The sequence below is a fragment of the Notamacropus eugenii genome, chromosome 4 (assembly GCF_028372415.1).
Source record: "Notamacropus eugenii isolate mMacEug1 chromosome 4, mMacEug1.pri_v2, whole genome shotgun sequence".
Lineage (NCBI taxonomy): Eukaryota > Metazoa > Chordata > Mammalia > Diprotodontia > Macropodidae > Notamacropus > Notamacropus eugenii.
The window spans coordinates 46,345,605-46,922,320 of NC_092875.1; the positions used below are offsets into that span (position 1 = coordinate 46,345,605).

General features: G+C 40.0%; 1 protein-coding gene across 4 annotated transcripts; it reads left to right on the forward strand.

Annotated features, from left to right (window-relative positions):
* Nucleotides 1-503: 503 nt before the first annotated feature.
* ADGRD1 (adhesion G protein-coupled receptor D1) lies at nucleotides 504-471,025 on the forward strand. Of its 4 annotated transcripts, none has more exons than XM_072600751.1 (26): nucleotides 504-1,181; nucleotides 1,322-1,358; nucleotides 18,680-18,763; nucleotides 21,266-21,361; nucleotides 24,068-24,181; nucleotides 34,552-34,731; nucleotides 39,262-39,516; nucleotides 43,622-43,674; nucleotides 44,113-44,268; nucleotides 52,367-52,426; nucleotides 57,260-57,377; nucleotides 59,196-59,306; nucleotides 61,585-61,660; nucleotides 76,102-76,243; nucleotides 263,676-263,749; nucleotides 272,439-272,562; nucleotides 328,330-328,433; nucleotides 334,736-334,847; nucleotides 354,137-354,290; nucleotides 378,470-378,536; nucleotides 405,903-405,969; nucleotides 431,203-431,294; nucleotides 458,939-459,065; nucleotides 463,222-463,263; nucleotides 468,248-468,340; nucleotides 470,628-471,025. In XM_072600751.1, exons 1-26 carry the CDS (start codon nucleotides 1,098-1,100, stop codon nucleotides 470,721-470,723), a joined length of 2,718 nt encoding a protein of 905 aa, XP_072456852.1. In that variant the 5' UTR covers nucleotides 504-1,097; the 3' UTR covers nucleotides 470,724-471,025. The 4 variants fall into 4 exon arrangements, with proteins under 4 accessions (XP_072456852.1, XP_072456854.1, XP_072456851.1 ...); XM_072600750.1 differs by having other exon boundaries at nucleotides 954-1,196; XM_072600753.1 differs by lacking the exon at nucleotides 21,266-21,361.
* The last annotated feature ends 105,691 nt before the right edge of the window (nucleotides 471,026-576,716 follow it).

Genomic DNA, 576,716 nt, shown 5'->3' on the forward strand with positions numbered 1-576,716 from the left:
CTAGGTCTTCCCATAAATAGCATCCAGGATACTTGACACTTTCCTAGGTGCTTTGAATTGCGAGACATAAGAGCTAATAGATTTGGAAAGAAAGCTCAGAGATAGCGTTCCTTGAGTTGGCAAAGGGTTAACTAATCACAACGCAGCCAACACTTTGGTCAGTGAAGGATGCATGGGTTTGGTCTTTCCCCCCCTGAGTATCACCTTCTTTCTTTCTTCAGCCAAACAAAACTTTCAGTTAAATAGATTTTCTTGTTTGCTTTAAGTTGAAATATTTATTAATATTTATGCTGGCTTGAGTGAGCTAGCTGTGGGGTAGTGTACCTCCTCCCTTCTCCCCCTCCAATATTGTGCTCTCTGGTCTGCTTTCTGAACCCAAGAGACTTTAAATATTTCCAATTGTTCTTAACAGACTGGTGTTAGGACCCAGCGAGGAGACAGCAGCAACAAGTTATAAATAGAGAAACAGAATGGGACAAAGTTTGAGGAGAGAACATGACATCACTCAGACTTTCTCTCCACCCAACGAGATCTGGGATGGAGGTGCAAACATGAGCCTCACAGGGAAGGATTTAGCAAATCATTTCAGTTCTACTCTGGAGAAAGCCAGAGCAACTCTGTGAAAAAAATTTCTTTTAAGGGGTTTCTCCCCCCTCATTCCCTCCTTTTTAAAGAATAACTCAGAACCACAGCTGGATAGACAGGGTGCTCCCGTACACTCCAGAGGAGACAAGAAAACACATGGTGAATGAGAGACCTCTCCTTGGCACCGAGCACAGGAAGATTTTTGGGATTGTTTCTGGGGAACTGTGCATTTTGGAATTGGATTGATTCTTGCCACATTCCTCAGCTGCTCTAGTCATGGTAAAGCATTTATCGATTCCTGAAAGTTGTTGAATTTTGAAAACACCCATCCATGCCTCTGGACAGCCGACGGGGAACGGGAGAACTTCCGAAATGCATTTTCTGAACCTCTGTGAAGATGCCCTTTTCACAAAGAAGTGAGAATTAACATTTCAAAACCAAACAAATAAACTTGGATTTCTGTAACCCACCTCCCCGGGATCTGGCTTGACTCATTTTTTTTTTTATTTCGAATGTTTGGCAAGACCACCATGAGGAAGCTGTTGTCTGTCTTCTGTTGGTGTTCGTGGATGCTTTTTTGGTTTTTGGAAGAGCAGGTAATTTCCAAAAGGGTAAGAGCTCGGAGGGTGGGGTGGAGCTTCCCCAGAATTTTATCAAGACTTCTCTATTATCTTTTGCCCTCTGTCTTACTATCCAACGACATCTTTTTTTTTTTTTCATTTGTGTACGTGTGCAGGTATCTGGAAATTATCCTCCAGCACAGGGGCATCCAGGTGAGAGACAATCTTTATGGCTCAACCCTCCAAACTTCTGCTGAAGCAGAATGATCCCTGAAAACCCCAGAAATCCACGGCTGTTAATGCCGAGATGGACTGGGGAATGTTGGGACCACCAGCCTTCCCTCATCGCCTTTCTCTGGTGTCCTGCTGCTTCGTGTCTGAGTCTGCTTCTAACTCCTCTGTTTTGGGCTTTGCTCCTCACTTCAGATCCGGGGACTGAGGGGCTTGCTTTGTCCACAGAACTTTCTCCTGGGTCCTGTCCTATGAAATCTTGCGACTGAGGGTCAGTTGCCTTAGCATGTTTTCCTTTGCTGAATGTCCCTCCGCAGTTTTCCATGTACTGTTTTTTAAGCTCATTTGTGCGTGTATGTATGTGTGTGTGTGTGTGTAAATCAGACTCCATGCACATACACATTCATGACGTAAATCTTGAGCTTCATGGTGATTTCAATAACGCTTTGAACAGTTCAAATCTGACCGGTCTTCCTGGGCTTTTTGTTTAAACTTCCCATGTGCTGGTGTCCAAAGGTGAGTTATAGTAATCGAGAAACTGAAAGTTTTGTGTGGACTACACATTTCTGGCTCAGCCGTAGTCCACAATTTCTCTTCGATGGATTGGTTTATTTTAATTAAGGGAACATGGAACAGGTCTTGCTATTGTCGGCAGAGGAGAATGACAGTGTCCCACCAAGAAGAAAAGATAACCCTAGAATCTCAAGGCAAAGAATGCAGGTTCAAATTCCGCTTCACTGTTTGATTCCCCTGTACGACCTCAGCTGAGTAACTTCCCTCTCTCTGGTCTTGTTTCTTCATTTATAAAAGGAAGTGGTTTGATTTAGAAGAACTGTTTGGTCCGTTTCATCCCTGAATCCATGATTGAGGCAATTTAGGGAGTTTACAAAGACCTGAATTCAAATGAAGCATCAGTTACTAGCTGAATAACCTTGAGCAAGCCACTTAACCCTTGTTTGCCTTAGTTTCCTCAACTTAAAAAAAAGGGGGGGGGTAATAACAATGACACCTACATCACAGGGTTGTCATGAGGGACAGTGAGATAATATTTATAAAGCATTTAGCACAGGGCCTGACACATAGTAAATGCTATATAAATGCTAGTTATTATTATAAGAATATAAAATAAGACAGTGGATAGAGCACTGGCTGGAGTCAGGAAGACTCCAATCCAGCCTCAGACACTTACTAGATGTGTGACTCTGGACAAGACACTTAACCTTGTTTGCCTCAGTTTCCTTATTTGTAAAATGAGCTGGAGAAGAAAATGGCAAACCACTCCAGTATCTTTGTTAAAAAAACCCCAAATGGGGCACAAAGCATGAGGCACAACTGAAAAAATGTGATTACATTAACATAATATATTATTATATCATATGATATATTAATTTATGTTATATCATACATATTATATATTTATATATTATATATCATTATATATTTCATACTATATTATATTATATCATATTACCATGGTATGTTTTCACATAAGTTTACTGTGGACTGATGGGAGCCTATATAGGTGAGTGTGACAACTATTTTGGGGTATTGGAAAGAAGGCTTGTTTGGAAGACGATGATGTGGTTTCAAATCCCATCTCTTCTATTTGTTAGCCATGTGACCATGTGCACTACTCACTTATCTTGGCAAAGTGAGGGGAGTTGGATAACACAGTCACCCCTTGATCCTGTGACCTCTCTGTATCTGATAGAGGAGGTATGGCAGAGAAGATAGCTAGCCTTGGAGTCGGGAAGGCTGGGATTCAAGTGCAGACTGACCCAGACTGGTTGTATGACTCTAGACAAGTCATTTAACCTATCAGTCCCCCCTATGCAACTGTATAAGACCATAAGTTGTAGAGAGACCTTACTCAATGCGAACTCCTCCCCACAGCAAAGAAATCACAGATTCATCTCTGTCTCATGACCTTGCTGAGTCTCAGTTTTTAATATATATAGGTGTGTGTGTATATTTCTATCTATATATGGAATATATATTTGTATGTGTGTATATCTATCTACCTATTTATCTATCTAATCCATCCATCCATCAATCCATCCATCTATCAATCCATCTATCTGTCTGTCTATGTATGTATGTATGTATGTATGTATGTATGTGTGTGTGTGTGTCAATCTATGTATCTATCTGATGAGGATGGCACATGGTTACTATGCAGCTTCCATAATATAATGTGTTTAAAGTGCTATATCCAGATGTGCCTATGGCCAAGTTACTTAGCTTTATTGAGCCTCAATGTCTTCCCCTATAAAAGGAGATGGTTGGACTATGTTGCTTTAGCATGTAGGGGACAATGATCCCATGTCTTCATGCATGTGGTCCTGATGTTAAGGAGAGCTGTCTGTCTCCACCTTCAACCTGTCTTCTGAAGGAACAAGATTTTAATGACCAACCCAAAGATATGAGCTCCTTCTTTCTTCCCTTGCTCCCTTTTTCAAAATTTTCTCTCAGAGTTCACAATCCTGAGAGATTCCCCCCAGTGTGTAGTGTAGTGTTTGGCACATAGTAGGCATTTAAAAAATTCTTGTCTACTGATTGAATGATTGCTTTGGGGACAACTCCTCAGGGTGTCATGGACACAGTTGTTAGCTACTGAGTCTGAATCTGTGAATTTTAAACACAGTTCTGGCATACTGTGTGAGGAGGTAGCTTCTGCTGCCTTGATTCACTTCTCTTGACAACAGAAGCAGAGAAACTCTTCTAATTCCTTAGATCACATTTCTTTTATTTTTTTCAAGTGCTTCTTAGATTCACAAGGGGCTTTGTTGAATGGGTCCAAAGTTCAGAGGATACTGACAGGCACCCTTCTTGATCAGATAGAAACAACAGCTCTCAGCACTCAATTAGCAAGACTGATGAGTTGGTACTAGGAAGTTGACAAGTAGGGCATCTTCCCTCCAGTAGCCTTGTCCCTCTGTCCAGCCATATGCTCTTCGCCAGGGGTGGCCTCCTTAGCCATGGTCTTGGTGTCTGGAGAAGGGAGTGGGCGGTCTTTGTTCTCCCTCTCTCCACCCCACATAGCCTTATATCCTGAGGTTTGAGGTCTTTCCCCTCCCAAGTGATTTTGTTTTAAAAAGTTGATTTTAAAGTGCCTTCCTTGTTACTTTCCTGAAAGGCACAATTTGTGGTAATTGCCCTGGGTGCTAGAATTACTAGTTATGGTTTGACTTAGATCCTTTCTTCTTTCCCAAGAAGGTATGGCATTAACTTCCTTATGTTCTCTCTCTCTCTGTCTCCGTCTCTGTCTCTCTCTCTCTCATACATCAATGCATTTTAAACAAAATATTGCCTTCATCTCTCAGTACCCTTTACCCCAATAAATCCCTAGCTATTAGTAAATGAACCAATGGATTGGGATCTGGCAACATAGTCAGAAATTTACTAGCTATGAGGTCCTGGGAAAGTCATTTCAATTCTCTAGTCCTTAGTTTCTTCATCTGTACAATGAAAGGGGCTACACCTATTGACCTCTAGGGTCCCTTCTAGGATCCTGTGACTTCTCTATTTTTTTCCTAGTTTTCCTCAAAGTCACCTCCTACATGAAGCCTTCCCTGATTTTTCTAGTTGCCAATCTTCTCCCCTTCATTGCCTTATCCTTGTTCCAAATGCATTTTGTGTATGTATATTTTGTTTATTCTTCTATGTGTGTGTTATCTCTGTGAGGGTAGGGATTTCTTCACACCTGCCATTATGTTCCAAGAGTAGTGGCTGCTACCTCCTTGGTGCTTAATGATTGATTATCTCACCTCTTAGAATGTATTATTCTTGAGGATAGGGACTGTTTTATTTTTGTCTTTATACTGTCTCCCCCCCTCCCCCAGGACAGTGTAGCACATAGTAGGTGCTTTATAATTGCTTGATGATTGGTTGAGAAGAAAGATACATATTTTATCATTTGCATTTTGGAACCAACATAGGCTATTTCATTGATCTGTATTCAGAGGGTTTTTAGTTCTATTTTTCTTAGAACTGTTGTGATCATAGTACATATCCTGTTTTTTTGGTGTGTATCAGGTCAAATGAGTGCTTCTCTTGAATGCTTCAAGTTTGTTTTTTCTCATGGCATAATACTATTCTATGCTCTCCATAGACATGGGCAGCTAGGTGGCAGAGTGGATTGCACACTGGGGCTGGAATCAGAAAGACTAGTCTTTCTGAGTTCAAATCCAACTTCAGATATTAAACTAGGTGTGTGACCCTGGGCAAGTCACTTCATCCTGTTTGCCTCAGTCTCCTTATTTGTAAAATGAGCTGGAGAAGGATAGTGCAAACCATTCCAGTATCTCTGCCAAGAAACCCCAAATGGAGTTACAGAGTTGGACAAAATTGCAAAACAACTGACAACAAATTCATAGACCATAATTTGTTCAACCATTCTGCAATCAATGGTGCTCACTTTGTTTCCAGATTTTGACCACTGCAAAAAAAAAAAAAATGCTGCTATAAGTATTTTGGTATAAATGGAGCCTTCCCACTGCCTTTGATCTTTGGAGGGTGAAGTTCTTGTGGTGTGATTGCTGAGTCAAAGGTTAGCCACTTTTATGTTGGGTTAAAATGTTCTTCATATTAGATTGAGCCCTAGGAGTTTATTGAATAGGGGAATGACATGGACAGATCTGTGTGTTAGGAAAATTTGAATTGGAATGGAGAGAGACTTGAGGTAGGCAGTCCCACCAGCAATGATTATTGCAATAAGATGAAAAGGGCCTGCACTAGAATGGTAGCAGTGCCAGAGGAGAGAAGGGGGTGTATTTGAGAGATGTCACAACAGATTGGTCATGTGGAATGAGTGACAGTTAGGACTCAAAGATGAAAATGAAGTTGTTAGCTTGCATGACTTGGAGAATGATGGTGCCTTTGACAGTAATAGGCAGGCTGAAAGTGGGGAAAGATGAGTTTTGTGTTGGACATATTGAGTTTGAGATGTTCAAAAGGACTTGCCCCTCAGGAGAGAGATTAGAGCTGGATATATAGCAATAAAAGTACATCAATGATCAATAAGCATTTATTAAGTACCTACTATGTGCCAGGGTCTAGGCACTATGCTAGGCTTTGGTAGAACAAAGTACAAATACAAAGATGAAATAATGCTTGTTTGCAGTGGGTTTATATTTTAAGCATATCTAAAAAGTACCTTAAAATGTATATGTGCAAACAAATAAAAGTGTATATAAATCAGGGCACCTAGGTCATGCGGTGGATAGAGTAACCAGCCCTGGAGTCCAAATTTGGTCTCAGACACTTACTAGTTATGGCAAGTCACTTAACTCCTATTGCTTCCCCCCTCTCCCCCACCAAGTGTATATAAATCCCAAAGTAGTTAAATTTGAATGAGTTAGAGAGGGAGGATACTAGCAGTTGGGGGAGAAGGAAGAAGGACTTTGCCCAGAAAATGGCACCAGAGCTGCCTCTTCAAAGAAGCTGTGAGATAAAGGGAGTCATCTACATGGAGAGGATCATTGAATCCTTGGGAGCTGGTAAGGTCACCAAGGGAGTGAGTGTTGAGGAAGAGAAGAAGGTCCAGGGACTAGACAGTGGACAACATCCAGGGTTACTGGGTGTGACTTGGAGGATGATCCTCCAAGGAGACTGAGAAGGAGCAATCAGACGGGTAGGAGGAGAACCAGGAGAGAACACTATTTAAAGTCAGCCTATTTATTTACCTTCTCTTGGTTGCTTGCCAGACTGGGAGGTTACTAAGGTAGTCTCTGAACTTTTGCCAGTCAGAGGAGAAATAAACTATCTCTAATTCTGTAATCACTGAGGAAACACACACACACACACACAATGGGAAAAGGCAATAAATTATGTACTAGTAGGAGAACTTATGTTACTGGGGCCTGCTTTCCAGGTCTAGGTGTGTCAACCCTGTAGCTGTGCTCCTTAGCACATCATTATGGTTAACATTTCATTTCTTACTTAATTTCCAGATTCTCCTTTGATTTCTTTTATCATCCCCTCCCCCTCCCTTCATTCCCTTCGCTGGCTTTTTTCCACATTTCTGTATGTACCTTATATTCTTCTTTCACTGGCATTAGTTCAAAGCTCTAGGGGATGATCGATGATAGGGTGTGGCACTGGGAAGGGTGCCCTCCCTGGTACCATGTGCCTAGAACTCTCTGACATTTCTCACAGCATGATAGGTCTGCTGGGCCTTTCTTGGCTTTGCTTCAGGTATTCAAAGCACGATCCCCAATGAAAGTGCTGAGGGAGAGGACAAACATAGGATACCACTTCTCATGTGAATCTACCACATTTCCTTATACATCTTACAAACCTACAAAGGGAGGCTTTCTTCGTAATAAATGGAGGCAGTTCTTGCCAGTTGGATTCTCATCTAGGGATCCCTGCACAGTTCTAAAATGTGTTTATGAGCTGTAGGTCTGAAGGTACAACCTGAAGTTTGTTCCATTGGGGCATAATAGAAATCAACAGGAAAAAAAATGGAATGTAACTATCTCTTTGCCATTTGGTATCTTGGTGAGGTAGGGGATAATAGTAACAACAGAAGCTACCATTCTTATAGCCTTTAAGGTGTACAAATGATTGCATTTGATCCTCACAAAAACTCTGAGAAAGAAGGGGCATTTTACCTCCCACCTTTTACAGATGGGGAAACCAAGGCTCACATAGCTAGTAAGTGTCTGAGGCAAGATTCATACACAAGGTTTCCTACCTCCAAGTCCAGAAGTCTATTAATTATGTCTCGGGGGCCATCCCTAGTCATCTTGACCTATGTCTTGCTAGTGGACTCTAATGAGGAGACTGATGACTGACTCTTAAATCCAATTCACTTGCACATCAAGACATCCCCTTCAAGAATGAAGGACAAACAGCATGATGCCTCACTGCCTCTAACAGTTGATATTTATAGGATATTTTTTGTGGACAAGTAAGAGTCCATTTCCCGCAAGCCTGTGGAGTAGATAGTGCAAGGATTAACTCCATATTTCAGAGATGTGGTAACTGAGGTTCTAAGAAGTTCATGACTTATCTAAGGTCATATAGAAAATAAGTGGCAAAGCCAAGACTCGAACTCAAGTTCTTCTGAATGCAGCGCTCAAGACTCCAACACCTACTCTAATTTTCCATATGTGAATGAGAACTTTATAAAGAGTTTGGTGGACTTGGGAAAACACAAAAAAATGAAAAAGGCAGGGATATCGTCATACTCTAATGTTTGTACTTTCCTTAGCTACCACAATTCTCATACAAAGGGCATTAAATAAGTGCTCATTGAAAGAATGAGTAATACAAGTAACATTCTTGGATCACAAGAACCTCCCTTTAGCAAAGGAAGCCTACTGCAGTAGAGTGGTCTCTACTAGGTGGCCACCATAGGCACAGAGCCCTGGCCCTGGAGTCAGGAAGACCTAAGTTCAAATCCAGCCTCAGATACTTCCTAGCTCTGTGACCCTAGGGTAAATGACTTAACCTCTGCTTGCCTCAGTTTCTCATCTATTAAATGGGGATGATAATAACAATCATCTCCCAGGGTTGTTGTGAGGACCAAGCAGGATTACAAATGTAAAGGACTTAGCACAGTACAGGGCATATAGTAAGCACTATAAAAATGTTAGTTACTATTACAGTTATTATAGTTAATTTTACCCTGATTGCTTAAGTTTAAATTTGGGGTTTAAACAGTCTGCCCACTAGTCAAGATTCCACTGTGCCAGGATATTGGTTTCTTAATGACTTTCCAGAAAAGCAGAGAATGTTCTACATGGAATGAGGGTTATTTGAATTCCTCAGAATTAGGGTTAGAAATGGAATTAGACCTAATTAAATATAATCTTAATCAACAGATACAGAGTATGATTTCATGATAGTGGCAACCAAAATGATTGAGGGCCTCCAGTTAATGTCAAATGTGTATGGGCTAAAGAAAATAAGAATGTTTTATCTGGAGAAGAGAAGGTTTAGGGTGGACATAGTAATTGTCTTTGGGTTCTTCTGTGGAAGAAGGATTAGATTTGTCCTCTTTAGCCTTAGGGTCAGTAACAATATAGGGGAAGCTAAGATTTAAATGCAAGTTGTCTGACTCCAAATCCAAAGCTTTTCTCCATTATACTCTTTTCTGGAAACTGTTAGTGAGTACAAAAGATGAACTCTAGGAATCTGCAGAACCTTTCTTCCTTCATCCTTGTCTGCTACAATGCCAAGCAAAAATGATTTGTCTGGAGTATGCGCCCAGTAAATAAATGTTTGTAGTTTTGATTTCAGGTTTAGACGACTGATGTCTTGCTTATGTTTTGAGATGGCAAATACTATTGTGACTGTATCTGTGCAGTGCTGAGGAAAGTCAGTCAGTCTGTCAGTCATAATATGCTTATTATATATCTGCTGTATGCCAGGCACTGTGCTGAGTGCTAGGGATAAAAAGAAAGGAGAAAAGCTGGACCTGGCCCCTAAGGTTCTCACATTCTAATGAAGGAGACAGTGTGCAAATCTCTGTCTCTGTTTCTGTCTCTGTCTGTGTCTTCTTTCTACCTATCAATATTATATACTATATCTATTTATATTTTTATACTATACCTATTTATCTATCCATCAACCCATCTCTCTACCTCTCTCTGTCTCTTTCTCTCTCTGTCTCTTTCTCTCTGTCTCTGTCTATCCTTTCATCCCATCAATACTATATACTAAGTCTTCTATGATATATACTATATCTGTCTATATTTTATACTATACCTATTTATCCATCTGTCTCTCTCCTATACTATATACTATATCTATCCATCTCTCCTCTCTATCAATACTATATCTTCTTTACTATATACTATATCTGTCTATATTTTATACTATATCTATTTATCCATCTATCTTTCCTCTATTAATACTATATATCTCTCTATATCATATACTATATCCATCTCTCCTCTCTACCTATCAATACTATATCTTCTATACTATATCTATCTGTATTATATGTTGTAACTATTCATCTATCCATCTGTCTTTCTTTTTCTGTCTATCTGTCTCTATCTATTCCAGACATATACCATGTAAATGGAAGGTGATCTCAGAGAGTAGTCACTGGAGGGTAGGGTGGTGGGATTGGATTAAGAGACATTGGGGAAGGCTTCCTACTGAAAGTGGGATTTCTTCTTAGTCTTGAAGGAAGCCAGAGAAAACAGGAGCCAGAGGTGAGGTAGGGAAAGCATGCCAGGCTGGGGAGATAGCCAGTGCAAATGTATAGAGGTAGGATGTAGAGTGTTGCATATACGGAGCAGGAAACAGGTTGGTGTAGCTCGATTGTACAGTGTGGGGCCCAGGAATAAAGAGGAAGGAGATTGGAAAGTTAGGATGAGATCCAGCAGTGGAGAGCTTTAAAAACAAAACAGGATTTTATATTTGACCCTGGAGATAACAGAGCTGGCATTGTGGTAACGATCCAGCTAAAATGATCAATCTGGGCAATTCTAGTGCCCAAGTAGATATTTTTATCCTGAATTATTTAGTCTGCTCGTCGACATTGGCATGGCTAACCAGATTATTGTCAGATCCTCATTTCCCTAGAAGGAAGGAAATGAGCATTTATTAAGTGTTGACTACGTACCAGGCACTGTACTCAGTGCTTTATAAATATTATTTCACGATCCTTGCAACAACTTTGGGAAGTAGGTACTTTTATTGTCTCCATTTTACAGTTGAGGAAACGGAGGCAGACAGAGGTTAAGTGATTTGCCCAGGGTCACACAGATAGTGACTGAGAAGGGATTTGAACTCAGGTCTCCATGACTCCAGGCCCAATGCTCCATCCTAGCTACTTCTAGCCAACTTTCCCAGAGATGTTTGGAAGCTAAAATTGCCTTATGGGATATTAATGGGATAAGATCACTGACTCAGGAAGACCTGAGTTTAAATTCCAATTCTGATGCTTACCTCCTGACTCACCTTAAGCAAGTCACTTAACTTTCCTGAACCTCACTTTTCTCATCTGTAAATAAGGGAGTTTGGAGTAGATTTCCTTGGAAATTCCTTCCAGCTCCTTTGAAGAGATCTTCTTGCTAACTAAGGTTATAAAGAATTATAAAAGCAGCCTTAAAATGGCTATTAGACATTGCAAATTGTGTGGTATGGTGGGGAAAAATATCGTTGGTTTTGGAACTGGAGGACCAGAGTTCAAATTCTGACCCCTCACCCCTAGCTGTGCAACATCTACTATTTGACAAGCTTAGCTAAGGATTCAAAGACCTAAAATGAAACAGATTTGCCCTCAAAGAACTTACACTCTCTTGTGAGGCATAACATCTAGAAATACGTAGACAAATATAGGATAAAGCATTTGTTAGCTAATGGACTTCATGATTTGGTGGGGAGGCTGAGATGACTCGTTAAGCTTGAATCACAGGAGATATTGACTAAGTCATCACAGATCACATTTTTCTAGTTCATAAACATGTCCTTTTGCAGATAACTTTTTTTATGAAGTGGAAAAAACAAACGTGAAAAACCAAACCCTTTTTTCCCTGGATAATCATTGGCTGGCCTGGTTATGGAATTAACAGCTAACTTCCATCCAATTCTGAGAGGACAGGGACTCCAACTCCCACTGAATGTAGTTCCAGGTCATATGGTAAAGATGGCAAAAACTCAGTACTGCATCTTCCTTATCCCTTGGCAGAAGTTTGCTAGGAATGGCTGAGTCCCATTGCCCGCAGTGGGTCTCAGTTTCCTCATCTGTAAAATGAAGCAAGGGGAATGAGAATAAGCATTTGTCAAGACCTACTATTTTCCAGGCACTGTTCTAAGAGATTTACAGATATAATGTCATTTCATCCTCACAACAACCTTAGTAGAAAGGTGCTGTTATTATCCCCATTTTACAGTTGAGGAAATTGAGGCAGATAACAGTTATGACAAAGTCATGTATCTAGGGGTTGGACCACTCACAGGATCTTAGCTTTTTCTGTCCTGGACCCCTTTGGCAATCTGAATGTTTTAAAACACACAAAATAAGATTCATAGGATTACAAAGGAAGCCAATTAGACTTGAATATAGTCTATCTCTCTCTCCCTCTCTCTCTCTTCCTCCCTCCCCTTCTGTTTGTCTTTTTGTCTGACTCTGTCTCTCCATGGATCGCAATTAACTTAACAGCCCTTGGTTGTGGATCTCCAATTTCCCTTATAGATCTGAATCCCTGGGATCCCTTAGAAGAGGAAGGTATCATCTATGCCATAGGCAACAAAAATCTGATTTTTATGATCTAAAGGTTCCATATTGGCTCTTTCCCCACAGACTTGACATGATTTAGCTGTCTCCTGAAGCTTCTTAGAGGGCCTTGAGCACTCTGATGCTCATTTGATCAAACTTTCAGTGATTAGACAGGAAAACTTAGTTTCTTAAAGCTGAGTCTAAAATTAGTTTTTGTTTGTCCATAGACCAAGCTTTGGGGTTCCTTTCTCAATGTGTACTAGTAGTTTGGGTACCCAGATGGTGACTGGGCTACCTCTTTTCAAGATTGTAGGGGTAACCTTGAGGAGTTAGGTTCCCTCCCCACCACACCAAAACTTATGAGCCCCCACTGGTGTTCTTTCTGCATTGATTATTAGCTGATTTTACTTAACCATCCAGGAACCTATATTTAGAGGGGAGGATAAAATTTAGGCTATGTAAAAGCAAAAATTTATCAACCAAAATTTATTTGAAAGTTAAAAAAAAAGAAAACCTATGGGACATAACCAAGGATGGACTTAGAAAATGAACTGCTTGTAAAATTATGCTTAATATCCAATGTGATAAATGTGTTTTCATAATGAAGATTTAAAGAATATATGTCAAGGTTTTGTAAATTCAGTATCAAATCATATAAAAATTCAGCAAAAGGAGGATTTATTGAATATTTAAAAATTTTTAAACATGTTGAACAAAAGGAAACAAGTGTTTACTAAGGCGTTTCATTAAGAACATTTGATCCAACCACCCTTCCAAACCTGGGGTACATTCTTCTACAAGCATATACAGAGTCTAGAGGAAAGTGGGCTTAGTTTAGGAAGATTATGTAGCAAGGGAATTAACCTATAGCTCCTGGAAGTCCTTTTGTTGGAAACCCTTTTCTTCCCTTTGTGGATCCATCAGGAAGTTTTCCATAAACCCTGGGTGACCCAGCTGCTTGAGATTCCCAAAGTTGCAGTTTATCCTTAGCTTTTAATTCAGACGCTGCCCCCTGCCACTGCTGTTCTGGGGACAAAGTTAGGAAACCTGGGAGAAATCCCAAATCTTCCAACCTTTAGAAGTTCACAAGGTCGTCCTCTGGTCAATGGGGGAGGACATAAGAGCTCTTCTTCTCTGCCCTTCTACCCTAAGTGACTCCCTCTCAGAGGTTTGGTTGGATGGCAAACCCTCAAATGCTTGGGTTCTGAACTGGCTTGCTATTTTATATAAAGACTCATTGGATGTAGATGCATCTCTTAAATCAATTCCAATATACTTCCTGTATAGCTCATTTAATTTCATCCAATGACTTTCACGTCTTCTAAATTGATTGAAGATTATTCACACTTCCTTTAATGCCTTTAATTGATTACTTGGTTCAATAAAGATATTCTCACCTGATTCAGATATCAGGGTTAGAATATTTTGTAAGTTTTAAGTGGGACAGGAGTGATTTATTTATGAATTCAATCAGCCCCCTACCCTTAGGTGACTACACCCACAAAGAAAGGCAATTATTTTAATGACAACCACTTTTCCTTTCTGGAAGGGTTGGAACAGGATGGCCACTGAGCTCTTTCCTAGTATCTCATTTTAATAGTATAGTATAATAGCATTTATTAGAAATAATAATAGCTCACATTTATTCAACAATGTTTGAAAAATGTACATCCATTATCTCATGTGAAGCTTGTAACAATTTTGTGACATAAATGTGATTATTATCCCTATTTTACAGATGAAGAAACTGAACCTCAGATAGATTAAATAACTTTTCCAGGACGGCACAGCCACTGAAGTGCCCTTACCTCCAAGGCCAGCCCTCTCTCTGTTCACTCTAACTCTATGCATTCTTGTTCAGACTGCATAGTCTGAGTGATTCTGCATTGTTGCAAGAGTGATGCACCAGGGCACATATATGTCTACTTTTATCAAAATGGAAAATGCTGCCATCCTTTCAGAAAAGTAGAACCTTAAAAAAACCCGAATTCATCAGATAATTGTCCCTGTAGCCATCTGGGGCATATAGGAGTATGTATATACATTTATTTAGGTGAAGAAAGAGGGTCAATTCTTTTAATAGACTCCATGGGACCTCTCTGTAGGGACTGGTTTATGTTGAATGCAGACAGATTGCCTTCTGCAGCTGGGAGAACTTTGAATGCCCATGTTTTTTCACCCTCAGGAGACCTTTTGTTATATGTCTGTTTGCTTACTCTTTCCCAGCATATGTGGATCAACCCCACCATTTCTCAGATCAGTCAATCAAAAACCATTAATTAAATGCTTGCTATGTGCCTAGCACTGTGTTAGAAAGAAAGGCAAAAACAATTCCTACCCTCAAAGACACTTACATTCTAAAGGTGGAGACAACATGTAAATAATAAGGTATATACAAGACAGATAGGCAGCTAGATGACACAGTGGATAGATTGCCAGGCCTGGAGTTAGGAAGACTCATCTTCATGAGTTCAAATCTGGCCTTATATACTTACTAGCTGTGTGACTCTGGGTAAGTCGCTTCACCCTGTTTGCCTCAGTTTCCTCATCTGTAAAATGAGCTTGAGAAGGAAATGGCAAACCACTCCAGTGTCTTTGCTAAGAAAACCCCAAAAGGGATCACAAAGAGTTGGACATGGCTGAAAAACCACTAAACAGCAATAATTAGAAGCAGCAGAGATGCAAAGTAATCTCCAAGATGAAGGTACTATTAGCTGAGGAGACTGGGAAAGACCCGCTATAGAAGGTGGAATTGGAGCAAGAGAGACAAAGAAGCAGGGGTGAGGGGGCAAGCATTCCATAGGCATGGGGGGACAACTTCCCCTAGACCAATTAGGCATGTATGGCAGAAATCTGATGTGTATATTTTGCCTTCACTCATACAGTCATATTTTGGAAAAAGTAGAACAAATCAGAACCCTTAGCTCCTAACCCCAGACAACCTGTGGCTGCTCCACAATTTACTGTTTTTGTCCTTTTTTCATCTTCTGGTCGACATCTACCAATGTTGGGTAACTGGGAGTCAGGTTGTCACCAGAAAGAATGACCGCTCTGACATTTGGCTTTTGCTAGCTTCTCCACCTGGAACTCTGAGTGACCCTGCTGCAACTGGGAAAGATGTGTAGGGAAATCAGCTTGCCTTTATTCTCTGAAGAGATGATTTGATGAAAGAGAAGGCTCTGAAGGCAGAGCATCTGTTCAATGTAGAACTCATATTGTTTTTTCAGATGTTTCTTTCAGGATGAAATTTAGAGAAGTGGAAAAAGAGTATACATATATATATATATTTTTTTCTACTCAGAATGAATGCTATCTTAGTAAGGGATTGCAAGGAAGTCAGTGTGGCATGGTGGGCTCAGGGAGGAATTCAGAATCAGGAAGAGCTGGTCCTATTTCTGACACATACTAACTATATGACCAAGGGAAAGTCACTTAACCTCTTAAGAGCAAGGAGAACTTTGAAATTTTAAGTTACAGATGAGCAGTTGATCTGTGTCAGCAGAGGGAGATTCCATTACAGGAATTCCCTCCATTACTCCAATGGATCTCTGGTTTCTTTCCTTGTGAATATTCCTTCTGACAATACAGTTTGTAGTAATTCTTGCCTGCCAATCCTGTGTGACTATTGTTCATGTCCTCCCATAAATTTACTGTCACCCAGTATACTAGGAGGTCTTGCTTGGTTATGAGTAAAGTACTTGGACTGTCCACCTCTTATCTCTCATCTTTGATACTTGTCCAGTTCATTTTTTCCCCCTCCTAGATGGACATTTGTTTGATTATTTTCTTCTTTATTTTATATTTAAAAATAAACTTAATATATTATATTTTATTATATATTATATATAAATGAATATATTTATTTAATTTATATTATTATACCACTTCTCCTGGGCATTTTCTTACTTGTGAAATGCTGCTTCCTCTTTATGCCCACCATGCACCTGTCCATTGCCCCCAGGGTGATTCACAGCTTTGATTCTTTGGGCACCATAGCATCTCATGACTTATAGTCCTATAAAAGTACTATAAGAACATTGGCATTAAAAAGATGGACCTTTGTTTCAAGGAGAAGCTTGGGGTCATGGAAAGAATTTTGTAATTTCTCTAAGGCAATCTAGCTTACACCAGTGAAATCAAGAGTCTGGACTGAAAAATTAAAAAAACTCAAAAATATGTTAGTAGAAGCAATGGTATAGCTGTAGATCACTTTTTTTGTTTGCTTTACATGTCAATGTCTCTGTAGAACATTTTAGGGGTAGGAATAATTGTATCCGTAGGTCACCAAATACATCGTTGTACTATTTTTTTAAGAGGTTGGCCTTAATGTTAACCTTTGCTATAACCAGCTCACCTTGTAGGGCTATGTGTTCAACTTGCACTGAGGCTATGTCTATACATCAGACAATGGCAAGACACATGACTCAGTTATCTGAATTGACTGCAAATGTTTGACATCATAAACTCATGGACACAGAGCTAGAAGGGACTTTAGAAGCTACTGAGTTTGACCTACTCATTTTCCAGATAAGAAAACTAAGGCTGAGGGAGAAGTCATCTGACTCAAATCACGAGGCTAGTAAGTAGCAGAGGAAGAATTTGAATTCAGGTCTTCCTGACTCCAAGCCCAGCACTCTATCCCTTACCTTGAGGTAGGCACACTCTACCAGATCTATTCTTCTGTCATCGGAATACAACTATGAATTATGTTGGGGCATCTGGGGCTTTGTCCCACCCAAGGTGCTTAATTCCGAGGGTACTGACTCCACTTAGAGTCTTTCAGCAGCATGGAACAACAGAGCTTAGAACCTGGATGACAATGGTGGTAATAGCAGCCAATATTTACGCAATGCTGGAAGGTTTACATAATGCTTTTCATATATTATCTCGTTTGATTCTCCCAAGTCCCAGCCAAAATCCCACCTTCCACAAGAAGCTGTTCTTGATCCCTCCTTAATACTAATACCTTCCCTCCGTTGATTATGTCCAATTTATCCTGTATATAACTTGTTTGTATAACTTGTAGGCTCCCCAATTATATTGTAAGCTCCTCAAGGGCAGAGATTGCCTTTTGCCTTTTTTTCGTACCCTTGGTATCACTTAATAAATGTTTATTAACTGACTGAGGAAAAAATGACACACTGACATGGAATGCCTCCTTTGCCCTGTCCTGCTTCTCCAATTTGCGTTTCAAGCTAGTTTGTCTAACAGGGTCTGTTGTATTTCCCCAGGCACAAAATTCCTAGCTTTATCTCTGTTTGGCTAAGTATAACAACAGAGACATTGTCTACATTTATTCTAACCTTTGAACTTTTGATTAGCAAAAAAACTTATCTATCTTCTGTCTTTATCAGAATTAAAGAATCTTTGAATTGGCATGGGAGGCAACAGTGGATAGGGAGTATGGTTCAGGTGCCTCCTCAGATACTATCTGTGATCCTGAGCAAGCCATTTAATCTTTCTCACCCTTAGTTTCCTCATCTAAAAATAGGAGGAAGTTAGACCTGATCAATCAATCAATATTTATTAAGTACCTACTAGGTGCCAGGAGCTGTGCTAAGCACTGGGGATACAAAAAGAGGCACAAGATAATCCCTGCCCTCAAGGAGCTTACAACCTAATGGGAAAAAACACATGCTAATAAATACAAAGTAAACCTTTAAAGTCCCTTCCAATTTTATGATCTTAGGACCCTATGGCCACAGTGGTCACATGTACCTGTAGAAAGGACATGCATAATGTACCTTACAAGTGACCATATAGAACTTGTTCTACATATATGTATATATATTGAATATAGGTATGTATTTCTATACATATATGTAGATATATGTCTGTGTGTGTTTCCTCCCCACCCAAAGTTTGTTTGAAGACCTTCAGTGAGTTGGGACCTACCATCTCCAAAGGCATCCCAATCTACTTTGAGACAGCTCTAATTGTTAGCCTTTTTTTCCTAATGTGCAGCCTAAACTTGGCTCTCTGCCACTTCCCCACCATGACTGCTAGTTTTGCGCTCTGGGGCCACGCAGAAGAAAGCTCATCCTTCTTCCGTGTGATAGCTCTTCAAGTACGTCAAGACAGCTCTCCTAATGGTCTGTGTTTGTTTATTTTTCTTTGTAAGGGTTCGAGGTGTTAGCATCCGCTTCTCATTACTGGCCACTGGACACCGTGGATGGAATTCATGAACTTCAGGATACAACAGGAGGTAGACCCAGGGGATCACAGGGAAGCCTAGGCAATGGGCATGAACCTAAGAATGTGTCACTGTCACTAAGTTGAAAGGGAATAGGACAAACAAAAGTGAATGGTATTTGCTTTGAAGCCACGGTTGTAGGAATGGATTTGCCAACAAATATTTTGGCATCCCGCCTCTTCTCCACTCTTCCCCCCTCCCTCCATAATTTTGCATTTCAGAGACATTTTAATAGCATTTTCAGACATTTTATGACCCAACGACTAAGAGTTTCAAGTACTTCAGAATCTCATTAAAATCTTTCTTTGCCTACAGCTGCAAAAAAAAAAAAAAAAAAAAAAAAGCCATCCAAGATTTCACATTGATGTCTCCATTGAAAAGCCTTGTCTTACATTTCCTTATTTAGGCAGAAATATCTTATTGTAGGTGTCTGCCCAAATGGAGACTAAACAACTCCATTGCCAAAGCATTGGACACATTATTAAGTTCATTGATGTCTCAAATAACCCTCCACAAGTCCTTTCTCAGGTGTTCTTTGTCACCCGGGGAAGCCATTTCCCCATCAACCAATTCCCTTCTCCAGTCCCGAAATAAAAGATTCCTATCCTTTTCCCCTCCCCCACACCCTACATCCCTCCCAAGGTATAAAGTATCCTTTATTTAGATGTTGTAAAATAAAAAAAGGATTAAAATTTAATTTAAAATATTAAAAATTCACTCTCACTCTGTTTCAAAAAGCTCAACATTACCCTGAATTTTTCTCCTCTTTTATAGGATCATTTTGAATGGAAAGCATTTTTTTGAGGTACTATTCTTTTTTGGAATAAAATTCATTGACAATTTCCTCATAAATGCATTAAACATTTGGACTACTGTGTAAACCTAGGGTTGCATTGTATTTCTGCCTTGACTTTCTGACAGACTTGATCTATTTCTAGTGAAATAGATTTTTTTCCTGTTTTTTTTCTTTTTCTTGTTGGAGTTGGAGGCACAATATTGCTGAATCCTGGGTTTTCTACGCTAGTGAACTTCCATTTTCTCCAGGTGTGTTGTTCCATTCAAAATCATCCTTTCCAGTATAGCTGGCATTAAAAAAATCTCCTCCCTAGAATCTATAGAGGAGGGGGTGAAGCTAAGTTAAATTCAAGGGGCCCTATTAATCTTAATGTTAGTAGCTGGAAGAGGGACTTAAGTGGAGAATATGGCAGAATGAACTATAATGGTCACTTCACCATGACGGTTTTCTTCTCCACGTTGCCTACTTAGAAGGCAGTAATGAAGGTCCTGCTTGAAAAACCATCAAGTGACTGCATGTCTTTGGCCGTGGCATTTCTCCAAAATATTTTGTAGAAATAAAAAAGGTCTCCTTGGACTCTGTGGTATGTGGCCAGCTCAGGTCACAGTAAATGATTCCCCATTTTACATTCTATTTTTCTTTAAATGGTCTCATTAAGGAACCCAGAGGGAAAATGTCATGCAAAATTGAAAGATATTATTGAAATAATCCTTTATCCATCACACAGTAGCAAAAGATATTTCAAACACATATCTAAATACTCTTGGGTATATGGTTTCCTCCCCATCCCACCCTTCATTAATTCAATCCACAAAGTTTGATTTTTTTCTTAAGTCCTAAATGTACCTTTATAACATGGCTTATCACATAGATACTGGCTAAATTACGTCCTCTCTGTCCAAACGTATCAATTATACAGTAACGCTTACTCTAACATAATTGATCCATAATGTTGGTGTCAAGACTGTTACGCCTAGTTATAAACAGTTTTTCTGTATTTATTTATGTATTTTTTTGCAGGGAGTAGTGGGAAGCCTAATTTTTCAAACAGTCATACTTCCATAATCCTGTTGTGTTAGAATACTTTAATTTGCTCTCAAGTCCTTGAAGCAGAGAAGTCCTAATCCATCACTGTATTTTGCTGTAGGGAAGATGTCAGTTGGCTAAAAACCATGCTGTAAGCATGCAGAAAGCTCTGTTTTTTGTTGTGGCTCAAGTCTCTTGTTTTGTCCATTTGTCATAATATCATGTGAATGTTTTCATCCCATATTTCTGTTCCATAAGTCATCATAACATCATGATTACCTAATTCTTTTTTTTTAAGCCATTGTGTTGCTGAATTTAGTTTCATACCTCTCAACTATTTAATCTTAGGGGAGTTAGTGCCAACAAATTGGATCTCCTTTCTCATAACACCAGCTATTATTGACAAATCCAGGAACAACGATAGCCTGACTTGGGAAATAGATTTGCCATGGTGTTATTGAGGATGATTACTGATAATGTTATTTATCCATTTTCCTGAAGAATAAATAAAAGGGGGGATGGAAGTAGTGGTAGGGATGGGGGAATTTGGGAAGAAAATGGCCCCTGTTTTTTCAAGGAAAATGACTACTCCCCAATGTGTTTGTTCCTTGCTATGTTGAGAGATATGGTTGATTCTGTTTGATTCTGTGTTTGACTCATGTGTTCTGCCTTTTTTTTGTTGTCTCACCCAGCATTAAGAAACCACAACTTCACTGTGCTTACCTCCCATAATTCTACCTTTGTATATACCAATGACTCTGCCTACTCTAACTTCTCTGCAACCGTAGGTGAGGACTTAAATATTTTTGTGCTGCATTTGTCAAGCTCGGACCTGCTATTTACTTGAAGACCAATCTGATTTCTGATTTGATTTCAGTTGCCCCCTTCTAGAATGTCAGGGAAGTAAATGTCCCAAAGAATAGTAAAAACTTACAAGGAGTACTACAGAAAGTAAGAATGAGGAATTGCAAATTAGGGTCAAAATTATTTGAACTATATTGGTGGTTAAAACATAGAGATTCTTACCCTTTTTGGGTCATGGACCCCTTTGGCAGTCTGGTGACACCTATGGGCCCCTTATTAGAAGCATGTTTCTAAATAATTGAAGGAAATGATACATTTCAGTTTCAGGTCAGTGAAAATAAAGATGCAATTTCTCCATCCTCCCACCTAAGTCTGTAGATCCCTTTACATCTCAGACACAGACCCTTAGGGAATCTGTGAACCATAGGCTAAGAAGCCCTGCTGTAGCACATCAAGGTGGATGTAAATTATCTTTTGTTAAGTCAACAAGCATTTATTAAGCATCTACTGTGTTCCAGACACTGTGCTAAGCAAAAAGAAAAAAAGGCAAAAGCAGTCCTTGCCCTCAGTTAGCTGACAGTCGAGCAGGGGAACTCAACATGTAAGAAGTTATGAAGAAACATGATATCCAGAGGGCAAAGTGGAGAATTACTGGAGATCAGAAAAGGCTTCTTATAAAATGTGGGATTGTAGCTGAGACCTGAATGAAGCCAGAGAAGCCAGGGGGTGAAGGTGAGGAGGGAGAGGGCTCCAGACCTGGGGGAAGTCAGAGAAAATGCCCAGAGCAATTGTGCGGTGGCATACATCAAGGAGGCCTTAGTCACTGGATAGTGAGGAGTATAGGAAGTGTAGGAAGCCTGGCATGTTGAGGGGGCCAGGGCAGGTTATGAAGGCTGTAAAAGCCAAACAGAGGATTTTACATTTGATCCTGGAGGTGATAATAGACACCTGTTGACTTGACTTTGGAGTTATGGTGCCTACAGAGGGTCTCAAGATTCCTGCAGAGTGGCTTGTTTTCAGATGAAAGGAATACAAAACCAAACCAAAAACCAGATACAAAATCAGTCCTTTTGTAAAATGAATGTGCCCAAGTCCTTGCCATTATCTATCTATCTATCTATCTATGTATATATATATTTGGGGGCTAAAAATTGTGCCTTTTATTTCACTGGAAAACTCTATTGTGATAGACCCTGTAAGTCTATTACATGTAGTGAAGACTAAATGAAATGTCAGTAAAATGCCTTTTGTAGCTCAAAGCATTACATTAATGTCAGGGGTTGTTAGTATTTTTATTATCACCATCACTATTATCAACAGCAGCAGTAACAAAAATAATAAAGGAAACCAAAAGGAAAACCAAAAAGGAAAATTTTCTAAATTTGACCTCACTTCTGGACCTGGAATTCTGTTGAAATTCTCAGAAGTAGGTCTTTGAAACATTTTCTTCCTGGATGCCAGTAACATTAATGAATATTAAAAAAGTCCCTTCCCTCAAGGAGCCCTCTTAAACTAGTTCATGAAATAATCTAGAGGCAATGCTGTACTTGGAGTCAGAAACATCTGGCTCCAAATCCTGCCTCAGCTACTTACTGGTTATGTGACTCTCTATATGGCTTGGCTTCTTCATCTTTAAAATGAGGGGATCGGATTCAAAGGACTTCTAAGGTCCCATCTAGCTCCAATCTATGATCCTATGATCTCAATGCATTTTGGAATTGTTGGGTTGTCAACATGGCCTAGATTGACTAGGAAAATGACTTGCTAGGTGTCTATAGATTCTCTACCTTTCCCCCTCCCCTCAGAAAAAAAAATCCTCCCTTGAAAAAATAAATTAAATGGCATATGTGTGCTAATTACTGAGCAGATGCTTTTAGAGTCATTCATCATCCTGCTTCTGTTGGCTGGAGAAAACTGGTGAGTTGAATCAGGTGAGGATGATGATGATGATGATGATGATGATGATGATGATGATGATGATGAGGGAAGCTTAGAGAGGCCACCATATGGGATAATCAAGTGATAGCCATGGGTCCCTCAAGGTCAATGGATATGTAGTTGAGTAGCTCATATGGTACAGATGTGTTGACAATTAGGAAACTATAAACTTTGAATGACACTAAATATTTATAGTCTTCTATCTCCTCCATAAATCATTTATACCAGGCCCCCATTGTCAGTTATATTAATATGGGCTATGGAAATCAAATTGAATTACATTGGCTATATAAGGACAAAAGGAAGTATGAAACAGGAAGATGAAACTGTTTAGATTGATGATTGGCTGGCTTATTGAGTCATGGATTACTTAAGTCCTTGAGTGGATTTTATTTTTAACAAAATATTCTTTCAAAATTTGGGAATTGGGGTCACAAATTAGAGCCCAGAAGGAGATGGAGTTTAGGATTAGTAATTTTAAATTCTAGTTTGAACCTAAATATTACCCTTGTAAAATTAAGTAAAGTGTGGAGGTGAGAAAAGGAAGGCCCTAAAGTAATTTCTCTGGCAATAAAGCATTGATAAGGCTCAGGTCAGTGGCTTAGATCTCTTTTGGGAGCTCAGGCAATAGCCACTAGCTGGAAATATTATCAAAAACACTTTAATTACTTACATACCTGACTCATGTCCTCAGAAAGTTTTGCCTCACAGGATGATTAAAGGATGATTTTGTCATTTTTTTCCTTGCCTAGACATTGTAGAAGGGAAAGTCAGTAAAGGCATTTACCTCCGAGAGAAGAGAGGAGGGACGTTACTGTATTACAAAGCCTCTTGCATTAGTAACCCAACCCAATGTGATCCTGAAGGTAAGTGATGGGATCCATTCTTATGTTTTGAAAGCAGGACCTCTTAGGTCCCCTCTAACTCTAACTTTTATTCATTATATGCACCTTTATTGAGCAGGCATTATGTTGATATTGGAGATCTAAAGACCAACATGAAACAAAAGTCTTAGTCAAGTAGCTTACCTTCTACTGGCAATTTGAATTTTAGAAAGAAATGCTATTTTTTTTTTTTCAGCACAAGGTAGTCATTTCTATCTTACCTTTGAAGACCAAGGAAAAGTAATTGACAAGTTCTTGAAATTTACTTGAACTAGTGGGTAGGGGCTGGTGGAGGGGAGGAACTCTTCACGCACACACAAATCAACACAAAATGCAAGGTAATACTGGCATTTAAAGAGGGCTTTAAAGTTTGCAAGGTAGTTTACCTCTGTTAACTCATTTGATCCTCCTAATAAGCCTGGGAAGTAGGTGCTGTTATTATCCCCATTTTACAGAAGAGGAAACTAAGACCAAGAGAGGTTAAACCATTCCCCAGGGTCACATAGCTAGCAAACAGCTGAGCCAGAATTTGAACTCAGATTTTCCTGACTCTGAGTCCAGTACTTTAGTACTGAGATGGGGAAGTAAATAACTGGGGGTGGGGAGGGGAACAGAAAAGACTTTTGTAAGAAATGGCATGTGAGCTGATCCTCAAAGCGAGTCAGAGACAATGGTCAGAGACAAAGGAAGAAGGAGAATATTCCGTTCATGGGGTGTACAAAGTTCTGGAGATGGGATGTGAATGTCACGAATAGGAAACAGCAAATAGTGCAGGTTGCACGTAGAGTGAATGATTAGGAGTAATGATTTTGCTTTGGAGTTTGAATTGGCCATAGGCCATCTAGTTAGAAATATCTACTAGCCAGTTAGTGATTTGGGACTGGATCTCAGTAGAAAGACTGGAGCTGGTCACATAGTTCTAGGAGTCACCTGCAGAGAGATGACATTTGAGCCTGTTGGAGCTGATGCTGAGTTAGAGGACTTATACAGTGAAGAGGGCCTGGGACCAACACTGAGAGACACCCACAGTTAACAGGACAAGGAAGTCTGAGAGGGCAGCAGCCAGTGAGGTAGGAGGAGATCCAAAGGAAAGCAATAGTATGAAAATCCAGGGAAGACTGAGTAAGGATCCAGAAGAAGAGGGGAGGGGAAGTGGTCAGCAATGTCACATTTTGTAGGGCATTCAATAAGGATAAAGACTAAGAAAAAGTCATTGGACCTAGGAACAAGCATAGATGGCTTTTTCTAGGCATTTGATTACGAAAGGCAGGAAATATATAAGATGATAGCTTAAAGGTATGGAAGAGTTAAGTGAAAGATTTTTAAGGATAGGAAAGACAACCTGGGTGCATATGTGTGTGTGTGTGTGTGTGTGTATGTATATACATATGTATGTATGTATATGTATATGTGTATATATATATATATATATATATATATATATATATGCATATATATGTGTGTGTGTGTTTTAAAGCAGCAAAGAAAGAACCAGGAAATAGGGAGAGAATAAAGCTGTGTTTGTGTGTGTGTGTGTGTGTGTGTGTGTATGTGTGTGTGTGTATGAGAGAGAGAGAGACAGACAGACAGATGGAGACAGAAAGAGACAGAGGATCAAGGTCACAAATAGAGAGGTTGGCACTGGAGAAAAGGGCTACTTTATCAGAGACTAAAGCAAAGAAGGAAAGAATGCAAAATGATGTAAATGGATTTTTGAGGTTAGATGATCATAAATTTAGACCTGAAATGTCTAAATTAGAGGTCAAGTAGATAGGGTAGAATAGTGGAGAGAGAGGGAGCTCTTGTTACTCTTGCCCTATGTAACTTGGAGCTGATTCATTTTTCCAGAGCAGATCCTCTTCCTGGATTCTGTTGAGCTTAGGACAGAGCAAAGCTAGGTTGCATCTTCTCACATCTCCAATCCATGGTGGACATAGATGGCTCATTAGTATAGCTAGGATTAAAAACAAGGCAAAAAGCGTTAGCCCATGGATAATCCACAAAGTGAATAATTGAGAAATACTCCTTTTCTTCAGAAAAGAAATCAGGCTTCTGGTACTTAGATTCTAGGAATAGGGGAGGGCATGGCACGCCAAATTGAAAACCCAGTGGAGAATTGTTCTTCCACCTTTGAGCCAAGCTCCCTCCTTCCGTCTATTTAGTTTTGGCTTGAAATAACTTCCTATATCTAGGAAAAAGGATTTTAAAGAAAGTCTTCTACGAAGGTTCCAAAGGTTTTTTTGGTGATCACATGGTTTTATCCAAAAAACATGGTGGTGAGTTAATTGTAAATGATTCAGAGAGACATATGGATTACATTTCAATCAAAATAAACGAAAGCTTTCTAATTCCACGGGAAAGTACTTGAGAAAACATATTTTGGGCTCTGATGAAACCAAAAAGCTTTGGAAAACTGTTTTGAGGGCCCAAAAACATGGCCAGGTTTACACTTGCCTGATTCAAGCTGTTCTTGAGTTTAAAAAACATTATAAACAGGTCTTGCTTGCCCGTGTCTCTAAATTAAAAACAAATCAGAGGTCAAAGGATGACTACATCACAGATTTGGAGAAGGAAGGCAATTTAGGGGTCATCTAGATGGGGACCTTCATGTACAGATGAAGATACTAAGGCCAAAAAGGTCATAGTATCATACGAGTATAGATCTTGGGCTGGAAGGGACCCAAGAGATCATCTAGTCCTCAATACTTCTCTTTACAGAGGAGGAAATTGAGACCCCCAAAATTAAGAAATCTGCCCATTGTCACGTATTTAATGATTTTTCAGAGCTGAGAATTCAGAAAGCATGGATTGGGGGACATAGGTATCAATGCTGTGTAGTCTTAAAGAGTCAGAGTAATGTTTTCTGTACTTCTAATTTAGGGAGGTCAGAGAGGTCTCTGAAACTGGAGCTTTTATCAAATGAATGAATCCTTTTCGGGCAAGGAGAGAGCCTACTGTAGCCAGTGTTCCTAGAGGAACATGGAAGATTATGGGTCATGCGATCATAATCACATGTCAGAGCTAGAAGGCACCTCATTTGGCCATCTAGTCTAACCTGCGCTGTTGTTGTTTGGTTGTTTCAACTGAGTCTGACTCTTTGTGACCCCATTTGGGATTTTCTTGGCCAAGATACTGGAGTGGTTTGCTATATCCTTCTCCAAGGCCAATAGGGTGAAGTGACTTGCCTAGGGCCACACAGCTAGTAAGTGTCGGAGGCTGGATTTGAACTCAGATCTTCCTTATTCAAGACCTATCCACTGCACCACCTAGGGCAGCTAGGTGGTACAGTAGATATAGCACCAGTGCAGGAGTCAGGAGGACCTGAGTTCAAATCTCACCTCACACACTTGATACTCACTAGCTGTGTGACTTTGGGCAAGTCACTTAACCCCAATTGCCTCATCCTGGGTCATCACCAGTCATCCTGATGAATATCTGGTCACTGGATTTAGATGGCTCTGGAGGAGAAGTGAGGCTGGTGACCTGCACAGCCCTCCCTCACTCAAAACAAAGTCAAGTGCAAGTCATGTCATCATTTCTCTGATGGCATGGTCTTCTTTGACAATGAAGGAAGAACACAGTGCACCACGTAGCTGTCTTAGTCTAGCAAGAATTCCCTCTAATGCAATGACCAATAATGATATACAAGTGCTTAAGGATCATCCAAGTAAAGTACTTTTGTATACAGTCTTTCACTGAGTTTTTACATTTTATCTTAATGAGATAAGTGTGACAGTTTTTGTCTTCACTTCTACAGATGAAGAAATTGGGACTGAGAAGGGTTGAGAGACTTGTGCAAGAAAGCAGTAGGACGTTGACTTCCCCGGTCTTGGGCACTTTGCCTATTTTTCTATAACTCAAGTTTACCTTCATTTTCTTGGCTGCCATATCACACTGGTGACCTATATTGAGCTTGTAGTCCCTTGGAAGTTCAAATCAAGAGAAAATGAAAATATTACATTTCTACTTATAGCTACAAACACCTTTATTATCAAACGGTTGGCACCAATAACAAGGTCCAAGCTTGGTTACCTTGAGTTTTTTACCCTGTGATAGAGAATAACGCATGCTTAGGACAGTCTCAGAGAAAGAGAACAGAAGAAAAGGTGAAATCTCTAAACAATTTAGAGGCAATGTTATATAATAGAAAGACTTAAAATCATAGGCTTATGAGCTAGAAGCAACATTTGAGATGAACCATGAGGATGTTCGAGTGTCCTTGACCTGAGCCTCATGACTGCAGGATGTCCTAATAAATGCCATTTATCACCTACCTTTCCACTCTGGGGGCAGCCTCTCTCTAGTCTAATCCTTACATTTTACAGGTGAGGAAACTGAGGTCTGGATAAACCCATTTGCTCTGGATGATTCCTTTATATACATACTCCCACTCTAGGCAATACCTGTCTAAAGATAGAAGTTACAAAAAGTTCCCTTACCTATGTTGGTGGAGGGAACTTCATACATCAATGAAAATCATAGGTCCAGTCTGTATCCCTTTCTCAGTGAATGTTTCCAATTCATTAGACTGTGAACTCCTTGAGGATAGCAATTATTTTTGCTTTTTCTTTTTGTGCACAGTACATAGCACAATATGTGGCACATAGTCCTTAATACATGCTTGTTAATTGTCCGATGAAGCATGTTGCCCAAGGTCACTAAGTCAGTAAGTAGTACAACCTTCTTGAGAGTGTAGGACTTCTGACCCTAAGTCAAGCATATGACTCTGCATGACCTGGTACACAAGTCAGGGCTGCTTTGTATTTGATTTTTGCTACTTAGCTGGAAGCATGCCCAGTGTTAAAGAAATAACCCCACCATGAGCTCAGACCCTTAAGGATTGCTGTGCCCTCCCCACCCATTTTAATAGACTAACTTTGCATAAGATTGGGGTATTGGAGTGGTTTAGGGTGAGGGAAACCATTCTTTAATTAGTCTCTGGAGTTCAAATCTTCTCTCACATAAGAATCATGAGTTTTATTCCTTGTTTATGCAAAGTGAAAGCTGTAAGGGAAAATATCCTCTAGAAAACATCTCTCTCCTAGAAGCTAGAACTCACAGTCTCTGTGACAGAAACACTATGTACATCTGAAAGAGAATTTAGGGTTGTGAATGAACCATTCTCTCATTATTCCATCTCAACCCACCAAATCCCAGGTGTCCACTTTTGCTTCAAGGACAGGGAATTATCTTTGGAATGGGAAGACTTTTTTCGTTTCTTTTATTGTAATTGTCCTTTACTCTTCTTAATTCCTCAAAGTTTTGCTTCACTGAAAGTTCAAACATTTTCCCCTTGAGTGTTTCTAGCTTTCATCTTGAAATCCCAGTGAAATCCAATCTGTATATCCCTGGTTGATTTACACTCAAGTCATCAAAATGGTATTGTGTAAGGCAGAGTATCTGCAAAAGTGGATGGAAGAATCAGATTACTGTAACTGGAGAATATTTAACAAAATAAGTAGAAATACAATAGAACATAGTTAATGTCAGTATGTGGTTTTCTAAGTCTATATGTGGTAAGCAGGGATCCTGATGTATGGTTAAATGGCCTCCGTTTCTATTTGAGTTTGACATCACTAGCACAGGCATATTAGAAACTCAAGGAGATCATTTTGATCCTTTTTAAAGGTTTTTTAAAAACATAGATAAAAGTGGGCTTTCAAACAGAATGTCCACCTAGCTTTAGAGTTCAACTTCAAAGTTGATCTTGGTCCATCCACTTTTTCTAATTTCAAGTCTCTCCTGGAGAGATCTGTACTTACACTTAGGTGTAAATTGGATACTCCTGGGTAAAATGTAATTCAGTTAGCTTTTGAGGTGATGGAGCAGATTCCACCTGTCTTTTATGTCTACATTTGACTTCCTTCTGATTGACCATAAATTACATTATTTGAACCTCCCCTGTCAATCATGATGCAGCCCTGATTGGTGGACATTTTCATGAGGAGGTGGGCTAAGAGTTCTTAGCTCCTCTCTCTTACTCTATTGTTGGGGGTGGGCAGCAAGGACATCCTTTGGGAAGGGTATTAGCTCCAAGTGGTTTCTATTTATGGAGCCAGAAGAGGAAGTGGCCCCACCCAACCTAGTTAGGGAGCAGATGCCTTTGAGGGGGGGCTAGGAGTTATTACCTTCAGAAAAACCTACCTGACCTTCAGAGGTTGCAGTCTGAGGAAATGGATGGATTCACATAACAATAATACACTCCAACATTAATTTTCCTCAGGTCCCTTTCAATCCTAAATATGATAGCCTTTGAACCAATCAGAAATTGAAGAAATTGAAGTCTGTTAACTTAGTCTTCAAGAAACAAAAGCAAATTTTACAACATGATGGGGCATCAGAGGAGGACCAAATTGGAGATAGTTCAACCAGGTACTTCCTTTTCAGAGAAGGAAATGTATAGGTGGACTCTCTGCTTTCTGGCCTACATATTTTCTCCTGAACTTTTTTCTTTGATGGAGACATTTGTTGAATCAGATTCTCCCGTTTGTATAGAGAAGGGTGCTAATGTCAATTATAGAAAATATGGGACTTTTTCTGCCCTCCCATCTTCCATTCTAATATCTATTTCCTTTCCCCATTTGCTGGATGACTATACTCCTAACAGCTAGCTACCTCAACTGGAAAGGACCCAACAAAGTGATTTTCATTATAGTGTTAGTTGATAAAATCCTAAGGTTACTTATATTACTCCTTTTAAGGATATTTGCATTTTAATAGTAGACTTTTGAAAGTTGAAAAAGCTTTTGGACTTAACTATATGTATGATGCAGTTGAATTATTGCTGGAATATGAGTGCAGTTCAATTCTGTAATCCATACACAAGCCAGCTATATGACCTTGTGCAAGAATCATTATTCTCCCCACCTGATTCCTGCCCTGTTTCCTTATTTTAAGAAAAGGAAGCTGGACTAGATTATGCCATATTTTATCCCTCTATCTAGTTGTCCTCAGACCTTGCTTCTTCACCCTGGCCATTTACCATTCTACCTCCTTCCTTGGTCCATTGCTCTATTCATTATATTGCAGTTCCTATAGGCAGGAAGGAAGTCTAGGACAAATCAAATAGTCCCTATTTATCTTTGTTTTTTTGGTAGGAAGTATCTGGGAGGAAAGGAAAGAACTCTGTTTCTTCCCAGCTTTAGAGATTTCCAGTCAGTCACTTCATAAGCATTTATCAAACACCTATCATGTGCCAGACATGAAGGCTACAAAACCACAAAATGAAACAATCTCTACCCTCAAGGAGCTTCTATTCTTTCTAAGAGTAATGGGCTGATTTCCTCCAACTTACAGTATTAGCTGGAGACATAGCTCATAGTTTGGAGTTGGAAAGAATCTCAGAGGTCATCTATAGTCCAACTTGTCCATGTCACAGAGAAGAAGAATGAGGTTGTCCAAGGATATGCAAGCAGAGCTGGCATTTGAATCTGGTTCCTTTGACTCCAGGTTCAGATTGCTTCCCACCATGTTGGTATCAGAACTAAAGTTTTTTTAAGCATAAGACTTTTCCGGCAAGGACCTTCCCACTCTTCCAGAACCTCTATATTCTTTGTTTTTTCCTGGGGAAGACATTGGCACCCTGGCCTACTATAACCTTTCTGCAGAGGGAGGATATTATTTTGATTCCCTCAAATAGAATTTTTATATGCTACTGAAGCCCTTTGGAAAAACTGACTTCTTTGACTCCTATTGGGACTTACTTTATTTTCTTTTTTTAATAGAAAAATTATACCACGAGTTCTACTTACTCTACTTTTCAATGCATAGTTCCAGAGAATGGTGAGACAGGCATGGCCCCAACAGACTATGATGATGAATGAGTTGGAGGCAGTTGACTGTCTCTTCCTGGTCTTACTGTCTCTGGAGGTCTAGTCTATGCTCATCACTGTTCTTTCTTTTATTAGAGTGTTTTCTAGAGTTGACCAAGTATTAATTTTGAACTAGGCTGGTAGTGAGGGATGGTTCCAAGAACAAATGCCTTTGTTTCCCTGTTATAACTTAAGGAAACTAATTGACCAACTAAGTGGGCTATCTTTTTATACAAAAAAAAATAGGATTGAGAGACATTTTGACAATCTGGGGGTAGGTCTGGAGGAAGACTGTGAAGATGATGAAGGAAATAGAGTCTGGATCATATTTGGACAATTATAATAAAAATAACAACACTACATACTAGCATTTATAGAATGCCCACTATATGTCAGACACTGTGCTAAACACTTTACAAATATCATACTTTGATCCATTCTTTCATGATTCCCATTTTACAGTTGAGAGAACTGAGTCAGACAGAAGTGAAGTGACTTATCTAAAGTCATACAGCTAGTAAGGATCTGAGGATGGATCTCTTCTGACTCCAGGCCTAGCACTTTTTGCACTGCTCCATCTAGTTTGTCCATAGCTCTTTCAAAGTCTGCAAAGCATTTGATATGTACAAGAGAGGACTTGGTAGTGGTGATGATGGTGGGGGGATATGACAGAAGTGTGCAAGTATTTGAAAGAATGCCATGCAGAAGAAGCTTTGATGGAGATGGCTGAGAGAACTGAGGCTAGGTTCAGAATTAAGCCCCAAAGAATTTAGCTGAGACCATGGTGAGGAATGAGGTTGGGGGTGTATCTCCCAATAGGCTTCTACTGTGTTGTGTGTACTACTTTTACTTTGAAAAATGTTTGGTTCTTGGAATGGACACTTCTTAGGAACCCACAGCAGAACCAAAAATAATGAACTGATCCTATTATCCTGTGATTCTTCTATTATCTATGGAATATTTCTCAATGTTTCTGGGCCTCAGTTTCCTCATTTGTAAAATGCAGGGGTTTGATTAGAAGGTCTCTGAGGTCCCTTCTAACTCTAGATGTTGCAGAGAGGCTTTTTAGGCTTAATTTACTTTAGGTTTAGTGAAGGAAAACAAATCCTTACAATTAAGGCTGTCCTAAAGGGGAAACCATCTGTTTTGAAGTAGTAAGTTTCTCCCACTAGAGGTCTTCAAGGATAGACTGGATGATCCATTGGAATGGTGGTTGTGGAGGGGATATGTGCCTATGAAGAGTTTGGGCTAAATGTGGTCTGAAGTATCCTCTAGTATGAGAGTTCTACAATTTTGGGTAGAAATGAGGTCGGGAAGATCTCCTTCACCTCTCTAGCAAGTAAGGAAAGGAAAAGCAGATTTTGTTCCCTGAAAATCTCAGCAGCTAGGGACTTTCCCCACTCATTCATGTTCAGTTTAATCCAATCTAATTCAATAAACATTTATTAAATGTTTACTACATTTAAGGCTCTGGGGATACAAGACAAACTTGAAACAATGCCTGCCTGCAAGGATCTTATATTCTCTTGTATGTAGAAGGGATATTATATAGTAGAAGGGATACTACATAGATAAATAAAGACACATTGAAGGTGAGATTACCCAGGACTAGGGGACCTGGCAGACTTCTAAAGTCATAAATAAGGTGATGCCTAAGCTAAGATCTGAAGGAAGAGAAGTTTTCTGAAAGGCACAGATACAGCAGGAGTGCCTTCAAGACATGGCCTTCAAGTGCTTCAAGACACAGCTGAGTCTGATTCAGCCAACGTAAGAATTTGTAAAGGAAGGTAGTGGGTCATGTCTGGAAAGGTAGGCTGGAGCAAAGTTACAGAGGGTGTCAAATGCTAGGGTAAATAGTTTCTATTGCCCCATGAGCAATGGGGAGCTTTAGAAGGTTAGGCCCTGTTGGCTTATAGATCAAGAGTTGGAAGGCCATTTGGTTCATCTACCTAATTTTACAGAGAAGGACACAGACTGGGAAAGGGGAATAAAATTGTCCAAGGTCATAGACAGTATGAGGTGAAATTTTAACCAAGAACTGCAAAGCTCAGAGCCAATGAATTTGTTTCCATTGGTAGTAAGGATAGAAAGCTGTGCCTGGAGTCAAGAAGACCTGAGTTGAAATCAGCCTTGGACATGTATTATCTGGGTGAGCTTGAGCAAATCACTTAACCTCTGTCTGCTTCAGTTTCCTCAGCTGTAAAATGGGGATCATAATAGCACCTTCCTTCCAGGGTGGTTGTGAGGATCAAATGAGATGATAATTGTAAAGTGCTAAGCACAGTGCTTGTCACATAGTAGGCATTATATAAATATATATTCCCTTTCTTTTCCCCATTACATACAGAAAGAATTGGATCTGTGCTTTAAGAACGCCAGTTTGGCAGTTCTGTGGAGGATTTGTTAGAAAGGGGAGAGACTGGAGTCAAGAAGACCAATTAGGAGTCCATTCGGATGAAAAATAAAATATGTGTTGTGTCTGGATATTGGCACTTTCTATGTCTCCTTGATAACTGAATCTCTTGCCTTCCACTTTCTTAGGAGTCACGTTTTCATTTTTCTGGAAGATCCAGGGAGAGCAGTCCAGGACAGCCCTTCCAGCCTATGGAGGGCAGGTTATTTCCAGTGGATTCAAGGTCTGCTCCAGTGAAGGAAAAGGCTCTGTGGAATTTTACACCCATGAGAACTCCATGAAGTGGGAGGCCAGCTTCAGCCCACCAGGTAAATTTTAGAGCTTTCTCTATTGTCTTCTACTTGGGGACTCTGAAGGGGCAAATAGCTGCTTGATGGGGTCCAAAGTATTCAATGATAAAGAACAGACTTTGCCATAATCAGATAATAACCCTTAGCCACAAGCTTGTTTGGTTTGGTAGACGCTTATTGCTTTTTAAGGTGTCATTAGGAAAGGTTATAAAACTCACCATTTAAACATGCATTCCCCCTTTGCCATAGATCATGTGTGGTTTTCAATATGATTCTACAAGATTTATTAAATATCTGTTATGTACTGGAAACTGAGGTCTAGCTAAGTGAAATGTTCCACCCAAGGTTGCTTAACTAGTAAAAAGCATAGCTAGGATTTGAATCCAGGTCTTTTGATCTGAAATCTAGAGCTCTTTCCACAATTCCATGCTAAGATGATTGTGGGTCACCTTAGAACTGAGAAACCTTTTGCAAAGGAGAAATTTTGAAGGGATGAAACAATTTCCACCCCCAAGAAACTTATATTCTATTTGGAGGTGGGGGAGGATGCAGCTTGTATACCAGTAAGCAAATGAAAAATATATAACAAGAAAATATAAAGTAATTGGGAGAACACTAATGACTGGGGAGGGAGGGAATCAGGAAAAATTGTGTATGGTGTTGGAATGAGCTAAGCTTTGATGGGAGTTAGAACTTTTAAAAAGAGGAGGCAATGTGGCATTGAGATTAGAGTCAAGGACCTGAGTTCAAGACCTAATGTTGCCAATTATGAACTGTGTGACCTTGGTCAATGTACTTAACCTCTCAGGGTCTCAGTTCCCTCATTTGTAAAATTGATGGGGGTTGTATTAGATGACTTCTCAAGTCCCTTCCAGTTTTAAATCCATGATTTTAGGAGGTGAGGAACTTGAGCATTCCTGGAATGGGAAACAAGCTATGTAAAGGCAGGGAGATGGAAGGTGATAACTTACATCCATGGAACAACAAATAGGCTTGTTTGGATGGAATACTGAGTATGTGAGTGTGAGTAATAAGAAATGAATCAAGAAAGATAAGTTGGAGTCATGTTGTGTTGTGTTTTATTCTAAAGACCATAGGGAGCCATTGAAGCTTTTTAGGTAAAGGAACTACATAGTTATTCATAATTTTATCATAATTTTGAAGATGGTCATTGATTTTCTATCATTTATCCCATATGATTCACTCACTCAAAACAACAAAAGCCAAATCAATCCTCTTTTCTGTCTTTGGCTGGTTCTGTTGCTCCAGTTTTTGTAGGTTGATGTCATTAGGGGCGAGTCATTTGGCCACAACTCTGTGGACAATTAAATGTTTACCATTCCAGTGGCTTTCCCTGTCTTTGTGTTTTCTTTCTGGAATAGCCTGTGGAGCTGTGCCATGGGAGTCACATGCAATTCCAGGCTACAAGAAGTAGTGGTATTGGGGGTAGAGGCAGAATTAGGGCATGGGTAGGAAACATTTTGCTGTTCCCCCGGCCAGTGGAGCAATGGAACCAAGAAGGCTCCATGAGGAGATGACACCTGAGCTAAACCTTGGAAAAAGACAAGGATTCTTAGAGGAGGGAGTACATTTCAAGCATTTGCTTATAAACTAGGTCGAGCTGTGATGCCATAGTCCCAGTGGCTCAATGATTCAGTCTCTTGGATAAATTCAAGAAAACAGAATCTTAAGCTGGAAGAGACCACTTTGGTCAGAGATATGGTGGTAGCTCATAACTGGGAGGGCTTCTTCCTTTCTGGAAGACTGGCTATGCCCTAAGGGTCTACAGTAGCTTTTGCCCTATTTCAAGAGATTTATTTTTTTAATTTATGTGATGAGCAGTGAGTCTGGTGGGTAATATATTCAGGACATACAGTTACTGCCAAACCCATAAGATGTGTGGAGAGTAGGGAGTGGAGACCAACCTTCCATAACTCCTCATTGTCTGGGTTTCTCTACAGCCTGGAGAATGTGAGTTGGGGTCAGACAGATTTAAGAATTTAAAACAAATTATCATTTATTTATAACATTCTTTTTTTTTTAAATTTGAGTTTCAAACTCTCTACTTCTCTCCAACCCCTCTCACTCACTGAGAAGGCAATCATTATGATATCAATTTATACGTGTGAAATCATGCAAAAATAACATTTTCATATTAGGAGATTTAAGATTTAAAATAAGTGTTGCTGACCCATCTGTTCTTAGGACAGGACAGCCAGAGGTTTGTCAGAGTGCTAGGCGAAGAGGACTGTTTGATAGTGCTTAAACTCTTCTAGCTGTATAGAAACAATGGAGCCTAGCATCTAGCTGGCAAGAATAATGAATGAAAATAGGAAGTTACCAGATGGCATCGTGTGGGGAGTACACTTTCTCATCTTTCTTCCCCTCAAAGTGATCCACCCTCCCCTCAGCTGCCATACCCCATCCCCAGCCCCAAGTTTCCTCCCTGTATCAGCAGACCCTCACCTATGGGAAGATGGCATTCTATCTCCCCACCTATCAGTTGAATTTGTCTTGAAAAGTTGCTTGGAGGGAATTTGTAGCATTGCTCTTCTCTCTCCTGACCCCTTACCATTTTTAAAAGCTTGTCCCAGGCGCTAAAAATACAAATTACAGCCCTAATGCAGTTATAAACCATGGTGATGAAAAGCTTCATTTAAAAAAAAAAAGAAATCTGACAGAAATTATGAAAACACTTCTCCCCCTACAGATACTTTTAAAACAACTCATTTATTCCAACTCCATTTGTATATATAGCTATGAAAGCCAAGATTCCGTTAAGATATGAACTTACATTTGGTTGTGTTGATTGGCGTTTACTTGTTAAACTCAGCTTATTTTCCAGCATGGGGGCATATGAGGGATGGAGAAAGCATGTACCTGGTGGTATAAACTCTTGTTTGTACTCCAAGTATGTTATTATTCCCACCTCCAAATGAGGGGGCAATTACACCTTGGACCTACTTAAGAGTCAAACGTTCTTCAGAGGCTTGAAAATGACTAGAACATTGCATAATACTTAGCCAGAACACCTGATGTAATTGCTTTGCAATTTGAAATTATTGGCAGGATGACAGATGGTGGTTTGTTGTTCCAGAGCCATTGTGTTCTCCCTAGCAGTGAGGCCATTATGATATCCTCACATCATTGTTTGGCAAATGTGTGGAGGTCCTACTTGGGGAAGTGGCCCCAGAAATCCAAGGCTCATGCTTGTTATTGGTGAGCTCAGTCTTCCCAAGAGAGGAGAGAGTCTACAAATGTTTATTGGGAATGGTGCGGAGTAAAGGGTAGAGATTGGTCTTGCGTAATTCTCTATTGGCATGACAAGCTGTTTATAGGCTTCCATTGCCTGGATAGTGTGAGTTGGGGGGTACAACTTGTACTCCTGGCACTCAGCACAGTGTCTTGAATACAGTAAGCACAAAATTACATGCTTTTTATTCCAAATTTAAGAGGCAGACCTTCTAGGAATAAGGAGATAATCTCACTATACTCTCCTGGGCAGACTACATCTAGGACATTACTTTCATTTGTAGGCACTACTTAAAAAAGTCATTAATTAGCCAGAGGACAGCCAAGATGGTAAAAGGCCTAGATTGTGTGGCATATAATTGAAAGTACTGAGAGTATTAAGAGAAGAGAAGGGGTAGGTAAGTGGTGGGTTGGAGTGGCATGATACATGTTTTCAAGTATTTGAAGTAGAAGAAATATCAGATTAGTTCTGTTTGGCCTCAGAGGGCAGAAGTTACAAAGAGGGAAACTGAGGCTTGAGGTCAGGAAAATCTTCCTAATAATGTGTCCCAAAGTGAAATGGACTGCTTCAGGAGGTATTGAGTTCCCCATCATTGGAGGTCTACAAGCAGGGGTGCTCTTTCACCTGGTATGTTATAATGGACATAGTATGGTTTGAGCTGGATGATCACTTAGGTTTCTTCCAGCTCTGGCAGTCTGTGATATTTTTTTTTTGACCTGTGCTCAGTAGCAAAGGAGAAAATCATGGCACCACCAGAGATAATTATCAAAACTATTTTAAGTTAGTTGAAATTTACTTGATTTAGAAATAGATATAGGCATTAAAGTTATTCCCAGAAAACAGGTCTGACTGGAGAAAAGGAGACGTAGAGGGGATATCCAGTTATATTTGAGTATTTGAAGGGTTGCCATGTGGAAGACAGAGTTCATTTAATGCAGAAATCAGTGGGCATCTAGAAAATAGGAGAAATTTTCTCTGTAAGGTCCTGTCTAAGAATTGAAGCCAAAGTCTCCCTGGGAAATTAGATGAATCCTGTTCTGAGTAACTGATGACCTACTCTGCTTAACTTCAGAGAACAAAATTGGGGGTCCTTGATGTCAGGTGCCGATGCAGATTTTGATACCATGAAAGAACAGCCTTCCTAAGACTGTCCAAAACGGGCTGCTATAGGAGGAAGTGAGCTCCTTTCTGCTAGGGGTCTTCAGGCAACATCTGGATGGCCCCACCCATCAAACATGTGGTGGAGGGGGGGATTCTGATTCTGTGATTCTATAATCACTTTTGCTTTTCTCTAGGTCCCTATTGGACTCATGTCCTATTCACATGGAAATCCAAGGAGGGCTTGAAAGTCTATGTCAACGGGACCCTGAATACCACAGACCCAAGTGGGAAAGTATCTCATACCTATGGGGAATCCAATGTCAACCTGGTGATGGGCTCTGACAGAGACCAGCCAAAAAGTTATGAGAATGGTGCTTTCGATGAGTTCATTATCTGGGAGAGAGCCCTGACACCCAGTGAAATCAGGATGTATTTTACAGCTGCCATAGGTCAGTGAGAGTGTAAGCCATTTTGGGGGCTACTTTTTAAAGCAGTAGTTTCTAAAAGAACCACCTCTAATACTCTTCCCTTAAAAAATAGCCACCATCACCACTACCATCACCACTTCAACAAAAAAACTAAAAACAAGGGCTTCCTCCTCCTATATTGACCTGATTCAATGCTGTAGGAGTTAAAATGTACTCTAATAAATGTAGCCCTTTCCTAGAACATCTGTTCCCTAAGATAAAGAGGTTAACAATTTGCTTGAACTGCAATATAATTTATGTTTCCATGCAGATGATCAGAACTTCTAGCCCACTACTCCAGCTGATGGATTAGATGGTTTTTTGGTTTCTGGGAGGCAGTGTGTTGTAGCAGAAAGAATGCTGGCAATTCCATTTCTGTTTCTTATGCCTGTGTAACTGTGACTCATTTTCCTGGGCCTCAGTTTCCTCATCTGTAAAATCAAGGGGTTAGATTAGATGAGTTCTTAGTTCCTTCCAGTTATAAATCTATGGTCCTAATTTGATTGGATGAAATAATATCACAGTCCTGGCCTTATAGGATCATAGACTTGGCGGAAGAAGAGATTTTAGGACATCTGTTCCAACTCCCACATTTTACAGATGAGAAAACAGGTCCAGGAAGTTTAACTGACTTGCCCAAAGTCACTCATTCAAGTGGGATTCAAATCTGCATTCAATACCTTGAAATCCATGACTCTTTCCATCATGCTAAACTAGCTCTTATGAATTGTAGCATGGGTAGCTAAGAGGTGCAGTGGATAGAGAGCTGGGCCTGGAGTCAGAAAGACTCATCTTCATGAGTTCAAATCTGGTCTCAGACACTTACTAACTGTGACCCTGAGCATGTCACTTAACCCAGTTTGCCTCAGTTTCCTCATCTGTAAAATTAATCAGAGAAAGAAATGGCAAACCACTCCAGGATTGTTGTCAAGAAAACTCTAAGTGGGGTCATAGAGAGTCAGAAAAAACTGAAATAACAATGGGGAGGATGGAGAGGTTTACTTAGTGCCTACTATATTTAAGACCCTTTTCAAAGTGCTGAGAAAAGCACTTCATAGATATTTGTTCATTGACTTACTGACATAAATTAATCAACAAGAATTTATTAAGCACCTACTATTTGCTAGGCCAGGAGTAGGGAATCTTTGACCTCCAGGCCACATGTGGCCCTTTAGGTCCTCAAGTATGGCCCTTTGATTGAATCTAAACTTCACAGAATAAATTCCCTTAATAAAAGGATTTGTTCTGTCAAACTTGGACCCAGTCAAAAGGCAGCACCTGCAGACCTAGCAGGCCAAATGTGGCCTGGAGGCTGAAGGTTCCCTACCCCTGTGCTAGGCACTGTCTTGAGTGCAGTGCTGGGGAATAGAAAGACAAAGATGAAATAGTCCCTCCCCTCTTTTAGGGGAGACAGCATGTACAGGCCTAAGTATACAAAGAATAAATCTGAGGTAGTTGGGGCAGGAGGACACCAACAGTTGTGGGAAAAAGTCTCCATGTAGAAGGTGATGCTTGAGCTGAGTCTTAAGGGAAAGAAAAGATTCTGAGATGTGGAGATGAGGATGGACTGAAAAGTCATCTAGTTGAGTGACTGAAATAATAAATTAGAAGATGAGAGACTTGTGTTCTTAATCCCAGATCTGCCCCTTGTTTATTTTACCACACTAAACTGCTCACTTATTTCCTTTTTGTCCCATAAAATTATGAATTGGAAAGATACGTGAAAGGTAATCTAGTCCAATTCTGTTATTTTATAGGGGAAGAAATGGACATTTAGAGAGAGGAAGTGATTTATTTGAGGTCAAAAATTATGTGTCAGAATCAGGATTCCAACCCAGGTGATGAGCTCATAAGAATTAAAAGGGAGAAAGAACCTTAGAGGTCATCCCTAGTCCATCTCCCTCCTTTTACAGAGAAGGAAACTGAGGCACAGAGAGGTTAAGAGTCATGCAGGAAGTAAATTTGAACCATGTTCTCCAACTTCAAATCCAAGTCTTCTTACCATTGAAATACCCCTGCCTTTGCCCACTGAGTCCTGGGCCTTGTCCCCTAGTGAGGACAGGTCTGAGGAGGTAAGATATAGGAAGAAAAATCCATAGTGGGGGATTGCCTGGGATTCAGCAAATATCATCTTGAGATTAAGCTATCTGTCTCTTATGTTTTCACGCTGAAAAGCCTCCAATAAATTATGCTCTCTTAATATTTTCAATGCTTTAGTTACATTGGAAAAATTTGCTTTTGTATCTGGTTGTTGTAGAGACCATAACAAACCCTTCTTTCTACAACATCACCAGACCCAGGGCTATCATAAATCAATCCCTTTGGTTCAGAGTAATGTTGCAAGAACGCTGTGTAACGCACGGCAAGTACTTGCTCTCCATGCCCTTTTTCTGGGCTCTACCACTTTGTTCTGGAGGAGTTCTGTCTCCTGGGAGGACAGTTGGTATCTTAACCTTTGGGGGAGTGTGTGAAACATGGCCTGCCCCTAGGGAAGAGGGGGCTCCATTCACTCCTTCATCCCCTCCAGGATGTGGATGCTTGCTCTGTTAGCTAGCAGATCAGGCTGGGGTGGAGGTCGGCACATTCTTTCAGGATGTATTCAGGGCATCATGGGACCATGGGCTGTAGGAGCTAGCAAGGTGTAATGTCATTACCCGGACTTTCCCTGGGTCAACAAATGTTCCTCCTTTCCCTCCCGAGCATCCTCTGGGGCTTAAGCTGATGAGAAGTGGAATCTGCTGCTTGGCTTGTGGGTTGGATGGAGAATGAGAAATTTTTTCTGGAGAGAGGCAGGCACACCTAAATCATAAATGAAATAGACACAACCTTGCGTCTTCATCTTCTCAGTTAATTGGATGGTTTGGAAGATGACCTGGACAGGAGAGAATCCAAAGATTGCTAAAGATATGGAGGACTTCAGTAAGCAGAGACCATTAGGAGCAGCTAGGTGGTACAGTGGATAGAGCACACTGGTCCTCTAATCAGGAGGACATGAGTTCATATCCAACCTCAGATACTTACCAGTTGTGTGACCCTGGGCAAGTCATTTAACCCCAATTGCCTCCCCCCAAAAAATAAAAAAAAAAAAACAAATCATGGAATATATATCTAGAATTGGAAGTACATTTGGAAGTCATCTGGTTTAATATCCTGATTTTACAAGGAAGAAACTGAGACCCATAGAAGTTGGGGCCCCAACATCTCGTAGGTACTAAGTGACAGAGTGGAGATCGGATCCTAAGTCCTCTGACTCCAAATTCAGAGCTCTTTTGACTGCACCACAATTTTTGTCAAGTCACTGGACCTCCAGGCAGGAGGATGCCTCATCCATTCTAGGTCCTTGACAGTTTTTAGCAACAGATTCTGAGAAAGATGAGTCGGCCAGCTTCTTTTCCTAATTCCTTCTTGCTGTGATCTGAGCTCATTTTCTTTGATTCTTTCCTTCTGGGACAGGGAGAACAGCTGGCGACTGTCCTTTTCATATTAAACCTTGATGCATTTGAGTGGTACCCAATAAATATATGTCAAATGACTGATTTATTCATATATTATGCAAAATAATTAACACTAAACAATATAATTCACCTATCTGATATAATTTGTGTCTTGGGGGAAACTAAGAAAATTCCATCAATAAAAATGTTTTATTAGCCTTATATCTTCCCAGGAAGTCTCTTACTCTGGGAATGCATATTAGAGACAAATATGAGTACCGAGAGGGTCTTCAGATCTACTCCAACTCCAACCAACTTTAAGTTTTATAAAGCTCTTTACAAATATTATCTCTTTTTTTATTGCTACAACAACCCTGGGAAATAGTGGCTATTATTATCCTTGACATATATGAAGAAGCTGAAGCAGATAGAAGTTAAGTGACTCACCTGGAATCATCCAGGTAGTAAGTGTCTGAGGCTGGGTTTGAACTCAGGGATTTCAGAGCTCTTTCTACAGTATCATGCTTGGTTGCTTTTAGGTGACCTTAGAAACTTTTGGTAAAGGAAAAAAACTTCTTTTAGGAGAAAAAAATGAACAAAAGAGGACTATCCCATTTCTTTCCATTTAATGAAAAATTATTTTTTTCCCCCAGGAAAGCAAGTATTTCTTTCTACCACACCTCCTACCGCTGCAACCAACATGAAGGTAAGAGAATGTCTGGAGGGTTTCTCAGAGCATTTCATTTTCATTCTGACTCCTGTAACTTCTTGCTAAAAAAAAAAAAAAAATCTCTTGCTGAGGCTGCTTCTCAAGATACTTGAAAGTTCTAATGGACTTTATAAGCTACTGACCTGTGTTCTGCTCTTGGTGGGTGAAGGGAGGGATGAGGAGAAAAGAGTCTTCAAGTTCCTTTGATCTAGGACTGGTGGGGAAGGTCGAGGGGGTGAGGGTGGGGAAGGGCAGGAGGCTCTTCATTTTTTCAGCTGCTTCTGCATGCAGATACATGGTGGTGTAGGGGACAAACTCACCCCTGGTTTTTTATGGGTCGAGTCCCAAAACTGATTGAGTCCAATTTTCATAGAAGGCTATGGATAGAATTTTTCAAGGGAAGGACTCATAATATTTTGTCTTGCTTTTTTCTAGGTCTCCACTGATGTTTATTGTCCCATTATAACCAACCTGAATGAGCAAAGAACCAATTCTGAACATGAAGGGACCATGCTGAGCTACCTTCAGAACATGTCAGTCAGTTTACCCAATGAGTCTCTGTCGAAGGATACTGCCTTCAATTTCACTGAGGTAAAGTCTCTCTCATGTGAACCCACCATGTTGAAACTCACTATCTTTGGAAATAAATTATGTGTGGCCTTGGGATTTTTGCAGTTGTAGGAGATGTGTGCACTTTGTAGTTAGAGCACGCTATAACCCCAGCAGAGTGGGCTTTGTACTAAATAGGGTTCTAAATCTCCACCCACATCCCTGTTCTGGTCCTTTGGATTTCTGTTTGACCCCAGAGGGTAGAGCTAGGACCAAGATGGTTGGTACTTGAGAAGAAGCAGAGTTAGGCTTGATGTCACTTAATCTCTGTTTTCTCTTCTGTAAACAAAACAAAGCAAAACTTTATAACAATTAGAGTGGAGTCCGTTGTTGTAGGATATAGTCCCTCCTTGGAGGTCCTCCAGCAAGAAGCTGGTTGACCACTCCCTTCTTAGGAATGTTGCAAACATGAAAATTCTTATTTAGGCAAAGTTTTCTCAAACTGGGTCCTGAGGCTCCCTGTGATTCTGAGAGTCTCATTTGGTTGTTGAGTTCTTGGAACTGGGTTCTTGGAAGCTACACCAGCAGAAAATGAGCTAATAAAATAGAAAGGCTTTGAACTTGGGTCTACATGAACTGATCACGTCTACTGTGTGAAAATTAGCCTGGATCAGACTTAGGTAGTCAGATGGTCCAATAGATAAGAAAGAGTGTTGGATTTGAAGTCAGGGAGAACTGAGTTTGGCACCACTGGTCTAGAGGAAGAGGAAGGGTTTTGGCCACAGAAACTCATAAGGGTCATCTCCTAAACCCTATGGGGTCTTTGACCTGCCTTGGTGGAGTGAATAGCCATATTAAAGAAATTATTGATCTTTGAAGTAGAAGGAGATTTTAAATGTCACCTAAATCCCATTTGAATGCCTGTATTTAGTATATTCTCACTTTTCTCCATTTCAGAAGCTGGGAAAAATTATAAAATTTAAAAAGAAGATTCAGTTGAGAAACCAAGGGCTCCTAATTAATGCTCTTTAAAAGCCTCAGAACCTAGATCAGGCCCCTATCACTCCTTGATTCCATTCAACTGGGCTACCTTGATTACCCTGTCAGCTTCTTGCTCAGATACATACATACATACATACATACATACATACATACATATATATATATATATATATATATATATATATATATATATACTTGAATTATTGAATATGGGTGTATGTGTACAATTACTATCTTCTTTGAATCACCTACATTTCCCAATACATCCAAAAGACGCCAATTTTTTTTAAAAGATAAGAACAATTCTCCGTTAATCCAAACTAACCTAGTCATCAAAAAAAGTCTGATATTATATACAGTGTTCCACACCCACATCCATACCCCACTTCTGAAAAGAAGGAGTAGGGAGAAGTCTTTCTTATCTCTTCTTTGAGGCCAAACTTCTGCATGCAATTATTAAGTGCCTGCTATATGCCAAACACTCTGTAGGTGCTCAGGATACAAAGACAGTAATGAAACAACACTTAACTGGTGATGAGTTCATTTTCTACTGGACAGATAACACATGTACCCAAACATTGATGAGAGTGAGCATCATCTTTGTCATAACTAACATTTATTTAGCCCTTCTTATGTGCCAGGCTCTTTATGAATATTATCTCATTTGAACTTCACTACAACCCTGGGAAGCAGGTGCTCTTATCATTCCCATTTTACAGATGAGGAAACTTTGGCAAACAAAGTTTAAGTGACTTACCCAAGGTCATAGAGGTAGAAAGTATCAGAGGGCAGATTTGAACTTAGGTCTTCTTGATCTTAAGCCCGACACTCTATGCACTGGGCCACCTTGCTGCCTTTGAATTAGAAAGATATTTCAAGGAGAAAGCACTAACAACATAGGGAAAGACCTCATCTAGGAAGTAGCCTAGTTTGAAACTGACTAAAGTACTCTCAAAAACAGTTCTGGGAGTGGGAACAGACTTTGCTGCTTACTTGATGGTAAAAGAGGTATTTCTCCTACTGTCCATAGCACATGAACATGTTAGCATGATTAAGAGGCATTTTGGTATAGTAGATAGAGCTGGTCTTGTAGTCAGAAAGGCCTGGATTCAAGTCCTGCCTTTGACATAAACTCACTGTAAAATTCTGGGCCATCTCAAGGTGTGCCAGGATAACTCTCTTAAGAGTACAAGTTACAGAATAGTCACCCATCTACATTTAGAGAAGGAATTTCCTCAGGAGGAATTGGCTTCACTGATGAAATCCTAGGTCTGGATTTCCCTCTCCCCTTCCTCCCTGTATCATTCTCCCCACCACCCCCAACCGAGGTGAAACAGTTCATAGAACATTGAGTTTGGAGTCAGGGAGACCTGAGTTCAAAACCAGCCTCATATATTTTCTGTGTGATCCTGGGCAAGTCACTTAATCCCTGTCTGCCTCACATTCAACAACTATTAAAGATTGGAGATCATAGTAGCACCAACTTCCTAGGGTTGTGGTGAGAGAATGAAATGAGGTAACATTTGTAAAGCACTTAGCACGGTGCTTGGCACATAGTAGGCACTTAAGAAATGCTTGTTTTCTTCCTTCCTTCTTCCACTCCACCCAACAATGTGTCAAGACTAATAATGTGAATAATACTTCAAAAATGGAGAGGGAGAAGAACAGCTAATTTTCTCCATCCCCAGGTGCCCCGTGCTTGGGAGATTTGTACATTAAACACTCATAGTACATACCAAGTTCTTTTGATAGCAATCCTTCCCAGAAGTCTGCTTTGGCTTTGTAGCTTTACTTTTTCAAAATTCTGTCTTTATCGAGCCTTAATTATTCACCAATTAAATGAGGATGCCCGGGGAATGGGCAAAAATGGAGTATTCACACTGGGAGCTTGGCAAATAAATAATACTATGGAAAGAGCAGTTTCTCTGGTGTTAGGGGACCTGAGTTCAAATCCCAGCTCTGTCACTTATTTCCCCTGTGACTCTGGGCAATCAGTCAATGTATAAACATTAAATAAATAACTGCTATAAGTTGGGATACAAAGGCAAAATGAAATAGATACTCAAGATGCATGTATTCTTTTGAAGTCACTAGCTCTCTGGGTTTCAGTTTCCCTACCCACAAAATGAGGGGTTTGGACTAGAGTAATTAATTAGTGAACATTTATGAAACACCTTCTGACTACTGAAGTTTACATTCTAAGACAGTATGACAATAAGTAGTCATGTTGAAGATACTTAGTAGATGGAAGGTAACCTTTTTTTGGGGTGGGAGAAGACTCTCCCTCCTTTCCAATTTTAAATCTATGATCCTAACACCTGGAAATATTTAGAGGACTCTGGAATCAGAGGTATAAAACTTTCCTTATGTTGTATGTAGGAGAGGGAGTGAAGGGTTAAGAATATTAGGACCCATGGGAGGAACATTGGAAAAGATATTGTTTTTAAAGGTGTTTTCTTTGTTACCTGAATCAGTGACATCTACTCCTTCTTAACCCCTAACCATTAGAAGATCCAAAAACTTTGAAATACTCTCACTCTGTGTTTGCTACTGGGGAAACCAAGTCTGATGGCTGTTGAGCTCTCCATCAAAGGGAGCTATGTTGGGAAGATTCATTACCAAGGCAGCCTCCACTGGGAGGAATGCAGCAGAGATTTCTGAAGTCTGCTTTGGGGAAGAACACAGAGATCTTTATGCTACTTCTCAGACCCATATCCATGTATTTCCATGCACCATTTGCACATCAATACAGCAGGCTGGTTTGGCTTTAGAAGGGCTCATTACAGGGCAAGTCTCCTGTTTAAAGCTATACATGTTTTTTTTATTTTAGAAGGTTGGTAGGGAGAGATTCCTTTATGGGCTAGAGCTTCATTACTTGCCTTTGAATGAATGAAAAGATATTTATTGAGCCCTTTCTGTAAGTCAAATGATAAGAGATACAGAGACAAAAGCAAAGACAGTCCTTGTTCTCAAGGAGCTTATAGTCTAATGGGGGAAAACATATAGAGGAGTTAACCAAGAAATGTTTTTTGTTGTTGTTGTTAGAAACCTAGCTTTCCTGATTCCAATTTCTATGATAGCAGACTAGGGGCACTCTGAAGCTAATAAATTCAGGGAACCCTGTGTGAACTCACAAGGCTGGGGTCCATAATCTTGTTTGGTCACTGGATTTCAACCTAATTGTTTTCCTTTGTCATCCTTTGCATTGTATGCATTTAAAACCTTGATTTCAAGAAGGAGTTCATAGGCTTGGTTTAATCAGACTGTCAAAGGGTCCTATAATGCAAAACCAGCTAAGAATTTCTGTCTCACAGTAAGGGTTAGAAGTTCTTTAGATGGGGTCACTGACATAGCCTTTCCAGAAACAATGGTGGTCTTAATTTAATTATTATATGAGGTGTGGCTGAGAGTGAGGAGTGGGGAGAAGTACCTAGCCAAGAAAGGAGAATGGTTAGGGTAGAACATGGTTGAAAATCTGGGACTGGCTAGATATAGACAGTGTCATTCTACGTAATGGATATGGATATAGATGTAGATATGACTTTATATATAGGTATAGATTATAGCTAATTGTAGCACAGTCCCAGAATCTGAACTGAAGGTAGAAAGGGTTCCATTAAAAAAACAAAAACAAAAATGGTATTTCCAGTACCAAGGACAGTTCTTAGTTCACAGTAGGTGCTTAATTTATGCCTATTGAATTCTTTCCATGCAGAATTCTCAGACTTAGTGGGGATTAAAAAGCCTTATGCAGTGTAATTGCTTAATAAATATTTGCTGATTGGCTGATGCTGCTTTATTCCCTTATGTATCTTCCAAGAAGCAGCCCAGGTAGGTAGTTAACAGATTTCCTGAGAAGCATCACAAAAAAATCATTCCAGCCAGGTTATGATTCTGGGAAGAACCAGGTACAACAATGACAGAAAAACACTGAGTGTTAATGGGGAAAAACAACATTCCTTTCTCCCCACAACTCCCAAACAGTGCCTGTTGTGTTATTTATTTATTGCTAATGAGAAGAATCTGTCTCACACCTAATACTGTAGCAGTAGCAGCTCTATATTTAATTGCTGCAAATTAAAACCATCAATTTCATAAGCTGTGCATAATAGGAATATTCGGCTGGGATGTCACTACTCTTGCCAATACACTGTTGGGGATAAAATGGGGAAAATGTTTTTAAAAAGAACAAAGAAAACAAGAAACAAATGGCAGTGACTCAAACAGCCTACCTGTTGAGTACAGAGCCAGCGATCCTCACCTATACCCTGATTCTGCCCAAGCAGAACTCTGCCAGGTTTAGGAATTTCTAAGGCTGCTCCCTCCTCACCTACTTGCTTTAGATTTTATTAGAGTTGAAAACAACCTTGGAGATTATATAGTCAAAACTTGTTTTGTAGACCTAAAGATAATCCCAGAGAAGGCAAGGGAAAGGTGCAAAAGACATGGGGCTGGAACCCAGTTGCCCTGACCCTCAGTCTGGTGTGGTTTCCATTACATCAGAGTGGATAACTCCCTCAGGTTGATTCCCTGAAACCAATGCAGAGGCAAGCACCTTCCATCCCTTCTCCCTCTTTGTATCTCACTCCAAACTGCCAAGCAGTTCAGTGTGTTTCAAATCACACCCCCTTCACTCATTCCATGCTTATCCCAATCCTATTCAATGTAATTCAATCGAACCCAACCCAACCCAATCCAACTCAACCCAACCCAATCCAATTCAGTTGAATTGAATTCAGTAGGGTTGATTAAATTTTTACTTTGTGCCAGGCATTGTGTTAGGCACTGGAGACAGAAAGACCAATATAAAATTGATTGCTACTCTCTATAGAGGGGGTTATAGTCTACTGGGAAGGGAGTGAGGACAACATGTACACACAAAATCTTTTATTTCTTTATTTTATAGAGAAATATATATATATTTATATATTTTATGTCTATGTATATATGTATAACATAAATATATATAAAATATGCATATTTTATATATGTATGTGTATATATTTATGTATATATGTATGTGCATATATACACATACATGTATATGTATGTATATAGATACATGTATACATATGTACACACATATATATATATTTATACAATTTTGACCGAAAAATGGAATATTAACAATTGAGGGGAAGGGGTCAGGGAAGGCTTCAAGTACTGGGTGACATGAGCTGAACCTTGAAAAGAACTAGGGATTTTTAGAGTCATAGGTGAAGAGGAAGAGCATTCTAGACTTGGGAGTGAAGGAAAGGGAGATAGCCTGTTCAAAGCTATGTGGGAAAGAGATGGACTGAGGCATCCAAGGCACAGTAACTGGGTCCATTGGGTTGGAAATGAAAGAATGAGAAAGGAAGCAATGTGAGAATGAGGAGTGTAGGAAAAGGAGCTGGAGGCAGATCACGAAGGACTTTAAAATACAAACTGAAAAGTTTTATTTTGTCCCAGAGAACCATAGAAAATTCATAAGCAGAGTAAAGTTATATGGTCGGATTTGTCACATGGTCAGCAGAGAAACTGTCTCTTGGCCGGCTTTGGGGGTGATTTCCTCTTTAAAGAGAGATTTGGGGATACTTTCAACTCTGGGAATGAGAATCCCTTATAATTTGAAAGCAAATTTTCATATAAAGTGCTTCAGAAACCTTAAAGTTAAATATATAAGTAACCTAGTGGTTTTTTCAGTGAACCTTTACAACATAGATACCTCTACTTGACCTGACATTAAATTGTCCAGAATTGCTTAAGTACTGAAATGTTAGAATCTTAGAGCAGAAAGAATTCTGAAAGTTCAATCTGGTCCAACCCAGAGCTGCTAAGAAGTTCCCTTTATAATATCCCTGACATGTGGTCTTCTAGCCTTTGCTTACTTGGAAAGTGATGGGGAACTTAAAGAGGAGGCTATTTCATACATCTAGTGTTTAGGAGATTTTTCCCTTTTATTTAGCTGAATTCTGCCTCTGGGGCACTTTTCCCTCCTAACTCCTGGTTATATTCTCTTGGGACAGGCCAAACATGGCTAATTCCACTTCCAAGCCACAGTCCTTCCAAGGCTGTCTGGCAGCAATCACCCCTCTTTTTCCTCAGACATTAATTTCCTGGAGAGTATGTAGAGAAAGGCAAATCAGTATAGTAAAGAGCCTTGAGTCTGAGGATTGGTTGAAAGAAATGGGCATGTTTAGTTTGGAAAAGAAGATTCAGGGGCATCATGACAACTGTCTTCAAGCATTTGAAGGATTGTCCTTTACAAGAAGGGTTAGCTTTGGTCTGTCTGACTCCACAGGACAGAAACAGCAGTAATGGGTAGAAGTTACAAGGAAGGCAGTTTAGGTTCAGTGTCAGGGAAAATTTCCTAAGGGAAACAGGTGTCCAAAACTGCAATGATTTGCCTTGAGGAATGCTAGGTTGCTTTTCCTCAACAGTCTTCAAACAGAGGCTGGATGACCCCTGTCTCTCCCACATACCTTTGAACAGGTACACCTTCATGTATGAGTTGGACTAGATGGATTATGAATCTCCTGCCAGTCCTAAAGTTTTTGTGATTCTATGGCTAAATGTCTCAGGTCTTTCAAATGATCTTCATAGGGCATCAGTTCAGAGCCTTTAGCATCTCACTCACCCTCCTCCAAATACACCCCAACTGACACATTTTTGAAAAAAAATGTATCTAATCCCATGTGCTTTTACATCATCTTATACAACCTGCCCCTGATCTCTCTTTCAAGCCTCATTGGACATTCTTCTCCCTCTCACACTTTGTGATCCAGCCAAACTGGCCTCCTTCTGTTCATGCCAGTCTGGAAGGCACCCACTCCCTCTTCCCCACTTCCTCATAGATATGCTCCTGTACCGTCTTCTTCATAAAGCTTTTCCTCATCTCCCCAGGTCCTCCTTCCAACATATGATGTTTTAACTACATATCTATTTGTATTTATAACTATAGTTATGCCTTATTCATTTTATTTGTACTTGGCTCCACCAGTAGACTAAAATCTTGCAAGGAAGGATCGTTTCATTCTTAGTATATGCCCAGTGCTTGGCATGTAGTAGACACAGTATTAAATACTTGCTGATTGATGAATTGATATTACCTAATATTATCTACATAGAGTCTAAAGAATTATTTTTTCCTCCTTAGACCTTCTTAGAAACCGTGGGAGAGATGCTTCAATTCCCAAGTTGGACAGACACAAACGAGGTAAGATTAAAAGTCACCTTGGTCTCCAAAACTTGTCTTGGCTTCCATTTATCTGCCTGGACATGTCACACACAGATCTACCATATTTGAAAAAAAAGTGATTTTCTCTTCCAGGGCCTTATGACCAGGGAAGCAACTCAGTTCACTTGGACTGAACAGACTCAGAATAGGTTAAAAACTCTTGCTCTAGATTAGAATATCATCTTCATGAGTTAGTGAATTTTCCTCTTCTCTCTTCCCCTCTCCACCTTTCCTCTCTCCTCCCTCCCCTCCCATCTTCTCTCTCCTCCCCTCCCTTCCCCTCCTCCTGCCCTTCCTCCTCTCCCTCTGCTTCTGCCTCCCCTCTCCTTCCCTCTCTGCCCTCTCCTCCTTTTCTTGCCCTCCTCTCTTCTCTTTTTAGCAGATTTGGATTTGCATTGGCATAGGGAATTAATTCCCAGTGAGGAAACTCCCTCTGCTAATGTAGGTTGGCACATGTTCTGCAGATTATAGTTATAGGCAATCAGAGAATTGCCTAAAACTATGAAAGAAGCAGCTAACCCAGAGTCACACAAACCTTAAGAATCAGAGATGGGCCTTGAACCCAGGGATCTGAGCCTGACTGTCTCTAATTAGGCCATGCCACTTCTGAGCAAATGTTAGGTCAGGAAAAAATAATTTGCCTGAGGGCCAAGCCAAGATGAATCCTGGGTCATAGATCTAGGCTGATGATAATACAAAGGGTCCATCACTGGAAACCCACTCAAATACTGGCTTTGGAAGGACCTAAACTGGGGCTCCTACAGGGCACCATAGTACACAGAGCACCAGACCTGGAATCAGGAAGACCCATGTTCCAGAGTTCAAATCCAGCCTCAGACACTCACACGTTGTGTGACCCTGGGCATGCCACTTAATCCTGTTTGCCTCAGTTTCTTCATCTGTAAAATGAGCTGGAGGATGAACCGCTTCAAAGCACTCCAATTTCTTTGGCTAGAAAAGGCCAAAATGGGGTCACAGAGAGTCAGCTGTGACTCAAATGACTGAACAGCTGCAGCAACCAGAAGGACCTACTAGAGTTGGGTGACTTATGGCATAATATTGGAGAACCTAGGGTTGCCTCCACATCTCCATGAGATGTCAATAGAGGGCTCGATTACATTGTTGATTTCATCATTGTGAGTGATTTCCTGTGTGGCAATTCCTTCCACCACCAGCAGATCACCAACATTTTTGTAATTTATGGTTTTAAAGCAGGGCTTCTTAACCTGGGGTCTGTGACCCCTTTTAAAAAAAAATTTTGAAGTTGTTTTTCAGTCTAATTGGTTTTCTTCAGAAGGGGTTCCATAGGCTTCATTGGATTGCCAAAGGAGGCCCCGAAAGGTGAAGAGTCCCTGGACTGGAATGTTACTTGAGACACTTGCTATGGTCATACAGCTAGCAGGTGTCAGTGGCAAGATTTGAACCTGGGTCATCTGGCTCTGAGGCCAGCCCTCTGTCAGCAGTGACACTGCTTTACCTCTGATGATTACCATGTAAACACATGGGTTTGTAGCCCAGCAAAGATCAAAGGCAATCTGGAATGAAGCCGGTAACTCATAGTTTGCTTTGTAGTTTCTTGTCTTTTGTACAGAAAATGAATTAATTTTTGATTTTTTTGAAAACAGAAGCATAAAACATGCATTGTGGTTTATATTGGCAAGGAGAAATCAGGGGACAGATGGTGTGCCATTGAGGGAGCACGTCTTGTGTAAATTAGGGAAACCAGATTAGACAAGGGTGGAAAAGACATTTCTTGTTTGGAACCCAGGCAAATGGAATTCACGAAAGACTAGCCCCAGTATTGGGAGCATGGGAGAGTGAATGTCTCCCGGTTTCCTTCCACATGGGAGAGACATTTAAAGGCCTGCCAAAAAGAGGACTTGAAAAGTAGTGTTTTATATATAATGTTAAATGAACTTATCACAAATGCTCTGCTGCAGAATATAAATAATCATGAAATGTCCTGGCTCAGATGTTCCTTTCTGCTACTCTGTATGCATTGAACAGAATGGATGAATCAGTCATCACCTTACAGGAATGCATGCCAGACATTGCACCATTATATGCTGAGCCTATTGGAAATCAGGCAATGGGCCTGGAAGAAGGTTTCTAAAATTGAGCTCTCTTTTCTATTTCCAGCTTGTTAGAGTGTCATGGGAAATCGAATTGTGGGAAACTCTAGAAGAGTTTGGCCGCCAGTAGATGCTAGAGTTCTAATTGAGGCAGGAGGAGGAAGATTGGTATTAGATGCAAAGGCAGAGCTAGGGTGGGGCAATGGGACATTGTCCTCAAGGCATTAACTTTAGAGAATGTGAATTATAACAGTTATAATAACTGATCCCACACATTGTTCAACTGAATTTGTCTGTATTATTTCTTATATTATTGTCACATCATGAATGATAATGTTGATTTGAGGATACTTTCATGCTACTTCTCCAGGGTCTGCTGCTATCCTGGATGCCAAAATCACTTCTTTTAGTAGGCATTTTATGAATGCTTATTGATTGATTGATTGTATCACCATCAGTGTGGGCATTGTTTAACCAACAGTGGATCTGAAGTAAAGATTCTTGGGTTCATATACTGACCTTGCTGCCTACTCTCTGGGTGACTGTGTTTGTCTTTCTAGAACACCAGTGCAGGAGTTAGGAGGACCTGAGTTCAAATCTCACCTCAGACACTTGACACTCACTAGCTGTGTGACCTTGGGCAAGTCACTTAACCTCAATTGCCTCTTCCTGGTTCATCCAGTCATCCTGATGATTATCTGGTCACTGGATTCAGATGTCTCTGGAGGAGAAGTGGGACTGGTGACCTGCACAGCCTTCTCTCACTCAAAGCAAAGTCAAGTGCAAGTCATGTCACTATTTCTCTGATGGCATGGTCTTCTTTGGCAATGAAGGACAAATACAGCCACCCTCCCCCCACACCTTCCTCCCCCACCTCAGTCTTTTCCTCTGTAAAATGAAGTAGATGGATAGAGAAATAAATGGAAAGAGCACTGGGTTTGGAGGCAGAGAACATGAGTTCAACTCCTAACCCTATTCCTTAATACCTATGTGACTTTGGACGCCCCTCAAGACAGTTTTCTTATCTTAATCTTTTATCTTTCTCTGTTTCTCAGGGAACATGGAGCGTGGTTAATAAATGAATTCTTATTGATTGATGACTTACTATAAAGTGGAGGGCTTGCTCTGGAGGACCTCAGAGGTCCCTTTTAGCGCTAAACTAGTGTTTCCCTGACCTGCTGCCCAGGATACCTCTGAGATCTTCTAGTTCGAAGTTTATAATTCCATGAAATGCCACTTAGAAGCTCTTGTTCTTTTGGGTAGAAGGTCAGTCTGAGAGAAGAGACAGATTTTCTGTATTGTTTTTTTTTCTTTCTGTTTGACAATTAACAAAGGGGTGCTTTCTCACAGGTTTATGAGGGACCTCCAATATGAAGTCACTGTCGTGGGAAGAGACATAGTTCAATCTAGCAGAATGATAAGGGTTTGAAGCTAATACAGGCTTCTTCAAGGAGGAAATACCACAATGTGGTCAGTGAAAACATCACCAGATCTGGGATGAGAGGTTCTATATTCTAAGCCCAGTTCTGTCACTTGCTAGTTGCATAACCATGGACTAGTAATTCGATCTCTCTTGTGCCTCAGTTTCTCCATTTCAGACACTAAAGCTGTGTGACTCTGAGAAAGTCAATTACGCTCTTTGTTTCTCAGTTTATCTATCTGTAAAATGAGAGGACTGGACTGGATGTTACCCTTAGGATTCTTTCTGGGTCTAAATTTGTGACCCTATGAGCTTTAAATTGAAGGAACTGGAATTAGTGATCTCCAAAGTCCTCTCTGGCCCTAAAGTTCTGTTGGAAATTTAAAAAGCCATAAGAGAAATGTGTGTATGTAGGTATGTGCCTTCTTTTTTCTTTTAAAATAAGCTTGGATCTTAAAGCTTATGCTGAAATTTAGAATATCAACAAGGCTGGTATTCTAGGAGTATCAGCAAGGAATATCAACAAGGTTGTATTCCCAGCAATTCATTATATAAATGAAAATGGCTTCTTTTCCTACCTGGTTGGCCTCTTTACAACAATGAAGAAAACAAGCTTCCTTAGGGCAGGGACTGAGTTTTTAATTAATTTGTTTATTTAGCTTTTAATTTCCACCATCTAGACTAGTTTATAGCCCATAATGAGTCCTTAAGAAATGTTTATTGAACAGTAAAGTCACATTTATACAGTTCTGTATAGGTATTCATGGGCAGATAGATGGTGCAGGAGGATAGAGCCCTGGACTTGGAATCAGGAGGACTAATCTTCCTGAGTTCAAATCAGATCTCAGATGCTTAGTAGCTGTGTGACCCTGGGCAAGTCATTTCATCTGGTTTGCCTCAGTTTCCTCATCTGCAAAATGAGCTGGAGAAGGAAATGGCAAATGATCCCAGTAGCTTTACCAAGAAAACACCAAACTGAGATTATGGAGGATCAGACTCGACTGAATCAATTCACTAACAAGAGATATGCCTATCTCTTAGGACCAAGAGGTTGGTTTTACAGATGAAGGAAATGAAGCTCTAAAAGGTTAACCAATTTGCCCATGATCACATGGCGCAATCTTCCAAGGCAAGATTGGAACTCAGCTTTCCTGAGTGAAGACCAGCATGTTTTCCATTCCTCCTCTTATGCAGAACCCAAGCTGATCTCAGTGGAATGTTTCCTACAATTAAGTCCACCTTCTCCTCAGCATAATGTTTTTCTATCTGATTTTTAAAAGGCACTGTTGTTCATCAATCTCCCGTTTTCTTTTTCCTCAGAGACCTTCTAATGGGGTAGGGTTGATTGACACTGTGGACAAAGTTCTGTGGCACATAGCTTACAATCTGCAAACTTACAAAATGGCTGTTACCATCCAGGGCTCATCTTCAGTAGCAGGTAAAGGGGATCTGACATCAGCATTTACTGTTTGTTATAAGGCCTAGAAGGGGGAGGGATGGAAGTCTGGAGGAGAGTAAAGATGGATGCCAGACCCAGCATCACTCCTCTCGATCAATAAGCATTTGTTAAGACATAAAATCACAGACTGTCCCACCTGGAAATGAACTCAGAAGCTATCTAGTCTTCCACTCAAACAATCAATAAACATTTATTAAGTACCTACTATGTTCCAGGTAAGGAACTAAAGAAGAGGCAAATACAGCCCCTGGCTTTATAGAACTTCCATTCTAGTCAGGGTCAGGAGGGAAATATAACATATACAAATTGTCGTTTGTTTATTTTTCAGTTGTGTCCAATTCTTCATGACCCCATTTTGAGGTTTTCTTGGCAAAAAATGTTGGAATGTTTTACCATTCCTCTCTCCAGCTCATTTTACAACTAAAGAACCTGAGGCAAATGGGGTTAAAAGACTTGCCCAGGACCATGTAGCTCTAGTTAAGTGCCTGAGGCCAGATTTGAAGTTGGTAAGATGAGTCTTTCTGACTCCAGGTCCAACACTCTATCCATTGTACCACCTAGTTGCTATGCCCTCTCTACTCACGTTGATCTTACCCCTTGGACACCTTGGCCAACAGAAGTTGCAACTAAAACCTTTGTAGCCTGGTGGTCTATGTTTGAACAAAGGACCACTCCAAATTTAGCTAAGGTGATCCTTGGATGACAGTCTATTTCTGAGTTCAAGTCTTTTCAGCTTCAATAGCATCTATTAGATCCGGATAATATCACCAGCTCGTTCAGCCCTTAGAGAACTGAGAGTTACCTGTATACCACAATGGAGCACAATTAAGTGCCTACAGGAGGCTTTCTGAAGCTATCTTGTTGTGTATGAAATGATGCTCTGTGGAAACACTGCTAGAAACAGGACAGATGTATTCAAGTCAGTGGTGCATGAACAGGCCCATGTCAGCATTTTCCTGTAGCCCTGGAAGCTGAAATCACTTAATTGAAGCCACATTCTCCATTCAGAGCAAGAGAATAAAAGCGGCCGTGCCTAGAGATGGATAAAGGAATTGAGAATAGAGAGTCGAGAACAAGATTTCATAGAATCAGCTGGAACTGTTCAATGGCAATCTCTTTTTCTAAAGTCATAGACCAATAAAACGAGATACACTATTGCCTTTCTATTTTAAAGATCTATATCTCCCTAGATAGGGACATTCTGTCTCAGGCCCCTCTTCTTATGACTAGGGATAACTGGTACAACCTAAGGTTAATTGTTCTGTGACTCAGTTTCAGTAGCTGTCTGTCTCTCAACATTTTTATATTAATGCAATTATCTATGTGGCTGATGAGCAAATGATGCCCCCCACCCCAATCCCCTTGTCTCTTATTCTGGTCTCCCTTGAAACCCAGAAAGGAGCAGATACCATGATTCTTCTTCAAGCTGCCTGTGGGATGGCGCCAATTATCCTCTGCAGCATCCCAAATGGGCCATTTTGAACTTTACAATGACTCCTAAGAGCAAAGGCTGTTGTGATAACTTTGGGGTTTCTGTGACACCTCAGTTAGTCTTCTGTAGGCACACTAAGTGACCTGCTTCAGAATATCTCGCCTATATGTTTTTTCTTTAAAGGAGTCATCTTCCAAAGGTAATTGTCCTCTCCAGGGAGATCATTCTATTTCCTCACAAAACAGCTGGGGTTTTACAATCGAGATTTACAGTAGCTGTTGAGAGAGCAAACTCCACTTTATGGGTGAATCAGGCAGTAAAGGTTATTGATTTTTATCTTTTTCTTGGCTGGTTTGTACTTGCAGAGTATTCGTTGGCCAAAGTGCCCCCAGAGACGATGACTTCTCATCACTATCGCTTTCCCACCCAGGGACAGAGCTACATTGAAATTCCTCGGGAGGCCTTCCATAGCAAAAGTAAGTCATGACTGCATGAGGAAGGTCATGGCTGGGCAGACTCAATGACTCTCTCCCTCTCTACTGAAAGGGAAGAGGCTACTCATTGTCAAATTTGCCTGGGCCTCTAGGGAAACTTCTTCCAAGATCTGAGAGAAATTCTGTGAATGATCAAAATGCTAATGACGTTATTTTTTCTAATGCCAACTGGGGTCCTTGGAATGACACATATTTTATCATGGAAAAGGTATGAGGAATCAGAAAACCTGCATTACAATTAACAGTAAATAATTGTGTGACCTTGATCAAGCCACTTAATTTCTTTGTCTCACGTTTCTTCTCAGTAAGGAGGTGAAAAATAATCCTGCCCCTGTCTGCTTTATGAGGGAGAATTGCCTTATGGAGTATAGTAGAAAGCCTGCTGCTTTGTCAGTCTGAGGCCATTGCTTTGAATCCAGGCTTTGTCAGTTACAACCCATGGGACTTTGGATAAGTCACTTCTGTCTCTTAGTTGCCTGTCTTCCTTATTATCATCGCCTTGATGAGAAAAGTGAGACTCAGACAAGTGATAGCACCTGCTAGTATATGTCAAAGGCAGAATCTGAAACCAGGTGTTCCTGATTCCAGCTCAAGCATTTTGTCTTATTATATAGGATCCCAAGAGTAGGGAATGGACTGGGACTTCAGTGGTATATCACTTCATGTTCCAATTCATATTGATAGCTTCTCTGACACTTACAAGAGAATTATCTAAAGCAATGAGAAGTTACATGGTACAAGTATGTGTCTGAGGTGGAATTTGAGCCCAAATCTTCTTGGCTTTGAGGTTCTCTATCTGATTTAGATCTGGGAAGGTTCTTTGAGGTCATGTAGTCCAACCCTTTCATTTAACAGATGACAAAAAAGCCCAAACTGAAACTCAGAAAGACAAGTTATGCCAGGTTCCATACTTAGCAATTATCAGAGGCTATACTGAACTACCTGATTTCAAGCTACCATTCTTCCTATGGCCATCATTCTCCAAGGTCTGAAAGGCTTTCTGCAGATTACGTGGGATATTAAAAGCATCTTTACAGAGATCCAGTCAATGGGATGAAGCTAAAAAGAGAAAGCATGAATTAATATCTCTGCAACTTAGCTCAATGCATATTCAGACAGACAGACAGACAGACAGACAGAGAGCCACCGCTATTTTCCAAGCTTACAGCCTCCATAAAGAAGGCTTATGGCATCATGGCCCCATAGTGATCAGGGTGTTTCCCCACCATGTGCCACCTACCTGATTTATTCTGCTGGCTGAACTCCCCCAAACCAGGAGGAGGTTCAAGCCTGTGACTGCCACGTGCGCTCTGAAAGGGAAATAATTGAGATCATATGGAAAGGGGTTTTGGGAAATGCCAAAAATAGCTTGTGAAAGATTCCTTTTTCCTCTCTTTCGTCCTCGTGCCTCACTTGACTTTCTGTTTGGTATGGAGTTCTTAGATGGGTATCCACATGGAGAATGAACTTATGATAACATGAAGGACCTGGCTTGCTTCCCAAAACTTTACCATGAGGCCCAGGTCAAAGTGAAGAAAAAATGCCCAGGGCCAGCTGAGGGCTTGTCCCTCTGAGTGACCTGTTCTAAACCTTCAGCAGGATATTATTTCACTTTTCAAAGGGTGACTTTAGGAAGAGTCGGAATCTAGTAGAAGCCATAAAGGTTATTTGCATGCTGGATGCTACTTGTAAAACTTGCATCTGTCTCTTTGCTCACAAGGTTTGAAGAACTATAAATACTCCATATGTAGACAACAAGTAAACAACAAATTAAAACTCACACAGACAGAAATGTAGGTGCGTACATTCTCTCACGCACACGCACACGTACTCTTTGTAGAGGGGGGAGCTTTTAAAAGTCAGCTAAAGATTGCAAGGGCAACTAACCTCAGATCCTTACTAGCTGTGGGTCCCTGGGCAAGTCAGAATCAATCTTCTGGTGTGTCCTGCTTGATCCCATAGCCAACACACTCTCCTGGGCACGCCAGTGTAACAGGGCCATGACTAATTCCATCACTGAGTTCTAAGCAAGTTCTGAGTCCTCCATCGATGGCAGCCTTAATTCACTGCCCATCTCAGGCTTTCCTAGGGTCTCTGCTCTTCCTTCATGCATCTTCACATGAACTCAGCCTTCACAAGGATGATGTACAAAGGGCCCTGATACTTAATTAGCGATTCTGGGACCACTTCAGTACATGACATGCTGTCTGCCCATTTGTTCCCTTAAAGGTTAACTCTGGGTCATTTTGTTCTTTCTCAGCTTGGACCACCATCGTTGGCCTCCTCTACCACACAATGCACCGTTGTTTCAACAACATCCAGCCTGCTGACACAAAGTAAGTCTTCCAGGAATGTATTTCTGTGGCCTGAGGGGGAAGGGTGATCAGGGTACAGGCAGCATGTACATACTTCTTGTGGATAATTTGGGCTCCCAAAGTCTTTACTGTTCCTCACTGTTAGTGACAGGGAGATGATTAAAAGGAGCAGGTAAGTATCTTAGTGCTTTAAAAAGAAAAGAAAAGAGACAAACTGTAGTTCTCTGAGGATTGCGCAAGGCCTTATGTGTAAATCATTACATTTTGCCTTTGAGCCAGACTGAATAATTTATTATTGTCTGTCGGAGGCAATGGAATTAGGACCCTTTCTGACAGCCATAAAGTAATAATAGGATAACCACAAGCCTCTAATCCGTCATCTTGTTCTTTATGAAAGTATCCTTGTCTTCAGCCTCTCCAGCAAGAACTGCTGTGAGAATTTCCTGGTGTGAGTGGGGAGATCCAGGGCAGGGGAAGGCTTGCCTGCTGATTTAAAGGCACCAAGACACTGATTTAGGTCTCCTGGCTTTGCAAGCTGGCTATCTAGAACTATTTGTGCACAAGCTTTAAAACACCTGAAGAAGAAGGATACATGCTACCTTGAGATCTAGATGCCACCCTATCAGGGACTAATTTTTAGCAACTGTTGATTTCACTACTGGAAGCCCAGAGTCATCACTTTCTCAGGTGATACTGGTCTTAAGGCATCCATGATTTTGAGTGGCCTTGATTTAATCGCCAGTGGACACCAGCAACAATGAGGCTTCCTTGATGAAAAATGTTGTTTCTTTTTTGTCATTGGATACCCACTGCCTAGCATAGTGTCTGGTACATAGTAGGTGATCAATAAATGTTTGCTCACTGGTTAAGTGGAGGATGCTCCATTCAAAGTATACGGCAGTGTGACCATATCATTGGGGACATTCCCTTGAATTACTTGTCTTACAGAATTTATCCATTGCCTCCCCATCTTGGACAGCTCTTGTCTATGTCCACCTATAAATTCTCCAATCAATATACTATGGCTTCTTTGCTTTCTCTGGTCATTGTGAGGATATCAACAATGTGCTGTTAAATGTTTAACAATTAACTCCGAAAAAAAGTACACTAGATATGCTTTTAATTTAACCTACATTATTAATGTTTTCTCCATCACTTTCTTACATTTAGATAATTAGAAAACAGTAAATCGTGCTCCGATTTGAGATATTTGCCAGTTTCTAAGGTGCAAATGCTCACACTAAAAATTGAAACATCAGTTCTAACTAACTGGTTAGAAATGACTCTGGAATCTCCTTAATATTAGGAGAACATATGGGTTGTCTTTGCTATCTCTATTTGACCAGTACATCATGCTGATATTTTTGTGGGGGGAGTCCAAACATGTTATTTCTCAAGTGTGAAGATCTCTTGTTGTCAGAAACTCTTTCCACTACTTCATACCACTGCTCATCTATCACTTGGTAGGTAGAAGTTAATCTAGAGCTGTACAGGACCTTAGGTAAGTCCTAGGGAGTGTTCTGAGGCATTTAGAGGTCATGAGCTTGTCCAAGGACATAGAATTAGCCAGAGGCAGGATTTGAATCCAGTTCCTCTTGGTTCCAAGCTCAGGGCTTTATCCACTACACTATGCTATCTCTTGGCAACAATAAGACACAAATATGACTGTAAATCTGGAAGTAGCCTTTTTGGACAGCAGCTTAATTGATCTTATTTTTCCCTCAAGCCAAGCCTGGCTCAATACTAAGGCATACATGTTCCATTTTAGCATCTGGGAGAGGGAGAAGGACGAGGAACATTTGAATACCTACTTAGCTCGTTCTTCAAGGGCATAAGAGGGAGAGTTCAGGAATCAAGATAGATGACTTGTCCAAACAGATGACTGCCCAAAGGTCTGAGAAAAGCTTCTCTGAACAAAAACAAAATGTAAAAATTGCATTCAGCTCTGATTTTGTCTTAGAAGAACTCATAGACTACATTTCTTATTAGTCATATTAATATTACTGCTAATATTGTTAACAATATTAATACTAAAAATTAATAAGTTCCATTTCCAGAGTGTTTTAAGATTTGCAAAGTTCTTTCTATATAATAACCCCATAAGGAATGTAAGATAAATGCAATTCTCTTCATGTTACAGAGGAAGGAAATGAGGCTATGAGAACTGGAGTGACTTGCCTACTAGTCAGTCAGTAAACATTCACTGAGTACCTACTATGTGCCAGGCACTGTGCTAAGTCCTGGGGATACAAAGAAAAGTAAAAAAATAGTCCATGCTCTCAAGGAACTCATAATTGAATAGGGAGACAACATGTAAACAACTGTACAAAACGAGATACAAAGCACCTGAATCAGAGTTCAAATTTAGGTCTCCTGACTCCCAGTTCAGAACTCTAGCCACTGTATAACACTGCCCCTCTAGTTGTGAGTCATATGAGACAGCATAGAGTGGGGCAAAGCTGGGAGTTAGGAAAATCTAGGTTTGAATTCTTCTCAGTCACTTAGCCACTCCAAGACTCAGTTTCTTCTCTGTAAAATGGGAATTCTAGGAGCATCTACCTCCTAAGGGTATTGTGAGGCTTAAATGAGATAACGTATGTAAAGTATGATAGATATGTCAGTTGCTATTATATTATTATCATATATTAAGATCACTAGGACAATATAGTCATACATGACACCACAGTGTGCAAGAATTTATGAGAAACTAACTTCTATGGGGTAGAATAGTCAGAACTGATGCTATTTCTAGTCTGGCAATAAAACCCCAAATGTATTCTTTGCAGGAAATGTGAAAGATTATAGGCCAGATTATCTGTTTTGACTCCGGAGACCACACCTGGGTTTAAACAAATAATTCACTATGCTCATAGAAAAGTGTAATTCTTGTTTGAGTCTTTTTTAAGTGTTGTCAGATGTTTTCCTTCATCAGAGCAAGGAAGAGTCCAAGTGGCTTAAGTCATCTGAAACATTCATGGGCTCTGAGAACATCAAAGATGGAAAGGACCATCAAATCCTGTCCCATCCCTGACCCAATCTGACCCTGGAGAAAGGAAGGGATTTCTCGATGTCTTTTTTCCTCTGTACCTTATGGAATGATAGATCTAGAGATACATAGAACATAGACCAGTATATCAAAAGAGAATATCATTAAACTCTGGATTGCCTCTGTTCATTGCAAAATTCAGGACCAACTATTTGAAGCATAGCTGGGAAATATTCAAAAACTATTCCCCTTTTCCTTCCATTTTGTGAGTTTTATCTTTAAAATGTCCTTGCACCTTATAGTTACAAACACTTAGAAGAGTGCAGGAATATTCAGAACCTTCTAGGCCTTTTTTCTGTGTCTCTCTTTCCAACTTTTTGACATGCCTGTTTTATATTTGAGACCATCAGAGAGTTCTTTGTGCAACCACATTAAAAAAATGATGCCTCCTCATTTTTTCCTCATTCCTAGTGTCACAGAGCTGAAAAGACTTTGAGAAAGCATGTAGTCCAAGGTCTATCATCATATAGCTGAGAAACCAGAGTCCATGGGAACTTAGGTAATTTGCCCAACATTGCATAGTGATTCAACATGAAAGGCAGAACTAGGACCAAAATGCCCTGAATTCTTGGCCGTTACTCTTTTCATCAAACCACATTATGAATTCTAACACATGATGGATGACCTCTAAAAAATTTTTTTTATAAACACAATACCCAAAGTAAATACTACTGAATAATCAAGAAAATATGGCAAGAGATGGTTCTCCTTCACTAGAGGTCTTCAAACAAAGATTAAGTGGACGTGGCAGTTGGGATTAATACTGAGGTGAGGCTGGATAATCTCAGGGGTGCCTTTCAGCTCTGAGATCCCATGATTCTGGGATGATGACCTCTGAGGACTGTATTTGCAATGAGTTCTTAGCCATCTTTGCAAATAATGGAAAATAGAATCAAAAGAAACCAAACAATGGCTAATGTAAAGGACATTTACCAACTACTTGACTTTAAGAAAGCAAGATGACCTTTTCTACAGCAAATTGAAAATTAAGTTTTGATTAAGCTAATATTATTTCACATTCCCCAAACATATACCAATCAGCTGTTTTGGAAGCTAGAGCCAGAACCATCAAAAATACCACCACTGAATATTTGTTAGGCACACATCATGTGCCAGCCCTGTGCTGGGATGTAAATACAGATATGACATTGTCCCTGCCTTCCAAGAGCTTATTCTTTAGAAAATGGAGGCAGTAACATGAACTTGAATGGCTATGTCCAAAACAGAATGTAACTTTGTCGGGGGAAGGCACTAGCAAGAAGGGGAAACCAGAAAAGTCTCCATGCATAAGCTGACACTCAAACAGAGACAGAGGTAGAGGTGAGGAGGGAGGGCATTCTCAGCATGGGGCTGCCAGTGCAAATACATGGAGATGGGAGATGAAGTGTTGTGCATGATGAGTGTCAAAAAGCTCACTTGGATAAACTGGCTGAGGAATGTCCAGAGGAAAGCTATCTGTAATAAGGTTGGAAAATTAGAATAGGGCCAGATTGGGAAGAGGCTTAAAAGTGGCAAATGGAGGAGTTTATAATATATTTGATCCTGGAGGTAGTCAGAGATTAGTGGAGTTTATTAAAAGGGGTGAGGAGTTTGACATGTTTTAGGAAAATCTCTTTGGTGACTGTGTGCAGGATAGATTGGAGGGGGGAGATATGAGTCAGGGAGACTAGTTAGGAGGCTATTACAGTAATCCAGGCAAGAAGGGATGGATGAGTGTCTGATGAAGGTGGTGGCTGTGTGAGTGGAGAGAAGGGGACATATGGAAAGGTGTTGTGAAGACAGAAATGGCAAGATCTGGCAACTGATTGGGTATATGGAGTGTGAATGGGTATGCCAGGATGACTTTGAACCTGGGTAATTGGTGGCAGAAGGGAAGCATTCTATTCTGTATTTCCTGTGGGTGCTCTGCCATGGGAACCAGTCATTTTGCAAAGAGGAGAATTTCAGCTTATCATATGGGAAAAAATAAAGCAAACACAAAAAATGCCCCAGAAAACTTCTCACCAATTAGAGCTGTCCCAAAGAGGACTGCTGTCCCTTTCAGGAGGTATACTGGGCTCATTCTCACTATGGATCTTCAGAGGGACCCATCTATCAGACATTTAACAAGTCTCAACTTTGTTAAGAGTCCTGTACTAGACTTGGGGGAGATACAGAGTGTAGATAAGATATAGTGTCTCCTTTCAGGGACCTTCCGGGTGTGTGTGTGTGTGTGTGTGTGTGTGTGTGTGTGTGTGTGTGTGTGTGTGTGTGTGTGTGTGTGTGTGTGTGTGTAGGGGAAAGGTGATAAGAAACATAAACAGGTCCCTGTAATGAACAGGTGGCCCCTCCTCCCCAGGCCTTCCTTAATTTCCTCATTGTTAATACTGTCTCCTTCTTGGAATAATTTTGTCTTACTCTGAATATACAGGATTTGTTTATCTGAGTACCTGCCGAATTCTTTCAGTAAGTATATAAGTTTCTTGAGGACATTTTTGTCCTAGTGCCTAGTACAGAGCCTTGCGTAAAGCAAACACTTCATAAATGTCCGTTGAATTGAATTGAATGAAACTGCATAGTAATTACATTTGGAAACTGCCAATTAAAGTGCTGTGGGAGGTCTGAGGAAAGGGCACTGCACATCTGGGGGAAATCACAGAAGGCTTCATGGAGGAGATTGCCTTTGAGTTGGGAATGAGGTAAGGGGATTCTATGCTAAAGTAGGCTTAGAATTAATGGCCTCTATGGTCACTGCCAACTGTAATCACAAAGGGGCAATATTTTAGTATCTTTTATTCCTGAACACACTTTCTGGGGTCCTAGTGGTATAGTTGGTTCCTAGCATTACAGATATTAAGCTTCTGAGGGGGTCCTCAAAGGCCATCTCAGCCCAATTCTTTCATTTTATAGATAAGGAAACTGAGGCCAGGGAGATGTTAGGTGACTTGCCCTAGGTCACACAGGCAGTAAGCATCAGAGGAAGGATATGAACCAAGGTCTTTGAGTCCACAGCCATGATGATTTCTACTATCCCACATTATCTCCCCTTTGTAGAAGGGTCTTTGCAGAAGGATTCTTTAACATGAATTTTTAACTCAGAATCTCAGTGTTCCCATAGTTGACTCTATGGTCAGCCCCTCCTCTCCTGGCATTCTTATTCTAATTATTCACCTGTTATAGAATAATCCCAGTTTGCCAGGTGGGTCACTGAGATGACTGCTCTTCTATGCAATGGGAAGGGTAGAATTCTATCACATTTGGCTTCCCTTCAGCTTCCTTACCTGCGTGCACATTTTAATTGTTGCGTTAGATTTTTGGAAGCTCTTTGAGGAGATTCTTTCTGATGTTATCCCCTTCTTGGGCTAAGGTCTCTTTGGGCAGTCATAACTAGGGTGGGGTGACTTTGCCAGTCCTTCTCCCAGGTGAGCTCCTCCACTCCCCAGCCTCTCTGTCTTACCATGCTCTAGCATGTAAGTCTGGTGGGAAGGGGCTGGCTTTTGTCTTTGGATCCTCAGTACTTATCCCATTATCTGGTATATAGAAGGTACTTAATAAATACTAGTTGACTACTTGACATAGAAATCTTTTATTAGATGCTTGATTTACTGACTGAATACAAAAACGACCAATGATGTGCCTGAGACTGGTTATTTTTTCCAGTTGATTGGTCAGAAGCTGGTACCTCTCTGTATCTCAGAGCCTGTCACAAAGTGGCACAAAATAGGTGCTTAATAAATGCTAGGGCAGTCAGGTGGTGCATTGGATAGAGTGCTGAACCTGGAGTCAGGAAGGCTCTTTCTCATGAGTTCAAATCCAGCCTCAGACATTTGCTAGTTGTGCGACCCCAGGTAAGTCACTTAACCCTGTTTGCCTCAGTTTCCTCATCTGTTATCTCTGCCAAGAAAGCCCTAAATGGGGTCACCGAGAGTCAGATGTGACTGACAATTGAACTGCATCAACAACAAATGCTAATTGAATGACTGTAATCTTATGATCTGGAAATTCCTCATTGCACTTCATTTTTAAAAAGTTGCTATCTTTTATTTTTACATCACCTTCACTTCTGATTATATGTGTTCTCCTCCCCCTACCCAGAGAGTCATACAAAGTATGACCTGAATTTCATTCAAGAAATGAAAGAGGAAAAAAAGGCAATTCCACAAAACTAATCAGTGCATCAGCTAAATCTGAAAGTACAGGCAGTGACCGTACACCCAAAATCCTCCACCTCTGCTGGGGAGGGAGTAGTTATCTCTTCTCTCTGGGACTTCTTGCACTTTAGAAGATAATTAGCCAAGCCAGCTTGGATCACAGTGGTGATGGTAGGGTCCTCAGGGTCCCCAGCCTCCCTTATGCTTCCTTTATCCCTCTTCCCCCAAACCCCAATTGTTATCCCTTCTCCAGACTTCTAGGCCCTTCCAAGGTGCTCAGTACTCACTTGTCAGATCAAAATCATTGTCAGATCAGATCAAAATCATTCTCACCAAAGGATGTGTCTGATTCATTCTCACTATCTTAGACATGACTGAAAGTATCAGAGTATCAGTTCTCTTAGGGAAAACTGAATAATAACAACTACTCTTCATATTCTCTTGAAAGTATGTGGAAGACTAACGTCTTCTTCCTCCATGTATATGTATATATATGCAGGCTTGCATATACATATGTTTGTACTAAAATTCAGATAGGCGAACTTGTTTGGAAGGTGGCCTCAAGCACAAGAGTACCTGGAATGAGGAAGATCTGAGTTCAAATCTGACCTCAGACACTTACTAGCAGTGTGACCCTGGGCAAGTCACTTAACTTCTATTCACCTCAGTTTCCTCATCTGTAAAATGGGCATAGTAATAGTACCCACGTCTCATGTAGTTGCAATATAGCATTTGTAAAGTGCTTAGTACAGTGCCTGGCAAACATAGGGACTATACATTGTTGTTGTTTAGTTGTTTCCATTGTATTCTTTGTGATCTTGTTGTGATGTGGAGGTAACCTTAGGTTACCAAGCTCTAGTAGGTTCCTCCCAGGTTGTTGTTTAGTCATTTCAGTTGTGTCTGACTCTTTGTGACCCCTTCTGGGGTTTTCTTGGCAAAGAAACTGGAGTGGTTTGCCATTTCCTTCTCCAGCTCATTCTACAGATGAGGAAACTGAGGTAAACAGGGTCAAAAGACTTGCCCAGAGTCACATAGCTAATAAGTGTCTGAGGCCAGATTTGAACTCATGATGATGAGTCTTCCTGAGTCCAGGTCTGGTGCTCTATCCGCTATGGTACCATATGATAATTATTGCTACCTATGTGTGCTAGCTATAATAATCATTATTATTTGATCTTTACAACAGTCCTTGAGATAGGAGCAAGAGGTATGATTGTCCACCTTTTACAGATAACAACAATAACGACAACTTATACTTTCAGGTTTACAAAGTGCTTTATGTAAGTTATCTCATTAGATCCTTATGACAACCCTATGAAGTAGGTGCTATTATTATCCTCATTTTACAGATGAGAAAACAAGGTTGGGACAGACTACACTAACCTGGTGGAGATCCTCATCCCCTCCCTCTTGAACTATTGCAGGAGGCTATTGGATAGTCTCTTTACCTGAAGACTTTGCCTCTCCTCACTCCAATCCATCCAACATTCAGTCGTCAAGTTGATCTTCCTTAATTTCAGATCTGACCGTGTCAACTCCCCATTCAATAAATTCTGTTGCCTCCAAGATCAAATAGAAATTCATCTGGCTTTCAAAGTTCTTTGTGACATGTCCCCACCTTTCCAGGCTTCTCATACCTTATTCTCCTCCATGTACTTTGCTATCCGGTGACCTTGCCATTCTTGGAATATGACCATCCATCTCTTGGCTATAAGTTTTTGTCATTGGCTGTCTCCAGGATGAAGAGGCATCATGGCTTCCCTGACTTCCTCCGAGTCTCAGCTGAAGCCCTACCATTGGCAAGGAGTCTTTCTCAGTCCTCCTTACTCTTTGTGCCTTCTTTCTGAGATGAACCCAATTTTATCTTGTATGGACCTTGCTCATGGCTGTTTGCATTACACTGTGAATTCCTTGAGAACAGGCACTCCCCCTTCTCTTCATCTCCCTTTATTTCTTCGTGTTATCAGCACAATGCCTGGCATGTAGTTGTTGCTGTTTGTCCTTGGTTCTCAAAGAGGACCATGACATCAGGGAGGTGATGCCATGACATACCAGTGACTTGGATTTAAGTGAGGCAGGGCTGTGCCAAATCATCAGCCTCACTTTCTCCTCCAGAGTCATCTGGGTCCAGTGACCAGATACATATCAGGACAACTAGAGATGACCTAGGATGTAATGGGAGACCTTGGTCTTTTAAAGTTAAGGTCTTTAGCAGGTTTCAGTTTGACTGAGGCAGCACCCATTCAATGATTAAGGCTAGGTAAAAAAATGAGTCAAAGAATGACCTAGTCCAGAAAAATCTAGTCCAGAAAATCAGGACCAGAAAATCTTTAATCTAGTCCAGAAAAGAAATTAAACTGGGAGGGGAAGATCCTCAGGATTTCTAGTAGGTGCTTAATAAATGCTGAGAGGTTGTTATTTACTCAGGATCACATCACTAGTGAACCTCATGTATTGCTGTTGATCCTTCATTCTCAAAGAGAACCAAGTGAACTTCAGGAGTAGAATTCAAACCCATGCCTTACTAATCCCTTACTCAGCACTATATTCTGAAAACTTCTTTGAACAACCCTATGCCAAAGAAATGAAATCTCAACTGTGGGATTTCAGGCAGCAGAGAGAGGTTGAAGAAAAGGCATTTGGGGTGGGAAGCAGAAAAAGCTTTCCCAGAACACTTTGGTAGGTGGTCCCTAGCTCTTGTGGGAATCAATCAATAAACAGGCATTTATTAACTGCCTGCTCTGTGACAGGCACTATGCCAGGAGAGGAGAGATTTATAATAGGGAAGGTATGGCCAGCAAAGTTTGTTCTGAAGACTCAGTTTGTCCTCAAAATAAAAAGACTCCAAAGGAGTAATTTGAAAATGGCTTGTCTATTAAAAAATGCAATTCACCTGGTTTGAGAAAACAGGTCTATTTCATGTCATATGTCATCTAATTCTAATTTCACTGAGCTGTAAAAACATGTTTTAGAGCTCTGGGCCCATAAAACAGTCAGTAAGCTGATTTCTGTGTCATTCCCTTTAATAACTCCAGTGGCCCCAAGGAACTGAAGACTGAATCATAGAACCTTAGAATTGCAGGAGACTCCAGAGGCCTCCAAGTCCTACTGAGGCTTGGACAAATCCTGTTTCTATGACATCCTCTGACAAGTGATCATACAGCCTTGCTTGAATACTCCCACTGAGAGAGTATTTGAATACTCTCAAATACCCTCCCACTTGAGGGTATTTGACCTTAGAGAAGAGAAATTCTACCTCTGCTATCTGCTTCTTGTGTGAGCTTATACAAACTATTTGGCATTTTTGAGTCCTGATTTCCTCAGGTGTGAATGGTTAAAGATTGGTCTGTTCATCCCAACTCTTAAGTTTGTAGATTTAGAGCTGAAGGGAGTTTAGAAGCCACCTTGTCTAACTGCCTTCATTTTGAAATCAAGGAAACTGAGGCTCAGCTATACCAAAGGCACTTGCCTAAGCTTACATGGGTGGCTACAATTCCTCTTTTCCAGGCTAAACCCCCACCATTTTTTTCAATACTAATTATAAAAATGACAGAACATCACAGTGAGAAGGAATTCTGAGGTCCTCTGGTCCAATACACACTTAACTGAGAATTCCTTGGATGATGTTGGAAGCTGATATTTTTGTCCAGAGATCAGAGGTCCAAAGTTAGTTTCTCATGGCATTAGTCAAAGACTAAGATAGGTTTTCTTTCTCAGTGGCTAGAGAGCTGGCTTTAAAATTCAAGAACTACCTCTGATACATGCTGACCATGTCACTTAAACATCTCAGTGCCCAGGTAGGTTTTAAGACTATACATTTTAGAGAAAGGGCCAACCTGCATTAGTAGAGAGCATTTCCTCCCCTGGGAGTTCCCTATACCAATGAAATCACCAGCCCATTCCCTATCTTCACCCTCTTCTGCTCATTGTTTTTATAGATTCTTATTGTTTTATTCATTCCTCTAAAAAATCTTAGCCTTCAGAAAGGCCTTAGTAGTCCTGCACTAGAGTGTGGCTCATCTGGGACGAAGCGGCCCTCAATTGTCCTTCAGTCCTGTGGGGCTCTAACACTGTTCCACATAATGGTTGTCTAAAGACCCGCAGCACTCCCCTCGAAGCCCTGTGCACTTGGCGATGTTTCATCAAAGGCGTCTTCCCAGCACAATAAATGATGAGAAGGTGTTTTTCCTTTATGGAGTTTTTTATTGAGAATATTTCATATTTACAACTCTGGGGTAACTGGCATACTTCTCAAACCTGTTCCTTCTTAAGAAAAGAAACAGAAGTGACTGTTTTATATGAAGGATGGGGAGGACGAGTGTAGGACACACATATGTCATGGGCTGGGTTCCAGGACTATATTAAGTGAAATGTGTGCATGTATCCATATGTTGGGCAAGCCCATTTGGGGAATAAAATAGGATACTCACAGTCCCTAGGGGCTAGAAACATCGCAATACTAGTAGGAGCAGCATAAGCAGTTAGAGGTGGCAGTGGATAAAGTGCCAGGTTTGGAGTCAGGAAGACATGAATTCAAATGTGGCCCCAGCTGTGTGACGGCAAGTCACTTCACCCTGTTTGCCTCAGTTTCCTCTTATGTAAAATGAGCTGGAGAAGGAAATGGCAAACCATTCCAGGATCTTTGCCAAGAAAACCCTAAATAGGGTCATGAAGAGTTGAACATGGCTGAAAAAATGGCTGAACAAAAGAGGGTGTGAATGGGAGGAGGAGAAGGGAATGAAAGGGAACAAACACTGATAAAATATGTCCTATTTGCCGGCTACTGTGCTAAGCACTTCACAGTGTGCAATCAACCCAGAAAAAATACATTGAACCTGGTCAATAAAGGTCTGAATGATGAAATGCAGGCAATGCCTAGATGAGGGAGATAGAGTTATAGCATTTTCTAGGAAGGAGATACAGGAACAAGGGTCACTGAGTGGACTCTTTCACTCAGGACCTCAGATTGCCAATGAGGAGGAAGGAGTCATAATCTTGGTCCTACATTATCAATTTATTAATGAGAAAACTGAGTGCCCAGAGGGGTTATAAGCAGTCTACTCAAAGTCACACGGATAGAAATGGAAGAGATGAGATTTGATCTTGGTCTAAATCTAGTATGCTTCCTATGGTTCAATGCTGCCTGGAAACACAGAACACCATGTTAATTAAACAAGGGGGAAATGGGAAAATGGAAGCTGATACCCCACAGGATGAGTGATTCAATACTCCTTGGGTCAGCAGGGATTGAATACCTGTGAAGCAGAGGACATGGGAAAATCCTGGTAATGATTTACTAACACCTGCTGCGATATACTTACCCAAGACTCCTCAAGCTAGGGAGAATTTGAAGCTGTACGTAGGGCGATGATACAGCTGGAGTCTGGAAGGAAGCTGGAGGAACCACAGGTAGCAACAAAGGCAGCCAGGTGGCAGGTACAGTGGATAGAACATGGGACTTGGGATGAGGAACACCTGAGTTCAAATGCTACTGGGTAATCCTGGGCAAATCATCTCATCTCTCTGTGTCTCAATTTTCTCAACTGTAAAGTGGAGATAATGATAGAAACGACCTTCCAGGGCTGTTGTGGGGATCAAATGAGATAGTAATTGGAAAGTGCTTAGCACAACATTTGGCATATGGCAAGTGCTATATAAATGCTAGCTATTATTATAATAATATTATATATATTTATATATTATATAAAGCACTTATTATTATAATAAGTGCTTCACAAATGTTAAATTGAAGTAGAGATAAGCATTTATTAAGCTCCTAGTATGGTGGTGTAGTGGATAGAGTGCTAGGCTTAGAGTCAGGTAGACTCATCTTCATGAGTTCAAATCTGGCCTCAGACACTTATTAGGTGTGTGACCCTGGGGAAATCACTTCACCCTGCTTGCCTCAGTTTCCTCATCTGTAAAATGAGCTGGAGAAGGAAATGACAAGCTACTCCACTATCTTTGCCAAAAAACCCCCAAATGGGGTCAACAAGAGTTGTACCCTACTGAAATGACTGAACCAATAAACAAAAAACACCTACTATGTCCTAGGCACTGTATGATCTCATTTGATCTTTACACAACCCAGGGGAGGAGGGTGCTAAGCGCCCGAGAAGTAGGTTTGATTGAATTCAGGTCTTCCTGTCTCCAGGTTCAGGATTCTATCCACTGAACCATCTATGTTATTCAGTTGAGGGCATGGGTACTTGACTATGTTCAGGTACAGGGAGTTAATGGAGTTAATCCATCAATACAATTTCTCCTCTCCTCAGTAGAGTCGGGATTAATGTTGAACAAACTTAGTTTCTATTAGGTTAGTGGCTTCATTCAAATTAATTCAACTAAATAAACATTTGTTCTATAAGAAAGATAAAATACAACCCCTATAGAATGTAAGGTTATTGAGGGTAGGGGCTTTTTCACTTTCATATTCCCAATGCCCAATCCAGCACATAGTAGATATTTGATAAGCACTGGATTGATTGATTCAATCAATTGACAGGTATTAATTAAGTTTGTTTTTGTTGTTGTTTAGTCATTTTCCAGTTGTGTCTGACTTTTCATGACCCCGTTTGGGGTTTTCTTGGCACAGATAGCTTGCCATTTTCTTCTTGAGCTCATTTCACAGATGAGGAAATGGAAGCAGAGTTAAGTGACTTGTCCACAGTCATGCAGCCAGATTTGAACTCAGAAAGAAGAGTCTTCCTGACTCTTGGCCCAGTGCTCTGTGCATTATAGCACTACCTAGCTGCCCATTTATTAAGTACCTATCATTTATGAGAGACCCTGGAGTTACAAAGACAAAAAGAAGGAAAGAGAGAGAAAGAAAGAGTTTCTGATCTCAGTAAGTTTGCATTCTATCAGATTGATTATCAGGAACCTATTAGTTTCAGCTACTATACTAGAGAGGTACTAAGAATACAGAAAAATTCCTTCCTTCTTTCATTCCATATTCATTTAGGAATTTAAGTCTTTGGTGGAGATGCATTCTGTTTGAAAATTGCAAAGTCAGTGTAAAAAACATAAAGTCATTCCTATGATCTTAGATCTAAAGCTGCAAGAGACTAAAGGGACCATTTAGTTTAACCTTTTTATTATATAATTGAGAACACTGAAGTTCACAGAGAGGAAGGAGTTTGCATAAGCTTAGCTGATGCTCCCTAGATGCAGTTGAAATCTAACGTGAATATTCAAAGTGACTTTCAGCTACCTGCTTCTTCTTCCACTTCTTCCCTTTGTCTAATTTGTAATAATTTTTCCATTTGTTTTCATTTACTTCCAAGGATTACTGAGGCAGCCAACTACAAAAAGCACTTGATACTAGCTACCAGTTACCTTATTTCTCTGAAGGTGGAACCACCACCAGTGCTGTCCCAGAACTTGTCAGGATCACCTCTGATCACTATCCGGCTCACACACACCCTGGTGAGTTTTATGACAATATTCACTGTGTTGTCATCCTTTGGTTTGTTTTGAGAACTGGTTTGTTTGTTCACTTTTTTTTTTTTTGCAATACCCAAGGTATTAATACCCTTTGGTAGTTTTTGTTTTTACAATGCCTGCTATGTGGTCGTACCTCGGTTGGTTTGTTTGTTTTTTGGTAATTCCCAAAGTATTAATACTGTTTGGCTGGTTTTTTATAAAGTCCACCATGTTGTCACCCTGAGGTTTGTTTTGAGGATAGGTTTGTTTTTACAATTCCCAAAGTATTAAACACCTTTTTTTCAATGCCTGCCATGCTGTCACCCTTTAGTTTGGTTTATTTTTGTAATTCCCAAAGTATTAATAATGTCTGGTTGGTTTTTTACAATGTCTACCATGTTGTTAACCTGTGGTTTGTTTTGAGGATAGATTTGTTTTTGCATTTCCCAAAGTATTAATACCCTTTGGTTGACTTTTTAAAATAATGCCTGCCATATTGGTTTGTTTTGTTTTCGTAATTCCCAAAATATTAATACTATTTAGTTGTTCATTTTTTACAATGTCCACCATGTTGTCATCCTGTGGTTTATTTTGAGGACTGGTTTGGTTTTGCAATTCCTAAAGTATTAATACCCTTCAGTTTGGTTTTGCAATGCCTACAGTATTAACATCCTTTGATTTATTCTTGGAATGTCCATTATGTTGTCATTGTGTGATTTGTCTTGGGGATACCCACCATATTATTATTCTTTAGTTTCTTTTTTGGGATGCCTGAAGTATTAATACCTTTAAGTTTGTTTTTGTGATGCTTGGTCTTTGCCTTGTTTTTATGATGTCCATGGTATCGATATATTGGTTTGTTTTGGGGATGCCCATCATGTTACTAAACATTGTTTTTATAACTCATAAAATGTTAACACCTTTTAGTCTATTTTGGCAATATCCACCCTGTTGTGCTCCTTTGGCTGATTTTTTTTGTGATGCCCTACATGTTACTACTATTTTTGCTGTTTTTGCCATGCCTGAAATATTAGTATCCTTTGACATATTTTTGGGACTCCCACCATGTTATTATGAGTTGGTTTGTTTTTGCAGTACCTGAAAATAGTACCTTTTCATTTGTTTTTTCATTGTCTCCCATGTTGTTACTCTAGTTTGTTCTTGTTCTTGCATTTTGTAATATCACAGTTCTCTGTGGGAATATGAGGAGAGTATCTAGGATGATATTGGGGCTGGTGAAAATAAGCATCATCTTGTTATCAACAGTTCCATCTGAATGGCCTTATCTTTACCCTTGAGTAAAGTGCTACTCAGTTTGTAGTTGTGTGTGTTTTGTCCTTTGTTTTCAAAGAGGACCATGCCATCAGAGAAATGATGACGTGACTTGCACTTGACTTTGAGTGAGCGAGGGCTGTGCAGGTTACCAGCCTCACTTCTCCTCCAGAGTCATCAGGATCTAGTGACCAGATATTCATTAGGATGACTGGAGATGGCCCAGGATGAAAAGGGAGACCTTGGCCTCTTTGGCCTTGGGTCTATTCAGGTACTCACTTAGGGTGAGGTAAGGCCCATAGAGTGAATAGGCCTGTTTAAGAAGTAGTCAGGGAGTACCCCTTTAATGAACAAAAGAAAAATAACTAAATCAAGCTTGAAGGGAAGGAAAACAGTTACAATTGATAATCACTCTTTAGCCAAGAGGGTCTAGGAAAAAGTCTGATGAAGATGACCTCCTTTGCTTGAGGCTTCAAACAAAGTTTGGATGACCCTTTCGAAGCAATGTTGCAGAGAGTATTCCTGTTCACATATAGGCTGGACTATATAACTTCTAAAGTCTCTTCCAGCTCAGATTTTTGTGATTTTATGACTCTACAACTTGAACAAAAAAAGATTTGTTCCTTCTGAACAACGCATCTTCATACGTAATCAAATTCTCCCATTCTGTGAAATCTCAGTGATCCCTTTTTGTAGGTCTAATTTATCTCTTCACTTTAGGATCTCTAGTTCTTCCTCTTGTCTCATCCAAAGATAGCCATTGGTCTGGTCACAGAGTTTCACTAGTAGGCAGAAAAACCTTTGAGAAAAGATTGAGGTTGCCTAACATGATCATGCTGCTTCTGTAAATGTTACTTGAAGTGATCATGAATGGACCTTTGGGGAAATAACATTGTTTGATTCTTAATTATCTTGTCTTACTGCCCCTGGCAAGGTAAAGCAATTTGTTTTGGCTGGAAAGAACAGAAATGAACAGCTAGAATTATCCACTTCTGTGTTTAACAACGTTTTGAGTGATAAACAATTTGCTACAGTGGTATGGAAGCATTCTGGTTTGCTCATGACCTCTCAGTGAGTCAGGAAGACCATGGTATTGCTTGTGTAGGTATATAGAGAACCAATCGTTTTAAAAATATATTTTATTGATATATCTAGTCTTTACTTCTACCTTTCTATTCTTTTCTTTATTCATCCCTCTCAGAGAGACATCCCTTAAAATAAAGAATTTTTAAAGGGAAAAAATTAAGCAAAACCAAATAATACATTGAAAAAAAATCTGATATTCTCTGAAATAATCCACATCTGTAGATCTTCCCCCTCCCCATATCTGCATAGGAGAAAGGGGAGATGTAATTTCCTATTTCTTCTTTGGGACTAAGCTTGTTCCTTATAATTTTGCAACATTAATTTCCATTAGGTTTGTGACTATTGTTATTAATATTTCATTAAAAATTAGTGTTTCTTACTACCTTAGTTAGTAATGTCATAGAATGTGTGTGTGCATGCATGTATTTGTATTAGATCAAAAATATACGTCAGTATGACTGAGCCTGGCACAGAGTACATGCTGAATAAATGCTTATTTTTTGATAGATGATTGCTTAAATGTTTTATTTAACAAAAACCCCCAACAAGTTTTATTGATGTTATTTGTTTTTACATTACAATTACTTCTAGACAATCTCTCCCACCCCTGCCCAATGCTTGAAACACTCCCTTTTAACAAAAGAATCATAGAATTTGGCAGTGTGTTAGCAGAGTGGACAGAGTTATGACTTTGGGGTCAAGAATACCTGAGTTTGAATTCTGTCTCAGACTCTTATTAACTGTGTGATTCTGGGTAAGTCACTTAGCTTCTATTCTCCTTTGTTTCCTCATCTGTAAAATGGGGACCCTCATAAAACCCAGGATTGTTGAGAAGATCAAATGAGATCATATGTATATGGTGCTTTGAAAACTCTAAAACGTTATATAAAAAGTGATAGCTATTATTACTTTATTTGGCATCTAATTCAAGTTTCTCACCAAAAAAGAATGACAAATATGCTACACTTAGAGATGAATAGTTAAACAAAACCCAATACAACAAACGTGTGGCATTGTTGGCAATACTCTGCTCCATGGGGCTCCAACTCTGCTTAAGGAGGGCTCCATGTGTCATTATGTGCGCTCTTATTCCAAAACTGGCCGTGTTGGTTACTCAGAGTTCAGTATCCTTAACATTCTTTTTGCTCTTGATTAGAGAGAGACACATGGTATATTGTTTTCTCTGCTTCTCCCTATTTCTCTCAGTGTCTGTTCATAAAAACCTTCCCATGTTTCTCTGAATTCCTTATATTCATCCTTTCTAAATGCATCATTATATATCTCATTCCATTTATATGTCGCAGTCTATTCAGTCATTCCCCAATTGAGGGGCAGTCACTTAGTTTTACGAATATTTTATGTGTTAATAATTGAGATTGTAATCTCCTTGTGGGTTGGGACTATCTTTTGTTTCTTTCTTATCCCCATTGCTTGATAGAGTGCCTGGCACATAGTTGGTGCTTAATGTTTATTGATTTATTAATGAAATATATTTATAGTAAGCCCTATGCCTTTTAAAAAAAAACACCTTATTTTTGTTTACACTTTTTCTTTTTACATCACATTCATTTTTGAACATGTCCTTTCCCTTCTGCCTACACAGTGAACCATGCTGTTAAATAAAACTGAAAAAGAGAGAACTATACAACTTCACAAAATCCACCAACTCAGCAGTCATATTTATCAGTATAGGCAATATTCCATATCCATAGTCTTCTATCTCTTAAGAGAAAGGAAATACTTGTATTTTCTCACCTTTTCTCTGGGACATTATAATTATGCAGCCCTACCCTGGAGTTTTAGTGAAAGCATAAGGTTTTGTCAGAGGATATGGGTTCAAATCCCAATCGGCCACTTGCTTTCTGGGAGGCCTTTGGGTAAGTCACCTCTCTGGGCCTCATGTTTCTTTCTCTGTAACACAGAGTTACACCAGCTGATCTCCAAGGTCCCTTTTAGCTCCAAATCTATAATTCAGCATATGAGAAAGAAATAGGAAGAAGCCCAACTATTCTTGATAATTTTGAAAGGATAGAAAACAAGTGAGGAAAGTGTAAAAGGTAAAACTCAATTGTTACAGCTTCTTCATGGGGATGCTATTTGGATGCAGAGCCTCTGAACTGAAGGAATCTTCTTGCTTGAAAGAGAGATGTTAGAATTTGACATTTCTGACAATTAACAGAATAAGAATTTAGATTAAGGTAGGAATGGGTTTGTATCTCCAGCACATAGTAGGTGATTTATATTTTAAAAAATAATTGATATAAAATGATTAGTTTATAATGTTCGATTGCATTGAGCTGTTCAGCCTCCAGCAGCATGAAATCCCTTGAAATGTCAGAATTGCTTAGAGAGAAGTAAGAATGCCTTCTTTGAGGCAGAGGGCTGTCCTTGGAAAAGTTTGTCAGAGCACAGAGTTGGACATTTTTAGTGGCTCTTAAGGAAATTCTAGAACAGGATTCTAACATTGCAAGCCTATAATCTAGAATATATAAAAGGAGGGAGGGGCTCTTTTTAAAGGCAGTGGAAACCTTCCCCTGGGGATTTTGAGGTTGAACATAGCCTCGGCAAAAGAAGAAAAAAGCTGCCTGCCCTAGCCTATGATGAGGGAAACCTATTTCCCAGAGTTTCCCAGCCTCAGCTTTGATCACTTGGATGGGAAGGGAGAGCAAATGCCTGATGGAAAGATGGAACACAAAGCAGGACCTAGAAAGCCAGTCAGCTTACTGGGAATCTACCACAAAGAAGAATGGGAAAGCAGGGGAGAGTGCACACAATTCACAGAAACCTGCTGACATCAAGTGTATTGTCTGGGGGTGGGAGAGCTTGGAAGCCCCAGAGAGATGAGTTAACACAAGCTAAAAATGACCACCATATGGAGTTTCAGGCAGAGCAAAGACAGCTCTGCTTTTGGCTAACACAAAGGCGTTGGCGATGGTTTGAGTATTTCAGAAATGTGAAATGTGAAATCAGTCTGATTTCCCATTACTTCCCTCCCACTCTCCCAATTCTAGCCAAATTGGCCTGCTTGAGGTACAGGACATTCAATCTCCCACCTCTGTAACTTTTGCATGCGTCCCCCATTCCTGGAATGTCCTTCTTCTTCATTCCTACCTTCTGATACCTCTTGAAGTCTTGGATCACTTCACTAAATTCTACAGGATTCACTCAGTAGTTAAGTATTCTACCAGCTACAGCAAAAATACTTTGAGCATAATTTCACACTGTTTTTGCCTACCTATGCCTTTACTGAACCCCCTTGGTAGAATCTGAACTTTTTGAGAATCAATCGATCTAGGATGCCCAGTCCATCCACCAGTAGTTACTAAGCCCTGACCTTTGAGAGGCGCTTTGCTAGGGCTGGGGCTGTGTTGTATTTGTGTTTGGATCTGTGTTGCTGATTCCTATCATAGTATCTTATATATAGATGCTTAAGAGACATGCTTGTTGAAATTTAATGGAACAGACTTGAATACAAGCAAGAGGAATCATGTTGTGTGAGTCAGTCAACTAACACACATTTATTAAATGCCTACTAAGCACCAAGTACTGGGCTAAGTGCTGGGTTTACAAAAAAAAGGCAAAGTCTTTGCTCTCAGGAACTCACAGTCTAACGAGGGGGAACAAAATGCAAACAATTACATATGGGGCTTTGAGTCACAAGATATATATGGGATAAATTGGAAATAATTAATAGAGGAATGGTAACAGCATTAAGGAGAGGTTTCTTGTAAAAGGTGGGATTTTGGATGGGACTTAAAAGAAACCAGAGAAGGCAGGGGAGGGAGATGAGGAGGGGGAGCATTCCAGCATGGAGGATGGCCAGTGGCCATGCATGAATTTAGCAGATGGAGGGTCTTGATTGAGGAACCACAAAGAGGGAAGTGTGAGGCTTGGTTGAAGAAACCTAGGTGGTAATCCTAGGTCAGAGAAGATTCAAGGAAGGGAAATCATCTTTGTTTTCAAATATTTTAAGGGCCATTATAGAGAAGAAGGATTAGATTTGTTCCACATAGAACTAGGAGAAACAGGGAGAATTTTTAGACAGATTTTTGACTCATGTCAGGAAAAACTTTCTAACAATTTTTGTCATTGTTCAGTCATGTCTACTCTTTGTGATCCTACTTGAGGTTTTCTTAGCAAAGAGAATAGAGTGGATTGCCATTTCCTTCTCCAACTCATTTTACAGATGAAAAAACTGAGGCATAGTTACATGACTTGCCCAGCTAGTAAGTATTTGATACCGCATTTGAACTCAGATCTTTCTGACTCTAGGTTCAGTACTCTATCTGCTGTACCACCTAGCTGTCCCAACACTAGAGCTATCCAAAAGTGGAATGAGCTGCCTCAAGGGGATAATGGCCTCCCACTTGTTAGAGATTGTCAAGCCAAGGCTAGAACAACCACATACCAAGGATATAGGAGAGGGGATTCATGCTCAGGTATGATTCATAATAGATGGCCCCAGAGATGCCCTCTAACTTTGAAAGGCTATGGTTCTATGAATGGGGTGGGGGGGCAGATAGCATGTAGACAAGTCTTACCCATGATAATCTGACCTATGATATCAGAAAGCAACACATTGGTTAAGAGTGAATGTGACTTTTTTGAAGGTGGTATGGTGGAAAGAGCAGCAAGGACATTTGTTAAGTGAACCTCAGTTTAGTTTTGTGCAAGATAAGGGGATGGGACCAGCTGGTCTCCAAGGTCATATGCAGTTCTAGGTCTGCGATTCCGTAATTTTCAGGAAGGCCTCAAGATTCTCATGAATTTGGCCGAATGTTTGTTCTGTCTGATAGAGACACAAGCATTTGGCAAGCAGAGCTGTGAGAATGTTCAGCCCAGGCCCTCATCACATGATGCTGCCTTTACTAAGCACATCTGCTAAGGAGGGATAGAAGAGAACCCCATCAATCACAGCAGATGTCAGGAGGAATGTGGAGGAACTGTAACTGTAGATTGCGCAAAAAAGAGGAGAGGGTTCATTCTTCTAGGGAGCAGAGTCTTAGGGTTAAGGAAGGAAACTTCATTGAGCTAGCATCATCTCAAGGAGAGCATCTGAAGATGAAGTGCCTGATGGGTCCTGTGGAGGGATGGATGTCTTATAAATCAGCTTCTATGGATAACAGGCATCATTTTAGAAAGATAGACCAAACTTCCTAGGTGGAAAAGTCATTTCTAGTCATTTACTTTAATGATTTCACAAATACAGTCACATCACTATTGCCATCGCCATAGACTGGTGGCTTCTCTTCTATTTGATTGGTCTGCAAAGTTGAGGTGGCAGCCCCTTGGGGGGCCATGGCATAATCCCAAGTAGTCTGAGCTTGACTCCAAAGGGGATCCCATAGTTGCTCAATGATTGAGCTAGGATTTGAACCTCTTCTTTTCATGACCCACTTCTGCTTCCCAAGAGAAAGTGGCAGACACCTGAGGAAGGTTAGTCCATGGAGAAGTTGCAAAATACATGGAGTGTATCTTTGGCATCTTCTTCCATGCTGGCCCCTCAATCTGGCATTCCACTTAAACCTTTTCTATGACCAGAAGTCACTCTGTCTGAGTCCTTCAATGCTCTTCCCCCAGGCAAAGCATTAGAAGGAATACAGTCCCGTGGGAAGATTGTAGAGTAAGGGAGAAAGTGTTGGCTCTAGTTCCAGAGACCTGGGGCTCACACGTCTGCCATTTATACCTGAGTCTTTTGCAGAATCTTTTTTGGGGAGGTAATTGAAGTTAAGTGACTTACCTAGGGTCACACAGCTAGTAAGTGTCTGAGGCTGGATTTAAACTCTGGTAATTATGATTCCAGGGTCAGTGCTCTATTTACTGCACCACCTAGATGCCCCAAAACACTTTGTTCTAAGGCAATTATGAAAAAAATGAGCAGGTTTGGTTTGATGGCCCACCAAGTTCTTTTGATTTCCAATTCAACATGTGTCATGGAAGCAATGTAGTTCTTTGGAAAGATCATTGACTCTGGTAGCCAAGCATTTGGGTTAAGATGTCATGTCTGAGCTGGCTACCTATATCTGAGCTCTTGGTATAATCCCTTAGCTTCTTTGGGCACAGATTCCTTATATTTAAAATGAATCCTTGGCCCAGATGACCTCCAAGGTCCCTTCCTCTGCTGTAGTTATGACTATAATCTAGAGGGCCCATTGTGTGCTGGAGATGCAGAAAATAAAAAGAAGTAATCCTTACCCTCTGAAAGCTTATATTCTACCGATTCTCTAAATTTACATTCCTCTGCTAAAACTTATGCAATTAACTTGTTAATGACTGATAAAAAAATAGTACACAAAAGACCAGACAATATTTAATTTAGTCTTGGGAACTCTGGCTTTTAGCTAAAGGAACAAATCTGTAATGGTGGGAATTTCCAGGGCTGTGATAGGCTAATTGTGGGATAAGTTTTCTTTTTTTCCCTCCCCAGGGTATCTTGGGATATCTGAAAACCCCTATATACTTAACTTACTTAGAGCCTTGGCCCTATTTCTGAAATGTGGTGAAGATTACTTATGGACTCCACCCTGTGCGGCATTTCAGGAATTGTGTGTATCAAAGCACCTTCCAAAAGGGATACCTTCACAATGAACCCTGGGAGAAAATGATTTCCATTCTCACCTAATTCCTTATCTTTCCTTCTGACTCATCATTTTTATAAGATCATAGATTTAGAACTAGAATGGATCCTATTGAGTACAACCCCCCTTTTACAGATGAGGAAACTGAGGCAGAATGACTTTCCTATGGTTACACAACTACTAAATATCTAATACAAGATTTCAACTCAGGTCTTTCTGACTTCAATTCTAGTGTGCTATGAATTTCAGCTTCTTTTTATATTTTTCTATATACTAACTGCCCAGAGACTTTAGACTATTAAAAACAGAAACCTCTTACATATTATCATTTTGGAAACTAATCTAGGTCAGTTACTTGAAAAAAAAAGACAAAGCCAACACCAGCAAAGAATGAGATCAGTCCAACTGCATTCATGGGTTTGCCTTTTGGCTTTGAACTAAAATTCCTTATTACAGATTCAATGTGATTTAGTGGGTGGGACAGGAGGAGGGTAGGGAAGGGGAGGGGGAGCTGCTGGACAGATTATGAGTTTATTTTGGGTGGAGCCCGGCCTTGAAGATCTCTATGTGCAGAATTCCTCAGAACAGTCCAAACGGAGTATTAAGATTCTATATGTCAGCAATTAAGCAAACATTTGACAAATATGACAGTGAGACAAATGAGACAGTGCCTGTCTCATACAGAGGACTCTGTTGGGGGTTGAAGGAGGCATGGAGTTGAGATAAGACACAGTTCCTGCTTTTATGGAGTTCACAGTCCAACAAAGACTAAAGCATAAACATGTAGGACTTTAAAAGATAGTATTACGTAAAAGAGAGATAGTGTACTATAGTGAATAGTGAGCAGCTAGGTGATGCAGTAGATAGAGCTTTGGAATTGGGAAGACTCATCTTCATGAGTTCAAATCTGACCTCAGACACTTACTAGCTGTGGGACCCTGGGTAAGTCACTGTTTGCCTCAGTTTCCTCAGCTGTAAAATGATCTGGAGAAGGAAATGGCAAACCACTCCACTGCCTTTGCCAAGAAAACCCCAAATGGGGTCATAAAGAGTCAGACACAACTGAAAAATGATTTGAGTGGAGAGTCAGGAAGCCCTGGGTTCAAGTCCTATACTGTATTCAGCACTCTTCACACATGGTAGGCCCTTAATAAATGTTTATTGATTATTCTCATTAGGCTTTGTCTAAGGTATTTTGTTCAGTTCTGAACAACATACTTTAAGAAGAGCATGAGTAGGCTGGACAATGTCCAGAGGAGAACACCCAAGATTGTGGAAGTCTTTGAATTTATAACATGTAGGAATCAATGGAAAGAGCTAAAAAAGTTTAGGCTGGAGAAAACTTTGGGGAAACAGGATAGTTGTCTTTAAATATCATAAGGCTGTTGTATTCTGCTTGGCCCCAGAGGACCAAACAAGGAGGAATGGGTGGAACTTACAGAGAGATCAATCAGTCAACATCTTGATGATCTTTCTGACAATGGGAACTGTTTGGAAGTAGAATGCTTTGCTTTGAAAGGTGGTGGGTACTCCCTCCTTGGAGGTCTTCAAGCAGGATCTGGGTGGCCATTTGCTGAGCATGTTAAAGGAAGGATTCCTTCATATATGGTTTGAGGTGTCAGCAAACTCATATTCTTTGACATATTAGCTGTATGACCATGGGCAAGTCTCTTGATCTTCCAGGGTCTCAGATTCAAAGTTACAGAGTTTTTGCCCTGCATTAGGGAAGGATGTTTTCATGAAGGAAGTTCCTTGAACAGTTCTGAAGCTCTCTTTTCTCTCCCCACAGCCTATAGTAATAGGATTAGAAAGGTCCAAGCAAAGTGCTACTCAAGGTCTTATGGAGAACTATGACTGACAAGGATTATTTGGGGAGGCTTCATCGGGAAGGGAGCACTTGAAATGTATTTTAAAGATAGGTCACAACTTAACAGATCCAAAAAGAAGAATGAAGACATCACAGGTGTTGGGAACAGTGTAATCAAAGGCAAAGAGGTGGAAGATGGCCAAATATGATCGAGGGATGACTTTGACTGGAATATTGAGGAAAGTAATATGGACTGAGTCTGGAAAGAAGATGGTGTTCTGTGATTTGCTTAAAGTCACAGAAGACAGAGACAGAGCTAGAGCTAGAATCCAGGTCCCTTCTGCCCCGACACTAGTATTTTCTCATGACACCATGTTCCCTCAGTCCCAGTTCTCTTCTTGTTTCAGAATAGCTGGGGTAAGGTGAAGTAGGGCCACACTAGAAAAGTTCAGAAATGACCCGGTGCTGAAGAGTATGTTTCCAATAAGGAAAGTTCAACAAACCCTAGTATAAAATGGAGCCAGGGTCAGATCCAGAAATACTAACTTTATAGAAAACAGATCTGGAACTATCCATGAATTCATATGCTCAGAGCACTGTGGCTTGAGCGTAATTCTTATGTGCCAGTATTACCTCCACCCATTTGTGACTCTTTTCATCTTTTTAAGTTGTACTGGCAGTAAGACATTGATAACTTAGCTCTAAAATATTCAATGGCTACCCATTTATTCCTGAAAAAAAGGTAACTATTCTATGGCTGAAAAGAAGGGGAAAGTGGGAAATATTTGTAGCTTGTTAGGAAGAAGAAGAAGAAGCAGCAGAAGAACATGAAGAAGATGAAAATGAAGAAGGTGATGAAGAAGAAGATGATGATGAAGAAGAAGAAGAAGAAGGTGAAGGAGAAGAAGAAGGAGGAGGAGAAGGAAGAGGAGGAGGAGAATAAAGTGATCAAGTGCTAGACTATGAAAGAGTCTTTGAAATAGTGAGCCCCCAAAGGTTATTGAGTAAAAGAATGGTAAAATCAGGTCTCTGAAGGAGGAAAATTATTTTAGCAGTGGTATGAAGGATGGACTGAGGCAGGGTGAGAGCTCTTCAGAAGTGGAGTGCATTGCTTGGGGAGACAGTGGGTTCCTTCTCACTGGAGGTCTTCAAGCAAAGACCAGATGACCATTTGTCCAATAGGTAGGATGAGATGACTGCTGAGGTCCCTGCAAGCTCTGAGAGTCGGGGATTATGGGGAGGCTACTCTGCTTGATCAGTCAGGTTACGAGAGCCTGGCCCAGGGTGCTGGGAAAAGAGAATGGATATGATTCAAACATCTCACTTCATATTTTTTTAAACTCTGGGATCCAAAAAATAACAGAACCAGATGTGAAAGCTTACCCTTTGCTTAACCCCGTTCACACATATTCCAAAAAATACTGACTCTGCTGTCAGAGGGCATGGGTTCAAATCCCACTTTAGCTCCTTATTAAATGTGTGACTAAGAGGCAGCTGGTGGAGCAAGAGAGAGAGCACTGGGCTTGAAGTCAGAAAGTCCTGAGTTCAAATCTGGCCTCAGATACTTAATAGTTGTGTGACCCAGGACAAATCACTCACCCCTGTTTGCCCTAGTTTCCTCATCTGTAAAATGGGGATAATAATAGCTCCTCCTTCTTGGGGTTTTTGTGAGGCTTAAATGAGATCCTATTTGTAAAATAACTTAGCACAATGTCTGGAACATAGTAGGTACTATATAAATGTTCCCTTCCCTTTCGCTGTTAGATAAATCACTTAAGTTCCTTGGTCTCAATTTCCTCATCTGCAAAATTCGGGGAGAGTAGTGGTTGGATGCAATGACCAGCATCATTTCCAAACCCTTCCCCTTACAGAAAGGTGAAGGACAGAGACATTTTTGGTGTACACAGTGCAGAAATTTGTCTTGCTTCACTATGAATATGTGTCATAAGTGCTTTTTTCCCTTTTTTAAAAGGAAGGAGTTAGGAGGGAGAAAAAACAGGTTTTTGTTAATTAAAAAATAAAATATTAAAAACTTAAAAAAAGGAACAAAATTTAGAGGGTTGGGGTAGATACTCTCCAAGATCATTTCTAGTCAGTTCTAGTTCCATGACCTTGGATTCCTAAAAAAATTCCTTCCTTCCTCAGAGATTGTCAAATCCTAACCTTCAATTAAAAAGGAGGCTAAAGGGAAAGAAATAAACATTTATTAAGCACCTACTATGTGCCAGGCACTGTGTTAAGGCTTTACAAATATTTGATCCTCATGACAACCCAGGGTTATTATTTATGGTCCTTCAGTCATGTCTAACTCTTTGTGACCCCATTTTACAGTTGAGGAAACTGAGGCAAAAAGGGTTAATGATTTAACCAATGGTCATACAATTAGTAAATGTCTGAGACTGGATTTGAACTCAGGTCTTTCTAGGCCCAGTACTCTATCCACAGTGTCACTTAGTTGTCCATTACAACCCTGGGAGGTAGGTGCTATTATTTTAACTCCATTTTATAGCTAAGGAAACTGAGGCAGACAGAAGTCAAGTGACTTACTCATGGTCACATAGCTAATAAGTGTCTGATATGGAATCTGAACTCAGGTGTTCTTGACTCCAGGCCAAGAGCTCTAGCTGCCTCCAGTTTGGGAGAATAGATTTAGATGGTGTGAAGGAGAAGGAAGATGAGATGGAAAGATAGGATACTGTGATTAGACAAAAGCTGGATAACTGATGCAGAATACATACCCAGAATGATAAGAGATAAGACCATAATGAAAAGTAAAACGAAGGGATAGACTAAATTATATCTAAGGTTTCTCTGAGCTCTAAGCCCTCGGTCAAGTACTTAATTCTTTCATGGGATGGTAGGCATCTCAAAGTTTCTTCCTGGACCTAGGGATTTCTCAGCCTTCATCCTCTTCTTACTCCTTAAAGGAAGATCTCCTGGCCATCTTCATGTGTCTCTCAGTCTCTGAGGATACTGTTTTAGAGTCTTAATTGAATCCAGAAATGAGAACCTATGATTAAACAATTAAACCCAACCTGTTACTGCGCATGCTTTCTTTATAGCAGGGAGATTCCTCCCCTTGGTAGCTCCAGGGGACAAATCTGCTCATCACCTCAAAATGAATCTGAGGAAAGGAAGAGGTCAGGAAACTCCAGTAGTGTTTTATTGGAACTTTATTTTATTGTTGAATTTCAATTTTATTTTCTTCAGGTGATTCATTCTGGAAAGACTGGGGGTGGGGAGTGTACTGGGAAAGTCCTTTGTAATCTCAGAATATTTTCCCTTGCATTGTTTCATGTCAACCTTGAGTAGTAGACAGGTCAGAAATTACTGTCCCCTTCTTGGAGGTCAATTAGTCTGTCAACAAGAATTTACTAAGTGCTTACTATGTGCCAGATACTGTAGTAAGCTCTGAAGGAGGAAACTGAGGACCAGATAATTTATGTGATTTCTTCAAATTCACAGAGATAATAAAATGACTGACTTCTTCCAATTGCACACACTCTCTGTCTTCAGTTAGTCAATCAAACCAATATTTATTAGTGCCTGCTACATGCCAGGCACTGTGCTGAGAGTCCTGAGGATACAACAGATAGTAAAAACAAAAGACCCTGCCCTCAAGGAATGTCCATTCTAATGGGATAGACAACTTGCAAAAAACATACCATTAAAATGTGTGGTCCTAAAAGGCAGAGGTTATTTTTACTGTCTTTGTCGGTAGCTAGATGGTGCAGTGGATAGAACCTGGAGTCAAGAAGACTCATCTTCCTGAGTTCAAATCTGGCCTCAGGCACTTAATGGCAGTGTGACCTTGGGCAAGTCACTTAACTCTATTTGCCTCAGTTTCCTCATCTAGAAAATGAGCTGCATAAGGAAATGGCCAACTATTCTAGTATCATTGCCAAGAAAACCCCAAATGGGAGTCACAAAAAACTCAGACACAACTGAAAATAAAAAGCAATACAGACACCCCAAACTTAGTACAAAACTCAGTACATAGGAAATACTTCACAAATGCTTGTTGAATGACTGATAGATTCCCAAGTCCAGCATTCCTCTAAATCCTACACCATCATTCTGCAATATACTTTCTAGCTGACTTTTCTGAAAATTCATATATCCTCCTGGAGGGTAAAGCACATCAGTCATTTTCACACTCCACTTCCTCAGAATTTTAAAATAATTTTCTCTAATAAAATGTTTCCAAGTGGTAAAGGAATGCCCAAGGGCTGCTCCTTCCCCCCTTCACCTCTGTTTTCTTCTTATTCTGTATTACGAGGCAGCAGAAGATCCCCATCCCCACAAAAGAAGTAAAATCCAACCCAGCACCTCCTTCCAGCTGCACCAGTGTCTAAGAGGAGCCAGTCTGCAAAGTCTCTTTGCTGCGATGATCTGATGATGCACAGAGGCAGCTTTCTTGGCTGACAACCAAGGCCCAGCATCCCCATATTACTTCTGATCCCCAGGTCAATAGACTGAGACAGTCTTTTGATGGTACAGAATATGTCACATTTCAAGGGCATTTAGTTTCAAGCAGTTTCCTGTATATCTGTCTCTGGTTGCAATTGAAATCCCATCCTATAATTGTACTCAAACATGAAAAATAGTTCCTAATTTAGGAAATTATTCTGTCCCTTCTTCTTCCAGGTCATTTCCTGACCATGAGCTAATGGATATTCCCCAGAACAAAAGGGGAAAGTTCAATTTGAAGTTTAGAGGTAGGAGGGAATAATTTTAAAAATTCCCCAGAATTTATTCTGTCAATAAGGATAATCAAATTGGATGGACACAAAGAAAATTAGTATAGCCCTGATGAAATTCTCTGGAATGCTTTACTCCCCTTCTTCTCTCCACAAAGTACAGTTATCCCTTCCACATCATCACTTTCCCCATTGTGGTTTTGATGTATCTCTGGTCGGCATTAGAAATTAAATGGGAATTTTGGGGAAGTTTTGTGGAAGCTGTGTAATGCCCATGACCAAATACTTAACCCAAATTTTACAATAAGATACTGTAAACACACCCTAAAAGAAAAAGATTCAGACTTCTTCTCTGGTATGAAAAAAGAAGAGCCAAATTTTTTTACATAGATTTTCCAGATGGAGGAGCACCATCCCCCCCCCAAACCCTTGTGATGTGGAAGGGCTTCCTTCTCTGAAAGTAAAAAAGAAATGGAGAATTGTAGTAGTTGCTTTCAGTTAAAATAGCTTCCTTGTTTTTTGTCTTAAAATCCAATTCATGCGTAAGTTAAGACATCACCCTAATGATAACATTGGTCCTCTTTGAAAGATGGACGGACAACTATACATACATATATATATATATATTCATGCACACATACACATAATAAATATGGATTTTAGTGATGCTTTCTGTTCACAGTGATTTTCACTAATACTAACTCCATTGCATTAGTTGAACCCTTCTTTATAATAAAAAAAAAAACAAAATCAATTGACACACATGATCATTTTTGGCAATGTATGTAGCCTTCTGCCTCATAGTTCCCCACCTTTCTACTGAGAGGATGGAAGTATGTTTCTTCTTTTCTTTAGGACCAAGATTGATCATTCCAAGTATGTCCCACCTAGTTTCCACTTAGCGTTCTTTTCATTTACATTTTTGTAGCCACAAAATTCTCCTAATGCTATAACGACAATGGCAATATGGATGTGTTTGTGGGAATGGAGAAATTTATAATGGTAATTCAGGACCAGGTTCTTGTCACCAGAAATTCAGAAGGGTTCTCTTTAAGGAGTCCAGACTTTCGTTCAAAGCAAATTGTACAAGAAAATGTCAGAAATGGTATAACACTTCACCGCAGGCTATAAAATTTTAGCACCTACCGAATACCTATCAAGGTATGACCTGGTGACTAGAATTATACATCAGAAACTCACTATGTTTTATGAACTGGCAGATGACAAATCCCCGAACTACAAGTACAGGTCTCATAGCATCCTGGAGAACTCAACCATCAAATTGTGCTGGAATCGAGCCCATTATCACTGGGCAAACTGTTCCCTACTAGAGTCCAGACATAACATTGTCCAATTAAAAACTTAACAAGAACACTTTTAATAGATATTGGCTTACTCAATAATTTTAATCTGCAAATCACATGGAACAAAAATATGGAGACCTAGCAGAGGAGCTCTGAATGCTGTGGGAATAGAAGGAAGTAATACCTATCACCCCAGCATCTGTGCTCCTGGAGCTGTTCAGAGGATGCTGCCAGTGAGCCTCCAGAGAAGGAGCTTAAGTCCCTACAACTACAAAATCCTCTTATTCACCTGCATAATAAAGGAGAAGGAAACAAGTATTTATTAAATACCTAGGTGCTGTGCTAAGCACTTTACAAATGTAATCTCGTTTGTCCCTTACAACAATCCTGGGATATAAGTGCTATTTATTATTCATATTTTACAGTTGAAGAAACAGACAGACAGAAGTTAAGTGACTTGCCCAGGGTCACACAGCTAGGAAGTGTCTAAGGACTGATCTGAGCTTTTCCAGGCTCAGTGCTCTAGTCTACTGCATCTCTTAGCTGCCCTACAATAGAAAGGCAGCTAGATGCTACAGTGGATAGAATGTCAGGCCTAAACTCAGGAATATCTAAGTTCAAATCCAGCTTCTCAGACTTACTAGCTGTGTGACCCTGGGTAAGTCACTTCACCCTGTTTGCCTCAGTTTCTTCATCTGTAGAAAGAGGTAGATAAAGAAATGGCAAATCGCTCTAGTATCTTTGCCTAGAAAAGCCCAAATGGGGTCAGACATGACTGGAAAATGACTGAACAATAAGAAAGCATTTATATAATAATTATGAATATTAACTCACTTTATTCCCAGAACAGAGGTAGATGCCACTATGATCTTGATCTCTCAGTTTACAGTTGAGGAAACTGAGATAAACAGAGGTTAAGTGAATTACCCAGAGTCACACAGATAGGGGCTGAATTGTACTCAGATCTTCTTGCCTTTAGGGCCATCACTCAAACCATCATCTCTCAATAATCCAAAGAACGTTAGTTGCCTCTTAATAGGTCATAGAATATTAAGCAGAGAAGAATAATATTCCAGGTTGTGCAATAGTACACAGTATATTTAATATAAGAGAGTATATAGCCATAGAGTAACTTGTCCCAGGGTCATTTCTATCTAACCTGCATCAGAAAAGATGAAGAGATATTTTGTTTTTGATGGGGAGGCAACTGGGGTTAAGTGACTCGCCCAGGGTCATACTGGTAGTAAATATTTGAAGTAAAATTTGAACTCAGGTCTTCCTACCTCCAGGACTTGCTTGAGACCAGATTTGAATTTAGGTCTTCCTGCCTCTAAGATCAGTGTTCTGTCCATTGCACCACCTAGTTGCCACCCTCCCCCCTTTTTTTGTGGAAGCAAAATTTTTTTTTAAAAGGTACCACTAACAAGCATCCTAAAGAAGTTTTCTGTAAGTTACAGGTGAACTTTCATCCTCCGAACTTTCATTCTTGAGATGAAGTAACATCTTTGGATATCATTATTTTCATGTTGAAAAACTGTTTGAAAAGTGAAAAGGATCACTGCTATTATTAGTCAGATCTCAGGAATCAGGCGTTTGGAAGGCTCACTCAGAGCACAGAAGGTTCTATTTTTTTTAAATCGCTGACAGAGGAGCTGACCATTTGGCAGCAGGGCCACGTGGGTGGCTCTGAGAGGTACACTCTCAGTTGTCAGATATATATTGTGTTGGAGTGATTCAATTAGAGTGGAGACTCACCATCTGGTGATGAAGGCAGCCCAGAATGTGGGGAACTGACAGATTCATGAGTTGGGTGGGATCTCATCTCTTTCTGTCATTGCTGCTTGTATCTTTCCCCCACAAAATTGTCTTGCATATATATTAATATATGTATGTATATACACACTCATACATGCACACATGCATATATGATATACACATATATGTGTATATACTTGTATGTAGGCATGTATGTGTGTGTTTACATATACATATATATGAACGTGGGTATGTATGTAAGATGGTCCCAGATGTTGAAGAAAGTTTCAAGTTGAGACAACAACTAGGAAAAGATAATGAAAAAGAAAATCAGTGACTGATTAGAAGGAGCATTTATGAGATAGTTTCTATGTGCCAGGCATTGTACTAGGTATTGGGCATACAAGTACAATGAGATATCCTCTGACCTCAAGAAGTTTCATTGTATTAGAGGATTACAACCTACTCATGAATAGGGACAGTGGACAGAGTGCTGGGTCTGAAGTCAGAAAGACCTAAATTCAAATCTGTCATCAGCAGTTTGTTAGCTGTGTGACCCTGGGCAATTCATTTAACTTGTATTTGCCCTAGTTTCCTAAAATGGAGATAATAGCAACTATCTCCGAGGGTTGATATGAAGATCAAATGAGGTGATATTTGTAAAGCTCTTCTCATAGTTCCTCGTATATAGTAGGTGCTGTATAAATGTTAGCTGTTATTATTATTGTTAAGTAAATTTAGGATATATATAAAGTGATGGGAAGGGACAAAGGATGAAAAAATCCATCACTTACAAGGTATCAAGAACAAGGTTAAGTTCTGAGGATACAAGCACAAAAGACAGCTCTTGTCCTCCATGTGCCCATGATGATGAGGCAAACAACATGAACACATGTGGCCAAGGAGGGCTACTTTGGTTTGAAAGTTACAGGTGTGGTGAGTGGGGCCCTAGGGACCAGACTGACCCATCTTCACCAGTCATTGAAATCTGACTGATTCTCCCTTCATAACATTTCTGCCATCTATTCCTGTCTCTCTACTGACATCACCATCACCCAGGTTCAGACTCTTATTACTTCTCCCTCGAATGATTGCAATAATTTCCCAATAGGTCTACCTCGCTTCCCATCTCTCCTCCCTCTCCAATTCTTCCTCCACAAAGCTGTCAAAATAATCTTCCTAAAGCACCAGTCTGATCATGCCACCTAGCTCATCCATGCCTTCCTATTCCTTCTCTGATAAAATTCCATTTGTTCAGCGTGGACTTTAATGTCTTTCATGGTCTGGTTTTAATTTACTTTTCCCAGATATTCCACTTTATTCCCTTTCATGTGTCAGATAAACTCACCTATATGACTGTTCCCCAAGCTCAATATTCTACCTTCAGCATCCATACATTGAACAGGCTGGGCCATATGCCCAGAATGCCTTCCTTTTTCTGAACACAGACTCTTGATTTTCCTTTTACATCTTGGATGAGGTGTCCCTTCCTGCTAGAACTCCCCCTGGTTGCTCCCTATTGTTAGTGCCTTCTCCTGTCTCAAATCCTCTCCTCTGCAGCGTCTTCTCTTCCCCTCACAAAAGACTGTATATTCCTTGAAGTCAATAGCTTTTTGTATCTCCTGTGTCTGGTCATGGTAATTAACAAATACACCTTGAATTGAATTGAATTATTATAAGTAGATAGTACTGAGTGAGGTTCATTCATTCCTCACTCAAACTATTAAGCATCAATTATGTACTTGGGACTGTGAAGAGTTTAAAGAAGATGGCATAATCTCTGCCCTTGAGGAACTTAGTCTAGCTAGAATGTAAACTCTTTGAAAGCAGGAACTGAGATGAATTTGGGGTTGATTAGTGGTGGAATTAATGTAATACTATTAGAATATTCATTCTTTTATTTGTACCTTTAGTGCCTCACACTTTTCATGATGCCCAATAAATATTGATTAATTGATAGTGGGATGGATTGCAATGATAAAGAACCAATACCACAGAATATGAAAGGCATCAGAAAAGGGCATAAACAAAATTCTGTAGGACTCCAGAAGAGGACCAGGACTTTTGGTTAGGGCCGTGGGGACTTGGGTGGAGAAACCATGGAAAGCTTCCTGTACAAGGTAGTTTTTGGACTGGTCCTTGAAGGATGGATAGATTATGGGCAGGAGGAGGTGGAGAGGGAGTGGAAGAAAGAATATTCAAGTTGTAGAGGGATAAACAAGAAGAAAGGTATAGAGGCAAGAAGACATAGATAGGATATATTTGAGGAATAGTGAATAATTCACTGTGGTTGGCTGAGAAATTACATTAAGGCCAGACAAAAGAAGCATCAGATATGCTTAGCTAGGATTTTTTCTTTTTTTGACTGGTTTGAGGTTTGCTCCTTAGGGGATTTGCCCTTTTCCATCCCTAAATAATTATGTTTTGCTCACTAAACAGAGAACACTTCATGTTCCATGACTATCTCCAGGATATTTCCCAGTATGACTTCCCAAGAAATCCCAGAAAGTGTTCCTTCTGACTGGGCTTCCTGAAAAATGGAAGAGACTCATAGCTTCTTTTCTTTGGTATTTTTCCAAGATGGCCCCTAAACTCAAGCTTGAAAAGCTCACGGGCCAGGCCCAAAGCTGTGTGCCCACATGGAGTGTGTAGCTTGTTGCCAACTGGAACACAGAGGGCTGTGCTTTATTGGGCACCATACCGTGTCCTGTTGGCTGAGCAGGAAAGAAAAAAATGGTGTTATCTGCAAATTGGAGGCCATAGGAAATGTATCTGAGTCTGGCTTGGATCTGGGAACAGGCAGCTAACACCAGAAGTTGGCCCCTGGACAATAAAATGATCATTGAATGAAGTCAGTCAAATCAAGAGAGAAATTTCTAGATGAATGATAATAACTAATGCTTACACAGTGTTTTATATACGTTAGCTTATTCTATCTTCACAACAACATTGTGAAATAGGTGCTATTATTATCCCAATTTTACAGGTGATGAGACTGAGGCTGAGAGAGGTAAAATGATTTATATAGCCAGACCCTGGGTCAATATTCAAACCCAGGTCTCTTCAGTGATGCGCTGGAGCCAAGCTGTACAGACTGACAAGTGCCAGTTGTAAAATTTTCCATGTGGATATTTACACCTTGGAAATGAGCAAATGCTGTAAATATGGGCTTAATGTGTTGCTTTGTTGACTGTCTTAATTTAAGGAAGTAATTGAGAAAATGTTAATGATGTAAAGGATACTTAAAAGTGTATCAGGCATACTCTTTTTGGGGGGGACATGGGGGAGATCTGGATGTTAAACACTTACCAGCACACTCCTGTCTGTGTCTTCTTGATGCCAACACCATTCCCTTATCCACCGATTATCTTCTTCTAAGCAAATTACATTTGTAGGGTAATCAATTTAGAGCTATAAGAGATATTAGAATCCATTCAATCCTGCATTGAACCAATAAGGAAACTGATGCCCAGAGAGTTTAAATGGCTCATACAACATGGTTAATAGGTGAGAAAAATGAGATTTGAATCCACTCCTCACTGGATGGGACATAAGTGCCTTCATTGTTAGTACTAGCAATGCTGTTTTTCAGTGTAGGGTTCCGAACCAAGGTCTTCCTGACCCCAAGCCCAGTGCCTTATTTACTACACTGAGCTGATACTCACAGTCAGGTCTTTCTTGAGTGCCCATGCTCCATGCTAGGCATAGGGGGAAGGGATTGTACAAAATGTCACACTCTTTGATACTTTGATACTTGCAGAGATCATGGTCTAGTGGAAGTGTTCTGGACCTGCAGTCAAGAGATACTTGGGTTTAGATTCCTCCTCTACCACTTACTAGCTGCATCACTAGGGGAAAGTTGTTTAACCCCTCTGAGGCTCCGTTTCTTTAATTGTAATATGGGGATAATTGCTGTCTCACAGGGTTATTGTAAGGATCAAAAGACATTCCATGCAGTGCTTGGGAGATCTTAAAGTGCTCTTCCTGGTCATCATTTCCAAGCCACAACTCTTGAGCTTCAGGCATCATCTTCATATCACCTTCTGCTCATCCCTCATCACTCTTTTCCCCAACAATGGAACTATCCTTATATCTGATAGGTGAGCTTTTGTCTTATCTTGTCTGGATAGATAAATAACTCCATTGATAGAAAGCTATAGAAATGGATAGATAGAAAGATAGAAATAAATGGATAGATGGAAATATGGAGATGAATGGATAGATAGAAATATGGAGAAATGGAGGGATAGAAAGATACAGATAAAGGTTAGATAGATGAAAAGATAGAAATAAATGGATAGATGGAAAGATAGAGATGAATGAATAGATAGAAAGCCAGAGAAATGTATGGATAGATGGAAAGAGAGATAAATAGATAGATGAAAAGGTAGAGATAAATATATATAGCTAGAAAGAGAGATAAATGGATAAATAGAAAGCTGGAGAAATAGATGAATAGAAATATAGAGACATGTTGACAGATAAGTAGACAGATGATAGACATATAAGTTAGATATATAGAGACAGACAGATTGAACATTTATTAAGAACTTACTATGTGATAAGCACTGGGGAGGTATTTTTCAAACAAATAAGGCAAGACGGATCCTTTCTTCAATGCGCTTACATTCGAATGGAGAAGACACATAATAGGGAGCTAGAAAGTCAAGGGAGGGGGGATGGGCCTTCTTGGCCACCATTTCTGATGGCATGCCCTATTCCTCCCTTGGCATTCTATTTCTCCTTTTATGTATCTTCTCCATTAGAATGTAAGCCCCTTAAGGAGATGGACTGTCTTGCTTGTTTGAAAGTGTATCCCCCAGTGCTTAGCACAGTGCCTGGCACTTAATAAATGGTTTAGCTATCATCTATCTATCTATGTATTTATCTATGTATCTATCATCTATCCATCTATTTATCTGTCTATCCATCTATCCATCCATCCATCTATCCATCCATCTATCTATCTATCTATCTATCTATCTATCTATCTATCTATCTATCTATCTATCTGTCTATCTGTCTGTCTCTCTGTCTCTCTGTCTCTCTGTCTATCTATCATCTATCTGTTAAATTTTCAGTCTTTCCATCGAGTATCTTTCTCCTCTTTTCCTCCCTCCTGCTCTTTCTGTCTCTTCCCTTCCCTTCCCTTCTCTTCTCTCTTTCTGTCTCCACCTCTTTCTCTATACTATTGCCATTTTCCACTCCCTGCCATAGATCCCAATCTCTAGATGCTTTTTTCAGCATGTGCTACTTTTGACTATACTTTTAAAGTAATTCTTCACAGAAGACTCATTCAATAAATAAGGGGTATTTTCTTGGATCTTTTAAAAGAAAAATCAACATATTCTAGAAAGACAATAACAGATATGAAAGAAAAAAAAAAAGCCTGGAAGAGAAGCACAGACTCCGGGAAGGTAGAAATCAGTGTGGGGTGGTGAGGTTTGACAGAGAAAATGGGATGTGAATTAGGCCTTGAACAATAGGTAAATGGGTGGTCGTTTTTCTTTTTTTCCTGTGTGTGTGTGTGTGTGTGTGTGTGTGTGTGTGTTGTGTGTGTGTTTATTTGTTTGTTTCCCTTGCATAGAAGCTGGGAGGGAGGAATGGGCATGATTTGTGGAGGGGGAAATGGAAAGCATTTGAGATTTGGAGCTCGCGGACCTGGGGTCAAATCCTGATTCTTCCACTTACTATTCCTGTAGTTTTGGGCAAGTTACTTAAACCTTCTGGGCCTCAGTTTCCTCCTCTGCAAAATGAGGAAGCTGGACTGGATGACTTCTAGGTTTCTATAGTTTTCATTTAAACCTGTGATTCTGTGGAATTGGCTTGAGTGAAAGAGGGGAGTGTTAATGAGTAGAGAGAGATACATGCCACATGCCACAAATGCTTAAAATTCATAGATAATCTCAGAACCTTCTTTCATACTCTCCCATTCACATGCTCCTATGTCACACACTCCTCAAATGTTTTGTAGGACCATTAGCCAAGTTCTGAACAAACCCAGGTTGGGATATGGGCTTCATGGAATGTGGGGAAATGCTTACTGACAATGAGAGTATACACACACGTATACACATATAAATGGATGTGCACACACACACACACACACACACATATATATGCACATGTAGAGGTATACATGTATATACACATATGTAAGTATGTGTGTATTCAGCCTGGCCTCACTTTCTTCCTCCCCATAGTAGGTCATCATTGGAACTGGATTAATGGCCCATTTGGAGAAGCTGGGAACCAGTAGTTCAAGCTGATTTGAAGGAGCAGGGGAAGGTCAATGGTCAGCTTTAGCAATGTGAACCTAGGTAGGTTCAAGGCTGTAAGCTCCGTTCAGAAAGGAAGGGAAAGGTAAAAAGTGAGAAATATGTAACAAGAAGATCTGTCCAGCATGTCTGTCCTAGGAGGGGAGTGCACAGAGGTCACTATGACAAGCTCTCAGCTAGGATCCAGGCATCCAAGGAAGTCATTCTGGGAAGTCTGGCAAAGGGCATCAGAGTCCAGCCATGGGAAAGGAGGGGGGAGGCATTCAGGAACCCAATGACTGAGAAAACAATTAAGCAACAAGCATTTATTAAGCACCTACTATTTACTATGCCAGATTTTTGAGGTAGCTAGGTGGTTCGGTGGATAGAACAGTAGACCTGGAGTCAAGATAACATGAGTTCAAATCCAGCCTCAGACACTTACTAGCTGTGTGACCCTGGTCGAGTCACTTAACCCTATTTGCTTTAATCCACTGGAGAATGAAATGGCAAACCACTCCAGTATCTCTTTGACAAAAGAACTCCATGGATAATGTTGGTGTGCTATGGTCCATGGGGACATAGAGTCAGATACTGATGAACAATGACACTATTTGCCAGGTATTGAGTTAGATACTGGTGATACGCAATGACATAGTTCCTGCCCTGAGGAGTGTGTAGTCTATCTGGGAGAGCTAAGAAGTACACATGCACACACATGTATACATATATATGCGCAAACATACATGTGTATAATGTACATATATGCACAAACATGCACACATATACATAAACATATATACACACATGCATCTCTATTTATATACATATATATGGGCAACTAGGTGACATAGTAGATAGAATGCCAGTCCTGGAGTTAAGAGGATCTGAGTTCAAATTTGGCCTTAGACACTTACTAGCTGTGTGACCCTGTTTGCTTCAGTTTCCTTATCTGTAAAATGAGCTGGAGGAGAAAATGACAAAACACTTCAGTATCTCTGCCAAGAAAATCCCAAATGGGATCATGGAGAGTTAGACATGAACAACAATGAATGTGTGTATGGTGTATGTGTGTGTATGTGTGCATGTGTGTGTGTGTGTGCATGTGTGTGTGTATGTGTAAAGGGGAATTTGAGCCAGCAGGGTTAATAGGAAAGACTTTGTGTAGAAAGCTTAAACTAATCCTGGAATGAAGGTAGGGAGTCTCATAGGTAAAGAGGAAGGATATTTCAGGCTTTGGGGACAGCAGGAAAGGCAGAGAAAGAGGAAATGGAGGGCGGATATGAGTAACATTAAGAAAGCTATTTTGGCCTCACCATAGGGTGTGAGGAGAAGAGTAATGTTTAATAAGTTTGGAAGTGTAGATTAAAGCCAGATTGTAAAGGGCTTTAAATGCCAAACAGAGGGATTTCTGTATGATCCTAGAGACAAGAGGGAGCCCCTGGAATTAATTGAATAGGGATTGAAATGGTCAGATCAGTGCTATCAGAAAATCACTTTGATTATTCAATAGATAAAAGGTCGAAGGATGTGAACAGGCAGTTTTAAAAGGAAATTCAAGTTAATAGCAATGATAAGAAAAAATGCTACAAATCACTAGTAGTTTTTATTTGGTATTTATTAACTTCAGAATGAAAAAAATACTTTGGTGGCTATGCGGAAGATAGATTGGAGTGGGAGAGAAACATAAAGTGGAGATAACAAGAGACTATTGCAACAGTTCAGGTAATAGTTCACTGAGTGGTGGCTGTATGAAATGGAGAGTAGAAGAGAAATGTGAGAAAAGAGAAGGTAGAAAAGACAAGATTCAGAAACTGACTGGAAAGTGGAGTTTGTGAGAGGGAGGAGTTGAGGACACAGGCTGAAAGCCAGGGTCACTGGGAAGATTCTACAATACATCATTAAAGAGATAGTTAATGAAAATGTAGAAAAGGAAGCAATGATTACTAAAAGCCCACATGGCTTTGATAAGAGCAAGTGAGACCAGACTAACCTTATTTCCTTTTGTAAAAGGATTATTTAGCTAGTGTAATGGGGTGATGTTGTAGGTAAAGTTCGCCCTGATTTTAGCAAAGCATTTGTAGGGGCAGCTAAGTGGCATAGTGGATAGAGCAATAGGGCTCAGGAAGACCTGAGTTCAAATGGAGTCTCAGATACTTACTTGTTGATTGACCCTGGGTAAGTCACTTAACCTTGTTTGCCTCAGTTTCTTCATCTGTAAAATGAGTTGAAGAAGAAAATGGCAAACCACTCTGGTATCTCTGCCAAGAAAACCCCAAATGGGGTCATGAAAAGTGGAAGAGGACTGAAACAATTTAACGACAATATTGTACCATAGGGTTGAAGGAACTCAGGATGTTGAGCTTAGAGAAGATTCACAAGGCACAATAGCTCGTCTTTAAGTGTTTAATGGATTATTATATGAAAACAAGAATAAATTTGTTCCCTTTGGTCCCAGAGGGCAGAATTAGGAGCCTTGGGTGGGAGTTTTAATGAGACTAATTTAAGTTTGAGGTCAAGAAAAAACTCCCTCCTCCTCTTCCTCATCAACAACAGCAATGACATCATCATCATCATCATCACCACCACCATCATCATCGTCATTGTCATCATCATTAACAGTAGTAGCAGCAGTGCAAACATCCCAAAGTGGGATGAATTCATCACTTTTCAAGAAGAGGCTGGCTCACCATTTGTGGAGTGTGCTGTGGGGGAGATGTCTTGTCAGGCAGGTATGGGTTGGGTTGGACAGCTACCCAGATTCCTTCTAAAACCAAATTCTATGATTCAGGGATTCCTTATTGACTCTAGAATAAAATACCAACTCCTCAGTTTTGCATTTAAAACCCTTCAAAATCTGGCTATCGTCCAACTTTCCACACTGATTTCACATTATTTGCCTTCATTAGGTTTTATGTTCTACCCAAGTTAGTCTATTGACACAATATTCATCTTGGGTCTTGAACCTTTGCAGAGTCTATGGCAGGGCATCGGCCATGAGTCTGCTCACTCCAATCTATAGCACCCCTCTTCTCCTTCAAAGTTCATTTCTATACCCAGCTGTGTTAGTGCCATCTCCCTCCTGAAATTACTTTCTACATATTGTACATTTACTTCTCTGTGACCTTTCCTCTCTCTCCCTGCCCCGTCTCTCAAGAAAAATGTAAACTCCTTGAAGGCAGGGTCTTTTTTGCATTTTTTGCTATTTCCTATGTTTTTGCACCTTTTATCAGTAGATGTGTGATATATATTTATGGTACATGCTGTTTCACCAGCATTTAATAATGATGATAATAAGCTATTATATTTTGCCTTTTTATGATTTATTATATATTTGTTACTTTAGCTACTATTTTTTTGTATTTACATAGCTCCTACTATATGCCCCTGTTATATTCCAGGCACTATGTTAAGCACTTTACAAATATTATCTCATTTGATCCTCACAACAACTCTGGGAGGAAGGTGTTATTTTTGTCCTAATTTTACAGTTGAGGAAACTGAGGCAGACAGAGGTTAAGTGACTTGCCCAGGATCATGCAGCTAGTAAGTGTCTGAGTCTGAATTTGAACTCAGGTCTTCCTCAATCCAGGCCCAGAGCCCTATGCATTGCTCCACTTAGATGCTACTTCTTACTCAGAAAGATCTGTCATTTTGCCACTGTCAGTTTCTTCCTCCATAACATAGATTTTGACTCCTTTATATCTTTGTAGACAGATCTATTAATTTCCATTAATTGTCTGCCTTTCAAAGAGCCTCCCCAAACTTAACTAGGCTGACCTTTCATAAAAAGGATGCAAGATATAGCGGTGGGGCAGGGAAGCACATATTTCTGACATCAGAAGACACAGATTCAAATCCTGTTTAGTACCTATATGACCTTGGGTAAGCCTCTGCTCCTCAGTTTCCTCATCTGTAAAATGAGACATCTGGACTAATTGTTTGTGGTCCTTAAGTCCCTTCTCTTCTCTGGGACATAGTATCCTCATGTGTAGAGTAAGGTGGTTGGAATGAATGACCTCAGAGTCCCTTCTATCTCCAAATCACCAATTCTGTGAAGCTTTTCTGGCTTGAAAGGACTTAGAACTTTTGTGTCATGAGTCTCACCTTAGAAAATTCAGGATAACTTCAACATCAACACGTGGTCTTATGGGCAGGTATTAGTGGAGAAAGAACTGGTAACCGCTGGTAACTCAGACTCTTTCTTCTGTGCACTGAACCTCTCACTGGGAGAATAGTCTGAATTATTTGAATAATTATGAGGGCAGAGGTTCCAAAAAATAGAGATAAGAAAGAACAGCCTCATAGAGAGTTCTAGTCCAATAGGGAGAGAAGCCTGAAGTGTGATTATGGATAAAATTATTCAGATGCCTCCTCTGAGTTGCGTGAGCTGATGTTCTCTATTGGAATTTAAGACACTTTCCCCAGGAAAAGACTGAGTACCTAGTAGGACTCTCCATTCATCACTACCTCTGCTCTTCACTGAAGGAAGGACAAATAGTACTTACTAGTGGTGCTTGAAACAAGTGGATCTTAACTTACCAACGGAAGCTCACAAACAGATGAAATTATACATCAATATTTCTTAAAAATGAACCCCACTTTGAAAGTATAGCTCTGGACAATAGTATGAGAATATCTGGGTTAGAGCAAGGGTGAGGAGAGTCTGAAAACTACTGGAATGGAAAGTCAACTCCTTTCCAAGTCAAGGAGCATCTATTAAGTGATAATTGTGTGTTGGACGCTGTGCTAAGTGTTGAGATTCAAATATGAGTCAAAAGACAGTCCCTGCCCTTAGGAGCTAACAGGGGAAGACACCATTCATGTTGGATCTCGTGAGGATCCTGTGTTCTTAGCAGTGTTCAAGAGTTCCATCCATGCTTCTCCTTCACATGGAGATTCATACAATAGGCAAGGAGGGAGGAATGTCGAGACCAGAGAAATGAAGCTCCCATTGACTAAAGTATCTTCTACTTCTTACTGGAACTGAATTTATAGGTCTCCTGGCTCAGGGTTATTGATAGAGGTTCCGGGGAAGACTTTATATTTTGCCTTTTGGGATATTATTGGAAGTGTGCCAGTTTGGGGGTGTGGGCAGGGAAAAAAGACAGGGCGGATAAAATGTAGGTCCTATTTTAAGAGATGGTTATAGTAGCTATTAAAAAAAAAATCCTTGAACCAGAAACAGAGCTTTGAGGAGAGGCCGCCTTGTTATTGTTCCAGAAGATGGTAATTAAAGCTTGACTGAGCCAAGGTCCTCTAGGGTTTTTGGGGTTTTTCTTCTGAAAGTTGCTTTCACATTTCTGAGGGAATTTTTGGAAATGTGGGCTTTAGTGAGCTGCAGTGATTTTGTTTGATGGGAATGGGTTGTATGGGGAGGCATACTCTCCTGGACTGGGTGTGGCTCTGGATGAGTCCAGTATAAATCCAGAAAGGAAGGAGATTCTGCCTTTTGCCAATAAGAATTGGTCTCCTTGACTTCAATCTTTTCTCTTTTCCCACATCTCCTTCCACCTTCCTTACTCCATATCAATCAATCAATCAATCAATCAATATTTATTAAGTGCATCCTATATGCTAGATAGTATGCTAAGCACTGGGTACATAAAAACAGGCAAAAGATAGTCCTTGCCCTCAAGGCCCTCACATTCTAATACTGAAGACAATATGAAGCAAATATATACAAAGTGAACTATATAGAGGATAAATAGAAAATAATTGAAAGAGAAAAGACATCTGTTGTTCATACAGCTGACACATTAATATGTCTTGAACACGTGTCAGACCATGTCACTGTCTTGTTCTAGGAACATCAGTGGCTCCCTCTTGCCCTTGGATCAAATACAAATGGTTTTATTTGGCTTTTAAAATTCTTCAAAATTTGGCTCCAATCTGTTTTTCTAGAGGTTCTTAACTTGAGGCCTGTGAATTAAAAAATAAGATGAACGTTTTTCAATATGATTTTCTTCCTCTGTAATCCTTTTTTTAAAAAAATGTATTTAAAAACATTCTTCTCAGAAGGAACTGATAGACTTCACCATACTCACAAAGGGTGAAGAATCTCTGGACCAAATGGATTTCATATCGCTCCACTTGTTCAGTCTCCATCCTAGGCAAGGCATACACCCTATTCCCTATTGGTGATGTTCTATTTGTTTCTCCTGTTCTTTTGTACAAATTGTACCCCTGTCCCTCATTCCTGGAATGCCTTCTCTTCTCACTTTTCCCCAAACCCCAAATGAAGAATTGGACCCATTCAAAAATGACTAAACATATGTTTTGTATTTACTTAACTCTGAACATGTTGCATTCATTGCTTCCTGCCCTCCACACCCCAGGAGAAAGAATCCTTGAGGGCATGGATTATTTTGTCTCAAGTCTCTAGCACAAAGCCATGCACACAGCAGGTGTTTAATGAGTGCCTATTGAAATGGATTAGAATGCAAAGTGAAGTGGTTTTAGCCACCCTGATTTGCTTCCAGGACTGTTCGTCCTGGATTTCCTAAGGGGTGGAAGGAGCCATCCTCCAAATGCAATCTGTTTTATGAATGACTTCTAGGTGCAGTGTGGTAGACCAGGGGCTTTCCAGATTTGAACTATGACTATACAATTTAAACTAAGGGAAAAAGGGAGCAGAAACCCTGGGGACATTTCTGTGATGCTACATCATGGACTATATAAATCTAGTATGTAAATGCCCTTGTAAAGAAGTGAGCTCTCTGTCTCTGGAAATATTCAAACAAAGCAGGGTGATAACCTGCAGGGATATAGTAGAAGGGAAGGCTGTATCATACAAGAAGTTTGGCTGTAGGTTGATGACCTGTTGTGAATTTTCTAGCTCTAGCATTCTACAATTTGAAGTCAAAATCAGGACCCCATTTGGGGTTTTCTTGACAAAGATACTAGAGTGGTTTGCCATTTCCTTCTCCAGCTCATTTTACAGATGAAGAAACTGAGGCAAACAGGGTGAAGTGACTTGCCTAGGGTCACCCAGCTAATAAACATCCAAGGCTGGATTTGAACTCATGTCCTCTCATTCCAGGGTCAAGCTCTATCCACAGTGCCACTCAGTGAGGTACCAAGAACACTGCATTTGAAATCAGGGCACCCTAGTTTGAATCTCAGCTCTGCCACTGGGAAAGGGTGCATAAGTCACTTCACACCTCTGGGACTCAATTGTTCAGTTTATTCAGTGATATCATAGCATAAATTGTTCTTCTGGTTCTGCTTACCTCATTCTGTATCAGTTCATACAAGTCTTCCTAGGCTTTTCTGAAACCCTCCCTTTCATTATCGCTTATGGCATAATAGTATTCCATTGCTTGGCCGTTGGAGGAGCTATGGAATTAGTTCAGTCATTATGGAAAGCAATTTGGAACTATGCCCAGAAAGTTACTCATCTGTCCATAACCTTTGACCTCAATGAATTTGGGAAATGCTCTCTCTAATTGATTTGTCTCCTTCTGGTATGCAAAACTCCTCTTTCTTTTGGGCTTACTCCCCCTTTCTTAATCCCAAATTGCACACTTACAGCTTTGGAAACAAATCATAGTTAATGGACAGACACTGTAATATCAATTCCAAATAGATTAGCAGTATAAGTAAGAATTTAAACCAACAGGTTTGTATATCTAAGTCATGATGGTGACATCTGGGGATGGTTGTGGGTGATTGAATCTCATTTTCTCCCACACCCCATCCCCTTTCTCTGGTCAGAAGAGAAGTGGGAAGTGAAGTGGTTAGATCAGGGTTGGGGAACCTGCTGCCTCAAGGCCACATGTGGCTCTCTAGGCCCTCAAGTGAAGCCCTTTGTTTGGATTCAGACAAACGGTAGCACTTGAGAACCAAGAGGGCCACACATGGCCTTGAGGTGGCAGGTTCCCCACCTCTGGGTTAGATGGATAAAGGGGAGATGACTTTTCCCTGGGCAGTGATCCAGGAAAGGAAGAGGAAGAGGAAGCCAGGTGCTGTGACTTGGATTCTGGATGTCTCCCCATCTTTGGTCTACTGGCTCCTGGTGAGCTCTCCGCTCTGATCTACTCTGACTGGCTCACTTGATTGTGTCTCTGGCCGCCTTCTTGTAAGATCTGCAGTACTCTGTCTGAGGTCTAGGCTCTGCATGCCTTCATTTCCTGTCACAAGGACAATGTCTGGGCTCCCTTACCCTAAACTCCTTGATCCCTGCTGTCTTGGTGGGAGAAGCATGAGGGTCCAGAGTGGCTCCAAGTCCCCCCTGCTCCTTAGTCTCTTTATGTGGTTTTTCTAAATTTTGGCCCTGTGGTTTCTTTTGTGACCTATAAGGTCCAAAAAGCCCCAGGTCCTTGGAGAATTCTGGTTAAGCCCGTGTCCTAACATTCTCACTCCACAAATTTCCTTGGCGACATCTTTGGGGGATGTGTTTTACGCATACACACACACACACACACACACACTTGCATGTGTCCACATGGTATGTACAAACACACACAATCACATATGTATACAAACACATGCATGTATATGCACACATTTTATACACACATGATGTTAGGTCTTTTTGGCCTAACTCTTAATCGCAATATGACAATTATAGGTTTGGAAACAAATTATAATTAATGGACATATACTTTAATATTAATTCCAAATAAATTCTATATGTATATGTATTAATATATTGTACACATGTACACACACGCATGTATACACATGCACACATAGTGCGCAGAAACTATCCATATATACATACATGTGATACACATGCATGTGTGTACAATCTATATGCACATGTAGGCAACACATGTACACACTATGTGTATTATCTAGAATACATATATACACATGTATTTATATAAATATGTCTACTGTTGTTGCTCAGTTGTGTCTGACTCTTCTTGACTCTGTGGATCATAGCATGCTGATATGCTCCATAGGATCTTCTTTGCAAAGATATTGGAGTGGTTTGCCATTTTCTTCTCTAGTAGGTTAAGGCAGACGGAGGTTAAGTGTCTAAGGCCAGATTTGAACTTAGGTCTTCCTGGTTCCAGGCCCAGTGCTTTATCCACTAAGCCCATCTAGATGACATGAAAATATATATGTGTGCATATTTATATACAGAATAGGTACATAATGGAAACAAGGTAATTTGGAAGAAAGGTCATAGTGGTGGAGAGAATCAGAAAAGGATTTGGGTAGATGGCCCTTGAGTGGAACCTTGAAGAAAGCAAGGGAATCTAAGGGACAATGATGATGATGGGAAGGAGACACATTCTAGGGTTAGGGAAGAAGCAGTACAAAGTTACGTAGATGGAAAGTGGTAGTGTCCATGAAGAATATTGATGAGGTCGGTTTGGCCCATAGGGTGCATGAAGGGGAAAAAGGTGCCATGAAGTCTTATCAAGTGCTGGCCTGGGTGGCCTGTTCATTCAGTTTCTGAAGGAAAGTCAACAGGGAAATTGTTAACAGGAATGGCCATTTACTGAATGAATTCTTCCTTCTCCCAGAAGTATTAGATTAATGTGTTGGATTAGTTGAGCTTGGGCAGCCTGGGATGTTGGTGTAGAAAGCATGACTTTGGAAGTTAAGAGGAACCTGAACTTTAACACTTAGCATGTTATCTTGAGTGAGAGGCTTCATGTCTCCCAGCTTCGATTTTTGCATCTGTAAAATGAGAAGACTAGGGCATCTGCTATGTATCTTTTAGGGCTGTTGTAAGAAAAACTCTTCATAAACCTTAAAGCTTCATAAAAATGGATATTATTGCTTATAGCAATAGTATAGCGATGGATACCATGTGATTTTTCAGACCACCCATTTGAAATAGTGTTCCTTCCTCTGGGTTCTCAAGCTAATAATCTGCTTGCTCCAGAGCATCCAGCTAGTTACCATGTGGCTGGGACTTTTTCATCAATATGAATTGGCTTCCGGTGTGTCTAGATTATTGATTATGGCATCAGAGCTATATGTAGGATGGGGAGATCAGAGCATCTGATGTCTAGAGGTGCACTTCTGTGTCAGCCTGCTTTCTGTCTTGAAATCCTCTGCTGACTACACTGTATTGTATCACCCCAGAAGAATTCGATCCTCTTTTTAGGGGCCTGTCATCCCCCTCCACCATCTCCTTTTAGTACCCTTACTCACCTCATTCTGGATACAGGGGGAGGGAGAGGAGTAATCAGCCATACTATAGAGACCTAAGCCATACTTTCAGAGGAAAGGGATATTCTCTCTCCTTATACAATTGTACCTAACATCATAAGACATTTTTCTTCCGCTTCACTGTTCCAAGTGCATTTCCCCTGGAGCACCAGAATTCCAGCTGCAGATTTAAGGTTTACAAAGTGTTTTCTTCATGACTCTGTGAGGTAGATAATGCAAGAGTTATCATCCTTACATTAAAGATGGCAACAGGGCCAATTATGTGCTAGGCACTATTTTAACAAATATTTGATCCTTATAACAACCTTGTGAGGTAGGTACTATTATTATCCCCATCTTACAGTTGAGGAAACTGAGGCAGACAGAGATTAAGTGATTTGCCCAGGATTGCACAGGTAATAAGTGTCTTGAGTCCAGATTTGAACTTGGATCTTACTGACTCCAGTCTACTGAAGCATTTGGTCACCTCAATCACACAGCTTGCCCATGATCACAGAACTAGTAAATACTGGAAATATTGGAAGTTGGACTGGAGCTCAGGTCTCTGGAGTTTGAGTTACAGCTGTCTCTCCTCTTCTGTAGCAGAACTACTCATGATTATGCCAGGACTGATTAAAAACCAACCCCTGATCCTTTCTTAGTCTGTGCTCCCCTCAAGAACTTGGGGACTTTGTCATTTTTTTTGTTTTATGATTCTTGAAATTATAGTGTTTGGAGCCAGACCGAGGAGAGCTAGAAACAAGTGGGTTGAGTTCTTGTTAGAGGCGCTGACTCTTCTGGTGGGGGCCCTGGCCCCAGGCTCCTGGCATGGCTATTTCTTATGTGTTTGAAGGAATTTTTTTTTTTTTAAATTTCGAAGCCTGACTTTTCTCCACCATCATTTTTCGGTACACCAGCCAGTCAAAACACACCCACTCTGTCTGCAAACTGACATGCACCCAAGCCTGCCTCTCCACAGTGCTTTCTGAATGCTGTTTTTCCCCTGCCCAGCAAGCTTTCATCACCTGACAATCCCCCTTGCTGTGTCAAAACAATGATGATGGATTCCATCGCCTTTGACAGAGCAGCCGCTGACTGCCTTAAGGGCCAAGCTTTCTGGGTGAAGTCAGAGTTTCCTTCCTAGCCAATCAGAAACCCCAGTGTCCTACCTGTTGGCTACAGCTTTTGGCTACTGTAAGGTAACATCTGTCAGAAAGGAGAAAAGAGCTCTTGGGTCAGGCTGATAAAGCAGAAGGTAGAATGGCTAGCTCTCCAGAGCTTCAGACATCAATATGAGGATACCACTATGGAGGGACTCAGTGACCCTGAGGCACTGGCTAAGTGTTGGAACATTGATATCTTGAAGGAAGGAGGCTGTGTGGTGTTACATAAAGACAGCTGGGCTCAGCGTCAGGAGGCTCTGGGCTCCAAGAGAGGAAGGATGTTATAGTGAATAGGGCACTGGACAGGGAGTCAAGAAGACCTGAGTTCAAATCCAACTTCAGTCACTTCATGGTTTTATGATTCTGGACAAGTCATGTGATATCTTTGTGCCTCACTTCCTTCATATGTGTAATGGGGGGCTTCCTTACAGAGTTCCTCATGGCTCTTAAGTTGATCAAATCCTGGTTATGATGGTTGTGACTTTGGGGAAGTTCAACCTAAGCCTCAGTTGCGTCATCCATAAAGTGAGAGCATTGTGTTAGATGGCATCTTATGTCCTTTAATAGGGATACAACTTCCTGGAGCCTACTTCCCCATCAGCAAAATAATAATAATGAATATTAATAATGTAGATAATAATAGCTGCTGCTTGGGTCTCCTTGAGGATAAGGGCTGTTTTACTTTTTTTTGGCTTTGTATCCCTAGGACTTAGCATAAGGCCTGGAAGATTTATCGTTCAGTCATATCCCACTCTTTGTAACCCTGTTTGAGGTTTTCTTGGCAAAGGTATTGGAGTGGTGTGCCATTTCCTTCTCCAGCTCATTTTATAGATGAGGAAACTGAGGCAAACAGGGTGAAGTAACTTGCTCAGGGTCAAAAAGCTAGTGAGTTTCTGAAACCAGACTTGAACTCAGGAAGATGTACTATGATGCTCTCCAGCTGCCCCTATGGGCAGATAGGAGGTGCTTAATAAATGCTTGTTGATTGATTTGTAACCTCAACACATTTTTTTCATGTTAGGGGGTGACATCAGCCTGAGTAACTCATGATAAGAAAACTTTGTTGACTGATATTGATCAGGAATTAGATTATGGTAATGTTAATTTGTGGTTTCTAAGTCAATATGCAGCCTGAAGGAGTCCATTTGAGTTTCCCACTACTGGAGGAAGCCAGTATGACTTGCTTATAGTAACTGCTGCTTAAGAACCATGTGTTAAAGTTAAAGTGGAAAAAAAAATTACCCCAAAAGAATTCCCAGACTGGGAACTGCTTGTGGATTTAGAGGCTAGCACAGGCTGACCATTTTCTAGATCCAAGAAAAGTATTGAAATCTGTTTATTGTCACAGCCTGATTTGGAGTCCAGTCATATTCTCCTCAAGTCTGCTAAGACTAGATGGTCTCTGTGGCCCTTTCCTGCTGTAGAAAAGCTATGCAGTGTTAGCTAAATCATAGGGAGGCATTTACATCGATTTCTAAAACCACCTAATCTTTTTCTCATGGAGTCTACTCTCATGCTCTAAGGAAAAAGGAGGATGAATTATGAGGGTGATTAAGGTGACCCTTTAATCTCAGTGCCTCTGCGGTATCTAGGAGGAAGTTTTCCAAGTCCATATCCATAGAGCTCACATTGCAACGGGAATGAGGCATGGTTCCGAGTATTGGCCTCCATGCTTTGGGATTTGTTTCATGGGCTTCCCAAGATGTCAGCTGAAGGGATACAACAAATAGATTTTCTTCTGCTCACAGTGGGGCTATGGTTGGGAATGATGATTAATGTGGAGCTAATTTAAGTATGTAGCCATGTCAGGGCTGCCAAGCCAGAGCATAGATCTCAAGGAATAATAATAGCCTACATCCACATCTGAGCAGCAGGATGACTTTTCCTCATGGGATCTTTCGCAATCATGACTTGGCTAAAATATAATTGAGAGTGTAACTCCTGTAGTGTGTCACAATTAAGCCGAATGGGGAAAAATGGGATGGTAATTTAGCATCAAATGTAAAGTTCACCACTTTGTTAAACAAAACAGAGCCTTGCTATAAACAGAGATAATCCCATTGTGTACGAGTGGGAAATGAGCATACTTTCAGATGGTTGTCCTGCTCTGGGGTAACCTTAAGCTGTTAGCAACTATACACAGAATGAGCAGCCCATCTTAACAATGGAATGGTCCTGCGGCATTGTTAATGCCGCTAATAGATACATCCCACGAATAATCGTTCATAAACTCCCATTCTCAAAACAGACGAGCCATACAATGACAAAGGAAATATTGATTTTCATTAAATGCTTTTCGACTTGTAACAGAAAAGTAGAGGATTTGAGCATCATTCATAACAGAACAGCATTGAGGGATTGAAGAAGCTATGGAAACGACAGATGCTGGGTGGCTCCAAAGGTTGGCTCTTAGCCACCATCTTTTCTGAGGCTATCAATTTAGTGAGGCTGCAATTTTTCCTAAAGATTAAACATGGGACACAATAATTTGACCTTGCAAATAGGCATAAGTTATATCAGTCCATCAGGTTTCACTTAGAATGGCAAAGAGGAAGATGTTTAATTTGAATTTGATTCCATTTCTAGGATCATAGGTGTATTGATTGATCAGTCAATCAATCAACAAGTATTTATTAAGTTCCACTCTATGCCAGGCACAGTGCTGAGGGCTGGGGCTATAAGCACAAGGAATAATCCAGTCCCTACTGGCAGTGACTCTACATTCTAATGGAGGAGACAAATTTGCAAAGCATATGTGTATGTCTGCATACACATGTCTGTGTATGTATACATTATTTTATAGATAAGGAAACAGCTAAGGCTTAAAGATGGTAAAATACCTTGTCCAGGTAAGATATTTAATTGTTGTATATCAAGAATTGGTATTTGAACCTAATTCTGTGAGCTCCTTAGGAGCAGGAGATGCTTTTTTGTCTTTCTGGTGCAGAGTAGGCATTTATTAAATGCTAATTAACTGACTGACTCTAGGTTAAGGGTGGGGAACCCATGGCCTCAAGGCCACATGTGATCCTCTAGATCCTCAAGTGTGGTGCTTTGACTGAACCCAAACTTCACAGAACAAATACCCTTAATAAAAGAATTTGTTCTGTCAAACTTGGACTTGCTGCACTTGAGGACCTAGGGGATCACATGTGACTTTGAGGCAATGCTCTACCCACTAAGTTATAACAGTTTCTTGTCTAATTTAATTAAATCTAATTCAACTCAACAAATATTTACTAAATATCTACTATAATCAACAGTTGTTTTAGGTACATTCTTCTGCTTGGGGATAGAATTCAGCACCAAAGAAACTAAATATAAAATATATATCCAATAATACAAAGCAAAGGCTTTTCAAGACTGAGAAAATGGAGTGACTTGGAATGGGGTGGAGGGATTGGGAAAAGCTTCATTAGGAGGAGGTACTTGAGTTGTTCTTTGAAGGAAGCAAGGGAGTCTACTAGGAAGATGCAAAGAGGTGAGAATGTTAAAGCTGGAGGGACCTTGAGGAGTTAATAGGTCAATCCTCCTCATTTTGAGGAAACTGAGATCCAGAGAGGGGAAGGGAATAGCGTGAAGTTACAAGCACTAAGTGGAAGAGCTGGGTTTACTTACTGGTAATCCAACCTGCATTTCCCTCTACTATCCTCCCCGTTGGTTCTCAGTACTCTATCTCTCAACTCCACTTCCCAAACTTTCTGAGAGTTGAAAGGTATTCTGAAGTGAGCATTGGACTCCACAGCTCCCCTCAAATTACTGCAGTGCCCTATGCTACCTGGCATGATTTTCCCTAGGAGTTTTGCAGCTGGTCTTTTCACGTCTTTTTCTGGATTGTTCTATCAACACACATTCCTGAGACAACAAATAACCTGGAGATATCTCCCTGGTGCACAAAATGCACTTGTGCTCTGTTGTCTATAAGAATGTGATTTGGGGCATTTTCCTTTGAAATGGCATTTAAAAAAAACTTTAAGATAAGGTAAATGAGCGTCAGGGAGAGTCATCAATAGAGTCCATTGTCTTCCTGTTTCATACAAGTTTCCCATCAACTGAGCCGTTCTTTAGGCAGCTGTGGCTCATTGCAGTTAAAATTAATAGTCTGCAGGTGTTTCTCCTCCAGTTCTTGTATTTCCTCTAAGTTTTATTCTTGCAGATGCTGTTATAAACTCATAAGAACATTGCTACCCGAGGAGACCAGCCTGCTCAAAGTTTTGTTGTGTACTGGTTTGGGTTTTTTGTTCTTTTAGGATAATTGTTGGGACTGGAAGCTCAATTCCGTGTGGACAGTCTCGGGCAGGTAAAAGTGGGACTTCTAAATCTTAGAGTCTTACGAGGCCCTCCATGAACAGCGGGGGTTCGAGAAGGTCAGACCGAGCTAGCTCGTCTAGCTCGGGTATTTCTGCCTCTCCCCCGGAGATACCTGATGGGTGGAGTCTCCCTGCCCTCGAGGTCGTCCCGGATTGGAGCACACCTAGTTACCTAACAGCATGGTATTGAGATGCAAACTGTGTGGCTGAAGATTAAGTAGGATTGAGGAAGCCAGAAAGCTCTTAGCACGTGTGGAGCCAAAGAGAAAAGTAGGGCTCCGCTTCTTTTCTTTCCTCTCTCCCCTCCCCCTCTCTCCCCCGCTTGTACTTCTACTTCCATTCCCTTAAGCTTAGCCTTCTTAGGAAATCTCCCCCTCTTCGTCCTAAGAAAGAAGAGCCCCTGCACTTGTAACCGAAACCCTGTAATAAAGCTCAACCCCTGTTTGACTCTGGAACGTCCTTTCTCTCATACGTGCATCCGGCGTGGCCAGCCGAAGACCTCGGGAGGTGAGGTAAGAAAGACTCGGGTAGCCCAATACAGGCCTCTAGGCTTGGCAGTTGTCGCCCCAACAGGGATTGGGAGCGTAGATAATCCTGGGTGCTTTTGGGGTACACCCGGAAGGGGCTGTGAAAGAAGCGAGTCCCGAATCCTAGATTCGGAAGGAGAGAAAGGGGAGAGAAGCTTCCCAAACCCCTGGGAAAAGGGCAGGGATGAGGAATCAATTGCCAGTAATAAAGCCAGAGGAACAGGAGGTCTGGGCTGAGAAACTTCACAGGGAAGGCAGGGAGGCGGGGGTCACAATAGAGTTAAACGACCTCCGAGAATTTTGTAAGGAAGGGCCGGAGAGGCCAGGGCGGGATTGGAATAAGAGTGGAAGCGGAGAGAGGGGAGGGGAGGACCTTGGCGAGCAGAACCCTGGCGAGCAGAAAGTTAAGGAATGTAGAGAAAAAATAGGTTCGGAGCTCCATCTAGCGGATGGAAAAGGCGAGGCAGGGGAGAATACGCCGTGCCTTCCCTCCGCGCCTCCTTATAACCTGCTCCATTGGTCAGACAGTTCAGGGCCACAGTCCAGTTTGGAAAAAGGAATAAGAAAGGCTATAGAGAATGGAGAAGATGTAGGGACATTTCCTGTGTTAGAAATAGCGGACCCCAGTGTCCCCGGTGGGGTTCGGAGGAGCCACATACCCATAGAGTGGAAGAGAGTGGCGACTCTTAAAGAGGCTTGTACCAAGCATGGCCCTAATTCACCCTTTGTTATAGCCATGCTTGAAACTCTCAGCGGTCAGTTCATTCTGACTCCTAATGACTGGAAGAGCTTAGCCAGAGCCTGCCTTACCCCTGGGCAGAAAGAAATAAGTACAGGGAGGGGCCAGGATCAGCTTCCCATAGCTATTGCCCTTCCCTTAAGGCACTGGAAGCTCAAAGAAAGCCAGAGACCAGTGTGGGGAATAGGAGGGTGCCAAAATACCTTAGAGACAATGCACCCAGTAAAGTGGGAGGCAGAGGATCGCCAAAGGACCGTATGGCCATTGGTGATTCCAGGACTTAGTTTTAACATCTGGGGCAGGGACATTATGAGCCGCCTCGGGATGAAGCTATCAAATTTTTAGTAAGGGCCATTGCAGTTGTACTGGAGTCCCCACCCTTGAATTGGAAGTCAGACACCCCGATTTGGGTGGAGCAATGGTCTCTGACTCCAGAAAAACTCCAGGCACTACAACTATTGGTTAAGGAGCAATTAGCACCCTGGAATGCTCCTGTGTTTGTTATAAAGAAAAAATCTGGGAAAGTCAGGTTCCTTACAGATGTTAATGAAGCATTTGTAAGCACCTGGCAGCAGCTATACCTAAGTAAAGAGCCACTATGCATTCTTATCATCTTTACCTTAAAGGCGATCCTCGCTAAACAAAGAAGGGGAAAAGGTCGCCTAATACAATCAGAGCTAAGATCAAGAGGCCTAATACAATCAGAGCTTGATACAGCTGTCTCAAAAAACTCACATAATACTCCAGCTATGAGACATTTTAAGATACTAATAGGGGGTCCAGGGTATGTTTGTGTCTCCACAGGAAAAGGTGATGCGTGGATTCCCATTAGAAGGATCCGTAGGTGGGAACCGAGGTCGGAGACGACGGAGACGCAGGAGGTGGAGACCCCGGAGAGCCCAGAGACCCCGGAGAAGGATCATACACCACCTGAGCCTGCTGCTGACAGCTTTAACCTTGCTGCCCAGAGAGGAAGCAGCCCTCATCACAACCGCAGACACTGCTGCTGACAGCTTCCCATCTAGGCATCCTTTTTTCGCCAGCTGAATGAGGACTTTGATATCACAAACCCAGGACACTTGGGTGGGGAGGAGGTGACCAATTTTCCACCTGTATAGATCCATTTGCAAGATTAAGGGAGTGGTGGTGTAAGGCGCCTACACCACCTGCTTCTCTTAAAATATGCTTTGGGATTTTAGTTGATTGCACTTCCCCAGTTGTAACTCAGCCATTTAGTTTCATCTTTGTTTTATTTGATGCCTCCCTTTGTCAGTTGTGCTAGCTGCAGATTTCTGTGTGAATGAAGTCTTATTGTAAGGTACTCATATGCTAAAGGCCTTCCTAATCCACTCAGCCTCCAGCCACTGTTTGCTCTAGAGCCAGGTGCGCTCCGCGCATAACAAAGAAGGGGATATGTTGGGACTGGAAGCTCAATTCCGTGTGGACAGTCTCGGGCAGGTAAAAGTGGGACTTCTAAATCTTAGAGTCTTACGAGGCCCTCCATGAACAGCGGGGGTTCGAGAAGGTCAGACCGAGCTAGCTCGTCTAGCTCGGGTATTTCTGCCTCTCCCCCGGAGATACCTGATGGGTGGAGTCTCCCTGCCCTCGAGGTCGTCCCGGATTGGAGCACACCTAGTTACCTAACAGCATGGCATTGAGATGCAAACTGTGTGGCTGAAGATTAAGTAGGATTGAGGAAGCCAGAAAGCTCTTAGCACGTGTGGAGCCAAAGAGAAAAAAAGAAGACCCCCTGCACTTGTAACCGAAACCCTGTAATAAAGCTCAACCCCTGTTTGACTCTGGAACGTCCTTTCTCTCATACGTGCATCCGGCGTGGCCAGCCGAAGACCTGGACAGGTAAGAAAGACTCGGGTAGCCCAATACAGGCCTCTAGGCTTGGCAGATAATAACTTGAAGGGGCATCTGAAGTCATTTCTGCTCCCCCACCTCATTTTACAGATGAGGAAACTGAGGCCCAAAGAAGTGAAAAGACTTGCTCAAGGTCACCCAGGTAGTTGGCTAGAGGCAGAATTTGGATGCTAAGCCAGTGCCATTTGCATTATCATCACCATAACCATCATCATCGTCATCACCAAAGATCATGAAAGAAAAAAAAAACCCAGACATAAGAAAGACAGCAAGGAGCCCAGGCACAAATACCCAATCAAATCAACCTGTATTAGTTGCCCTGGGGGTTGAGGTCATCATGATGCAGTGGGGAAAGCCCAACTCTTCTTGGTAGTCTTGTAGTTACGTGACACTACCTGGAGGATCAAAGGAGAGAAGATGCTAGAATATGTCTCTCCTTTTAATGGATGCTTTGCTCCCCAGCACTGTCATAGGGCAGTGAAGGACCAATGGACCCAAGTGAAGGTTTTCTGTATCATAACAAAGTGATTTCTCCTTTCATTTTAAGGCCACAATATGGTCAGAAATAGCCAGATTGTTCATCATCTTCTGCACCCCCAAATGTTACATGACCATATCTGTGGAGTCCCCAGGAATTTCTAGGAGATTTCTGGGGCAATCTCCTTAAAATTACTCTTGTTAGTTCAACTTTTGCTCCATGTAAATAATATTTACGCTCAGTTTGGCAGGAGTTTCGAGAGTCAGGTAGACAGTGAATAAACTATTTAATAAGCACTACTATGTACCAGGTGTTGTGCCTGGAGATACAAGTAAGGACAAAAGACAATCCCTGCTCTCAAGGAACTCATAGTCCAATGGGGATACCATGTACAAACGGCTATGTATTAATATGCTATGTCCATGATAAATTGGAGATAAAAATAAAGGGAAGACAGGAGAATTTATGGGAATCAAGAATGACTTGCTGTGGTGACTTTTTGAGTTCTAGAGGTCCAGATATTCGGGTTTAAATGAGTAGAGGGCACTGGTAGCTGGGGAGGGGAGGGGGGAATTTCTTCATTGGAAAAGATGACCCCTAACAAGGGGATGATTGAGTATGGTTTAGACCAGGGGTGGAGAATCTGCAGCCTTGAGTTCCTTGAGGCCACAGGTTCTCCATCCCTGATTTAGACAGCACGGAAACAAAGTGAAATGTGGCCATTTTCTTTGGATCCACAAACTGTCCTAATTTTAAGTATCAGTTTCCTAAGAGATTATAACAATAGTTTTAAGCTATTTAAACTCTTAAGCCCTATTTTAAGTCAAAAAAAACAAACAAAAAAGAAAGGTTTCCTGTACAAGGTAAAATTTTAGCTGGAACCTGAAGAAAGTCAGGGCAACCAACAGGTGGAGGTGAGGAGGGAGGAAATTACAGGCATGAGGGACAGACAGGGAGAATACATTTTTCATAGGTATCATCTGGGGGTAAATACTGCACATCTTATTATCCTTTTTATAGATGAAGAGACAGAAAATCAGAGGAATATAATTTCTTTCTGGAGGTCCACAGCTAATCAGTTGGAGGGCCACAGCCCATAGTTAGTAATCAATGTTCAGCAGAGATTCAAACTCGGGACCTCTGACTCCAAATCTAGGGCTCCGTCTAGTGTGCCACACACTCTCTCATTCATAGGAGCATTAAAGATGACTAAAATTTCATATTGTGGTGTGTTATGTGTCCTCTGGAATTCATCCATCTATTTAGGATAAAGAGTTTGAAGGAAACAGGGCTATTTTTGAGTTTCCGATGGCTATTTCTGCTTTCTTTAAAGGGGAAAGGGGGAGAGCAACCCAAGATAATGCAGTAGCCACTCAACAATGCTTTTTAGTGCTTCTGTTCTGTTTTTTGAAACTTCGTGGGATACTTGGCCCACTTCTGACAGGTGTTATTTATGCTTTTCTCTCTTCAGAGACACATAAAATGGCTGTTCTCTGCCATGGATTGGGCTGGGAACATGAGCAATGACTGGGCACTGTAGCCAGGAAACTTTTTAGTTCTTGAGGCAAATGTCATGCCATCAGCCTAGACTGGATAAATGGACATGAGGGGTCAAAGAGGAGAAAGAGGCATGCTTGTATAGGCTGAGAAGTATGCTGGAGTGTTTGCCTTGATTCCAGGCAGCTTTTAGCTTCTCTCCCCTCCAATCCATCCTTCACTCTGCTGCCAGAGAAATCTCCTCTATGCCTGGGGCTCATAGAATTCAAGAACTGGAAGGGACAACAGAGGGTCAACAAGTCCAATCCCTGCCTAAAGCACAAATCCTGTCTACAATATGTCTGATAAATGATCATTCTGCCTTCTCTGGAAGAGCTCTAGGGATAGATGGAGAAGGAAAAACAACATTTATAAAGCACTTCCCATATGCCAGGTATTTTGCCAAGCCCTGGGGATGCACATGTCCTTGTCCTCAGGGAGATTATATTCTAAGGGGCAAGACAATGCATAAAAGGGAGTTGGAAGAGGAGAGAGAAAGGCAAGGGAGGCGAAGCTGCTAGAGAGGAGATTGACAAGTCTACTACAAGTGAAGCTGGAAGCCTGATCAACATGGTGAAGTGGTCCAGTGATAAGCTGAAGAGCTTCCAGAGAAGGGAAATGAGGGTGATGAAGGGTAGCTAGGTGGTATGGTATATAGAGTTCTGGGCTTAAAGTATGTAGGATTCATATACTGCTTCAGACACTAGCTTTGTGGTACTGGCCAAATCACCTCAGTTCTCTAAGCCTCAGTTTCCCCAGTTGTAAAAGGAGAAGGTTGGACTCAATAGTGTCTACTTTCCCTTTCAGCCCTAAGTTGGTGATATTATGAACCTTGAATTCTTACCCTACAAGGACTGGTTGAAAGAATTGGACATTTTTATTCTGAAGCAGAGGGGATGAAGGGAGGACATGAGAGTTGTCCTCAAGTATTTGAAGATTGAATAGACTGGTTTTGTTTGGCCCAAAAGGGAAGAATCAATAACCACGGGAGGAATTTATAAAGGGGCTAGTTTAGACTTGATATCAGGAAAAGCTTCTTAACAAGGAGGGCTATTAGAAAGTGGAATAGGCTTCTTGGAGAGGCAGTGGGCTGCCTCTTCTTGGAGGTCTTTGAGGACTGGACAGACCATTTGGTGAATATGTTATAGTAAGGGTTTATTCCTTAGAGGACAGCCTGGTGGCACCATAGTGCTTAGAGTACAGGGCCTGGAGTCAGGAAGACTCATCTTTCTGAGTTCAAATCCAACCTCAGACATTTACTAGCTGTGTGACCCTGGGTAAGTCACTTAACTCTATTTGTCTCAGTTTCTTCATCTGTAAAATTAACCAGAGAAGGAAGTGGCAAACTACTCCAGTATCTTTGCCAAGAAAATATCAAATCTGGCCTCAGATACTTACTAAACTGTGTGACCCTGGGCAAGTCATTTAACTCTGCCTCAGTTTCCTAATTTGTAAAATGAAGGAAATGGTAAACCATTCCAGTATCTCTGCCAAGAAAACCCCAGAGGGGTCACAAGGTGTCTAATATGATTGAAAAACATCTAAACCACAGCAGTAGGGATTCTTTTGGTATATGGATTGCACTAAATGGTCACTAAAATTCTTTCTAACTCTTAGATTCTATGATGCCAAGGTCACTGCTTTTCCCACAGATCCATGCTGACTCTTTATGAAATCTCTGCATTTAGTGGAAGTTCCTAGTATATGGCCCCTGATGGGAATATCCTGTGATCACATTCTAGAGCATTTGTTTGGTTTGGGTCTTCCATCATCCCTGCCTATGGAGCTGTTTCGATTGGCTACGTGTGTCTCCTGGAATGATGATGTCTTAGTCATAACTGGTGGGCATTTAGAGGCAGGCAATGGCTGGGGAAACACATAGCATCAAGATGGAGCTGTCTAGAGAATGGTTAATGGATAAGGTTATAAATATATTAGTTCCTGGACTATGGCTAAAGCCTTGCGGGAATGAGCATGATTCCCCCCCTCCCCATGTACCCACACCCACCGCTGGCTGCTTCTGCATAGTTGATACCATAAATGCTGGGTCAAAGAGAAGAGCAATGTCTTGAACCCTGGAGACTATTCATAAACAATTACTGAACTGATTCGGAGCATCTGGAGTGTGAGGAAACCTTTGACCAACGTACTGGTGCATATCTTGGTGCTCTTTCTGTCTCAAGGAGACTCATAGAATCTCAGAATTGGAAGGCTTCTCATAGACCATCTGGTTTCGTTCATACCTGGGCCAGAATCCCCTATACAATATTCCTGAGAAATGATTTCTGGACCTCTCTCAACCTTAGTTTCCTCATCTATAAAATCCGTAAAATAACAGCACTTGTCAGGATCAAGTGGGTTAATATTTGTAAAATGCTGACACAGTGCCTGGCATGTAGTAGACACTATACAAATGCTAGTTCTTCTTAATTATAATGAAGATTTTGGAGAGGCAGCCTAATTTATTCTTTCAAGTTTTCCATCCTTTTAAGGAAGTTCCCCTCACTCCTAAATAATCCTCCTCTACCCCTGGAATGATCTTCCAATTTTGTGGGAAAGGTTTCCAAGGTTGATTTGCGGAGTTATAGAGGAGATTATTGCATGGGGAGGGTGGTTGAATGAGATCAGAGGCTTCCTGAATCAGATTAAACTATGATTAAAATGTAATTTATTCAAGAGGGCAGCTAGGTGGCACAGTGGATAGAGTGCCAGGTCAGGAAGACCTGAGTTCAAATGTGACCTCAGACACTTACTAGATGTGGGACCCTGGGCAAGTCACTTCACTCTATTTGCCTCAGTTTCCTCATCTGTAAAATGAGCTGGAAAAGGAAATGGCAAACTACTCTAGTATCTTTCCCAAAAAAACCCTAGATGGTATCATGAAGAGTCAGAGAGGACTGAAAAATGACTGACCAACATTCATTTAAAATGTAATTATAATTAAAATGTTAATTACAAAATAAATAAAAATACAACCCGCAGCCCACAGGGATCCTTTTTAGTTCAGTGCCCCCCGTTTCTATTTTAGTTGGACACCATTGGATTAAATGACTTTTAAGGTCTCTTTCAGCTCTGAGATTTTATAATGCCATGTTAATCCTTTTCCCTCCAGAAAAGTATATAATGCCCAAGAGTGATTTATCTTTGATGCTGGTCCTTCTTCACCCACAGTAAAGAGCCCCAAACTTAGGTTTTTGATAGGATTAGCTTTCAATTAAATTCAATTGAACAAATATTAATAATCCACCTACTATGTGCCAGACTTCGTGTCTAGTGCTAGGGATACAAACACAAAAATGAAAACAATCCTTGCTCCCAAGAAGAATCCATTCTACTGGGGTGATGAAATTTACATACAGGTAATTAGATACAGGAATAGAAAATAATTTAAAGGGGAAGGGGGCTTTAACAACTGGACAGTGGGTGCTGCGAAAAGTCTGGTGTATGGGCTTGCACCTGAGATGTATTTTTAAAGGAACTATGTGAGGAGATAATATGGATTCCAGATATCAGGTGTAATCTGTGCAAAGACATGGTGGTAGTAGATGAAATGTGTGTAGGGAACAGCTAGGAGATCAGTTTGACTGGAATGAGGAATACATGAAAGCCAGTAATGGGAAATTAGATTAGATAGGTAAGTATGGAAGGTTTTATATGTCAGGATGAGAATTTTAAATTTTATCATAGATAGGGACCCATTGAAGAATTCTGAGTAGAACAATGACATGGTCAGGTTTGTATTTTAGGAATATTGACTTGGTAAATGAGTGAAGGATAGATTGGAGAAAGGAGGGGCTGGAAACAGAGACCAATTAGGAGGCGATTACAAAAGTCTGGGAGAGAGGTGGTGAGTCCTTGATGTTGGAGAGGAGCTGTAAGACTGGAGAACAAGGGTCATTACTGAGAGAGAATCAGAGGGAGAGGGGGAAAGAGAGAGGGAAAGAGGACAAGGGAAAGGAGAGAGAAATAAATGTTATGGAGGGAGAATAAACAATTTTTGGCAATTAATTTCATATGGAGAATGAGGGAGAGGGAAGAATTAACAATGACCTCAAGGTTGTGAAATTGGGTGACTGGTAGAAAAGTTATATGTTCAGTAGTTATGGGAACGTTTTCAAGAGGGATTGTTTTTTTATTTGGGGGTGGGGGATATTGGTTACAGCTAAGTCCAATTTAGTTCAAATAATGAATCCCATGGAGTTGTAAGCATTCCAATTTGCATTCTCTGAAGTTATAATTATGTAAAATATGGTAATTGGTTCCAGCCCAAAGGAAATTTATAGTGAGAATTCAAAAAATTAGACCACTTCAGGGGATTCGTTATTCTCACTAATTTGGATATCTAGTTTTGGTCATGTTGATTTTAAGGTGCCTAGAGGTTATTGAGGAAGAAAGCCCACAGGGCATCATTGGGAAAAGGATGTTAGAAGTCAGAGGGCATGGATTTGGATCACACCTCTCTCTGTCTTAGAGAAAGCCCTTTCAGAAGAATGGCAGGGGTGGAGGCCAGAATGCAAGAAAAACAAGATCCCTTAGCAGATAACTGAGCTACCCTAAATAATGACTCACTGTTTATTTGTAATTCTTGTTCCAAAGCCTGCTAATTATCAGACTCTCTTTGTATTGGTGGAGATGGATGCCCTGTCCTTCACAAAGGGCTATGGAGTGGATTCAAGAGCTCGAGCTTTCACTTGTCCCCATAGAGTCCACTTTGGGGACTCATCAAACTTTGAGAGTTCTTGACTCTTCAAGAATTGAGTAGCCTTGGACATTTGATTTCTAGCTTTGAGAGAGAAAAGATGGAAGAGGTCAAGCCCACTTAAGGTTGCCAAAGGAAAAGACTCTGGGACTATGTGAGTGAAACAGGTGGTCTCTATTATGTCCCTGTCCCAGTTTGCTACTCAAGGTACTTCTGAGAGCTTTCCCTTGGATGAGATATAGGACATCCCTATTGGCTGAGCTGAGTTATCTCACTCCCAATGGGAGAGCTCCTTCAGTCTGTATTGTCTGGTATATATTCTCCTATGTAAACCTTCTCTGATTTCTGTTTTGTTACAGATTTGGATAAAGGGTTTCTTTGATATTCTTTATGGGGAACTGGCATTTGGTGAGAAGGGAGTCAAATCTTAGACATAGAGGGATCCCCCTTCCTCCTAGAAATGACAAAGCAATAAACCCAATCAAAATCTCTAATCGAACAATATTCTTAAATATTGGAGCAGGTAGATATATTTCCCACTCAGTAGTACCCGCTGTCACTGAGGAAAGGAGAATGACCTCTGGCCCCAACCCTGTTTCCCCTTCTGGTATGAATGAAAGTCTCCCTTGGAGAAAGGTGGAGGGAGTAGAGGCTAGAGATGTCTTCCTTCAAGCCTCACTAGGAAAGTGTCCTCACCGCATGTGCGGCCCATTGTCCTCTTGCTTAAATGTATTTTTCCTGAGGACCTTGGGAATATCCTAAGTCTCTCTGTCTGTCTCTCCTCTCTGTGTCTCTCTGTCTCTGTCTTTCTCCCTCTCATTTACTATTTATATAATTCCCCTACTCTCCCTACTGTAAACTTGAAAGTTGAGGCTGTTTTAGACCTGCCTCTGCCCCAAGCTCATTCTGCCCCATGGGGGATTTGGGAGGGGGCAGAGGGAAGAAGCAGTGAGGAATGGGAGAAAGGGTGATTCAATGGAAGCAGTGCTCACTCTGAAGTTAGAGAATATGGGTTCAAATCCTGCTTCTGATGCTTCCTACCTGTGTGACCTTGGGGGCTGTGGGCCAGGATGGTGGTGTAGCTGGAGAGCTGTTAGTTACTCTCCCACACTCCCACAATATCAGTCAGGACTGGTGCATGCAACAAAGCTGTGGTGAGGACTGTGGGCAGTCAGAATTAACTTTGCCCCTAAGGATCGGGGACCTAGCTCTGGACCCTTTGGGCAAAAGGAGGATGATAGGCATTTTAAGGACTTTGGTAAGGAGCTCCTGAGACTTCAAAGAACCACCTCACTGATAGCTTTTTAACCTTCTTATTTGAGTTTTTATTTTTTTATTAAAAAAAATTTTCAGGACTGCTTAAAACCACCTTGAAAACTGCTTTTATCTGAGGTTTTTGGGAATATGATTTTAGTAAAAGGATTATTTATTTGAACGCTTAGGCTCTGAGTGATCCATTGCACCAATATTTAATAGCAATCTGGTCAATGGCAAATCATTTAACCTCAGTTAAATGGGCCTCAGTGTCCTCCTCAGTAAATTGAAGGGGTTGGCTACATGGTCGAAGAGGTTCTATCCAATTTTAAGTCTATGTTCCTAAGCATGGGTCCTCAGCTATCCCTCTGTATAACAAGAGGCTTGAACAAGACCACTTTTTACATGGAATTATGGGTTTAAAGCTGGAAGGTCCCATTAAGGTCATCGCATCAACTCTTCCATTTTACGTATGAAGAAACTGAGGACCAGACAGGGGTATTCATCAATTACCCAAGGTAAACAGCTAAGTATTGTCTAAATTATCTTTTACTCTTGGAATTATGTGGATTTATGATTCTATGACTTTGTCTTGTTCATTTTTTTATGTACTTTTGGGCCTGGTATCCAATAGTCTAATCAAACAACTAACCAACAAGGATTTATTAAACACCTGTTACTTGCTATTTGTGTGACCTTGGGCAAGTCACTCAACTCCAGGCTCTAGTTTTTTGTTATTGTTCAGTCATCTCAGTTGTATCTGACTCTTCATGACCCCATTTGGATTTTTTTTTTGGCAAAGATACTGGAGTGATTTGCCATTTACTGCCCCAGCTCATTTTACAGATGAGGAAACTGAGGGAAACAGGGTGAAATGACTTATGCAGGATCACACAGCTAATAAATATCTGAGGCTGGATTTGAACTCAGGAAGATGAGTCTTCCTGACTTTAGGCTCAGCTCTTTATCTACTGTGCCATTCAGCTGCCCAGACCTCAGTTTATTCACCTGTGAAAAGAGGAGGCTGATCTTTGTGTCCTCTTCTGGGGTCTGTGACCCTTATATATACCAGGCATTATTCTAGGGCTCTGAGATATAGACAAAAATGAAATATCCTTGTTCTCAAGAAGCTTACATTTGGTAGGGGGAAACAGCACCTCATATTTGCATCCTTATACGTATACATACATATATACACAATATTTATATATTTGATAGAAGGCAACTTGAGGAGGGTGTTTGTAAAAAGGGGAGGATAAGGAAAAGCCTCACACAGGAAGCAGCCCTTGAGATAAACTTTGAACAAATGTAGGGATTCCAAGCGGCGGAGGTTAAGGAGGACATGCCAGACACAGAGGACAGTCAGTACTATTAATTGCATTGAAAGACTACAAAACTCTGGGGAAATGCTCAGATCCATGTGAATACTGGTGTGTAAGTAAGAGGGGAGGCCACCTAAAGTCAGGATGCTGGGTAAGATCTTCTCTATTAAACTAACTGGCTCTGCCAGGGCTTGACATTCTTTTTAATGAATTTGTCTAGTGCCTTGTCAAAGGAGCTTACAAAACAGCATGCTGGACTGACCACTCAATACAACCACTTCCAGAAGCAACAGGCTATTCCAAATCCTTTGTCAGAATTGTGTAAGCATCAAGGAGAGCTTTGTTGTCAACTTTCACCAGCTCTATGAAAATGAAAGGCAGGAGTGTGGCGTGACTGAATCTTCCCTGATAAGAAAAAAGAGCCCCTTGGAAAATTAGGGAAGGCTGTTCAACAATCCAATGCAAGGTGACAGGTGTTTACTTCTGACCTGCTATGTGAAAGCCCCGTCACCCCTCTCTGGGTGGGAAACAAAGATGTTATTTAATAATAACTGACGTTGGCATAGCACTTTCATCACTGGGGGAGCTAGGTGCTCAGTGGATAGAGTGCTTAGCCTTGAATGAAGAAGACTCTGGATGAGTCACTTAACCTTTTCTGCCTCAGTTTCTTCTTCTATAAAATGAACTGCAAAAGGACGTGGAAAACCACTCCAGTATCTTTTGCCAAGAAAACCCTAGATGGGGTCACAAAAAGTCAGACACGCTTAAAATGGCTGAACAACCACAGTTTCATCTTTGGGAAAAAACTTTGGGAAGAAAAAACTGCAGGTTATCATGATTATTTTTACAGGTGAGAAAACCTTAGAAAAGGGAAACAGCTTTTGTTGAGTTCAACCACTAGGAGAGTCTGAGGTGGGATTCCAACCCAGGTTTTCCTGACTCCAAAATTATTTAGCACTGGAGTTGCCTTTCAGGACAGTGAACCTTACAGTGTAATCGGGGGTAGGATACATTCAGTTCAAGGCAGAATAGGGAGCCCTGGGTTTTTAAGGATAATGATAATAATCATGGCATCTAACATTTATATAGTGCCTGCTACTTGCCAGGCAATGTGCCTCTATCTCATTTGATCCTCACAACAAATTTGGGAGGTATGTACTGTTAATTATCCCCATTTTACACATGAGGAAACTGAGACAAATAGGTGCAAGTGACTTGCCCACTACTACACAGCTAGTAAGCTTCTGAGGCTAGATTTGAACTCGGGTCTTCCTGACTTCAGACCCAGAGCTCTATCCACTGCAGCATCATCAGGAGACTCCTGTTCCAGTACCTACTTTGAATTTGTACTAACTGTGATTGTGAGTAAATGACCCAATGTCCTAGAGTCTTATTTCCCTGATTTGTAAAAAATGATGCTAATAATACCTATAGTACCTGCCTTGGAGGTTGTTGTGAAGAAAGGAGCTTAGAAAACTGAAAGCAACATGTAAATGTGAACAATTGCTATTACAAGGGACTCCAAGATTTCTGACAGAGGATAGATGATTTCTGGTTGGAGGGGGTAGGGAGGGGTCAGGGAAGACTTCCTGGAGGAGGCATCATTTCCCCTGATCTTTGAAGGAGAAAGGACATTCCAGGCAGCGAAGAGCCAGGTTGGAAAAAAGGCACAGAAGTAGAGAATTTAGGGAATAGTTTTTAATCCTATTCTAGGTAATACAGTCTTGATATAGATCAGAGATTCCCAGACTTATTTGGCCTACCTCCCCCTTTTAAAAAAATTATTCAGTGTCTCCCAAATCTACTTTCTTTACCCCTTTCATGGTTTTTTGACATTTGCATCATTTAAAAAATATAAATTTTTAAAAAAATGACATCTTAAATTTAATAATTTTTTGCAAATTTGTGGGTTTTTCCTGCATTGAAATTTTGATGATGCAATATAGTGTCATGTAACCGTATAGTATTGTATTGTGAGCAAGTCATTACATGCACATACTCCTGCTGATACATACTGGATGTCCCCACAATTTGTGACACGCTCACCTGCCAACACTTGCTTGTTAAGACCTATTGGCAGACTAGACCGCTGATCTGTTATAACTTGCACTTTGTGTGTTTATTTGTAAAATAGTGTAATCACTAGGACTTTAAATCTTACACAACAGATGAAACATGTATGAGTGGTCTTTCAAAATTCTCTTCTCTTCTTCCCTTATGCTTCCACTGCCTATTTTTATTCAATGACCCCAATAGCACCTGTGGCTACCACAGCCTGCCCCGATCATTCCAGCTCCCCCCAGTGGGTGGTATTGCCCACTTTGGGAACCTACAGAGTAAACTATCTTGGGGAAGATTTGGTCAGTAATAAAAGCTTTTTGAATTTACCTTTTCAGAGAGAATTGCATGTGATGGGATTTTTTGTCTCTTAACTAGTGGGAAAGTTTTGACATGGATAGGGTAATACGGACAGTCCAACACTTCTCACAAAAGAAAGTTATTTTCCAGAAGAAGATTTGTTGATCTTCTCTTTCCTGATAGAAGGAGAAGCTTCCAAGGCAACACCAACTTCAGAAGTTTATCCAGACAAACATATAACTAGAGAAAATGGGCCCTGGCAGTATCTTTGAGATATTGAATCAAGAGCCCAGTCTTTCCACAAATGACTTGATTCGCTTTTATCCAAAAGTGAAGCCAAGCCAAAGAGACTTCAGGGTGGAATATTTCTTTATTTGAAGCATCTGCCTTGGAATCTGTTCACTTCTGCATCATGGATATAACTGGAAGGGACCTCAGAAGCCGTCTACCATTCAATACCATCAACCATTGCTTAATTTTTTAGATAAGGAAACTGAGGAGACTGAGTGATTTGACCAAGATTGCACAAGTTAAGATCATAGATTTAGAGCTGGAAGAGATCTCAGAAGTCATTTACTCTAACCTTACTTTGCCAGTAAGGAAACTGACTCTAATGAAGTTATGTGACTTTCCCAAGGCCATATAAAGTAGGATCATAGGTTAGAGCTAGAAAAGACTCCAGAGACTGTTTAATTCAACTTTACTGTTTCACTGAGAAAAGTGAAGCCCATAGGGGAGAAATGATTAGTCCACGGCCATACTAAATGCTGTAAGAACATAGCAACATTCACTTAGAGATGAAATGAACTTCAGATGTCATGCAATCCAAACTTCTCACTTTACAGACATAGTCCTGAGGTATCTGGATTTGAAGTGACATAATCTGATTCTGCCCCTTCTGTTTTTTTAAACACCATTATCTTTTTCCAATGGCTTTCCCTCTGCCTATCTGATATATAAATACAGTCAATCAAAACAAATTAACACATTGGCCATGCATGAAATCATATGTCTATTTTCCAAAAGGTGGGAGGCATGTTTTCCTATCAAGTTCTCAGAAGTTACAGCTGGTAACTGAATTTATCAGAATAAGGAAATCTTTGGATGGCATTTTCCTTCACATTATTGTGGTCATCCTATATTGGGGTCATCATGGGCAGCTGGGTGGCTCAGTGGATAGAATGTCAGCTGTGAAGTCAAGAAGGTACGTTTTCCTAAGTTCAGAATAATTGATAATGATGATCATGATAATAATGCCTCAGATAATTATTCGATATTCAGATAATTACTGTGTGACCCTGGGCAAATCATTTAATCCTGCTTGTGTCAGTTTCTTCATTTTTAAAATGAGCTGGAGAAGGAAATGGCAAACCAATCCAGCATCTTTGCCAAGAAAACCCCAAAATAGGGTCACAAAGTCAGATACTATTAAACAACAACAACGTGTAAGTTTAACATAGATTTTCCTCCCTTGGGTCAAAAAGCACATGCATTAACCGGACTGAGCTGTGTTCATGTGGGCTCTTTTTGTTCAGACCCTTCTTATATCACAAACCATTATCAGAGAGGCTGAAACATAGCAAGAATCACATAATTTCCGTTCAAATATAACATGGCTGCCAGCTGGGCATAACATGGTTAGCTGAGGATGCAGCTGTCAGAGCTGCCTTATAAGCTGGCTTTTAAGAGAGGTTCCATTATAGGGAACATGTTGGCATTTTCTCTTATGGACAGCAGTACTGTGTGTCGTGCCGGGGAAAATACTCTGGCTGCACAAACCCTGAAAACATAGAACTGTTTCTCATCCTGGGCAGCTTTATTGCTGGCAGCAATTCATGGAAGACCAAAGCTATAGCCATGAGGGGCTGTCATTTTTGCCTACTGTGACTTCTTAAAGGCACCAGCTCTCCTGAAAGGGACAAGAATTATGAACTGTAACAACCCTTCCCATAATCAACTTTTCTTTGTTGTGCTTATGCTCAGGAGTTCAGAACCAAGGGAATTTCTGTTATTCCTTTCTCTTGGAGAGGAGGAGTAAATCCCATAAAACATTTGTAGCTATTGGTTGGTCCCATTGACTCAAAAGCTTTGAAGTAAACATTTCTCCTCCTTGCAACTGGGATTACCGACAGATTTCTTCTTTTTTGATCAATTATAGGTCTGAGAGACAATGTCCAAGAATCGGTAGTATGCTGGACTTGAGTCAGGAAGACTAGATATTCAAATCCTACTGTAGACTCTTATTAGATCGTTGACTAACTGACCCTTGGCTGGTCATTTGGTTTCCTTATTTGTAAAGTAGGGATAATGATAAACCTGGTAGGAAGGCTAGTTTGGTGGGAATCAAAAAATTTACAAGAGAGATACTGTATTGTCTATATATATAGACAATACAGTATATATATAATGTGTATATATGTGTCTATATAGATGTATATATAGTAAATATATATGTATGTATATGTGTACATACACATATTTATCTATTATATACTTATAATATATAATTATACATTTTGATCCAATGACTTTCACATGCCTTCTCAAGTATCTATCTAGCTCGCTCTATCTATCTATCTATCTATCTATCTATCTATCTATCTATCTATCTATCTATCTATCTATCTATCTATCTGTCTGTCTGTCTGTCTGTCTGTCTGTCTGTCTGTCTGTCTGTCTGTCTATCTATCTATCTATCTATCTATCTATCTATCTATCTATCTATCTATCTATCATAAGACTTAAATACTATGTGGGAGTCATTGGATCATAAATCTGAAGCTCAAAAGGACTTTAAATGTCATTGAGTCAAATTCCCCTTGTTTTGTAGGTGAGAAAACAGACCAAAAGAGCAAAAGTTACTTGTTCAAGGTCAAACAGCTAGTAATTCTGTGTTGAGGTGACTCCATGACCAGTACCCTATCCATTGGGCCACCTGGGTAAAGGGCTTTAAACGCCAAATAAGAGTTTGTATTTGATCCTGGAAGTAATAGAGAGCCACCATTATAGTTGAGTGATGATAACTTTTTAAAGTCTCTTCCAGCTGGGACATTTGATGGGCCTGTATTCTGTTTCTGTTTGAAATTAGGTCTACCTGGGGGATTTTGTGGGCTGGGACCTAACTTTGCACTTTCTGTGAAATTTGGTGCTTGACATGTGTAGGGGAGATCTTTTGGCTGAAGGAATGTTGCCAGTACCCCTCCAAACATACTCTATAAGTTCACCTTTGAACCCTTGACAACTCAAAACCATGTTTTGAGGCTGGAGATGTGAGGTGCTTGGGTCAGGTATACTTTTGGACAAAATGTCTGACACTCTCCATAGGTGACTCGGTGACTCAGCAGGACTTCCTTGAGGCTGAGAGTGTGGAGGGAGGGCACTTGTCTTTGTCTTTGAAGAGTTGTTATGTCTGCGTTGATCTCTAGCAGAAGGGAGGGCAATGCAATACGCCCTCCATATTTGAGATGGAAGTTGGATTATGCTGACTTTGAAGTGATGTTTATTGGCTTGCAGGCTACATCAGAAACCAACCTCTCTGAATTCCGGTTTCCTCATCTATCTAAAGATGAGTTACTGTGAAAATCAAGGGAGATCATGTATGAACAATGCTTTGAAAACCTCAAGTACTATAGAAATATGAGTTCTTATAATGATTCTTTATCCTCCTCCTCCTGAACCAGTCTACTGGGTTAGGTTGGACTTGCTTCTGTTTTGAGTTTGGAGTCAAAGGACCTGAGTTCAGGTTCTCATGCTTCTACTTACTATGTATGTGACCTTAGGCAGGTCTGCTATCAGTTTCTTCATCTGTAAAATAAAAAGTGTAACATAGTAGAATTAGCCCTGGTTTTATTGTCGAAGGTCTTATGTTCAAATCTCACCTCTGACACTACCTGTATGATTTTGGGTAAATCAGTTTACTTCCATGGGCCTCAGTTTCCTCATCTGTAAAATGAGGGGGATGGACCAAATGACTTCTGTGCTCCATTGTAGGTCTAAAATTATGAAACTACAACAAATCACCCCTTAATTTTAATTATTTATTCATCTTGAAAATGTTTTATTAGTTCCTTTTTTACAGGTATCACTTCAAAAGAATCTTGTAGAGCCTTTTCTTGAAACAAAAAAGTACAGTTTAATAAAATAAACTAACACATTGGCCTTGTCAGATAATGTATACCTTATTCTATACTCAGAGTCCACCACCTCCCTACCAGAAGAGGGAGGAGGCGTGTTTTACCTCTAAATTTCACAGTAGCTCCCCCCTATTTCACAATGGTGAAAATAAGTTATCATGGCCATGACTGAATCATCTGAGATCTGGTTTCAGGTCTAGGCTAAGATACTGACCCACATGCCCCTTAAGGTCTCTGAGCCTCAGTTTCCATATTGTAGCAAAGGAACAATCATATTTGCATTAATTGACCTGTGAGGCTATTAGCAAACAGTTATTAAATTGTTGTTGAGTTGTTTCAGTTATGCCTGACTCTTCATGACCCCATTTGGAGTTTTCTTATTAAAGGCACTGGAGTGGTTTGCCATTTCCTTCTTCAACTCATTTTATAGATGGGGAAACTGAGGCAAAGAGAGTTAAATGACTTTCCCAGGATCACACAGTTAGTAGGTGTCTGAGGCCAGATTTGAACTCAGGAAAATGAGTCTGCCTGACTCCAGGCTTGGTGATCTATCCACTGTGCCATCTAGGTGCCCTTTTCATTAAATTCTTACTATGCTCCAAGCCCTGGGATAAGCAACAATACAAAGAAGGGCAAAAACACCCCCTGCCTGCAAGGAGCTTATATTCCCATGGGGGAGACAACATGCAAAGAACTTCAGAGCAGGTGGCAACAGTCTAGGGTGTGTGAAGTGTTGAACCTGGAATCAGGAAGACCTGGGTTCAAATCCTTCCTTGACACTTGGCAGTTATGTGACCACTGGCAGGTTGCTTAACCTATCTAAGCCTCAGTTTCTCCCTCTATAAAATAAGATGGAAAACTCAAGTGACCTCTAAGGTCCCTTCAAGCTTCTTCTGATCTATGCTCCTACGACACACCCGACTAAACAGATTTAAGAACAAAGGGTGTCTCCCTTCTTCCCTAAATCTAGGAAGACTGGAGTCAGACAGATGCCTGTAAAAATGCTCAGTCATACTTCTAAATACTGTTTAGCCACATTCTAGCTAGAAGTGCTTTTCTTTGACACAGGAAAACAGCAGCTGGACTCAGATACTCCTAGGAATGGGGGGAGGGTTGTATAGCCATAAGAGCATTTTTTCCTTGTGGACTTTGGATGGTACCATGATGACCAGCTTTGAAATCCCAGATTTCCCTCCAGCTCTGTTTTCAAGGGCCATTCCTTTTTGTGGCTGCTTGGAACTGACCCTGTGTGGAAGATGTCCCAGGGTGACCTGCAGACACTTTAGGAGTAACTTCAGGTCAAGGCATATCCTTATTGGAGACTAGAGGGAAAATAAACATTTTCTGGTGAGGTAGAAATATCACTACTTTTGGAGTCAGGCTCAACTAATCAATCAACCGATCAAGTACCATTTATTATATCCCAGGCACTGTACTCAACATTGGGAATGCCAACAGGAAAAAAATAGTTCCTGTCCTCAAGAAGCTTATAGTTTACTAGAACAAGCAGATGTAGTAAACAATAGCAAGTGTCTACTAAGAACCTACCAGGCTTTGTGCTAAGGGATAGGGTTACAAAAAAAAAAAAAGAAAAAAAAAAGCTGTCTCAGTTCTCAAATTGCTTATTGGAATCAGAGGATTCAAATACGAGGGTGAAATAGTTCTTCCTTTAAAGTGCTTATAATTTAGCCAAGTCTTATTTTATGTGGTTGTTTAAGGAATCAAAAGATTGTATGTGAAGACCTTTGTGAACTTCCAGTTATACAGGCTGTCTCCCACCTCTGTGAGAGCTAGACCATGAGCTTCCTTTCCCCTTACCTCTGCGTTAAACCTTAGTTATCTTTTCTAACTCAGCTTAGGGGCTATGTTTCCTATGACACATTCCCTAAACTACAGTCAGCCTTCCTAGGATTCTAGATTCATCTTTGTGGCTAATTTGTTGTGCCAAGTATTCATGGTTGAACCTTTGATCTCTTTGTGCTTGAGGGACAGTGGACATCTAGTTTCTGTTGGAATCCCTCAAATCAAGACGAAATCACCACCTTCTAAATACCCCTTTTTCACTTTTGGATACCTCTAATGATCAGGAAGTTTTGTCTTATTGAAGGTATAAGTGTTGACTATTTAGGTTATATGTACATCCATATGAATTGTTGAAATTGTGGATTATGGGAAGGTATGAATAGATAACTCTGAAATCTTGCAATGACATCTCAAAAGTAGACTTTAATTCTTGCCTAGAGGAGGACAGGAGATTAGGACCATGCAACTGTAAACACTTCTTTCCTCAGAGAGAGGGTACAAGACTACAATTAGATTTCCCTTGTCTACTAAATATTGTTAGTCCAGGGGGAAATTACTTATATATTCCATCTACTTCACTTATGATTATCACTTAAAAGTAAAGAAGATCCCCAAGGTTTATCTGAGGACTTTGACTCCCATCTCACTAAATGTTAGTTACAGAAAAGCCTATCACAAATAGTGAAATGGCAAATAAACCCAGCTATTCAAGCAGATCGTAAACAGGTATCAGAGAAATTATACTATTTAGAATATACCTTTATTTTTCTGGCCTTCAATTTTTCATCTGAAAAATTTAGAGACTATATCAGTTATCTCCAAAGTGTGTGCCAGAATCTGATTCCAAGGGGTGTGTGATCAACTAGTCAGAGCATGGGAAGATGGGACACAATCCATCCTCCATCCAAGAGCCAGTCATGAGATTTCCTTCTAACATGACTACACCAGATAGGTGGTATAGTGGATAAAGCATTGAACTCAAAGTCAGAACAAACCAAACTTAGGCACTTACTAGCAGTGTGACTCTGGGCAAATCAGTTTGTCTTTGCCTTAGTCTTATCATTTGTAAAATGGGAGTAATATCACCCAGGTTTGTTGTGAAGATCAAGAGATAGCATTTGCAAGCTACTTTGTAAAGCTTAAAATGTTACGCAGATGCTTGCTACTGTTAATGTTATCCCTACGTTAATGCTCTAATATTTTTCCACCTGCATCCTCCCTCTGTTATGCCAGCTCTTAAGCTTCCTCCCTTCTATATCTACAATCTAGCCCTCTGAGTAATTATACCTAAGCATTACCTGGGCACCAATGGACACCAAATATCACTGTGAAAATTCCCCCTTACCACCATACTTATCCTCTGCTGCCCAGATTATGTCATGACTGTATCAGGTACCCCTCAGAGAGCTGGCTATAACTCTGGGTGGTGACTGATAAGAACCTCTCCTCCTCTTTCTCTTTTTCATGTTGAGTGGTACAGAGTAAGTTGCACTGAATGAACAGATGGGAATGGTTTGCAACATGCATTGCAAAATTGCAAAATACTTTATTCCCCAACTCTCCCTGATTCTGAATTTCCCTATTATCATCAAGGACACCAGCATCCTTCAAAACCTTAATGTCATTTTGACTCTTCTTTCTAACTCACCAATGTCCAACGAATTGCCAAATCTCATCACTTTTACCCCCACAGCGTCTCATTTGCACCATCTTCTTTCTACTTACATAGCCACTGCTCTATTTCAACCCTTAGCACCTCTTACCTAGATTATTACAATAGCCTCCTAAGTGATCTCCCTGCCTTAAGTCCCTTCCAACTGCAAACTATCCTCCACAGAGCTGACAAAATGATTTTTTGAAAGTGAAGATCTATTGGATTGCATCACCCCCTCACTCAATAAATTCCAGTAGCTCCCAATTATCTATGAGATCAGGTATTATTTCTTTTAAAACATCTATTTTTGTTTACATTTTGGAATTTTATTTACAATTTACAGTTTACAAAATTAACAATTTATAATTGTTAGTATAGTGGCACATATATATGATTTATAAATAGTAAATATATTACATATTGGAGGGTTCATGCCCCAAAATGTTTTACTGAAAAAGATGCATGACAAAAATTTTGGAGACTACCAGGTTAGATGACCCCTAAAGTCCCTCCCTTTCAACTATAAATCTAGGATCATAAGAATACATTTTTTAAGATGAAAGTTTTATTGATGTCTTTTGTTTTTATATCACTGTCGTTTCCAGCTTTCTCCCTTGAATCTATCTTAACAAACTTTCTCTTGCAGCAAAAAACAATTGATCAGAATCATTTGACTACATATTCAGCCTTACACAGCCATACTCTTCCCCTTCTTCAATGAAAGAAGAAAGGATCATTTCTCCTTCTCTGGGGTCAGTGTCAGTCATTACAATTACTCAGGGTCTAACTTTTTTTTCAAGTTGAATCATTTCTTTTTATTTCTTTTTTTATGTTTTTCTTGGAGAGGGGAAGGCAGGACAGTTGGGGTTAAGTGACTTGTCTGAGGTCACACAGCTAGTAAGTGTCAAGTATCTGAGGCTGGATTTGAACTCAGGTCCTCCTGACTCCAGGGTTGGTGTTCTATTCACTGTGCTACTTAGCTGTTCCCTAACATTGTTTTATTGTCCCATCTGTGTACATTATTGAAGTCATACTCTAATGCCTGGGGTTCTTTTAATGAATCTGCTCAGTGCCAGGACCAAGAAATTCACAAAACAATTTCAAAAGTATAGGGGCCATTTTGAGCTTTGTCAGAAAGGTGGAAACATGTATTTTGCTTGCCTGGTTCTGTTTACTGTACTCTGGATTAGTTCACACAAGTCTTCTCATGTTTCTTTGAATTCTGTATATTAAATTATTTCTTGTAATGCAGTAATATTCTATGATAATCGTTACCAGTTTGTTCAGCTGTTTCCTACCCATTGCAGCAAACATAGTGTGGCAGATTACTGGGCTTGGAATCAGGAAGACTTGAGTTTGAATTCCACCTTACACACTTTATAGATATGTGACCCTGACCAGATGACTTCAATTCTCACAGCCTCAATTTCCTCATCTGTAAAATGGAGAGAATAATGACATCTATCTCATTAGGCTGTTGTCAGGATCAAATGAGGTTATATATGTAAAGAGCTATTTAAATATTAGCTCATTTTGGGTATCCACTTGATTTCTATTTTGGTGTATATGGGACCTTTCTTTTTGTCATTGGTCTCCTTGACCAATGCTCCAGCAGCAGCAGTCAAAGTGATCCTTTGACCTTGGATCAGGAGCTAGACAATTTAGTGACTTTTCTCATATATGAATGAATAGATTTTGCTGAAATGAATTTAGATAGTGTTTTCAGGTTTATTTGTTACGTTATCAACAGTGTTGTTGGGGCAGGTGCCATTATTGTAATTCCTTAAATCTGACAGATGAGGAAACTGATGGGAAATATGAAATGATTTATCTAGGGTCACAAGTAGCTAGTGTCTGAGGTAGGATTCCAACTTAGGTCTTCCTGACTCCAGGCTTCGTATTCTATCTACTATGTTGTTGCTGTTTTAGTCTATTAGTCACTTTTGACTCTTCATGACCCTATTGGGGTTTTCTTGGCAAAGATGCTGGAGTGGTTTACCATTTCTTTCCCCAGCTTATTTTACAGATGAGGAAACTGAGGCAAACAGGGTGAAGTGACTTGCCTAAGATTATACAGCTAATAAGTGACTGAGGTCAGATTTGAACTCAGGTCCTCCTGATTGTGCCACCTAGCTGCCCTACTATGAATCTGCTATGCCACCAGATAGGAAAGAAGGATTTTAGAATCGGGAGTCAGAGGACTTGAGTTCAAGTTCCAGGTATGCAGCATACTACATGGATAACCAAATCACATAAATTCTCTCTGCCTCCACTATCTCATCTGTAAAAATGAAGACATAACACTAGATGGTTTTTGAAGTCTCTTGCAATTCTACTGTAGATTGCTCATCCTAAGGAAGAAAGCTTGGAAGCTCCCAATGTTTTTCATTCTGGGCTCCACTACCCTTTAGTAGTGATTGGGTGAGGGGAGGAGAGGTTTGTAGTGACAGTGAGTCAGGCCCTGGAAGAAGAAGAAGCTAGGTCACCTCGGGTCCCTCCACTTGGGAGAGCAGACACACTGTCTCGGTGATAAGCCTGATCGCTGGAGAGGATGGAGATTTATCTCTCCTGCTGCCTGTTCCAGCACTGCCTGCAACTGATAAAACATAAACTGGCTGTCTCCAAAATGGGATGAGAACGAGACCTTTACAAGAAACTTGGAGGAGAAGAATGCTGAAGTGAAGGCAGGAATGAGCAGTTGATAAGCTTGGTGTCGCCCTCTGACTTGCCCATGATTCACACTTCGCAGGATAAGAATACTTTTATATTTATTCAAATTTATAGAGAGACAAGAGAGGGGTTGCTATTGAAATGCTAGGTGGAGTAAAGAACAGGCAGGGTTTCTAGTCCTAAAAGGAGATGAAAATCTGTGGTTGAAATGACTTGTAATGAAGTAATGAAGAAATCTGTGCGATTGAATCATTTTTTGATTAGTGACCAAGTTCAACAACATTCACAAAGCATTTATCAAGAGTCTGCTTTGTCCCAGTCACCGTGCTAGGCATTGGGAATACAAAGATAGAAATAAAACAAGCTCTACCTTCAAGGATCTTACATTCTATGGGATCTACACTGAGATGTCCTGATTTTAACAATGCACTCTGATGGAACACCTAGCATGTGCAAGGCACTGTGTTGAGGTCTGGGAAAGAAAGGAAGGGAGGAAAGAAGGATGAAAAAAGGAAGGAAGGAAGGAAAGAGAAAAGGAAGAAGGAAAGAGAAAGAAATGAAAAAAGATAAAGGAAAGAAGGAAGAGAAGAAGGAAAAAGGAAAGGAAGAAAGGACAGAAGGAAAAGAAAGGAAGGGAGGAAAGAAGAAAAGGAAGGAAAGAAAAGGGAAAAATGCATAAGAAAAAAGGAAGGAAAAAGGAAAGGAAATATGGAAGAAAAATTAAAAAGGGAAGAAAAAGAAAGGAAAGAAAAGAAGAGAAAGATCAGTCTGTGACTTTAAGATTATAAGTCTACATATAAACAGATGAATAAATGTAAGATAATGTGAGGCAGAAAAGAACAGTAACAAAGAAAGGTTTCAGGATGTGTTTCCTCCAGGAGTGGGGCACACCTGAGCAGAGCCTTGAAGGAAGTTCAGGATTCTAATAAGAGAGGGTGAAGAGGGAGAACATTCCAGGGCATCCAGGACAGCCTGTGCAGAGGCGTAAAAGCAGGAGATGAAATGTCAAAATATGGTGCCAACCACTCCTCCCACCCCAAGAGTGGCACTCAGCCCTTTTCTGGAGAGTCCCAAACAGCTCTTTGCAATTAAATGGAAGCTAGGCAGAATCCATCAGAGCATGAGAAATATGGCTGTATTCAGGGAGCCAGAGCCCAGAGTACAAGCCATCATCCCTGACCTTTATCAGAATCAACAGGCAAGTTCTCACCAAGAAACAAATACCTTTGTCTCCCTTCCTCCTTTCTCTGTCTGAATACCACCAAATGCGATATTGTTGTCTGTATGTGCCGGTCATATAGAAAGAGCTTAATCATTGCTTATTGTTACATTCAAGATGTCTTATTTTGGTCATTCAGTTGCAGGATTGAATTGAAAGCTGTTGAAGTGGGAAAGTAAGAGGAGAATTAGCAGCCAGAGACAGTGGAATGAGCTTGTGATTTGATGTTAGGGGATTTGAGTTCAAATCCCAACTTTTCCACTTGCATTCTATGTGACCTTGGGCACGTCACTTAAACTCAACAGGCCCTAGTTTCTTCATCTGTAAAATGAGGGGATTGGATATTTTTTTTATTGAGGCTCCGAGATGGAATGTAACTTGCCTATGGTCACATAGCTAATAAAGATCAGAAATAGGTCTGGAACCCAGGTCTTTCTGAAGTCAAATTCAGCAGCCTGTTCACTTTACCACTTAAGCTCTAAGACAGGAGGGTATATGAGGAGAGGGTGTGTTTGTCCTCCAAGGCCCTCTAGCTACTGGCACACACCTACTTCAGAATGCCAATAAAACCAGGAGCTGCACAAGCAACATCTTCCAGAAAGAGAAATTGTATTCAGTATTTCTCCTTTCCTTTCCAGGGTTGGTGTGAAGAAATCACCGTATAAAACCTTTGATTGGATTTGACTATTTTTTAAACTGATCTATGACTTTTCATGTCTGGGTTCCTAGTAGGAAATGCTCTCTGTCAGTGCCACTATTCAGCAACTTCCTTTTTTTTTCTTTTTGAGGCAATGGGGTTAAGTGACTTGTTAAGTGACAGGGTCACGTAACTAATAAGTGAGGCTGGATTGAAACTCAGATCCTTCTGCTTTCAGGGTTGGTGCTCTAATCAGAGGTGGGGAACCTGCAGCCTCAAGGCCGTATGTAGCCCTCTAGGTCCTCAAGTGCATTCCTTTGACTGAATCCAAACTTCACAGAACAAATCCCCTTAATAAAAGAATTTGTTCTGTAAAATTTGGACTCAGTTAAAAGGCCGCACCCAAGGACCTAGACGACCACATGTGGTCTTGAGGCCACAGGTTCCCCACCCCAGCATCCATTACACCACCCTCTCCCATTCATCAACTTTTAAAGAGATACCTGGCACACTGAAAAGTTGAGAGTCTTGCCCAGTCATCTATGTCACAGGTAGGACCTAACAACTTGCCTGTGACTTAGAGGGTCAGAGAGATGCCTAGGGTATTGAGAGGTTGAGTAAACTCACTTTGGTCACACAGCTAATATGGGTCTGGGGCAGGAATGAATCCAGGTCTTCTTGATTCCCAGGCTAGCTTCTATCCCCTACTCTGCTGCCTATCATGTAAAGCTTAATGGGACTTTCTTATTTCTTCTTATATTCTTATTTCCAGGCTTGAGGGCAAGGGGAGGGGATGGGGACACAAAGAGGAAACAGTTTGTTCTCATTGAACTTTGGTGGATTTCTTGTCCTTGAATCTCCCCTGCAGGGACTGGGGGACTGGATAACTCTCCTTTGCATGCCAGATTTGTTGTGCTGGGCCTGAAAAAACCCAAAATAAAAAAACAAAAAAACTCCCAACAACACCGTAAATAAATCTTTTTCTCAGTAGAGGTTTGAACTAGGGACAACATAGACCATCTGGCCTGGGGTGGTGGTTGGTTTTGCATTTATGACAGGGGAACAGCCATGATTAGCTGGGGCTTCCTTGCTATGTGGGTTTCTCTCTAAAATCAGGGTTGTTCTGAGTTCAGACCAAACCCAAGAAAGGGAATGCTTTGGCCCGGAGAACAGCATTCATCTGAGATCAAGGATCCCTCATTAGTACAAGCTTTTCTGTGCTTCGGTGCTGTGATTCTGTGTTCTGTGACTTTCTTCTCTGTCTCTGGTCTCTGCTTGGCCCCCGGGCTGCTGTAGCTGAATTTTCCCTGCTCTTCCACGGGGCTAGGAGGGACCATTGCTATTTGTGATTGGTAATGGTCACCGAGGGATGTTTTGTCTGTTGCACATGTGCAGCCGGTGAAGAGAAATGCAGGCCTCTTTGTGAGGTTATTATATAAAAGGCTACTCTATTTGTAACCACAACACCAGCTGGGTCAAGAATCCAGAGGCCTATGGCCAACAGGAACTATATTTCAACGATTCATCCTCATGGCTATACACCTTCCTTTTTGGACTCTAGGCTTGATGAGCCTTAGGACCCAAGATTTTTTGCAAAGATGCTTAATGAGTAACATGTGTCTCTGGATAGAGGCATCCCATTCTGGGATTTCATTCAATCAGCTCCACTTTCCTCCGTCAGAAGGTGCAGTCTCAGGTCTCCATTCTCGTACTTAATCCAGATGATTTCTGGCTTTTTGTTAGTTTGTCAAGCTCCGCAGGGGAAGATCGGTGCATTAAAAATCATTTGCTGTGGCAGACTCTGCCTAGGTTGGGTTACACAGTATGTTTACCAGTGATATCTGCAGTATTATTTTTAAATAGTCCATGAGGACTGCTGCAAGAAGAGGAAATTAGAGAGTGGAAAAAAGGAGGGGGAGCAGGGATGTTGTGTTGAGAAAGGAAGCAGAGAAGGAAGGGAAGCTATAGAGAGGGAGAAATGGGGAGTTGGGAGAGAGAGAAAGAGAGAGAGAGACAGACAGACAGAGACAGAGAGAGGAGGGGGAGAGAGAGAGAGGGAGGGAGGGAGAGAGAGAGAGAGAGAGAGAGAGAGAGAGAGAGAGAGAGAGAGAGAGAGAGAGAGAGAGAGAGAGAGAGAGAGAGAGAGATGGGATCCAGGCAGAGAACAGGGAGTAGGGAAACCAGAATGGCATTTATAGCTTGAGAAAAGGATCATGTAAATATCACACCAGAATAATATACAATCAAATGACAAAACTAGTTGGAGGGAAAAAAAAGGATACCCCACCATGCAGTGGGTATAAATATGGAAAGCTGTCCTGGCAACATGAACATGCGTTTCCTAGCCTTGGATGGAGAGAGCCATAGAAATGACAAGTGTTCCCTATTCGATGCCCTCTGCATTCTGTCAACTGGAAGTCAGCCTGACATTAGTCTCCTGGGTGGGGGGGCATTCTGCAGACCTCAAAGACAGGATGCCTTGCAGAGGAGGTGGGGCCACTGTGGAGGGGAATGCCAGGAGACTCACTTATATAAAAAACACTAATTGAATTCTCTGATGCCCAGAGATTGTTTAGGCACAGGAAAAAATGGGAAAAGGAAACAGGAGGCAGAATCAAAATTAATGGTGATGATAATGACAACGATGACTCACATCTGCATTATGTCTTTTGGGTCTTAAAACAAGCCTTTTTGATAGGTGACAATGGGGAATGGAAGATGGAGGGATTGATATCCCATCCCTTAAAAGCTAACTGTGTGACTTTGAACAAATTATTTCATGTCTCTTGACCTTACCTCCTTCCATGAAACATTGGCCCAGGGCCAGGAAGCTATTTATTCAAATTCACACAACTATTTATCAGTACAACTAAGACTTGGACCCAGGTCTAAATCATGAAGAGACTCACAGATGCCATAGTGGCCCCTTGATTATGCAGATGAAGAAAATGAGGTCCCAAGAACCTAGGTGACTTCTCCAAGGTCACTCAGGCAGTACAATTTAAGGATCAGACTTAAATCGAGATGTCCCAAGTCCTTGAACACTAGCAAGTACTCTTTATATCACACCTTGCCCTATGCATGAAGTGTTTTCTTTCCTTACTACTATAAGGTAACTTGGAATCTCCAATTCTAGTCAAGGCTTAGTTCTTTCCTATTTCCCCCACTTGTCAGTGCTTTCCATACCCCCAAACTGCTCTGTGTATGTATATGTATACATATATATGTGTGTGTGTATAAATATATATATTTGTATATTCACTTGCACATATACATAGATATAGATATATGTACACACACACACACATATATACATATATATATATGATATTTCTCATTCTGTGTATGTATTATTTTTCTCTTTCAGAATGTAGGATCTTTGAGGACAGGGACTGTTTTCAGTTTTATCTCTCTCTCCCCAGAGCCTAAGATAGTGCCTAGTACACAGTAAAAGCTTAATAAATCTTTTGAATGGAATACAATGACCCCAGTCGGAAATACTAATGAAGGGGAGGTGGGCTGGGAGAGGAATAATTAAGATGTAGACTGCTTGAAAATCCATGAAAGCAGAGTCCTGTCAGGGGGACGTGAAAGGCAGTGACAGCTAGCAAGAGGCAGGAATGAAATCACCACGACTGGATAATCATGTTTTTAAGGGTAGATTAAACAGACCCCAAACTCACAAGACAGCAGCCCACATAATTGCTTTCCAGAATGAAGTCTTATTGTGTAAGGAAAATAAATGCAACTGTTGATTTTATTCCAAGTTATCAGCAGTCTCCACCTATAGAGTAGAAGTGACCTCTACAAGAAGAGCATGGGGAGTTGTTTACCCATATTTAAAAAATGTTTTCTTGATGCCTTATTATATATAAAACCATCAATTCCTAATCTCTCTCCTCCTCTTTTCTCCCTCTTCTCCTCTCTTCTACTTCCCTTTCCCTTCTCCTCTCTTACATTCCCCTCTCTTCTCCTCTCACCTCTCCTTCTCTCTTGTCCTTTCCTCTCCCCTCTTCTCCCACCCCTCTTTTATGCTCTCCCCTCCTCTCCTCTCCTTCCCTCTCCTCCCCTCCCCTTTCCTTCCCTCCCCTCCTCTCCTTTCTTTTCCCCTCTCTTCTTCTCTCATCTTCTCCACTCCCTCTCCTCTCTCCTCTCATTTCCTCTCCTCCCCTCTTCTTTTCTTCCTCTCCTCTCTTCTACTCATAAACAAATCTATCTATCTATTCATCTATCATATACCTAACTGTCCACTGGGACAAAATTCACAGTTAAGCAGAATTAGTTAACAAAGTGAATCAACAATATATACAATTTTCTGCCCTGACAATCCTTTATCTCTTCACCAAAGGGAGGGAAGTACAGGTATATTTCATCTTTCATTGTATAGGACCAGCACTGGTCCTTAGGATTGATGAACATTCAATTGCCCTTTAGAGAGCTTCTCATTTCCATTGTTATCATTGTGAATATCCTCCTGGTTCTGCTTTCTTCAACTTGCATCAGCTTACACAAACTGGAATACAAGGAGGCCAGGTGACATGGTGGAAAAAACTCTGGTTTTGGAGTTTGAGGGCCTGGGTTCAAATCGTGCTTTTTCTGTGACTTTTGGCAAGTCACTTTATCTCAGTTTCCACAAATACAAAAGGGGGAACAGTTGACTCAGTTGCCTCTATACTCTTCCAGCTCTAGGTCTATGATCCTATAAGCCTTCCCCTGATCCTCTAAATCTCTCATATTGTCTCTTATGATGCAATGATTATCATGACCTTCATAGTTCTGTCATTATCCTCACTTTGTTTCTAGTTTTTTTTCCTATCACAGAGTGCTTCTCTGAATATTTTGGTATATAAGGGACCTTTCTTTCTGTCTGTGGATATATGCTTTCATTTCTTGAGAAAAAAGGAATAGTTATCAACTCCATTCAATATAGAGAATATTTTTTTCTACACAGATGTGTTGGGTGCTTGAAAGGAATATTTATAGGTTCTTGATGGAAACAAGTTAAGACTTGAGTATGAATGGTTAATACCACTGGAAAGAAACAGAAACAGAATGACACAGATCCCAGTAATTGGCAAGAGGGTCCCCAAACTGCTAAAAAGCTCCTGCCAAGTCTGACTGAAGGGCATGATGATACAAGGATATATTGAGCATCCAAAAGAAAAATGAGGCAGTGAAAAGTCTAGGGAAGTGATGGTGCTATTGTCACATCCAACCACAAGTTAAGGGTTATATTTATTTTGGGGAGCCATATTTTAGTGAAGAACATTAATAAGCTGGAGAATGTCCAGAGGACAGCGACCAGAATGGTCAGGGATCTTGTATTCATGCCATGTGTATATGAATTAAAAGAACTGGTGGTGTTTAGGGACCGCAGTTTAGGTTGGAGAATGGAAGACAGGAAGTCATGATCATTGTCAGTTAAGAGAGAAATTAGATTGTTTTTTGTTTAGCCCAAGGAGATACAACAAGGAGAAATGGGTGGAAGTTATAGAGGCAACTTTTGGCTTGAGGCAGGGAAAAACTTCTTAACAGTGGGAGCTGTTACCAATACGAATGGGCTGCCTCTGAAGTCAGGGGGTTCCTTTTCACTCAAGGTCTTCAAACAGAGAGGACAGATGACCAGAGGATTCTTCACTTGGATTTGATGGCCTTTTTGTACACTGAGAGGCTGTGAATTAACATTTAATGTGAATGATGGAAGAGGTTTGAAAGCTACTCAGCATCCTAGGCAAGCCAAGGGCAGGAGACAGCTAATAAGAATCTAGTATGCCTTAAGAATTGTCAGTTATTTCCTGGATAGCTCCTTGGGTTTGTGGGCAGAGGGAGAGGCAGACTGACGTCTTCTACAGGATCCATGGAGGAACAAATTACTTTGAGCTTAGTTTTATGGGAGATGTTTCTGTTCTATTTCACCAGTACATGTCCCTCTGGTTGCTTTACTTCATAAGCAATTATTCCTTTATTGAGAAAAGATGACATGGCTCTACTGGTGTAATCCAGGTAGACCGTCTCCCAGCATCGAATAACCCTTTTGGCTTTGTGGGTTAGTCTGTTGTCTTTGCCATATATCTGGGTCGGATTTCCAGTGTGTTTTGGCAAAGAACAATATTGGGCAATATGACCTGAGACAGTGGTTTCCAATTTTGTTGAATATGTGCTTCATATCTAAAAAAGTCATGGTATCTTGCATGAAGTCCTTCTACTATTAGTGACTGGTGGTTTAGAAAGATATCAGAGTGACATGATGTATAAGGGAGTTGACTTTGGAGTTCAAGGCCAAGCTCTGACACATATTAGCTTGTGTAACCATGGGAAACCTTGAATTAACCTTAGAATATTCTCAAAGCCTCCATATTGAGAGATAACATAATATAGGGTACAGGAGCTGGATTTGGAGCCACATCACATAGATTCGAATCTTAGCACTACCATTTATTTATTACCTGTTTTGTAATATTGACAAGCAAGTCAACTGACCTCTCTGGGCCTTTGTTCTTTCATCTATAAAATGAAAGTGTTGGGCTAGATGGTCATTATGTTCCTTCTCAATGCTAGAATTATGAAGTTGTAGATGAATTACTGAACTACATAATTTCCCATTGGGAATTCCATATATCAATGAAATCATTGGTCCAGAATTTTTTTAAAAAAAATCACATACAAATAATGTAAATAATGAAATATTTAATAGTGTATCTAATATTTAATATATTAAGATAATGGAATAATATAATGAAAATGATTTGTAGATATACGTGTATATGTATTATTTCTTCATCCTACAAAAGGTATGCTTGTTTATTTAACACAACAAAATATGAGGCACATATTGTTGAAATCAAATAGAAATTAATATAATAGCACTTGGTATGCATGTGGATGTCTGGACTCCTTAAAATAAATCCATCACCCTGTCCTGCCTATGCACATAAGAAATAAACTGAGAAGATTAATTCATGTCAATAAGGTAATGTAGTTAATTACCAAAATATTCCCCATACCCTCTGATTGAGAGTCTGTCTCCTTGACCAGGTTTGGGTTGCCCTACATGGATTTTGACATTCTGTGTCTCTCAGATGGCCAGTGAGATAAGGTTTAGATTTTCATGGAAAGCTCTGACATTATGAAAACTTACTTAAGAACCAAGCCAGGCTTCCAGACTTCCTCTCCTTTAATCCATTCTCTTAACAGCTATCAAAATAATATTTCTTAAGAGCAAGTCTGAATATGTCACTTCCCTGCTCAAGTGACTTCAATGGCTCCAAGTTGTCCTTAAAAGGAAAACAAACTTCCCAGTTTGGCATTTAAAGTTCATTACAATTTGATTTTAGCCCACCTTTCTAGACTTCCTGTATATTATTCCTTTTTATATACTCTATTATATACTACCATCACTGTATATTATTACTTTTTGCACACTCTGTATTTCAGCTAAACTAGCCTCTTGGATGTTCCCTAAATCATTATGTCTGTTATATTGTTAAACCTCTCTTCTAACCCTCTCCTTCCCTCCCCCACCCAACAGAGCCCCACAAGCTGAGAACTGAGAGTCTCTGAGAATAGGGACTGTTTTCTATTGTCTTTGTATCTCAAGCATCTAACACAGTGCCTTGAAAATAGCAGTGCATAATTGCTTGTTGGATTGGATTTAATATTATGTCCAGAATTATTGCTACTTCTCCAAGTCAAGTTCACTAGTTATCTCATTTCCCACAGATGCTAATCCAAACCTGTCATGCCTAACTGCAGAGCCATTTACATCCCCTTCCTTTCTGCCACCCAATTTCTCCTTCTGTTGACATTGTTTCTTTGAGCTGAAAGCACTTGGAACTTTCTATAGAAGATAAATGCTGATATTTTTGGCACAGGAACTTTTTTCCCCAGAGGCCCAAGGAAGAGCAAGCTGAAGGCTGAGTATCACATAATGAAGAAAAAAGGACACATTTGTTTTAGTGCAGTGAGTGTCAGTCTCCCTCTTTCCCTTTTCTCCCTGTTTTTTCTTTCTACTCCTTAACTTTTTTTCCCCTGGTTTTCATTTCACTGCCCCATTTTTTCCTCTCCTATTAGTAACAAGGGAAGGGTTTAACTTCCCATTCAACACAGTATACCATTACTTTATTGATGTTCTGAGTTGATATCCCTAGTATCGATCTATATTTAAAGAACTCCATTGAATTCTTGGTTCTGGGGATTTATGGTCATGAATTTCTCATCTTTTGCTAATGCAGAGGGATAAGGTTGAACTAGAATCTCTTAGCTTCCATTACTGACTCCATTAGATAACATTTGGAAGTCTTTGCTTGAAAGTGCCCATGAGTCTAAATGCGCTCTGTCCCTCTATTTCCTGAAAACCTCTGAACCCCAAGAACAAGAGATTCCCTGTTTTCACTCTGAAGGTGTAATCTTTGTTACACAATAAGGGATGGACATAAGGGTGGGATTAGAGCTTAGAGGAAAACGGAAATGGCTTCTTGTAGCCTCCTTGGAAATGAGATAACTATTGGCTATTGAGTTTGAATTTGACAAGAGGAAATAATTTGAACATAATATTAAAGGAAGAGAAAGCCATGAAGTAGCAGATAGAGAACGGAACTTGGAGACAGGGAGACCTGGGTGTGTGACCCTGGGGGAATGAATCATTTATCCTTTCAATGTTCAAGCAACATTCCTAAATAGCGGAGAGGGTGCCAATCTGCATTAGTAGAGGGAATTTTCTTATTTGGGAGTCCTTGATATCAGTAAAATTACAGCTCCAGTCCTAGTACCTTATCAATAATGGGATTGGTAGTGAACATGTAGACAAACAGGCTAAATTAGCTTTAAAATAGCTACTGTAAACTTAGGGCACATTAAGAAAAGTACAGTGTGGAACAAAAATCAATCTCTCATTATTTGTTATTTTCATCATCAATTAATTAATTTGTTCATTCACTCATCCACTCATTTATTTGTTTGCTTACTTAAGCATTTATTTATTTGTTCATGCATGCATTCATTTACTCCATTCATTCATCCATTTTTTATTTATCCACTCATTCACCCACCCACCCATCCATCATCTATCTATCTATCTATCTATCTATCTATCTATCTATCTATCTATCATCTATCTATCTGTCTGTCTACCTGTTGGTTAATTCACTCATTTATTCATTCACTTCTCTATTTGGTCATCCATTTATTCATGCATGCTTTCAGTCTTTTTATCTATTTATAGCCTACTATATTTTAGGCACAGAGACAGTTTTGGAACTATTTGCTTGCATAATCAAGACTTGTGATTTCATGCACAATATTATTTTTTCCATCTTTGCATATGGAAATGGCTACCCATGTTGTTTACTTGTCAAGATCAGAATAATAAAAGGATTTGCATTTTTACAAATGTGTAGTATCCAGGGTGATGGGATCCCATGGTACTCTGCATTGGTCAGAACACACCTAGAATGTTGTGTGCAGTTCTGTGCGGGGCATTTAGGAAGGACATTAATAAGCCTGGGTATGTCCAGTGGATGGTAAAGGGCATCGAAGTCATAGTATATGAGCTTTGGATGAAGGTACTGTGAAGTTACAATAGGATAGAGAAGACATGGATGGAGACAAGACTGTTGCTTTCAACTATAGAAAGCATTTGACTTTGAGTGGGCATCGATTGTGTATGTAAAGAGGATATTGTTATCCTTTTACAATTCAGTTTCTCAGGATCCATGGCCATGGGAATATCTAGTTTCCAGGTGTTAGATAATTCCCAGAATAGCTCCAAGGATTCTAGATAGTAATTCTAATAACTACAATGACACACAGTCCTACTAAAGCTGTGCTGTGAGATATGGGAGTAACATAATTGATATTTACCATGTTTGTGCAGAATGATAATATTGCTAATGTTAACCTGTGAGCTTAATGTTGGCAAGGTGCCTTCTTTGTTTGTTGCCCTACAAAGCAGGTGGGCATTGGTCAATGAGTGGGGGAAAACCAGGGGGAACCCATAGGGGAATCTGTGTGTGCCTCAACTGACCCCCATTGAGGCTTGAGGGGACTTAGGGGAGTGTGCCTGTCTCAGTTGACCCCATTGAGATGTAGGGGTAGTTGCCCTCCCTTCTTGCCCACCCCTGAGAGAGGGATGACTAGGGAATGCTGTAAGAGATGATTCTTCCAGCAACCATTTGAGAAGATTAGACTAAAATAAAGCTGGTCATTAACCCCTCCGAAGCTGTCTGCCTGTTTGATCAGATCAAGAGTGAACCTGTTAGAAGCTGGAGACTGAAACCTTCAGTGCCTCCTGTGTGTTATCTGTGAAACAGATTGTAACACATGATGTATAAGGAACTCTGAAGAACAAAAATGAATGACAGAAAGAGATGACAGGCTAGTCCCATGGCTATACTGGGTGGTAGTGGATGGATGATTTGAGTTCTTTACTGGTATCCTTACATTACTGGGAGAGAGAAAGACCCTGAGTATTTTGTGTAGACCACATGTAGCAAACTTTGGAGAATACATAGATTCAGGTTGCACAGGATATAGAGGCATGAATGTATATGATTTATATAACTGGATAGAATTCAGGAAAGGATAAGATCATAGCCCTATTCGAGTAACTGTTGAATATAATGGATATATAGGAGATTTTAGTCAGGGACAGGTTGAGCAAAATGCCCATTGAGATGCATTCCTATGCTAAGTTTTTGTGATCTAATCACTGACTCATGAGTTTCCCTGGAGACTCCAAGAAAGCCCAGAATAGTGTAAATAGATAATGGAATATACCCCAAACAAGTCAGATCAACAAGGATTTATTAAGCACCTACCATGCGGAGAGGTGAAAATGGATGGTCAAATGAATGAGTCTAAGCTGATGGATAGTGACTCTTTGGAGTGACTATGTGTGGTGTTCAAGCTAGGTAGGAAGGGGGTGGATGCCAGAAAAGAGGCCAAAAAACTGGAAGAATTGAGAGCAGTGGAGGGACATGAGGTCATGATGAGGACAGAGAGTAGTTTGAGTAGGTGTAAGGCTGTGGGAGAGGTGGAAGGACAGGAGGTTGTGGTCAGACGAGTTCATTTCAGAGGTCAGGACCTTGGGGGTGGTGTAGATCCGGGTGATGGTGAAGTCTAAGGTGTGACCAGTCCAGTGGACAGCTGAGGAGTCCTTACTCATGAATAACATCAAACAACTTCTCATCTCTCTGATATTTGCTGCCCTGGGGGATAATTTTTCAGGGGATTCTTTTTTCCATGCTCAACTGTGAATATTCACTGTTCCTGTTAAAGATTCAGTTCCCACTGAAACTAATATGCCACCAGCAAATAGGTTATGAGAACTGGAAACCAAAGCTTAATTTGAATACTTCAAATAAAAGAGACCAAAGCTCTGAGAAATGTTTTCATAAACATTCCTCCACCCACATGCTTTGTAAAGTCTCAAAGTGCCTCCTTTTGCATTTCTGCAAATTGTGATTTTTATTAAAAAACCTTCCCATTCTCTCACCATGCTGTTATTAGTCTTTTAGAATTGGGTTAACTCCAGTGATTATATGTTTTTTATTTTTTTTCTTTCCTATTTTTTGGATAACTAACTTCTTTTCAGTTCAGTGCTTCAAAGAAAGTGCTGACACATTTTCTTAGAGGTACAAAGCCACCTGTCAGAAGGGTCTAGATCAGCATCCTCATACCTGTTTCACATTAGCACAAGGTCACGGATGTAACAAATAGTTTCTTCTTTGGCCCTCCATTTTGTTATCATTTTCAAAAGTATAGAATGCTTCTGAAAAGGATATGGGAAATGACCCTACAGTCTGAAGATCCTTAGCTCAATGACTACCTCCCTTCTTGCTTTCAAACAACACAATTCTCAGAGAACATGTATTAATGGAAGATGCTGGAAGTTTGGTTTGCTCCTCCCCTGTATCAGCATAAGCTGACCATTATTATTAGTACCTTTTCTTCTGATGGGGGAGCGCTTTATCATTAATTCTAATATTGTGATTTCTTCCCAAGCTTCCCAATATTTCTACTTCATAAATAAATCCTTTCTTTTGTAAGAACCAGGTCCATGAAATCAGTTCTCTTTGTCACTTGCTTTACATTCTGAAGAATGAAATGCTCATTGGCAAGACAAGAATTAATTAGCTCCTTTGATTTTGTAGAGGTTTAGTGTTCTAGTAGGTATTTGAATAATTGAATCTCCCTCTCTCCCATCACTGCTATAATCCTGGTTTGTGATCATCTATATCCTTCTTCTGTCTAGATGGTTTGTAGGAAATGTCAATTTATTGCAATAATTTATAGTAAACTGACAGTGACTGTTAATTGACTATAATAACAATATCAATTTACTGCAATAAAGCATATTTCTTTATTTCCACCTCCATTGATCCTCATGCAATTTTTAAAGTCACTTTCTCTTTCTAACTCATACAGTCCTCCTAAATGCATGGTTTCTTATACCATAAGGTTGCTTCCCATTATGTTTTGTCTACCCTTCCAAGACAATGAGTTAGGTCAACAAGCATTTATTGAAAGGCTACAATGGGGTAAGGTACTTGCTAAGTGTTGGTGAAACAACGAAAAGCAAATAAGCTCATAATCTAATGAAGGAGATAACATGTAAATAGCTATATAAATATATATATATGTAATATGAATATGCATGTTATATATATGAATATACAAAGTACATTCAGGTTAATTTGGAAGTAATAATCTCAGAGAGAAGGCACTAGCACTTAAGAGGATCAGGAAAGATTTCTTGCAGAAGGTGGGATTTTAGCTGAGGCTTGAGGCAAGCCAGGTCCTTCCAGCAGCCTTCTATGATACTAGGAGGGGAGGAGAAGGGAAAAAAACATCATGTATTAAGTGTCAGGACTACTATGCGCTAAGTACTTTATAAATATTATCTCACTGTATATTCGATGGGAACTAGAGCAGGACTGTGGTAGGTCTATGTAGCAGATCTTTATGATTAGTTGGGGCTCTTTCATCTCTTCTTTAATCATATGAGTGGGCAGCTGGCCTTCCCATCTGCGTGCAAGGCTTGCCTGGAAGGGAGTGATCCTTTAAGAATGAATCTATTGTTCTTGGAAAGTTTGGTTAACCTTGGCTGGGGAATGTAGACTAGAAGATAAGGATTAATTCACAGGTTTCCCGAGTGACTCTGTAAATAGCTATTCCTGAAGGAATTTGGAGATATTCTGGAGCATTCAACTTCAGAGATGGGGCTGGAGACATGAGCGAGAAGAATGCTAGCAGATGCATGTATCTATCTGGGCACAACATTATATCTATCTGGGTACATGTCTTATCCCTTCTGCTTTACTGTAGGCATTTGGTTTCCAAAGGGCATTCTGATATTGTGGTCTTTACAACCCCACTAAGGCTCACAGAGATAGGAGTAATTATCCCTATTTTATAGATGAAGTGTTGTTAATAGGAGGAAGTGCATCCTGGATTTGGGGTCTTGAGACCTGAACTCAAGTCCTGATTCTCTGTGTGACCTCAGGAAAGCTACTAGATCTGTCTGGTCCTCAGTTTTCTCATCTGTAAAATGAGAGGATTGCACTAGCTCAAGAGTTTTAATGTGGGGTCTGTGCATAGATTCCAGATCAATCAATCAACAAGTTTTATTTGATGCCAGACCCAGTCTTAGGTTCTGGGGATACACATGCAAAAATGAGTAGCCTCTGTCCTTAAGAACCTTGCATTCTATTTGTGGGATACAGCATCTGTAGGAGTTGTGAGTGACCAGGGAAGGGAGATTCTTGGCTAAGTAGGCCAAGGCTCTCCCCTTGTCTTCTACCTCAGTCCATGCCTCCATCTCATTCCACAAACTTAACAAAACTGCAGCACTGACATCTGCAATTCTCTCTGTTCCTGAAGCAATGGAAGAAAATTCTACAATGTATGAAAACAGGGTGTGTGCCAAGTAACACCTCACCATAAAGAAATCAGGAGGTTAGTTTGTATTCTACAGAAATAGCCTAATCTTTGCAAATCTCTGGAGGGATACAGAAAGAACTCTAATAACACATTTTTCTCTTGGTCTGATGACTTTCATGTGTGTAGGTACAGAGATATATAGATATGAGGAAAATAGATTGAGGATCACTTAATGATGATTGAGTAGAGAATGATTACACTCTTGTCCCCACAAAGATGAAGCAGTCATCCATAGATGGGGTGTTTGCAGTTTTCAAATCCAGTTGGACATAGATAAGTCATAAGTTTTTGGTAGAGATAATACAGACATTCTTTGTGTTAAAAAATGGATGACATCTACTTTTAACTATCTGGACTTCATCACAATGCTCCCACCTTAGCCTTTTTTAGCTGTTTTATAGATGGTATCTTCCATCATTAGAATAAAAACCTTTTGAACATATGGATTTTTTTTGGCTTCTATTTGTATCTCCAGAACTTAGCAGTTGCCTAGAACTCACAAATATTTAATAAATATCTGTTGACTTGATTTGTTGACATGTGAGAGGAGTAGTATGGTGTGGTGGATAAAGAGAGGGTTTTGAAGTCAAGAGGACCAAGGTTCAAGTCTTACTCCTGACACATTCTAGTGTTAGGATACAACTTTCACTTAGGTGTTTTACGCAACTCAAAATAGAAGGCATGATTGCATTGGTGGTCTGCCTGGTTAGAGCAAGTTTCCACATTGGAAGTTCTCTCCCAGTAATGAAATTACAGTTCTGGACTCCCTTCCTCAATCCTTCCAGAAAAGGATATGAACACTTGTTAGAGATATTGGAGAGATAATTGTTCAGCTACAGGTTGGACTAAATGGTCTCTGAGGAGTTCTTTTGGCTTTGTATTTTGTGACACCATGATGCTTCCTACCTGTGTGACCTTGAACAAGTCAGTTAACATCCATGGGCCTCAGTTTCCTCACCTACAAGGATGGAGTTGGACCAGATGGCCTCTGAGATTCCTTCCATTTCTGGATTTCTATGTAATATCTTGAGGGATCGCTCATATGAGGAGATACTATAATGCCTATAGTTTACATTCGAGATCCCAAAGGCACACTGATGATATCTAATGACACCATGAGATAGGAATAGATCTCCCTTTTCCAAAGATTGAAAGAAAAGGGGCTTATAGCTTTAGTCCCTGGGCACCATTATGAGTTCATTCATTGATGTTTTAGGAAGTGAATTAAAAGATTTATAAAATGCTTTTTCAGAATCATATGGACCCAGAGTTGGAAGGGACTTTGGAAGCCTTTCCTCCTTGAATCAATCCTTGAATATAAATACATATGAAATATGAATATATACTTGAATATGAATACTAAATAGTATTAATTACTATACCTAAGTAGGGGGTCATCCCACCTTCTTTGAGGATCACCCACCACCCAGGACAGCCCATGCCACTTCTGGAAAACTCTGACTATTAGAAAGACTTTGCTGACCTCAAGCCTATATTTACCCCTTTTCAGCTTTAACTTTTTGCTCTTGTTTCTGTCCTTTAGGGCCAAGTAGAAAAAGCCTATGCCTTCTTTTACATGATAAATCTTTAAATCCTTGAAGACAGTTATCCTATATCTTCTCAAGTCTTCTTGCAAGTTAGGTTGCAGTGGTTAGAGCTCTGTGCCTGGAGTCAGGAATATCTGAGTTCAAATCCAGCCTCAGACATCTACTAGATGTGTGATCCTGGGTAATCACTTAACTTTTCTTTGCTTCAGTTCCATCATCTGTAAAATGGGTATAATAACAGCGCCTATTTCTTAGGGTTGTTGTGTGGATCAAATGAGATATTTGTAAAACTCTTACTTAGCACAGTGGCTGGAATATAGTATAAGTGCTAGCTATTATTAAGTTGTAAAGAGGCAGATTTAGGCTTGATATCAGGAAATGACAACAACAACAACAACAAACCAATAAAAAACTTCCTAACAACTAGAATCATCTAACAGGGCAATAGGCTGCCTTGGGAGGTGGCAGATTCCTCTGACCTGGAAGTCTTCAAGCTGACATTGGGTGACCTCTTGTCAGCAAAGTTGTCAAAGGGATTTTGGGTCAGGTATAGGTTGGACTAGCTGCCTCAGAAAGTCCTTTCCAATTTTGCGATTTTGTGACACCCTTTATCTGTCACTTCTAGTGTTATAAATTGTCATCTTCCTTGTTATAATATGGTTTTTTTGGATTCTGAATTTCAGGCAGAACTGTAGGTCATGGTCCTATGATCTTGTGTCATTTATTACATGTTTCTGACACAAATAATCTTTATTAAATGTTATATGTCAGGGATTTACATCCCTTGAAAAATCAATTTCTTAAAATATGCCAAGCAAACCAAGAAGGTGTCTTTAAGCCATGTTGCATTAAATCAATTGAACTCTCTTATTTTATTTAAAAAGGATCAATAAAAATAACGGAGAAGTTATTGAGCAGAGTTTTCCAGGTGGCATCTCTCTCAACTCCCTTGGATGGTTTAAAAAAATGGCTGCTCAGATAAATCTTGATTGGAATCATGCATAGAGTGAGCAGGAGAATTTTTATCTTTTGATCAGTGCATTTTCAACTTCCTTTCTAGCAAAATCGATCAATGACCATTTATCAAATGCCTCCCCTGTACAGCGTGACTCCTTTTTTGGTGGGGAAAAGGGTGAGGAAGTTATGTGCCTAGAGGTGGGGGAATGAGGCAGAACTGGAACCTTTCAAAGAGACATCCTCTGTCTCTTTGTGACTCATTCTTCCCCACTCCCCATGGATAGGCTCTGGTCTTACACTGGGCCCACAGAAGCAGAGGGTGTAGTGGAGAAACAATGGTGGATCTGGAATCAGAAACTGTCAAGTGTCAGTCAATATATATTTATTAAGCACCTACTATGTTCTAGGTGCAAATCACTAGGAATACAAAGAAAGGCAAATGCATTTCCTATCTTGAGGAGCTCAGTCTAATGGGGAGACCATGTACAAGCAACTAGGTACAAACAAGAGCTATCTATCTATCTATCTATCCATCTATCCATTTATCCATTTATTTATCCATTTGCATGCATCGACACACATCTACAACATCTGTACACATACATATATGTAGATGAGTACATATATATATTTATGTGTATATGTATGATTATATATATCTGATTAAATTGGATGTTATCTCAGAAATCTTAGAGGGAAGACAGTAGCTTTGAGAGGGATTGAAAAAGGCTTCTTGTAGAAGGTGGTATTTTAGATTATACAAAGGGAAGCCAGGGAACCCTTGATTGAGGTAGATACAAAAAGTATATTTGAATTCCTAAGCTGTCATTTTCTGTATGACTTTGGGTAAGTCACCAGCCTCTTTAGGGCTGTTTCCTCATCTGAAAATTGAGAGGGGCTTGAACTAGATGACTTCTAATGTCACTTTCAACTCCAAATCTGTGATCCAGAGAAGCCAAGAGGAAATTCAGAAGAATCTATGAATGTGCCCTTCCTTTCTCTCTGGCTCACAATATTTCTGTGCTAGTCATAAATACTGGTGTTCATGATTCAATCCCTCAAAGAAGCAGCACTGTCCTCAGGATCATTTCAGCCTGTCCATCTTTACTTTTCAAATCTCTGTCTTTCTTTGGTTGTTTCCAAGAATATGAGATTTTCTCAGTGGGCATATCTTCCATTGACATAGATTCCCTTCTCTTGGCTCTTTAGTAAGAAGTCTCCCTGATTTTTTCTGGATGGTCCTGCATTTTTTTTTGCACAGGCAAAACAAAATAAAGAGTTGCTTAATTACCTGGTTAACTTGGAGTTAGTAAAAACATTTCTTGAATGCTTGCTCTGTGCAAGGCACTGTCCTAGAATCAGAGGATACAAAGGAAGGTAAAATAATCTCTGTGATTACAGAGCTTACATTTTAATGGGAATTTGCCTAAATGATCTGATTAGTTAATTTCAAATGATCAAATGATCACTTTTGTGTTTTTCACCTTTTCCTCACATCTCACAGGAAGAAAGGAAGCAGGGAAAAAAGAATGTTGGCTTTCAAGTTAGAGGCTCTGGGTTCAAATCCCACTTTTGAAGTTTATTTCCCATATAATCTTGGTCAATTCACTTAATCTCCATGGGTCTCACTTTCCTCATCAGTAATAAGGGGAATTTGGACCATGTGGCCTCTGAGGTCCTTTCTGTATATCTAGAGCTATTAGGTATGGGTATGTCCATATATAAAATAAATTCAATATAATGATAGGTGATTGAGGGAGAGGTAACAATTAGGGAGGATGGTGGTGGAGGGGGGAAGGAATAAGCATTTATTAAACACATCCTACATGTGAAGTCCTGCGCTGTCTTTTATAAATCATATGGTGTCATTTGATCAGAATCAGGAAAGAATTCATGTAGCAGATGACACTTCAGTTGAGTTTTGAAGAAAAATGGAGAGTCTAAGAGACAGAGGGGAGGAGGGTATGTATTCCAGGCTTGGGGAAAGAGCTTGTGCAAACATGGTGGAGATGGGCCAACAATAGGAGTTGCTTCTGTTTATTGGTGGAGGTCAATGCATGGGGTGCTGTTGTGTTTGGGTCCTTCTTTAAACAGACTTCCAGAGTCCACAGACATGCTCACCACCTGACCAGTCATGAAAACAAAATCTTGCCTGTCTCTAAGGAGGAGGATTGGCCTTTCTGAAGAAAAAGCCTAAGTGGGTTCAGGTACAAATGTCAGTGAAAATGCTTAGTGTTGAGGACCAGAGGGGCCTTGACCTTGAACTTAGCAGATCGTGGACTCTCAGAATGGGAAGGGTTAAAATCTAGAGATTTTCTAGGCCAATACCTACTTGGCAAATAATGCCCAAACACAGTTCAGGTCTTAGAGAAGAAAGAAAAGCCCATAGTCTCCAAAACCCAGGACCATTCTCAAAGCAAGGCTTGTACAGGTAAGTGTTTGGTGGGTAGGTTAGGGAACGAGTTAATATCAGAAGAGGGCCAAGTAGTTTGGATATAAAAAAGGACTCTATAAGATTTAGCCTGCAGAGAAACAATATTTATGATCATACTGCATATCTGTTTCCAACATTCTTCCATAATCAGTTCCTCTCTGGACTTTACTCCTTTAACAAAGAGGTAAAATGAAAGATATCTAGATAGATTTCTAGGCACAAAAAAACTTGCTTTGTGCCAAGCACTGTGCTAAGTGTGGGAGATACAAGCAGAAGGAAGCAAGATAGTTCCGACCTTCGGGAAGTTGACATTCTGGTTAGAGCTCTAATTTCTGCAGCAATGTAAGATTTGCAAGGCCCTTTCCTAAGTACAACCCTGGGAATTATGGAGTGCTAGCATTATTATCTCCATTTTACAGATGAGGAGTAGGGAGAATTGAGTTAGAATCACAGGATCACATATTTAGAATTGGAAGGAACTTTTGAAGCCTTAGGGTCCATCCCTTTATTTCATAAATGAGAAGACAGAGGCCCAGAGAGGTTAAAGCACTACTCAAGATCATAGAGCTATGTCTAAATCAGGATTCAAGGCCAGGTCTTCCAGAATGCAAATATAGTTGTTCATTTGCTACAGTGACTCCTAAGAGGAAAACCTACATGATGGGTGACCCTGGGCAAATAATTTGACCTCTCTGGGTCTCTGCTTTCTATACATTTAAGAAATTTTATAGCAGTTTGTCTGTAAAAAAAAAAAAAAAAAGATTTGGGAATTTTAGTGGACTGAAAGTTAATGAATAAATAGAGTAATGAGAAAGCCTTAAGAGCTAGTGCAATATTGAGAGGGAGTCAAGGACTAGGGAGGTGATGGTTCCATGGTACTCAGACTTTTTGAGTCCTTCTGGAGTATTGTGTTTAGTTTTGGGCACTGAACTTTAGAATATTGATAAACTAGAGTATCCAGTGGATGGTATCCAGGGTGATGAAAAACATTAAGTTTATGTTATATGATGATCAGCTGAAAGAACTAAGGGTACTTAACCTGGAAAGAGAAGTCTTAGGAGGAAATATGGTCTCTGTTTTCAAGCTTTTCAAGTTTTAAAGGCCCGTCACGTAGAAAAAAGATTAGACTTAAGCTTGATTTTTAAGAAGGAAAAACTATAAATACTCATTGGAAGTTGATGAAAGGTAGATTTAGGTTAAATGTAAGCATATTATTAGAAATAATTATGTATTTTAAGCCTATTAGTAATATGATGGCACCTGAAGTTCATGTGGTTCTTTCCTCGACAACTTTAGGGAATTTATTTTAGATAAAAAAAGGACCATCACAATTGCTCTAAGCCCCCATTAGCAAAATTCCTAACATTTGGCCTGTGGTTTGGTTCTTTACCTTTTGGAGGGTTGTTATTTAGTCCTTTTCAGTTGTGTCCAACTCTTTGAGACCCCATTTGGGGTTTCTTGGCAGAGACACTGGAGTGGTTTGCTATTTTCTTCTCCATCTCATTTTACAGATGAGGAAACTAAGGCAAACAGGGTGGAGTGAATTGTGCAGGGTCAACCAGCTAGTGAATGTCTGAGGTCAGATTTAAACTCAGAAAGATGTCTTCTTGACTCCAGGCCCAGCACTCTAACCACTGTGCCATCTACATGAACATGTATCTCTAACCTCTTCCACTTTGTGGCAAAAATTCAGGTAAAAATTTCTCAGAAACATTTAAGTAATGAAGCAGCATTGAATGAAGCATATTATAAAGTTTGAGGATAGATAAGCAGGGTAGGGGAAGCTGGGCAAAAAGCACACATTTTTCTTAGAACTTCCCCTAGTCCTTGAGTAGGTGGGTATAAATGGTGGGATCAGCCTAGTCTTCTCTGAAGTGCTTGTAAGTCAATGGCTTTCTTTGATATCAATCTTTTCTGCCACAGTTCCAACTTTCTCTTTTTCTTTTTTAAAAATGATTTATTTATTTTTTAATTTATAGAATGAAACAAGTATTTCCAGAACATAGTATAAGAAAAAAGTGTTGCCTCTGAGCTACTGGTTCTTGCCACCTCTGTTCAGTATGACCCTACTTCTTTCTCTCTCAAGAACTTTGGAAATGATTGTCTGACATGGGAGACACTGACACAGGACTACCCAGCATGGCATGTCCACATCAAAGAAGGTGCTGTGCTCTATGAGCAAGGCAGAATTGAGACAGCACAAAGAAAATGCAGCATGTGCAAATTTAGAGTAGCCACCCAAATGTTCATGTGGACTCATTGTGCCCAGTCTATGGTAGAGCAGTCCATGCTCATATTGGTCTGATCAGCCACAGCTGAACACACTGAAATTTGACTTTCTGAGATAGTTTCAAGTTTCTCAGGGTATGACTGAACCTCTCACAAAATGGCTTTGTTTGAATCAAGGAGGTGTATAGGTCCTGTTCATACCCCTCCTGATTTATATAATTAAGGAGTGTTCTTACCTAACAAAAGTGATTATTATTAAATGAGTGGGATGACTTGAGAAGTTCTATATGTACCAAAGTAAATATTAGGAAAAAAATTAGAACAATCCAAAGTGATTGCCTCAAGAGGTAATTCACTCACCCTCACTGGAGATCATTAAAAAAACAAACTTGGATGGTCTCTTGTCTGCTGTGTTGTTCAGGAGACCCATGACCTAGATGGTCTGTCAAATCCCTTTCAATTCTGAGATTCTCTCATGACATGACCAATGTTTTCTATGGTCTATGATTCTTATCACATTCCTGCATGAGAAAAATGCTTTATCATTAGGAGCCTATCCAACAGTCTCCAGTCAAAGCCAACAGTTCTTACATACTTGTCACCAAGGAACCAGTGAAGAGATAGGATTGTGTAATCCTCTTCCTTATAGAGAGGCAGGTTGTGTTTTCAAGAAGGGCTCCAGAGAGAACAAGGCAGCCTGTCAGGGTTTAGAGAATGAACAAAAAAAAAGCGAGGGGAGAGAAGAAGCAGCAGAGAGAATGAGACGGTTTCTCGAATAAAGATGAATAGGATCTAAGAAACTATTCAATGTATCTGTGGGAAATGTAACCCATTCATTTTGCCACCTTCCACTTAGAAAAGTCATCTCTCTGCCTGGGATGGATGCATTTACAAGGTCTGTGGTCATGAAGTATCACACTCCTAGAGTCCATGCACTTGATAAATGAACCCATAGGGCCACACACTCAATACTGATAGATGATACTTTATCTGCATTAAGTAGGCAGTGTCTTTCCTGATTCTCTTGGTTTTCTGCCATTAACAAAACTTCTGAAGCTTCTGGGAAGGGTTGGGGAATCCTACTGAGAAAGGCTAGCTGAAGGGGCTCCAAGAAGGTCCCCCTCTCCTACTGAGGGTCTATGGATTCCATTGATGGTCTGTGTAGTTCAGACTTATCAATTCAAAATAAAAAAAAAAAACAACAAAACACCTCTACACTTATTCTGCCATTTTATCTCAATGGAGCATATGAAGAAGCATCAATTTCAGACCAACCAAATCAAATTAAATTAACCCTTGTTTAGAAGCAGTTTTACCTAGTATAGAGTTACCCTTGGACCCAGGTTCAAGTTGTGATACTTTTAGCTATTGTCTGCGTGGCCCTGGACAGACAGTGTACCAGGCAACTCTCAAGGACTCTAGGTTACTGAGAAGGTGTTAAATTGAAATGGGAGAGAATATTTTCTTACCTGGGAGTTCTCCATTGTGATGAATGAAAAACCCTGAGAGACAGAGTTTCTGGGTGATGAATAATTAATTTATTAATTAGACTAACTGGCAATCAATAAATTTATGATCAGTGGTTTCTCTTGGTAACAAAAGATCCCCAGTGGAAACCCTGAGTACCTTAGATACCTTTCTGAAAGGAAATGTCCCAACAAGTGAAAATCAGCCCAGATTGGTAGAAATTTAATGAGGAGGTGGGCTGGAAGTCTTTAGCTCCTCCTGCTGAGAATCTGGCTTGATCATGAAACACAACTGCCTCCTGCAGTCTGGACAGGGGAATCCCATCCCTATCTAGACTTCTATCTATGGCTGGTTTTCTCCTTCATGAGCTGAATCACCAAAAACTCTAGTGGAGGGGTACAAGGACAGGGACTCCATTCCCCAGGGTAAGCCCTCACTCAGACTGGATTCTGTATACAATCTAAACAGAAATTAGGTCTCCTAGTTGGGTAGAGTCCAGCCCAAAATTGACAAGCATGTTGCTTGAGGGCTAGGAGTAATCTCATCCATTAGTCATGTCTTCCAGAGACTGACTTTATTTTATTTTAAGATTATTCAATTTACTGTTTATTTTTAACCTTTTATATAGTGTTTTATTTTTTCCAATTACATAGAAAGACAATTTTTAACATTAGCTTTTTAAAATAAAAATTTGAGTTCCACGTTTTCTTCCTCACTCTTTTCTCTCCATCCTCCTTAAGATGGTAAGCAATTCTATATAGGTTAAATTATGTGCAATCATATAAAACACATTTCCATATTAGTCATGTTGTATAAGAAGAAACAGAAGAAAAACACTCCAAAAAATGAGAGAAATGAAAATAGTCTGCTTCGATCCACATTCAGACTCCATGGTTCTCTCTCTCGATGTGGATGGCATTTTCCATCATAAGTCTTTTGGAATTGTCTTAGATCACGGTATTACTGAAAAGAGCTAAGTCAATCGAAGTTGATCATCTCACAATGTTGCTGTTAACTGTGTTCAGTGTTCAGAGACTGACTTTAATTAGAGCTTGGCCTTAATGAGGAAATAGAAAGAGCTAAGCCTGGATCCCAATTTAATAGTTAGTTCTTAATATAAAAGCATAATAATTTTTCTCACCATACCAATGAAATAATAAGGAAAGGAATTCCTTAATCCAGGTCCCTTTCCCCATCATTAAGCTATACAATGGAAAAAAAAAAACAACACTGGATTTAGAATCAGAGGACCTGTGTTTAAATCCTGGCAAGTCACTTGTTCTCTCATGACAAAGTTGGGGAAGGGGACCTCCAGAGTCTCTTACAGCTCTAAATATATGACCCTATTAGTCCAAGCCCTTGCTATACATAATGCCCTGTATTAAGTGTTGGGGTTACAAATATAAAAAACCTTTAATATTTCCTGCTTATTGATACTTTGCAAAACCTTAAAAGTTCTTTTAAATTCATTAAAATGCATTAAGCACCTGCTATGTGCCAAGCACTGTGCTTAGGTTCACATGTAAATGTAAAACTGATAGAGACAGTATGGAGTAATAGATAGAGCCCTGGCTTTGGAGTCAGGGAGACCTAGGATGAAGTCCTGCCCCAGATATTTATTAGTTAGGGGCAAATCACTTTATGCTTTGTACCTTGATTTTCTCCTTTGTAACATGGAGATAAGAATGTTTTTTTTCTTAAGTTCAGAATAAAATTAATTAAAAAAAATAATGGCATTGAGGTCATGGGGAGATAATATGTATAAAGCAGTTCGTAAACTTTAAGACAAGTTAGACACACTGACTACTCTTAGCATTTCCTCATTCAAAGGGGAATAGGAGGAAATAGAAGGAAAGACAGACCTTTGGACCCGTTTAAAGCTATTTACACGGCATTTATTATTGCCAGCTGTAAGATTTGCAAAGGGCTTTGCTTAAGGAATCTCATCTGATTCTCACAATAAGCTTGTGAGGTAGGTACTACCTTTAAATGCCGTTTTACAGATAAGAAAATTGAGACTGAAAGTAGCCAAGTCAATTAATCATTCAGTCACATGAATGTAAGGGTCTGAGGCAGGTATCAAACTCCTGTCTCCAAGTTCAGAGTGATATCTGTATCAGTCAGTCAGTGGTTGGTCAGTATGTATTTAGTAAGTACCTCTTATGTGCCAGGTGCTATATGAAGTGCTAGGGACACAAGAAAGAGGCAGGGATAGGTTCCTGCCTTTAAAGAGCTTCCAACACACAAGCCATAGACAGGATGAATGGGAAGTAAATAAAAGAGGGAAGGCACTAGAATTAGGAGGGGTTGAGGAAGGCTTCCTGGAGAGGGTAGGATTTTATTTGGGACTTAAAGGAAGTCAGTAGATGGATATGAGGAGGAAGAGCATTCCAGGCATGGGGGATGGCCAGAGAAAATGCATTTAATAAATGCTTGTCAACTTGACTTGACTTGCTGTTTGTATTCCCAGTCCTTAGTCCAGTGCCTGGAACCTCTAAGTATTTAATAAATGCTTGTCAATTAGATTTGACTTGGTGGAGATGGGATACAAAACCAAGTCCCCTGTCTTCACAACTTGCTTACTTTATTCTGTGATATTGTCTCCCTGGAGGACATAAGCCAGTAAATGCAAAGTATATTCTGAATAATGCAAAGTGGTAAAGGGGGATGGGGCACGAGACCCAGAGTCAGAAAATTCTGAGTTCAAATCCTTCCTCGGACATTTTTGGGGTTGTGTGATCCTGGGCAAGTCACTTAGTGTCAGTTTTCTGATCTATAAAATAAGAGACTTAGATTAGACAACTTCTAAGTTCCTTTCCAGTTTGAAATTTATGACTTTTTGTTGCAATGGATGAGCATATTTATAGGTGAACATGTTAACAACAGAGAAATCTGGGAAAGTCTCATGTAGGAGGTGTGGTGTTATGTTGTTAAGTTGTTTTTCAGTCATGTGTGACTCTTCATGACCCTATTTGGGTTTTCTTGGAAAAGATACTGGTGTGGTGTGCCATTAACTTCTCCAACTCATTTTACAAGATGAGGAAACTGAAGCAAATGGGGTTAAGTGACTCGCCCATGGTCACACAGCTAGCAAGTATCGGAGGCTAGATTTGAACTTGTGACTCCAGGCCCAACACTCTATCCACTATACCACCTAGCTGTCCCCTATGTAGGAGGTAAATCCTGAATAGTCTAAATATATTCCACTTAAGGCTTCAGAGTCTTCAGAATTACCGTTATGACCTCATTGTGGTTTGGTTGTTACTCCACCTAACACACAGACATAGACACACACAGACACAAAGACACACAGGCACACAGACACTGGCTCAGCAGCCAGAATAACTCCTCCCAACCTTGCAAAATTTGATAAATTTGACAGTGGTGCTGAGCCCAAAGCCATCCACCTCCTCTCATGCCTTCATGCTGAGCTCCGCCATTTTGAGAGTAGTAGGAGGCAGCTGTGTCTCCAAGTCATGGCAGATTTATTTACTGTGTGTTCAGTCTGTAATCGCTTTGTAACATCCCCCCTTTGTCATAGTGACAGTCCTCAGGAGAGCTTCATTTCCTCCTACTCTTCCATCCTGAAGGGTGGTATTGATCTTATCAGTAGTAACACAGGATGGGGGGAGTGGGGAAGCAGGAGATGTCGAGCCACCATCCCAGCCAGCAAATCACTCCTCTGAGACGAGAGAATTAAGGTTTGGCCTTGATATTGAAGGATCAAGTGGGTCAATGGTTTGGCATGTGTATTCTCACAGTTAGGAGGGTAGTTTTATGTCTCCTCCTTCTGAAACAACGGGCTGCCTCCCAACAGGGGGAGGCAGAGTCATGTCTGCTGTTAGGAAGCTTCCAGAGCACAGATGGCCTAATGGGAATCCACACCCAGCATTTCTAATTGGGGTCATCTGTGAGTCAGAGATGGAGAGCTGGAACAGACCTTGGAGGCCTTCTGGTCAAACCCCTTCATTTTACACAAAAGGAAACTGAGACCTAGAGAGGGGAAATGAGTTACCTATATCACAGAGCTATCTGAGGTGGGATTTGAGCCTTTGTCCTCTTGATTCCAGTGCCCTATCCACTTCCCTATACTATGCTGCTTTTCTACAGATTGTCTAGTGGTTCAATGGTGGCCCTTCTGCTAGGAGGGATTGTCCAGATATAACCTGTTTACCACTGCTAAGTCTTAAGAGAAGTTTTTGAGGCTTGAATGACTTATCCATGTCAACCTCTCCATTTGCCAGTGACTTTTCCCAAGATCTATTCTCTCACACACTCTGGACTTTATGAAGGCTAGCAGGGTTGAAGTCCTCCGTATTGTGGACTCTAGGAAAGCAGAGATCTTCTATTATGCTTCTTATCTGGTGAAAGCATTTCATAGAAATCCAAGTCAATTAACCCTTTTTCACCCTCAGTTTCCTTATCTGTAAAATGGAGATAAAAACAGCACCTACCTCTTAGGATTGTTGTGAGGATCAAATGAGAAAATGTGTGTAAAGTGCTTTGTAATCCTTAAGGTTATTGTATGTCTATATCTATCTATTTATCTATACATATATATGTGTATCTATGCTACCTATCATCATCCTCATCATCCTTATCATCACTGTTACTCAAAAACTTGAAATGGATACAGATCCATCCTGGAATGATCTGTGTCATGACTTCCCTTAGGTACAATATGAATTTGATGGGGCCCTTCCTTGCTTTCTGTTGACATCTCAAGGATACCATTGGAGTGTGCCATCATGTGGGTGCCTTCAGCAGACTGGGAGCTGCTAGAGCTTGGAGACTATGTTTTTGCCTTTCTTTGTATCTCCAACGTTTAACACAGTTCTGGCCCAGAATAAACACTTAATAAATGTTGGTTGACTGACTAATAAAAATATTTATAATATTTATATGACTTTAAGGTTCGAAAGCAATCAGGAATTATCTCATTTGGTTCTCATCATCCTGTGGGGCAGGCACTATTATTATCCCCATTTTACAGATAAGAAAACTGAGTTGGAGAGAGGTAAAATGACTTGTTCAGGATCATAGAGCAAGTGAGTATCTGAGGGAGGATTTGAACCTAGGACTTTTTGGCTCCCAGTGCAGTATCCATGCCACACATGGGCACATTTAATACATAAATTAATTACATGTATGTCTGACCTAACATGTGTAATTGATACAGTACTGGAAGACCTGGGTTCCTATTCTGTCTCTGACATTAGTTTGTATGAACAGACAAGTCTCTTCTCTGATTCTGAGACAACTGTCTAAGAACTCTCTGTAAGGTGCAGACAGATTGTGATTTGTTTTGATGGCGGGTGTGGTGGTGGTGATGGGGTGTGGTTCTCATATGGAAGCAATCCTAGGTCCTCAAAGAACAAATGTAGACGTTCATATATTTAGAATGCACCTCAGCTGTGAACCTTTAGCCTGGGGCTTTGCACAGCTGGAGAACAGGAGTGGAGATGAGCTATTTGACAGGAGCAAGTAACTTACAACCTAATAGAAAATAATGGAAACAGAAAAGTTGCAGGATTACAGACTTACTTTTCCCGTTCCTGTTTCTGCACATGAATTCTTTGCCTACTATGCTGCCTACACTAGGAAGGGAAGGTCAGATGCTTGGGTTCATGTCAGTGAAAACTAAGGCTCCCTATGGCCAGTGATACTTCCTGGATTTGAGGTGGGTGACTGTTCACAGTCCCTACCTATAAAATTTCTGCTTTTGGGGAGTTTTTTTGGGTGGGGGGAGGAAAAGGAATGCATGAAATTAAAATTCTTGGAGCCTTGAAGGATTTCTTACGCATAGTAGCTGCACTTCACCATAGGCGTTATATAATAGGTGATAGGGAAATTCAACCTGTGACTCACATTAGAACATACTTCATAAACTCCTCAAGGGAGGAGGGATTTGTTTTTCAGGTATGGGTTGGACAAGATGATTTTGGGCTCTCTTCTGATCTGGAGATTCTATATGTCCAGTAATTTTTCACTCATGTCCAACTCTTTGTGACCCCCATTAGGGACTTTCTTGGCAAAAACACTGAAGAGAATTGCCATTTCCTTCTCCAGCTCATTTTACAGATGAGGAAACTGAAACAAACAGGGTTAGGTGACTTGGCCAGGGTCACACAGCTAGTGAGTATTCGAGGTCAGATTAGAATTTAGGAAGATGAATCTTTCTGACTCCAGGCAGGGTACTCTACTCATTGAGTCACCTTGCTACCCTTGGAAATTCTAGGATTTTCTAAGTTTGTGGAATACTGACTTTCCACTTACTAACTGAGAGACCAATGGGCAACCTCTCAGAACCTTGGGTAAACTTCTCTTATCTGCTAATTTTTATAATATGGTTTGTGATCTTTAATATTCTATCAACAAAATAAAGAATCCTTGACTCATTGGGTATAGGTCATAGTTGAGAGGGCCCTGATTCAAAACCTCTCATCTTCAGATGAGAACATCTAGAGAGGAGAAGTCACTTGACCAAGGTCAAGATAGTAACTACCACAATCAAGATTCCAACCCTGGTTCTCCAATGTTAGACTCATTATTCTTTCCAGTCTTCAACCTAGCCATGCTACCATTTTTTCTGAGGCTTGCTTGAAAGGACTGGAGCTGTATAGCTTGTAGAAGAACTTTAGTGATTTCCATTACTGCTTTCTTCAAGTATATGAAGGATTGCCATGTCCCAGAGAAATTCAGTTTATTCCATTTGGTCCCAGAGGGCAGAAATAATGCCAATCATTAGAAGTTTCAGAGAGGCATATTTAGGCTTGGTGCCAGGGACAACTTTCTAACAATTAGAGCTGGACACAAGTAAAAATTTTCAAGGCAGAGTTATGTGACTACTTTCTGGGTATGTTGCAAAGTGTATGATTGGTGAAATGGGGTTGGGCTAGATAGCCTATGAGGTCCCTTCCAGTTCTGGAAATACTGAACAGAGACTTGCTACCTTCCTCAACTTTCCTATGCCATTGATTTTTTTCTTAAAAAGTGGACTGATGAATGTATGAGAATTCTGCAACCACTTTGAGAAGAAATTCATGTTAGCATGCTTATTGTGGGACAGAAGGAAAAAAATGAGTGAAGAGGAGGCTAAAAAGTTGAGAAAAAAGAAACAAGACAAAGAAAGGAAGAAGAGGAGAAAGAGGAGGAAGAAAGAGGATGACAATATTATTGAATGGAGTCAGAGAACCTAACTTTAAACCCTATTTCTGTGCTTACTAACCTGCATGATCTTGGGCAAATAATTTAAATTTCTCAGGTTTCAGTTTCCTCCTTAGTAAAATTAGGAGGTTATGCCATATGGCTTCTGAGGTCCCTTATAACTCTAGAACTATACCGTAGGGAGATACCTTACTTAGAGACATCTAATCCAAGCCTCTCTCTTTAAACAAGAGGACATAAACAGACATATAGAAGTGATTTGATTAGAGGAAGAAATAGACCCAGGAGGTAAGGAGACTTTCCCAAAGATATACAAATAGTAGGTAGAAAGGGCAAGATTTGAATTCAGGTCTTCTCAATTCAAGTTCCAGTTTACCATACTGCCTCCCCCACTGATATTCAAGAGCCTGGTATCGTCTCTATACCCAATTCTCAGCTACTTACTTTTAGCCATAACTAGTCCTGATCACTGGAGGACTGATGTATGGAAGGTCCTTTAAAAAGTTATTTTCAAGGATTTGAACCTACAATGCCAGGAATAATGGAAATGCATGGCAGAAGGAGGTGGCATGAAATTGGCATTCTTGGCCTGAGTGCACAGTGCGGAGGGTTGTGTTTGGCTTCTGTCCCAGCCGGTCCAGAGATGACATGCAGGTCAGTAATTTATCCCAGGATGATAGTATGTTGCAGTGCCAGTAACTTTTTATAGAACCCATAAGGCTTCTCCATACTCTGGGAAAGCATTCCTTGACTGTGGTCTGGATGGTGATCATTTTCAGATGTGAGTATGGCCTTCCTATAGATTATGTGGCAAAATGTATATTAAAAGGACCAGAATTCTTGGGCACCAAGTCAAAATGGGTAGGGCTGGGGAAAATATGACCCAGTTGTCCTTTCCCCCTGGCACCTCCGAGCGTGTATATCCCCTTACTCTTCTCAGATTGTCCTGATTTTGAGAAATAGAGATGAACCTGTCAGTGGAACTTCCCCTTTTCTTTTACCTTATCTCAAACAACATTAGTGGGATGCAATGAACTGAAAAGGAACTGGGTGGTGCTGCTGGTTCTGTCTTTTCAAAAAAGCAGTAGCATTTGGGGGTGAGGTTAAGAAAAAACCTCATGTGGAATGGGCTCTTGAGTTGAGCTTCAGAGATTAGGGTTCAGGATTTGAACATAAGGCGTATTGACTCTGAGTTCAGCACAGTCCCTTCCTTCTGATTTTTTCTTTGAACTTGTTCTCTTCTGGTGAAGTATCAGCGCAGTAATGCTCCATCTGTAAAGTGTTTGAGAAAATCCCATGAATACATGATGATGATTTAGACCATTTGGGTATGAATCTGGGGATGAAAACATTCTCTGGTTTCAATCTCATCTGTGACATCCCCTTTCTTGTCTTTTGTAACCCATTTTCACAAACTTTAACATTTGGGCAAGAAGGAAGAATAATGTCACCCCCAATTCCTCTGTCGCTTGATTGACATTGATTTGATATTAGAGGTGAATGTCAAATCTGTTCATTGTAGGAGAGAATGCAGACTCAGAGAGATGTTTGAAGGAGATGACAATTTCCCAAGGCTGACCTGTGTTTTCCCTGTCTGTATGACCAGGGTTTGTGGAATAAATTTTTGACACCATCATAATTGTGTTATAATCTACATTCAGCTTTGGTAATAAGCAAACAGCGTTGTCTTAGGAAAAGGGCAACGTCAAAAGTGGAACAATATTTTCTTGTAAAATTTATAAAGCTTTGGTTCCTGTGAAACCCCAAGGAACAGTATAAATGTTCCCCTTTCTTTGAATAACAGACAACAGAGGCAGTTTTTTTCATACTTATTCAACTTTGATGTAAACCAGAATGTCTATGTGGTTTTTAGTTTCAAAATGGCAAACTTCCAGTTTGGCTCCTCTGTTTAAACAAATCAAGAAAACTTTATAACAGAGGATGATTTTCTGGATGATAAAAATCTGAGTGACAGCCCTGGTCATCATCTTCCTCCCTTAAGTTATTTTAAGGAGGCTCAGTAAATAGGTGGGTCGTTTATGGTGAGAGCTCACATAATTTCACTCTTTGTGGATTTAGGAACTCCATAAGATCATAGAATTTCAGAGTTGGAGGTGATCTCAAAGCCCATCTCATTCAACTCATAATGAACAAAGAATAAATTCCCAGCACAGTGTATTTGACAAGTGGTCATCTACCATTTGTTTGAAGGTCTCTAGAAAGGGGCACCCAAAAGATCCTATTCTTTTTTGGGACAAGTCTAGTTTTCTCTTTTCTTTTCCTTTTTTCTAAAGATGCTTGGAAATTCATTCATCATGGTAGAGGAAAAATGGTAGTGAATATTTTTTTTTACATATGCAATCATGTTGAAACATTTCCATATCGGTCATCTTGTACAAGAAGACTTGAAGAAAAGAAAATAAAGATGGAAAGAAAGAAAGGAGGAAAGGAAGGAAGAAAGAAAGACAGAGAGAAATAGTGTGCTTCAGTCTGTATTCAGACATCAGTTCTTTGGAGGTGGATAGCATGTGAGTCTTTTGGAGTTGACTTAGACCATAATATTGCTGAGAATAGCTAAGTCATTCACAGTTCTTCATCATACAATATTGCTGTTACTCTAAGGATTTCTCTCCTGGTTCTGCTCACTTCACTTTGTGTCAGTAAGTCTTTCCAGGTTTTTCTGAAAACCTTTTACTTGTTATTTCTTATAGTATCCCAGTACCTTCATATGCCACAACTTGTTCAACCATTCCCTAATTGATGGGCATCCTCTCAATTCCCAATTTTTTTGCCACCCTAAAAAGAGCTGCTATAAATATTTTTTTTGTAGAAATATGTTCCCCCTTCCCCTTTTAATCTCTTAGGGATACAGATCTAGTAGTGGTATTGCTGGATCAAAGGGTGTGTACAGTTTTACAGCCCTTTGAACATAGTTCATAGGGCATAGTGTCAACTCTGGTTTTCAGGGAATTTTTCCTTACGTCAAGACTAAATCTTCTTCTCTGCTCTCTGGAACCAAGCAAAGCCCTCTTCTACATGAAGGTCTTATAAGTATTTAAATGTAACTGCTATCACATCCTCATTTTCTCTGTCACTCCTCCCCCCATGCATCACCCCTGCTGTGTTTTTGGCTTCATGTTAAACACTCCCAGTTCCTTCAAGCCAAGCTTATCTACCCTAGACTCAATATCATTCATTAGCCTGGTTACCCTCCACTGACCATGCTCTAGCTTATCTATGACCTTCCTAAAAGTTGTGCCCAGAACTGAACCCAATACTCTAGATGCCTTCAAGGGCCAAACTCTTATTCCTTCAAAAATGTTTTAAAATGAAAAACCAATAACAGGATCTGGGAGAAAATGTATAATTTGGATCCCTGTGCTTGGCAGAACTACTGGGAACAATGAGGATTGAAGGTTGCGTGTGTTTTTCAGCTACAGTCACCGTCTTGGTTGTTTGACCTGTTACTTTTTAATACAAGGGAGAGTTCAATGCCTGTCTCTCTCTCTATCTCTCTGCTGTCTGTCTGTTTGTCTCTTTCTCTCTGTCTCTGTCTCTATCTGTGCATGTGTTATTTCCAGAAATGGCTATAAAGCATCAATAAAACTTATTTTTTAAACTTCCATTCTCTCTCCTCCCTTTTAAAAAATATGTGCATTGATGGTCTGCCTTCTTCCTGCTATAAGAAGCCACTTTAACATTTTAATTACAAAGGTGTGGTCTTAATTTTCTCAGATTACCCAGGGAAACTCTATACATAGTAATCTCCCCTAAATTACACTTTTTTAATAGTCCAGGAAAGAGGAAGGTGAGGGAGAGAAGGCTTTCTTTAAATAGCAGCAGAAGGTTGACTGCTGCCTGTGTAATAGATTTGAAAGCTCTCTTCATGATTAGTGAGCTTAGGCTTGGGTCTCCCTGGGCCCATGAAAACCATTTCCCCTCTAAAACAACAATGAGGCCTCCTTTGTCACCCCTGATGGTGGTTAGTCTGGCTTTTGATTTATGGGGGTGATGAATAGCTCTTAAGGGATAGACAGTGAACATGGGAGCCTATCTTGGACTAGCTTCCATGTGACATCAGACTCAGTCAAGAATAATCTTTTCTGCTAATTGTTCAAGCAAATAAGGTGCTTTTCAGCTCTGACTGGTGCCTCTTGGCATTTCACCATTGGAAAGAGTAAACTACATGCAATGGAAATTTCAAGCTTCATAAATTGGATCCAATTTCATTTTCTTTATCTTGTTGGTTCCTGAATTTTCCTTCAACTTATCCAAACTCAATCCAATCTGATCCAATGCCTCCTAATACAATGGATATAATCAATGCTATTGACCGAATCAGTGTAATGCAATCCAATGGAATCAACACAATCATTTTGACAAATGCAACACAATGTGGGAAATGAAATCAGTGCGATGCAACACTACCCAATGTGGTGAAATCAATGCAAACAAATGTAATGCGATTGAAGTGATTGATGCAGTCACCCGTCATTAATGCATTCCCATGCATGAATGAAATGAAATGGGCCCACCAATTGCCCACCAATGAAATGGGCAATGTAATGTAAAATCCAATCCAATCCAACAAATATTTATGAAATATAACTATTGCTAGACAATAGGGATATGACACCAAAATTTGCCTTTGCCCTTGCCTTCAAGGTACTTCCATTCTACTCATCCTCTGCCACTATCTGGCTAGCTCTTTATTTATGGCATCTATGGCAGGCTAGCTCTTTATTTATGGCATCTTCAGAGCCATGGTTGTCTTGTCTTGAAGGCAGAGTCATAGCCGCTGTATTGTGGTAACCTAAGAATTTAAGGACACCCCCTGTTCTTCTGTGCCTTCTAATGATATGGCCAAGAGCCTGACAGCTGTGTTCTGTAACTGTCAAAAGCTGTTGAGATGCCTTACTTTATTTTTCTGCAGAATTATAATCTGCTGGTTTTTTCTTTTTTTGCTGTGGTTAAAGGGGCCTTGGTGAGATATTACTGTCTTTCTCCTCCTCTTCTGCTGGTTACTGTTCTTGTCTGGTCCCTTTTTAACACCAGGCTGCTCTAAAGGTATGAGGAGCCTGTTGGGACAAAGGATGGCAGAGATTAGTCCAATAAAGGTGCCATTATATCATTTTTCCTGTGCTATCTGTTTGTAGCAGAGCAGAGCACAGTCTGCTCTGTGCATTATAGAGTCTGTTCCCAAGGCACCTCCGTGGTTTGTTTATAACAGAGCACATCTGTGGAACTCTACCGGCCCCTGGATAGCATGACTTCACCAGGCCCAGTGGAACCAGGCCAAATGGCCTCTTTCATTTGGTGGAAAGCCTCTTCTCTTTCCATTTACTTCCTTCAGATCTCCCAAGTAGTACACGATAATGTCCTGGTCCTTCAAACTGTCATAGTTAACATTCTTTTTTTGGCATTTAATTTGACTGAAATCAGCACCTGCCTCTGAGATGAGAGGACTGAGGAACCAAAGGCAGTGACTGACAGTAATTAATTTAATTTAATTTAACAAGCTTGAATCATAGAATTGAAGCTGAAAGGACCATTTTATCCAATCTCTTCATTTTACATATGGAGAAACTGAGGCCCAGAGAAACCAAAAATGAGTTGCTCAAGATTATATATAAATGACAAAGTCAGAATTTGAACATAGGTAACTCACTTCACGCCTTAGGGCTCCAACCAAACCAGCAGCTAGATGACTCAATGGATATGGCCCTGGACCTGCAGTTGGGGAGACCTGAGTTCAAATCCAGTATCAGACACTTACTAGCTGTGTGACTCTGGGCAAGTCACCTTACCTATGTTCATCTATTTCCTCATCTGTAAAACAGGGATCATAATAGCACTTATATCCCAGAGTTATCGTGAGGATAAAATGAAATAATATCTGTAAACCATTTAGCATAGTGCCTGAAACATAGTAAGCGCTATATAAATAATAGCTAATTATAATATTGTTATTATTAGCATTATTGGGCAGCTATGTGCATGGTGCATAGAGTGCTGGGCCTGGAGTCAGAAAGACTCATCTTCCTGAGTTCAAATCTGGCTTCAGACACTTAGTGACTGTGATTCTGGGCAAGTTACTTACCCCCATTTGCCTTAGTTTCCTCATTTGTAAAATGAGCTGGAGAAGGAAATGGCAAACCACTCCAGTATCTCTGCCAAGAAGATCCAAAATGGGGTCACAAAGAGTGGGACACGACTGAAATGACTCAACAATAGCAACAATTTCTTTTTATTATTATTGTTATAATTCTGTAGAGCTATTTTCTATATACACTGGTAGAGGAGTTTCCTCCACTGAAGTCCTCTATGGAATTGAAATCATAGATAAGGTCAGAAATAAAGAAAAAAGTATGCCCTTTGAGGTAGGCACTCTTAGTGTCTCTTTTTCAGGTGAGGAAATTGAGACCTAGAGGGGTGAAATAATTCATATAAGGTCACGTAGATAAGGTAAGGTTGGAGGCCAGGTCTTCCTGACTCCAAATCTAACTCTATCTATTCAACCAGACTGTCTCTCAATATCTATTGAGTAACTTTTCATAGGCACTGATGAAATATATACGCAAATAAGTGAATACAGTATATATATATACATATATGTATATATATACATATATATATATATATATCTATAGCAATTCTGTGGGAAGAAAAAACACCAAGAACTTGTAGGGGAGGGGAAGGGGGATTAAGAAAGATCTCATGTAAGAAGTAGCACTGGAGACTTATCCTCTAAGAGGCAGAGGTGAGAAGGATAGTCCAGCGGAGGGGCACTGTGTCAAGGTGGCAGATAGACTGTTGTTCAGTTGTTAACAGTTGTATCCAACTCTTCGTGACCCCCATTTGGGGTTTTCATGGAAGAGATATTGCAGTGTTTTGTCATTTTCTTCTCCAGATCATTTTACAGATGAGGAAACTTAGGCAAATGGGGTTAAGTGACTTACTCAGGGTCACACAGTTAGTATATGTCTGAGATCAGATTTGAACTCAGGAAGATGAGTCTTTCTCATCTGTACACCCTGGCTCCACCTAGCTGATCCTATGCTATAGCATAGTCTATAGAGTATCAATTATTCTGTGGACATCTGTGACTCATGATCTAGGAAAACACTTTTCTTCTGTCCTTTATTATTTTATTTTGTATTTCTCATGTCCAAAAATCAGCCCCCCTTCCTCCCCCAGTTTGGGGGTGTGAAAAGCTTTAGATCATTACAAACGCTAAATGTTTCTTTCTTGGAAACCTTTCTTCAGGCACCTTGATTATGTTGCATTGCTTTTCCAAATCAGGGCCATAGCACATCATCAGCTGTGAACATTTCTATAACAAAACAGAGGGTAGTTTGTCAGAATCCGAAGTCTGGGAATCGTGGGTGGTTGTGCTTCTCTCAGACACACTTGAATACGTTAACATTTTAGGAGCTATTATTTGGATACAACTGTGGTTTGGAACAAGGTAGAGAACAACCTTTTGCTTAACTTTTGACTCTCCCTATGATTGTTAAGGAAAGCTGGAAAATATTACAGCTGGGGTACCAGAGGGTTGGTATATAGAGTCCCCTTGCCAGGACCCCCCATTCATTCAGTGGGGTGTTTCTTCTTGGCCAAAACCATTCCTCCTTTCTGCAGAGCTGCAAGGACCTCTTCTGGTTTCCAAAGATGATCTCCCTCCAGAGACAGCTGGAAGTTGATGTGTCTCTACTATCCTCAAAAGAATGAAGGGATGATCTCAGACCAAGTTTGTGTGCATTAAATATAAGGAAGTCATAAGATCACAGATTTGGAGTGGGGAGGTATATGTCATTTACTCTAACCTCCTCATTTAATAGGGCTTAGTCTTGGACTTGGAGTCTTGCACTTGAGTTCAAATTCTGTCTCAGACACTAGCTATCTGATCTTGTGTAATACCCTTACCAGGGCAGTTAGATGGTACTGTGGATAAAGTGCCAGGTCTGCAATCAGAAAGACTCCTCTTCCTGAGTTCAAATCCAGTTTCAGATACTTACTAGCTGGGTGACCCTGGGCAAGTTGCTTAACCCTGTTTCCCTTAGTTTCCTCATCCGTAAAATGAGCTGAAAAAGGAAAAAGGAAATGGCAAACCACTCCAGTTTCTTTGCCAAGAAAACCCCAAATGTGGTCATGAAGAGTCAGACAGGACTGAGACTACTGAACAACAACAAAAGATATTTAATCTTTGTCAGTCTCAGTTTCCTCACCTGTAAGATGAAGATAAGAGCACTTTCCTCCCAGGGTTGTAATGAGGTTCAAATGAGACAATGTATGTAAGACATAGTGCGATCCTTAATGTGTCATGTAAATGCTATTATAGATATTGCTACAACTACTACCATTATTATCCAACAAAAGGAGATTGAAGTCCAAAGAGATTGTCAAAACACATATTTAGGAAGGAACAGAGCTAAAATTTGAATCCAAGTCTTCTGACTACGACTCTTTTCTATTGCATCATAACTCTAGACATCAACCATTCACATGGACTCCCAGATTTGCTACAGTCTTTTCTACCTATAGTTACCCGGGCCAAGCTTAGGGGTCTTAGTGTATTGGAAGCTCAAGACTTGTCAACCACATATGAAAGCTAGTGACATCTTAGGCTATTTGGATAAAGGCATAGTTTCCAGATGTTGGGAGGTAAAAGTCCTTATGTACTCTGAGTGCTCAGATCAGAATCGGAATATTGTGTTTGGTTCTGGATGTCACATTACCAGAGTGGGGAAGCACTTCCAATTCATGTATCCATTGATGTAACTGGCAATTCTTAGGCTAGTAGAGAGACAAATCTTCAGCACTCTCTTAAAGCATCTAAAGGGTTGTCACATGGAAGATGGATCAGACTTCCTTGTCCTAAGGGGCATATGGATGAAAGTTTCAGAGGGACAGATTTGGGTTTAACATAAGGGGCAAAAAACCAAAACTTCCCTAAATGGAATGAGCTGCTTTAGGAAATATTAGAGAGAGAGAGAGAGAGAGAGAGAGAGAGAGAGAGAGAGAGAGAGAGAGAGAGAGAGAGAGAGAGAGAGGGGGAGGGAGCTGAGTGTTAAATTTTCATGTGAGCTTTTCCACCTTGAAAATTAGAAAATAGTACATTCAGGGCTTGATTTTATTATTTTGTTGATTGTCTAGACTTTAGAAAATTTTGGAAAAATGTTAATAATGGAGATTAAATTTAAAAGCATGTCATGGGTACATCCTCCTTCCCCCAGCTGGTTGTTAAACATTTACCAGCACACCCATGTGTGAGTCCCATGTCAGTGTTGGTGGAGAGGAGGGTAGATTGGGTGGAGGGATTATGGCTGGTTTTGTGGAGAATCAGCTCTTGAAATTAAACTCTTCTCCTTGTTCTGGGATGCAGGACACGAGTGACCCATTGGGTATGATTGTTTTCCCAGCAGCTGCCTTTCCAGACTTGAGTACAAAGTAGAAGAAAGAACTAATTGTTTGGATAAAATAAATTACCTTTTTTTTAACCTTGCATCTTCTGGCTTCTTGCTTCATCCTTCTTCATACTTGGGACTTCTGATAACTAGTATTTTCTAACCTGGGAAAATAAGATTTTTTCTTACAAAAGCAAGTTCTTAATTTTTGGAGACTATTGCTCTTCCAATCCTCCCACAAGGTGGATAATTTGAGAGGAGTGGTGTGACGACTTCTTTTCCTCTCTCACTTCATAATGATAATAATCACATAACTACATAAGGTTTGACAGTTTCCAAATAATTTCCGAGGCATCATTTCATCAGATCCCCTAAGTGGTCCTATAAGGTAAGCAGGGAAATGGTGACTAACCCCCATTTTACAGATAGGCCAACTGAGACTCAAAGGGTAGGAAGTGATTTTCCCAGGGTCCTGCAGCACAAGAGTCTTAGAGTCACAGAACCTGAGAGTTAGAAGGGACCTTAGTGACCATCTAGTCCAATTGCTTTGGTGGAGTTTCCATATGGGGAGGTTTCTACATTAAAATAAATCATATATCTGTCCCCAGTATACAGTGGAGGTGAGGGTTCCCTTAGAGTCACACATTTACTACTGATTATGGCCTTGAGCATCTGGGTGAAAAGAGAAACCTTTAGCCTTCTTGTTATTTTATCTTCATGATACCCAACATCTGGATATTGGGAAAACATCTGGTTGCTGAGCAACATCTAAATGCCATCTCTAAGGGGAGCAGAAGGGTTTTATTGATGGATGATTCAGGCTCTTAGCTTAGAGCTGCTAATGTTCTCAATTCACGAATTAACGTGACAGTTTGGGGTTGGGGGGAAGGAAGATTTGTTCCCTTTTATTATAGTTAGATGCTATTGGGTCCACCAAAAACTGGATTAAAGACCTCTGAGACTTTCAGAACATTGTACCACATTGGAGGTACCTCCTCTCACCCTTAATGCCCCCAGAAAAAAACCCATCCTAGATTCAAAATACTTTGTGGGTTGACATCTGCCCAAAAGCCAGAGTTTATGAACTTCTACCAAGGTATTCACTTTTATGGTGAGCCAGTGGGTGCAACTTGTTCAAAGGAAAGGAATTTAATAAAATAGGTCGGTTAGGAAAATAGCATTAGAACATTGTCTCCACATACACACATAGTGAACCTGGGGCACACTTCTCCACAAATCCACAGATTATCAGAGGGTCAAGTAGACATACCTGGGAAATGTCAGTGGAGAGGCACATATTTAAATTGCAGTATTTGGGATCCCTCGAATATTAGACTTTTGTCTGGTTGGGATCTTGGGGCATCCCATGGTTGTGTTAGTGATCAGACATATTTAAATTGCAGTATTTGGGATCCCTTGAATATGAGACTTTTGTCTGGTTGGGATCTTGGGGCATCCCATGGTTGTGTTAGTGATCAGACCAATAATTATTTTGTTCCTTCATTATTTTGATGGACTCTGGATACCTTCTTCCATTTTCCATAGGGAAATATTTATGTCACATGAGATTTCAATTCTAATCTGAGAGGACAGTTGCCTGAGTTATCAGAGGAGTCCAATATGCGACCACACCCATGAGGGTCAATACTCCCAAGTTTGTCCTAAAATGTCACTGGGAAATATTTAACAAAATAAATAAAAATGCAGCAAAGGATAGATAACATTTAAAAACTAAGTTAATATGCACCCATAGATTAGTGGCCTCTGTTTTCCTTTGATCATGACATCCGTGATCTGGATAATCAATCAATCTTTATTAAGAATGTGCTAGGAACATACAAAGAGGCAAAAGGCAGTTCCTGCCCTCAAGGAGGTTACAGTTATAATTTCACAGGGTAGGGACATATCCTGTAATTTCCCTGATACAGGAAATTACCACAAAAAGAAGCATCTTCTGTCAATATAGTTCTGTACCTTCCTTTAGAATTGATAGTAATTAAAGAGTTACCCAGAACACTGAGAGGTTAAGTGATTTGTCCTAGGTCGCCCAGTGATTGTGTGTCAAGGACAGGACTTGAAACCAGGCCTTCTTGGTCCCAAAGCCAGTTATCTATCCATAATAGTCCATTGCCTCTCCAGTGGTGGTCATGAGAATTTCAAAATGGAATCTAGTCAGGGAATCAGAATAACTCATTAACAAGAGTATTCCTTACAACAATCCTGTGGGGTAGAAAGTGAGGGCACTAGGATCAGTGTTTTATAGATAAGGAAACTGATCTTCTAATGGCATCATTATAGCTCATATCTATATTATGTTTTAAGGTTTATAAAACGTTTTCCAGATCCTGTCTCATTTGATCTAATCATTAGCCCCATGGGGGAAATGCTATTATTATACAGATTTTATAGATGAAGACACTGAGGGTCTGAGAAGTCAAATTTAAGTGACTTGCCCAAAATCACATGACTGGCATGTGTCAGAGACAGATTTCTAACTTGGGTCTCTTGTCTGCAAGACTAGTGTCTTAGTCATGACACCCTGATGCCTCTTGATACTCCTAAATGTGTTTGTTTGGCTATGAAACCTTGGATACCCCCTGTTTCTGAAGGATTACAATTGAGGGTCAAACAAAGAGACCTTTGCCCATGGTGGACAGGGCTTCACTGGGACAGAATTGAAACAAGGAATGAAAAGGAGGTGTCTTCAGAGGGATGAATATATGACTAGGGAACAGATAATAACAACTGCAACTTACAAACTGGCCATGTATTGAAGTTACAGGGCAATTGATGAATGACCATAGGAATCTTTGCAGATTCCCTGTGGGCAGCTTACATAATAGAATGTGAATAAGTCATATAAGATAGTCAGACATGAATGGGCCATGTTCAACATCCACGTGGAAGAATTCATGATCCCACTGGAGGTGAAGAGTACTTTTAAGTGGACCTCTCTATTCACCAGGACTTACCAGGACTTGCTCTCATTACAGTGACTGATGACATCCAGAGAGTTGACATCAGGGTACTGCAAGATGCTGGAGTGCTTTCAGAATCGTTAATGGATGATTCAGTTATTTGGATAAAATATTTGATTAACAAGAGTACTCCTTTCCTTGTCCTTCAAAATCATCCTGGATTACCTGGACATTCACTGTGTTACTTCCCTCACGTATTTGGTGAAAATGACATGACTCAAAGACATTTTTTTTCAGATCCCAATGAGAAGAATCCAGGTTTCTGTCCTAGTTACTTGCCTTGATTAGATTTGACAAATTGGAGTGGTTAAGGAATGAAAAGGATGCAGTTAGTTAATCAGCTTCAGGATTCAAAATGACATTTATTATAGTGGGAGAAATTCAAGGAAAAGCTTTTATTTGTGTTCCAATGGCTGAAGAAAAGTAGAGTTTGAGGGAAAGCCAAGGGAAGACCTGAGGAAGCATCTCCTTCATTCAGTAATCCAATGGTTCTTTACATAGGAGCTGCACTTTTAAAAAATCATAACTAGTTTCAATTCAAATTAAATAAGCATTTATTAAGCAACTCCAATGTGCTAGGCACAGTGCTAAGTTCTATTTTAATATAATTAGTTTCCTTTGTAATGTTATGTATTTTATGAACTTAAAAATGTGATTCTGAGGAGGGGATCATAGGCTTCACCACGTTGATTGCCACAGGGATCCATGACCCATGAAAGGTTAAGAACGTTTGTAATAGAGTAATTAACATCAATCAATCAACCATCGAGCATTTATTAAGTGCCTACTGTCTTCTAGTTACTGGTGACAGCAGCAATATTTGAAGAATGCTGGCTCTGAAATGTGAGGTTGTGGGTTTGGTGCCTCCTATCAGTATAGTCTTAGGCATATCACTTAATTCCTCTGGACTTCAGTTTTTTTTCATCTGTAAAATGAGGGATTGGTCTAAGTGGAAACTGGGAATCCCTTCAAACTCTTGAGCTATGGTGTACTGATTTAGATTGTGGTGTTACAATTTTTTTGCCTCTTTTTGCACCCCTAGCACTTAGCACAATGCCTGGTCCATGGTAGGTGCTTAATAAATGTTGATTGATTGATTGATAGTCCTTGCCCGCAAGGACTTCTCATTCTACTAACAGCATATAACTTGAAAGGCAACATAAAATAGAAAAAAATCTAAAAAACTCAATGTAGACCTTGGATAGTAATGTGTATCCATAGGGATTTGTTGAATCCAGAGATCAAGAGGGTCCTCAGAACTCACTCATCCAACCTACACAGTTAGTAAATCCCTCCACAGCATCTCTGACAAGTGGCCGTCCAATCTTTCTTTGATTGAAGCCCTACAGGGAAGGGGAAAACTCTCTAGTGAAGAGGATCCCAGTTTGTACCAGATAACTACAAGTTGATGCAGTGGAAAAAAGTAAGGAGGAATAATAAGCATTTATTAAGCACCTACTATATGCCAGGCACTATGCTGAGAGCTTTGCAAGCATTCTCTCATTTGATTCTCACAACATCTCTGCAAGGTAGGTGTTGCTATTACCTTCATTTTACAGATGGAGGCAGAGAAAAAAGTGACATCTCAGCTCACAGATATAGCAAGTTTATGAAGGGTATCATTTGGAAAAGGGATTAATCTTGTTTTGCAGGGCTTTGGAGAGCAGAGTCAGGAGAATGAGTAAAAGCTAAAAAGAACTAGACTTTGGCAAAGTGAAAGGGGTGGAGCTTAACAATTAGAGCTGTCCCAAAGTGGAGTGGGTTACCTCACAAAGTAATGGAGTTTCTGATCACTGTAGGAAAGCCTGGATGCCTATTTGTTAAAGGGTTCCAGTTCAGATGCAACTTGAACTTGGTGACCTCTGTGGTTCCATCCAACCCTCAAATTCTGGGATTCTGGGAAAGCACAATGGTCTCTCAGCAAACACTTCCTACCCACATCAGCAAGGATGCCTTTTCAGAAAAAGAAAAAATTAACCCAGTTTTGTCCTATACTTCAGTTGTTTTTTTTTCGTACTGGACCATAAAACTGTGTCCCACAGTCTGCATCCACTGGAGACCCAATTACCATCATGACCTGCAGCACTGAAGAGTTGTTGTTAAGTTGTTTAGTGTTTTTTCAATTATTTCTGATTCTTTGTGACCCCATTTGGGATTTTCTTAGCAAAGATACTGGGAGTGATTTCCCATTTCCTTCTCCAGCTCATTTTATAGATGAGGAAACTGAGGCAAACAGGGTGAAGTGACTTGCCCAGGGTCACTCAGGTACTAAGTGTCTTAAACTATTATACAAAAGTTAGCCATAACCAGAATGGGGTTTGCAGTTGACCTAGGAGAAATCAAATTAGGATGTCTGAAGAGAAACATTTCCTAACGCAGTTGTTTTGTGGGCAGGAAGAATTAGGGTCACCCAGAAAGTCACTCACAAAGAGACCAACAGGATAGGAATGGACAGTGACATAAGTGAGAGTTTTTAATGTACTATGACAAGCAGATCAGGGGCAGCAAGGCAGAGGGCAAGGATAGGGAAGGAAGGAGAGGTTCCCTCATGGAGTGGAAAGGAAACCACGATTCTATATTATTCTAGCCCAGACCACATGTGTAAGGCTTGTGTTTAAAAGAAATATATAAAAGCACAAAGCTTCAGTATCTTTGTAGGAGTCACTGGAGGTTAACAATTTAAAAAAACAAACAAAACTGTTGTGATGGGAGGTCTGGGGAGACTGAGCTGTTTAGGGATGATCAAAAAGACACCTCAGTGGATGTCTTGGCAAAGTCACAGCTCAGTGTGAGGCAAGGCTGTGTTGAGAGCTGACAAATACTTGAAATTTGAAACACCGGGGAGGGTGTGTAATTGCCAAGCTAGGGAAGAGGGATGCGTGTTATTATTTGGAGAAATGGAATGAAATGAAGAGACAATTTTATGGAAGCAAAATAGGTGGCACGGGGAGTTATGGAAGTTTTATCATTTAGTACAATACATCTATTGCTAAAAATGATACAGCACACTTGTTGCTATAAAAAACACTGCAAAACAGGATAGGAGCAGCTAAGTGGCTCCATAGTGGATAGAGCACTAGACTTGGAATCAGGAAGACTCATCTTTATGAGTTCAAATCCTGCCTCAGATGCTTAATAGCTATATGACCCTGGCAAGTCTCTTAACCCTGTTTGACTCAATTTCCTCATCTGTAAAATGAGCTGGAGAAGAAAATGGCAAACCACTCCAGGATCTTTGCCGAGAAAACCCCAAATGAGGTCACAGAGAGTCAGACGTAACTGAATTGACTTAATAACAATAACACAAACAGAATAAGGAACTAAGTAGAGTAACCTGACTGGTGAAGGTACTTGAGTTCTTACCATCTGAGCATTGTTAAAGAAACTGGAGAAGAAAGAGAATTTGGGAGATGGGAGCAGTGTAACTACCCTCAAGTATATGAAGATGTGGAATATAACTATGATGACTCTAAATATCTCCCTGATTTCTTTTGTAAGCCAAACCTTCCTTGGTCTGGGCTGCTCTGTTCTTACCACACTGTTACCTGCCCTCATCCAGAATCCCCTATACCTGACTGGACACCTCCATGTCTATACACAGACCCCAGAATCACTCTGCCTGTGATATCAGAGATGAATAAACCATCATGTACACCTGATGCTTCCCTAGAAGATAGATAGAAGAATGGATAGAGTGCTACCATTGGAGTCAAAGAACCTGAGTTCAAATCCTACTCCTGTCACTCATGTGATCTTGGTCAATCACTTCTCTGAGCTTTGGTTTCCTCATCCATAAAATAATGAGTTTGGACTCGATGACTTCTAAAATTCATTCTGAATCTAAATCTATGACCCTATAAACATCCAACATCCATCATCAGATTTATGTCTGCTGCCCTTCAATGGAAATGACAAAGGGTTAAATCAATCAAATAGACAAATGAGCATTTATTAGTCACCTACTATACACTTGGCACACTGTGAAATCCCTGCCCTCAAGAAATTTTTATTCTGTTAGAGGAGACAACATTTACATAAATATATACAAGCATATAAAGGAATTACGAGTTTCTGCTTGTTTTATTTCGATTGTTTCTGTATTGATGGGTAATTCCTCTTAGTGCCTAGTATGGTTCTTAATAAATGCTTGTCAAATAAATTAAAAAGACAGTGATAAAAATCCAACCCATTACAGCAAGCCTTTCTTAAGTACCTATCATGTACAAGGCACAATGCCAGCATCTGGGGTCACAAAGAAAATGAAAAATAGCTTCCGGTTCTCAAGGAGATTACATTTGACTGATGGAGGATGGTACAACATGCCAACAGATAAGCATGTATACATGATTAGTTGAGGAAGGAAAGAAAACTGAGAGCTAAGGGGATCAGGAAGGCTTCTGGTAAGAGAAGCATGACTTGAGCCTTTAGTTAGTGTTAATGCAAGAGGCTGAGGTGAGGATGGATCACACTCTAGGTTTAAGGATTGACTGATACAAAGGGGGACCCTTTTTTAGCTGTTGATTGGACTGGACTGGAGATGAAGATGGAGATGAATCCTGAAGTCATAATCTTGCAAATAGGGGTCTAGGGTTCATGAGAGAGGATGATGTCAGATAAGACTAGAGTGATGGACTGGAGGCAGATTGTAAATAATCTGCACAATGGGTACATAGCCTGAAAATTAGGATTTCAGATTCTTATTGTTCAGCCTGATTGGTCTCACAGTGTGAAGTTTTATTAGATGCCCCAGAGTGTATAAAAAGTATGTCTTATAGGGATTAACAGAACTAACTCAACGTAAGCAACTCGTTTTTTCTTTAGCATCTAGAGTTTTTCCAAAGAAGAAGGGACTGATTTCTGAGGTAATTAGCTTGCTAACACTACAATTGTTAAAGCTGAAAGGTAAATATCCACCTTTCAGCAGTGTTGTAAAAGGAACTGTGTGTTTGTGTGTGTGTGTGTGTGTGTGTGTGTGTGTGTGTGTGCATGAATAGGGATGATCAGAGTTTTTTTCAGCTCTGATCTGTGGTTTTGAAGATTTGCCCAACAAGTTCATATGTTACAAATCTGGAGCTGAAAGTGACCTCAGAGTCAATGAAGTCTGGCTCTTTAATTTTGGGGTAACTGAGGCCAGGGAAGTTGAGTGACTTAGACAAGGTCACAAGGTGGTAATTGTCAGAGATAGTATTTAAATCCAGATCCTCTGATTCTAAAGCCATTTCTCTTTCCACTGTACTGAATTGCCTCCTTCCTCAGTCCCTTTTTATATTTCATGGGTACCAATGAGTGCAACACTCTGACTATCTAACCCTTACATTCATTACAAGGTTAGTTAATTTTTTTTCTGTTCACACTTATCCTCGATGAAGTCTTTTACACCACATATTGAATATGAGTCACCACTGGTAACCTGCTGGAGCCTGCTTACACCCACCATGCATCTTCTCATTGCCATGACAACTACAGCTCATTAAAGAGTTGCTGGGGTATATGAAATTGTGTTTGTTTTTTTTCTAGGCTGAATTGCCCAGATAAGTCTTTCTCTTCTTTTTCACTAATAGCACCGTCTTCCCTATAGTGAGAGGGCAGAAAAGTTCAGCAAAATGAGAGCATCAAGCAGAAAAGATGGAAGTTAGAAGATTCAATGAAATTTAAATATTTGTTAAGCTCCTACTAAGTGTCCACTCATGGGCTACAACAGTAACAATAATTGCTAGAATGTATATATTACTTTAAAATTCGCAATGTACATTGGAATGTTATCTCACTTGATCTTCAAAACAACTTTGAGAAGTAGGTGCCATTATTCTCAGCGTATTACAGTTGAGGAAACTGAGGCAGACAGAGGTTAAGTATCTGAAGCTGGATTCCAAGAGTCACACTAAATAATTGATACTGGGACTATGAGGACAAAAATACAAAATAGCTCTTCTCCACAAGAAGACTGCATTCTTGTTGGGGAGAAGCAATGTGAACAAAGATACGAATATAACATGATTACCCTGGTCCCCGATGCCTGAAGGGTATGTTACATTTCACCTCTTCCCCTGAGTTCTCTTGTACCCTTTGGGAAGTTAGGGGGTGTCTAGTCTCTGTTCAGCTGACTCCACCAATGTATTCCCTCAATTTAAGTAGTACCCCAGCTACATTTAACCACTTAAGAGATTAGTTTTGAGAAAAGAATATAGACTTCAAAGATTTAGCAACAAACATTGTCCCAGCACCTGGGGGCATAATCTCCTCTATATCACCTCAGCCTCTGGCAATGGGTTAAGTTTAGATCCATAGTTTAGTTCAGTTCTCATGTAGCATAGTTGATCAGGTTCCAAGTCCAAAGCCCCCAAGTCTTGCATCTCAGCCCCTGGACTTTCAGAGCTTTCTTGCTGGGCTAGCAGCAATATCCAGCCTGGAATTTGGGTTCCAAGGTTGCCATGGCTCAAGCTTCTGGGTCTGAGGACTATGTGCTTAGAATGGAAAAGGGCTAACTAAACAGACTAAAAAAAAAAATATTGATGCCATTTTAAAAATTTTATTTGTTTTCAGTGTTCTACAATCACTTCCATATATTTTATATCCCCCAACCCCACCCCCATAAACCTGCTTCTTGGAGTCATAGTGTTTAATGGGAGTCAGAAAGTGGACATTTTCCCAACATCTAGATTAGTGCCTGGTGCCTATATTATGAGTAAACAGTCCTTTAACACCCCGCCTCCCACCCCCTTCAAGATATTATCAGAAAGATCACGAGACTGTTTCAGTCTGGTAGTTTGAAAGATGCCTGCCACTGGGAAGAGACTGCTCCCACCCACATGGTAGAGCAATGCAGATTGTTTTCTCCCAGAAGTCGGTCTCTGACATCTCCTGTATGAATACTTCCATCTTAAATGATCTGAGTGTTCACAAAGCCCAGTTGCATAAAATATATACAAAGTGATTTTGGGTGTGGGAGATAGGGAGTACTTGATACTTGGAGTCAATTGGAAATTAACTCAACCCTATCATCCAATCCCAGATGAACTTTCTTGATTCACTCTAGGTTTAGGGAGAGAAATCTAGCACTCTCCTCCCTCAAACAATCTTAAATGAGCCTCCAAGATGTTTGGGGTTCCCCCAAAGAGGGAACACTTGAGCTTGATGACACTGTTAACCCTTCATTCTCCAATAAAAAAATCAACCCACCCCTTATAAGTCCACAAAACATGGGGCTCCCCCAGTTCTCCTAAGGATCTGGCACTTGGGTTCAACTGGATGTTAATAGCTCATCCCTTGGCACCATATTCTTCCTTGAGCTCCTTTTGGAAAGAAACTCCACTTTGGGTTGTCAACAGGACAACACCCTGACATTTAAATGAGTCCTTCTTTAACCCCACAGAGACCCATCTAGACATTTAGCCTTATGGATTTTTAGATGGATACAGCACCTCCCAACTATGTGGAGGTGATGATAACTCCTATAAATTACTGAGAAACGGATGGAAACTAACAGTCTCTGAACACATTCACAGCCACCTCCACTCATCTGGAACATCCTGGAGTTTAGTTCGTATTTTGTGTCCAGCAATGCCATTGTCAATTACCCTTAAAAGCAAAACTCTGTGTTCCCTGAACAGAACAGTGCCTTCTTTTCCCTGATTGCCTTATAAATAGTCACCCAGATTTTCTTTGATGGAAAACATTAGGATAGATGCTAGATGTGAAAGGCATCTATGGACATTCCATTTTTCTTCTCCCACTAGAAGCTTGATGACAATCTCAACTGTTCTTTTAATTATTAATTGGAACCAGATCATAAGGTTGCGTTACTCTGACCTGTGCTGTGCTCTTCTCATCAGTGAGTCACATCTTATCCATGTCAGCAGAAGGAGGAAAAATCAGAGTGAAATCTCAGTGTTTGCTTTTATCATAGACGTTGGGCATCAGTCTTTAGTCATTACTCCGTTTGATTATATTCAACTGAATATTTAATAAGCACCTACTCAGTATTAGGTGAAAGGCAGTGTGACCTGGTAGAGCACTGACTTCAGAGTCAGAAAGTCCTCAGTTCAAATTCCACCAGCCTCTGACACAAACTGGCTCTGGGACTCTGAGGAAGGCACGTAATCTCAAAGTGCCTCAGTTAAGTCTCTAAGACTGTAATTAATTAACCAGCATTTATTAAGTGCTTACTATGCAGTAGGCACTAAAATACAAGTTTTTTTCCCTTTTGGAGGTAATCAGGATTAAGTGACTTGCCCAGGGTCTCATAGCTAGTAAGTGTCTGAGGCCAGATTTGTACTCAAGTCTTCCTGACTTCATGGCCAGCGCTCTATCCATTACACCATCTAACTTCCCCTGAAGAGACAAATATAAAGAACAGAAAAATTTCTGTTCTCAGTGGTCTTACCTGAGAGCAAGAAGTACAAGTCAGAGGAGGAGCCAGTCAGCATTGAGTGGTAGTGTTTCCTCACTGGGAGTTCACTATACCAATGAAATCACAGGTCATTCTTTAGGGATCCAAGGATAGAAATGAATTAGTCCTTGCCCTTAAGTAGCTTATATTCTCCTGGGCAGGCTGTAATGGGAACATAGTGAAGGAAAAGCAAATTTAGGAGATAGGAATTGAACTGTAATTTCTCTGGGAAAGGAAACTCCCTGGTGAGAAAACTCCATCTACCAATACAGGTCTGCAACTTATAGTCTTTAAAAATCTTCCTAGAACAATGAGCTGAGGTCATTGGCCAGTATGTGATCTATGTGGGACTGACTTCAGATTGTACTCACTCTATCTACCTTTCTATTCATTATAATATTCAGACTTTCTAAATACAAAGTTACAGAAAGCAATTTCATGGAGGAGAGAGGGCTAGTGGTGGTGGTCCTGGGTGGTCAGAAAAGTAATTGTATGTGATTTATTGCCTGAGCTGTTATTTGAAGAAAGCTTGGGATTCTAAGGAGTGAAGGCGAGAAAAGGAGTTCATTCCAGGCATGGAGGTGGGAGCTGTAATGTTATTTTCAGCGAATAGTCAGTGAACCTGTTTATGAAAACATTGTTTGTTCTCCATCCCTGAAACGTGGCCAGCATTCTTCATTTACTTAAAGGAGGTGACAATACTAATCCACTTAATCACCTGCCTGAATCACTCTTTTCCCACCTCCCTGCAGATTTTAGTACAAAGCATGCATCCTCTGAGGTGTAATTATAACGAGTCTCATAAAATCACAAGATTGTCACACAGGTACGCAACCTTTCGATTTCATGAGTTAAACACGTTGGAAGCCCTAATATAGAAGGGCGAGCCCCCAGTGCCTTCTCTGGTTCTGAGCCCATGTAACTACATGATTTGTGTGAGAGTTTGAGTTCTAAATGAAAACTGGCTGACCAAACTATTTTTGAAATTGTGCTTTCTTAATACCTAATCTGCTCCCCACTGGATTATTTGTAAAAAACCTTTGAATCCAAATATGCCTGAAGCACTTTGATTTCAAATAATGTTATTTACCTTTGCAAACTGGAATCAGTGTTAATGATTTATTTTCATTACTAAATGTAAAATTTCAAGTAGCTACTCAGAATGAGAGTTTTTGTGACATTCTGAAATCAATCCTATATACCTTGTATGTCGACAGTATCCCTTGTTTTGTCCTTTGTTGATGCACATTTGAAATCTTTTAAGTCTGTGCAACTTGTATTTGATATTGCATTTTTCTTTTACTTCTTGTCTCCTTCCCAAGAAGGAAACTTCTCTTTATCTAGTCTCTTTGTTAGTGAATTGGTATCATGTAAAGCAGTCTCATGTCTTGTGCCAATGATTCTGCGGGTAGTGTTGAATATCTGTGCTCATCAATAAGTTAATAAGAATTTTCTTAATTTGCCAAATTGTCAGGAAGAATTTATATTTTAATCTTCTTTAGAAAACATCTCCCTACCAAAGAGCAATGTGACATAGTTTACAGAATGTTCTGGGTTCAGATCCTGCTTTGGTGCTTATTAGCCAGATGACCCTAGCCAATTCAGTTTAACTTTCTGAGCCTCAGTTTCATCATCTATAAAATGGAGATAATACCTCATGGATTTGCTGTAAAAATCAACTGAGATGATGAACTCTGAAAGCTTTAAGGGGCTAGTTCAGGGCTGGTGAACCTGCAGCCTTGAGGCCACATGGCCTTCTAGGTCCTTGGGTATAGCCTTTTGACTGAGTCCAAGTATTACAGAACAAATCCTTTTATTAAGAGGATTTGTTCTGGGAAGTTTGTATGTAGTCAACAGGTCACATTTGAGGACCCAGAGGGCCATGTGTGGCCTCGAGGCCACAGGTTCCCCACTCCTGACACTAGTTGAATGTCAGTGACTACAAAAAAGTCATTTTATAATAAACATTATAAATATAATACATGGTAGCCCATAATAGCATTTAATGAATATGTGGATATTTATAATTACATATATTGACCTCAGATTTCATCTGTGTAGTCTTTCTCCAATGTAGATTGGCAAATCATCTGTAACAAGAGTATTAGAGAGTTAGCTAGTATATTAAGAGATTGAATGACTTGTCCATGATCACACAGCTAATAGTATCAGACACAGGATGTGTACCCAGGTCTAGCTCCAAGGTCAGCTTTGTCTACCTTATGCTTGTTTATTAAATATATCTCTTAAAAATCTCAACTTGTGATTTTAATATTTCAGGGAACTCCTGGTGTGGAATTCCCTCTGTTGATAAAGAACGACAACCCATCTGTAAACTACTCTATGATTAAGGAACCCTGTTGGACTGAAGGGACTGAGTCATAACTCTGGTTCCTTGTTCCTGAGGGATCCTCTTCTCAACTCTGGAGAGGTTAAGACTTGACCAGAGGCACAAATCCAGTATAGTGACTTGATCCCTAGGTAGTACGGTGGTACAGTGGGTAGAATGCTGGCCTTGGGAGTCAAGAAGAACTGATTTAGCATCTTATAGCTATATAATAACTTCCCTCAGTCTCAGTTTTCTCATCTGTAAAATGGGAACAATAACACCTATTTAATAGAGGTTTTGTGAGAATCCAATATAGTGCCTTGCAAACCTTGAAGAGCTATATAAATAAATAAATGCTAATTATTATTATTATTGAACCTAATTCTAATAGACAGTTGTCTAACAGACAGACAAGGCAGATTCTCTATTAATTATGAAAAATAGCCTCATTTAAAAGATGTGAATGCATATCCATATCTAAAATCTTTCACGGTGTATATATACAGTTATATCTATTATCTGTGATGACATTTTTCACTTTATCTACATCTATATATCTCTCTATACTTATATATAGTTGTAATATATGCATAGATGTGTAATATATGTGCATATATTCTATTTATATGTATTAGTCTAAGAACTGACAGAAGAGAACAGAGTTTGGGGAGAACCCATTTATTTTGAGATTTGTGTTAACTAGGGAGAATCATATTGTGTTCCTTTCTCAGTGCCTTATAGAAGAAACAAAAGGGCAGAGAAGGTTTTCTTTCCAATCTCATTAGCGATTTGCTATTTGCCATCCTACACACACACACACACACACACACACACACACACACACACACACACACACACACACCCTTGTTTGAGCTACTCTTCTTTATATAAATGAGTTTGATTCTAATTGCTGCTTCTAGAGCATGTGCAAGGCGTTCTAAGTTGGGCATTACCTTAACTTATCTCCGCTGTCTTTTTTTCTTAAACTGCTCTTTTCTCTTTGGGAAATCCTTCCAAATAGATAGTCACACAGTCATAGATTTAAAGGCAGAAGGGATTTTAGAAGTCACTTGGCCCAATCCCTTCATTTTATTGATGACTGAGGCCCCAAGAAATGAAATGACTGGTCCAGGGCCACACAGCCAGTAAGCATCTGAGGCAGGATTCAAATCCAGGTCTTCCTGACTCCAGATACAGACCTATACCTAACCCTTACAGGATCATCCGCTGCATCCCAGGCCATCACCAGTTATCTTGATTTTTTGCCTGCCACTGGACTTCAGTGATTCTGGTAGAGAGAGGGAGGCTAACGACTTTGTACAACTCTGCCTCACTTAAATCCAACTCACAAGCATGTCAAGGCATTACTCCTTGATCCCATTGTCCCTCTTCAAAATGAAGGAAAAATACCAGCAGTCTATTTTATTGTACAAGCACCTTTGGAAACAAGCCATCTGATCAACTTAAGGGCACTGAGGACAAATCACTTTCCCCTTCTGGATCTCAATTGTCTTATTTGTAAAATGGACATTCTTATGCTTAAAAACAGAATCCTGGTTTTGGACCAACATTTTCTTGAAAACAATGAAGATTTCCATAGACCTTGAAAATCCCCAAAGCACTTCTTGTATGCATGATCTCATGTAAGCTCCCTAATGACTAGTGAGGAAGGCACTGTAATCATCCTCATCATCCACAAGTCTTCATTAAGTGCCTACTATATGTCAGGCATCCTGTTAAGTGTTGAGGATACAAAGAAAGACAAAAGATAGTCCCTGCTCTCAAGTAGCCCACAGTCTAAGAGGGGAGCTAGCAGGCAAACAACTATCCCTAGATGAAGTTAACATAGGGCAAATGGAAGGGAGGACTTTTTTTTTTACCCAAATAGACTTGAGACTTCGTTAGAATAAGAAACTCCTTAAAGAGAGGCTTGGGGCCCCAGAATGTAAAATGAGTTGCTCAGAGTCACAGAGCCAGAATGCGGCAGAGGTAACTGTGGCCTTCTTCACTCTGAAATAGTCTCTCTATTCAAGTCAACAGGTCATTTATTAAGTGCCTACTGTGTGCTATGTACTGTGGCAAACCCTAGAAATAAAAAGAAAAGCAAAAAAAAAGCCAGTATCTCCTCTTGTAGTGTTCAGATTTTAATGAGCAATGAGGGATTGTATCACCATTTTAAAGATGAGGAAACTGAGGCACAGACAAGTTAAGTGACTTGTCTAGGTTCCCATAGCTAGTAGATGTCAGAGCTGGAATTGCTTCACCCAAAGCAGGAATGAGTAACGGCTCTGTTCAGAGAAACAATGAGATGCTAAAGGCTTCCTAGTGATCAATTTTTCAATTAAAAAGCCCAAACTGGATTAAAGCTCTTGAGCTATTAGGAATCTTAAAGATCACCTTGTCCAATCTCTCCCTTTATAACTGAGGAAACTGAAACCTAGAGGGGAGAAATGACTTGCTTAAACTAATCACGGTATTGACATAGTGATTTGAGTTTGTCATCTGGTTAGACTAGGTGACTCAGTGAATAGAAATCACTGGGCCTGGAACCAGGGAAAAGCTGAGTTCAAATCCGTCCTCAGACACTTACTAGTTGTGTGACCCTGGGCAAGTCCCTTAACCCTGTCTGCCTCAGTTTTCTCATCTGTAAAATGAGCTGGAGAAGGAAATGGCAGACCACTCTAGTATCTTTGCCAAAAAAACCCCAAATGAGGTCATGAAGAGTTGAACATGACTGAAGCAGCTCAAAAACAATAATTAAGTTTGGCAAATTGCTTTTCGTAGATTATCTCACTTGATTCTCACCACAGTCCTTTGAGGGAGGTGCTATTACTGTCTGAATTTTATAGATGAGGAAACTGAGACAGATAATGGTTAAGTGACTTCCCTAGAGTCATATAGCTAGTAACTGTCTGAGGCAGGATAGGAATTCAGGTTTTCCTGCCAAGTCCAGGGCTCTGTCCGTTGTGTCACCTAGTTGTCTTGATCTTACAGGCATTATATAAGTATCAAAGTCAGGATTAGAATCTAAAGTCTCTCCCCTCCCCCCACCCCTCACCTCCTGATCCCAAAGTTCATTTCTAAAGTAAGGAGGGATCCCAGCCTCAGTTATCTTGAACTTTTTATTCTGATGTACGTGTCCATTTCTTTTCTTGGATCTGAATTGTCCAGTCATTTATTAGTGTGACTGATGGGGATTTGACAAAGAGGTCATGAAAACTCTGATACATTGGATTACAATTTCTTTGTGCTATGGGATTCATCAACTGAATGAGATTATGTGATGACAGGTGATGCAGTTCCCTCCTGGGACTCAGAGATTGACAAATTTCTAACAAGGCTTTCACAATCATGGACAAATATTGCAGAAAGGGTGGAGGTTCTGAGATCAGATTTGAATTATCCTGATATGGGTAATAAGAGCTCACATTTAAATTAGAGCACTTTACAAAAATGCTCTTTCCTCACAACTCCACCATGACGAGGAACATCGGATGGGGAAGTCCTGGATGACTTATGGTCTTTGGGACCTGGAACCCAAAATTCACAAAATCACTCGGCGTCTGAATGGGAAGGGATCTTCATGGTCATTTAGTCCAATCTGAACAAGAATCCCCTTTTCTGTATATCCAACGAGCCTCCATCCAATCTTTGCCTGGAGACTTCCAAAGAGATCCAATCTATTACCTGAGATATTGGATACATGTAATTGCTAGGAACTTTTTTGCCTTACATCAGGTCTAAATTATCTTTGTTATGCTTTCACAATTTGGCCCCAATTAGTCTTTTCGGTTTAATTATGCATCATTCCTTTTTCCACTCTGTGGTCCAGCTCTCTGTCTAACTCACACATGACTCTCCATCTCTCTGCCTTTGCATCAGCCATTCCCTGTGCCTGGAATACACCTTCCCATCCCTCCTGCTCCCTCACCTGTGCCTCATTGATTCACTCACTTTCTTCAAGATGACACTCAAGCACCAACTTTTTGTTTTTCGCTGAAGGCTTCCCAAACCTCCAGGCTTTCTCTTTTCTGAATTACATTCTGATCAGGGAGATTACTTATTCATAGAAGAAATATGTGCAGTATAAAGGTATGGTTACTAAATATAAGTATCTTTAAAGTAATCAAATATAAGAGCATCTAGGTGGCACAGTGGATAGAGCACTGGGTCTACAGTCTGGAAGACTCATCTTCCTGAGGTAAAATGTGGCCTCAAACACATACTGTATGACCCTTGGCAAGTCACTTAATGCTGTTTACCTCAGTTTCCTCATCTGTAAAATGAGCTGGAGAAAGAAATGGAACACCAATTCAGTATGCACTTACTAGCTGTGTGACCCTGGGCAAATCATTTAACTCTGTTTGCCTCAGTTTTCTCACCTGTAAAATAAATTGGAAATGGCAAACCACTCTAGTATCTTTCCCAAGAAAATCCCGCATGGGGTTATGAAGAATCCGATACAACAGAAACAAGTGAACAAGTTAATATATATAATGTGTATATATATATATATGTATATATATATAACAATGTATATCTATATATATACATATGTGTATGTATATATATATATGTATATAAAGTTAAATATAAAGTATTACGAGTAGGGATGCCTCATTTATTGTACTTGTCTCCCCAGTGTCTAGAACAGTATGGGGAACATAGGAAATACTTTTATACTACTGATGGACTAAGTGATTGTCTTTGTGTCTCTAGTGCTTTGTCTAGTGCCTGGTATACAGTAAGCGCTTGATAAATGCTTGCTGATTGACAGATGATGAAAGAGGCCGGGTCAGATTATCCTGCTCTGTCTTTCTTGTAGTCTCCCTAGATTTTTCCTTGTCACAGTCACTATAGTCAGAGCCCTGAATAGGCTGACATTTTTTGTGAACAGCCTAGGACTTTAGTTGTTTAGATCTTAACTCTGACTGTGAAAATGTAGGGTACATTAACTCAATTCTAGGGTTAAAAGTTGGAGCCCCAGGAAGCAAGCCAGGACCATTTTTTCCTATTTCAAGCAAATTGGACTTGAATCTGTTTGACAGCTTTGGGATCATGAAATTGCAAGTAAATAAAAGATGTTACTGGCACCCAACACTCTGTCACATGCCCACAGAGCAATAACAACTTGTATTTTTTTAAGCTAGGATTTTTGTAATATACTTTTCCAAAATACAGATGAGTGTCTTGGGGCATTCCCTAAAATGCCCAGAAAACCCGACACATTTTGGTTGGAGAGTGTTCTTGCTCATCATCCTGTTTTCTTCTCTCCCTCCACCCCTCATGAGGATTTTATCAAGATAATTTGCACATGGAGAGAGCATGTGTTTAGGGAGCCATATTGGTAGTCCAGGGCTGTGGTGTCCCTGGTACAGATAAACAAGAAGGACTTAGCCCCAGCGCCCAGGCGCTTCAGAGTCGCAGACATATTTGGTGATTGGCTCTGCATTTATTTGATGCTCACTGGTTTACTGTGTGCCTTGTACTGTGGGATTGTGGGAGAGATGGCTGATACGATGAAATGAGCACGTTGGACTCATATAGTGTTGAATACCTTCCAAATACAAAGAGTAGCCCATATGCATTGGGAGGCAGCAAGGAACTGTAGAAAAAGGGCTGGCTCTGGAGTTAAGAGCTTGCTGTTGGTGTGGTTCAGTCTTTTCAGTCCTGTCTGACTTTTCCTAACCCCATTTAGGGTTTTCTTGGGAGAGATACTGGAATGATTTTGCCATTTCTTTCTCTAATTCATTTTACAGATGAGGAAACTGAGGCAGACAAGGTTAAGTCACTTGCCCAGGGTCACACAGCTAGGAAGTGTCTGAGGTTGGATTTGAATCCAGACCTGGCACTCTTTCCACTGCACCACCTAGCTGCCCAGAGTTGAAGACCTGGCTTCAAATCCTGCCTCTGTATTTAACTGCTTGTGTGACTTTAGGCAACTCATTTAACTTCCTGGAACTTAATTTTCCTCGTGTGTAAATGGAAGGAATTGGATTAGATGACCTCCCTCCCAGGTGTACATCTCTAGTTAGAAGCGACTAGGTGATGTAGGGGACGAAGTGTAGACTTGGAAAAAAAGAAGTCCTGAATTAAAATCCTCCCTCAAATGCTTTCTGGCTGTATAATCCTGGGCAAATCACTTGATCACTGTCTCCCTTAGTTTCCTCCCCTGTAAAATGGGGAAAATAATTAGCACCTGCTTCATGGAATTGTTATAAGGATTAAACGAGATAGCATAGGGAGTGCTTCCTAAACTTTAAATCACTGCATAAGTGCTAGCTATTACTATTGGGTGTGTAGGGGAAGATGCATGCACCTTGGTCCAGGTGTGTCTGAACTTCCTGGGGTGACCATTACCCATGGACCCATGGTTCTTCTCCTGAGAGCAGTTCTTCTCAGTGCAAGGAAAGTGCCAAGGACAATTCTCCAACCAAGGTGTGCTGCATCCCTGGGGATAACTTATACAGATAAATTAATACAAGATATATGCAATATGAATTCATATCACATTTTTGAGAGATTCTAAGGAATAAATGATTATTAGTCAGTTAGGTAATAAGGTAGATAGAGCACCACACCTGGAATCGGGAAGACCTGAGTTCAAATTTGGCCTCAGACACTTACTAGCTGTGTAACCCTGGATAAGTCATTTAACCCTGTACGTCTCAGTTTTGTTATCTGTAAAATGAGCTGGAGAAGGAAATGGTAAACCTCTCCAGTATCTCTGCCAAGAAAACCTTAAATGGGGGTCATGAACAGTCTGACTGACATGACTGAAAAGCAATTGAACAACACAATAAAAAAGTGGAGAGAGATGAGTAAAGGCCTTGTGTAGAAGGTGGCCCTTGAGCCTTAATGGAAGCTAGAAATTCAAAGAAACAGAGGGGAATACATTCCTGGCACGGGGTCTAGGACATGCAAAAGCTGGGAGGGCGGAGATAGATGTAGGCCAGTTACTCCAAGTGAGCTTTTTCTTCTAAGTGTCAAACTTATGACTTCTTATTTTCTTTGCAACTGATGTCCTGTGGACACCAGAGCAATCACTGGGAGAAAATCACAAAGGGAAAATGAATGACTGCAGAAACCACTGGGATACATGGGTCTGGAGACAGGTATTTCATAATGCTCATCTTAGACCATAGTTGCGAGTGAGCGATCTGCTTATCTGACCAGAGTGATTCCTTCGGAAGACACAGAAAACCTTGACAGTCCTAGTGATTGGAAGCTCAGCCCAGATGAATATTTTCACTGACAGAGTTGCAGTTCAGTTTCCTCTATCTGCTAAAATTGACATGTTGGCTAGTTCCATTGTCAGCACCAGTCACATTTCTACAACACTCTACCCTTTGAAAGAGCATTGTGTCTAGAGTCAAAGGATCTGTGTTCGAATGTCATCTTTGAATGTTACTGCCTGTGTAATTTTGGGTGAGTCACATAGCTGACTTTGGCTTTAATTTCCTTATCTGCAAAATGAGATAATTGGATTAGATTGACCCTGGGGTTCATTTCCATCCTTAATCTGGGATCCAGTGAAGTAAGAAATATCCCTGTGAGGTTAGCAGTGAACTTATTTTGAGACCTAGGTTGTGCAGTGGATATTGAGTGCTAGACTCAGAAAGTCTTGAGTTAAATTCAGCCTCAGATACTTTAACTATAAGATTCTGGGCAAGGCATTTAACCACTATCTGCCTCAGTTTCCCCATCTATAATTGGGGATAAGAATAACAACTAATTCCTAGGATTATGGTAAGGATAAAATGAAATATTATTCATAAATACTAAACCTTCAAATGCTACATTGATGCTTTTATTGTTATCAATTATTGCTATCCCCAGTCTGCTGATGGGCCAAAGTATCCTCAGGAAAGCTGCCCAGAAACTGTAACTAGGATGGAGCAAATAAAATTAGTTTGTTGACATCACTTGCGGCCCTTCAACTCATGGGAAATATCTGAGTTTTGATTCTAGAGCGTGTTATTTTTAAATTTTTGAACTGGATCTATTATCTTATTAGTGCAAAGATGTCTTGGTAAAGAACTTTGTTTGTACCGTAGAGTCCTAGAGAGTGGCCCAGGGCACCAAGTTAGATGATTTGCCCAGGTTCAGGCAGTGAGGATAAATCAGAGGTGGGACTATTTTTTTTCCCCCAACAACCTAGCATGTAGCTCACTGAGGCCCTAGTGAATTAAACTTGTTAAAAGCAAGCTAAGTGATCCCTTATTTTCTTGAGGGGAAAGGGCAGCTAGGCGGTATAAGAGATAGAGGGCTGGACCTCTGAATCAGGAAGACCACAGTTCAAATCCTACCTTAGATACTTGTCACTGGGCAAGTCACTCAATCTCTCAGTCTCAGTCTCCTCTGTAAACTGGGATCACAATAGCTCCTACCTCAAAGGGTTGTTGTAAGGATCCAGTGAGACAATGTGTCTGAAGTGCTTTGTTAACCTTAAAACTTTTTATAGAAATGTACATCTAAGTATGTAATAGGTATAGATATGTCATTAGCCATTCTTGCCCCCCACCCCTGGGCTTTTTGAATCCAAAGATCACTTTCCTTGGCAAAGGAAACAGAATAACCTACATAAATCATTGACATTTCTATATATTACTAACAAAGCCCAACGGCAAGGGATAGAAAGAAAAATTCCGTTTAAAATTACTGTAGACATTATGAAATATTTGGGAGTATACCTGCCAAAACAAACCCAGAAACAATATGACCATAATTACAAAACACTGTCCACACAGAAAAAGTCAGATCTAAATAATTGTAAAAACATCAGTTGCTCATGGGTAGGCCAAGCTATTATAATAAAAATGACAATTCTACCTAAATTAATTTACTTATTCAGTGGGATACCAATCAAACTACCAACAATATTTCACAGAACTAGAAAAAATAATATCAAATTTCTTCTGAAAGAACAAAAGGTCCAGAATATCAATGGAATTAATAAAAAGAAATTCTAGGGAAGGCAGCTTTGCCATACCAGATCTTAAAATCTATTATCAAGCAGCAATCATCAAAACCACTTGGTACTGGCTAAGAAATAGAGGGGTAGATCAGTGAAATAGGGTAGGTACACAAGACATAGTAGGCAATGATTATAGCAATCTACTGTTTGATAAACACAAAGACCTCAGCTTCTGGGATAACTCTCCATTTGAGAAAACCTGCTAGGAAAACTGGAAAATAGAATGACAGAAACTGGGCATAGACCAATATCTGACACTGTCTACCAAAATAAAGTCCAAATGGGCACATGATTTAGTTAAAAAGGTTGATGGTATAAACAAATTGGAGGGGTAAGGAATAGTTTATCTGTCAGATTTATGGAGAATGGAGGAATTTATGATCAAACAAGAGATAGAGAATATTATGAAATGAAAGAGATAACTTTGACTACATTGAATTGAAAAGTTTGTGTGCAAACAAAGCCAAAGCAACCAAGAATAGGAGGGAAACAGAAAACTGGGAAAGAATTTTTACAACTAGTGTCTGTTTTAAGACCTCATTTCTAAAATATAGAGAGAATGGAGTCAGATTTACAAGAATACAAGTCATTCCCCAATTGATAAATTCTCAAAGGATATGAACAGTTTTCAGAGGAAGAAATTAAAGCTTTTTACAGTCATATAAAAAATGCTCTAAATCACTATTGATTAGAGAGATGTGGATCAAAACAACTCTGAGGTACCACATCACATCAATCAGATTGGCTAACATGACAAAACAGGAGGATGATAAATGTTGGAGATGTGGGAGAGTTGGAACACTAATTCATTGTTGGTGGAGCTGTGAACTGATCCAACCGTTCTGGAGAGCAATTTGAAATTATGCTATAAAAATATATACATACCCTTTGACCCAGCAATATCGCTTCTAGGGCTGTTATCTCAAAGAGATCATAAAAATGAGACAAGTTCCCACATGTACAAAAATATTTATAGCAGCTCTTTTTGTAGTGGCCAAAAGCTGGAAATTGAGGGGATGCCCATCAATTGGGGAATGGTTGAACAAGTTGTGGTATATGAGTGTGATGGAATACTATTGTGCTATAAGAAATGACAAACAGGAAGACTTCAGAAAAACCTGGAAAGACTTATATGAAGTGATGCTGAGTGAAGTGAGCAGAACACGGAGACCATTGTTCACATAAACAGCCACAGTGAAATGATTGATTATGATGGATTTCTCAGCAAGGCAGGGATCTAAAACAATTTCAAAGAACTCATGATAGAAAATACCATCTATATCCGTAGAAAGAACTATGGGGTTGGAATGCAAAGCAAAGCAGGCTGTTTTCTTTTGTGTTTTATTTCTTTTTCTTCCTTTTGGTTTATTCCAGTTGTTATAATTCTTCTATGCAACATGACTAATGTGAAAATGTGTTTAACAGGAATGTATGTGTAGAGCCCATATCAGATTGCATGTTGATTTGGGGAAAGAAGAGGGAGGATTTAAAGGTCATGGAAGTGAATGTTGAAACTAAAAATAAATAAATTGAAAACTGTAAAAAAAGAAATGACAAAAAGGAAACAGAGTTAAAATAAAGATTGAGCAGCCCTTCCTCTCCACCAATGTTGAGGCTTCATCCTCCCAGTTTTATCCAACAGTGCTGATAAATGTTTGACAACTGGCTCCCAACTTTTAAGATTAATCTATATCATTGTGGTTTTCTCCATCATTTTCTTAATTCTGTAAAATAAACAAAAAGTAAATCAAGCCCTGATTTATAGCATTTGCTTATGCTGAAAATTTAACACTCTTGAGCCTTCATGAACTGGCTCCCACATATCCCTGGGCTCTTCTCCTTCCTTTCATCTTTCTCTTGTGCCAGCGTAACTGGTGCTGCAGTTATTGGTTGTTCATCCTTCTGAAGAGGGCAGGACCAGTGACATCAGCAGGGCCATGTCTTGACTTGGAAGTAAATTGGATTCAAGTGAGGCAGAGCTGGGAAAAGTCACTAGCCTCACTCTTTCCTCCAGAGTCATCCAAGTCCAGTGTAGCTAAATACAAAACAAAACAAAACTCTCCTAACTCCTTTTCTTACTTCTTGTCAACCTTCGATCATATTGAATGGTTGCATTCCTGTCACTTTATTTTAAAATGTTACTGTCCTCTTCTTTTGTATTCATCCTTTGCTCTTGCTTCCACATTCATTTCTTCATTCACTCAACAAGCCTATGTCTAACCCATTAGGTCACTGCAGCAGACTAGGTAGGGAATTATGGATAAGGTGTCTCAAAAATCTTATTTTAGAAATTTGCAATAAGGCTTTTGGGACATTGTGTATATGTATGTGTGTGTGTGCACATAACACACACATGTATATATACATACACACATATATATTTACATATATACATATATATATGTATATGGGACAGTTTGGTTTTGGCATTTTGATTTGTGACAGGATTTTCAGTGATAAGGGTCCATGTATAGATATCATGACCAAGTTTACAAGAATATTCAGATGATCAGTGATTTTGCCATGTGGGGAATTCTTACAGTAGGCATTCTCTCCACCAATTCATACTGCAACTCATAAACAATCTTGAAGATAAGTCCTAGGGAGTTGTCTGAGTCATGAGTAGGCAGAGGGAAGTAGGTATTATTTAGGTTGTTTCTTTTTTGTTATTAATTTAACAAATATGAATGTTTTAATATATCAATGACTGAAGAGAGAGTTGTATATGAAGATGTGAAGTTCTGTTATATGCAGATTATTTTGTTTGAAGCAAATATTAAGTTTGGCTAGAGAGTAACAAAACTGCCTTGCTTGTCTCTATCTGCATCTGAGGTTCTTTCTACTCTCTTTTGTGTATTAAAAAAAATTCATTGAAGTTCTTTGTTTTCTTTTCTTATTTTTTCATTGCTATTACCACTCCCTGATATCCTTTCTCCCTCCAATGTAAACCTTCCTTTATAGGAAAACAAAATAAATCAGCATGTCTGAAAAAATGGCTCTTTTCATACCTCTAGTCTATCCCTTTCTATCAAGAGGTGAGAAGTATACTTCATTGTCAGTCTTATAAAGTCATGCTGGGCCATTGCATCAACTGAAGTTTGGAAATCTTTCAGGTTTTCTTTTCCATTATATTATTGTGGTCATTGTTTAAATTCTCCTACTTCTATTCTACATCAGTTCATGTAGGTCTTCCAGGTTTCTCTGAATCCATCATATTTGTCGTATCTTACAGTGCACTGAAGGGCAGCTAGGTGGTGCCATAGTGCACAGAGTGCTGGACCTGGAGTCAGGAAGACTCACATTCCTGAGTTCAAATGTGACCTCAGATACTTACTAGCTATGTGACCTTGGGCAATTCACTTAACCCTGTTTGCTTCAGTTTCCTCACCTATAAAATGAGTTGGAGAAGGAAATGGCAAACTACCCCAGTGTCTTTGCCAAGAAAACCCCAAATGAGGTCATGAAGAGTTGGATACAACTGAAATAACCAAAGAATGAAACAAAAATAACTGTAATTAAAACCATCCTTGACTGATAGGTACCTATTTTGTTTCCAGTTCTTTGTTACAACAGGAACTGATAGAAATATCGTTGTGAAAATGAGTCCTTTCTCTCTGTTTTTGGCCCCTTTGGGGTGTACCTTATAGTACTTTTTCTGGGTCAAAGGATATACCTGATTTACTAACTTTTCAAATTGCTTTTCAGAATGGTTAGTTTAATCCAGAGTTGAACCAATAACGTGGAACATGCTATGAATGTTCTCATTTTACAGGTGAGGAAACTGATATTTAGAAAGGTAAAGTGATTTGTCCAAGATTAGATAGCAAATAAGTGTCAAAAGTGAGATTTGAACCTACATCTTCCTGACTCAGAACTCAGAACTCTCTCTACCATGGCACTATTGCCTCAGATAACAAAGAGTATGCCAGACAGATGACAAATTCTACAGCAGGGATATTTTTTTGCCTTTTCATTCTGTATAGAAAGGAAAAGGAGTTATAAATTAAGTCAAAATGAGGAGAAAAACCACTGATTTTAATTTGGGAACATCAGCAAACACAGGATTGTTTCTTGGTCATTTTTATCTTCCCCTCAAACCTCACCGTGGTGGTAGCTGACATGCCACTGGACCACTTGTGTAGTATAGAATCATATGGTATACATTAGCTCTTGGATTCCAGTGTAGTGGTAGGCTTTATTCCAACATGGTATTCAACTGTGTTCCAACATGGTGTACTTTCTTCTCTGAACAGCTCTTCAGAATCATTGTTAAGACTGAGTGATATCTTGCTGGCTAGTTCTCTTTAAGGTCATAGTGATAATTATTGGTACAGAATGCAATTAAGTTAACATTTACTAAGACTAGTGATGTTCCTGGCAAAATCTGGGAGGTTGGAAAAGTCTTCATTGCCTTCCATTCTTCATTACTTGTCGCTGTCTCTGTCTCTCTGTTGCTGTCTCCTGCTTCTATCTGTCTGTCTGTCTCTGCCTATCTGTCTGTCTCCCTCCTTCCCTCACTCTTCCTCTCTCTCTCTCTCTCTGTCTGTCTTTCTGTCTCTATTTCTGCCTCTTTATCTCTGTCTTTCTCTGCTGCTCTTCTTGTGGTCTTCAGACTTTAGCTACCTGTGATTTCCCATTACATTGCCTTTCCTTTGTACCTTTGCCTTCCCTCTGCCCTGAATCCTATCCCTTCTTGTAAAGTAGTGATGGATTTGGAATCAGGATAGTCCTTAGTTTAAATCTGGATTCTAACACTAACTGCACACTAAATCTTTCAACATCAAAGTCAATTTCCACATCTAAAAAATGGAGGAAATAATGCCTGTGGCACATGACTATTGTGAGGGGCAAATGAGAGAGTGTAGAGAGTGTATGTAAAACACTTTGTAAATAACAAAATGTGATATATGTCAATTGTTATTGTTATTAATTTGTTTTCATCTAATTCTGCTAGAAATGATCCTGGGACAAGTTGCTATCTTGCTATAATTTTCTTATATTTAATGTTTTATAGATTATTGAACAGGTAGATTAAATGGCTGTTTTTTTGCAATCTAATAAGAGAATGAGGATGTAAGAGCATCTTCTCTAGGCTCATTGAAAGCATCTCCTGGAGCTGATTCTCTAGTGGCCAAGATAATAAGGATGATGTGTACTTCATCCTGTTTACTCATTGCTTTGCTTTTTTTCTGATACGTTTCTATATTTTGAAGGTCTTTCATTTATAGAATCTGAGGATTTTTATATTTGTACTGGCAAAATCTTTTAAAAATGTTGTTCTTAAAATATCATGGATGAGTGTCATGTACCAATGACTATGGGCAACAGTTCTGCCTGAGATAATGGCCAATTTCAATATGATTTAATGAGGAAATTCTTTTTTTTAGTAATATTTTTTCCCAATTGCATATAAAATCAATTTTAGCATTAATTAAAAAAACATTTGAGTTCCAATTGTCTCCTTCTTCCTCACTTTCCCTGAGATGATAAATAATTTGATATAGGTTATAGATGTGTAATCAAGCAAAGCATATTTCCCTATTAGTCATGTTATAAAAGAAAACACCCCCCAAAACTCATGTAAAAAAGTAAAGTGAAAAATAGTATACTTTGATCTGCATTTAGATTCCATCAGGTCTTTCTCTGGAGGCAGACAACATTTTTTATCATGAGTTTTTCGGCATTGTCTTAGATCACCATATTGGTGAGAATAGCGAAATCATTTATATTTGATCATTGTACAATATTGTTGTTACCATGTACAATGTTCTGCTGACTTCACTCTGTATCAGTTCATGAAAGTCTCTCCTGCTCATCATTTCCCACAGCACAATAGTATTCCATCGCAATCTTGTACCACAACTTGTTCAACCATTCCCTAATTGATGGGGATCTGTTTAATTTCCAATTCTTTGCTTAATGGTGAAATTCTTAAGAACATTTGGAATTCTTTATTTGTAGAATGAGTTTGTGATCTGTTAGTTTGTGAAAGTCAGCAGCCCTTTCCTGAATAATTCTAGCGCAAGGCTATGTTGGGCTGGTTATTTGGTAGATGCCAACCTTTTGCAATTGTCTGTATGACATGGTTTCTAACATTTCCTTGTTTGATCTGCACTGATCCCTGAGGATCACTTAAGGTTAATTAAAGATAATTCTTCTGTAATTTCCGGTGGCAACAGCCCAATCTTGAATTGACATTCCGAGCCCCTCTGTTTCTGAAAGCATATCTGGATGACTCAGCCACATTTTTGATGCTTCTTTGTAATTCATCATTGGTTGTGTTGACGTAGATGTTGGTTATAAGAAGCCTTAGGATTTCACTCTTTAATCTTAGCTGTTTCATGTGTACCTTCCAGAGTTAAGTCACTTTCATTCACAGTAGATAAATTGATGAGGATGATGATACATTAATTTATGTTCTTGGTATAAATAGATATGAAGAGATCAAGTAGCACTGTGATTAGAGCACTGGACTTGGAGTTAGAAATATCTGAGTTTATTCCTTCCTCAGTCACTTACAGTTACTTTGCCCAGTTACTGTGCAAACTAACTTCTCTGCCTCATTTCCCTCATCTATAAATGGGAATGGTAATTGAATCTACCTCTGTGAAGGTCAAATGAGTTAACATACTTAATTTGGTTTTTATTGTTCAGTCATGTCCATTTCTTTGTGACTCCATTTGGAATTTTCTTGGCAGAAATACTGGAGTGGTTTGCCATTTACTTCTCTAGCTCATTTTTATAGGTGAAGAAACTGAGGCAAACTGGATTAAGTCACTTGTCCAGGGTCACCCAGCTAGTAAATAATTGTCTGAGGCTGGATTTGAACTCATGATCATGAGTCTTCTTGGTTCCGAGCCCAGCGGTCTATCCACTGTACCGCCTAGCTGGCCCTGCAAATCTCCAAGTCTTGTATAAAGGTTAGCTATCATCATCATTGTAGTCATCATGACTTCCACTTTCATTAAAGATAGATTTAATTTTAACATCAGAAAGCCTGGATTCAAGTTCTGGCTTTACAAGTTATGTGATTTGTCAAGTAACTCAACATCTCTGCACAGTTTCCCCATGTCTAAAATAGGCATCATGAGCCTGCCCTGCCTCCGTCTATGATGCGAAGCTCCTTTGAAAATGCTATATAAATGACAGTTATGATTTCTCTGACTTATTTTTTTAAGTGAATTAATGGTGTATTTTAGGCAGGGTGGGGAGTAGGGTTGTGATATCTGGGGACAAGGGAGGACTTTTCAAAGTGTGTCCACAGGCTCATTTAGTAGAACTGGGAGGCTGCCTTCTAATTGTTGCTCCTCATAAGCTTGGATACAGTGAAGTTCCAATACTGCGCATGGATTTAATCCAGTCTCCCCTCCCTTCGACAGAACTCTATAGTCCATCCACAGCAGTTTAGTTGACCTTGCAGAATACAGAGACCTCCACTTATTGTCTTTCTATTTTGTGAAAGAGTGCAGTGAAGGATAGACTTTTGTTGATCTTTGAGGTTTTTTATCTCTTTCTATTTAGCGTTGAATAAGACCAGACTGATACAGATACCAGGGAAATGAATGACCTCAATGGCAGTTATAATTATAGTGTTTAGGGCTGGTGGAGACCAGCCTCCTCATTGTTTAAACGTTTTAATGATTACCTCTCTTCAAAAAAATCATATCACTCTCCTTTCTTAAACTCCTCAATAGAACCCTCTCTCTTCACAAAAAAAGAAAGCACAGTTGAAGAAAGTAAGTTAATATGTAGCTCTGTCTCATTCTGCATCAATAGCCCACACCACCTCTGAATTTGGGAGGCATCCTTCACTGACAGTCCTCTCAGTTCATGACAGATCATTGCATTGATCAGAGTTCTGGAGACTTTTGATGTTGTCCTTTACCTTATGGTACGATTGGTTTAAATGAGAGTGAGGAACCTGTGGCCTTAAGGCCACATGTGGCCTTCTAAATCCCTAAGTGCCACCTTTTGACCGAATCCAAATTTTACAGAACAAATTGTTTTCCTAGTTCTACTTAATTCACTCTGTATCAGTCCATGTAAGTTTTTTGCCCCTCCCCAAGTATCTCTGCGTTCTTTATATTCATCATTTTTTATACATGGTAACATTCCATTCCATTCACATACCACACCATATACCACATATACCACTTGGTTCTTAATTTCTTTTTGTTTTTTATAATCAATCAATAAATGTTTATTAAGCCCATTTATGTGCCTGACACTGTGCTAAGCTACTACAAAAAGTGCTGATATATATATATGTGTGTATATGTATATATACACATATATACACACATGTATGTGTGTGCATGTGTGTGCATACACACATATATCACACAGACACACACACAAAACCTCTCCCTCTGCCTTTGAACCCTTAAGGATCTGCCTCTAGTCAGTCATTCAATAAGTATTTATTTTAGTAGTGATATTGCTGGGTCCCATAGTTTAATGACTTTTCTATGTTTAGACTGATGCATTGTTGGTAGAGCTGTGAATTGGTCCAAGTGTTCTAGACCAATTCAGTGCCACCAGCCCAACCAGCATTTAAACATTTTCATATGTTGTCATGTTTGCTACTCTGATGGGGGAGAAAGGAAATCTCAACTTTCTTATTTTATAGAGCAGAAAGGAGGTTCAGATAAATTAAAATATATGTACAAGGTCTCATTAGCAGTAAGAAACAGAATCAGGATTTGAACTTTGATCTTTTGATTTCGAATCCAGTGTTCTGCTTTGATGTAGATTCTTGTCATGATTTTAAAGGTTTCTGGTGAGGCCCACCCCCATCTGAGTATAGTGATCCCAGATGAGACAAAACCAACTGACTTTGCTCTGTTTATAAAGACCAAAATGATTTTTTTTATCATTTTCCCTAATCTGTCTGCAAACAGGTACGAGATTGGCAGAAGGATGGAGAAAAAGAACCACAGATAATGATAGAAAATGAACTTATAAAGATGTGAGTCATTCCTGAGCTCAGAGTCTGGCATTCAGGGTTTCATTTGAACAAGAACATATATCTGAGATAAAAAATCAGCACCTCCACATGAAAAGATGCAGACATAATAAGATTGGAAACCTACCAACCGATGAGAAGAGCTGTAGCTCTAGGCAGTGTCACCTCCCCTCTCCCCCTCCATTCTACTTCTTCTCTCCTCCCCCATTTTTCTTCACTATCTCCTTTCCTCATTTCTCTCCTTCCTGTCTCTTCTTTCTCTCTGTCACTTCCCCCTCCCTCCTCATGATTTCTGTTTCATTTTTGTCTCTCTTTTCTCTCTCTATCCCTATCCCCCACCTCTCTATTTCTCTACTTCACTTCCCCCTTCCATCCTTTCTAGCTTTCTCTCTCTGTCTTTCATTTGGCCAGTCTTTTTGTTTTTACATCAGTCTGTCTTCTTTGTGTCTATCTGCTAGTAATCCCAATTCTGAGTGTACCTTTCCATCTAAACACCCTGATCAAACACAAAACAAAAGATGGTTTGAGAGCAAATACCGGAAGATCGGGCCTTCCCTATCTGTTCAATGAGAAATTCTCCATGGCCTCTGAATGAGCAATTTTTTATATCTTTTCAGGCTTAGAAGGGTAAACCTGTTTGTGTAATACAAGAAATCCTAGTGTCTTGTGGCATCTGGGTTCATTCTAATCATGAACACTTGCTATCTAAGTGACCTCAGGCAAGTCAGGTTGTGTTGTGGAGTGAAAAGAACATTTAATTTGTATTCACAGGACCTAAATTCATGTCCTGGTTCTGTCAGTTACTCCCCATGTGACCTTAGACAAATCACTTTCCTTCTATCCTCAATTTCTTCATGTTTAAAATGAGAAGCTTGACCAAGATTCCTTTTGGCTCTAGAGCTATGATTCTATGAAGTGGATTTTTCCTTTCTCTTAGGGCAGATGAGCAGCGAATGGATCAGGATAGGTGGCTGCATCTCAACTTCCTTGGCCAATGGTACTGAGTAAAGATCACAGGAAGCCTATAGTCCTTAGGGACCTTTGACTGGAAGGGGGATTTGAGCTGAAGGCTGAATTGAAGGCAGATGGGAAATGTGAACAAGCGTTGAGGGGATATGGCAGGGTATAGACTTATGGTGTGAACAGTGTGAGGGGAAACTCAGTGAAATAGTGCTTTCCTTCTACTTATAGTTCTAAAGAGTTAACCCAGAGTGATGACAAGTTATATGACTTGTTTAGAGTTGCACACTTGGAATGTACAGACGCAGGAATTGAACCAGGTTTTCTGGACCGTCAGGCCAGCCCTCTTTCCAGGCTGCTTCTCTGGAGGAACTTCTCCTTTTTCTGCTTTAAGTGTGCAGTCTCTTAGGATCATTGATTCAGAGCTGGAATGGACCTTCAGAGAACATCTGATCTACTTCTTTCATTTTTGCAGAGATGGCAACTGATGCCAATGGTTTGTCTAAGATCAATCATGTAACATAAGCAGCACCAGGATTCCGATTCTTTGACTTCAAAGCCCACTGCTCTTCCTATGATTAGGAGCCATGGATAACAATATCAACATATTAGTACTGGGAGTATCTGCAAGGTATCAGTTAAGCATGGAGCAAAGAAAAACAGCTATGTGGTGCCATAGTGAATAGAGTGCCAGGGAAGATTCATCTTCCTGAGTTCAAATCCAGCCTCAGACAGTTACTAGCTGTGACCCTGGGTGAGTCATTTAACCTTGTTGGCCTCCGTTTCCTCATCTATAAAATGAGCTGGAGAAGGAAATGGCAAAACACTCCAGTATCTTTGCCAAAACACTCCAGTATCTTTGCCAAAACAAAACAACCCAAATGGACACATGATGAGTTAGACCGGGCTGAAAAAGCTGAATGACAACAAAATAGACAGACTGTACTATTTACTGTTTCTCTCATATGCTATTCCATCACTCCTCTTCATGCATTTGTACAGGCTATTTATTTTTCCTCTTTCCCCCACTCCCCAATATCTCTTAGAATGCCCTCCTTCTTAGAATCCTAGCTTTCTTCAGATTGTTGTGTTCGTCCTTCACTTTCTTCAAATCTCAGTTCAAAAACCACCTCCTCCAGGAGAACTTTTCTTAACTCCTTAGCTTCTATGGTTTCCCCTCACCTGAAAATGCCCTTTGAAAAAAAATCTACTTATATTAGTAGACATTGCTTCCATCAATAGAATATAAGTTCCTTGAGGGCAGGGACTTAATTCTTTTTTTTTTTTTTTGTTTCCCTAGCACCCAGCATAGTACCTAGCACATGCCAGATAATTGTATATTTGTTGTTTGGAAAGTGATTGAAAAGTTAAAGACAATTTTAAAATAAAACCAGATAGAAGCCAGGTCATTAATAATAAGTCAGGGAAGGAGGAACCCCTTCTGTCCCATTTCTGTAGTCCAGAAAGAGGTATTTTTTTAGGTTTGCCACCCCTACTGCCCTCTGTCTGTTCCATCATTCACACTCTTAGGATATGAGGAGATTTAGCAATGTGTTCTAAGCTTTTATCTAACAAACCAGTAAAAAAAAATTGAGTAAGAAAGGAGTGTCTGGGGGAATGAGGGAGTGGTATGGTAGGGAACACACAATGGCTATGATGTTTAGAGAAATGACGGTAGATCGATTAGTGTTTACTTGAAGGACCATAAACCAAAAAGTGGTTAGATTTTATGAAAGTTAGACAGGTCCAAGCCTGGTCAGGGGAGCCTTAAAAGTTATTGAAGCAATTCCATTCATAGGCCCCTAGGAAGTTGGCTTGGATTCTTCAAGTTCTTGTCTTTGTCTTTAATTCCAAGAGTTTCCTGGCTGCGGGACAGGTCTGATTCTTTAAAACTAAAAATAAAATTAATAATAATCATGTTAGTGGGAGAATACATTTTGCATTTTTCTCTTGGCTTTAAAATGGGACATGTATGCATGTATACGTGTATGACATGTAAGTATACCTGTATTTTAAGGCAGATTAATGGGCTTTGGGAAGGATGTGGTTTCTTTAAGTTAATAATCCTTGGGTTGTTGACAAAATTGGATGGGGTACAAATGAATGGTGTTCTTCTCAATGAGGGCTTTTCTGAAGGCTTAGATTCCCTCAGGCAATCAGCAGAGGAAAAGTTCTCCTATGGATCACTGGGATCTGGCTGGTGTCTATAGTAAGAGAAATGTTTTTCTGTTGATATTGTTGAGACATTTTATCTGTTTCCTACTCTCTGTGGCCTCATTTGGGGTTTTCTTGGCAAAGATACTGGAGGGGTTTGTCATTTCTTTCTCCAACTCATTTTACAGATAAGGAAACTGAGGCAAATAGAGTTAAGTGACTTGCCCAGGATCACACACCTAGTAAGTGTCTGAGGTCAGATTTCAACTCAGGAAGATGAGCCTTCCTGACTCCAGGCATTGGCACTACTCTATCTATTGTGACAAGAAGTGCAGAGGGGACGAATTATTCAAGTATGTGAAACTAGGCTGGATAAGATACTGAGAAGCAAAACCCACTCTGAATGACGTTTGCCTTCTTTTAAGCAAACCTGACATAAAATGATTCAATTTTATGGAAAAGTATGAGAGGAAATGAGGTATAGGGAAAAGGAACACTGGATTTGTCTTCACATCACCTTGTGATTTAGCATAAAAGACTTAAGAGTAGGAGGAGAACTTAGAAGTCATCTACCCCAACCCTCTTTTTCTTTTTTTAATTAAGGATGAAGAAATAGGCCCAGACAAATTAAGGGACTTCCCTGAGATCAAACAGGTATCAAGGACAGAGCCAGGGGTTGCTTATTGGATCTTTTGTCTTCTCATTTGTAAAATATAGATGAACAAGATGGTCTTCTAAGGTCTCTTACAATTCAAAAATCTAGGGTGCCATGAAATTTAATGCTTTATGTTAACCACTGGTAAGTATAGACAAAAAAAAAATGGAAACTGACATTGTCTTAAAGGATCATGTATTCTCTCATATAATATGATACGATACGATATGACATATTATTATATTATACGTTACCCATGTTATAGATTGTCCACCTATTATATAACATATTGCATATACCTATATGCTATATATTACCTATACTGTTGTCCCTTCCACATAGTGGGAGTTTTGGGCACAGTGCCCTGCAATCTAGAACACCCCGCTAAAATTTTTTGGCCTCCATTTGTACCAGAGAACAAATCTGGATTACTGTGACATTAGATGATGAAACATGTTGATATTATATAATACTATACATATATTTTATGCATTTCTGAATTTCTAAACTTTTTTCTGTGTGAACTGTTGACCTTTGTGTGACAAAAAATCCCTCCAAAATTCACAGTTTCTTATGCCAATCTATCAATGGTGAAAGTCATGATGTGGAAGGGATAATTGTATATTACATATTACACAAACATACATATGTACACACACGCATGTAAATACAACATGTGTGAGAAACAAAATTAAGTAATTAAAAGGAGGGAGAGCTGATAACTGGAGGGGATCAGAAGGCCCATGCCTCCTTCTGCATAGTGCATAGTGGTGTGAAGGAAGCTGGGGATTCTGGAAAATAGTCATGAGGAGAGAATGAATTCCAGGACTGGGCTGACCTCTGATGTCTTTACCAGTTCTAATACTGTGATCCCTTTTTTGGATGTGATTATCTATTTCAAGTTTAGTTTCAACTGTGGATTTCTTCCCTCCCCCCTCTCCCACCCAGGATTACTTACTTTACAAAAGAGCTCTTCCTTTTGAAATAAGGTCCCTAGTATTCCTTTATTTGATGAGTTCCCTCCATGCATTCAGAATATGAAATGAATTTCACTGAGCTTTTCAGGAACACATCTGTGCGGCAAAGTCAGTCACCTTGTAATCAGTTTCAAGTAACCTAATACTTTAATTAAAGAACAAGATGGCACTCACTTGGTAGCAGTTATTCTGAACAGGCCTGGGCTGTTATTTAGATGAAAATGGTGTCATTCAAGCAAGTTTTCAAGTGTGATTAGATCAGCAGACAGGCAGCCTCACTGGTTCATGCAGTCCTCACACATCCCTATTTTTTTCCTTTTCCTTTTTTGATTGGAATCATTGTCCAAATTCCTGCTTCCCTCCTAGAGCCACAGAGACAGTCCTGGTAGAGTAGGGAAATAGAGTTTCTCCATCTGATTCATAGAGTTAGAAGAAATTTGGTCCAACTCCCTTGTTTAATAGATTGGGAAACTGAGGCCTGATACAGTAAAGGGATTTGTGCTAAGTCAGAAAAGGGATATGAACCCAGGTTCTAAATCTAGATCCTCAGTAAGGGTTCGGACCATCCTTAGAATTCAGGTCCTGGAACTCTGAGCTTAGGGCTTTTTTACATTGCCTTGTATAACCAGAAAATCTCTTAGGTATGTTTTTTTAATCATTTAAGATTTTTTTTCTAAATTACATGTAAAAACAATTTGAATATTCTTTCCCTCCCCCAAATTTTGAGTTCCAAATTCTCTCTCTCTCTTTCCTCTCTCCTTTGAGAAGGCAAGCAGTTTGACATAGGCTATACCTGTATAGTCATGCAAAACGCATTTCCATATAAGTTATTCTGTGAAAGAAAGCACAGACAACCCTCCCCCCCAAATAAAGAAAGTAAAGAAAAAAGTACCTTTGATCTTCATTCACCGGTTCTTTCTCTGGAGATGGATAGCACCTTTCATCATAACTCCTTCAGAATTGCTTTGGATCATTGCATTGCTAAGAATAGCTAAGTTATTCATAGTACATCATCATACAATCTTGCTGTTATGGTATACAATACTTTCCTAGTTCTTTTTATTTCACTTTGCATCAATTCATGCAAGTCTTTCTAGGTTTTTCTGAGAGCATACCACTCATCATTTCTTAAAGCACAGTACAATTCCATCACCATCATATATAATAACTTGTTCAGCCATTCCCCAATTAATGAATATCCCCCCACTATCCATTTCTTTGCCACCACAAAAAGAGTGGCTATAAATATTTTTGTACGTATAGATCCTTTTCCGTTTTTTAAAAAAATTCTCTTTAGAATACGGACCTTGTAGTGGTATTGCTTGGTTGAAGGGTTTTATAGCCCTTTGGGCAGAGTTCCAAATTGCTCTCAGAATGGCTGAATTGGTATACAACTTCTCCAATAATACATTAGTGTTTTAATTTTTCCACATCCCCTCCAACATTTGTCATTTTCCTTTTCTGTTATACTAGCTAATCTGACAGCTGTGAGGTAGTAGATCAGAATTGTTTTAATTTGTATTTTCTCATCAATAGTGATTTAGAGCATTTAAAAAAATGTGATTATAGATAATTTTGATTACTTTGAAAACTGCATGTTCATATCCTTTGACTATTTATCAGTTGAGAAATGGCTCTAATTTCTATAAATTTAACTCCATTTTCTAAGTGTTTGAGAAATGAAGTCTTTATCAGAGAAACTCACTCTAAAATGTTTTTTTCCACAGTAATGATTACCAACTATGTGTTCCCCTCTATCATATTTTTCTCCTGTTTATCTTCTTCTCTTTCTTTTTACCCTGTCCATGCGCAAAAATGTTTTGTTTCTGAATTTTACCTCCAAACTGCTCTCTTTTCTATCAGCACTTCCCCTTCTCTTCCTCCCTTCCCGTTCTACTTTCTTGTATGGTAAGATAGATTTCTACACCTGAATGTATATATTATTCCCTCTTTAAGCCAATTCCAATGAGAGTAAGGTTCATGTGCTCCCCTCTGTAGCAGAAGGCACCTTGGCATACACAGGAGGGCTTGTTGCACAGGTTCTTAGATCTGCTTTTCTAAAAGGAAAGCAATTTTTGAGGAGTCAACAATCATTTTAATCAAAGATATATACCAACAGACCAGGACCAACAGACATGGTTTTCAACTGTCTGATCATAGGCAAAGCATACATCATTACCAGAGAAAAAAGAACCAACATCTGGGTTTTCAAAGCCAGGGAGCTTCTTAAAATGGCTGCCCAGAGTATCATCTAGCACATGAACCTTCATCCAAAAATTAAACCCCAAAGCCAAACCTCACCTCAGAGTATATATACTCTTTTCAGAGCTAGAAGACACGGTCCCTTATAACCCAGTGCCTCACCAGCAATCAGCAAAAGGTGTGAGCCCCTATACAAAATAAGCCTCCCCCAATCAAGACTCCCTCAATAGCCCTACCTGAGACCTATCAATGGACAGAGAAGATTTTTAGCTCCCATTATACCTTCTCTGCTTTCCCCATTTCCCCTCAACTGTAAAACCTCTTTCAAGCCTCTTTTATGTCAGATAATTTATTCTGTTCTACCTCTCCTTTTTCTCCTTTCCCTGTGCATTCTTCTTTCCCATCCATTAATTTAATTTTTTCAATAATCATACTATCATATTCAACTTACACCTCTGCTTTCCATCTATGTATACTCCTTCTAATTGCCCTAATAATGAACAAAATTTTAAGAGTTATAAATATCATTTTCCCATGTAAGAAGGTAAACAGATTAGCTTTATTGAATCCCTTACGATTTCTCTTTCCTGTTTATCTTTTCATTCTTCTTTTGAACCTTGTATTTGAAAATCAAAATTTCTACTCAGTTTTGGTCTTCTCAGCAGAAATGCACGAAAGTCCTCTGTTTCATTGAATGCCTATTTTTACCCCTGAAGGGTTATGCTCACTTTTTTTACGTAGGTGATTCTTGGTTGAGACTTCAGCTCCTTTGCCTTCCAGAATATCATATTCCAAGCCGTCTGCTCCTTTAATGTAGAAGCTGCTAAGTCTTGGGTTATTTGAATGGTTTCTTTAGGGCTGCATGTAGTATTTTCTCCTCATTCTAGAAGGTCTGGAATTTGTCTATGTTATTGCTAGGAGTTTTCATTTCAGGAGGTAATTGATAGATTCTTTCAATGTCTACTTTACCCTTTGGTTCTAGAATATCAAGACAGTTTTTTTGATGATTTCTTGAAAGATGACATCTAGGTTCTTTTTTTTTTTTTTTTTTTTTTTTTGATCATGACTGTCAGGTAGTCCAACAATTCTTAAATTATCCCTCCTGGATCCAATTTCCAGGTCAGTTGTTTTTTTCAATGAGATATTTCACATTGGCTTCTATATTTTCATTCTTTTGATTTTGTTTGATTGTTTCGTTATGTCTCATAATATCATTAGCTTCCACTTGCCAAATTCTAACTTTTAAGGAATTATTTTCTTCAGTGGGCTTTTCCATTTAGCCAATTCTACTTTTTAAGGAGTTTTTGTCATCAATGAATTTTTGTATATGTTTTTCCATTTGGTCAGTTCTGTTTTTCAAGGCATTCTTCTTTTCATTGGATTTTTGTGTTTCTTTTACCATTTGGTCTATTCTGATTTTTAAGGTGCCATTTTCTTCAGTATGTTTTTTTGGACCCTCCTTTGCCAAGCTGTTGACTTTTATTCATGATTTTTTTTTGCACCACTCTCATATCTCTTCTCAATTTTTTTTCTATCTCTCCTATGTGATGTTTCAAATCCTTTTTGAGCTCTTCCACAGCCCAAGACCAATTCATATTTTTCTTGGAAGCTTTGGATGCAGGAATTTTGACTTTGTTGTCTTCTTCTGAGTGTGTATTTTGATCTTTCTTGTCACCATAGAAACTTTCTATAGTCAGAATTTTTTTCCTGTTCTTTGCTCATTTTCCAGCTTATTTATTGTCTTTTAACTCTATGCTAAAGTTGGGCACTGCTTCCCAAGTAGATGGGGCAGTGTCCCAAGCTTCAGGAGTTTTGTGCAGCTATTTTTCAGAGATAATTTTAGGGAACTGTAAGTTTTTAGCTCTTCCAAGGTGGTATGATCTAGGCAGAGATGTGTTGACTATTCTTCTGTACTGTATACTAGTTTGTGAGAGACCACACTTTTCAAACCTGGAATTGTGACCTTGGGTCCCTGTGACCAGGGTCCTTGTTTTCCCATGGCCATAAGTTCTGCTGTGCTAGTATTCTTCCTTTCACTGGGACTAAGATCCAGGGCTGCAACTCAGATTCAAGTATGCTACTGAGTCCTACCCTTGATACCAGTAAAGGGATCCCTGTAAATATCTCCTTCTGACCCATTGTCTGATCCCCTTATGGTCTATGGGCTGAGAAATCTGGAAACTACCACTGCTTTCATTGTTTCAGTCTCCCAGAATCCTACTCTTGGTTTGCCTGTGTTGGACTATGCTCCTCTCTCACCTTGATGCAACAGATATTTCCTGCCAACTTTCTAAGTTGACTTCTGCTGGAAAATTGTTTCATTCCATCTTTTCGTGGGTTCCACCACTCCAGAATTTGTTTAGAGTCATCATTTAAAGAGATTTGGAGGGGCTTGGGGGAGAGTTCAGGCAAGTACCTGCTTTTACTCTGCCATCTTGGTCCCACCTTGGTCTGTTTGTTCTACTAAACCCTCTTCCTTTTATGCATTACTCATAATGTGACTCTCTTTACCCAGTTCCAACCTGATCTCTGCTTTTCTTGTTCTGTTTTTTTAAAGTCATTCTTATTCAATTCAGTTATTAAGCACATGTTGTATGCAAAGATCCTTTCATAGGGGCTGCAGATAGAAATATGCAAATGAAAAATTTTCTTGTCCCAAATAAGCTTAATTATTTATTGAAAAATAAGTACTTATTATTCACCTACAATGGGCCAGGCAATATCCTAATCACTTCACAAATACCTCCTTTAATCTTCACAAAATCTTGGGGGGAATAGGTCCTATTATTATCTCCTTTTTACAGTTGAGGAAATAGAGCAAAGAGAGGTTAAATGTCTTACCCAGGGTCACAAAGCTAGTGTCTGAGGTCACATTTGAACTCAGGTCCTCCTGACCTTAGGCCTATCATCTGTGCCACCTACTGGCCACCTAGATGAGGCAAGGAGGGATAAATATAATACAAAATTGGGAGTGATAGGGACTGGGAGAGAAGTAGACAAAAGGTTGTAGGAACATTTAAAGGACAGAGGATACTTTCATGGTGTGGACAGGGGAAAAGAGTATCATGGAAAGCTTCACAAAGGAGGTAGTTTCTGATCTGAACCTTGAAGGAATATAAGTTATTGTGAAAGGTGGAAATGATTAGGAAGTGTGTTCCTGGCATGAGGGATAGCTTGTACAAATGCTTGGAGACCAGAGGTGGAATCTGGAGGTTGGAAATACATAGTCATTCATTTTGGTTTCAATTTTGAGTGTGTGAAAAAGATTGATGTGAAACATAGATGGATAAAGGAAGTGCCATGGTGGTAGAAATCTCTAGAAAACAATAAGAAAAATTCCAGATCTTAGGAACTTATTCCTAGCGTGATGGGAAAGCAGAAGGAACTTTGTATTTCTGTTCTGGTTAGAGAACATTGGTTTAGATCATGGCTCCATTATTTCCCACCTATGTGACCTACTTCACTGGGCCTTGGTTCCTTCTTTTAGCAGTTGGGGATGGCTGGAATCAGCCCTCTTAAAAATGGCATGAGCTCCAACATCTAGGCTACTGGCTTGCCAGGTCTGGTTGGGACCCCAGGGACCTTCATCTGTCCTCTAAATTTGTCCTTGGCTACATCAGATATGAGACATGCAAGTTTCTTCCTACACAGAAAGGGAAGGTTAAGCAATAAAGAATCACAGATTGAAGACAATTAGTTGAGAGAGTAATACGGAAGCCTCACTGGGACCTTGGCAAATGGGCTTCTCATTAGCAAATTCACATTTTGTCTTCTACAGCCCAATCAATGCCAAGTGGGCTTTATTCTTCCCGTTGTTCTCTCTCCCCTTTCTTTTTCTCCTTCTTTTCTTTCCCCTCCTCCTCCTCTTCTTCTTTTTCCTCTCTCTCTTTCTCCCTCCCCACTTACCCCCTTTCCTCTTTCTGTCTCCCTCTCCCTCTCTTTCCCATCTCTCTCCCCTCTCCTTTCTTTTTCTCCTCCTCCTTCCTCTTCTTTTTCTTCTTTCTCTCTCCTATCTCTTTCCTCTCTTTCTTTTTCTCTCCCCAGTTCTCCCCCCTCACTTGTTCTTGGAACTAATACTCCATTTACTGCTCACATGTCCTGGGAGAGGGGAAAGAAATTCTGTACCAAAGTGAAAAAGAACACACAAAAAGAGATGACCCTATTCTAAACCCAAGCTTGCCTAGAAACTTGTGCTAATGAACCTGCCTAGTAATGGGAAGTATATTCCCCTATTGGCTTCTTAGACTTTTAGGCCAGCAGGTCACAGGCCTAAGGATCAAAGGTCCTTTAGTATATCCACAGAGCTCTGGACCAGTAATCAATTGAAAGTGTTCACAGGACAGGAAGTAATTTGAGGATATCTATGTGTGCTCTGAAGTAGTAGTTGTGGAGTAGAGCCTCCATCATGAAATCATAAGAGGTGCTATGTGTAAAGTGAAGGGGTTAGACTAGATAATCTCTAAGGTCTCTTCCAGCTCCACATCAGTTATCTTATAATCGTGTCTCCCAGGGCATCTGATGGATAGAGCACTGAACCTGAGTTCAAATCTGACCTCAGACACTTCCTAACTGTGTGACCCTGGGCAAGTCATTCAACCCTGTTTGCCTCAGTTTCCTCATCTATAAAATGAGCAGGAGAAGGAGATAGCAAAACTCCTCCAGGATCTTTGTTAAGAAAACCCCAAATGGGGTCATGAAGAGTCAAAGACAACTGCAACTACTCAATAACAAATCATATCCCCCTCTAAGAGCAGTGTGAAAGAAGAGGTAGTTTCTCCCTCCTCCTCATTGAAATCAAATGTTGCTTCATCTAGGAAGGCTCCTTTTCTATCCACCGAGCTCATTTTTGGCTTTTCTTCCCTCAGACTTCCAAAGCAACTTGACTTGCAACTCTAATTTAATTAGCATGCATTGTGCTTGTCTGTGTACATGTTATAGTCCCCAGTAGACTATAAGCACCAAGAGGACTTGACCTCCTCCTATCTAAAATTTCCTCATCTGTAAAACTGGGCTAATAATACCTTCACCCCCAACCCTCATGTGAGTAACAAGGAAAACCATATATAGACAGCACTGAGTAAACCCTAAAGGGCTGTCTAAATGTGAACCATTACAACAACTTTATGGGATCTGACCATTTGCTGGATGGAAAATCTAGGTCAGAGATGGAGTAAATATCTCATCCCAAATCCAGGAATAACAATAACTAGCATTTATATAGTGCTTAAAGGTTTACAAAGCACTCCAGATTTGTCATTTGATCCTCACAACAATTCTGGGAAGCAGGCACTATTATTACCCCTATTTTTCAGATGAGAAAACAGAGATAAATAGATTAAGTGACTTGACTAGAGTAAGCTAGCTGGATTTGAACTTAGGCCTTACTGACTCCAGGTCCAGGCTCTGTTGTGATATCTAGATGTTTCAAATTAATTCTGTGGTGGAACTGTAGGACTCTTATTTTAGAACAATCCCATATATTTTGTCTCTACTTATCTGTGTATGTATTTCTCTTTATTTTTGTATCCCCAGTGCTGAGCACTGTGCCTGGCACCTGATGGATGATGGTTTTGTTTTTTTTTTAATTTCTTTGCTAGGGAAAACTTCTCTCTTCACAGAGAAACAGAATCACAAATTTTCATCTCTATGTTTGTGATTCTCAAATCTACCTTTCCTGCCCCAATCACTTTACTGATCTCCAATCGCTCACCTCCAATTGCCTTTCAGACATCTCGGACAGGATGTCCTGCGGACATCTTAAACCCACCATGTGCAAAACAAAACTCACTATCTTTCCTCCTTAACTCTCTCACTTTCTTCCAACTCCCACCTTCCCAGTTCACTAAATGTGTTCGTCCTTTGTTACTGAAGAAGACCATGCCATGAGACAAATAATGACATGACTTTCACTTGACTTTGTTTTGAGTGAGAGAGGGTTGTGCAGCTTACCAGCCTCCCTTCTCCTCCAGAGCCATCTGAATCCAGTGACCAGATATTCATCAGGATGACTGGAAATGACCCAGGATGAGGCAACTGGGGTTAAGTGACTTGCCGAAGGTCACACAGCTAGTGAGTGTCAAGTATCTGAGGTGAGATTTGAACTCAGGTCCTCCTGACTCCTGCACTGGTGCTGTATCCACTGAACCACTTAGCTGCCCACCTTCCCAATTACTCTCTGGGGCAACACCATACTCCCCGTCCCTCTAGCATGAAACCCAGGAGACATCCTGGATTCCTCACTGTCTCTCAACCCCCTTATTTGAGCTGTTGCCAAAGCCTGCAATTTTCACATCTGCAATATTTCTCATATATTCCCCCTTCCCTCTAGTGCCTCATCACCTCATGCCTGAACTATTGCAATGGCTGCTGGTGGGTCTGCTGCCACAAGTCTCTCCCCACTCCAATCCATTCTCTATTCACTAAAATGATCTTCCTAAAGTTCGAGTCTGATCATGTCAACCCCTTCTCACCTCAATAAACCCCAATGACACCTCCAATATCAAATACAAAATCCTCTATTTGGCATTCGGTGCCCTTCATAACCTATCCCTTTTGCACTTTTCCAGCCTTCTTTTACTGTGCCCTCCAATATGTGCTCTTTGATCCAGTGACACTGGCCTCTTGACTATCCAACAAACAAGATCCTCCATCTCTTGGCTCTGGACATTTTATCTGGTTGTCCCCCATCCCTGGAATGCTCTTCCTCCTCATCTCTGCCTACTGACTTTCCTAACTTCCTTCAAGTCTTAGCTAAAATCCCATATACAGGAAGTCTTTCCCAACCTCTCTTAATTCTGGTGCTATCCCTTTGTCAGTTATTTCTTATTTATAGTTGTTTGGACTCTGTCTCCCCCATTGGATCATGAGCTTTTTGAGGGCAGGGACCATCTTTTGTCTTATATTCCTAGTAGCTAGCATAGCACTGGCACACAGTAAGAGTTTAATAAATGCTTATTGACTTCATGAGATGGAAGGGACTTTGGAACACATTTATTCCAATCTCCACGTTAATGGGAACCTCCTCCACAAGATCTTGAGAAAATGGTCATTAAGCCTCTCCATAGAGCTCTTCAGTGAAGGTGAATTCACTGTCCTACAGAGAAGTCCACCCTCCCTTTGAATAGCTCTAATCATTGGGAAATAAATCAGTCCTTTATTGGAAAACCAAAAAGTACCAAGTCACCCTTCTCCCTGGCTGCTCTCCCAGTTAAGATGTGTTTTATAAATTATCTTTCCAAATCCCTCCCAGAAAAAAGAAAAAGAAAGAAGGGAGGGGGTTAGTAGGGTCTTAGGTCATGCAAACAGCTTTCCAAGAGATGCAGTTGACCCACACTGATGATTTCCATAGCTTTACCAGAGTTACTCATATGTATAGAGTTGAACAGCATTTTGACTTAGAGATGAATGTTGGATTCCATAGGGCATATGATGGCACACTTCCTAGTTAAGGATGGACACAAAAGCCCTCCCCATCCTTTCCTATTTCAAATTGCTGTGCTAAGTCATCCAACAGGAGAGTCTGGAGATTTCACGGAAAAAGACGTCGCCAGGCCCTAATTACCATCGCCACATTCCTGAAGCCATTAGATCAGTTTCCAGAGGGACCTTATGCTGATTTCAGGAATCACATGGAAAATCTGAGCTGTGGACAAACCTCCAAGGGAGGTGTTGGTATTGGGTGGTGTTGAGTCATTCTGGACACATTAGTGACTATTCATTTTGTTTAAAGACTGTTTGTGTGTTGTCTGGAGATTGTGTACATGACGAGACATAGACTAGAGAACAATCACATCCAATTGTTTTAGGGATTTTTTGTTTCTTTTTTAGACCAATGACCCAGGACCTTTTGGTTTGTTCTCTGTCTCTGGCACTTTATCGGTTACAGCTGAAATTCAGGATGTGCTCCTAGGAAACTGAGAAGGTTCTTTTTATCATCCAAATAGTTGGAAAGTTAGTGCTGAGATAAGTGAGGGTTATGAAGTTATAGGGATTAACTTCAGTAAGCATTTATTTAGCACCCACCATGTACCAAGCACTGAGCTCTCAAAGAGCTTCCATTCAATTGGGGAAAGGCAGGGGAGGCAGGGAGACATATATATAAAGCTAAGTTAGTCTAAAATAAATGCAATGTGATTTCTGAGTTGAGGGAAGTACTTATCCCTGGGGTGGGGGGGATTAGGAAAGGTCTTTTGTAAGAGTTGGTAAAATGATACATTGACTAAGTCAATTCCTTTTGAACAGTAGTCTCCATATTGAGCTCTTTCTGTTTTCAGTAAGATTTAACACCCCCAAAACTCTGACCTCTACAGAATGGCTTCACTCCGAGGAACACAGAGTAAATATTTCACTTGCAAACTTCTGAGTGCTTTGCAAATATGAATGGATGGAGACCTGTGGAATTGCATCGAACTTGGTGAGATGAAAAGTCAAGGAAAGCAAACAGAAGGAAAAGCATAATATGGACGCGAAGGGAGATTTCTGACAGAAAGAGCTTGAAAGCCAAATTGAAAATGTGTATTAAAAAATATTTAAAAAAAAAAGGTCAGTTAGGCATGCAATGGAGAGAGTATCAGGCTTTAAGTTAGGAAGACTCATCTTCCTGAGTTCAAATCTGAACTCAGATGCTTGCTAGCTGTGTGACTCTGGGCAAGTCACTTAAAGTCTGTTTGCCTCAGTTTCCTCATCTGTACAGTGAGCTGGAGAAGGAAATGGTAAATCTCTGCAGTATCTTTGCCAAAAATATCACAAATAGGGTCACAAAACGTCAGATATGACTGAAAAACGAGTCAACAACAACAATTTAAAAATGGTTTTTCAGAGATGGTTTCAGATGTGACTTTTTAGAGGAAGTGATGAGGATGAAGTTTACTTATGTAACATTTCTCTCTCAGGCTGAAGATGTCTATATGGTTTTTCTGTTGAACCAATTTTTATAACTTCTAAAAAAGGCATTAAGTGAGGTTTTGGAGATAAGATGCTTACGGCATTCTGTCATCGTTTACACTGTACAGCTCTCTCTGCTTGGTGATCCCACCCACACTCTGTGGATTAAGGAGCCCACAAGCTTTGGTTGACCTGTCCCATCAAGCCAGGCCATCTTTTAAAACTCAAAGGAATGACCTCTTGTGGTCACAAAGCTTGTATTGTGCTATATCTGTTTTTCATTTTCTGCCTCCAGATCTGAAAGAGTATGGAAGCCAGTCTGGTGAATTCTCTTTATTTTAAGAAAGAAGCATTTATGGAAGCAAAAAAGAGGGAAATAGTTACTGTATAACTGATAAAAAAAAATCTTCTGTATAATGTCTATTTGCTGGATTACTCAGGATCATGACTGAAGTGAATGAAGGTGCAGTGAGGATCAGAAAGAATTAGGACCCTCTAGGTCTTTCAGTGATCTTGGCAATGTTCTTGTTTGAAATTTGGGAAAAAGCCAGCAGGGATTAGACGCTTCTCATTCAGGAGAGGCAGCTGAGCTTTGGTTGATAGGCACCATGTAGTCAATCAGATTTCATATAATGAGATGATTTTTCATAGGGACAAATGTTAAGTCTTATATGGGTTTAAACAATCAATTTTGCAGGTACAAGATGGCATCAGGAATGGCTGGGATGTGGTCTGCTTGAAAAAGACCTGGCAAAGGACTATAAGTTCTATGTGATGTGATACAATAGCCAAAAATCTAATCAATCTTAGGATTCATTAAAGGAAGCAGAGAGTTCAGAAGATGGTAATTCATAGTCATACCAATCTTTACTCTGGTCAGATCATATTCATAGTATTCTGTTCAGTTCTAGGGGGTCATATTTACTTAAATACACACACATATACACATGCATACATATATACACACTCTGAGATATGCATATATACACACATATAAAAGTTATACACATTTTATATACATGTGTATGTATGTGTGAGTGTGTATAGTGAGATGCTTACATGCAAGATTTCATTTGACCATAGCAACCTTGTATGAGGCAGGTACATTATTATCCTGATTTTACAGGTGAAGAAACTGAGGCAGAATGAGGTTAAGACTTTCCTAGGATCACACAGCTAGTAAGTGTCTGAGTCAGAATTTGACCCCAGGTCTTTCAGACTCCAAGTCCAGTATTCTACTTACTATGCTACACTACCTTTTACATGGATAAACAGGGAAGGATATTAATAAATTTTAGCAGGGTGATATGAAGAGGAGAGTAACCAAGACTGGTGAGGGTCCTTAAGTTGATATATAAGAATAGATTGAAGGAATTGGAGATCTTGAGTCTGGAGAAGACTTGGGGGGCATATGATAACAGTTGGCTTCAAGAATTTCATTGTGTGGAAGAAAGTAGGCTGGGACGAAGTGGACAAGGGTAGGAAAAGTGGATAGAATTCCTAGTGAGCTTCATTTACTCTTGATATCACGAAAACATTAACAACAAGCTTTCTAACAATTAAAGCCATCCAAAAGTTAAATGGAGTGCCTCAGAAAATAGTGTATTCTTTCTAATGAGAAGTCTTTGAGCAAAGGCTGGACAACTTATTTGGGGACGGTCTAGAAGATCTGAATTTCAGTCCTACCTCACAACAGCCCTTTGGTGTAGGTGCTATTATTATCCCCATTTTACAGTTGAGGAAACTGAGACAAGCAGAAGTGGAGTGGCTTATTTATAGTCACATAGCTACTAAGTTTCTGAAGTTGGATTTGAACTTAGATCTTCCCAACTTCAGGCCCAATGCTCTATCCACTGAGCTACCAACTACCTTATCTTAACCAAAAGGACATGTAACGACAACAGCAATGCCACCAACTCAGAGCTTCCCATAAGAGATGTTTTGCAGATGGAGGCCAATGGAAATATGAACTAATTGGACAAATATTTCTAATAGCCAAGGTCTTCTGTGGTGCTTGGCCACCTGAAGCTTTGGAAGCCCTTCCAGAGCCATGGTAATTCTGTTCACTATCACCCGCTTGTCAACACATTGGGTCTGTTTCTAGTGCGTGGAACTACTGTCCATGGGCCACTTGTAAGCCTGTCTTTTCCCCAGTGAGCTTATGGCCAAAGCATATTTGGCATTAGACACTACTTCATTACCTCAGGGCCAATGGGGTGATGGAAGAGAGAGGGGAGCAAGAACTTCTGGCAGCCCAGACACTTGTCTGTGCCCCTTCCCACTTACAGATTAGGCTAGTCACATTTCATTTTCCTCTTTGTTGAAATATGACATTTCTAAATAATCCATGGATGAGCAGGCAAGTGGACAGACTAGTGATGTTCTCATTCTCTTAACTCTGGACTGGCCTGTTACTTGTATGGAGGGGCTTCTATACATATTTCATTGGCATTCTGAGTTTCTTCTATGGTCCCTCTGATTTTCCGTGGTACTTTTTTTAAATTTATTTTTCATTTGTCAAGCATTTCATTTTCCTCCCTCCCATCTACTTCCCTCTACAAAAAAAGAAAAAAAAGAAAAAGAAAACTTTTATGACAAAGAAACATAATTTGGCAAAACAAATTCTCACATTGGTCATGTCCTAAAATGCACGTCTCATTCTGCATCATGAATCTCTCAATTCTCTCAAGAAGTAGGTAGCATTCTTCAGAACTGGTTCTCCAATTGTGGTTGAGCATTGGGGTAATCAAAATTCTTAAGTCTTTCAAAACTTTTTTTTTTTTACAGTTTTGACATTATACTATAAATCGTTCTCTTTGTTCTGTTTGCTTCATTATGAATTGGTTCGTATTGGTCTTTTGGGTTTCTCTAAGCCATCTTTTTCATCATCTCAGCATAATAGTATTCCATTATATTTATATCCTTTAATTTGTTCAGATAGTCTTCAAACTCATAGGCAGTCCTATAGTTGGCAGTTTTGCCACTGTAATCATTTTTGTGCATATAAACCTTTTCCTCTTTCTTTGATCTCATTAAGGTATAACCTAGTAGTGCTGTTGCTGGGACAAAGGGTTTAGTAACTTTTTTACTTCCAAGTTCCAAACTATTTTTTTAGAATGACTTTACCAATTCATCCTGGCCTCTACGTGGTGCAGTGGATAGAATGATGCTCTTGGAGTCAGGAAGACTCAACTTCCTGAGTTCAAATCTGCCTTCAGACACTTTCTAGCTGTGTGACCCCGGGCAAATCACTTCATTCTCTTTGTCTCAGTTTTCTCATCTGCACAATGAGCTGGAGAAGGAAATGGCAAACCATTCAGTATCTTTGCCAAGAGAATCCCAAATGGGGCCATGAAGAGTCAGATACAACTGAAATGATTGAACAACAATAAACTTCAGTGTACCAATTCATAGCTTCACCAGCGGTGTATTAATATACTCATTTTCCAGAAGCCCCTCTAACATTTCTCATTCATTTTTGTCAACTTTGCCAATTTGAGGAGTGTGAAGTGGAACCTCAGAGTTGCTTTAATTTGTTTCTCTCTAATTATTAACAATTTAGATAAAATTTTTTCCCTTGTTATTATTGACAACTTAGATTTCTTCTTTAGAAAACTGACTGTTGATATCTTTTAACCATTTATCAACTAGGGATTGGGTCTTATTCTTTTTTTTAAAAATTTGAATTGATTCCTTAAATATACTGGAAATGAGACCTTTATCAGAGAAATGCACTGCAAAGATTTCTCTTCTAATTTTAATTGCTTTGTGTTTGTTTTTACAACACCCTTTCTATTTGTGAAACTCTGGTTTTGAAGCTGTTCAAAAACACGGATGAAACAATTGTCTCTGTTCACCCATTATGGCTTGAAAACTTCCATTGTTCCATTGTTAGGAAAATGTTCTACTTGTGATCTAGCTTAGGTTCTTTGTGCTGTAACATAAGATCATTTCCACTTATCTGGTCCTTAGCCTTTGGTGGGAAACAATTAGTGTTGACTGGCCAGGTTGTTGTTCTTGTTTTTCTGGCTGAAGTGACTCTTTTTTACTTGCTATTTCATGAACTCTTCTGTGACTTCAGCTTCAAACATGACCTCACCATTCATACACGGATATAATTGTAACCAGTAGGAAAAATGATTAGACTGTGCATGGAATAGCAATTCTTTCATTCTAAAGATTGTTCTGAGAGTATTTTAGGGGAGCTCTGGAAGGAGTGTGGACTAAAAAGATGATTAATAACTGTGTAGGTAGCCAGAATATGTTTCTCACTGCAGGCACTCCCAGTTTCTTTAGACTTTGGATGCCAACTAGAATAACTCCACATGCACATCTGTCTTCCATTTCTAGCTTATCGCTTCTTCTGCTGGAGCCCCTGCCCCATACAAAGAGTTGATGATATGTTTGCTATTCTGCTCTCTATCTTTCCCACAGTAGTCTCTGCCTCTCTGTGTGCTTCTTTTCAGATGCAACAGCTGTTCAATGCCAAGTGTAGGAAACTTAAGGAGAATTCTGATCTTGCATTTCATTAGCAATTTTCCCACTGAAGACTTGATGTGTTTACTCGTTGTTACCTCAGGCAAAGGGAGATTTGAAAATACTGTATGTTCAATTTTGAAGCAAGCTGTTTTAATTCCAGATGTCCATGTAGCTTCAAATATTTCATTTGTTTTTATTTTATTTTATTTTATTCTGCTCTTTGCCTGAACATCAAGCAATCTCATCTTGGGGTATTGTTTCTCTTACCTAGACTTGTGATTTTTAACATGCTGAATTGAAATTGTGAATACATGAAGCAGGAACCTCAGGCCCTACGTTTCTCTGAAACTTGTCTCTTAATAATGTTTCACAAAAGAGATTTATCTGAGAAAGAAATATAACCTGAAGTTAAATTCCCTTTTCTACAAAGACTAAGAAAATAGACTCTGAACCAGATCACAGAGCAGGCCAGTGAAAGAAATGTCTTAGTGTTTCCAGTAAAATTTGACTGACTTCTCTGAGGTAACAGGAAGAACTGAAGGATAAAGAAATGGGGGCCATTAGGGCCTGGAATCAGAATGTCACACGTGATGGGTTTTTCTTCAAGGACTTTCAGAATAGCCCAATTCCCCCGGTTGATTTCACAATCAATCGATTAATCAATAAATACTTAAGTGATATTATGTACCAGGCACTGTACCACTTGTTGAGAATTCAAAAAGAGGCAAAAGACAGTCCCTGCCCTCAAGGAGCTTATAATCTAATGGGAGACAATATGCAAATAAATATATACAAAGCAAATTATATACAGGATCAATCAGCTGTATTTCTTACTTATCTCTTAAGTATTTAAGAGAGAGAAGGTACAAGAATTAGGAGGACTGGGGAAGGCTTCCTATGGAAGGTGGGATTTGAAGGAAACTAGGGAGGTCAGTAATCAGAGAGAAGGAAGAGCCTTCCAGGTATGGGGGACAGACAGAGAAAATGCCTGTAGCTGAGAGATGATTGTCTTGTTCGTGGTTTTTCAGGGGCATTACAATGTAGATCTCAACCTCCAAATAATTCCCAGGGAGATTTGAGAGTGGGCAAGTCATTGTCGTATAATGGGTAGGACACCAGGTCTGAAACTGGGAAATCTAGGTTCAAAGCCTGCCTTGGTCACTTGTTGCCTCTGTGGGCTAGAGACTGAATCTGTGATTTCGCTGATATAGGAAACTCCCAGGTAAGGAAATTCCTGCTACTGAATCAGGTCGGCATCTCCTCTGCAACTGACAGACTTAGAGAGCTGCTTCTAACATTGATCAGTTGCCCTATCAAGTGTCAGAGGAAAGACTTGAATTCAGGTCTTCCTGGGTTTGAGGCCAGTCTACTATTCATTACCATGTTACCTCCTACCATGGGGGCAGCTAGGTGGTACAGTGGATTGAGCACCAATGCAGGAGTCAGGAGGACCAGAGTTCAAATCTCACCTCAGACACTTGACACTCACTAGCGGTGTGACCTTGGCAAGTCACTTAACCCCAATTGCCTAATCCTGGGTCATTTCCAGTCATCCTGATGAATATCTGGTTACTGGATTCAGATGGCTCTGGAGGAGAAGTGAGGCTGGTGACCTGCACAGCCCTCCCTGACTCAAAACAAAGTCAAGTGTAAGTCATGTCATCATTTCTCTGATGGCATGTTCTTCTTCAGCAATGAAGGACAAACACACACCTCTTACCACACTACCATGAGGGAATTGGGATTCATGGCCTCTAAAGTCTCATTCTAGTTAAAGATTCTATGTTCTATTTGGATAAATATTAACATGAAGAATAGTTCAACTATGTAGGTACAGATGTAGATGTAAGTGTAGGTATGTGTAGGTGTAGATGTAAGTGTAGGTGTAGACATAGGTTTAGATCTAGATGCAGGTGTAGGTATAGGTGTAAAGAACTATGGGACCTGCAGTCAGAGAACTTGTATTCACTCTGGTCCTCTTATTTGCTAACTCTGTTATCTTGAAATCATTGCTGCTTTTGAGGGCCTCAGTAAAAGATGAGGTTTGGACTAGGCAATATTTAAGGCCCCATCCATCTCAAATCTTATGATCCTGTTACTGCAAAGTGCGTTGATCTTGCCCACAGTGGACAGAGAGCCAGCCCCAAAGACCTGGGTTCCAGATATTCCTACCTCTGGTGCACATGAGCTGTGTGACCAGAGATAACTCACTTAACTTCTCATTGTTCCATGCAACTTTCCATGTCACATTGGCAGAGGATGCATACTTATGAAGTCATAGGTCCGTTACCTCTGCCTTACGACCTGAAACCCTGTTCTTTGATCCTCAGAACAACCTTGGAAAGCAGGGATTATTATTAACAGTATTACTAACTTTAACATTTTACAGCTGGGATAGCTAGGTAGAGCCATAGTACATAGAGCACTGGCCTTGAAATCAGGAAGACTCATCTTTGTGAGTTCAAATCCAGCCTTAGACACTCACTAGCTATCTGTCCCTGGGCAAGCCATTTAGCCATGTTAACCTCAGTTTCCTCATCATAAAATGAGCTGGAGAAGGAAATGGCAAATCATTCCAGTATCTCTGCCAGGAAAACCCCACGTGGAGTCAGGAAGAGATGAGAATGACTGAAAACAACTCAACAACATTAGTGACATTTTACAATATAGGAGACTGAGGCAGGGAAATGACCTGCCTAGGGTCACAAAGCTAGTGTAGAGTCAAGAATGCTAACTTTGAGGATCAGGGGGTTCTATGTCCCAGTCCTGTTACTTATTAATCTCGTTATTAGAAGCATGTTATAGCATCTTAAGCTTTAAAGTCTCTGACAGTAGAATAATAACACTAGCTTTGCCTACTGTACAGGTTTGGTTTTGTTTTTAATTTTTCATTAGCTTTTGGTGAGATAGTGCAAACTGAATGTCATAGTCATTAATGGATTTGAGTCAACTCACCAAGCATTTATTAAGCACTGGGGATACAGAAGAAAGGGAAAAGAAAGTACCTGCCCTGAAGGAGCACAGACAACTAGGTACGTACAAGAGTCAGATAAGGAAACTGAGGCCCAGAAAAATTCTACCTAAGGTCAAATGGATAGCAGAGAGAAGAACTAAGGATGGGAAGAGGAAGTAGCAGCAGGCAAGACTTCCTGGAAGAGTTGGCATTTGAGTCAATCTTCAAAGGTTGGGTGGAATTTCAAAAGACTGAAAAAAAGATAGGAAAGTAAATGGCATTTCAGGCTGATGGAATGACATGAGCAAAGGCAGAAAGGTGATAAATCACAGGGTGTAGAAGGGGAATGGCAAGCCATTTCCAGGTGAGGAAATTCCCTCTAACAATTCAGGGGGATGCCTCTGCAACTTAAGAGTCTTTAAGAGTTGACTAGAGAATTCAGAAACCAAGAGACTTTCCCATGACCATGCAACCAGTATGTGTCAGAAGTGGGGTCTGAGAGGCCAGTTCTCTATCCGCTAGACCACACTGCCCTTCTCACGGGGAAAATATTGATAAAAAAAAAGATGGGTTTTATAATTGGGTGAATAGTTGGGTCCATCCCAGAATTTTACTACTTTTTTGTTTGCTGAAGTAGAAAACTCCCTGTGGAACAGAAATAGTCATGGTAGAAAGATGATAGTTAAATTTCAAGGAGAGAGTATGTCCAAAACTCACCATTTTCTGCCCATCCAACTAGATGCTCTAAGAAATTGCTTTGGGCACCACTGGGAGAGGCAAGGTCACAATCCAAATTACAAAAACAAGGCAGCAAGAAATAATCAAGAGGCAACTCTCTTTCTAAATGACCACTGTGGTGTCTCCTCACAATGATCAGATAAAAGAAAATAAAAGAGGAAAAATCTGGTCTGACCATCTCAGCCTTGTACTTCAGGCCTTAGAGGGCTTCTCTCCTATCAAGAAGAATGACTCCTGTGTTTTCTACCTACGAATAATTACTTCTGTTCAGTAAGACCACCATTTTTCTCAATTTTCTTCTATGCCAATGTCTCTGCCTCCCCAAGCTGTGCTTGCATCACCTGCAGATGAGCTAAGTCTTCATATATTTCACTGGGATTTCTGGGAGGCTTGGGGTAAATTTATAATACTCAGATCTCTATAATGAGGAAGCCTTCACATGCCAGCCCATCCCTTGTGCAAGCTGTATCTTCCTGGTTAGTTTGAGCATCATTCTAGACTGGTTTCCACAAGTCAATACTTATATCAGTAGACAGTGTTGTAGAGGGGGAGAAAACTAACTCTGGAGTTGAGAACTTGGGCTCGAATCCTACCTCTGACTGTCAGCTTGGTGGCACAGTGGATAGATCACTGGGCCTGGAGTTAGGAAAACCTGAGTTCAAATACAAACCCTGATGCTTACTAGCCGTATGACTCTGGGCAAATCACTTAACCTCCATCTCTCTCAGTTTCCTCGACTGGAAATTAGGGATAAAAATTGTGCCTGTTTATTGTGAATATTAAATAAGTTAATATTTGCAAAGTGCTCAGCAAATGCTTTGCACATTGAAAAACACTATTGCCACATAGTCATCGATGGATTTGGGGTTATTTATCAAGGCAAATCAACAAGCATTTATCAAGTGCCTACTCACTGGGGATATAAGGAAAGGCAAAAGACAGTCCCTGCCCTAGAGGAGCTTATGGTCTAATGGGGGAGGCAACATGGACAAATAAGAGTTGGATAAGGAAACTGAGGTGCAGAGAAGAAATGTGTCTTTCCCAAGGTCAAATGAATGGCAGATAGAAGAGCCGAGGTGAAAGTAGTTACTGATGCTTCAGGGATGGGGAGGTGGAGGAACCTGGCACTTAAAGAGTGTTTCCTTCTTTCCTTCCTTCCTTCCTTCCTTCCTTCCTTCCTTCCTTCCTTCCTTCCTTCCTTCCTTCCTTCCTTCCTTCCTTTCTTCCTTCCTTCCTTTCTTCCTTCCTTTCTTCCTTCAACCTTTCCTTCTTTCCTTCCTTTCTCCCTCCTTTCTTTCCTTCCTTCCTCTAACTTTGTGTGACCCTGGGTAAGTCACAATCTCCCTGGGTCTCTTCCATAATATGCAAAACAAGGACGGATTTAGCCTAAATGACTTCTAAGGTCCCCTCTAGCCCTATATCTGTGGTCTTGTGATCACTTCTGCTTGGTGCCAGATGCCTAGAGTTAGAATCAATACCCATGGTGCTCCCAGAGCAGACTCAGGATTGGGCTGTCATGTCAGCTAAATCTAAAAAACAAATTATCCCCCTTGAAAAATCAATTGCCTTTTCATCATTCTTTGACTTCTGGCTTTTCCTAATAGTGAGACATTAAAAATCAATGTGTGAAAATGAGAAGCAGCTTCCTTGCTGAGAGGGACGTCTTAATCCTGCAGGAGAGAAACATGGGGCTACACATGGGAAGGCAGTTGCAGCCAGCTGGAGCAGCCTTACTTGTGAGCTCCTGGGGCTGGCAGGGATGCCTTGGGGCTGAAGGACAGAGCAGGCTGGTCCTGGCTTCTGTGAACAGCCACCTCTCTGCATTTCAGAGAATTTAGAGCTGGAAGGGGTATTAGGATATTGTTTGTTGGCATTGGGAGATGATGCCAGTCCTTGTGTTAATAAGCATTTATTCAACTAAGCACTGGGCATGCAAAAAAAAAAAGCCTTGACCTCAGAGGATGTCAGCTCTAGGTGGGGTCTTAGAACCTAAAATGTCAGAGTTGGGAGGGCCCTCAGAACACAGAATGTCAGAGTTGGGAGGGCTCTTAAAACACAGGATGTTAAGACTGGGAGGGCCCTTAGAATACAGGATGTCAGGACTGGGAGGGCCCTTAGAACATAGAATGTCAGTCTTGAAAAGATCCTTACAACACAGAATGTCAGCTGGGAGGGCCCTTAGAACAGATAATGAACATCAAAGCTGGGAGGGCTCTGGAAAAGTAAGTCCATTAACTTCTGTCTGTCTCAATTTCATGAACTTCAAAATAGCAATAATCATAGCACTTATCTCCCAGGGTTGTTGTGAAGATAAGATAATATTTATAAAGTACTTTGTAAATCTTAAGGTACAATATAAATGCTAGATATGACAATAATAAAACTCATCCTCATCATAGTAATTATCCCTGATGAGGAGGTTACCCTTCTTGGAGCTAAGGCCAACCCCAATGTACTCTTTATCTCATCTTTTCTACCCGATTGCCCTCACTATCATTTGCAGTCTCTCTGAGTTTCAGTCTCTATTTATTTTTCCATTACCTTCTTACTAACTGTGTAATCCTGGATAAGTCACTTAACCTCTTTTGTGCCTCAGTTTCCTGATCTGCAACATAAGGATAACAATAGCATGTACCTCATAGAATTGTTTGGAGGATGAGCAGATAACACATGTAAAGTGTTTTGCAAACTTTAAGGCACTATATAAGTGCTTCTCCTCCTCCTCCTCATCTTCTTCCTTCTTCTCATACCCAAGTCCCCAATATCCTCAGAAAAAGTCTCATTAGCTCCTATCATTTCCATTAATTATGATTCTATATCTTTCTTCCTTTTTAAAAAAGCCAAAGTCCTTGACAAAGGCATCTATGGTTAGTACTGCATGATGTCTTCTCACTTTCCTATCTGGCTTTTGACCTCATCACTCAATTAAAACTACTCTTTCCAAAATTACCAGCCCTCTATTAGCCACTATATCTGATGGCCTCTTCTCTATCTTCATCCTCCTTAACTTCTGTGGTTCATTTGGCCCTTTGAACTGCTCTGCTTCTAATCTCAGAAAATTAAACATTGTAGGTGACTGAAAAAGCAAGAGAATAGACCACGGGAGGTGCACGTACCTGGGCTTCCGCGTGTTACCATTGGTAGAAGCTCCTCTCTGGGATTTTAGGACACTGCTCTTTCTCTGAGGTTTTCTTCTTAATATCCACCCACTTCTAGATCTCTTTTACTGGTTCACCATTCGTATCAGGCTTACTAACTATAGATATACCCCAAGGCTCTGCCCTGCACCTTCATCTCTCTCCTGATGACTCCATCAGCTCCCATGGATTTAATGATCAGCTCAGCATATGTTTCCCAGATCAATATATAGTTAGCCCTAATTTCTCTCCTGAGCTCCAGATTTGCATCAGCAATTGCCTGTTGGATTATTCAAACTGATTGTCCCAGAGGCATCTCAGACTCAGCATGTCCAGAGCAGAATTCATTAGCTTTGTTCACAAACTCACACTACTTCCAAATTCCTTTATTATAGTTGGTAGAGAGAACCACTATTCTAATCATCCAGGTTCCTAGACCCATATGTGATTTCTAAATTTCATTTCCCCCAGATATTGAGTCAGATGCCAAATCTCATTTCTATCTCCGCCATATCCTTCCTGTAGAGATGCATCTTTTCACTTATAGAACACTCCCTCTGCCTTCCTGTCCAAGTTCAGATACTCATCACTTCTCACCTAGATTACTGCCGTAGCTACCTTTTTATCCTTCCTGCCTCAATTGTCTTCCCACTCAAATCCATGCTCCATACTGCCGCCAAAGTGATTTTTTTTTAAAGTTCGGATCTGATCTTGGTCAATGAGAGGGAAAAGGAGGAAGGAGTGTGTGACAAGCTCTCTAGAGCCAAGGGTGGGGAACTGGCAACCTTGAGGCCACATGTGGCTGTCTAGGCCCTTTGATTAAATCCAAACTTCACAGTGTTCTTCATAAAAGGATATTTTTCCCTATAAAACTTGGACACCTAGACTCTAGGGCCATTCTTCCCTTAGTCTCTTGCCTCTTACTGCATTGTAGTTACAGCCATGAGGATTTAGATCTCAAACCCTCCCAAATCTAGAAACAATAGTCATAATGGAATCTCCTTCCCTGATATACGCAGGTCCAAAGTCTATCTAATTTTTTCAACCAATCGCAATACATTTCCTCATCCTGTTTCATACAATGTCTTGAAGCATTTCACTATTCACACCTAGTTTATACCTTTGATCGACTGATTCTGTGGAGTTGCCTAGAAGTGGTTCACACCAAGTTTACATGTTTGATGATTGCTGCAGTAACTCAACCAAAAAGAGTTTTCACCTGATAAAGGTGAGATTGAATGAACCCAGGTTCCATGATTCCAAAGTCAGTTATATTTCCTCTCTGCACAAACTAGACTTCTCTCCTTTGGTTGTAATATAAGTCTGTCCAGAAGTCTATGCCACAAGATGACAGGGGCCATCTTCACTCATCCTAATCTATATCTGACCAGTGGACCCAAATGGCTCTGAGGGAGAAAGTGAGGCTGGTGACCTTGCACAGTCCTGCCTCACTTAAATCCAGTTCATTTGCAAGTCTCTTCCTGATGTCATAGTCTTCTTCAAGATGGAAAGACCAATGACAGCAACATGTATCAGGCTCTGTGCTAAGCTTTGAGAATATAGATGCAAGCAGAAAGAAAGATAGACCCTGCCTTCAAGGAGATTATATTGTAATAGGGGAAAACTATACTTAAAAGTAGCTAAAAAGTACAAGGGGGGTATACAGAGGAGGGACATAGTAGAGGAAGTTCTGAGTACCATCTGGAGAGGAAGGAAGACATGGGACTCAGCTTAAATGGTTGAGCCACGTAATGGAGAGGAGACATCTAATCAGAGGGAGAAGCTGAAGCATTAGGGGATACTTCCAGTGTGTGAATTCTAGGGCTAGAGTGATCCTCTAACATGAAAAAGTCTCTGGAATATGGTAGAGAAATTCTATTTGACTCACTTTCTTAACCTCAATATTCTTTCCATGATATCGAAAGGTTGTAACTCATACAGATCTACAATTTTCCAGTCAAGGGGACAATGGGGAAATTCATAACTGGGGGTGGGGTGAGGTGGCACATGTGAAATGTGCCAGTACACAAGAGTGATATAGAATGCAGGATATCATCAGAGAAATATCTGACCTGAAATAAATGGGCTGCTCCCTTAACTAGAGGTAAGAATAATTGATGGTGAGATAACTTTTGTGTTCTAATACTATTCCCGCATTGTCAAGAGAACAGAGGAAGACCCATAGAATGTTAAGTGAATGACCTATGGTGAGTTTATAGGAGGGCCTGGGTGAGAATTACATAGGATAAGCAGATAATTGAGTTGCATCGTTGGAGAAACACCCATATTAATGAGACCACAGATGCATTTGAGTATATGGAGCAATAGAGTATGTAACACATTGATTACTGAATCTGAGGACTCAGGAAGGTGTTGAGGCAAAAGGGTAGGTTGCTTCCTCCTGCTTGGATAAAAACTTTTCCAGGGTGTCCCAGCTCCCATTTCTCACAGAGCTTGTTGTCTGCGTGGGCATGGCTCACCTTCATCTTTCCAGGCATTTGGGATTTAGATGGGTTGTTCTCACCTCCCACATTTTTGTGTAAAATACTGGTACAGCGGGTGACTCACCTTTATTTCCTATGGCAATGTTACACCCCCCTGTGATAAAAATACTGTGACTACACATAAGTACATGTGATGCAGTTTGAAGCTTTGGTTCAGCGTCAAAAGCATTGATGGATTTGGCCATTGTTGTTAAAGAGCAAATCTAAATAAAGCTGCAACAAAGAAGGGCTTACCCAGGTCCTCTCTAGGATAATAATAGCAGTTCACCTTTGTATAACATTTCATAGTTTTCAAAGAGGAAAATGAAGCTCAAAGAATTTTAGGTAAATTACCAAAAACAAACCAGTAAGTGTCAGAACCAGGGTTTGAACTCTGAATCTCTGGGATCCAGGTCCCATGCAATTTTAGCACTCTCTCCTTTTTTTTTTTCCCTTTCATTTCATATAGAACTTTTGTGGCAGCAAATACAAGATGTCTTAGTATTCAGTTAGAATTGGGTTCAAGTCTCATTTCTGACACATGTGTGATCCTGGGTTAGTCACTTTACTTCTGTCCTACGCAACTTTCTAAGACTGTAAATTGAAGATCAGATGCGTATTTACACTGATAGAGAATTTCCAATGAAATACAGTTTAATTTCTCTCTTCCCTCCTCCAACCCCCAACCCTACCCCCAGGCCCTCCCCATGCCCTAGCTTTTAAGATTTTCAAAGTACATTCAGGCCTAAGGCACAATCTATTCCATTCATATGCAGTCAAAATTTATTAAACAAGGACTGTAGGGGCAGCTAGGTGGTTTAGTCGACAGAGCACCAGCCCTGGAGTCAGGAGGACCTGAGTTCAAAAGTGACCTCAGACACTTCCTAGCTGTGTGACCTTGGGCAAGTCACTTAATCCAGATTGCCTCCCCAAAACAAACAACCCCCCCACCACAACTCCTGTATGTTTTAGGGACTAGGGATACAAAGACAACCCCCCCCCCAAGTAGTCTCTGCTGTCAAGGAGCTTGTGTATTATAGCAATGTAACATAGAAATACACATGCACACAAATGCACATATATGTGTAATCCTACACATCCTATATACATACATATATATCAGAGAGATCAGTGGTACAACACATAGAGCACTGCACCTAGAGTCAGGAAGACCTGCGTTCAAACCTGGCCTCAGATACTTACTAGCTGTGCGACCCTGAGCAAGTCATTTCACCCTGTTTGCCTCAGTTTCCTCATATGTAAAATGAGATGGAGAAGGAAATGGCAAACCACTCCTGTATTTCTGCCAAGAAAACTCCAAATGGGGTCATGATGAGTTGGATACTACTAAAAAACTACTCAACAACATACATATATATGCAGATATGTGTGTGTGTGTATATGTGTATACTCACACAAACATATGTGTGTGTATATAAAATTTGAGGAGAGAGATTAAACGCCAGCTTCCATGGAGGAGGCATTATTAACCCATTTTATAGATAAGGAAACTGAAGACCATGAAGGTTCCCTGACGTGACAAGTCAAGCAGTAAGTTGATGCCACAACTTGGACCAGGACCTATGCCTTCTGACTTGCAAGTAAATGTTCTTTTCATGACAGATTTAGTACAAAATGATCTTTAAAAACCTTTGGAATATCTTAACGATGCCCAGAATCCAGAGCCCTTTCCACGCCATGGTGCTGCTTCTGGATATTAGCTCTGCTGAAGGGAGGAGATAAAGGGAGTCTCCCTCATTTTCTGGGTGGGATCTATCACCCTGGAGACCCCATTCAGTTGTTTTGGTCTTCCCCACCCATCTGACCACACACATACACCTTGGGTTTGTGGTTAGAGCTGTCTTTTTTTTTCATTCTCACATTAATCATCAAAGTGTGAAATCAATTGGCTGGATTAATTTCCCAGAAACTGTCTTACTTCTTTCTTTGTCTCTAAGTCAGAAAATATTTAAACCCAACAAGTAGGAATGGGAGTTGCTCTGACTTTGAAAGGTACTGAGGAAGGATATTTTACATGAATACGTAAACATTTGTCAAGTGTGCATTCTGTATTTGTCAGGCATTGTGCTAGGTTCTGGGAATGCAAACACGATGCCTGCCCCTGAGGAGTTTAGCTTCCACCCCAGGAGATAGCACATTGACTTGTATAAAATAAATTATTAGCTTTTGTCTCAGCATGGAGAATACTTTGCACTTTTCCTAGGACAGAGTGAGCACCAATAAAGCCCCAATGAGAGAGACAGAGACAGAGAGAGAGAGACAGAAAGAGAGAGAGAGTGAGACAGAAAGAGAGAGAGAGAGACAGAGAGAGAGAGACAGAAAGAGAGAGAGAGGAGCAGAGAGAGGCATTAGTAATAGGAGAGTAAGGAAAAGTCTCCTGTATAAGGTAGGTGTCTCTTCAGTTGAGTTTTGAAAGAAAGTAAGGATTCTGCTAGATGGGTGTAAGGGCATTCCAGGTATGAGGAACAGCCTGTACAAAGGCACCAAGAATTAGATGAAATATTGTATTTTAAGAATAATATAACAACCAATGATTAAGCATCTATTAGCTCTCAATCCCTGATCTGGGAACTAGGAGAGGTCAAAGCTCAGATAACACACCAATCCTGCCCTCAAGAAGCTTATAGTCTGTTACGGAGATACTTTACACGATGACAATTGATAACCTAGATCAAATTGCTTAGTGTTTTAGGGAGGGAGAAGGAGAAGGAGGGAGGGAAAAAATCATCTGGATGGTAAGGGGCGTGGTACATCTTCCCACCCCCATCGGAAAAGTCTATGTAAAATGTTTTGGCCCACCCTTTGTATCAGAGAAAAAGTCCGATTTTTTTCCTTTTTTTTTATGGGACGTTGATGGTACCTTCTTTTAAAATTTTGGTTGATATTATACAATACTATGCAAATATTTTATGCATTTCTGAGTTTCTAAACTTTCCCTGTTTCATTTACTGGCCTTCATGTGTTGGCTATGGCTTCTGCAAAACTTCCCCCAAGTTCCCATTTTATTTTTTATGGCAGCCTGCTATATATTGAAACCATGATGGAGAAAGTAAAAAATTTTCAAAAAGTGAATGTTAAAACTTGTCTTTATATGTAATTAGAAAAAATATTATTTAAAAAGGAAGCTTATAGTATACTATAACCCCAAAGCAGGGTTTTTGTGGTTCGATGCCCCTTTATAGATGAGACAGTCTGGATTGGACAGAGGTTTTAGGTGGAAAGGGGAAACATGAGATGGTTTTGAACAGAAATAGCCCATTGCTGGAACCATAGGCTAGGTCAATAATTTCTACCTGTGAGCCCTGAACTCCATCTTCTAATGCTTTCATCTTCATCGACCTCTACTGAGAAGTCATAGAATCATGAATTTAGATCTGGAAATGACCTTGACCCTTTGATAAGGACATCTAGTCCTTACTCCTCATTTTCAAGATTAACCAAAGAGGACTGGTTCATCCAGAGTCATGCAGGGAGTTAGTACTTGCCAAAACCAAAGGGCTCTGATTCCAGACCCACCCCTCTTTCTACTGTGTTGTGCCTTCTCAACCTATAGAAGGAGACTAGGGAATAATACTCATTGGATGACTTCCCAGCTTCCAAAAGATTAGAAGAGAGCATCAAGGATGATTTTACTCTGGTAGATTCCTGTCAATAGGAAACATATTATAGTGGATAACAGACTGGCCTTGGAGCCAAGAAGATTTGCATTCACGTCTTTCCTCTGAGACATATGGGCTATGTGACTGTGGTCAGGTCCCTTACCTTTTCAGTGGTCTGAGCTCCTCCTCAGGTATATAAGTTGCTGAAAAGGTGCTGACTTGATTTGGTAGAGGTAGTGTCCTCACTAGGAAATCTCTATATCACTAAAGTAATGGGTCTAGTTCCTATTCAAGCTCACATCATGACTTTACAATTAAACTTAAGAACACTAGTCCTAGAGTCAGGAGGACCCGAATTCAAATCTCACCCCAGATATTTATTAGCTGGACAGGTTACTTAACCTCCATTGCCTAAAAAATACCACCCCACCACCAATTAAACCTAGGAAAAAAAACTCAACTATTGATAAATTCCTTTTGATTGATTGATTGATATGGTGTTTGGATCTGTATGAGTCATTGAGTCAACAATAGCAACTGAAGTATCATATGATTAAGGTCATAGATTGAGAGTGGGAAAGGTTCCTGGAGATAGTGATAGCAATAACAGATGAGGATGACAACACGAACAGATAGCATTTATACAGCACCATACAGTTTACAAAGCACTTTGTACATATTAACTCATTTGAGTCCCATGAAAACCTTAGGAGTCAGGTACTACAATTTTTCCTATACCCATTTTACAGGAGAGGAAACTAAGGTTCAGAAACATTAAGTGACCTGAACCATGGTTTCATAACTGGTAAGTTTCTGGGGTAGGATTTGAACTTAAGAATTTCTGACATCACCTTCAGCTCTCTATAGAATGATGTTTTGGCCTTGAAGTCAAGAAGACTTGGGTTCAAATATCACCTCTGTCATTCACTTGTATAACCATGAGCAAGTCAGTTGAACCTTTGCTCATCTGTAAGATGGAGACAATATTCTTCTTGTGTTAATCTCATGTAACCATTAGTAAGTCAGTTGAACCTTTGCTCATCTGTAAAATGGAGACAATAATTCTTCCTGGGTTGATCTCATGGGGTCGGTGTGAAGTTAAATGAGTTAATGTTTATGAACTTCTTTCCCAGCTCTTGAGCATTATATAAATGGCAGCTCCTCTCCTTGTCCACTGATCTATGCTGCTTCCCAGTACCAAGTCATAGGGTCATAAATTTAACCTGGGAGACACCTCAGAGGCGTCTTTCATTTTACAGTTGAGGAAACTGAGACCAATAGAAATTCAATGATATTACTTAGGCTCACACAAGTAGGATCATATGGCCATTGATTTGGAGACAGAAGGGACTTTGAAAGCTAGTCCCACCCATTCATCTTCTAAATAAGGAAACCGAGGTTCATAGAAAGTGACTTGCTTAAGGTCCAACAATTAGTAAGGAACAAATCTTGGACTAGAACCCAAATTCTCAAGTGCCTTTTCCATTGTCTCTCCCAACCTTTGAGATCACTTAGACCTCTGCAATTTAGGACAACATGTTCAAGGTGTAAGCAAAGGTTCCCAGCTACAGATAAGTCTTTTTTCCTTTATGAATCTTAAAATGTAATATAGGTTTTTATTTGTATTTATTTTCCCCTTCCCCATTAATGATTCTTCTCTAGTGGTCAGGCCTGTGGGGCTAAGGAACCAAGGAATGGAGTGGCCTTTCTCTTTGAGCAGAAGGTCTTATTAGGTCAGGCTATTAAGATTAGACTGAGGCAATAAAGGATTCCCAGACAAATTTGGGAAGACATGCTAGAAACAGTGTCCCAAGGTGACTTTGCAAATGAGATCTGGCACCCTGTGTACATCTGCTGAGAAAGAGAAAAGAAACATTTTACATAAATGAAATAAAATGTGACCTTTAATTTTTTTTCCATTGACTATTTTGAGTGGGGGAGGTTGGCTTATGTGCAGGGATGTGTTTATTGGACTCCAAGAACTGCTCTTTCTAAAACTTGATGTTCATCAAAATACATTTTTCAAAGTACTTCTGATCCTATATTTTTAACCCATGTCTAGTTGAAGGGAAACGGGTTTTAATTCTTTCTAGTTCATTCACATACTAAATAACAGAAGCCTGAATTTTTTTTAATTGATAAAATATTTAGTTTCCCATCTACTTCTACCCACCCACTGGAATACAAAAAAAGAAAAACCTTTGAAATAAATAAGCACAGTCATATCAATACAGTCCTATACTAGTTATGTTAAAAAAATGTCTCCTTCTGAACTCGCAATCTGTAAGAAGGTGGGTAGCATGCTTTATGACTGGGCCTTTGGAATCGTGGTTGGTAATTTTGTCATTCAGAACTCTCAAGTCTTTCAAAGTTGTTTGCCTTTAGAATATCATAGTTACAGTATAAAGTGTCCTGGTTCTACTCAATTCATTGTGCACCAGTTTGTACAAGTCTTCCTAGGTTTCTCTAGAACCATCTCTTTTGTAGTTTCTTATGATACAATAGTATTCTATTACATTTATACAGCAGCATTTGTTCAGTAAATCCCCAGTTGATGGATGCTCCCTTAGTTTCCACAAAAGGAGTTGGTATAAATATTTCTGCATATATTAGTAATTTTAGTGTTTCTTTGATCTCTCTGGGCTATAGGCTTAGTTGTGGTATTTCTGAATCAAAGAATGCACAGCTTATTGCTTTTGGACAATAGCTACAAATTACTTTCCAGAGGGCTATATCAGCTTATAGATCCACCACCAGTACATTAATGAGCTTGTTTTCTAATAGATTCTCTAATATTTGTCATTCTTTTTTTTCAACTTTGCCAACCTGATGGGTGTGAGGTGGAAGGTCAGAGTTGCTATAATTTGCATTTCTCTAATTAATAGTAATTTAAAATTTTTTAAAAATATGGCTGGTGATTTTTGGGTTTCTTCCTCTGAAAATTATCTGTTCATTCCCTTTGACCATATATCAATTGTGGAATCACTCTCATTTTTATAAATTAGAATCACTTTTTTTAAAAATTTAAATTAATTAATTAATTTATTTTTAGTTTTCAATATTCATTTCCACAAGTTTGAATTCCAAATTTTCTCTCCATCTTTCCCCTCTGCACACCCAAAGTATATTCTAATTATCCCTCCCCCCAATCTGCCCTCCCTTCTATCACACCCCTCCCTTCCCTTATCCCTATCTCCTCTATTTTCTTATAGGGCAAGATAGATTTCTATACCCCATTGCCTGTATGTCTTATTTCTCAGTTGCATGTAAAAACAATTTTTAATAACATTCATTTTTTAAAACTTTGAGTTCCAACTTCTCTCCCTTCCTCCCTCTCCACCTATCTCCACTGCGAACGCAAGCAATTCAACATAGGTTATATACATGAAGTTATGTAAAAAGACTTTCATAAAAGTCATGTTGTGAAAGACTAACTATATTTCCCTCCATTTTATCCTGCTGCCCGTTTATTCTATTCTCTCTTTTGACCCTATCCCTCCTCAAAAGTGTTTACTTTTAATTACACCCTCTTTCCATTTGCTCTCCCTTCTCTCATACCCACCACACTCTGCTTGTCCCCCTCTCCCCTACTTTCCTGTGGTGTGAGATAGATTTTCATACCAGATTGAGTGTGCATATTATTCCCTCCTTAAGCCAAATGTGATGAGAATAAGCTTCACTTTTTCCCTCTCACCTCCTCCTTTTCCCCCTCCACTGAAAAAGCTTTTTCTTGCCTCTTTATGTAAGAGATAATTTGCCTCATTCTATTCCTCCCTTTCTCCTCCCAATATATTCCTCTCTCACCTCTTAATTTTATTTTTTTAGATATCATCCCTTCCTATTCAACTCACTCTGTGCCCTCTTTCTATATGTATATAATCCTTCCACCTACCCTAATACTGAGAAAATTCTCAAGAGTTACAAATATGATCTTTCCCTGTAGGAATGTAAACAGTTCAGCTTTAGTAAGTCCCTTATGATTTCTCTTTCCTATTTACCTTTACATGCTTCTTCTGATTTTTGTATTTGAAAGTCAAATTTTCCATTCACTCTGGTCTTTCCATCAAGAATGCTTGAAAGTTCTCTACTTCATTGAATGACCCAGTTTTTTCCCCTGAAGTATTGTACTCAGTTTTGTTGGGTAGGATTCTTGGTTTTAATCATAGCTCCTTTGACCTCTGGAATATCATATTCCAAACCCTTCGATCCCTTAATGTAGAAGCTGCTAGATCTTGTGTTATCCTGATAGTATTTCCACAATACTCAAATTGTTTCTTTCTGGCTGTTTGCAATATTTTCTCCTTGACCTGGGAGCTCTGGAATTTAGCTACAATATTCCTAGGAATTTTCCTTTTGGGATCTCTTTCAGGAGGCAATAGGTAGATTCTTTCAATATTTATTTTACCTTCCCTAGAATATCAGGGCAGTTTTCCTTGATAATTTCTTGAAAGGTGATGTCTAGGCTCTAGTTTTGATCATGGCTTTCAAGTAGTCCCATAATTTTTCAGTTATCCCTCCTGGATTTATTTTCCAGGTCAGTTGTTTTTCCAATGATATATTTCAGATTGTCTGCTATTTTTTCATTCCTTTGGTTTTGTTTTATAATTTCTTGATTTTTTGTAAAGTCATTAGTTTCCGTCTACTCCATTCTAATTTTTAAAGAATTATTTTCTTCAGTGAGCTTTTGGACCTCCTTTTCAATCTGGCCAATTCTGCTTTTTAGGGCATTTTTCTCCTCATTGGTTTTTTGGATCTCTTTTGCCATTTGGGTTAGTCTATTTTTTAAAGTGTAATTTTCTTCAGCATTTTTTTAGGTCTCCTTTAGCAAACAGTTGACTCATTTTTCATGATTTTCTTGCATCACTCTCATTTCTCTTCCCAATTTTTGCTTTACTTCTCTTACTTGATTTTCAAAATTCTTTTTGAGCTCTTCCATGGCCTGAGACCGATTCATATTTTTCTTGGATGCTTTGGATGAAGGATGCTTTGACTTTATTGTCTTCCATTTGCATGTTTTGGTCTTCCTTGTCACCAAAGTAAGATTCTATAGTCTGATTATTTTTCTGTGTTTTGCTCATTTCCCCAGCCATTTACTTGACTTTTGAATTCTTTGTCAAGATGGTTCTCTGCTTTCAGTAGGGGTAGGGGGCTGTATTGTCAGCAGCTCTATCTGTGGACCTAGAGCTTCAGGAAGAGTGGCTGCTGCTGTCTGTGCTGCTGGTGCAGATTCCTCCACCCTGTCCCCACTCTGCTGCCCTGAGGCTGAGGCTGGACCACTCCACTCTTTCGTACAGGTCCCACAGGTTTTTTCCACTCACTTTCCAATTTTTACTCAGCATTTTGGGGTTGTGAAGTTTGAAAACTGCCACAGGTGTGAGAGATTCAATCTCCTCAAGGCCTGTTTAGGTTCCCTTTCTGCCACCATGCATTGGACTGTGCTATGCTCTCAGCAGCAATAGACACTTTCTGCGACCTTCTAGACTGTCTTGGACTAGAGATTTGCTTCATTCTGTCATTCTGTGGGTTCTACATCTCTAGAATTTGCTTAGAATCATTTTTTACAGGAATTTGACTAGGCTTGGGAGGAGCGTTCTAGAAAGTCTGTGCTGTTATTCTGCCATCTTGGCTCTAACCCACTAGAATCATTTCATTAAATATTTTGTAAATGAGACTTTTATCAGAGAAATTTGCTGGAATGATTTTTTCCCCCAGTTTCCTCATTCCACTTTAATCTTAGTTTCATTGATTTTATCTGGGTAAAAACTATTAAATTTTAAGTAATAAAAATGATAAATTTTATCTTCTGTGATCCTCTTTATTCTTTATTTGGTCATGAACTCTTCCCATATCAATCTATTTGGAAATCAATTTCTTCTTTGCATATGTAATTGTTTGTGATGTCACCCTTTATGTCAAAGTCAAGTATGTATTTAGAACTAATCTTAGTGTACGAGATGAGGTGATGATACATACTTATTTCTGCTAGAGTACTGCTCAGTTTTTCCAGTAGTTCTTGTTCAATAGTGAATTCTTATACCATTAAGTGAGGTCTTTCAGTTTGCAAAAGACTACATTATTCGGTTCATTTGCATTTGTATGTTATGTATCTAATGTGTTCCAGTAATCAACTTTATCTCTTAAACAGTACCAAATTTTGATGATTGCTACTTTATAGTAAAAGTTAAAACCTGGTACTGCTAGCCCCACTTCTATACTATTCTGTATATAGTGGGGACACTATTCCATTGAGATTTTTGACCTTTACTTCTTCCAGATAAGTTTTATTTTTTTCTAACTCTATAAAATAGTGCTTTGGCAGGTTGTTTGACTTGTCATGAAATAAGTAAATTGATTTAAGTAGTTTTGTCATTTTTATTATATTGGTTCAGTTTAAGCATGAACAATTAATATTTCTCCAATTTTCTAGGTTTGTCATTATTTTTATAAAAAATACTTGAATTCATGGAGGTTTTATGTATATCTTCCAAGTATTTTATACATATGTAGTTATCTTACATGAATTTTTCTTTCTGTTTTTTCCTGCTGGGTTATCTTGTTAATATACAGAAATGTTGCTGATTCCCATAGAATTATTTTATATCTTATAACTTGCTGAAGTCATTGTTTCAATTAATTTTAGTTGACTTTTTAGAGTTCTCTAAGTAAACCATCATATCATCTGCAAAAGTGTTAGTTTTATTTCCTCTTTGCCCATGCTTATCCCTTCAATTTCTTTTTATTGCCTTTCAGCTAGCATTTTTATTCAAAATATTATATTCAAATAATATTGCTGACAATAGACACCCTCTCATTCCCCCTGATCTTATTGGAAAACCTTCTAGTTTATCGTCATTGCATATAATACTGGCTCTTGGTTTTAGGTGGGTAATACTCAACATTTTAAAGGAAGTTCTCTTTAAAAATACCTTGCATGGTTGTCTCAAGGCTTTTTTCACCTTAGAAAATAGATGCTATATTTACCTGAATTTTGGACTAACTCCAACTCAAATTCTACCAGAAATAGAATCTATGTAGAATGAGAGGATCTTAAATGCAGTGAAACATTCATATGATCTGGACACATCTGGAGTTCCATGTGCAGTTTTTAGAAGGAACTAAAATGGGTGCAGAAGAATGTGACCAGGATGATGAAATAATTTCATCGTCTGGAGACATTATAGCTATATTCACTTTAGTTCAATTTGAATGAACATGAATGAAGAATACTTTTTATAGTTCATTAACTAAACGTCCAAAGAATGCAGAAGAGGAAGTAGATTTGTTCTACTTGACCTTGTAATACAAAACAAGATTCAGTGGATAAAAGTTGCAGCATAAGGGGCAGGTTTTGGCTTCATACAAAGAACAATTTCTTAATGGTTGCAGTTGTTGCCCATGTATCATTTCTGTGTTCTAGGCTATCACATGATACAAAGGACCTTGATTCACTTTAGGGTATTTCTCTGTTTCCTCTGGCTCACTGCCTTTGGCCAGATAATCTCATATCATGTATGGTAATTGCCACCAAGCTTTCTTGTAAGCTCATGGTTCATAATGATAAAAAATTAACAGGTTTATTTATAGGTCAAAGAAAATAAACATTAAAGATTGCATAGGAAATGACAATTCCGTCCTAAAAACAACCCTCCCAAAGGCCTAAATGGCTTTTTTGTTGTTGTTGAGTAATTCTTCAGTCCTAATGCCGTTTGGGGTTTCCTTGACAAAAATAATGGCATGGTTTGCCATTTCTTTCTCTAGTTCATTTTACAAATGAGGAAACTGAAGCAAACAGGATTAAGTGACTTGCCCAGGGTCACACTGCTAGTAAGTGTCTGAAGTCACATTTAAACTCAGGTCCTAACTCCAGGGCTGCCCAGCTGTTCCCTAGGAGACTTCATTAGCTCAACATGTCAGTTGTGTGTTAGGGATCTCTTCTGAACTGCTTAACTAGTTAGAGGTGCTGACTCTGGACAGCAGATTCATTTCCCAGGTGCTAAGAAAGATATTATTTTAAACTCTTAAGCTATTCTGAAATGACTCAGCAACAACAGTAAGGAAAACAAGAGAAACTCAAATCACCAGGGACCACTTCTTACATCATTCTGAATAGAGTTATGAGTCCAGAGAAGTAAAGCTAGAGATGGTATATAGAAAAGAAATTAGAATATTTTTTATTTCTCCATAGAGGTAAGAACTAGAATCTATGGATTAAAATTGCAAAGAGAAAGAATTAGATTCTGTGTAATGTAAAAATTTTCTCATATCCTTAACAAGTGGAATGACCTTCCTTGGAAGGTAGTGAGTTCTTTATGACTGACGGTGTCCAAGTGAAGGCTAAGTAATCATTTGCCAAGGATATTATGTAGGAATTGATGACATGTCTTGTCCTTTCCAACTCTGAGATTCTGCACTCTTCCTTCCCTATCTTAATGAAACAATTGACTTCTCATTTTGTCAAAAGACTTATGTAAACATCAAAACAAATGTAGTATACCCAGGGGGACATTTAAAATGATTGTTTTTTATCAAGAAGGCAATATGACAGATGAACCCTTTTCCTTCCAGAAATTGACTGAAGGTTTATAGGTATAATTTCCTGTGTGCATCAATTTATATGCATATCTGTCTGTACAGTATTTAGTGAGGGTATCAATTCAGGCATGTTGTGCAAAGGTGTAGAAAGCAGGAAAAAGGACTATGAAAAACTTGACCTTCATTAATTCTGTAGGGTACCATTAGTGTCTTTTATCTTTCCTGTAGAGAGGAATAGGTTTGATAGATGGACTTAAATGGCAACCCAAAATTGAGGTGGGAAAGGTCTGATGCTGGTGGCTGAAGTTATATATTGTAGATTTGACAGAATTTGCTGGTTGGAAAACTGAGTAGTGAAAAGTCAATGAGAGGTTTGAGGCTTTTATTGATTAGTGGATTATTCTGGTGCCCTTTAACATGGAAGTAGACCTAGGTCTGAATGTCTTCAATGAGTTGGGACTGGTCTTGGGCACGTTGGGCCCTTACTACAGTGTCCCAGAAGAAGTCTATGGCTGCTTTGGATTTAGCAGCTGTGGATGGATTGCCATGAGCAAAATCAGGCTTCTAAATGAAGTCTGATCTTATCTATAAATCAAGGATCATTTATCAAGTGCCTCCTATGTGCCAGGCAACAGAGAGAATATATATTTGTCTTGTCCTCCAATTCCATGTGTAATATGTCTATCTCTTATTTTGGCCATAATTTGACTTTCTAAAAAAAATGGCAACGACCTCATGCTTTGCAAATTTGCTGATGTTTTGTTGAGAGGAATGGCCAACACTTTGGAAGATAGATCTGGGGCCTAAATGTCTTGATGGGTCACAACAATGGACAAAATCTAACAATGTGAAATTTAATAGGCATAATATGCAAAGTCCTATACTTAGGTTCAAAATACTAACTATGTAATGACTAAGATTGACAATCATTTAAAAATTTTATATATATATTTAATTTAATATTTATATATATTTATAAATATATATTTATATATATATTTTATACATATATATGTATATACATATATATGTATATTATATATTATAGTGGACCACAAGCTCAGTATGAATAAACAATATGAGAGAGCATCCCTCAATAGCTAATATGATCTTAGGGTCCATTAATAGAAGCACAAAATCCAGAGTGAGGATTGTGATGATCTTGTATACTGTATCCTCATCAGATCATTGTGTTCTGCTCTGGGTGCTTAGTTTTTAAATTAATTTTTCAATCAACAAAAATATGACTGTTTTCCTTTCTATCTTCCCAACTCTTCATCACCTTAATAAAGAAAAATAACCCCTGTGGCAAACATGGAGAGTCCAGCAAAACAAATTCTAGTATTAGTTGTGAGCATCCCCCCCCCAAAAAAATCTGTTTCCATCAGCACTCTGAGTCTGACACTTCTTAGTCTTGAAGGTGAGTAGTCTGTTTCATCATGAGTCTTCTGTAATCATGGTTGATTATTGAACTGATCACATTTCCCAAGTCTTTCCTTCTTTTAAAAATTTGTTTATTTATTTTTAATTCGTGGAATAAAACAAGTATTTCCATAGCATAGTGTAATAAAAAAGATTATTATGAAGATGTTTGTCTTTATAACATATTGTCATTACTTAAGTTGTTCTCCATGTTCTGTTCATTTCCATCTGTATCAGTTCATACAAATCTTTCCTAGTTTCTCTGAAACTGTCACTTTCATCACTTCTTATAACACAATTTTATTCCATCATATTCAAGTTAGTTCTTATGTTCTCTTGCTTGTGCCAAGACAAGGCATAGCAATGTTTTATAACACACACATATGCATATATGTATATATACACACATATACATACACACATTTGCATAATATATATACATACATACATACATATACACACACTCAAACGTAGCAGGGTTTTTTTGTTACTGATCTTTATGAAAATGGTCAAAAAGAGATACTCCTAGTCTTCTAAGGGAGACTTCTAGTGCCTCTCCCCTAAACTCTAATTCCACATAACCAGCTAGTTATTGGATATCTCTGACTCCCCATAGCCATTTCGAGCTCAACATGTCCAAAATGTAGCACATTATTTTCCCTCCTCCCATTCATCTATTCTCCAAACTTCACAAGTCTTTATAAACTTTTTGTGTAGGCACAACTATTCTTTTAGTCTGCTGAATTCTAAACTTTTGAGTCATCCTCAAATTTTCTCTGCCCTTTACTACTGTGTTCAATTAATTGGCAAATCTTAGTATTATGTCGATGATATCTCTTGCTTCCAATTCCGTCTCCATTCACATAGCAACTCATTCAGGTCTTCATTATGTCTTCCTCGTAATATATTGTAGAAGCCTCCTTTTTGGATTCTATTTTCCCTAACTCCCATCCTATTCCCCTAATCCATTTTCCATACTCCTATTTAAAAACCTTCAAGTAGCTCCCTATTTCTCAAACTCTGATGAAACATCATGAATAATCTGGTCACAAAAAAACTGATGAAGGAAGAGATTTAGCTTGACATTTTAATCCCATCATAGTTTGGTTCAAGCTCACCTTTCCAGGTTCATTGCATATGATTTCCTTTTACCTGCTCAGCTTCTGGAACAGCCTAACTGGACATTCCATTTCCTGTCTCCATGCCTAGAATCTTCTCCTTTACTACTACCTCATTGAATTCCTAGCTTCCTTTAAGTTTCAGGTCCAGCATGTGATAGTTTGGCTTTTGTTCTAAACAATGGCATGGCTATCAACAGAAAATGAAGGAATTTTCCCTTTGGTGGTTGATCCAGGGAGCAGGCATGGTCTTCATGTGGGTAGAATTAGGGGAAGAAAAGTCTATTTAAGGAGCACATAGGGGTTGGAACTGGATGTTCAATAGACATCTTAAACTCAGCACGTCCCAAACTGAACTAATGTTCCCTGTTATTGTAGAACCACTCAGCCCCTCATATCAAATTTATTTCCACGACCTATTGATTTTACCTTTTTAACAATTCTACATTGTGTTCTTCTGTGCTCTGACCAGCATCATCACTTCATGCCTTGATTATCACACTAGCTTCCTGGTGGGTCACTCCCTCCTGCAATCCATCCTCCATTTAGCCACTGAAATAATTTTCCTAAAGCACTGCACCAATCATGTCAAACCACCTCCCACCTTCATTCAATAAACTCCAGTGGCCCCCTGTTGTCTCCAGGATCAAATATAAATCCTATTCATCTTTCAAAACCCTTCATAACCTAGACCCTTTCTACCTTTCCAGTCTTCTTATATTTCACTTCCCAACATGTACTCTTCAATCCAGTGCCAGTAGCTTCCTGTTTCACGAACAAAATACTTTATCTCTCAAGTCTAAGCATTTTTTTCTGGCTTTCCCCCATGTGTGGAATTCTGTATCTCAACTCTGTTCCCTGACTTCCTTAGCTTCCTTTATGTTTTAACTAAAATCCCACCTTCTATGGGAAGCTTCCAACCCCTATTAATTCTAATACCTTCCTTTTATCAGTTATTCCTATCTATCCTATATGTATCTTGCTTTGTCTGTATTTGTCTGCATGTTGTCTCCCCCACGAGAGTGTAAGCTCCTTGAGAGCAGGAATTGTCTTCTGCTCCTTCTTCTGCTTCCCCAAACTTAGCGCTGTACCTGGCACATTTTTGTTCATTCGTTCAGTCATGTCCAAATCTTCATGGCTCCATGAACCATAGCACACCAAGCCCTTTTATCCTGTACTATCTTCTGAAATCTGTCCATGCTCATGTTTGTTGTTTCCATGACACTATCCATCTTATCTTCTGCTGGTTCCTTCTTATGCTTTCAATCTCTCCCAGCATCAGGGTCTTTTTCAATGAGTCCTGTCTTCTCATTGGCCAAAGTGTGTAAGCTTCAGCTTCAGTTTTTTGACCTTCTGAAGAGTAATCTGAAATAATTTCTTCAAATATTGACAGATTTGATCTCCTTGCTGTAGAAGGGACTCAAAAGTTTTCTTTTTTTTTCTTTTTTTTCTTTCAAAATTCTTTATTTTTCTGATTTGATGTTACAGTATAAATTGTTCTCCTGATTTTGCTCATCTCACTGTGCCTCAGTCTACAAATACCTTCTCATTTCTTTTTTTTCTTAATTTAACTTTTAACATTTATTTTCACAAAATTTTGGGTTACAAATTTTCTCCCCTTTTATCCCCTCCCCCCCCAAACCCAAGCATTCTAATTGCCCCTGTGACCAATCTGCTCTCTCTTCTATCCTCCCTCTCTGCCCTTGTCTCCATCTTCTCTTTTGTCCTGTAGGGCCAGATAGCTTTCTTGACCCCTTAACCTGTATTTCTTATTTCCTAGTGGGAAGAACATTACAGTTGATCCTAACACTTTGAGTTCCAACTTCTTTAGCTCCCTCCCTCTCCACCCCTTCCCTTTGGAAGACAAGCAATTCAATATAGGCCAAATCTGTGTAGTTTTGCAAATGATTTCCATACTAGTTGTGTTGTATAGGACTAACTATATTTCCCTCCATCCTATCCTGTCCCCCATTACTTCTATTCTCTTATGATCCTTTCCCTCCCCATTAGTGTCGACCTCGGATTGCATTCTCCTCCCCATGCCCTCCCCTCTATCCTCCCCTCCACCCTGCTTGTGCCCTTGTCCCCCACTCTCCTGTATTGTGAGATAGGTTTTCCTATCAAAATGAGTGTGCATTATATTCTTTCCTTTAGTGGAATGTGATGAGAGTAGACTTCATGTTTTTCTCTCGCCTCCCCTCTTTATCCCTCCACTAATAAGTCTTTTGCTTGCCTCTTTTATGAGAGATAATTTGCCCCATTCAATTTCTCCCTTTCTCCTCCCAATATATTTCTCTGCTTGATTTCATTTTTCTTTTTAAGATATGATCCCATCCTCTTCAATTCACTCTGTGCACTCTGTCTCTATGTATGTGTGCTTGTGTGCATGTGTATGTGTGTGCTCCCACCCAGTTCCCAGATACTGAAATGTTTCAAGAGATACAAATATTGTCTTTCCATGTAGGAATGTAAACAGTTCAACTTTAGTAAGTCACTTATGACTTCTCTTTGCTGTTCACCTTTTCATGGTTCTCTTCATTCTTGTGTTTGAAAGTCAAATTTTCTTTTCAGCTCTGGTCTTTTCATCAAGAAAATTTGAAAATCCTCTATTTCATTGAAAGACCATCTTTTCCCCTCAAGTATTATACTCAGTTTTGCTGGGTAGGTGATTCTTGGTTTTAGTCCTAGTTCCTTTGACTTCTGGAATATCCTATTCCATGCCCTTCGATCCCTTAATGTAGAGGCTGCTAGATCTTGTGTTATCCTGATTGTATTTCCACAATACTTGAATTGTTTCTTTCTAGATGCTTGCAATATTTTCTCCTTGACCTGGGAACTCTGGAATTTGGCCACAATGTTCCTAGGAGTTTCTCTTTTTGCATCTCTTTCATGCGGTGTTCTGTGGATTCCTTGAATATTTATTTTGCCCTCTGGTTCTAGAATCTCAGGGCAGTTTTCCTTGATAATTTCATGGAAGATGATGTCTAGGCTCTTCTTTTGATCATGGTTTTCAGGTAGTCCCAGAATTTTTACATTGTCTCTCCTGAGTCTATTTTCCAGGTCATTTGTTTTTCCAATAAGATATTTCACATTATCTTCCATTTTTCCAATCTTCTCGCTATGTTCTGTGATATCTGTCTTTCTCACAAAGTCCTTAGCGTCCATCTGTGCCATTCTAGTTTTGAAAGAACTATTTTCTTCAGTGCGCTTTTGAATCTCCTTTTCCATTTGGCTGATTCTGCTTTTGAAAGCATTCTTCTCCTCATTGGCTTTTTGAACCTCTTTTGCCAATTGAGTTAGGCTAGTTTTCAAGGTGTTAATTTCTTCAACATTTTTTTGCTTCTCCTTTAACAGGGAGCTGATCTGCTTTTCACGCTTCTCTTTCATCCCTCTCATTTCTCTTCCCAGTTTTTCCTCCACCTCTCTAACTTGATTTTCAAAATTCTTTTTGAGCTCTTCCATGGCCTGAGCCCATTGGGTGGGCTGGGACACAGAATCCTTGATTTCTGTGTCTTTGCCTTATGGTAAGCATTGTTCTTCCTCATCAGAAAGGAAGGGAGGAAATGTCTGTTCTCCAAGAAAGTAGCCTTCAATAGTTTTATTTCTTTTCCCTTTTCTGGGCATTCTCCCCAGCCAGTGACTTGACCTCTGAATATTCTCCTCACACCCACCTCACCTCCTGGTCCTCCCAGCCAGCGTTTGGGGACTGAGATTCAAATGCTGCTTCCCGCCTTAGGGCTTTTGGCGGGGGCAGGGCTGCTATTCAGTGTGAGAATTAAGTTCAGGTGGTCAGGTCAGGGCAGGGCCACCTCTCAGGCTCAGTTCCCTCAGGGGGTTTATGTACAGACCTTCCACAATGGATCCAGGTTCCCGCCCGCTTGGGGAGCCCCTGTCTGCAGCCGCCTCTCAGCTTCTATCTCCCAGGGGTGCCCGAGCCATGGGGGCACCCCACTCCCCTCTTGACCCGCCAAAGAGACTCTCTCACCGACCCCCGTCACCTGTGGGTGGAGGGGCTTGTGCCGCCCCTGGAGATCCCGTCCCTGAAGCCTGCTCAGATCTGTACCTCTCGGAGCCGCGGCCGCCGCAGGTCTGAGCTGGGCTCTGTATCTGCAGCGCGAGGGACCTTTTGCAAGAGGTTTGCAGGTCCCTCTGTGGGTGGAGGGGCCCGCGTGGCCGCTGGAGATCCCGTCCCCGTAGCCTTCTCGGATCTTTTCCTCACAGTGTTGCGGCCACTGCAGGGCTGCCCTCTGCTCCCAGTCCCGGCACCCAGTCCGCAGCGTGAAGGACCCCCCGCGAGAGGTTTGCAGGTCTCTCGGGAACAGAAATCTCCCTCGCTCCAATATTCCGTGGCCTCTGGGTGCAGAATTCACCGTGAGTTGGTCCCCTCTAGCCGTTCTATGGGTTGTGGGTTCGGAGCTATGTGTATGTGCGTCTTTCTACTCCGCCATCTTGGCTCCGCCTCAAAAGTTTTCTTTAGGACCACAGCATAAGTGTTGATTCTGCAGCATTCAGCTTTACTTGTTGGACAGCTTTCACAGTCATACATCACTACTGGAAAAACCATAGCTTTGACTATGCAGACTTTGGTTGGTGAGGTGATGTTTTTGCTTTTTAGTACGCTGTCCAGATTTGCCATAGCTTTCCTTCCAAGGAGCAAGCATCTTTTAATTTCATGGCTACAGTCACCATCTACAGTGATCTTTGAGCCCAGGAATATAAAATCTGACCCTACTTCCATTTCTTCTCCCACTGTTTGCCAGGAAGTGGTGGGTCCAGTTGCAAAGATCATAGATTTTTTTAATATTAAGCTTCAAGTCAACCTTTAAATTTTCCTTCTTCACCTTCATCTGACACATAATAGGTATTTAATAAATGTTTACTGACAGATTGTAAGCTCCTTTCGATGGCTGGAATTTTGTAGGTGCTTCATAGATGCTTCTTACATTCGATGGTCGAGCCTTCCTAATGCTGAGCTTTGTATTCTATATTTTTGTGGTTGTATTTTGTATTCTCTCAGGTGTATGCACAGCACACCTGACCAGTTTATTTATTTTTCAGATTACTTTAGGAAACATTCTATTTTCTTTTCTTTCAGAGTCGGGAGCTATACAGTGATGCAACAAATAAAAGCAACCGTATTTTCCTTTACTGTGCATTTTTGGACTTCAGGTATGTTGTCAGTAATTTGAGATTAATAATTGCTTGCATTTATATAGCACTTATTATGTGTCAGCTGCTTTACCAATATTATCTCAGTTGGTCCTCACAGCCATTCTGGGAGGTAGATATTATTATCCTCATTTTATAGGTGAGGAAACTGAGGCAGCAGAGGTAAATGATTTGCCTCAAGTCAACTAGGAACAACTTCCAAAACAACTAGGAAGTGTCTGAAGCTGCAACTGAACTCAGGTCTTCCGTCCTTATTCCAGGCCAGATCTCTATATACTGTGCCACTGGCTGCCTCTAATATCTTGTATCTGTCCTTCATTCTCAAGGAGGACCATGACCAAGATGATAACACGACTTGCAGTTGACTCTGAGTGAGGGAGGGCTGTGCATAGTCACCAACCTCAATTTCTTCTCCTGATCCATCTCTGTCCAGTGGCCTGATATGCATTAGCAGGGTTGGAGATGACCCAGGAGGCAATGTGAGATCCTGGCCCTTTCAGGCTAAGGTCTGATAGCATTCTCCCTTTGAGTGAGATACACCCACTCAATGAATAGGCTTCTTTAAGTAGTTGCCCAAGAGATGGCCCCTTTATTAAAAAAAAAAAATCAAACTGGAAGGGGAAGACGCTCAGGGTTCCTGGGTGAAAGAGAAGAAATGACTATTTAGTATTTAAATCTACTCTGTGCTAGGTGGCTGGAGACTTGCTGTCCAGTCTATGAGCTCTGGAATGAATTGGGTTTGAAGCTTGATCTTTGAGCAAGAAATGTAGCCAGTAAACCCAGAGGAGAAAAAGCAGCTTTTGGGCATGGAGTGTACCTTCTCCTGGGTGGAACACTGGAGGAGATGGAGGAGGAGGAGGAGGAGGAGGAGGAGGAGGAAGGGAAAATGATGATGATGATGATGATGATGATGGGTATGTGTGAAGTATAAGAAAGATGAAGAGAGAGAAATCTCTTAGGTAACGAGATAAAATTGAGGGTGATCTGGATTATTTTCAATTTATCCTGTCTAAATCTTGTTTTCACATAGTAGTTTGCACATGGTCTCCCAGTCATCCCCTTTAGATTATAAACTCCTGGAGGGCAGGGGCTATTTTTTGCTCTTTATATCCCCAGCACTTATCACAGTGCCGGGCACAAAGAAGGTGCTTAATAAATGCTTATTGACCAACTGTACCAAGCATCCTGGAATAGAAGCTTCTACCGAAGGTACTCATTAAACTTTCACTCAGGTTATTTGCTCAACAATGATTGAATCAGTCGGCATTTTTAAGTATTTATTTCTAGACACTGTTCGAAGAGCTTGGGGAAAAATAAAAATACAAACAAGCTAAGACCACCCCCCCCCCTTCCCCCAAGAACAATCCGTCCTCTCAAAGACCTTACGTTGTAATGGGGAGGAGGGAAAAGGAACACAACATAAGATATCTATAGGTGTATATGTGGTGTCCCCTAAGTCTTAATTTAGTTTTAAACTTGAACAAGATCAGACATATAAATGCTACAAATTTACAGCAAATAAAAAATAAAAAATAAAATAAAATAAAAAATAAAAAATTAAAAGCTTAATTTTCCCATTTATATAGTTTTGTCAATTTTGAATAATAAATTTTAAATTTTATTTTAATGTTTTTGGATGATTGATACTTCCTCAGGTTGGTTGTTCGGAGTTCTTCATGCGTGTCCCCTTGGATACCTGATCTGTCTTCACTAGATTTTTTTTTCTTGGTGAGGGTCACATCAAAGCTGTCATGTCTGAATCAAAAGCCTCATTTTGGGGATGATCTTAAGGCTAGGATTACATATGCAACCTTTTCAGTCACTGAGCAGCAGCTGATGAAAAGTTATAGGAAGTTCAAAAATTGACTGGAATAATGAAGTATAGCAAGAGATGGTTATTATCTTCAATTTTAATAAGAAATATTCAGTATTTAAAAATTTTAAGTAAACAACCTTTCAAATGTTGTTTTTGGTAAGTTTGTAGTAGTTATACTTCAGAAGTTGTTAAAGCTTAAAACTGCACTAAAAAATTTGGGATAAAACACATTCAGAGTAGATAGATGGTAATCTTGGGGTTAGCTAGGGGGCACAGTGTATAGAACACCAGGTCTGGAGTCAAGAACATCTGAATTCAAATTCGACCTTAGATGTAGACTAGCTGTGTGACCCTGAGCAAGTCACTTAACTCTATTTGCCTCAGTTTCCTCACCTGTAAAAAGAGCTGGAAAAGGAAATGGCAAACTTCTCTAGTATCCCTGCCAAGAAAACTCCAAATGGGGTCCCAAAGAGTTGGACATGTCCAACAAGAGTTGGACAACTACCACCACCACCACAACAACAAATCTTAGAGGGGAAGATATGACGCCAGCAGCCACAGGCACAGGGAAAGGACTCCAACAGAAGGTGTCATACTTGAGATGAATCTAGAAAGAAGCCAGGGATTCTGAGAGGCAGAGATGAGGAGGTGGATCCTTTGTCACAAACAGCTATCAGTCAAAAAGTCAATAATTTTCTTATTGAGTCCCATCCTCAGTGAGTCCTTGAAGTTCTTAAATTACTTCAATGACCTCTGAAGTCCCCTCTATCTCAGAGATTCTGAGAATCTTGAGAAATAGGACAAGAGAAATTGCTTCAAGAGGCTACTGGGAAAAGACCTTTTTTTTAAAGATAGAAAAGACCAGGGCATGTCAAGTGTTTATTGCCTCCTTTGTCTCCTTCGTCTTCTCATCAAGTCCTTCTTCATAATGTCTTTCATGTCAATTCCTTCCTTTCCATTCCCAGAAAATCCTCTAGTTCCTCCCTCATCACCTGTTGTGGTCATTCATCACTTCATGGCTCATTGTATTAGCATCCTCGCTGGCCTCATGGCTGGAGCTAACCTCCCTCCCCTGATGCTCCTTCTACCCTCTTCCTGCACAATCTCTGTACATTGTGCTTTATAAAACACAATTTTATTGTGTTTCTCTCCTATTGAAGAGCCCACTATAGTTCCCCAATGCCCATAGCATCAAGTCTGATAACTTTAAAGTTTCCGCAAGAGTATTACCCCAAATCTAGCTTATCTAATATTGTCTTCCCTATGCCTCCATTAAATTGGGAGTTCCTCTAGGGCTGGGCTTGTTTTTTTCCTTTTCTTTGTATCCCCAAAACTTATCACAGTTCTTGGCACATAGTAGGCACTTAATAAATGCTTATTGACTGACTTCTCCTGGGCTGGGGGAACCTGGGGCATCAAGGCTACATGTGGCCTTCTAGGTCCTTGAGTGTGGCTTTCTGACTGAGTTCGAGTTTTACAGAACAAATGCTTTTATTAAAGAGATTTGTTCCCTCATGTTTGGATTCAGTCAAAGGGCTGCACTTGAAGACCTAGAGGGCTTCATTTGGTCTTGAGACCTCAGGGTTCCCATTCCTGTGGAAGTCTTTCCTCTTTCCTTTCCACAACACAGACCAGGCAAATTCCAAGATGTCAAACTACCAGTCAGAGATTTGTGGGACTCACATCGTTAAACTGACAAATTATCATTTATTAAGCTCTTTCTATATGCCACAATATTATGTTATCCTATAATATAATAATATTATTACTGGCTGCTATAACTTGTTTAGTCAATTAGTCGTGTCTGATTCCTCATAATTCCATTTGGGGTTTTCTTGGCAGAAGTACTGGAGTGGTTTGCCATTTCCTTCTCCAGCTCATTTTACAGTTGAGGAAACTGAGACAGACAGGGCTAAGTGACTTGCCCAGCGTCACACAGCTAGTAAGTGTCTGAGGCCAGATTTGAACTCAGGTCTTTCTGACTCGAGGACCAGTATTATTTCCATTGTCTTAACCAGCTGCCCTTAACTATTGTAATAGCTAATAACAATAATAATTAATAATGATTGCTAGCACTTGTATATTACTTTAAAGTTTGTAAAGTACTTTGTAAATATTAGCTCCTTTGATCCTCACAACAACATTGTGAGGTAGCTACTGTTAATATTTACATTCTACAGGTGAGGAAATTAAGTCAGGTAGAGGAGGTTAAGAGACTTGCCCAGGGTCACATAGCTACTAAGTGTCTGAGATAGGATTTGAATTCAGGACTTCTAGAGTTTGTCCAGTACTGTATGAGATATGCCTACTGTAATCCTTCCTGGTCTTTATCCCACAGAATGCCTATGAAAAGTTTCCTGAACCTTGGAAGCAAATTCTATCCTCTTGTCTCGCCATTTTCCACTGGAGTGGGGCCTTAATGGCTGTAACCTCCCTGAGGGCAAAAACTGTTCATTTTTGTCTTTGTGTCTCCAGTGCTTAGTGGACAGTGAGGTGACAGTGGACAGAGTGCAAGGTCTGGAGTCAGGAGCTCAAATTCTACCTCAGACATCACTAGCTGTGTAACTCTGGGCAAGTCACTGAACTCTGTTTGACTCAATTTCTTCATCTGTAAAATGAGCTGGAGAAGAAAATGGCAAATCACTCCAGTATCTTTGCCAAGAAAACCCCAAATGGGGTCACGAGCAGTCCAAAGTGAATGAAATAACTAAACAGCATCTCTAGCACTTAGAATACCATTGTGTGTATACTAGGTGCTTAACAATTGTTATTAATAATGCAAATTATGCACATAATAATTGCTTACTATACTTGCATGATAATTGCTTAAATTGTACACTAATAATTGTGCACATAAGAATTGTTTAAATGAATTCAGGAGGTGATGTGGTATAGTGGAAATAGCACTCGATGTGGAATTATAGGACCTTCTTTCAAAACCTCCCTCTACCTCATACAGCTTACCACTTGTATGTCTTTGAGCAAATGACTTTTCTTTAGGACTCAGTTTCTTTCTCTGTAAAATGAGGGGCTTGAGCTACATTATCTCTAAGATCCCTTTCAGTTGTAAGTCTATATTTCCAGGTCTAATTTTCTTCACTGACCAAGAATCAAAGTGATCCTGTGTTCTTCACAACACCAGCCTCTGAAACATATGCTGCCCATCTGTAGGATGAACATAATGACCCCAAGTCCCTTTAGTGGCAATCACATAATGCAATTCAAGTCGCTGGTAACTGGGGGTGGGGTCCTTTGATTATTTGCATATTTTAATAATCAGAGAGTATATATCTTCCTGAAACTAGTGAAATGTAGGCCAATGTAGTCTATGTGGACAATCCCCAACAAAGACAATTTTTGCAGAAGATTTCTCTAACATGGGTTTCCATTCAAGGGGACCTTGGTCTGGTTCATTTGCTCCACAAGGATTTATTAAGGATCCACTGTGTGCTACACACACTGCGTAAACAGGGACAAAAACAAGGCTGTCCCTGACTTTGATGGGGTTGCCTTTAATGAAACTGGAAAAAAAATAGTAAATACAAAATAGAAGATATCTCAGAAACCTTAGTGCAGTTTTAAACAATAAGAGCTTAGAACTGCTCTAAAGCTTTTGGGACACCCTCTATATAGAAAATAAAGAGTAATTGCTGGTGGGGAATAGAAGGGCACTAAGAGCTGAAGGGAAGTCCTCTTGTAGAAGGTGCCACTTGAATCATGTTAGTAATTCTATTTTGACTTGGAATTAGGGATCCTAATCTTTTGGGGTTAAAAAAACATAATTCGTATCTGTGGGATTGGATGGCATTATGCACCACTTTTGAAAATCATTTGAAAATAGTAAATTTCCTAATCATCCAGTACATAAACAGAAAGAAATTAATTTGTCATATTTTCTATCTCATAAAGGTATCATAAAATTTGTTGGAACTGGAATTGGTTTTAGATATTATGTGGTTTGTCTAACCCCCTTATTTTAAAGAGGAGGAAACTGATGAGCAGGGGAGTTAAATGATTAGCCCAAGTTCACAGAACTGGTTAGTGACAAAACTTGAATTTGAACCCAGACCTTTTGATTTCAAAGCCTCAGCATTTTCCTCTATGACATCCATTTTTTCTGTGCTCTAAACCTGTCATTTCATTGGCATGAGGAACTCTCAGGAAAGAAATTCTTTCTATTAATGAAGATGAGTTGCTTCCCCCTTCCAAAAAAAAATAAATGAAAATAAATGAAAATGGGTACTTGTCCTCCAATTTATAAAGTTTTGGAGAATTATCTGATGTTACTGAGAGGTTAAGAGGTTTGCCTAGGTTCACATAGCCTAGAATCTAGGTCCAGCCCTGCCTGGAGAAAGGTTCAAATGTGAAGGGCTTTGAATGCCAAGGAAGGTTTTCATATTTGACCTCAGACCAATACTAGCTGGGTGACATGGTGCAAGTCACTTAACCCTATTTGCCTCAGTTTTTTCTTTTATCAAATGATCTGGAGAAGGAAACGGCAAACCACTCTACTATTTCTGCCAAGAAAACCCCAAAAGTGTCATGAAGAGTCAGACATGACTGAACAACAACGAAAACTCACGATAGGGAACCATTGGAATTTGTCTCATTTAAATTTAATAATCTTAAAATTTCAGTTGTTATATATAAAGTGAATTATTAAAATAATACATCAAAGATATTATTGATCTAGGAATTGCTAAAAATATTGATAGTTTGTTTATTGATTCACAAAATGACTATACTCAATAGACACAAGTAGTTTATTTTACAATGATCTTCAACATGAGTCAATTGTAGCTTGCTTTCCACATTGAATTGGGTGCTCTAGAGTGGAACCATCTTGGTATGAGACAGTCCTCTTCAAATAGCTCTTCTGGTACTATTGGAGTCATCTTCAGACTGATTTGTTCTCTTCTGGCTCTGCCATAATATGCTGAACCGGTCCTGATTTTCCTGCCAAAATCAGACCATTCATCATGAAAACCTGTGCTTTGAAACTGCTGTAACTGCATTTCAAAGTCATTAGGCTAACCCATCATTGAACAGCCTCTAAATTATTCCTTTCCAACTTCATCACTCATATCTCAGCAGCCTATTGAGACTCCCCTAGGACTGCAATGGCACCCATCACCTGCTTCCACTCTTGCTATGCTGTCTCAGGGACATTCTTATCTTAAGACTGGCTAGAATGTCCCCCATTCATTGTTCACTAATGAAAGTGGTGTGGGATCATATCCTTATCCGTTAGTCATCAGAATTACCAGTTTCTAGCTGGTTAAATTTATAGCTGACATTACAATTCAAATGGAATATTCAGCAAGAAACAACCGAAGCCAATTAATTTATTGAAGTTAGTCAAAATGATTTCTCCAAGGTGTGCCCTCCCTCTTTCCCCATGTCTTGGGATTATAGAGATCCTTCTTAGCTAAGTTGCTTATTTAAAAAAACAACACAATTTATTTTCGAAAGCGTTAGTTTCCCTTCTCCCTCCCTCACATTACAGCCACATCCTCTTAATTATACCTTCCCCTAATGAAACTTCTTTGGAATCCAGAAAGAAAATAACATTTAAGCAGAACCTATTGACACATAGACTAGGTTCAACTCTGTATGCAACACTTTATGTCTGCCGGCCCCATCTCTAAACTGGGAGAAGGAAGGTGGTTTCTTTGATCAGGAATCTGATAACCAGATTGTTCATGACAATTCATTGGCATTTGACAGTCTTTTAGTGTTGTTATTTCTTCAGTAATTGTTACTCTGTGTGTGTGTGTGTGTGTGTGTATGTGTGTGAGTGAGCACACACACACTCTTGGTTTGGCTTTTATGGCTCTGCCTCACTTCTCACACTCCCCACATTTACTCAATTGAATTTTCAATAAGCATTTATTAAGTGCCCTCTAGTTGAAAGACTGTGTCATGCTGGACTAACCATTTATCCTCCCAATGCCCAAGGCAGCTCTTTAAGACTATAAATGGCTGAGCTGGTGCAGATCTGTATTGGTAGAGGAAGTATCCTAATTGGGTGTTCTCTATACCAGTGAAATTCCCATCCATGTGTTAGATGGTACTGGTGCTTGGAAATAAAAAGAGAAAAAGTAGACAGTCCCTGCCCTTGAAGGAGGGTATTTTCTATTGGGGAATGTAGCATCTATAGAGATAAAGAAATTCATAATGTATGCACAGTAATTTCAGGGGTGATAATGAGGACAGCCCTAACAATCCAAGTCCATCCTTCCTTCCTTCCTTCCTTCCTTCCTTCCTTCCTTCCTTCCTTCCTTCCTTCCTTCCTTCCTTCCTTCCTTCCTTCCTTCCTTCCTTCCTTTCTTCCTCACAACTCTGGTTTCATTGGTATAGGGAACTCAAGGGGAGGAAGCTTCCTTTACCAGTGTAGATTGTCACTTATTCTATAACTTAACAGTCCTAGATTGCTGCTTGAAACACAGAGTAGTTAAATGACTTGTCTAGGGTCACATAGTCAGCATGTGTCAGGGTCTCATAGGACTTGAACGCATTTCTTCTTTCTTCTGGGATTAGCTCTTTATCCTTGATTACTCTGACACTTTTATTTGTTATGGTGCAATGACATTGCATCACATTTATGTCCTACTTTTTCCCCAAGCATTTCCAAATCAAGGGGCACCCTCTTAGTTTCTATTATTTTCTTTTCGTTACCACAAAGAGTGATGCTATGAATATTTTATCATCAAAAGGATCCTTTTCCTCATGGTTGGCCCCAAGGGGGATATCACTGTATCATTACATAATCTCTCTAAAATAATCCAACTTCTTGGTGTCATTCTTTAGTTAATTACAAATCTTCTAAGAAATACCAAACAAGTTATGTTTCTGCTTTGCTTTGATCTTTAGCTCTGGAGAAGGCATCTGGTCAAACCAAGGCTGTGTCCTCACTGAAGGGAACCTCAACTACTCCATCTGTCACTGTAATCACCTCACCAACTTTGCTATTCTGATGCAAGTGGTACCTCTGGAGGTAAGAACCTATATGGTGAGCGGGACCTTCAAAGCCCTGCTTGGCATCTCTCTTGACCCAGGGAAGGTTTGTTGCTTAGACAGGAGGCAGCAATCAGCAATGGAGAAGAGATGACAATAGGCAGGAGGCTTGGTCATTTGCATACCTAACCTTCATGGGTACATGAAATGGGAAGGATGGTTGGTCAAAGATCACATTTTTTGCCATGGTCAGACTTAAAGATGATGATTCTGGCCAGTAGACTAATGATGTGAAGTTCCACAGTGGGGCAACCTTGAGGTTTGTTCCAAGGCATACTTGAGTATGAGTAAGGGATAGGTGGCTAACAATAATAAGAATGAGAATAACAGCTAGCATTTGTTTACAAAGCAGTTCTATAAATATTATCCTCCCAACAGCCTCACAACAATCTTCATTGATACACAGCAGACATGCTTTGGCACCTAGGCACTATGCTCAGTGCTGCTGGGATAAAGACAAAAATGAAAAGGACCCCATCTGCAAGGATTTACGTTCTACCAGGGCTGTGGTCGAGGGAGTTGGGGCATGTGGCATGTATACAGAGAAGTCAATAAAAGGTCATCTTAGGTTTGACTGGAAATTAGAGGGATAGTAATAATAATAATTAAAATTCATGTGGCTCTTTGAAGTTTGAAAAACATTGTATATATGTATCTATACATATATATATGTTTATATACATGTGTGTGTAAAAGCACACATAAAACTGATTGTGTGACATGGGAGACACTGGCACAGGACTGCTCAGTGTGGTGTTCCCACATCAGAGAAAATGTTGGGCTCTATGAGCAAAGCAGAATTGAACCAGCTCAAAGGAAATTCAGGATGCACAAATTTAGAATAACCACCCCAAATGTTCACATGGACTATCTCTGCCTGATCTGTGGTAGAGCATTCCAAGCTTTTATTGGTCTGATCAGCCACAGTTGGATACACTGTAACTTGACTTTAGCACGGTGATGCCATTTTGGTCCTCTTTGAGAATGGACAACAACCAACCAACTAATCAACCAACCAATATGTATGTATGTGTGTGTGTGTGTGTGTGTGAGTGTGTGTGTAAAAATCTTGTGATGTAAGTGCTATTATTATCCCCATTTTACAGATAAAGAAATTAAAGCAGACAGAAGTTAAGTGACTTGCCCAGGATCATACAACTATTAACTGTCAGAGGCAGAATTCAAATTTAGGTCTTCCTAATTCCAAGTTCAGCACTCTACTATGCTAAGTTGTTATTGTTTAATTGTGTCAGATTCTCTGTGATGGCATTTGGGATTTTCTTGGCAAAGATATTGGAGTAGTTTGTCATTTCCTTCTCCGACTCATTTTACAGATGAGGAAACAGAGGCATACAGGTTTAAGTGACCTGCCCAGGGTCACACAAGTAGTAAGTGTCTGAGGTTGGATTTGAAGTTAGGAAGATGAATCTTCCTGACCCCAGGTCCAGCATTCTATCCACCACTCAGTTACTAAGTTACAATGAAATAAATCTAAAAAGGTAGATGAGAGGCAGGTTTAGCCTTTAAATGGCATATTTGCTCTCACAAGTAGTCAAGAGCCACTAAAGATTCTTGAAGAGGGGAGTGACATGGTCAGCCCTTTGCTTAAGGAAGATGACTTTTGCCTCTGTGTGAAGAATGGATTGGAGTGGAGAGAGACTGGCAGCCCAGAATCCAATTTGAAGCTTGTTCCAATAGTGGAGGTAAGAGGTGATGAGTATGGATTTTGGTGGTGATTGTGTGAGAAGAGAGAAAGGAACAGATGCCCAAGATGTTATGAAGGCAGAATCAAAAAGACTTGACAACTGATTGAATATGGCGTTCAGTGAGGCGAGGGGAGAGGGAGGCTTCTTGAACAGATGAGTGAAACTCGGGTTGTATAGAAGAATGAATGAAGTTAAGGAACTTGCTGGTGGGCATATAGCTAATGTGTCAGAAGCTATCCCTGACTCAAAGTCTAGCATTCTAACCACTAGGCTAGGTCACGAGGTGTAGTGGATAGAGCTGTGTCCCTAGAGTCCCTAGAATCTGAGTTCAAATACAGCCTTAAACACTTACTCTATGTGCACTTCTATTTGCCTCAGTTTCCTCATCTGTAAAATGGGGATAACAATAAGCCCACCTCTCAGCGTTGCTGTGAAGATCAAATGAGATATTTGTAAAGTACTTTGTAAATCTTAAAGCATTGTATCAGCACTAAATGTTATTGTTTTTATTTAATATTTATTGTGACCTATCTATATTATTTTAATGTAGGTAATAATAACAATAAATAATATTTATTATTACTTACCTATAAAAATATTTTGCCATGCTACTACTACTAAGAAGCATGGCATAATGGATAGAGAGCCAGCCTTGGAATTAAGAAGATGTGAGTGAACCCTGCCTCAGAGGTATGCAGACAGTGTGACTTTGTGATTCTGACAAGTCTCAGGGTTCCAGTCAATTCTCTGAACCTAGAGGTTATAGACCAGGTATTGGTCTACATTAGAATAGGGATTTGTCTCTATGGAACTTCCCTTAACAATGAAATTGCAGGTCTGGGTGATGCTGCTTCTGCTGCTGCTGGTGATTAGGATGATGATGGTGGTGATGATGGTGGTGATGATGGTAATGATGGTGGTGATGATGGTGATGATGGTGGTGATGATGGTGATGATGGTGATGATGGTGGTGATGATGGTGATGATGGTGATGATGATGGTGATGATGGTGATGATGGTGATGATGGTGATGATGGTGATGATGGTGATGATGGTGGTGATGATGGTGATGATGGTGATGGTGGTGATGATGGTGATGATGGTGGTGATGATGGTGATGATGATGGTGATGATGGTGATGATGGTGATGATGGTGGTGATGGTGGTGATGATGGTGGTGATGATGGTGATGATGGTGGTGATGATGGTGATGATGGTGATGATGATGGTGATGATGGTGATGATGGTGATGATGGTGGTGATGATGGTGATGATGATGATGATGATGGTGATGATGGTGGTGATGATGATGGTGATGATGGTGATGATGGTGATGATGACGGTGATGATGGTGATGATGGTGATGATGGTGATGATGATGGTGATGATGGTGATGATGGTGATGGTGGTGATGATAGTGATGATGGTGATGATGGTGATGATGGTGGTGATGATGGTGATGATGATGGTGATGATGGTGATGAGGGTGGTGATGATGGTGATGATGATGATAAGGATGGTGATACAGGATTTATCTCTGTTTTACAGATGAGGAAACCAAGGCTTAGAAGAGTTACATGACTTCACGTGTTATATAAATGTGAACCATTGATTTCAGAAATTTATTCTTCTTCCTTTCAAGAGATGCCTTGCCAAATATCCTCTTTGAACATGTAAAATAGATTTTAACCCAAAGTGTTCAATTTTTTCAAGTCATTGTAAAATAAATTCATATTCAGCCAACAAATAATGCCAACAGTGAGTAATCATTGCATAGAATGAACGCATGGCAAATAAAACGTAAGGCCGGTATAAAAATAAATGGCACAGAAAGATGACATGTGTAGAAATCACATAAAGGCAGCAGCCATGACAGGCAGTTACAGGGTATGGTGGAAAGGGCTGGACTCAGAGTTGGGAAGACCTGAGTTCAGATGTGTAATCCTAGGCAAGTCACTTCGTCTTTCTCACTCTCAGTTTCCTCATCTGTAAATGGGGATAATAACAGGATTACTCACCTCCCACACTGGTAGTGAGGATCAAATGAGATTACACATTTAAAGGACTTTGTAAACCTTAAGTATCATATAAATTCTCGCATTATTATTGTTAGTTCATCAATAAATAACAATTTTCACTAAACTACCACCATAAAAATACCATCTTATCAAATACATCCCACGCATTAATACATTAGTCTTTGTATTCAAGAGTCTTTCCTGGGCCCTCTCAATGCTAGCACCTTCCCTCAGTCTCAATTTATCCTGTGTATATCATATATGTACCAATTTGTATGTGTGTATGTGTGTGATCTGTGAGCTGCTTGAGGACAGTGCAAGGACTGTTTTTGCCTTTCTTTGAATTCCTAGACTTTAGGGAGTATTCTTATTTGCTTGGCAAATAGTGTTGTTCTCAGTGTTCAGTTGTGTCCAACTTTTCCTGCCCCTGTGGACCACAGCATGTCAATATTGGGGTTTTCTTGGTAAAGATACTGGAGCGGTTTGTCATTTCCTCCTCCAGCTCATTTTACAGATGAGGTAACTGAGGAAAACAGAGGTTAAGTGTCTTCCCCAAGGTTACACAGTTGGTGAGTATCTGAGGCTAGTTTTGAACTCAAGTCTTCCTGACTCCAGGCCTGATGCTTTATATGCTGAGCCACCTTGCTACCTGCTGGCAAATAATACATGCTTAATAAAATCACTTGACTTGTCAGACAATGAGAAAATAGGAGGTACAATGGGTTGATGAGGAGAAGAAATATGCAAGGTGGAGAATGGGGGGCAGAGATAATCTTTGAAAAGTCCTAGAAGAAGCCCTCATCTATAAGAAAGGAGGTAACTTGGAAGTCTGGGGAACTTTTTGAGAAGATAGACAGTTGCAAGGAGCATTGGGAGGATGGGTGGAGAACAGCTGAACAGGGATACATTAGGGTGTCAAGGACAAACTTTACTGATGTTGATTTTTTAAACCAGGATAGTGCCTGAGCTATAATTAACTTTTACAGCCATCTGGCATAAAGGGAGAACATGATAAATGATTGTTGACTGACTAGCTGTCTAGCCACTGTAGAATAAGGAAACCATGGGACATAGTGTTTTATAATTATTAATCCATACTTAAGTAGGGGACCATATTGGCTTATCCCCGCACTGATCCTTTTAACTCTGGCACTCTGAATCTAAGAATGGGGCTAGAATCTTTTAGTGGAGTTACTCCTTGGGTGAGGGATCATATCATATCAATACTTCAAGAAATTAATTCAGAAATGACAAACCAATATTTTTGCCAAGAAAACCCCAAACAGGGGCACAAAGAGTCAGGCACAACTAAAAAATGACTGAATAGCATTCAAATATAAGGTCAAACGCTGAAACTGAAGCGTAAATACTTTGATCACACAATAAGATGGGACTCATTGGAAAAGATCCTGATGTTGGGAAAAATCAAAGGCAAAAGAAGGGGAGTTGGCAGAGGTTGAGATGGCTTGAAAGCGTCATGGAAACAACAAACATGAACTTGGACAGACTTTGAGATCTAGCAGAGGATAGAAGGGCCTGCTGTGGTGTGGTCCATGGGGTCATGAAGATTCATACATTACTGAATGACTTGAACGACAACAGAAATAGAGGGACCATAGCAGCAACTGGATAGGATCATGGGTATAGAACGAAAAGGGACCTCAAAGACCATCTAGTGCCATTTTGTACTGAAGGAGCCTGAGGTCTCAAGATATAAAGTTATTTATTCAAGGTCACACAGGTAGTAAATGTCGTTAAGTAACACTTAAAAGTCAGAATTCAAACTCAGGTCTTCTGGGCTCCAATATTCTTGTTCCATAGCACCCTAGTCCCTCTCTTATTAATGAATGAATTAACTCATTTGGGGGAAGATTGAATCCTAGAATGAGATCTAGAAAGGACCAAAGAGGTCATCTGGTTTAGGATCATAGATCTAAGACTGGAAGGGACTCAGAGGTGATTTCTTTCAATCCTTCCATTTTACAGATGGGAAGACTGAGGTCCAGAGAGGTTTTGGTGATTTGCTTTAAGTTACCACTTTGGAGAAGGAATTTGAACTCAACTCCTTTGAAGCCAGAACCAATGAATCAAATAAAAAGAAATAATAAATAAAAATTTAAAAAATCATATAGAACTACATGTAAAGCAATACTAAAGTGCTCTACAAACACCAGCTCTTATTACTTACACTGGTTCACATTTCTTCCCTTCATTATATAGTTAAGAACTCAAGATCAAAACTTGGTCCTCTGGCTCCAACAGTTCAGAGATTTGCTAAGAATTGTATTAGAAGTAATTAATAAATATTTTTGTGATGAATGAAAAGCATGATGAGAAAGATCAATCCCAAACTAGATTTGACAACTAGGTGACTCACTGGACAGAGCTTTGGACCTGGAGTCATGAAGATCTCAGTTCAAATCCAGCCTCAGACACTTACTAATTATGTGGTCCTGACCAAGTCATTTAAACTCTATCTGCCTCAGTTTCCTCAGCTGTAAAATAGGGCTTATAGTAGCACCTGCTTCCTAGGATTCTTGAGAGGATCAAATGTGATAACAGCACAGTGCCTGGCACATAGTAGGTGCTTAATAAACACTTATTTCCTTTACTTTGTTCCCTTTCCTAATCCAATAGGTTAATTGATAATAAGGTCTGTCTTCTACTGGTATGGAGGCAGGTAGGTGACTCAGTGTATAGAATGCTGGGCCTGGAGTTCAAATCTGTTCTCAGACCCTGACTAGCCATGTGATCCTGGGCAAATCACGTAACATCTGTTTTCCTTAATTCTCTGGAGAAGGAAATGGCAAGCCACTCCAAAATCCTTGTCAAGAAAGTGCTATGGAAAATATTGGTGTGCTATAGTCCACGGTGTCACTAACAGTTGGATACAACTCAACAATAACAAGAACTATTGGTGTGTGCTGGTGGTGGGGAGGGGGGCTGTCTGAGGCTTTATGTATGTAATCATCCCCTATTGATCATGTATATTGTCTTAATTCTTCACGTTTGAAGGCTAGACTCCCCTTGGTCTCGACAGCATAGCCTCTGGGCACACCAAGGCTCTGACCGCCATGTTACCAGATGATGCGGTCCTTTTGCTAAGGGGTGGTTCTCAATAATCCATGGCTGAAGTCAACCATGCTGAGGCCTAGCCTTAGATGAGTCAAATGCAGGACTGCTGGAGGGGTATTAAGCAATCTTGGCAGGCCATTTGCAAACTCACATTTTCTGCCAAAGCCCTTCCAGTGTTTACCCTCCCATGGAGGGTTCTGTGACAGTTGATACAGAGTGCTGGAAAGCTAGTAAATGTATTGCTTGGGGCTCTGTTTATTTACTATGGTCTAATCACTTACCCTTGGGGCCCAGGCAAGGGATTTGATTTGTGTACTGTGTACCCAGAGCTACCCCTCCTGGCTCAGGACTCCTCCAATGGAACTGTTCCAGGGTACCTGAACCCAGAGGCAATAATTTCTTGGATGAGGACCACTCCCCAGGAGGTTGGTGAGAAGACCTTAGGGGAAGAAATGAGCTCAAAGGCCGACTTCCAAGGACATTCCCTGGTGCCAAGATCTGACTTGGGTTACAGTTTTGCCTTCATTATATTTTCCCTACTCCCATTATTAAGATGTTGGAACTGAGTAGTCAACCAGAATCTCAGACAAAAGTGTGCCAGTTACAGACAGGACCTAGATACAATCTAGAATTCAGGGGTGGGGAACTTGTGGCCTTAAGTTCTGTAAAATTTGGATTCAATCAAAAGACTATGCTTAAGGATTTAGAAGGCCACATGTGTCCTTAAGGCTGCAGGTTCCCCACACCTGATTTAGACCTTGAATTTCCGACCCCTGTTTTGCTGAAGTTATCTTGAGTATTTTTAATGTGTTGGGTGTTCATTTCAGTCCTTGAAGTTTAGCAGAATGCCAAACTCCTTGGATTCAAATCCTTCCTCTGACAGTACCTGTTTGATTTTGGGCCAGTTATTTTTAACTCTTGGACACTTAATTTCCCCATCTGTACAATGAAGTGATGGACAGGTTGGCCTCTGAAGTTCCTTCTGTCTCTGGGTCTATGATTCAATGAGCCTTCTTGGGCAATGAGCAGAAATAATGGCTCAAGAGAGGATCAAGCAAGATGGGAATGTTCCATATATTCTCTATTGAAAATCAGTTCTCCAAGTCAGATGTGGGGCATTTGGAAGCTGGCAATACACATTTACAAAAGGGCTACTGGGCATGAGGGTCTATGCTTAGAGCTGAGGCTCTAGAGTTCCTGCCTTTAAGGGCCTTGGCATCTACTATGACATATACAGAAATAAGTATGGTATGAAATAAAGATCATGGGAAAATCAGAACAGGGAAGGGGGCACTGAGATGAGAGAGTGCACATGTCCAGACCTAGGGGATGGCCTGCAGGAGGATTTCAGACAAGTGAAGATGAGATCTGAGAACAGAAAGAGGTTCGATTGGGATGGAGCAGAGATTGTGGGAAGTAGAGTCATGTGAATCTAGGATGGAATGGTAGGTTTGTTTATAGCCTGATCATGGAGGATTTTAACATTTGTAACTTATAGCAGAGGTCATAGGGATCCACTGAAAGCTTTCAAGGAGGGGACTGCCATAGTCAGAGCTTGAGAAAGACTTGAGAAAATTCTTTTGGCAGCTATGTGGAAGATGGAATGGAGAGGAGAGAGAAGCAGGAAAATCAGCTAGAAGGCAGTTATTAAAGTCTGAGCTGTCACAGAGAAAGGCTGGAAATTTGTATGTCTGTGACAAGTACCAGGGACTTTGCCTAAGGCAAGAAGCATGAGGGGACAACCTAAGTTGGAAGGGATCAGGCATGAAGATATGACAGACCCATTGGGACAGGGGCTGCTTTGGAGAAGGCTGTTGCATGGTGGCCAGGGCTATGGTAGACTGGAAAGGGCTTGAGTTCAACTAGCCAGTTATCTGGTTACCCTTCTATCTTTGCTTCTTGCTAAATAGATGCTAAATGCTGTTACCTGGTAACTTACCATTTTAACTTTATCTTGAGAAGTAGGGGCTAAGGATACTTTGCTGAAGGAGTGTAGTTTTATCAGTGCCCCTCTGAATTTGCTGCCTTAGAGCAAATATCTAGTGCCCTGGCCTAGTTAAGGTACTGGGGATGTCGGGGTCATCACCGCTCATCTGTCAATGCTATTAATTATCAATAACCTTGAAGGAAACCCTTGTCTGACTTTTTGTTTGTTTGGTGGAAGAATAAAACCTATATAAAATTATATTTTTAGAGAAAATTGCCTTGTTGTTGTTTAATTATTTTAGTCATCTCCAACTCTTTGTTTGGGTTTTTTTGTTATTTTATTTTATTTTTTTTGGTTAATGTTGGCAAAGACACTGGAGTGGTTTGCCATTTCCCTCTGTAGCTCATTTTACAGATAAGGAAACTAAGGCAAACATAATTAAGCGACTTGCTTAGGGTCACACAGCTAGTAAGTGGATTTGAACTCAGTCAGATAAATCTTTCTGGCTACTGGCCCAGCACTCTATCCACCTAGCTACTGTTCTAGAGGAAGAACTGTATTGGCCCTGATACTTACTATTCAAGTGATCTTGGGAAACAACAACTTCCCTGGGTCTCCATTTCCTCATAGTATTCCTATAGGATTATTTAGCTTAATTAATCAAAAAGATAACACACTTAAAGTTGGAAGGGACCTCAGAGGCCTTCTAATCCAGTCCCCTCATTTTACAGATGAGGAAGTAAGACTCAGAGAGACTGACCTACTTAAAGTCACACAGGTAGTAAGGGGCAGAGTCAGGATTTAAATCCAAGTCTGATGACTCCAAAATTCAATTCTTGGCCACCTTTTCCTAACCCCATGTATTGGATTCTTTAGGAAACTGAGGCTCTGGAAGGACAATTGACTTCTTTCCCTTGTTGGCTCCCCTATTCACATGTGCCACACAGATTTTCCCCATGCCTGCTGTTTTTAGACAGTGTTCTTTTATTTTTCAACAATAAAACTTATTTTTGGAATTTTTATATTTTTGTCCTGGAGATCAATTTTGGAACACCAATTTACCATCAAGACATTGTTTGTTTTTCTTCTTGTGATTTGAAGAATTCAGCTTGCCATGTCTAAACTTTATGAGTGAGATACAGTCATGTTACAGTCCTGACTTGGCAATAGCTGCTGGAGTTTGGAGGGGAACGTCCAAATGCTACAAAGAAAAGCTCTTTGCTCATCTATGACATTATTCTCCACATGTTATATTTTCTTTCACTGGGAGGGTGGATGTGGAAAGGGGAACCATTCAGGAATAAAGTGTATTGGCTCAATTCCATCCAATCCAATGAGCATTCTTGAAGTGCCTACTGAATGCAAGTCACTGTGTCAAGTACTGGGGTACAAAGATAAAAAGACAACGTTCCCTGTCCTCAGGAAATTTACATTTTGCTTTTTTTGATGGCCTAGTTTATCTCTCCTCCACAAAAAATTTGCTTACTCCATCAATCAGTCGACTATTTATTGAACTTCTACCATAGGTTTGGAACTCCGCTGAGGATACAAAAATAAATACAAAATAAGTTATAAGATAATAAATTACAAAGATAACTTCTGTACTTAAGGAGTTTATTATAGTCTAATGGTGCTGTGATTTCATTGACGTAGGGAATTCCCACGTGAGGAAAATCCCTCTACCAATGCAGGTTGGAACCTTCTCTACAAATTATATTTTTAGGGAGAGTTACGTTAGGAACTCGAAGTCTGGATGAATTGTTTGTTCACTTGTTTCAGTCATGTCTGACTCTCCATGACCCCATTTGGGGTTTTCTTAGCAAAGACAATGGACTGGTTTGCCATTTCTTTCTTCAACTCATTTTACAGATGAGGAAACTGAGGCATACAGGGTTAAGTGACTTGCCCAGGGTTACATAGCTAGTAAGTGTCCGAGGCTGGATTTGAACTCAGGAAGATGAGCATTTCTGATTCTGAGCATGGTGCTCTGTCTACTGGGTCACCAAGCTGCCCTTCTAGAAGGGTATTAAAATTTTAGGTTCCATACTTAATATCCATGTGATCTTGGGAAACAACTTTCCTGGGTCTCCATTTCCTCATTCATAAACTAGCAGGAAGGAAGAGTGAAGAGGGTTAGACTAGAACTCCTCCAAGTTCCCTCTAAATCATGCCCCAGTCATCCTTTTACTAAGATAAAGTCTGGAATTAGGCAGCCTCATCTTCCTAGTTCAAATCCAGCCTCAGCCTCAGGGATGGGGAAGACTATTATCTTCCATTTTACAGATGGCAAAACTGAGGCTCAGAGAAAGGAAATGACTTCCTGAATCAAATTACCTGTGGCTCAGAAACAGTCATTTGAGTTAGTTTCCTGTGCCTTTTTTTTGAGGCAACTTTAATGCTCAAACAGAAAACTGGGTGATATAGAAGTGAATGACGGGGACCTAGATTGGCAATGGCAGGTCTGAAATCCAAATGTCTCATTCTAAAATACAAATTAATTGCCTAACAGAACCACTTAATAAATGTTGAATTGATAAAGTTGCTTATATTACTTCCCCCAAATCTCCAGTAACTTGGGATATTAACTTCTACCTGCTTGTCCCCTTGCTTCCAAGGTGCTCCACTGCCTGCCTCCATCCTCCTTGACCAGCCTTACCTCTTGTTTTCTTTCATACATTCTCCAGACAAGCTAGAACAGCCACTACCTCCTGTAAGTCAATCAACCAAAGGCCATTTGTTGAGGGACAGGCATTGGGCTAAGTGCTGGGGATATAGAGGAAGGTAAAAGACAGTCCCTATTTTTCACATTAATTACATTTCTATTAGGGGAGACAATATGCAAACAATGATATACAAGCAAGCTATAGATAGCAGAGATTGGAGATTATCCACAGAGGGGAAGGCTCTAATTTCAAGAGAAAACCTTCTTGTAGAAGGTGGAACTTTGGCTAAGACTTGAAGGAAGCCAGGGATGTAGAGGTGAGGTGGAAGAGATTTCCAGGTATGGTGGACAATCAATGGAAACATCTGGAATTGAGAGAGGGAGTGTCTAGGAACTGCAAGGAGGTCAGTGTTGTTGAATGTATGGAGAGTATAAGTTATAATAAGAAAGGAAAGGAGGAGGATACCAGGTTATAAGGGGCTTTAAAAAACAAACATATGATTTTTATATTTGATCTTTGAGATGATGGGAAGCCACTGGAGTTAATTAAATAAGGACATGATCAGACTTGTTCTTGAGGAGGATCACTTTGACAGCTGAGTGGAGGACAAACTGGGAGTGGGGTGAGATCTGAAGTTGGGAGACTTCCCAGCAGATTATTGCCATAGTCCAAGTGTGAGGAAATAGGTGTCCCACTCAAGTGGGACAGAGTCAGAGGAGAGAAGATTATTCCCTTCTTTCAGCACACTGTCCACAGTACCCAAACAGACTTCCCACAGTTCTGCATGTTGAAATTCTGTCCATCCTTCAAGTTCCAACTTGGGAACTACTTTCTCCATGAAGCCCCTCCCTGCCAATCAATTTTATACCACTCTACCTAGACCTCTCCTATGTATTTATCATATGAGAACATATTTTAATCATTTGTATACTTGGCCTGTTAGATTTCAAACTCCTTGAAGGTAAAAATCTGTCTTGCTTCATCTTTATAACACTAGCACCCAACACAATGTATTAATTGCACTTTTTTTTTTTTTTTTGCTAGGGATGGGAGGGATGGTGAAGGGGTCCAGACCTGTGACCTAATCAGCATGGGGAACGCTTAGGGTAAAAATTTCTGTTGTTGCAGATCGTTCATTCATCTGGAACTCAGAGAATTGAGAGGCTCAGAGGGGCTTAAGAAATATTTGTTGAATTAAATTGTGATTATATTTTTTTTAGAATACTTTTGGCACAGTAGGAAGAAACCAACAAAACACTGGATTTGGAATCAAGGTGACTGAGATCAAATACCCTCTTGGATGCTTTTGTGCTCTTGGGGAGGACTCATCTTCCCAGTTTCTTCATCCATTAAAATTGATGTGTGGGGGAGGCAGAGAAGGACAATATGGTCCATAAGGTCTCTCCCAGTTCTAAATCTATAATCTAGTCATTTGTCCTGGATTTCAAACACCAGCATTTCATCACATGTCTAGTTCCATGGAAGTTGATATGGAGAGACCAGCTGAGTGTGGTGGGGAATTAGGGAGCCAGTGTGGTTAAAGAGGGAGGGAATTTTGCAATATGTGAAGGGTGCTATCAGCTAGGCTCTGCCACTGCAGGCTTCCTCTACGGACCCCGCTACATCTTTTGTTGTTTCTAATGAAGGCTAGTCTGAGCCTCCCGGGGAGTTGACACAGTGAAGTCTGGCAAGTCCATTCAAAAACAAGCAGACTCATCCGTGAATTGAGAAGACTGAGTTCTGTTTTGGCAGATAAGGCTCTGTGTCCATTTCCTATCATACTCTTTCAGCTATTGGCTTAGCATCCCAATGAGATGGTACCTTTGAACGGCGGACAAGCAGACACCTACATTCTGTATGTCACTTACAAGGCGGTTTGCTTTGGCTTCGGCTTTGTCTTGAGCTGCTAAGCCGGCTCATGCAGACAGATGCTGCTGCCGCTGATACATCTCCAGCCGCCAGAGCGAATCCGCTTTACCTTTTCAATTGTTTGAACAGGAAAACACGTTCCCCGTGTAGGAGAGAGGCAGTTTTTCTATTTACAGGGGGTCGTTTGCAGACCGTAGGGCATTAGATCCTCTTCAGAAATAACCTATCTCATAAAGGCACTTCGGAAGGGGTCCGCCGGAAAATGAATAGGATCGGAGTGCAGTCTTGTCACTAACTAAGACGATGGGGGAACGATGAGTCTTTTCACCCCGGGCTCTGCGTGCCTGGCACCAGGCGGATGGAGCTTTTCTCCGCGGGGTGTGGGGATGCTGTAGGGGGTCGCTTTGGGAAGGTCATTATGAAGGGGAGCGCTAGATTTCCCTCCTGCTGGCTCCCTGTGCTGTTCTATGGAAACAAAATGATGCCTGGAGATTTAAGGTGGTCAGAAGGAAGGGCCCACGTACAGAGAGAGCTGTCAGCTGCTGAGAGGCATTCTGAAAAGATGAGGACACAAAAACGCATCTTTGGGGACTACCGCAGGGAAAGAGTTTTTTTGAGTTTCTTTCCGCTTTTTCCCCGCTTCTGTCGTTTCTTCCATCTTTTTATCCTGCCTTCCTTCTGTTTCCTTCCTTCCTTCCTTCCTTCCTTCCTTCCTTCCTTCCTTCCTTCCTTCCTTCCTTCCTGCCTGCCTGCCTGCCTGCCTGCCTGCCTGCCTGCCTGCCTGCCTGCCTGCCTTTCTCCCTCCTTTCCCTCTTTTCCTCCCTGCCTTCCTTCCCTCTCTTTTCTTCCTTTCCTTCTTTCCTTTCTTCCCTCTTTACTTTCTTCTTTCCCTCCTTCCTCCCTTCCTCCCCTCTCTTTCTTTCCCTGCCTCTCCTTCTTCCACCTCCCCTCTCCTTTCTTCCTTCAAAATTAATGCAAAAATATTTATAAAAGACTTTGAGAGATTTGGATGGAAAAGACAGGAGAGGACACCAATATTTCTGCATGCCATCTTCCAAGCACACAGAGAAGAGATGGGACATTGTTCAGAACATCATAACTTTGGAGCTAAAAGGGTCCTGAGAGGCATTAAGTCTAACTCCCTCATTTTATATATGAGGGAACTGAGTTCCAAATTAAAGTGACTTCTCCATCTCATCACCCAGTTAGGAAGAATCAGATGTGGGATCAGAACCCAGGTCTTCCTGACTCTCAGACCCATACTGTATCATGCTCTCTCTTATTCAAGGATCTCTAGGTCCTAGCAAAAAAGCCTCCATGTTTTGCCTTTGAGTTCAGGGACAAGCTGGAGAATATGGGCAGTGAAATGTCCAGTCGTAATGGTGTTGATTTTATTAAAAATGGGTTTTAACTTAAAATTATTTTAAGGTTCTCTTTATTGGATTATAGATATATAGCTATATAGATATATATCCATATCTATAGATCCATAATCTATATAGATACAGATATATAATCTATATAGATATAATCTACATAGATATGTAATGTCTATATGGATATAGATATATAGGGCAAGAATGGACCTAAGACTTCTTCTACTCTAATTTCTCCTTTTACACATGAAGAAACTTGAGGCACTGAGGTTAAATGACCAAAGGCACATTGGGTATTAAGTGACCAACAGAGCTGCAGTCTGAATCTAGGTCCTTTGACTCTAAATTCAGGATTCTTTCCTGTGTTCTAGGTTGTGTAGACTATATTGTCTCTAGACTGAACAAGGTGATTATCATCAATTCCACATCCTAGAATGGAGTTAGACACAAATTAGATACTTTGCAAATATTTGCTTATTTAAATTTAATGGATTTTGGCTAAGGGGGTATTTAAATTAAGGTGCTAAAAGCAGGAAAGAAATGAAGCCATCTGAATATTTTGTGTTTTATTGAAGAAATTTGGGGTACTCCTGTCCTTTACGGAAAGGTTAGGGGTACTGCATTATCCAGTCAGGGGTAATCACCAAATAATCTTCATATGCACAATTGATAATGGGAACTAATTTCCTTTACAGAATAGTCATTCCATAAGGCAATACTCTTTTGTGGTTATTGGAACCTTATCTTCTCTATTTCTGTTTCTGTCTCTCACCCTATTTCCCTTTCATTTTCTTTTATAATTCATGACCTATGGTTAGAAGAGGACATGTCAGTTTCAAGTATTTGAAAGACTGTTATGTGGAGGAGGGATTACCTTGTCCTTTTTTGCACCAGAGGGCAGAATGAGGAGAACTGGGTGGCAGCTGCAAAGAAACACCTGGAGGCTTTATTGATAAACTTCTAAATGGTTAGAACTTTTCCACAGGGAATCAGCTGCTTTGGGAGGTCATGGTCTCCTCCCCCTTGGAGATCTTTAAACCAAGGCCAAAGGATGACTTGTCAGGTATGTTATAGAAAGGATTCTAGGTTGGCCTAGGAATCCCCTGGGGTCCCTTCCAAATTTTGTGTTGCTGTAATTCTGTGAGTCGAGAAGAGCATTGGTGTCAGGAAAAACCTGGACTTACCTCCTGGGTCTCATAATTACTAGTTGTATGCCTCAGTTTCCTCATCTGTAAAATAAGGATAGTAGTATTTATAGCATGCCGATAGTTATCCTTGTTCCCCTTGGTATATGGGGACTTGGTCCAAGCCATGCCTCTGGCTTGTATTGAGAAAATCACTTCATTTCTCAGCTGCCCAGGTAGTCACCAAGACCGTAAGCTGAAGACAAGATGCTGAACCTCCATTGGTTGAGTGAGCTTTCTAATCTAGGAGTTCCTGATACCAGTGGTTTTCGAACTTTTTGGTCTCAGGACTCCTTTACATTCTTAAAAATTATTGAGAATCTCAAACAGTTTTTATCTATGTGGGTTATATCTATTGACAGCTACCATATTAGAAATTAAACTTGATAAAATTTAAAATTATAGAAAATGAATTATATAATGATATATAATATATACATATATTGTTTATATAACTATATAAAATATGTATTTATTAATTCATTTAAATTAGTATTAATAAAGGCAGGGAGGAAGGGAATACAAATTTATATAGTGCCTACTATGTGCCAGGCTCTGTATTTAGCACTTTTTTTTTAAACAAATATCATCCCCTTTGATCCTTACAACAACCTTGGAAGATAGGTGTGGCTATTATTTGCATTTTACAGATAAGGTAATGGAAGCAAATAGAGGTTGCCTAGGGGTGCACATAGAATAAGTGTCTGAGGCTGTATTTCCACTCTGGTCTTCTTGGCTCTAGGCTCATAGCTCTTACAACACCCTTGGGAGATAGGTACTGTTATCATTCCTATTTTACAGTGAGGAAACTGAGGCATAAAGAGGTTAAGTGACTTGTCACACAGCTAGTAAATGTGTCTGAGGCCAGATCTGAACTCATCTTTCTGACTGTGGGTCTAGTGTTCTATCCACTGCACCACCAGTTACCTCAGTGGTATATAACTTATTTATGTTAACATGAAATGTGATTATAACATTTTACTGAAAATAACTATATTTTATAAAACAAAACAAAAAATTAGTGAGGAGTGGCTTTTTAAACATAGATTTATAAGAGATTTTGCAAATCTCTTTAATGTCTGCTTTAATAGAAGAAAGCTGAATTCTCATATTTGCTCTATATTCAATCTGTTCCTGTGTTTATTTGTTGTTAGGTGGCACAGTGGATAGAGCACCAGATCTGGAGTCAGGGGGACTCATCTTCTTGAGTTCAAATCTGGCCTCAGATCTTTACTAGCTGTGTAACCCTGGGCAGTCACTTAACCCTGTCTGCCTCAGTTTCTTCTTCCATAAAATGAACTGGTGAAGGAAATTGCAAACCATTCCATTACTTTTGCCAAGAAAACCCCAAATGGGGTGACGGGGAGTTGGATGTGACTGAAAATGACTGAACAACAAGTATGAAAAAAACTTGGCTTCACATAGATATGTAGTTGGAGAAGGGAGGAGTTAACAACCTAGCATTCTTATGAAAATAGTTTTGACCTCCTAGCTTCCCTGCAGGGTCTTGGGGACCCCCAAGAAAGACAGAAGACCCCCCTCCTCAGTCTGAGGACTACATATCAAGAACTACTGCCCTCTACCAATGAAATTATAGGTTTGCATCAAAACAAACAAAGAAATAAATACTTTTAACACCTGCCTCCTCTAGAATTATTAGGAATATCCATGGCAAACTAGGTAAAGTGTTATTGAAATGTGAACTATTATTCCAAAGCAATTGGAGTATTTTAATTCTTTCTTCATCTGTATCAAGGATTTATTTACTAGGCTTTCTATCCGCATTTATCCTCAGCCTGAACTAAATACTGCTGTTAAAAACAAAGCTCCCTAAAACCACATGGGATCAGGGACTTTATCCTCTCCCACTTTCTAACTGTCTGAATGGCTCACACCAGAGGCCCAGAAAATAATATGGACTCCTCAGTAAAATGTGGGTGAAATAAGAAAAGCTTCTTTTTGAACTGACCTTGTAGAAGAACAGACTTAGAAATATAAGGGATATCCAACTGTCAAAACATTTAGAACTAGACAGGACTTTAGAGAGATAGGTGATCTTGTCTAGTTCTTTCATTTTGCAGGGGAAGAAACTACAATCCAGAGAAAGTGGCTAGGCAAAGTTACAGGGGCAGCAAGTGGGCTGGCAGGGGCTGGATCCCAGGCCTCCTGATGCTAATGTTCTTTTTTGTGATATCACATTGCTTCTCCTAAAGGTGCGACAGAATCCTAGCATATCAGAGGGAAAGAGGATCCTGGGACAGAGTTAGAAAATAATCTAAGAACCTAGAATGTCATTGCTAGGAGGACCTTAGAACATGGAAGGTCAGGGTTTGGAGATGCCTTAGAATAGGGGATATCAGGGCTGGGAGGGGCTTCAGAACAGGAAATATTAGAGCTGGGTGGGTCCTTAGAATATAGGTCAGAGATGGAAGTTCCCCCTCACTATAATCCTCTGAGCAGAGGCTAGAAGACTCTTTGATAGGGATGTTGCAATGGGGAATTTCTGTTCCGGGATGAATTGGACTAGATGCCCTCTGAGATCTCATCTAAATCTGAAATCATCTGATTCTGTCACTACGATCCCCATAGATTGTTAGAGCCAGAAGGTACCACAGAATGATGGACTTTCAGAGCTGAAAGTGTCCAGAGAATGAATTACAGGCAGGCAGAACTGGGAAGGACCTACCATCAGGCAATAGAATGCCAGAGCTGAGAAGAGCTTTTTGATCACAGACAGGCCAAGCTGTAAGAATCAACAGAACCATAGAATTTACAGAGTCACCAAATGTATCATTGGAAGGAAGCTCACAGAATATCTAGCCCAATGAATTATAATCTATTCTGTCATACAGCTGACCAGTTGTGACTTTGTAAGACTAACCAGAGGTAGAAGAGACCTTAGCAGTTGTTTAGTCCAGCCCCCTCATTTTCCACATAAGGTGCCTGAGAGCAAGAGAGTGGAAGAGTTGTTGTGCAAGGTTACCCAGTGAGCTAGTACCAAAGTTATACCTAGAACCCAAGTATCCTATTCCTTAGACTAGAGCTCTGTGTTATGTCCTCAAGTAAGGAAGGAAAGAACTTGGGACTATTTTCCCTTCTTTCACAGGAAATATGGTTGACAAATCCATTCTGTGTCTTTGTGGACTAGGCATGAGAGGCAGTATGGTCTAGGATGGAATGAAGGGATGTAAGAAGTGAAGGAGAAGGGAAGAAAAGAGAGAAAAAAGGAAGAAGGGAAAGAAGGAGGGAAGGAAGGAAAGAGGGAAGAAAGGAGGAAAGGAAATAAGGAAAAAAGAAGGGAAAGAAGAAGGGAAGTGAGGAAAGAAAAGGAAGAGGGAGGAAAGAAGGGAAGGAGGAGGGAAAGACAGAAGAAAGAAAGGAGGGAAAGAAACAAATATTTATTAAGTCTGGCACTTACTATGCACCAGACGGTATGCTAAGTCATTTCTAGTAGAAAGAATGTGGATTTGGAACTGGATTCAAATGTTTCATTTGCCGCTTTGCACCTGTGTGACCTTAGGTGAGTCACTTAGCCTCTTGGGGCCTCAGGGTCTCATCTGTAAAATGAGGGGCTTGGACCAGAGGACCTTTGAGGTTCATTCCAGGTTGACATCTTCAGTGAACTTGATTGTCAATAGCAACCCTCATTAGGATAATGATTGTGGTTTTCTGGTATGGAATGGCCCCATGACAGAATCAAGCAAAAGGGCTGAAGGTGATTCTAATTTTTCACTCATGTTTCTTGTTTATTCATAGTTGTTTGCATGCTATCTCACCCATCAATCTGACCTTGAGAGCAAAGATTAGTTTTTGCCTCAGTGTTTCGCACAGTCTCTGCCACATAGTAGACCCTTAGTCATTACTTATTGACTTCACTCAGCCTTGCTGGGAAGAAGCAGAAGGCAGGATTGATTATGGAATGAACCCTTTGTCATTTTCCAGAAGAGATGAAAGAGTTGATGGGGGTGTCTGAACACTCTTGTAAAGAGTCATGTTTCAACATGTCTAACAATGATTCTGGGGAAGAGAGACTGTTAGAACGTGATGTTCCGGGGACAAGCCCCAGACAAGATCTGCTCATCAGTCGCCTTCTCTGGGATGGGTAAAATGAGGGGCCCATGTGTGTGCTTCAGCTAGATGTGGGAGGTTAGCAGTCATAGCAGTTTTATTTCAGGAAAGTCATAACGTGGTTGGAAAATCTGACGGCCATGTGGCCCTCAGATGGGAAGTTGGCACGGGCTTGGACATTGAGTGATTTATTGGCAGCAAGAGGCAAAACTGAAATTAGTTGTGTTTTTATCACTTGCCTACTCCCTCCCTGTTGGACTTGGCCTATCATGCTATTTTCTCACTGAAATGAAGAACATTTGGGCCTCAGGCTCCACCCCAGCAACGGTCATGGGAAGGAAAGGTTACCTGATAAAAAGCTTTTACAAATGGAAACGTATCTGAAAAAGATGCCTCCTACCAATATGAAAATTTGTTCAGTTGGGTACCAATCTGTTTCCTTGGTCCAGAGAAAATAAAGACATACGCAACATAAGCTGGGTGAGTGAACAGGAGAATTACAGGAACTCCATCCATCAGTCAATTAATCAATGAGGGATTATTTAACCCTTTTAATACTCCAAATATAATATTAGATACTGAGAATAGGACTAGGGATAGGGATATGGACTAGACCTGTGATTTCATTGATACAGGCAATTCCTGCATGAGGAATTCAAGCAAGAGTGTCGGAATCAACTTAAACTGTTCATGAGAGCCAATTGTTAAATTTTCACTATGAACATCGATACTTCGGAAATCAGCAAATGTTACAAGTCAGGCTTTTGTTGGTGATGGGGAAGAAAATGATGGGGAAAATGTTATTAATGTTAAACTTAAAAGGTCTGGGTTTTTTTTGGGGGGGGCAGGAAGAAAGCTAGTTTTTAAACATTTACAAGAATACCCCTGTCAGCAACTCATAGGCTTAGTTGCATGCAACACTGAGAGGTTAAGTGACTTGCCTAGGTTCACACAGCCAGAGACAGGATTGGAAACTTGGTCTTTCTAACTCAGAAGCCAGCTTTCTATCCATCTGGCCAGATGCTAGGAATACAAAATAAAAATGAAACAGTCTTGTCTTCAAGGGGATTACATTTTATTGGGAGCAGACGACATATACCCATATGAGTCTAAATGAAATATATGCAAGATACAAGGCAATTTTGTTGGGGAATCCTGGCAACTGGAAAGGTTGAGAAACCCTTTATGTAGAAAGTGGTAGAAAGAAACAAGGGACTAGCCTTGGGTGAGACAGTGTAGTGCAGTGGAAAGGGACCTGGACTGGGTTTGAATTCCTACTGTGCTATTTACTTGCTGTGTGACCCTAGACAAATCACTTAACCTCCCTGGTCTTCACTTGTCTCATTTGTAAAATGATAGGGTTGAATCAGATAGCCCCTGAGGTCCCTTTCCCTCTATATCTAAATCTCTGAGGTTATGTTCTAGTATTCCTTTAGATAACTATAAAAACCATAAGGGTAGAGACCCATGTTGCACATAAACATTATATTACATTTGGAACAGTGCTGTATATGCCATAGGTACTTAATGATTACCTGTGGAATAAATGAACAAGTGACCTAGCTGTGAACATCAGGAAAGCCACAGTGCTTGGCCAATCAGTTCAAAGGATAGTCATTCAGTAGAATAGGTTCTTTTTAAAGTAGGAGGATCCCATTAGAAGGGCTAAGACTTAGTTTTTTTACTTTCTTTTTATCTCCAGGACTTATTTTGACTTATTGTATAGTATATACTTTGGTGCTAATATCCCATCTACTACCTATGATGATGAGTCAGGTTACCTGCACATGTCATTTACATGCCTTTAGGGCTCTGAGGTCTAAATTCTTCCTAATGCAATTGCTCTTGAGCCCCCATCAATGTATACTCACCAAAAGGATCAGTTGATATCAATTACTCTCTGAGACTTAATTGGCTTTTAGAAGATAGAACAGTTAGCACAAAACAGTTCCTAAAAATGTGTCTATGATATACTCTCCCATGAGTGCATAAAGAATCTAGGGGAAAGTGGACTCAGGTTTAGAGAGCACATGTAGCAAAGGGATATTCACAGCTCCTGGAAGTTCCTTTGGTAGTATCCTTAATGTATTTCCTTTAGGTATGGTATAACTTTTCTTCAGACTCCTTAGAAAGCCTTGGATCTACCTTTGCTCATGAATTCCAGTCATTCTCATCCTTCTGCAGACACTACTGCATGCTACTGTCCCAAGGACAAAGCTAGAATGTCTATAGGAAGGTAAAGTCTTCTTTTAGCTAAGAGAGATGAAACAGAACAAGGTCTGAGATCAAGGTGCTGTCCTTCCCTCTCCTGAGTGACTCTTTAATATTCAGAATTGTTGGCTCCTAGCTTGCCACTTACTCATATCTTCTTGGATTTGGAACCAATTTATGGTTTTAAACACTCCCCTTCCCCACCACAGGATGTGACCAGGTTTCATTAGCCTATCTAAACATACTTCCTGTTCAGTATCACTCAGTTAATCCAACAGCTTTCAAGGATTTTCTACTTTAAGTTGGACTAATTGGTAAGTATCTTCACCTGATGAAGGTTTCAAGCTGTACCATCTTATCACTTACTTTCAAAGGGATGGGGTAATTGATCTAGTGACTCAATCATTTCCAAATCAGAGAACCCATGTTTCTGTGATAATCTGTGCTTATCTTCTACTTATCTGAAGGCAGAATGTCAGCTATATTACTTAGTAAAATCACCTGTCCTTGGGAGACTTCTTGAAGGTCTTGGCACTGTTTGAAAAGATGCCTCTTTGCTTCTTGGTCTGTCAATGAATGGATCATTTGTAAGGGAAAGAAGCATTTATATAGCACCAACTTAACAACAGGCACTATGCTAAGTACTTGAAAAAGAGATTATTTAACCATCAGGACACCCTGCAAGGTAGGTTTTGTTATTATTTCTGTTTTACAGTTGAGAAAACTGAGGCAAGCAGAAGTAAAGTGACATGCCCAGTGTCTGAAGCTGGATTTGAACTCAGGTCTTCTTGACTCCAAGTCCATTATTCTGTCTACCAAGGCACCTAATAAATCACAAGATCATAGATTTATAAATGGAAGGGATCTTTAAAGTCATCTACTCCACACCCCTCATTTTACAGTGAGGAAACTGAGGCAAGGGGAAGGGAAGTGATTTATCTAAAGTAACATGGATAGTAAGTGACAGAGTAAGGATTTGAACATTAAGACCACTGACTCCAAATCCACCTTTCTCTCCTCTGGACCACAGTGAAGACACCAAGGCTAGAGAGGACCAGAATGAGACAGGAGATTGAGAGGCATTTTGTTGGACCAGGATGTTGAGTCTTTAAAGGGGAACTCACACAGTTGCTTTGCTTTCAAGTACTTTTACTTTCTCCAGCCCTGGAGGGATGTCTGGGAACCAGGAGCTGGGGGACACATGGTCAAATGAATGATTTTATTCTTTGGGACAATTCAGAGAATACACAGCCCACCAAGGCACTTGCACCATCTGCTACCGAGTGGCTGCTTGGAAAACAGAAGAGAAGCACCTGGGAATGCTGGGACTCATTCATATTTTGCTGTATGAAAAAACATTACATTCATCTGTGGAAAGTTGAATAAATAAACGGGCCTTTTTCTAGACAGGAAATGGAAACAAAGTTTTAGACTTTGAACTGTAGACTGTGAATGTCTAGGTAGTACTGAGGGGCAGTGGATTTGGAGATAGATGGCCTGAGATCAGAACCTGACTTTTCTGCTGATTGTCTTTGTGACCTCTGACAAATGTCTTAATCTTTCTGGGTCTTGGCTCCTTTGGCTGATGTTCACTTGTGTCTGACTCTTCGTGACCCCTTTTGGGGTTTTCTTGGCAAAGATAACTGGAGTAGTTTGCTGTTTCTTTCTCTAGCTCATTTTACAGATGAGGAAATTGAGAAGCACAGGTTAAATGACTTGCCCAGGGTCACACATTTAATACCTATCTGAGGCTGGATTTGAACTCAGGTCTTCCAACACCAGGCGCAATGCTCTATCCATTGCACCACCTAGCTGCATACAGGGAGTATTTTCTTTCTTTTTTTAAAATTAAATTATTTTATTTGTTTTCAGTGTTTGACAATCACTTCCATATGTCTTAGATTTTTTTTCCTTTCTCTCCCTCTCATTCCCCCCTCCCTCCCCACTCCCTCCCTGAGATGGCATACAATCTTCTATAGTTCTACACGTATATTCCTATTAAATACATGTTGCATAGAAGAATTAAAATGAATGGGAGAAACCATAAAACAAAACAAAACGTAATACAAAAGAAAATGGTCTGCTTCTATCTGCGATCCAATTCCATAGTTCTTTCTCTGGATGTGGAAGGCATTTTGCCTCAAGAATCCATTGGAAAATTTTTAAGTCCTTGCATTGCAATGAAGTACTAAGTCTACCAGAAAAATTCCTTGCACACTGTGGTTGTTGCTGTGTACAAAGTTCTCCTGGTTCTGCTCCTTTCACTCAGCATCAGTTCATATAAGTCCTTTCAGGCCTCTCTGAAGTCTTCCTGTTCATCATTTCTCATAGCACAACAGTATCCCATTACATTCATATACTGCAACTTGTTCAGTCATTCCCCAATTGATGGGCATCCCCCAGGGAGTATTTTCTTAATGGAGACTTCAGTTATTGAATGATAATAGAGAATAGTAGAGAATAAGCAAAAAGAGAAAATAAAAAGCCCTAACACCCTAAGTGAATGAAAAGTTAATATTATTTATAAATTAGCAAGGATACACCAAGTGCCACATTTTAGGAAGGACTGCTGTTTGATTGTGAGTTCCTTGAAGGGAGGAGCTGTTTGTTTCTTATTTATTTCCCCATCTTTATATTCTCAGTGCATAGTCCAGTGTCTGGCATATAGTAGCTGCTTAATAAAAGGCTTATTGGTTTATTTACATGGATTTACTGGAGAACATCTAGAGGAAGGTAGCTAGAGTGGTGAATAGTGGCCTCAAGTTCATATTGTATGAAGGTCATTTAAAAGAACTGGGACTGTTTAGCCTGAAGAAGAGAAAGCTCAAGGGATATAGGATAGTTGTCTTAAGATATTTGAGTGGCAGTTGCCTATAAGAGTATTTGATTTGCTTTGCTTGGTCGTAGGGGTCAGAAGTAGGAGAAATAAATCAAAGTCATGGAGAGATGGATTTCTATTCAATGGAGAGAAAAATTCTGTAACAATGAGAGCGGCCCCAAAGAGGAATGGACTGCCTCACAAGGTAGTGAACTCTTCATTGCTGGAAGGTTTCTGATAGAGATTTGATAATGGGTCGTTGGGTATAATGTATAGGGGATATCTGTTTCAGTAGTAGGGGGACCACTGAGGTCCCTTTGAATTCTGAGAATCCATGATCCTATACTCCAAGCCCAATGTTCTGGAATGGTGACTGCCCAGCCAGAGGACAGTTTTCCTTCTCCCCAGTTGGCCTGTGACTCATTATTCTAAATCCTATCCAAACACTTATTATGGGTCCACTTAGTCACTAGTAAATTGTTTAAAATTGTCCTGCAGCAGCTCCTAAATTTGTACAGAACTTATCAGAAAGATGTTTTTTTAGTGTTTATGGGAGATTTCGTGAGTGAGGACTGAAGCTTGCAAAGTCACTGGACTTTGTGAGGTATTAGAAGGACGTGGAAGGTGGTTATGATGACCCCTCCCATGTGTGTCTGTCTTCCCTGCGCTGCTATAAGTATTTCCACTGGCCCCTGAAAAACCTAGGCACTGAGTTCAAGGCTAACTTTGGTGGAGTTAGTGTGGCACAGGGAAAAAGAGCATTGGATTTGGAGCGAAAGACCTTGGATTCAGATCCTGTACCAGTCATTGACAAACTGTGTGACCTGAGCAGGTTTCTTGATATCCTCAGTTCCCTCATCAGTAAAATGAGAGGGATTTAACTGGGTGGCCTCTGAACTCCCTTCTGGCTATGAATCGATGAATTCTGGTGTTTATATGTATGTATATACCTATGTATATATACATATATATGTATATACACACAATGCACATACATATATACATATACTTACTTAGACATGTATACGTGTATATATGTATATATACATACACATACAGATAGATATACAAATAAGCGCTTAGAATAAATAAATCTGGAGGCAATAGCTGGTGTGAGTAGGAAAATCTTTAAGGGAGTAATAAGTCACCAATTCTTCCCACCAATATTTATTAAGCAGAGTTATTTTAGTATAAGGGAAAAATCTAGAGCAGAGGACTTGTTACCTGTGTGACCATGGGCAAACCATGTATGTTTCTCATCTATAAAATGAAAATCAGAGTGAAAACTTCCCTTTAAGCAGGCTGCCCAAGCCAATCATCTTTCCATTTCCTTCTGGCTCTGCTCTGGAGTTCTCCATCATGTACCCTCATTACTTACTTCTTTCCACTCCTTTTTTAGGTTCTGCTCCATTCTACTGTAAGCTCCCTGAGGGTATTTATTTTTATATTTATGTCCCCTGCACTCAGAACAATTCCTGGCACACAGTAAGTGCTTAATAAATGTTTGGATAAAGCATCAGTGCAGGAGTCAGGAGGACCTGAGTTCAAATCTCATCTCAGATACTTGACACTCACTAACTGTGTGACCTTGGGCAAGTCACTTAACCCCAATTGCCTCATCCCGGGTCATCTCCAGTCATCCTGAAGAATATTTGGTCACTGGATTCAGATGGCTCTGGAGGAGAAGTGAGGCTGGCGACCTGCACAGCCCTCCCTCACTCAATACAAAGTCAAATGCAAGTCATGTCATTATTTCTCTGATGGCATGGTCTTCTTTGGCAGCGAAGGACAAACACACACATTGATTAACTGAACCAGATAACCTCTAAAGACTTTTCCAACTCTAGATTTCTGGTTTATGCTTCTGGGCTTTTCTAGGTCTTTTAACATTTTGTAGGTTCTAGGGTAGAACCCTGATTATTCATCTAGAAAGTCCCAGGCTCTTATTGTAACATTACTTGCCTCCTGCCTCATCTGCTCATATGTTGCCTGGTTACTGTCTTCTGCATGATTCCTTGCACATAAGTCATCATTAGTAATATGATTGAGTCTGCTTCTGCCTTCCCAGAATCTCTCCATGGCCCTTGGGGTCACAGGCAATTCTGAATCTTTGGTGCTTTGGATTTGCGGTCCTGTAGCATCTCCAGAATATTGGTGATAAAGAGACGGGCTTTTGTGTCAGGGAGCAGCTTCAGATCATTGGAAGTCCAGAGAAATGTGTTGAATGTGGTCCCTCCTGCTGTCTTACTCCAATTTAGTTATTGGTTCAACTTTTGGTCTGTCTAAAATGTCTTTCAAAGATATATGTGCTGAGAGTTATATGTGAGGGGAAAAAAATCTCATTAGGACCTAACCCGGTAATTTCTAGAACTTCAAAGGATATAGACGAGTCAGTTCCTTATGTAATAGCTAAAATGTCTGCTGCATGTCCTCTATGTTTCTTCTACTAAGCAAGCATTCTGTATACTTGAAGGATTATTGCATGATATACCTGGTATGCATGATAGGCATGATAGGCATGTATACTGGTTCAATGAATTGCAGCTTCAGAGTTGGAAGACATCTTTGGAGTCATGTACATTTATTTTGCAGATGAGAAAAATGAATACCTGGTGAGTTTTAGTTACTTGCTCAGCATCACGTAGCTAGTTAGTGATACAGCCAGGCTTGGAGCCTGGGTTCTTTGACTTACATTGAGGAGGTATTGCTAGATAATAAGCTGCCTGAGAAAGATCCGGGGGTTTCTGTGGTCCTCAAGATCAGTTGGAATCATGAGTAAGATATAATACTTATAAAGTTTAATGTAAACGTGGACTGTATTAAGAAAAGCATAGCTTCCAGGAAGAGGGAGGTGATAGCACCCCTATACTCTCTGTGTTCATTTCTGAGTACCACCTTGATGACTTGGAGAAGGCTTAAAGTAAGATAAATAGAATGGCAGAAGGATTGGTGTTAACGACTGAGAGAAGGACATTCAGCTTATAGAAGCAGGCACGTAGTGGGGAGTTGATTGCTGTTTTCAAGTGTATGAAGGCTTATCAACTGGAAGGATTAGATTTGTTAAGCTTGACCTCAGAGAGTCTAACTGTTAGCAATGATGGTCAAAGTTACAAAGAGACAAAGTTAGATTTAGGATCAGAAACAAATAAATAAACTAACAAACAAAGAAATTAATGAACAATTCTCTTCCCCCCCCCCCAATACTCTTTGTAACAATTAGGTCCAAATGGACTTGACTTGGGAGCCAGTGGTTGTCCTCTTCTATAGGAGGATTTGAAGAAAGACTGGATAGTGACTTTGTTAACAATTCTGTAGTGGGAATTCTTTTTGAGTACAAGTTGGGCCAGGTTGGACATCCCTTCCAACTCTAGATTCTAGAGTTCTGAGTCTATGGATCTAAATTTCATATAGTTCCCACCTCCCCACATGTGCCAGAGGACTGCTACTTAGAGAAAGGATGCTATATGAAAATTGGAACTTTGAAAAAGGACTCCCAGATTTACCCTCAAGCTCAGAATGAATAAAGAACAAGAGAAAGCTTTGCTTGAATTCAAAGTCAGAAGGAAACTCTGCATTGACTTTCTGAGATGAGATCTTTTCTTGCCTGATACTATTTTGGTAAGTGGAGGACAGCCATGGTTTCCCAAGAACCTTCATTAAAGAGGAGTTTCGTGGTTCTAGAATGCCTTTTATGTCCTGCCAGTTAAATGCAAAGGGTTGTCTTCCCCACCTCTGCAAAATGAGAGGTTGGGAGATTTAGGATATTAAATTGGGGTGAATGGGGGATTTTATCCCCAGAGTTAAGAGAAAATCTGGAATCTCAAAACCATTTATGGATATCAAAGTCCATTTTCCCCAACTTGGTCATGGCTTCATATAGGTGACACCAGATTTAGACGGTGTGTGGGTGACTAAGTAGGAGTAAAACACATCTATTCATACCCATGAAAGGTTTATTTGAGAAGAGCTTAAAATTATCTGTGCTAAAAATGAACAACTCTTTTTTAAATGCATGTTTAAAAAAATAGCTGAGGCCAGTGTCAGAGTTGTTACCAATCATATGTCATATCTCAGGATTACTAAAAGCTATATTCGAGTTATATTTAGGGTTTGCTAACAGTAACCAAAGATCTCTCATTTTCCCCCACCTTGATGTTAATTTAAATTGTAATATTCTTATGGTGATGCTCACAGAACACCAGTTTCAAAGAATTAAAATAGGGAATCACCAAAAGGGCAATGGGGAGGCGTCTGGTGGGTGTGAGTGATCAATCAACCAGTCAATCAGCAAACATTTATGTTGGCCTTCAGTTGTGTTGAACTCTGTAATCCATGCTATGGGTAAAGCTAAAGCTGGTGAATTATTAGAATACCAGAGTTCTAAGCTTAAGAAGGGCTACAAGCAATTGGATGTTCACACCAAATCTGGTACCAATATGGAGAGTCCCTGGGAAGAGAGAAAGGGATACCAAGCTGTCTGAGGAGGGCTGAATGGATCCAAGTTAACAACAGAGAATGTCAAAACTTCTGTGGAGTTCTGGTAGTGCAATGGGTAGAATACTGGGCTTAGAATCAGGAACACCAAGTTAAAATCTGACCTCAGACATTTACTAACTGTGTGACCCTGCGTCAGTCATTTCATCTGCATCTGCCTCAGCTGTAACATGGGGATTATAATAGCACAGACCTCCCAGGATTGTTGTGAGAATAAAATGAGGTAATATTTAGAAAGCTCCAGCACATAGTAGGCACTTCATAAATGTGTGTTTCCCTTCTGTCTCTTCTCCTTGATCATGGTAGAACAGGGTCAGTAGTGGGACATGAGTTTTCACTGTATAGTCATCCCTTCCACACTGTGACTTTCCTCAACATGCTTTTCATATGTTGCAGGTTGGAATAAGAAATTAAATGGGAATTTTGGGGGAGTTTTACAGAAGCATCAGACAACACATGAAAGCCAGCAGACAACATAGAAAACGTTTAAAAACTCAGAAATATATAAAATATATGTACAGTGTTATGTAATCTCAGCATATTTTATCTTTTAATGCCATAATAATTCAGACTTCTGGTACGAAAGGAGGGCCAAAAAATTTTATACAGATTTTCTGGATCTCAGGGATACTACACCCTAACCCCCGCAATGTGGAAGGGATAACTGCATTCTAGGCCTTGGTAAAATAGGGACACAGTCTCAAAAATAAGCAAAACAATAAAAGCCCCAACTATTTATTATTTAAAGTTCTTGTTTATATCTTTTGGTTTTAGATCACCTTAATTTCCAAATATAACCTTCCACTTCTAAAAACATTAACTTCAGCAGAACTGTGCAGTAATCCAGTCTAACAGTGTCTGCTGTCTTCCAGATGCATCATCTATCATCTTTAAAGAAGTGGGAAGGGAGTACATTTTCTAATTTTTTTCTTTGGAACCAATGCCCTAGGAATGAATAAATAGCCTTTGTTATTGATTGAAGGATCTAGGGGGGAGCAGGAAAGCTTTAGGGAGGATGGGAGAGCTTTGAGTATCAAGAGGAATGTTACCCAGAAGTGGGTTTGAACTCAGCCCATTGGGCTCCAGAGGGTAGAAGCTGGGGGCCAAGGTTGGGAATTACAGCAAGGCAGATTTGGACTTGAGATAAGGAAACAAATTCCTAATAATGATGGCTCCTCATAAGTGATATGGGCTGCTTTTTATTGATGTCTTCAAGCCAAGGCTGGAGGATCATGAGTCAGGATTTTGCAGAAGAGATTTTGTCTTGAATACAGACTCAACCAAAAGGCTGATGGTATTCTTTCCATCTTTGACATCATGGGATTCTGGGATTTAAGGAGCAACTCTGTTTACATCTTGTTCAATTTTATGGGTCACAGAATAACTCCGCTGCTGCTGGGATGTATTTGCCTTAAAACTGATGGAACCTTATGTCCTCAGTATAATCACCTGTGTTTGGAGCCTGCATTCTCTCAGGATAATAGAAACCTGGTCCCTGGTTTACTTGTTTATTGGATTGATTTTGGGGATTCTTCTATTTATTTCTTCTTTTTTCTTTAGGTCAGTTCTCCCCTGTATTTTTTACTGCGTTGTTCAATTGTTTTAGGCATGTCCGACTCTTCATGACCTCAATTAGGGTTTTCTTGGCATGGTTGCCATTTCCTTCTCCTCATTTTATAGATGAGGAAACTAAAGCAAAGAGGGTTGTGACTTGCCCAGGGTCATACAACTAGTAAGTGTCTGAAGTTGGATTTGAACTTAGGAAGATGAGCCTTCCTATCTCCAGGCTCAGCACTCTATGCACTATGGTGCCACCTAGCCACTCTATTACTGCCATGCTCTCTTCTAAAAGGGACAGGGGATGTGAGTGGAATGCTGGGCTTAGGATCAGGTGAGAAGTGGGTTCAAATCCCACCTCAGACACTCCTGTATGACCCTGGGCAAGTAACGTAAGCCTTCTGTGTCTCAAGCATTGCCATAGAACTTCTTGACAAAGTTATAAATGGACTGACTGCAATCTGCTTGAGGAGGAACTTCTCCCCCACTCTTGAAATCACTGAAATCGCTGCTCACATTTAGAGCAAAAGTTCTTAATTTTTGTGTTTTGTCATAGATGCCTAGGGGAAGTCTATGGGCATAAGATTTTTAATTGCATAAAATAAAAATACATGGAATTATAAAGGAAACTGATTGCACTGAAATAGTTATCCTGATTAAAAGAAAGTTCATGTACTCCAGGTTAATAAACTCTGATTTAGAGTCAGAAAGGGACCTTAGACTAAGTCATTGTAAGCTCTCTAAAAGCATTGCAATGTTCAACAGCCAAGTGCAGACAGGATACTCCTTGACGTTTTAAAAGTTGCAAGCAGAAGACTATGTTAGGTGAAAAGTAAAGTGTGTAGACTGAGAATCTGTGATCCGAATTAAGTTAATGGTCTCTTTTGATCTCACCCCAGCTACCAAAAGCTTTGGCTAGGGTGGGGACCCACCTGCAGGAGGACTGGAGACATGCCTTCCTGTATTTCTGTCTATATTTTCTTCTGTGCAGTTACATGGAGAAACAGGTTTCAGGAACAAAATCACCTACTGAGTCAGTCAGGATAGGATGTTGGGGTTCAGAAGTGACCTGGGAATTAGCTCTGCATGACTAATGGGAAAGCTGTACAACTAAATGTATCCATGCATGGTACATGAATTCAAAATAGATGTGATAATGGAGACACCTGAGGCATTCCTTTGTATGCTAGGTGGCATAGTGGATAGATGGAGTCAGGAAAATTCATCCTTCTAAGTTCAAATCTGACCTCAGACACTTACTAGCTGTGTGACCTTGGGCAAGTCACTTAACCCTCTTCACCTCAGTTCTTCATTTGTAAAATGAGCTGGAGAAGGAAATGGCAAACCACTCTATCATCTCTTCCAAGAAAATCTCAAATGGGGTCACAAAACAATCAGACACGACTAAAACAACTCAGCAGTAACAACAAAAGAGGCTTTCCTTGGATCTCGTCCATTTAGGGGAGGATGGGGTCAGTGTCCTTTTGCTAAGTCATGCTGTGTATTTCTGAAGTTAAGCATCTCTTGACCTCCATCTTTGTTTATCAACAGGGAGGGATCATGTAACCAAACACATCTCAGAGGGGTCAGAGAGTATCCTTCCCCCCACTAATGTACAAAGCCATGTTAGGTCTTTGGTGTTCCTGCCAAGTCAGTTTTAGAAACTGGAAACTGGATACAGTGGATGTTGATATTGGGGGTTTGCCATGGGAACATCCCAATAGGGCAAATAAGGAACCAGCCTGAGGATTTCTTTTCTTTTTAAAAAAAAAAATATCCTTGTAGATCCTCAATACCATACTGATTTCTGGATTGCGTGGGTCAATTGGTCAATCAATCAGCATGTACTCATTAAGTGCCTATTGTGTACTAGACAATGAAGATACTAAAACCTAAAGGAGAGAGTTCCTGCTCTCAGGGAGTTGACATTCTATTGATTTTATAGATCCTATGGAATTCTATGGATAATTGATAATTTAGCTGGAAGGGCCTTCAGAGATCACCTTAACCACTCTCCTTTATTTTACAGTTAAAATTGAAGTCCAGAGAGCTTCTGACATGATTTGTCCAAGATTGTATAGATTGTATAAATGGCAAACAGCTGAACCAGAATTTGAATTCAGATGTTCTGACTCTGCTTTATCACTGCCACCTTGCTGGCTCCCAGGACTTCAGGATCTTTTAAATGTAAATGTAAATTTAAATATAAACCAGTTCTTACTTAGAACCTTAAATGCTTAGAACTAGGAAGAGGTCTTAGAGTTTGTCTTCGGAAAGTTCTTAACTGTGGTGCGTATGTATATGTGTGCATACGTACATGCATAGGTACGTGTGTGTGTTCAGTTGGCCAACTGGTGAAAACTGCCATTTCTTTGAATCTTCTTTTTAGACATATAAAAAGATACGTGACTTTGCAAAAGAAACTAGTTTTATTGAAATACAGTTGTCAACATATATATGTATGTACATACATATATACAAACATACATATATGTACATATTATGTACATATATGCATACGCACACACAAACATACACACATGCATAGACATACACATGCATATATATGTATGTATGTATGTATACACACATATGTATGTATAAACAAAAGTTCATGGACCGTAAGTTAAAAATCTAATCAAACCTTTCTCATTTTACAGAGAATACTGAAGTGCAGATAAAGGAATTAAGTTTCCCAAGATCATGTGACCTGTTTGAAAGTTTATAGCAGAGCTCTAAGTAGGACTCAGGATTTCTAGTCTCATGTTTTCTCTACCACACCAGGGCTGAATGAGATGAAATAGAATTTAGTAATGGTCAGGGCAGCTAGGTGGTATAGGGATAGGGAGCCAGATCTAGAATCAGGAAAATTCGCCTTCCTGAGTTCAAATCTGATGGCAGGTACTTATTAACAGTATGATCCTGGGTAAGTCATTTAACCCTGTCTTCCTCAGTTTCCTCATCTGTAAAATGAGCTGGAGAAGGAAATGGCAAACCACTCCAATATGTCTGCCAAGAGAACCCCAAATGGGATCATGAACAGTCAAACGTAACTGAAAAATGACTTAACAACAACAACAAAAAATAATGGTTAAAGTAAAGTTCCATCTTGGGTTCAAAAAGTAAACAGAACCCAAGTACAGGAGTGGAGAGTTCCTGGGTAAAAAAAAAAAAGAAAAGAAAAGAAAAGAATTGAGCTTTTAGAGTCCTCTGAACTCAAATGAATCCAAAGTAGGACATGGCAGTCAAAAACCTAAAGAAATCTTGCACTGAATAAGAGAAACTCAGTGTTCAGAATAAGGGATATGACAGTTTTTTTTTTAAAACTTGGTTAGTGGATGTCTGAAATGTAGTGTACAATTATGAATGTTTTATTTTAGAAAGGACATTGACAAATCTGTACAAAATTATAGAGGACAGAGGACAATGACCAAGATGCTGAGGAGCATGAAGACTGTCATATAAGGAAATGTTGGCGGAATTAGGGAAATTGAGCAAAGGGAAGAGAAGCCTGGGAAGAGACGTGATCATTGTCTTTGGAACATTCTAGTGTAGTATGAATCAAGGGAAGGGAAGGGAAGTGGTTAGTGTTTTAACCCTAAATAAGCATTTATGTAGCACCTACTATGTGCTAAGTGCACTTACAAATATCTCATTTGACTGATGGATTGGGATTAACCTTGTGCTGTTTGGCCTCAAAAGCCAGAAATAAGAGTGTTGGACAGATGTTACAGGCAGCGATATAATTTCCCTGAAACTTCTTAACAAGAAAAAAATTTTCAACAAGAAGCTTCTCAAAAAGAAAAATGATTCTTCACCATTACAGCTATTCTGAAGTGGAATGAATTTTTTTCTTTTTTGAAAAGTAATATCTTTCCTGATCACTGGAGGTCCTCAGGCAAAGACCTAATCTCTTGTTGGGGATGATTAAGAGGGAATTCTGGTTCAGAAATTGGTTGAATATTGTTTGTTGTCATTAAGTTGTTTCAAACATGTTTGACTCTTTGTAACTCCATTTGAGGGTTTCTTGGCAAAAAAAATCTGGAGTAGTTTGCCATTTCCTTTTCCAGCTCATTTTGAAGATAAGGAAACTGAGGCAAACAGGGTTAAATGACTTGCCCAGGGTTAAATGGCTTACATGGCTATTGAGTATCTGAGGTCAGATTTAAATTCAGGTCTTCCTGAATTCAGACCCAAAGTTCTATCCACTGTGAGTTGCCCAATGGATTGACTACATGACCTGTTTCGTGGGATCATAGATTTAGCCCTGAGGTCCCTTCTAACTTTGAGATTTCATGATTCTAAGAATGGCAACTCTAAGTCCCACTATTTTTAAGAGTTCACTTTCAAGAATTGAACATGCAAAGAAAACTCTTAATTCCACTGAATTCGGTGTAAGAAATGCTGGATTTGAAAGACAAGAGGAACTGACTTCAAATCCTCGTATTGCTTTTTATCTATGTGACCTATGCTACTCAATCCCTCTGGGCCTCAGTTTCCCTATCTGTAAAATGAAGATAAATGACCTCTAAGGTCCTTTTCAGCTCCAAGTTTGTGATTCTATGATCAAACTAATCCAGTTCATTTCAATTCGGTAACTACTATGTACCAGGAACTGCTCAAAATATTGGTGACGCAGAAGCAGAAGAGTCTTTGCCCTGAAGAAGCTTATGTTTTACTGGGACAAAACAATATGTATCCATATGTAATAGCAAGAACCCTGACATACATAGGAGGACCTACTGCAGAGGTTCTTAGATCTCTTTTCCTAAAAGGAAAGTGACTTTTGAGGGGTCAACAATCACTTTAATCAAGCATATGTATCACTCACTTAGTTGAAGAGAAAAAGTCAACACCCTGAACTTTGGAGAAAATACATAGAAATAAAGACCAACAAACAGGGCTTCCAACTGTCTGACCATAAGGCATACATACATCACAGTTCGACAGACAGATCCAATTGTCTGACCTTACACACATAGTTACCAGAGAAAGAAACACCAACATCTGGGTTTTCGGAGCCTGGAGGCTTCTTAGTGACTACTCAGAGTCTCATCTGGCCAAACAAACACTCCCAACGAGTTAACCCCCAAAATAAAACCTCAACTCAGAGTGAACCATAGGGCATCCCAACCCTTGAGAACCAGTGCCTCATTAGAAATTAACAAAAGGTGTGGGCCTTCCTACAAAATAAATCTCCCCTAATCAAACTTCTCTTAATGGGCAGGCCCATTAATGGGTGGGGAAGATCTTTAACTCTCATTAACATAATTAACGTTACACCATATCAGTTAATTTATAGTATATAAAAATATATTACAATATATACATAATATGACAATATATTATAATACAAGATAATATATTGTCATAATATATTATGTATTATAATATTATAATATATAATATTTACATACTATGTAATAATATATAATAAACCATATAAACACAAAGTAATTTTTGTTGGAGAGAGGGTGATTAAACTGTGTGTCCATTTGTGGTTTGAAAAATAGAGCCCACATGCCTTCTAACTTTACAGCTAGAGTATGGTCAGGAAATCCTACCGTCAGAAAAGGTGTTACCTGAGTCATGATGGTGGATAACCTTTATGTACTTTAGGATGGCATGTTCCCCTTAAGAACAGAGAGGACCAGAGAGCTTCAGTTCTCTTTCCATGGTGAGGAGAACAAAAGGAAATGCCCAGTGAGAGAATTTGCTTCCTAGAATAAATGAATGAAAAAAAAAAGATTCATTGAAAATTTACTTTGTGGCATGCACTTATCTTGAGCAGCTAGCTGGCGCCATGGCTCATAGAGTGAATAGTTCATAGTCAGGAATACTCTTCTTTATGAGTTCAAAGCCAGCCTCAGACACTTACTAGCTGTGTGACCCTGGGAAAGTCACTTCCACCTGTTTATCTCAATTTCCTCATCTGTAAAATGAGCTGAAGAAGGAAATGGCAAACCACTCTTTGCCAACAAAATACCAAAAGGGTTCTTGAAGAGTTGGATACTACTGAAAGATCTGCACATCAACAAAAACACATCCCTTATAGACTTCTGAGTTACAGATTAAAAAATGAAGAGACTTCTTGTAAAGGAGTTTATACTGTAGTAGAGGAAAACAGCAAATATTAAGGGATAGTGGTCAGGGAAGGCTGATTTATTTTGGGCAATCACAGGGACGGTGATGAGGAACAACAGGGTTGTCATTTGACATGCCTGTTCCTGAAGTAATATTGATTGGATGACCATTCCCATGGCAGTGGGTGGAAGGCATATGAAGCACGGTCTGGTGTCTGGGGCTGGACAGATACAGCTGGCGACCCTAGCTCACTCCCTCATCAGGATAACATGCTCTTAGGTTTGTTTCAAGACTGAGTAGATTGAGTCACCCAAGGAGTGGTCTTAGGAGGTCCTGGTGGTCCAGAAGGAGCCAGGGTCAGGAGGGATGACAAACAAATACCTAAGAATATGAAGCAAGGCCCCTAGACACAGCTGTACCTCCAAGATTATTTCTATCTTTCTTAACCCAGAACCCAGCCAGAAAGTGTACCTTTAAGGAATAACTGTAATTTCCTCAAATTGTCCCCAAGTTTCCCCAGAGAGCTCCCACGCCTTCTATGATACTACCTTCCAGGCTGGGAGCAGCTTCCAGCCTGGCATAACGATTATGGTACCTTGTTCTCAGTGGTCAGTCAATCTTAGCATGGTAACCCACCTTTTACCACTCTGACCCCAGCTTCTGGGGGAAAGGGTGGAATGTGGGTGTGGGAAATGAAAATTACAAAGTGTCCCTGTACATCTGGAGAGACACCCATGCTTTACAGCTATTTACAGACATTCCACAGATGTCCTGTGGTTGGAGCTCAGACCAGGTCGGGACCAGTTCAGCTGACCTTGGAAACCTACAGGCATCGCTTTCAGGCAATGTTCTTTCCCTCTGCTGACCCGTTTCTGTTGAACCCTCTGCCTTGGTTTTCATCTAGAGAAAGAAGTCATAGGTTCATTGATTTGTATCTGGAAGGAACTACGGAGGTCCTCAAAGGAATTCCCATGTGTGACGTACTTTGTGATCTTCAAAGGGCTTTTTAAATACTTTCTATTATTAATAATATTGTTATTATTATGTTCTCCAGCTCAGCCCCCTAATTTTATAGGTAAGGAAGCTAAGGCCCAGAAAGGGAGAGTACTCTTCCTAGGGTCACACAGGAGTCAATAGAAGAGCCTGGATTGGAACCAGGGTCATAGGATGATAATAGACTGAGAGATGGAAAGAGGTCATCTAATCTAAACCCCTCATTTTACAACTGAGGAAACTGAGGCTCAAAATGGCAAACTGATTTTCCCAAGGTCACAAAAACTAAGTGACAGGGTCAGACCTTGAACATCTAACACTCTTTCCTCTATAACAGGGTCCCTCTGCATTTAAACTGAGAAGATCTGAGTTCAGGTAGTGGCTGCTTCCTGTTTCACCTTGGACGAGTCATAGATTATAGGATTTAGTCACTTGGCTGCTGTTTCTTAACCTTGCTCACCTGTAAAGTAAAGATGATAATATTTGCACTTCCTACTTGTCCTTATTGTTCAGTTGTTTCAGGAGTATCTGACTCTTCATGACTCCGTTTGGGATTTTCTTGGCAGATACTGGAAGAGTTTATTATTTCCTTCTCCAGCTCATTTGGCAGATGAGGAAACTGAGGCAAACAGGGTAGAGTGGCTTGCCCAGGGTTGCACAGGTAGTAAGAGTCAGACACCAGATTTAAATTCGGATCTTTCTGGCTCCAGGCTAGTACTCTATCCACTGAGCCACCCAACTGCCCGTACTACCTTATTATCTAATGAGAAAACAAATGAATAAATGGATGAAGGAATGAATGAAAAAACACGTATCAGACATTTATTATTTATGAAACTTTGTGCTAAGGGTTGAATTTATGAAAAGAAAAGCAAGATGGTTCCTGCTTTCAAGGAGCACACATTCTGTTAGTGGAAAACAACACAGATAGCAGGTTTTAGCTGCAAATCAGACAGAGAGGCCACCATGGTCCTTAGGGTATACTTGTAAAGTCAATCGTAATGTATCTTATTTAAATATTATTTCCACTGATAAAACCACATCCATGTGGAAGTCATTTGTCAACTACAAAATGCTATATACGTGTCAGGTATTATTACAGTTTCTCCCTGGTGGTCAGATTGGAAGCACAGTCAGGTGTTTCAAGGTCATCAGGGTAGACATATAAGAACAGTGTAGCCCCATAGACTCAGGAAACTAATTAGTAAGATAAGATTGGGGGCAGGGGAATTCTGCTTTTCAAACTGGGGACCAGAGCTTGACCCAGAATCAAAGAATATATGTGAAAAGGGATCTTAGATATTCCCTAGCCCAATGCCCCCATTTTGTAGGTGAGAAAACCTATAAGGTCTAAAAAAAATATGGAGACTCAGACTTTAGTGTCAAATCTCTCATGCTGAAAATGGTAGTGGGCAAGGGGCAACTTTCTTTTCCTCTTTCGTTTGTTTAATTCCTCAAGATTCTGTGATGTTATTGACATGGGTCCTCTCCGCGGACCAATGTGTTTTACATTCCCACTATAATTTAGATGATTGCGGTTGTTGAGTCGTTTCAGTCATGTCTGACTCTCTGTGACCCCATTTGGGTTTTCTTGGCAGAGATACTGGAGAGGTTTGCCATTTCCTTCTCTATCTCATCTTACAGATGAGGAAAACTGAGGTAAACAGGATTAAATAACTTTCCCAGGGTCACACAGCTAATAAGTATCTGAAGCCACATTTGAACTCAGGACTCAGGAAGGGAGTCTTCCTGACTCCAGGCCCTGAACTCTATCCACTGAGCCACCTAGCTGCCCTAGAATTCATTATCTTATGGACATTCTGTTAAGGAGCATCTCTGAACTTATCCAGACTGATCGCAGACAGCATACATATGTACAGATTATGACTGTGCCCACTCTCAGAAACTTTCAATGTCAGTGATATCTTCTAGAACTTATGTTCTGCTTAGTATAGTCTCCAAGAATCCAGAATCACCATTACAATGATGAATTGGGAAAGGATACCAGTGTACTTTTCCTTATGTAATTAGTCAGTCAACAAAACATTTATTAAGTACTTCCTATGTGCCAAGTACTCTGCTAGGCACTAGATGAGGCACCTGTACCAAACCTCTCTTGCTTGTAGGGCAATCTATAGTCAATCTCCATTTCTCTGTACTTGCTGGATTCTCATCTATTTAACAACTTCAACGTTTATGAGCCCCCACCAGTGGGTTTAATTTTACTAGTCATCCCGAGAACACAATTTTTCAAAGTGAAAGTATTTAATGATGTACAATAGTAAGACAAGTAGACAGAACATTTTCCTGAAATACTTGGGGGAAAATATACCATTGAAGGAAGAATGAATACACCTGGAGAATCCATATATAGGTAGTACCTATGGCCAGGGCACATGCATTAAGGGATTCCAGTAGAGAACACATATGGCCATGGTTCAGACTAGAGAACATTGATAACTAAGATGCTTGCATAGAAGGCCCTCTCATGACTTCTTCATCTCAGAGTCTTCTCATGATGTCATTGTACTGTTCCTTCTGGCTCTGGTTCCCACTGGTCTTATGAAGCATGTGCTCTATATAGCTGATGTTCACCGTTGGTTTCTCTTGTTTGTTGTTGGACAGTGTTTTGCTGCTCTCATAGTTCCCAGGTTTCTTTCTGCTATAAGATTTTGGATTTCATCTCTTCAGAGTGCCTAGTGTCTACCCTTGGTTCCTGCCTGCCATGGTATAGTGACTAGAAAACCTCTCTTTAATAAAAGCAGGTTGACAATTCTTTAGTTACAACCAAAGCAGTAAGGTACCTACCTAACTAAAGATTAAAAGTTAGATCAAGTGCTCATAGGCTTAAGATTACCTATTGAGGCCTAGACAGAATCATGTGACACATAGTCTATTGAACCAGGCGACTATTTGACAAAGAGTTAGATATAACTCCTAATACCTTGTGGGTATTCTGGGCCTTTAGATCTATTCTGGATGGGGTTGGGGCTTTACCGAATCAACCTCATAGATTTATGGGTTTCAGGTCCCATAATTTTGGGTGAGCCATAAACTTCTTTGGGTCTTGAATCTGAGTGAGCACAAAGCTAAGTTAAGGCCATTGTCTTTCTGCAGGCCTACATTCCTGGTTTTATTATGTTTATATGGCCAGCAACATGCCTCCAGGCTTTGTGCAATGGCACATTCTTCATTCAATGTTGTTAAGCTGAAAAAAAAAAGAGTAGACAGACTGGTCAAAATGGAGGCCTTTCCTTTGGGAATCATAGGACCATAAATTTAGAGCTGAAAGGGCATTTGGGCTAGAGGCAAGAGGGCACGTTAGGGGTGATCTGTCTTCTCCCTAATGCTTGGCCCTGGTCCTAAAAGAAAAGAGTAGAGAAGATGTGCTGTTTATATTGAAGGAACACAAGAAGGAAAGGCAGTCTGTGTCTTTGCTTATCTTCTTGCAAAAATGAGTATGCTGGGAAAGCTGCCTCAGAAATGCTTCATACCAATATCATTCCTGATTTTTCCAACCTGTGTTCCTCCCTTGTAGTTATTTTCAAAGAAAGATACCTCTCCATGTGAGGTTTAATGAAAAAGGCTCCTACTGTGTCCTGACATCATTCCTGGGACTCCTGCTTCCACAAGTGCCTCTTAAAGTTCTAATTAATATCCCAGGAAAACCTTTTGCAACTTTGGGGAATGGTTCCCCTTCACCCTTCCCTCCCACCACTTCCTGGGGATGTTGCTGCAAGCAGCAACATCCGACTAGCCAGCTTCTCACAGGGAAAATGATGCTCAGAAATATGGAGAGAGGCCCTTCTGCTATACTGCAAGGCCTAAGGCACAGGAGAGAGTTGGAAAAGCAGCTCTGCTTGCCTCCTTTCAGTCATCCCAGCCCCCACTAGGTGGTGTGGGAGCCTTGCTCCCCAATTTTAGTTTGCAGGATAGAGTGCTAGGGATTCAGGGAGACATCTCTCTGCACTGTAGTTGGAATATTTTGCTCAACTACAGGGCAGGCAGAACCCCTGAAGGGGATGCTGGCGGTGGAGAGATGGGGTTAGTTAGATGGGGTTGTTTTTCCCAAATCCTCCAGTTACATAGCTCCATCCCTTTATCACAACATCCTCTGAGGAAGGTCCAGGGCTCCCTGCGGGACTGCCCCCAAAATCCAGGCCAGGGAGCTGAAATCAACATGTTAATTTATAAAGCCTCCTCCATTCCCTCAACTAACTCTGTGGGTGTATGGGGAGCTAATATGGGGGATTATTATTAGGCTATATATATATATATATATATATACACACACACACATTGTCTAACTCAAAGATCATCTCAACAGACTCAGGCAGAATAGCCGTCCAGGAGGCAATTAGAAACATTTGTCTCATTGGTGGGGGTCATGATTTTCATGTATCTGGACCATCCACTCCTGTCAAAGTTAATTATTCATTTCTCTTCTAATTAGAGTCAGATTGCCCTTTAAAGGTAAAACTGCAAAGGTCCATTGATTCTGCATTTTTAAGCAATAAATGTTTCTCGTTAAGCTATTTGAATTTAAGTCTACCTTCCAGGGCTTATTTCAGACAGCCACATGGTAGGGGAGGGGAGAGGAAGGCAGGAGTGAGGGGCTCCCAAGATTTTTGGATTTAGGGCAGGGATGGGGGCTGTAGAGCTCACAGCATTGTATTCATGTCAGGACATCAGGGAAAGTTCATCTCTGATTATAGGAGGCAGTGAGAGATTAGAATTGTGATTGTCTACCCATCACAGTGAACAGGGGCAAAATCACAGATGGGCAAGGCCAGGTTATGGCTGGGTTTATTCACTCCAGAGCCTGTGGAATGCATGCTAATATCCAACTTCATTTTGTATCTTAGGAGAAGGGAAGAGGGAGGAGGAGAGTCTGGATCCTAAATGGAAAATATGGTTGTTTGGGAATGAATGACAGAACTGACCATCCCCACCCCCCAACAAATGCATACACACACACACACACACACACACACACACACACACACACACACACACACACACACACACACACCTTCTGCCTCAAAAATTGGAAATTCTTAATGATTTTATACCCCAAAAAATGAACAGGATAACTTGGCAAGTGTCAGGAAGGGTCAGTTTTGAGAAAGATCCTAGTTCTCTTTTTTCTTCTGCTTGAATCTGAGCAGAAGTTGACTCAATTTCCCACCCCCTCCCTCTTTCGTATCTGTTGAATTGCATTAGAAATTCTAGAAGACGGTAGCCAGGATTTTAAAGGCAGCTAGGTTGCACAGTGGAAGGAGTGCTAGTATGGCGTCAGGAAGGCCTGAGTTCAAATCTGACATCGGACAGTTACTAGTTGTGTGACCCTGGGGCAAGTCACTTAACTCAGTTTGCCTCTGCTTCCTCATCTGTAAAAGGAACTGGAGAAGATAATGGCAAACTACTCCAGTGTCTTTGCTGAGAAAACTCCAAATAGGGTAATGAAGGATCAGATACGACTGAATAACAAGACAGGATTAAATGACCAATAGGACTTCGAGGCAGTGTGGTATACAGAGAAGAACACTTGATTTGGAATCAGTGGACCTGGGTACGAATTTTGGATTTTCCATTTAGTAAATATCTAGGTGACCTTGGGAATTTCCACTTAACATCTCCAGGTCTCAGTTTTCTTATCTATAAAATAAGGGGCTATAGACTTGTTGACTGTTGAGGTCCCTTCCAAGTCTAGATATATTTTATTTGTTGTTTTTTAGTCCCTCTCTCTCTTTTTTTTTTTTTGCATCTGACTCTTTGTGACCCCATTTGGAATTTTCTTGGCAAAGATACTGGAGTGGTTTGTCATTCTCTAGATGTGGGATTCTACCAATCTGAATTTCCTTCCAGCTGTAAATCTATAATCCTAAATACTGTCAACATAGGCTAGCTATACTGTACTGGACTAGGACTCACAGGTGCCCAAATTGGTCACTGGCATGGAATGGAAATGACTGCTTCCAGTAATACCCAGGTAGTACTTCACAACATTTATCATATCGATGCAAAGCAAATTTCTGAATCTTTTGCTATGACCTCACTCCTCCCTTTTAGCTCAAGCAGAGGCTGAATGATTATTGAGAACATTGTAGAAAGGAGTCTTGATCCTGTATGGTTTGGACCAGATGGTCAGTGAGGTTCTTGCAGCTCTGAGACGCTGTGATTCTGCAACATTCTAGCACAGAGCTAAACCTTTTGGATCACAATCTGCTGGTTCTTGTGTATTCTGCAGGCTAGAGAACATTATCTAGGGGAGATGCCTAAGTTTGATTTGATATCATTTTGAGTTTCTGCCCTATGAACATTCAAAAGAAAAAAAAAAAACCAACCACAATGTCTGCCCCCTGGGAATAAATGTCCTAGTGAGGGATAGAGACAAACGCCACCATCAGAAATATTTATAACACAACTCTGGTGCGTGAAATGCTGTGAAAAATGGGATTAAAAACATCCTTGACCTTCTCCTGTTATTTTTTCTTAAGATTGGCTCACAGTTAGAGGGAAGGAGTATAGAAAGATTAAAGAAGAAAGGAGGGGGAAAGAGGAAAAAATAGGAAGAGAAGGAGAAACGAAGGGAGAGAACAAAGTACAGAGGAAGGAAAGAAGACAAGGAAGGAGGAGAAGAAAAGAAAAGGAGAGAAAGAGAAAAATAGGAGAGAGGAGAAAAAGAAGGGAAAAGATAGAGGAGAGAAGGAAGGATGAGAGGAGAAGAAAGAGAAGAGGGAAGATGGAAGGGAGAAAAGAAGGGAAGGACAGGAAAGGAGGGAGCTAGGAAGAGAAAATAAGAAGGAGAGAGGAAGAAGGATAGAATCCCATGAGAAAGAAGGAAAGAATAAGAAAGGGAAAGGAGGAAGAAGAAAGGAAGGAGAAAAGAAGGGAAGAAGAAAAAAGGAAGGAGGGTATGAAGGAGGAATGAAGTAAAAGAAAAAGGGGAAGAAAGGGGAAACAAGGGGAAGGATAGATAGAAGAAAGAATATAGTAAATCATTCAATCACAATTTTTGGGGACCTTAATCTGTAAAATGAAAAAATTAATTCTACTCTGCCATTACCTTCTGCACATTAGACATCGACACCTCTATTGGCATCTCTAATTTCCTATCTTCAAAACATCTCCTGATTTCCAATGAGAGCATCACCATCCTTCCACATTCCTAACCTTACAGCCATCTTCAACTTTCCTCTCTTTCTTATTCTACTTCCCTCTTATTCCCGCCCCCACCCATATGTCATCAGTTCTCCAGTCTCATCATCTCTACCACTATTCCCTCCATCCCTTTTTTCCACCCTCCAAGCTATACTTTACATAGCTACCAGCATGATTTTCTTGAAGCTCCTGTCCCTGTATTACTTAGCAAACTCCAGTGGCTCCCAATCGTCTCTAGGATCAATTGCAAATTCCTCTGGCATATAAAGCTCTTCACGTTTTGGTTCCATCCTACCTTTTCTGGCTGTTCACAAATAATTCCCCTTGTCGCCCCTTACTGTGTAGCCAAACTAATAGTTTTAATGTTCACATCATACATGATATTCATATCCTGTCTCCATGCCTTTGTACTTGGAATGAACTCTCTCCTTAACTCTCAAAATCTCCATTCTTTCAAAGCTCAACTCAAGACCCACCTTGTACAGGAAACATTTCCTGATCTGCTCCCCTTTGCAGATAAATCCTCTTCCCCAATTACTTTGTTTTAATTCAGCATTTTCTTATATATGCACATGGCTCCTTTGATCAAATTTAAGCTTCTTGAGGTCAGAGAGTCTTTCATTTTCATCTTTTTATCTCTCATGCCTGGCACCAGTAGGCATTTTCCAAGTGCTTGTGGATGGAGGGAGTTGTGGCTAATGAACTTTGAGGTTCTTTCTAGCTCAAAATTTCTATTCCTATGATCTTGAAGGTTTTTCTAGAGCCCAGATTCTGCGACTTTCCTCCTCAGTGGGTAGACTGCTGAACCAGAAGTCATGAGTCTTAGATTCAAACTCCATTTTAAAAACTTATTATTTATTGGTATATGATGATATTAGTTGTACCTTGTATTTCTATCCTATTTTAGAAGAGTTTTCAAAACTCTTTCCATACATAATTTTCCATACATAATTTTATTTGATCTTTACAACCACTGTTGGAGACTATGGGTCTCCCCATTAGATTGTAAGTACTTTGAGGGCAAAGACTATCTTTTGACTCATTGCTTCTTAGCTCAGTTTCTGGCACCTAAGAGGCTCTTAAATAAATGTTTATTGAATGAATCTTCATTTTTGTAGGGATTGGGGATGGTTATCCAGCCATTCCAGTGTCTAATAGAAGTTCCTTCAAGGCAAGAATTATTTTTCGTCTTGTCTTTACAATCCCTAATGCTTAGTACAGTGATGTAATGTATATATGCTTCAAGCCTGGGAGTCTAGGTCTAGAGCTAGAAAGGGACCTTTGAGTCCCTCTGGTCTAATCCTCTCACTTTATAGATGAGGCCCCAATTGGTGAACTGACTTGCCCTGTGGTAAGTGGATGAGCCAGAATTTACACCTTGGACTTTGTACTTCTGTGCTAATGCTCTTTCTGTGTTAAGACACTGCCTCCAACTGCGAATATTTGTTGAATTTCTTGAAATTGAATGGACGAACCAAGGTGAGGCATTGGCTAGGTTTATATATATATATATATGTGTATATCCTTCTTTACAGCAAATACCTTCAGTGATACTAGTACATTTGGAAAGCATCTAATCCCTGGAGACTTTTTATAGAAACAGGAATCAGCAAAGACTTTGTGGAAGGGGATGAGGGTGGGGTGGGATGGGGAGAATGGTGAGGCCAAGTGGGCTTTGGGATGCAGTTTTTGGGTGAGAATCCTGACTTTCCATTAGGCTCAGTGGAGAGCAGGAGAGTTCCATTTCAGCCTTTAATATGAATTTTCATTTAATAAAATGTGAAAATTTATAAGTAGTCTGTACTCAGGGCAAAAGGAACAGGTCTGTTCCCTGCCAGAAATGCTTCAGCTCGGGAAAGAAGCTTTGCCAAGACACTCTGAAGGCCATAAACAAATAACCAAGTGATCCAGGCTTGGCTTCTGGGTTCCCCCCAAGCTTCATCCATGGCCAGGTCCAGACTTCAGAGACTCAGAGTGGAGGAAAATGAAGTAGGAGGGTGTGTATGTGTTGTGTGTTGTGTGTGTGTGTGTGTGTGTGTGTGTGTGTGTGTGTGTAGGAGTTTTGAGGGGGGGAAACTCATTAATAATCCTGACAATCCTGTGAATTGGTAAGAGGGTGGAGATGATTATTTCCATATTCCCATTCTGCTGTTGAGGAGATACTAAGGCACTGAATGACCTAATAAAGCATTCTTTGGATGCTGTTGCAGACTGGATGCTCTGGGCCTGAAGTTTCTGTCTGGTGATGCCAACAATGTCCATAGGGTAGACAGCAAGGAAACAGCCCTGAATTTGGAATTAGATGACTTGGGTTTGCATCTATGCTCTGGTTATTACTTCCTGTTTGACCTTAGGCAAGTTTGCTGCCCTCCTGCCTGATGCTCTGTTTATCAACTGTCAAAGGAAGGTGATATAATGGATGGTTTCTGAGGTCCAGTTTGAAATCAGGTGATTCACAAAATCACAGCATTTGAGATTTGGAAGGCACTTTAATAGGCATTTAGTTCAATTCATATCTAAGCAATCTCCACTATTCCATATTCAACAAATGGTCATCCAAAGAAGGGATCTCCCAGCAGACCCCTTTTAGGCAGCTGAACTGTGGCTCCTTAGACTCCTTGCAAATGTAATTATTTTTTCAAGTACCTAGTGTAGTGCCTGGCACATAGTAGGTATTATATAAATGTTAACTATAATTATTACTGGTCTAGAGAGCTGCCACCTGAAGAAATTCCATCTACCAAGGCAGACTAGTACACTGTCTGAAGCTTGTATAGTCTTAGAGCTGCCTAGAGGCTTGAGTGCCTTAGCTTCAAGGTCAGTTCTCTACTATAACACAGTGCCCCTAGCACATAATAGGTGCTTAACAAGTCTGTGTTGATTGATGGCACATATCTGCCATCCCTTTCCTCACAAGGGGATGGAATGTCTAGGCTTACTCACTGTTTTATTGGTGGGAAGATTATTGCCTCCTTTGGGGTGGGAGGGTTGTTTTTTATTCCTTAGTGGCTAGTGTGGGACCTTGAATGGTTTTTGGGAATTATTTTGTTTTTCAATCCAAGCCTGAGATTTAATGATATGGAAGCTTCTTCTATCAAAACAGATCACAAACTCAGACGGTTACTTCTTGAGTTGCCTGGGGGCACTGAGAGATTTTGACGTATTTATGGTCAGGTAGTCAAGTATGAATCAGAGACAGAATTTGAACCCTGATCTTCATAGCTCCAAGGCACTGCACCCCAGTGCCTCTTTCCTTGCATGTAGAAAGTACCTTGGTAAATGTTTGCTGAATTATTGAATTGTCTCACTATGTTTCACTGTCTGAGTCAGGGAGGTAGGAACCATGATCACCATTTGTTGGGCCTAGCTGGTCTTCCTCACCCCTACCTGTACCTTCTGTCCATTCTGCCTATAGTGCCCAGGGTTCCCTCCCTGAAACAAGAATTAATTGGTCCAGTTTCCTTCCTGGTTGATACCTGTTTGTTCTATAGATTTTGTTTAAGTTCCTTGGGGAAATCAGTGGCTGGAGTGGTTTCCTAGATACCTAAAGCTCTGCTATCTAGTGATCTCTTCTCTGAATTTCTAACTCACTGATATTGCCCCAGACCATAGAAAGTAGAGTGACCTAAGATATTAAAGGCAAGATGACGTTAATTAAGCCAGTGAGGTACAGTGAAAAGAATACTGTACTTGAATGCACAGAGAGCTGGCCTCTGGCTCTGACTTCCATGGTAATTGGTGGTACGATCATAGACAAGCCACATAACCTCTCCAAGATAGCAAGATGGGCCCCTCTAGCACTTATTGCACAGGGTTGTGAGGAGCAAATACTAATAATAAATAGCTAGTATTTATATCAGGCACTGTGCTAACGGCTTTATAATTTTTATTTCTTCTGAACTTTCCAATAACTCTTGGAGGTAGGGGCCATCAAATGGAAACTGAGGCCAAGAGGTTAAGTGACTTACCCAAGTTCACACAGCTAATACATATCTGAAGCTGAATTTGAACTCAGCCCTTCTGGACTCCATACTGGTGCTCTGTCTACCTAGCTGCCTGAATGAGATAGATATCTATGTAAATCTGAATGTAGAAAGGTTCTGTGAACTTGTCAGAATGGGAAACTACATTCACTAATACAGACCTAAGACCTATGATTTAGCAGAGAAGTCCTAAGACCTATGATTTAGCAGAGAAGTCCTAAGACCTATGATTTAGCAGAGAAGTCCTAAGACCTATGATTTAGCAGAGAAGTCCTCCAGAGAGGCCTGAGACGCAGAAAGGGTAGTTAAATGAGACAGCTGATATCATTAGTATCATTTTATGAAAGTGGCTTGCCCAAGTTTACACAACTAGCCAGTGCCAGATGTAGGATCTGAATTTAGATCTTGCTCTATATGTAATTTATATAAAACAATGTGTAATATATTGTAATTTACTACATGACACCATGATATGATATAAAATATACACATTATAATCAAATGATAATCTATTTAAGTAATAAAATTACTATAATACTTAGAATTAGTTATGTATTATATGTGTATACACACATATACATATACATACATATATGCCCACATATATACATATACACACACGTACACACATACATATATAAGCTTGGTGGTATGGTTGTTGCCCTTTGTTCTCAAAGAGGACCAAAATGATATCACCATGATAAAGTCATGACTTGCCCAGAGTGACATAGCTAGGGAGTGTCTGAGGCTGGATTTGAACTGAGGTCCTCCTTATTCCAAGACCAGTGTTCTATCCATTGCACTACCTAGCTATTCCTAGAAGCACAGCCTATATACACACACATACACACACACACATGTATATATGTATGTGTATGTATGTACATATATACATATACATGGATTCATATATGTGTATATGCAGATATACAGATATGGGCAACCAGGTGGTTGAAGTCAGTGAAGGCTCCATGGAATGGATAGAATCTTAGATGCTCTTTGGAGAATGAGTCAGTGAAGGCTGGATTTGTAGTTTGCAGTCAGACTGTGGATGACCTAGGATTCCATTTAGGAGCTTATGCTTTATTCATTAAACAATGGGAGCTAGTGAATGTTTTGGGGGAGAAGAGTAACATGATCTAAGCGCAGAGCATTAGAAAGATTACTCAGGTAGCTGTGCAGAGGATGGGCTGGAGAATGGATAGACCAGAATCAGGAAGACCAGTCTGGAGGCCAGTATAATAGCTTAGGTTAGAAGTGTGGATGGTCTGATCTTCTGTAGAATATATAAAGTGGAAGGTGAGGAGGAGATATTATGGAGACAGAATCTCTTGACAATGACAGAGATCAGGGAGGACAGCTCTGCCTTCTCCTTCCTAGCCATGGTCTGGAGGTTTTAATGGACATCAAGTTCAATACAAATCAGCCATGTGACATGCTAGCCAAAAAAAGCTACATGATCTTCACCCTCATTGACAGAGGCCTAGCATCCAGGAACAAGTCAGTGATGGGCCTGCCGGGTTCTGGACTGGCCAGGCCACGTCTGGGCTTTGGTGTTTGGTTCTGGGCACCATATCACAGGAAATACCTTGCTACCATGAAGAGCTTCCATTAGTGAGGAATGAGGTTGACAGGGGATCTGGAGCTCACATCACAGGAGGGTAGGTTGGAGGACTTGAGCAGAGATAGCCTGGTAAAGACCTGGGCATTCCTGAGAGCTGTCTTCAGTCAGTCAGTCAATCAATGAGTCAATAAGAATCTACTTTAGCCTGGGCACTGTGCCATGCTCCGGGGCTGTAATCTGGAAGAAGAATTAGGTTTATTCTGCTTGGCCAAAGAGGGCAGTAGTAAGAGGGATGGGTGAAACTGGCAAAGAGGCTGATTAAGGCTCTTTAACCAAAAAAGTTCCTACCAATGAGTGCTGTACAACACTTAATTTAATGGAAAGGCGTTCTTGAGAAAGCAGTAATAGAGACAGCCACAACTGAAATCTATGTCATGTACATTGGGGCAGCTAGGTGGTGCGATGGAGAGACTGCTGTAATTGGGAATAGTAAAAACCTGAGTTCAAATCGCACCTCAGACACTTACTAGCTATGTGACCCTGGGCAAGTCACTTAACCCTGTTTGTCTTAGTTTCCTCATCTGTAAAATGATCTGGAGAAGGAAATAGCAAACTACTTCAGTATCTCTGCCAACAGAACTCCAAAAAGGGGTCACAAAGAGTTGGATTCAACTGAAAACAACTAAACAATGAATATTACCAAACACACAAATATTACATATAAAATTAACATTGTCTTAATTTTAATTAATACAATATATAATGTTATGTAATGAATGATGTATAATTATATCAATTAATATTATCTTACATACAAAATATGCAATTTTAAGACAACTACTTGAGAGTTTGTAGGGGACTAAGAAATCATCTAGTCTAGTGCTATTAAATCAATAAACATTTATTAAGCTATATGCTGGGCACTATCATTTTGCACAGGAAGAAACTGAGACCCAGAGAGGTTATGTTATTTACCTATGATCACAAAAGAAGTCAACGGTAAAGCTGGGATTGAACTCAAGACCTTTAATTCCAAATCTGTTCCCCTTGACCCTCCTCTGTCGAGTTGCTTCCCTCACTTGAGGTTTTCAGGCAAGGGGCCTTGTTGGGTGTGTAGAGAGAGGAATCTCATTTGCAGCCTGGCCCCTTCCTATGACTTGAGTCATCCTCATCCAAACTCTGGGCCAAAGATAAGGATATTCCAGATACTCCAAAACACTTAGCAGAGGAACATTTCTGCCTGGCCAAAGGCACGTTGGCTCTGACGCTGAGCCTGCCAGGAAGGCGTCTGCTTTGTCTCAGGGTGGGGAAGCATCTTAGGACCAAGACAAAGACAGGTTTGCATCCCTTTTCTGAGTAGTCTCCTGTATCATAGCAACAGTTGTCCATTTCCCTTCTGCTGCATCTCAGCCACGTGCAGCGCCTCCTCTGTGGCAGCTTTGCCTGGAGCCCCCAGTTTCTACGAAATTCATCAGCTCCCCAGAAAATTTGCAGCCTGGCCAATGAAAATCCAGATGCTTTTAAAATCAGCAGGACAAACCCTAGGGATATTTGGGGGGATGAGACTGGGAGGGTTGTGGCACGTCCCTCCACTCTACCCCAGTTGCTTCCAAGACCCCATGATTATGCATGAAACTGAGGTTTCCCCTGGAGCCCCAGATGGGGCTTCACAAGTCCAGGGATTGCCTCTCATTGTTCTGGTGGCTGGCTGGTTAACCCAGTGGAGAATCACACATGTTTGCAGGAGTAAAGACCTATTAGGTTATCCCATCCACAGACACACCCCCTGCTGGGGTCCAATTCCTCTGGAAGACAGACTTCAATAACGCCGATTCCCTGAAATTTTGGGCACAGCTTGTGCTCCCCAGGGGTTTTTCTGCCTCTCTCTGAATCACAGGGTTGGGGGAGTGGAACTGAGGTACAGGGGACCTCTAGGGCAATGCCAGTATTAGAGCTAGGACTAGTGTGCTTTGGGTCTCCCTTGGAGCTGCTCACAAAAGATCTAAATCACAATGTGGTTTGGGCTAACGTCGTTCATTCAATCGTTCATTGTTCATCCCTCCCTCCATCCATCCTTTCAATATATATGTATTATGTAATCATAACAATAATAGCTAGCCTTCATATAGACATTTAAGGCTTACAAAATGCTTTATATCTGTCATCTCATTTTATCCTCACAACACGCTGTTATTATCCTCATCTTACAGATGAGGAAACTGAGGCAGCAGAGGCAGAATGACTTGCCCAGTTAGAATGTCTGTGAAGGCAGATTCGAAACTCAAAGCTTCCTGACTCTAACTCTAGTGCTCTAGATGCTACAGAACCCAACTGCCTGTTGTGTACCTGGCACTGTGAACCCTTTGAGATCAAGAATTGTTCCCTCCCCTTTCCCCCTTTCTTTTTATCTCCTCTACTTATCACAATGCCTGGTATCTGTGTTGTTGTTCAGTCATGTCTGACTCTTCATGATACACCCCCCCCCCCCATGCTGTCCATGGTGTTTTCTTGGCAAAGATACCAGAGTAGTTTGCCATTTCCTTCTCAAGCTCCTTTTAAAGACAAGGAAACTGAGGTAAAGTGCTACATGACTTGCCCAGGGTCACACAACTCATGTCTGAGGACATATTTGAACTCAGGTCTTCCTGGCTCTACCCACTGAGCCACCTAGCTGCCTCCTCCTACTCCATGATATATGATTGTTGGTGGAGGGACTAGCCCTGTGCTAGGCACTGGGGACCAAAAAAGAAAAAAAGTAAACAGTTCCTGGCCTCAAGAAACTTTCCATTCTATTTTGCTACTGTTATCCCTTCCAACACTGAGATTGTAGGATAGAATTCTGTGGGATCATGAAATCAAATCCAGGTAGACTGGAGTATTGAATGGTTAAGCAATGTTCTTCACATCCAATACTTCCTCTCCAATATCTCTGGTGCTTTGCTCAGGCTGTGTGTGTCCCATGCCTTATGGGCACTCTCTCCTCACTCCCACCCCTGAGAATCTGATTTCCTTCAAATCTCAGCTTAAGCTGATCAGTGTTGCAACTCATATAAACTCTGTATATAATTACATCCTTAGTATCTCTCTTAAGACAGACGTTAAGAGGGTAGGTGGTACAGTGAATAGAACACTAGACTTAGAATCAGGAAGAATTGCCTCATATTAACTGTGTGACTCTGGATCAGTTATTGAACCTCTGTCTGCCTTGTTTTTCTCTTCTGTAAAATGGGACTATTAATTATAATATCTACCCCCAAGGATTGTCGTGAATAAAATCAGATGACATATATAAAGGTCTTTGCCTAGCTTAAGGCTCTGTATAAATAAAATAATTACTATGATTATTATTTTCCTTATGATACTTAATAGTAGTTTAACAATGGTTGACTGATGGGTCAATTTATAGATGTGTTAAGTCTTAATTATTAAAATTATTAATTAAGCAGAAAGAAGGAATGAGCTATCTTAGCTAGCTCTGTTTTTGTTTTTTCAGTTGTTTCAGCCTTGTCTGAGTCTTTGGGGCTCCATTTGGGGTTTTCTTGGTAAAGATACTGGTGTGGTTTGCCATTTCCTTCTCTAGCTCATTTTACAGGTGAGGAAACTGAGGCAAACAGGGTTGAATGACTTGCTCAAGGTCACATAACTAGTAAGTGTCTGAGGCTGGATTTGAACTCAGGTCTTCCTGATTCCAGGCCTGGGGCTCTGACCTTGGCACAACCTAGCTACCCTTAGCTAGCTCTACTCTTTTGGAAATGTCTCCTCTCAGTCTATAAAATATACATTCTCTAGGACCATGTGGTCATAGGTCTAGGGCTGGAAGGGATTCGAGGGGGCATCTAGTCAAATCTCCTCCCTTTTGCACATGAGAAAACTGAGACCCACAGAGGTTATGTGACTTTCCTAGGGTCACACAGCTTCTAAGTGCCAGAACTGGTAAGTTGAATCCAGATTTTCTGACTTCAAACAGTATTATGTAAGGGAGGATTCATATTATTTACTCCTAATAGAACTGAAAGTAGAGACTGTTTCATTCTTCTGTTATCCCGCAGACCCAGCATAGTGCCCTGTATATAGTCAGTGCTTAATTAGTGTTTGTTGAATTGAAAAATCACATATTAATGGTGTGATAGAAAGACCAAACCAGGGTGTCCTGGGCTTTAGTCCATGCTTTCTTGTTAACTGGTTGTATGATGGGGGATTTTGTCTTCCAATACTTGCTGGTTAGAGGATTAAATCACTTATTTTCTGAGCTGCCATTTCCTCTGCAGTAAAATGGTGCCCTAATGTCTCTAGTAGCTCATTCATGTAGAGCAGCTAGGTGGCTCTATTGGTAAAGCCTGCAGTCAGGAAGATTCATCTTCCTGAGTTCAAATCTGGCCTCAGGAACTTGTTAGCTGTGTTGCCCTGGGCAAGTCATCTAACCCTCTTTGCCTCAATTTCCTCCTTTGTAAAATGAACTAGAGAAGGAAATGTTAAGCCAATCCAGTATCTTTGCCAACAAAACCCCAAATGGGGTCACAGAGACTCTGAAAGGACTGAGAGACAAGCTAACTCACATGATTGTTGTAAAAACCAAGTATTCTGTGCTCTGTAAACCTCAAGATGTCATGTAAATGCTAGCTATTATTGTGACCCAAATGCAAAGTTGGGATGTTTTCCCCTTCATTTCTCCCTTCCTTCCAGCCCCCAGCCCCCACCCCAGAGGAGGTGTCTAGGGTTCAGTCCTTTGTAAACTTCCTTTCCCTCCTCCCAATGTTCTCCATGTCTATTTCGAGAAGACACTGAATGCCAACATTTCCCTGGGATGATCAAGGTCATTGAGTCTCTCTCAGGTTCAAGTCTCCCTGGGGCAGTAGAAATCTGGGAGGCCTGCCTGTGGGTGGGTAGGGAGGCTTCCTCTCTAGGGAAGGGGCTGCCTGAGGGGCCCTAACCTTGTCTCTCCATTCGGCCAGCTCCCTAACTCATCCTCTCCTGGCTTCCTCTCTCCGCGCAGCTGACCAAAGGACACCAGGTGGCACTCTCGTCCATCAGTTACGTTGGCTGCTCCCTCTCCATCTTCTGCCTGACCATCACCCTGGTCACGTTCGCTATGCTGTCGTGAGTCATTTTCACTTTCTACCTACTGAGCAAACCTCCCCCGGAATCTGAGCAGCGGCAGGCAGCTGGTGGTGCCCACCCACTGGATCTGGAGCATGGGGGATGGGGGGTGGGGTTGACATCATAAAAGTAATGAGCACCTAGAGCCCCCTTCATTGTATTCTCCATATGCATTCTCCACAGACCATTAGCAGGTCACCAATTACTTTTAATTTCTAGAGACGGACACCTTTAAATAAATACTAGGTGATTTACTGACAGAATCTTTGGCTGTGCTCCTCTGTAGTGCCCCCACTCCCATTTCCTAATAATTGGGAAAAAGTTAATCATTGAAGTCAGAGGGATTCAAGTTACCTCGGGCAAGTCCCCTGACCTCCCTGGGCCTCAGTTTACCCATTTGTAGTGTGTTGGAGTTGGGTTAGGTAGTTTCTGAAGTACTTTACAGCTCTAAATTTAAGATCTTATGATCCTACCTTGTGTGACAAGTCACCTGCATGGGCCTCAGTTTCCTCATTTGTAAGGTGCTGGAGTTTCTGAGATGCTGTAGTGTTCTAGATCTAAAATTCTATGGTCCTAACTTGTGTGACCTTGGGCAAGTCACCTGCCTGGGCCTCAGTTTCCACCTCTATAAATTGGTATCAGAGATCCCTTCTAGTCTTAAATCTGAATGCTGAACTCTGGACCAGCTCTGTGAGGAGGCAGGGTTGCTAAGGAGCAGCGCCATGAGAAGAAAGTTGCATTTGGAACCAGATGACCTCAGCCCAGAGACTGACTCTATGACTTTTCATTCATTCATTCAATAAACATTCAATTAGTACCTACTATATGCCAGGCACTGTGGCTCTGATTTAAGAGAATTTCCATCATGCCATGTGCTACCATTAGAGTGAGGAAAATGGCCCCAGGGAGTCACTGTGGCATCATGGAAAAAGACCAGCTTTGGAGGTGCTGGAGTTCAGACCCTGAGTGTCCACATATTAGCTGTGTGACCTTGAGCAAGTCATTCCCTCACCTCCTCTACAAAATGAGGGCATGTGTTAGATGACCTCTAAGATCTTTTCCTGCCCTAAATCTATGAGCCATTTTATAACCTTCTTGATTTGATGCCCAGGAAAGAAGGCTACAGGCTGGGATGGAAAAGAGCTATGTATAACACAAACTGCACTGGGAAGGATTATGTGAATTATTCTAATTATGTGAGAATGTAACTAAGCTCCTTGAGCATAGAGATTGTTTCATTTCTTATGTTTGTATTCTTAGCTCCTAGCACTGAGCCTAGAGCATGTAATAGACACTCAGAAATACTCACTGATTGGGATTTCCATGGCAAATATTCCACTGTCTTCTAATCTATGGTTTTTGGAGTCAGAAGACCTGAATTCTAATCCCATCTCTGGTATTTACTTCTTGTGTTATTTGGGGAAAACCATTAACTTCCCTGGCCCCTGTTTCCTCACTAGCCAAATGAGAGGGTTGGGCTAAATATCCTCCTAGAGCTAGGATCCTATGATCTTCAGACTTGATTTTTATTCCACCCTCTCCTCCCACCCTTCCAACCCACAGTTTCCTTTCTATAGATTTGTAGGTAGAACCAAGGCTAAATACATCAGATCCCATGATCTCTCTGCTAGAACCCAAGCAATAATAACATGGAGGCATTGGGAGGACACATCTAAGCATTGCAGATGTCACAGAATCTCAGACCTGGAAGGGGTTGGCTCTGGAAACTATCTAGTCTAGTCTATTCATCTCATTTCAGGGAGGAGGACTCTAAGTCCTTCAGAAAAGCTGAGTGACTGGCCCTGGGTCACACAGCTAGTACATGACAAGGCTGGGGTTTGAATCCCAGGATCTCTAAAGGCTGTGTACTTCCCACTGTTGCTCCCTTATCACCTCACTACTTCTTTTCCCTGCCCTTACCTGCCTCCCCTGCCCCAGTCTCTAATACTCTGAAGACCACATAGTGTAATGCAAAGAAAGTAGAAATTAAGAACCCTGAGTCACTACTCTGTCACATACGTGTCTTATGACCTTGAATAAATTAGTTCCTCTCTCTGGGCTTCAGTTTCTCTAGAGGCAGAGAGATGGTTCAGCAAGTAGGATACTGGGTTTGGGCCCATGTAGACCTGCCTCAGATACTTACTAACTGAAACTCTGAAAAGGTCACCTAATTTCTCTGGGACTCAGTTTCCTCATCTGTACAAAAGGGATAACAAAGGCACCTACCTTCCAGGATTGTTGGAAGAACAAAATTTGAATACGTGTATGCGTGTGTTTGTATGTGAAGTCATCGCAGCACCTTTTTATGTCATGGTCCTCTTTGAGAACAAAGGACAGCAATAGGTGTGTATGTAAACGTATATTGTATGTATATATATATATATATATATATATACACAGACATAATATGTAATATTTACATATGACTTTGTATATATATATATATATATATATATAATCTCAAGCCTTAAAACACTATATAAATTTTAGTTATTGTTATTATTTACATCCAAACTAAATGCTTTCAAAAATTTCCCCAAGGTCTGACATTTTCTCCACTCTCTCCTTTGTCTGTCTCCTAGTCCCTTCCCCTCTTCTTTCCTGGGCTCTCTTGTTATCTGGAAACCTAGTCTGGGTCAATTCCAAGGCTCCTGGACATCCCCTCCTCACCCTGCCCCTTCCCTGGTCAACTTTGGGCCCCTGTAGTTAGGATTCTGTGGGACCTCAGTCCCACCCTTTGGTGAGTTCGGGACCTCTTCAGGTCAGTGGTCACTTCACTGTTATCTCCTCATGAATGGCCTAATGGAACAATCAGATTTGGGACAGTCTTGCTGTTGGGTGGTGGGGATGAGCAACGTCTTGTGGATGCTGTCACTCACTGGAATATGAGTTCCTCACTCAGAGTCTCTGGAATAAATGGAGGCAGTGGAGGGAATTGAGAAAGGAAGAATCAGGAATGAGAATGTGCAGAGAAAATAGTTGTACTGTCTGCCTGCCAAGCAAAGATGCAGCTGGCAGGTTGTTACTTATCAGGACTGCCTATCACAGGTGAAATTAGGGGGCTTTTATTAACATCTGAATAGTGGCAAAGAAACGAGTTTCACATTTGTTCCTGAGTATTTAACACCTTCCTGTTGTGTTTATCTCTTTCTCCCCTCCATAACAAACTGGGTGTTGAAACTGCTTTGACTTCTGGAGTATGGAGGCCTCTCCCTGCTCTTCTTGTTCCCCTGGAGACACCTGTAGTTAGGATGGAGCCTGTGAGGGACTCAGTGCCAAGCAGAGCCAAGTTGGCTTCATGGGAACCTGTCTGATGAGGAAGCTGGACAGTTTATCAACCTCCCCAAGTCCTAGGCCTACCTCTGTCCCTTAGAGCACTTGGGGCCTTTGGACTGAGTCAGATAACATCCCCACACCCCTATGCACACACAAACACATAAATATTCCTTTCCTGACTAAAGAAGGACTGGATGGGGAAGGTGAGTGTGAGGTATTAGGAAAATTTCCCAGAGCAGCCACTAGGGAACAAGTTTTAGGGATAGAGGCTGGTTTTGCCCTCTGGGTCCAAGCAGAACAAAGAGAATCACTCTTCTATATGACATCCCTTCAAATACTATAATTAATCCATCTGTAAATATTTATGAAGTACCTACTAGGTGCCAGGCACTAGGGTAGGCACAGAGGATACAAATATAAAATCAAGACTGTCCTTGCCTTCAAAGAACTTTAAAACTTCCTTGAAGGAGGAGATTAAAAAATGCTCACAAATATGAAAATATAGGAAACAGATCCCCAGATTGCAAAATTCTTTCAGTAGAGGCCTATACTAACACCTGCAGGAGATGAGTCTTGAAATGATCTCAAATTTCTAAGAGACAGAAGTGAAGAGGGCTGCTATGCATTTCAGACAATGGAGACCAGCCTCTGCAAAGACACGTAGGCAGGTAGCAGGAGATAAAATATCATGAGGAGGGAACAGGAAGTGAGTCATTCTGGCTAAAAGTGTAAGTGGTATTATCTATCCCTCCTGTGTCTGCTACCCACTCATCCACAGTAGAAGTACAAGATTGTTTTTTTTTTTTTTCAAACTAAACAACCCTAGTTCCTTCAAACAATTTTCATATGGTGGCATCATCATCATCATCATCATCACCACCATCACCATCATCATCATGACCTTCATCACCATCATTATCATCATTACCATCATTACCATCATCATCATGACCTTCATCACCATCATCATCCCCACTACCATCACTATCACCATCACCATCACCATCACCATCATCATCATCATCACCACCATCACCATCATCATCATGACCTTCATCACCATCATTATCATCATTACCATCATTACCATCATCATCATGACCTTCATCACCATCATCATCCCCACCACCATCTCCATCACCATCATCACGGTCACCATCCCTGTCATCATCGTAGCTAACATTTCTATAGCACTTTAAGGTCTGCAAGGTGCTTTACACATATTATCTTATTAGATCCTTACAACAACTTTGGGAGATGAGTCCATTTTCTTGTTGTGGTTGTTGATGGTGGTGAGGACAAACAACGTCTAATTTAAAGAGACAACCAAAGCAGAGGGAGGTGAAGTAACTTGCTTAGGATCACATAGATCATAATAATAACAAAAATAATATTAACTAGCAGTTAATACTATGTGCTGGGCACTGTGTTAAGTATTTTACAATGATTATCTCATTTGATCCTTTCAACAACCCTGGGAGGTAAGTAATATTATTATCCCCATTTTACAGGTGAGGAAACTGAGGCAAACAGAAGGTAAGTGATTTGCCCAGGGTCACACAGCTAGTAAGTGTTTGAGACCAGATTCGATCTTAGATCTCTCTGATTCCAGGTCCAGCACTCCACCCACTGAACTACGTTCCATAAAGTCAAAATTCTTTCCATGAAGCCGAAATCCTTTCTCATTGATGTCTACCTCTGAATGCCTTCCAATTGTACTAGATGACCTTGAAAATCCTTTTATAGCTCTAAATCCTGTGATCTAGATGCCAATGGGGAGCAGAATCACAGAAGAAACATCCTTAGAACAGAGAATATCAGAACTGAAGAGATCTTCAGAACAGAGAATGTCAAATCTGGGAGTGCCCTTAGGATACAGAATATTAGAACTAGGAGGGACCTTTCATAAGCCCTCTGGTTCAATCTCTTTATTTTGCATATGGAGAACCTCAGGTTTAGGTCAGGTAAATGACTTGCCCAAGGTCACTCAGGTAGCAAGTAGCTGAGGTGGGATTTGTACCAAATCATCTGCTTCAAATCCAATGCCCTTTCCCCCCATGCTAGGCTGTCCCTCATTAATTATACTAGGCATTTCTTGGATGTTAGGGTACATGGTACTTCTGAACCACTATCTTACTGTGTGGCATCACATAGCCCCAGGTTATATGGCAAGGAATCAAGCAAGTTCCTTCCTTACCCTTCCTGTCTCCACTGATGGAAATTCATCATTTTAAAGGATTGACTTGCAGTTTGATGATGCTTCAGTTTTTGCATACAGATGAGGTTTATTCCTGGAGTAATGCATTATCTCCCTCCCTGTGTCTGCCCCTCAGCGCCTTCCTGTCTTTTCAAATTACTCAGGAGAGACTGGACAGGGCCACTTACGGCTGATTTCTTTTTGCTTTTTTCTTTCTCCTACTTATTCACCCTGGATTAAAAGAGAAAAAAAAAACAAACAAAAGCAAAGCCAACATTCTGGGGTCACATACTATTCCCACCTCTCATGTCATCATGATCCCCATGTTCTCTCTATGGAAAGGGCTGGGAGTGGACATCCCAGCGGCCCAAAGGATCCACCTTTAGGTCTGGAACTTATTATTCCTGTGCAGAACAGACTGGCCAGGGGTGAAGAGGGGGTCTAGATTGGAACACACAGGATATCTTTGAAATTGAAATGGGCATCTCATCCTTGGGCACTTAGACGTTGGTAGCTATGGCTTCTTTATTTTCAGCTCTTAAAGCAACCACTCAAAAACCATTATCTTTGGAAAGTTCACAGTAGTAGTAGCAGAATACTTCACTGCTATAATAGATCTGAGAAATTGGGTTCAAATTCTACCTCTGTGTAAATATCACTTCATTTCCCTGAGTTTTCTCAGGGAATTTCCCAAAATTAAAGGTTTGATCTAGAAGTCCTTTCTACCTTTAGACTTATGATTCTATGATCTTATAATAAGTCAAGAATAAGCCAAGAGACTTGTGCTCTCATTCTGATTTTAATTCTTGCTTTATTTTATTCCCTCCAGCTCAGTCAGTACCATCCGAAACCAGCGCTACCATATCCATGCCAACTTGTCCTTTGCCATTCTGGTGGCCCAGATCTTACTTCTCATCAGTTTCCGATTTGAGCCAGGAACCGTAAGTAGCCAAAAAAGATTACCTTTTTTGTGTGTATTAAATGTATCAAAACCCTCCTGTGAGATCTATTCCTGGGAAAATTCTAGAGTGGATCATTCAAGGAATACAAAATAATGAATATCCAGAAAAAGAAGTGGTGATTACAAAGAGTGACATGGTTTCATCAAAAATCTGTCATGCCAGACTAACCTTATTTCTTTTTTTGACAGGGTTATTAAACTAGGAGATGAGGAGAAAGCTATAGATATGGTTTGCCTAGACTTTAGCCATGTATTTGATAAAATAACTCATACTGTTCTTGAGAAAAGACGGAAATAAAAGATAGAATTGGAATTGGTTGAATGGTTCTACTTAAAGAGTCATCGTTAATAGTTTGATGTCACCTTGGCAAGGAAATCTCCAAATGAGTGTTCCAGAGTTCTGTTCTTGGTTCTGTTTCATATATGTTTGTGTATACTTATATACACATATGTATATGTATGTGTGTATATATGTGTGTATATAAATACACACACACACATATATAATACATATTTACCAATGACTTAGAGAAAAGCATAGAGAGGATGTTTATGGAATTTGGGAGTGACACCAACCTAAGACAGCTAACTAACACATTGGTTAAAAGACTCAGGATTCAGAAAGATCTTGAAAGGTTATCATGCATTATGGTGAATTTAATAAGGGAATTGAACAGAGAGAAATGTTAACTCTTACCCTTGAGCTCAGAAAATCAACTTCCCCAGTACAGAATTAGAGAGGCATAGTTAGGTGTCATTTTGTTTGAAAAAAAAATCAGAGGGGGTCAAGTGGAATGCAAGCTCAATATAATTAGGGAGAATGATATTATAGTCAAAAAAACTCATATATATTTAAATTTCTTTAAGAGGAACACAGCTTTCAGGAAGAAGGAGGTGATAGTCTCATTGTCTTCTGCCCTGAGCAGATCTCATCTGGATTACTGTGTTCGGATCTGGATGCCATGGTTTAGGAAGGACATTGATAAGGTGGAGAATGTTCAAAGGAGGGTCACAAAAATGGTGACACTCCTCAAGGTCATGTTGTATGAGAATCCCTTGAAGAAAGTGGGAATGTCTAGGCTGAAGAACACAAGAGTCAGGGGCACATGGTAGTTGCTTAGATTTGTTCTGCTTAGTCCCCAGAGGGTAAGAACAGAACCAGTGTATACAAGTTGCAAAGGGATCAATTAGCTTTAAAGTCAGGAAATACTTCTTAACAATGACAATTGTCCCCAAGTGGAATGGCCCCCCTCCATTCCAGGTTAGTGGAGTCCTCCTTTTTGAAAGTCTTCTGGATGATAGGTATGCTTTATAGGAATTCCTTTTCATTTATAGGTTGGACCAAATTGCCTCCAAGGTCTCTTCCAACTCTCAAATTCTGTGATTCATATAGGCATTGATTTTTAACTATGTTAGTGCAAAGGATAGTGGTAATGGAGTCCCAGCTCTAAGGTACAAGTTAATAATTGTCACTTTATGAAAGAAGGCAAATTAACTCCATTATGTCTTGTTTTATCCAGCTGTGAAACAGGGAGGAGAGGATCTTAAATATTCTTCCATCTCTTGATTATAGAACCTGTTGACACACCGAAGTTCTACTTTGCATAACTAAACTAGAACTAGAACTAGGGTAGGGACAAAAGGCCTCACTCCAGATTGGGAAATTCACAAGGGACTGACAAACCAGTCCCACCATGTCTAGTCCTTTGATCACCATATCCCTAGAGTAGTATAAGCTTTGCACTGGGAGAACTTTCTCTCTCTTCTGAAGTTTAGAAACCCCATGATGCCCCTGTGTCTCCTGGTAGCCATATTCTAAGGGTATCTCTTCCTGATGCTAAACTCTGCCTATCCTCTATATGTCCTATCCACTCAATCCTGCACTCTTCCTTTGAGACTCTGGTTCTGCTGTTTGGGGCTTCACCTTCTCTAGCCCAGAACCAGATTTCTCTGTACTGCCCAGGCATTTCTAAACCATGTTACTGAGTGCATACAGGTACCTTCAACGAATCCCACCCCCTTCTATCATTTTACCTCCCTTTACAGGTTGCTTTCCCACCCCAGAATATAAACTCCTTGAGGATAGGGATTGTTTTGCTTATTTGTATTTGTGTATCTAGCACTTAGCACATAGTAAACATTTATTAAATTCTTTCCCTTTCTCCCTCCCTCCCTCCCTCCCTCCTTCCCTCCTTTCCTCCCACCTTCCTTCCTTCCTTCTTTCCTTCCTTCCTTCCTTCCTTCCTTCCTTCCTTCCTTCCTTCCTTCCTTCCTTCCTTCCTTCCTTCCTTCATTTCTCCCTTCCTTCCTTCCTTCCTTCATTCCTCCCTTCCTTCCTTCATTCCTCCCTTCCTTCCTTTCTTCCCTTCCTCCCTCTCTCCTTCCTTGCTTCCTTCCTTCCTTCCTTTTCCTTCACTTCCTTCCTTCTCAGTCCATCCTCTCCTCATCTTCTCATTTCAAATTTATTAAAATTTTTTTATTCGAATTTATATTATAAATAAAATTCTGGCCAAAACATATATCTGAAGTGCAGCCAGAGACTGGTAATGAAGAATAGATCTGACCCATAAAGATTGACAACAGACCCCTCATCTGCATGGTTCTGTGAGAGCTCTGACTGATGAACTGGAGCCAGTAGGTGATTGTTTTTGACTCAGCTTTTAGAAGAAAGAAACCAGTGAAGCAGACTGATTCACATCAGGAGACAGAGCTTTCTTGAGTAGGGCTGCAGAGGCTCAAATCTCTGGCAAGAAGCAGGCAGCATGTTCTATTGATCTGAACCCTGCTAATGAGTTAGCCAAGACCGCCATCTTGCCCTGATTATGAGTTGACAGCAATATTATCAGCAAAGGATCTTTTCTTCCCCTGTTGGGAAACAGAGCAGCCTATACCAATGTAAGAGTGAGAAGTGAGAGTTGGATATGCAAATATATGTAAACACATGTAAATGTAGCCAGTGGCTGATGCTTTGCTCCATTTTGGATGACTTTCAAAGGTTCACAGTGCTAACCCCGGGGTTCTCGCACACATTGCATGCTCAATAAACTTTGGTTGAATTGAAGGTTTAGTTCTAGTAAAGACTCATTTTCTCCTGTTTCCTGGCCATAGACTGCACTGCCAACCCCTTGGTCAGACACCTCCCAACTGTGTGTCCATGGTCATAAGGAAGGCTGGTAGGAGAGTGAGGAGCTTGTATAGAATTCCTGAAAGTCCCAGCCCACTATAGGGAAACACATTGACTGAATATTACCTTTCTTCAAAAGGTTGAAATATTTATTTACTAGTGGGAATAGTGAAATCTCTTTTCAATAAATAATTATTTTAGAGAATCCTAGAGCTAAGAAGGATCTCAGTGGTCATGCACAAAAAAGAATATCTCCCACAACATACCCAGCTACTCTTCATGTTACTTTTGTTTGAAAATCTCCAGGGAAAAAGAACCCACCATTTCCTGGGGCAGTCCATCCCTACTTGGGCAATTGTGATCACCAAAAGTGTTTATCAAATAAACTAATGTTTGAAAGCACATTGCAAAGCTTAAAATACTTTCTAAATATGGAGTTTTGATTGATTTCATTGCAGATATATGGCATTGGGTGTCTTATCACCCCCTACCCTCAGTCTATAGCTACTAAGTAAAAGCCACACCTTCTTTTTTGATGACTTTGGCAGCTAATTGGTACAATGGGTACAGTCAGTTGGAATCAGGAAAAATTGAAACTGAGTTCAAATCCTGCCTAAGATGCTAAATAGCTATATTTATAATAATTATGTCACAACCTCTCTTTGCCTCAGATTCCTCATCTATAAGATGGGGATGATAGCCTCTACCTCAAAAAGGTGTTGTGAGCATGAGATTGAGATAACATATATAAAGTGCTTTGCAAATCTTGAAACATATATAATTATATATATGTAATATTATCATATATTATTATCTGTTCTTTTAAATTAGTATTTTGAATGAATAAACTCATTCATTATATATTTATTATGTGCCAACTCTCTGTTAAGTAAGTGTCATGAGGGTTCCATTTGTCAAATGCCTCCTTTTTGTAAAAGATACAAGTACACAGACAATCCCTGCCTCCAAGGACCATATATTCAAATAGGGAAGACTTCTATATCTCACAGTGTAGAAGGTGACCAGGTAGCCCCTGAATGAGGTATGAAACAAGATCTGCCCTGGAATTGGGTGCAGTATTTATAATAACTGTAATAATTTTGTATACACCCACTCAGAAATCAGGATAGCATAGCCACAAGTTGAGTGTATTAATTCTGAAACTGAGTGTGTTATGTTCCCCAAGGCATGGTCTCTGGTGGTCTAGTGTTCTAGAGCACGTATCCCCAGAGCAGATAGCAAGAAAGTAGCAGGAATGGGTGGCTGGAAGGGCTGAGAAGTATCTCCAGGAAATCTTTTGTCTTTTGTTTCATTTCCTTTCTCTTTCTCCAGAATACTTTTGAGAATTCAGAATGAGTTTTCTGAATAGTTCTGTGAGAAGGAAGAGATTAAGCTTTTTCCTACAGGCCATTTTTTAGTGTTCTCCCTAACACAGATGACTCTGATAGTACTCACCAGCTCTATGATCTTGGGCAAGTCACTTAACCAGTGCCTGACTCAGTTTCCTCAAATGTAAAATGGAGATGATTATAGCATCTATCTCCCAAGGTTATTGTGAAGATAAAATAAGATAATATTTGTACTCTTAGCACAAAGCCTGGCACATATTAAGTGCTATATAAATACTAGCTATTATTATTAATTATTATTATCCTGTATATATCTTGTTTGTATATGTTTTATATGTTGTCTCCCCATTATATTGTGAGCTCCTTGAAGGAAGTGAATGATTTTTTTTGCCTTTCTTTGGATCCCTAGAGCTTAGCGCATAGTAATTGGCATGTAATAGTGCTAAAGAAATGCCTATTGATCTAAGTTGATTTGAAAATGCGAGCAACAGTAGCACCCACCTCACAATGTTGTAAGCAGGTTCAAATGAAATAATGTATGTCAAGCATTTACAGACCTTAAAACGCTGTAGAAATTTCAGGTTTTACTATTATCATAGCAGCCAGGTGGTGTTGTGGATAGACTATTGGGCTTGGAATCAGGAAGATTCTTCTTCATGAATTCAAATTTAACTTCAGATACTTGCTAGCTGTGTGACCCTGAGCAATTAACTTAAACTGTTTACCTCAGTTTCTTCATCTGTCAAATGAGCTGGAGAAGGAAAATGGCAAGCCACTCCATTATCTTTTCCAAGAAAAATGCAAATGGAATCATGAAAAGTTGGGCATGACTCAACAACAGATTGTTATTACTATTAATTGTTATTTAGAAAACAGCCCCTTTGTCTTTATATTCCCAGAACCTGGCACGTAGTACTTAACAACAGCTTGTTGCTTGTAGACTGATCAGTATTCACCTAACCTGTCAACTGTGGAGAATCACTTTTAAATCTCACCAGGTTGTGCCTGTAGTTTGAAGACAACTCCAATTTCCAATGTTTATTTAATTCCCTTATTCTGATCTTCCCACCTCAAAGAGCTGGTCTGTCCCGTTGGCAGCAGGGACAATGGACTCCAGAGGTCCAGAGAGAGAGAGAGACTCAGTTCAGCCTCGTGACTTGCACTGATTAGTGACACATGGCCCATTTGCTTCTCCAAAATTGAGCTGAGGTCTTGGTGCACATCAGAGACTGGGATTCTCATTATCAGGCTTTCACTGTCAGATCTTTTCCTCACTGTGTCTCCTCGGGAGGGGAAGATACTGTCAGCAAAGCTTAGACCTTGCCTCGGGTTTTGTCATTGGGATGATGCTGAGAAAACAAGTGTGCTGGGTAGGAAGTCTGTTGCGGGAAGGATGTATGTCTTACTGCATTAGATTGAAAGTCAAGGACTAAGCCTTCTGTTTTCCTGATTTCCTATTGGCATTGGCTAGTCTGGGCTGCCTAGCCTGCTTCTCTGAGTAAATGTCAGCCCTTGTTTATCTGCAAGTTCTGCTGCACTGGGTTTACCCAATTTGAAGATAGAGTAACTACCTTCAAGATACATATGATCTGCATTGCTTTTTATGGGGAGAATTTACTGATTCACATCCTTCTTGTCCTACCCCATTCAGAACTTGTGATTACATGGGCAGCTTTTATACCGTTGATGATAAAAATGGATTTGCTAAACAATTTAATTTTGAAAGAAGATTGCAGTAGGTATACTTAACCTACCACAACCATTTTTTAGCATGGAATGGTAATACTGAAAGTGATGAGATAAAGCTGATTCAAGAAGCAATTCCCATTCACTTCTTTGTTGTTATATTCTAATCCAGCAAGCATTTATTAAGTGCCTACTATGTGCAAAGCACTGTCTCTTAAATATTCTCACCTGAAAATTTGGTTCATACTTTTGTTTGTCAGAGACACAGAAAATTAGGAATTCCAACAAAGATAAGTTAATTGATAGATGGGAAAGCCAGCATAGTATAGAGAAATATATGGCAAATTTGGAATCAGAGGACCTGGGGTGGAAAGTCTTCTCCAAACATTTGATTTCTCTGGTACCCAGATTCCTCATTTGTAAAATGAAGATGTTGATGGGATAATCTTTAAGGTCTCTTCCTGATTTCATCCATGATCCTGTGTTACTGTCCCCAAGACATTTACCATCTTACTGGTATGAGTGAATGAGGCAGCTAGGTGGAACAGTGGATAAAACTGGACCTGGAGTCAGGAAGTTCAAATCCAACCTCAGATGCTTACTAGCTGTGTGACTCTGGGTCACTTCACCACTGTTTGCCTCAGTTTCCTCATCTGTAAAATGGGGCTAATAACAGCACCTACCTCCCAGGGTTGTTGTGAGGATAAAATGAGATATTATTTATAAAGGACTTAAGGGCCTGACACATAGTAGGTGCTATATAAATGTTAGCTATTATTATTATGAAAAAGTGTGTATTAAGCCTTCAATACATGACAGTCAATGAGCTAAGTGCTAGGTATACAAATGCAGCAACAAGACAACAGTTTCTGCCTTCAAGGAATGGACATTCTAATAGGGAAGGCATCACATTTAGAGGAATGGTGCCTAGGGAAAGGTCTTCTGCTCTGAGACATCGTGTGGACGGTGACTGGAGTCATAAGGCAGTTAATAGCCATTGTCTGCCCAGAATCAATAATAGTATTGATTTGATTACTGTTCCTAAAAAGGAAGGAAGGAGTAAAAGAAGGAAATAAACATTTATTATGTACCTACTGTGTGCCAGGAACTATGCTAGGCACTTTACAGATACTAACTCATTTGATTTGATAACAAATCTTGGAGGTTATCACCATTTTACAGTTAAGGAAATGTGTGTGTGTGTGTGTGTGTGTGTGTGTGTGTGTGTGTGTGTGTGTGTATTGGGGTTGGGGGACAGGGCAGAAACATGACCAAGTTGAACATTGTCAGGGATCTAGGGTGGGTTACACATAGTGGGCTTTATTGGAGCTTGTGTAAAGGAAGCAATGTAGTTCAATGGAAAGACCACTGGATTTGGAAAGAGCATCCAGATTCAAATCCCAGCTCTGCCACTTACAGCCAGATGACCTTGGGGAAGTAGTTTCACTTCTCTGGTTATCAGTTTCCTCATCTATACTAATGCCCTTTAAGGTCCCTCCTGGGTTTAAATTTGAGATCATGTCATCTATGAATGATTTTTAGGTCCCATTAAGAAAAGTCACAACCTCTTACAGTCAATGAGGTTGCTAAGTCATCCAGTCATGGGCCACTTGATATCACCCACCAAATGGGAGTGACATGCTTAGTTTTTGTCAGATTGTTACTCTTCCCATCCATCCAAGGATTCTCAGGCAAGAGAGACAATCCAATAAATTGACACTGGATTGAATTGAGTTGAGTTAGGCTTGTCTTCCTCTTCCAATCTTCAGAAGCTGCTGTTTGTACTCTGTGCCACTGAAGCAAACCCTGCCCTGTAATACTGCTACTAATAGTTAACGCTGATATAGCACTTGGTAGACATTATCTAGCTTAATTCTCACAACAGCCATGTGAGGTAGGTACTCTATAGGCCATAGGAATACAGATTTAGAATTCAAAGGGACCTCAGAGGCCATTGAAACCAACCCTTTCATTTTACAAATGAGGAAACAGGGGCCCAGAAACAGGGGCCCAGGGGCCCATGGGATCAAAGACCACAAGAGGGAAGGAATTTCAGAGGTCATGTAGTCCAGCCCCCTCATTTTACAAGAAAAGAAAGTGAGACCAACTGTGATTATAGGATTAGATAAAGATGAAATGTATCTCAGAAGTCATTTAGCCATACTTCCAAAGATGGCTGGGCCCTGAGAATCTATAATGGTATGGTAGATTCTAAAGCATAAGAGACCTCAGAAGGTCAGTTATGTGGTACCATAGTGCATAGAGTGCTGGGCTTGCAGTCACGAAGATCTGAGTTCAAATCCAGCCTCAAAGCATTTACTAGTTGTGTGACCCTGGGCAAATCACTTAACCCTGTTTGCCTCAATTTCTTCATCTATAAGATAAACTGGAGAAGGAAATGCAAAAAAAAAAACAAAAACAAACAAACAAACAAAAAACAACCCACCATTGTCTTTGCCAAGAAAACCCCAAATGGGTTCACGAAGAGTCAGACACGACTGAAAACGAACGAAAAACAAAAAGCCTCGGAAATCATCCAGACTGTCCCCTTCATTTTACAGATGTGGAAATAGCCCAAGGAGGTTTGGAGGACTAGATAAGGATTATAGATAGAGGTCTATAAGAGAGCCTCCTTATTTTACAGAGAAGGGAATAAAATAACAATAAAATATTATCATCCTTATTTTTCAGATAGGGAAACTGAGACTTAGTGAGACTAAGGGACTCAGTTATAATCCCAAAGTTTGCCTCACAAGCTACCCTTCATGGTGATCTATGTGTGGTTAATTTTCAATGTCAAGAGTCAGGTCTCTCCTGACTTCATAGCCAGGCTCCTTCTACCAGGGCACTTTGCCTTGCTTTCCCCATACTTGTTCCTACATAGCACCAAGGCAGAGGAGGCCATGCTCTGTCTTGCCTGTTCTCAGGGGAGAAGCTACTGTTTCCATAACAAGGGTAATGAAATCTTCATTCATTCCTGAGGCTGTAAATAACCTTACTCTAGTGAACCCAAAGTGCAAGTGATGATTCTGACAAGTGCTACAGCTCAGGGAGAAAGTTGTGCCTTGATCCACATCCCTTTGAAAGATCCCTGCATGGCAGTCAGAGAGTGTGAATCAAATGAGATGATGGATATAAGGTGATTTGTAACCCTTAGTACTCAGAAGCTCCAAAAGATCTGTAATTTCAAGCATGTGGGCTTTCATAGGACTGCATAGAGTAAAGGGAAAGGAACACGTATTTATTAGGTACCTACTATATGCCAGGCTTTATTAATATTTGTAAAGTCTGGCACATAGTAAATACTTAATAATGTGTTAATGAGTTAAATCAGGTAATATTTGATTCTCACAACACTCCTGGAAGGTATGCATTATTATTATCTGTTTTTTATAGTTGAGGAAACTGAGACAGAAAGGCAGTAAGTGTCTTGATCAGGGTCACACTTCTATTAAGTGTCTGAGGTCAGATCTGAACTCAGGGCTTCCTGATTCCAGCCTTAGTGCTCTATCCACTGCACCACCTAGTTGACTATATTAAAGGTAGGTGTAGGACATGTATCCCAATGAGTTGACAGCTGTAAATATCTTTGTAACCCTTAATTGTATAACACTGTGGTGTATCTATGGTCTCATTAATCTAGAGGTTCCCTCCAACACGGCACATCACAAGCCACCCATTCCTACTCATCCTTCCATGCTCTTGTCTATGGTCTCCTACAAGTTTGCTATGGGGCCATCTCCAGTCATCCTGATCCATATCTGGTCACTGGACCCAGATGACTCTGGAGGAGAGAGTGAAGCTGATGACCTTGCATGGCCCTGCCTCACTTAAATCCAATTCACTTGCATGTCATGGCATCACCTCCCTGATATCATGGTCCTCTCTGAGAATGAAGGACCAACAACAGGAAGAAGCTAGGGGGTTCCACCCAGCATTCCAAGGGCCTTCCTTTGCTTTTCTTGCCATCTCAAGGATACCTGTGGAGGCTGCTGGCTCTCTACAGTCTATCCCTTACTCTTGCCTCTTGACATGATCAGCTTAGTATTTTTTTTCTGCTCAGGCAGTTCCTAGATGGCATCTTTCACCCTGCCTCTCCTGCGTGATCCTTAATTGACAATGCACCACAGCCTGCTCACATTCACTATGTGCCTCTCCATTGCCCTCTGGACAACCCACACCTTCAGTTATCCAGAGATGATCATGTTCCATTTCACACATTACTAGAAAAACATGGATTTTAAAAAAATGGGCCTTTGTATCAGGGAGAAATGCATGACCCTGGAAATTTCATGTAAATGTCAGCTAGTATTATGAATTCATGTCAGTGACACAGGTAAACAAGGGAATGTGTTGGTGTCTGGCAGAGATTGGATCATACCAGCCACCTCCCACCCCCAGCCGAAGAGCGAAGCAATATATGAGGACAGCGAGGGGAGGCCCTGCCCACTATTCTGTAACAAGAAGATAGCACATCCCCTGATAAACTGCTCCCTTTGTCAAAAATTCCCCTTTGTATGCCAGATAGGTAGACATTTATGCTGACTTCACATATTAAGGAAGGGAACTTTCTCTGGAGAATTTCAATCCAGCCCTGTCCAGTCCAGTTCATTTTAGTCCATCCAATTCATTACATTAAAGTTCATTCCAACCCAGTCTGATCTAGTCCAGCACAATTCAATCAAATCTAGACTAATCCAATCCAATCCAGTCCAGTCCAATCCAGTGCAATCCAGTCCCTACTAATCCATTTTAGTCCAATCTAATAGGCATTTATATTATATGTATTATGTACTAGAAATATAATCAGTCAATGCAGGATTATTTATTAAGTACCCACAATGTACCAGGTGCTGTACTGGAACGAGCTGTACTCTTCCAGAACGAAGAACAACCACCATTTCCTCAAGAACCAAAATGACATGATAAAGTCCGGTTTTAATGTTTACGACTGTGGCTGATCAGACCAATATGAGCTCAGAATGCTCTACCACAGATTAGGCACAGAGAGTCCATGTGAATATTTGGGGTGCATACTCCAGATTTGTGCATCCTACGTTTCCTTTGTATTGTTTCAATTCTGTTTTACTTATAGAGCACAGCACCCTTTCTGATGTGGGCATGCCATGTTGAGCAGTCCTGTACCAGTGTCTCCCATGTTGCATGATCAAATCCAAAGTTCTTGAGAGAGACCTTGAGAGTGTCCTTGTATCACTTCTTCTGACCACCATGTGATCTCCTGCCCTAAGTGAATTCTCCATAAAATAGCCTTTTTGGCAAACATACATTTTGCATTCAAATAATATGGTCAACCTATCAGAGTTGCACTCTCTGAAGAGTAGTTTGAATGCTTGGCAGTTTAGTTCAAGCAAGGACTTCAGTGTCTTTTTAGAATTTTCCTAAGACAATGCTGTACTCAACCATAAAAACAGTAGGAAAAAAATGACAATACTACTGCCTCTCAGAAGCTTCCCTTCTACTTGAGAGCATCAGAGAATCATGAAATCATTGGTCCAGAAGTGACTTTAGGATGGCAGTCATTCTATCCACAAGAATGTCTTAAGCTTACAATAAGAGCCAGTCACTGTGCTGAGTGTCAGGAATGCATGTGAAACATTGCCTACTGTCAAAGAAATTAAATTCTGATGGAGGAAACACCATGCCCATAGAAAAGGATGTACAGAGCACACACAAAGCAGATGCAAGTTGAATTAGATGAAGAGGCATGAACAGCTTGGGGGATTCCTGGAGGCAGAGGTGAGGAAAGAGAGCATCCCAGACATAGCAAACCACCTGTGCAAGGACACCAAGGCAGGAGAAGGGATGTCATCGAGAAGACCAGTAAATGGACCAGTCTGGTTGGAATGGAGAGTGCATAAAGGGGAGTTATATACAGTCAGCTGGAAAGGTAGAGCAAAGCCAGACTGGGAAGTACTTTAAATGCCCATTTGAAGAGTTTGTGCTTTTTTCCAGGTCATAGGGAGTCAATAAAAGTCCTTGATCCGAGGAATACTTAGTAATGTCTCTTTGACAGCCATGTGGAGATAGGATTGGGAATAGGGAGAGACTTGAAGTAGGAAGAACTATTAGGAGGCTGTTTTGGTATTTGAAGTGAAAGATGAATTAGAGGTTTGTTTGGCACTTTCAATGAGTCTTAGTGCTTACCAACCCCTCCCCCTTAAAATCCCCCCAAAACACTGTAGCTAAGACCACTGAGAGGGCCCTGGGGTTGGAATCTGTGACTCTTTCTGGTGCCCTTGATTGAGATCTGGGGCCCAGACAGCCAACAAGTATTTATTAAGGGCTTATTGTATACCAGCCATTGTACTAAGAGCTGAGAGAGCAAAGTAAAGCAAAAATAGTCACCAATTTCAAGGATCTTTCATTCAAATGGGGGAAATAATGTGTAAATAACTAGGCCCATACAAGATATATAGAAAATAGATGGAAGGTAATCTCAGAGGAGAAGTCGTTACCAGCTAGAAGGAAAAGATTGTTCCTCCCTCGATTCCCTCAACCACACACATGTATGCGCACACGTACACACACACACATGTGCATGCACACATGCAAGAAATCCTCTTTTTACACCTTGGATAAGCCTAGGAGTGGGAATGAAATTCAAGAGACTTCTGGAAATGCCAAGATATCTTGGGAGAGGCTGTCTCTTACAAAGTCATCCAGCCAGAGCCAGTGTGCTAGGAAAGATAAAATACTGAGATGGCATCTGGGATCCTGTCCAAGAAGGGGTGCATGTGGTGTCTAATAGAAACTAATTCTAAAGAAGAATAAATGAAGAGAGTGTTCGGGCCACACGAACACCAAACACCGCTTCATCTCTAACAGGATTATGAGTCTGAGATGAGCCTCTTCTCTCTCTCTCACTGAGACTGTCTCAGAAAGCAATTAGCAGAGGAAGAACGGCTGTGCCAATGAAGGAGTCAGGCAGGGATGGAGGGAATGAAGAGGGGATGTTTTTGCTCAGCCATCATAATGTGGCCAGACCTAAGGAGGCAAGGCGATAGGGAAGCATGAGATTCCTGGGAGGAAAAAGCCAACTGAATTCCATTTCACAATCATTTCTTAAGTGCCCACTTTGTGCTAGGCAGGGCAGCTGGGTAGCACAGTGAATTAAATGCCAGGTCTGGAGTCAGGGAGACCTGAGTTCAAATCCAACCTTAGACACCAGCTGTGTGACCCTGGGCAAGTCACTTAACCTTCTTCACCTCAGTTCTTCATCTGTAAAATGAACTGGAAAAGAAAATGGCAAACCATTCCAGTATCTCTGCCAAGAAAATCCCAAATGGGGTCATGAAGAATCAGGCATGACTGAAAATAACTAAGCAACAACATGTGCTTGGCATTTTGCTAAGGGCTAGGCATACAGAGGCAATAAGGCACAGTCTCTGCCCTCAAAGAACTTACAATACTAGTACAGAAATAAAGGCTGGGGAGAAGTTAAAATAGAGGCAGAGCTCTCTAGGGAGAATACTACTGATGGAAGATTGTTTTGTAATTTCATTTTCTTGCCTATAACCCTGACTGTCTTACTGGGAATTCATCCATGACTAAATAATAAAAAGATTTATTCTGGAACTGTGAGTTCCTGGTGTTGGGTATATAATTAAAAGGGTCATCTTTTGTGAATGTTGGGAGAGAATGGCGTGTTAGACTGAATCACTATTTTCTGGTTCTTAGGAAAAAAACTTGAGCTGCATTTGATAGTTCCCTGTCATAACTTGCCTCTTTGAGACAGATGTAGAGGAGATAGTTTGCAAGCAAAGTAACTAGATAGAAGTAGGAAGGAAAAATAGAAAGCCTTCCAGTCAACCGAAGGATACCTGATTGGCTGAGACTGAGTCTGGGATTATACAATGGACCAACGGGCTGTCTCTAGAGCTCCTCCCCATCTCTCTCCCTGCAACATCCCATACTTCATAAAGAGAAGGTCATATCTTTGAGCCATGATCATGAACTCTGAAATTCCCTTATGTTAGCACAATCTGTTGTTCTACCTCTCTTTCTGCCTCAGAACTTCTGTGTTCTTTGTCCTCACATTGACTCCCCATTCTCTGACCTCTCAGTTCTTTCTCAGATCCTCCCCCTTGTAGTGGTACACTCTCTTCCCTGTGCCATCTTGATCCCATGGTGAGTCAGCTTAACTCTACATTACTATCTTCTCTCAAACCCTTTGTCTTTTTTTCTATTGAAGTTCTTGCCCTTCTAAGCCTCAGCCTTGGGTTATGCCCACCATCTTCTATATTTGCTCCTACCTTTACTCTCCTTTATTCTCTCCTCTTCATTACACATCACTCAACTCCTTTCTGCCACTATCTTTTGCCTTTCACACATGAACAGGTTGTCTTTCTTCTTGTCAAAACAAACCCTTTATACGTACAAGTGATCTCATCTCATTCCATCCCATCTTCTCTAGCAGGTTGTCCCTTCTACCATCCCTCTTTCACATATCTTCTATCTTTCCCTCTCTGCTGGCTGCTCAATACCTGTGGAGAGGATTGGACTTGAGAATGGAAGAATCATGGACCAAGCTAGGTCACAGGAGATTTAGCTGACAATTATTTAAGCAAGGCTTGGTATCATCAATGAGTGCCTTTGAGCCAGTGTCACCTCCAGAACGGCTTTACTCTGTTTGTATTTTATTGGGTCTCCTTCCTTTTATTCTGACTTCATTTCCTTGTGTTCCCGTTCCATTTTTTTCCATAGAATAATTGAGTCGTAAGGTGTTAGAGTCCAATGCGATGGTTTCATTGTTATCAATGATGAGAAGAGATCATCAAAGAAATGCCAGCAAATATATTCTTTTGTATGCAGGCTTGTCCAAGGTTCTCATTCCATCTGTGTTAAGCATAATCTCTGCTCTGCACATGACTCCTTCCATTCACTCCACAGTCCCACCATGGTGATCTTCCTGCTCCTCATACAAGACTTCTCTTTTTCATGCCTTTCCATAGTCTGTCCCCCATGTCCAGAATGCCTTCCCTTCTCAACATGGACTCTTAGAATCTCTAGCCTCCTCCAAGGCTCTGCTCAAGAGTCACCTTTTACAAAATCCCTCTCCCCAGCTCCCCCAATTATCTCGGACTTATATTTTAATTTTATATTTACTTAATTATGCATATGTTGTCTCCTTCAGTAAAATAGAAACTCCTTGAGGGCAGGCAATGCTCATTTTTGTGGTTGTTTCTGTACGTACTTAATAAGTACTTTTCTGCTGGTTATTGATTGTATATCTGTAGTCTGTCAAACCCTGTCCTCACAAATAAAAAGTAAGCTTTTTGAAGGCAGATTCTATTTCATTTTTTCCCCCTTTTGTATTCCTAGCATTTAACACTGTGCCTGGCACATAGCAGATTCTTAATATATCCTTACTGAATACACATCTTTGACTAGCCATCATCTTATTCTTTACATTTCAGTTTATTATTCCTTTCCCCTGTAAATAAATCCTAGATGAGGTACCCTTATGACTTAGAGTATGTTGGGTTAGGGGCAAGAAGAGAAAGGTATGATGACCGTTGAGGAGAATAACTAAGAAATGGCAAGAGTGTTAGAAGGAGAAAAAGTAATTACGCATCAGGTGCTACATCTTTGAACCAAGAAAATCAAGCATATTTGGAATCTAGTAGATCAAGGGACCTTCTCGATTTCTAAACCTTCCAGTGAGGGTTTGGATTATCAGTAAGGTTTGGAAGCACAGTAATAGAAATGATAATAATATTAATAGAGCAGCATGTAATGAATAAAGTATACAACATTTAAAGATTTGAAAAGTGCTTAGTCGAGTCCTCTGAATCTGTTGGAGAAGGAACTAAAGTCCTGGAAAGCTAAAGCTGATGAGGCTTGGCATGGACTTTATCTGTGAGACTTCCACCTAAATGGAAAAATTCACAAACTCAAAAAATACCGGATGTAAAAGGGACCTCAGAAACTACCTAGTCCAACACATATCTGAATAAAAACCACTTTTTTAACACTAATAGTCATCTGGCCTTTGCTTTAAGACTTTATTTAAGGAAAGTTTACTAACTTCACACAGCACATTCTGTTTTTGGATAGCTCTGATTTTTAGGAAATCTATCTTTACTTACCCCAAGCTTAAATTTACCCCTTTTCCATCTCAGCTCCCATTCATTGTTTCTCACTTTGTACTCTGGGATCAGGTAAAACAAGTTCAAACCATCTTCCAGACGACTGCCATTCATATCCTTGAAGGCTGATTCAATATCCCCTTATATTTTCTCTTCTGTAGGCATATATGTATGGATATATGTTTATTCGGTCATTTTCGGTCTTGGATGTCTCCTTATGACCTTTCTGGACAGAGATACTTGGAGTGGTTTGCCATTTTCTTCTCTAGCTCATTTTACAGATGAGGAAATTGAGGCAAACAGGGTTTCTTCATGAACTCATTTGAGGTTTTCTTTGCAAAGATCCTGGAGTGGTTTGCCATTTTTTTCTCCAGCTCATTTTACAGGTGAGGAAACTGAGGCAAACAAGAGTAAATGACTTGTCCAGGGTCACACATCTAGTAAATGTCTGAGGCCAGATTTGGAATCATGAAGATGAGTCTTCCTGATTCTAGACCTGGTGCTCTATCCATTGTGCCACTTAGTTACCTGCAGGAAAATCAACTGTTTCTTGCTTGGCAGAACGCTCTTCTCACTACTCTGAACACTTTACAGAGGACCTGCTTCAGACTGTCCTTGACTTTCTTATAATAAATTATCCCAGAATGAACTCAACATTCAAGATGTTGTTTAGGAGTAATCAAGGCAGGAGTGGTGTAAGGAGTACCGTTCCCTTGTTTTGATCATTATTTTTCTCTTAGTGTAATTTAAGTTCATGGTAGCTTCCTTCCTTCCTCCCTTCCATCTTCCCTTCCTTTTTTTCCGTCTTCTTCCCTCCCTCCCTTCTTTCTTTCTTTCTCTCTTTCTTTCTTTCTCTTTCTTTCCTTTCTTTCTTTCTTTCTTTCTTTCTTTCTTTCTTTCTTTCTTTCTTTCTTTCTTTCTTTCTTTCTTTCTTTTTCTCTCTCTCTCTCTCTCTCTCCCTTCCTTCCTTCCTTCCTTCCTTCCTTCCTTCCTTCCTTCCTTCCTTCCTTCCTTTCTCCCAACACAGTACTGTTCACACTGAAGTCGCTTAAGAAGTGTTTGCCAACGAAAGTCTAGTTGAATTGGATTAAAAACCCAAGACTTATGTTGTCTTGGAGTATAAGGCTCTTGCAGCCTAAGGGTACATACTAGTAGGGCCCTAAGAATGCAAAGGCAAAGGTATATCACTGAGTACATAGAATGCTGCAGTGGCTTATTGGAACTCATTGTTCCAATTTCCTTTCTTCAGCATGAGCTCAGTTTTACTCTATCTGGAAGCTTTAGACTTGGCTGTGGGGTGTGTTTTCAGTGCACAATTGTTAAGGAAAAGTTTTAGGGGATGATTCATTCTGAAAGTACCTCCAATGAGTCTGAGGGTGCAGGTGGAGACTGGTCTTGAGTCAAATCAGGAGGGAGCCCAACACTAAGTGGTTAGAGAACAGAAGAGGAATGCTAGGCTCTTGTAACAGGTTGGTACAGTGGGGAGAAGTGGTAGATTTGGAGTCAGGGGACCTGGGTTTAAATAGTAACTTGGCCACTTCCTAGGGGCAATGTGGCACAATAATATAATGAATGTACTAACTCTGGGGCCAAAGGTCCTTGGTTCAAATCCATTCTCTGACTCTTGCTGCCAATATGGCATAAAAGAAAAAGGCTTTGACACTATTCTCCCCAAGCCTCAGTTTCTTAATAAAATACTAATAATATAACCAGGTGTCAATAATAAATCCCTTGAAGTGGTCCCATTATTTGAATTTGCACTTCATATTTCCATTGTCCTGGAATCAATTATCATATTTCACATAATTATAATTTCAAATAATACAAACTTGAAGATGTGCAACCATTCAGAGCTTTCATTATTGGTACTAATCGAGACCTAACTGTAGCTAGCATTTATATAGTCCTTAAAGGGATGAAAAGTTTCTGATCTATGTTACATAATTTAAAAGGAGAGGATTAGATCAGATGGTCATTGAGATCTCTTTTTGATCCTGTCCCTTGACCGTGGACAAATCACTTAACTTCTCTGTGCCTCAGTTTCGTCATCTGCAAAATGAAGAGATCTGACTTGATGCCTCTTTGATACCTCCCAGGTCTAGAGCTATGATTCTATAAACTTCTCCCAGTTGGGGCACATACTTATATGACAAGTAGCACCCCCGCATCTTGCCTGATCTCTAAAACTAGGATTTATGATTTGTAAAACACAATGTACATATATATATAATTTGATTCTCATAACAACCTTGTGATGTAGGTGCCATTATTACACTAATGTTCCATATAGGGAAATTGAGGCTGGGAGAGGTTAGATAATTTGTTCTGGGTCACACCTTGAGTAAATATGAGTAAAGATTTGAAGTCATATCTGAACTCCAAATCCATTCCCTGATCCATTATACTACGTAGCTTTCTCAGTGAATGGAAGTCATGCTACTGGGGGTAAGATTTTAGTAAGTAGTCATAGATATAGAGGTAGAAGTTTCCTTAGAATGCGTAGTTTGACCCCTTCATTTTGCAGACAAAGCTTTTGAGGTCTAGGGAGGTTGTGACTTACCCAGAGTCATACAGATGATTTGAACCCAGATCCACAATCTCCAGAGTCAGAGACCTTTCCAGTGCCCCATGCTGCTTCTCCCAACACATCATTTAACTTTTGTTTTTTTTTGCTCTTCTTTCAACCATTTTTTTCCTTTGTTTAGTACCTTTGTTTAGATCAAAGGTTCTTAATTATTTTTTGTGTCCTGGACCCTTTTGGCAGTTGGATAAAACCTAGGGATCCCTTCTCTGAGTGATGTCTTGAAATGTTTAAAATAAAATACATAGAATTACAAAAGATCGCCAAATGCTAGTGAAAATTAAGATGTAATTATTTGTTTCCCATCCAGGTTCATGGACACCCTGAATTCTATCCACATATTCTCGTACTTCAGAACCCCTGAATTAGCATAAAATCCAGAGAAGTCTCAAATCTTGTCTTTCTCTGCTTTGGCTGTAGATTCCTTGCAAGATCTTAGCAGTGCTCCTCCATTTCTTCTTCCTGAGTGCCTTTGCTTGGATGCTGGTGGAAGGCTTGCATCTTTACAGCATGGTGATCAAGGTGTTCGGCTCGGAGGAAAGCAAGCATCTCTACTACTACGCCATTGGTTGGGGTAGGTCCTGCTTGTGCAGTCCATTATCTCACCTCCCATTCTCACACTACTGCTCCACCATAGATGGGAAAGGAAGCCTGAGAAGTCGGGGACATTTAAGTGTTTAGGAAGATTGCTCCAGTCCTTAAAATAAAGTTTGAGCCAAAAGAAAAAGAGAAAGGAAGGAGGGGAGGAGGGAAGAAAGGAAAGTAGGAAGGAAAGAGGGAAGGAAGGAATGAAAGGATGCAGGAGAGAAAGGAGACGAAGGGAGAAAGAAAAGAAGAGGGAAAGAGGGGAAAAAGAAAGAGAGAGAAAGGAAGGAAGGAAAGAAGAAATGAATGAAAAAAGAGAGGTGAGAGAGGAAAAGAGAAAAAAGAAGAGAGAAAAAGAAAGGGGGAAAAAGAAAGATAAAGGAAGAAAGGAAAGAAAGAAGAAAGAAGAAAGAAAAGAAAGAAGGAAAAGAGAGAAGGAAAAAAGGAAGGGAAAAAAGAGAAAGAGAAGAAAAAAGGAAGATAGGAAAAAAAGAAAGGAGGGAGAGAGGGAGGGAAGAAAGAAAAGAATGAAGGAAAGAAAGAAGAGAAAAGAAAAGAAGCTTTAATCCGTCAATCCTTAGATATATATGTATAGTGCATGCACTGCAAGCTGCCTTCAGCCTGAGGTTTTGGACTGTGTAATTGACACCTGGCATTCTTGAATTTGCTACATTGAATTTACTTTGGCATTGGGAAATGTTACATGTTACTGGTAATCTCCAAATAGGCTGTGTTTTCTTAGTCCATATTATGCAAGGAGCCAAATAAGCATGTTTGTTTTGTGCTTTCGACTGCAAATATTATTTCATTGGGGGATTAAACTGAGCTAAAATTCTGCCCTCCGCTCCATTGGAGAAAACAATTCACCATCACTCACTTTGGGGTGCTTACTGGCCAGAGAGAGCTAATGTTCAGGCATGAAGTGAATAACTTGGACAAAGGAAATTTATATTCAAAACTTCAAGGCCAAGAGTTTGGAACACTGTTCAGTGAGGTTGGAATTTAGGCACTTTGGTCTAATTCCTAGATCTGTCTGATAATATTTATTATTATTTCTATTTTGGTGTAGAAAGGTGGGCATAGACTGCCCGCTAAGTAGTTGACCCAAGATGGGTTCCTAGCCAACATAGTCATCAGGAATTTTCCTGTTTTTCCAAAGCTGGTTAGATCATTAGAACTTGGCCCTAATGAGGCCAAGGTTGTGGTTCTAAACCTTATATGGCTCAGCCTAGCTCCAAGGGCAGTACTTCCAATCCCAGACAGCTGGCTTGTTGTCCCAAAATAGAGGGGACACAAGATTGAGGATGGACCAGCGCAGCTCATCCCTGCTTCAGCTCAGAGTAATGCATTGTTGTTGATGGTAGATCAATGGCCCCAATCCAAACAATAGTGAGCACCACACCCCTATTCAACAATAAGATTTCCTTGTGCCTGCTCTGCAAAATGTGCTGTTCTAGATACTAGTAACTGTGGAGACCCAAAGGGGAAGAAGAGGAAGGTCTGGCCTCCAGCGGCATGAAGTCTACAGTATCATGCCTAAGCATTAGAAATATATTCTAATGTGGGATGTGACAGCCTTCACCAATTTAATTCAACAAGCATCTTATTTATTGCATTCAGACGTAGAATCGTAGAGGCAACATCATCTAAAACCACATTTTTACAAGAGCTAAACTGAGCTTCAAAGAGGGCAGTTGATTTGTCCAAGGATACAGGTAGTAAATGGAAGAGCTAGAATTAGAAACCAGGTCCTTCTTCGTCTTCTATTCTCTATGCTACTGAGTGTTTACTATGTGCAGGACTCTAAGGATTCAAAGGTAGCCTTGTATTATTACATATTATAGATGTATAATACATATGATATAGACATATAATATGTCTGATAAGTTATAGGTATTATATATATAATTGTATATGCATATATATAATACATGTTACATAATATATATTATTATAGACAGAAACTCAGAATTGTAAGGGGCCTCAAAGACCATTTAGTCCAACTCAGAACTGAATAAAGGATCTTTTCTATGACATACTTGACAAAGAAGTCATCCTGTTCCTGGGAGGAGAGAACTGAGAGGACTAGACCTGAAATCAGAAAGACCTGAGTTCAAATCCTGCCTCAGATACTTACTAACTGTGTGATTCTGGGCAAGTCACTTCACCTATCTGCCTCAGTTTTCTCATCTGTAAAATGAGGATAATAATAGTATCTACTTCACAGAATTGTTATGAGGACAAAATGAGATAATATCATAAAGTATTTTGCAAACCTTAAAGCAGCCAGGTGATGCATTGAGGCAGCTAGAAGGCACAGTGGATAGACTGCCGGACCTGGAGTCAGGAAGACTCATCTTCCTGTGTTCAAATTTGGGGTAAGAGGCTTTCTGGCTGTGTGACTCTGGGCAAGTAACTTAACTCTGTTGCTTCAGTTTTATCATCTGCAAAATGAGCTGGAGAAGGAAATGGCAAATCACTCCAGTATCTTTGCCAAGAAAACCCCAAATGGGGTCATGAAGAGTCAGACATTACTGAAAGAAGACTAAACAAGAAAAAAGCACTCAAATGTGTTGGTTATTATTAGTATTATCATACAAACATTTATGAAGCATCTACTATATATACAACATTGTGGAAGGTGAAAGAGGTTGGAGGAGAGATGCAATTTTTAGACAAGACATTAATTCCTACCATCACAGAACTTAGAGTCTAGTGTGGAGATAAACAAACTTAGGTAAGTATGATACCGACAATTACATGATAGTACAAGTGCTTTGTAAACCTGAAAGTGCTATGCAAATGCCAGCTATTATTATCAAGTATTTGAGAAGTTCAAAACTAAATGTGTTGTGAAAGCAGAATGGGAAAATAGAATATTTGTCACTCTTTGACGGTAATAATAGGTAACTTTTATAAGGCTGTCCCCAAAATCTTAGTGCATTTTAGACCTCTCTTAATTCATGCTAAAACTTCTGGGACATCCTTGTTCTTGCTTTTGCCCTGTGTAATCTAATTTAATGTTCACACAATCCTGCATAATGAGCGCTACTATTGTTTTCACTTTACAAATAGAGGAACAGAGGTGGGAGAGATTAACTTGACTGCCCAGAGTCCCGCAGCTAATATCTAAGGCAAGATTGAAGTTTAGGTCTTCCCAGCATCAAGTCCAGTACCCTCTCCATTGTACCATGGAAGCAAGAGCGACCTCGTAGAAAGAGGACTGGCTTTGGGGGCAGAGGAGGTGATTTCACATCCTGCTTCTGCTACTTCCTATGTGACTTGGGTCTCATCGTGTCACTTCTATTTCTTTGTTAAATGAACTACATGACTTCTGCAGTCCCTGACTTCACTCAGCACTTAGCTCAAATCTCGCCTTCCTGATGTAGAGGGGGCTTGGCTCTCCCTGCCGTCCACACCCTCCCACCAACCCCAGATCTAATCTCTTTCCTTTTAGATGACCTTGCATTTATACTGTGTACGTTTGGTAATGTACCTGGTTCTGTGCATGTGGTCTTCCCCAGTAGAGTGGAAGTTTCTTGAAAGTAGGGAAAGAAAGGCATAGATATGAGATAGATATATATCTATGTTTCTATATCATATCTATATTTATATCTCTATCACTATTTCTATCTCTATCCATCTGTCTGTCTACCTGTCCTTCCTATTATCTATTTATCTATCTGTCATCTATCTGGCTATCTATCAGTCTGTCCTTCCTATCTATTCATCTATCTATCTATCCATCTATCATCTATCTATCATCTGTCTATCTGTTTGCCTATCAACCTATCTCTTTCTTCCCATCTATTTTTCTATCATCTATCTATCTGTCTATCTATCTATCATCTATCCATCTATCTATCTATCTATCTATCTATCTATCTATCTATCTATCTATCTATCTATCTATGTGGATGAATACACGTATGGATATACCAGGGAACCCTAATCCTCCTGGATCAAGTGACACCGTTCCTTCAACAAGACATTTCATCTTGCTTCCAGGAATTTTTTCTGACTGTTCCCTGGATTGTTCTCCCTCCTTAGCCTCACTTTCTGGCTTCCTTTGCTTCTTTCAGATCCCAGATAAAATCCCACCTTGTGTAAGAAGCTTTTCCTAACTCTTCTTAATCCTAGTGCCTTCCTTCTTTTAATTATTTCTAGTTTATCTTGTGTATAACTTGTTTGTGCATGCTCTCTCCCCCATTAGATTCTAAGCCCTGCTGAGAACAGGCAGCTTTTGCCTCTTTTTGTATCCCTACTGCTTGGCACAGTGCCAGGAATATGGTTGGCACTTAGTAAAAGTTTATTGACTGTTAATCAGTTTGGCTATATATTTGTATGTCTATCTTTCTTTCTATCTATTCATCCATTTACCCACCCATCCTTTATCTTTGTATGTATCCATCTCTCCATCTATCATTAAGTGTTAGAAGGCACTTTGGAGAGCATCCAGTCCAACCCTCTCATTTTACAGAAGAGGAAACTGAGGCCTGTGGAAGTTAAGTGACTTGCCAATGATCAGACAAATAGTTGTCAGCAGAGGCATGGCTTACTCCCAGGTCCTCTGATGCCAGATTCAGTCCTCTGTCCAGCACAATATTTGTTTCATGTTTTATGCACTTGCTTTACCAGGAACACAAAAACTGTTTACCAATTGTTTTGAGACTGAGACTAAAAGCACTATTTCACTGCAGAATATTTGTATCGACCGACAGTCCTTGAAAATTTGATGTAGCTCCCTACAGGAAAAAAAAAAGGAAAGCAATTCTTTTTCTAATAGTGACTCCAAATGCAAGTTCTGAATAGGGGAAAAGAAAGAGCCCAGGATAAAGACACCTTCCTTGGGCACCTAACTCAAAACTCATCAAGTCAGACAAAAGAGAACTTGTCTCATTTGTTGTGTGAATGATGCTTGACAAGGTCCCACAATTAGAGGTAGGAAAAAAGAAAAGAAAAATTCCCCTGTCTGACAATGGAATTAAAGAAAATGAAAAAAGATACTGAAAGGCAAAATATGCCTATAATTATGGAGACTTTCAACAATGTTGTGCAACATACGTTAGCCCACCCCCACAAATAAATTTGAAAATGGAATCAGAAGCAACTCTTAAGGAAACCGAGGCTTTATTGCTTTCCTAATTTGAAGAGGTAAAATCCTGGAAGCTCCTTTGGAGGGCCAGGGTGTGGGCTAGACCATTCCATTTTACCTCATTAGAATGATCTTTGAACTCAAAAAAATTTTTTTTCTTTCTTCCATTCTTGTTTTTTTTCTTATCCCTTTAAACACACACACACACACACACACACACATACACACATTTAGGCTTCATCACCTGTCACCAGAGAGAATTATGATCTTCTGGAGATAAGCAGTGGGGGTCAGGGACAGCTTCGTTAGGGAAAACTAGCAAGTGCTTTGTTTACCAAGCAAGGAGAAAGGGCTCTGGAACTCACATAATTTAACCATGGAGTGGTCTTCTCTTCATGCCAGGGGAATAAATGCCCTGGTGCTCTGGAGGAGAGGGAATTGATCATCTGAGAGAAACTATCCCAAATCTTCTACTCATATTTTTCCACGATTACGGTTCTCTGATCTTCAGGGCTGGAGTAGTAAATAGTAGCTATTAACTGTACGTTCCAGCTAATCACTCTTCTTTGATTAAGTGTTTTAAAGAACCAAATAATTAATTAATTGAACCTATTAACCCTTTCTCAGTTATACCCTTGAATCTTTTACCACTGAATCTATCGTGTGTAGCATCTTAGAACACTGAATTTAAAATGGAAATTCCTAGGTTTGAATTTGCGGGCAAATCACTTAAACTCTCTGGGCCCCAGTGTTCTCATCAGCTGTGTAGTATAGGCTTTGGACTTGGGACTTCCCTCTAACTGTACTCTTCCTGGCCTGTTAGGGACCCAGATAGCAAAGGAATCATCTCCCATCAGGGCTGTAGAGGTAGTCCTGAGGGATTGCTGTGGTTTCTAGTATGACAGTTCTTGAGCCTCCACCAGCATGCCTCACCTGTGATTATCAGTTAATATCAGAGTGAGCCAGACTTCATTAGATTTTAGTCAAGTGTGTTTACTAAGGTGAGATAGTGAGAACACAGGGCATAAAACATTCCTTGCAGATGTCCGTGACACACTCTTCCACAATGGGGAAAAGTGGGCTTAAGTTTAGATGGAATACATGTGGTGGAGGTAAGCACCTTAGAGCTTTGGAAGTCATTCCACTAGAATCCTCAAGATGTTCTCCTTAGGGGGAAGGGAAAGGGAAGAAAAACAAGCATTTATGAAGCTCTATGTGCCAGGCACTGCTGAGTTTACAAATATTGTCTCGTTTGGTATTGCTTCCTCACAACAACCTTAGGACATAGATGCGTTCATGACTCCCATTGTAGAGGTGAAGAAACTGAAGCAGATGACACTGAAATGATTTGTCCAGGGTCACATAGCCACTAAAGACATAAGGCCAGTCTTCCTGACTCCAGGTCCAGTGGAACCACCTAGTTGCCAGGCTTAAAGTCAGAGAGAACTGAGTTCAAATCTGATCTCAGAAACTTACTATCTGTGTGATCCTGGGCAAGTCACTTAACCCTCTTTGCCTCAGTTTCCTCATCTGTAAAATAAACTGGAGAAGGAAATGGCAAACCACTCCAGGATCTTTATCAAGAAAACCCCATGGACAGTACTGATGTGCTATGATCCATGGGGTCAAAAAGAGTCACGTGCACCTGAAAGATTGAACAATAAGTCACATGGTATCTCTTTTCTGTTCAATTTCTTCTACTTTGCTTGAAGCTGCCACTTCTCAGAAACAAGCTGGTCTTAATATTGCCTCTAACAGCTGCTGTCCTAAGAACACTGGTAGGACATCAGTGAAAAGTCCAAATTCTCACCCTCTTGCCTTCGGATTTGTAAAACTCTTTCCTCCCAATTGTTCTTTGAGGGAAGTGGTGAGAATATTTTCTTAATTTTACTGATGAAGAAACATTTTAGAGAGTGAAAGTCACTTGACCAAGGGAACATAGGAAGTAAGCGTTGCAGCTGGAATACAAACTCAGATTTCCTGATTCTAGGGAAGATCCTAAGATCACAGACCTATAGGATTAAATACTGGGAGAAATCTTCAATACCACTGAGTCCAAGGTACTCCTCTTCTAAGGAAATGGAGGCCATGAGATTAAGTGACCTGTTTAAATTATCCAATAGATTGTAAATACTCAAGCTTTGAGCCAAGGCTCTCAGACTCCCACTTCTGAGCCCTTACCCCTTTACTGGGCTATACAATGGAGAATATTTGGTTATGTAAAATGATGTATGAGTGCTACTTATCATAATTCCCCAAATTGTCTGATTCATAAGTTTAGCATTTTGGAAAAGTGGAGAATATTAGACCTTTCCACTAACAAGATTGGTATAAACTAGACACATTGGAACAATCTGTCTTTCTTTTACTCCCCTCTATGTGGGGTATGAATACAAGAGCATTTTCTCCTCGATCCCCCGCATCATTCATTACTGACTCATGTGGTGGGAGACAGTTCTACATCCGTCAACTTAGGTGGGCTGGAAAATTGGATAAAAGCAAGCCTTCCTTGAAATCTGGATACTGCCCTTGAGCTGAGCCCAAGAAAGAAAACACGATCAATATTAGGCCTTTGACTTTGTGCTCCCACAATGGAACTGTCCAAGGAGAGGAATGTAGCTGGAGTGCTTGGCTTTGGGGCGCACATCCTTACAGAAAATGGGAGCTCTTAGCCAGGCAATACAGAATGAGGTCTACTGTGGAGGAATGACTAGGAGATTACTCACTCTCCTGTGTGCCTGTGTCTCACTTAACCAGAGAGTTACCACTGACATTGGCAGCTGTCAGGAAACTTTAAATTGTACCATGGCTGGTTTAGAAATGGAGAGGGATCTAGGAACTGAAGAGTTAGAACACATTTCTATGGTGGAGTGGGAGAGGAGAGAAAGAGAGCTTGGGATCTGGAGTCAGAGGACCTGGGTTTGAAACCCACCTCTGACACGCTTATCTGTGCGACCTTGGGCAAGTCACAACCTCTCTGGGCCCAGTTCTGCTTCCTGGAAAATGAAGTGGTTGAGCTGGATGACATCTAAGTTTAATCATAGTCCTCAACCTATGAGCCTCACTTGCTTAATGTTCACGTAGAGTCAAGGACAAAGCTCAAGGTAAGGCCAGGCCCTTGAGTCCCTATTCAGTTTTCCTCCCATTTGTGACATGCCACCTTGTTCATAAAATGGCTCAATTATTCTTCCTTCTTTCCTTCCTTCCTTCCTTCCTTCCTTCCTTCCTTCCTTCCTTCCTTCCTTCCTTCCTTCCTTCCTTCCTTCCTTCCTTCCTTCCTTCCTGCTTTCCTTCCTTCCTTCCTGCTTTCCTTCCTTCCTTCCTTCTTTCCTTCCTTCCTTCCTTCCTTCCTTCCTTCCTTCCTTCCTTCCTTCCTTCCTTCTTTCCTTCCTTCCTTCCTCCCACCCTTTGCCCTCTCATATTTATGTATGTATGTATGTGTTTAGTTCAGGATCTACTGATATGGAAACTTGTTCTACCCATGCTGCAACTTGAACTATCTCAGAGAGTTTCCTGGGGCTCCAAGAGGTTAAGGAACTTGTCCAAAGTCCCTTAGTTGATAGTGTTAAAGGCAAGATTTGAATCCAAATCTTCCTGACTCTGAGGCCAGCCTTCTAAAGGATCCATAACTAGAGAAGGACATTTGAGGTTTTGACCCATGACACTGAATTTAGTGGGTGCTGACATCCTTGCAGACCTTTAGCAGAAAACATAGAACTTAGTCATGGGGTTAGCAAAAATATTAAGTTAAAATAGGATGCTACTGGATGACTCAGATAAATTTCTCTCCCATCCTGCTCAGTGATGGCTTTGTCATCAGAGTGATTTGTCAGCACCCACAGTCTCTGTTTTCTCTCCTCATTCTTCATTCTCCACTCAAGTGATTTATCTGCTTGCTCAGGTGTGATTTGTGGAACTTAACTCAAGCATGAAAAAATCCTAATTTTATCTCTCTCTTTATCTGAGACACTAATTTGCCCTCTTTTGGGGTAGAGAGTGGAAACCTTGCTGTCCATATTTTACAGATAAGGAAACCCGGACTGACAGATGAGAGGTGACTTACCACTGTGGAAGCATGGGGTTTAGTGGCTGAAGGCCTTGGAATCATGCTGATGTGGATTTGAACTAAGCCTCAGAGACTTACTAGCTGTGTGACCCTGGGCAAGTCTCTTCTCAATCTCCTCATTAGTAAAATATGGCTGGTAATAACCTGTGGTCCTTAGCTCACAGGGCTGGTATGTGGGGCTAATGAAAAGATGGATATAAAGCACTGGGTTAATTTCAGTTACTCAATTGTTACTGCTCATGGGAGGAGCCCTAATAAGTCCTGGATGTGGGACTTGAACCCAAGTCTCCTGATGTCATGTCTATTGTTGTTCATTTGTTTCAGTCATGTCTGACCCTTTATGACTCCATTTGGGGTTTCCTTGGCAAAGATACTAGTGTGGTTTGCCATTTCCTTTTCCAGCTCATTTTACAGATGAGGAAACTGAGGCAAATGGGGTTAAGTGACTTTCCCAGGTTCATACAGCTAGAAAGTATCTGAAGTTGGATTTGAACTGAGGTCTTCCTCATGTATAGGACTCTATCCACTGAGAATATGGATGAAAATTAGATAGATTGGGAAGCAATGGATTAGGCATGTGATCTGTACCATTGAAGGGAAATTCTTTGCCAATGAGATCACATATCCATGTTAAATTTAAAAAAGGACTTCCTAATATGTTGATCTGTCCCAGAGTAGACTGGATTACTTCTTGAGGTAATGGGATCCCCTACAAGTACCTCAGTCTCCACTTATTCAACAATGACCTAGAAAATAAAGTTCACACCAACAAAGTCCTCAGCACCATTAGGTAGATTAGCATTCGAAATGGATATGGTTTTATTAGCAGAAATGACATTTAAGAAGAGATAAGCTCGTGTGCTTTGCTGCTGCATCCTAAGAACCAGAGGACCTTTCCATCTGCCCTGCAACTGTTCCTTTTCGTATATGTTGTTTCCTTCTGTTAGAATGTTGAGAGTACGGATGGTTTATTATCATTACAGCAGTTTGTACACAATAAGCACTAAATAAATGCTCATTCATTCATTCCCCATCATTTGAGGTTTTTGAGAAAGGTCAGGTGCCCCCTTGTCAGCAATGTCATCTAGAGGATTCATGCTCTAAGATAAAGCCTGGACTAAGTGACCTCTGAAGTCCCTCCCAATGCTGAGATACTATGGTTCAATGGAATCCATCTCTCTGAGAATTTCTAAATTAGAACTCACACTGTAGACCACATACGGGTCACTTGGATGGCATTGAAACTGTCCATTGAGCACATATTATCCTTGTCCCTACTCTAAGAGGGCATTGGTAAGTGGTTCTGCCTAGCTTCCTATGGAGATTGCAAGATGTATACAAATTAAAAGAACTAGCTTGGGTTATGACAGCTGAGCAACCTGGCATCTATTTTCATGTCATCTTCCCATTAATTAATTTCATTACAGGCTTATGAACTACATCCTTCATTCTGACTGGTTTGCAGCTGGCACCAGGCCTGAATAAAGGATAATTTGCATGCAGCTCTAGGCTCTCACTTTTCTGTTATTAATTAGAATAAGAATTTGAAAGCTGACTGGGAGCATTTGTTAGATGATTCAGCATAATATGACTCCCCTGTTAAAAAAAAAAAAGGGGATCCATTTCTTCTTTGCAGAATTTCTTACAGGTCCCATGTTGGCCTTGATAACTGTCTTTCTTAGAAAATCTGAGTACCCTGCTTCTTGGCTGGGAAAGTCAAATGTTTGGTGAGGTGACTAATATCATAGTAGATAGAAGGCCGGACTCAGCGCCAGGAAGATGAGAGTTCAGATCCAGCCATAAACATTTGCTAACTATAGGACCCTGGGGAAATATTTCCCTTCTTTTAGCCTCAGTATCTTAATCCATAAAATAAAGAGAATAAAAGTACTCACTTCATGGAACTGCTATAAGACTCAAATGATATAACATGTAAAGTGCTTTGTAAATCTGAAATGATTATCATTTCATGCTGTTATGATTATTTTTCTATTATGGACCCAGGTCTATGCTAGGTATAGAGGATATAAAGGTGGGATAGTTCAACACATCATTTCTTAAACAGGAAAGTATTGAGTAATTATATTATTCATATAATTATTAAATAACTAATAAATAATATGAAATATGAAATTTAAAATTTCCTGATTCCTAGGATTGTTAAAGCTATCTCTCACTTGGAATTACTTTGTATGTAAGTAGATCTGGATCTGAGAAGAGATCTCAGAAACCATCTAGTCTAAGCCTCTCCATTTTACAGATGAGGAAACTGAGGCCAGAGGAGGGTAGGTAGCTTGACCAAGGTCACATATATTTTGCATAGCTTATCTCTATGCATATTCTCTCCTCCTAATAGCATCTAAGATCCTCAAGGGCAGGGATTGTTTTTTTTTTATTTTTATTTTTTGTGTCCCTAACACCTAATACAGGGCTTTGTTCGTAGTGAGGTAGCTCAGAGCCCTAAATATGAAGTCAAGCCTTAGAGGTTTATTACTTGTATGACCATGGACAAGTCATTTCCCTTCTGTCTCAGTTTCCTCATCTGTAACACAGTGATGATAATAACAGCACCTACCTCCAGGGTTGTTGTGAGGATAAAATGAGATATTTGCAAACCTTAAAGCATTGTATGCAAAATATTGTTATTTTCAGTTGTTTTCAATTATGTCTGGCTCTTTGCGATCCCATTTGGAATTTTCCTGGCAAAGAGATTAGTCGTTTTCTTCTCCAGCTCATTTTATAGATGAGAAAACAGGCAAACAAGGTTAAGTGGCTTACCCAAGGTCACACAGCTAGCTAGTATCTGAGGCCAGATCAGAACCCAAGTCCTTCTGACTCCAGGCCCAGCATTCTATCCATCCATGGTGCCACCTCACTACATCATGATCATTATTGCTTAATAATTATTTCCTATTAAATTAAATATGATTACTTAATAATTGTTTCTCATATTGAATTCACATGACTCTTCCTTTGTCCTTTTCTTAGCATCATGATCTTGGGCTTAACTGACCCCAGACCTTAGCAATGCTTCATTCAGTTTGGACATCTTCCTGTCATGTTTCCCTGCTTGCTGTCCCACTATGGCTGTGATTTTGATCAGTGAGAAGTGATTATCTTTCTCTGGTCCATGCTTCACAGTGATCATCTTCCTGCTATGGTTCTATACTTTTCCTTCTCTCCTCAACCTTTGCTTTTTGTCTCTTGATCTGAGAATAGTCATCAAATCATCACTAGAATTGCTCTGGAAATCTTGTATAAATTGGTTGTTCTATTGAACTTACCAGACCAACACACCCTTCCATAGCCATTATTCCCCATCTATGTTACCTCCTCCTTTTAGGAGACAAGCTTCTTTAAGGCACAGACTCTCTCTCTCTCTGGTATTTGTATGCCTGACGTGGAGGAAGTAATCATTCTCATTCATTCACTTAATCATTCATTCATCATAGATTTGAGATGGAAAGGATCTCAGAGGAATTTTCAAGTGGAAGAAACTAAAGCTCAGATAGAAAGAGTGACTCACTCTGAATCATGAAGGTAGTAAGGCACACAGCTAGGATTCGAACCTCGATCTTCTGACTCTAGGATCAAGTAGGTGATAAAGCGCCATCAAGAAGACTCATCTTCCTGAGTTCAAATCCAACCTCAGACACTTCCTAGCTCTGTGACCCTGGGCAAATTATTTAACCCAGTTTGCTTCAGTTTCCTCATCTGTTAATTGAACTAGAGAAGAAAATGGCAAAGCACTCCCATATCTTAGCCAAGAAAACCCTGAATGGGGTCCCAGAAAGTCAGACACAACTGAAAACAACTGAATAATCACAAAGCTATATGACCTAAGAAATGAATGAATGAAGAGAAACCTTGTTAAGGAAACACATATTCCCAAGGAGCTATAAATAATTATACTAATTCCCATTTCCACAGAACTTCATACTTTATAAAACTTTCTCCATGATGACCCTTTAAGATCTATAGAGCAAGTATTATTAGCCCTATTTTGTAGATAGGTAAATTAAAGTTTAGAGAAGGGATAGAACTTTTCCAGAATCATCACTGTCAGCAAGTTTGGGAAGAAAGATGTAAAGCTAGGTATCATTTGATTTCAAGTGTCATGCTATTTCCTTAGCCTTGTTGTTGCCTCTACGGATAACAAATATGGTAGTAAAAATAATTAGTAAAATGACAGTTCAGAGAGGGGGAGAGATTATAGGAAGAGAGCTGGAAAAGGGAAGGCACCTTGAGGAACAGGACATCGAAGCAGCTTCCTATGGCATGGAAACTTCTGGTTCTCCTACCTCCTGCATCCGTCATCTTGATGGCTCCTCATGATCTTCTCCCTTCTCTCTATTTACCATTCCTCACACAACCCCAAATAAGGCTGCCCTCAAATCCTTCCCTCAAAGAGTTTATGTTGTATTCATAGAGAGAATATATGCACATATGTTTATATATGATATATAATTATAGTTAGCAAATGTTATATAATTACACTATATATAATATGTGACATACATATATAATATATAATTATAATTAGCAAAAATAAGCACCTGTACATATACAATATATATGATCATATATTTTCACTTTCTTTCCTCTTTTTCTTTTAACTCTGTGATCTGCCTTCTAACTTCATCTTTCAAGTGAAACTCCAAAGTTATCATTTATCTCTTAATTTTTCTCAATTCTCTTTCCTCTTCCTCTCTCAGAAACTTTTGACCCTGTAGGTCATCTTTCCCTCCTTGACGCTCTCTTCTCTCTAGAATTCTGCAGTATTATTTTATTCCCATTTTCCTCTTGTCTGTCCTATGGGCCCTTCTCAGTCTCCATTGCTGGATCTTCATTCAGGTTACACATGCTAAAGGTGGGTATCCCCAAGGGCTCTGTCCTGGACCTTCTCTTCTCCTTCTACATGACTTCACTGGGTGATGTCATCAGATCTCATGGTTTCAGTTGTTATCTTTATTTTGATGATTCTCAGATCTACTTATGGAGCCTGGAGGAATGTAAATTTCACCATTATAATATTAAACTCTCATATTATATTATGCAATATCTTTGTATTATGTATGTGTGCATATAAAATTAATATATAGGTGTGTATATTTATGCATACATATCTATGTATCTACTCATGCATATCCTTCCCTCCATATACACACACACACATTTATCAGTTGTGGGCATCAGGAAAATCTTTGCCTTTTACATCCATGATACACTATTGCCTTTATCTAATGCCCATAAAGAAAGCAGCTAGAGGGTGTTTCCCCCATTCTAGAAAGGCAGCACAATAGAGTAAATGTAGGGGTAGACAGGCTTCTGTTTAAATCCTGCCATGTAATTGATGGAAACTCTGCAAAGTCACTGCTCCTCTCTGAAATGGTTTCCTTATCTATAAAATGGGCATTTTTGTGATGAGGGCTGGAAAAGGGGATGGGAGGGATGAAATTTTGAAATCCTCCGAAGACACATATAGGGGAAGGTTGCCTGGAATGAATTTTGGAATTTTGGTCAATTTTGGAAATTGAACTCAAGCATTCTTGAGGTCAAGGTAAAGATTTATTAGGCTTTTCAGCGGGGAAGAGTTCTTAGGGAACCTGCAACCGTAGAGGGTACAGGCAAAGGTTATGTAGGATATTCTATAATAAAACATGTGCCAAATGTGATGACTAGGTGATTCAGAGCAAGAGTGGTTAAGGAATGGTTAGTTCTTAGAGAAACATGCACTTTAAGTATCTACTACACAGGTATTTTACCCAGAATTCATCAGGAAATAGCCAAAGAGGGGACTACATGGAAATGTGGTTTTAGGCCTGAAACATCACTAAGTCAACTAATGGTCAAGACTGACTAAAGAATACCAGGCTGCTCTCATCAATGTCTTGTTAGACAAGATCAATCTAAATGAGTATACATGTGTCTAAGTCTAGGATACATATGATTGATCAGTGAGTAGTACCTGTCTTTATGACCTAGTACATAGCCTGTTCAGCCAGTACACAGTTGATTCAGACTAATAAATTCTATAGGTTCAGCTGGCTACTGTATCAGGAAAGAGATAAAAGTTTTCCTAGGGCAGGCTATGTCCTTGGGCTGGGGAGAAACTGCTTGGGATAGTGTTTTAAGGCTAGGGAAAAATGTGAATTTTAGAGAGAAATGTGCTTTTAGAATTGGGGTCTGAGAACATGCACCCAAGCACCCCATCATTTGTATCTGCAGTGACTGTCTCTAGTGGATTTAAGGAGATTCAAATGAAATTATTCTTGTTATATACTTTGCAAAATTTAAAGCGCTGTGTTAGTGATTATTTTTGGAATGACTAAGTATTTATGAATGGCAGTCCTGGATGATACACCTGAGAAGTGTGTGTGTGTGTATGTTTGCGCATGTGCAAGCATTTGAGTTTTATGTAGGTTTGGGGGGGAATAGGCAGAGAGATTGACAAGAGACAGAAAGAGGCAGAGACAGTGGGAGAGACAAAGAAATGGGGGAAACTGACAGTGAGAGACATACATAGATACAGAGAGAGAAAGGGGGAGAGAGAGAGAGAGAGAGAGAGAGAGAGAGAGAGAGAGAGAGAGAGAGGAAGAAGGAGAGGAGAAAGAAGAGGAGATGGGGAAGGCAAGGAGAAGAGAGAAGGAAGAAGAGAGAGGAGAGAACCAGAGAAATAAGGGAGAGGAAGACACACACCCACACAGAAGAAGATAACAGAGAGACAGAGGCAGACATACACATAGCTTAATCAGCAAGTCAACTCACTGAATCAGGATCCCTTTTGAGGCAATCCTGAGCTCCCTCAAACATGATTTGATGCCCTTAACCTTCCCCTTCCCCTTGAGTCTGCTTATAAGAAGACAGATACACAGTCGAATCACACTGCAGAAATCCTGTTATGGGAAAAAACCTAGTCAGCCTGATGAAAAGCTGTTGCTGGGCTTGGAAACCCCAAGAAAGCCTAGTTCAGGTTACAGTACCACCTTCACGTGGGCTGAGAGAATCTCAGTCTGGGGAATGAACTCTGGTTATCTGATTATCTGGTTATGGGATGACAAGTGCAGCCAAGCCTTGGAAGTCTGCCTGTCCTGGGATGTGTGTGTGGGTGGGGAATTTGGCTCCCTAGCCAAACCTTGCTTTTCAGTCACTCAGGATGATGCATTCAGAGTGGCTGCTACTCCCTTCCCTCCTCCTCCTTCCCCATTTGTCCCCTAGTTGCTGGGTGACTGTTGAGCCAGGAGATTGGCAGCCAAACAGAGCAGGATGCTTTGTTCCCCTCTTTTGGGGCTGTGGAGTCCTCATTTCAAGAGTGGGAAGGAATTGCTATGCAGTCAGTGACTCACAGCCCATATTGAAATCCCATCTCCATGGATTCATTTCATAACATAGATTTCCATTTTGGGCCCAGAGCTGAGAATTTCACAGCTTTGCCTATGTTGGAGTCTAAGGATGATTGGCTGTGAGTGTTCTGAGTAAGACAGACTTGATTGTCTCTTCCTTTTTAAAGTTCAGTCTTCATGGCATTTATTCATATATGCCATGAGGGATGCAGAATTTTTGGCCTGAACTTTTTGGTCTCTTATCCCTTTGACTGCGTCTAGGCCCTTAAACAGAACCATGAGGTCACTCCAGAAAAATCAAACAAAATAATCGTAACTTTTTTCCATTCATTTAGATGAGTACCTTTACTGGTAGCATGTGAAAACAAGCCTTTAGATCAGAACATTGGCTTTTGAGTTGAAAAAAACCTACCACTAATTAGCTACATGACCTTGGCCCTCTCCAGGACTCTGTTTATCTGTGAAACGAGGGAGCTAGGCTAGATGACCTCTGTGGTTGTTTCAAGGTCTAGCACTCTGAGAACCTAAAAAGTTCAACTTTTCTGCTCTCCCAATTCCTCATTCCTCCCCTCCCTTCTCCTCAGCTTTCTCTAGCTTCTTTTCCTTCGTAGAATCATGGATGTATAAGGGACCAGAGAGGTTAAGTGAATCTCCTAAGACCACACAGGTAGTGAACCAAGCAGAATTTGAACTCAGGACTTCTGGTATTCCTTCCCTTGCCTTGCCTTCTCTTCCCTCTGCTACCCTTCCATCTTCCCTTTCCCTTCCTTCCCTCTCTTTCCTTACCTTCCCCATGTCTATAGAATGCAATGTTATCCATGCTACAGAAGTAAATAAGCCCTCATCCTGCCCTCAAAAAGCTTATACTCTATAATAGAGGACATCAGATACACACACATGTATAATTTTAAGACAGAATGTAGGAACTCAAAAGAGGGATGCACATGAATGCCAGGGTCTTCCCCAATGGAACATAGTTGAAAGTGGTGCTGTGGTTGGGAGAGGAAAGGAAAATTTTCATGATGCAGGTGAATTGCGGAGATAGGACCTGAAAAATGGTTAGGAATTTAAAAATCTCCAGGGGTAACAGCTTTCTCAAAGGTGTTACCTAGAACCTTAATTATTAGGTGAAGGGACTACCTTATTAAATTCTCAGTTTCAAACTGAACAGAGACTTGGGCATTAAAGGTCCAGGAAGAATGCCTGGGAATCTAGCTTGGGCTTGTCCTGAATTCCCGTGTTGGATGGAGACTGATAGAATCCTGGGATATCAAAATGAGAAGGAAACTCAGACTTTTTCCTCAACATGAATTTCTTCTACCACATGGAACCTTTGTATGACTTCCTTGACAAATAGTGTTTCAGAATCTGCTTGAAGACCTCCAGTGAGCAGAGTCCACCACCTCGAAAATTATCAGGAAGCTTTTCCTTATATCAGTTTTCATTTAATTTGCATTTATGTAATTCATTCTGCACATTTTGGGGGTGATAGATAATGACAATACTTGGTATACAGATCTGAGAATTCCTTTCCATCACTTGGTGGTCCCTGAGGGTTCCATGACCCACAGATTGAGAACTTTTGAGTTAGGGAATTTCTAAGGTCAACTCTAGCTCCAAATGCTTGGCTCTCAGTAGTTGGGATGTTTGCCTTCAGTTCCTTCCTTTTTTGTTTGTCAATAAACATTAAGCACCTACTATGTGCCACATACTTTGCTCATTGGTGGGTGTACAAAGAAAGGCAACAAATAGTCCCTGTTCTCAAGGAGCTCACGTCCTAATGAGAGAGACACTATTCAAACAGCCATGTGCAAAGAAGAAATGGAAGAATGAATCAGAGATTATGAACATAGATAAAGCACTGGTATTAAAGGGGATTGGGGAAAGCTTGCAGAAAGGGGGATTTTAGCTGGATTCAGTGTATTGACAGAAGGAGAGAAAAAAATTGTAATAAGGCTTAATGACTTCCATTCTCATTCTCAAGAAAGTAAAGAGGGAGTGGCGTGTGTGTGTGTGTGTGTGTGTGTGTGTGTGTGTGTGTGTGTGTGTGTGTGTGTGTGTGTGTACTTTTGGAGTTAATCAGAAAACTGCTGATCAATTAATGCACCCTCCCAACTGAGTTAATGGAATTATAGAAAGTGAGGAACAGGTAAGTAAGAGAGCAAGCTGTTAATGGCATAAAGGAAATGAAAAGGAGGATTTGTTACCCCTTTAGGAGACAGGAGGAAACTCTCCTTGATGGAATTAGAAGGCATGCAGGTCCTTATCTGAGAAGGATTGACCACACTGCTGGCTGTCTTTTAAAAAGTGAAACCAATTCTCTAAGCAGCAGTAGAGGCAACTGGAAGGAAGAGGTTTGACTTTGGCAGTGGGGGAGAGTCAACTACGAAGGAGGAACCAAACTTTTGAAAGGACATGAGTCTTTGCCTTCAATCTTGTTCCTCTAACAGTAGGCAGTGGGAGTGGAAGGGACACGATTCCTTCCACCTCCCATTGGCCATGGCATACTATAACAGAACTACTTATCGAGTAGGAGACATCGTATTCAGCATGAAGCTGGCCCAGAAAAAAGTAGTAAGCAAAGCAGGAGACACCCACGAACGATGGGACCTCTGGCATCAGGAGAGAGCCAGCTGTATGAGAGAGAGAGAGAGAGAGAGACAGAGAGAGAGAGAGAGAGAGAGAGAGAGAGAGAGAGAGAGAGAGAGAGAGAGAGAGAGAGATAGAGACAGACAGACAGACAGACAGACAAAGAGAGAGACAGAGACAGAGAGAGAGACAGAGAGAAAAAGCTGGCAGCAGTTGGGAGTAGAGCTAAGAAAAGAAGCAGTTCTGGGTTGATCAGCTCAATGACTTTCTCAGAAGAGACTATGTACATGGCAAGGGGGTGGGAATGGGGAAAGCAGTATTTGAGCAAACTTTGATGTATGATGTAAATGTTAGTTACTACAAATCGTAGAGACTGTATTTATCTGCCTTGGTAGAAGGAATATTCTTCTGGAGTTCCAATGAAATTGTAAGTCCAATCCCAGAGTCAAACACTTAGCAAAGAACTTTAAATAATAAATGTCTATGAAATATACAATTAGATTTTAAGTGTTCCCTTCTGGCTTACTCTAGTTAAAAGAATTACTTTCTCCAAATGTCGAGACTTTTTGGTCTCGAGACCAAATGTCTGAATCACAATAGCAGAGTTTGGACTTGAGAGCATTTTCTTATTTTTTTAGTCTACCCTTCAATGTTCTATTGTAACAATTAAGAAAAATTGTGTGTTTAGGGCTGTTGACAGTGTGTGTTCACAGTGAGCCAGTGACTGATTATACCATGTTCTACCTTGCCAGCAAATTTTCTATTTGATTTTCTTCTTTGCAGCAAAATGAAAATTAGTCAAGCTAAATGTTCTGGATGTATATCACTTTCCCTGGAATGTGGGGTAGAGAGCCACCTCTTTGGTGGAATGAGGATTTCAGGAAAATGAAGTCAAAGTGAAACACACATTTGTTCAGGTTTATTTCTATCTGACAGGTTGCATCTTCCCTCAGCCTTAGCACAAAAACATGACCTGAAGCCACAGTGAGTGATGGGGCCAGAACTTTCGCTCTTTCCTCTCTAGTCACTATTGGAACCTCAAACAGTAAGGCTGGTGAACTACAGCATGCTTCAGTTGAAGAGAATCTGTTCTAGAGACATATGGAAGCCACATGGGAAACAAAATAGAAAGGGAATGCCAATATCCCTCAAAGAGGGATCTTAAGATCATAGACATAGGGCTAGACCCTAGAGATTATTGAGTCTAACCTTATTTTATTGATAAGGAAACAATCCCAGAGGAGTTAGGTCTTGCCCAGGGTTGTATACCTAAGAAAAATCTGAGGAAGGATTAAATCTAGTTCTTCTTGACTCTAATTCCAGTATTGTCTCCATGATATCATCCTGCCTCTGGAGGACTTTAGGTCATCTATATGGTTGGTTGTTGTGCTTAGTTCTCCAAGAAGATCAAAATGACATCACTAGACTAGAGTCAAGTTTTAATGTGTCCAACTGTGGCTGATTAGACCAATATGAGTTCAGAGTGCTCTACCATAGGTTGGGTACAACCTGTGAACATTTGGAGTGGATTCTCTAAATTTACCCATCCTTCATTTCCTTTGAGCTGTCTCAATTCTGCTTTGCTCATAGAGCACAGCACCTTCTCTGATGTGGGCTTCAAACAACATGCCCAGCCCATTAGAGCTGCACTTTCTGAAGCAGAGTGTGAATGCTTGACAGTTTAGTTCGAGTAAGAACCTCAGTGTCTGGTACCTTATCCTGCCACATGATCTTCAGAATCTACCCAACGAGGTAGTCTGTGTATACTTATGTTGTAATTATCTCCCGTTAGAATACAAAGTTCTTATGACTAAAGAGTCTTTCGTTCAGTGTATTTCTATCCTCAGTGCCTTGGGACTTGACAACTGATTGAATATGGGAGATGAGAGAGAGTGACAAATAGAGGATGATATGAATTTTGTGAGTGTGGGTGACAGGGAGGATGGTGATGCCCCTTGATAGTAATAGGAAAGTTAAGAGAGGAGGATCTAGGACAAAGCCTTAGGGTGTACCTAGATTCAGCTCAGTGGGAATGACCTGGATGAAACTCAAACAAAGGAGAATGAGAGGCATTTGGTGAGACAGATTGGAACAGAGCCAGTGGACAACAGTATCCTGAAAACCTAGAAAAAGAGAGAATCAAGGACTAGAGTGAAGTGTCTAAGGCTATAGAGAGGTCAAAAGGATGAGGCTTCAGAAAAAACCCTTCAATTTGGATTTAAGTGACTTGCCCAAGATCACATAGTCAAATATGGGAGACAGGGCTTTGAGCTGCTTTTCCAAACTTCATACTTGTCCCCATTATGTTCCATCTTATTACATCACTCACTTTTCTAGCCAGGCAAGACCTTCCCTGTACTGACCCTGTTATCTGATGTGTTCGTCATCCCTCCCTGCTTTCCTTTGCTCTCTGCTCTGTACCCTATCCTGTTGCCAGTGTTTTATTTAACTCTGTTCTCTTGATATAAGTATTTATTAAGTACCTACTAGATACTGAATGCTAGGGGAGGCACTAAGATAAATACATGATCTGCATTCAGAAAGAGCTTGACAGCTAGTAAGTAGGATATGCTCCCAGAAATATGGCGGTGATGATCTTTTGTCCTGTGTTCTGGTCTGATCACATCTGTAGTTTTATATACAATCTCAAGCAACCACAGTTTAGCAAAGGCAGAGATAAACTGGACAGCATCCAAAGGACAGTTATAAGCATGATATCCTGTCATTTTGGGACGTTTTGAAGCATCTGGGCCTGTTTAACCCAAAGTAAAGAAAAATGATGGGGCAGCTAGGTGGTGCAGCTGATGGAGGGTCACTGGACCTGGAGTCAGGGAAACTTGAGTTCAAATCCACCCTCTGACACTTAGTAGTTGTGTGACCTGGGGCGAGTCATTTAACCCTGTTTGCCTCAGTTTCCTCATCTATAAAATGAGCTGGAGAAAGAAATAGCAAACCAGTATCTTTGCTGAAAAATCCCCAAATGGGGTCATGACTGAATGACAATAAAAACAAAGAAGAAAGCTGCTCAAAAATGAGAGGAATTCCATGTGCAAGAGAGATTAAATTTGTTTTCTTGTTGCTTCGGGGCCCAAGAGCAGGGTAGACAGTGGGGTCTAAGGTGCATGAACATTTCAGAATGGAAACTTCAGGTCTATTATAGGAAGAAAGGCAGCTATTCCATGACAAGCCCTCCTGGTGAGCCTACCATGTTTCTTAGGTCTCCCAGCCTGCCTACAAACGAAACCAAACAGACACATTCATAAGACCCCAAACTGGAGCTGAGAAACAGCAGGCGATATACTGTTTACACAAATCCCCTAAGTACAATAGCCAAAACACCCAAATTGCAGCAATTTCTAACCAGTGCCTTGTCGCTAATAACCGTTATCTTAGGCACTCAAACAAGTGACAAAATTCACTACCAGTCCTCGGCCCAGTTGAATTTCTCTCTGGGGCAGCATCGGCCCTTCTCCTCCCCTGCCTCAGTCACTCCAAAGCTGTAGCAGCTTGAAGGAGGAAGATTCTGCATTTCCATGAAGAGCCAAGGTCATATCAAGAATTTCCATAAGCCTAGTCTGCTTCTCTGTAGAAACCAGATTTCAGGTCAGAGAAATGATCACATATTTATATATGAGGTTATTTGTGATTACAAAGCATTTTCCTCACAATAGGCCTGGGAGGGAGGTGAGGCTTTCTCCTCTTATACCCGTTTATTTTTTTACATGAGAAAACTGATGCTCAGAGAGAGGAAGTGACTGGCATATAGGTCTGATCCTGTCATTTTCTTGCACAAAGATCTCCAGTGGCTCCCTATGAAATGCTAACTCCTCAGCCTTCGATTTAAAGCCCTATGACTCCCATTTCCCTTTCCAGATATCTCACATTATTCCCCTTCATGTTTTCTGCTATCCAGCTAAACTGAACTGGGAGGGCTCTATTCACTGCCCTACCTTGCTGTCCTAACAGTTTTTTAGGAAGTGACCATATCTGGACATGGTCAGAATCTTTGTACTTCCTGATACCAAGGAAGTTAAAGTTGGTCAATTGCTTGAACTCAGGAGTTCTGAGCTGCAGTAGGGTTAAGTTGAGAAGATATCTGTGGTTCTGGCAACAAGATGATCAGCCCCTGAGAGCAGGCTGCATAAGGAGGGGCAAACTGTCTCAGGTTGGAAATGGAGCAGGTCAAAGCTTCCCAGACAATTTGTAGTGGGATCAGGTTCCTGAGTGGCCATTGTACTTTCAGTCTGGTCAAGATAGAGAGCCTCAGTCTCAAAAAAGAAAAGGGAAGGGAGGGAAGGGAAAGGAGGGGTGGGGAGGAGAGGGAAAGGAAGTAGAGGAGAGAGGAGGGGAGGGGAGGGAAGGGAAGGGGAGAAAAGGAAAATAAGTGATTCATTTAAGCTGATTTTGAGAGAGGGCTAGGATGCCACTAATTCTATGCCCATGGGTAACTAGAGCCTATCAGCCTTAAGAGGCTCAAAGCACGACTGCCAAAAGTTACCTTTGTTCCTATTTTCTTTTCCCAATAACCCCTCTCTCCCTTCCACTGACTGAGGTCCCCCTTAACTCTGTGCAATGACTATTGCCTCACGCCCTGACCCCCATGCCTAGAATGCTTTCCTTTGTCACCTGTGCTTCTCAGAATTCCTGGTTTCCTTCAAGGCTCAGTTCCAGTGGGTACCTTCTGTTGGGAGACCTTTCAAGTCCATCTTAGCTAAAAAGGCATAGCCTCCCAGGGTACCTTATTCCGACTTTTTATGTGTATTATTTATACCTGTGTACATGTCAATTCTCCCATTAGAATGCAAATTCCTTAAGAGTGGGAACTGCTTATTTTACTTCATTGTATTTTATTTTATTGTATTTGTTCTTCTTTGTATCCTAAGTGCTTAGCGCAGAGTCTGGTTGAGGACTGTAATCTCCCCAAGATAGACTGTAAACAGGTACTAAAAGGCAGGGACTATCTTCTATGTCTCCTATTTGGGCTGGTAGCAGGCAGTCAGTAGATATTTGTTGAAAGAATGATTGAATAAATGAAAATTGACAAAAAAACATTCTTCTGCTTTTATTTTTTGCAGGTTCTCCACTTGTGATCTGCATCATTTCTGTATCTTCTAGCATGGACAACTATGGAGAAAATCACAAGTAAGGAACGATAACTGTTGCTTTACTCAGAATCTGGTGATTTGTTGACTTTCTGTCATACCTTTCCTGGGGATCTGCTCTGAGGGTTGCTCAAGTGCTTTTTGGAAGGTGGCTTCTCCTCTTGAATGATCTCTGGATATTTTTGCAGGGCAGAGCATCCAGGCTCAAATCCATCCACTTGGTAAAAAACTTCTCCAAGTTCCATCTTTTGTTCATGAAGCTTTCCTTGATCTCTCTAGCTAATAGGTATCTCTTTTCCATCAGATTTCTTAGTCCATGAAATCTGGATTTACCATTTGCCCTTATATCATATTCACTTATAAATTATTGGCCATAACTCCTCCATGAGAGAATAAACTCCTTGAATGCATCAATGGTTCCATCTTTAAAAGGCAGTGAGGTTTAATGGCTAGAATTCTGGACTTGGAGGCAGGAGACCTGAGTTCACATCCAAGATCAGATGCTGACAAACTATAAGACCCTTGGTAATTCATAACTTCTCTTAGTCTCAGTTTCCTCAACTGCAAAGTAGAGATCACAATATTTAGATAGATAAAGTATCTATTAAGTGCTTGCTAGTTATAATCATAAATTGATACACATAGCTGGAAAGCAACTTTAGAGATCATAGGAGATAGAAAGAATCTTAGAGATTATTAAATCCAATCTCTACATTTTACAAAGGAAACAAAAGCTGAAAGAGAGGATCGGTTAGTCAATAAGCTTTTATTAAGCACCTATGGTGTTCCAGATACCGTGGTAAGTGCTGGGGATACAAAAAAGAGGCAAAAGACCCAATGTCTACCCTCAAGAACTCACAATCTAATTAAATGATTTGCCCATAAGTGTCTGAGGCAGGATTTGATCATATAACATTGCCTCATCTACCATCTCCAATTGTTTTTGTTTAATCATTTTTCAATTGTGTCTGACTCTTTGTGACTCTGCTTGGGGTTTTCTTGGCAAAGATTGGAGTGAGTTGTCATTTCCTTCTCCAGGTCATTTTACAGATGAGGAAACTGAGGCAGAGTCAAGTGACTTCCTCAAGGTCACACATCTAGTAAGCTCTGAGGCCAGATTTTGAACTCAGTAAGATGAATCTTCCTGACTCCAAGATTAGCATTGTAGCTTCTGTGCCACTTAGTTGTCTCCTAGTCTAAAACCTTCATTTAAAAAAAAGTGATAGTAATGTCTTTTGCTTTTTGGATTGCAATCATTTTCAGATATTAACAACCCTTGGAATGGAATCTTCCCTTCTAGCAAAGAAAAACAATTAAGCAGAAATAGCTATTGTAGGCTATGTCTGACTCTGTTCAACATTTTGTCTCCAGAGATCCTCACTTCTCTGCCTAGAGATGGGAGGTATGTTTCATTATCTGTTCTCTGGGACTAAGATGAGTCAATGAAGGAATGAATGAAAGAAAGAAAAAGCATACATACTTACTAGGAATACAAAGAGAAAAAAGGACAGAGTACCTGCTATTAAAGAGCCCATAAGCTAATTAGAGGAGACAACATGTAAAAAAGAAAATACAGCTGCAGGGCAGATGGAAAGGTCCAAAAGTCCTAAGGGAAAATGGCAAATCCATGGGTCAGATGGTATATCTGGGGGTCTGGAGGTCGTTACAGTTATAGAGTTCAGCTTCCTCGTAGTGCTTTATCATTGACATGATTACAATTATTATGTATGTTGTCCTGGTTCTACTTATGTCACTCTGTTCATGCAAATCTTCCCATCTTTCTGTACTTTTTCATATCCGTCATCTCTCTACACAGTAGTATTCCATCACATTTATATACCACAGTTTGTTCAGCTATTCCTCAGACAGCAACTCCTTCCCCTATTTTTTCCAGTTCTTTGCTATCACATAAAGTGCTGCTATGAATATTTTGACATATGTGGGTTCTGTCTTTCTATCTACCATTGACCTTCTTGGAATATATATGTCTGTCAGTGAAATCCAAATTCCTCATTTTAGGGAAGAGACGATTGGGAGGGAATGACTTACCTGAAATCTCATAGGGAGAGTTTAGATGGTTGGTAGAGCTTAGATATAAAATGCAACTGGAAAACCAGTGATGGAAGCAGGATTTTAATCCATCTTCCTAACACCAAGCCCACTACCTTTAAATGAGGCTTGGGCATTTTTTTTCTCTTGACTTATGTTTTCATTGGACTTCCCTTCACTGGTAACGACTGATACAGAACCATGACTTATTTAGTGTCTTATGGTGTTAGAGGCAGCCTGTCATGACTAGAGGGCCAGCCTTCAAAGGGGGTATGATCAAATCCTCCCCCAGATACTGCTGGCCATGTGACTATGTATCAGAAACTGTAACCAATCTGTAACTCAGGCAATGCTCCAAACTTAGTAAATACCAGGTATGTAGTAAACACGGTTGGATGTTGTAGAATGACATTGAATCAAGCACAGGGATAGAGATAGATCAACAGGGAAAATATTATCACAGACTGGGACCCAGCTGTAGGGCATGATTACTACACAGAATTATAGCATACAACTATAACCCCACAGCTCTGTCCCTACTCTTCTGAGATATCCTGACTTTGTCCCGGGGGACATTTAGTTATAGAAATGAGACCAAAGAGAAGTGGCATATAGAACCCCACTTTGGGCTTATAGTTCATCAGTGTTAGCATCTACATGACAAAGAACGCCATTGAGGTGACAATGGTTCTTAGGAGCATATTCTGGCTTTTTGATCTTTTCAAGCAACATGTAAGTGAAGAGCCAAGTTGAAGCTGCCATTACAATGACCAGGTTTTCATTAACAAAAAAATTTTTTTTGATTAAAAAATAGGGTGGCTAAGTGGCATAGTGGGTAGAACCATGGGCCTGGAGTCTAGAAGACTGATCTTCCTGAGCTCAAATCTGGCTTCAGACACTTACTAGCTGCATGATCCTGGCCAAACCATTTAACTTTGTTTACCTCAGTTTCCTCATATGTAAAATTAGTTGGAGCTTTGCCAAGGAAGCTCTAAATGAGGTCACAAAGAGTGAACCACAAAGAGTGAACCACAAAGAGTGAACATATGAGTGAACCATAACAATAATGAGGTAGTTAGAGGATAGGGCACTGGACTTGGAGTTATGAACTCAAATCTGGCCTCAGACACTTCCTGACTGTGTGATCCTGGGCAAGTCACTTAACCCTGTTTACCTCAGTTTCATCATCTGTAAAATGAACTGGAGAAGGAAAAGACAAATCATTCTAGGATCTTTGCCAAGAAAACCCCAAATGTGGTCATGGAGATTCTGAAATGGATCAATAGCAATGATAATTGCTGGGATGCCTCATATGTGTGTGTATGAGTGATATGGATATCAATTCAGTGTCCTGGAAAATAGAAATTTTAGGGGAAAAAACCCATTCTGTATTACCCATGGGCCCAAGGTAGGTATTTGCTTCTCATAGCCACCTCTACAGATTTGAGAGTTCACTAACCAGTGCTGCCCCACCTCCCCCAGATGAGAGCACAAAGACTCTCCTAGAGTAGGGCTCATTCCATATTTGCTGAATGAGTGAATGGAGGCATGTATGGTGTCCAGTGAGCACAATCTGGCTGATCTCTGCCCTCCCATTGCTGGGCTAATAAACCTAGGATTCTCAGTATCTTTGAGGCTGCAGTTTGAAGGGAGAGGAAAACAGAAAAGATGGTGAATAGAAGGCTGCACCTATAGTACTGGATTGGGAGTGACAGGAGCTGAGTTCAAATCCTAGTTGGACAACTTCCTGCTTTTGTGACTGCAGGCAAGTTGTTTTACCTCTCTGGTCTCAGTTTCCCCTGTGATAAAATGAAGGAGTCATATTAGCTGATCCCTGGGCTTAGCTGATTCCAACTCTAAGTCCATCATTCTGATGACTCCAAGGAGCCTTGGTTCCTCTCTCTAAATCTAAGAATTCTTTTTCTCCCATTTCCCTTCTTCTTTCATCTCCCTACACCCCACCTTAAAATAAAACCAAAAGAATTAGATGAAGTATTCTTTGGAAGTCACTCCTCTTCAGCTGAGTTGGGGTTGATAGCATGAAAGGGAAAACATCACAGAGACTGTTTAAGAGAAAGCTTTAAACATTTTTATAGCTTCAGGATGCAATGTTTTTTTCAGCTGAATTGCTAAACTGGGAGAAATCTAGCCTCCCCTACTTGAGAAGCCCAATTTGCTGCAGATTAAGCCTTTAAAGAAAGCATTGTCTGGAATGAGGTTGATTAACCATGCCTATTGTTCTGAAGGCTCTCCTTTCAATAGTCCACGTTTTTAGAACCAGAGCTCTCTAATTAAAATGCCTGTTTTCCTTCTGCGATCCACAGCTCTGACATCTCCCTGGACACTTCATTCTGGTCCTCAGCAAAGCTTCCTTCCCTGGGGCTGCTACATTCTTTGCTCTTCACCCCTTAGCAAGGGAACTCTTTTTCAGTGTCCTTGCCTCAGGATCCTTTATCATGGATCGTTAATTGACAGGAGAAGGAAATTTTGAAGCCATTGAGAGCAACCCTCTCTTATGTGGAAACAAAAGACCAGAGAGGGAAGTACTTATCCAGGTCACTCAGAAAGTTAGTGGCAGGATTTGAACTGAGGTCATCATATGACCCCAAATCTAGCAGTCAGATATCCTCTGATCACACTGAGATACTTTGCCTTTCTTAATATATGTGTGTTATGTATATGTATGCATGTCTGTATGTATACAGATATACAGACATGCATACATACATCCCTACTCCTTCTAAACTGAGGGACCTTAAAAGTCATCTGTTGTTCAGTTGTTTTCAGTCATGTCCAACTGTTTGTGACCCCATTTGGGGTTTTCCTGGCAAAGATACTAGAGTGGTTTGCCATTTCCTTCTCCAGCTCATTTTTCAGATGAGGAAATTGAGGCAAACAGGGTTAAAGTTTACCCAGGAAATGCCTGAGATCATATTTGAACTCAGTTTTCCTGTCTCCAAACCTGGCACTGGATCCACTGTACTACCTAACTTTTGTAAAGGCCATCTAAGCCTCCCCCTGGTTTGCAGATCAGGAAAACTGAGGCCCACAGAGATGAAAGGACTTGTGCTAGGTCATACACCTCAGGGGAGGGATTTAAAGCCTAATCTTCAGATGCCAGTCTGTGATCTTTCCGTTGCACCACACTGTCTCCTTCCCCGGCAGCCCTGTCTCCCATTTACACACTTCAGCTGTCAAATCCAACAAATAGGGATGGTTCAGGAAGTGCCTTCAGTGACTGGGACACGGAAAAACTTCTGTACGTCTGGAAGTTCAGCCTGTGGACACTGAGTGCATATGCTGGGGGAGGGGGTGGTGGTGGGAAACTTTCTTCCCAAGCTTATCATCCTGGGAGACAGCCTGGATGAGAATTGGGATTTTTCAAAACTTGATATGCAGATGTTATGTGCATTCCTTTTAAATGGGTTCAGACCTGTCATTCTGAGACATGTGGGTTTTTTCCTCCCTAATTCTCAGTGCTCTGGTTGAACAATGCTGAAGGAAACCTTTTATTCATTCCCCTCACTACTTGTTCTCTTAAGAGGTCTCAGGATCTAAGGGAGCTGAGGAGGGTGAAGACATGGGAAAAGAGATTTCTTGGCATTAATGCAGATGTTGTCATTCAGTCTGGTGTCTGAACTCTTCTTGACCCCATTTGGGCTTTTCTTGACAGAGATACTGGAATGGTTTGCCATATCCTTCTCTAGCTCATGTTACAGATGAGGAAACTGAGGCAAGCAGGGCTAAATGACTTGCCCAGGATCACATAGTTAGGAAGTGTCTGAGGCTGGATTTGAACTCAGGTCTACCTGACTTCAGGCTCTGCACTCTATCCATTGCACCACCTAGCTTCCCATGAGTGCAGATAATACTGCTAGGAAGGGAGGTATCAGGAAAACTGTCCTTTGCTTAGCATGTACCTATAGTGCATTGAACTACACTGTGGCCAAGTGCCTCTAGCAAGACCATGTTACACTCTCGGTGTTCCATACTTACAGTATTTCATTTTCCCCTCTCCAGGTCTTTGCCCAGACTGTCTCAGATGTCTGAAATGTCTCCACTCCTTCTTTACCTCCCTCCTCTTAAAATGCCAGATTTCTCTCAAAGCACAGTTCAAACACTACTTCCTTACATGAAGTCTTTTCTAATACAATAACAAATAAATAATAATAGCTATATTATAAAAAGAAAAATGCTAATAACAAGAGCTAACATGTAAGTAATGCTTTAAGTTTTGCAAATCACTTTAGCAAACATTATTATAATTAATCTTCACAACAACCCTATTAAATAGGTGTTATTTTATCCCCATTTTATAGAGAAAGTAACTGAGACTGAGAGAAGGTCAAGTGATTTGCGCAGAGTCACCTCATAGCTAATAAGTATCCTAAGACAGGAATCAAATTCAAGTCTTCCTGACTCCAAGTCCAGTGACTCATTTGCTGTCACATCCACATAGTATCACCTCCTCTTGAAATTACCATGAACGAATGAATGAATGAATGAAAAAACAATTTATTAAAGGCTTTGTAGCAGTTTGTATCCTGTGGGAGAATATAGACTTTTTTGAGATCAGACACTGTTTCATTTTTTGGTTTTATCTTCCCAGTGATTAACATATGGTTTGGCAGGAGCCTGATAAATGCTTGTTGATTGATTGGGCATGGTAGTACATGCCTGGAATCCCTACTATTGAGGAGGCAGAGGCTGATGGGTAATTTGAAGTCCAGAGTTCTGAGGTATAATAGGGTTAAAACTGGTTGGTGTCCACAGTAAGTCTGGTACTTGGTACTAAAGCTGAATTCCCTAAAGCTGAGGGGCCATCAGCCTGTCCTGGTCTAGGTCAGAAACAGAGTAGGTCAAATATCCTGTGCCAATCAGCAGGGAATTGGGGCCAGTGGTAACTATTGCACTTCTAGCCTGGGTGAGAAGACTCAATGTTAAAATAAAAAAGTTTATTAGTTGATTAACTGTATGACCCTGTGTATATCACATAGCTTTCCAGAATCTCAATTTCCTTAACTGTAAAATGGAGATAATACATTGGGTTGCTCTGAGGCTCAAATGAGATAATATCTGTAATATGCTTTGGAGTCCTGAAAGTCGCATATAAATGTAATCTATTTTTTATGACAACAGCAGATTAGAGGCACCCAAGGACCTCAGGGGTGGAAAAAAGAAAGGCAACATGTAAACACTTCTAGTTTTCAGGGAACCATGATATCCTGGAGAATTCTAGGCTTTTAATATTTCAGGAGTGCTCCAGAAGCAGCTGGCATGATAATGGATCCATGATCCTTCCCACCATGTTCTTCGTCATACATCTTCTGAATAATACTAGCAGTGTTTTGACTGTGGGAGAGTCCAGAGCCAACTGGCCTGTGTGACCACCTGCCTACCTTCCCTGAAAACTCATTAAGAAACCACAAAACGAGTCCTGCAGTGAAGGAATATAAATTCCCTTCCTTAATTGGACTTCCTTTGGTGCCATTTGCTGGCAATTCAGTTTTTGCCAAGCAAATCAACCCCTTTGTAAATTGAAGGCTTCATACAATTCAAACAAGCCCTAGGTACCTCTCAGCTTATTTTTTTTTTCTCTTAGGCTTCTGATCATACTGCTAGCTAACTTTGAGGTATTAGGATTCAAATCCAATATCCTTGAATTTTTCTGGTCTTCTCCAATGAACAGAATCCATAGCTAATAATAACTAACATTTTATATAGTGTATTAAGGTTAGCAAAACACTTTTTACACATTATTTCTTTTGATCCTCACATCAGGTGCTATTATTATTCCCATTTTACAGATGAGGAAACAAGATGAAAGTGATTAAATGATCTCATTTCATTCTGTCCCATTCCATTCTGATCTATTCTATTCTTTTCCATGCATCCTGTCCTGCTCCATTCTATCCCATCCTATCCCATTCTGTTCTATTTCATCCCATCTTATCTTATCCCACCCATCCCATCCCAGAGTAACCTAGCAGTTAAATGTCCAAGAAAGGATCAGACATTCTTTTTTCTGACTCTGAGTTCAGTGCTCTATCCACTATGATATTTAGCTGCTGGGAATCACAGGTGAGGAATGAGGAGACAGTAATAGGGAGGATAACATGATTGGAAGAGCTTGTCACATAATCACAGAATCTCAGAATGAGAAGGGATTGTAGAGGCCATCCAGTCCAACCTGTAAAGCATCAAATCTCCCTCTAAAGCATGCCCAATAAATGACCTTTATACTATCCTTCAAGGCCTCCTGTGAGCTATGTCACTTCTAGATAGCCCTGATAATTTAGAAGGTTTTGCTCAAATTAAGCCTGATTCTGCTTCCACAAAAATGCTGCCCCTTCCCCATTGCTTTTAACTCTTACCTTTGGGAGCCAAGCAGAACAAGGTTAATCTTCGTTATACAAGACAGACCTTTAAGTATTTGAAGACAGCTGCCATCTTGCCTACCTTTCAGTTAATCATCCCTGGTTTCTTCAGTTCCTGTAAATTTTCATTTCAAGGCCCTTTACCATCTTTGTTACCTTCTTCTAGACCCTATTAAGTTTCCATGTTCCTTCTTAAAATGCATTGTCTATAAATGAACACCACGCTGGATCAAGAAGCATTTAAGGATTTATTATGTGCTAGTAACTATGCTAAAATCTGGAGATACAAAGACAAAATATGGACTTACCAGAGTAGAATATCACCTACCCCATTTGGGACACTGAATCTTTCTCAATGCAGTTGAAGAGCTTACTAACCTGTTTTGATTATCATATTACTGTAACAGCAAGGACCCCAACATACACAGGAGAGCCTGCTGTACAGATTCTTAGATCTGCTTTTCTAAAAGGAAAGTAACTTTTGAGGGGTCAGCAATCTACTTTAATCAAGTACTTATGTCATTCACTTAGTTCAGGGGGAAATGTTGGAACCCTGAACTTAAGAGAAAATACAAACAAAAATTACAAGCAGAAATTACAAACAGAAGACCCAACAGACAGAGCTTCCAACTCTCTGACCATAGACAATACATACATAGTAACCAGAGAGAGAAACACCAACCTCTGGGTTTTCAAAGCTGGGGGCGCTCCTTAGCAGCTTCCCAGGGTCTCATCTGGCACACAAACCTTATTCCAAAAAATAAACCCCATAGTAAAACCTCACCTCAGAGTATAAATACTCTTTCCAGGGCTGGAAGGCATGACCCTGGTGCCTCACTAGATTTAACAAAAGGTATCAGAAACATTAATGGGAGAGGAAGATCTTTAACTCTCTCCGCCCCACCCTCCCCACGATGAACCTTATATTAACATTAAAATTATGGTATTCTATCCTATTCTACTCCATTTATTTCATCCTCATCCTTCTAATGCCCTGTTCTGTTCTATCCCATTTTATCTTACATGATTTCATCCCATCCCATCCCATCCCATCCCATCCCATCCCATCCCATCCCATTCCATTTCATCCCATCCCATTCTATTCCTTTCAATTCCATTCCATTCAGTTCCATTCTATTCCATTCCATTCCTGTTTGATTAAATTTCATTCTACTTGACAAACATTTCTTAAGTATTTTCCATTGCAAAGCACTGTGCTTGAAGCTGGGAATAAAAGAGCAAAAAAGAAACAACCATGGCTTTCAAGAAGTTAACTGTCAACTTGAGCTATAAATGGTGAGTGCTCAAATCAGCATCATAGGAGATATTATGATAAGGGTGAAATATAGAGGTCAAAAAAAGTGATCTGAGAAGACTGGAGGAAAAATCATTTTCAGTTGTAGGGATAAGGGAAGCTTTTGTGGAAAGGCTGTCCTTTGAACTGAGCCTTGAATGAAGAGGATTTCAAAAGGAAGAGATGCAGAGGGAGGGCATCCATGCCTGGGGAATTGTCTGGGTGAAGGCATAGAGGCAGGAAAGCAGGATAGATAAAGGTGGGTTGATGCGTGACATTTATTGAATACTTTAGGATTTACAAAGTACTTTATAAAACATATTTTTCTCTCAGGCTAGTAAATCACAGATTTGTCACTTAAAGGAACTTTAGAGGTCATACAATACATTCCTTTCCTTTTATAAATGAGGAAACTGAGACCCAGTGAGATTAAATGACTTGTCCAAGGTCCTATAGACAATAAGTAGTAGTATTAGGATTTGAAACTCACAACTATCTTGTAAAGTATGTATTATGACTGACATTTTATAAGAGAGAAAATAGAGGCTTAGAGATGTTAAGTGACTAGTGAATGTCAGAGAATATATTTATGTCCAGTCTCAACTCTAATTTCACTTACTTTTCTTCACTATACCAAGCTTTCTCTTTTTATTTTTCATATTTCTTATTTATTTTTGACATTCTTTTTTAATTTTGATTTCCAAATTTTCTTTTTCCCTCCTGTATCCTGTCCAACTCACTTAGCAGGCAAGTGATATGTCAGTTACACATATGTCAGTTACACATGTGAAATAATGTAATGTTTTCATATTAGCCACATTTATTTTAAAAAGCAAGAAAAATAAAGCAAGTGAGAAATTATACTTCAATTTGCATTCAGAGTTCATTAGTTTTCTCTCTGGAGGTGGATAGCATTTTTTCATCATGAGTCCTTGGAAATTGTCTTGGATCATTGTACTGATCAGAGTAGACAAGTCTTTCATAGTTAATCATCATAAGAACTTTGTTGTTCACTGTGCACAATGATCTAGTTCTCACTTCATTTTGCATTAGTTTATATAGGTGTTGCTATGTCTTTCTGAAACCACTACCCACATCGTTTTATAGCGCACAATAGTATTCCATAGTGATCATATGCCACAATTTGTTCAACCATTTCTCAACTGATATGCATTCCCTCATTTTCCAGTTCTTTGCCATCACAAAGAAAGCTGTTATAAATATTTTTGTACATTTAGATCCCTTTCTGTTTTCTCTGATCTCTTTGGGATACAGACCTAATAGTGGTATTTCTGGGTCAAAGGTTTTATAGCTCTTTGGGTCTAGTTCCAAATTATTCTCCAGAATGTTTGGACCAGTTCACTGTACCACCACCAGTTCATTAGTGTACCTATTTTTCCCTCATCCCCTGCAGCATTTATCATTTATGATAGATGTAAGATAGTACTTCAGAGTTTTAATTTGCCTTTCTCTAATCAATAGTGATTTTGAACATTTTTCCATGTGATTATAGATAGCTTTGATTTCTTCTTCTGAAAACTGTTTATATCCTTTGACTGTTTTCAACTAGGGATTTATTTATTTTTACTTTTATAAATTTAACTCAATTCTATACTCAGTATATATTTGAGAAATGAAGTCTTTATCAGAGAAACTTGCTGCAAAAATTTTTGAAATTACTTTATTGTCTAGGTTGTTTGGAGGGGAATGTTAAGAAAGTTTAGCTGCGCTGCCTCTAATCTGCCATCCAGTACCCTGATGTGTACATTTGATAGAGTGCACCCTAGGTTTATGGGAGGAATGTTTTGTAGTTATTGATCATACTATGCCACCTTTGCAAATACCTTTGATAAAATGCAGCTGTCACAACTGGTATGACTGTTAGTAGAAGATACACTGGTGGGGATTTGGGAGCTATAAGATTAGAAGTGGATAGCCACAGGGCATACCCCTAGAAACTGTCAGAGCTGTAGCCACACTCTATGGACCTACTTCATGAGTGCCTGTAGTAGGTTGGGGGGAGCATCTCAGAAGATATGCTATACTCAAATGTGATCGTGTTTATGAATCCCTATTGTGCTTCAAAACACTGCAAAGATATAATTAAATTTATGCATTTTCTCCAGACCTATGATTTCATCTATTTTGACAACACACATAAAAGAAACTCTCTCTACCCTCTACCAATGCAATTCAGCAATTTATAATCTTAGGGAGTTTCTTGGCCATGCTGGGGGGTTAAGGGACTCATTCAATGTCATATAGCCAATATGTGCTATAACTGAAACTTGAACCCAGGTGCTCCTGAAACTGAGGGTGGGTTTCTGTTTACCATTCTTATAATAATAGGAGCCTATATTTAGAGAAATGGGGGCTAAGACGTCATGTAGTCCTTCATTTTACAAACGGCGAAACTGAGTCCCAGATAGCTTGACCAGGATAATACAGATAGAGGTGGCAGAATCATGTCCTCTGATGGCAAAGTCAATGATCTTTCCGGTCAGGTGAGTTGACTTTATTTCCTCTTCCCTTTATCTCTTCTTCCGTCCTGTGATACCTCTCTCCTTGTTTTATCTCCCCTTTTCATTCTCCTCATAGTGTTACAGAATATATAGGACTCTGAGCTTGGGGTAAGGAAAAGCACCTTTTAGTTCTCCCCTCTGACACTTAGCTATGTGACCCTGAGCAGTTTTTTCACCTTTATGGACCTCATGTAACTTCTTGGTACTTATCTATTTAGTGTCAAGTCAAGATCTAAGTTGGTGGAAGGAGTTCTCACACTGGGATTTCCCTTCCCTGGTCACACCCCGGATTCTTCTTTTTAGTGTTGACCTAGTAGAGTGAGCATTAAGCTAGAAGGGCAGAGAATATACTCAATCATCAGACTTCATAACTTTGGAAAGAGGCAGGAAGTAGGGTGGGCAAACAGCCTAAACTAGTGGAAAGCTGAAATTATAGGAATTAAGTACATTTTGTCTTCATTAACCTGGACTAAATGCTGAACAAGTTATTTCCAAGTGAAGGTCTTGACACACATCCGCTTTAATGAACAAATAAGAGTCATTTGTAACTAGCGTGTTAATTGTTCAGAAATTGTGGCCTTCAAGAGAGATTAACCTAACTAGGTTAAGCTCCCTTCCTTTTCCCCATCCCCCATCTTTGATATTCTCCTAACTTCCTTGAAATGATGTTTCTTAGGATCATGGATTCAACAACATTTTTGAGGTTGAAAAGACATCTTAATTTGGGATTTTAAAATGTTTGAGATGGAAGGGAACTTAGAAATCGTCTCATCCAGATCCTTTCCCTTACCTGCCCAGGAAGGGACAGAACCTTGTCCAGGGTCACACAGCTAGTAAGAAAAATAGGAATTCACTAGTAGTATCCAGGCTCTTGACTACCAATGCATGATTCTTCCCACTAATGACAAAGCACATTTTAACTGTAACTCTATATTAGTGCAATTTGCAAATTACCAGAGGCTGAAATTCATAGTCTAACAGATTTTGAAAATGGAAGAGATCCTAGAAACCATCTTGTGTGCCTCTCCAGTTTATAGGAGGAACATTGGTCTGGATGCCAGAAGTCCTGAATTCCAGGTCCACATCTCACACTAATCCTTTGTGTCTATGGGCAAGTCTATCTATCTAATGGGATTCATTAGATCACAGATCTAGAGCCAGAAAGGTCCACTGAATGTGTTTAGTTCAATCCCCTCATCTTATAGATGAAGCAAACTGAGGCCCAGAGAGGTAAAGATTTATTCAAGATGATGTCAGAGGGAGAATTTGAACTGAACATTACAGTTTGCTGAAGTTTAGTTATATACTGGCCAACAGGCCACCCTGTAAGATGTAAGACGCTGAGATTTTGCCACTCTGAAAAATAATAACAGCTTTTATTCATATGGGATTTTAAGGAGGATAGCAAAACAATTTACAAATAATACCTCATTTGAACCTCATAATAATCCTATGAAAGATCTAGTGTTATTATCTCAATTTTACTCATGAGAATATTGAGAATCAGTGACTTACCCAGGGACATACAGCTAGTATATGGCAAAATTTGAACCCAAATCTTTCCATTTCAAAGAATAGTTTACTTTCCATGCTACCTCTCTGTGCTACGGGCAGTATTTTTGGAAGTCTTGCCCTAACCCTTGAAGTTGCAAAAAGTTCCATAATCCTCAGCCTGGGTCCTTCTCCACTGTAGCCATTTCACACAGAAACTTTGGTAGCAATAATATATGGTGCCAGAAATTGCTTGTCGATTGGAGTTGGGAGGAATTTCACAAAAGGGTTGAGCACTTCAGCAGTTTATTAATAGAAAAGAACTGAATGTCATTTTATATAACAAATCATAAAGCACACTAATCCCAGGTAGAAAGTACCCACTAGGTTAGGATTTCATATGCTCTGCAAGAAATCTAAGACTTGGTTGAAATAAGCTCGCTCTTCCTCCCTCCCTCCCTCCCTCCCTCCCTCCCTCCCTCCCTCCCTCCCTCCCTCCCTCCCTCCCTCCCTTCCTTCCTTCCTTCCTTCCTTCCTTCCCTTCCTTCCTTCCTTCCTTCCTTCCTTCCTTCCTTCCTTCCTTCCTTCCTTCTCTCTCTCTCTCTCTCTCTCTCTCTCTCTCTCTCTCTCTCTCTCTCTCTCTCTCTCTCTCTCTCTCTCTCTCTCTCTCTCTTTCTTTCTTTTCATTCATTAATACCTCAAGAGCTCTATGATTCCTCAACCTTGAATCCTCCAGACCCACCTGATCACATAGTCTGCATGAGTTGTTGGGGCAGAAGACAGTACTGCTGGCTGGGTTGCTGGAAATGAGCCTTTCCTCGCTTATTTAAGCCAATCCTTTGCCTTGTTTAAGGAATGTTAAGGGGTTCCCTAAACTTGTTTTTGTGAGGTGCCATATTTTCCAGAAATGCTGGACCCAGAATATGCAAGAGGCCCTGAAAGTATCAAGGATGAATCCTCCCTCAGTGTTTGCCCCTCTACCACCTGACATAATTTGTTGTTTGCACCCCAAGCTAGAATGTCCTTGGGAGTCAAGACAGGTGGCAGTCAGCCTGTACTAGACTAAGTAACTGCTTGTGTATCCGAGACCCTTGTAGATAAGCAGATCATCCTATCTTCATAGTCTAACAGTTCTCAAGGGATAAGAAGCTGCTTTTGCCACCTTCATTATTCACCATTTCTCCTCCTCTGCCATTCTCATTTATGTGGTTTCTATTTCTTCTCCTCTCTTTGTTGAAATTTCATAAATATGCAAGTTTCTGTTTGAATTGTGAACTCTGTGCTTGCTTATGCATGTTCATTTCCCTTATAATAAATCTAGCTGTAACACAATGCCTCGTGGACTTGGGATATTGTTTTTGGTTAACAGTAAATGGTGGCCATGGTAGGCTATGATGAGAGAAGGTGACTCAGACTGACCAAAGGCTTCAGATGCAGGGCTAGGAACCAGTATGGGGATCATTGGTACCTCCTCTGTATCAAATCTCTGGTTTGGTAAGTTTCGTTTCTCCATTCTCAGACACTTCTCTCTTGGGTGAGTTCCTTATGACAACAGAAACCAAGTTGTCTATGACTAAGGGGACAAAGTTAAGGCCTTTTGTTTTTTTTTTTAAATGTATCCCTGCTGATATGGATTTGGAAGTCTCATCTGGATAATCGAGTTGGATGATGAAGCCCTTATCACCTCATATCTGGACTATTATAATGTAGCCCCCAAATCAAGTCTTCTTGTTTCCAGTCTTTCTCCTCGTCTCCTTTCTTCCACGTACCTACCAAAATAATCTAAAAATGTAGTCTGACCATGTCACTTCCCTGCCCAAGAAGCTGCCCACTTCCGAATGGTCTCTATATCATGTCCTTTGCCCTTTGGTCATCATCCTCATTTCTCCCCTACTGAACACCTTGGACTGTGCATCTGGGTCCCTCAGCTCTGATAAGTGAACTTTTGCCTTATCTTGCCCAGGTCCAATCTTCCACACCATGTCTAAGCAGTCTATACACCATGCCAGGACAAACTTACCACACCTCCATTTCTTCTGGCATGCCTTTACATGTTATCTTTCCCCATTAGAGTCTAAGTTCCTTGAGGGTAAGGACTGTCTTGCTGGCTTGTATTTTTATTCTAGAAATTAACATAGCAAGTCCCTGATAAGTGCTTTTATCTAGCTATCTACTTATGTCTATCTGTCTGTCTGTCTGTCTATCTCTCTCTCTCTCTCTCTCTCTCTCTGTCCCTCTCTTTATCTATCTCTATCCATCCATCTATCCATCGATCATCCAATCTATCTATCTACCCATCTATCATCTACCCATCTCTATCTATGTCTGTCTGTCTATCTATCTATCTATCTACCAACCATCCATCCATCCATCCATCCATCTCTCTCTCTCTCTCCATCTATCTATCCACCCATCGATCATCTATCCATTCATCATCTACCCATCTCTATCTGTCTATCTACCATCCATCCATCCATCCATGCATCCATCCATCCATCCATCCATCCATCCATCCATCCATCCATCCACCCATCCATCTATCCATCTCTCTCTCTCTCTCTCTCTCTCTCTCTCTCTCTCTCTCTCTCTCTCTCTCTCTCTCTCTCTCTCTATCTATCTATCTATCTATCTATCTATCTATCTATCATCTTCTCTAGTGACTTCCTATTGCCTCTATGTTAAAATACCTATTTCTAAGATCAATATTAAATATCATTGATGGACCCTTTGGATCCAGCCTACCTTTTCAGACATTTTTAATTACTCTCATTCACTTAATTTATATTCCAGCTAAAGTAACCTACTTGCAATTCCCCAAGCTTTGTACTTCCTCTCCTGCTTTTTACACTGTGCCTTAGTATATGAGCCTTCTTTACTTCAAGACTCAGCTCAGGTTCTATTTCCAGAAAGCCTTTCTTAATCCTCTTGGTTAGTTCTTCTTCCTCTTGGAATTATTTTGTATTTCCTTGCCCACTTATGGTATCCCCTAGTAGATTCTAAGTTCCCTAAGGGCAGGAACAGTTTGTTTTTGTCCTTGTATTTCCAGCACCTAGAATAGTGTCTTACTCTTTTTCATTTTAATTGCTGTAGGGAGATTCTGTTAAGGAACTGACCTTAACCGGTGAGTTCCAAACCTGCTGTGCAAATGGTTTTCCTCTTCCCTGCCTGATTCTTCTCAGCCTGCTTTGCTGAATCATCATTCATATTATATTTCCCAAAACTGTGGATATTTCCCATGATTCTCTTCTGGACCCTCTCTTCTCCTCTCTTATCTTCCCTCCTCCTTTCCTTTCCTCCCTTCTCCTCTCCCCTCCTCTCTTTCTTTTCTTCTCTACATCTTTCCTCTCCTCTTCTTCTTCCTTCTCCTCCCTCCCTCTCTCTTATCCTTTCCTCTCTTTTTCTCTTTATACAGTTATCCCTTCCACACCACAACTTTCCTCATCACAGTTTTGATACATTATTGGTTGGCATAAGAAATTAAATTGGATTTTTTGGGGGAGTTTTGCAGAAGCCATAGATAACACGTAAAGGCTGGCAGATGACACAGAAAAAATGTAGAAACTCAGAAATGCATAAAATATATGTACAGTGTTATATAATCTCAACATATTTTACCTTTTAATACCATAATAATTCAAACTTCTCTGGTACAAAGGGAAGACCAAAAATTTTATGTGGATTCTCCAGATAGTGACGGTGCCTTGCTCCTAACCCCTGTGATGTGGAAGAGATAAATGTACTTTCTTGTCACCCTGTGAGCTCACGTGGGTTTAATATAGCTCTTTTTGTAGGTAAGTCAAAGATCTACATATCCATCCCCAGTCTCTTTTCTGACCTTCTGTCTCACATTACCAACTGTTCATTACACATTTCTAACTGAATGCCATGGAGAGATCTCAAACTCAAACTATTCCAAGCTGACATCATTATCTCTTCCCCTCTTCCAAACTTTTCTGTCACTGTTGAAGGTGATACTCTATTTCCAGCCATTCTGCTGTGCCTTTTATCTTATCCTTGACTCCTTATCCTTCATCCCATATAGTTCATAAGATAATGGAATCTTGTTCCTACTTCTACAACATAAATGAATGAAATGAAATAAACTGAATGAATGTAATGTATTAAGCACCTAGTATGTACAAATCACTCTGTTAAATGTTGGGAACAAATAGAAAAGCAAGGCAGTAGCAAGGAACTCAAATTCTAAAGGGAAGAGAAGAATGGAGAGATTTTATGGTCCTTAGGGTGCAGTGGCAAAGTAGATAGTAAGGCTTCTTTAGCATCATTTCCACTGATAAAATCATACAAGTTTCTGATGTCTAATCTTTTGACAATGTTGAGGATATTGGTAAGAAGAACTTTTTTTTTCTGCATCTTCACTAGCTATGACTGAAGCACTTATAGAAACATTTGCCAGGCTGCATCTCCACAATTCAATTCAACAAACATTTATTAAGTACCTACTATGAGCCAGATACCATATTAAGTTTGAGGGTACAAAAAAGAAAAATAAGATAGTCCCTGCCCAGCACTTTACAGTCTAATGGAGGTAGACAACATACATTATGAACACTGGGCTGGAAATGTTATCATTCCCAAGACTCTTTGGTTCAATGTCTCCATCAAGCTCTGAGGGGAGATGGTGGTCAAAGTGTCAGTGATGGTAGATGGCCTTGCCTGGCACATACATCACTTCCATGACAATCTTCACTCTGTCCACAGAGCAATCACCTTAGTTCAGACTCTGATTATCAGAGGAGATGATATTCTGAGAAAAAAATGAATCTGATCAATGTTTGCTGGTATACTAATATGTAGAGCTATCCCAGAGTTTCAGGCTGTACAAGTTTAACCTTGTAAATCTTTCATTATTTAACTTGTTCACAAGTGCCCGAGATGGAAATCGTTCTGTACTATATTATAGCATAGATAACATGCACTTTGGATATGTAATTCTCCATTCTGTCCTCATTATTAATCACCTTGATGTATAGTTATGAAAATATAAAACTGGACACTAGCCAGACTGTTCTAGTAATAAGTGATTCTAGCTTGAATTGAATGAGTCAAACTAGGGAGAATTAACTCATTACAGGGGCCTTTGTCAGTAAGAGACAAAATTAGGTACAGGTTTGCCAAACTTTTCTTTAAAGATATTTTTATTTTCTGTGCCTATAGCTTGAGGCTCTATATTGTTATTGTGAGACAAAGAACATAAAACCAGCAGGTTGCATATTAATAAAAATTATTTTTCTCTCCTGAGCTATAGCAATAGACCTGGAATGTTTGGTATGATTTATTTTCTTACCCCATACTGAAAAAAAAAGAAAAAATTAAGAATAGTGTCCATTATTTAAAATGAGTCTGCTAAAAATCCAAGTTAATTATGCATTAAAGAATAAATTGTGAGTCCAAACAGCCTTTAAAAATTTATATGCTGAGAGGGATAACAAGAAGCTGTTAATTGCTGTGACCACATATAATACATATGGTTAGCTCCACTTTTAAAAGATGAAAGATAAGAGCCCCCTAATTGGACTCCTTGCCCCAAACAGCTTTTCTCAAGGGTGGATCTGACCATGAGACTCCTCTACTCAGGAGAGTCCAGTAGTTTCCTAATGCCATTAGGATAAAATACAGACACTTCTATTAAACCTTTATAAAGTCCTCCACCTACTTGGTCCCACCCTAGTTTTCTGGTCTCATTGGATGTTTCACTGACTTATGCTCTGTCATTCAAGAAAACTGACATTCTTTTTGTTCTTTACCATTGGCACTCCATCCCTGGTCTCTGGGTCATGTACATGGCCATCCCCAAAACCTAGAATGTTCTTGGATTTTATCTTCAAAGAATCCCTTTTTTCCCTTCAACATTGGCACATAAAACATTACCTCCAAGTGTTAATACTTCCCTTCTCAAGCTAAACTCTATTATATTATTTTGTATTTATTTACATTCGGTCTCTTTATAAAATAATTATATATTTGTCTCTCTTGTTTGAATATAAGCTCTTTGAGAGTAGGGCTTGCTTCATCCTTTGTATTCTTATTTCCAGTGCCCACAGTGACTGGAGCATAGTAGGTACTTCATAAGATCTTGCTGATTGATGGTTATGTCCTCAGGGATTCTCAATCACTCTTGTTGTCCTGGACCCTTCTGACTGTGATTCTGGTGAAACCTATGGATTTTTCTTCAGAATAATTTTTAAATGTCCATTTTTAAATGTATGAAATTAAATATGTAGGATTATAAATATAGTTACCAAATATTTATAAACATGTGTATATACATGCACATACATGCATATGTATATATTGCATACATATGTGTATATAATTGCATACACATACATATGTGTATATATATATACATATATATATATATGTATATATATATATATATTCCTGTCTATCTATATTTCAGTTCATACACATCATCTTAATAGCTGCCTTGGAAGATTTCCTGGGAATCACTAAGAAATTGTGACTTTCTCAGGGTCACATAGCTATTATGTTTCCATGGTAGGATTTGAACTCAGGTCTTCCTCAGTCCAAGGTTCTCTGTCAATGATTCCAAAGCTGCTTCTAATGAATGTATATTGAAATGAATTGAACTGAACTGAATTTCTAATTTGATAGAAACTACTATTCAGCATTGATCATCCCTTAGAGAACCTGGGGTCAATTCTACATCATGATGAGCATTCAGAGGAGGAATTTTAATAAGGAGTTTTAAATAATGAAATCAACAAATTGGTTTTTTTTATTGGTTTGTTTTTTTAAACTCTGGCTTGTGGTCTTCAGTGATACCAATTTCTCCCACTAATTAAGGAGTATTCTGAAAACTCTCACCTCAGTGAGATGTCTGCAAGCAGTTTAAATAATTTCTAGGAATGAGAGACATGGGATCAGTATAAACATGAGACAACTATGTACATTAGGAATAGGCGTATTATTCCATCCTTGTCCTGCATTGACTCATTAGGAAAGAGTGGCAGTGCCCTGGAGGTTAGCCTGGGATGAAGTTTGGAATACATTTGCCCTGACCCTATTTCATTATAATTAGTGCTTAAAATTTAATCTCCATGTTTTCAAATCAGAGTTTTTAGGAAAGAGTAGCCTGTTGGTATAGGAACAGTACATGAGTTAATTCTTTAAAGAGAAAGATGAGTCCTCAGAATTTCAAGAAGCGCAAGGACCTTGAAGGAAGGCTGGGTCACCAAAGAATCCAAGAGGGGACCTTGAAGGAACACTCATCTGCCTTATACTGGAATAAAAATTCCATCTGCAGCTTATCCCAAAGTAGGGTCTTCTGAGACTGATTTGAAGACCTCTAGGGATGGTCACCTCACTACCTTCTAAAGAGAAAGAGAAAAACAGAAAGAGACAGAGAGAGAGAGAGACAGACAGAGAAACAGAGAGAGAGAGAGGAGAGAGACACAGAGAGAGAGAGAAGAGGGAGAGCAGAAACAAAGAGAATGATAAGTACAGAGATAGACAGAGAGATAGGCAGACAGATGGAGACAGTTGGTAGTTGTGTAGGGGATGGATCAGAAAGGGAGAGGTTTGAGGCAGGGAGAGCAATTCAGAGGCTACTTCATTAGTTTGGGAGAAGTGATGTCCTGTACCTGAGTTTGAGGGTAACTGTGAGTATAGAGAAGGAAACTGATGTAAGAGATGCTACTGAGATAGAAATGGCAAGATTTAACAGCTATTAGTTGAGGAAAATGAGAAGTAAAAGTTGAATACCTGGGAGACTGAAAGGATGATGTACATTGCAAAAAGAAAGATCTGAAAAGGGGTTGGTTTGGAGGAAAAATAATGGGTGTTTTCTACTTTTCTTTGTATCTTCTTTACTTAACACAATGCCTAGCTGGTTGTAAATGATGAATAACTACTTGTTGATGATTTTTTGACTGAGTTCTGCTTTAAATGTTAGAGTTTGAGATGCTTATAGGACGTAGAGTTCCAAATATCCAACAGGCAGGTTTATTCTGTGGGACATGAGGGCTAGATGTAAAGCTTTAGGAGTCATCTACATAGAAATTATAATTAAACCATGGGAACTGATAAAATCACCAACTGAGAGAGTGGAAAGGGAAAAGAGAAGAGGGCTTAAGATGGAGCCTTGGGAGGATACCCGCAGTTAGGTGTGTGAGGTGGGTTAATGAGCCAGCAGAAGAAACTGAGGAGTGCTCTGATGGGTAAGAAGAGAACCAAGAAAAAGTAATGTCATGAAAATTCAGAGAGAAGGCAGTAAGTGTCCACATAAAAAGGTGATCAGCAGTGCCAAGGTTAGTACAGAGATCAAGAAAGGTGAGTACCGTGAGATTTGATAATTTGGTAATAATATCAAAGAGAACAATTATGGTTGAAAAAGAAGTCCAGGAAACAGGAGGAGGTTAAGAACCTGGGAGCCTAGAAGAATTGTGCTGCAGTGGATGGAATTAAGGAAATTCAGAAGATGGATGGGTTTGGGTGAAAATATAATGTAATCCCTACCCATCATACCTGTTTATCTTGTTCTTTTTCTTTTCCACTGAAAAATGAGGTAGATGTGAATGTGTTGGGGAATAATACTCATTGTCCACTGCCCTAGTGAACAGAGCACATACTGTGGTAATCTGGGGAACAGGACATGAAGTTGTGGGTTGGGTCCATGTGTGGTTGCTTGCGTGGATGCTGAGTTTCTGAGTGAGTTTCCATTATAACCGCCCTGAAGGGCTGAAGCTTGTTGGACCATTTAGGACCAGCTTTGGGAGGACAGTGTGAGAGAATGTTGGTGAAGTTGAGTTATGTTTGAGAAAAGCTCACAGTTGACTATGATGGAGTCTAGGGCCATGTTGTGACCCATCTTCACATCCTCTGACTGGTTAATCACCCACCCCTTGGACTCAAGCCATCCATGGTCTTCATTTTGAAAACCATTTCTCTAGATCACGGATGGGGAATCTGCAGCCTTGAGGCCACATGTGGCCCTGTAGGTCCTCAAGTATGGTCCTCTGACTGAATCCAAACTTCACAGAACCAATTTAGTCAAAGGGCTGCACTTAAGGCTTCTGCTCTAGATACTCAATTAAATTCAGTAAACACTACCATCTATCAGCATCCTTCCTAAAATATAGCATCTAGAACTGAGTACAAAACTCTAGATGTGGTCTAACCGGGGTGGGGAAGGGTATGCTAGTAAATACTTAACAACGAGCTCTCCAGAAAAGGATGCCATACTTTAAAAAACTTAATCTTTGTTAATATTTTCTCCATTATTTTCTTAAGTCTAAACAATCAATAAGATGATAAATTTGGTTTGTAATACTGCTGGGTTTTGAAGTATAAATATTCACACTGAAAGTTTAACGATAAACTCTCTTGAGTAGGTATAAGTTGGCTTCAGCACACCCTTTGATGATTAGTCTATTACTGCCCTAGTTCTAGTCAGTCTCTCTCTCTCTCTCTCTCTCTCTCTCTCTCTCTCTCTCTCTCTCTCTCTCTCTCTCTCTCTCTCTCTCTCTCTCTCTCTTCCTCCTTTCTTTCTCCCTCTATCCTATCTCTTCCTCTTCCTCTTCTCCTCCCTCCCCATCACAGAAATACGTAGACACATACATATGGATTTCTAATTTCCTGGGTAAAAGGAACTCTTGTCAAGGAAATGCTTTCAACCAATTAAAACCATACTCAACTAGGCAGTTGAGTGGCACAGTAGATACAGCATCGGGCTTAGAGTCAGGAAGACCTGAGTTCAAATGTGACCTCAGACACTCACTAGCTATGTGACCTTGGCCAAGTCACTTAACCTTCATTAGGTTCAGTTTCTTCAACTATAAAATGGAAATAAAACTGCACCTACCTCTGAGGGGATTGTTGTGAGGATTTGATGAGATAATATTTGTTAAGTGCTTAGCCCAGGACCTGAAAAGTGTTTGATAGATGCAAATTCCCTCAACTTAGAGTCTTAGTTGGCTGGGGCACTGAGAGGTTAAGTGATTTGTTTGGGGTTGCACACTCAGTATATATCTGAGACAGGACTTGAAACTGGGTCTTCCTGACTCCAAGGCTAACTCTCTATCTACCATGTCGATGCTGCCTCTAATGTCTCTTGATACAGGCTAAAATTGCATTAAATCCTTAGACCAGTCAGTCCTCTGTTCCCTCCTAATCAGAATCTGTCCTCTCTATTTACTCCTTGCACACTTTACTGGACAAATTGTTAGGCTAGATGGTAGCCAGGGCCCTTTTTAGCTCCAGAAACCATTTCTTCCAACTCTCTTATTTCCTGGCTGTGTTCAATATCTCAGTGTCCATGCAAATGAAAATTCCCCTTACTGATTTCACACACATCTATACCTATCTATGTGAATAGCTTTTCATTGATAGATTAATTGAAAATATGGTATTACAGATTCTGTGCTCCTCTGTCCTGTACCCTCTCTTAGAAGCTGAGAGAATTGATTTCAGACATTCTATTTCTTATTCACTGACTTTTTAAAAGATGTATATATTTGGCAGAGATATTTGGGAGTCTAGGAGAGGTTAAAACTTGCTTCGAGATGCTTAGCATCCTTAGGGAGTGTGGGCTCTGGAAATCCCTATTTGAGAGTCCATAAGTATAGAAATAGCAGGACTAATTTACATTTATATAATTTTACAATTTGCAATGCTTTTTTTGGGAGGGGGTGGATACATTATTCCATTTGAGCCTTATACTGAACTTTTGAGGTAGATATCACACTTGACAGTGAGGAAGCTGGGACTCAAAGACCTTAAGTGACTGACCTCAAGTGACTTGCGACTAGAAAGAGTGAGAGGCAGAATTCAAACCCAGGTTTCTTAGGACGCCGCTCTCTCCAATTCACCATGGAACTTCTTCCAGAAAACAAAACAAAACAGCAGCAGCAATAGCAACTTTCCAGGGTATGGCCCCAGCTCAGGGTTAAAAAGGAATCTCCTCAGTGGTCCTTGCAGAGTATTTTCCTGGGAAGTAATTGAAATAGTAGGGTAGATAGAGAAAGAATCCCCAGGACAAAGGGCACATGAGGAACAATGAGAATAATAATGATGAAATCAACAATACATTTATGTAGCACTTTAAGGCTTCAGTTAATAAAGCAACAAGCATATATTAAGTGCTTTCTGTATGTGCCAACCTTATTACATGTTAAGTATTGATGATGCAAAGAAAGCTACTCTCAAAGAGCTCCCATTCTAATGGGAGAGATAACATGTAAACAGCTAGGTAAAACAAGTATCTATCTGTCCATCCATCCATCTATCTATCCATTTATCTATCTATCCATCTACCCATCATCTATCTATCTATACATGCATATATATATATGTACACATATACAGGCGCACACATAAAATATATATATACAGAGGGAGAGGGAGAGAGAGAGAGAGAGAGAGAGAGAGAGAGAGAGAGAGAGAGAGAGAGAGAGAGAGAGAGAGAAAGAGTGTGAGCTCAGGGTCAGTGAGAGTCTGCTCCTGTTTTTTGTTTTAGTTTTTAACTTTTTGGATTTTAAGCATCCTAGAAATAGCTGAAATTGCTTTATCTTTGGCATATAATTTCTGTTTTGGAGATGTCTGAAAGGTTGTGGGAACTGGAGGAAACGTCTAGCCTGCCCTCTTGGTGTCCACATTATGGAGAGAAGAGTGAGACAGAGGAGAGAGAGAGAAAGAGGAGAGAGAAAATGGAGAGAGCAAAAAGAGAGAGACACGGAGAGACAGAGATACAGAAAGAGAGAGACACAGAGAGAGACAAAAATAATGGAGAGGTGAAATGGGAGGTAATTTCAAAGGGCAGTTAGGTGGTACCATAGTGAATAAAATGCTGGACCTGGTTTCAGGAAGACTCATCTTAAGTTCAAATCAAGCCTCAGAACTTGCTAGCTTTGTTACCTTGGACAAGTCACTTAACCCTCTTTGCCTCAGGTTCCTCATCTGTAAAATGTGCTGGAGAAGGAAATAGCAAACCACTTCATTATATTTGCCAAGAAAACCCAAGAAAGGGTCACAAAGAGTAGAAAATAACTGAAAAACAACACTCTCAAAGGGGAAGGGGGTGGGGGGATATGGTACCTAGACAGACCTCTTGTGGAAGGTGGAATAAGAGCTGATTCTCAAAGTGATACAGGAGAACCAAAGGCAGAGTTGTGGGCACAGAACATTCTTTGCATGGAAGGCATTTAGTGCAAAGACTTGGAAAGGAATATTGTTATTTTCAAGGAACTGTGAGCAGGCTATTGTAGCTAGGTCATAGAGTGTATAGTGGAGAATCAAGTGTCAGAACACTGGACAGGTAGCAAGGGTTATGCAGCATTTAAATGGACCTGTTGAGGTAGATAGTTCAGGGCATTTTTGTTCTTAGTTTTTAGTCTAGATCTCTGATGTTGTTGATGTAGGGAACTTCCTCTGTGTGTGTGTGTGTGTGTGTGTGTGTGTGTGTGTGTGTATCTATCCATCCATGAATGCACATCATCAGCTCTCCTGAACCTTGAAATTTTAGAGTTGTTTGGGGCACTGAGTGTCCTATGCCAGGATTTACAGTCTGTGTGGGTCAAAGTCAGACCTCGAACCCTAAGTCTTTCTGACAGGAAGATTAGATCTCTATTCACTATGGTACTACCTCTGCAGTGTAGGTCTGATAATTCTCATTTTCTAGATAAGACAAGCGAGGTTTAGAGAGATGACCTGAATTGCCCAAGAAGAGATATCTTGTGAGTATCATAAGGATAAAACTTTCCTTATATGTTGTTCTTTTCTAAATTAATTTTTTTTTAAAAGAGTCCACTTGTAGTGACCCGCAGTTATACCTTGAGATTCCTGTGAATCAGTGTTCCTAGGATTTCTGATGAAGCTTTCCAATATCTACAATGCCTGGCCCTAATACTATTCTGCGAATAAGGTTGGAATTTAGTACAAAAAACTAATTACACATGAAGGATAATCCTGCTCCATTGTGGAATTTTTTTGACTCTGAATTCCGTGTGTGTGTGTATGTGTGTGCGTGTGTGCACGCACATGTAGGATGGACAGAGATGTCCTGCACAGACCCTCATTGGTAATGGGTGTTCAGTATATCTTTTGAATGAATAAATGAGCAACATTTTTGTTGTCATTTTTCTTTTTTTAATTTAATAATTTTCCCAATTATATGTAAAAATAATTTTAATATTCTTTTTTTCTTCAAACTTTGAGTTCCAAAGTCTCTCCCTTTCTCTCCTTCTCTTCTCATTGAGAATGCAAGCAATTGATATAGATTATACATGTGTAGTCATGCAAAAAAATTAGTGAACAATATTTTTTGAAAATATTCTGTAATTGAACAGCTGGTTATAGATTTCATCATTCTCATTTTTGCCTGCTTGTGGCTTCTAGTAATGAAAGACTCTGGCTCAGTTCCCAATTCCCACTTCTCCAGCCTTCCCCATCCCCCATATCCACCTTGTACAGTTGGGGGCCTCCCTCTCAACCAGTTTTTAGGGTTTGACGGTCTCCAGAAAGAAAAGAAAGTGTGCTATCAATCCTGCAATGTCTCTGGTTGCAAATTTGAACCTCCATGCAAGAGAACTTCCACTGGCTTGCTAATTAACTGCACCACTAATTGAATGACCTTGTTCTCCAGTTTGCAGCCCAGAGCTAGAGAGTAACTTCTCTCTTTTTTTTTCTTACAGTTGCTGGTTGTCCTTGGGGAATGGAGCCATCTGGGCCTTTGTGGCCCCAGCCCTGTTTGTCATCATGGTATGTGATTTCCAGTTGGGGGCACATGAGAGCGACAACAATTTTTTTAAGATTAAGCTTTTCAGATATCTCTTGGTTTTGTACCACAGTCATTTACAGATTTAAACCATCACCTCACCCCTTTTAACCCTATTTCAAAAGAGAAAAACTGTTAAACAAAAACAGCTGATACAGACATAGGACTAATAAATATAAACTGAGTCCAGCATCTGTGGTCCCCCTGTTCTGTATCATTGGGAAGGAAATGTGTTTCATCATTGTCAGGCCTAGAGGCCTAAGGGCTACCCAAGTCTTTCCTTACCTGTCACAGGTCTTCGGCTGGGCAAACCGGATAAACGTATGAGAGAAGAGACTTTCCTGAGTCGAACAAGGGTTAGTCTTTATTCAGGGTCTTGGTTACATGTGCAGGGTGAATTCTTCCTCAGGAGAGAGGAATCCTCTTCCCAAGGAGGCAAAGATCTTACAGTAAGAGAATGGAAGTGGGAGTGGGAGAGGGAAGAGGGGCCTTCTGTCCTCTAAGGGCCCCTCAGCGCTAAGAGCGCCTTCAGGCTTTCCTGACCCTACTTAAGCTCTCCCACCGCATAATTTGCACCTGAATACTGTGCCTGTTCTCAGCCCTTAGACAACAATAGGTGTGCTCAGACCATGGATTAATCTCGAGGGCGGGATGCTCTCCCCAGCAAGTTTCCCACGGGGAAGAGGTGGAAATGCACAAGATAGCCTGGGTCTCACACCTCAATTCCCAGCTGTTCCCTGGGGGGCCTCATGAGAACTCTAAGGTTTAGAAGTCCTCACTTTTACCTACCCGAGACTGTCCACATGGAACTGAGCTTATACCCCCAACACATCATCTCTTCTCCAAGTCGGAAAATGGTCATGACATTTAATCACAGTCTTTGTACTTTTTGGTGTTGTTTTCATTTGCATTATTACAGTCATTTTGGGAGAGGCAGTAGAGCACAGTAGAAAGCCAGTAAGCCTCAAAGTTAAGAAGCCCTAGGTATATAATTCCTGCCTCTGACAAATTAGCTTTGTGACCCTGAACAAGTGACTTCACTTCCCATTTCCCTGATCAGCTCTCTAACTCTCTGGGTTACCTATGAGTTGCTGATTTGCACTGGTAGAAAAGCTTTTATATCGGGAATTCACTGTGAGGCAGTTAGGTGTTGCAGTGGAAAGAGGACTAAGTCTGGAATCAGGAATACTTGAGTTTGAATCTGGCCTCTGATGCTTACTAGCTCTATGACCCTGGCCAAGTCATTGCTCCAGTTTCTGTAAAATGGGGATAACGACATCATCTACATTACAGGGTTGTTGTAAACGTTGAATGAGATAGCATTTGTAAAAAGCACTTAACAATCCCTGGCACTTAGTAAGTGCCATATAAATGTTTATTCTACACCCCACCCCCTTACTCTTGACATCATGCATCTGGACTCTTCCCCCCAACCTTGAAAAACAATATTTCTATAGCATGCATTTTCCCCCTTTTTACTTCACTATATACATTAGTCCTTATTCATACAAGTCATCTCACATCTCTCTGAATTCCTCACATTTCTAATTGTTTTTGTATCATTATAATTCATCACGTTGATACAGCATAATATTTAGCTGTTCTTTAATCAATAGACACAGAATTAACACATTTTAGACATGAGTCAATTGAGCCTCAGGAAGGTTCAGTGGCTCATCTGCTCCCACAGTGAGGGCTGAGCCAGAGCTAGCCCTCTGACAAAAACACAATTGCCAATCCTTGAGATATCCCAACTTCAGCCATAGAGAGGCTCACCCAATGAGTCCAAGTTTTCAGTGAGCAAATTCAACTGCACCTCCTAATAAACATGTTGATAATAATAGAGGTAAGGTAGAATAATTAGATTGTAGGTAGAATTTGTATTCAGGAACACTTGAGTTCCAATCCTGCCTCTCACTTATTATATACAACCATGGCAAATTTTTGGAACCTTGGTTTTCTCATCTGTAGAAGTGGGGACAATATTACATGGAAAAACTGCCTCTCAAGTGAAGATCAAGAGAGATAATATTCATAAAGTGGTTTACAAACTTTAAAGTATTATAGAAATGTCACCCAATATTAAGGACTCCAGCATTAGAAGTGGTCTGGTTGGTATGCTTTCCATCTTAGGTACCTTGGAGAGCTCCCTTGAGAGTCTAGAACACATTAGACGGCTAATCAATCAACAAGCAGTTATGGAGCATCTACTACGTGCTAAGTGCTTGGGATATGAAGGGAAAAAATCAATGCATGTATTCAAAGAACTTGTATCTTCATGGGAGAAATAGTGAATATATACATAGTACACATAGGTATGTGCAAGACACATTCAGAAGTAGCTAGAAGACAGTGTTTAACCTTAGAGGAGAAGACATAAGCAGGGGAGGAGTAGAGGAGGGAAAAGCAGGTACAAACCAGGAAAAGGCTTCTGGCAGATGAGCTAAGTCTTGAAAGAAATCATGGATTCCTAGAGTAGAAATGTCCAAAGCACTCTGCTTGGTGCTAGGCAAATGCAAGGATTAAATGAGACCCAGTATTGTCCTCAAGGTGATTGCAGTTTGGGAGGGAAGTAAGGCACTAACACAAATCATTATAATATGCAAAATTCTGTGATAAGTACATTGAAGAGAGCAAAGTATAAGGCAGTGTGAAGGGGTAGAGGATCATTTAGGATGGACTGGAATTTAAGGAAGCCTTCCTAGAAGAGGCAGACTTACAGCCAGGCTTCAGGCTGGCTAGAAATTCAACCAACAAAGAAAAGCCTTCTTCTCGATATTCCTGGTGTAGGGAACAGCCTGAGCAAAGCATGGAGGGTGGGCATACCAGAAGAATGTCCAGTTTGGCTTGGGTTTAGAATGCATAGTTGGGATCAGCAAGAGAAATTGAGCAATAAATATTCATTGAATTAAATTAAACTGGAACAGTATAGACCAAGGAAAACATCTGGGTGGATTCTAAGAGTCTCTTTTTCTCTCCCTCTCTCTGTCTCTGTCTCTCTGTCTCTCTCTTTCTCTGTCTGTCTGTCTCTCTGTCTGTCTCTCCCTCTCTCTCTCTGTGTTCCTGTCTCTCTCCCTCCTTCTCTCTCTTTCTTTCTCCATCTCTTTCTGTCTCCTTTTTTCTCTCCATTCCTCTTACTGTCTCTCTTTCTTTCTTTCCTTCCTTCCTTCTCTCTCTGTCTTGATCTGTCTTTGTGTCTTGTTCTTTCTCTGTACCTCTCTCTGTCTCTTTCTGTCTCTTTGTTTTTCTCTCCTCCCTCTGTCTCTCTCTGTTTCTCTGTCTCTATTTTTGTCTCTGTCTCTCCTTTTCTTAATGCAACCTCAATTTATTACTCTGCCTATGCTTTACTTTTCCTCCCTTTCCCCAGAGCTGCTAATCTGTGAATTGAGCCTTGGCAGTGGGACTCTATAGAGGTGCTGACCATAACTTGGCATCTGCCTCTGATGTAGCTATTGCACCAGCCTGGTGAACTTCTGAGCACTATATTCTTTTTAAGTACTTCAAACCTCCAAAGCCAAGCATCAAGTGCTTCCTTCCAGACCCCCTGTGACTAGAAACCTCTATCTCAGTCAGCACTGACATTCAGAAGCCAGGATTAGAGAACAAGAAAAGACTTCCCTGACATATCACATGCTGCTTGCTCAGCAAATGCATTAAAACCAGCTCTTTGATATACCATGGGTGGGTCAAGACCCCAGAAGGATGTTTATAGCCTAGGCTAGGGCCTAATTGGGCTGCCAGTGGATATGCCCTTTGACAAACAACCTTTCAACTGGATTAAGACACTCTGACTGGTCAGCATGGTCTTATTCTGCCTATGATTAAGGGGCAGAAGATGCTTCTAGCTTTAATTTTCAAATTCTCATACATCCTCCAGAAAAGAATCCCCTATTTAAGCTGTATATTACCAGCTGTCTAGCATCATGGCCATAAATAATTCTTAAAGTACTGATACTAAATCAAACTTTTGAATTTCACCAAATCAAAGCAAAGTTGAGCATATCTTTAAAAAAAATTAATGGCAGCTTGAAGCCAGATATATTTTACAAAATCAAGGAATAAGATAAAAAAATTGCACTCTAAAGTATGCACTCCTTCTCTCTCTATTCCCACCCTAAATTTGCTCCCTAAATATTAATTTGGAGACTAATCTGCCTTTTGTTCTTAGCTGGGCGCTACTGACTATGGAGCAGACCTATGCAGTTTAATTAGCAATTAAAGCAGAGCAGAAGATGTTTAAACACTTGATTTAGCCTTTCTTAATTAAAATGCTCCTCAAATGCTCCTGCAGCCATGGGTGGGTGCAGCCAGGATCCTCCTTGGCTGATGGGTTTCCAGAAAAGAAAGGAAAAAATGTTCTAGGTTGATCTTTGATTGTGCAATCTCAGCATCTAATTAATATAGGACTCTACACTTACTAGATGTTTATTAAGTATTGGTTGGATCGAATTGACTTGATTTAAGATTTGGGCAGGTAGATGACGCAGTGGATAGAGCTCTGGGTCTGAAGACTGATCTTCCTGAGTTCAAATATGGCTTCACACACATAGTAGCTGTGTGTCCTTGGGCAAGTCACTTAATCCTATTTGCCTCAGTTTCCTCATCTGTCAAATGAGTTGGAGAAAGAAATGGCAAACCACTCATGTATCTTTGCCAAGAAAATCCCAAAATGGGGTCATGAAGACTTGGATGTGACTGAAACAATTGAACTGGAACAACAAAATTTGGGTATAGAGTCAGAATCTAGGTTCAAATCTCCTTTTTCCACTTATTACCTGATTGAATCTAGGTCATAATATGTAGCATTTATAAAGGACAATGAAAGTTTGTAAAGCGCTTTACATGTTCTCTCTTTGATCCTCAAAACAATCCTGGAAAGGAGGTATTTTTACTGAGCACATTTTACAAATGAGGAAACTGGGGCCCAGAAATTGAGTTGTCCCAGGTCATACAGCTAGTAAACATTTGATAACTTAGGTTTTGCTGCCTCCAAGTCCAGCACTTTATCCATTGTGCTACCTTTTATTTTCCTCTCATCTATAAAATGAGGAGGGTTGAACTAAATGCCCTCTAAGATTTCATCCAGCTTTAAATCTGTGAGCCTATGATTTAAGTGTTTGATTTATGGGTAGAGGGCATGGGTTCAAACCATAGATCTGCCATTCACCACTACGTAAGCTGCATACATCTGAGTGACCATGGGCAAGGCACTTAACCTCTATAATCTTTGGTTTCCCCATATGTAAAATGAGGAGGTTGGATTATGTATAAGAAGTTCCTCTGCTTAGCATTTAAAGCCCTTTAAAACCCAGTCTGCCTCTTCAGTCTTGTTATATATTTTCACCCTACTTCACTCTGTGGTCCAGTCAGACTAAATGTCTTGTCATTCCTCACACATATCACTCCATTTCTTATCCCCTTGCCTCTGTACTGGCTGTCTCTCATGTCCAGAATGCTTCCCCTCCTTCCTTTCACCTCCTCGAATCTCCTGTTTCCTTCAAAACTCACTTAAATGGTGTGATCCATAGGACAGACCTTTCCTGATCCTCTCCCACCTGCCTCCCATCTGTTAGTGCCCTCCCTATCCAATTGCCTTGTGCTGATTTAGGATATATTCAGCATATTTACATAAGTATATGCTATCCCTCCCATCTCCCCTCCCTCATAAAATGTAAGTCCATTCTTACTTTATATCACAGGTGCCTAGCAAAATGCTTGCCCTAGAGTGAGTGAATAAATGCTTGTTGATTGATTTAATGGAAGGGAAATCTGGTGCCAGGATGGGAATTCTTTGATTTTCTCTTAGATAGCTGATTTGGGAGCAGAAGCTTCCTATAGGGGCAACTGGCTAATTTTTAGCAAGGTCAAATCCATTTATAAGGTGTATGTATGTCATATGTATGTGTACATATATGCATGTATGTATATTTACATTGAAGCAATGCTCTGGACTAAATATACATAGATGTATAACTATATGTTAACTACATCTGGGAATATATATGTGCACCTATATCTCCTTAGAAATATATGCACACATGCTTTTAAGCATATAAATACATACGTATATATCACATATATATACACATACATACATACACACACATATATATACACACATATATACTTTTAGGTATATACATACATACATACGCACATATAAGTATATGTATAATACATGTTGGGCAGTTAGGTGGTGCACTGAATAGAGTGCTGAACCTGGAGTCAGAAAGACTTATCTTCCTGAATTCAAATGGGACCTCAGACATTTACTAGCTGTGTGACCCTGGGCAAGTCACTTAACCGTATTTGCCTCAGTTTCCTCATCTGTAAAGTGAGGCTAAGGAAGGAACAAACCCTCCAGTATTCTTGCCAAGAAAACCCCCAAAGGATTATGAAGAGTCAGACACAACTGAAAAATGACCAAAAAACAACAAATAATGTATGTATGTATGTATATTCTGTTAATGCATATACCCAAATGCACATATATGCTATGATGTTTCTTGGGGTATTCAAACCCCAAAAATCCTATCCTCTGGGAGCTAAGAAGTACACATTTTTTTTCTCAGTTTGGAGCTCTCAAGAATGAGAACTGACTCCTGGCTCTTTTAGGCTTGTGGTGTTCCTTACAATGGCTGAATTAGATGTGTCTTTCAACTATAATTGTGTAATCTCTCTAAAAGAAAATATCAGTTTCATATCTTAGTTGCAATGATGTGAATGAGTGCTCACTATTCCATTGTGGTCACCTGTTAGATAACAGGACATTCTGGTCTGATCAAGTGGATGATTCTAGGAGTTACTAGAGATTAGGACCAGGGACAGCTCTTACAAGGTACTCCTAGGAGGTCTTTGCTACTTTGTAAGGGGAGAATTTTTAAAGAACTGTATGGAAAAAGGATGGTTGACTTTGTAGAGAAAATGACAGATTTCAAAAATCATTAAAAAAGTGTTTTGAAATATGGTAACTCTCTGGTGGTCTTAAAGGCAGCTAGATAACATATGGCTAGAATACTGAACTTCAGGATAGTAAACCTGACTTGGAATCCTGACTCAGACACTGGCTGTGTGATCCTGGGCAGGCTCAATTTCTCTCAATATTAGATTTCACATCTGTAAAAAAATAAAAATAAAATAATATTAGTAGCCCTTTGTGAAACTCATTAAAAATAATGTATACAAAATGCTTTGCAAACCTTAAAGCCCTAAGTAAGAATGAACTATTATCCTTATTACTGCTTTTTCATATAGCAGTAGGGTATTTCCAAACTATCTCAGTCATGAAGCCGTTGAGACTTAGAATATATTGATGGATCCCAGAAAGTCTGTTTCTATAAGGACATGAAGATATGGAATGCCCACTGGATAAAAGAATCTTGAGAAATTTTTTCCCTAGAGGAAATTAAGTATATTTTCATACTGAAAAATTGTCAATACATTAATAGTTTTTAATACACACAAAATTTCACATTCTCTATTTTAGATAGAGAAGTGGAGCATTGAAATTATGTCCTAGTACCACTCTTCACATTGTGTGAGAAGCTATAGACCACAGTTTGGAGTAGTGAAGGCTTTGAGATCATGACTTATGAAAATCAGTTGAATTTTATAAACAACTGGTGTTTCTGTGGTTCTTTTAGGTTTCAAATCAATCAATCAATCAGTCAGTCAGCATTTACTAAGGGCTTACTTTGTGTCAGCCATAGTACTAGGTGCCAGACACCAAAGGGAAAAAAATAATGAAATAGTCCCTTAAGGGAGAGACAGAATACATAGGTAAACATGAAGATAGATGATTGGCTGTCTGATTTCATTGGCACAAGGGACTCCTGTTGAGGAAACTACTAAGGCAGATTTCGAACTGTTCAGCATCATAGAGTACTTTAGATTACAGTCTTTGAGGCAGGGACTGGGACTATGATTGTTTTTTTGAAAAATTAGTTGTACTATCAGCACTCAGCACAGTTCCTGGCACATAGTAAGTTCATAGTAAGTAAATTCTATATAATATATTAATATTAATTAATACATAATATAATATAATAATATATCATATATAATAATATAAATAAATTATTTATATTAATACAAAATAATAAATTATTTTATAGATGAAGTTGAAACTCCGAGAAGTTAAATAAGCTTCCCCAAATCACACAGCTAATGTGTCAGGGGCAGGACTGAAATCCAAGTCTTTCTAACTCTGAGTTCAACACTATTTCCTCTATTATTGTAGAACCCAAAGAAGAGAAGTTTCAAGGAAAACGTGAGAGCTGTCTTAAAAGTATTTAAGGGTTGTCCTCTGGAACAGGGATTTGATATGTTTTACACGGACCCAAAGAATAGACCTGGAAGCAAATAAATGTTTTGGGATTCTGTGGACCTAGAATAGAGCTGAAGCTAACAAGGTAGATATGGAGGAAGAAGATTGGAAGACCAAGGATGGAGCCAGGTCTGGGAAAGCTACCATTGCCCTGTAGACTATTCCTCAAGGCCCTGCGATGATCAGAGAGCCCCTAGAAACAGGGTAGACATGGCAAATGTTAGAAGATGATTCATAGGGAGCATTTGCGGTCACCAGATGTGTCCATGGCATGGTGGAAAGTGGTTTTCCACCACCCTCTGCTTTGTGTTTACAAGTGGAAAGAATGGTTCACATGGGAAAAGGAGTGTTTTTCTCTTAGACTATTGTGTTTGACTCTTGAACTGCAACTCTTGGAATTGGATCTCATCAGAAGGAACTTGCACCATCTCAGCCCATTAATGACGTATCTGACATTGATATGGGCCTTTACCTGTTTGTAAAATACTTGCTTCTCATCACCATATTTTATTTCTCCAAAACAAAACAAAACATCAAAAAGCAGAACAGTAAGGTAGGGTCTGTATTCATTATTCTCCTCATCTTACACATGAGAGAACTGAGGTTCAGAGAGACTTGATCAGGGAGACAGTGTGGAGTTATGTAAAGGATGTTGACTCTGGAGTCAGAGAATTTGAGTTCCAGTTCCAACCCCGATACTTAGTGACCATTTGACCTTGGAGAAACTACACTCTTACCTTGGTCTCAATTTCCTCATCAGTAAAATAAGGGGATTGGGCTAAATGACCTCTGGAATGCCTTCCAGGTCATCTCCATGCTATGCCATCTACACTTGGACCATCATCTCCAACTCCTTCTCACTGAACATAGACTCATCCTTTCCCTGCTGTCCCCAAGCACTTTGTTTTGATAGGGTACTTTAGCCTTATCTTGAGATGATCAGGGTCTCCACAAAATTTCCTGACATTTCTACTTCCCTCCTGCTTCCTAACTCTTCTTTATTAGAATTTAAAATCCTTGAGAGCAGGGACAAATTTGCTTGCTTATGTTTATGTCCCCGATGCTTCTATTGGTATCTCCAAGGCTTAGCCTAGTGCTTGGCTTAATAAGTACTTAATAAATGCTCTGTCTGCCTATCTTTCTGGATATGATACAAAGGGTCACATTTGGGATTTGAACCAGGACTTTCTGACTTCAAGTCTAACACCCTATCTGCTATTTCATACTGCCTTGATATAAGAAAGAATTCCCTCTTCCCCCTCCTTTTTTTTTTCTGTCCAAAGAGATAGAATATCAGTTAAGTAATTTCTGATGCATCTGCTTTCCCAAACAGAGTAGGGAATTCTGAATGACACAGATGGAGCCCACATCTATTTTGCTCATGTCCTCTGATATTCCCCATAGTTTCCAAAGACTGCAAATCCCTCTTTTAAGCAGGCTGTTTCAAGGGCAGAGGGATGGATAGAAAAGGACTTTGTTCTTTGAGCCCCCATCCACTGCATGACTAAAGAGCTCTGAGCCCATCACATGCTTAAGCTCAACTCCCTGGCATTGACTCCATGGGTAACACTGTCCTGGAGCTGTTCTCCTCCAGGGCAGTTAGCGCAGTTTCCCATTGGGGTGCTCTGCGAATCATTTGCAATCACTTTACTAACCCAACCTTTTAGAGGGATTACAAAGGATTGGATACAACGTGTCTCTCATTCCTTTTCTTCCTTTAGGGACCTAGCATAATTATTCACCTCACCAGCTCCAGCTTCAAAAATTTCCATAAGAGGAACTAGATGACTTCAATAATTTAACTTTGCTGTCTAACACACTAAAGGGTTGGGGGGGGTGGGGATTAAGAGAAAAAAAAGGACAAATGGTAAAATTGGGAAATAATCCAGTTTTTTTTAGGGTAACAATGCTGACTCAGGCTCTGCTGTTTGAGTGCTGACTTGTGTGCTATTATATTCTAGGTTGAGAGCAAAGCAACCTCTGCCAAGGAGGCAATTTGAATTTTCTTCTCTCTATGATTTTGGTCTGTGGTGCAGGCAGGACCAGCCCTTTTAAGGAGGTGCTGATTTATGGTCTTTGCTGAAAACTCCCTCTACTCAAGTAACCTTTCTTTCACTTGTCACTGTGTCTGAAATTCCACCATTAGAGCTTTGTTGTGTCCTATCAGTCAATGGGAGGGATTCCCTGAAGGAAGAAATGGGGTAAGAGAGGGAAATGAAAATGGATCATAACATCTTAGATTTAAGGTGGCTGAAAGGTATCTTAGAGGTGATGGTGCCCACTCCTTCCTTTTTACATGTGAGGAATTAATGCCCACAGAGATATGAAGTGATTTGGCTAAGGACAGGCAGTTGGCAAGAGTCAGAGGTCAGATTTAAGCTAGGTCTTTGGCTCTCTGTTCTATTAGAAAAAGTTGGAGAGCCTCCCAAAGCAAAAACTGTTGACATTTAAATTTTTGAACAGTCAGCATGTGCCCAAAACACAGGCAGGACCTGAGGCAATCTGGGACAGACTGGTCAGGGTCTGGCCAGTGATGTGCTGGGAAATATTTAGCATGGAACTCTCTGGATAAAAAAAAAAAATTGCACAGGATACCTTTTAAAATTTAATTTGCATTATTAACATTTTCTCTGTCACCTGTTTGAGTCTAAACAATCAACAAAACAATATATCAAGCTCTGATTTGTTGCATTTGTTGATTTCCAGAGTGTAACTGCTCACACTGAAAATTTAATGATTGACTCTCGTAATTTCCAGCAGACTTCAGCACATCCTTAGGTGTGGCACTGTACTAGACCCCTTCCCAGCGTATTTCCCTATTCACACTTCCTCCATCAATTTCAGAGATAATTTTAAAAAATCCCTTATAATCTGATGCTAGCAACATAGTAGGCAAAACTTAGAAAAAGAAAAGTTAATCTTTAGAGGCAAGTAGAGAAATTATCTTCCCATAGTCTGGTTTATCAACTTGGTCAAGACAAAAGGACAAAAAAAAAAAGGTGGAATGCAGTAGGATATATATACATCTATGTATATAGATGATGCAAACCTGGCTAATCATTTGGATGACAATGTCAGCACCGCAACAAAGAGATTGCCAGGCTAGAATGTTGAGCTGAATCAGCAAGAGAGGTATCAATCTGTACTTGGGTTCAAAAATTTTGACTTCATAAAAACAAGATTGAGACTTAGGTTTGAATTTCACCTCTGATACTTACTACCCCATTGAGGTTGGGCAGGTCATTAAGCCTCTTTTGGCCTTAGATTGCCTCATCTGTAATATGAAGGGGATGCTGAGATAGCTAAGTGGTGAGGTGGCTGGAGTACTGGGCTTGAGCAAGGAAAACCCAAGTTCAAATGTAGCCTCAGACACTTGCTAACTGTGTGACCTTGGGCAAGTCACCTAATTTCAGTTTCCCCATTTGTAAAATGGGGATAATAATGGCACCTACTTGTGAGGATTAAATGAGAAAATATTAATAATAAAGTGCTTAGCAAAATGTCTGGCACATAATAAGCACTATATAAATGCTGTTATTATAATAATTATTATTATGCAGATGTATAATATAGATGTGATCCTATAATTTGGAAGATTGGACAATAGGCTCTCCCTAGTGAGTTTGAACTGATTCCAAAACACCCCTGAGAGGGAGGTTGGGTGGAACTAGCTGGATGTCCTATTTGCCCTCCTTTGCTTTAGGCTCCTATTGGTTAATGTCTGTTGGTGCAGCAGAGAGAGCACTGGGCCTGAAGTCAGGAAGACCTGAGTTCAAATCTACCCTCAGACACTTACCAGCTGTGTGACCTTGGGCAAGTCACTTAAGCCTTTTTGCCTCAGTTCCTCATCTGTAAAATGAGCTGGAGAAGGAAATAGCAAACTGCTCCAGTATCTTTTCCAAGAAAACCCAAAATGGAGCCAGAAAGAGTCAGATATGACTGATAGGACTGAACAACAACATCTGAATATACGTGGAAATGTAATGAAAACAATTATTCCCTTCCTCCACTTGTGAGGGCAATAATCTCTACTGAAGTCTCCCTATGAGGCAAAAATCTCTGTAGTATAAAAAGTTCTCACCTTCTACCTCAGATATTCCAGAAAGAGGTAGCAAAGAGATCCATCGGGACTTTGCCTTGTCATCAGCCATCTGCCACCTTGTTCCCTCTTTGCCATGTGTAAAGTAAAATTAAGGAGAAGCATAAACATCTGTATTTTCTTTGTAATGGGAAACAATGGAGACAGGAAACAGATTGCTGGAGGCTTGATCAAACTGAGGAGGATTGCTGACACAGATCACACCGTTTTCCCTCTCCAGGGTGCTACCTGGCTACAGGATTAACACCAAGGAGAATTTTGTTAAATGTGAATGCTACAGTCTATAAGCTTGATCCATGTTGGTATGCATGACCCTTAGGTCCAGGGAATCTTCTGGAACCCTTTTCTTGATGTTGTTCAGTCGTGTCTAATTCTTAGTGACCTCTGTTGGGGTTTTCTTGGGGCAGAGATACTGGAGTGGTTTGCCATTCTCCTTCTCCTTGGAATCCTTAGCTCCCAACAATGCTTGGCTCAGCTGCTACCTCCTGTAGGAAGCCCTTTCTCACTTCCTTCCTCCCCCCAGTTGTTAGCGTTCTCCCCCTCTCTGAAATTACCCTGGATTTCCTTTGCACTTATTTCACATTCGTTTCTTCATGTTCAAGTTTTGTTGTTGTTGTTGTTGTTGTTTTTTTTTTTTTATGGACTGGAAGCTCCTTGAGGACAGGGTCTATTTTAATTTCATCTTTGTAACACCTGGGCTTAGTACAGTTCTGGAGTAGAGGTGGTGTTAACTAAAAGATTATTGAATTGAAGTGATCTGTAACCAAAAGCCAGAAAATGACATCACATTTAAATCCAATGCTTTGTAACTTCCAGCCATGAGTCCCTGTTCTGCCCTCTGGGGACAAGCAAAAAAAGTGACAAAGGAGAATCAAACAAGTGTCAGTTTTAATTTATTCACCTTTTAGGAGAGGACTGGAAAAAAGGGATATACATGCTAAGATTTGTCCTGAGGTCGGATAGACTCATCTGATATTGAACCCATTTTGAGTGAAATTCACAATCCATATCCTTTTGCTACTAAGAAACATCCTTAGTGTCTGCTGGAGAATTTATACATTGGAAGACAAAAGTGGACCCAGTCCAAAATGCAATTTGCCAGATTTTTTTCCCTTTATGTTTGTTCCTCTTGTGATTTCTTTGATGGAGGGAAAATATAAAGGTATCTTCTTCATTTGAAGATGTTATTCTCCATTGGGTGAGGGTGGGGAGAAAATGAATGATGAACAACATAGTATTCCCTTAATAAATGCCTTTTGATTGATTGATTGAAATTCCTCATTTTTTCCTGATTAAGAAACTGAAGCCAAGATAAGCTATGTGACTTTTCCAAGATCATTCAGGTTATACTGAGAAGCAGCAGAGTGCAATATAGAGATATCAAACTGAAATAACAATAGTCCTTGAAGGCAGTATCTTGACTTGGAAAATCACAAATGAACATTATCTGTGTTTTATTTTATTTTAATTTATTTTGTTAAGCATTTCTCAATAGTATTTTAAATGAGTGAGTTTGACACCTTTGGTGTAGTAGGTGACACGTTGGACTTGGATTAAAGGGAAAAAATGGATTCCACTTCTGCCCCAAATACTTAGTGTGACCACAGGCATGCTAATTTACCTCTCTGAGTCTGAAGTGTTTCTCTTGTAAAAAGGGGAAAATAATAACACCTTCCTAAAGAGGGTTTTAGTGTGACTGCAGTGAGATAGTGTGTACCAAGGGCTTTGAAGACCTGAGAGTCCTATATAAATGTCAGCCACTGAGTGGCAAAATTGGGAATTGCATCCATGACCCCAGACTATAAATTGGATGATCTTTTCCTAATTAAAAGGGTAAAACAATATTTTCTTTTAGATTGTTGCCCTACTTTCCCATAGGTATTATTTTAAAATCATCTTTTCTCCATGTTTTCAGTGTGAATAGCATGTGCCTCCCCTCCCATCCTTACCCCAACCATTCTTAATCAGGAGTAATAGTTCCAAGCATCCATTTGTTCAACATATGGGTCTTTATCTTGGGAGAGGCAACAAAGTGTGAAGTTTAGCCACAATTCAGAGAGGCGGGGAGAGAGAGAGAGAGAGAGAGAGAGAGAGAGAGAGAGAGAGAGAGAGAGAGAGAGAGAGAGAGAGAGAGAGAGAGAGAGAGACAGAGACAGAGAGAGAGAGAGAGAGAGAGACAGAGAGAGAGAGAGACAGAGAGAGACAGAGAGAGAGAGAGACAGAGACAGAGGCGGAGGCAGAGACAGAGAGAGAGTATACATATAAGCAGTTCCAGTGAGTTTTCATTTTCAATGAACGGGAATAGAGAAGACCTTACCATAAGGTATTTGCAAGAAAAACCAACAGTACTTATGAACTCATAGTTTACCCCAAGCCAAATTTCTCAGATGCTGATGGCTACCAAACAATTATCAAAGAATCATTTTTGCTCAGGTTAAATAGCACAAAATTCTGTGAATCAAGTTGGGGTAGGAGGAGGAAGAGAGTAGTTAGGGAAAGGAAGATATTCTCATTCCAGGGTATTACTTAGCATCTTACTTTAATTATTCTTGCTAACTCAGTGTTAAGTAATTTTGGTTGTTTCTATGCTGCTGGACAGCAAGTCAGTGAATGTTCTCTTAATTCAGGCCCTGATGCAAGACCCTAATTGGAACTTTTTTTGGAAGGAACCTCAGAGGCCATTTTGTTTAACACATACCTGAACAATAATTCCATGTAGTAGTAGTAGTAGTAGTAGCAGCAGCAGCAGCAGCAGCAGCAGCAGCAGTAGCAGCAGCAGCAGCAGCAGCAGCAGCAGTAGTAGTAGTAGCAGCAGCAGCAGCAGCAGCAGTAGTAGCAGTAGTAGTAGCAGCAGCAGCAGCAGCAGCAACGGTAGTAGTAGTGGTAGTGAAAATAACAATAACAACAATAAATAATAATAAAGGATGACTTTCCTCGTCCTGGAAATACTTCTCTTTGAGACCCTTAAACTTCTTGTGTTTGTCTGACTCATCATCAAATAGTACAAAACCCCCTCCAAGTTGGGTCCCACAGAGCACATATAGCTTCTTGCTCTTTCCCAAGCTATAGATGATAAAAGAACAGCTCTGTTTTATCAGGAGGGTCTGTTTTCCTTGGGTAAAAACAGACAAACAAACAGAAAACTGAGGGATGGAAGGACCTTGGATACTGAGGGCAGTTGAAAATAATTTCCTTGCAAGAAGGTTTAAATATAGTTTTTGATGAGATAAATTATCTTACCAAAAAAAAGAGTTGAAGTTAATAACCAGATGAAACAGATTACCACAAATATTTCACTTTATTTTTATTCTGCCTTAAAAGGGAAGATGGCCTACATTGGTTCCACTGTCCTCTGAAATGGAATGACAACCCCTACCTTGTTTCATCAGTGATGTTTCTGACATCAGGCAGAAGGACCTTGTCAAAAGTTTCAGTGAGGGGATTCCAAATTGATGAAACTCTCATTACATTCTAGGTTACATGTGTCACCGCTCTGGAATCATCACTTGTTAGGAGTTTAATATGGGGAGGCTCCAGACTTGAAATCTTAAGAAACATTTGAAAAATCCCAGGATCTAACCCAGACAATAAACATGGGGCAAAGAGAGTCAGGCATAGACTCTTCTACTTTCCCTTCCTTCATTTTTTCCCCTAAACTCTCAGATTGGTTTCAAGGCTTCCATTATCTCTCAATATAATTACACAGCATTGTGGAATGGGTGACTGCATTTAGCTATGCCTCATTCCCTAATGCTGTAGCAAATTTTCTCAGTTGAACAAGGCTGGGGGAGGGGGGGTAAGAGGCTCACATGCAAAATGAAAAGACTGAACTCAAGAAACTTGCAGAATATTTTGAGAAATAGATTCAAGAATGAATCCTAACAGCATGTAATGCAAACAGTTCAACCCTATTGAAATATTTCATTCCAGTTTTTAAATAGAGGGACTGAAAGGCAATTAAGGGTGCATGGTTCCTATTAATCACTTGTAAGCTTTCTTATGTTTGCAAAACAGTTTATAGTAATTTATTGTGAGTAATGCCATAGTGTGAACCTCTCTCCCAAGTCTCTTCTAATCATCCTTTCTTTTCTTTTTTTTAAATGACAAAGACAGAGTAGCAGAAAAAAATAAAGTATGCACCTCGAGGCCACATGGCATTTTAGCAAGTGGGGAGTATAACCCCTAACATTAATATAAAATTGTGGAGTTTGGATATGTTAATTTCAGAGGCATAACTAGGATGGGACCATTGGAGTATGGTCTTAGAGCTATAAATTTGGAGGGTGCTAATAGTACACCCATGGGTGTACTTCAGCTTTTGCCCACCCAGGCACTTTTACCCTCAAAAAAACCCATTTTTGTCATGGACAGACTTCTTTCCCATCAGGATGCATGTCATCTGGGGTGGGGAGGAAAGATGTGCCATGTTCAGCCCTATCACACACAAAAAAATTCAAGTTGGTTCTGACTAACTAGGGAATTAAAGGTCTTAAGTGAATAGGATACTAATTAATAAATCATTTATCATGTGGCTATTATGTACCAGACACTGTTAGGCAATGGAGATAGAAAGGCATATATAAAATGGTACCTCTCCTCAAGGAGTTTATACTCTAACAGGATAGACAACATACACATATATTGAAATATACAAAACACATATAGAACTAGAAACAAGACATATATAAAGTAGATACAAGGCATCCCTAGAAGGGAGGGTATTACCTTCCAGAGAGACCAGAAAAGGACTCATATAGAAGGAAGCTCTTGAAATAATTCCTGAAGAAAACCAGGGCTTTCAGGAGCCTGAGGCAAGGAGGGAAAACATTCCAGGCATGAGGGATAATCAGAACCATGGCCAGAGATAGCAGATGACAGGTGGAATGTTGTGTGTGATCAACAGCGATAAGGTCAGTGTGGCTGGACCTTAGCATGTACACAGAGGGAGGAAGAAGGGAATAAGCATTTATTAAGCTCCTACTATATGCCAGACACTGTGCTAAGCTCTTTACAGTTATTATGTCATTTTGATTATTTTTGGATAGGAGTAATGTGTAAAAAGACTGGAAAAGTAGAAAGATGCCAAGGTATGGAGCTTTGAATGTCAAACCAAAGAGCTTACATTTGTTCCTGGAGGCAATAGGGAACCACTGACCTTTACTGAGCAGGAGAGTGATATGGTTAGACCTATGCTTTAGGAAAAACATATTGGAAGCCATGTGGAAGAGATGCTACTAATCCAATAATAATTATTATAGTATAACAACAGCAATGATAACTAGTATCTGTGTCTCTTTGTGTGTGTGTGTGTGTGTGTGTGTGTGTGTGTGTGTGTGTTATTATATATATATATAATCTGGTCAGTAGAGTCCATTATTATTCCCATTTTATAGTTGATAAAACTGAGGCAAAAAGCAATTAAGTGATTTGCCCAGGCACATAATAGTCACATAATAAATGATTTATTAGTTAGGATCCTATTCACTTAAGACCTTTAATTCCCCAGTTTAGTTAGCCAGAACCAACAGCTAGTGTCTGATGCCAGACTTGCACTCCTATCTTCCTGACTCCAGACCAGGTATTCTCTCCCCTGCACTACCTGGCTGCCCCTTATCTCTTTTCCTTGACCTGCTGGCAGGAGTTTAAAGCAGTCCTCTCATACTGGCTCTTGAGAGCTGATGGTTAAATTTTCAGTGTCAGCATTTATATTCAGAGATCAGAAATGGGCAAATGCTACAAATAAGGACTTTATTTATTATTTTGCTGATTATCTAGAAAGTGATGAAGGAAATGTGAATGATGAAGAATGAACTTAAAAGTGTACCCTGTAGACATTTTTTTCAGGGGGAGACCTGGTTATTAAACATTTGCCAGCACACGTCAACATGCTGCCTTCTACTCTGTCCTATCCTGCTTCTTAGAATTGAATCCAAAAGATCACATTGTGCTGTAGAATTTGCTCTAAGTGTATAACTTCCCAGAAGGAAAAAAGTAAGATAGAAGTTTTCCCTTCTTCCAGTTTTTTCCCTTCCATTTAATCCTGAGAAGCAGCCTTCCTTTTGATGGCCCTACTTTGAATGGGGAAGCTGCCTCCTTCACTTTGCCACCAGTGGCTCCAGAGAGGGTGGTGAGGAGTCCTTGTTCCTCCCCTGAATATTGATCATTTCCTGAGTTCTTTTCATTTCATAGATATTTCTGTTGGGGCCAACATCAAAAGCCTTCAGTTACCTTCTACAGAACAGAGATCAGCTAAACAATTTTCTCTGAATTTCTACTTCCTGAGTCAATGGAAAGTTAGTAAAGATTCCAAGGTGTTGGAGAAGGATGAACCATGGGGGCATGGATTTAAATGCTTAGAGACTTCTTATTCAAATCTACACTCACGTTGCCGATCATAAAACTGGGGACTTCATGGAGACTGTCTTAGTCAAATTTTGTCGCCAGCTACAGAACCATGACTGGTTGTTGTTGTTAGTGGTAGTGTTATTGTTAGCAAACAGGTCAAAGGAATAAGAATAAACCTTCAATTCAGTTGAAGTATTAGGGACAGAGTAGAACCTGGGAAACCAAACAACCTCTGCTGGGGAAATAGCAATGTACAGATGTTTTAGTGGGGAGTAGGGTAGAGGAGATGGAAGTCACATGTCTGATGATTTCCTATTTCAACTAATCTGAGCCTACTTATTACCCTCTCTAAATTTCTTTGCCCTGGGGCAAATCCCATCCCTGTTTTGTTATTGTTTAGTGGTTTTAGTTGTGTCTGACTCTTCATGACCCCATTTGGGGTTTTCTTGGCTGAGATATTAGAGCACTTTGTCATTTCCTTCTCCAGATCATGTTACAGATGAGGAAACTGAGGCAACCAAGGTTAAGTGACTTGCCCAGGGTCACACAACTAGTAAGTTTCTGATGCTGGATTTGAACTCAGGAAGATGAGTCTTCCTGATCCCACCACCTAGCTGCCCTATCCCTATACAGGGACACCTGTAAAGCATCTGTGATATAGTAGAAAACCCCCTGGACTTAGAATCAGAAGATTTGAGTTCAAATTCATGACTTCTCAACTTATTTTTTTGTGCAACCTTGATAGGTCACACCCTTTCCAGTTTTCTTCTGTTTATTAGAGAACAAGACAATGGTGAGCATCAGTAGAAATGGTGGTCTATTTAGCATTTATACCTCCTACATGCTGGGGATCCCAAGACCACATACTCACACATACACATACACACACACACACGCACATACAAATCAACAATACATGAAGATATGAATGCTATGATGTGCTTTATATGTTTATAATAGAATACTATTATGGGACTCTGAGGAGGTGGCATGTGAGCTGAGTCTTGAATAAAGAGAAGGATTGAAAGAGGGGAAGAAGGAGGAGGAGAGCATATTTCTGGGATATATGGGTAGTAGATAAGATGCTAAACTTGAGAAAAAAAAATAACGTGCAACTCATCTTGAACAAAGGATCCGTGAAGGGCAGAAGTGGAAACAAAGTAGGAAATATAGGTTAGAGCTAGATGAGGGAGTCCCTTAAATTCTAGGCTGAGGCACATTCCAGTTGTGATGAACCACTGATAGTTATTGACTGGGGAGTGGCATGAGCAATACTGTGTCTTAGGAAGATAATTCAGCTGTGTGAAAAAAAAATAAGTTGGAAAGGTGAGAGACTGGAGTCAGGGAAACCAGGTAGGAGGCTATTCAAATAGTCCAGTTAAGATATGATGTGGGCCTGAATTAGGGTAGGATTTATGTGAAAGTGAAGGATGTTCTAGATATGAGATATATATGAGACACCAACTAAACAGAACTTGCTGACTGGTTGAGTTATAAAGGATGAAAAATGGGAGACTCAGAGATGATTCTTAGGTAATAGACTTGAATGACTGGATATCTATGCCCTCAGCAGAAAGGAAGATTGCAGCAGGGCATTTAGTACCATAGCAACCCTCTGGAGCATATACTGTCTAATATTTCCATTTTACAGTTGAGAAAACTGGGGCTGAGAAAGGCTATGACTTGTTTATGGTGTCCAGGAATAAAGAATACCTTACCCTGATCAGTACATACTTTGCAGTTGCTTTAGGCTAGGATTTAAGTGCCATATTTTGGGGGAAAATGTTGAAAAGGTGGGATCAGGAAGAAGGTGACCAAGATGGTAAAAGGCTTTGATGAAGACCCTGATACATGAAGATCAGCTGAAAGAATTGTGAATGTTTAAATCAGAGAAGAGATGACTGAAGGGGGCAGAAGCAGATATGATAGCTGTATGAAAGGTTGTCATGTGGACTGGAGGGTCAGAGAATCATAAGTTTAGAACTAAAGGGAACCTAAGAGGCTATTATATTGAATCTTCTCATTTTACAGGTGGGGAAACTGAGATCCATTGAGGTTAAGTGACTTGCCACGGGTCACACAGTTAGCAAGTATCTGAGATAAATTCCCAAATCAGGTCTTCCTGATTCTAAGACTAGTGCTCTATCCACTTCAGCTTCTTCTCCAGATAAGGCCAAGAGGTTGGCCAAGAGATTCACCTTGGTGTAAGGAAAAAACTCAAACATTCTAACAGGTAGAGATGTCCCACAGTGGCCTGGACTGCCTTCGGAGGCAATGCATCCCTCCTCATGAGAAGTCTTCATGTAAAAGTTGCTTGACCACTTGATGAGTTATGTCTGGGATGAGACTCTCCCTCTCAACTTGGAGAATCTGCATTTCCATTCTTCTCTGAGTTGAGAAATGAATGAGTAATGAGGAAGTAGGGGCAGAAGGTTGAGAATATTCTTTCTAGGAGTCTTGCCCTGAAAAGGGAGAAGAGATATAGATTAATAGATTAAAACTGTGGAAGAACAAAGGACAGATAGAGTTGATAAGAAGTGACTCTCAACCTTACTGGTCTTAGGATCCCTTTATGCTTTAGGTTTTCATAACATTTCATTTTCCCCAAATTACATTTAAGAACAATTCTAACATTCATTTTTTTAAAGTTTTGAATTCCAAATTCTCTCCCTCCCTCTCCTCCCCTCCTTCCTCCCTGAATTAATATCCAGTTTCCTTGAGTGTAAGATTTTTTTAAAAGTTTCTGTGACTCAGGTTTGTGAAGTATTGAAAATATGACCTAAGTGTGTGTCTGTGTGTGTGTAATGTCTATGTGATATTCATAGCAGCTACTATGAATATACATACCAATTTTCAGAGTTGAACCACAAAGTATAAGTTCTCTTCATTTAAGACCAAACCAAAATATTTATTCTAAACATTACTGTTGAGATACCAGAATGCAAAACCTAATAAAGTCACATAGAAATTTATACACCTCACCAGTCCAAGGTGCCCCAACATCTTAAGAGTTCTTTCTGTACAGATGCCCTGCAAACAAGCCTCCCCACAAGCAAGTCCCTCAGGCAAGTTCCTCCTTCCACCAGTTCCTCTCCCTCTAAGCAATATAATATATGTGGATTTTCAAACAAAAACTCGTTGCCACCTGATTGACTCAGCACCAAAAAGCTTGAAAATCTGGGTCTCAGCACTTAATTGGAAAGGTGTGGAAATCCCTGTGACCCAGAGCCTAATTAGCTCTGTGTCAGGGCTCTATATGACTCAGGATGTGTCACATCTGTAAAGTGGGTCAGAGTTCAAAGCACAAGATATATGTGATTGAAATACCTGCCTAACTTTAGACCTGGGAACACAACCCATGCTCCAAGGAAAAAAGGAACACATGTAGTCACATAGGATAGGGACAGGGAAGATCTTATATTCCATTAACTCTACAGTGTGTGTGTGTGTGTGTGTGTGCGTGCATGTGTGTGTGCACTCCCATGAACTCTTCTTGGGGAAAGTTTCTTTATTCTCTCTCTCATAATAAGGTAGCTGTGTGGTTCAGTGGATAGAATTCTAGGCCTGGAGCTAGGAAGACTTCAGGTCAAGACCCTGGAAGACACTTGACCACTGACTGCTTCAATTTCCTCATCTGTAAAACGGAGGTGATAATTATTGCATCTGCCTCCCAGGGTTATTGTGAGAATAAAATGAGATAAAAATGGTAAAGTGCTTTGCAGAACTTCAGTGCTGTTTATTATTATTTCAATTCACTGCTATCATGTTCATGACAGGGAAGTCATCTTTAGCCTCTGCAGAAAATAAGCAGATATATTCCAGACTCCTCAATTCCCGTGATCTCCATGTGTGTCATACCTGACAGGTCATGTTCATTCCTTCCCCACCCCCCTACATCCCAGACTGATTTGAGAAACTGGCAAGAATGAGGTCCTTAGTCAACTTTGTACTGTTTTTTATCCTTTTTTGGTATCAGTGACCATGACCCCAGGGTAGAAAACCCCCCCCACCAACCTGGTTGTTTGTACATCTTAACCGTAGCCATCATGACTCAATTTTCAATCCCCCGGATCTTGAACTCTAACATTCAAACAAGTCAAATCAACAAACATTAATTAATTAATAAACTATGTGCCAGGCACCTTGCTATGGGCTGAGGACATAAAGAAAGGGGAAAAAACCACACCAGTTCCTGCTGAGAGAAATGATTATTAATAACCAATGATTTGGGGAGATTCAGATTTCCCCCTTTTAGACATCAGTCTCTGAAAGTTGAGGTAACCTTTTCCTCTCTCCAGACCATACCTAAGTGGAGAAGCCATTGTGCTCTACTCAGTTTTGGGTGGGCACATGTTCTTTATATAGATTACCCACAACTGCAGGTAACTTAAAAATAAGGGACATCATCAAAGTTTGTTTGAATAGGCTCATCCCCTCATTGTAATATTCATTCTCTCGTTAATTGTTAACCTTCTCTCATTAATTGCTACCCTTGGGAACACCTGTCTTCCAATGGATATATAAACTGTGAGCCTGCTGCCATGTTGTCTTTCGTCTAAGAGAAAGATGGCCAAATGACCAGCCTTTTATCAATATGTTGACAGTATTAGTAAAATGATTATATTGCCCAGAAATTATATCTCTTGAGTTTTTTAAGTGTTATACTACCCTCAAAAAACCTGCAGTCCAAGGGGGCAGGGAGGAGACAAAGTGCAAACAACTGTGCACAAATATCTATATTTATCTATATATTTCTCTCTCTCTCTCTCTCTCTCTCTCTCTCTCTCTCTCTCTCTCTCTCTCTCTCTCTCTATATATATATATATATATGTATATATATATATGTATATGTATATATATGTATATATCCGTGTCTCTATTTGTATCTTTATTTATATTTATATCCATCTCCATTTCCATCTCTAGCCCTCTATTTCTTTCTCTGTCTCTATCTCTACAAGGTAAATTGAAAATATTCTCAGGTTAACATGAAAGGAGAATGGGAAAGACTTCCTGCAGAGGCTGGGATTTGAAGGAAAAGGAGATAACTACTCTTAGATGGGAATTCTTAGTATTTTGGTTCATAAAAAGCAAGATGGCCCTTTCTGAAATGACTGGTGGTGGTGGTGCCTAGAACTGAAATTTCAGCCAGTATTCCATCCCCCTCCCCACCCCTGCCTTAAATTTTTGGTGGAGGGAGCAGAAATGAGGCCCTCAGCAGCTTTGTGTTTGTCTAAGTCTGTCTTGGTTTTTGGTGGTGGGGAAGCGGGGTAAGGTCTTGGCCACAGCCTCAGGATAGGAGGACCTTGCTGAGTGTACCATTTACTCAGGAACCTTTTGCTTTGGAAGAGTCTTCTTCTGTTTACTCGAGTTAGCAAAGCACCTCCTTCTCACATGAGCCATCAGGAGCTGACTGCTAGTGAGCAGGGGCTGCTGGTTACGCTGGGCTCCATTCAGAATTAAGTCCTACCATCTCTTGTTTAAAAGGATTCTTTTGTTATTATTATTATTCACAATAATCTTGGGCAAAGTGGAATGTTTCTTTCTATAAAGAACAGAAAAGAGACGCATGTGTGAAATGGAACCTTTACTCCATACTTCTTTGTATGTATGTATGTGTATGTATGTGTGAGTGCATGTGTATGAGACTGTGTGTATGTGTGTGAATGTGTATATGGATATCAAAATATATATATGTGTATATATGAATGTGTGTATGTATATGAGATTGTATATGAGTGTGTGTATGTGTGAGTGCATGTGTAAGAGACTGTGTATGTGTGTGAATGTGTACACATATAATTGTATGTGAATGAGAATACATGTATATGTATGAATATGTACATATGTGAGTGTATGTATATGAGAGTGTGTATGTGTGTGTGTAAATGTAAATGTGTTATAAATTTATGAGTGTGAGTGTGTATGTGAGTGTGTGAATGTGTATTTATGCACGTGAGTCATGTGTATATATGTATATGAATGTGTGTATATGTGGATAAAAATGCATATGTGTGAGTATGAGTGTGTATGTGTGAGTATATATGTATGAGAGTATTGTATGTGTGTATGTATGTGTATGAGAGGGTGTTTGTCTATGAAACTGAGCACAATAACACAATTTCCCTGCTTGTCTGGTTCTTCTGCTTTCTTTTCTGGGCTTTTTTCAGTGTTAACATTTTTAAGCTCATTTTCTTTTCATCTTTCTTTTTCTTCCAAGAAGGAAGAAAAATCTACCAAGAAATAGAGGTGATATGAAAAGGCAAGATATTAACACATTTAAATACATCTTCCCTTTGGGCGTGCTTCATTATCATGACACAAGCAACTGGTCACCTCTGCTATCCCAAACAAAAGCCCTCCCCTGTAGCCAATGAGTATAGCAAATGAGCCCATTCCCAGCATACTTTGTGTCCTGACTTTCCCTTGCTGGTTCTTGTTGGGCAGGTCAACATTGGCATTCTCATCGCTGTGACCAGAGTCATCTCCAGGATCAGCGCAGAGAACTACAAGGTCCATGGAGAAGCGAATGGTTTTAAGTAAGTCTTGTCTCCATGATATTCATGTGAACAAACTTTAATTCTTCAAGGATTCAGACTGGGGAGTTAGGAGACCCAGAAACTGTCCTGTTTCCAGCTTGGTTCATCGCTAGCTATATGACTGTGGTCAAGTCCCTTCTGCTTCTAGGTATCAGCTTCCTCATCAGTAAAATGAGGATACTATGCCCTTCCCTGGCTACCTCCCTGGACAGTGGTAAGAACCAAATCACCAAACAAAAGCGACAAAGCTTGGAAAATGGTAAAGCACTGCCTTTTATCGTAGCTCACATTTACATAGCAATGCGAGGTTTATTAAATACTTTATATCATGTTATTTAATCCTCACAACAGTCTAAAAATGTAGGTTCTCTGTTTATTTCCATTTTACAGAGAGGAAAACTGAGCTTCAGAGAGGTCAAGTGAGGTCATGTAGCTAATAAGCATCAGAGGCAGTATTTGAACCCAAGTCATCCTGACTCCAGGTGTATGATGCCAATCTGTCTCTAATATAACAAACCTTAAAGTACTGTATTATTAGTTATTAGTAATTCTCTTCTTTGTTTCTGTCTTTCCTTCCTTCCTTCCTTCTTTCATTTTTCTTTCTTTATTTCCTTCCTTCTTTTTCTCTTTCCTTATTTCTTTCCTTCCATCCTTCTTTCTTTCTTTCTTTCATTTCTTCCTTTCTTATTTCTTTCTTCCTTCCTTTCCTCTTCCTCTTCTTCTCTTCCTTTCTTTTCTCTTTTCCTCCTTCTCCTCCTTCCTTTTCATCCTCCTCTTCTTTATCTTCTTCTCCTCCTCCTCTCTTCCTCCTCTTCCTCTTATTTCTCTTCTCCTCTTCATCCCCCTTTTACTCTTCCTCCTTCTTCTCCTTCTCTTAGGTTCTTGGATGTCATGTAGTCCCACTTCCTCATTTCATGAAATAGGTGGCTGAATGCCAAAGAACAGTGACTTGTGCTATGCTCTGGGAGAACTAGGGCAGCTAGGTGGCACAGGATAAAGTACTACGCCTGAAGTCAGGAAGACCTGGGTTCAAATATGAATTCAAATACTACTAGCTGTATGACCCTGGACAAGTCATTTAACCCTCTTTGCCTCAGTTTCCTCATCTATAAAATAAACTGGAGAAGGAAATGACAAAGTACTCCAGTATCTTTGCCAAGAAAACCCCAAATGGGGACATGGACAGTCCAACACAACTGGAGAGGCTGAACAACAACCGTGGGGAGGATTAGAACTCAGGTCTCCTGACTTCATAATTTTGGGATGGGGGAGGGGAAATCTGCCTGTCAGGAAGAATTATTGACAAACGTTCTCATCATCACAGCTGAGACAATATTGGTGCCATATTTTGAATTTACATACTTTCGGGCTTGGGACGTTTCATGACATGTGTGGGGTTGGCCACAGATACTCACCAGAGTTGACCATGTGAGGTGAAGACCCATAGGGAATGTCATTTCCTTTCTCTTCCAATAATCCTCAAACACACATTGATACACAGATATAATCTTTTCATCCCACAGTGAGAGCCTTAGGTTGCTTACTCCACTGAGTAAGTGAAGAGGCAGACTTAAAATTCTGATAAGGAAGAAATAACTTATCTTACCCTTAGCTGAGAGCTGGTTTTAATGGTTGGGGGGAACATGGGTGAGTAGGAGAAAGGAGATGTCAGGGAAAGCAGAAGGACATTGAGTACTCGATGGCAGCCCTCAGTGAAGTAAAAGGGCAAGAAGGGGAAAGAGCCCTGGCCTTCTACTCCATATTCATTTTCCCTTTTTATTTGAAAGGGTTACTAAACTGGTAAATGAAGGGAATATTGTGGATATACTTTGCTTCATTTATAGCTAAGCACTTGATAAATCATCCCATATGATTTTTATGGAGAAGATGGAGAGATGCAGACTGATCAAGAATTCAACTAGAGAGAGTCTGAATTGGCTGGCTGGCTGGAGTTAAATACTGCTTGTTAGTAGTTCAATGTTGATAAGATAAGAGGTCTCCAAAGAAGTGCCACAGGGATCTTTACTTGGCCTTGTGTTGTTGAACATTTTTTAATCAGTGATGTAGATTAAGGCACAGACAACGTGCTCATGACATCATGGCACGTAAAAGCTGATAGGGATCCCAAAAGATCTCAACAAGCCCAGAGCATTCATTTGAAACTAATAAAATTAAATTCAGTAGGGATTAATGTAAACTCTAATACTTGAGCATAAAAGATAACCAGTTTCATAAAGAGGCGATAAAGGCCTGGTTAAATAGAAGTTTTTCTAAGAAACATTTGAGGACTTTAGGGGTTGTCGGGCTTAATATGAGAAGGTTGTCAGTCCCAAAACTAAGGTCATCTGAGTCTCCATTAATAAAAGTGGATAATAAACTTATATTCCTTCTTATTAATAAATTAATAAACAGTGAATAGAGCTCCAGGCCTGGAGTCAGGAAGACCCCAGTTCAAATCTGGTCTCAGATGCTTACTAGCTGTGCGACCTAGAGCAAGTCACTTAACCTTGTTTGCCTCAGTTTCCTCATCTGTAAAATGAGCTGGAGAAAGAAATGGTGAACTACTCCAGTATCTCTTCCAAAAAAAACTCAAATGGATTCATGAGGAGTCAGACATGACTGAAAACAATTTAACAATAAGAAGCTACAGGAATAGAAAGATGATGGTCTCACTGTATTCAGCCCTTGTCAGACCTTATCTGGAGTACTGGGTTCAGTCTAGAATTCCATGGCTTAAGGAGGACATTTAGAAGGGGGAGAGTGTCCAGAGAAGGCCAGCTAGGAGGTTGAAGAGGCTTGATCTTAAGTTTTATGAAGATTAATCAAAAGAACTGGATGAATTTAGCTTGGGAGAAGAGATGACTTACAGAAACAGGAGAGCTGTCTTCAAATATCTGATGGGTGGTTATGTGGAGAAGGGATTTCATTTGCTCTCTTTGGCCCCAGAGAGGAGAACCGGAAAAAATAAATGGAAGTTACAGCATTTTGTAGAGGATTGAGCTTTGAGCTTGACATCAAGAAGATCTGGGTTCATATCCTGCCTAACTAGACTCCTTGAGAGCAGACACCTTCTGTTTTCATAGTTGTATCTTTGATGTTTACTGAACATAGAGCCTGGCACATAGTAGATACTTAAGAAATAATTATTGATTATTGGCCATGAGCAAGTCCATGAGCTTCTCCGGTCTCAGTTTCATCTGTAAAATCTATAAAATGGGCTTAGACTTGAATGTTGAAAAGAGTCAAATTTGACCTTGATGTAAAGGTGAAACATTTTCCTAACAATTATAATTTGACCGAAAGTGGTATGGGTTGCCTAGGCAGGTGGTGGCTCCCCTTCCTGGGAGATCTCTGAGCAGAGAGGCTGGAGGACTGCTTGTCAGGTATGTTATAATGGCTATTTCTTTCACATTTGGGTTAGATTAGATGACTTTTATGGTCCCTTTTATCTCTTAGATTCTATGATCCTATGACCTGAACTCAAACCCTAGCTCTGGAGCTTCCTACTTGCATGGTTTAACCTCCATAGGACTCAGTTCATGCTCTGTTAAAAGAAATGGCTTCTGAAGTCCTCTCAGTCTCTAAATCCATGTCCTGAGATTTCCAAGACAAACTTAGCTGATTTTCCAGTGTTGCTACCTATGGGTCAGTGCTTTCCCTATAAATCTGTCATTCTTGTATCCACTTTATTCTGGAACATTTTGACTGATTTCTAAAATACCAGCAATTTTCAGCTCTCAGTGGCACCAGCATAATTAAAGTTACTTTTGTTACACTACATCATTTCCAGAGTAAAAGGGAAAGCAGTAAATATGCCTGCAGCAAAAATCTATAAGACAATTATTTGGCAATGAATTCAAAACACTAGAAATTAAAATGACAAGCTTCCAGGGTCTCATGACCTTCAGAAACCCATAGAAGGCAGGAGTGTGTAAAGAGAGGTTTCTGGATGGGCCATGGACAGTAGGTATTTATTTGAACACCAGCCTATTTGGTGTCAGTGGAGTGACCAAATTTGCTGCTCTTCACAGAGGACCATTATGAGACTACCATCATAGAGTGGAAAGAGCACTGCCTTTGGTGGCAGAGGATCGAGCTTCAAAGCTTGCCTCTATTACCTCTATGACTTAAAGCAAGTCACTCACCTTCTCTGGACCTCAGTATTCTCACCTATAAAATGGAGTTGGACTTGATGTTCTCTAAGATCCCTCCTAGTTCTAAATATGTGACCTTTGGCACTGACCCCTTCAAGGTCAGCATAGAACCCTGCAAATCTCTAATGGCTTCTTACTTCCTAGAAATCCTATCCCCTCAGCATTCAAAACTGTCTGGTCTGGCTGGGAACCATGTGACCTGGATGGAGGCAGCTCACTTGGGTTTGAATCCCACCTCAGTTACATGCTCTTCTGGTGACTGGGGGAAGACTTATAAAAACCTAACGTTTTGTTGTTATTAATTTTCAGTCATGTCTGACCCTCTGTGACCTCATTTGGGATTTTCTTGGCAAAGATATTGGAAATCCTTCTCCAGCTCATTTTACAGATGAGGAAATGAGGCAAACAGGGTTAAATGACTTACTCAGGTTCACACAACTATTAAGTATCTGAGGCTGGATTTGCATTCAGGCCCAGCAAAACAACAACAAAATCCCTGGACTACTTCCATTTTGAGGGTTGTTATGTACAAAATTTTATGCAAAAGTAAAAGAGCATTACAAATATAAATTAAGATGATAGAGACAGACAGATAGAAATGATTGATAGAAATAATTGATAGATGGCAGGATAGGCATATAGAAATAATTGATAAATAGTAGATAGATGATGGATGGATAGACAGAGATAATTGATAGTAGACAGATGGGAGAATAGACAGCTAATTGATAAATATATAATTGATAAATAGAAAGATAATTGATAGATAAGTAAACATAGGTAGATAAATAGAGATAGATAGATAGATAGATAGATAGATAGATAGATAGATAGATAGATAGATAGATAGAGGGCTAAGCAGATGGGTTGACAGAGAGACAGAGATGAATCACCTTTTATGTATCAGATCTCTATCCTCTATCAACCTGTCTTTCTATGTGATTTGTCTATCTTTCTAGCTACCTAATTTATCTCTCTATCTATCCATTCATTTATCTGTCTATTGCTCTATGTAGTTAATAAGTACAAGGATATTTTGGGAATAGGGAGGGTCTAAGGAGTTGGTAGATCCGGAAGGCCTCATGCAGAAGATAATGCTCACATTCAGTCTTAAAGGCATCCAAGAGTTCTTGGAAGTGGAGGGATTTCCAGACATGGAGGAGAGTCAGGGTAAAGACAGGGGGACAAAAAGAAGAGCAGTTTCCCTCCATGAGAGATTGTTTGCCCCCATGATTCATGGAAAGAAGAGACTGAATGATATCCTTACTGAGCCCAGCATGAGCATGTCAGTGAGTTGTGGTCTCCAATGAGCAGCTGATGAGGGCTTGACTTATGCTGGGTCAACTTGCTGAAGGGTGTAAGTTCCTTTGTGGGAGGCAGTGACATGGGGCAAAGTGGACATTGATGCAGAATGACAAAATCTTTTCTGGGGCACTTCATACATGCTTCTTCACCAAGAACTGTGAGAACTTCAGTAAAGAAGCCCATTTGGGCGGGGAGAACCCACTGAAGGTCACAGGATGCTCCTTGGAGCTGCCGTTATTACTAGAGTCTTGTCAAGAGCTCACCAGGTACCTACTCTGATGGAAACTCTCAGGTACTATCTGAAAAGCATAAAGGACTTCAAAGGAAAGGCCTCATTTCATCCCAACAAACATTTATTGAATGCCCACCTACTATGTGTAAAGCACTGTCCTATGTGCTGAACGGGAATACAAATCCAGTGTATTTCCTACTGCTCTCCCTTCACTCCCATCATTCAGGATATTTCATTTATACAATTCATTTAGCACTCATCACACAGAGTCTTGCATTACTCAAGGAACTAGGTGGTACATACAACACCTAGAACTTTAGGCTTGGAGTCAGGATGTTGTTCCGTTGTTTCAGTCATTTCTGACTCTTCATGACCTCATATTTTTTGAGGGGGTTTTTGGTAGAGATACTGCAGTGGTTTGCCATTTTCTTCTTCAGCTTATTTTACAGATGAGGAAACTGAGACAAACAGGTGAAGTGACTTGCCCAGGGTGACACAGCTAATAAGTGTCTGAGGCTAGTTTGAACTCAGGAAGATAAGTTCCTGATCCCATATCTGATGCTGTATTCACAGCACCACCTGAGTTTATATCCAGTCTAGGACATTTACTAGATACATGAATGCGGGCAAATATTTAACCTCTCAGCCTCAGTTTTCTCATTTTTAACGTGAATGGGGTTTGTACTCCATCTCCCCCAAGGTCTCTTTTGGCTGTACTTCTATGATGCCATGAATTCTCTCCTGAACTATAAGTCCTTTGAGGGCAGGTACTGGGTGTTTTTCATCTTAGTATCTCACCCAATTTTGCGTGTAGTAGATCCATTGTCAACATTTACCAAACGACCGGCTAGGAAAGATTAACTCATTCTAGGTGGTGCAGTGGATAGAACCTTGACCTTGCATTCAGGAAGACCTGAGTTCAAATTCTGTCTCAGACACTGCTGAACTATGTGACCCCAGTCAAGTCACTTAACCTCTGTTTGTCCTTAATTATAAAATGGAGATCAGAATAGCACCTACCTTACAGAGCTGTTGTGAGGATCAAATGAGATAGTTGTAAAGTGATTAGCACAATACTTGCACCCAGTTGGTGCTCAATAAATACTAATTTCCTTCCTTCCAAGAAGGGAGAGGATAACAGAAAAAGAAAGAAGAAAAAAAGATCTGAGAGGCAAAGATGGAGAGACTTGAATACCAGATATTATGTGTCCCTTGGTTCCATCTTCACATCTATTAAATATAATCATTTTCCTAATATAGATGGTGTGACTTTCACAGGCAAAAACTGAAAAGGTGTTCCTGTGTATGTTTTGTTTTTTTTTTTTTTTGGAGGGGGCTAAATTACAGTGGTTTCAGGAAATAAAGAGGAGGCATCATAGATAGTGGTGGGTGAGAGCAGCAGCCCTTGTCTCTCACTGCTCTGCAAAGGTAGTTCCTGCTTGAAATCAGCTTTCTCTGGTCAGGCCCCCACAGGGCTGCCTTTCCAGGGCACACTGTTTTGCATCCCATTTGTCCTGAAGATAGCCTTGTTAACTTCATTCCCAGCAAATGGCTGAGGCAGGGGCTTATTGCCTGCTTCCTCACTGTCTCCTTGGAAATGGGCCATTGAGTTGGAAAAAATCAGGATCATTTGTGTGAAATGTAGACTTCCTAAGTTGGTGAACCAGAAATGACGGCTATCACAACCAGCCACAAAGAAAGCGATTATAACGTAATTAGAAAAATCCGGGAACCTTTTTTTCCTTCTGAGTCCTTATTTCAGGGTAGTCAATTTGCTTGGTGCTGAAGAACTCAATATTCACCCAGTCTAGTGGTATAACCCTTTAGAAGTTCCCCTAACATGTTTTGTTTGGGTTTTTTCTTTGCCGATTGGGTCATTATTGAACTAGATGCAAAATTCACAGAATCAGCTTGGTAGCAGCCGTGGTGAGGCAATGTGTAGAACATGGGGCATTAGATTTGCAGTGAGAAAAACCTGGGTTTAGATCCCAGCTCTGCTACTTATGAACCATGAGACCCTAAGTAATTGATCTAACTTCTGGGACTCAACTTCCTTATCTGCAAAAGGAAAGGTCAGGATTCCATGGCTTCTAACTAAGGTCATTTTCAGCTCTAGAAATCAGCTGTAATCCATCTAGTTCATGAAGACCTAGAGTAAGCTAGATGGTATAACGAATTGAATACTGGCCCTGGGATCAGGAAGACATGAGTTCAAATCTAGCTTTAGACATTTCTGAGCTGTGAGACTTTGGGCAAGTTATTTGCTAATAATAGCATCTCCCTTCCAGAGTTGTTGTGAGGATAAAATGGGGTATCTTAAAAGTACTTTGTACACTTAAAGCTCTATATAGCTGCTAATTATTTTTATGTTGGCTATTATTATTGACAATATTAATGACCTTTGAATAGCCATGGATCTGCAATTTTTCCCCCTTAAGATCTTGGTGTTTCTGTTTTATTTGTTTATTTATTTAGTTTTTAACGTATCATACGATTTACGACTTTAAAAGCACATTTCGATTCCCTCAATGATCGCTCTCTTTCAAGGAGATCATTTCCAGGATGTGAAGATTATAACTAAATAATTAATCATGTTTTTGTTTTCCAGAGGCATGCTTCTATTAATTCTGTACCAAATGTGGCTCCATTACTGTTTGACTCTGGCCCTTCCCTTGTTGGTTACAGGCATCAGGAGCAGGGGTGGTAACAGGATACTTTGGCCAATGATCCAGATTTGGGATCAGAAATCCTAGGTTCACTTCCCAATGATCCTATGAGACAGCACTTGTAAAATCCTTTAACCAAACATAGAGTACTATAAAGTGCTAGCTATTATCATTATTAGCAACTCTGCCTGGCAGCATATAGAGTCAGCTAGGTGCCCCAGAGCATGGAGTACTAGACCTTAAGTCGGGAAGACCAGAATTCAAACCCAGCCTCAGACATTCACAAGCTGTGTGACCTTGGGCAAGTTGCTACCTCAGTTTCCTCATCTTTAAAATGGGGATAATAAGGGTGGCTATCGCCCAGTATTGTTGTGAGGATATAATGAGATAATACTTGTAAAGCCTTTTGCCAGTCTTAAAGAGCTATATAGTTATTGGCTGTTCCCATTACTATCATTATTTATTCTATTTCTCCTACTACTACTACTATTATCACTACCATCACCACTCCAACCACTACTAGTACCATTACTACTACTACTACTTTTATAATTAATATTCCACCTCTATCACTTTATGATCTTGGGAAATCCATTTATCAGCTCCAGGCTTTGTATATATATGGAGGGTTAGACTAGAGGGTCCTAAGGTCTCATCTAATTAAAAAATTGTGATCCTATGACCCTTATCTCCAGCCTTTACCCCTAGATGTGAAGATGGGGAGACTGAAGGTGCAACACCTGGATAACTTCGCCCAGGCAGGAGATCTCTGCATGATGATCTAGGTTCTAAAAACTGCTAGGTTTGTGGTCAGGAGAGCCATGGGCTCAAATCCTGCCAAGGACACCAACTCACCTACATTTGTGACAGGCACCATCACATGAGGACCCTAGGACAATGATGCTGTTTCGAGTTCTCCTTGGTAGCATTTCACTGGGGGCAGTCTTTTTCCTTGTGGTATCAGTGTTACATGGAGTGCAGCCTCTGCTCAAAGCCAGTGTTTTCATGGGATCATCCTTGTCCCCCAACATTATTCTATTAGGTGTAAAGGGCTAATCTTCCCTTATTGCTAGTAATGTAAAAAGATGCTCATTGCCAACAGGCAGCATTATAGTAGGATTATGCCATCAAGCTGTTGAGAATCACCATGGAATGAATTATAGCCTCAGAGGATTCAAGTCCTATCTCTGGCCTATACCTATTATGTGACTCTGGGGCAACTCATTTAACCTCCCAGTATGCCAGCTAGTCCGCTAAGACTGTAAGTTGCTGAAAAGATGCCAATCTATTTTGACAGAGGGACTTTTTATGCCAAGAGTTCTTTATATCAATCAATAAGTCTCCAGGGTCACAGCAGCTTTTTCTTTGCCCTTTATTCCCAAAAGGGAATCTCATCTTTCTTTATAAACATTATATAATAAATCTGATCTTGTTCAGTTGAGAAAAAGAAGTGATATAAAACTCTACCTCCCTCCGCTGAGAGCTCAACTCATAGGAGGGGATGAAGTTCAAAGGAGACTTTGATTGATCCACCTGTTAGGATACATCCTACCTGTAGATTCTTTCTCAGAGATATCTCTAACATCTGCTCCTTCTTTACTCCCATTGCCTCAGCCCTAGTCCAGCACTCACTGCTGCCTACCTAGCCTATTTGCAATAGCATCCTAAAATTTCCCTCCCATCTTCCCACCTCTCGTTTCCTTCATACTCCAGTATAATCTTGTTCATACATAGATACGGCCATGTCTCTCCTCTGCTCAAGAATCCTCAAGTGTCTCTCAGTTACCTTCCTAATATAATTCAAACTCCTTGGACGTTTAAGTCCTTCACAAGCTGAAGTTGGTCTTTTTTCATATTATTTACCTTCCCATAGACTAAACACCAGCCAAGTGGTATTTTTCCATTCTACTTCAAAATTAGACTCATGCCCTTCCACGCCTGAGAATTTGTACATATTGTTCTCTATGTCTAAAAAGTTCTACACAGTAGATAAAGTGTCAGACCTGAAGTCAGGAAGATCTGAGTTCAAATCCAGCCTCAGACCCTTACTAGCTAGGCAAGTCACTTTATTCTGTTTGCCTCAGTTTCCTCATCTGTAAAATGAGCTGGAGAAGGAAATGGCAAACTACTGCATTATCTTTGCCAAGAAAACCCCAAATGGGGTCATGAAGAGTCAGACACAACTGAAAATGACTGAACAGTACTTAAGTGCTTTCTGTGTTCAGAACACTATATTAGGGACTGAGAAGTGAAGGGTGGGTGCATGGTTTTAGATAAAACATTGTCTGTAATATTTTGTAGTTTATTCTCTACTAAGGTAATGGAACATATGCAGAGATAACTAGCTCTTTGTGGATGCTGAATCTATGATTCTATTGGTATAGAGAACGTATAACATAGAAAATCCTTCTACCAGCACAAAGTGCAAGCCATCTACTACTTAACAGGGAAGTCCTAAGGAGCCGCTATAAGTAGAAAGAGGTTAAGTAATTTGCCCACAGTCATATTATTAGATAAATAACCAAGGTAAGTGTTGAATCTAGGTCTTCTTCCTTCCAAACCCAGCATTCTCTCTTGTCTCCCAGGCTGATCATCCTCTCTCTTACGTAGATAATTATGATACATAATAATATAAGTGTTTTAAAGATGTACCATCCCAACTCAAATGCAAATTCCTCCCTGAAGCCTCTCTGGCTCTCACCAGTTAAAATAAAAGCCTTCTCCTTCAGACCTCATACTTCTAGCTTTTATTTCACTCATGATACACTTAAGAAATAATGTATTGATAGCCTCTAAGGTTCTTTTCAATTCTACCTCTATGATCCTATAATCTATTCTTTAATTTGTAAACTGGATTGATAATGTCCATAACAACCTTATAGGGTTGTTTATTAAGGGCACATGAAATAATAATTATAATAATAATCTAATATCCATCTAGCATAGCAATGTCTTTGCAAGAATGTGGCATTCCAAAGCAAACATGGAATCCTAAGTGTGGTCTGATCATGACTGAAGAGAGTGATGCTCTTAACTCTTTCTTTATGGGTGTTATATGGCCTTGTATTTGGGAAGCTCAAATCATCCTCTTGCTCCCAGGTAATGAAAGCCTTGATCTCACTGTCTACTGATGGCCCATTGATTATTTCAAGGTCATAGAATCAGAGATTTAGAACTCAATGAGGCCATAGAAGTCCTCTAATCAAACCCTCTCATTTCCCAAATACCAGGAGAATTGAAGGAACTTGCACCAGGTCACATAGCTAGTCTATGACAGAAGCAGTTTTCAAACTCAAATCCAATGACTCTAAATCCGGGTTTTAAATTTTTGCTAGTAAGGATCTGGCTGGATGCTCCCATGGCTTTAGGCAAAATGAGAAAGACAGAGGGTGGGGTGGAGGAGCAATAAAGCCTCTTGTCTTCTTCCTGCACAACCGAGGCCATAAAGAATAGACATTAAGATGATGAAATGATGATAATTTGTGAGTCAGAGGAGGTCTTTTTGCCTTAAAACTAATTAAATGATTGGTTCATTGGGTGGGACAGAATAGACATGCTGTTTAGTACACGTTTTACTAGACACAAGGGGGAAAAATCCTTGACTGGATTTGTAAACATATGGGCTTGAAACATGGACCGAGAAAGTAATAAAAGATTAGCATTGAAGGCATCCGAGGGAGTTATTGATACTGGGACTATTATTAGTTTGTGTAAGCGAGAAACTCGAATATTAATCAAGCTCAGAGGCCTACTAACCAAATCCCCCTCCACTCTGGAAATGTAAATGTCTATTTATTTATTCTTCTTGTAGAAAAGAGTGTGACCTAATTTTAAATAGCAGGGCTCCAGTGCTAAATTCCTTTCCATGTAATTATCTTTCACCTTCAGTAATGGGCATGATGGAGAAGAGTCAAAGTTCGGCTGATTTCTTTCCTCTTTTAGGATCATAGAATTGTAGATTTTAAGCTAAGAGGGACCTTGGAGCCCATCAAATCTGATCTCATTGTAAATAGAGGAGGAAACTAAGACTGAATCCAACCTCTTCCTTCTATAGATAATAATAGGTAACATTGATTTATATAAAGTGCCTACTTAATATAGTGCCTACTATGTGCCAGGTACTGTGTCAGGAACTTTATAATGGTTATCTCATTTGATCCTCACAACAAGCCTGGGAGGTCAGTGCTATTATTATCACCCCCCTTTTACAGATGAGGAAACTGAAGCAAATGTAGGTTGACTTTGAGGCTGGATTTGAACTCAGGTGTTCCTGACTTCAGGTCCCCACTCTATCTACTGTGTGACTCAGGTATCTCTACATGAAGATACTGATGCCCAAGGGAGATTGAGTGACTTCCCTAAGGTCATACACATAACTCATTTACTTACAATCCGGCAGACTGGAGATTTTCTAAGGTTAAGGAAAGTGTGTTTTTCTTCTATGTATCTCTAGCACTTACCATCCTAATAACTACTTATTAAACCCATCAGGCTAATACAATAAGCATTTACTAAGCACATCTTGCATGTAAGGCTCCATGCTGGAAACTGCGAATATAAACTCAAAAATGAGAACTGGACTTTTTATTTGAAAAACAAAGCCTTCAAGGTGCTTGTAATACACTAAGGGATGCAACATCTAGGCAACATAGTCTAGAGGACAGGGTGTCAGCTCTTCAGTCAGGAAGGCCTAAGTTTGAACCCTGCCTCAGGTCTGAGTGAGCTGTGGGACCCTGGACAAATAACTTCATCTCTCTATGACTCAGTTTGCTAATCTGTAAAATGAAGAGGTTGGACTGGAAGGTATCTAAGCTCCTTAACAGCTCAAAATTTATTATCCTATGATCCCATGCTGGAGAAGTAGATAACATTCAAATCAGAGGAGAGAGAGAGAGAACACTAATATCCAGCGACATCAGAAAAAGAAGGTTTGGAGCAGAAGGAATGTCGTGGGGCTTTGGACCCAAGGATTGTTAGAGGTGAAAGGGGAATGTGAGGGGGAAGAAAGAGAGAGAGAGAGAGAGAGAGAGAGAGAGAGAGAGAGAGAGAGAGAGAGAGAGAGAGAGAGAGAGAGAAGAGAGAATGGATGAGAGACGGATGAGACATATGAGAAAAAGATAGAAAGGTAGATGATCAGATGGATAGAGGGAGATGGATGGGTGGATGGATGAACAGAGAGAGAGATGCTAAAAAGATGGTTTTTATTCTTAATGAGCTTATGTTGTAATAGGCGAAGATAAAATCTAAAGGGGAACTGGTAGGAAGGATACACATGGAGGGGATAAGGCAGGTTCAGCTAGCAATGAAATCAGCAGTATGTCTGGGGCTCTTCACACAACCATGGGTGAGGACTCATCGATATATGAGCAGACCTCAGAATGGAGTCACGCCTAGGTGGGGAAGGCAACTGGTGATAAGGGGGAACTGTGTGGAGAGTGAGGTGAGCTAGAAATAGAGTAGGAGAAGATTTATTCTATGTGTTTCTATGTCATTGTTTAAAGGCTCTGAGCTATCATTCTGCCAATCCAATGACTCGTTTCATCCCCCTCTTCTTTAATTCAGAAGCAGAGGGCTTACTGATCTTTGAAGAATCATATGTGAAATAAAAGCAGGATCATAACTACACTTGGGAGCATTTAAGGTTATTGTCCCATATATGGAATCTGGGGGACAAGCTAGAAGTCTCCCTTTCATACCCATCTACTTACACTGTTGTGTTTCCATAACATGAGAGGCCTTATGAGTACAGAAATCCTGCAACCCCTAGAATGAAAATACCATCCTTTAAGATAATGCCATCCTCTCCTGAAGCACCTTCTCAGCCCCATCTGCCATCACGTACGGCTGTCTGGTCCCCTCTGGGAGAGACAGATGAGGCATCTGTTGGGAAGGGCATGCTCTGATGCTGTATAAAATCCATTGGCCAAGTCTCAGCTATAAATGCAAAGTGCTTAGTTGTAAGTTGGATGTACCCCATGGCCGTTAATGCATTGGGATATAATGGAGCATGAATCGATAAAGATGCCAGCAAAGTATGGCTCATTATAAAATACTTCTATGTGAAGAAAGGAAAGATTTATTTGTGAGGCTCAACTGTTTCTTTTTCCCTCTGGTTTTGGGCACCATCATCAAATTCTCATGCTCATTCACTCAACAACATTTCTTAAGTGTCTCCTGTGTGTCAGGCAATGTACTTGGTTACGAAGATAAAAAGAAAATAGTCCTTGCCCTCAAGGACCTTATGTTCTAATGGAGGAATAAAGTGTGTACACAGATGAACCCAAAGTGTATTAATAGTAAATGCCAAGTATTTTGTGTGTGTATGTGTGTGTTGGGCATTGGGCATTCAGAACTGGAGTGATCAAGAAAGGTCTCATGTAGGGTCTGGTACATGAATTGAGAATTGAAGGGAACTTCAGATTCCGAGAAGACAAGTTAGAGAGGGGGAGCATTGCAGGCTAGGGGGAAAGGCCTTTACAAAGGCATGGAAGCTTCTATAACTGATATCATATTGTTATTTTCTCAGTGAGTGGGAAAGAAGGAGAAATGCAGAACTCAAAAATTTTTTAAATGATGGTTAAAAATCTGAAAAATATCATTGGGAAATAATTAATGAAATGAAAGTTATTATTAAAAATAACAAAGATGTGGAAGTAGAATGTAGAATATCAAGTATGGGGGATCTGCAACTATGCAGTTTGATTAGAGCGTAGGATGTGTGAGAGAGAGTATGGAGCTCAGTTACTTGTAGAGCAATAATTGCAAAGGTTGCATATGTTTTGCAAATAATCCGTCTTATGAACTGAAGACTTGATGGTTCATGGGTAACTTCCTACTGACTTCCCTGACCACTCTGAGAGAAAATCTACTCCCTGGGGAGGTAGAGGAATCAACACAGGGGCTTTACCCTCTAGATAGCCTTTTAGATGATCCAGGACTTTGCTGAGATTAGAATTGCAATGGGAAAGCCTAGTTGAAGTGTCTGGCTCATTTCCCTTTCCAATAAAATGAACTCGTATAAGATCCCGAAGGGCCCATTTATGGTTTTTATGAATCACTGGGGCATTCTAATTCCTGACATTAGGAGGGAGAAACTCCAGCCAGGAAGACCCATATCTCTGATTCATTTTCTACCCACATCCATTATATACTCATGGGGGGGCACATTGTTTATTATATATGGAGGGCTAAATTCCAGGGTAAACCTTGATGATATAAATTTCTAGGGGCATCCGCCCTGATAGACCTGGTCCTGGTTATGAAATTGCATGTCATCCTTATACCACATAATAAGACAAATATTTAAGTCATGCCAACTCAGAGAGCAAACATTTAGGCAAACAGGCCACGTTTCCAGCCGTGACGTTGGTCTCCAGAGAAGGCTCTCAGGTTGCTAAGCAATCTTGGGTCTATTTGCATATATTCCCTTAGTGATAGAGCTTTGCCTGCGAAAAATAAGTCAGTGGATAAAGTATCATCCATACCTGGAGAGACAACCACACAATGTTGAAAGCCCAATTATTGTACTTGGGGGTTGCACAACTTAGAGACAGATAAAACTGTCAGATACACTGGAAGATACTTGGGTTTTCCAGAAGAAAATCTGAACTTGGAGAATAAACACAGTTAAGGCCAAAGGTGAGGAGGAAGGTGCTTTTCAGGGAAACAAATCAACATCTTAATTAAAACGATAATTAGAGATAATTTAATTTAAAATATTCACTCTGAGCATATGGTAACCTGATGAGGAATGATTCCCATAATGCCTGGAGGGAATATGTCCTTCAATTTTCCAGGCATGGATTTAAATGAGTTTTATCACACAGCGTTTTGTTTTGTGCCTTTCATTGGCTATTAGAAGGGGGTGGGGTCATCTAAAAGGATTTTGGGGGGACTGGAGCACCTGATGGAAGGAAAAGTGGGGGATGTGGAGGAATACAAGCTCAAATTTCAAATGCAGAAATGGTTGTACTGAAAACAAAACCCAACAGGGACTTGTATCATAGGATCAGAGACTTAAAGCTGGCAGCTGAGAAAGCATCTATCTGGTCCAATCCTCCCTTTTTCTTGCCATATGAGGATGCTGAGGCCAGGAGAGGTTAAGTGAGCTCTCCATGGTCATACAGCTAGCAAAGCTAGAATAGGATCCTGGTCCTCTGGCTTTAAATCTAGCTCAGTGTCTTACCCTTTTTGCTATAATTAGAGTATGGGATGATTCAGTCATTTAATAGAATCTGGGGATCATAGATTTTGAGCTGGAGAGAACCTCAGAGGACTATCCCATCCATTATATAAATGAGGAAATTAAAGACCTAGGCAGTAAAATTATCTGCCTATAGTCACACAGATAGTAATTGACAGAGCCAAATTTCTTTGTGCCCAAATCTAATGATTTTCCCAAAATATCATGTTACTTAGATGGGATCCTGGCTCTTCTGTTGGTTTTAGCACTTCCTCTCCCCAGGATGATTTTAGCTCCATCCCCTAAATAGCTCATATTTGTAGAAAACTGCGGAAAGTAAATAACAGTTGTCTAGGGAAGGCATTCAAGGCTACCTGCTCCATTAGACTACAAATGTCTTCTTTATTTTAATATTGTTAGCCTCTCCACAATTGTCTGTCTATTCACATGTATTTGATGAGTGGTGACCCCAAACCAAGAAGTAATTGTTTCAGTTCTCCAGGAGGAGAGTCTCCTTTCGAACAGGTTAGAGAGAAGTTGGTCTTGGTTGTTGCTTTCAGATGAACTGAAAATTGATCTCATGATGCCAGCCCCTTGTAGATGTAGAGAGAGCATCTCTATACACTTGGTCCCTTGAAGCATTGTCCATATAATCAGATGTGCAGAATTTTAGAGTTGGAAGACATGTTGAGATTCTCTACTCCAATCTTTGCATTAGATAAAAGCCAGGAAAGCAGCTTTCCTTGCCTTCATCAGAACACACCTGGTGTATTAGGTTCAGGTGTGGGCATTACATGAGAAGGCACTCATAAGCAAGCCAGAGTGTCCAAAGGAAGGTGAGTGGCATGGTAAGGTGTCCAGATGTAGTGTCTTCTGAGAGTTGAATGAAAGAATAAATTGAAAGCATATATTGAGCAGTTACTATGTGAAAAGCACTGAGCTAAATGTTGGGGGCTCAGATAGGAAAGTAATAAGAGTTTTTGTTTTTAGAGAGCTCACATTTGGAGTGGAGAGGCAATACATATGGATTATTTCAGTGCCAAGTCAGATGGAAAGATCCAGTAGTCCTTAGAATGCAATGGCAAAGCAAATGATAATGCCTTTTCCTTACTATTATTTCGACTGATAAAATCATGTCAATTTTTGATGCTGGACAATTTGACAGTGTCAAGGACTTTGGGGGCAAAGAAGCAAGCATTTATTCAGAAGTATGGCTGGATTTGAACTCAGGCCTTCCTGAGTCCAGACCCATCACTCAATTTACTGTGCCATCTAACTGCCTCACTTTCTTTTCTAGGTCTTCAGTATCTGTGCCTATACAACTTGCAAGAATAGTTTCTAGGCTGCATCTTCTTGGGAGTGCTTCCCAAATGATGGTTGAGAGCATTGGTTTAGAGCCATTATTTCACCCAAGGCTCTTGGATTCCCTAGGCTGTCTCCATCAGGGTCTCAGGGAAAATGTTAGAGAAGGTCATGGTGCTGGTATGAACTGTCTTGGCATTCTGATTGAAGGAACTATGAATGTTTACTCTGGAAAAGAGTAGAAATAAGACCCAGGTGGAGATGATTGTGTTTTCAAGTCTGCAAAGCACCATTACCCGGAAGTGTGATGAACCTTATAGAAGTAGGAACAATTAATAGGAATTGGAGATAGTTAAATTTAGGCTGTGTGTCAGGAAAAACTTTCCAGCAAGTATAGCTATTGAAAAGTGATATGGGTTGTCTTGGAAAGAAGGGGGTTTCCTTTCATTGGTGGCCTTCAATCAATGGCCGATTGTGCCTTTTTTTGGATATACTGTTCTAGGACGTTTCTGATTGGGTACAGGTTGAATTCCTTGACTTCTGAGTTCCTCTCAACTCCTGATTCGCATTCTTAAATCCTAATTTTCCATTGTGTCTTCTTGAATTTCAATATTCTCCAGAAGAGGGATGCACTGTACGCAGTTGTTATCAAATAAATGACTATTATCTTTGTATTTGCTTTGGGGAGACCCCAGGACTTTGAAGAGCATGGCAGCTTCGTGCATCTTTGTTATAATTCTTTGGGAACAGAGAGAATCCACAGGCTCTCTCTGTTGGCACAATACCCATGTGTCAGACCCTGTAAAAAAGTGAAAGAATCACAAATAAACTGGTTAGAGAATGACATTCCTACTAAAATAATACTCATGCTCCTAGGCAAACCAATCACACATAATGTGATAAGCCTTGTTGCAGGCTGTAGCTTCAAATTGATGCATGGGGATTTAGCCACACAACTCTAATTAAAACTAACGAGGGCTGAGCTGCCCTAGCCTCATGCATCAAATTGAAAATATGTTGTGTTTACTCCCTGTGAGGTTTGTATGACATTGGCTCCATAACTCCATGGGACACATCATCTCCAGAATCCCAGGAGACTACTTCCTCGGCTATCCCCCCAATGCATTAACCTGACCACTGAAAAAGTTCATCTCTTGCTTTGGCCAATTAGAGAGATACTTTGTACTAATTTTGGAGTGCCATCTTGGAGTGTGGCCCCATGTACACCTAGGGAAAGCAGCAACGATAGCTAATGTTTTTATAACCCTTAATGGTTTGCGAAATGCTTTTGCCACAATAGCTCCAGGAGTTATATAAAGTACAAAGTTATAACCAGGATAGGGTCACTGGACCTTTGTACCGTCTCTATTGTTTAGTAGTCCCTGGTAACAGACTTCTTCAGTAGCAAAGAAATAACTTAGTTTGGCACCTTGTTAGCAATATATAAAATTAGGTAAAACTGAAAGCTACAAGATCTATAGTATTCATGGTATGCTTTCTCTTCCCAGCAGTAACACTCCAGTTGAGCTATTTTCCAACTCTCCTCCCTATTGACTGTTGCCTTCCCTATCAATCTGGTTTCTGCTTATGGGGGCCAACTGCTCCTTCTCACCACATTTGAAGGCCTATTTCCACTCCCCTTAGGGCTAATTTTGTGTCATACCCTAGCTGTGCTTGGTGCTCAAAACCTAACAAACACTAGGTACAATACAGGTAGTGTGTATTTTTTTTTCTCTGGATGTTATTTTCATTTATATAGAGATATTCCCATGTGGAATCCTCCTGTGGAGAAGTATATTATCCAGCTTTCACTTGTAGCTTCTAGTCTTAAAGAGTCACCTGGGGGAAGGCAAAAGTTGTATGACCTGACCGTGGCCACACAACCAGAGTGTATTTATCAAGGCTACACCTTGAACCCTGAAATTCTTGATTACAAAGCCAGCCTCCTATTCACTCTACCACAGAGAGTTCTTAACCTTTTTTAAGTGTCATGGACTCCTTTAGCAGTTTGATGAACCAACTTTTCAGAGTAATATTTTAAAATAATTGAAGGATGTATTAAATTTCAGTTAGAGGTTAATGAAAAGAAACACCCAATTTGTTTTCCATCCAAGTTCATGAAATCTATCTATGGACACAGATTAATAACTACTGCCTTAATTTAAGTACTGTTAACCCATTTTACAGATGAGAAAACTGAGGCACGACAGTTGCTCAAATGCAATAGCATCAACCAATTCCTTAGGAAGGGATAAATTTTGAATAATAACATTCTGGTCCTCAATGGGGAAGGGAACACAGATACTCCAAGATCTTGCCACTTCATAATTTTCTTTAAATTGGAAAACTGAAGCTTTGGTATTATCTTGGATCTCAGTACTAAACATCAGGAACACAGAGGTAGAGAAGCAAAGACGATAAGGCTGTCTGCCATCTCTTCTGGAAACAATATTCTCTTTGGCACTCCATGAGGCATAAAACACCAGCATGAGGCAATCCACAGTGTGCCCACTGGGATCCAATAAATACATTCAATCTTAAGAACAAGATCTTAGCCTGCTGGAAGATTCCTTGGGCATTTCTGAGCAGCTTGATTGCCTTGGCAGGAGGTCCTCATCATTAATACCAACTCACGGAAATATGTTTCTCCATTACTCAAGCACACATCTCCTGCTGAATTCTTCTAGTATGCACAAGCATGGATTCACTTTGATTGTGTGGCTTGGTAACAAACAGTGAATCTGACAGTGTAGAGTTTTTAGCATACTATCATTGATTATTTATTAGTAATGAATGAACAATTGTCTGCTGATACACGTATCCCATCAGTGACCTCTTCATTCATTCATATGGCTGCCAGATAAATTATATTTCATGAATGGAGCTGAACATCTTCATGGGACTCCTTTGGGGCATGATCATTACTACTTCAATTGATGAAGGTCCCATTATGACCTACTGATAATTCATGGAGTCTGTGGAATCAGAGATTCTCCATTAGCTAAGGGGCAAAAATATGGATTCTATGTGTAGTTACCTGGAAGGCAGTTCAAGTCAAGTTAAAAATAAGTCAACAAACATTTATTTATTAAGCACCTACTGTATAGTAGGCACTATTTTAAGTGCTGGGAATACCCTCCCCTCATAAAGGGGGGCGGGGCAGAAACAGTCCCTGCCTTCAATGATTTTTATAATCCAATGGGGGTGATAACATGCAAACAACTGTATACCAACTACACAATTGTGTATCCCAACTACTTGGGATAAATTGGGTACAAATAAAAATATTTTATCGAAGCCCTCAGTATACCTACTTTGTCCTTCCTTCTTCAAAACAGAAAGAAGAAACTTAACCCCCACCATCCCCACCAAATAAACCAGCACTGTGGGAAAATATGTCTTAACAATACATATGAAGTTTAAGACTGGCATCTCATCCAACGGATTTGGCAGAATTGTCCTCCCAATATTAATATATTATAAATATAATATAAATATTAATGAGGAAAGTTAATAATCATAACAATACCTGTAATAAGGCTTTCCCTCAAAATAAGTCCTATTTGTTTGGAAAGAGGTTTCTCATCAGTGGAATGGGGATAGATAGAGACTCTTAAATAGGTGACTGATATTCAGGGTGCCACAGACTGTGTTTTTTCTCTTTCCTTTTACCTTGTTCCTTCTTCTTGCTGAAAAATGTGGGAGGTTCACTGAGCCTCTCATGATCTTAAACGTGCTTAAACAGCAACAAAAAATAACAACCTCCTCTCCTTCCATCCCTTCCAACTCTTGGTTAGACTTTTGTAAAATTTCTCCTGTTTGCCCCTTCCTTTCTTTTCCTATAGCCCCTACCCTGATTTGGACCCTATGCCATAACTTTTGGTCTATTGTAATAACATCAGAATGAACCTTCAGGTCCCCAATCATTTTCTTTCCATGTGCCTTTTATACAATTGTCAGAACTTCATATGCATAGAGGCACCAGAATTGGGGTGGAGAAACTGATTCTTTGCCCCAGGCCATTGAAATTTAGAAGGCGTTAATGCCATTATCCAAATCATTCTTCCTTTGTGCTACCCCCTACAGATCAACCCCAGGTAATCTCCTTGTCCTACCATCCCATTCTCCTTTGCTTTTGTCCCTAGTTATACATCTGATGTGTTTCTCTTCTGCCTCGCAAAACTCTAGCGCCTCCTTATTATCTAAGTTAAAAAGGGACCCTCAAGATGATTTAATTCAATTGTACCTATCTGTCACCTCTATACCCCAATGGTAAGCCATTAATTGTTTCCCTTGGATAGCTCCAATAAAAGGAGATCATCAGAGGAGCCAAGATGGTGGAATAGAAAGACACACATATGCTAGCTCCGAAACCACAGCCCATAAAATATTTGTAAAGAAGAACTCCCAACAAATTCTGGAGCAGCAGAAGCCACAGAACAACGGAGCAGACAAGATTTCTGTTTCAGAGAGACCTGAAAACAGACACCAAAGGTCTGGTGCGCGCAGGACCCAGAGCAGAGCCCAGCCCTGCCTTGGCCATGCGGCGCTGAGAGGAGCAGATCCCAGCAGGCTTCAGGGACAGAATCTCCAGCAGCCAAGCAGGTCCCTTCACCCACAGGTGACGAGTCGGTGAGAGGGTCTCTTTGGCTGGTCGAGGGGGACTGGGGTGTCCCCATAACTCAGGCCCCCTCAGGAGGCAGCAGCGGGGGTGGCAGAGGACAGGGGCTCCCCAAGCAGGCAGGAGCCTGGATCCATTGTTGAAGGTCTCCACATAAACCCCCTGAGGGAACTGAGCCCTGAGTGGAGGCCATGCCCCAAACTGAGCACCTGAACTTAATCTCACACTGAATAGCAGCCCCACCCCCACCCAAAGCCCTGAGGCTGGGAAGCAGCATTTGAATCTCAGACCCCAAGAGCTGGCTGGGAGGATCTGGAGGCAAGGTAGGGTGGAAAGAAAACTCAGAAGTCAAGTCACTGGCTGGGAAAATGCCCAGAAAAGGGAAAAAAAAATAAGACTATAGAAGTTTACTTTCTTGGTGAACAGATAATTCCTCCCTTCCTTTCTGATGAGGAAGAACAATGCTTACCATCAGGGAAAGACACAGAAGTCAAGGCTTCTGTATCCCACACATCCAAAATAAATATACCATAGGCTCAGGCCATGGAAGAGCTCAAAAAGGATTTTGAAAATCAAGTAAGAGAGGTGGAGGAAAAACTGGGAAGAGAAATGAGAGACATGCAGTCAAAGCATGAACAGCAGGTCAGCACCCTGCTAAAGGAGACCCAAAAAAATGCTGAAGAAAATAACACCTTGAAAAATAGGCTAACTCAATTGGCAAAAGAGGTTCAAAAAGCCAATGAGGAGAAGAATGCTTTCAAAAGCAGAATTAGTCAAATGGAAAAGGAGGTTCAAAAGCTCACTGAAGAAAATAGTTCTTTCAAAATTAGAATGGAACAGATGGAGGCTAATGACTTTATGAGAAACCAAGAAATCACAAAACAAAACCAAAAGAATGAAAAAATGGAAGATAATGTGAACTATCTCATTGGAAAAACAACTGACCTGGAAAATAGATCCAGGAGAGACAATTTAAAAATTATGGGACTACCTGAAAGCCATGATCAAAAAAAGAGCCTAGACATCATCTTTCATGAAATTATCAAGGAAAACTGCCCTGAGATTCTAGAACCAGAGGGCAAAATAAGTGTTCAAGGAATCCACAGATCACCGCCTGAAAGAGATCCAAAAAGAGAAACTCCTAGGAACATTGTGGCCAAATTCCAAGGTTCCCTGGTCAAGGAGAAAATATTGCAAGCAGCTTGAAAGAAACAATTCAAGTATTGTGGAAATACAATCAGGATAACACAAGATCTAGCAGCCTCTACATTAAGGGATCGAAGGGCATGGAATAGGATATTCCAGAAGTCAAAGGAACTAGGACTAAAACCAAGAATCACCTACCCAGAAAAACTGAGTATAATACTTCAGGGGGAAAAATGGTCTTTCAATGAAACTGGGGACTTTCAAGCATTCTTGATGAACAGACCAGAGCTGAAAAGAAAATTTGACTTTCAAACACAAGAATAAAGAGAAGCATGAAAAGGCCTGAATTCTCTTTCTCTTCCATTTCCCACCTTCATCCATTGAGAAGACAAGAAAAATAAATCCCACTGCAAATACAAAATAAATTATTTTAGATTCAAAAAAAAAAAAGGGAGATCATCAGAAGCAGTCCAAGAACCCAACATAATTCTCCAGATATAGAATGAGCAGGGCATTCAAGGCCTTTCAAAGACTGTTTTGCGTAACTCCCCTTGTAAGTGGAATTAATTTATTTCAGACTCCTACTTTTTGAAAATGTTTCTCCTGCACTATTGTATATCATAGTTATCTGTGTAAAAAGCATCATGGTCAGAATGGTATACCAGAGAGAATGTTGGACTTAGGTTTAAATCAGAGACTTGCTTATAAATGTTTAACAATCAGATTTCTGAGAGAAAAAAAGGCATGTGAGCACTAAAAGTGCTTAAAAAGGCTAATCTGCGTATTCTTTTCCTTAAGTTCAGACAATCAATGAAGCAATAAGTCTCAAGACCTGATCTGTAGTTTTGCTGATTTCTGATATGTAAATGCTTACACTGAAAATTGAACAATTAGCTCTCTGAATCCTATACGATCTGGGTCCAGAGCACCATTCATTTCCTTTTCTGTAAATTGACAAGATTATAATGTCTCTTCGAACTCTAAATCTATAATCTTATAAATATGATATAAACAATATAAGTATATCATACATAAATCTATCCTTTTCCCTGACTGATAGGATGTATGCCTTAGGTAAAAGGAAGCCATAGTCTGAATTCAGGAAGCAGCAGACAAGTTTAAGAGTCTGTTTGTTTAGGAGGGGGGATGTGAAACATTAATGAGTTACTCAGGCCAAAGTCAGTTTCTATACATAATTTCTCTATCTCTCTTCCCTAGTTTCTTTAATGATAGTTTATGGGTCTCAGGCAATAGAGAGGATGCCGGAAATGACACAGGGGCCGAGTGCCTTATAAAAGGATTAGCTTCCCACAGAACCAATAGCATCGATTGGTGAGTTATGACCCTCATTCTTAAAAGCAATACAATTTACTTCCCTTGAGTAGTGATTTTTTTCTTAATGGCTGTTAGGAACCATTCATCTGTTTTGGCATCAGCTACTGACTGTGTTCAAGGAAACAAACAAACAAAAAAAACAAAGCCAAAAGGAGAGGGAGAGGGAGAGGGAAAGAGAGAGGGGGAAACAAGCTAAATTGAGCTATCTAAAGGTCCTGTTACAATACAGCCACTCAAAGAATGGGTTTTTACTTAGCATGATGTCTGTCTGGATAACATAGCTCTCCAGGAAAAGCCTAAAACATCCATGCTAAATGTCTGAAGGGTTTAAGTAACACACAAGGAGAGGAAAAAATGAGAAATGGACCCCCAAAGATAAAACAAGCATAAAATGTTTATTTTTCAGAGAAGATTGGAATATTAGAGGGACAGTGGAAAAGCAGAGAAACGAAAAATGATTGTGCAGCATGAAAGAAGAGGTCTCAAAGAGGAAAAAATCATTCGGAACTGAAAGCAGTCAGAAGATAAGGCTGCCTGATATGGCCAAGGTCCAGGAGGGGAATTGCAGCAGATACTTTGTGGAGGGATTGGATTATATTTTAAATGTTTTCAGTAGCAGAAGTTATTACGTTTAAATGATGGGATTTATTCTACAAAAAGTCCATTGTGTATCTGTGATAGAACTGAAATTGTCAAATTGATGCTCAGTTTCATTCTGGATTCTGGACTGCACACAGGGCATTTCATTTTCTGGGTCTTAATGTATATTGGATACCATCCCCATCACCGTAGTGTCACTAATATCCTCCTCCTCCTCCTCATCACCATTACTTAACATTCTGATAGTGCTTTCATTTTAGAAATGTAGAAGCTGAAGCCCCATCTACCATGTTATCCTAACTTTCTCTTTTGCTTAGTTCTGCCCTGTGAGGCCATCCAGGGAAAGTCAAATCTCTGTTTCATATGGCTGCCCTTCAAGTACTTGAAGAAGTTACCATGATTCCTCTATGTGTATTACACCACGATGAATATTATTGTCATTATTAATGTTATGTTTATAAAGATTTATTATATCTATAAATATTATTTATCATTATAAATATAATTATAAATGTCTAGCATATTCATAAATAGTACTTATAATTAATATTTTTATAAAAGTTTAGTACATTTGCAAATAGTATCTATTATTGTAATGAACATATTTCTGAAGCTTTGGTATATTTTAATATAGTATATATTATCATTAATAGATTTACAAATATTTTGCATATTTTATAAATACTATTTATTATTGTTATAAATAATTACAGCATAGAATCAACCAATCTAGGATTTATTAAGAGTATTAATAAGAGGCCTAGTGGACAGAGAGAGCTCATCTTCACGCCAAGAAGTCCTGGGTTCAAGTCTCATCTCTGAAATGTGATAGCTCTACACCCATGGCAAATCACCTAACTTCTTGGTGCTCTAGGTCAATGGTTCCAAAATTAAATAGAAAGAGGTGCCACTAAATGGTAAATAAAGATCCCTGAAGGTCTTCTATTGACTTAGAAATCCTCAAGTTAGTATTATCTATGTTCTATTGTATTTTTATTCTGTTAATTATTTCCTAATTGTGTGTGTGTTCGTCCTTCCTTTTGCTGAAGAAGACCATGTCATCAGGGAAATGATGACATGACTTGCACTTGACTTTGTTTTGAGTGAGGGAGGGCTGTGCACGTCACCAGCCTCACTCCTCCACCAGAGCCATATGAATCCAGTGACCATCAGAATGACTGGAGATGACCGAGGATGAGGCAATTGGGGTTAAGTGACTTGCTCAAGGTCACACAGCTAGTGAGTGTTAAGTGTCTGAGGTGAGATTTGAGCTCAGGTTCTCCTGACTCCTGCACTGGTGCTCTATCCACTGCACCACTTAACTGCCTCTATTTCCTAATTACATTTTAATCTGTTCAACTGCACTGACTGACTAAATTCCAGAGCCAGTATTAGTAGAAGAAATTTCCTCACCTGTTTCAGACTCAGAAATTTTTGCAAGGCTATTTTCTTATTTCAGTTGCATCTTAGTTTCCTTCCTTCCTTCCTTCCTTCCTTCCTTCCTTCCTTCCTCCCTCCCTCCCTCCCTCCCTCCCTCCCTCCCTCCCTCCCTCCCTCCCTTCCTTCCTTCCTTCCTTCCTTCCTTCCTCCCTCCCTCCCTCCCTCCCTCCCTCCCTCCCTTCCTCCCTCCCTCCCTCCCTCCCTCCCTCCCTCCCTCCCTTCCTTCCTTCCTTCCTTCCTTCCTTCCTTCCTTCCTTCCTTCCTTCCTTCCTTCCTTCCTTCCTTCCTTGCTTTGTTCTTTCCTTCCTTCCCTCCTTTTTCTTGATTAATATTTTTTGTTGCTTTACACCAACCTCAGTTCCCACCGTTACCCCCCTTCATTTAAAGAAAAAGTTCAGTAAAGCAACCCATCAATGGACCTCTGAAAGTGTATGCATCACTTTATACCCATAGTCACTCATCTCTCTATCAAGAGGAGAGAAGTACATTTCTCGGAAACCTGGGCTCTTTCCATGATACTATGATACTTATAAGCAGTGTTTCTATTGACAACTGTGAAAGCTTTGACTCCATGACTCCATGAAAGCTTTCCTGCCTGTCTGCCTGCCTGCCCACCTGCCAGCTTCATTATGATGTGCCCATAGTCCATTTCATCTTTCAGGCTGACGGCTAAAGCAGTAGCAGTCCTCCTGCCCATCCTGGGGAGTTCCTGGATTTTTGGTGTGCTTGCTGTGAATAACCACGCCATTGTGTTCCAGTACATGTTTGCGGTGTTTAACTCTTTACAAGTAAGTGACTACGTGGGCTTTAGCAGGCAGCCAGGCTTCTGGCTGTCTCAGGAGACATGGTCTGCAGAGTAATTCTGTCTTTATTTGAATTAACCGGTTCCTCTTTATGCATCCCATGAGCCTGTCAGCTATGTGAGATTCCCCTTTTGTCCCCACCCCTTCCCCAAGATAGGAGGGCAGAACGATTACCAAATGACTTAGCATTTCCCTAGAGAAATAGATGGCCAGTGAAACAGACATATTGCATACTGCCTCAAATCCAGGGCTTTGGGGAGAGGGTTGGACCGCTTCAGGGACTGATTTCTAGTGACAAATGAAATTCAGAGAGTGGAGAAATGACATGCTTAATCCACAGCCACAGTTATTACAGGCTGCTCTGCATGAGCAAGGGGCTGGGATAGCCTGATATCCCTGAAAATCATGGGGTGAGGCCTTCCAGCTCCACCTTCAGATATTACTGAACTATAAGTTTCCTTTCACTTCTCCACCCATTCACTGATCCTGGGTGCCCAGTTACCCACAGTACCTTGAAAAATCAATTGAAAGCCCATCCCCATTCTTTTACTCTGCCTGCTCTTTATCTCATGACTCAGGATGACCTGAATGGTGGTTTCAGAACTCTATTTTGTGTTGTTAGAAGCAAATAATGAAAGAGTCCCTTGGGACCCTGTCCCTATGCAGGTTAAATGCAGAGACAAAATATTAAATAGACTAAGACAGAGGTGATAGTTAAAGCCAATTATGTCAGTGCTAAATGGTGGTTGATATTCTCTTTGAATGACTATACAATACACTTACTACAGACATTCATGTATGTATATGTGCACACACACACACACACACACACACACACACACACACTCTTTGCTTTATATGTTTTCTTCAATACTCCAAGGCACTGGAGATAGTAATAAGGTAGATACTCCCCATGAAGCTGCAGATTCTAACCCTCCAGTGCCTTTCCATTCTATATGAATCTCATCCGTATCTTCCTTAAAGTATACCACAAGGGTCCAGCAAGCATCCTTGAGGAGAAGGGTTGCCTTGCCTTCTCCTGAAGTTCCTAGTGAAAGACCTAGACTGCCCAGCAGTTATCCTTGGTTCTCATTACATGGTTGGTTGGCCCCACTTTTCTTGGATACAATTTATACATGTAATTTTGGTGCTGTTATTTATCAATTAGTTGGGTCCAAGTCTTCATGACTCTATTTGGGGTTTTCTTGGCAAAGATACTTGAGTTTGCCCTTCTCCAGCTCATTTTACAGATAAGGAAACTGAGGCAAATAGAGTTAAGTGACTTGTCCAGGTTCACACAGCTAGTAAGTGCCTGAGACCAGATTTGAGCTCAAGTACTTCTGACTACATTCCCTTGGAGTGCAATACATCTGACAATCGTGTCGCACTCCTTACTTTTCCAAGCACTTTTACATTCATGATTATTTCAAGCATTTTCTTTGTAGCCCTAGGACTGAGTACAGTGCCATGTGCCCAGTGGGTGCACAGCTACATTGAACAGGTGCTCAATAAAAGCTTTTGTTTGGTTTGTTAATTGATTAAGAACTCACCTGAGTTTCAGAACTACTCACTAAGGTGAGTAGGTTTGGGCAGGAGTTACAGTTCTTATTTCAGCTATGAGAAAATACACTCAGGGTCACAAAATAAGTTAGTGAATTGAGGACTGGACCACAGATCTCATTAGTCTTAAATCATGGGGTTTTCCACTGTGCCAACCTGCTTTCCCTGTTTGTTTCCTACGTACACAATTGGGCTGTGTAACTGTCTCTAGAGGTTCATATTTGTAATGCAGTGACCTCTCTGCTGAGTCACCCTAGTGAGTGAAGGGAGAAGGGAGGAAAACTTATCCAATGGCCGTCTCCTGCTCTCAAGGCCATGTTCCATTTAGAGATGATCATCCAACGGTTCTCAATGCTAAGGAGATATACTAGATTTGCAGTCAAAGGACCTGGATTCAAATCTCACTTCTACCACTGTGTGACTTTGGACAAATAATTTTTATATCTTGATATTTCAGCTGCCTTATCTGTGTAGCCTATATAAGATCGAGGGATTCTTATCCCTTGCCTTCATAGGCAGCTAGGTGATATAATGGATACAGTGCTGGATTTGAGAGTTAGAAAGACCTGAGTTCATGTCCAGCCTCAAACACTTACTAACTTTTTGACCCTGGACAAGTCACTTCACCTCCATTTTGCCTCCATATCCTCATCTGTAAAGTGGCCATGATAATAATAGCACCTACCTCTCTGGATTGTTGTGAAGATTAAATGAAATAATGTATGAAAAGTATTTCGGCGTTATATAAGTATGATGATGATATGCATTGCCTTCCTCACTGATGAATTTCCAGAACGCAGCCAGGAGTACTCCTGAGCTGTTATGCGGTTCTTATTTAATGTGATAAGCTTACGCCCCCATTCCAGTATGTCCTCCTTCAGAGCACTTTCCAGTACTAATATCGCCTCCATTTCATGGATTTCATTAACTAGCACCATAGTATGGTTTAGATAATTAAGATCAATTAATTTTTACAAAAGGGGTGTTTGTTGAGAAAATATAGCTAGAAGTACAAAACATTTACCCCCGTCACCCAAGGGCACATTCTCTCCTATACCACCTCTGTCTCTGGGGAGTAGGAACTTAGTGTTCATTTGGCTCTTATAAACACTCACCCTCACCCCCAAGTTGACTTTCAAATGTAGAGTGGTAGAAGGATAGAGCTGCTATCCTTCTTGAGGACCCTGGCTTCTTGGATACAGGGTCCATCCATCACTGGACAGGTCCTGACCACCCATTTGGTCTGTGCTAGGACTTAGTGGATAGATCACGGCTGGAGTCAGAAAGACCTGAGTTCAAATCTCGCCTTGGATACTTACTATGTGACCATGGGCAAATCTCTTAATCCTATTTGCCTCAGTTTCCTCCTCTATAAAATGAGCTGGAGAAGGAAATGGCAAACTACTCCAATATCCTTGCCAAGAAAATCCCAAATGGGCTCACAAGGAGTTAGACATGACTGAAATGAATGGATGACAACAACAGTGAACTGGTTTGCTTGTCTACAAATTCTAGCAAAGACTATAGCTTATGAATCTCTGGTGGCTCACTGTAGCTGCTTTCAAAGCTCACAGGGATTCAGCTTAATCTATCACATTTCCAGTATTCTTTCATCTATGACAGGACCCAGAAGGGACGGAAACAACAGGGCCATGTGCTTATAAGCTTCATGTTGGAGGAAATAGGTATCTGGAGATAGGGTTCTGTTATGTAAGTTACTACCATATCTTTCAACAAGAGCAGAATTATGATCTTTTGACCTTATGCCAGGTTTGAGTGAGAGAGTGTCTGTGGCTCCTCCCCAATCAAAGAGGCCCATAGTACCTTCTTCGTCACCAGGGAAGGAAAAAGAATTATGTCTATTTGCCCTCCACCTGACCCTTTAGAAGTCAGTCAGTCGACAAGCATTTATTAAGCACTTACTGTGTACTAGAAACTAAGCTAAGCATTGAAGATACAAAGAAAGACCAGAAAAGTGTTTCCAATCTAATGAGAGTTTTTGCATGTAAAAGTCATACATAAGTTGAAGGGAAAGGGTCATCTAGTACTTGCCTATATTCTGAATTGGAGAGCAGGACCCCTTCACTCCAAATCATCAGGAACTTCCTGACACACGCTCACCAATGTACATGCTCCCAGGACTGAATCCTCATTGACCAGTCCCCTGTGGCATTTGCAAAGTAAGGGGATTGAACCAGATGTCCTGACAGGTCCCTCCCAGCTTGAAATCCATGACACTTTGCTGAGCTCCAGGGCTGGAAATCCAAGATTAAACATAGTCTGCTGCTCATTGAAAGACAACATTGGTCATAGGATCAAAGAGCAAAGATCCTATGGAAATGACCTCAGAGGGCATTATTCACTTGACAGCTGAGGAAACTGGGGTCCAGAGAAATGAAATGATTTGCCCAATCTCCCACAGGTAGTAAATGAGAAATCTGGTGCTCAAGCTCATATCCTCGGACTCCAAATCCTCCTGACTTTTTCTCTGGACCATGAATGGAGACTTTTTTTAGAGACTTATTTTGCTGCAATATGTAAATGACTGCTAACTTTGTATTCTCTTCCTTTTCCCCCCCAGGGATTTTTCATCTTTCTCTTTCATTGTCTCCTGAATTCTGAGGTGAGTCAGAGCTTCCCATGGGCAGTAATAAGCTGGTTTTTATTTCAGCACAGAACTCGTAGAAGCTGAAACGATGCTCTACTTAGAGTTAGCCATGGCTTTTTTGTTCCTAGACTTCTGAATCTTCTTTGGTGCCTGAGAAGAGCTTGGCTGGAGAATGGTTGGATTTTTTTCCCTGTTGCTTAGCAATGCTTTCCTGGGCTGTTTACCTGATCACTGAACCAAGACCAGGAAAAAGAAGAGGAGGGGAAGGAAAGAGGCGGAAAATCCCCACTGTGAATTCTGCCCATTGTTATGCATGCAGCTCAATGCCACAGGCATTTATTAGGCTCCTATTGGATACAGTTGAGTCTGATACAGAGCTGAGATAACACATAGTTCCTTTGCACAGGTAGCCTAGTCTAGCAGAAATCAATGGGGACAGTTAGAACTGATATTATATGCTAGATACCTTGGAGAGGGGCAAGAGATTATTCTTTGTGATACATATGGGAGGTCATTATTGACCAGGGGATGAGGAAAGGCTCTCTGGAGGAAGTGGCATTTGAATTTTATTTTAAAATGTCTCTAGGACTTCAACCCATGAAGTGAGGAATAAAGAACTGGTTAAGTAGAGGGAACTGTGGGAGAAAATGCACAGAGGAATGATCAGTTATAGACAGTTGTAGGGGCCTTTATTAAGGATCATTTTAGTTAATCCTACTCCCCTCCCCTCATTTTAGAGATGAGAATGCAGAAGCCAGAGAGGTTAAGTTATTTGCTCAATATGTCACAGGTAATAGAGGAAAACTGGGATTCAACTTGATAAATATTGAATAAATGAGTGAGAGAGCTGCCTGGAGCACCAAGCAGTGAAGTGAAAAAAATCTGGCACATAGTAGGTGCTTAACAAATGTTTATTGATTGATTGAAATGACTTGCCCAAAATCACCATCAGTATCCTCAGATGGGGTGGTTTATAAATGATTTTTGATTATTTCTTGTCCCTGTTGTACAAATGAAGGATCTTAGACTTGAGAGGTTAAGTGACTTACCCAGGGACATTCACTTCTCTGTATATCAGAGATAGCAGTTTTTACAATAAATATCTAGTATTTTATCCATTTTACCATGCTTTGTATAATAATAGTAGTAATAATACTAACAATGCTAATAATCAACAATATTTCCATAGCACTTTAAGGTCTGCCAAGCTTTTTACATTTCTCATTTGATTCTCACAACAATCCTGGGAGGTAGGTGCTATTATTATCCCCTTTTTACTGAGGAGAAAATAAGGATAAACAAAGGTTAAGTGATTTGCCCAGCTCACAGCTGCTGAGAGTCTGAGATTGGATTTGAACTCAAGTCTTCCTCACTCCAAGTCCCACAATCTATCCGCTGTTCCACCTTGCTGCTGTCATAACCAGCATAACATGACTTTCCTCTTGCCCCTTCCCTATCTTTCCCCTTCAGATGGTTAGTAAGCCCCTTGACGTCTGTTGCTTTTTCTGAACACTGAACACAGGAGCCTGACACATGGCAGGTGGTTAAGAAATGTTTGTTGAATCCAATCGACTTGAATCGAATTAGCTCTCCTGTCTTCCGGCAGAAAACTCTCCAGTTTCAGACTCTTGCTTCCCAAGAGCCCACCTGTTGATCAGCTGTGAAAAGACAGCTCCTAACTCCTGGTTTTCCAAATAAACTTGTAATGGCATCACATGGGCAGGTTAATGATTGTATGCCCAAATGGAGACTATTACAGGAGATGTTATTGTTTTTTGAAGAACTGGTTTCCAAGGGCCCATGGGCAACATTAACAGCACCTGAATATTTCAGCTGCTTATACAAACTTGAAGAAAAGAATTATCTTGGATAAAACATCTTCAAGAGGATTCCTCATATGACTATCTCCGTGTGGTCTTTCATTTCTTTTTCTTAATTCTTCTTAAAATGAAGAAAAACATATCGGCCACTTTGCCCAGTAAATAAAGAGGCCCTTGATCCCCCAGGGTGGAGTTTTTTGGGATGATGTTTCTCTTTCAGCTAGAGGGGAAGTGTTTTATGGGGGATTTTTCTGTGGTTGTTGCTGTTAATTGTACTGTCCACTGCTAACATAAATAGACCTTTCATAAATAGACCTTGCAGTGAAAGAGACCTTAATGCTTATCTGACCAAATGAGCTGATATATGATGCAGCTGTGTGGTATTGAGGATACAGAGCATTGAACTCTGAGTCAGAAAGATCTCAGTTCAAATCCCACCTCAGACACTTACTGTGCATGACCCTGGTTGTATCATCTTTATACAGATGACTCTCAGATCTAATTGTCCAGCCTTAACCTTTCTCTGATCATCAGTCTCTCACCCATAACTGCCTATTCGACATATTTAGTTGGACATCTAAAACAGGAATCCTCTCTTACAGTAGCCTTAAACTCAATGTGTCCAGAACTAAACTCATTTTCTTTCCTCCCCCTCAAAAAACCCCACGCTCTCCTTTTTTCTAACTTCCCTATTATTGTCAAGGAAACCATCATTCTCCCCATCACCCAGGCTGGCCACCTAAGTGTCATCCTCATCTCCTCACTCCCTCTCACACCCCCTCCATCCATCATCAAGCTCTGTCTCTACATTCATTATAGCTCACCCCCTTATCTCTTCTGGAAATGCCAGCGCTCTTCTGAAGGCCCTTATCACCTCATGGGTGAACTATTACAATAACTCCTGGTGGGTTTCCCTCTCCCCTCTAATCCATCCTCCATTCACTGGTCAAATTGATCCTATCACATTGCTCCTTCCCCCCAGTCAACAACTCCCATGGCTCTCCATTACTTTTAGCATCAAATATAATATTTTCCATTTGACTTTAAAGCTCTTTGTACCTTGACTTATCCCTAGCTTTGCAGACTTCTTACTCATCTCCACAATTCATTAATGCCAGTCTTCTTGCTGGTCCTCCCATGAGACATTACATCTCACAACTCCAAGGAATTTTCTCTGGCTGTCCCCCATGCCTGGATCTTTCTCCCTCCTCATCTCTCCCTTCTGGCTTCTCTGGATTTCTCCACTTCTCTGCTACAATCCTACCTTCTACAAGAAGCCTTTCCAAATCCCCATTCATCTTAGTGCTTTCCCTTTGAGATTATCTCCAATTTATCTTGTGTATGTCTTCTCTGCATATCAGTTTGCATATTGTCTCCCCAGTTAGACTGTGAGCTCCTTGAGATCAGGAACTGTTTATTGGGGACAGTACTTTGCAAGGGTGGCATGAAATAACCCATGTAAAACACTTTGCAGACACCTAAATTATTATAGAAATGTTGGCTATTGACTTGCCCAAAGCCCCATAGGAAGCAAGTGGAAGAGCCAAGATTTGAACTCGGGTCCTGTACCCTTCCAAGATCAAGAACTGTGTCTAAGTATTACTGCAGATAGTGACTTGGAAGAGCTGGGATTTGAACTCAGGTTCTCTGCACTTCCAAGATCAAGAACTGTGTCTAAATAGTACAGCAGATAGTTACTTGGTGTCTGACCCTGTGGGCACGTCATTGAACCTCTCTCAGCCTAAGTTTCCTCACCTGTAAAATGAGGGGATTGCACTAGATGATCTCTAAGGTCTGTTCTGCTTCTAGAACTTTGATTCTATCTTTCTGTTTGCCCATTTCTGGATGATTTTTCCCTTCTAAAATGTAGTATGCAGAAATGAACTCTATACTGTAAAAGAGTAATGAAATATCAACTGATCTCAAAGCATGGTATAGAGTTTTAGATCGTCCTGACTGTTTTCTGGTCACATTTTTTTGCTCTGTAGGGACAGGTAAAGGGCAAAGGAAAATTCAGGACAGAAAGAAGTCCTGGGAGAAAATAAGCATGGGTAGATAAAGCCACAAGGAAAGTTTATATAACCAACAGTTATAGCTAGAACGACAAGGTGATAGAAATCAAAGAGCATTGGCCTTGGAGTTATTAGGAACCTGGGTTCAAATTCTCCTTCTAGCTCTTAGTAGTTAGCATCAAAGGACGAGTTATTTACTTTCTCTAAGCTTCTATTTTTTCATCCATAAAATGGGACAATAACAGCTGCAGTGCTTGTATCTGTCACAGGGCTATTGTGAGGTTCAGATGAGAGAGAGATTTAGCATGCAAGGCATAGCCAAGGTACAGTGGAAACAAACAAGCAAACTAGATTGTAGTCGGTTACTTTGAGCAAGTGTCCTCACTTCTCTGGCCTTCCTATTTTACTACTTTATAAATTCCATAAAATAAATAAATGGATGGATTAATAAAGTTAATAGATGAAGGAACTGTGTGAAGTGATGGACTGAATGAATAAATGAATCTATAAGTGAAGATAACTTGGAAATACGGTGGATGAAATCTTGGATTCAGTCAGGAAGACCTGAATTCATATCTGGCATTAGACTCTTGCTAACTGGGTGACTCTAGGCAAGTCACTTAACCTCTGTCTTCCTCAGTTTCCTCATTTGTAATATGGGATATTAATAATACCTCCATTTCAAGATTGTTGTGAGGATTAAGTAAGGTAATATTCATTAAGTACTCAGCACAATGCCTTGAACATAGTAGGTGCTTAATAGATTATTGTTTAAACAAAAATGGGTGAGTGGGTAATTGGATAAATAAATAATGGATGAAGTCAATGAATGGAACATATAAGTAAGTGGATGAAGATGAAAGAATAAAATAAGAAACTAAAAAGATTAATAAATGAATAGAATGAAAAGTGAATGAATAAATGAGAAAATCAATGGATAACTTATTGAATGAATGAATGAAAGTGCAAATGGATGAGTGAAGGAATGCTTAATTTATTACTTGAAGACTTGAAGTATCGAATGGGAATATTTTACTTGTCATTTCCAAATATTGAACTCTACTTAACATTTGATTTTCTGTGACCCCAAGTCCCAGGGATTCATTGGACTGCTTAGCATCACATCTGTGTTACATCTAATTAACTCACATCCTTTCCTCTTCACAGGTGAGAGCTGCCTTTAAGCATAAAACCAAGGTCTGGTCCCTCACCAGCAGCTCTATTCGCAACATCAATGTGAAACCCTTCAACTCCGACATTGTGAGTCCCATATGATGCTTGGGGTACAATCAGCCCCTTGCCAGCAAGTGCTGGCTTGAAAGCTCAAGGCAATTTCCAAATGAGTGGATATCCTCCAGAGGAAGTCCTGTGTCACAAGATGAGGCAAAGATTCATAGATGTCGGAGCTTTCTTTGATCTAGGTAGTTAAGTAAGGCTTCTTAGAGAACAGAAAGAGCAGTGTTTCTTAAACTGGGGCTGAGCCATGACCCTTGGGTGGATCTGTGACCTGAAGGTGAATGCTGAACTGATGCTCATTAACGTTCCTCTTCATTTTTGATAGCATTTTAAGGTTTAGATAGGAGGAGCCATAGTGGATAGTGTTGGTCCTGAAGTCAGAAAGGACTGAGTTCAAATCTGACCTTGGACATTTAGTAGCTATGTGACTCTAGGCAAGTCATTTAATCCTGTTTGCCTCAGTTTCCTCATCTGTAAAATAAGCTGGAGGAGGAAATGGCAAACCACCCCAGTATTTTCCCCAAATAGGGTCGTGAAGATTCAGACAGAACTGAAATAACTGAACATACAATAACAAGGTTTATAAAGAAAAATGCTTTTCATACATGATCTCCTTTCATCCTCACTTTAATCCTGTGAGGTAGTTGCTTTTACTATGTCCATCTTCTAGCTAAGAAAACTGAGTCAGAAAGGATAAGTGAATTGCCAAGGAGGAAGAGGGAATAAACATTTATATAGAACTTACTATGTTAGAGGCACGGTGCTAAGCATTTTTACAAATATCTCATTTGATCTTTACAATACCCTGGGCTGGGGTACTTCTCGCACCACCCCTACCTTCACCCCTGCCAAGAAGAAATATGGAAGCTGGGTCCCACTGCTGCCTCAATATGGCTTTCTTGTTATCAAGACCATGTCCATTGAATCCAAATTGACATCATTTATTAAATACCTTGTCAGATGAAAATTTAATTTTCTGGCTCATGCCTTGGAGGATCAGAGATCAGTGATACCTATAGAGAATTACTGAATCTTGGTGTTCTCTAATAGATGCAGGAATCCCTTCCATAACTTCAGAGATGTCATAGAAAGAACACAAAATTACAAGACTCAGAAGACCTGGGTCTGAATGCTAGTTCTCAACTGTGGAGGCATTTTCTCTGTCTGGGTCTCAGTTCCCTCTCCTGTAAAATAGGAGGTGGAACTCGATATGTTTTAAGGCTCATCCAGTTCTAACATTTTGTGGTTCTTACCCTTGAGAGTAAGAGACAAGGAGCTCACCATCCTCCAATGCAGCTCATTCCATTATGGGACAACTCTGACAGTTAAGAAACTCTTCTTTATATTCAACCAATTAAAAAAAATCAGTGACTTGGAGAAAAGCAGAAATGATATGCTTATCAAATTAGCTAACATGCTGTATGATAGAGGCAGGATCTGAAGATATTTTATTTGGAATATTGGAATGGCTCTAATATGATAAGACTTAATAAATTTAAAACCTTCTGTTAAGAAATTCATCTTTATAAGTTTACAATGGAGGAGGTTTGGCTAAATACTTTTCATGAGGATGATCTAGGGGTTTTAGTGGACTGCAAATTCAATAAAAGTCATACAGAAAACAGAAAGCTAATGCAATCCCAGACTGCATTAAGAGGGGCATAGTGTCCAGACTATGGAAATCATGGTTTTTCTTTAATGTGCTCTGAATGGACTATATCTGGAATACTGTGCTCTTACTAGATCTAGTCAATGTATGTTCACTTGAGGGCTACCAGGGTAATGAGAGGACTTGCTATATAAGCATATTTTGAAGAAACTGGGCATGAGAATGGCCTAGGGAAGTGGGTAGACCTGTCATGTGTAAGAGTGATTAACTTTGTTATGCTTGACCCCAAGAGGGCAGACCCAGGAGCAAAAGGGGAAGGTACTTGATTGTGAGGAAGAAATAACAAATAAAAACTTCCTAACAGAATTAAGGAAAAGTGGAATGGGCTATTTCAGAAGGCAAAGTGTTCTCCTTCACTAGAGTCATTCAAAGAAATGCTGGATGACCACTAATTGGGCATGTTGCAAAAGGAGATAGGTTTTCATTCAGTTAGATGTTGGATTAAATGGTCTCTGAGTCACCTACCAATTGAAATTCTGTGAAATCCTTCTTCCTGTAATTTCTCCCTGTGCCTCCTGGCTTTATTCGGTAGTGTCAAGAGAAAAATTCCCTGCCCTCTTCCCCAAGATAGCCCCTTCAACCACCACTTGACAGAAAAGCTCATGCCACACCCACATCTCCTCTCATCCCTTTGATTTGCAGATGAATGGAACCCGGCCAGGAACTACTCCCACTAAACTCAATACTTGGGACAAGAGCAGCAACTCAGCCAACCGGATTGACTTGTCAGCGGTGTGACCCAGGGTCAGCTTCCCTTCACTCTGAAAAGTCTGCCATGTCTTTGGGGCTCAGCCCCGACCAGAGCCCCATCCAAATATTTTCACAAATATTGTTAGCAACATCCCTTCTCCTCATCACTGCCTGGGAAATGGAAACTGGCTGCCTCGCTTGTCGGGTAACTGGCCATCTTCTTACGTTCACTCTCTTGTGTTTAATGGAGCTCACCCCTAGGCCATTAGCAGAGTAACTCTTGCCTTGGTATACACTGGATAGCCTGCTCAGTGATGAGAACATTGAAGGAAAGAAGAAAGAACACAAAATTCCCCACAATGCTGCTGTCTGAAGGCCAGAGCTGCATGGTACCATGAACACAGGCCTCCTGAAGGACATGTTTTAGCTTCAGAAAGAAATGAATGGAGAGAACACACTTCCTGTTGAGAGTCTGAAGTCAGTCCTCTTGCTTCTTTCTGTATTCTCTGTTTGCACCTGAGGAGTTCAATCATCCCAGGGATGAATACACAGAAGACCAAAGGAAAGGAAATCCATCTGAATGTCCCCAGGACTCTGTGATGAGAAGAGACAGAGTTCTGTTCAACCTTTCATACCGTATTGGAGATTCAAGCCCAAGGAAACTAAGACTGTTGTCACGTTATCAAGAAATACTGGGGTTCACACAAATGCATGGAGTAGCTGTCCATCCTTAGGTAGATGATAAATATATAGAAGCTGCTATCAATGTAGGATATCATATGTGCATACACAACATCTACACACTCATAGCCAATGGCATTTACATAAACCTGGTGATATTATTCTCAGATCTGTGCAAAATCAAAGCTTGCTTCAGAATTCAAAAGGATGTTACCAACTTTGATGACACCTACTACATTTTCCTTTATGACTACCTGTTGATTCCAAGATCTCCCTAGAGGCTCTGCCTTGTCAGAATCTTCCAGTTGTAGCTACCTTTATCCATGAGAATAGGTTCTCCTTGGGGGCAGGAATTGTTTCATTTTAGTTTTTGTAATTTATTCCTCAGTGCCTAATACCGTGCCTTGCTCAAAGTAGGGGCTGAATTAATGTCTGTTCATTTGACCCTGACTCACTCAGGGTTTATGAGTGCCAGGTGTTGTCAGGATAATGACACCCACTTCTAAAATAACCCAGCAGCAAATAACAAGGGAGATCAGATCACAGCAAAACCTGTGGGTAGTCTCCGTAGCTTGTATTCCTAGGTGCCTTGGGAGTCCTTGGAGATTCATTTCAGTCTCCACCTGTGTTCTAAAGGGAAAGTGCTTATGAGGCAAAAGAGACAGAATGAATGACTTTTATTCTGGCATTTTCCAGTGGTTTCTGCCACCCACCATGGTCCTGCCATGAGGTTTTTCTAAACATATCCTCACATTGCTATTTCCAAAGTGTATTTCCCATCAACCACCACCAGTGGCATCTCTCACTCATTTTTTGAGAAATTTTGGGTGGAGGTATATTAAATCATGATCATGAGCAGAGCTTTCTAAGTTACCATTCAATGTCATAGATGGGTATTGAACTTCAGAGCTCTAGGTTCAAATCTTGCTTCTCACACTTATTAGTTGCATGTGCATGGCAAGTCACTTTCCAGATCTCTTGATTCCTAATTCAGATATGAGGATGGAATGGAAATACTAGCTGAGTTTAGCACATGCTAGAAAGATTTCTGGGCTCAGAAGAACCCAGGAGAACTGGGTTCGAATCCCACTTCTGAGTCTTACTATTTGTGTGATCCTAGACAAGTCACATGACTCACCCCAGCCTCAGTTTCCTCAGCTGTAGAACAGGAATAGCTATACCAGCAATGTTTGCCTAGGAAGATCAAATGAGTTAATGGATGTGGAGTATCTTGCAAACCTGCTAACCTTAAGGGGCTATTTGAATGTCAGCTACCATCATGATCAGTAACAATGTCTCCCTCTCACTAAGTAGTGAATCCATGACAGGTCAAGACTTTGATATGGTTCTTTCTTTCCATTTGGCCAAAAGGACCAGAGGGTGAGGGGAATGGAGGAGTATGTGATGTGAACATGGCTGCATCTTCTGCTGTGAACATCATTGGGTTGGCTTTGGCTCAGTCCTTTTGGAAATGGCAATAATTGTTACAATGATGTCTATGGGAGGGCTTTATCAAATAAGTGTGATCCATTGGGAAGTGTGCAAACCAAATACCAGAGAATCATACTGTGATGACGGAACTCCAGATGTTTATGAAATGTGTGGGCAAGATATTTAAACCTATTTTTGATACTAGAAGATGATTTTTTTTTTCAAACTGTGACCATGGATGGATAGAGATTAGAACCCATTCCCTTTTCCTCTCTTTCTGTATGACAAGACAAGTGATGCTAGGGGTGAGATGAATGAGTCCATTTCTGTAAGTTATTAACAGTTGTAGACTATGTTTTTGTTTTTGCATGCTTAACTCTTTCTTGTTGGTTGCACTGCATAGGATGTAGAGCAGACCCTTCAGCGATATAGCCATAAGCTGTTCAATAAACTTGAAGGATGTGCCGTTCTGTTGGTATAGTGGACTCCCACTGATTCAAATCATAACCCCATTATAACTTATTTTTGAATGTTGCTAAGATTTCAAAACAAAATTATCACCTTGGGGCCAAGCTTGAGGGTCAAACACCCCATTGCTTCAATGAATCTCCTCATCCATATGGACATTCCTCCTTTCAGTTAGGAGAATTGGACCCCATCCATGCCTGGCTTTCCTGTGCAACTCTTCTCCATGATCTCCAAAACATCAGCTAACTGTGGGGAGAGTGCATACTCATATACTAAAGGTGTTCTTCCCCTTACCATTGCTTGGACATCAATGGAGTGGCCAGGCTTTTCAGAAGCCATACTCCAGTATTGCGATCACAACCAAGGAAACGCAATTAGACAAATGTTAGCCTGTTACTGAGGGTCAAATCTTGTTTGTTTTAATGCAGCCCCCTAATGCATACTCAATAAACAATGTAGATATGATTTAGTACACTTTTCAACGTGACAGATGAATTAAAAGAAGGGACAAGGTGTTTCCTGTGTATGCTGATCCCTTGGTGCCATATCTTTTCAAGGTCTCTTCCAACCATTACTTTCTCTCACTCTAGGATTTAATGAAATAGATTTTTCTACAGTCTATCCCATTTTTCCCTGCTATAGCTTGAGATTGGAATGGCTTATAAGGAAATAGTGTATCCTCATTATGTGTGTGAGTGAATCTAGAAGTTAGAACACTGTATTTTGACTTTGGAAGTTGGAGTTTTTGTTTCTTTAGTTTCTTTCTGATTAATCAAAAAATAGTAAGGATGTGATCTCGCCTTAGCTTGATTCTGTTTCTTTGGTCTAAGACTTTATCTCCTGTTTTCACTGAGTCTGGCTGATTTACCCAGAGAGAAACAACCAGTTCAGATTCTCTAAACCTTTCTGTCTTAAGAAATAAAAATAGTGCAATGTATTTATGGGCTTGTATATTTTGGCTTCTGCTATATTTCTTCAGTGAAACATAATTTGGCCAAAGATGAAAATGTAATCGAAGGAATTGTGACTTTGTAATAGATTACATCACATAAGTGGTAATAAATGCCAGTAAGGAATAAAATTATGCTTTTTTTTCAAAATAAAAATAAGTCTTCATTTCCTGTTAGTAATTTGTAATCTTTTTTTTTCCTAGTCAAACTTGGAAACTATAAATCTCTTCAGAAATCATAAGACTGTGACTGAATGACTGGATAAAAGCATTGATTATGCACCCACCTTGTATGAGGTAGGCAGCCAAGTGTCTAGAGCACTGGGCCTGGAGTCAGGAAGACCTGAATTCAAATTTGACCTCAGACACTAGCTGTGTGACCTTGAGCAAGTCACTTAACCCTGTTGGCCTCAGTTTCCTCCTCTGCAAAATGAGCTGGAGAAGGAAATGCCAAACCACTCCAGTGTCTTTACCAAGGAAGTCCCATAGACAGTACTGTCACTATGGTTCAGGAGTTGGACACAACTGAATGATTGGAAAACAAAAATGTGGGAGGTACTATTCTAAGCTCTGATATAAAAGAAAACACATGCCTTCAAGGAACTTACTTTGAAGCAGGAGGTAAACAGCACGTATAGAGAGGAAAAATAGTGTAGCAATGTTGGCATTAGAATTGCAGTCAGGAAGAACTAGGCTCAAATCCTATGTCAACTGTTTAATAGTTGTGAGACCCTGGGAAAGCCATTATCTTCTTGTAGCTGCTTCCTCATCTGTAAAATGATGGGGTTGGATTTAATAGCCTCTAATGTGCCTTCCAGCTCTAAATCAATTATTCCATAACTGGAAGTATTAAGCCATTGTGAGTCACAGAACAATCTATTGCCACCTTCCAATTGGAGTATTGATTTGATTACTGTTTCTAGATAAAGAGGTAGAAATCAGGTGAGCTGGCGATGCAGACAGGGTGTATATAGTGGCAGATGGCAAGAGGTCTGAGGTAGGTGCTATTATAATACCCATTTTACTGATGGGGAAACAGTAGCAGAGGTTAAGTGACTTAGCTAGAGTTGTAGAGCTCATAAGTGTTTGAGACTGGATTTGAATTCAGATCTTCCTGGCTCCAGGCCCAATGCTCTGTGTGCTGCTTCTAAGTTTTGTGTTTGTCAGTTGCTGAAGAAGACCATGCCATCAGAGAAATGACTACATGACTTGCACTTGACTTTGTTTTGAGTGAAGGAGGACTGTGCAAGTCACCAGCCTCACTTTTTCTTCAGAGCCATCTGATTCCAGTGACTAGATATTCATCAGGATGACTGGTGATGACCCAGGATGCACTCACTGGGAGACCTTGGGCCCTCTAAGTAGGGTGAATGCAAAGCACAATTTGGGGTTGGTTGTATGTGGCCTAGATAATAAAAAGTCATGTCCATGTCCATGATCTTGAAGGTTATCTTTATTAAGGTCTGGCTAATGGAAGAATTAGGCTTGTTCTGCTCAACCTCTGAGGCCCTTTGAGAAGTAAAGGGGGAAATTTGCAAAGAGGGAGACTTAGGTTTAAGATCATTCAAAAAGTTCCTGTCCATTAACAGTATTAAGAACATGACACGGTGGAATGAACACTGGGTTTGGAAATGGAGGATGTGGGTTTGAATACTGTCTCTGTCTCTTAACTACCTGTGTAGTCTATGGCAAGGTAGCCCACTTCTCTGTGCCTCCGTTTCTTCATCTGTAAAATGAGGGAGATTTGACTAGGTCCTTTTCAACTCTAAATCTATGGTCATAAATAGTCGTGCATATTATGATTATATGTCTTGGAATGGTCTGTCTTGGGAGGAAGTGGGTTTTCTCTTCCTGGAAGTCTTTAAACCAAAGCCAGTGGCCTCCTGCTGATTATGTTGTACAAGGGTTTCTTCAGGCATTGGTTAGACTAGATGACCCCTGAAGTCCCTTCCAACCTTGACATTCTGTGATATTAGAGTTGATGTCTCCAAGGTTGTCAAGACTTAAGACCAAATCCAGTGACCTATCCTCACTTAGCACTGTTGACTACCCCCTTTTTCTGAATCCCTTCTCTTCTTTTGGTATCTGGGATATTGCTTTTTCTTGTCTAAGCAGACACTGGATATATTTAATGGCTTATATTTATATGTTTACATATATGTGTGTATGATATGTTATATTTAATGGATTATATATGGCATATACCATATCACACACACAAACATGTATGATATTATAGATGACATATCGTGGAATTTTAGATTTAGAAGAGAAAGCAGTGTCCATGCTATCCAAAGGATACTATCCAAATCGTATAACACACCCAAATGGTGACTCTCTAGCCTCTGTTTAAAGTATATATGGGTAGGAATGGGGAGGTCATTCCTCTCTGAAGCAGATCATTCCACTGGGATAGCTTTAATTATTAGGATGTTTGTCCTGACATCAAACTCAAATTTGCCTCTCTAAAGTTTTCACAAATCCCTCCTTGTTCTGGCTTCTGGTGTCAAACAGGACAAGTCTTCTTCCAGATGGCAGCCCTTTAAATACAAATTCATATCCAACCAAAATGACACAAAAGCCCTTGTGCTCCCTCCATCAGGAAAATTAAAGCATTCCTTCCCTTCCCTTCCCTGGATTTTAACTCAGATCTTCCTGACTTCAGGACCAGTACATGCTACTTTTCAAAGGAGAATTCATAAGTATTCTGACTACCACCCCTTGGTTTCCCCTGTTTCTTCTCTTTCCTCCTACTCCTTAAATGTGGATATCCCAGGGGTATGAAATAATTTTTAATAATCAGCTCTCCAAAAAGCAGGACACGCTTTTAAGTTTACTCTATTTCATTAACATTTTCTCCATCACTTTCTTAAGTCCAGATGATCAACAAAACAATATATCAGACGCTGATTTGTAGTATTTGCTGATTTCTGGGCTCATGCTGAAAATGTAACAAAAGGCCTCCTCACTCAGCATGAGCTCACAGCCCTGGGGTCTCCAAGCTTCTTCTGTCCTCACTCCTCCACCTTCTTTTATCTCTCCCTCTCTCCCTCTCTCCCTCTCTCCCTCCCTCTCTCCCTCCCTCTCTCTCTCCCTCTCTCCCTCTGTCTCTCTGTCTCTCTGTCTCTGTCTCTCTGTCTCTCTGTCTCTCTCTCTCATATCTCATGTAATCCGATGGCTTCAGTGATCCTTTCTGTAACTCTTGTCTACCCACACTTTTCCCACCTAATATTCATCAACTTGATTTATCCAGTATCTTCAGCTCTAAACTCTTCTGAATCCCAGTCCTAAATTTTCAACAGTCCGCAGTATTTCTCTCTACTTGAATGTCATATCAGCAGAAAAAACCCTTCCTGTCAATTTGACCTCATAGATCGGGAATCACAGAATTTCTTAATTAGCTGGAACTTCAGAGATGATCGAGTACCATCTGTACCTGTATCAAAGTCTCCTCTATGACATCACCAAGAAGCAGCATGGTATGGTGCAAAGAGTGCTGAACTTTTGAGTCATATTTCCTGTATTCAAATCCCACCTTGGGCACTGGTGACCTTAAGCAAATCAGCCAGTCTCTCTAGACACACTTACTCATCTATAGGATGAAGGGATAGGACTAAACTAGATCTTTGGTTTTTAACCCCCCCTTTTTTTTGATCCCTGGACCCCTTTGGCAGCCTGGTGAAATCTATGGCTCTTTTTATCTGAATGATGTTTTAAAATGCAATAAAATACAATTCCTAGTATTACAAAGAAAGTCAGTTATATTGAAATACAGTTATGCATGTAGACAAAAAACCCCCCACAAACTTAAGGTTAAGATCTTAAATGTTCACCCCATCCCTTCTGAATACTTCCAGTGAAAGGAATCCCATGACTTTCCCAGGAAGCCCATTCTACTTATCAACAACTCCAGTCTTCAGGAATTTTTCTTCTCACACAGTGTAAAAAAATCTGTAATTTTCATCCATTGTTCCTACTTCTATTTTTTTTTCCTGCAGGCAGGAGGAAAAGGTCATCCCCTAATCCTTCAAATATTTGAAAACAGTTATCATGTCTCTCCTCAGTCTGCCTTTCAGCAGGCTAAACACCTATGTTTCTTTCAAATGAACTTAATGTGATATGACCTTGGAGAACTTTACCATCCTCTGCAGGTGCTCTTGGGTGTTAAGACACTTCCTAGAATGTAACCCCAGAACTTCATGTAATACTCCAGTTACAATCCAACTAAGGAGGAGTGGAGGGGACCTATCACCTCCCTAACCTTAGGGTTAAGATTAGGGTTAGAGTTAGGCTCAGGTTGGTTCCTCCTACTGTGGTCCAAGTCTGCATAGTGTTATCCTTCTGTTCCCCACTATTATTTTATTCAGTATGAAGTAATATTTCCAGTTCAATGCTGCAAATCAGCAAAGTCCCTAGATCTGCCTTATTATTCTTATTTTTTGCACAAACTGTTTATTGTACCACACTTTCCCCCACCTAATACTTGTGAAGTGATTTATTTTTTCCCCAAGTTATGTTTAGCGTTGTATTTATCCTTATTAAATTATGCCTTGTTATATTTTGGCTCAGTGTCTGAAACTATTAAGATCCTTTTGGAGTCAGACTCTTGTATCAAACATTTTACAAGCATGCCACCATCATCTTTAACCAAGTCACTAATTATTTTAAATATCATGGAGGTGTGTGTGTGAAAGAGAGACAGATAGACAGACACATAGAGACATAGAAAGAGAGACACAGAGAGACACAAGACACACACACAGACAGAGAGACAGAGAAAGAAGGCAGGGAGAGAGACAGAGAGACAAAGATAGAGAGAAAGAGGGAGTGAGGGAGAGAGACAGAGACAGAGAGAAAAACAGAGACAGACAAAGATAGAGACAGAGTGACAAAGAAAGAGACAGGGGAGAGGGAAGGAAAAAGAGAAAGAGACAGACAGATAGACAGACACATACAGACACAAAAAAGACACAGACAGACACAGGCACAGGCAGACACAAAAGACATACAGAGACATAAAGAGAAAGGAAGGCAGGAAGAGACAGAGAGAGAGACAGAGTGAGGGAGGGAGAGAGACAGAGACTCAGAAAGAAGCAGAGACAGAGAAAGATAATGACAGACAGAGAGAGTGACAAAAAAAGAGACAGGAGGAGGGAAGGAAAAAGTGGGGGGGGGGAGACAGACAGACAAAGGCAGAGAGACAGAGGCAGAGAAGGAGAGAGAGAGAGAGAGAGAGAGAGAGAGAGAGAGAGAGGGAGAGAGGAGGTATCTTTGATAGACAAGTGATAGTGATAGAGACAGAGACAGAGAAAATCAGAGACACAGGTACAGAGTCTAGTAACTCATTCAAAAGTCAATTAAACTTAATCTGGCATGGTTTGTTTTTTTTTTTTTTTTTTTTTTGATAAAGACATGTCAGCTCTTTGTAATCACAAACTATCCCTTTAACAATGCATTCTAAAATTTTGCCTGGAACCACAGTCAGATTCCCCTGCCTTCAGTAAATGATTCCATTTTCATCCTTTTGTATTTGAAAATCAGGACACTATTTGCCTTGTTTTCTATGGCTTCCTTCCCATTCTCAATAGCCTTCCAAAGACTATTGAGAGTGCCTTAGCAATCACTTCAGTAGTACATTGGGGACTGGGGACTTCAAATCACTGAAGACACATCGGCACTCTTTTAACTCTTCTTTAGAAAATATCTGACTCTCTCTGCCATCTTGATAATTTCTTGACTGCTGTGTCTACGCTGCTGTGGCAGATCAACTCCTCATTCACTGTCCCCCTCCCCCTTCAAGAAAACAAAACAGTAACAGAAGGTCAACAATGACAACAGCCAGAGCAAACTCTCTGGTCCCCCCAAGGCCTTCCTTATGTAAATAGAACCTTGATACTTATGGCCACTCAGGCTGAAAACTATAACTTTCAGCCTTTCTGCTCCAGTGGAAAACAAGATTCACTCTTGGTTTTCTATCTCTGATGATGAATTTTTGCCTTCTGTAGCCAGGCCAGCACAAGACTTCCTGTAAAATCCTCTCCCATCCATTTCTCTTGCATGACTTTATGTGTCATATTCTCCCATTATGATGTAGGTCCTTGAGGATGGGCACTGCCTTCCTCGTTTATAAATGTATCACCAACAGTTAGTACAATGACTAGCGCAAATTTCCTAATAAATTATCATTGGGCATCTAGGTAGTATCAGGACGAGTCATCTTCCTGAGTCTGATCTCATCTGATCTCAAACACTTCTTATAGTTATGTGAACCTGGGCAAGTCACTTCACCCTGTTTGCCTCAGTTTCCTCATCTGTAAAATGAACTGGAGAAGAAAATGGCAAACCACTTCAGTATTTTTGCCAAGAAAGCCTCAAATGGGATTGCCAAGAGTCAGATACAACTGAACAATAAAAATATATATCTATCCATATACATGCTATTTATGACTCTTCTCTTTCTTACACTTCCCCACTCCAAGCTCGTATTGGTCTCATCAGCCACAGTCGGACACACTGAAATTTCACTTTACAATGGTGATGTCATTTGGTCCTCTTTGAAGAGGAAGGACAACAACCAACCAAGCAACCAACCATTATGATTCCTATTTTACAGGTGAGGAAACTGAGGCAAATAGGGATTAAGTGACTTACCCAGGGTCATACAACTAGTGAATGTATGAGGGTAGATTTGAACTGAGATCTTCCTGACCCCAGGTGCTCTATCCCCTATACCACCAAGGTAACTTTAGACATCCAAAATTTGCTTCCCACTTTCTCTCAGAGTTTTATCTTATATTCCCTACATTCCAGCCTCCATTTATGTCCTGACACTTACCATCCCTGGTTCTCTATTTGTGATGTCCTCCATCCCCAGACTATTTTCACCTACTGATGTTCTTTCCTTCCTTCAACCCTATCTCTCATACCACCTCCTCTTTGACATCTTCTCTGTCCCTCCACATCCCAAGTGCCTAGTGACCTCTCTTTCCTGCTTCCATGTTTCTTGTTTTTTTCCTTTGTACTTACCACACTCTCCTTCACAAGATATTGATTGAGATGGACCGATCCTGTGACTTCTTCAGTACAAGGAATTTCCAAGTGAGAAAATTCCTTCTACCAATATAGGTCAGCATTTTCTCCATAACGTGGTTTTAGTGAATGCCCAGATCACTGAGAAATCAAGTGACTTGCCCAAGGACACAGAGCCAACATTTATCAGAGATGGGGTTTGAAATCTCTGCCATGGTATCTCTAGCTTACTGTATTTGCTTATATAAATTTTTCTTTTTGCCTTTCAGTTGTTGGCTCTTACAGAAGAGGGCATGGTTTTTATTTCATCTTGGCATTTCCCTCACTGCCTAGCTCAGGGATTTCCTTTCCCATACTCAAATATTTGAAGGATATATCTTTTTGTCCCATGAGAAACTTTCTCCACTCAACGAAAAGGTTGTTGTCCTTTGTTTTCAAAGAGGACCAAAATGACATCACCATGATAAAGTGAAGTTTCAGTGTGTCTGACTTGGCTTATCAGACCAATATGAGCTCAGAATGCTGTACCACAGCAAATATTTGGGGTGTTTACTCCAAATCTGTGCATCCTATGTTTACTTTGTGCTGTCTCAATTCTGCTTTGCTCATAGAGTGCAGCACTTTTTCTGATGTGGGCACACCATGCTGAGTGGTCCTGTGCCAGTGACTCCCTTGTTGCACAGTCAAATCCAAAGTTCTTGAGAGAGACCTTGAGACTGCTCTTGTATTGCTTCTTGTGTCTACCATATGATTGCCTGCTCTCATATATATATATATGTGTGTGTGTGTGTGTATGTATGTGTGCACGCGTGTGTGTGTATGCATGTATGTATGTATGTATTATCATAAGCCCTTCAGAATTGTCTTGGATTACTGTATTGCTGAGAATAGCTAAGTCACTCACAGTTGAAAATCATACAGTATTACTGTTACTGCGTAAAGTGTTCTCCTGGTTCTGTTCATTTCACTTTGTATCAGTTCATGTAAGTCTTCCCAGGTTTTTCTGAAGCCATCCTATTCACCGTTTCTTAAAGCACAATAGTATTAAATCACAATCATGTACTTGTTTAGCCATTCCCCAGTTGATGTGCATTTTCTGCCACTAAAAAAACAAAACAAAACAAAAAGCTGCTATAAATATTTTTGTACATACAGGTTAAGTGGGGATTTCAATTCAGATCTTGTTTATACCAAGACCAACATTCTATCTATGATGCAACCCAGGTCATAAAGGTAATAACCATCAGGATTGGGATTTGGATCCAAGCCCTCTGACTGCAGAGAGACTGTACCCCAAAGTCTTAGGGAGTTCATTCATGTACATGGGGGTAGAATGACTAATCTAGGGTCACATCAGGGAATTTGAGCCAAGGTCTTCCTTGCCCACTCCAAGCTCACAACTTTATTTAGTAAATCACTTTTCCCTTGCATATATAATCTTAGGATCCTGAATCTAGAGGAGGAAGGGATTTCAAAGGTCATCTAGTCATTTAACAGTCAAGTCAAAAGTATTAATTAAGCATTTACTATGTGCCAAGCACTGTGCTAAAGAAAGGCAAAAGACAGTCCCTCATTTAAAGACCTCACAGTCTAATTGGAAGACAACATACAGATTGCTATGTACAAACAAAATCTGTATGATATCAGAGAGATTACTGAGAATAAGGAAGACTGGGAAAGTCTTCTTGCAGAATATTAGATTGTAGCTGAGACTTGAAGGGAGCCAGGGAAGCAAAAGGTGGAGATGAGGGAAGAGAGCTCCAGTGAATACACCCCGAATCATGAGATGGAGGTCTTGTGTGAAGAACAAAAAGGACACTGTCACTCAGTAATGATAGTTGAGTACATGGAAGGGAGTAGGTTCTGAGAAGACTGTCACGGTAAAAGTTGTAGAAGATTTTAAAAACCAAACAAAATATTTTATAATTTGATCTTGGAGGTGATATGTGAGCCATTAGAGTTTATTGAGTAGAGGGGGTGACATGGCCACCCCTTTATTTTAAGAAGATCAATATGGCAGCTGAATGGAGCATGTATTGGAGAGTGGATAGTCTTGAGGCTGCGGGACCAACAAGTCTATCCGGGGATAAGGTGATGAGGATCCACACCATGGTGCTGGCAGTCAGAGGACAGGCAGGATTATAAGAAGCCAAAATTGGCAAGACTAGGCAATTGATTGTATATGGGGGTGAAAAATGACTCTTGGGTTATGAGTCTATATGACTGTGGTGCCTTCTATAGTCATGGTAAAGATTGGAAGGAAAGAAGACTTAGGAGAAAATGTTATCAATGTGGGACATGTTGAGTTTTAGATGACTAGAGGAAATCTGTTATGAGACATCTAATACCCGGTTGGAGACTGTGAGACTGGAGATCAGAGGGAGGTTAGAACTGGATGAATAAATCTGAGAATTACGTACGTAGAGAGGATAGTTGAGTATAATGGAGCTGATGAGATCACCAAACAAAATAGTATAGAAAGAAAAAAGAAGAGGCACCAAGATGGAGCCTTGGGCACACCCACATTTAGTAGGCATGTGCTGGGTAAAATCTAACAAAGAAGACTAAAGGGTGGTCAGACAGACAGGTGGAGGCACAAGAGAGAAAGAGGGCAGTGTCACAAAAAACCCAGGCAAGCGAGTATCTAAGAAGGCAGTTCACAGTGTCAAAGGCCATGAAGAGGCTAGAAGAAAAGAATGCAAATTAAGAAAGCATCATTCAATATGGCAATTAAAAGATAACTGATAACTGTGGAGAGAACATCTTTATATATCAAGGAACATATGCTGAGGGGAAGGGTTCCCGTTCTATCTGGGGACTCAAGGAAGGTTGACAGAGTCAGTTGCTGGAAGGATGGGCTTAGAGGGAGAATAGGATAGGTCTATCAAGGCTGAAATTGAGGGATTCTTTTCTTTGTTAGGCACAACAGAAGGTCCAAAATGGAACATAAGAGGAAATTTAGGACCCAAGGAGATGAAGGGATCTGTCTAAGTTTACATAGATTGTAAGAAATGTAGGCAAGATTTGAACCCAAGCCCTTTGCTTCTACAGTCAGTGGTCAATACAAAAGTGCTTACTGAGTTGAACATGTAAAAGTTTCAACACTGAAATAGCATGAGGCACTTAGGTGGCCCAGTGGACCTAGAGTCAGGAAGACCTGGGAAGTCAACTGTTTGCCTCAGTTTTCTCATCAAATGAATGGAGAAGGAAATGCAAAACCCCTTCAATATCTCTGCCAAGTAAACCTCAAATGGAGTCAGGAGTGAGTCACGACTGAGCAACAGTTCCCCATTAAAATGTAAGCACCTGGAGGGCAGGAGTTTTCTTTTGCTTGTATTTTGTATTCCTAGCCTTTGGAACAGTGCCTGGCATATAGTAAATGCTTAACAAATGCTTGTTTAGGCAGCAAGATGCATTAGATGGTGGGCTGGCATTGGGAATCTAAAGAAATAGGTTCAAGGTCCACTTCTGATACGTACCAGCCATGTGGTCCCAACAGGGAAAGGTACTTAACCAGGCAACTAACTCTCTTAAGTACTCTAAATTCCTGAAGAGTTGTCGTATCCTTGGAGGGATCTTGATTGTGTGTGTTAGTCCTTTGTTGCCAAAGAAGACCATGCCATCAGAGAAATAATGACATTACTTGCACTTGACTTTGTTTTGAGTGAGGGAGGGCTGTGCAGGTCACCAGCCTCACTTCTCCTCCAGAGCCATGTGAATCCAGTGACCAGATATTCATCAGGATGACTGGAGATGACCCAGGATGAGGCAACTGGGGTTAAGTGACTTGCCCAAGGTCACACAGCTAGTGAGTGTCAAGTGTCTGAGGTGAGATTTGAACTCAGGTTCTTCTGACTTCTGCACTGGTGCTGTATCCACTGCACCACCTAGCTGCTCCAGAGATCTTGACTAACCTAAAATAGAAGATCCCTATTCTCCAAGGAACCCCTCTCTACATTATGAAACTAGAGAGAAGCTGACTCAGGAAAAGGAATTGAGAGGACAGCCTGTCGTAGTGTCATGGTTGGTGAAGCCTGACTCAGTGGAACCTTCCAGTAAAAAAGATAGAACAGTAACAACTTCAAAGAATTTCTGAACATTGGTGCACCAAACACCTTTCTGCTAGTGGAAAGAGAAGTGGAAGAAGAAATTGACGGACAATTAGGTGGCACAGTGGATGGAGTTCAAATCTGGATCTGAGTTCAAATCTGGCTTCAGACACTTACTAGTTATATAACCCTGGGTAAGTCACTTCACATTGTTTGCCTCTATTTCCTAATCTGTAAAATAAGCTGGAGAAAGAAACGGTGAACCACTGTAGTAACTTTGCCAAGGAAATCCCAAATGGGGTCAAGAAAGGTAGGACACAACTAAGCGTCTTAAACAACTACAGGTCTGCTTAAGCCGACCAATCAATAGCCATGATTGGAAAAGGTAGCAGGATTCCAAGAATAACTGGCTTCAGGATTTCACACACACATCTAGATTCTAGAATTTTGGAAAACCTCTAAGTAATGAAGTATTCTGACAGAAGTTTCTTTTGGACGTTTATCTAGTTCAACACTTTCAATCATTGGAGATTTGGGGTAAATAATATCTCATTTTTATTTCCAGAAATAGCATTCAACACACACACACACACACACACGCACACAGACACACACACACACACACACATAAACCTATCAGCCTGAAAGATTAGCCAGAAGTCAATGCTCAAGGTAAGGTAAGCTGCATTAATGAATGTATTAACTAATAAAGCACACAGAACTTAACGATACCGAATGGTCTTAAAATCTATGATTTTAGCTATAAATACGTTAAGATGTGGAACTGTATAAAGAGCTGATTTAGCAACTAAGGGCTTGCAAGTGAAAGATAAACTAAGACTGTCAGGGCTGACCTCTTTGCTGTCTTATTAATTTACAAGTAGATGTTGTTAGTATAGGGAACTCCACAGCATGAGCTCCCTGTGCAAATGAAACCATGGGTCAAAACCAAAAAAACACAAATAAGAACAATAACAAAACCCCTCCCCCTAACATGTGTGTAAATTACATGGCAAGAGTCACTATGAAATTTTTTGAGTAATATGTTATTTTTTAAATTATCTGTAAAAACAATTTTTAGCATTTATTTTTTAAAATTTTGCATTTTCTAAATTCTCCCCTCTTCTCTTCTATCCTCACCAAGACAGCAAATAGTCTGATATAGATTATACATGTGCAGTCGTGGAAAACATAGTTATATCTTAGTCATGTTGAGTCACTGTAAAACATGCAAATCCACATGTTATTACAGTTAAGTTTACAAACTGAAGGGTTGAGGAAAGTCTTGAGAATAATCTGTTAATATTTATTTGCACCTATTGTAACAAAAGGTCCAAAGCAACAAGAGTTAATTTTACAACTGGCATCCTGCAAATCTCAGACCAAGGAAGCCACAGTTCTTGGATAATAAACCAATATACAGAATTTACAGCTTCCAACCATGCTTTGTCTACAAATTAGTGTCAAATGAGCAGCTCACACTTCTCCGCTGTCTTAAGTTCTCTCGTTACAGAAAGGACAATGCTATGTAAGTTCTTTATTTTAAAATAAAAACTTATTAACAGATGATAACAAGGAGAAATATAAAATGAATTAAAAGTTAGAAACTCTTAGAATTAGAATATTCTGTAACTGTGACTTTGTACAGAAACACAGACTGTCTTTGGACATTGGCTAGTAGGTTCCTCATTAGCTTTCTGTGACACACCCATGTAGTTTTCGTACCTTTCATTCCTTTCCCCTGGGATCTGATTAAACCTAACTGTAATAAGAGGGTTGACATATTTCTACATGTTTTATATGTTATTGATTCATTTCAGCCATGTATGACTCTCCCTAACTCCTTTTGGGTTGTTTTTTTTTTGCAAAGATAGTGGAGCAGTTTGTCATTTTCTTCTTCAGCTCATTTTACATACGAAGAAACTGAGGCAAATAGGGTTAAATGACTTGCTGAAGTTTATACAGCTAGTAAATGTCTGAGGCCAGGTTTGAGTTTAGGAAGATTAGTATTCCTGAGTCCAGGCTCAGTGCTCTATCCCTTACATCACCTAGCAACTCACATCTTTTATATACAGTGGGTAAAAGAAATTGAAGTAGATGATTGTTGATTTTTTTTTTTGCCAACCTAGTAAGAAAAGACTTTCCCTTCCACACAGCAGGGGGAAGTGGTTTAGAAAAAGCATCAGTAAAAAACACCTTGAAACCAAGTGAAAAAACCCTCCTCCCCAACCACGAATACATCATTTTTCCAGATTCAGGATAAAATCCTGTCTGGATTCATAACGTGGCCCCTTCCTTCCAGTCTTCTTCAATGTCTACATTCTCTGCAATGTAACAGCATTGACCTCTTTGCTATCCCTCACATAAAACACTCTCTCTTAACCCTGAGTATTCTTGCATTCTCTTCCCCATGTCTGAAATTCTCTCCCTGCTCATCTCTCACCTCTTGGCTTCCATCAAATTTCCCCTAAAATCCCACCTTCTGCGGGAAGACTTTGCTGGTCCCCCTTAAAGCTAACACTCTGTGATCACCTCCAATTCATCCTGCAGTTATCTAGTTTGAACATCATCATTTCCATTATACTATAAACTCCTTGAGGGCAAGGACTTTTTTCCCTTTCTTTGCATGCCCAGAGTTTAGGATAGTACATGGCATATAAAAATAAATATTTACTAAACACTTTTGACTTGGCTTCACTCAGGTTATTGTTAAGATATGGCTTATTGACATGAAAATGAACATATTGGAGACTTACGTCTAATAATTTAACCATGGATTCAAGGAAAGCCTAAAGTTAACCATAACTTCTTGTTTCGATCCTTTCGAATGAGACATAAAATCTTCCTTTTTTCCTAAAGAGCGTGAGTTCTCATTATTTGTGTTAGAGAATCCAGAGCAGGAGAAAGGCAATATGGCAGAGTGGAAAGAGTCCAGGACTTGAAGTCAAAAGAACTGGGATGAGCTTCCAGCTCTGACACTTAGTAACTGGCTAACTTTGGGGAAAATCACTTTTTCCATCTCAGCTTCAGTTTTCTTATCTGTAAAATGAAGGGACTGGACTCAGTTATCTGTAAGGTTCCTTTCTGCTCTAATACCATACATATGTTGTTATTTTCACTAGATTTGGAATTTCATCAGTATATCTGAGTAAGGAAAATACTTCTACCAACGCAGACAGCATCTGCTCTGCAGTTTATTGTCCTAGGGAATAGCAGTCTGCAGCACCGAGAGTTTAAGTCACTTGCTTAGAATCACACAATTAGGTGTGCTCTGAAGAAGGACTTGCAACCCAGTCTCCTGAGAATAGTGCGTGCTCTCTCTCTCTCTCCTCTCTTTCTCTCTCCTATTCCTAATGCACATAGCATTGATTTGTATGGAATCAATTCCATGATGGACGGATGAACTTAATGACTAAATTTAAATCAGTTTACACACACACACACACACATGTTTGTATGTATACATACCTACATATATGCATATATACACATATGTGCTTATTTGAATGTAAGAATACACACACACACACACACACACACATACACACACACAGTGAGATAGTTCACACCATGCTGCAGATGAGTGAGGTCACTACTTCTTCCTGTGCTCCCTTTACCCAGGCCCTGTCTTCCAATGAGGTGAGTGCCTCGGTTCTATAGCTGTGAGGATCCTTTTGCATCTAATGCCTAGGCAGTGAACTTCATCCGCTTGTTAGGACTGGGCACTTAGGAAGGGACTGGAGGTAGAACCAGATTTTTTCAGATCTGTTCCTCAAACATAGACTAAACATGTATTTTGTGCAAGGCACTATGGGAGAGGCTAAGAATACTATACAAAGATGACATGAAGAGATCCTTGCCCTGAAGTGTCCATTCTGCCCTGGAAGGTGGGGATTCAATATATACGTAGATGAGTAAATACAAAACATAATAAATAGGTAGAAGGTGTTCCAAAAGCTATTCAAGCTTAACAGCCGCCCTAATACTTTTAGGACAGTCTGTACAAAATAACTTGAAGAGGGAGGGCAAACCCAGAGCATAAGTTCAGGTGGCAAGGCATCTGAGTCATGCTTTGAAGGAAGTTGAGGATTCTAAAGGGGACAGGGGAGGAAGGAGAGCTTTCAGTGAGATACTGTGGTGATTAAGTTCCCAGTGTAATTGTTTCTCTTTTACCCAGGAACCCTGAGGGTTCCCCATCCCCGGTTTGATTTTTTTTTTTTTTTGACTAAAGGGGCCATCCCTTGAGTAACTACTTAAAGAAGCCCATTCGTTGAATGGGTGTATCTCACTCAAAGTGAGAATGTGATAAGATCTTAACCCGAAAGAGCCATTGTATCCCATTGTATCCTAGGCCATCTCCAGTCATCCTGATGAATATCTGGTCACTGGACCCAGATGGCTCAGGAGAAGAAAGTGAGGTCGGTGACCTTGCACATCCTCCCTGACTCAAATCAAAGTCAACTGCAAGTCATGTCATCATCTTGATGTCACGGTCCTCTTGAAGAACAGATATACACATATATATGCTCATTTGGATGTGTGTGTGTATATATATGTGTGTATGTACACATATATATGTATAAGTATATATGTGTATACATGTATATACATATGTATGAATATACATGTATACACATATATACACTTATTTGGGGGTGTGTATATATATATATACATATATATATACCCATATGTATATGTATATATATATATATATATATATATATATATATATATATATATATATATTCTTATTTCTATGTCTGTGTATACGTATGGCACTAGGAATCCCTTTCAGATCTGATTCTATATTAAATAAGAGTTTCTGAAAATGAACAGAGCAGTAAGAAGGGCACATCCAGCAGGAGGAAAGAGAAAATAAGATGCCTGAGTTAGAACTGCAGGAGACTTTCAAGCTGTGATCTAGCTACACTCCTCAATTTTACACAGGAACCTGAGACACGGTAGATTTAATTACTGTCCTGGTGTCGGTGAGTTCAAATCTGGACTCAGACACATACTAGTCATGTGACCTTGAAAAGTGACTTAACCTCTGTCTGCCTCAGTTTCTTCATCTGTCAAATGGGAATAATAATAGCATATACCTCCCAGGGTTGTTGTGAGGATAAGATGAGATTAATGTGCTGTGTAAATGTAAGTTATTATTATAATTGTTGTCATTATTGCTGTCACTGTTAGACTTGCTCAGAGTCACACATCTGTCGGGGCTGGGGTCTGAACCCAAGTCCCATCCCTTGAAAGCCAGTATCTTTTCCAACATACTATTTCAACTTATCAACAGTGAAAGACAGGTCCAGATAAATCAGCAGAACGTAGGCCAAAGGATGATTAACTGGAAAAGTTGTCTTATGCTTAGCGGATCCCCTCAAAGATAATTCCATTTCCTATTAAGTCCCTGTGGGTAAGAATAAAATAAAAAGGTCCAGGGTGAGTTTTTAACTACCCAAGCCCCAAAGGCAGTAGGAGGCTTTTGGGGCACTCCTGGATCCATGCAGTAAACTGCACAGCTGGTTATTCAGGACATCACTTGGCAACTATCCTCACAAAGTGATTGGTCTACTGCATCCTTTAATTATTGGGTAAAAATCATTGCGCAGAAAACAATTTAAAACACACAGAGATGATTGAATTTTCTAAACCTAGTCCTGGAGATTTGAAGCAAAAAAAAAAATCAATTCTAGTCACCCAGGCAACCTTCAAAGCAGATTGAACCCTTTCTACCAACCATCAATTTAGGATGGGTATCGCTTCCCAGCTGGATGGAAATGCCTGTACTATCTTTGATTATCTTATCTATGTAGGACAAACAATGGCTGGGGATAGAGGCCCTGATTTCTACAGAATGGATACCAGATGAAGAATGTGGGTGTGGAATTTCTTAATTCGCTACTAAAGAGTCCTTGCAGCAGGAGAGTGGAGGTCAAAATGGATGAACATCCAAACATACACTTAACAAGTGTTGCTATTTGTTGACTCCTAGGCACATGGAGGGGTTAGTGAAGCACTGAGATTCTCCTGTTGTACTCTATTTTTTCCCACTCAGTCATATAATTGGAACTAGTTCCATCCAGATCTGAATAAAAGGCCACTTTATTGCAGCACCAGCAAGTGGTCATCCCGTCTCTGTTCAAAGCCCCCCACTCCACCCCCCACTCCAACCACAGGGAGGAGGAGCCCACAACCACCTATAATAGCACCTCCCACTTTGGAATCATGGTTAGGACCTCATGGCTAGGAGAGTTGTCTTTATTTTATTTTATTTTGGAGGAGGTAAGGCAAGGTAATCAGGATTAAATGACTTGCCCACGGTTACACAGCTAATTTAGGCCAGAGTTGAAATCAGGTCTTCCTGACTCCAGGGCTGGTGCTCTATTCAATGTGCCACCTAGCTATCCAGAGAGTTGTCTTTAGATCAAGCATGGATCTATCTTACTGAAGATGCCACATATTGTTATGAGTTTTGTCCTCTGGGATCAGGCAGATAAAAGATTATCCCTTTTCCATGGGACAGCCCTTCAGTAAGGTCACTTGAAAACCACTCACTGCCAGGCAATCAGCAAACATTGATTAATGTAGATAATGCCATTTGTTAGGCACATCGATAGGCACTGGTGATACAAAGAAAAAATGGAAACTTCCTGACTTTAAAGAACTTGTACCTCCGAGAGAGAAAGTTGCCAAAATACACAGACCCAGGATCTTTTCTTTCTTTCTCTCCTGTTCTGTTTTATCTAGTCTTGTCTTGTCTTCTCTCTCGCCCTTCCTCTCTCTCTCTTTCTCTCCCCCATCCCTTCCTCTCTCTCTCCCCATCCCTTCCTCTTTCTCTCTCTCTCTCTCTCTCTCTCTCTCTCTCTGTCTTCTCTCACTTTCTCTCTTGCTATCACTCTCTATCATCTATTTAGCATCTATTCAGTGATCCCCATGTGGGGTCATGATCCACAGTTTAAGAAGTGCTGAAAAAAATTTAAGAAACCCTGTTTTATATCTATCCACATCTAGATCTTTAATTATCTCTGTGCCATCTATATCGATATCATCAATATATCTATCTCTGTCTCCTTGCCTCTCTCTCATCTATGTCTATGTCTATATCTATATCTCTGTACTTCCCTGTATCTGTATGTATATAAATGCATATACATATACATATGTATACACACACACACACACACCATCTGTGTCTATCTACAATATATGTGTATGTCAATGTATGAAACATAAACACATTTCATGCATATGCATATTTAGGTAACTGTCTCTTGTTATACATACATATATATGTATATTTGTAAAATCTCAATGTATTTAGATACACACACACATACATACTTATATAAAAATGTAGGTGCAGATATGGGTGGATGGCAAGGATACCCTCCTTGGGAAAGGCAGCCGTGGTTTGGTGGAGACAAGTCTGGTCTTTAGATCAGTCCTGCTTCTGACATACACAGACTCCATGACTTGGGGGAAGAGTCTTTGTGTTTCCCTCTTTGTGTTCCCAGACAACTCTCTAGGATTACAAATTGTGAAGCAGGTGCTGTTCGGCATGTAGGTAGGGAATTTCTTGCTTGGAGGAAACCACAGATCCAAGAAGGAGAAAACAAATGGCATTTTATGGGTGGGTGGTGGTAGTGTTGGAGAGAACACTGACAGCTGGGGGATATCAGGAAAGCTTTTAGGTGGGTTTTTATGACCCCTAACTTTTGCTTTTCTAGAGTAATTATTTCTAATTCCTTTACCTGACCCTTATATGACATATACTCAAGGCCTTTCCCATCACATTCTACTCTTATTGATGTACTTCCACAAAATGTGACACTCCAAAATGGTCAATGAAAAGTGAAGGCAACTAGCATTTATTAAACACTTACTATGTGCCTGGCAATGTACTCAGTGCTGGGGCAAAATGAAACAAAAAGAAAACAGTCCAAGATCTCAAGGAGCTCATGGTTCAATGAAGGAGAGAACATGTGAACAAGTACCACAAACAAGATATTAATAAGATGAATAGGAGATAATCAAGAGAGGGAAGCCTCTGGAATTAAGGGACTCCAGGAAAGAATTCTTTTGGAATGTAGAGTTTCAGCTCTAGGGAGGCCAGGAGATGAGGAAGAAAAAGGGGAGAAATCCAGATATGGGGTGACAGATTCCAATTGGAATTATTCAGTCTAAATTTGTAATGACCAAGTTAGCGTGGTTTCATGATTGTTTTCCAGTGTCGTTCAGCAGAATTGAAGCAAAAATGGCATCAAATGGTGGGATCAGTCCAAGACCAGAGCTTGGCAGAGTGAGATCTATGATACAATGAGAGGCAAAAAGGACTCTAGAGAAGAGGAGAGTGTAAAGGTGAGCTGGTTCACCAAAGGGTCAAGGTGGGAAAGGGAAGAGAGCACAGTTAGTGCAGGAGCAGGTCCAGGAAGGAACTGAGGGGTGAAGGGATTGGAGGTTATGGTCAGGGTGGAGAGTACAGTCAGGGTTTTTAAGGCACAGAAAAAGGTGGAATGACAACAGATTTTGATGAGATTAAAGGATATGACAGTATTCTGAACATGGAATGGAACATTTGTAGGTGGTGGTAAAATCAGGGTTATGATCATCTCTGTATGTAGCTGAGGTGATGAGAAATGAGTAAATTGAGAAATAGGGTGTTTGATGAAGCATCAATATGTATGTTGAAGTCCCCTAATGTGCAAAGATGATTTGTGATGACTGTGAACCAGGCCCTGAATTCATTGAGGAAGGAAGGAGAGCGTCCAAGAAAACAGAAGAAAATTCAGTAGCCACTGAATCTTGATTGGGTGATAAATATAGATTACATGAATCTCAAAGGAGAAGAGATTAGTGTCATTATGATGGAGGGAGAATCTTGAATAGGCAAAAGAGAACAAAGAGTATTTTACTAGTGATATGGGAGTATGTGTGAAGGAAGAGGCAGTGTTGGGAAAAGGTCCCAGAGAGTCTGTCATGAAGAGGGAGCCAGGGCTTAATAAATAAAAGACGATGGAAAGCAAAAGGTTGAAGGTGAAAGCAAGTTTGTTGCATGAGCAGCAGACATCCCAGAGAGCATAGTGGACTAGGCAGGTAAATCTTTAGTAGGATATTATTGTGGAAAAGGGGGCAGTGGATTGAGGGCAATGGGAACAAGGGAATGGGCAGTGGAGGAATGGGTTTGTGCAGAGATGACCCAGGGTTCTGAATCACTGGGATGGAGGCAGTAGGATGGGGTGGAAGCATGATAATCATGGAGGAATGAATTCAGAAAGGTTATCATGTCCCTAAGGGGCCAGGACGCCATTATTAAAGTATGGCATTCTGGTAATAGAGAGTAAGCCATGAGCAGGGCTTACTTACAACATAGAGATTCTAGGCAGGGACTCTGCAGCTATTGAGATGGTTTCAGGGTGGAGTGCTCCCAGGGTTCAGGCTGACATGTGTGGTTGGAAGCTACGTGTGCTAGCCATATACTAGCCAGGCTAGTTATAGTAGGTCCAAAAGGGTGCCAGGGGAACTGGTGGAATTGCTTAGCCCAGCTGAGAGGAAAGTTCAAAAAGATGATGCCGAAAGGCACTGAATCCACGTTATATTAGAAGCAGTTGACAGAACCAGGTATGTTTAGCCTGAAGGAAAGAAGACATGGTAATTGTCTCCAGGTATTTGTATAGTGGATAGAGTACTTGGCATGAAATCAAGAAGACCCAAGACCATAACCTAACTCAGACGCTAGCTATATTGACTTTGGGCAAGTCATGTAACCTCTCTCTGTTTCGGTTTCCATATCTGTGCAGTGGACAGAAATGACAGCACCTATCTCTCAGGATTTGTTGTAAGGGTAAGATAAAATATTTGTAAAGTGTTTGCAAACCTTTAAGATCTATATAAATTCTAGTTCATTGCTTTTCACTGTCCCAACAATGCCATTTGTACCCAACTCTCTTTATACCCCAAGTGGATTGTCCATCTTTGACCAGGGCTGTGTCTTCACTCAATGGAAGGCAGAAAACAGAGGACAAAGATACCTGTCATTCTTTCTTTCTAGAGAGTTCTTACCCAGTGACATCTATAATACAACCTCCCCTCCTTCTTCTTCCCCCACTTCACTTGAGGACAGTCATACTGTCCAAAGGAACAGAAATTTTGATCACTTACAAGATATCTTGGAGTTTGGGGGCTAGATATTTTTCCTTTCTTATTTATTTATTATATCACTTTTTTAAACTGGAACAATTAACTCTTTTGTCTCATGGAGTTTCATTTATGTTTTGTTGAAATAGAGCTCTGAAAAAATAGGCTTCGATCAAGTCCCTTATGATTCAAAATACTTAACTGTCTTTAAACCCAAATCACTTTGGCTTTCACTAATTGGCCAATAATAGGTCCTGGCCAAGCCTCACTAGCCCATTGGTTGGGTTTTGACTGCTCAGAGTGAGTGTTTTTGTTGTGGTCAGAAACTCTGAGGGTCTTCCCTTCCCAGAGTTCTTTGTGAAGGCAAACTAGGCCATCTTTTGCCTCAATCCTTACTCAGCCTTAATCACTGAATGCACATTGTCTTAGACAAACTGAGACCTGGGAAAGGTCTTAGCTTAAAAGACTAAGGTCTCCCATTGTGTCTGGGACCATCACCAGTGGTTGTGACCAGTGTCCTGCCACTGGACTCAAATGACTTTGGAGGAGAAAGTGAGGCTGATGACTGTGCTCAGCTCTGCCTCACTTAAATCCAATTTACTCCCAAGTCAAGACATTACCCTCATGATGTCACTGTTCTACTTCCAGAAGGAATGATGACCAACAGCCACAATGATACAACCAGGGAACTTAGATGAATACAAATGCCTCAGGCTCTGAGGCCAAAGCCTTAATGAGGTCTTTTTCCATACTGGAAGCAAAATAAGTGCACTTAAACGAAAATTTAAAGGCAACTTACCTGAAGTTACCACACCTGAGACACCACTAGGGATGGGGGATACAGAAATGCCAGAACACTACTGAAGACACCACCACTGGGTTTCCAACATGAAGGAGCTCACTTAAGCCAATGAAGGGAGAGCAAGTCTTCCATAGAACAGTTTCCTATTTTATCTTTTGTTTCTTGTTGACCACTTGCTAATCTCAGTTATTTTGAAGTCATTAAATTACTTGAAATGCTGTCAGCACCCTTTACATTTCTGTACCCTGGTGAGAAGTCTCAGGTCAGCCTTCTTAGTTATGGTTCCAGAGAGCTGACTGAGGTATCATTTTTCTCCTCTGCCTTTGACTATTTATATGTTTTCATTTGTCATTCTCAACACCAACACACATAATTTATGTCTGGCTTCCCCCTCACCCTTTAAAGCTAATCAGTAAGTTTGTCCTCCTTTCAGTAAAATTTACCTAGCTCCAATCAGGGATAAGAATGAGAGACAGCCTCTCTGGTGACTTACACCCAGAAAACAAGCATTCTACAGCCACAGAGAAGACAGCAGGCTGCCTTATGAATCCTGTTAAGCTCAGAGATTAATTAAATTGCTTGTTTGTAGGTGATATATTTCTGGAAATGATTTTTCTTTTTTAATTTGGAAGGCTGTGAGTGTCCTGGGGAGTGAATGGATTGACAGGCTTTGTGAGAATGAAGCCTCAGTGTTTCATCATGGCCAGGAGGGGAACTTCGGCTCTTGGAGTTTTACTAGCAATGTCTAACTTCTCTGTCAGGTTGTAAAAAGCCAGAGCAATGTTGAGGAAGGATCTAATGATGAACTGAATGGCTCCTAGTGGATGTCTAGCCTAGCCACATTCAGAGGGGCTCATCACCAGGGTGGTCACAGGGAACTGAATTTTTTTGGCCAAGGTAATTCTAAGTAGGAGAGTGATTGTTTCTGGACTGGGGCTTGGAATATCCATGTAAATGAAACCTTTGAAATAGAAAACTGCCTTGTAAGAGAATTCTGGAATTGAGTCAGAAGAGCCTGTGTTCAAATTTCACTTCTGATTTTTATGAGCAAGACCTATAACATTTCCGAGCCTCAGTTTCCTCATCCGTAAATTTAGGGGTGCTACTAGATGGTCTCCATGGTCTCTTCTGGCTCTGAATATGTAATAAGGAAGGAAGCAAGCCTACTATATGGTATGCATTGTTCTAAGGGCTCTACAAATTTTATCTCCTTTGATCTTCACAATAGCCCAGGGAGGTAGGTGCTATTATGATCCTCATTTTACAGTTGAGGAAATGAAAGCAAACAGAAGTTAAGTGACTTATCCAGGGTCACACAGCCAGTAAGTGTTTGAGGCTAGATTTGTACTCAGGTTTTCCTGACTCCAGGCCTACTCAACTCACTGATTCCTCTGATAAACTCTCTATAGTTATTATCTCATTAGATCCTCACAACAATCCTAGGAGGTAGGTATTATTTTTAGCATTTCTTTGTTGTTGTTTCAGTTGTGTCTGTCTCTTTTTGACACTATTTGGGGTTTTCCTGGCAAAGATAATGGGGTAGTTTGCCATTTCCTTCTCCAGTTCATTTTAAAGATGAGGAACTGAGGCAAACAGGGTTAAGTGACTTGCTCAGGGTCATACAGTTAAGTATCTGAGGCTAGATTTGAACTCAGGTCTTCCTGACTCCAGTCTTGGCACTACATGCCTTGTGCTACCTACTACAAACCTCGTGTTTGTCCTTTGTTGTCGAAGAAGACCATGTCATCAGAGATATGATGACATGACTTGCACTTGACTTTGTTTTGAGTGAGGGAGGGCTGTGCAGGTCACCAGCCTCACTTCTCCAGAACCATCTGAATCCAGTGACCTGATATTCCTCAGGATGTCTAGAGATGGCCCAGGATGCACTGGGAGACCTTGGGCCCTCTAGGCCAAGTTCTTTGCAGGTACTCACTTCGGGTGAGGCAATTCCCATTCATTGAATCGACCTATTTAAGAAGTAGCCAGGGCATGGCCCCTTTAATGAGGTCAAGAAAAACAAAGACAACAGGCTGGGTGGGGAACAGCACCAGTCACTATTGATAATCACTCTAAAGCTGGTGGGGTCTAGGAGCGCTTGGCAGGGCCCATTGGAGTCCCAGCTTCAGAGGGCAGTAGGTTTATGAGTAGGAGACTATGAATTGCGACAATAGAACAAATTCATTCACCCCCCTCTCCCACAGCATTACCTGCGATTGGGGAGTGATAGGAGTGACCAGGAAATCATTATGTGTGGGAGTGGGAGCCAGAAAGTGTCCCAAGCACCACATCATCCTTCTCAGTCTTCAGGGGACGCCCTGATTTTCAACAAGAACAGGTCAGTTCAAGAATTTAATGCAAACAAGACTTAGAGCTGTAACATATATCCACCATATCCATCACAGAGTTAATGGATTAGTATCTGGGCTCTTCCATTTACTCCTTTTGTTACCTTGGGCTTGTCAAATGATCTCCTTAAGACTCAATTTCCTTATCTGTCTAATGGTGGAATTGTATTCAATGGCTGCTTCTAGCTCTACACTAATGATTCTATGACTTATTATGAACACTGTCTGCTGGGCTCTGTATTAGACAGTAAAGAGTTAAAGACAAAAATTTAACCCTCTCTGTCCTTGAGGTCAAGTGAATGCAAGTCAAGAATCCTTTGTTAAGTACCTTCTTACTGTATCCTAGGCACTGTGCTAAGTGCTAGGGCTACAAAGAAAGGGAAGGAAAAAAAGGTCTCTATCTTCAAAGAGCTCACATCGTAATAAGAGAGACAACACGCAGACAACTGTGTTCCCTCTCTGTCTTGGTCTCTGTCTTTCTCCCCTCCCCCACATATATACACATATTGATATAGATATGTGTATATATATAATAATGTATATTATAACATTTATTCTGTAATATAAGTAATATGACAATATATGCACATATATGATTATAGATAGATGATAAATAGATAATCTCAGAAGGAAGGCATTAGCAATGAGGGTAAAGTTTTCTTGCAAAAGATGGACTTTAGATGAAAATTGAAAAATGCCAGGGAAGCCAGAATGTCAAGATGATGTGGGGTGGGGGGAGAGACAGAGACAGACAGAGACAGAGACAGAGAGACACATGAAGCAGAGAGACAGAGACAGTTCCAGGAATGTGGGAGAAATATTTCATAAAGGCGTACCTACATTGCCTTATGACATATGTGCAAAATTATTTGTTTCTTATTTATTTGTTTTGGGTTTGTTTTTTTTTTTTTTGTTTCTCTCAAATGGGACAATAATTGGAAGTGCTTGACACATAGTAGATGCTATACAGAGGCAGGATCTGAATACAAGGTCTTTTTAATCAGGTTTACCATTCCATCCTCTGGGCCACTCAGACTCTCAAGAAAAGGAAAAGAAAAGGAGAGAAACAGTTCAGCTGACCTCATGGGTATTAAAATAAATCCCTAAAATTAGGAGAGAAAAGTAAATTACGATTTCATTGACATTTTTCCCTTCACCACTCTCAGTCATGCCACCTGCTGCTCCCTTCCTGGGGCTGACTGATTTGGTAAATAACAACTTTTTTCCCTTCTTCTTTTAATTAAAATGCCTTTCCATATCAGCTGTGTGGTGGGGGTGGTGCTGGGGGAGATGGTCTTTTTGTCCATAGGGACCCCAGAAGGGGCATAGATGATGAGAGGAAGAGAAGAGGCCAGAGAGCTGGCCCACTTTGCTCACTCCAGCAAGGGCCCCCAAATGCCAAGAAACCGATGAATGGTCAGTTTAATCCTCTCAAAGCATTTGTCTCCTAGAATGTTAGCCACTTAATTCCAGTTTCTAGAGTCCTATGTGAACAGCAACCACAACAAAAAAATGACGTTGACGGCGTAGAGTTTCCAGATGTTGAAACTTCTTCTACCAAAACAAGCCACACCTTTCAATGGATTTCTAAGGGAGTTAGTTAATAAAACATTGGGTTGGAGGGTCAGGAAGATCTTAGTCCAAAATTTTCCTCCGACAATGAACTTGGTCACCTAGGTTGTCACTTAGCCTCTCCTAACCTCAATCTTTAATTACAGAATGGGTAATAATTGTACCTTCCCTAGTTGGTTGTTCCCAATAACCTCTTCTATCCTCCACTATTTCCTGAAGTCTATCTAAGCTCATGGTCATTGTTTCCATGACACTATTTCTCTATCTCCTCCTCTGCTATCTCTTTTTCCCTTTGCCTTCAATCTTTCCCAACATAGTAGATAAACCTGAGTTTCTCAAAGCATTTAGAGGTTGAATGATGGCCAAAGTTACATAGCTATTGAGTATCAAAAATGATTTTTGAACTTGGGTTTCCTGACTTCAAACTCAGCACTTTAGCTACTACCCCCATCTGGAAGCAGAGCCACTAGTCTTAACCATGTCCTTCATTTTATAGAGCAGGAGACAGAGGCCCAGAGACAAACGACTTTCTTGAGGTTGTGTAGTAAGTTTAGGGGCAGGACCAAAATGAGAAAGGAGGGTTCCTGAAAATGTCTTGTATGAGATCATGCTAGTATCTTTGATTTTGTTTTCTCCCACATCCTAGAGGCAATCCTCTGAAATCTGGTGTCTAGATTGGTTTGTGTGTGTGTGTGTGTGTGTGTGTGTGTGTGTCCATGTGTGATGAGACTAAGACAGGAGAAAGCAATGACAGCTTTCCACACAATCTGTCTCCCTACAGCTGTCTCTCTGGGGTTGTGGTTTGCAATATGGTCCTGGGAATTGATTGAAGATCCCCTGGGGTCCAAGGAGACGGTTTAATTTGTCTGTATTTGATCCTGAGTGGAATGTTCCTACAATCTTCTGAGACTGCATAACCTTCATAACCTTTATTGTTTGTTTGTTTTTTTGATAAAGAGAGAAGAGAGATGAATGTTAGGACCCAGTCAAAGAAACTCCACTGGTGGGTTTCTCTCCTTAAAGAAGTCCTTAGAAGTACCAAAGATGCCCCCAGGGAGCTTAGAGTTAATTTAACATTAATTTTGAATGTTGTTTTAACCAATCAAAGATATGATTGCAAATAGACAATGGGAATCTAACATTGATCCCTATATAAGTAACCAATCACTTCTTATCAATCAATCATTTAATAAGCATTTATCAAAAATCTACCATGTGCCAAACCGTGTACTAAGTACTGAGGCTAAAAGGTAAAAGGGATTCAGGGTTCGGAGAGGTATAGGTAGATGAAGAGCCTGTACAAAGGCAAAGTGCTGAGTCAGAATATTTTGCAGAGGACACAGCAAATAGGCCAATTTGATGGGAATGCTGAGTAAGCAAGAAGATAGATGAGTCACATTCTGAGAGTTCTCCAACATCAGAGGAGTTTTGAGGTACAATAAGGAGATTCTTAACATTCTTGAATTAGAGAGTGGCATGGTCAGTCCTGTGAGTTAGGATTATCAATTTAGCAGCTGTCTGATGAATTAGACAGGAGAAAGACCATCTAGGGAGACCAGTTAGGAGTCTATTGGAATGGTCCAGGTGAGAGATGATTAAGGCCTAAACTGGGATGATAGTTGTGTAAAAGAGCTGGATTTTCCCCCTACATTGATCCTAAATGTGTATTTCTACAACTTCCACCCACTCTTCCTAGTTATGTTCTCTAGCACCACACATGGCAAGGCTGTTGCATGTGACAAACCTTCCAATACATGAAGACAGCTATCAGCTCCATCTCTTCAACTACCTCATCAGGTTCTTCTTCTCCATGTTACACACCCTCAAGTCCTTCAACTGATCCTTCTATAATACAGTCTCCAGTCCCTTCATCATCTAGGTCATTGCTTCTTAAACCACCCATATGGGGTCCAGAGTTTAACAAATACTGAAGGGGTCAAGAATGAAAAAGTTTAAGAAGCCCCTACTGGGGCTTCTTAATAATGGTAAGGAAATTATCACTTATGTAGCACCTTAAGATTTGCAAAGTACTTTCAAAATATCTTATTTGCCTGTCATAATGAGCCTGGAAGGCAGGCACTATTGTTATCCAGACAATGGCTTGTCTAGAGTCAGTAGCTAAGAAATATCTTAGGCCAGATTTGAACTCAGTTCATCCTGACACCACTGTACCACCAGCTGTCCTTTGTTAAATGTGGTAACCAGATCTGAACACAGTGCTCCAGCTGGGATATGACCAGGGTGAAGGAAGATTTACACCTTGTCCTTGCTAAATGTCACTGTATTCTATCCAGCTAATTGTTCTGGATTGCCAAGATTCTCTTGTCATTGAACATGGCAGCTATCCCTTCTAACTCAGTATCATCTGTAAAGTTGCCCAATTTGACCTCTATGCTTTCACCCAAGGTATTGATAAATGTATTAAACAGCACAGAAACAAAGATAGCTCTCTGCTAAAAACCTCCCTATAAAAGGGGGGTGCAGCTAGGTGGTATAGTAGAAAGAGCACCAGTACAGGAGTCAGGAGGACCTGAGTTCATATCTCACCTCAGATACTTGACACTCACTAGCTTTGTGATCTTGGGCAAGTCACTTAACCCCTATTGCCTCATCTTGGGTCATCTCCAGTCATCCTGATGAATATCTGGTCACTGGATTTAAATGGTTCTGGAGGAGAAGTGAGGCTGGTGACCTGTATAGCCCTTCCTCACTCAAAACAAAGTCAAGTGCAAGACATGTCATCATTTCTCTGATGACCTGTTCTTCTTCAGCAATGAAGGATGAACATACAACTAGGGACTTAAGAATCCTTAGAGACAGATACTATAGATGTGCTCATATTATATAGGTCACATAACTGAGGGTCAGAGAAGCTAAATGACCTTCCCATGTAATATGCCACAAGAGGAAGTGGGATCAGGAAAGTCTTCTCTGAGAAGCAGACTTTTTCTTCCTCTTCTCATACTGGCTTTGAGCCCCCACACAACTGCCATCCATTTTACTAAATCTAATCAAATCAACACATTTATTCAAAGGCAGACTGTACCACCTGACTGAGACATAGGGACACTTGGTAAATACTGTGCCATATATAAGCCTTTAACCCTTGAATAGTTCCAAACTCACCCTCTTTCTCTACTTCCTTATCTGTGTAATTGAGAGACATTGACCATGCTGCTAATTCTTGGAGAAGTGTGGTCAAGGTGGACCTAGCACTTCAATGAGGAAGCTAGCAAAACCTAGAAACCACCTTAGCTGGATGATGATTTCTTTGCTAAGCAGAAAAACATGGCATCAGAAAGCTGGTTTAGGTTATTGACTTAATGGTGTTGATGATGAGCAATATCAGTTTTACAAAACAACCAAAATCAATGGAGAGGAAAACAAGCCTGAACAAAACTTAGTGTAAAAACTAAGCAAGGTTATATTATCCTGATATTTATAGATTAAACTCCAAGGAAGTCAACAAGCAACTTCAAGATGGAATACACTGACATTTCTATTCTTATCTATTTTCCTTTGCAATGCTAGTCACACCATCCTATTTGGACCCTGCCACTTTATTACTCAAAGTATGATAAAGATGGAGCAATGGTCTTTGGAAAAATGAAGCTGTGATCAGTACTGGGACCTGACCAATTCAATGGGTGATGCCTTTTCATTTGTGCATAAATTGGATTTAAGTGAGGCAGAGTTGCATGAAATTGTGATGAGATTTAGGGGTACTGGGGACCCTGAAATAACGACACACCAGGTCCCGCTCGAATGAATTCGACTCAAGCCTTCTTAAAGCCAAAGAAAAACAAAGGTTATTAAAGATTCGCCATATTGGGTTGACTATTAAGGAGCTTAAGCATTTGTAATGCTTGTATTCACAAGTGGATCAGATAGAATCTCAGATAGACAATCTTAGCTGGATTGAATCTGAGCCCCTTCATGGAGGCAAGATAGAACTTAAATACAGAAAAGGAGAGATCTAGGGGTGGTCGGGTAGTCTAGGGCGATGGGAGGAGGGGTTTAGGGAGGGTGTTGGGGAGAAATCCAAGGAGAGAGTTGGTCAGGGTTGGAAAGAGCTGGAGGAAATCAGGAGATATCAGACAATGGAGGGCTTGGTTCTGAAGCGGGTGCGGCAATTCAGAGGTTTTCATAGGGGCAGTATAGGAATGACTGGTAATAGGAACAAAGTATCCAGACTGAGAGAGATGGAAGGGAAATCCAAGGAGCCACCCCACCTAAGGCCAGACTTTCTGGGGCCTTGTAGACAAATGTGACAAAAGTCCTCCTGATCCAAGGGGAACAGGTCTTGGCTTGGGCTTGTATCCCATCCCTTGTAGACCTCACATTCTCCTCCAGAGTCATCATAGTCCAGTGGCAGGACAGAATCAAGACGATTGGTGATGGCTCAAGAATCAGTCCATGTTGAAAGTGGAATGATTTTACAGGCATTAAGGGATATATTTGCAGAATATTTTAAAGAAGGAAAGTTTTGAAAGGAATTGAAAATAGCATGGATGGTGTTTTTACTTACCCCTTTTCCCCACAAAAAAGTAACAGACAAGACATCTACAGCTAGCAATTTATATGGTGACTTTTTCTTCTCTATGAGAACAGTCTAAACATGCATTTGAGAATAACTTTGGTAAAAAACAGAAGGGAACATACAGGCTATTAGAAAGTTCTTTCTACAGCAGATCATATTTTTTAAATCAGCAGCCAACTGTGAGATATGGAGAGGGTAAAATGCTACCAGGCCCATTGTTTATTGATTTCATAAAAGCTTTTGACTTAGTCTTAAATGCTTTCTTAATGCATTTATACAGACTTCTCTTGAATAAATGCCTCCCACACATACATTAAATCTACAAAAAACATAGAACTAACTTTGGAGATAACTCAGTTTAGAAATCCAAAAGCCCAAACTCATAGATCCCAAGAGCTGGAAGGGTCTGCTGACCTTCCGTAGTCTAATCTGGGCCTGATAAAGAGTCATTTTGGCTCCATAACATAATCAAACCTTTGCTCCAGTGAATGGGAAAGTCCTGCCTACCTCCTGAGTCAAACCAGTCCATCCTTGGCAATCAAAGTAGTATCTTTTGCTGTTTTTATTTTAATATAATCAAGTGCCTCTAACTGAATCTTGCTTTATCAATCAAGAGTCTTTGAAAGGAGTAAAGTACAGAAACAAGAGTTTCTTTACCTAGAAACAGTGTATGTATTTGTATTGTTAATTATTTTAATGTGATTAAAGATCTTTCTCACCCACTGATGGGTCTGCCCATTGTGGGAAGCTTGATTAGGGGCATTATTTTATAGGAGGGTCTCAAGTACCTTTTGCTTTTTCTGTTGAGGTTGTGATGCCCTCTGGCTCTAAAAAAAGGGTATAAATACTCCGAGTTGAAGTTTTACTTTGGGGCTTAGATTTTGGTAAGAAGGTTTGAGTGCCAGATGAGGACTCTGAGAAGCCATTAAAGAGGCCCCTGGCTTTGAGAACCCAGGTGTCATACTTCCCTCTCTAGTAATGATGGTCAGACAGCTGTACCTGTATGCTGAATTATGGTCAGGCAGAGAAAGTCATGTCTATTGATTACTTTGGAGCTTACTGACTGGAAGTGTTTGTTTGGCCAGAGGAGGACTCTGGGAAGTTGCTAAGGAGCCACCCAGCTTTGAGAACCCAGATATCATGCTTCCTTCTCTGGTAATGATGGTCAGACATTTGGGGTCAAATTTTCTGTTGAATTCAGGCAGAGGAAGCCATGTCTGTTGATCTTTTGATTTCTCTGTATTTTCTTTGAAATTCAAGGTGCTGACTCCCTGAACTAACTGAATGATATGTGTACTTGGTTAAAGGAATGATACATATATGCTTGGTTAAAGTGATTGTTAACCCCTCAGAAGTTGCCTTTCCTTTTATGAATGCAGATCTAAGAACCTGTGATAGCAAGCCCCTCTGTGTATGTTGGGGTGCTTACTGCTACATCTACTTTTTAGGGAGTTTTTCTTTTCTTTATTTTTCAATTATTTCTATTTTCCAACTAATGATATGATAAAACAATATATATGTAACACATATAATAAATATAACTTATAATAAATGCATAACAGAAATATAAATATAATAAATGATCATAATAACATAATAAAAAAATGAATGTATTCCTTTCACTACCTACCCTATGAGGGAAAGAAAAAAAAGCCTGAAAAATAAAGCTCTCTGTACAGAGCTGCATAATCTGGTAAAAACAAATTCCCACATTAGCTATGTCTGAAGTATCTGAACTTGAAATTCATCACCTCTCATTCAGGAGTGCTTTTTCTTTACATCAAACCTAAATTTACCACTTTGCAGCTCTAGGACTACATGGAACAAATTAAATCTGATCAGGGAGAAAAATAAACATAGAAAAAGTCTGGATTTTGGAATTTAAGATCAGCTGGTATTCTCAATACATAGAAATACATAAATAAAATATGGCACAGATAGCTAAATAAGACTTTCTTATAAGAACTTCTGCAGACATGGTGCAACAGAGTGGATTGAGAATTAGCACACTCGCCACTACTATTATTTTCTTTCCTCTTTGATTATCTTACATTTACCTTCTTTACATCTTGTATGTAAATTGTCTTTTGTTGCTGTCACCTCTATTAGAATGTAAGCTTTTTGAGGGCAGGGATGGTGTATTTGCCATTTTTTTGTATACTTCAGTGCTTGGCAAATAGCTGTTGTTACTGTCCTTTGTTCTCAGAGAAGACCAAAATGACATCACCATGATAAAGTCAAGTTTCAATGTGTCCTACTGTGGCTAATCTGACTGATACCACTACCACAGATTGGGCGTTGCTAGTCCATGTGAATATCTGGGATAGATATTCCAAATTTACGCATCCTAAATTTCCTTTGTGCTGTTTCAATTCTGCTTTACTCAGAGAGCCCAGCACCCTTTCTGATGTGGGCATACCATGCTGAGTGTTCCTGTGCCAGTGTTTCCCATGTCGCACAATGAAATCCAAAGTTCTTGAGAGAGACCTTGAGAGTGTTCTTGTATCGCTTCTTCTGACCACCATGTGATTACCTGCCCCATGCAAGTCCTCCATAAAATAATCTTTTTGGCAAGCATGCATTTTGCATTCAAAAAACATGGCCAGCCCATCTGAGTTGTACTCTCGGAAGCATAGTTTGAATGCTTGGCAGTTTAGTTCGACCAAAGACCTCAGGGCGTGTTCAGCGAGGACCAGTACCTTTGGTGTAATGGCTCCCGAGCCCTTTTTCAGGGCTGTCTTCCATCTTTGGTGCCCACCTGTTCCACCCAACTTTCACTCTGGTAAGCCGTTTCAGCAGATGGGTCAAACCAGGTTGAGGATAACCGAAGGGTCTCAAACCCATTGGTGATTTAGGGGGTGTCTACCCCAAGCGTGTGAAGACTTCCCCTGGTGGAATGGGCAGACTGGCAGAGAGTACACACTTAATAAGTGTTTGTTAATTGACTCATTTGGAAAATGGGTTGATAAAATCTATAGAGCTTATCTTGCCAGGCTCAAATAAGATAGTTTCAGAAATACTTTACAAAACTTGAAAACATTATACAAATGCCAATTATTATTTTTTGTTGGGAAACATTGTGTCATAGTAGAGAGCTGGCCATAATGCCAGGAAGATGGGGTTCACACTGGCCATGTGACCCTGGGCAAGGAACTTAACCTCTAGGTAATTCCCTGACTGTAATTGTATAGGAGGTGCTGACCTGTGTTGGTAGAGGACAAAAATACAGGTCTCCAACTTTTTGTTCTTAGGATCCTGTTGTACTCTTATAAATTATTGAGAATCCCAAAGAGTTTTTATTTATGTAGATTATACCTATTGATATTTAACCTATTAAAAATCAATGTGGATCCATTTAAAATATTTAATTTATTTTAAAATTATAAACCCATTGCATGTTAATAAGACATATTTTTATAAAAATATTTATACATTTTTTAAAATATTGAGAAGAGAAGTATTGTTTTAATTTTTTTCAAAGCTCTTTAATGTCTCACATACTGAAAGATGAGTGGAGTCTTTGGTCAGCTTTTGCATTCACTTTGTTGCAATGTGTTGTTCTTAGTTGGAAGCATATGAAAAAAATCCAGCCTCACACAGATAAATGATTGGAAAAGCAAGGGATATTTTAATAAGCAAATAATGTCTTACTCTTATATTAGTAGAGTAGGATGAGATCTGCCATCTCTTCCACCTCTACATCTGTGGTCCTGTGACTCAACAGCAAGAATGACATATATGTTCCAGTAACCCTTCCACATCTCTCTATGTAGTTACAAGGTTTTGTTGGCTTTTATTATGTAGTCTTTGTTGTTAGTCATTTTCATTCATGTACAACTCTTCATTTGGAATTTTCTAGGCAAAAATACTGGAGTGGTTTGCCATTTTCTTCTCCAGCTATTTTACAGATGATGAAACTGAGGAAAACAGGGTTAAGTGACTTGCCCAGGGTTACACAGCTAGTGAATGTCTGAGGTTGGATTTGAACTCTGGAAGATGAATCTTCCTGACTCCAAGTCCAGGACTCTACGCACGATGGTGCCACTTAGCTGTCTTAGGTTAAGCATATCCTTAACTGTTGGCCTCCCCTCACCTTGCATCACTTCATTTAAGCCTTTCCAAGCTCTCTGGCTCTTCCCAATTTTCATTGTTTGAATTGAAAATTCGAATTTAATCATAGAATCATTTGGCTAAAAAAGCACTGGACTTGGACTCAGGAAGATCTGAGTTCAAATATGGCCTCAGACCCTTCCTAGCAAGTCACTTAACCAAATTTTGACTCAGTTTCTTTACCCATACAAAAAGGATAATAACAACACGTACTTCTCAGGATTCAGTTAGGAACAAATGAGAGAATATTTGTAGGCCCTTTGCCAACCTTAAAGCACTATACGTATTCACTAACACACTATTATTGTCATTCAAGAAGCATTTATTAAGTGCTTACTACTTGCCATGCTGATCCCAAGCCTAGATCCAGGAAAACTCATCTTTATGAGTTCAAATCTGGCCTCAGACACTAGCTATGTGACCCTGGACAAGTCACTTAACCCTGTTGGCCTCAGTTTCATCCTTTGTAAAATGAGCTGGAGAAGGAAATGCCAAACCACTATAGTATCTTTGTCAAGAAAATCCCAAATGGAGTCAGTAAGAGTCTGACAGGATTGATAAACAACTAAACAGCAGTAACATATGCCAATCACTTTGTTAAGTCTAGGGGAAACAAAGAAAGATAAAAACGCCCCTTTCCTGTAGCTATTTACGTTCTCATGAAGGAAACAGCATGTAACTATGTACATGTAAGATATACATAGTAGGCAAATGGTCACCACAGAAGGAAGGCAGTAGTATTGGGGGTGTCTGGGAAAAGATCTTTTGTAGAAGGTAAATTTTGAGCTGAGATCTGAGGAAGCTAGGAAGTAAAAGGTGATATGGGAGAACATTTTTTTTTTGTTGGGAAATGATATATTTTGACAGAGGAATCACAAATAAATCAGCATAACTGAATCAAAGAGTGAATGCAGGGGAGTCATACAAGCAGACTAGCATTTCATCAGTGTACCATCATTAGGTGAGTCATTCCTCAAGTTTCGGATGTGTAGGTCACTTCATGTTCCTATTTATATATTGTCTTCCTCCATTTATAGTTTAGCTTTCTTCCGTGCAGGGACTGCATTTTTTTTTTTCATTTGTGTTCCTAGTACTTACCACAGTTTCTGATATGTAGTAAACATTTAAATGCTCTATCTCTATCTCTTTCTCTCTCTGTCTATCCATCCCTCCATTCATCTATCATCTATCTATCCATCCATCCATCTATCTATCTATCTATCCATCCATCCATCCATCTATCTGTCTTTCTATCCATTCATCCATCTATCTGTATATCTATCCATTCATCCATCACCTATTTGTCTGTCTGTTTACCTATCCATCCATCTATTGTCTGTCTCTGTCTTTCTATCTATCTACCTTCCTTCCTTCCTTCCTTCCTTCCTTCCTTCCTTCCTTCCTTCCTTCCTTCCTTCCTTCCTTTCTTTCTTTCTATCCATCCATCATCTCTTATCTGTCTTGATATTACAATTAAAATCTATATGAATATTTTTGTACAGACAGATTCCTTCCCTTTTAGAATAATATCCTTCTCAAATAGTCCAGTAGTACTCAGCTTTTTTCTTCCACAGATCCCTTTTAATGATGAAAATGATGTGCTGTAAACCCTGAGGTAATTTAATATACTAGTCATAAAATTCTCTACAGTTATTTACTGTTTGGGGTATTATTAACGAATTTTTAGGACAAACCTTTTGGACCATTTTAATGAACCCCTGAGGGGTGCTTGATTTGGTCTCCTTGCTTGGGTTAAAACAAGTACCTGGTTTCAGGATTTTCAATTGGTATTCAGGAAAAGGCATTGTGGTAGTGACAATAGTGGTGACTTATCTGTGTGGCTCTGGCAAAGTCACTTTACTTCTCTGAGGCTGAGTATTCTTATCTGAAAAAATGAGGTAGTTGGATGATGCGCCCCCCACCCAGCCCCTTCCAAATCTAGAAACTTTGATCAGTTTTTTGATTCTTTTAGGTTGCCAAAATCCCTCTCAAAAGCTTGCCTAATGTGCTTGAGTTCCCAAAACACACACAAAGCCTGAATCCTTACAGGTCATCCAATGTTGGGTTTTAATATGTTTAACACTTTGGAAGGGGAAATTTTTTTATAGGTGAAAAATGACATCTCAATACACTTTCTACATATCTCATTTGAGCCTTACAACACCAGAATGAGGTAAAGTTTACAGGTATTGTTCTCCCATTTTGCAGATGAGAAAGCTGAAACTCAGATCATAGGTTCATTGGAACAGAGATTTAGAACGGAAAGAAAATTAGAAGCGACTTAGTCCAACCCATTCATTTTACAGATGAGGAAATTGAAATTCAGTAGGATTAAGTGACTTGCTCAAGGATCATACTAGTTCCTAAGAATTTGAGGCAGGATTTGAACTCAGGGTTTCCTGATTTTAAGCCCAGCACCATCTCTGAGTGACCTTCTCAGGGTCCCAGAACTAACAAGTCCTTCTGTTCTCTTCTGTGGAAAGAGATTGATGAAAAACTCATGAACAACAAAAGTAGCATATGACAAGTGCTAAATCAGGAAAGAGACATAGCTGTGAGTTGAATTATCAGGATGAACTGTTCTTCTTATAGCCAACAAGGTCAGCAGGTCAGCTAGGTGAGGCGAGGCTCTCTTTGACATATCAGCTTTTAACATTTCAGCTACTGAGTGACCAGAATCCACATGGCAGTTACTCAAGACCATTGTAACTATTCTTAGAGCAGAATCATCACCATGATAAATGAAATTTCAGTGTGTCCGACAGTGGCTGATCAGACCAATACAAGCTTTGAATGCTCTACCACAGATAGTCTATGTGAATATTTGGGGTAAATATCCCAAATTTGTGCATCCTGTGTTTCCTTTGTGCTATCTCAATTCTGCTTTGCTCAAAGAGCACAGCACCCTTTCTGATGTGGATGTGCCATGCTGAGTGGTCCTGTGTCACTGTTTCCCATGTTGCACAGTCAAATCCAAAGTTCTTGAGAAAGACCTTGAGAATGTACTTGTATCATTTCTTCTGGTCCCTATGTGATCACTTGCCCCATGTGAGTTCTCCATTTTGGCAAGTGTACATTTTGCATTTGAACAACGTGGCCAGCCCATTGGAGTTGAGCTCTCTGAAGCAGAGTTTGAATACTTAGCAGTTCAGCTCGAGCAAGGACTTTGGTGTCTGGTACTTTATCTTGCCAGATGATCCTCAGAATCCTCCTAAGACAGTTCAAATGGAAACCATTCAGTTTCCCGACATGGTGCTGGTAGACTGTCCATGTTTCACATGCATATAACAATGAGGTCAGCACAATGGCTCTGTAGACCTTTAGTTTGGTAGTCAGTCTAATATCTCTCCTCTCCCAAACTTTTCTTCATAGCCTCCCAAACACTGAGCTAGCTCTGGCAATGTGTGCATCAACCTCATTGTGAATGTGTACATCCCTGGAAAGTACACTACCAAGGTAAGTGAACTTATCCACAGCATTCAAAACTTCTTCATTTGTTATAACTGATGATTCCACATATGGATGATGTTGTGGTAGCTGATGGAGCATCTGTGTTTTCTTGGTGTTAATTATTAGGCCAAAATTAGCACAGGCAGCACAGAATTGATCCACACTTTGTTGCATCTCAGCTTCAGAGGCTGCATCGAGTGCACAATCATCTGCAAACAGAAAATCATGCACCAACACCTTTTCCACTTTGGCCTTTTCAAATTGAAGAACTTACCATCAGTGCTGTAGTTGACTTGGATGTTGTGTTCATCCTCATTGAAAGAATTTGACAACATGGCTGAAAACATCATGCTAAAAAGCATGGGAGCAAGCACACAGCCCTGTTTCACTCCACTGGTGACCGGGAAGGCATGAGAGCATTGTCCATTATCCAGAACCCGTGCAAACAGGCCATCATAAAATTGACATACAATACTGATGAACTTCCTCCGACAACCAAATTTTGAAATAACTTTCTATAAGTCCTCATGACTAACAGTGCCAAAGGCCATGATCAGATCTACAAACGTTGTGTATAGACCTGTGTTCTGCTCCTGACATTTCTCCTGGAGTTGTTGGGCAGTAAACACCATATTGACTGTTCCTCGGCCCTTTCTGAAGCCACACTAGTTCTCAGGTATGTGACCATCTTTCAGGATTCACCAATTAGAGAAGGACTAGCAAGAATTTTCCCAGCAATGATTAACAGAGAGATTCCCCCTGTGATTGTCGCAGAACAATCTATTCTCTTTACCTTTGTAGAGATGGACAATGGAGGCATCCTTGAACTCCTGGGGGATAACCTCCTCTTGCCACATAACCTGGAAAATTTCAGTCTGTTTTTGTACGAGCAATAGTGCCCCTGCTTTGTAAATCTCACCTGGAATAGTATCAGCACCAGGTGCTTTGCCACATGAAAGGAGCCTAAGGGCCCTCAAAACCTCTTCTTCAGTTGGAAGTTCAGCTAAGCAGGGACTGACTTCAACCTGAGGTAAACAGTCAATGGCCTCAGCATTGATTGATGATGGTCTGTTGAGAACACTATGGAAGTGTTCAGCCCATCTCTCTAGCATCATGTCCTTATCACTAATCAATGTGGCTCCATCAGCACTGAATAGTTGTGGTGCACCATAGGTTTTTGGTCTATGAATAGCTTTCAGGGAATTGTAAAAATTATTAAAAATATTAAAAACAAATTGTTCTTTGGATTGTTACTATCAGCATAAAACTAAATTTAATCTACCTTCTCACTGAGCTAAGAATCCTGCATCTCTCTAAGCTTTTCTTGTACTTTGCTTTTGTTGGAATTAAATGTTTCCTTCTTAGAGGTGGATGAACTATACTATTGGTAAATCCTGTGGCATTCTCATTTTTCATTTTGCAACGTCTGAATTTTCCCATCATTTTCATCAGACCAGTCTTGGTGTTTGTGAGAGTTCTGACCGAGATGAGCAAATGCAGTACTGTACACCAAATTTCTGAAAGCTTCCCACTCCTTTTCTGCTCCACTGTTGCCAACTGTGTGTTGACTCAACTTTCCCTCCAAGTTAGCAACAAACTGTTCACGCCCAGAGAAGAGCTCTAATTTGTTGACATTAATTCTTCTGGTAGTCATTTTGCCTTGGGGGCAGCTCTTGTGATGAATGTGAATGTTTAGCTTGGAAAGGATAAGTCTATGATCAGTCCAGCACTCTGCACCACACATTACCTTTGTCACTTTCACATCTTGTCTGCCTCTTTTCCTTACAGTCACATAGTCTATTAGATGCCAATGTTTGCTGCAAGAGTGCATCCATGAAGTTTTATTGTGTTTAGGTAAACAGAAAACAGTGCTGTGATGAGAAGGTCATGTGATGTGCATGTCTTCTGCAATAAATGACCATTGCTGTTGTTGTTTCTAACTCCATTCCTCCCTAGGACTCCCTGCCAAGTCTGGTAGTCTGAGCCTACTCTAGCATTAAAATTGCCCAGAATTATAAGCTCTTTTGGCACATTGACAAAAAGGGTCTCTAGGTTTTCATAAAATTTTTCTTTGACTTAATCATGGTTTATCATGGTGGGAGCATAAACACCAATGATGGTGGCATGGCGTTTCCCTGTGAGTAGCAATCGCATTGTCATGAGCCTGTCATTCACTCCTTTTGGTAGGCATGCCAGCTTGCTGATTAGATTAGTTTTGATTGCAAAACCCACTCCAGCTTCATGGCACTCCCCTTCACTGCACCCACTCCAGAAAAAGGTGTATCTTGCTCCAGCTGCAATAAGCTGGCCTTCATTTGCCAACCTTGTTTCACTCAGGGCTGCTATTTGGATGAGATACGTGTTGAGTTCTCTTGGAACAAGAGCAGTTCTTCTTTCAGGTCTACTGAATTTTGTGTTGTCTATTAGTGTGTGCACCTTTGCAGATGTTTTCATACATTTTGTCCATCTTTTTGTGTTTCCACTGCATAGTGGGATTCCCTGCCTACCATGGTAATCAGGCCGGGGTTGGGTAAGCAGACGATGTTTAGGGCACCTTTTCTAGCCTCCTTCTTCACATCAGGAGGTGAGCAGTGCAATCCTTAAAAGGCTTGTCAGACACTCAGGAAGCTGCCTAGTCCAACTGTTGCTTCCAGTGAGAAATGACCCTATGGCCTGGGCGACTTGTGTGCAGGATTGTAACTACAGCTCCCAGTATATCTGCATCTGCTGCTTCATCTCTTGCCTGTTACCACAGGACTTTGAGGCATAAGAATGAAATGGTATGGGTGATCTTTTGATTCATGCATAAATTGGATTTAAGTGAGGCAGAGCTGCATGAAGTCTCCAGCCTCACTCTCTCCTCCAGAGTCATCATAGTCCAGTGGCAGGACAGAGTCAAGATAGCTGGCAATGACTCAGGATGCAGTGGATGACCTTGGTGTCTTTGGTGTCTAACCAAGCTCTAAGCATTCCACATTGCCTGCTTCAAATGCCATCATGGCTGTTGGACAAAGCTATTCAACCATTCCACCAGAGGTAGTCTTCACATGCCTGGGTTAGACACCCCCCTAACTCACCATTGTGTTTGAGAATCCTTGGTTACCCTCCACCTAGTTTGGCTCGTCTGTCAAAAGGGTTTACTGGGGGGTGGTTACTGCACATACTGCAGCTTCTTGGAGCTACTGGTGAGAGTTAGGTGGAATAGGTGGACACCAAAGATGGAAAGAGCCCTGAAAAGGGCTCAGCAGCCATCATACTAAAGGTACTGGTCCTCCCTAAACAAACCCTGCATCCCTATCTAGCCAGTAAGCAGGAGTTAGAAGCAAAAGGATGTGTGTTTAGTCCAGAAGCAGAAATATGGAATCAGAGATTTAGACCTGAAAAAGACCTTAGATGGTCTATAACATAATAAATACCAACAAAGCAATATTTTCTTTGTAATTAGAATGGAAAAAAATCTTAAACTTTCATGAACAACATTAAAAAAAACTCATCATGGCAATTTCAAAGCTATCTTCCTTGTCTGTGTCTCCTCCTGAACCTCTCTCTGTTCTCTTTTGTGTATTGAGATAATCCTTTATTCTTTTCTCTTTTTTGTATCATTACCCCTAGCCCCCTCTCCCTTTTCTCCAAATACCCTCCATTATTTAGAAAATCCCTGGGACAAATAAGTATAACAAATAAAATCAAATCTACACATTGACCCAGTCTGAAAATGTACATCCCATTTGAGGCTTGATTCACAACCTCTCTGTCAAAAACTGCTAAGGGGTGAGTACCATGATTCTCTGGAGTCACGGCTGGTCATTGTATTGCTCAGAGTTCACAAAGCTTTCAAAGTTGCTTTTCTTTTTTTTTTTTATTTTTTTTCTTTTTTCTTTTTTAATGTTTAACAATCACTGCCATATAATTGAGATTTTATCCCCCCCCACCTACCCCCCACTACCCCCCTCCCTCCCCACGACTGCATACAATTCTGTATAGATTCTACATATACTTTCCTATTGAGTATATTTTCACTATAGTCATGCTATATAGTCAGACTAGAATAAATGAAAGAAATCATATAACAAATCAAAACATGATACACAAACACATACACATACACAAACATGATCTTCTACATTTTGTGAATGACTTCCATATTTCTTTCTCTGAGTGTGGAAGGCATTTTGCCTTGAGAACCACCTTTGGGATTTTTTTTTTTTTATAAGAAGTTCTTGCGTTATTACGAAATTCCAAGTCTACCAGAAAAAACTCTCGCACACTGTGGTCGTTGCTGTGCACAAAGTTCTCCTGGTTCTGCTCCTTTCACTCAGCATCAGGTCATATAAGTCCTTCCAGGCCTCTCTGAAGTCTTCTTGTTCATCATTTCTTATGGCACAATAGTACTCCATTACATTCATATACCATAATTTATTCAGCCATTCCCCAATTGATGGACATCCCCTTGACTTCCAGTTTTTGGCAACTACATAGAGTGCTGCTATAAATATTTTTGTACATGTGGGACCCTTTCCCATTTTTATGATCTCTTGGGGATATAGTCCTAGTAGCGATATTGCTGGGTCAAAAGGTATGCACATTTTTGTAGCCCTTTGGGCATAGTTCCAAATTGCTCTCCAGAATGGTTGGATGTGCTCGCAGCTCCACCAACAATGAATTAGTGTTCCAACTCTCCCACATCCTCTCCAGCATTTATCATTTTCTTGTTCTGTCATGTTTGCCAATCTTATAGGTGTGATGTGGTATCTCAGAGTTGTTTTGATTTGCATCTCTCTAATCAATAGTGATTTAGAGCATTTTTTCATATGATTATAGATAGCTTTAATTTCTTCCTCTGAAAATTGCCTGTTCATATCCTTTGACCATTTATCAACTGGGGAATGACTTGTATGATTATACATTTGAGTCAGTTCTCTATATATTCTAGAAATGAGGCCTTTATCCCTGAGCTTAGCTGTAAAAATTCTTTCCCAATTTACTACATCCCTCCGGATTTTGGTTGCATTGGGTTTGGTTGTGCAAAAACTTCTCAGTTTAATGTAATCAAAGTTATCCATTTTGCATTTCATAATGCTTTCTATCTCTCCTTTAGTAAAGAATTCTTCCCTTCTCCATAGATCTGATAAATACACTATTCCTTGCTTCTCCAGTTTATTCATGGTATCAATCTTTATACCTAAATCATGTACCCATTTGGACTTTTTTCTTGTGTACGGTGTCAGGTATGGGTCTATGCCTAATTTCCACCACACTATTATCCAGTTTTCCCAGCAATTTTTGTCAAACAATGAGTTCTTATCCCAGAAGCTGGGGTCCTTGGGTTTATCAAACAGAAGGTTGCTATATTGCTTGCCTACTGCATCTTGAGTGCCAAGTCTATTCCACTTGTCTACCTCTCTGTTTCTTAGCCAATATCAAGTGGTTTTGATAATTGCTGCTTTATAGTACAGTTTGAGGTCTGGTAGCGCTAGGCCACCTTCCCAAGCATTTCTTTTCATTAGTCCCTTTGATATTCTGGACCTTTTGTTTTTCCAAATGAATTTTGATATTATTTTATCCAGCCCTAGAAAGTAATTGTCTGATAGTTTAATTGGTATGGCACTACATAAGTATATTAATTTAGGTAGAATTGTCATTTTTATTATATTAGCACGGCCTACCCATGAGCAACTAATGTTTTTCCACTTACTTAAATCTGATTTTATTTGTGCAAAAAGTGTCTTGTAATTGTGTTCATATAATCCCTGGGTTTGTTTTGGCAGGTAGACTCCTAAGTATTTTATACTGTCTACCCTAGCTTTAAATGGGATTTCTCTTTCTATCTCTTGCTGTTGGACTTTGTTGCTAATATATAGGAACGCAGAAGATTTGTGTGGGTTTATTTTGTAACCTGCAACTTTGCCAAAGTTGTTTATTAATTCAAGTAATTTTTTACTTGAATCTCTGGGATTCTCTAGGTAAATCATCATATCATCTGCAAAGAGTGATAACTTAGTTTCTTCTTTGGCTATTCTTATTCCTTGAATATCTTTATCTTGTCTAATTGCTACAGCTAACATTTCTAGTACCATATTGAATAATAGTGGTGATAATGGACAACCTTGTTTCACCCCTGATCTTATTGGGAATGCATCTAGCTTATCCCCATTGCATATAATGCTTGCTGAAGGTTTTAGATAGATACTGCTTATTATTTTATGGAAAGTTCCCTTTATTCCTGCATTCTCCAGTGTTTTTAGTAGGAATGGGTGTTGTATTTTGTCAAAAGCTTTTTCTGCATCTATTGAGATAATCATGTGGTTTTTGTTAGCTTTGTTGTTGATGTGATCGATAATGCTAATAGTTTTCCTAACATTGAACCAGCCCTGTAGTCCTGGTATGAATCCTACCTGATCATAATGTATTAATCTCATGATAAGATGCTGTATTCGTTTTGCTAAAATCTTATTTAAAATTTTTGCATCTATATTCATTAGGGAAATTGGTCTATAATTTTCTTTCTCTGTTTTGTCTCTTCCTGGTTTAGGTATCAAAACCATATTTGTATCATAGAAAGAATTTGGGAGGACTCCTTCTTCCCCAATTTTCAAAAATAGTGTATGTAGTATTGGAATTAACTGTTCTTTAAATGTTTGATAGAATTCACTTGTGAATCCATCTGGCCCTGTAGATTTTTTCCTAGGGAGTTCATTGATGGCTTGTTCAATTTCTTTTTCTGAGATGGGGTTGTTCAAGTATTCAACTTCCTCTTCTGTTAATCTGGGCAATTTGTATTTTTTAAAATATTCATCCATCTCGTTTAGATTATCGAATTTGTGGGCATAAAGTTGGGCAAAGCAGTTTCTAATTATTGTTTTAATTTCCTCCTCACTGGAGGTGAGTTCACCCCTTTCATTTTTAATATTAGTAATTTGATTTTCTTCTTTCTTTTTTTAATCAGATTGACCAAAGGTTTATCAATTTTATTAGTTTTTTCATAAAACCAACTATTGGTTTTATTTATTAATTCAATAGTTTTCTTAATTTCAATTTTATTAATCTCTTCTTTGGTTTTCAGTATTTCTAATTTGGTATTTACTTGGGGATTTTCAATTTGTTCTTTTTCTAGCTTTTTCAACTGCAAGCCTAAGTCATTGATCTCCTCTTTCTCTATTTTATTTATGTAAACATTCAAAGATATAAAACTTCCCCTAATAACTGCTTTTGCAGTATCCCATAAGTTTTGGTATGTTGTCTCACTATTGTCATTCTCTTGAATGAAATTGTTGATTGTTTCTATGATTTCTTCTTTAACCCAACCCTTCTTTAGAATTAGATTATTTAGTTTCCAATTGATTTTTGGTTTCTCTTTCCATGGCCTTTTATTACATGTAATTTTTAATGCATTATGATCTGAAAAGGATGCATTGATTATCTCTACCTTTCTGCACTGGATTGTGAGATTTTTATGTCCTAGTACATGGTCAATTTTTGTAAATGTTCCATGTACCGCTGAGAAAAAGGTATATTCCTTTCTATTCCCATTTAATTTTCTCCAAGATCTATCATATCTACCTTATCCAGAGTTTTATTTACCTCCTTAACCTCTTTCTTGTTTATTTTGAGGTTGGATTTATCGAGTTCAGAGAGGGGGAGGTTGAGGTCCCCCACTCAAAGTTTCTTTTCTTTACAATATAGTTAAGACATAATTTCTTCCTCTGATTCTGCTTACTTCCCTCAGAATCAGTTCATATGGCTCCCTCTAGACCCATACCCTTTGTCATTTCTTAACCACATAATAATATGCAGTTACATTAATATACCACAATTGTTGGCATTCAAGTTTTGGGGTTACTGTCCTTTGCACTTCTGAATAAGTTTCAAGATGCAAAATGAGATATAAATTTAAAGACATGGCCAATGTGGGAATTTGCTTTGCTTGACTCTGTATATTTGGTACAAATGTTTTAGTTTGGTTTGTCTTTTGGTTTTCTGATGGCAGTGGATGGGAGGCAAAGAAAATTTGATGATCGATACATGACAAAACCTTCTGAATGATTTTCAGGTATGAATATGACCCGTATGTGCTCAGTGCTTCCACCAAGATAAGCAGCTATCAATCAATAAACATTTACGAAGCACCTATTGTGCTTAGCATGGTGCTAAGCTCTGGGGATACAAAGAAAAAAAAAAAGACAGTCTCAGTTCTCAAGGAGCTTAAAGCTAGTAGCAGAAGGAAGATACACAAAGCAAGTTGAAATGATGGAGGTTTATGGGAAAGGAAGATACCGAGGGGTAACTGGAGACAGGGTGAGGTTCCTAGGGATAGGATGGAGAAGTTCAAACTTCATTTGGGTAGGAAATGAAGAGTTGACTAGCTTGGGCATCACCTTTAAATGCAGGGTCCAGGAAGAGCTTTGCACTCATCCTGACAATCAGAAGGACTCCAGGGGCAGAAGGCCCACATGAACTGTGAGTACCAGAGATTCATTGCATGTAGGATTAGGAGGTTACTGTGGGAATGAAGGAGAAGATAGCATGTAGCTGCATGGGAAAATTATTTGGCCATAGATCCAAGAAAGGCTTTTTAAAAGGTCTCAATTCTTACCCTTGGGGGATTTCTTCCATGAACAGACATCACGAAATTTATCATGGAAATCTATGTGAGGGTGGGAGGGGGGGAATTGCCCTTTAGCAAAATTTGTTTTTAAAGAAAATGAAGGGACTAAGAATGGAATTGGAGAAAAAGATGGGGCTGCATGGTCTGAGAACCTGGGTTAAAATCTTATTTTTGATACTACCTACCTTTGTGGCATGGGGTAAATCATAAACTTTGTTAGACCTCAGTTGTCTCACTTGGTACAGTAGAGAGAATATGGGGTCTGAAGGCAGGAGATTCATTTTTGTGAGTTCAAATTTTGCCTTAGACACTTAGTAGCTGTGTGACTCTGGGCAAGTCATTTCACGCTCTTTGCCTCAGTTTCCTGTAAAGTGAACTGGAGAAGGAAATGGCAAACCTCTCTGGTGTCTCTGCCAAGAAAACCCCAAATGGAGTCACAAAGAGTCAGAGAGAAAAGAACAACAAAAAATAGATGCTTGAGCTAGATGATTTCTGGCCCCCTTTTTCATCTCATATACTATCTTATTTGGTCTAGATCAATAATGATAGCTAGCATTTATATAGCAGCTTAACATTTGCAAAGCATTTTACACGTGTTATCTCATCTGATCCTCACAATATCCCTGTGAGTTAGGTGTTATTATTATCCCCCTTATATAGGTGGCAAAACTGAGGCTGAAGACTTGCCTAGAATGACATAACCAGGAAATTTCTGAAGCTGTATTTGGACTTAGATCTTCCTGACACCAAGTTCCAACACTATCTGCTGTTAACACCTAGGTGCCTTAATGATAGAAACCAACTATTTAGTTAACTCCATATGAAGACCAAATTAATTGTTTCTTTAAAAGTTGCAGAATTTTGTAAGTAAGAAATTATATTCCTCGCATTAAGCTAATTTGCAACATAAACAATGTGCAAAAAGTTAGGAATTAGGACAAAGACCAAGAAATAAATGTGAAACTGATGAAAGGTGTGTCAATGTTACGAAACATATAATAGGAGTTTCATTTGAAAATAGAACTGGGCTTTTCACTTCCCTCTTGCTCATCCCAAGTTCAATGACATACTGGAAAAATTACTTAAACCAAGTTTTACTTATAATACTTAAATAGTATGCTGAATCCAACTCCATTAATATGTTTTCTCTGTGGTAGTGATGGCCAGCATTTCTTAGCAATGGTTGCTTTCCTTAGGCAAGTAGTTATTTGCAAGGCTGGCTTAAAGGGGTTAACAGGCTGTGAAATACTTGCCCTGATAGGAATCAGCCAGGCTGCCTTTATCTTCTCCTCAGGAGGATTGATTTGGGATCATTCTTTTTCTCATTGGGACAGACATTGTTAGAGAAGATTTAATCAGGAAAGAGTAATGAACTTAATAGAGTCTGTCCAGATAAATGAGATAATAGCTTGACTCCTGCATGTTATGCAGCCTGTTCAAAGTAATTGGATTTTTTTTTTTTGGTGGAGACTCTTTATTTATTAACAGAACTTCATTTGTTAAGTGGGTCCGAACCTACTGCATTCCCTAGTCCATTTCTTATCTTATTGTATTTCTTGTATGTTTCCATGTTTTTATTTTGCTGATATTGATTAGATGGGAGTTCTCCAAAGATTTGAAGTTGTGAATGAATGAAGCTTTTATTAAGCACTTATGACGTGCAAAGCATTGTACTAAGTACTGGAGATGAAAAACATTAAAATAATTCCTGCTGTTAATGAGCTCACATTCTGATGAGGGACACAACACATTAGAAAGGTTCTAGTTGCAAGTCAGATGGAAAGGTCCCAAGGTTCTTAGAGTGTGAAAGGCAGAGTAGATGCTAATATCTCTCCTTTAATGTTATTTCCATTGATAAAATGATCTCTTCCTGATATTGCACCATTAGGTAGTGCCCAGGGCTTCAGTGGCAAGACATTTCTTTTCTGGGTCTTCCAAAGATAGCACCATTAGGAGCAGTTTTCAGGCTGCATCTCCACAGAGGCTATTTCCCAGACTGATGACTGGGTTGGAAGCATTGCTACTCCCTAGGTTCAGGGCTCTGGTCTTCTCCATCAAAGTATGAGGGGAGATGGTGGTCTTTTGACTTGCTTGGCAGATTTTGCCCCATGTCTCTCCTTCAGGATGCCATACTGCTTCTGTAAGGCTGGTTGCCTGACATTTGAAGGGCACTTAGTAGTTGGCTAAAGAAAGAGACAGTTGTTCCTTCTTCACAGAACCATTTCCCAGTATAATGATTATGAAGTCTGGGGTGGAGATGGGACAGCGACTCCCAGGGATCTTATGCTTATCTGCCTTTAGGTGACAATTGGCCAGCAAATGCTGCAGGGGGTGACAAGCAAGGTAGACCTCCCCTTTTCACATTGGTCTCTTACCTCAATGCTGACTATAGGAGCTGAACTGGAAGCAGTACTGGTGTTTTGGAAAACGACTATTCCCAAGTCTCTTGAATTCATGGTCCTTGGCTGTCTCCATCAGGCTGCAAGGGGAGAAGAAGATCAAAGTGGTGATAGCTTTACTTACCTGGACATGCTGCCACCTGTACCTACCTCAGGGTGTCTTGCTGCTTCTGCCAGTCCTATGAGTATCAGATGGCTCACCAAAAGGGCAATGGAGAAGGACTTCATAGGCATGATGCAGTTGCAAAACACTGCAAACAAGGAATTACAAAAGATAAGTGTAATGAGAAATGTATAATTCATAAAGAAAATGGATTGTTTGCAGAGTGAAATTGAAGGATACCACGCCCTTTCCATGCCTCACTGGTGTCTTTAAAATATCAATATAACTTGCAAAAGGTCCCCCACATGCTGGTTGGATCTTTTTGGAGTAAACTGGATAGGAATTGCTCAGGATGAACAATCAAAAATGTGTTGAACAAATGAATGAATGATTGTGTGAGTTAGTGAATGAATAAATGAAAATAACATTATGTACTTATCATTTAATAAGCACTGTGCTAAGTAGTAGGGATGTGAATAGATAAAGAAGACAGTTCTTACTCAAGGAGCTCATACTCTGAATTGGGGTGACAACATATATGTCTGCATTCTTGCTAGATGCATTGTTGAATGAAGTATCCACACTAGGGAAACCACAGGTCCATTTGAGCATCTGAGAATGATCAAAGCCGTGTGGGATAGTGGATGTTGACATCTGTGATGGATCCTGAAAACTTAAGAGGTTACCTCTAGTGTCACTTAGCAGCCAAAAAGGATTGTGATTTCAGGATGCATTAAGAGAAGCCTTAATAATTAGGCCTAGGGAAGTGAGAGCACCTCCTGGGCCCTGATTAGACTAGAGCTGGATTATCATGTTTGGTTCTGTGTGCCACATTTTAGGAGGTATACTGATAAACTGGAGTCCATTCAAGATAGTGATGGACCTGGATTATACGTCATATGAAAGTTGGGTGAAGGAACTGGAGATGTTTAGCCAGGAGAAGAGAAGACTTAGGTAAGTCAGGATAGCTCTTTTGAATTATTTTAAAGCATATTATGTGGAAGGATGATTGGGCATTTTTTATTTGTGCATACACATATATGTATTTTATGTGTACATTATATGTATACATTATATGCATATTACATATAGGTATATTGTCTTTTGTATGTGTATATTATATATGTATATATATTACATGCATGTATATTATATATATATTCACATTTATATATATTATATACACATGTATGCATGCATTATTTAGGTACACACATGTAAATATTATATATATGCATATCAATTTGTGTATATGTATGTATATACACATACACCCCATATATATACATATACATACTATATATATAGTCTCTAAAGGGCATACCTTAGGACAATGGGGGGAAGTTGCAAAGAGGTAAATTGAAGCTCGAGGTCAAGAAAATCTTTTTAACAATTAGATCTCTCCAGAATTGAAATAGGCTTCCTCATTGAGCCTTTCAATCAAAGACTGAATGACCATTGGCAGGCATATCATAGATCCAATTCTTATTCAGACATGGATAGAATGATAAAAAGAACTTATTAAATAGTTAATTGACTAGTTAGCTTTTGACGTCCCTTCCAACTCTCAGACTGATTCCTTAGCTTAACCTCTGTCTAGCATCTAAGATCACATTCTACCTGAAAGAAGAGCAGCTAGGTGGTGCAATGGATAGAGCACCAGTGTAGGAGTCAGCAGGACCTGAGTTCAAATCTCACCTCAGACACTTGACACTCACTAGCTGTGTGATCTTGGGCAAGTCACAACTCCAATTGCCTTATCCTGGGTCATTCTCAGTTATCCTGATGAATATCTGGTCACTGGATTCAGATGGCTCTGGAGGAGAAGTGAGGCTGGTGACCTGCACAGCCCTCCCTCACTCAAAGTCAAGTGCAAGTCATGTCATCATTTCCCTGATGGCGTGGTCTTCTTCGGTAATGAAGGACAAACACACACAGAGGACCAGAAAGGACCAGCAGGATGCAGGAGACAAACCATGGGCTCTGGCATCATAAAGTCAGGATGAGCATTACACTACCTGTGAGCCCTCAGGTTATTCAACAAATATTTATAAAGCACTTACTGTGTACAAGGCATTATTGTATTTTCTGATTAATCAACTACACCAAATCTGTTTCCTTAGCTATAGAATACCAGAGTTGAACTAGATCATGTCTAAAATTGTTTCTGCCTTTAATATTTATGATCAGTCATAATTGAATACTTAACTGGATCCATGATCTGATTGGAATTAGTTAATCTCATTCTTGCAGATCACAATTCACCCATGCTTTCCTATCCAATGCAAGTCTTCTTTTTGCCTTTCACTGTCTCTTTTTGGTTTTACCAAGACAAACTTTTTTTTAGACCCGATAATAATTGAAATGCATTCTTATATTCTCTTCATATTTTGGTTAATTCAGCAACTATAGAGATGTATTTTGCTGGAGGGAATCATTTGTGAAATCTGCCTTTTCCTTCCCATATCTTATCATTGAGGATACCTTGGATATGGATATAGATCATGTTCATGAAATTTATGAAGATGAGAAATTAGCCAAATAGGTTGATTTTTATGGGTGTTCTCTTTAGTATATGTTATGGGTATTATATTTTCCCTAGTTTCTTCCTTTCTTTTGACATTTTCCCATCTCTGCATTAACTTGTAAAAGTGATGCCTCCACTGTGAGCTGATCCAATCATTCTGGAGAGTAATTTGGAACTATGCCCAAAGGGCTATAAAAATGTGTGTACCCTTTGATCCAGCAATATTGCTTCTAGGGCTGTATGCCAAAGAGATCACAAACATAGGAAAAGGTCCCACATGTACAAAAATATTTGTAGCAGCTCTTTTTGTGGTGCCCAAGAGCTGGAAATTGAAGGAATGCCCATCAGTTGGGGAATGACTGAACAAGCTGTGGTTTATGAATGTAATGGAATACTATTGTGCTATGAGAAATGATGAAAAGGAGGACTTTAGAAAAGCCTGGACAGACTTATACGAACTGATGCTGAGTGAAGTGAGCAGAACCAGGAGAGCATTATACACAGTAATAGCCACAGTGTGTGAGGACTGTTTCTGATAGACAGCCCTTCACAGCAATGCAAGGACCTAACACTTTCCCAAAGTACCCTTGAGGCAAAATACCATCCACATCCAGAGAAAGAACTGTGGAACAGCAATGCAGAATGAAGCAGGCTATTTCCTCTTGTGTTGTTTTGTTTTGTTTATTTTCTCATGGTTTCTCCCATTCGTTTTAATTCTTCTGTGCAATATGACTAACATGAAAATGTGTTTAATGAGAAAGCATGTGTAGAACCCATCTAATTTGCATACCATCTCAGGAAGAGAGGTGGAGGGAGGGGGAGAAAATTTAAAACTTATGGACTGTCGAAAACTGAAAACAAATAAATTAATTAAAAACAAATGATGCCTCAAGCTTTCAAATAGAGTCAGCTCTAACACGGAGGCACAAACTTCATCTCACCCAATAGCTCTTCCTAACCTGATTTTCTTAAGCGTAATTCCTGCTTCTTTGTGTGGCATAAATGATGCTAATGAGTTGAGAATCCATGTGTGGTGGCTCCTTTGTTGCTAAAAATAATCATTAAAAAAACATTGAGAAATGGGTTCCTCTCTATACTCTAGCACCTGCCCCTTTCACACACATATGGATCCCTAAGAAGGTATCACAGACTCTCTGTGGGTCTCAAATGTCATGAGTACTGAACAATATGTTTATTTTTACCATATCAACCAGAAGACAGATTATTTTTTTATTAAAAAAATTTAATCGAACAGCTTGGCAATATAAATGGAAAGAAAGATTTCCCTTATACAAATAGAGGTATGCTCTCTCACAAGGTACTGTATTCCCCATGGAGGAGGGACACATACAAGAGACATATGTGACCAAGGAACATGGAGGGAGAGGCACACATGCAAAGAACATAAGTGACCTTGCAACATGAATGTCCAGATGCCTGGAGCAAATAATGTTTCTAAACCTGTAGCATTACCACCTATTTTCAGTTGATATCGTCATATTTTTCTCTGTTGCTCTCTACTTGCCAACTCTGATGGGGATGGGATCTGAATTCCTAAAAGAAAAATTCTAGGACTTTCTCACATGAACCAGGTCCCAGCCATTCACCTGGGGCATCTAGCCCTTCCCAGTTAATAATCCTTTCATTGTGACCTTCACTGTTTGCCCCTGGCCCCATCCTAGACTGCCACTCCGGGAAAGTCTAGGAGCTTTTCCTTTTTGGGGTTCAGATTCCATCCCCATCAGCTCCATTGAGATGCTAAGGCTACCATTTCTTGGTGTTCCACTGGCTTTTACAGCTGCTAGGGTCTCAGCTCTAAGACACTCAGTGCCTCAGGCTACTACAAATTTTTTGACATACAAAACCCAGCTAGCAGAACCCAGGAGGCTAATTTCAAAAGCTCCTGGACATTAAAGTCTATCATTTTAAAAGATGCGTTTCATATGAAATGTCTTGGTCTAAAATTTGATTTGAAATATGGTTTGAAATTTCTTCTATCATGCTTCCTGGGTCACCTGGGCCCTCTTCAAATCATTTAGGGTCTCCACTGAACAAAAGGGCAAAAGATATGGGTGAAGATGGGGTTAAGAGATTCTTTCTAATTCTCCATTCTATCCCTAATTACCATGCAAACCAGTTGAGGAGGAAGACTGAAAAAGTCCTGTCAGAGCCAGTGAAACTTTTCCCTACTCTCCCCTCCACCCGTGTTCCACAAGCAAAATCCAAAGACTTCCTATAAATTTATTGATTGTCCTCCTACCTATTGTATCTAATCTATGGTCCTCAAAGTTTCTGGCTGGAATAGAAAACCCATTCCAGACTGATATCCTTTTGGTGGTAAACTAGGACATGTTTTGTCTTGATTCTTGCCTAGTCCTTAGACATCTAATGAGAAATGCCTCAGACAAATTGAGGCCTGGAAAAGACTTTAATTTAGAAAGGCCAAGTTCATCCACTGCATCATGGGCAGTTGTCAGTTATTTTAACTTTTGTCTTGCCACTGGACTTTGATGACTGGAGGAGAGAGAAAGGCTGATGACTTTGCCCAGCTCTGCCTCACTTAAATCCAATTTACTCAAGTCAAGACATAGCCCTCCTGATGTCATCGATCCTCTTTGAGAAAAACAAAATTGCATCTATGAATACAAGAGTGTTCTTGAAATGATGGGATGCAATTGAGCCTCATGTCAAGTGTTTTATAAAACTGATTGCTTCTCACCATTTTATAAGGCTTTACTGCACATGTATTCATTTATCTATCATCTATTTGATTATTCATTCATTCATTTGTATGTATTCATTTATAAATTTGTTTCTTTCTTTGCTTATTTACACATTCGTTTGCTTAAATATTTATTTGTTTGTTTGCTTGCTTATAAGCAGCTAAGTGTTTGAATAAAGTGCTGGTCCTGGAGTCAGAAAGACTTGGGTTCAAATCCTGCCTCAGACACTTACTAGCTGAGGTGAACCTGGGCGAGTCATCTAACCTCTAAGGATCAAATGAAATAATAATTTAATTGTAACAGTTTTAAATAATTGTTAAGACAATTTCTGGCACATAATAAGCAGTAAACATTAGCCATTTATTTAGATTCTCCTCTGTTGTGCTTTACAAATGAGTTTACGTTCTGAACTTGTATTACTCTTAGGCTCCGTATCTGTCTGGCAGGCCAGTATTGGCTTACTTAAGCAGCTTCTGGACCTTTATGTTCTCATTGTAGTGACTGTTTTGCATTGTAGGCTTTAGCAGGAAGTAGGGATAAGATCAGCATTTGTGCTATTAAAAATGCCCCCTTTTTGTTTCTGGGCTAGGTTCGGTTATTGTTTTGTCTCTAGCTCTTCTAATTTGATTTTGATTTTGAATTTTGCTCTAACTAGTTGATGGTATGAACTTGTGGAGAGTGGTTACTATCAGAATGCTCACATTAATAATTGGTTATTTGTTATCTGCTACTATAGTCAATTTCATTGTATGTGATATTGTTGGATGTATCTGGACTGTGTCCAGTGTTACCAACTCTTCTAGAGGAAAATATTCATGAAACATGTGTGAAGTTTTAGAGCAATCTTCAAACCTTTGGCCTCTTTCTTTACTCTAACCTGACCCATAATTTCTAAATTTTTCTCTTTCTTCCCTATACCTATTTTCACTTTGAAGCCACTGAGCATCAGTAGGTACTGTCAAGTTCTTCTCGATTTCTGGTACCTCTCCATCCCCTGCAACACATACTGGTGCCTATGCTGCAATGAACTCCATGTTGGATTTTTCCCTCTCTGTGCTCAACATAAGCACTACAAGATAAGATCACCAAGTGCCCCATGAAATATTTCAGTTACCGTTTTCTGAAAGCAATTCCTTTTTGGTGTATGAGAAGAGGAATCTTCTCCAAAGAGAATCTATGAACCAGCCTTCTGTTTACTCAGAGCTTTCTTTCATTTTCTGGTTTCAGTTGCTAGGAGAAGATCACTATGGGTAAGGTTGATTTCTTCTAATTCTAGGTCCATTTGTTGGTCATTAGACAAGGATCTCACTTTTAGAGTCTCAACAGAGAAGTCTAGGGTTGTAGATGGTTTAAGAACTGTGTTTTCTAGAATCTTCAGTTTCCTTTCCCAACCCCAGCATGATTACTATGAGAACACAATGAAAGCAACACAGGACTAAAGGACATTTTTTGTAATTTTGTGGAGTTGTCATAAACAAACAATCCATAACCAAGAGACCAGCCTACCCATGCTAAAGCTCTCCTATGATTAGGCTGATTCTCAGACAGTAGACTCAGTCTAGGGGTAGCTGGGATCATGCCTTTCAAGCATGGCAGAATCTGTTAGTCATGATTCATTGGCAAAGTTTTCCAAACCTGAGGGTCACCCCATGCCAAGATAGGACGTTGTGTAGGGCTCTAGTCATACATTGGATTTATATTTGTGCCAGGAGCACTATAGCTTGGAGTGAGTCTAAGCTGATAAAACAAAAACAACAACAAGAAAAACTGTATTATATTAAAACTATGAGGAAAAGAGGAAGTTTAACGAAGAGATTGGGTGGTTGCACGAGATGGACAGAATGATGCTAATGGAAAATAGAGAAAAGATAGATTGGGTAAATTTTTTTGCTTATTTTTTTTCTTTTTCTGACAAAGAAGATGATCTTTAGATTTAAAAGATGAAAAGAAAAAGTCTTAACAGTAAAAAGGAAGTGAAATCCATGATAAACAGAGATAGTAAGAGTATACCTAGCTGCCCTTCAGAGTTCAGATTTCATGGCTTAGATAAATGGTATCTCAGGGTGCTAAAAAAAGGACAGATGTGATTATAGAGTAGCTATTAGAGATCTTTGAGAGACTGTGGGATATGGGAAAGTTATATGCAGAAGAGGAATATGCAGGTCTAAAGAAGGGCAAAAAGTTGTCTCAGTTTTGAAAAGAAGGGAAAAGAAGAGAATGCGGACTCTAGGCTAGAAAGTTTCATTCTAGTACCTGGAAAAATCCTAGAATATATTGTTAAAGGGGTTGTTAAGGAACATTTGGAAAAGAAAGTGGTGATTACAGAAAGCCAACACTGGAGTTGACTTCTAGAAGGAAGTTGCCCTCATTCATGATTAGAAGGCAAATAGGGAAATAAATCAGCCATATCCAAGCCCTCTACCACCCTTGCGAGTCCAGACATAGATCTCACTATCTAGCCATCATCTCTGCCACTTGCTACAGGTTACCTGCCCTCCAGGCTAGAATCATTATGAAGATCAGAGCTCATTCAACTCCCCCTCCTTTTCCAAATTTGACTCAGGGAATGATTACATCAATTTTAGGATGAAGCCTAGAGCTTAGCAACAATCCCTATTGGGAAGATTGATAATCTTTTTCTCATTGACTAGTAAGCCCTCTTCTCAAAATTCCTTTATTTTGGAGTCATAGGCTGCCAAAACAAAAACTCCATCCTCCTCCAACTACTCTTTTCTCCTTTTCTGTTATGATTTATGGAACCCTGGATTTTTTTGTTAACGAACTACTCTTCATATTAAGCATATTCCTCTTACCTTCCTCTTCCTTCTATCTTGTAATTATAGAAACCTGGCTTCCTACAGATCTCCAATACTGGTCATGTCTTCCTCACTCCCACAAACTGCCCCCCATGGCCTTTACTGCTGGTGTATGATTATCTCCATTTTTCATACATACATACATATATATGTGTATACCCTTTATGATTATCTCCATTTTTCATATATATATATATATATACATACACATGTACATATGCTCATATAAAACATTTATTTTCTATATTGTTCATTTCATATGTATTTTATTCCTTTTATATATTTTTATATTTATCTCTATATATTATATATAGACATTTATTTTATATACCCATACACACAGACATACATAGATACATACATATATAGATATGTATATGTAAAATTTTTCTCCCCCTTAGACTCTAAGCTTCTTAAGAACAGGGACAGTTTTGTAGCCATAGAGTTTAACACAGTGCCTGACATAAAGTAAGCACTTAAATACTACTTGTCGTTTGTTGTTCTTGTTGATGACACCAGGCCAGAAGGAAAAGTATGCATATGTTATACTTCTCTCTGCCACTTAGGGACCTTCCTTCTTCTGGCAATGCTCAGTAAATCCTCCTCTTTGGAGATTCATTTAGATCAGCCTATGAAGATGCTGTGGTAGTTTCTAACAGCCCATAGGGGACTCTTCTTCCTTTCCCAAAGAGCTCAGGATTTGGATCATATTCTCCCTCTCCACAGGGGTACTTGTGCTTATGAATTAATAGGAAATAATGGACATCTAGGTGGCACTGTAGTGGATAGTGTGCACAGTCTGGAGTCAGGGAGACTCATCTCCCTAAGTTCAAATCCAGTCTCAAATACTTACTAGTTGTGTAAGTCACTTAACCTTGTTTGCCTCAGTTTCCTCATCTGTAAAATGAGCTGAAGAAGGAAATGGTAAACCTCTCCAGTATTTTTGGCAAGAAAACCCCAAATGGGATCATGACGAGTTGATGATTAAACAAAAGGGATAATAGATGAGGTATAGAGACCAGACTTGTGATTTCTTGTGGATAGGGCAGTCCTGGCTGAGGAAACACACTCAACTAATGCAAGTTGGTACCTTATCTTTGACTTATAGACAACTTACAATCTTCAACAGTCTCCTAGAATACTGAGAAGTTAAGTAACTGGCTCACAAACACATAGGACATGTTGGTGGTGGTACTTGAATCCAGATCTTCCTGGCTTCAAGATCAAATTCTATTGCTCTAGAACTCATCAACGTCATCAGTTCCCATGACCCTGCAATTTCGTTATATCTCAGCCCCACGTAGGGGCCTCTATGTCTTATAACCTCCAAACATCACTTAAACAATTCATAATATTTCTCTGATCATAACCTATCTTTTCATCTTCCCCTAGTGTTTTATCCTTCCCAAAGCTTATCCTCTGTTTTCACTCCAACATCTAATTATTTATCTTCCTGTCTCCCTAGGCCATCACCCCCGTTCTAACCTCATTTTCTTCCCTTTGATATCAGGACCCTAAAGTTAACCAGCTAAAATTTACATTATCTTTTACCCTTGAATACTTTGTCCCTCTGCCCTATCATTACTCATCCCTTTCCAAACAACAACCTTGGATTATTTCTGGCATCTGCCTTTCAACCTTCATGTTCTGTGTTGCTGAGCACTGCTGGAAGAAAGCAACCAACCATCCTGACAGGATCCCCTACAAATTTATACTCTCTAATCTTCCTACTGGGCTCTCTCTGCCTCATGCCAGTCCTTTTATGTTTTCCTGAATGATTCTCTATCATAATCCTTCCAGCATCTGAACCTCTTTTCCTTCAAGCCACCCACCTACAACACCCCCATTACCTACAACCCTTCCTTATCCATCAGAAGAGGAATTGGTCTCTTACTTACTGAAAAATATTTAGCTATTTATTTTGAGCTCACTTTTCTCCCCTATTCCATATGTCAAATATTTCTTCAGCATCTCCCTCCTCCCTCCTCCTTTGTTCTGGTCTCAGGAAAAAAAAAGAAAAGACATTTCTTCTCCTTGATAAAATCTATCCTTTGACTTATACTTCCGACTTCTTCCCTCCCATCTCCTCTGGGAACTTTTCCTTTGTTCATCCTCTCTGTCTGTCTATATGTCTTTCTCCCTCTCTGTCTTCCTTCTCTCTTCCCCCACTCATCTCCTCCCTCTCACTTTCCTCATCCCTACCTCCCTCTCTCTGATCCACCTCTCTTTTTTCTCTTCTCAATCTTCCTCTTTGCCTCTGTCTCCCCCACCTGTGTCTTTGTCTCACCTCTTTATAATTAAATTAATTTTTTTCAATTAACATTTATTTTCTCTCTCCCTCTAATCCCCGCCCCTCCCCCCAACTAGGAAAACAGAACAAAACCAAACCCTTGTAACAAATGTCCATTGTCAGGCAAAACATTTTATCCATGCTCTACAAGGTGTGTCTCAATCTGCAGGCTGAGACTGTGACCTCTTAGTCAGGAGGTAGGTAATATTCCTTATTACTGGTCCTCTGAAGTCAAAGTTGGCCATCATATTCATCAGAACTCTTAAGTCCTTCAAAATTGTTCCTCTTTTACAATGTTATTGTACAAATTGTTTCTTGGTTCTGCTAATTTCATTCTGTATCAGTTCATACAAGTCTTCCTAGATGTCTCTGAAACAAGATCTTTTGGTCATCTCTTGTTGCACAATAGGATCCCATTACATTTATATGTCGTAATTTGTCTGATTCCTCCCCTGCTCAATATATGTACATAATCCTATACAGGTTTAAATGTCATCTCTATGCATTTTATTCCTAAATTTACATATCTATCCCTGGTCTCTGTCCTGAATTCTGATTCCGTATCATCAATTGCTGGCTGGACATCCTCACCTGCATATTTTATAGCCATCCCCAACTCTATAAGTCCAAAGCAGAACTCATTTTCCTTTCATCTCCACATGACTCCTAACTTCCCAAACTCAATCAAGAACAACGCAATTCTTCTAGCCACACAGATTTCCAACCTAGAAAACACACTAGACTGATCCCTTTCCTTTACCCCTCCCAACCCATTGCCAATCAATTACTGAATCTTTCTGATTCCCTCTTCACAACTTCTCTGGCATTCATACTTTTCTGTCTATTCACAGAGTGGCCATCTTATCTCAAGCCTTCTTCACCTCACATCTAGCTCCTCTCCCTCTCCAAGCTATCTTTCACATAGCTGTCAAATTGGCATGCCTAAAACATAGGCTAAACCATGTTACTCCCTTGATCAATAAACATCACAGGCTCCCTATTGCATCTGGAATCATTAAATCAAGTGTTTATTAAGAAGTTTCTATATGTCCTATACAGGACTGGCCTCCCTGAATACAAATACCAGACTAAGATAGTGCCTGCCTTTAAGAGATCTACTTTCTACTAGTGGAGTACATGGTCACAGATAAATAAGGGGTGGGAAGTGTGGATGGGGACCAGATCTCTGATTTCATTGGTAAAGGAAGTTCCAGTGAGCAAACTATCTCTGCTAAGGATCTGTGCTTGATCCTACTTTGTTTGATATTTTTATTATTTTATTATGTAAAGCAAAGATGGGGAGTTATTTTGTTTAACATTTTCGGGTGCCATTAAGCTCAAAATAACAATGAGCACATTACAAGAGAGTCCTATCCCCCCAAATCTTAGCGGCTTAGAACTTTGAATCAAATTAAGTTGAGATTTAGTTTAGAGAAATATAAATCTTTATATTTAGGTTCAAAAAATCAGTTTCACATGTTCATGCTAGAGGACAGATAGCCTGAAAGTAGTTGGTCAGAAAAACATGAGTTCTTAGTGGGTTGAGCATGGCATGGCAGCCATTACAATCTGATGCCATATTGTTGTATTAAGTAACAAATTGTTTCCAAGACTAGGGAAGTGATAACACTTCTGATTCTGACCACATCAGGAATATTTTGTTCAGTTACAGATATTCCATTTTAGGAAAGACATTGAAAAGTTGCAATGGTTAGTATAATATAAAACCTTAATCTTATATTTTATATGGCCTGGGTAAAGGAAAGGGAGATGTTTAATCTGTAGAAGGTAATAGTATTTTTTAGGAGGAAGAGATTTGATAAGAGTTTTCAAGAATACAAAAGCCTGACATATGGAAGAAGAATTAGAATTGCTCCAGTTGGCATTAGAAGATGGGAGTATGGAAGTTTTGCAGACACAGATTTCATCTTGACATGAATGCATTCCAGTTTTTTTTTTTTAACTTTAATGGACAAGAAGATTTTTTGGCTTTGTTTGCTTTTTTGAGCTCACAAATACTGAAATGTTGACAATCTCTAATCACCTCTGAGGGTAGGAAAACTATATTTGGAGGAAGAATCCAAGTGACATAGGATGCCTCTCCTCTCTGCAATGAATCTCCTTGTCTACCTCCTACTGGTTAAGCTCAACATTCTTTCCAGACCTGCCTTTGTCCAGCACTATCTTCAAACTTGCATCTGGGTCCAGTCATAGGGCTCATAGTTTGTAAATTTCAGAGGTTATCCAGTCTGCCTTTCTCATTTTGACAGACCCTGAGAGATAGTGACATATTCATGGTCTCAAATGAACGGTCTCAGATGAAGTGAGTAAGGAGGAAGAGGGAAAGAAAAAAAAATATTTATATAATACCTACTATGTGCCAGGTGATAGGCTAAATGCTTTACAGATGTCCAATTTGATCTTCACAGCAACTCTGAAAAGTAAGTACTGTTTTCATCCTCATTTTACTATGGGAAAACTGAGGCAAACAGATTAAGTGACTTGCTCAGGTTTACATAGCTAATAAGTAAATGTTTGGGTCCAGATTTGAACTCAGTTCTTGACTCCAAACTCTGTGCTCTATCCATTGCACCACACAGCTGCCTCAGAGCTATCTAGAGCCACATTTGAAAGAATATTTAAGTTGACCTGAGAAGACCGCAGTTCAAATTTCAGTTCTACCACTTATGAACTGTGGGGCCTGGGATGAAGACTTCCTTCTCTGGACTCTACTCGAAAATCATGGGGTTGGACAATTATCTGATCGCTAAGATCTCTTCCAGCTCTAATTATATTCTTCTGTGATCTTACCCTAGATTCTCCGACTCCTGATTCTTCCTTCTTTCTACTTTGCTATGCAGTGAAATGCAAACCCTCAAATAGGATTTTAATTTATATGAGTCTAATGGGAAAACATGAAGGTTTGTAATAATCAAAGGTATAGAATGTTGGCTAAATTACTCTTTGGCCCAAAGTGGCAGGTAATATATTACCTTTCTTTGCATGGTTGCCTCTGTGGAGTTGATTCTTTCAGTTTGGGCAGCCTCAGGCCCTAAGAAATAGAACTGTACCCTTGGAACATGAAGTATGAGTTATCACAGAATGGAGGCTAGGGAAGATGGCCAAACTTGGAGAATTCTAGACTATCAGAGATGTCAGAGACCTTAGAGATCATCTAATCTAGGTCTCACTTTTTATAGAGGAGAAAAAAGTTCCACAACTTGCCAGTGACAGAGCTGGGACCAGAATTGTAAAATCTCAACATTAGCAGGGACCTCAATGGCCATCCAGCACAATCTCTGCCTTGGAAAGAATCACTTCTATGACCTACCCCACAAGTGATCATCCAGCTTTCACTTGAAGAACTCCAGGAAAAAGAAATCCATTCATTGTTGGACATAACTCAATCTCCTTTTGATAACTCTCTCTGTTGGGAAGGCCTTCCTTGCATCAAGTCCAACTTTGCCATGCAACTTCTTATTTCTACCTTCAGAGACCAAGAGAAAGATGTCATAGGGTCAGAGATCAAAAGCCAAATATAGCCCAGTTCATGTTTTTTACAGATAATGAAAAAGATGCTCAGGAAGCAGAAATGAATTAGCCAAGGTCACTTCACACAAGGAATAAATATCAGGTGTAGAATTTGAACCCAGGTCCTCTGAATTTAGAGCCAGTGTCTATTCCACTATCAGTATAATAATACATTTAATCTCTCCTCTAGATGTGAATCACTTTCAGTTTTTTCTAACTCTTTGTGATCCCATTTGGGGTTTTCTTGGCAAAGATACTAGAGTGGCTTGCCATTTCCTTCTCCAGCTCACTTTACAGATGAAGAAACTGATGGATAAGTGACTTTTCAAGGGTCACACAGCTAGCAAGTGTCTGAGACTGGATTTGAACTAAAGAAGTTGAGTCTTCCTGATATATATGTTATCTTATTTGATCCTCAGGCAAGTCCTATTATTATGTTCATTTTATAGATGAAGAAATTGAGACTGAAAGCAATGTGATTTGCCCAGAGTTCCACAACTAGTAAGATTCTGAGGTAGGATTTATATTTATTCCTGGCTCCAAGTGGCTTCACTGTGGCCTCAATCCACAGCTGCTTTCATCAATCCCCTTATGCCACAATCTCAATGTCCTTTGCCTGTTTGACCTCCTTGAGACAAGGAAGAGCCCTAAATGAAACCCAGTTATCTCAATTTCCAGGTCAACTTCCCTTCTGTAATCCCACACTGCTCCCCTCTACTAAGGAAAAATTGAGATTTTTCCCTGCCTTAGTTCTGAGAAGGTTTAATCATATTAGTTAATTATTCCTAATACATTCATTCCAACCACACATCTTAAATTGGAATATAAGTTCCCTGAGGACAAGAAACTGCCATTTTTGCATCTCATCATTCCTATTGCTTAGGCACACAGTAGGTACTTAATGATGTTTGAAGAACTGAACTGGATAATTTCCCATCTAACTGGGAATCTAAATTGCAAGACTGAATCCACTGGGCCAGAGAAACCACATGCTTGGATATTGAGCTGGTGGATATGAATGCTAAGTCACCGATTGTGCTATCTGAAAGGTTATAGAGAATAAGGGAGATACCACAGGGCTGAAGAAAGGCAAACATCCTAATTTTCCAAAGGGAGAAGAGAATGAAATCTTCTAGTAAGCTCGACATAGATTAATGGCAAAATATTAGGATCTACTTTTTCAGGAATAGTTAATTAACATGTTGAAAAGCAATCAATGGTTAGAAAGAGCCCATATGGTTTCAATAAGAACAGGTCATACCAGAATAATTCAGTTCCCTTTATAGGGAGGGCTTATAAACTGGTAGACCAACAGAATGCCTTAGATGCAATTTATCCAGCTTTTAGCAGGCCATTTGATTAATTTCTTCGTGCTATTTTTTTTTTTTTGTAGAAAAGGGGAAGAAGTGTGGGCCAAATTATACGCCAAGTGTATAGATTTAGAATTACATGGCTCCAAAGAATTGACACCAGTTAAGAAGAAGATTCTATATTGCTTCCTTCTCCCCTCTTCTCCCTGTCTATGTTAAACCTTGGGTTGAATAAGGACATAGTGAGGGAATAAGCATTTATATATGCCAGTGTTTTACAAATATTCTGTGCTGTGTTTTACAAATATTCTCTCATTTGATCCTCACAACAATCTTGCAAAAGAGGTGTTGTCATTATCCTTATTTTCCAGTTGAGGAACTGAGGCAGACAGAGGTGACTTGCCTTCTATATATTTAGCTATAAAGGTCATATAGCTAAGCATCTGAAACTGGATTTAAACTCTTGTCTTCAAGATTCCAAGCCTAGTGTTCTATCTACTGCACCATCTAGCTGCCTCTAAATAATATTTTTACCAATGACATATAAAAACACAGATTCAATTCGATTCAATAAACATTTGTTGAGTGCCTACTGTTTTCTAGGCCCTACACTAATTGCTAAGAATATAAAGAAAAGATTGATATAGTCCCTGCCCTCAAGGAGCTTACTTTCTACCAATCATGTTAATAACATTTTGAAGATCACACACAACTTGGAGAAACCATGGATGCAACACATAACAAAGTCAGCATCCAAAAGGAATTTTTAATGTAAGAACACTGGATTGAATCTAATAAGTAAGATTCAGCAACCAAAAAAGTCACATGATCTAGGGCTGTGTTGAAAAAGGTATTATTTCTAGGAATAAGTAGGTGATAATTCCATTGTGCTTCTGTTCTGATTAGAGCACATCTTGGGTATGGTGCTCAGTTCTGGGCTCCATAGGTTAGGAAGTACTCTGATAAGCTTCTGGGCATCCCCAGATCTAGCAAGGATGGTAAAAGGGCTTGAATTTCTGCTATATGATGATTTGAAGAAGGCCTTCGGAATGGTTGACCTGGAGAAAAAGGATGAAGATTCATGTAACTGGAGATGTTTAGACAAGAGAAGACATAGAGATGACAATGTAGCTGGCTTCAAGTCCTGAAGGTTTAATATGTGAAAGAGGAATCAGTTCTGCTTGGCTCCAGAGGGCAGAACTGGGGGCTATGGGCAAACGTTGTCAAGATGGATATTTGGGTTTGATGTCAAGGAAATAAAAAACAACTTTCTGACAACTGGCAGTATCCATTAATGGAATGAGCTGTCTCAGGAGGGAACAAGTCCTTTTACTTTTTTTTCCTTTGGTAAATTTTAAAATATTAAACTTAAATACAAAATGAGAAAAGAAAAAAGAAACAAACAAATACTAAAACAATGCAAAATAAGAAAAGAAAAAAGTCACATTGCCATGTGTGCAGCAGAACATGAGAGAGGATTCAAAATGTATAGGAATAAATTTCCATTTCAAGAAAGCTTATATCATAAATACTACAAGCATTGAGAACTGCCCATCTTTTTTTTGCTCCCTTGCAAGCTTTCTTTTGTTCTCTGCTGTGCACTTTTTACTTTGTTGGCCCCCCTCCTCTCCCTCCCCGACTCCATTACCCAGCAGGTTCTTTCTCACTGGAAGTTATCACAGAAAGATTGAATGACTGTTGAATGGGCATAATGTAAAGATAGTAGAGCTAAATGATCTCTGGGGTCCTTCCCAACCATAACATATTGTGATTTCATGTTCTATTGGAAAAGGAGAGTGACTTCTTGGAATAGTATATCGGGAAGATTGATTGAGCATCACTCTAAAGGTTGTGAAGAAGGAAGAAACCTTCATTTAAAGACATACTAAGATGAATCTATTTCCTCCTCCCTCAACTTCACTGTTTTGCTTGTTCAAATTTTCATAAAATAATATTAGCAGCTTATTATGAAATAATACCTAATTTCATATAATAATGTTAAAATTCAATATCTTGCATTTTCTTCCACCATCTCAGTTATTTGTAGATTGTTGACTTTTGTCTTCTTAAATAATATGGAGACTTCATGTAGTTGGAAAAAACTTTATTTCTATCTATCTATCTATTGATATATAAAGATAGATATTTGAACTCTTGGAAGCATAAGTAAATCTAAGTGGGATGTTAATTCTGAGGTGACTCTTGTAGGGCTTCTGGGCAAAAGACTGGCACTCTAGGTATGTTGCTTATAAGGGGATTATGAGAGCATTAGGGATATAGTTGAATAACAAGATCCAACCTTTAATAGCTAATGCAGTGAATTATTCTGGGACCAGCTAAACACAGCACACCTATAGGGCTGTTTTATTGATATATAATTCCATCTCTTTTTTCCCATAAATTTTGCATTCTGCTATAGCTGTGAGTTTTAAGCCCTGGTGACTGGCTGAAGAGCAATGTATCTCTGTTCATAGAAGTTCATTTAATTCATAAGCTCCTTATGTCTGCACTGCGAAACCAGGAGCTCAGCACAGGAAAGATGGAGGAGGAAGGAAAAAATCCTGTTTAGAATTGGGAAATCAGGTGTTCTCTGCAACTCAGATTGATAAAAGAATGATAATTCTATTAGCATTGGAAAACTTTCAAACATGAAAAGGTAAATGGGAAAGAGAAGCCATAAGGGACTCACTAAAGTTGGACTGCTTACATTCCTACATGGAAATATGATAATTTGTAACTCATGAGACATTTTCCAGTATTAGGATAGTTAGAGGGAATATACATGTATGTAGGTGTATATGGTTATGTATGTGTATGTATATTATATATGTGTAGGTATGTATACATACATGCATGTATGTGTGTGTATATACACACACACAGAGCACAGGATGAGCTGAATATGAAGGGAGAATACCTAAAAAACAAAATTTGCTTTTAAATGGAATGTACTAGGAGTAAGAGAAAGGAGAGGTAGAATGCAGCAAATCATCTCACATAAAAGAGGCAAGAAAGAGCTTTTACAATGGAGGGGAAGAGGGGGGAGATGAGAGGGAATAAGTGAGCCTTACTATCATGGGATTTGGCTTAAGGAGGGAGTAACAGACTCAATTGGATATGGAAATGTATTTTACCCTGCAGGAAGGCAGGGGGAAGAGAATAGGAGAGGGAACATAATAGAAGGGACAGCAAATTGGGGAAAGGGATAATCAGAAGCTAACACTATTGTGGGAGGACAGGTCAAGGGAAAGAGTGAAATAAATGGAGGGCAGGATAGGACAGAGGGAAATGTGGTTAGTCTTTCATAACATAACTATTATGGAAGTGTTTTGCATGGCTCCAGGTGTATGACCTATATTGAATTGCTTGGGTGGGGGAAAAGGTTGGATGGGGAACTCCTCAGAGAAACTTCCTCTATGAAACATCCTCTACGGATCAATATGATAATCCATAAATAATAATCTGTAAGTAATTTGCAATTAACAGTTGATTGGAGGAAGTAAGAGGTTAATCAACTTGACCACGGTCATATAAACAATGTGTATCAGAGGCAGGGCATGAACCTAGGTTTTGAAGACTTCAAGGAAACACTCTATCCACTAGTCCAAGATGCTTCTTAAATATAGGTTATAATTATTATGCATCTAATATCCTATGTATAGATCTGTTTATACCACTCCTTTGCTCAAAAATCCTCAGTAACTTCCCATTTACTAGCCAATGAAGTATAGAATCCTCAGAATGGTAGGCAAGGCCCTCCAAAGCCTCATACCTTACCTTTCTGTTCCAAGACAATCATATTGCTTCCCACAAAATGTTGTAAATTCTAACCAATAGGGACAACTCTGTCACCTGAATGTACCTTCCACTTTTCTGACTCTCTACTTTCACTTATCCTGTTTTGCCTCTTCATGTGATGTATTTTAGCCTTTTCTGCCTCCTTTCCTCTTCTCCTATTACAATTCCTTTGTGCCAATTGATTAGGTTTTTTGTCATCATATCTACTAATTTATATACACACCCTCTGTCTATGTATATCCTTTTAAATGTCATAATAAATATATCATTCTCAAGATTAACAAGTATCATCCTCCCATATAGGGATGTAAACAGTTTGCCCTTATTGAATAACAAGGTTTTCTTTTTCTTTTTTCTTTTCCTGTTTACCTTTTTAAGCCTCTCTTGAGTCTTTTATTTGAAGATCAAATATTCCATTGAACTCTAGCCTTTTCATCAGGAAGGTCTGGAAGTCCCTTATTTCGTTGAATTATCCATCTCGTTGCCTGAAAGATTATGCTCAATTTTGCTGAGCAGTTGATCCTTGGTTGTAGTCCAAGCTCCTTTGCCTTGTGGAATATCATATTCCATTCCCTCCAATCTTTTAATGTAGAAGATTCAAGGTGCTGTGTGATCCTTAGTGTAGTTCCTTGATATATGAATTCTTTCCTTCTGGCTACTTGTAATGTTTTCTCCTTGACCTGATAATGCTTGAATTTGGCTACAGTGTTCCTTGGAGTTTTCAATTTGGGATCTCTTTCAGGAGGTGATTGGTGAATTCATACGATGATTATTTTAACCTTTAGTTCCCAGACCTTGGAGCAATTTTCCTTGATGATTTCTTAGAAGATATTGTCCAGGCTCTTTTTTCCATCATGGCTTTCTGGCAGATTAATAATTCTTACATTATCTCTCTTGGATGTATTTTCCAGGTCTGTTGTTTTTCCAATGAGATATTTCACATTCTCTTCTAGTTTTTCATTCTTTAGATTTTGTTGGACTGATTCTTGATGCCTCATAGAGTCATTAGCTTCTACTTGCCCAATTCTAATTTTTAATGAATTGTTTTCTTCAGTTAGCTTTTGTACCTCCTTTTACATTTGGCTGATTTTACTTTTCAAGGAATTATTTTCTTCAGTTAGGTTTTGTACTTCCTTATCTATATGGCCAATTTTACATTTTAAAGATTTGTTGTCTTCAGTGATTTTCCTTCCCATTTTGTCCATTGTATATTTTAAAAGAGTTGGTCAATTTTTCTCTTACCTCTCTAATTTGGCTTTTAAAATCTTCCTTGAGCTCTACTAAGAATGCTTTTTGGCCTTGAGACCAGTTCATATTCCCCTTTGAGGTTTCAAATATGGGTACAGTGTCAATGCTGTCTTCTTCTGAATTCATATTTTGATCTTCCTTGTCCCCATAGTAAGAGTTTATGGTCTTTGCTTTTCTAGTTTGCTTCTTGTTCATTGTAATTGCTTTTTACCTGGTTTTTAAAGTAGATTTTTGTTTTTAGGGCACAGGGGCCTTTGTCCCAAGCTTCTTGTGCTGGAAGATAAGGGCCTGGTTACTGGCTTTGTGTGCTGTGGCCTCTGGTTCTGTCAGCTAGAAGTTATATAAAGCTGCAGTTCACCTGGTGCTTAGATGGAGCTGCCTGGTGTGTTCTAAGTTTGAGGTCAGGTGAAGTCTTTCTGAGTTTCCCCAGGGTTACATTGAAGCTTGCAGCATGAGGTTTGGCAGATGGGTAGTCTGGCCACTAGGTTCTACTGCTCCCCTTGGGCTGCACCAGAGTCTATTCTAGTCTCAACCACTGGTGGGTGCCCATCTACTCTAGTGTCTGCTGATTTTCCTGGCTGTCTGAAGGCACACCTAGGGTCCTGATGTTGGTGCTTGCTGGCTCCACCCTCCTGGAGCTCAGGATCTCCTTCTGGTCCTCTGACGTGGGGCTTGCTGGATTCCTCCCATCTTGTCTTGTTCCCCTTGAGCCACAGCAAGAGGGATATTTTGCAGTGATCTCCCTAGCCTCCTGAGCTAGAAGACTGCTGTACCCCTTCTGCTGGCTGCACTATTCCAGGATTTTTCTTGGGACAATATTCTCTGGGTTTTTCATGATCAATAAGGGAGGTTGAGAGCACTTACGGTTTAGTGAACTATCTCAGCTCCCAGAAGTTCAAGTAGGTGTTCAAACATTTAGTCTGTGGGCTGATAGCCCCCGGAGTAGCTGTTGCCACTGACATAGGCCTTACTCTTCTCTTTCACCCAGCTCCAACAGACCTCTGTCTTGTGCTTAGAGGTTGAGAATCATCATTGCTCTGGTGATTCAGTCCAACAGTGCTTGCTTCCACACTCAGAGGTGTGCTCTGAGCTCTCTCAGCCTGGTGCAACAGATCCTTTCTATTGACCTTCTAGACTCTCCTGGTCTGGAAATCTGTCACTCTGTCTCCTAGTGGATTCTACCACTTTCACATCTGTTCAAATTTACTTTTTAGAGGTATCTGATGGAATTTGTGAGAGAACTGAGCTTTCATTCCTGCTTTCATTCCACCATTTTGGCTCCATCTTCCCCTGAAATCCATTTAGCCCATTTTGTATGTGCTGCCTAGTATGAAGAGTGGGCACCCATCGTACCATCTCATACCTTTCCTATCATCACGTGGACACTTTCTAGGCTGTTTTGCTCACTCCAACTTGTTCTCACAGTGACAAAGATTAGATTCTCAGAAGAAGACCACCATATGATTATAGTGAAATTATCTCAGAGTCCTAATGGTAACTCTGTTGTAGAAGAATTCACTACTCTTCCTTACTATTTCAGGTTTTGAGTGTCCACAGATCAGTTTCCATTTATATAGACCAACCACTCACAATATCTCCACTTTTAAATCTTAAAATAAACCATTTATTTAGCAATAAGTTAAGAAAAATAATAACACTATGAGCACTCACATTTTTTAAAAAAGGAATAATAATAAATACATTACAATCCACAAACAAATCTGGGTCACAATCTCCCACCAATGAGTTCATTGAGGAATATCCATGAGATAAGGATAGCACATGCATAAACTTTTCAGAGAAGTTTATGATAGAGAAAACCCATCATGCATGGGGGTAATTCACAACTCTGGACTCCTGGCTTTGATACCATAATGCACTATGGAACATCTGTACCACATGAAGTTGATTCTTTGCTAAATGCTATCTACTTGTCCTCATTGTGCTCTAGTTAGAAAAACCCTATGTTATGTTCTCAAAGCACAGTTGCGTTTCTAAGCTTTTTCAATTTAAGGTCACTTTTAAAATAGTGTTGAGAAAGTAGTACACTAATGAATTTACTGGTATTTACCTTCAAATCAGAGGACTGCAAAGTTCATCTGTCCAACTCTCTGCTATCAATACAGACTAAATTCAGGCAGTTATGAACTTTCCAGGATACTGAGTCATCCTATAAAGTTGAAAGGAAACAATTCACAACAAAACAGTTCAGGTTAAAACTTGGAATTTCCAGATCTTCCCTCATCCATATTCTGGGTTGTACAATTAATTCAATGTCAGCGCATCTTCAAATAAAACAAAGAGGCTGCATAACCTATTTTTCCCCTTTCTGCCTTTACCTCTCAAGTCAGAGAGGAAAGGAAAAGAATAGCAAGTGCCAGTTTTGAGAGGATTCACAACTTTTAAGCTCCAGAAGGTAGTAAGATAAATATCTGAGACTGAAACTTTCATCAACTGAGGATAACTTTCTCTCACTTCAGACAAGAACAAGGCAGGTAAAGCTTCTTGAGAGTGGAATACTCTGAAAGTCCCCTTTCCATATACACACACACATTTCTGACAGAGATGCTTTTTGACCCTTTGTTATTTATTCAATTTTCACGTGACAGGTTTTTTCACTTTTTATCACCAGCCTTGGACTCTCAAATATTTTATTGGCTTAAATAGGAATCTTCTAGGACTCACTGACTCATTTTTCCCTTAAAAGGTAACAAGTCATCAAATATCTTCTACACAATAGACACTAATTATTTAAACGTAACTCAATATCCATGTAATTTATCTTTTTTTTTTTACCCTCTGAAGTCTAAAAGAGTTATAAGCAAATGAGCCAAGCAACCACAAAACTCTATAGTTCCAAGTTCTCAACATTGTCCATCTCATTTTATATTCTTGAAATCACATTTCTTCAAACTTACATTATTCTAACTTTTAATAAGTAGAAGTTATTTCTCTGTCCTTTTAAATAATTAAAGTGCTCACATACAAATGAGGTATCGCCCTCCATTTTTTCAAGGTGATATACGTCTTTATATTTACACTGTCGTTCATTTTCTGTCCCAAACTTCTCATATACCATATGTCAACTGTTTTTTCTTCACACATATTTTAGCAATTTTTATTAAACCAAAGTTCTTTTCTCAATGGAATCAAAATGATCTATGACAGAGACAATTATCGTACATTTCTTCCCAGTAGATATAGCTTTCTCTTTACACAAAAGTTCTTTTTATGCTCCTTTCATGAGTATACTGATTTATATGAAAAAGATAATACCTTCGGGGAATAGTAGTTGGTAAATGCTTTGGATGCCCTCAAAATCACAAAATTGTGAGAATCGGAAGGCAACTTACCAGCCATCCAGTCCAACCTATATATAAAAGGAAACCCAACTGTATGGGACAAATTATTATCCAGATTCCACTTGAAGGACTCTAAAAAGGGGAAACCCATAAATCTTGAGGTGGAACATTCCACTGTGGGACAACTTTAATTTTTAAGAATTTTCCCCTGATTGTTAAACCCAAATTTGGCTCTGCATTTTCCACTTTTTGTCCTTGGATTGTTTTTTCCTGTGGGGCCAAGTAGAACAAGCATAATCCTTCTTCCACGTAACAGCCCTTCAAATACTTTAAGACAGAAATTCTATCTTGAGTCCTTTACCCTAACTTATTTTCATATGGATTCAAAACCCTGTACCACCCTGGTTATTTTCTCTGGGCACTCTCTCAAGCTCAACACGTCCAAATCAGAACTCACTATGTTCCCCTAACAAACACTCTCTTCTTCCATACTCCCCTATGACTGTTGAAGGCATCACCATGCTCTCAACACCCAGGTTTATGACCTCAGTATTATTTCAACTCCTCACTTGCACTAATCCCATATAGTCAGTCTGTTGCTCAGTCCTTTTCATTTCTACCCTCTTAATATCCACTCACATAAATGCCACCCTAGTATAAACCCTCATCACCTTACACTTATACCATTGCAGTAGTCTTACAGTTGCTCTCCTTGCCTCAAATCTCTCTCCGTTATAGTCCATACTCCACTTAATTGCCAATGTGTTCTTCCTAAAATGCAGGTCTGCCCATGTCACATCCATACTCAATAGACTCTGATGTGAGTCAATCATCAGTCAGCAAGGATTTATCATATTTCTGCTCTATGCCAGGCACGATGCTAAATCACCCCAGTGTCTCTCAGTATTTCCAGGATCCAATAAAAATACTCTGTCTGGATAGTAAATATGTCCACAACCTGACCCCTTCCTGCCTTTCTAGTCTCATATTTTACTCCCACCTATGTACTCCGCAGTGCACTGTCCTTTACATATAACATCCCCGATTTGTGCATTTTCACTGCCTAGCCTGCATGCATGTAATGCCGTGCTTCCACACCTGTGAGTCCTGTCTTCTTTGGCTTTCACATATCCTGCATTCAGCAGGAGATCTTTCTTTGGGTTCCCCCTCACTTCTCTCTGAGTATCTTTTTTCTGAGTTGACCTATTTAATAAATATCTATAACTATAAATATAATATCTATATCTCTAAATATAGTATACATCTGAATCTATAAATATATCTATATAGAAAACACACAATACATCTATGCGTATGTACCTTACATATAGATCCATGTATGTACACATGCATATATGTGTATATATGTATATGTACATACACATATGCATTTGAACTCCATTTGTGACTTCTCATTTATTATATATGTATACATATATGTACCTACACATTTGACCTCTGCATATGAACTCCCATTAATTATATATGTATATGAATACACTCTTTTATATGCATGTATTTATGTGCATACACATATAGTGTATATATGTACACTCATTACATATATACATGCATCTTGTATGTGTATAGTTGTTTGCATGCTATCTCTCTCATAGATTGTGAGAGCTTGTTGAAGGCAGGGCCTATCTTTTCCCTTTGTTACTATCCTCAGTGTTTAACTCAGTAAGTGGCACATAATAAGTGCTCAAGAAATTCTTGCTATATGTCTATGCCTCTTAGACTGGGGCACACAATACTACAGGTAAGGTCTGACAAGCTACTGGAAGATATACCCTTCTTAATCTGGTGCAAGATGTCAGGTACTCTCTTTTGCCATTCTTTATGTTCATAGCACTTATCACAATAGCTGGCACATAGTAGGTGTTCAATAGATGTTTATTGACTGACTGCCAGTGCCAAATCATATATAGGTTGCCAACCACTTGCAGCACCAACACAATATTCACAGTGCCTATGGTGGCCATGAATATGCTGGCACAATTCTGAATTGTGAAATACAACAGACTCTCCCCATGGAAGACAGAACCAAAACATTTATTCAGACACCAGAAAGCCAAATCCATCATAGAAACAAAAATCTATACCCAATAACAATGCAGAGAACAACACCATCCCCAAGCCTTTCCCCTGCTAGGCTTCCCACAAACTAGTTCCTTTAAACAAATCACGAACAAACTCTTTTATTCACACTAGCCAACTGCCTGCTTGCCTGCATCCTTCCTAGCTCTGATTGCTCTCATGACTAACTTCCTCTCAGCTCTGCTCTAGCCCCACCTCTTCCTCTTCCACTCATTCAGCAAACTCCTCCCACCACAGGCTCCATGTGACTCAGACTTCCATGTGACTCAGGCAGGTCACATGGTTCTATTAATGAATGGAAATGATTTCATTTAAATTACCATTACACCACTACAACCCCTAGATTTTTTTTTTGTCACGTCAGCTGTTGTTGAACATGTTATGCTTGTTATACTTGCAAAGTTGGTTTTTAGACCTAAGTGTAAGACTTTGCTTTTAACTTTACTAATGTAAAATTATTGGATTGACTCCAATACTCTAGATTGCCAAGATCCTTAAGGACTCTGGCTCAATTATTCAGAAGGGTGATAGCTCACCCTTCCATCTAAGTTTCCTCTGCATATTTGATAAATTTACCTTCCACACCTTTATTTAAGGCCTGGGGCCAAGTACTGATCCTAGTGACATCCCTCCCCCCAACTGGAGATCTGCCACACTGATATTGAACCCTTTGAGTATGGTCATCCAAATGGTTCTGTATCCCTCAGATTGAATTATCATCATCTAATTCTCCTCTCTCCATCTTGTCAACAAAACAGGACATGATCCTTTACCAAAAGCTTGACTTAAATGTAAGGGGACTAGACCCATGCCATTCCCCTCCTCTATAATTTCAATGATCATATCAAAAAGGACAATGAGCTTAGTCTGGCATGATTGTTCTTACTGAAGAACAAAAAATGGCTATTTTTATTTATTCCCATCTCTTGATGGATGTTTGGCAACCATTTACCCCCTCCCTCCCCCAATGTAGGTTTTCCAGGAATCAAAGTAAAGCTAATTGATCTATAATGTTCACACTCTGTTCTCTTTCCTTTCATGAAAATTGGGGAATTTGCTGTCCTCTGATCTCTCCCATTGTCTCTTCCATTTTCCATGATCTTTCAAATATCCTTGACAGTGGTTCAGCAATCGCATCTGCCAGTTCTGGACTGGAGGAAATTGTTAATCCGGGTCAGGTGATTTGAATTTATGAAGGGTTGCCTGGTACACTCTCATTATCTCCTTACTTGTCTTGGTTTCTCCTGGTTAGTTATTTTTTATCTTGTCATTTCCAGGGTAAAGGTCATTCTCCTTTTCAAAGAAAAGAGAAACAAAATGAATTAAGCACCTCTGTGTCTTCTCTCTTGTCAGTTACTATCATCCCATCTACTCTAAGCAAAGGTCTCATCTGTTCTTTGATCTTCCTTTACTCCCAATATAACTAAAACATTCTTTTTGTTGCCTTATGTTTTCCTGGCCAGACTCAATTAACTTTGAACTTCCACTCCTGACACTATTTTCAAAAGACCAGGATACACTCATATATTTATTTTCTGTCACCTGGCTTTGCTTTCATCTTCTGTACATTTCTTTTTAAAATTTAAATTAGTTGGTGAGTTGCCTGTGAACCCACATCAATCTCTTCAACAAATCTCATATTTCTTCCTCATTGAAATTATTTCTCCTTGTGTCTTTAGTACGTCATTTTTTTTTTTTGGTAATTTTTTCCTTTTTTTAAAAAATTTATTTTCAGTGTTCCACAATCACTACCATACAACCTAGATATTTTTCTTTCCCTGTCTCCTCCTCCCTCCTGCCCCCTCTCCCCTCCCTCCCTAAGACAGCATACAATTTTAAGTAGGTTCTACACATACATTTCTATTAAATACATTTTCACCATAGTCATGTTGTATAGAAGAATTAAAATGAATGGGAGAAATCAATAACAAACCAAAATGTAATACAAAAGAAAATGATCTGCTACAATCTGAAATTGAATTCCATAGTTCTTTCTCTGAATGTGGAAGGCATTTTGCCTTAAGAGACCATTAGGAATTTTTTAAGTTCTTGCATTGCAATGAAGTTCTGAATCTACCAGAAAAAATCCTCGCACACTGTGGTTGTTGCTGTGTACAAAGTTCTCCTGGTTCTGCTCCTTTCCCTGAGCATCAGATCATACAAGTCTTTCCAGGCCTCTCTGAAGTCTTCCTGTTCATTGTTTCATGTAGCGCAATAGTATTCCATTACATTCATGTACCATAATTTATTCAGTCATTCCCCAATTGGTGGGCATCCCCTTGATTTCCAGAGTGCTGCTATAAATATTTTTGTGTATGTGGGACCCTTTCCCATTTTTATGTTCTCTTGGGGATACAGTCCTGGAAGCAATATTGCTGGATCAAAAGGTATGCATATTTTTGTAGCCCTTTGGGCATAGTTACAAATTGCTCTCCAGAATGGCTGGATCAGCTCACAGCTCCACCAACAATGAAATAGTGTGCCTACTCTCCCACATCTTCTCCAACATTTATCATCTTCCTGTTCTGTCATGTTAGTCAATCTGATAGGCATGATATGGTACCTCAGAGTTGTTTTCATTTGCATTTTTTCGTATGACTGTAGATATCTTTAATTTCTTCCTCTGAAAACTGCCTGTTCATATCCTTTGACCATTTATCAACTGGGGAATGACTTGTATTCTTATACATTGACTTATCTTATATATTCTCTATATATTTTAGAAATGAGGCCTTTATCACAGACACTAGTTGCAAAAATTCTTTCCCAGTTTCCTGTTTCCCTCTTAATCTTGGTTTCATTGGATATGGTTGTGCAAAAACTTTCAGTTTAATGTAATCAAAATTAACCATTTTGCACTCCATAATGCTTTCTGTATCTTGTTTAGTCAAAAATTCTTCCCTTTTCCATAAATATGATAAATACACTATTCCTTGATCCACTAATTTTTTTTTATACTATCAATCTTTATAGGAACTCAAAGTTTTAGGAATGAATGTTGAGAATTATTTTTGCATGCAACTGGGAAATAAGAAATACAAGGTAATGTGGTGTAGAAATCTTGCCCTACAAGAAAAGAGAGAAGATGAGGATAAGGGAAAGGAGAGGTGTGATAGAAGGGAGGGCAGATTGGGGGAAGGGGTAATCAGAATGCATGGCATCTCAGGGTGGGGGAGGGGAGAGATGGGGAGAAAATTTACAACTCAAAATCTTGTGGAAATGAATGTTGAAAACTAAAAACAAACAAATAAATAAATAAATAAGAAAGTCAAATTTTCTATTCAGCTCTGGTCTTTTCATCAAGAATGCTTGAAAATCCTCTATTTCATCGAAAATCCATTTTACCCCTGACGGATTATGCTCAGTTTTGCTGGGTAAGTGATTCTTTACTTTAATCCTAGTTCCTTTGACTTCTGGAATATCATATCCCAAGCCCTTCGATGCTTTAATGAAGAAATTGCTAGATCTTGTGATAATACTAATTGTATTTCCACAGTACTTGAATTGTTTGTTTCTAGGTATTTGCACTATTTTCTCTTTGACCTGGGAACTCTGGGATTTGGCTACCATATTGCTAGAAGTTTCCCTTTTGGAATCTCTCTCAGGAGGTAATTGTTGGATTTTTTCCATTTCTATTTTACCCTCTGGTTTTAGAATATCCAGGAAGTTTTTCTTGATCTTGAAAGATGATGTCTAAGCTCTTTTTTGGATCATGGTTTTCAGATAGACCAATATTTTTTAATTACCTCTCCTGGATCTATTTTTCAAGTCAGTGGTTTTTCCAACGAGATAATTTACATTGTTTTCTATTTTTTCATTCTTTTGACTTTGTTTTATAATTTCTTGATTTCTCACAAAGTCATTAGCTTCCATTTGCTCCATTCTTATTTTGAAGGGATTATTTTCTTTAGTGAACTTTTGGACATCCTTTTTCATTTGACAAATTCTGCTTTTTAAGGTATTCTTCTCCTCATTGGCTTAATGAACCTCTTTTTGCCATTTAAGTGAGTCTGTTTGTAAAGTGTTATTTTCTTCAGCATTTTTTGGGTCTCCTTTAGCAAACCATTGACTCCTTTTTCATGATTTTCTTGCATCACTATCATTTCTCTTTCCAATTTTTCCTCTACTTCTCTTACTTGATTTTCAAAGTCCTTTTTGAGCTCTTCCCTGGCCTCAGATCATTTCATATTTTTCTTGGAGGCTTTGGATGTAGGAGCCTTGACCTTGCTGTCTTCTTCATGTTGTCTGCTTTGATCTTCCTCTTCATATGAAAATACCTTTTCACCAAAAAAAACCTTCTATAGTCTCATTTTTCCCCTTTCTGGATATTTTCCCAGCCAATTACTTGACTTTTGAGCTCTTTGCTAAGTGGAGGGTGTACTGTCCAAGTTTCAGGAGTTTGTGTAGCTGTTTTCAGAGTTATCTCTAGGTACCTGTAAATTCTCAGTTCCTCCAAAGTGGTATGCTCAAAGGAGAGATGTTTACTCCTCTCCTCACCTGCACTCTAGTCTTTGAGTATCCACAAGCACTCTTTTCTGCCTTGAATCTGTGAGTAGGATTCCCTCTCCTCAGTCACCACTCCAGTGCTCCCTCTCTCCCTAGAACTGCCACCCAATAGTGCAACCCATATCAGCCACTTGATTCTCCACTGTCTGTGGGCTGAGAGCTCCAGAAGCAGCTGCCACTGCACTGGGGCTGGAACTGGATCCATGGTTGGACCACGTTCCTCTCTCACACAAGTAAGAAAGCTTTCCCACTGACCTTTGAAACTGTCGTTGGTGTTTGTGCATTGAGAAGTCTGGAAACCACTGTATCTCCCAATGATTCAGTACCTGGAGATCTGCTCCAGTCCCTTCTGTTCCTGGGTGCCCAGGCTGGTGTAATAGAGCCTTCCCGTTGGCCTTCCAGATTGTCTTGGGATGGAAATATTTTTCACTCTGTCAATTTTGTGGCTTCTACTGCTCTAGAACTTGTTTAGAGTAATTTTTACAGGTATTTTGAGAGGTTTGGTGGGAGAGTTCAGGTAGATCCCTACTTCTACTGTACCATCTTGGCTCTGCTTCCTGTAATTGGTATTTTAAAGTGAAATTTGAATAGCAAACCTTTTGAAAACTTTCATTAGCTTGAGTCACATGGTATCATGAAAAGAATGCTGGTTTTAAGGTCAGAGGACCCTGGTGCATATCCTAGCTTTCCTAGTTGCTATATGTATGACCTTGGACAATTGACCACTGCTCTATGGGCCTCAGTTTCCACATATGCAAAATGAGAAGAGTCAGACTAGGTGATTTCTAAGATTTTAAACCACATAACAGATATGTTATAGTGGATATGTCTTTAATGTACAGGACTGCCTAATAAGGATCTTCCAACCTTCAAAATGTTTGATTCTGTGTTCTCTTCCAGCTTTAATTCCTATGGTTACTTTTAAAACATTGTGATAAGATCAAATCTTTCCAAAATACATTATTCCCTCCTCTGTGTTCTTATATAGAAAATAGTGAATATAATGCAAATAGCTTTTTAAGGATCTTCTATGTACAGAGCACTAAATTAAATGGAAACTTTCCTGGTTGGTTCTTTGAGTAATGCTACTGGAGGGACCATATGAAATCATCTAATCAATTGATAAATAAACATTTATTAAGTATCTACCATATGCCAGGCATTTCTTTAAGCATCAGGGATAAAAAAAGGGAAAAGAGAATCCCTGTCCTCAAGGAGATGACAATCTTACCTAGTCCAGGAGTGCTAAACTGGGGTATATGAACTTGCTTTTAAAAGTACTTTGATAAATGTATTTTGATATGATTTGTTTCCTTTGTAATCCTTAGGATTTTATTTTATGCATCTCAAAATATTTTTCTGAGGAGGAGTCCATAGGTTTTACCAGACTGTCAAAGAGAAGACCATGACACAAAAAGATTAAAAACTCATAGTCTAGTCTAATTTCCTATTTTATAAATGAGGAAACTGAGTCCCAGAGAAACCAAATGATGTTTCCAAAGTCATAAAGGTAGACCTTTGATGTGGAGCCTGGCAAAGATAGTTGACGAAGAGGCAGCAAGACAGTCCAACTCTCTCACACAGTTCGATTCCTCTAATAAAGATCGAGGAAGAACACGAGGGACGTTACATGGAAATTCAAGGAAATTCTAGTAGGTATCATTTTTCAGCACAAGACTCTGCAGAAAGACAGTCAGAGGTCAGAGGACACTGAGAATGAGGGCCCAGATAGGACGGCCCACACTCAGTCTAGCTCAGGAGTCTGGAATCTTGGAAGGGGGCAGGGAGCTTGGATCAGAGGTAAGCATGTAGGTCTGATGGTCTGATCTCAGGGAGCCTTACAGCAGGCTGACAGGGACTAAGGCTAGCAGTTGTCTAATAGAGCCAGGGGTGTGCTGGAGCCAGCTCATATTGAGAATCAATTATTGTATTTGCATTGTGAGTATTTGTAACTCCAAAATCTACATCCACTACTATCAGTGCTTGGTTAGTTTATTTATTTTACTTCTAGATTTAAGAAAGTGATGAAGAAAATCTTAATGATGAAGATGAAACTCAAAAGTGTGGCATGAATGCATTTTTTTCCCCAGAGAGTCTATCATGAAACATTTACCAGTGCACTGATGACTGCAACTTTTAGTAGCAGCTCTTCAGTTGGGTCAGGTAGACCCCAAATCATTGGAAAACTGAAAAGATCAGACTAGAAGGGTGGTGATCAGATCCCTATGGCAAAGTTTTCAACTTCTTGGTTTGAACTTCTTCTAAGGTCCTTGGTGAGTTCAGTACTCCATACCTACAGGGGCAGCTAGGTGGTACAGTGGATAAAGCACCAGTGCAGGAGCAAGGAGGACCTGAGTTCAAATCTCACCTCATACACTTGACGCTGACTAGCTGTGTGACCTTGGGCAAGTCACTTAACCCCAATTGCCTCATCCTGGGTCATCTCCAGTCATCCTGATGCATATCTGGTCACTGGATTCAGATGGCTCTGAAGGAGAAGTGAGGCTGGTGACCTGCACTGCCCTCCCTCATTCAAAACAAGTCAAGTGTAAGTCATGTCATTATTTCTCTGATGGCATGGTCTTCTTTGGAAACGAAGGACAAACACATACCTACAAGAACCAGAAGTAAGGTTCCAGGTAATACAGATAAAGGCCAAACAAGGCTTCATTAATTCTGTCTAGAAGTACAAAAAAGCCTGGTCCCAACATAAAGTCCCAATCAGGAAGTAAAACTAGAAAAATAGATTAAGAAAGATAAAGACATACTATGTATCCAAGGACCTTAAAATAAATAATATTCAATTGGGGAGAGACTTAAAAACACAGAATGTCAGGGGTGGGAGAATTTTTAGAACATGGAATGTCAGAGGTGGGAGGGAGCTTAGAACAGAGGATGGTAGATTTTTAGAGCTAGTAGAGCTCTTAAAATAAAGAATGTAAGAACATGTAATATTAATGCTCAAAGAAACCTTTGACATTATTTATTCCAAGTTGCCATTTTTAACAGAGGATGAAAAGAAGGCCCAAAGTGAATAAGAAATTTTTCCAGGGTCACACAGGAGTTGGGCTGTGATTTTAATTTTAAACCTAGTACTTCCCCCCTCCCCCCATCTTGTTCAGCTTCCTTCAGTTTAGCTTTGAATGTTAATATTAAAGGTTTGGCACCATATTGGACAAACTAGTGAGCCATCCATCCTGGACAGTCAATAGGCTTGGGATTGTCCGTGCCAATGGAGAAATACTATTGGCTAATAGATTTCCCAGTGACCCATAGGGTCATACCGTTAGAACTAATATGATCTTAGAGATCATCTAACCTAATTTCATTTTGCTGGTGAAGCAGTTGAAGCCCAAATCCATTAAATTACTTGCTGAAGCTCACATGGGCAACATATACCAGAACTAAGAGTTAAATGGAGGTCTTCTGACCACAAATCTAGGGTTCTTTCTGCCACATCATACTTTAATTCCCAATTCATTACTACTTCTTCTACAAACACTATTTTTATTGTGTCAGTTCCCTTCTTAAAAACCCCCTCTGGTTCCCTATTATTGCTAGGATAAAATTTAATCTCCTCCCTTCCTTTATCTGAGACATAGTATGAATATGCATCTTGTGCTGAACTGTGATTCAGTGATGACCTCTTGGCACATAATAGGTACTCAATGTTGACTTAACCTCAGGATCAATGGGGTATGTGCTGGTGTTTGTTTCTGGACTAGACCCAAAGGTGCTACTGCCTTTTTAAGTACTTTCTCTACTCAATAATTGGTCTACGTCCTCCCTTGCTGTCAATTGGTACCTCTCTCTGCTATCAGTGCCTGCCTGTAATAACCCCAATCCCTTCTAATTTGTGGTTACAAACCTGTTTGGACCCAGGAAACTGGGTCACCAACCTTGTTGGAACTATGCATAGAATGAAAGAAGCTGCACTCTGAGATAGGGCCTGAGGGGATCTCTGGTAAGTAAGGCTTACTCCAGAGGCAGGCTAGTAGAAAATGGTATATAGCTGGGTCAGGTCAGAGTGCAGATGATGTACTAGCATCCTCTGCTCCATCAGAGTGCTGATGATGTATCAGCATCCTCTGATCCTTCTTAGGGCTGCCTACAGTCAGAACTTTAACACAGGAGTAGAGTTTGATTGTCTTTCTTTTTCATTCAGAAGGTAATCAACAACAAACAACATTTCTATATACAAAGTCCAAAAAGAATTATGTGGGAACCCATGAACATCTGTTATATTTAATATGTGCTTTTAAAATGTGGATTGAATTTATCTAGGTAGTAGCTAAATTGCTTTGCTTAATTGCATGTTTTCTTTTATTTGGAAAATATTTAATAGATGTTCTTTCTTTCTTTTTTTCTTTTGATGCGTGTGCCCTCCCATCTTACAAATATGAATAGGAAGGCAAATGCATCAATGCATCAGTCATGACTGAAAAAATATATGTATCATTCTGTACTCCTAATCCATCGCCTTTCTGCCAAGATACAGGAGGCATTAAGTTGGGTCTTCCATGTTGGTTTGCTCAATTGGGATCATATATCATTGTTATTGTAGCAGAAGATTTAGGAAGAGAGTACTATAGGCAGGATCCAGGTTGGACTCTTGGGGAAGTACAGATGCTATGGTTTGATACTCATGGCTGTTTCTTCATACTGTGTGTACAAACAGATTAAAGGCAAGGTTGGAGGTTTAATGTGGTGGTACATGCCTGTAATCTCTGTTGCTGAGGCTGAGACTTGCAGAATACTTGAGCTCTGGAATTCTGTGCTGCAGAACACAATGTCAGAGTCTGAAGGGACCTTAGAACAGAGAATGTCAGAGCTGGAAGGGGACTTAGAACATAGGATATCATGGAAAGGTCCTCAGAACAGGGGCTGTCAGAGCTGGGAGGGCCAATAGGGCATCAGTATGGTGGGCCTTCAGAAGCAGGGGACTACCAAGCTGCATAAGGAGGAGCAAACTGAACCTTTCAAAGTTGGCTGTGAACAGTCAGAAGTGGGATTTACCCCTTAATGGCTGATGCATCTTCAGTCTCAAAATAATCAACAAACAAATGAGCAAGCAGACAAACAAACAAACGAAACAGATAGGGTTGATCTTCAATTCTTAGAAAGGAAATTGGAACCTTACCAGGTGTTCACATCCATTTGGTTTTCTCCTTGACCATGCAGAGGGTAGACAGAGATGCCATTCTGGAAGAACTAGAAGTTGGACAACTCGACTCCAAGTTCAGTCACCTCTTCTGTGTGCAAAGTTTTGAATCAGCATTAGAGACCCAAAGTTACAAATGGAACAGCCTCCTTTCCTCAAGAAACTTACATTCTAGAAGGTGAAGGGAAAAAAACATGGAAACAGAAGTAAGTGGGATTAAGTACTAACTCCTCTGGTACTGAAAATTCTCCATATTCTGACTCCCGGCTATCTCTTCTGGTTAAGAGATAGCCACCCTATACCCCATGTTACACACAAACACACACACACATGTATGTATGTGCATATGTATGTATATATGTGTATGTGTATGTATGCATGTATATATACATATACACATACATACATGCATGTATAGACATGCATATGTATATGTATGTGTATATCTATTCCAGCCATAGAGGACAATTTCCTGTTCCCCATAATCCCACCTTCATGCCTTTATAACAAAATGTCCTGACGGCCTGGAATGCTCTCCTTCCTCAAACTGATAACTTGGAATGCTTAGGTCTCAGTTTCCCCATATATAAAATGAGCTGGAGAAGGAAATAGCAAACTGTTCCTGTATTTTTGCCAAGAAAACCCCAAATGGAATCACAAAGGGTTGGGCATGACTGAAAAATAACTAAATAACAATTAATGAAATCACAGGTTCAGAGGAAGAAAGCAAAATCTCATGTATTTCTCTGTGTCCATGTTGAATCTCCCTCCCTTGCTAAAATGTAAACTTCTTGAGGGTAAGGTCTATTTAATTTTGGTCTTTGGAACTCCAGTTCCAATCAAGAAGCCTATAACACAGGAGGTATTTAAATGCTTGATGAATTGAATGAGCTCTTGTGCCTCCACCTTGGGAGGAATGTGATAATTGAAACTCCTCCTTTTTAGTTGCTCTTCAATGGTATTATTGAACCACAGAATGTCAGAACTGAATGGAACTGACTTTAGACTGAGTGAGAAACATCTTCAGAACAGGACCTGTTAACCTGTGATCTAAGGACTTAAATTTTTTTGGTCACTGTATTTCAATATAATTGGTTTCTTTTATAATCCAATATATTCTATGCACTTAAAGGCATGATTCTAAGAAGGTGGTCAATAAGTTTTACAAGAATTCAAAAGAGGGGAGGGGAGGTGGAACAAAGATGGTGGAGTAGAAGCAGGAACCTGCTAGAGTTCTCCCCCCACACCCCTCATAAAAACCTGTAAATGACTGTAAACAAATTGTAGAAATGAAGAATGACAAAATGACAGACTGAAGCAAATTTCCAGCCCAAGACAATCTGGAAGATTGAGTGGAGGGATCTATAGCAGCAGGCTGGGAGTGGAGCACAGTTTGTCCTGGGTCACACCAGCATGGACAGAGCTGGAACAGGCCTTAGGGGACTGAATTGCTGGTGGCTGCAATGGTTTCTGGACTTCTCAACTCACAAACACCAAAGACATCTTTGAAAGTCAGTGGAAAGAGTCTCTCTCCTGGCTGAGAAGGGTGTGTGATTTTGCCCCAGCCCCAGCCTCAGCCACAGGGCTGCAGCACTTACTGCTAAAGCTTCAGCCACTTCTGGAGCACTCCACTTAACAAAGAGCTCAAAAGTCAAGTAATTGGCTGGGAAAATGAGGAAATGGGGAAAAAACAGACTATAGAGTGTTACTTTCACAATGAAGATGTAATTTTCTTATGTTATTAGTGATAAGGAAGATAAAAGCACACAACCAGAAGACAACAAAGCCAAAGCTCTTGCATCCAAAACCTCCAAAGACACATGAATTGATCTCAGGCCATGGAAGAGCTCAAAAAGGATTTTGAAAATCATGTAAGAGAAGTAGAGGAAAAATTGGGAAGAGAAATGAGAGTGATACAAGAAAATCATGAAAAATGAGTCAACAGTTTGCTAAAAGAGATCCAAAAAATGCTGAAGAAAATAACACTTTTAAAAATAGACTAACCCAAATGACAAAACAGGTCCAAAAATCCAATGATGAGTAGAATTTTTTATAAACCAGAATGGGTCAAATGGAAAAAGAGGTCCAAAATCTTATTGAAGAAAATAATTGCTTCAAAATTAGAATGGATCAAATTGAAGCTAATGACTTTATGAGAAATCAAGAAATTTTAAAACAGAACCAAAAGATGAGAGAAAATAGAAGACAATATCAAAAATCAACTGACCTGGAAAATGGATCCAGGAGAGATAATTTAAAAATTATTGTACTACCTGAATGCCATGATCAGAAAAAGAACCTAGACATCATCTTATGAGAAATTATCAAGGAAAACTGCCCTGATATTCTAGAATCAGAGGGTAAAATAGAAATGGAAAGAATCACTGATCACTTCCTGAAGGAAATACCGAAAGGAAAACTGTTAGTAATATTGCAGCCAAATTTCAGAGTTCCCATGTCAAGGAGAAAATATTACAAGCAATCAGAAAGAAACAATTCAAGTATTGTTGAAACACAATTATCATGACACAAGATTAGAACCTTCTACACTAAGGGATCAGAGGGCTTAGAGTATGATATTTCAGAGGTCAAAGGAGATAAGATTAAAACCAAGAATCCCCTACCTAGCAAAACTGAATATAATATTTCAGGGGAAAAAATGGAACTTCAATGAAATAGAGGACTTCCAAGCTTTCTTGTTGAAAAGACCAGAACTGAATAGAAAATTTGACTTTCAAATACAAGAATCAAGAGAAGCATGTAAAGGTAAGCAGGAAAGAGAAACCATCAAGGATTTATTAATTTTTCACTGTTTACACTCCTACATGAAAAGATGATATTTGTAACTCAAGAGACCTTTCTCAGTATTAGGATATTGGAATATATATATATGTATGTATGTATATATGTATATATACATATATATATATATATATGCAGGGAGGGAGGGAGAGAGCAAGCACACAGAGTGAGCTGCATGTGAAGGGATGATATCTAAAAAAAGAAAATTAAGTGTTGAGAGAATGTATGAGGAGAAAGAGAAAGACAGAGATAGAATGTGGTAAATCATCACACGTAAAAGAGTCAAGAAAGAGCTTTTTTAATGGAGTGGACGAAGGGGAAGGTGAGAGGGAATGAGTGAGCCTTACTTACATCAGATTTGGCTTCAGGAGGAAATAATATATATATATATATATATATATATATATATATATATATATATATATATATATATATATATATATATATATATATACACTCATTTGAGTATGAAAGTTTGTCTTACCCTATAGGAAAGCAGGAGGGAAGGGGATAAGAGAGGGTGGGACAATAGAAGGGACAGTAGATTGGGGGAATGGGTAATCATAAGTAAACAGTTCTGTAGAGGGACAGGTCAAAGGAAAGAATAGAATAAATGAAGGGCAGGACAGGATAGAGGGAAATATAGTTAGTCTTTCACAACATGACTGTTATTGAAGTGTTTTGCGTGACTACACAGGTATAAACTATTTTGAATTGCTTACCTTCTCAATGAAGGTCTGTGGGGAGGGGGCAAGGGAGAAAATGTGGAACTTAAAGCTTTAAAAATGAATATTAAAATTGTTTTTACATGCAACTAGGAAATAAGATATATAGGCAATGGGCTATAGAAATCTATCTTGCCCTGCAGGAAAATAGAAGAGAAAGGGATAAGGGGGGGGGGGGCGGTGATAGAAAGGAGGACAGATTGGAGGAAAGGGTAATCAGAATACACACTATCCTGTGGTGGGGGGTAGGTAGAGATGGGGAGAAAAATTTGAAGTTTAAAAAAGGGAATGTTGAAAACTGAAAACAAATTTTAAAAATTTTAAAACCTGCCACAAACAAATAAAAACCAGAAAGACTGCCAAAGGGTTCCATGCCCCAAGATAGTTAGAACTTCTGCCTTAGAATATAGAAAATATATAAGATGCCCAGAACTCTTTTGCAGTTAGCCTCACAAGTATGAGTATAAATTGATTTTTTTCTAACTCTTTTATGATTGTTAGCTTTGTCTCTTTGACTAGTGACTTTCATGTTTTCTCAAGAGCAAGGACAAGATTCTCTGCTTCTTTGTATGACCCTTCCTTCCTGCCACTACCCCTGTGATGACTCAGTGGCTATGTCAGCCAAGAACAAATTGTGTCTGATGCTACCATGGTGGGCACATTTTGATTATGGCCCTGGCAAACAAAATTGCTTCTGGTTTCTAAGGATACCCCTAAGTATAGAGAAAATCACCACAAATGGATGGGTCATGTAGGGATGAATTCCTTGTCTGGGGTCACTCATAAAACAAATAAAAAAATACAGTAATCACTAAAGTGGTTTTGCACAGAATAGCTTTAAATAAATGCATTTTGAATAAATGACTAATTGGTGAGAAAGCTGGGGTGTAGTGGATAGAGTGTTGGACCTAGAGTCAGCAAATTCTGAATTTGAACTCAGCTTCAGACACTTACTAACTGTGTGACCCTGGTCAAGTCACTTAATCTTTCTGAGCCTGTTTCCTCATTTGTAAAATGGGGATAGTAATAACATCTTCCTCCTTGAGTTGTTGTGAGCATAAAAATGAGAAAACAGTTGTAAAATGCTTCAAAGTGCTATATAAATGTTAGATATTATTTTTAATGGTGATACTCCCTTCCCTAATCTGTACCTTTTCCTGATACTATCACAGAAAAATTCTTAGCTGGAGCCTTTGGAGTTGCCTTAGAGCCAGCTAGTCAAAAGCTCTCCTAAAAGACTATCTTGAGGCCTCCCAAGTGAGAATTTTAATTGGGAAATGAAAACAATTCCCATCCATTTTGTCTTCCCATCCTTTCTCCACTTAGTGGCCCACAGAATCTCATTACCTCTTATCTGCACTAATATAACAGTCTTTTAACTGATTCTCCTCATTTCCAGCTTCTCTGTTCTTGAACTCATTTTCTATACATCTCCTCAGATAATGTTCCTAAATCACAATTCTCATTTTGACCTTGACACTCCCATGCCCCTAACACACTTTCTCATCAATTAAAAAAAAAAAAAAAGATCCAGGAACTGAAACACTCCTTAGGAAGGGGAATTCACAGAAGAATGTGAACAATAGTCTTGAAAAGTGTTGCTTCTGAATTTCTGGGTATATTTGGCTGATAGATCTTCCACTAAAACGCAGCTACAGCTATGTCTCCAGTGGATTAATTATCTTATCCAATTTTCATTCTTTTTGAGTCTTCACATTGAACTTCTCTGCAGATTTTGAATACTTGTTCCTTTAAGACAAAAAATAAGCAACAACACTCTCTTCCCCACTTTACTTATACGAAGAAGTTAGCTTCCTTTGAAGCAGCTGCTGGCAATTCCAGGGATGTTGAGACTTGTGAAAGTGTCCCATAGTCAACAAGTGATTAGTCACTTCTTACAGTCCCTCTTTAATAAAGCTTCCACATTCCCATAACTGGTTGCATGGAGTGAGTTTTAATCACCCAGGTGTATAGCATGTGAGCAATTCTCCTGGCAGAGGAATTGTGTTTTTTATCCTTACTAAATGCATTTATTTGAATGTTATGAACATTTAATTTGCATTAAGGTGGGTGTCAATCAACTCTGGGATCATGTAGAAGAGATGAAAGATGGCAGACAATGGGAAAAGAGTTTCCGATTACTTATAATTCACGGTAATTGCAACATTAGTTCATAAAGTGCATTGCGTGCTTGAAATTGACTTTGTTGTCTTCTGAGAGTCTTAATGCATTTTTAATTTACGCAGCACAGCCTTTTTTATTTTCATTTCCTCCCCACTGAGTCCATTACCAAAGGTGATGTTTTTGTAAGAAGGAAGAGGAGAAGGTTTCAGATGTTTTACAACAATATGGCACTGTTTCTCAAAGTTCAGCAGTGAAGTGGGGAAGAAAACGCCACAGAATGACATTTTCTGGAGAAATATTGACAGCTTAAATGATAGTCTGGACATCAGAATGTCCTGCTCCTGTTCCTTGTGATTTATAGGCAGACAGAAAAATCTCCTGTTTAGTCATGGGGTATGATGACAGTTGTCACCTGTGTTGGCTGTAAGTACAGTGGAAAGAAGTGTAGTCTAGCCACAGACTTGAAATGTAGCTCCAAAGGACCACCAGACAATCATGGGCATTGTTTTCCTCCTTGGGCAGTTCAACTTCAGATATGACAAAAATAAAAGAGAAGATCAATACAACATTTTAAAATGCACTGAAGAAAATGAAAATAAATTCAGAGGGGTGCAACAATTTTCTTGCTACCTTGTTAATTTTAATGCATACTTTTAAAAACCAGCTGTATAGAATAAAACTCTAGTTCACATGCAATCCTCTTAGTTTACCTTTTTAATATGTTGAAGTGTTTGTTTATGATTATTAAGTTTATAATAAAGATAATTTGGAAAGAGAAAAGTAAGACTGAAACTGGCTTGGTGTTAAGAGTGACTAACCATATCAAAACCACTTGGTACTGGCTAAGAAGCAGAGGGGTAGATCAGTGGAATAGTTTAGATACTTAAGACACAATACGCAATGAAAATACCCAAGGACCCCAACTTCTGGGATAAGAACTCGTTGTTTGGCAAAAACTTCTAGGAAAACTGGATATTGTGTGGTGAAAACTGGGTGTAGACCAATACCTGACACTATACACAAGAATAAAGTCCAAATGAGTATACAGTCCAAATGATCTAGGTATAAAGGCTGATACTATAAACAAATTAGGAGAGAAAGGGATAGTATATCTGTCAGATTTATGGAGAATGGAGAAATTTATCACCAAACAAGAGATAGAGAACATTATGAAGTGAAAAATGACTAATTTTGATTATATTAAATTGAAAAGTTTTTGCACAGACAAATTCAATGCAAACAAGAAGCAGAAAACTGGGAAAGAATTTTTACAACTGTATCTGTCATATAAGCCTCATTTCTAAAATACATAGAGAACTGAGTCAAATTTACAAGAATATAAGTCATTCCCCAATTGATAAATGGTCAAAGGATATGAACAATGGCCATTTTGAGAGGAAGAAATTAAAGCTATATATAGTAATCTGAAAAAATACCCTAAATCACTATTGATTAGAGAGATGCAAATCAAAACAATTCTGAGGTACCACATCACATCTGTCAGTTTGGTTACCATGACAAAACAGGAAAATGATAAATGTTGGAGAAGATTTGGGAGAGTTGGAACACTAATTCTTTGTTAGTGGAGCTGTGAGCTGATCCAGTCATTCTGGAGAGGAATTTGGAGATATGCCTAAAAAGCTACAAAAATGTGCATACCCTTTGATCCAGCAATAGCACTTCTAGTGCTGTATCCCAAAGGGATCATAAAAATGGAAAACAGTCCCACATGTACAAAAATATTTATAGCAGCTTTTTGTTGTGACTAAGAACTGGAAATTAAGGGAATTCCCATCAATAGGGGAGTGGCTGAACAAGTTGTGGTATATGAATATAATATAATACTATTGTGCTATAAGAAATGACAACCAGTTGGACTTCAGAAAAACATGGAAAGACTTATATGAACTGATGCTGAGTGAAAAGAGCAGAACCAGGAGATTATATACAGTCATAGCCACAGTGTACTAGGACTGTTTCTGATAGACTAAGCCCTTCACAGCAATGCAAGGACCTAAAACATCCCCAAAGACTATTGAGGCAAAATGCCATCCACATTCAGAGAAAAAACTGTGGAACTGAAACACAGAATGAAGGAGACTCTTTTCTTTTGTGTTATGTTTTGTGTTTCTCATGATTTTTCCCATTTGTTTTAATTCTTCTATGCAACATGACTAATGTGAAAAGGTGTTTAATAGATATGTATGTGTAGAACCCATATAAGATTGCATGCCATATCAGGGAGACGGGGGGGGGGGAGAAAATTTAAGACTTATGAACTTATGGAAGTGATTGTTGAAAAACAAATAAATTAATTAAATTTAAAAAAGAATAACCAACCATGCAGGGTTCACAACTGCTTTAACTTGTTTTCTTTTTAGCATGCCCAAGAGACTGCAATCATCCTGTGGGTAGGTCTCTCAGCTTTCTAAATGTTGTGCTCCATCATGGGCAAAATTTGTGAAAAGTAACAAAAAATGGCTAACAGTCTGGTGCAGTAAAAGAGTGCCAACCTGGGAGTCAGGAGGATCTGGGTTCAAGTCTTCCCTGTATCAATACCGGGTGGTATACCTGCTTAAATCGTTTGACCTTCTAGTGACCTAAAGGACTCTCTAAGACAGGGATTCTTAACCTGGCATCCAATCAACTTAAAAACAAACAAGCATTCAAATCCTGTGCTGTTGTTCAGTCAATTCAGTTGTGTCTGACTCTCCATGACCTCATTTGGGGTTTTCTGGGCAAAGATGCTGGACTGATTTGCCATTTTCTTCACCAGCTCATTTTATGAGGAAACTGAGGCAAACAGAGTGAAATGACTTGTCCAGGATCACACAGCTTATAAGTGTCTGAGACCAGATTTGAACTTAGGAAGATGAATCTTCTTGATACTAGACCTGGCCTCATGAACTATGGCCTCATCTAGCTGCCCTTTCATCCAAATACTTGGCACCAGGTAGATCCAACATCACAGGACAGAAAGGCAGGTTGTGTAGCAAGGCATGATGAATGATAAAACATGTATTAAGCACTTCCTATGGTGGTAGTACAATAGCTTTATAAAAGCAAAATAGATAGACAGATAGATAGACAGACAGACAGAGTGATAGATAGATAGATAAATGGAAAGATCGAAAGATAGACAGAGAGATAAATAATATGTATAGCTGTTGTGTTACTCTGATCCCAAGCAGAACGTAAACTCTTTGAGGGTAGGTACTTTTGTTTTTGTTTTGTCCTTGCATGACTAATACCTAGTATAATGCCTTGTACATGGGGTGAGAAAGAGAGAAAAAAGAAACAGAGGAAGGAGAGAGAGAGAGAGAGAGAGAGAGAGAGAGAGAGAGAGAGAAAGAGAGAGAGAGAGAGAAGAAAGATGGAGAGTCAGAAGGAGAGGGAGAGGGAGAAGGAGAGGGAGAGGGAAGGAGGGAGGAAGGAAGGGAGAAGGAGGGAGGAAGGGAGGGGGAGATAAGAAGGGAGGGATGGGGGAAGGAGGAAGGAATGGAGGCTGGGTGAGGGAGGGAGAAGGGGGGAGGGAGAAGACAAAGAACTGGGGCAAGAGAAATCAGGAAAGATCTCATGTGAAGTGGCCTCCAAGATAGGAGAGACAACTCAAACAAAGGCAACTAAGGCAGGACTTGGCGACCAGCTAGTTTGGCTCAGACTGAAATCCAGCCTCATCAACCCTCCATCAAGTCTTTATTAAACGCCTCTTCTATGCCAGTCACTGCTAGATAGAGAGATGTCCTGGAGGTTCCTAGGATGTGAGGCACTCTTGCCCCTAAGCAGGTCCTGTGTTGAACCATCCTGAGAGACATCTGTGCTTGGAGATTTTTCCGTATCAGAGCTAAGCTCCAAAGTCCTCCACGTTGGCGAGAGAGGAGACTTCTACAAATGAGTCTTGACAGCACAATGTAACTTGGGAAGATTCATGAAGCGAGGCGGTACATGAGCTTCCATTTAACCTTGTTTTAAAGCAAAAGAGATAACAGTTTCACTGAAGAGTATTTACTACACCCATGAAGCAGGGCAAAGGGGATCAATGTACTAGGGCAATTTTATTTAAACCATCTTGATATTCTTGGCTCTGTGGCTCAGAATCGAATAAAAATAATTTAGAACTCGACTACCCTGTGAGAAGAGTGATCAGGCAGCCACCATAGTGCACCAATTTAATACTGGTGCCTTAGAACAAAGCATTGAATCATATCTGCCACCCCCGTCTTTCCATTCACTCTTTGTTTCAAAACTCAGGGTCTTGTAATTTTGAGTAGTTTCATCCCCCATCCGTGGCCCAACATTAGGAGCCTACCTGCCTCTATATGGTGACTAAAATATAGAACAGAGAACCTTAGGATGTCTGGATGCAAAGAGAATTCATAGACCAAACTCTGTATTCTACAAATGAGAAAAGTGAGCTCCCGGAAAGGTGGTGATTCACTTAAAGTTATACAGGAAGGAGAGAAACTGAACTAGAATCCACATCCTTTGAGCCCCTAATCCAGTGACTTTTTACCACACCACCATTAGTAGGTAGTCTCTATAGAATTGGGAGAATAGGGAGGGATCTAAGAAGACACCAAATTTGAGGCCCTCATTTCATAAATCAAGAAACTAAGGACCAGGAAAGTGAAGGAACTTATTCAAGACTACATATTCTCTTAACAAATCAGAGAATTATATATTTAGAGCTGAAAGGGATCTTAGACGATGTCTAGACCAACCCATCACTGTGCAGTTGAGGAGACTAAGGATGGAGGGGAGGTAGAAGAATCTTTTACAAGGCCATTTGTTTTCTTAAGTCATAGGAGGATAGATCTAGAGCTGAAAAGGGGCATTGGAGACCATCAAATTCAATCACCTCATTTTACAGATGAGGAAACTGAGGTTGAGTAAGGCAAAGAAACTTATCCTACATCACATATTATTTTAGGAATTGTCTTCTACTTATTTTTTCTCTCCTATGATCTGATAGCATTTATGTCTATGGTATTTTAGTTTTATTATATTTATTAGCGTATATGTTCTGTCTTCCCCTACTAGACTATTAACTATTGAGGGCAAGATTCTCATTTAGAACAATACCTGGCAAGTAGTAGATACTTCATAAATGTTTGTTGACTGATCTCCTCTTGATGAACACCCTGGCATAGTGGGTAACATGCTAGGCTTGGAATCTGGAGACCTAGGTTCAGATAATACTTCTTGCACTTACTATCTGTGTGACTCTGAGAAAAGCATTTAAATTCTATAAAATAAAATTAATAATATCCATAGTGCCTACTTCATATCATGAAGCAGGGTGGGAGGACAGAAAGAAGTCAAAATAAATCATTCAAACTTTAGCTCTGCCACACATTCAACCTTCATGACCTTGGGCAAGTCACTGAAACTCACTGTGCCTCAGTTTCCTTATCTATAAAAAGCTGGTTAATCAAGATGACCTCTAAATTCCTCCCAGCTTCCAGAGGTCCCTAAGTATAACTCCCACATTTTACAGATGACAAAACTGAGGCACAGAGAAATGATGTGACTTATCAACCTGGCAGATTGGATGGACGCTGTCCCTTTGACAGAGAGTGAAATTTACAAGAGGCGAGGGTTTGGGGGGACAATTATGGGTTCAATTTTGATCATGTTGCTTTTGAGATCTTTCCAGGATATCCAATGTGAAATGTCCAGTAGGCAATTTGTGATGCAGAACTGGAATTCAAGGGAGACACTTACACTGGTTATATAGATCAGTGAGACCTCTGTAAAGGGAAGATAATTAAGGCTACAGCTCCTGATGCTAGTAAAGTAAAGAGAGAAGAGAAGAGGCCCTAGGAAAGAAGACTGGGATGCTCCCACATTTATATATCATGATATGAAAAATGACATGCATGTGTGCACATGTGGGTACACACACATATCCCCCAATCACACCCTCCTCTTCTGAGAAGGAACAGAAACATGCTAATGGCCTTGTGCTTTGATAGCCAGGGAGGCAATCCGGCTTGTTATTTATGGATGGTGGGCTATCCCCTTTTCCAGATTCGCTATAATTCATGTTTCTGAAGGTCATGTCTTTGTGAATTTGAAAATTTTTAAAAAGTCATGTATGCTTCTGAGTGAGTGTGTGTGTTCAGCATAGAAACTTATGACTGTTGCATTGTCTAAATATAGTGCACATTTTAACTTGGAAAGATCCAAGTTGCTCAATGCTTTTTGAATGTTTAAGCTAAATACCTAGAACATGGAAGGAGAGCTACACAAATTGCTTGCAGACAGGCTAAGCATATCCAAGCACAACAACCTATGTGAGGATGTACTTGGGAAAAACTAAATCACTCTTCTGATTTTTCTGCTTGGTTTGGCAGTGATCCAGAAAATGAAATTTCACAAAAACAGAGGCTTTTTAACATAAACAGGGTTGTTGTGGTTTTTTCTATGCTATTAGTAATTTAACTTTCTAAGAAATAGAGCCTAACATCACCAGAAATGGACCCGTTAATATCACATGCTGAAGGACTAAGATAAGGATATTTGCTATCCCAGAATGCTTTGACAGCTCTGCTCTTAAGGAGGAAGTTTGCCCAAGGATACTCTGCACCAAGCAGAGTCTATCTCTGCAGAACATCATCCAGTGGGAACTAAGAGATGGTCAGCCAGGAAGGAGGAACAAATTTACCTTGCCCTCTGCAAATAAGATTTCTGCTCCTCCCTCATCTACAATTTTATCAGGCTCACAAGTACAGCAATATTCATTGTTTTGGGGAAATAAGCTTTCCATCTCCTCCCATTTGCCTTATCCTAGGTGTCCCCTCTGGATCCCCAGCTTCCCTGTGAAGGAGATAGGAACCAAAATTTAGGAAGGCTATACCTGCAGTTTTCCCTGATTTATAGCACTCGACTACTTTTTAATCCACCTGTCTCCTATATGGTGTCTCTCTATCTCGTCTGTCAGCATAGAATAAGAGGTTCTGTCAGTTCGTCATGCTCTCATCTATATTATAGTTTTCTGGTTATAGCTAAGGGAAGTTAAATGGCCCAGTGGATAGGGTATTGCAGTCAGGAAGACTTGAGTTCATCTTGCCTTAACACTTAGTTCTGTAACCCTGGGCAAGTTAGATAACCTCATAATGCCTCAGTTTCCTCATCTGTAAAATGGGATAATAATAACATCTACCTCCCAGGACTGTAAGAATCAACTGAAATCACATAGGTCAAACCCTTTGTAAACCGTAAAGCACTATGCAAATCCTAGCTATGATTATAATAGCTATTGTTATAATAAAGATAGTTATTATTATTCCCTATATTATACCTCTTTCTTATCTCCTCCAAAGGAGGAACACACAGGACTTGGTATATAGGGAATTCTCAGTAAGGCTACGTTGTTGAGAATTTCTCCTCACTCTATATTTTGCATGTTCCTATTGATATACATGCTGTCTGCCCCATTACAATGTAAAGTCCTTAAGGGCATCCACTGTTTTTTGGTTTTTATTTGTATCTGTCTTACAATTTGTAAGTATTTAATAAATGCACATTGATCATTTACTAAATGGTACTATCCTTGAGTAGGCTGAGTCTGAACATCAGATAGAAGAGTTAAGATGAGGTGGGAGCAGCTAATCAACCATTTTCCTGCCTACACTGTGAGATCTTCACTTTAGCGTCCTTGGGATTTGGAACAATGGGGACATGGGATGTATGAAAGCATGTCACATGCAGAAGTCCATGTAAGATCCATGAGAACCTGGAACCGTGTCATAATTATCCTTATTACCTCTTCCAAAGGTGGAGAACAAGCCTTATATAGAGCAGATCTTAAAGCAATGTTTGTTAATTAAATGGAATTGTGTCCATGTGGGAAAGAATTGAAAGTCAGATATGATGAACACCAGCATGTCTGTAAAAACAGGAAATGGCACCATGGGATGGTGGTGGAAGGTGATGGAGGAGTATTGTTATGAAGATCGTTGGCATGGCTTAGTACCCCAGAAGGGAATAAATCAACCATTTAAAAATCAAAATCTCTTCAGGAGACCCAACATAGAGAAGACGAATGGATTGAATCTGGATTGAGTCATGTGCTATCCCCTAAGTCAATCCCGTAGTTTGTACATGATGATTAATTATACCAATGTGACATCAACATTAAATAAATCATATTATTAATGACAATAATAAAAATGATTAAAATGTGTGTAACACTCACGGTTTGCAAAGTGTTTTACAAAAATTATCTGCTTTGATCCTCCCAACAACAATATGATGTAGGAGCTATTATTACCCCCAATTTAATAAGAAAACTGAAGTGGAGAGAGAGGTTTGGTGGTTTTCCTAGAGTCACACAGCTAATGTTGTAAATGTTGAAGGCTAGATTTGAACTCAGGTCTTCCTAACTCTAAGCCCAATGTTCTATCTTCTATACTGACAAGTTCTTCTAGAGAAGAGAAATCCTCTTTGGCAGAGAGATACAAAATCCCAATCAGTCTTTGCCCTTCTCATGACAGTGCTTATATTCTAGGCCTAGGAACGAGTTTAACACATCCAATAAGGGGCTGTCTGTCACGTAGGTTGTACAGAGAAGGATGACCTGACCACAGTTTTTAACTCATTTGGGAAATGCCCCAAGAATTTCAGATTGAATGGTAGTCTATACTTCTTAGGACTGAATCTGGGCAGCATTGACTCATTTTCTCTCTCCTTTCCATGTGAAGAGTTGCCAGTAGAGGACAGTCAGACAACCTTGCCCATCAGAATTTTCCTTGACATTTTTTCATCTTTGTCTCAGATTCCCCTCTATCCAGTGACTTTCCCATGGCATTCTTTTCCTACCACAGGGCATTTTCTCACCACTCAATGAAACTGGTTCGTGTGTAGCCAGATAACCCAACATGGAGGCATCCATCTGGGAGATGCCAGGGACATGCTTCAGGGAGAAGATATTCCAAATTCCCCTACCACGTGGGTGGAAACAACCTCTATTTTCATTGGCTATTTCACTGCATCTTTATAAATATCAGACTGGTAAAGTTCTTCTCTTTCTTTTTAGTCTCATCGTAGCTTGGAGGTGGGGGGAAATCTCATTCACCCCCATCATGGGCATCATACTCTAAGCAGGGTGTGGGGGAGGAAGGTTCACCTTTCTTTTTTGACCGCTTTAGGACATGTGGTGCTAAAAAACAGGTTTGGCATTCATGGTAGTTTCATTAGTCCTATTCAGGTCAAGGTATGGATCCTGGAGGAAGAGCCTTAAGGGTCTTGGAGGCAGGATTCCAGGCTTAATGTTGCTGCTAGCCCATCAGGGAATCTCTGAGAGGTCATGATACCATGACACCAGCCGAGGGAGCTTTGGACTTAGAACCTTGTGGGAATAATGCTATATAGGAATTGTGCCAAACTGAAACCTAGTCTCCCTCCTTTCCCCAAGCACCTGGCTCCCAGACAGTGAGGGGTTCCTTCTACATTTTACATTTACAGGGGCCAGAGTGGTCACTGTTACATAAGCAATTTCCATGTTGGTCTCTTAGATATTTCCCCCAAGGCTATTGAGACACTTGTTCAATGTTAGTAGAAATTAACTTGGGAAAAAAAAATCTCCTTAGGAAAATATCAATTACAAATACATATCTTCTATCACAAACCAATCAACCAACATTTATTAAGAGCCTATGTGTCAGACACCAAGCTGGTACCTGGGTTACAAATACAAAGACTGAAACAATCCTGGTCTTAAAGAGATTCCATTCTATTGGCGGATATGAAATGTGTGTGTATACACATAGACACACATATTTATGTGTATATATATATATATATATATACATATATATATATATGTATATATATATATATGTATATATATGTGTGTGTGTGTATGTGTGTGTGTGTGTGTGTGTGTGTGTGTGTGTGTGTGTGTGTGCATACAGAATTAACAAATACAGAATCCACACAAAATAAATACAAGATAACCAGGGAGAGAAGGTGCTAGTACTTGGATAGCAGGGAGGGCTTAAGGTAAAAGATGGTAGTTGGATTGCACCTACAGACATAATTTGACCTGAATAGATGCCTAATGGATGTTTGTTGAGTGGAGTTGAGAACAATCGAAGTGAGGAAATAGTGTTATGGAAGCCAGGGGTTTTGTCACCAGCATAACAGAGCTCTCTCCTTTGGCAGAAGCATGTAACTTTGAGCCCTGAGCTTGGCCGAGCATTTCAATAACTCTCATGCATTGATTTTCCATGTCAGCATAATGAACATCCATTTGATTTGCTAATTGTCCTGTGATCTTGCTGATGCTTATGTGACAGATAACAGCTCATCCATGCCCTCTCCTCCTGGGTGGCTTCTGTCCCAGAGGTTCAACTCAACTTGCCAGAGGATTTCCCCTAATTTTCTTGGTGTTGTGTGGAAACCAGTGGAGCCTACATGTTGTTCATCCATGATCCCTCATTCTCTTCACATGACTGAGCCATCTTCTTTTCTGGGAATAAGCTTCTGTGATGACATTCTCAAGGCTCAGTTCCTGTGAGGCTTTCTGTCTTTCTATCTTCAGCCCTTAGCGCAGTGACTGGCACATGATAGGTAATGAATGGAAACCTCACTCTAGTTCACCTTTCACTCTCTTAACTCTTTATAATCTGACTTCTAACTTCATCATTTAACTGAAACCACTTTAGCCAAAGTTATCAATGATCTCTTAGTTAGTTACTTAATGATCTCCAATCAATCTTCGGCTTTCTAGACCTCTCTGCAGGCCTTGACAACATTGTTAATCGCCTTGACCACTCCTTGATATCTCTTTAGGTTTTTGAGATACTAATCTCTCCTGGTTCTTCTATCTAAACAGTCCTTCCCTTTCTCCTTTGTTGAGTCTTTCTTGCCTACTCATCATGAGTATCCCACATGACTTTCTCCTGGCCTCTCTTCTCTGTCTATTCTATTTTACTTGGTTATCTCATTAGCACTCATGGATTCAATGATCATTTATATGCTTATGATACTCAAGTCTACTTATCCAGTCCTGTCTCTGCTGATTTCCAGTCACGTATCTTCAGCTGCCTATTAGACATCTCAAAGTGAGTGTCCTGGAGATATATTAAACTTAACGTGTCTAAAACTAAGCTCATTATCTTTTCCCCCTAAACCCACCACATTTCTAACTTCTCCATTACTGTGGAGAGTACCACCATCCTCCCTATCGTCCAAGCTCACCATCTAGGTGTTATCCTCAACTCTTTATTCTCTTTCATCCCCTATAGCAAATCTGTTGCCAAGACCTGTTGATTTTATCCTTATAATATCTCTTATATATGCCCTCTACTCTCCTATGACACTCCTACACTATGGTGCAGTCCCTCATCACCTCACACTTCGACTACTGCAACAGCCTTTTAGTTGATCTCCTTGCCTCAAGTGTTTCCCCACTATAGTCCATTTTCCACTCAGCTACCAAAAAGGACTCTTCCATGTCACTACCCTACTCAGTAAATTCCAGTGTCCCTATCACCTCCAAGATCAAGTTTAAAGTCCTCTGTTTGGCATTCAAAATGTTCATAATATCCCTCTTCCTTTCCATCTTACATCTTATACTGCCCTCCCCCATGCATAATAGTAGGATCCAATAATATTACCCTCCTGGCTATTCCTTTTGCAAGATGCTCTATCTCCCAAATACAGGTGTTTTCACACATCTTCCATGCCTGGAATTCCCTCCTTCCCCATCTCTGCCACCTGGCTTCCTTGAGTCCCTTTAAGTCTCAGCTAAAAGTCCAGCTTCTATAGAAAGCCATTCTGTGAGTCTTTGTTTTAGTACTTTTTCTCAATTGACATTCTCCACTTAAACCTCTACAGAGCTTATTTGTATATAATTGGGTGTCCTCTTCATCATTAGATTATTAACTTTTTGAGATCAGGAACCACTTTTTGTCTTTCTGTCTTCAGCCCTCAGCACAGTGATTGGCACATTATAGGTGCTTAATAATTGTTTATTAATTGACTCACCTCTGTCATTATCCTTCGTGTAACACTAAATTTTAATTGCCTGTGGTATTTCATGACTTTCATTCAGGTACTGTGCATATGTTCTGGACTGGCTCCAGAAGGGAAAAGGTGGCAGAGAGCAAGCTGGATTACCTTTGGGAAATAACCCATTGCTTTGAATTACCCTGTGTCTCTTTACAAGGTGAGGCAGTGGATAGAGTACCAGGTCTGAAGTCAGGAAGATCAGCTATGTGACCCTGGGCAAGTCACTTAATCCTGTTTGCTTCAGTTTCCTCACCTGTAAAATGAACAGGAGAAGGAAATGGAGCATGAATTTATTATCTTCACCAAGAAAACCCCACATGGGGTCACTATGAATCAGACACAACTCAACAGCAGCAACAAGAAGTTCTCCGTGGAACAAAG

Coding starts and splice junctions, on each gene's coding strand:
- ADGRD1 (XM_072600750.1), top strand. CDS start 1,098: ATGTTTGGCAAGACCACCATGAGGAAGCTGTTGTCTGTCTTCTGTTGG. Junction 24,182..34,551: donor AACCCAATGTGATCCTGAAG/GTAAGTGATGGG, acceptor CCACTTTCTTAG/GAGTCACGTTTTCATTTTTC. Junction 44,269..52,366: donor CTGCCTTCAATTTCACTGAG/GTAAAGTCTCTC, acceptor TTTCCTCCTTAG/ACCTTCTTAGAAACCGTGGG.